Source organism: Leucopleurus acutus (assembly GCF_964270905.1).
Source record: "Leucopleurus acutus genome assembly, chromosome: 16".
Taxonomy (NCBI): Eukaryota; Metazoa; Chordata; class Mammalia; order Artiodactyla; family Delphinidae; genus Leucopleurus; species Leucopleurus acutus.
Genome location: NC_139158.1, coordinates 39137187 through 39713902, shown reverse-complemented (window position 1 = coordinate 39713902; position 576716 = coordinate 39137187). Strand labels below are relative to the sequence as shown.

The 576716-nt window shown below is 46.7% G+C and overlaps 4 protein-coding genes across 7 annotated transcripts; 2 read left to right on the top strand and 2 right to left on the bottom strand.

The window, feature by feature from the left end:
- Positions 1-94955: 94955 nt before the first annotated feature.
- Positions 94956-154004, top strand: RRBP1 (ribosome binding protein 1). Of its 3 annotated transcripts, none has more exons than XM_082857018.1 (24): positions 94956-95183; positions 116103-118104; positions 130046-130194; positions 131242-131364; positions 135919-136071; positions 136758-136876; positions 138829-138982; positions 140575-140713; positions 142519-142688; positions 142804-142838; positions 145257-145347; positions 145839-145931; positions 147679-147771; positions 147852-147932; positions 148045-148134; positions 148553-148645; positions 149002-149073; positions 149519-149614; positions 150132-150215; positions 151765-151872; positions 152433-152516; positions 152667-152765; positions 153096-153239; positions 153440-154004. In XM_082857018.1, the coding sequence occupies exons 2-24, from the start codon at positions 116124-116126 to the stop codon at positions 153479-153481; spliced, it is 4293 nt and encodes a 1430-aa protein (XP_082713144.1). In that variant the 5' UTR covers positions 94956-95183; positions 116103-116123; the 3' UTR covers positions 153482-154004. The 3 variants fall into 3 exon arrangements, with proteins under 3 accessions (XP_082713144.1, XP_082713143.1, XP_082713142.1); XM_082857016.1 differs by lacking the exon at positions 94956-95183 and adding an exon at positions 96198-96341; XM_082857017.1 differs by lacking the exons at positions 94956-95183; positions 151765-151872 and adding an exon at positions 96196-96341.
- A 3779-nt stretch (positions 154005-157783) lies between these two features.
- Positions 157784-195443, bottom strand: DSTN (destrin, actin depolymerizing factor). Its single transcript, XM_082857261.1, has 4 exons — positions 195159-195443; positions 163586-163893; positions 160972-161048; positions 157784-158958 (listed from the first exon to the last, which is right to left on the bottom strand). The coding sequence occupies exons 1-4, from the start codon at positions 195159-195161 to the stop codon at positions 158849-158851; spliced, it is 498 nt and encodes a 165-aa protein (XP_082713387.1). The 5' UTR covers positions 195162-195443; the 3' UTR covers positions 157784-158848.
- A 28873-nt stretch (positions 195444-224316) lies between these two features.
- Positions 224317-260055, top strand: BFSP1 (beaded filament structural protein 1; the record flags this gene model as incomplete). Its single annotated transcript, XM_082857141.1, has 8 exons — positions 224317-224690; positions 229474-229534; positions 239491-239586; positions 242013-242105; positions 245628-245735; positions 254297-254517; positions 257069-257154; positions 258929-260055. 8 exons carry the CDS (start codon positions 224317-224319, stop codon positions 260053-260055), a joined length of 2166 nt encoding a protein of 721 aa, XP_082713267.1.
- A 10942-nt stretch (positions 260056-270997) lies between these two features.
- Positions 270998-484653, bottom strand: PCSK2 (proprotein convertase subtilisin/kexin type 2; the record flags this gene model as incomplete). Of its 2 annotated transcripts, XM_082856430.1 has the most annotated exons (12): positions 270998-271484; positions 277767-277994; positions 286387-286487; positions 288450-288665; positions 299677-299852; positions 310064-310152; positions 322712-322788; positions 360201-360238; positions 367021-367129; positions 368732-368845; positions 464319-464423; positions 484477-484653. In XM_082856430.1, the coding sequence occupies 12 exons, from the start codon at positions 484651-484653 to the stop codon at positions 270998-271000; spliced, it is 1917 nt and encodes a 638-aa protein (XP_082712556.1). The 2 variants fall into 2 exon arrangements, with proteins under 2 accessions (XP_082712556.1, XP_082712557.1); XM_082856431.1 differs by lacking the exon at positions 464319-464423.
- Between the last annotated feature and the right edge of the window lie 92063 nt (positions 484654-576716).

Genomic DNA, 576716 nt, shown 5'->3' with positions numbered 1-576716 from the left:
AGAAGTTTAGAAGTAGGCGAGCCAGGGCAGAACCCAAGCTTGTTACGTATTTCTGCTGCATTGTCTGTAGTAAGTAGCTTCTGCCCTCAGAGTGTCTTCGTGGTCCAATACGGCTGCTGGAGCTCCAGCCATTGTATGAACTGTAGTCTGGAAGAAAGACAAAAGGCAAAAGAGGTAGTTCTCTTAATTGAGACAGGTGTCTTTGAAGCAGGTTTCCTGGAAGCCCCACCAACACCCACGCTTACATCTCACTTAGTCACACATCCACACCTGGCTACAAGAGAGATTGGGAAATGTGAGTTTGTCTGGATACATTCTTTCTCTGAATATAATCAATGTTTTGTTATTGTGCCAGAAAGTGAGAACAGATATTGAATGGCAACCAGCACTTTCTACCACACTCTCCAAATGTTATTTATGTTTGTTTTTTCCAAAACAGAGAAGCAGTGTAGCATAGTGGGAAAAGGCCCTGGCTTGGCCTCAAGGCCAATCCCTCTACTTACCGGCTATGCCATCTGGGCAAAGTCACATAATCTCTCAGAGCCTTTGACTCCCTCATCTGCAAAATGGACTGTTGATCGTATTTCCCTTCCAGAAGTATCAGGAGGGACCCAGTGGGATCGAGAACTCTATGAATTATAACACACTATATAAAAATTAATAATACTGGTAGTAAAATTCAAAGTAGACCAAATACATCTTTGGACCAGAAGGGAACACCTGTTGGTTAGCTTCTCCCTGGACAGAAGTGATTCCCCTCTGTTCTCTGTGTTGCCCCTGCCCCAGCAGGCTGTGGGAGTGGGTGGGATTCAGGGTGTGGACGGGGCTGGGGCCCTGTAGATGCAGACAATCCTCATGCCCTGGGGACAGTAGGTATCTTAGGAGAGTGTCTACCTGTGGATGGTGCCCCTTGATTCTGTGGTTCTCAGTGGTTCCATCTGACCATTGCTGTTTGGCAGAGGATAACCCCAAACCTACTGGCTTCAAATACTGATTCATTCCCTCTCATGCTTCTACGGATGGACCGGGCTCAGCAGGGCGCTTTCACTTTCGTCTTGTCAATGTCAACGGGGACTGCAGGCATCTGAAGGCTTGACTGGGCTGGACCCCCCAGAGGGTTGCCCCACGTGGGTGGCAGCTGACGATTAGCTGTCTCCTTGACAGCACCCCGCACCATGTGTGGTGTGTGGCTTGGGCATCTCACAGCATGGCAGCCAGCTTCTGAGTGGGAACCGTCATAAGAGCAAACATTCTAGGGCGAAGAAAGCAGTGAGCTAGACCAGAAGTGGCATGCATCACTCCCGCCAGGTTCAGGGGGTGGAGGAACACACTGCCCCTCCCTGTGGGGGAGCTGTGTGTATGATAGGAAGGGTGGGGACTGATGGCAGTGTCTTAGAAACCAGGCACCACAGAGACCTTGGCTGTATGTTGAAATTGCTCAGGTGGTAAAGTGCTGCGCCCCGAGTGCACACCCAGACACTGCTGGGTCTGGGAGTCTGCAGTGTGGGTATCACGATACAGAAAAGCTCCCGAGATGATGTTAATATGCAATCAATGTTGAGAACCATTGGCTTAATCCAACCCTGAAAAAAACCCGAAAGACCCTCAGGGAGGGAAAGACCCCAAGGCTTTGTCCACAAGGACTGGCATGCTCCTAATCAGACTTCAGGAGGCTCTTCTCGCCACACTGGTTTGGTTCCCATGAGACTTTCTCCTCATATGGTGGGAGACAGAGGAGCAGCACGAAAGCCACGGTGGGAAGAGTTGTTATTTACTGGGGAGGGGCGTGGGGTGGGCAGTAGAGTTTATAAAACTACCTGGAAGCCTCCTTGATCCAGATTTTTGATCTGAAATCAATAGTTTGACCAGTTTTTTCCACTGCATTTGCCAGGAGTTAACTTGTGTCAGAAAGTGGTGCAAGTTCTAATGAAAATGTCAGAAATCCTGTTTATAGAGCATTTTTGGTCAATCAGCCTACCAATAGTTAATATCTTTCTCCCAAATGGGCAGTACCTAACCATTCATTCCAACACATTCAAATGAATGAATTCCAACACGTTCATTTCAGGATGGAGGGGCAGGGAGCTTGCTCATGAATATTCATGGTTCTGCCCACTGGCCTCACACATTAGAAAATACTATTTATTCCCACGACTAATGAGCTCTTAAATTTCTTTTGTGCGGGAGAAAAAGGTTTTATTTTTCTGCATAATTTATTTTGGTGCCTGTCCAATTTTTGGAAGGGATCTCTCCTTTAAGACCCTGGGTTCATTTCAAGAGCAGAGTGGAGTTTTAAATAAGCCCCGCACAGAGAAGCCCGTCAGCCTAGCGATGACATTGGTGACGGCAGCACCGGGAGACAGGTAGGCAGTAGGATGAGAAGTCCGCTGTGAGCCCAGTTCCCAGGGAGATCGGTGTCTACCGGGAGCCAAATAATCACCCCCCACACCCCGTGAAACGCATAAAACCTTGCCATGGAAGACAGCCATGGAAATGTGAATGTGGACAATACATAATTGGAATTTGAGACTCTTATGCGTTGAAGGGACCTTATAGGACATCTTGTCCAATGACCTGTGAGATGTTGGAATGCCCGTTACACAGCACGGAAGAGGGGGGTTGTCCTCTCTCTCTCTCTCTCTCTCTCTCTCTCTCTCTCTCTCGTCCAGTTCTGCCATTACACAGCGTTCCTTACATCCACCCACACATCCTCTCTCCACCTTCCACCCTGCTCTGTGAACCACCTGACGCCCCACGTCCAAGGGGCTGGAATTCTGCAAGTGCCATTTCCCAGGCTCTCTTACCAGCGGCTTCTGCTGAGCTTCCTCCAAGGGGAGGCGTGGACAGATACTGAAAAGCGGCCAAAGAGGAGGCTAATCTTATTCTTTCTGTTGCATACTGAGCCTCCAGCAGAAGCAGCAATAACGCAGGTTCCTGCTCAGGCGGCTCCAGGGGCCCTGGGTTATCCCATTCTCCCTGTTGTTCCTCCAGCCCCAAAGGTGATCATGGCTTCCCGCAGGTATTATTCTCTGGGTATCCTGATCTCTCCCTGTTTGCACCTCCAGCCCTTCCAATATCTTTGTAACAAATTCCCTGTATTAAATCTCTCCTGTTGGAAATACCTAAAGAGGTTCCTGATTCTCTGTCTGGACATTGAGTATTGAGACCGGAAGAGGACAATATAGCCAAGCTCAAACATTTGTTGTCACCGGGAAGAGGCAGAAATCTTTGTATAGTTCCAGTACCTGCACTAATACAGTTTTCTCTTCACCACGCCCTCCAGCAGATGCCTCTTCTCCCGTGATGCAGCATCCAGGTCTGTCTTCATCCTGGCCACTCTCCTCTGAGTACACTCCATTTGGTTACTGCTTATCAAGGGATGTCACAGGTGGTGCCCGATCCCCAGCTATGCCAGTCCAGGACAAGGAGCACAGGACTCTCACTTCTCTCTGTCTCAGCATCTTCCTTTGTGGGGCGAACCTGTGATCCTGTTGGAGACCGGCAGCCGACACACGGAATTATCCCTACACCTTTGTCACAGTGTTCTTGATAAGTCTTCACTTTTCCATCCAACACTTGTGTGCTTACTTTTGTTTTCTTAGTTTTTGTTTGGTTTTGGTTTTGGCCGCAGCTACAGGCAGTTGCGCTAACTCCCACTAAACCTCACTCACCCCACTGAGCAGTCCATCATTCTGTAAGGTTCACGGAGGTTCCTTACTCTCTTGCGCAGCACACTTGCTACGCCTCCTGGTGTCCTGTCTTCTGTAAATATTCCAGGCGTGACTTCTGTGTTATTGTCTCAGGCACTGATTTAAAACTGCTGAATAGAACCCGACGCTGCATAATTGCCCACTCAACAATCATTGCCTGTTCTGTTCATCTTGCTCACAAAACCCTGATCTGGGCTGGTGGGGGCAGTGAGCCCAACTTCAGGAGGCATAGCTGTCCTGCTTCCCTTTGTCAGATTCTGTTTCAACTCCCCCTGGGGCAGCTGGAGGCAGGTGGGGGAGGCGTGTGACCCAAGTCTGGCCAAGGGGAAGTCTACCAGGGGATTTGGGGAAAGATCTTCCCTCCCTGATAAAGGGGGAAATCTGTCTCACTTTGGGGACCCCCAACATTCCCTGAGATTAGAACTGGAGGGAAAGCAATTTTGCGGGTACAATAATCACAGGAAACACCGGTAGGCGGTCAGGGAATTGAGACAGGGAAGGGAAGGTGTCTAACAAAGGGTGCATTATAGGCACTACTATGGGTGACCGGAGCTTGATCATGTAGGGAAAGTCTTGGAAAAGGTGTAAACCATTTGCTTTGGAGTCATCCCTCAGAGGGACCAGGGAACTAGGGTATGTATATACCAACTCCTTCTCAATCATTGGTTGGGGGTGGCTTTGGGGGATATGAAGTTTTTGTCACTTCTGATCTGATGCTCATGGGTATAGTAGCCTTCTGTGGTTTTCGGAAAAAGTCTTCAGGTAAAGACAGTTGGAAACTGACTGGAGTTCACTAAAGTGCTAAAGTGGAGGGAGACTGGAACAACTCGAATACCATCTGCTGTATTGTCCCTCCCCCACTTGTATGTGGTTATGATGTCTGGAGCTGCAGCAGCCATCTTGTGACCATAAGGTGATAAGCAAGAGGGTGATAAACCAACACTCTGAGGTTGGTGGTGCAGGAATGCTGGGAAAATCTATGATCTTTCCTGATGTCAGTGGGCTGCTACACCAAAACTGTCACATCCACAGGATTCTTATTTTATGAAATAATTGTTTCACTATTTCTTAGGCCACCATTACTTGCGTGTCCTGATATCTGCGGTTAAAACAATTCTACCTGGAACAGCACCAAGGAATGAATGGTTGAGAAGTTCAAAGGCAGAGCTGGCCTGTGCAAGTCACCAGACACCACCCTCTTGCATTCGAATCCTTGTCTCAGGGTTTGCTTTGAGGGGACACAAAATAAAACACGATCCAAATAACACCTTTAAATAAATGTCTGTTAATAAACAGATGAATGGGTGACTGAATGGATACACAGATGGGTGTAACTTCAGTCTCTCCATGTTGAGTAATTGATGACATCCCTATCCCTTGTGGCTAATGGATATCTATTTGGGGTTTTCCTGGATTCTCTCTTTTTGACCTCTGATTGCACATTAGAAGGTTACTTGGCACTAATTGTTGACTTCTCAGATCTTCTGTTTGCGGCTCTGCAATTGTTTAAAGATCCCTAATAAAGTATTGACCAATTGACTAGATAGTTGATAAATTCCACCTTAGCTCTGAGCAGTCCTGGAAATTAAAGGACACCGTTTTCCTCCAGTGCCCATTAGTAGAAGCTGGGGCAAGGGCACAGGGGAATGCAGAACAGCTTGGCTTTTGTCAGGAAAAGAAATCCTTCCAGGTGAAACTGTGAGTAATGAGTCAAATCCATTTCACCTGCCTTCACTAAGCAAGGTCTTTTTAAAACTTGCATGTCCTCCAAACGGCATGGAGCCTAAATAATAAGATGTTTGCAAGAGCTGTTTTTTAGAAACGTGGGGTCAGCTGCGTCTAGTTCTAGCTGAGCTGGTTAAGACTGGAGAGGACCACCGCCGTCCAACCAGGCATGCGCGAGTGTCCCGCTAAGTGACCTTTTGACATTGGACGGCTGAAAACTCCACCCTCAGAATGTGCATAAGCCTGTAGCTTAGTTACGCCTGTGGAGAATGACAATTACTGCACCTTTTCCCAATCGCCTTTCCCCACGCTCCCCATGCCTCAGCCCACCCTGCTTCCTTATTCATTATCCCATAAATACCCTGAGCCCTTTCCCTTCAGGAAGGCAGAGTTGAGATTTGTTCTCCTGTCTCCTCGCTGGGCTGCCTTGTGGACATTCTCTTTGCTGCGAACCTCAGCATTTCAGCGTTTTGGCTTTGCTGTGCGTCGGTCAAGACGAACCTGGTTCGGTAACACAAGTAGGCACAGCTAAAAAATGTTTCCCTCTCGTCCAAAACCTTTTGGTTGTTAAGTGACAGAAATCCAACTCAAATTAAGCAAAAAAGGGACTATGTTTGTTCTAGTAACCACACGGTCCAAAGACAATATGGTTTCAGGTACAGCTGGATCCAGTGGCTCTGGTGATGTGGGCCGTCTCTCATATCTCAGCTTGACTCTATTTATCCTCATTCTGCACACAAGCTCATGGCAGGTGGAATCCCAGGCATCCCCAACTCCAGGGCTACCTTCTCAGTTTACAATTCTGATTGGCAAGCCTCCTATCCAGTCTCTCCCAGGGTCCCATATTAACCTCAGGGAGGATTCTGATTGGACTGGCCTGAGCTAATCAGAATGTCCAGGAGGATGAAATATTCTGATTGGCCACCCTGGGTCACATGCCCACTGCAGTGGCTGAGGAGGGGGTGGGGTGAAGGGATTAGCAGCCCCACCAGGACCATGTGATGAGAGGGAGCTCCCAGAGTAACCATCAGATGGGGGCTAGGCAAGCAAATGGACAGCAAATGCGATGACTGCTACTGGCCACTTCAGCTTCCTGATCCTCACTGACTCTGATAGTGCAACATGGGATTGACCAGGTGCTCCCCATGGCTGCCCACAGGGCTTAATCCTCTCATCCCCTTCCTGGTGTCAGGGTGGGGTCGGGGGCACACACATTCTCATGCCAGCCTAAGGTTAAGTGTGTCCCCGAGACAAGGATCTGGGTATAGGTAGTTAATTTGAGAGATGACCCCAGGACACATGGGGAGGAAGGGAATTAATGGGACAGAAGAGAAGAGAACCAATGAAGGGTGTGTTCATGACAGAAGGAAATAGGGCTCAAGCACCCTTGGGGACCTTCTGAGAGACTGTATAAAATTTCACACACCAAACGATTCCTCAGAGGTGTCCACTGAGGGGCGAAGACGCCGTGGTCCTTTCCGTCATTCCTTGTTGCTTGGGGGCTGCACCTGCGGGCGGTCTCTCCTCGCCTCTTCTGGCTGCACGTACTGGGGCAGGGCAGGGGGAGCCGTGGGTGCTGGAGGGAGGAAGCCTTGTCCACCAAGGCCATGAGTGACTCTCTGACGGCCCGGGGGTGTGGGCTGATGCCACGGTCTGTTATATCTTTGACCACTGTAACGGCCACGGGGCTAGTGTTACTCCATTTACCAGCCAAGTCCACTGAGGCCCAAACAATTTCAAAGCTTTGATACCAGATGTGCAGTAACAGTGGCCAATCCACTTTTTTTTTGTCGTTGTTGTTCTGTACGCGGGCCTCTCACTGTTGTGGCCTCTCCCGTTGCGGAGCACAGGCTCAGCGGCCATGGCTCACGGGCCCAGCCGCTCCGCAGCATGTGGGATCTTCCCGGACCGGGGCACGAACCCGTGTGCCCCGCATCGGCAGGCGGACTCTCAACCACTGCGCCACCAGGGAAGCCCCCAATCCGCTTTTTAAATCAAATAACCTCGTTGACAGAGTTCGGGGTTGTAAAAGTTTCTTCCAAAAGTTCGACCTGCATCCTGTTTCGAGTTTGTTACTGCAGTTGCTTACTAGTTGGCATTAATAAAGACCCTGTCTGTTATTATCTGATACTCATAACCATTTAGAATCTCAGGAAATAGACCCACGGGTGAGGAATACCAGAGCTTGATGTTTCAGAATGCTGATGTGGGCTTGAGATCAGCCTCAGCCCAGCAGGGACCACAAGATAGTGGTCCACAACGCTTGCGAAACATTTCCGGACAAGGAGGGAAACCACCGCTTATCATGGGGCCACTTCATGCCCCACTATGAACAAGGACCCGGCAGGCAGCGCTCCATGGGAGTGGCTTTCAATGCTTCAAACATCACGAATTTGATGTTTTGATGGGTGTGAAAGCCCCCAGAACGTCGATTCTCACCAATCAAGGACTAGCTGGGGCCTGGGCTCTGTCACTTAGCTCTCAAGAGGCCAGGCTAGGAAACTTGGTAGAAAGGGGCCTCGGGCAATTCTTTGGTTTAGACGTGAAGATGAGACAACGGGATAAACGTAACTTGCCATTCTGCTGCAGAGTAAAATGAAGAAACTGGCTGATAAGCAGGTCCCTTGGACTTCCCTGGTGGCGCAGTGGTTAAGAATCCGCCTGCCAATGCAGGGGACACGAGTTTGAGCCCTGGTCCAGCAAGATCCCACATGCTGTGGAGCAACTAAGCCCGTGCACCACAACTACTGAACTTACACTCTAGAGCCCACGAGCCACAACTACTGAGCCCACGTGCCACAGCTACTGAAGCCCACGCACCTAGAGCCCGTGTTCTGCAACAAAAGAAGCCACTGCAATGAGAAGCCCGTGCACCACAACGAAGAGTAGCCCCTGCACGCCGCAACTAGAGAAAGCCTGCATGCAGCAACAAAGACCCAACACAGCCAAATAAATTAATTAATTAAAAAAAATAAGCAACTCCCTTGGGTTTAGCTGTGCAGTCTTGAGAAAGTCACTTGACCTCTCTGGGTCTAGCTATTCACATATAAAATGCAGGAGTTTAGTTAATCAAGTGGTCAATACAAGGCACTGGGGCTGCCACCGCCCCCTCCCTGCCCATGGCATAGGATGCTATTCAATTATGACCCTTTACCTCTGAGCTGAGTGTTGGCCTCAGAATCCTTCTCAACACAAGTGTGCCAGGAGCCACTACTGAGAATCAGAGTCAGTAGGTGGGCTGAAGCCCATCTGCCATCCCTGGACTGAATTGCTAAGTTCCTTCTAATTTTAACTTGTTGGATTCTGTGAACATGTAAACCACGAGCTGGCAAACTGCCCGCAGGCCAAATCAGCCTGTTGGCTGTTTGCGTAATTAGTTTTCTAGAACCCAGCCAGGCCCACTTATTTACATATTGTCTGTGGCTGCTTTTGTGCTACAGAGGAGCGACAAAGTTGGCTGGTTGTGATAGACTCTAGGGCCTGTGAAGTCTAAAAGAGTTCCCATCGGTCCTTTGCAAAAAAAGGTTCGCCACCTTCCGATTTAAACCCACCTCCTTCCCTCCAGTCTTTTCTTCCAGATCATGAGTGAAACTCGTCATTGTCCCTGAGGGTCGCTTGTGGCTGAGCGGGGCTTCAGCATCCCTAAATTGGAAGGAGAGAAGGAGAGAAGCCAGAGGGAAGGTACAGGGAATGGAAACCTCCCAGGGGGCAGGGGGGTTGGGGCGGGTGGTGCATGGAGGTGGGGGGAGCTGGGTTTAGTGAAGGAAAAGATAAAGGTGCATCCAGACAAGAGAGCACAGGTGTCCCCTTTGTGCTGTCGCTGAAGGGCCACGCTTGTCAGCTTGGCCAGGTGTCCAGGTGGAGTCACCTTCTGAGGCGCTGGGCTCTGAGAATCCTGGGGTGGCCGGCTGCCCACTGGCTTCCATGAGTAGTTTGGCATGAAAAGTGCAGCTTGGGCCCTTGTATTTCCTGAAGGAAACAACCACCTTTCCTGGTCTGTGGACAACCCCCGTCGCCTCCCTGGCCGTTGGCAGGAGTATTAATGGCGTCCCTGATGGCCGCCGGGGAGCAGGGACCTCGCTGGTGCTCCTACAGCTACACAGGACGGGCTGCATGTCCACTTTCAGTCCGTGGGGTCTGAGTCCATCACCGAGGCAAGTCTTCCTAATTCTCGGTGGGTGAAGTAAACTCTACAGCCTCATCTCTTCCCGCCCCCCACCCCCCACCCCCCACCCCCGGTCGTTGGGATCCCTTTTCCAGCACCTGTGTGCTTTGCTGCTAATGCGCCTGCCCTTGGGCACTGCGGCCACACCTCCCCCCCCCTCCCGCTTAGAGCCTGGAGGGCCTGGGGGTCTAAGTCTCCGTGCTGGGCAGCTCCCCTCCCTTCGGATGTAATTCCTGCCCAGCCCCCTGCGGGTCTGCTGAGGCTGGGCCTGGGTCACGCTCTCAAACACACAGGCCAGGCCAGCACCAAGCCCTCAGGGACTGGGTTAATGAATACACAACCACCCACTTTTAGATTCCACAGTTTATTACACACATAGACAGTGAGAAGAGAAGCCAAAGGTGTTAGCCTCCCAGGCCCTTGTCCCACACACCAGAAAAGGAGGACATCTGACACCAGAGGCCGGCTGACCGCGATGCGCCTTGCTGAGCTGCAGAGCCAGGACCCCAGGAGGACTGGCCTCAGGACAGCCTCCTCCCTGCCCCCGCCCTCTCCTGCTCTGAGGGTCCAGGCGTTCCCTAGGCTCAGGGTTAGATTCCTGCTGCTGCTCTCACAAATTATCGCAGGCTTAATACAAATTTATTACCGCACAGCTCCGGAGGCCAGAAGTTTGCCGTGCGTTCCTCTGGGCTGAAATCGAGGTGTTGCAGGGCCGCACTCCCTCTAAAGTCTCAGGGGGAGGATCCTTCTCCTGGCCTTTTCCCACATCTGGAGGCCACCTGCGTTCCCCCGGCCCGCGGCCCCGTGGCAATCGGCCCACTGCAACCTGTCTTCATAGTGGAATCTTTCTCCTTCTCACAAGGACCCTTGTATCACGTTGGGCCACCCAGATAATCCAGGATGTCTTCCCATCTCAGAATCTTCATCCAATCCCACCTGAGAAGTGCTTTATGCTGTAGAAGGTAGCATGTCCACAGGTTCCACGGATTGGGGTGTGGACATCTTTGGGGGCGTTATCCTGCCTTCCCACCACGTTCAGATCAGCTGTGGTTCAAGCCTCTGCCTCCATGGCGCTTGGATACGTGCGAGGTCGTCAGGGTGCCTCAAGGAAGATCCCACACACCCAGATGACGTCGAGCTGACGTCCATCCCTGCCAGTTCCTCCCCTTCCCCGTCCTACTCCTCGTGCCTGGCCAGTTTTCCCTGGGAATGCTTCCGTATTAAATCACTTGTCTCACATCTTTGGCACAGGGGAAGCTGCCCTCAGACAGCGGGTCTCTCCGTGGGTGGAAAGGAGTACTTAGCACGGTCACAGAACTGGTGTCCTTTTGCTCTTGTGTAGCATTATAACTAGGGGATCCCCTTATATTAAGATCAGTTAACGAAGGTGAAGGCTGAAGTTCCCCAGGGTTTATGTAAGTCCAACCCCAAGAGAGGGAAGGGAGGGTGGGTGTGTCCTAGATGGCGTGCATCTCCGGAAGGTTCAGCAAGGCCTTCAGCGAGCGCTGGTGTCAACATGGCCCGCAAGAGGGCCCCATGTGCCCCAGGAATGGGCTGGGGGCAGCCCTCGGGAGGCAGTGACTCTGCACGAGTGGCGGTGGCTTCAGAGCCCACATCTGGGGCCCCTCAGTTGTGCGGAGGTCTCGAGGCCTCTGCAGAAGGGCATGGCCAATGGACGTAGGGTTTGAACTTAGTTCAGGTGCCCTAGGGGACCTCTTGGGAGGATTTTAAGCAAGGGGAGTGACACAGCCTGGCTGACATTTATGGGACAATCACTGGAGCTGCCAAGTGGAGAAGGGACGGTGGTGGGGCAGAGAGGAGGCAGGGAGGCCGGCGGGGAGGCCGGCGGGGAGGCTGTGCCTTGTCTGGGGAAGATGCTGGTGGCTGACTCAGCCCACTCCAGGCCCCAGGGACACCCGGGAGCGAGGGCGGAGGACACCTGGGCTCACTCACTGCCTCATGGCAGCAAAGTCGGCCGCCTCCTCTAATCTGTCTTCTCAAATCCCGTGGGGTCTGCGCTTACTGCCCCGCCAACCCCCTCCCCTGTCCTCTGCCTTCCACCGGCCCCTCGCTTCCCCAGGCCCCTCCATGTCCCTGGTCCCTGCCCCTTTGCTCCCAGCTCTGCCCCGAGAAGACACTTACTCCGTGTCCTGAGGGTCCCCCACCCCCTGCCCCTGCCGTGAGAAGTGCAGGTCGTAGGGCCCCACTGCAGGCCTGCCAGGGGCCCCGAAGCCTGTGTTCTAACAAGTCTGCCAGGTGATCCTGATGCTTGAGAACCACTGAGGCCGCACACTGGGCTCACCTGGGGGATTCGGAAAGCCCAGCCAGCCCAGACCCACCGAATCAGGATCCCCGGGGATGACCCGGCTTCAGTGCCTTGTTAAGCAACTCAGGCGCTTCCACCATGTAGCCGAGACAGAGGGCTGCTGTGTGTTGTGCTGTGTGCATGCATGTGTGTGTGAGCGTGCGTGTGTGTTGTGTGTATGGTGCACATGCAATTCAGTCAACAGACATTCGCTGAGCCCCGCCGGTGTTAGGTGGTCGCTGGGGATGGAGAGCTGGGGTCTAGCAGGGGTGACAGCAGGTAAAGGGGGGGCTTGCGGGGGTGTGTTCCCTTGCAAGTGGAGGCGAGAAGGGATGGGGTGGGTAGGAAAAGGAGACCAGGACAGGTTCCTTAAAGCAGTGGGGAGTGACCGCTTTTGTGAGGTCAGCACCCTCAGGCCCGGGCCCTCTATCAGCCTGGCCCCGGGATGGGCGGTGGGCCCAGTAAATGCCTGGAAGACCTCAAACCACGAAGCCAGACGTCACACAATCACACTGCCCTGGACCCTTGCAGCTTGGGGACCTGGAAAGCGGGTGGGGGCAGGGCTGGGAGGCAGTCAGGATCCTGCGGGGGAGGAGGCAGAGGGAGGGGCGGGGCCGACAGCTAGCTGGGGCCTGCGGGGGTTTTAGGCTGTAGCCACTCACATGTCCCGGCTGTCGGGACCCTCGGGGTTTCTGGAGGCGGAGTACAGGGCAGTCCCTTGGTCTGAGTCATGCACATCTGGACAAACGTGAGTAAACGGAACCCTGGAGCAGGCAGAGTGCAGCCCGGGTTCCTCCTCCAGTGATGTCTGTGCACAGGGAAGGTGCCGGAGGTGGGCAGAAAGCCTTGGGTGTCCGGAACTGGAGACTGTGATTTCACGGAAGCCCAGCTGCCCGTGTGTTCTTGGGAAAGGAAGCGCCTTGAGGTGGAATTCTTGTCTTGGGTTTTGGCAACATCAGGATGAACTGGGTGGTTTGCTTTCTCTTGTGATGTGCTCGGAGCAGAGGTAAGAGGCCCCTCCTGGCCTCCAGGTCAGATATCGTGTCAGCGGGGCGGTGGCCCGGGCGGGAGCGCCTGAACCGAGGCCCCTGCTGTGGATGTTGACGGGAGCCTTTGCTGGTTCCTCGGAAGCGGAGCTGAGCTTGGACTTGGCGCAGGTGGTTTATCTGGATCCCGTACACAGAAGGTCACTCAGCGTATGATTCCTTTTATATGAAACATCCAGGGGCTGGGGGCAGGGTGAATAGGGGACAAATGCTTAATGGGTCCGGGGTTTCTTTTTGGGGTGATGAAAATGTTTTGGAATCAGAGGTGGTGGTTACACAACATTGTGAAAATACTAAATGCTACTGAATTGTTTGCTTTAAAATGGTTAATTTTGTGTTATGTGAATTTTGCCTCAATTAAAAAAAAAATTAAAAAAAGAGAGAACACACAGGTAGACGCTAGTACCCCAGCCAGGGAGCATGCCAGCCAGGTGTGGTGTGACGTGCCCGGGAGCTGTCAATATTCCCGTCCCCGTAACTGGAGCCGTCGTGGTCCCCACGCCTTGTTCTTGGCCCCGGGACCATTCCCATGTGCCCTGTGGGGCCCCAGGAAGAAACCTCTAGCTGGTGTCTGCTCATCTGCTCAGTCTTAGGTGACAAAATGTCCTCTGGCCCCTTTTCAGATGGAAGAATTGACTCATTTTAACACCTGATATGCCCAGTGCAGTGTAATCACCCAAACTCTGCATGTGGCGGTCCCGCCCAGCTGAGGTGGGCACTGCCAGCGGTGGGCGAGCAGGTAGGGGCAGCTCTTTCGCTGTTTCTCAGACCTGAGCTCCCACCCTCCTCACCACTCACCCGGCTGTTCCCGGAGCTTCCACGTGGAAAGTCCAGAGGGGAGAGGTGAAGGCCAGGGAAGGGCCGGGTCCTGACGGGAGCTGAAGTGGCTCTGGTCCCAGCCTCTCTCACCCTCACGGTGGGCCAATGGCCACAGCCTCCTGCCTTCAGATTCCCAGGCGTGAGGCGAGGCGGCTGCATCCCCACTCATTCCCAGGGGGGCAGGCCTCCCCCCGACTGGCCACTTTCTTCAGAGGACTCTCCACCCCTCTGGCCTCTTGAGATTCAGCCCTTCGTGACCTTGCAGTGGTCGGGAGACAGAGGATCGTGCGCCTGGCATCTGTGCATCTGGTCCGGGGCCCCTTGCTGTGCTGGCATCTTACCACCTATTTGGTCGGCCTTGGCTTTTGGGCCTCAGTCAAAACGAAGATGGAAAGAGTCCCTTTAAAAAAATCCTGTTACATTATTATGTTTCAGTTTGTATTAGTCTCCTGGGGCTGCCGTGACAAACTACCACAAACCAGTGACTTCAAACATTGGAAGCTTAAAAATAGAGTTGCCGTATGATCCAGCAATCCCACTCCTGGGCATAGATCCAGACAAAGCTCTGATTCAAAAAGATACCTGCACCCCTGTGTTCTCAGCAGCACTATTCACAATAGCCAAGACATGGAAGCAACCTAACTGTCCATCAACAGATGAATGGATGAAGAAGATGTGAGATAAATAAATAAATAAATAAATAAATATATACACACACACACACACACACATATACACACGATGGACTACTACTCAGCCATGAAAAAGAATGAAATAATGCTATTTGCAGCAACATGGATGGACCTAGAGATTATCATACTAAGTGAAGTAAGTCAGGCAGAGAAAGACAAATACCATATGATATCACTTACATGTGGAATCTAAAAATGACACAAATGAACTTATCTACAAAACAGACTCACAGCCAGAGAAAACAGGCTTGTGGTTGCAAACGGGGAGAGGGAGTGGGGAAGGGAAGGATTAGTAGTTTGGGATTAGCAGATGCAAACTATTATATATAAGATGGATAAACAACAAGGTCCTGCTGTAGAGCACAGGGAACAATATTCAATATCCTGGGATAAACCATAATGGAAAACAATATGACAGAGACCATATATATGTATAACTGAGTCACTTTGTTGAACAGCAGAAATTTACACAACACTGTAAATCAACTATACTTGAATAAAATATAATTTTTAAAAATCGGAAGTTTATCATCTCACAGATCCTCAGACTAGAAGCCCAAAACCAAGGTGTTGCCGGGCCTCGCTCCCTCCGGAGGCTCTGGGGAGAAGCCCCCCTGCTTCATACGGCTTTGGGCAGCTCCCTGCGCTCCTTGACTGGTGGCTGCATGACTCCATCCTTGCCTCGTCCTTGTGTGGCCCTTCCTGTGTGTCGTCCTCTTCTGTCTAATCTCCCTCTGCCTCACTCTTATGGGGTCACCTGCCGTTGGATTTAGGACCCACCTGGTTAATCCAGGATGATCTTGTGTTAAGAGCCTTAAGTTAATTTCCTCTGCAAAGATTTTTTTTTGCCAAATAAGGTGATGGTCATAGGCTCCTGGGATTAGTCATGTTGAATGGAGCCGCCATTCAACATAGAATTTCTTATTCATTTTATTTTAGCCCCAATTCCCTATTCCTGTATTGCTTCCCCACCACACAGAACGGGAGAGGTTTAAAAACATGACCACAAACTCTGACATTCCTCCCATGAAGGGGCAGGGTCTATGTCCTTCTCCCTGAATCTGCGTGGGCTCGCGTCTGCTTCTACCAGTGGAGTGTGACCGAAGGGATGCTCTGTGACTTCCCGTAGCCTCCTCCTGGTTGGCTGGACCTCTGAGCCTCTGTATGGCAAGTCCAGCTGCCCCGAGACCACCATGCTAGAGGGGCTCCCTGTGGACGCTCTGGTTGACGGCCTCAGCTGAGCCCCCGTCAAAATGCTAGATGTGTCAGCGAGAGCCTTGAGCTACAGACTTGCCCAGCTTTCTGCACACGCTGCCTGGTGCCCTCAGTCGATGCTGCCTGGAGCTGCTCCTGCTGTGTGCCCAGCACTGTGTTAGGTAACAGGCCACCAGAGGAAGGCCTGTCCCTGCTTTTAAGAAGTTTCTTGGGGGAGGAAGAAGCTCAAACAGAAGAGTGTTCACACAATGTGCTTAGTGCAGCCAAGGAAACAAGCCAAGGGCATTGGACGGACAGTCAAGAGGGCGGGAGTCCGCGGGGAGCAGGGTGGGTCGGGGAGCTTGTGAGGGGCGGGGCTCAGAGGCCCTGGAAACAGGTGGAGAGGCGTGTCGCAGGGCAGGAGGAGGGCCACAGGGGGCGAGCTGTCAGGGAGGCCAAGGCCAGGGGACACCCTGGTGTCCCCCGAGTCATCCCTTGGTCCACCACTGACCGTGGCTGCGGCGTGGACGCTTCCCATGCACGCAGGTGGGTTCCCCCCGCAAGCACACGCTGCGGCTCTCCGTCCTCCTGCCCTGGAGAAGTGACAGTGGGGACACAGCTCACGCCCCAGCTTTTGTCCTTTGCAGCGGTCACCCCAGGGCACATCCTGCACGTTGCTCGGAGGGGAGCAGGGGGAGTGGAGCTCCAGGTGCCCGAGAACACGTGCTCTTTCCTTGTCCCCACCTTCTCCCTTCTGCCTCCTGGGCCTCCTCCCACGTGAACTACCTGCCCCCAGTTCCGGTCCCGGGCTCTGCCTTGGCTGAACCCCAGCTTAGACCCCAGTGGGGCAGAGCGTTTAAGTGAAACAGGTCAAGGTTGTCCAAGCGGCGGGATGAGGGTGGTGAGCTGCGTTCTGGGGAGTGGCCCTTGGATCTGCAATGACGAGGTGACCTCCTGGGCACCAGTTAGGCGGAGTGGGGGGCAGGGGTTCCCGAGGTCCGGGGTAGGGGGAGGAGAACGCAGGCGGGAGGCGGTGGCTCTGAGAAGCTTAGAGAAGGAGGGAGGACAGGGTGCCTTCACTGTGTCCCCCCCACTTCCTACTGCACTCTGCCCCCCTCCATGGAGGTCTCTGGTACCCTTTGGGGGATGGCATTGCTTTGGAACAGTTTTTCTGGAATTTTCCATGATGAACGTTCTAGCACCCCAGGGGCTGCATCCCTGGAGGGGGGTCTGGGCCCCTCTCTCAGTGATATGGACCCTCAGTTCACGTGCCCAGCTCTGTGCGTGGAACTATTGTCTGCTTCTCGAGGCCGCCGCTGATACGCCCCCAGTGTCCCCAGCAGTGAGGTAAGGGCAGCTGACGGTGGAAAAAGAGTCACAGACAAAACACAGCCATCTGTCCAAGGTCAGCCAGGAAGCCGGCGGCAGCCTCGGGTCTGGGACGCAGAAACCAGATCTCCTGGCCCAGCCGCAGCCTGAGAAGCTGAGCCCACACACTTGCAGAGGGCCAGGGGAGGAAAAGGGAGTCCTCATTCCTTTCTGTCCGCGGGGAAATGCCCGTGGTGCTGGCAGCGTCTGTGGGGCCACCTGCAAGGAGCAGGGCAGCTGCTCCTTCACGAGAGGTGCGGGCGTCTGCCGGCCAACCCGGGCCACCGTCCAGGGCGGACCCTGCCAGCCTGTGTCCTGAGTCGTAGGCCGCGCGTGCACTCGCCAGTAGGCTGACAGGGCTGGCTCGCTAGCCCCCCAGCCCCCCAGGGCCCAAGTTCAAGTCCGGGGCCTGGGGTTTGGAAGGAATAGAGAAAAGTGTCTCCCCGAGGTTAGGAAAATAACATTTTATACTTTCGAGCGTGTGAGGAAACAAGAAGCAGAGCTACATTAAGGCACAGCATGTAAAATTGTGAAATAAAAACGACAAGAGGAGATTTTAAGGAAAGCTCTCCTAAGATGCTGAGCTCCCAGGCCTCTGGGGTATGACAAGCTCTCCTCTGCACCAGGAGACTTTAGCAGAAGTGTAAGAAGCACCCATCTAGTCCAGTGTGTGCTGGTAAATATTTAGCAACCAGCTCTCAAAAAAACAGCCTGATTTGCAGCAGTTTGCCAGCATCCATGGTGTACGTGGTCCCTCGATGGCCCATTTCATCCCACCCATGTGACGTCACTGCCTATGGAGCCGGGGTGGGGGGGGGAGATGTGCATGGTCTGTTGTCACAGGCGGGTGTGAGCGGCGCTAGCAAACACCACTCCCCATTCCAGCCAAGTCCCTCGTTTCACAGCAAGAAGGACAGAGGCCCAGAGAGGAATGACCATCAGGGTCACACGGGAAGTTAGTGGCAAAGCTGGACTCCTAACCATATGCTCTACCGTTTATTCCATGCTATCACTCATTATTTGTTTTATTTGCCTTACCCTGGAATAAGCGAGGCTTGTTCTCTGTGTGTGTGTGTGTGTGTGTGTGTGTGTGTGTGTGTGTGTGTTGGCCATCCCCTCTGTCAGGGACACAGCTCCTCACCTGCCCAAAGCTGGCATGTTTTCATCCTTCAGGTCTCAGTGCAGAGGGGCTTCCTGACCCCCACACCACAGCCCGTCCCCGCCGACACACAGCCCCTCTCATTTTCTTCAATGCACTTAGTGTCTAAAATCATCTTGTTGTGATCTCCTCCCAAAGAGCAGTGTCCATGTGCTCACTGTGAGGCCAGCTCCTAGAACGGGCCTGGAATCTATTCCTTTATCTGCTGTATATTTATTGAGCAGCTACTATCTTCCAGGCACCACTCTGGCACCTGGCTTTCAGACAGGAGCTGGTCCTTCTGCTCTAGCAAGTGGCGCATGTAGAGGTTCTTTCTTGGCTGTGTCTGGAGTTTTGCACCCAGGGAATCCCTAACAGGACTAGAAAAGTGGATAGCTCTAGGCTACCTCTTCCCCCTTTTCCAGCCCTTATTTTTATGTTTTTACTTTTCACTTTGTTTACTTCTTTATCGGCATATAACTCATAGAGGGTGAAATGCAGGAATTGTAAGTGGGCAGACATTCCAGGTGTGCCCGGCTGTACGGCCCAGATCGAGAGGCGGGGCAGCCCTGGCTCCCAGCAGCATCCCTCACTCACCCTTCAAGTCAGTCACCCCCGCATTAGCCACACTCTGACCTGTCTGTCGCCATCCTTGACCTTCACGTAAGTGGAATCGTACAGGACGTGCTTCCTTTGCTCAGTGAGACGTCTGACGTTCGTCCCTGTTGCTGTGTGTCGTGTAGTTGATTCTTTTTCTTGCTGTGTCGTGTTCCATCCTGTGAACACACGTGCATCTTCCATGCATCCTGCTGATGGGGGGCTGGGCTGGTTCCAGTCTGGGGCCACCGTGAACAGTGCTGCCTGACTGTCCCCACGCATGCACGGGTGCTCACATGCAGCAACATGGGCGCCGCCCCACCAGCAGGGCCTCCAGGCTGCACTTTCAGGAAGTCCTCTTCCGCCTCCCTCCACCCCTCATCCCCATCCCGAAAGGGAAGGTTTTGGGGCAGCAGGAGGTGGGACTCCCTTAAGCTGCATGTGCTCCCACAGATGGGTGGTCGCCCCGATACCAGAGTGCTTGCCTGTCTGGTGAGCCCAGATGCTCCCCCAGTTGGACAAAGCGAGACAGGTTTTCTTATCCTGTGAATCTCCAAGGGACCCCTAGGCCCTCTTACTCTCAGGGGATCGTTTTGCAGGACAAGTGGTCTGAAGAACCCATGCTGGGAAAGTCTGTGTAGAGGAAGATTTAGGACGAAGTATCCTTGGAATATTTATTTTTGTTTTGGGCACTGGGGCCTGTTTTCTCCAAATTGGGCCCCACCTCTCCCTCTCCCTCTCCTTCCCCCACCCCTGTACAAAGCAGTGGGGATGGAGCCAGGTCTCCCGGGTGTTCCAGGAGCTCCAGGGCACACAGACCCTTACCCAAATGGGGAAGGGGCTTGGTCCCCTGTGGAGCTCTGTGGAGTCTTTGCACCCGCTGGTCCCACTGGCTTCCCCCAGCCCATGTCTCAGAGTCCAGCCCCCACCTTCTCAGGCCTTGGCCTCTCAGTGGGGACTCCCCCACCCCCCTAAAATAGCAACCCCCCACTTCTGGTCCACTTTCCTGATGTTCCCCCCGCTTAGCCCTTGCCACTAGTTACCACACTGCCTCTGTCACTATTTAACTTCTCCGTCATCTGTCCCCCTCGTTCCTGGCTAGAGTGCCAGCCCTGGGAGGGCAGGGGTTTTTATGTCTTGTTCTGCTGTGTCTCCAGAGCCTGGGACACTGCCTGGCACCTGGCAGGTGCTCAGCAAATCTGTCCAGAATGAATAAAGCAGCGTCTGCCTTGTCCTTGTTAGAACCCTTTCTTCTGGCTGTTGTTTCTGCCTGGAGGAGGCGAAGGTGGCAGGTCTGATTCCAAGGGGGCCACACATGGGCCACACTGGCCGTATCAAGACAGACTGGGGACTGTTTGCTCTGAGTCAGTGCTGGGCGGGCAGATCCGGGATCCTGAAACCCATCTTGGGACACGCGCCGTGCTTAGTGTATTCAGACTAGAAAACAGCCTTCTTTTTGTTTTTAGTGCTGTTGCATTAATATATATGTGTGTGTGTGTGTATGTTTTATAATATATACATTATAAAATATACAAAGTGAAGTTTCTTTCTCACCTCGACCCGCTGTATTCCACTTCTCCCCACCAGCACCCGCTGATTTCAGTGTTTATCTTTCCAGAGGTGTTTCACGCAGGGAAGAGCATTTTTTCCCGTTTCTCACAGGCAGTCTTCGGCCTGCTCTGCTTCTACTTAACAGTTCGGCATCGTGGAGGTACTTCCAGCTCAGAGCTTGACATTCTCCCCATGACAAGGCATCGAATATTCCATTAGGTGGAGAGAGCATAGGAATTAATCCTCCCACTCCCTGGATGCAAAGGTCGGTTTTAGTTGTTACCTGTGACAAGCAATGACATCATGTGTGGACTTCGGGCTGAGGGAGAGAGAGAGAAAGCCACCCATATGGCTTTAGAATTTATTTAACAAATATTTATTGGTGCATATTTCTTTTTTTTTTTTTTTTTGTGGTACGCGGGCCTCTCACTGTTGTGGCCTCTCCCGTTGCGGAGCACAGGCTCCGGACGCGCAGGCTCAGCGGCCATGGCTCACGGGCCCAGCCGCTCCGCGGCATGTGGGATCTTCCCGGACCGGGGCACGAACCCGTGTCCCCTGCATCGGCAGGCGGACTCTCAACCACTGCGCCACCAGGGAAGCCCTATTGGTGCATATTTTAAGTGCCAGGCCTCTTGTTAAACTCTACAAAGCCCTTGGAGCCAGCCTCACAATGAATCTCAACATCCTGCCATTTTTCTTCCCCGAGAAATTCCTCCCAGGGAGGGTGGGCGCAGAGGAGGGTGCAGAGCTTTGAACCGCAGCCTCTGCCCGGCGGCATTCTAGGCGCCACTTGACCACAGGCTCAGGGGTGACTGACAAACACACATCTGGGCCGCGGAGGGTTGTGAGTTTGTCAGATATATTTAGAGTGAGCCCTTCAGTGCTGCCCAGCCTGGAGAGTAAACAGCTGCTTGCAGGGCCTTTAAAGCGAGCATACAGAGAGGCTGGACTTGCAGAGCTGGGGAAGGCTGTACTCGAGCTTCTCTGAAATGACAGGCTATTGGCCCAAGATTTTCCCACATGCAGAGGCCTTTTGGAGGTCTGTGTGGCGGCTCTTGCGCAAGGATGGGTCACAGCCGGCTCCGCAGGAATCTGCCCAGCCGGGCCCAGAAGCCGTCACTGGGAAGACTGGGCTGAGGGTTGGGATGAAATCTCCCAGATGCAGACGGTACTGCCTGCCAGCAGAGGATTTGAGGATTTGGAGGAGATTCCTGGAAGCACAAATAGGGGAGTGGGAAGGAGTAGGGATGGGAAGGAGGTGGGCAGAGTGTAAATAGGCAGTGCTGGGGCCCAGGGAACCTGCCTGGACCATACTTCAGAGTTGCCCACCCCAGGGCAAGGATGCTGGGGCTTTATTCCAACATCCTGTCACTGGTTGAAGACTCCTTGGGAGGAAGTGAGGCCCCACCTTCACTGCTGGAAGCTGGGTAGAGAAGCTGCTGGGTGGTCCCCAAGGGATTTTTACGCAAAACCTCCTAATTGATTAGTGTCTGCAAATGACCCCCACATTTTCTAAATGCAACAAGAGCCAATCAGAACAAGCAGCGTGAGGACTCCAGATCGCTGGGGGGAGGGCGAGACCTGGCTGCCCTCCCTCCAAGGGGCTGCCTCCCAGGTGTCCAGGAGGGGAGGCCTCCCAACAGCATGAGGGGTCTGCAGAGCCAGAGAGCTCAGAGCAGCAGCCGGTGCTTCCGCCTGGCTCCACCCACAGATAAAAAATCCTAATGAATCCATCTCATCCAGATCTATATACTTGAAACTTAGGGGAATGGAACAAAATTGGAGCATTCTTTGAATTGAACTCAAATACCCTCTTGCGCGAGAATCTGATGCAGGGTAGTAACAAGAATGGCCTTGAGAGCGGTGCGGGCATGAGGGGGACTGGCTGTGTACAGGTGGAGGTTCACAGCCCACCAATAGCAGCCCCTCTGAGGCCTCCCCTCCCCCACCTCCCCGCTGGGGAAATGATGCTCTGGGCGCCACTATCCCTGCATCATTCTTCACCTTTGACCTAGTTAAAAATTCCACTAAGTGAAGGCTGACAATTTAGACCTCTCAGTTACTTACACCCCCTTTTAAATGAGTTTTCCAGGTTAAAACGGTATTGCTTTTGACTGAACTCTTTTAGGTAAAATGATAGGTTGTTTGGGATTTGTTTCAAAGTAACGCAGGAGGTGGAGAATGGGTCGGGGGAGATGCAACAAGATCGGTCACAAATTCATCACAATTCAAGTTGGGTCATGATGCTCATGTACGATTTTTGCGCTTTTTCCATAGTGACATTTTGTGGGAAAATTTACAAAGGTATTACTTTTGTCAGTGAAGTAGGGAATTAAATGTGACCATCCCAGACGAGAGCAGAGCCCAGTGACTGAAGGACCCAGTGCCAGAGGAGGCTCTGCAGACAGACGGTCAGCTAAGGCCTCTCCCTGCGTGTTTCATTCTAGAACCTAAAGTAGCATTAGCTGCCATTTTGGAAGTAGCTCTAAGTTGCAGAAGAGAACTTAGTTTCTGTCCTGGGTTGTAAGCAAGTGTTCTTGAGTGACTGTTGGTGACTCAGCCTCAGAGAAAAATCTGATGTGTTTCTAGAATCGCATGGGAAGCATGATGTACTCCAAGACTGGGGTGCTGGAGCCGCTCTCGTCAGCTCTGGAGGGCGGATCGTGTGCATCTTTTCCCAACTCTGTTTTCAGCAACGTCAGGCTGGAAGCTTGAAATCGGCTACAGTGGGAGGATTTACAACATGGAAGTTGGCAAATGCTACCGACTGGGACTTTTCCTCTACCCTTCTAGGTCGTTCTGGCTGGACTACGAATCAAATTAACGTGAGACAAATTAACAGGAGAAAAATCAAGCAAAAGTTTAATGACGGGGCTTCCCTGGTGGCGCAGTGGTTGAGAGTCCACCTGCCGATGCAGGGGACATGGGTTCGTGCCCCAGTCCGGGAAGATCCCACATGCCGCGGAGCGGCTGGGCCCGTGAGCCATGGCCGCTGAGCCTGCGCGTCCGGAGCCTGTGCTCCGCAACGGGAGAGGCCACAACAGTGAGAGGCCCGCGTACCGCAAAAAACAAAACAAAAAGAAAAGTTTAATGATGTGTATACATGGGAGAGACTTGGGAAAACTGAGTAACTCACCAAAATGGCCAAAGCGCTCACCTTAAATACCATCCTCAGCTAAAGGCAAAAGAGGATGTTGAAGGTGGGGCGAGTCAGTTCGGAGAGGTTCCCAGGAGAGGCACAGTGAACAGGGGTATGGGCGTTATGTGGATTTAAGTCGGTGTCTCCTCCATTGATAAGAGTTTCTAGACGTTTGGTCATCCTCCTACGCCTGGTACAGTTAGGGAGATACCCTTACAAATGGAGATTTTTGTTTCTTACAAAAGGGTAACTCCTACTTGGTTTTCAGTTTTTCCCATGCCTGCTGTTTCTTAGAAAATAACCAGCTAAAAATAATATACCAGAAAGACACATTTTGGAGTGGCGAATTTGGGCCACTGCTGTAGGGTCTCTGTCTTGGGATGGCCTCAAGAACACGGACCTTCCATCTTAAATGTCTGTGGATGCACTCTGGAAACAGATTGCTCTCAGCACTTCTCAGAGCTTAGGCAGAGGGAACGGGAACAGCAGCAGATGGCCTTCATTAAAACCTGATTGTTCAAATGTGCCCAGTGCAGGGGTAGCCCATGGGAGATACCTAGTCCATGTCAACACACGTCTGCTGAGCAGTACTGGGGAAGCGGGCAGGTTCTGGGGTGAGGTGGTGTATTGGAAAAGGATGATGACTAGTTTCGTCTGGAGTGCTGTGTTGAGGATTCTGAGCCTAAGATATTTTTGAGCACCTGGAGCCTGCTATTCCTGAAGCCAAACCCCAAGAACTCTCAGGTGCATAATCCAGTGAATTTGTTGTGTTGCTGTTCAACCCAGTTGGAATTGGATTTATGTTCCTGCCACAAATAGTCCTGGTGATATGCTGTGTTGACACTCCCAGAGGACCCAACCACACGTAGGCAGCCCTCACCCCCACCTAGTGAAGTCATAAAGGTGGCTCATTTCCAGTTAGACTGCTGACTAAGTGGTTGGCCAATTTTGACTGGTCCCTACGGGAAACACATATGTGGCTGGGTTTCCAGATATGTTTTTTAGGGGTGGAGGAGCTTGTCATGCTCCCACTCCATGCTGGGAGGCATGGATGCGGCGACCACCAACCCTGCCCAAAGGTGCCAGGTGGGTGAGCTGGGGACGCCTGTGCCCCCTGTCCCCCACTGCAGCGGGCAGCTTGGGGTGGAGTGTGAACAAGGCTTGAGAAAGTGCTGGGCGTTTGCTACTGGGGTCCCAACCCCAGAGAAAACCTAGGGAGCAGCCCAGGAGATGGGGTGTTTGGGGAGCTGAGCAGGGGCCATAAACAAATGTGCAAAACAGCCAGATTTCAAGTGACTTCCCGGCTGGGAGGGGGGACAGTTGTTTGCTTGTCCCCAGCAGGCCTGTTTTCTCTCTGAGGCTTCCTGTGCCAGCTCTGTTAGCCCTCGGGGCTGCAGAACCACAGTTCAACGGGCTTTGGAGAGGGGATGGGGCCCTGAGCCCAGGAGAGGCCCCGGAGGTAGACTGCTGGGCTAAGTGAACCCCGGGCGGCGGGGATGGTTCTGTGCTCCATCGGGGCTCAGGCGAGTCGGCTCACTGCGTCCTTATTGAAGTGGGATGACATTGCTTCATTCCCGCTGCTACCAGCCTTGCCTGCGGCTCTGTCCCTGCTCACCTGGACCCCTCCATCACCTACTCAACTGGTCTCCTCGCCTCCACTCAGACCCTCACAGCTCTCTTCCGCAAAGCGGCAGACTTGGTCTTTCATCCACAGAGATCAGGTCATGCCAGGCCCTCATCAAACTCTCAGATCACTTTGGAAAACCCGTTGGCAGAATTTAGACCCAGCAGTTCCACGCCTGAATCTCCACCCAACAGAGAGGGGCACCCACAACCCCTGAAGACTTAGCCAAGAACATTCACGGCCACTTCCTTCATAATAGCCCAAGTGTCCAGCCATAGGAGAAGAGATAAACATTTTATGGTAAATTTACACAAAAGCATAAATACTACACAGCTGTGAAAAAGTATGACCTGCTTCCACATGTGGCGAAACGGGTGAATCTCCCAGATGGAACGTTGAGTAGGAGAAACCAGACATCAATGAGTACGTGGCCATACGGTTCCGTTCACATGAAGGGCAAAACCAGGCAGAGCAAATCTTTGGTGATATAAAGGGGAGGGGCATGAGGGAGACCTCTAGGGCTCTAGAATGTTCTCTGTCCTGCACTGGTGGTAGTTTCCGGGTGTATGCGTATGTAAAATTTATCGACCCCTACACTTAAAATTGGTGTAATTTACTGTGTGTCAGTTACACAGATATGACACAAAAGAAAGAAAAACCCCTCCACTGGGTCCCCACAGCCCTGAGAGTAAAACACTTGTCTCTCTAAGAAATGTGTGGTCTGCCCTGCCCAGTCCCTCTGCTCCAGCCATGCTGGCCCTCTTTTTGTGAACTCCATCCTGCCTCAGGCCTTTGGTGCGGCTGTTCCCTCCTCCTGTGATGCTGTTCCCTCCTCCTTTGATGCTGTTTCCCTCCTCCTTTGATGCTGTTTCCCTCTTCCTGCGATGCTGTTCGCCCCACTTCCCTCGTCTCTCACAGGTGTGTGCACCTGTGCAGAGGTAGGGCGGAAGGGAGGTGTGCACTGGGGTTGCTCACACCTATGCGGGCCCTTCAGCAGCAGGAAGAGCACAGTGTAGGGAGAGAAGCAGGGTGGGCTCTAGGCCAGTGACCTCCATGTGAGCTCTTGTCTGGGGCTCACAGATGTTAGGAGACAGTCTGCTGTCCACTGTCCTGTTGAATTGATCGTCTTGTTTACTCTCTTGTTTGCTCTTCATGTGCTGGTGCTGTGCAGACAGGGGTGGATTGCCAGCACCTAGCACAGTGTCTGGCCAACGAGAGGTTCTCAAGGCACACGTGCTGCCTGTATCAAGGAAAGCTGCCCCTGACCCTCTGGCCTCTGGAGAGGCTGTGAGGAACGCGGGTGGCCACAGGGGGCTGAGCTGACCCGGCTGAAGAGTGCCATTGGCCTTGGAGCCCAACAGCCCTGTAGGCAGGTGACAGCGGCCCTGTCTCAGCTCTGCTTCAAAGGGCTCAGGCCCTCCTCCCTGGAGAGGCGGGCTTGCCCCCCACCCCAGCATCTACTGGCCTACACTGGGCTCCGGCTAGACTGGAGTCCCAGGAGCAAGAAGGGCGTCCCAGTCCATGTGGCCGGCCTCGCTTAGCTACTCTGGGGTGGGACAGTTCGGGGAGGTGGGGCAGCTTGGAGGGCTCTCCCCTCAAAGGGGAGCGTTCAGGGGCCTAGGGGTACCCTCTCCACTCCCCACGTCTCCTCATGGCTCGTCAAGTCCAAGAGGACAGTCAGGAGGGGGGACAGCTGCCTTTTGCTCTTGACTCATTTAAATGTAACAGATACATAGAAACGTGCGTGTGGGAATTCCCTGGTGGCCTAGTGGTTAGGATTCTCGGCTTTCACTGCCGAGGACCTGGGTTCAATCCCTGGTCGGGGAACTGAGATCCCACAAGCCGTGTGGCGCGACCAAAAAAATAAATAAAATGTGCACGGGCATAAGTGTACAGCTTGCCATGTTTTCACAAATGGAAAAGGCCCAGATCAAGAACCACTATAACACCAGCCCCAGAGCCCCACGCTCCCTCCAGCCTGTACCCTGCGAGGCAGCTGCCGGGGGTGGACAGCAGAGCCTCACATGCATGGAATCACCCAGCATGTGCGCCGTGTCCAGCTGCTTTTGTTCGATGTGATGTTCTGTGTATATAGTTATAGATTGTTTATCTTGTTGCCGCAGGCTGTTCCACTGGATGGCATTCATTTATCCATTTATTTATTCGTTATGATGATTATTGGTTATCGTTGATTCAGTTTATCCATTTCACCGTTGATGGACATTTGGGTGGTTTCCAGTTTGGGGAATTGTGATCCAGGCTGCTGTGAACCTTCATTTGCTTTTCCCTTCAGCGTGCATCTGGGAGGGAACTGTGGGATGTGGGGCGAGGGGGTGAAGGGCTAGGTCAGCCTCCGTTAATTCATAGAACAGGGCTTGTTTTCTTGGGGCCAGGAGCAGCCTACGGTTTTCTGAGGCATTTGGTCCTTCTCACGAGGATGCAAGGTGCCCTGCTTGGCTGGGAAATATTCTGATTTTCATTTTAAAGGAAGCTGCTGCCTGCCCCGACACCTTGACCTCCAGAGAAACTGCCAGAGCCCCTCCTAACTGAGCCCCCAGTGCAATACCTGCCCGGAGAGAGAGAGAGACAGAGGCAGAGACAGAGAGACCACCAGCTGCAAAGCAAAAAGGAATGAAACCTGGGGACTGTGAAGTGAAACCCAACAGCTCTGGGGAAAACTCTGTAGCTTCAAACAGGTGACGATTGTGTTTTTCTACCAAACTGTTGTGAAATGTGGCTTCAGTTTGGAAGGTTCATAGGACTCAACTCAGAATGATTCCAGGGGAGTGAGATAAGCCAGGTCCCTGGGCCGACTTCAGAGGCAGCAGGAGCCTTGGCCGGAGGCGGGCGGCCTCCTGGGGACAAATGGGGACCCTCCCGCCACCTGCCCTTGGCCCCGTTCCTCGGACAGCCGGCCTCCCCGTCCTGTGGGCCTGGTGGGGGCAGAGGGAAGAGACTGGAGTTCTTCTCTGGGACACAATGATAAGACCCCTCCCCTCCTCTCCTCTCTGCCCCAGCCTCACTCAGGGTGGGGCGCCTCCTCTGGGCCAGGCTCTTGGAGGGAGGGACCTTGACTGGAAGGCGAGGCCAGGGCTGGGACTACAGTGAAGCAAGGAGGCGCTTGCCTGGGGCGTCACGTTTAAGGGGCCACCAAGAGACTCAGGAATCAGGATAAATAACACCTTAACATGATTTAAAAAAAATTCAAAAGTAATACAAAAAATCCAAGGTGAACGAAGTGTCAAAAGTTTAACTGAAGGCAGGATCCAGTCCTGCCCTTGCCTGACCCTGCGTTTCCTCACTCTGCTCACGGCCCTGGTGCCCATAAAACCTAATTCATAGACGCAGGCAGCTGGTCTGCAGACTGGAGCTGGGCGAGCTGGCATCTATAACTACTGGGGGAGGCTCACCATCTTTCATGAAGCCTGCTGGGTCCCTGGGAGCAGCAGAGACAAGGGTTCCAGGTGTTATGGACATTGGGATTGGCAGGCAGGAAACAGAGGACAATGAGGGACTCATCTGTGGGCGGCCGGCGCACAGGCAGGAGGAGGGATGGCAAGACGGCCAGCAGACCACAAAAAATGCGTGCTCCTCCTTCCCTAGTGTAAACTGGTGGCTGGGAAGGAGCTGTCCAGCCAGTAACTACATTTCCCATCAGTCCTTGCAGCCCAGAAGGGTCACATGACCAGTTCCCACCAATGGGAATGCGAATAGAAGTGATGGGTGTGTCTTCCCCATCCCTTCTCTCCCCATCTTCCTGGCTGAACGCAGAGGACTCTGAGGCTGGGGATGAAAGGAGAACTTAGATCCCCACATGTGGAAGGCCACCTCAACTTCAAACACACACACGGGCTTCTTAAGTGAGCCAGAAGAAAACCTGTACTGTGTGGCCCACTGTGACGCAGGGGCTTATTTGTTATAGCAGCTAGCTTTGCTCTGACTCACAGAGGAAGTCATCAGGAGTTAGAGAAACCCCAGGAAGGCTGGCCTGAATGGTCTGTCATGCTTGGATGGGGTTTGGGCTGGAGCGGAGCAGAACTTCCAGACTGAGTGTGAGAAGAACAAGTGTGAGAAGACAGCCTTCCAGCTGTCTCGTCCGGACCTCTGAAGCTAGCGGTAAACTTGGCGGGGACACCTGTGGTTGGGTCTGCAAGGCTGCCCACCATGAGGAACTGTCCCCTCTGACTGCCAATCCCTGTGGCCCTGGCCACCACGATGTGGATCATTGCCCTCCCCCAGAACTTTAAAACAACCGAAGGCTAGGCCCCCTGTTTCTGGGTGTTGTGGACGTGAGGCCCCAGGGCTGGTGGTGACTGTGTGCTCTGCCTTGGGAAGTTGCAGTCTGTGGTTGAAGAGAATAAAGCAGCCAGGCAGAGAGAGGGTAGCGACAAGGTTGGATTAAGGATTCCAGCCGCCTGAGACCCAGGCTGGCTCCTGCCCTTCCCCCACTCACTGGCGGTATCTCAGAAATGGCTCCTTCCACCAAACTCCTGCTCTGGGCCCTGAAAGCTCTAAGTGGGTTTCTGCCATGTGCACACCAAGGATTCCAATGAAACCCAATCCACTAAACCCAAATATTTTTGGCGATGGCAAATATAAACACACGAAAAGATACTCAGTATTTTTAGCCAGTGGGGAAATTCAAATTAAGACCACAACGAGGTATCATTATACACCTATCAGAATGGCTAAAATGAAAAATAGTGACAACACCAAATACTGGTGGGGACGCAGAGAAACTGGATCACTCATGCATGGCCAATGGGATGTGAAGCGGTACAGCCGTGCTGGAAAAGAGTTAGGCAGTTTCTTTAAAAAACTAAACATGCAACTACCATACAAATCAGAAACTGTATGCCTAGGCATTTATTCCAGAAAATGAAGGCTATGTCCACACAAAAATCTGTATACAAATGTTCATAACAGCTTTGTTTGTAATAGACAAAAGCTGGAATCAGCCCAGCTGTTCTTCAACAGGTGACTGGTTAAAAAACCCTGGAGTAAGGAATGCCATGGAGTTAAAGAATGAACTATTGATATGTGCAACTTGGACGAATCTCGAGGATATTATGTTAAACAAAACCGAAACAAAACAAAACAAAAAAACAATCCCCTAAAAGTTACAAACTGTACGATTCCATGTATATTAATATTTTTGAAATGACAAAAGTTTAGAAATGGACAACAGTGGTGATGGAGTTAAGGAAGGGGTGAAGATGGGAGGGCAGTGGGTGTGGCTATCCAAGGACAGCAAGGGGGATCCTTGAGGTGGTGAAATGTTCTGTATCTTGATTATATCAATGTCGCCATCCTGATTGTGATATTGTACTACAGTTTTGCAAGATGTTACCATTGGGGGAAACATTGAGAGTAAAAGGGTCTGTATTATTTCTTACCAATGAATTATCTCAAAATTAAAAGTTTAACTTACAAATTAAAAAACTGCCTGAATGCACTGGAGAGTGAACAAAAGCAGACAGAAACTGGAAGGGCTCTGCACTTGGCCGTAAAGGAGTGGCACAGGAAGAGTTTCCCATTCTGTATTTTTCTGGCTTTTATTTAGCCCAAGGGCAGTTCCCAGACTTAACTATGCAGAGCAGCTAAAACTCCAATAGAAAACCTGCAGTCTTCTTGGCTTGTAGAACTGGAAGATAAGAGTCTGGGCAACCACAGCTATTGGAAAGTAAGAGGAGAACCTCAGAAAGGTGAGGCCTAGAGAAGGAAATCCCCCTATCCTGTGTATTGACTCTGTCCAAATCTCCAGCTGACTGTGCACCGTGCACACGTGGGGAAGATGTCCAATGGCCCAGCTGAGGCTGAGAGAACTGAATTGAGGTTTGAACTGCTGCCCAAAAGGCAGAATCTGCAGTTTGAGTCTAGCCAAGTTTATTGCTTCATAAAACAAGTAAACAAGCAGACAAACAAGCATCAATACTCTTCAGAGAAATATAACAGAATCCAGAGGCTCTATAAAATAGCATTGACAATGCCTAGAATACAATCCAAAATTATTTGACATAGGGAAACCTAGGGGTCATCCTTGAGTCTTCCCTCTCCCTTTCTTTCTACAATGAATCCATTCATGAGAGCTGTTAGCCCAACTCAGAAACAAAGTCTCACTCCATCTGCTTCTGGTCATCTCCACCATGACCTCCTTGTTCCCCGCACCAGCTCAGGCCTGGATTATACACAAGGCTCCTCCCTGGAGTCCCTGCTTCCTCCCTTTTTCCTTGCAATTCACTCCCTGCATAGCAGCCAGAGCCATCTTTTTAATGTCACTTGCCATTGCTCTTAGGATACAATCCAGCCTCCTCGCCATGACCCACATGGCCGTGACTGGCCTGCCACTTTGGCCTTGTCTCCTCCAATCCTGCCCTTCCTCACCACTTTCCACCCTCACGGGCTGGTCTGCTCCTCCAACATCCTCAGCCCCTTTGTGCTTGTTGTTCCCCTGATCCTCCTGTTATCATTCAGGTTTCAGCCCAAATATCACCTCCTCAGATAGATCTTCCCTGACCCCACCACCACCTCAGATAGGCTGACAGTCCCTATCATACTCTCTGGTTTTATTTTTCTGAATCATTGAGTCACTGCCTGAGCGTTTGTTTGCACTATCCGTCTTCCCCAGATGGAGTGTTAGCCCCACATGGGATAAGACTTGGCCTATCTTGCTTATTGCTTATCTGCAGTACCTGGAATAGCACCGAATACACAGCAGGTTCTAATACACAGTAGCATAATCTCAGCTATTGTGCGTAATGGCCTCCCCTAACATAGAGACATAGAACAACCACCATTTGATTATGCCCACAGGTTTGGGCAGGGCCCAGCAGGGTGGCTTGTTTCTGTCTCCCACTGTCTGGGGCCTCAGCTGGGAAGACTGAGTGGTTGGGGGTGACTCAAAGCACTGGCTGGGGCTGGCGGGTCCACGTCCAACAGGTCTTCCTCACTCCCAGGTCTGGTGCCTAGGCTGGAATGGCTGGAGGCGGGGCTCAGCCTGGCCACCTCGGGGTCATCAGATTGTTTATATGGCGGATTAGCCTTTCAGTGAACTAGACCAGAGCTGCACAGCCTCGGAAGTTGCAAAGAAGAGCTTCCACTCTACTCTGTTGGAAAAGTAGTTACTAGGGAATCTACACCCCAATTCTTGATGAGAGGAATCTAAAATAATTTGTGGCCATTAAAAAATCTGCAGGAGTTCTCAGTAAATATTTGTTGGTTGGATGGATGAATGGATGAATCTATATTAAGGTGTCTCTTAAGTGATTGGTCTCAGGTATCAGTTACTGGAGTCAAAGCTCATCCTGAAGAGTCTCTCCAAAGGGTGGCCCTTAGATAAACGTGCTTTTCCTCCAGGCCAGCTGGACCGGAGGGTCCTTCTTGCTGTCTGCTCTGCCACTTGCTCCCCGGGCTGCAGACACGATCCAGTGTGTGGAGACACTGAATTTTCTAACACCTTGGTTTCCTGCTCAAGCCACTGACAGCAGATGCTGGACCACCTGTGAGTGGTGCAGTGCGTGGGGCCCTTCCCAGGCCAGGCGAGGGGTGTCCCAGTGATCTTGGTAACACAGCCCACGATGCACGGACAACCAGTGGCTCCTCTGACCCCAGCAAGTGGGTATTGATTATCAGCGGGCGTGTGCTGTTCTAGATTCCATCACATGAAGTGAAAGGCTGGCAGAGATTGGCCCCTGCCCATCCACCCTCCCAGGAGCGTTTAAAACTCCAGCCTGAAATCTGATGGAGCGATGGTTAGGCCCTCTGGCAAGGGCATGCAAACCCTCCCAGACGCCCCTCGGGGTGGTCCTGAGTTCTAAGAAGTCTCTGCACAGAGAGGGGAGGGAGGCCGTCTCCCTGCTTCTCCCTCTGGCTCCAGCTCATCCGGTTGCCACTTCCCCCAGCCTGACTCTTCCTCACCACACCCTCCCCTGGAGCAGCCCTTGAAAGGTGAAAGGTCATCACTGCTGCCTTTGCTGCCCAGGGCCTGTGAGCCCATCACACATGGCACCGACCTGAAAGCTGAGAGGCCTCCAGCTTCAGAGGTCGCCCAGGGGCCCTGGGTGAGGCATCATTTCTGCACTCACTGTCCCCCAGCCCCTACCTCCTGTTCACTCCCCAGCGCACCCCAGTCTGCTCTGTCCCCACTGCAGGGTCCTCACTAAGGCTGCATCCTGCTGCCAATGCTCACGGGCACTTTGGGATCATTTTATTGTGGTTGGGATAAAATTTAAAGATGCAAGAATCACACACAAGGTGTTGACAGACCTGGCCCCACCCACCTAGTAGCAAGGCTCCAATTGAGTCCAGACTTCTCTACACACTGGCTGTGTGACTTTAGGCAAACAACTTAACCTCTCTGTGCCTCGTTTTCTCCATAAATAAGCAAACAGTAATTCCAACTTTTGAAGATGCAATGAAAACTGCACACAAGTGTTTAATACTGGATCTGGCATATAGTGGACTCTCGCCTTTATGGACAATCTAGGGTCTCTCTCCCCATCCCCACATGTACCCTGCTCTCCAGACACACACATCCCCAAAGCTTCAAGGCTCCGTTTTTATTCACGTGTGGCCCAGCCCATCACCTCTCCCTTTGCCTGACCTCCTCTTCCTTTTCTTTCTCACCTTCGTCCCCTTGCTGTCTCCTTAAGACCCCACTCAGGGATCCCACGTTCAGAAAGCTTTCTCCCCTTCCTGCACCCTCTGGGCTGGGTGCCTGGGCTGCCTGGACACATCTTCGTTTAGCTCTCCGGGGCCAGCAAACTGCTGGCTGGAAGGCAGATTACAGTCACTGAAGTGCTTTGCTCTTTACTGTATTTTTCAAACTTCTGGCATTTGTTATAACATTAAAAAGTTGGGAGCCTTCACATGACAACCTGGATTTCTGTAACTCTTGAATACCTGAAGGAGTTAGCAATATGGCTGAGTGTCAGTTGCTCCCTTTCAGGGGCGTGGACACTGCAGTTTGCCACACTCCCCACTGCTCCCTATTGTTTGACACCCAGCTGCTTCTCACTGTCTTAGTTCCTCCCAAACCAGGCTCTGAGATGAGAACTTGGATGCAGGTAGTTCATTTGGGAGGGGAATCCAAGCAGCACAGGGAGTGGTTGGAGGAGTGAGGTGGGGAAAAAGGAAGCCAATAAGAGGTATGTCGATGACCGGGTTGCCTGTGGATAAATGGGCTCTGTCCCACTGGGCTGCTCCGGGAAACACTGTAGAACCTGCCTCAGGGTGGTCCCTCAAGGGTGGGGAAGCCGGGGTATTTACCCACCAACTGTTGTGCTCCCCAGTTGCAGGCCACCCTCAGCTTGCAAGCGCTCAAGCAACACAAGTGCTGACAGAAGCAGTGGCCCGCGGCGTGCCTGAGGGGGTGGGTGGTCCACTGCATCTACCGTGACCCCGAGGCAGGCCGAGGGCATCCAGGCAAGGCATCTCACAGCATCTTTGCACTGTGAGCTGTTTGCAACCTCTGAACCAATAGCATTGCACTTGGCTGGTTCCCTCTCTTCCCCACCTGAATTGTAAGCTTCCCAAGGACAGGGCCTGTGAACTTTAGCTCCTGACTCCAGTGCCCAGCTCTGCACCTGGCACACAGGTACTCAGAGATGTCTCATTAAACGTTGCCTGTTGCTTCGGCTTCCCAGTTATCAGAGGGGGCAGTTCCAGGTCTGTGACAGACACGGCACTGTCCGCAGGAGGGGAGTGGTGCCCCAGAGTCACAGACTTGCCGCCCAAACACGTGAGCAGGGACAGCTCACCTCCCAGGGGTTGCCAAGGCCCAGGGGGAAAGACCAATGCACCCGTGTGCCCTTATGGGCCCCTGAGTGAGGCAGCCTGCGAGCAGTGGTGGGGATGCCACCACGGGTTTTGTGAGCCCGTGAGTGAGGGAACCCAGAGGACCACGCCTACTGCACTGGAATTGTGTTCCACTTCACTCAGCAGATATGCGTGGAAGTGCCGGGATGCACCACTTGACATGTTGGTGCTGGGAGCCAGGCATTCAGGGTAAAGGACCATCTCTCTAGAGGAAACAAGCACTAGGAAGAAAATAAACAGGGTGATGTGACAGGGAGTAATGGAGAGGAGAGGACTTTAGGGTAAATGATCAGGGAAGGCCTTTTTGAAGAGGTGACTTTGAGCTCAATGCAAATATCAGCGGGAAAGGCATAGCAGGAGGTGGGAACAGAATGTGCAAAGACCCTGAGGCAGGAGCTTACTGGTCTAACTTAAGGAACAGAAAAGTTTGGATGAGGACACAGGGAGAGAAGTACAAAGTCCCAGAGGGAAACGGGAGCAGGTCACATGGGGTGGGGGGGCAGTCTGGGGGTGTCTGGATGGTTTTTAAGTGCAGTGAAAGGGCACTGCAACTTTAAGGAAGTGTGGCCATAACTAGTTTTTTATTTTTTAATACATCTTTATTGGAGTATAATTGCTTCACAGCGCTGTGTTAGTTTCTATTGTACAACAAAGTGAATCAGCCATATGCATACATATGTCTCCATATCCCCTCCCTCTTGAGCCTCCCTCCCACCCTCCCTATCCCACCCCTCTAAGTCGTAGCAAAGCACCGAGCTGATCTCCCTGTGCTATGCAGCTGCTTCCCACCAGCTCTCTATTTTACATTTGGTAGTGTATCTATGTCGATGCTACTCTCACTTCTTCCCAGCTTTCCCCCACCACCCCTGTGTCCTCACGTCCATTCTCTACATCTGCATCTTTATTCCTGCCCTGCAACTAGGTTCATCAGTACCATTTTTTTTTTAGATTCCATATATATGCATTAGCATACGGTATTTGTTTTTCTCTTTCTGACTTACTTCACTCTGTATGACAGACTCTAGGTCCATCCACCTCACTACAAATAACTCGATTTTGTTTCCTTTTATGGCTGAGTAATATTCCATTGTATATATGTGCCACATCTTCTTTATCCATTCATCTGTCAATGGACATTTAGTTTGCTTCCATGACCTGGCTATTGTAAATAGAGCTGCAATAAACATTGTGGTACATGTCTCCTTTTGAATTATGGTTTTCTCAGGGTATATGCCCAGCAGTGGGATTGCTGGGTCATAGGGTAGTTCTATTTTTAGTTTTTTAAGGAACCTCCGTACTGTTCTCCATAGTGGCTGTATCAATTTACATTCCCACCAACAGTGCAGGAGGGTTCCCTTTTCACCACACCCTCTTCAGAATTTATTGTTTCTAGATTTTTTGATAATGGCCTTTCTGACCGGTGTGACTCATTGAGTTTTGATTTGCATTTCTCTAGTAATTAGTGATGTTGAGCATCTTTTCATGTGCCTCTTGACCATCTGTATGTTTTCTTTGGTGAAATGTCTATTTAGGTCTTCCACCCATTTTTTAATTGGGTGGTTTGTTTTTTTGATATTGAGTTCCATGAGCTGTTTGTATATTTTGGAGATTAATCTTTTGTCCGTTGTTTCACTTGCAAATATTTTCTCCCATTGAGCGCTGTCTTTTCTTCTTGTTTATGGTTTCCTTTGCTGTGCAAAAGCTTTTAAGTTTAATTAGGTCTCATTTGTTTATTTTTGTTTTTATTTTCATTACTCTAGGAGGTGGGTCAAAAAGGATCTTGCTGTGATTTATGTCATAAAATGTTTTGCCTATGTTTTCCTCTAAGAGTTTTATAGTGTCTGGTCTTACATTTAGGTCTTTAAACTTGTTTTTAAATGATCTTCCTGGGCAGAGGATGAGCCACAGGGGGCAGACATGGAAGCAGGAGGCTCAGGGGGGAAGGGATTGTCATCTTCCAGAGAAGAGCAGTACCGGGTGGCGCGGAGCTAAGGAACTGGGCAGATCATGCGTGCATTTTGAAGTTGGGGTTGACAGCACCAAGTGATGAACTGGACAGGGATGTGAGGAAGGGGAGACCACTCCTTTGGGGTCCAGCAGTGGTGATCGCATCCGGGCTGAGCCGTTGGCAATGCCCCTAAAAGGGGCTGTCCCTTGTCACACTCTCCAGCCTGCCTGGGATGTTAGGACAGCAGCTCACACCCTCTGGAGGAAGGACGCACCCCCACCCCTCACCCCCCACCATCAGACAGACTTTCTTAACCAGGGGTCAGGGTTCCCTGGATGGGCTCTCAGGAATCTTGGGGTTTAGGGAGGGAGAGGGAGTTTGAAACCATTTGTAGGAATCCTGAAATGCCAGCATGAGAGGTACTCATGCTCCTCCCGAGGTCCCAGCCCCTTGAGAAACACTTAAATTACTTTATCCCACATCAAAATGTTTTGTAGTATCTGAGAAAGCTAAATATACATATACCTATGAGCCAGCAATTCTGCTCTGAGGTATATGCCCAAGATAAATGATAATACATTCACCAAAAGACAAGTACAAGAATGTTCTCTGCAGCACTATTTGTCAATAAACAAATTAGTCCAATTGTTTAACAGAATAGTATACAGTCACGAAAAAGAAAGAACTGTGCCTGCAATATGCATGAATCCTACAAACATAATGGAAAGAGCCAGGCACAGAAGTGTGCACATTGCATGCTCCCGTTATATCAAGTTCAGGAACAGGATACGCTACGTCTGCTGCTAGATGTCAGGATAGCCTTGGGGAGGTGGACCTGTCTGAAGGGGCGTTAGGGGCCTCCTGGCTGCTGGTAGTGCCCTGTTCTCCACCTGGGCTGGTATTCCATTCCTGAAAACTCACCAAGATGCTTATTTATGATTTGTGCGCCTTTCTGCGTGTATATTACACGTCAATAAAAAAATTTTTAAAAGACCATGTTCCATAACTCGATCACCCATCGAATTCATAAGACTTTAAGTAACTTTACTTTTCCCCAAATTCAAATGGACCCTCACAAGACAGATTTGACATATTGAGAATATTTAAGAGAACATTTTAAATGTTAATAGTCATTCTGAAGGCAGAATTCCAGAAACGTTCCTGGCTAGGATTGGGTGTCTCCCCCCATAGTGGCTGGATCCCAGGGGTCTGGGTGGGCAAGGGATTCATGGGGCAGATCAGGAGGGAAGCCCTTTGGCCCTTGAGGTGGCCCAGCCTGCTGGTGGAGGTGACCTGGGGGCAGCTCCGGGATTGGGGCCATTTCTGATCCTCCGCCCACCCTGGAAGCCCCAGGAGCCTGGCGAGAAGTAGCCCAAAATGGGAGGCTCCTAGGGACGCCCTGCTGCTTTGACAGCCTGGCCGAGAGGGGAGTCCCAGCTTCCCGCGGGAGCTTCCTCTCCCCGCTCACTGTGCTGTCCCGGTGCCTGTGCAGGAGACCGCCTGCTCTGCAGAGACCAGGGGCTGCCGTCTGTGTCCAGGCTGGGAGCCTGCTCCCTGGAGGCCTGGTGAGGCCCGAGCTCCAGGGCTGGGGGCTGGGTGGGTCCCTGGTGGGCTTGCTCTGTGCGGGCCCCAAGATTTGGGCTCCTTCCCCAAACATGCCTTTGTGCTGTCCAGTCACGGGGGCTAGTCTGTCGGGGGCCACCCCTTCCAGTTTCACTACAGGGCAGACCCAACAGCCCTCAAGCCAGCCGCCTATCCACCTGGCTCCCGAGCTGAATCAAGAAAGAACACTGACTAGGACTTGAGGGAAGACCAGAGCCTGCACTCACATCCAGAGGAGGAGGTCGGGGTCCCCAATTTTATAGGGAGACCCTCCGTGCTGGCCGCCAGCTCAATTCAACACTCGGTTATTGAGCGCCTCCCCCATGCCAGGCCCTGGGCCAGGCCCTAAGTGTTCATTTTAGGGGGTTGAAACAATAAACAAAATAAGCAAATTATACAGTATATTACAAGGTGATAAATGATCTGGGGAAACATAAAAATAAAGCTGGGAGAGGAGATGCTGGGGGTGACGTTTCTAACAGGAGGGCCTTGCGTAGAAAGGGTCTCGAAAGCAGAGCCTTGAAGGGTAGCAGTGAGCTGGGCGGGGACTGGGGAAGGGGCTCCGGGCTCAGGGAACAGCCGTGCAGAGGTCCCTGCCAGCAAGAGGGTGTGATGTGTTTCAGGGCCAACAGGGAGGCTGGCCTGGCCGGGCGGTGAGAGCCAGTGAGGCAGAGACAGAGGGATGAGGGAGGGACAGGCCAGATCGTAGGGCATTCTGGGCCACATAAGGCATCTGGTTTTGCCTTGAGTGAAACGGAGTGAGATGTGGTCAGACCCACTCAAAGCCACGTTCAGCAGATTGGGTCGACCTTTGCAGAAAAGCCGTTGCAGTGAGAATCGAAAGCTTTGAAGCTGTCCGTCTTCCCACTGTAGATCCATTACTAGGCATCGTCCTAAAGGAAAGATGGGCAATGCTGCAAAGATTTATATTTTAGCCTCCATTCATTCATTCATTCAATAAAACATGGTTACCTGCTCACAGAAACCACCTAAAAGTCCCAAACCAGGGGCACTCTTCAGTACATGATTGCACATAAATTGGATGAATTGTTGTATAACCAGGAAATACTATTTTTCAAAGATTTCATAATGAGGGAAAATGTTTAAAACATATAAATGAAGGAAACAGGATAACTGATGTTTGATAGAATCTCCATCTGTTGATTTAAATGGACACACGCACTTACTCTCCCATGATGATCCTTGAAAATGTTTTGCTCAGTGAAAGGAGTCAGTCAGAAAAGCCCGCAGGGTGTACAATTCTATTTTTATGAAATGTCCAGAATGGACAAATCCGTAGAGACAGAAGGTAGATTAGTGGTTTCCAGGGGCTGGACTGGGGGGTGGGGGGTGACCACTAATGGAACTGCTAATGGGGATTCTTTTGGGGGTGATGAACATATCCTGAAATTAAATAGCAGTGGTGGCTGCACAACTCTGTGAATACACTAAAAGCCCACTGAACTATACACTCTGGGAAGGTGAATTTTATGATGTGTGAAATATATTTCAATAAAGCTGTTATTAACACATGTATACCTATGCAAGCGAAGAAAGAGTGGAAAGGAATACAATAAAATATTGGATGGTATTGACAGTCTTTGGGGGAGAGTTATGAATGTTCTTCTATACATTCTCCTATATTTGAGTAATGGTGGGAAATTTTCAAAAAAACAAAGAAAAGGGACATATATGGCATGGGACAGAGCCTTCGCGGGGACTTTCTGTGAATCTCACCCCCTCCCAAGAAGGACTCCGTAGCAGTGAATTGAGATGTTTGCCCCAATTTTCCATGCTCCCCTCTGCCAGCAGACAGCACTGCCTGGTCCCCTTGGGCACTGGGTGAAACTATATGACGTGTTCTGGCCAATGATTTGTTCGTGAAAGTGACCCGTCAGCTCTGAGCCAGCCCATGTAATTGCCGGTGTGAGACACCCCCAGGGCTCTCTTTCTGCTGCAGCAGCCTTCGAATGTTCTACAAGGAGCTGCTCCGTCAGCCCGGGTCCTGGAGGGAGGCCGTCCAGAACCGTCCCCAGCAGACCTGAAATGGGCCTGTGATGTTGCTGAGATAAAAGCCTTGATTGTTTCCAGCCACTGAGCTCTTGTTCGTTGTTGCTGTTGTCACAGCACAACATAGCAGGTACTGACCAATGTGCGTAAACAAGGAGGGCTGAGCTGTCGCTGCCACCAGCCTGCAGCTGCTGCCACGATAAAATAACGCCGTGGCTACACGCTGCACTGCTGGAGGGCACCCCAGCTCCCTTCCACTTCAGATGGCTTTCTGTCTATTTTTGCATTCTCTTTAAAGCAAAGCTGAGAGATAGGAGAATCAGATATTTCCCTCATTTCACAGACAAGTCAAGGGGTTTGCCTGTGGTCTCAGACCCACTAGTGGCATCATCCAGGTCTTCTGAATCTCTGCCCAGTGTCCTGGCCACAGCAGACCCTCAGTCTGGTCCAAGAAGATCCAGTCACTGGACCAGGCCAAGCAATCCAAGAGCATAGTTTGTGCAGGAAGGTTTGTCCTTAAAATAAACCAGATGGGAACACAATGCACAGTTATGGAGAATCTGGTAGAAATGGATCCAGAAAGACAACTACCCTCTTCCCGTTCTCCAAGGTAACCTTGACCTTAGGAAGTTAGGTGGGAACTAGAGAGTAGGGGGAGTGAGTGAAAAAGAAGGTCCCAAAGTCTCCAAGTTGGAGAATTCTAAGTGGAGCTTTCTGCCTAGAAGGACAGAGTTTGGGATGTGAGACCAGCCGTACGGGAGAATCCAGGGGAAGGACGGGGTGTTGGATGCACAGGATGGCTGTCCCAAGGGCCTCGTCCCCCTGTCTCTAGAGCTCTCGTTCTTCGTGTTCCAAAATGGAATGTCTTCTATTGTTTTATCACAGAAGTAATACTTACTGATAAAAAGCTCAAGTGATTATCTATCTATCTATCTGATCTCCTATCCATCTATCTATCTATATTATGTACACAAATGAATCCCTCTATAAAACCCACCCATCCTTCCACTGTCCTAGACAACTAACTCCACCCCGTCTGCGTCCGTCCGCAGCCTGCCACCTTGTTCCTATTTCACTGGGAAAAGAGAGGCTGTGGGAAGAGAGATTCCATATCTCCTACCTCCCCGTGTCAGGCCCCTGCTCTTCCTCCCCTCCTGTGGTCCTCTGCGGAGGAGCCTGTGTGCTCCCAGCCAAGGCCAGTCCTTCCTCCTGCGTCCTGGATTCCACCGGGCACCTGCTCGAGGACGCAGCAACGCCTCCCTCTCTCTCCCGCATCCCCAGGGCTCCCGTCTCTGGGGTCTTCCGCACAGCATGCAAAAATTCTCTCCGGCCCTGATTCCCAGTCCTTACCCACCTGACCTGTCGGCAGCATCTGACACAGGTGCCCCCACCCCCATTCCCAGAAACACCGCCTTCCTGCAGCATCAGGAACCTCCAACCTCTGGGGTGATCCCACCCCATCTCTTCGTAGCTCTCTCTCATTCCTCTGCCTTCTCAGCCCTTGATCCACTCCCGTTTTCTATCGACGCTCACCCCCGTCGGCTCTACCTTCAGGATAGATCTGGTGACCCCCCATCACCTCCCACCTGGGTTCCCTCATAGCTTCCTAACTGGCCCCTTGAGACTCTTCCAAACACAGCAGGGTGATCTTCTCAATCGTGTGTCTGATCACGTGGTTCTCCAGTGGGGTCCCATCTCTGTCCTAGTTAAAGCCAAAGTCCTGTTGATAACCCACAAGGCCCACACGATCTGACCTCATTTTCTGCTGCCCCCGACCTGGCTCGCTCCTCTCCCTGAAGTCAGCAGGCGCACCCCACCTCAGGGCCTTTGCACCGGCTCTTCCCTCTGCCTGGAGTATCTCCTCCCAGGCTTCCCACAGCTCTCAGCTCATCCCTTCCAGGCCTTTACCTGGCCTGGCTGTCCTGTTTAAAATCTCCCGTCTCCCTAACAGTCTTGACCCCCTTCCTCTGCTTTCTTTTCTTTCTGTATTTTATTTTTAAGATTTTTTTGATGTGGACCATTTCTAAAGTCTTTATTGAATTTGTTACAATATTGCTTCTGTTTTATGTTTTGGTTTTATTGGCCACGAGGCATGTGGGACCTTAGCTCCCTGACCAGGGATCGAACCTGCACCCCCTGCGTTGGAAGGCAAAGTCTTAACCATTGGACCGCCAGGGAAGTCCCCCTTGCTTTCTTTTCTTCACTCATCCTGAAACTAATTTATAAGGCTGAACCACGTAAAATTGTCCATGTTCAACCACTTTTGACCCCTACCATGTCAATTTCATACCACTCAGATTAATATGTATTTTACTCATTCACCTTTGTTTCCCGCCTTCTCCCATTAGAATGCCAGCTTCTGAGGGAAGATAGTCTCATCTGCTGTGTTTTCTCCTGTACCAAGAACCACCTGGCACAGAGTAGGTGCCCAGCAAACATCTGTTGAATGATTCTTTCTCAGTGACCTGTTTGCCCCACTATCTCACGGTCATCTTTGCATGGCCGTTCGAACAGGTCTCCCTCGCTCCTTCCAATGCCTGTCTGTACCTGGTAGATGCCACCTTTGAGTCCCTGAGAGCACTTTGAAATCACCAGATACACTCCCTCTCCCACCCCCGAGGCGGCTCTGCAGGCAGCAGGCACCGCTGCAGACAGACCCGGATTGAAACCACCAGTCAGTCAGTGTGACCGGCTTACTTAACTTCTTTGCTGTTCAGAGTCCCCACCTGTAAGACAGGGAAAATGCCGCCTTCTCACCCCGGGAGGATTTGGGGAATGCGAGTGAAGTGCTGGTGTAGTGTGTGCTGAATCAACCCCTTGTGTTCCTGCTTGTAAAGATTTAGAGCAGCTATCGGTTAAAATTTATATATATTTCCAGAAACGCTTGCTTAAAGGTTTGTCTCCAGCTTCCTTTCAGACCTTTCCAGGAATCAGTCACCCCAGACCACCCACAGCTGGTCACACAATGGACACTCCGGTCTCGCCCTGAGATTGTCACAGCTTTGTCCCACCTCCTCCCACCCCAAGACACACTTTTAAAAAAATATTTTGTTCTCCTTCTCCACCCCCATCACAGTCACTTGGCTTCTGTGTGTGACCCGTGGTGACCCCTCTCCTTACCACCGCCCACCAGGGTGCCATCAGGAGGCTTTCTAAAGTATAGGTCAAGTAGGAGATTCTCAGTTTATACCTGGAGATACTCCACACTCCCAGGCCTCACGTGGCGATTTATCTGTTAGCTACAGCTGCCCCACAAACTACCCCCAAAACAGTGGCTTAAAACAGTGAGATGTATTTGTACGCGTCTGTGGGTTAGTTGGGTTTTTCTCATCTGGGCCAAGCACTTCTGACCTCAGCTGGACTCACTCATGGGTCTGAGGTCAGCTGATGGGCGGGCTGGTCCAGGAAGGCCTCACCTGCACATCTGGAGGTTGGCTGGCCGTGGGCCGAGGCAGTGGCCACGTGTCTCTTGTCCTCCAGTGAGCGAACCCAGGCTCGTTTGCGTGGTGGTCACAGGGGGTTCACACTTGTCACAGTGTCACCTCTGCCATGTGCCTTTGGCCAAAGCAAGTCACAGGGGCAGTCCAGTTGCAGCAGGAAGGGAGAAGGACTCTTGACAGGCGGAGCTGCAGAGTCTTTGTGAAGGGTGTGGGTACCAGGAGGAAAGGAGGGTTGTGGGTATTTTTCACATCAGTTGCTGCAGCGTCTTTCTTAGGGGTACGAGCAGGGCCCACTATCCTGGATTATCGGCCCAGATGTGTCCCGGTCCTGCCAACTGCTGAGAGCACTAGCCTTCCTCAAGACAGAGCCTTCTGAAATGAGGCCAGCTAGCTGCTCACATTCAGCCTCTGTCTGGGGGAAACGGTAGGGGTGGGGGAGCCTCGCACTCGGCAGCCCACAGCCCCACCCCTTACCTCTCCTGCAGGGTCCTCAGCTCACTCTCTCTGGGCCAGTTGGGCTTGTCTTTCCCCTCATAGCTCCTTCTCTCCCCACCTCCCGGTCCCCCTGCTTCCTCCCCTCCCTCTTCTCCATCCTCAGCTCACTCAACCCTGACCTCCCCTTTTAACACCTCCTCCTAGCAGCCTTCCCTGGCCACACTCATCCATACCCACCTCCCCTTTCTTTCAATAACGATACCCAGTCAGTGCTGCACGTTTTAAAACTTAGGTTTTTAGAGCTACCACACATGAAGCTCTTACCAGGTGCAGGAATTTTAATCTTCTGGACGCTTGAGTAGATACTGTTATTATCACCATTTTACAGCTGGGAAGCTGGGCTGAGAGGTTGACTTTCCAAAGGTCTTAGAACTAGTGGTGAGGGGTGGATTCTGTTCTCAAAGCCAGGGCTACTCCAGACCCCGCCTGCAGCAGAGCTGTCAGTGTCCTGCCCTGCTGTGTGCCCCGCCATCACTGCCTGGGTGCACGCGGCTGGCCGACACCTGGCTGTCCGTGCCTGCCCTTCGGGGCCTGAACACCTTCTCAGCGGGGTTCATTTTCACCACGCGGCTGGCTTGGGTGCTGCGTGATTAACTCCCTGGGGGAGTAGTCCTCAACAAAGGACAGAGAAGGTGTGATGGACACCCCAGGGTGGGGTGAATTAACACGTGTCTACACTGACTCCTGAGTCCCCAGCAGGGTTGAGGTCAGCTGCCCGCAGTGATGAAGCGTGACCCGCACCTGACACAGAGACCCCTTTACTGGCTGTTTGCCCCCTGGCCACACCCCCTACCCCCACCTGCACCTCCCCCACCACCTCTGGGCTGTTCTGCCCTCCCCTCTCCCATCACTTCTGGGCTGTAAGCTCCTTGAAACCACAGAAACTCATATTCATTTCCCTTGCTTTTCCCACAGTGTCTGACCATGCTCGGAACCTTAGACACTCCATAAATACTCATTGAAATCATGTATTGAGTCATGGATGCCCCCAAACTACAGATATTGGGCCAAGCGTCAGTGTCGACCCCTCTTCCTCACAGACGTTTCAACTCCTGAGCTCTCCTGATGACATATACTGGACATGTACCATGAGAGAGAAATCAACCTTGTTTGGCTAAATCACTGAGATTTGGGGGTTTGCTTGTTATAGCAGCATTCTGTGGCCTATTCTGACTGATACAGTGATCCAACTCGACGAACAAAGAGACGTATCAAAATAAAGAATTCAGGAATGACAAAGCTATGATTTTTAAAATAATGATACAAAAATTAATGATAAGCTCTTAAATATAAAACTAAGTAACTGCAGGGGGTATGCTTATGGGAAGAACACATACGCTATCTAAACCTTCACAAATTAAAAGTAACAATAAAACCAACTAAAAAATGAGAGGGAAGAAGTAAAAGTGTTCATTTCTTTTTACTTTTATTTCTTTCTTTGGTAGGAGTTTATATCATTTAATATTGAAAAACAAAGTTTAAAATAAACCTAATGACACTAACTTCACTCTTACTGTTTTCTCCACATTATTCTCTAAACTCAGAAGAAATTGATTTAGAAATTACTATATCTAGTGATGAAGAAAAAAATTCAGTGAAATTCAGCAATTCTTTCAGTTCAGTTCCACTTTTTTCTTCTTTTAAAATAAAGATTCACACTGTTGTCTTAGGTTAGGTTCTTCTGGAAGCAGGCTCTAAAATTTGAGTATTTCATTGTGTATAGAGGGTGGTCCCAGGAAGCCCTGGTAGGGGAGTGGGAAATCAAGGCAGGGAGGGGAAGGAAGCAAGGCCGGGTGTTACAGAGCCGGGGCCACCCTTTATGGGGAGCTCAGCTTAGCTCCAGTGGAGAGTGGGGAAAACTGCCTCAGAGCTGTCCCACCCACAGGCAGAGGACCCGGGGCATTTGGCCATCAACTTCCACCCATGATTAACGGCTCCCCTGGGTGTTAACTCCCAGGCATTTCTTCCCTGCCCTGTGCGTGGGCTGACCCCACTCCTGCAGCCAGAGAACCCCTCAGGCCGAGGGGATTCAGCTGCTTTTGAGTGAAGTAACGGACTCTCTTAGAACAGTGAATGCCGCCAGGATATGGGCTGGACACCAACAACACCTGCTACATTTCTTAAGTTTAAGAAGCTTGTATCATGGATTCATCCCAACTGAATTATACCAAGTAAAAGGAGACAATGTACCTCAGAGAGCGACATGTTGTGTGATTCCATTTATACAGTTTTCTGGAAAAGTCCAAAGTCTAAGGACAGAAAACAGACCCTTGGTTGCCAAGGGCTGGGGAGGAGTGAGGGATGACTACAGGGGGGCTCCAGGGAACTCGCTGGGGTGACGAAGATGCTGTTTATCTCCACGATGGTGGCGGTTACAGGACAATGCATTTGTCAAGTTCATAGAACTATGCACCTAAAAAGGGCAAGTTTTACCATATGTAAATTATACCTCAAAAATCTGTCTGTGATGCTCTTAAGAATGTTTGCATACTATTTGCTATTTCAAGAAAGTTTAATTCTCCCTTGAGGATGTAGGCACTTGGTTCTAAAACTAGAACAAGGCAGAAGTGATGTTGTGTGAATCAGAGTCTAGGTCATGGAAGACTGCAGCTTCCTGCTCTCTTATTCCCTCCTGGGTCACCCGCTCAGGGGGCAGCTAGATGCCAGGTCCTTACAGCCCGAGGGAAGCCCACTCAGAGACCAGCTGTGGCCTTGGGCCACCAGCCACGTGAGGAGCCTTCTTGGAAGTGGGTCCCCTAGCCCCCACCAACCTGCTCCCCGGCCCACAGTTTGTAACCTCACAGGGGACCCTGAGACAGACCCACCCAGCTAAGCATCTCTCAGTTCCTGTCCCTCAGAAACTGAGGGAGACAAAATGATTGTGTGTGTGAAGCAGCTACGTTTTGGGTTCATTTGTTATGCAATAGATAACTGCTGCGCTGACTTAAAATCTAATTCTCATTTTTAAATAAAATTATTCATTCCTTTAGATAAATTTATGCTAAAGAGACAGTTGGCATGATATTGGTGAATAAGGTGAATGATGGCCGTTTCTGGGTGGTAGAATCTGGGGGTCATTTTTCTTGTTTGTCCTTCTTTACATTCTTGAACTACTTTTTATAACAAATGTGTGTCAATAAAGTGGAAAAGAAAAATAACGACTTGGAGCCCAGAGTCAGTGCAGAGGTATCATTTCCTAGCGGCAGTGCAGGGGGAGGGTCTACAGGAAGCAGGAGCACCTCACACTCAGTGGCACCACAGCAGCAAATGAGCCACTTCTGAAACTCGGCTTCGTTCTTGTGCATCAGGAGGAACTGTCCCAGCAGGATATAGGCCTGCGTGGAGGAACACGGGAAACGTACTCAGCTGTGCTTCTCCTCCCCTGGCAAATCAATGGAGGGGCACAGGTCAGATTCAAGGGAGAAGGGCTGTCCCTGAAACCCTGACCCTGGCGAAGCAGATTCGGACACTGGCCTGGGTGAGATGTGAGGTCAAGTTAAATGTCCATCTCTACAGGTGGCTTTGGGGGCCGTGTAGCCTGGAAGGAACCTGGACATGTCCTTGAGATCTTGTTAAAAAGGCAGGATCTGACTCAGTAAGTCTGGGGTGAGGCCTGAAACTCTGCATTTCTAATGCTGGTCCCGGAACAATATTTGGAGTAGCGAGAGCCTCGTGTACCTCTGATGCTCCCTTCAGGCCTCGGATCTAATATTTCTCTCTTTGAAACACACCCAGGAATTAGAGGTGCCCCCCACCCTGCCACTTTCTCAATGGTTCAAGCACAGGGTTTCTAACCTTGACAGTGTTGCATTTGGGATAATTCTGTGTTCAGGTGCATTGCTGGGAGTTTAGCAGCATCCCTGGCCTGTACCCACTAGATGCCAGCAGTATACCCCCTACCTTGAATTGTGACAATCATGACCATCTCCAGACATAGCCAGGTGTCCCCCAGGGGACAGAATCTCCCACAACTGAGAACCACTGCACCTGGGACTGGTATGTGAAGGGCACCTTAGTATCAGTTTGTTTCTGCAAACCCGCCTTGTGACTCCAGGCAACTCACTTAACCTGAAGTGAGAACCTGCAGAGCCTGGGGTTCAGTTTCTGCCTCTTCTGAAGGCCCTTCATCTGCCCCGCCCCACCCTGCAAATTGGATTAAGTGAATTCAGTGTGAGACCAGTGGAGAAATGCAAATTCCTTTTTTGTCCTGGAAGACTGCAGCCCTGTGGGAGGAGCAGACAAGGTATCAAGCACACTGAACCTTGCCCCTTTTCCCCTTCTGAAGGGTCTCTGTGGATGAAAAACACATGTAAAGATTAAGTGCCCACAAGTCAAAGTTGTATGGTGTTCTCTGGTTTTCTGAGTCCTGGTCCCACAGCTTTTCATTCCTCTCGTGCTGTTTCATCACTGATAGTCATGAGGGGCAAGGGCCACAAGGAGAAAGAGACATCCAAGGCCACAGACTGGCCGGGACATGAACGAGGAAGGCCACGTTCAGTGCCCGGCTCTCCGGCCTGGAATGAATGGGAACCAGTGTCCAGGCCTTGAGTCCTGGGCCCCCTCCAGGAAAACCCACTGGCGTCTATGTATTTTACTTACATAAAACCAAGCAAACTTCATCTTAACCAAAATGAACGCATTTTTAAAAAGACAAATGAAATAAAAGCTGAATTCCAGTCATAAAATATACCCAAGCATTGGAGTTTGGGGTTTTAAAAAAATTTTTAGTCCAGATCCAGTTGTTGAAAAGAGACAAGAGCTAGGATCCCATGGCCATTTTAAATCGCTACTTTAATCGTCTTTTTGGAAAAGCGGTGTAATTGGTTAGAATGAGCTCATTTTACTTTGTCAGCATCCTCGTCTTTTCAGGGGTGATTTTACTGAGTTTTTTTTTTTTTTTAATTAATTAATTTGTTTATTTTTGGCTGCGCTGGGTCTTCGTTGCTGCACACGGGCTTTCTCTAGTCGTAGCGAGTTGGGGCTACTCTTCGTTGCAGTGCACGGGCTTCTCATTGCAGTGGCTTATCTTGTTGTGGAGCATGGGCTGTAGGCGCGCAAGCTTCAGTAGTTGTGGAATGTGGGCTCAGTAGTTGTGGCTCGCGGGCTCTAGAGTGCGGGCTCAGTAGTTGTGGCATATGAGCGCATTTGCTCCGCGACATGTGGGATCATCCCGGACCCGGGCTCGAACCCATCTCCCCTGCATTGGCAGGCAGATTCTTAACCACTGCGCCTCCAGGGAAGTCTCTGAGATATTTTTCAATTCAACGTTTTAAAAAGTGAACATTTACTGAATGTTGATTGAGCCTGTTGCTGCAGTAGGTATGGGAGGTGCAGAGCTTTGTCCCAGGAGAGAGAACATTGGTGATAATAGTAGTAAGTGATGCTTTTGAGCACCATGGGCAGGCTCAGACCCCTGATATGTTTTCCTGCTTTGGATCCTACATGTGCCCCGTCCATTCTCTAGATGGGTCATGGAGAACCCTGGAGGTAAGACTCCCGTCCTTGGCCCCATTCCAGCACACCCCACCCATCCGTGGCCTGGCCTGGCACCTCCACCATCCTGAGGGCTGACGTCGGCTGCTCTGGTAACCAGAGCTTCCATGTCCCTCCACGCCCAGCAGCCAGGATGCCAGGGACCTCGTGGCTCGCAGGACCAGAGGCAAACTTTCCAGGAAAGCCACAGGCAAGAGGGCCTCATCTTTTGGCCTCCAGACCCAAGTGGCAACTTGATGCTCCCTTCTGCCCTTTGTCTTTGGAAGTCGGCCTGCTTCTCCCTGCTCCCCAGGGAAGCAGGAGTCGTAGGCTCCCATCATGGCCCTGATGGAAGGAAGCCCTCTGGGTTTCTCTGCGGGCTCTAGAGAGCGAGCCCCTAACCTGGGGGAAGAGGAGCCACCCCCTGCCTCCTTGGACCAAAGCTCAGAAAAACCTGGCTGCAGGGAGAGTGATGCAGATACCCTGACAGACGTCCCCACCTCCCGCCACCCAGGCCAGGGGTGCTCATTCCTTCCCGAGGCAGCCTTTGCCTGTGTGGCAGGATGGCAGCTCGAGGGAAGACTTCCGTCAACGCCACATCCCAATCGTGAGCAGGTCTGGACCAGCCTCCAGTGTGCCGTGCCTGTTCCTTGCGAAACAGTAGCAATATTTGAGTCCGAGGTCCCTGGTGAGTGACCTATGCCGTCACACAGGCCCTGAGCTCAGAGCCCAACTTGGTTTGCTGGTGTGCTGCCACCATCTTGAAATTCCTGATTAATTTCAACAAGGGGCCGCCCATCTTCATCTTGCACTGGGCCCGCAGATTAGGTCCTGGTCCACGCTCATTAAAAATTTCAGGGACTTCCCTGGCGGTCCAGTGGTTACGACTTCGTGCTTCCACTGCAGGCTGCGCAGGTTTGATCCCTGGTCAGGGAACTAAGATCCCCCATGGAGCGGCCAAAAAAAAAATTTTCATCTCCACTATGACACCGGGCCTTTCAAACAGAGACACATAATCTCGGCCCCTCACTGTCAAGCTCCCCCCCGCCAGTTCCCAGCCCCTCAGCGCCCGTGGCGAATGGACTTTACAGCACCACCAGGCTTTGTTGTGTGATGAACAACTTTCTTTTTCTCTGACTGGACGCTGACTCCTCAGTCTTCAGGGCCACTGAGTGCCAAAGACAACCTCGCAAATCCAGCGTCTGTCAGTGTTTCCAGTGTAAAACTCCTTGTCTGAAGCATGAACGTTCAACCCATTGTGCTTTCTTCCCCCTGCCCGTCTCCCTAGGACACACTTACACAAAAACATTGTTTAACTGAAACTCAAATTTAATTCGAGCGTGCTGTATTTTACCTGGCAACCCTGCATAGGATAGCCCCAAGCTTCTGTGACTGACTCCTTGTAGGGTCCGGGCATCAGGCAGGGCTGGGGGTGGGGGGGGTCCCTTGCCCTACTGCCCACCCCAGAGCCTGTCTGCCAGATTCAGATTTTGTCTCTCTAACCTTGAGTGACGCACTTGGCTGCTTTGTGCCTGTTTTCTCATCGGTGAAATAGAGACGAAATAGTATACTTTGTGGGATCTTGGTAATTAAATGAAATAACTGTATGTAGTGCACTCGGATCAGTGCCCGACACGGGGCAAGCATCAGGTGCTGGTTCTATTAGGTGACAGAGGCTTGGGGAGCAGGTGGGCATCCAGGACATTTGCTGCTCCCTCATCTTCCAAGTATGTTTCAGAAGGAAGATTTAGGCTCGTGGTTATGACTTCATAGGGTGTTCAAAGGGTACTGAGGCAAACCAGATTCTGTGGGATGTGAAACTTACTTCCACGCTGTTGGAGTCACCCCATAGGGCACTGCCCATGACTCTGAATCTACTGAGCGCCTGGAAATTCACCCCCCTCCATTGGGTTTTCCTAGGGAGAGGAGGAGTACAAGAAACCCAGAACAATCCTTTCTTCAGAGAAGATACGGGAGGACACCAAAGGGAGCTGTGCCTCTAACAGAACGCGTGGAAAGAACAATCAGTAGTTTGGATGTGACAGCAAGGGGTCCACTGGGTACTCAGCGTTTAGAAACAGCGGCGTGTCCGGCCAGGGTGGGTGGGCAGAAGGGGGGCTTGCTCCGGGGGGGGGCATGAGTGGGCCCCTGAAGGAGACAAAAGTTCATTTTAAGAGGGGCCTTGGGTCCGCGGGAGGGTGGTCCCCATGTGCCTGTGGTTCATGAACAGTCTGGTGGAGCATGGGGGTGAGGGTGGGGGGACAGAATAACATAAGGCGGAGCTAGACCTGGCGCGGACACCTTGAGCACGATGTATCTTCCCTCTTCTGGTCATTCCTTTCACCTTTGCAGCCATTTCGCCGTTAAATCTAGACCAACGCTGTCCAGTAGAAATCTAATGTGGGCCAGCACACGTGTAATTTTTAATTGTCTAGAAGCCACGGCAAAAGGGGGAAAGAACAGGTGAAATGAATTCTAATAATTTTAATTTTTTCCCATATTTCTAAATTATTATTATTCCAACATGTAATCAATCAAAAAATTATTGATGAGATGCTTTCCATTTTTTGTTTGTTTGGCACTGAGTCTTTAACGCGGCCATATGTATTTTATATTTATAGCACAACTCAATTCAGACGGTACGCAGCAGGTACAAGTGGCCCACGGCCGCCGTGCTGGACGGCCAAGATGTAGATCGTCAGGTCGAAGCTGTCAGCCCCAGGGGAGAGCAGGCACGAAAAACCCAGAGAAAATGCAGCCGCGTTCTTGACTTTTGAGACTTGGGTGAATCCATAGTTTTGAAAGTCAGGACTGCAACTGAGCCAGAGAGCTGTTCAAGCCACAGACAAAGCTCTGGGAAAGTGCAGAGAGATATAGGGGCAACCCCGCCGAGCACGTCATGCCTCCGTAGAAGAAGAAATGCAAGTCTGACTTGGGTGGGGCAGGCATCGAGGAGAAATTACTCGACTTAGAGGCTGGTGGGAGCTTGAGAAGGTGTCTCCATGCCTGCCCCTGTCCAGGGCCACAGTTCTAGAGGGATGATCGACACACCCAGATGCACCCTGGGCTCCCAGGGTGGGGCTGGTGTCCCATCTCCTGCTTCCAGCATCTGGTGTCTCGGGAGCGGTGTGAGGGGCCCAGGCAGGCAGGGCTGAGGGCAGCCTCACACATCTGCATCCCAGCAGGTCCTCGGAAAGGCCCAGCACCCATGGGACAGGCCAAGGAAGCCACCATGAGCAGGGGTGGAGCCTGAAGGGATCTCTGCTCACAGCCAAGAAACCCCAGGGACCCCCAGCCTGGGGAGGGGCCTGCCATGCCCAGGCCTCCTGCAGGCAGGGTGTGAAAACCCAGGAGCTCAGAGGACTGTGGGGCAGAGAAGTGATCTGTAGGACATCACCATGGTGGATACCTGTCATCACTCGTTTGTCCAAACCCACAGGATGCGCTGCACCAAGTGTGAGCCCTAATGTCAACTTTGGGCCCCAGGGAGATAAGGTGTCAGTGTAGGTTCTCCCGTGAGAAACCTACCATTGTGCTGGTAACGCGGAGGCTGTGGACGGGGGCAGGGGCATAGGGAACCTCTCAGCGCTTTCTTCTCAGTTTTGCTGTAAACCTAAAACTGCTCTAAAAAATAAAGCCTATGGAAAGCACTACAGGAACCTGCGTTTCTTTTGCTACATCTGAGCCGGCCGCCCTGCCGAGATCTACCTGCCTCTTACTGCTGGCCCCCCCCCCCACCCCCCCAAGCGCCTGCTCATCTTGTCGGTGCGACACTGGGGTCTCCTCCTGGATCCTCGTATAGGCCCAGCCAGGCTCCAGCACTCGATTCAGGAGCTCATCACCAAATCTCAGTGTAAAGCTCCCCCCTCTGCCGCCAGGGTGGCCTCCTGGCCCTGATATTCTTGGGTGGTTTGTGACCATATAATCCATGGCTGTTCTTGTCCTTACTCAGGACCCTGATCAAGGCACTCACTTTCCAGAGCCTCTGTCTCCTCGTTTGTCAAGTGGAGGCAGCGACCTCTCATCTCATTCGCAGGTGGGTGAGGGGCTCAAAGCAGAGGAAGAAGGTGAACCCCTGGCATCAGTGCCTGGAATTAGTGGCCCTTGGAATGAGTAGAGCCTAAAAGGAGAGGGCTGGTCACAGCTAGCCAGGAGGTGGGAAACACAGAGGAGCAGATCTCCAGGGACCTGGCCAGTTCCTCCTTCCCTATAGCCCTGACTCTGTGTAGCAAGTTCTCGGATGCCTGAAAATTTCCCATTATTCATTCATTCCTTTATCTTTAATATGCCTCTCATCCTCCTAGAATCACTTGAAACAAGTTGGAAAAAGCAAAACTATAGGGACAGAAAACAAATCAGTAGTTGCCAGGGGCTGAAGGTGGGAAATGTGACGGGTAAGGGGAACATTTTGGCACGATGGGGTTGTTCTAGGCCTTGATTGTGGTAGTGGCTACATGACTACGTGCATTTGTCAAAACTTGCAGAACCTAAAAAAAGGTGAAATTTACTGTATGTAGATTAAAATATTTTCTGAACGATGAGTATGGCTGAACAACAACAACACCTCAGAACTATGGAGACATTAAACCCGTGGTGGTAGAAGCCAGAATGGCGGTGACTTCTGGGAGTGGGGGGTGGAGTTGACTGGCAAGAGACACAGGGGAAGCTTCTGGAATTCTCGAGGATCCTGACCACCAGATCCGGGTGGTGGGTCTATGCATGTATATCTATGCAAAAACTCACTGAGTTGAACCCATCACATCAGTGTGGGTATGTTACACCACAACAGAAAAGTAAAAGGGACGATCATTTCTTCTAAAAAATAATTTTTAATTTAAAATGTCTTCCCTAATCAGACTTGCCTGGTCTACTCTCTGCTTGGGAATGGTCCTCTCTGCTTTATCTGGGAGGAAAGAAGCAAATCTACCTCAGTCTGTCTTCCTGACAATCCCACCTATTGGGTATTAGATTGTGGTAGATTCGGGTGATATTCAGAATGTTTAACAAGTGGTGCAGGGCAGCGTGTCAATCAGAGAAGCACAGGCCCAGTCGTCCAGCTGCCCCCTGGACACAGCCATGCGCTGGGCCGGTGCAAACCAATCTCACCGTCAGCTGCGCACTCAGCGGTTCCCCGCCTCCCTGGGCGTCTCTGCAGCCTCTTCCCGCCCAGCGGTGAGGGCTGACTTTAAAGCCAAAGGGAACGAGCTACAGTACCTCTGCCGGAGGTGCCTCTCTCGACCGAGTGTGCACTGCTCCTGTGAATTCCCACCCGCTCACTTTCTCTGGGTTCTCTTTGGGAATATCTCCCATCCTCTCCTAAGGTTCATGCAGCCTTATATAATAGCACCATAGAAACAGTTGCCTAGAAGAGATCGTTCCGATTCCATTGGCCATCATTGAGGCTGTTCTCGGACTGCTAGTGACATCTTAGAATAACTCACTTCCTTGTACTCTGGTGTAGACACCAGGCTGCTATGACTCCACCTGCCATGGCCTGATAGGACAAGAGACCCTCATGTCTCTTCATGGGGGTGGGGAGTGCACCCAAATCATCCATCCTGACAGCTCGGCCCCAGACTCGGGCGGCCGGCTCACTTCTGTCAACCCCTGGGTGTTTGAACACCAAGTGAGTCACGCACAGCCCAGCTGCTCTGAGCCACAGTGATTCGATTTGCCCATTATCTGTGGACCCTGGCGGCTGCCCAAGCATGTGGGGTCAGTAGCCTCCAGCCAAGCATGTGGCGCCCGGCCAAGTGGCAGCTTTGCTCTCCGACAGCCACTGGCAGGGACACGTGGCACTGGCTGCCATCTGGCAGGATTAGGGGAATACAGGTTGAAAGAGAAGTTGGAGAAACGCGAAAGGAGGAATTACCTTGTTGAAACCTTTGGTGCACAGATTGATTGCAAGCTCACGGCTGACCCCATCTACCCAGGCAACATTCTTTTCTCCAATGGGTTCAGAAAGGAAGGTTCTCAGCCTGGGAGACATGTGGTCCATGTTCTGCAACAGCCATGGGGAGGGAGATGGTTAGGGAACTCCCTCGGCCTTCCTGGGGCGGGGGGCTGGGGCCAACAGACAGTGAGTATCCTGCCACCGCCCAACGTTTATTGGGGACTTTTAGATGCCAGGTGCAACGTCCTGCTCTGAAACCTTTACATACGCATCCCCACCTGCACGGGTTAGGTGGGGACGTTAGTGATGGTCTCAGATAAGCCCAAAAAATCCCCATGAAAAGGGTGGGATTGATGCTAAGAGCTCTGATGGGTTCCTTGCCAACCTTCCCACCCTAAATGCTTAAAGAAACAGCCTGCTTCTCTTAGCCAGTGAATCTACCTTCTCCAGCGTTTTTTTCATATTTTTATTTTAGCTTTTATCGCATTCTGTAATAGCTGGTTGTTTGGTTGCAAGAACAGAAAACTCTAACTGGCTCAAATATTAAAGAAGACATGATATAAGTCAGGAGCCCAAGAGTGAGGGTGGTCTGGTACCATCAGGGTTGCAGATCCTTTTCTCTGATTCTTTCAACTTTTCTTCCCTGTGTTGGTTTCGGTGGGGGCTGGTTCCCCTCATGGTGATGAAATGGCTGCTCCAGCACTCATGCCACGCCCCCCCACCCAAATCTCAACTCCAAAAGAAGTTTCTAAAGAGAGAGAAACTGTTTCTGAGGAGTTCCAAGCAGAGCCTCGTCCAGCCGTATGTCCAGTCCTGGATCTGGGAGTGGAGTCAGCTTTCTCTAAGCTGTACAAGTTGTGAGTTCAAGTGCAGTTACCTGCACAAAATCAGGATGATTATCCAGAGAAGGGCAGGTGGGTGTGAAGGTAGTAACCATAACGTCCCACTATGGTCCACCCCTTTGATGAACTAACATTGGTACAATCTCCTTCCCTTATGTAGCCACAGGTGGCTGAAATGGACTCACCCCTCCCCCAAAGGGCGGAGCTCTATGATTCATCCAGTTACTGGATTCAGACTCGAGTTCATATTTTCTGTGAGATGCATCGTACTCTCCATCATGTCTGGAAGTAGCTACTCAAGGGATGGTAACCTATGAACTAAATTCTGCAGTTCATCATCATCAACATAGTCAGCAACGCTGGGAAAAACCAGGATATCTGCAGTAAGAATTTCCAGAGGGGAAAGAATTTTCCAGAAGGGAAATTGTCCATTTGGAGAAGGAGAAGGTGGGAAACACACTCAGTTGCCATTGGTCGATAGCACATACGGTATTGAGGAAATATTGGGGATTCCTTGCCCTTGTGGTGAAGCCAGCTCCTCCAGCAGACAAGATGCTGGCCCCCAGTTCTGGGTTTGGGTGGGTCCCCATCCACCGCCTTGTTAACATCTGAGGGGCTTGGTGTTGATGCCTCCCAAGAAGATTCACTGTTGTAGCACCCCACTTCCTGTGGGCACAAGCTCAGGGATCTCCCTGAGGGATGGGCAATCTCAGGCCACTACTTGGCCAGTTTCCTTGGCATCTCAGCCCCCTTCAGAATTTACTGGGTTTCTTCTGTTCAAGTCCATGGGCTGGTGGTTGAGTGGAGATCTTCACAGGTCTGTATCCTTGATCTGTGCCCTGCCTGCTGCCCTGCTCCTCGGACTGGGGCCATCTAACTACATCTCCGAGGTGGGGAGGTGCCCCAGGTCTGCCCCTCGCCCCACCTCATCCCAGCTGCATCTTCACAGTAAGGCAATTGTCCCCTTTATCAAGCGTGACATCCTTCAGACAAGAGGCTCGGGAGACACCTGGGAACTGGGGCAATGTTCTTCCGGGGCCCTAATCCTTTCTCTTGTTAAGTCACCTGACTGGTCGCCTGTGTTCTAAATTCAGCCCAAAAGTCAGCTTTTCCAACCCAGCAGGACTTGCTCAAGCCACAGGCAGAAACGCTGTCTCTTAGCAAAGCTGTATTTTCACCCCCTCACCCCGCCAGTGGGCCACCTTCCCCCTGGATGTGAGTCTCCTAGGGCCTTAATGAGGACGCAGAGGTGCACAGTGTCCCGAATATCCCATCAGATCTCCAGATGTCGAGTCTCCATACACTTAAGGTCTGTGTCCCCGGGAGAAGCGGGCCCACCAGAACCAGCCATTTCCCTACACGAGGGTCACTGTCCTCGTCGTTTGTGTGAAGACACCCTCCCTCCTCTCTGCCTGTCCGCACTGGAGGTTTGCTCCTTAGTTTACGATGCAAGCAACAGAAAATCCGGTTCCAGCTGGCTTACACTTAACGGAGGTTTACTAGCATGTGCCACCTAAATGTCCCGAGGTGCGTCACATGTGGTCGATCAAGGCTCCCGCTTGATTTCCCTGTGACTCTCGACTCTGCCTCCCTTTGTTCATTGGCTCAACCCTCAGCTCCACTCCTATTTGGAAATAATCGGGCTGCAGCAGGGCCTGCAAGCCACGCCCCCTCCCCCAAAGGAAAACACTGCTTTTCCTCCAGAAGCTGTGAATGTGTGCCTTCTCCAGTCAAATCATCGTACGCCAGGCCTAAGACATTGACTACGGCCTGATACATGTGTCTTCCCTCTGGTTCAGAAAGCAGGTTAGTGACCTGCAAAGCACACAGGCTGCAGGGGCGGGGATGGGACACAAAATCAGGGTAGTCGCCGTGTTCCTGGGAGCACTTACCTGGGGAAATGACCACCATACGGGCTGAGGGTAGGAGAGCAACCCAGCACCCTCCACATACTCCCCAGTAGGTTGTGAGGCCCCCAAGGGCCGCAGTGCCTCCCAAACGGCCTTTGCTCCGCACCCCAGCCCCAGTGCTGAGTACTGCACTGGCACACGGGAAATACTTGACCTCAACCACAGAAACATCTGTGGCTTTCACAGCACTGGTCCCCCAACCCGTCCCCATGCTCCCAACTCTCCTCCAGACCTTCCTGTAAAGCCTAGCTCCCCTTGTAAGCCTTCCTGCCCCAGGGAACATTTTGGATGAAACTAAACTCTCCAAGGAGTGATGAATCCAAATGCACTGATTTTTGGGGCCAGGGGGCTCCTAAGGAAAGTGGTCTTGGTGTGTCAACTGATTCTTGTCCAGGAGCCACCGACTCTGCGAGTCTCAAATCCATGGATGTGTGAGCTGCGAATACAACATTACGTGGAGGACACAGATCTCTCTCTTCAGCAGTTAAATATGAACATCTCTCAATCTGTGAAAACGCAATACTGCGTGAATCTCCAGCACCCATCACCTCGTGGGACGGTGAGTCGGGGTTGGTGGCCCAGCTCGGGGCCTGGCGGTAAGAGATCAGGATTTCTGAGTGGGAGGAAGAGGCCGAGAGAGTGCTGGCCGGGTCACCAACTTTGCCCAGGGAAAATTCCACTCCCTATCCGCACTGGCCATCTGTTAAGTTAAACATCTCTGCCTATTCAAAGAATAAATGGAAAGCACAACATTGTTATCAAAGCACCAGCAGCATCAAAGACAGCCAGTCGTTAGCAACACCTTGTGTGTTTGCTTTTCTCACACAGCTGGATCCTTGAGACATTCTGGAGCATAGACAGCGATGTTTACCCTCCTCACGGACCACCGAGGAAAGGTCTTTGCATTCATTAGGGTGCCTTTGCGACAGTGGTCCTCAACTGGGGGCCAATTGTCACCCCCTCCAAATATGGGGCAATGTGTCTGGAGACACGATGTCACAACTGGGGGGGCGGGAGTGCCACCGGCGTCTGATGGGCAGAGGTCAGGGTTGCTGCCACGCATCCTGTAATGCACACAGCAGCCCTTCCACAACAAAGAATTATCCTGTCCCACCATCCAGAGAGTCAAGGCTGAGGAACCCTGGGTTACAAGGAATGGAGAACCCTGACTCAGACGCTCTTAAACAATAAATACATTTCTAATCTCACATAATCAGCAATCATTGGTGATGTGGACCCAGGATTTTGTCAGTCAGTGGCTCTGTTTTTCAAGTACCGGCCTAGCTGCCCCCAAGGTCCCGAGATGCCTATAGAATTTGCTCGGGTCGCATCCTGACATGAGAACTTCACAGGGAAGGAGAGGTCATTTCTGCTTTGGCAGCAGAACCTCTACAGCAGAACTTCCCTTCCTTCTACTGGCCAAAACCAGTCCACATGCCCAGCCCTACACAAGTCACTGGCCAGGGGAGTAAGACCACGGGGTGGGGGGTGGGGGGAGTGTATGAGGTCATCCTCCCGAGCACATGGCTGCTTGGAGAATGCTGGGGTCTCCAGGAAGTAGGAAGGGAGGAGGTGGGTGCTGGGTGGACGAATGACCTTGTCTGCTCCATCTTCTAAACCCTGGACTAATATTCAGTCCGTTGCAACTAGCGCTTCTCAAAGATTAATGTACGCACCAACCACACAGGGGGTCTTGTTGAAAAATGCTGGTTCAGGGACTTCCCTGGTGGTGCAGTGGTTAAGAATCCGCCTGCCAATGCAAGGGACACGGGTTCGAGCCCTGGTCTGGGAAGATCCCACATGCCGCAGAGCAGCTAAGCCCGTGCGCCACAACTACTGAGCCTGCACTCTAGAGCCCGCGAGCCACAACTACTGAGCCCATGTGCCCCAAGTACTGAAGCCCGCGTGCCTAGAGCCCGTGCTCCACAACGAGAGAAGCCCCCACTCGCGCAGCAACGAAGATTCAACATACCGAAAAATAATTAAATAAATAAAATTTAAAAAATAAATAAAATTCCCACTGTGATAGCGGAACTGTCTTTCTAAAAAATAAAAAACAAAGAAAGAAAGAAAAAGAAAAATGCAGGTTCAAATGCAGCAGATCTGGAGTGGACCTGAGATGCTGCATTTCTAACGAGCTCCTGGAAGATGTTGATGCTCCCAGCCCGTGGATCGCACTTTGAGTAGCAAGGCATTACGTGATGCCACTTGTTCTTTTCATGTTATTTTATGTTTCATCGTGGTAAAATACACGTAGCGTAAAATTTAGCACCTTAACCATTTTTAAGTGTACAGTAGTGTTAAGTATATTCACATTATTGTGCGACCGGTTTCCAGAAGTCTCTCGTCTTGCAAAACTGAAACTCTTAAATCCATTAAACAAGTCCTCATTCCACACCTCACCCTGCTCCACCCTCCGCTCCTGGCAACCACCATTCTGCTTTCTCTATGAACGTCTCTATGAACGTGACTGCTCTAGGGACCTCATATAAGTGGAATCATACAGTATTTGTCCTTTTGCGACTGGCTTTTTTCACTTAGGGTAATGTCCTTCAGGTTCAACCATGCTGTATCATGTGTTAGAATTTCTTCCTTTTTAAGGAAGCTCACCTTGTACATATATATCACATCTTGTTAATCCATTTGTCCGTTGATGGGCACTTGGGTTGTTTCCACCTTTTGGCTATTGTGAATAATGCTGCTATGAATACGGGTGTAAAAACATCTCTTCGAGACCATGCTTTTAGTTCTTTGGGGTATGTACCCAGAAGTGGGATTGCTGGATCACATGGTAATTCTATGTCTACTCTTTTGAAGAACCACCATACTGTGTCCCATAGTGGCCTTACCAATGCCACTTATTCTTAAACTTGACAGCACATTAGACTCACATGGGGAAATTTACAAATGACTGATGTTCAGGTCCCTCCTCTAGAGTTTGCTTTAATTAATGTGGAGTAATGCCCTGAACACTGGAATTTAAAAACACTCCCCAGGTGATTCCAATATGCTGCAAAGTTTGAGAACCATTGCTGCCTTGTCATTTGCTTCTCTCTCATAAAATTATGAGCTGGTTTTCTAGGATGACGGGGTTCCAGCTAAGTGGGACTTTACGGCGGAGTCTCCACCGTCTGTGTTGCCAGATGGCACAAGCTCACCAACCCTCAGGCACTGTCTACACTCCCACCCGATCACCGGGCACATCACACCCTCATTAGACATCAACAGGAAGATTTAACTATGACCCTGACGGCTTTGAGGTCGGACAACTTCAGAGCAGGCAGACCTCAATAATGGCCTATCCCCCTGTTTTTAAAATTATAAAAAAAGGGATCTGTACTTCAAAGGAAATTTTACCTGGAATCCCTTTATATAAAGTAGATCAAAGCAGAATTACTCTGTTGACTTGGGAACGAGGTGAGAACACCAACCCCTGCCCCAAACACGGAGCTGTCGGGTGGTCCCCGGTGCTTCCCCGGCCCCTCTCTGATGCAGCCTAAACCCCTCATGTCACACATGAGAACACGGAAGCCCCAAAGTTTATGTGACCTGCTCAAGACCATGCAGCTAGCAACCATGCAGAAGGGCACCCCCTTCTGAGTCAGTGGCATTTCCCAGTGGGGGGTGGCTTCAGGATGGGGGGGCTGCAGTAGGGTCAGATTAAGCACTTGCTCGAGGGCCATATGACAAAACGACTGCAAATGCTTTAACGTAGTGTCGTCCCGCCAAACACTCCTGTGTTACAGGGTGTTCTTCTCAATTACATCGTTTTCAACCTCAAAGTAGTGTTTGGGGAAGACACATGGCAGGAAATGACCTCGGTCAAGTCTGGGTTTAGATGCTTAGAGGAGTCACCTGTTTAAATAAAGAATACAAGTCAAGGGAATTTGATCACGATTCTCAAAGGAATGACCTAGTTGCAAATGTTTGACGACATTTAAAGATCATTTAAAAAATCGACACAATCGGTCTTTGTGAGGAGGTGATGACAAATTTATCTGCCCCGTTAGATAAATGGGGTGAGGGTGCAGGACTCTGATACCAGACAAATGGGCATGTGGGGCTTGGGATGCCGTTTCCAGCGGGGACATAATATGTGAATTCGAAAGGTGATGCCGTTCAACACCCATTACCGGGAAGCAAAGTCATTATTCTCTGAAAACCGTGGGAGATGACACGAAATGTAACCCCAGTGAGGAAGACACCAAAGTGGACCATACAGGAATATAATTAGAATACTATTGTTTTCCTGAAATGGAAAAACAAACATAATATATTTCTAAATATACCATTTTATATAATATGTGACTTTAAATGTGTGTAATTAAATTATAAGATCAAATAGTCTATGTAGACTATTTTATCTATATCCCTGAGAGTTTATATATTCAAAGAGCCAAAAAACATTTTGAGCAAATGAAAGATTATCTTATTTTCGTGTTTGCTTTCTATTCAGGCATTTACGGTATCGCCTTCCCCAGGAAACTACGGTATATCTAATATTAGACTTTGTGTTTTCCCCTCACCCTTTATTGGGGTAGTAACAGGGGGTAGAGGGGAGCATTCTGCTGCTTACATCTTGTTCTATAAAATGTCCCACAAGATACATCTTTTGGAATTTAATATGAAGAAAAAAGTATACCTTCCAAAATTGGCATATTTCTACCTTTATGACAGAAAGGACTTGCAAACATCCTATTTCCCTTTTTACTAGGAATCTTTGAGCTCAATTTGACAACCGTATAGAGAAACTAGCGTGGATTAAAACCTCCCTCCCTTCCTAGTTACCATGTTTGCTTCTTTATCTCAATGTCTTCATTTTCTTTTTCTCCCTTTATTTTAAAACTTAAATTCATGTGTTCAAAGTCCTCACACCCTCGATTAAAAAGTTGCGCAATGCCTGAAAGCTCTGGAGAACATAAATAGCTCCTAAACTAAGCAGATTTATGGGAAAATTCAGGATCCTTCCCTGTGTCCTCAAAACACGGTAGCAGCAAGAGAGCGAGGGTGAGAGTGACCTCAGGACGGTCTCCGCAGAGGCCCTGGGCCTCCAGTGAGAGGATGGATGGACGTTTGCACTCAAGTGCACTCAACTCAGTTCTGACGGACTTGGACCAGGAGGGAGTGAGGATACTACCCACTTCTCACCCATCAGGATCCAAGGATACCTTGTCTGTCAAATACCACCCCAGGTTCTTGGTAACTCTGCCCCACTCCTCAGAGCAAGTCTTCTCCCTTCAGATGACCGGGTCTGGCCCTCCCGCCTCGGAAGGGTGGTGATGTTCCTGTGGCGTTGAGGTCTGACTCCTTCCCCTTTAATCCGCGGAGGGTCCAAGGAGCCACTGTAAGTTCGCCTCCCTTTTAGGATGGAAGTTCACGGGCTGAAGACCAGGGCTCCATTTTGTTCAGTCAATTCAAGAATTACTCTTCAGGCCACACCATACTCACCACAATGGCCTGGGGCTGGCTGGCGTGGGACCTCCCCCTCACTTTCTCAGGCCACATCCTGGCGCACCCATGAATGCCTCTCTGTGAGGAGTGCTCGGCTGGGGGGACCCAAGCCTGCGGGCGGCCATCCGTGCTACCCCCAGGGCGAGGGGCAAACATCACGGGGAAAAGCAGGTCTGAGAGATGGCAGGCCCAGCAACACAGATGGGCCCATGAAGTGCCCAAGCTAGGGAGTCAGAAATAAGAGGGTGGGATTATCTGCCCCTTCGCTTACTAGCTAGGAGAGCTCAAGAGGATTCCTGAACCGAAGACTTAGTCTCCTCATCTGTAAAGTGGGCATAATGAGTGTCACCGGGATGGCTGTTCAGATCAAACAAGAATGCGACTCCTAGGGCACAGTCGGGAATAGAGTAAGCCCCACTCCACGTGAGCTGACTCATTGGGGTTGTGTTTAATTATTCTTCTTCAAGCCGACTCTCTGTGGGTATCGGACCAAGTTGGTGTCTGTTGTTTCTAAGCACTATCATCTTCTAGAACGTGAGCTTGCTGCATCCTTCACACACCACGGGAAGACGCTTTGGCATCCAGCTCTGTAAGAGACGTCAGCTGTCTACCCCTGCTCAGTGCCTGCTCCTTCTGCTTCTGGGACCATCACCTCCACTTCCCTTTACTGACCTCTCTTCCCCAAACCTCAGTCTTTGTCATCCCAACACCCTGGCTCCACGGGGCAACCGTACGCAGGCCTGGCCAATGAAACTAGCGGATCACTTTGGTCTCAGTGATTGGTTCAGAAATGGGTGCATTCCCTAGCCCAGGCCAAGTCTAGGATGTCTTTCTCTGCAAGGATTACTCAGCTTGGTAGAATGTGAGACCAGAACTGCTGTAACCATGTTTGCCATCACCTGCTCCCAAGAGCCTGCCTAAGACGGAAAACAACATATAAGAAACCCAGATCTGAGATAAGGAAAGAGAGAGGTTCCCCAGTAATCATTTGCAGGCCTGGATCTAGCCACGCCTGAAGGCGTCTACCCCTAGACTTTTCAATTACGTCAGGCAATATTTTCTACTTCTGTTTAATCAGTTTAAGTTGAGATTGTGCTATTTGTAACAAAGAGTCCTAACTAATACACCCCCAATGTTCATTCCTTCACTCACTCATTCAACATTTGAGGTGGTGCACCTACTATATGCTGGGTACTGTTCTAGGCACAAAAGCACCTTCACTCTGCCCAGAGACCCGGGGCAGGATCAGTCCCATGGCTTAGGCATCAGGGATGGAAAAATCAATTTTCAATGACCATTAATGTTCATCATGCAAAAATAAAGGTAATATTTGCCTTCCTCGCCCTTAGTTCCAGTTCTACAATGGCAAACAAGATCTTTGGTGGCTGTCTTACACATGGCCTTTTAATGATAGCTCTTTCTCTAGATGGGTCTACAAGTGATGAAAACCCAAATAAATTAAATGATTCTGCAGATCTTTACTGACCACCATCTATAGGCAAGGCACTGAGTCGTCTATGAACCTGTAAGACAAGTCCTTCTGTGGGTGCCTTGCCCAGAGAAAACTTAACAAGGTGAACTCAGCTTTGCGGGAGGACATGCCTAGAGTCAAGTGGTCCCCTCTTCAGGGAACTAGAAAGGAGAGGGAGGGTTGGCGTCACGGATTCCAGACTCCACTCAAAGCGCAATCTGGGTGTGAAGGCCTCGGCTAGGCCCCTACTGGGTGTGCTGGTTGGGCACAGGAGACCTGAGTCTGATCCCAGCTCTGCCCACGACCAGGAGTGTGACCTTGGGCGAGAAGCTTCTGTTTCATATTTATAAAATCAGAACGTTGGGTTCACGGGAACTCATCATTCTGGTTCCTCCCAACATCATGTGTCTTTGTTAATTTATAATCTGGAGATGGTGGAGACTTCACACACATCCCCAATCCCTATTCTGCCATTTTCCAATCCAAAATCCAAAAAGCTCTGGAAACCAGAAGATTTTTTTTTTTTGAAACTTCTTTGGCAGCAAAACCTAGTCTGAACTGACATGAGGCTATTTCTAGTCTTTATTATCCCACTTAGTGTGAATATTTATACATTTTACCACAGGCATATTAATGGCTTTGTTTACAGGGTGCCGAGCCAGACTCTCCTGGGAACGGTCTCGGATGCACAGAATAGGCACCACACTGCTTTTCTAAAATCCAAAAAAATCTGAGTCCCCCAAAACTTGTGGCCCCAGCGGTTCTGAGTAAGGCTTTGTAGACCTGAGCCACCTGCAACGGTCCCCTGAAGAAGCCACAGCTTCTCCAGCTGTCACCTCTCCTGTCTCATGATTCTCAGTCTCCTAACCCCCTTTCCCTAAATATAATTGCCCTGTCTCTAAAATCCTGTCTCTGCTGGATAGCCTTTGTCTGGGAGGTGGTTCTAGCTGGGACTGTTCCTGGCTGCATTTTTCTTTCATGAAAGTATTTCCTCTTCTTTGGGGCCCTGTTCTCTGCAAAGGATCCAGGGCTGAGCTAATAAAATACGTCATCTAAGGAACGGATGAGTGTATTAGCTACCCTCCATGGACATCTGCTTTTGTAACAGATATTTTTTCCCTCACTTTTTATTTTCAATTGTGGTAAAAATATATATAATATAAAAATTACCATCTTAGCCATTTTAAAAGTGTACAGTTCAGTAGTGTTAAGTATATTCACATTGCTGTGTGACCCATTCCCAGAACTTGTTCATACTGGAGTTAAACAACAGCTCCCCTGGCCCCTGGCAACCACCATGCTACTTTCTGTCTCTACGAATGTGACTCCTCTAGGGACCTCATATAAGTGGAATCGTACAGTATTTGTCTATTTGCGACTGGCTTATTTCACTTAGCATACTGTCCTTAAGGTTCATCTATATTGCATCATGTGTTAGAATTTTAAGGCTGAATAATAGTATCGCATTTTATGCACAGACCACATTTTATCATTATTCACCCATCGATGGACATTTGGGTTGCTTCCACCTTTTTTTTTTTTTAATAATATTCTTTTTCTTTAAACCCCACATTTGTTTATTTATTTATTTTTGGCTGTGTTGGGTCTTCGTTTCTGTGCGAGGGCTTTCTTTAGTTGTGGCAAGCGGGGGCCACTCTTCATCGCGGGGCGCGGGCCTCTCACTATCGCAGCCTCTCTTGTTGCGGAGCACAGACTCCAGACGCCCAGGCTCAGTAGTTGTGGCTCACGGGCCTAGTTGCTCCGCGGCATGTGGGATCCTCCCAGACCAGGGCTCGAACCCGTGTCCCCTGCATTAGCAGGCAGATTCTCAACCACTGCGCCACCAGGGAAGCCCTGCTTCCACCTTTTAGCTATTGTGGGTAATTCTGCTATGAACATGGGTGTGCTGTAACAGATCAATTTTATTAACCTCTTGATTTATACCCCCTTTTGGGTAGAGCTTTAGATTCCTCCTCTCTCTGCCATTATAGCCCCAGAGACAAGGAGAAGGAGCTTCTCCAGAAGAAAGAAAGAAGAAGAGAGAATCTACCTTTTCTGCCGCAGATTCTAGAAAGAGGAAGGAGAAAGCTCACCCCATTACCCACAAGAGAGAACAGGTTGTTTGGGAAGCCGGTAATAGGGGCAGGGAGCTCCCCCTCTGGGACAAAAATCCCACAGTGGGCAGACACGTAAGATTCCAGAGGGAAAGTTCTGGCACCCTGGCCAGGCCCTGGGAATGGTGCATGAGACCCAGTGGCCTGCTTCACTGGGCTTATCAAGAGATGACAAGAACAGGCTGCTTCCAAGGTGTTTGGGTCAGTGGTGCAGCGGCCGTGAGCAACTGCTGGATACATGAGCCTGAGCACCAGGCAGAAGATGCTTTGAGGGCTGATGGATGAGCCAGAGTCTGGCATGCGGATGAAGTGGTCCCAGGAATGGGGACCTTACAACCGGGGCAATGGCCGAGCCATAGACTCCAGCATCGGGTGCCAAAATACCCCTACAAGACCAGAAGGGGCTGATGACCCCCAGAGCAGCCACTGCCTCAGGGGTCAGGCCATCCTCCTGCAGGCACCACGAGTTCTCAAAGCCCTGCCCCCCCGCCCCCTCCTTAAAGACGCATAAGCATCGCTGCCCAGCCCCACAGCCACAGAACTCCTTAGGGAGGCTGGGGAGGGGGAGAGCGGTTGCTAAGGAGACCATCTCCCAAAAGACACTCTTTAAATCGGCCTGGATAGCTGACTGCTCACACTGAAAGGACACAGAGTGAAACTGAAGACAGAGCGCGTACTAGGTGCGGTTGGCGCACGCCCAGATCCCCTGGACCAGCCGGAGCACCTATGGCCCAGCTGCTAAAAGTGCGGCCACCCACACTCAGCGGCGGCTCTCCCGGCCCTGCACTGGAAGCGGCCACTCCTGAAGACGCCTGTGACCCTGACACCGAGTACAAAGCCCGGTCCCCTCCTCTGGGGCGGGACCCGCTTTCTGGCACCGTTGCTGCTCCCGGGATCCTGTGAGATCCAGCGGGAGGGGCCCCCAGCGGCAACAGCTTTGCTCGCTCCTCCCCCTCCTGCTCCCCTCCCCCTCTCCGGGCCACGTGCACCTGCATCCTGGTCTCAGGTCTGCTTCCCGGAACTGACCGGCTAGCCTATGTTTGCCTGGACCCCACTGCGTAAGAACAAAGAAGTGCATTTTCTTTGCACATGTGGGTGCAGCGCGAGTGCATTTGTGACCGACTCCACTGCACGGTTAACGATGCTTTACGGTAACAGCGATTCAATTGAGGGGGCGGTTACAGGCCCTGGGGTGAAGCTCCCGGAGGCCCAGTCCGGGGTCGGGTGACCCTTCTCCGCTCCTCTTGGCCTGCAGGGCCGGCTGGATGGTCGCTGGGCTGATTTCTAACCCAAACCTCCTGTGAGGGTTTGTTCTTCCAGACTAGGGTGGCCAGGTTGAGGAAATGAAAATACAAGATGCCCCGTTAAATTTGTATTTCAGATAAATAACTAGTTAATGTAAGTCTGACCCAAATATTTTCACAAGGCATACTTATTCTAAAGAAGTTATTTGTAGTTTATCTGAAACTCAATTTCTGCTGGGCATCCTGCATTTCTCCCGGCAGCTCTCTCCCCGCCTCTGACTCAGCAGAAGCCCCTAGGTCCGCCCACACTGTGGACCCTGGGCTGCCCGGTGAGCTGCAGGGCCAGAAATTCTTCCTGTTGAGATTTCTCTCCTGGCTTGGCCCCTTTCAGGCCAGCTCCTCTGCCTCCCTCTCTGGATATGAAAGCTACAGACCCACGGAGCTAGAGAGGGGAAACGGCTTGATAATACACGGCCGGGGAGATAATTGCTGAAGGACAGCGCATCACTCACAAGTCGCCTCGGAGGCCAACACTAGTTTGGATTCAGCGTGTCCTGCTCCTCTGGATGGACCGTCTTTGCCGGCTGGGCTCACCCTGGGGCAAGAACAGAGCGGCCACTGCGGGGAAGTGAGGGAAACGCAATCAAGGGCCTCAGGTTTGCAGGGCAGCGACCGCCTCTCCCTGTCCGTGGCTGCGGTCACACTTAATTCTCAGAATTAACTAGGCAGCAGTGGGGAATTGTTCCCATTCTGAGTGATGGGGAAACCGAGGCCCAGAGAGGCGGAGAGGGTCACGCAGCCAGTAGAGGGCAGGGATGGATGTGAGCTGAGGTCTGTGTGGCTCCTGCCTCTCCCAGGTCAGAATTCGAAAAATCAGAACAACGAGGGCAGTTTTCTCAGAGGCTGTCCCTGCCTGCCCACGTTCCCTCGGGCGGGGCTCGCAGTTCCCACCGCAAGGACCTGCAGGTGGATAAACACCCAGTCCCTGCACAGCTCGGGTGGGGACCGGCAGGTGGATGGCCCCAGGCGGCGACCTGCTCTGAGCACTGCCGCCGTCCCTTCCCTGCCGCCCTTCCCCCCGCCCCCCTGGGGTGACCCGGCTCCCCTTGCAAATTACTTCTTGTGCTCAAATCAGTTTCTCAGGGTCGGTGACTGGGAAATCCAGCCCGAGAGAGCAGTTAGCGCTGGTCCGGCTTCCAGGGTCATGGGAAGCTCTTCTTGTGTATCATCTCATTTAATCTCCCCGGCAGTGCGAGGGAGCGGGGTCTACGATGGCCCCCTTTACAGATATGACACATTAACTGGCCTGGGGCATCACCAGGCCTCAAATCCGACTGTGCTCAGACTAACATCTGGTTCCCAAACACTGAGTCATCAAGAAAGTCTTCTGCTGGATTTCTGGACAATCACGTTCTCTCCTTCCAGCTCTGGACTGAATTCCTCTGCTCTGGTGCAGATACGAGCAAGGGCTGCAGCTGGCGGCCATTGTACAGGAGGAAACTTGCCATCGTGCCACATTTTAAGCCATATATTCAGTCCATTCTAAGACATTCTAAGACATTCTAAGACATGTCTTCTACTTGCTCTTTGGCAAGATTCCAAGTTCTAGTCCAAGTTCTAGTCCAAGTTCTAGTCCAAGACTGCACTTTCCTTTATCCCTTTGCTCTCACACTTGTGTGCCTGCCCTCGTCCGGGTCCTCAGCACAGCAGGTCCAGTACCTTCTAAGGGTTGTGAGAGTAGGCGTCTATGCACCTGTGAGTCTCAGCTCAGAAAGCAGCTCTGAGTGACTTGCCCCATCTTCCCAAATGCAAAGTCCTACTTGAGACTCAGAGTCTTGTTAGCTCTGCCTTCAGAGAGGAGGTCTCACCCAGAGTTCTGTTCTCTTTCTGATTTGTCCGCTTTCAAAAGCCAGGTTCTCGAGGCCATAAAGAAATGTTTCCCCAAAGATTGCCATTGGTTTCACTCATTACATTATCATCTGAGCAGAGCACGAACTATGTGTTTTGTAAAGAGGACCCTTGCAGAGACTATACAAGGGAGTTTCAGTTATTTCTGGAGACCTTTGGGTGTTCTGTAGCCGTCATGAGATAAGCCTGCCCGTTTGTAAACACGCTTCTGGACCCAGAGCATAACTACATTCCTTCCGGGGAAGAGATTCTGCATTCCCTGGCGTTGGCAGGGCTGTGATCTGCCCCTACTGAGCATCAGTCTGCACCCTGGATTGTTAGGGAAGAGTTTAGGCTGGAAGGGATCTCAGTTTCAATGGCCTTTGTTGAAAACACACCATTTTGAGCCTCTGTTCAAAGTTCAGATTAGGGGTTACAAACGCAAAAGCCAGAGGATTCAGGCAAGTGAACAAAATAAATCCATGAGGAAAAACAGTGCCAGGGCAATGGTTAGTGTGGACTAGCATTTGGGATTCATCAGGGAGGCCACAGGTGGTGCAGATGTGGCCGTCTGGGGACCCACACCCCACCTTAATGAGGTAGCCCCTCTCAGGGGTGTGGGTTCCAGGTGGCCAGATCTTGTGAGTTATTTCGAGAGACACCAACATTTTTTATTTTTTAACTTTTAAAAAAAATTAATTTATTCATTTGGTCGTGCCAGGTGTTAGTTGCAGCAGGTGGGCTCCTTAGTTGCAGCAGGTGGGCTCCTTAGTTGCGGCAGGTGGGCTCCTTAGTTGCAGTTCACCAGCTCCTTAGTTGTGGCACATGTGCTCCTTAGTTGTGGCATGCGAACTCTTAGTTGTGGTGTGCATGTGGGATCTACTTCCCTGACCAGGGATCGAACCTGGGCTCTCCTGCATTGGGAGCGCAGAGTCTTAACCACTGCACCACCAGGGAAGCCCCACAAAAGTTTTGATTTTTATATGCAAGTTCCCAATTTTTAAATGTTGGGCAAAAATTCAAATACCTGAAATACAGTGTGGACCCAACAAAACCAAGCCACGCCACCAGTTTGCCTCTCCTGCTATAGACTCTCCTTCCAGAAAAACGCCCCACCTGCACATATAAATAAAATTTGACATCTGTTTTTGGGGGTTGTGGACCAGCGCCCCAGATTAGGAACCTCTGCTGCCGCTCTCAACTCTTACAAGAGTGGTTCTCATCTTCAACCTCAGACAGGGTTTCCTGGGGATGTGGTTTGACCTTCCCCACGAAGTGTATCTACAAGCAGGTAACCACCGTTCCCGCCTCTGCTCCCTTCTCCCACTCAGTGGCCAGACAGTCCCAGCATCTCCTCTTCAGTCCCCACTGGGACTTTCAACTGTCAAAGCACCTACTGGTGAAGGCTTGACTTCCTGTGTGTGCAAACCCGGCCCAAAATGCCAAGGTGTGGACTCCAGTCCCTTCCCTCTGGGTGGCCTTGAGTGCTGATGGCCAAAGTCCACCAAGCCACGCTTGGCGCTGACTCTGCTCTCAAGGGTTTGGTACACACACTCCACTCTGCTCACGACATCTGCTTCTCCGCCTGGCCTTTGGATAGAGTCACCTCGAAGTGACCAGGGACACGTATGCCACACACCCCCTGCCCCATATGGAGAAGCCCTTTACACCTCTCTGGGCTCCGAGCCACTGCTGTCTGCTCACGGTTGCAGCTTCTCTCTGAGTGGCAGTGTAGGGGCCGGAGGGAGCCGCGCAGGGGCTCCTTAGCAGCCGGGAACCCGGCCCTGATCCCACCTCTCCATTCCCCCTGCCACTTCAGGAGCCCTTGCTACAGGCTTATTTAATCCTCCTAACAGAGCCGTGAGGCAGGAATGCGTTGTAGCTCTATTTAACAGATGAAGAAACCGAGGCTTAGAGAGTTTAATAACAGAGCCAAGATGGTGAACTCAGCAAGGAGAAGAGCCTGGGTCCTCCGTGTGTAGCTGATACTTGTGAGTCCCACCGACTAACCAACAGCCGCTTTCTCTTTATAAATGTGGGTCTTGGAGTGGCTGAGAAGTGCCCAGACCGGGTCCTCAAACACGATGTTGTTATAGCCATCATGCACGTCAGCTCGCTGCGGCCCTGACGCACAACCTCTGTCTGGATTTAGAGTGCGTGCTTGGTTCCAGGAACACGACCTTCCTTCTAGCCCCTCCTGCCTGACGGGCTTGGCACCCCTGGCTGTTGCTGACTCTTCCATGTCTGTGCAGGCATCGAGCCTCTTCAACCTCACAATGCAGGCACCTTGCCCGTCAGGAGGCCGCGATTTCCTAAGTGCAGACCCACGCGCTTCCTGCACTTTCCATAGTCCCTTCAGGTCTGGGCAGCCCTCTGGGCTCCAGCAGCCCCTCACAGGGCCTTTGTGCGGGAATGTCTAAGAGAAAAGAGAACACCCTCCAGAGGAAGGAAAACCACCAGGGCTGGGACAGGGCCCCCTGAGGCACAAGGCGATGCTTCTATGCAGCGTCACATAGGTCACCGTAGCAGCAGGTGGGGCTCAGCCTGAAACTAAAGAGCTGCATGACCTTGTCCAAGTCACTTCCCTTTCTTGGTTGCTTCGTCCATAAAATGAGTGGGGTGGAGTTAGGTTAATAATTTCCCAAAGTGCGCTCAACAGAACAATAGCCTCTAATTTTCCCCCCAGTTCCTGTCAATTCAGTGTCCGCCAGCTTATTCAAGGCCCTGACAAGTCCTGCGCAGAGAGGGAACTGCTGACGTGGCCTAACCCACTGTCTCCTGACCTTCCTGGACCACATGGCCTTTGAAATAACATCAGTTCACATCCCTGGGCCAGGGTTCTGTGGAACATACCTTGGCTAATTTTCATGTCTCCTCTGGTGCTGAAGTTCTTCTTTAGCTCAGCAGTCCCTCTGAGTCTGTGCTGGGAGACAGGAGGCCCAGATAGCCCCCTGGAACTGATAGGGCCCCTGCCCTCTGCTTCCCCCACCATAATAGAGCACCTGTCTCATGTCGACCGTGCTAGTTTCCTGACGTTCCAGAAGTTCTTCCTCCTGTCCAGTTTTCCACGGAGAATCCCACCTTTCCTGCCCTCGTTCCATGTGACTCAGGGGGGCTGGCCTCACCACCTGACTCCAAGGGCCTACACAGAACCCAGGCCTGGCCGTGAGGTAACACATCCTCCTGGCCACAGCGATTGCTTCACTGTGGGCAGGGGACCCCACGAGGCCAACCAGAGAGAACTCTGGCACGTTTGCTGGAAAGTGCAAACCAGAGGGGCATCTCTTCCTCACTTTGGAGTGTCTGCCAGCAAGACCCCAGGAGAAAGCAGAGCTGAAGATGGTGACAAATACTTTTCTGGTATCACTGAGGCCCTGGATCCAGCCATTCCTGAAGCCCTTGCATGCTCCCATCAATCCTTTTCCCTTAAAATAGCTTGAGTTTGGTTCTAATCCTATAACTGAAAGAGCCCCAACCAGTTTTGCCAGGGGCATGGGCAGCATCAAATGTTAAATGGGAGGAGGAAGGGTGAAGTGCAGGGGGTTGCTCAGGACGTGGAGTGGGATGGCTGCCCATGGCAGTGTGGGCGCAAGCCCGGGTGCCAGGAGAAGGGACAGATCACACGGACCCCAGCAATAGGGCACAAGGCTCAACCCAGTGGAGGGATGCAGTGGTGGTGGTATTTGGGGCTCTGTGAGGCTGAACCTAAACAGCGGGCCAGTGCTGATGGACTTTGCTCTAAGAGAGCCTTGCGCCAGCACGTGTGGGTGGGGACCTGCAGGCTTGGCGTCTCCTGGGAGCTCGTTAGGAATGCGGAGGCTCAGGCCACATCCCACACTGGATCAGGATCTGCACTTTTTTTAAAATTTGGCCACGTGGTGTGGCATGTGGGATCTTAGTTCCCCGACCAGGGATTGAACCCGTGCCCCCTGCGTTGGGAGCGTAGGGACCGCCACTGGGCCACGGGGGAAGTCCCAGGATCTGCATTTTAACAAGACCCCGGGTGGTCTGGTGCACATTCCAGCCTGAGAAACACCTTGTGGTGACTGTGGCCACATCAGCTGGTCCTCCCTGCGTGTACTGCTGCCTCGGCCATCAGCGGTGGACAGTTTCCCCTCCCCTTTTATCTGGGCTGCCCCCTGACTTGCTTGGGCCCAGGAGTGTGCTGGAAGTGGTGCTTCCATGCCCTGCTTGGCCCTCAAGTGGCCTGGAGGCTCTGCTTCTTCCCGCAGAAGCCAGCTGCCATGTAACAAGTCCGACCCTAGGCTAACCCTGTGGGGATGCCGCCTGAGGACCTGTGAGCTCCAGATGAGTGAGGAGGGCCTTCCTTCTCGGGCTGCCTCATCCAGCGCAGCCCCCAGATAAATGCAGCTGAGCACGTGACCCTCGCTGATATCACATGGAGCTGAGCCCTGCCCAAGTATCTCACCCACAGAATCAGGAGAAACAGCTCATCATTGGTGTTTGAAGCCACAAAGTTTGGAGTCATTTTGTTATTTAGCTGAGGAATGGCTACCGGGCCATCTGCAGGGTGTTCTCTCGCTCCAGACTCTGTGCTGAGCACTTGCCACCGGCCAGGCGCTGTTCCAAATGCCGTTCCAGGCACGGGTGGAGGTGCAAGCATAGGCAGCACCCCTGCTCTTGCAGGACTGATGTTCTTGTCCAGGGAGACAGCGATAGACAGGAGACCATGCAACCACAATGCAGTGGCCCGGATGTTTGTGTCCCCCCAGATTCACAGGTGGAAATCCTAACCCCTGGGGTGATGGTGTTAGGACATGGAGCCTTTGGGGGCTGGTTAGGGTGGAGCCCTTGTGAATGGTGTGAGTGCTCACATCAGGGGGACTCCAGAGAGCTCTCTCCCTCTCTTTCCACCACGTGAGGATCAGTGAAAAAGTGGCCGTCTGCCACCCGACCCTGCCGGCACCCTGGTCTCAGACGTCCAGCCTCCAGAACGGGGAGCAATACACTTGTGTTGTTTGGAAGGCACCCAGTCGATGGTATTTAGTTACGGCAGCCTGAACTGAGACACACGATGACTTCAGAGGGATAAGGACCGATTTGGAGTGGGGGTGGGGAAGGTCCCTCTGAGGAGACATACTTGACCTGAGGTCCTGATGTTGAGCCAGAGGAAAGGGGGTGCAGCCAAGGGACGGGGGACACGTTTGCCTACTTGAGGCACGGGCGGCTGGTCTGTGGGATGGGGATGGAGTCACAGAAGCTGGCAGGGCTACAGAGGCACCATCCCTTTCGGCGGCCACTGGCCACACAAGGCTATCTTACTTTAAACTTAAACTTACGTGAAGGTTAAGTACAATTGAAAATGCAGTTTCTCAGTCCCACGAGCCACATTTCAAGAGCTCAACAGCCACACGTGGATCATGGCTACCATATGGGGCAGCGCCGATGGGAACGTTTCTGTCAATGCAGAAAGTCCTGTTGGCCGGCGCTGGCTATAGAACAAATCAGAAGTAAGCCAGTGTTCAAGGTCAGACTGTGTGCTCTGGGGCTTGGTACTTCATTACATCCCTTGAGGTGCTGGTTTTCCACAGGATTCAGTGAGGCTTTTCCGGCCCAAGAGCGGGTCCCTATAATCCCCAGCGAGATGCCAAGTGCACAGAGAGCGGAGCTGGGGTCTTGCCCAGAGCGTGTGTTCAAGGCCTCATTCACAGTAACTGGCAGCAAAGAGGCTGTTTAGTTGCCTTCTTTGCAACCTCATTTAAGCTGCCAATTTGGGGCTCCCTGATGTGAAAAAGAACAGAGCGTGGCTACTATTTCAGGGCAACTCGCAGAAGGGAAATTGCTACAATTAGCTGAAGCTGATTTCGATTAGCATATTTTCTTCCTTGGCGCATAACATCTGTTGGTGTCCTGTCAGAGCGAGACGCACGGGCAGAGAACCAGGAGGGTCCACGGGGAGCCCGATGTCAGCCAGGCCAAAGTCTGGGGGCGGGGCTCAGACAGCGCCTGAGGGACCGGTCAAGTCGTGGGCAGTTTGTGTTAGGAAGAGCAGCGCTTCCTTGCTCAAGCCGGGAGGCCGAAGGTGGAGACGCATGCCCTTCCTGGAGTTAGCGGGACCGCGCTGTTGTTTAGCGTTTGTGACACCTCCGCAAGTTCACCAACCTCTGGGGCAGGTACCTGATCATCCTCATCTGAGAAATGGGGGCGAGGACACCCACCTGATGGGTTAGGGGAGGACACCCACCTGATGGGTTAGGGGAGGACACCCATCTGATGGCTTAGGGGAGGACACCCACCTGATGGCTTAGGGGAGGACACCCACCTGATGGGTTAGGGGAGGACTGCATGAAATAATCTCTGTGAACGCTTGGCAGAGAGCAGGTGCTCCGTATGTGTTAGCCGAAGCATAATTTGATTGGGAACAGTCTTAGGAAAGGAGGAGAGATGGGTGAAGGGATGTCTGATTCACATCCAGGCTGGTTCCAACCCTGGCACTGTCACTCCTTCCTTCATTCATTCAACAAACATTCATTCTGCGGATTGGCTGTGGCCTTGGACCACACCCTTTTCCAGCCTAGACCCCTGTTTCCTACCTGGGGCCCCGCAGGTCCACAGAGCTTATCTCTGTGGTTCCTTCAGCTCTCCCATCCTGACAAAGTTTGCAGCCGCCCTGCGAGGCCTGACCCAGTTGGACTCAAACGTGGAAGATTAGCAAGGTGTTGAGAACCGGATCCTGCAATCTGGGATCCAGAGCAGCCTTTAAAGATCGTTTGGTCCATCATCTCCCGACTGATCACAAGGGTCGCGTCCCAGCCCTGCTGGCGGAGGCACCTGGCTTGCCTGGACGCTTCCAAAGGTGCACCCTGGCTGCCTGGCGAAGCAGCTCGTTCTATTTTCAGAGTGCTCTCATGTTGGAGAGCCAGTCTGAACACAGGGTATATATAAATTCTAGGTTAATGCCCCTCTTGAAACACAGTTCTTGGCTTCTGTGTCTATAAGCTTCACCTTCCTGGTGGCAGGAATTAAGAGCAATGGCAGAGGTAGCAGGTCTGACACACAGTAGGTGCTTCACATGTGTTCCCTCCCACCTCTCCAAATGGGGGCTGGCGCAGGGGCCCTCTATCTCTGGACCCTAGACTGTTCGCCTCGGTCAGTGGACCTGGGTGGAACCAGTGTTCTCAGCAGACTTGGAGACCACCGGCACCAGGGACTCGCGTGTGAGGAGTCGGGGTAGGGGTCAGGCATCCAAAGAAGATGAAGAAGGAGTGATGGTGAAGCCTCAGGGTAAAAGGTTTCTCTGCGCACCCATCTCGCTTACTGCCTGACACACTCGGGTAAAGCCAGGAGCTGCTCAAAACCGTGGGCCCCAGAACAACACCCGGGCGAGGCATGCCATGGGGACCTGCGGGTGCCCCGTCACAGACGGTGAGTGGCCCGTCTGGACACCTGAAGCTGATGGACCGACAGGCTGGAGGAGAGCGCAAGGGGGCTGCAGGGAGGCCAGCCCCGCCTCCTGGTGCCCTTGCATGGGTCCCCTGCCCATTGGCCGCAGACCACCCTTGGCCGACTGCTGGCGGCCCGGCTGGGAAGAGCCAGCGTCCTCTCGAGAGGTGGCTTCCATCCCTGCCTCACCCCCAGCCCCTTCCTCCGTGTTGCCTGCTCTCTTGGGGTCCTGATCCATCCACCCACTTCCCACCACCGGCTCAAATCTCCCTCACTGTCCCCAACGGGGAGAAAGAGTCCTGACACACGTGAGGGCCATGGGAGTTGATTTAAAAACCGCCAGAGAAGCAGTGTGTACAGAGAGAGAGGAAGGGTCCTGGTGTGTGTCTCTGGAGGGGCGGTGGTTTCAGCATCCCTCGCACCACCGAGGCCCCACCTGCTCACACGGCTGTGAGTGTGTCCTGGGCCCGGGGACAGCCTACCACCTCCCTGGGATCTGTCATCTGAGAGCCTGACCATCCTCCCCCCGGCCTCTAGCAAGCACACCGCTGACCTTTGCCCAAGGGAGCGAGGCCAGGTGGCAAAGCAGGCCTTGGAGGTGATTAGAATATCACTTCCAGTAACCCCACAGGCAGGGGCTGGAAAAGGGGTGCCTGGGTGGCCTGAGCTGGCTTCCCCAGGAAGGGCCCTGGGCTGGTCCTAGTACAGTCCTTGCCCCCAGACTGGATAATCCTGTTCTGAGTATGAGACCCTAAGGGCTCGGCCCACCCACCACGGGCTGTCTCTGTGTCCACAGCTCTCCGGAAGCCTGAGTACTCACCAAGGGTGCCTGGAAGGTCGGCGCCGAAAGTCAGCGTGTCTCAGTTGCCTGGCCCCGCAAGTGCAGGCCAGCCCTGGGGGCTCAGCTTATAACTGGGCCCAGGGGCAAGTCAGTCCGCAGATCCTGAATGGACTGCATCGTGATGTCACACCCTGGGGCGGCCCACACACAGCCTGCTGTCCCTGCTGGTGTCAGGGGACCCCCCCACCAAGAACTGAACCCCTCTGGGTGCTGTTCTGGGCCGGCACTGCTGGAGAGGCAGTGAGGTGTCTGTGCTGCAAGCTTTGAGACCCCCCGATGCTGGGTGTCCCTGCCCCTGCCTGGCCGGGGTCAACGCAGTTAAAACAAACCCATCTTTTATACAGCCTTCCTTCACAAACTGACTTCCGGGGGTACCTCCAAGCCTCTGGGTTCAAACAACCCGCTCCGTTAAGGATCTGTCCCTTGCAGGTGCCGAGTCGCGCTGGCAAGGCACGGCTGATGCTGTCTGTGCCCTGGCTGCCTGCAGCCTCCTGGCTCTACCCCTTCGGTGCACTAGGGAGCTGACAGAGCTGCCAGCACCTGTGTCTCTTTGCTGGGTGGCTTTTTCCAGCTGCTGGAGCCCACCCTTCCTGGAGGCGGTGCAGCTGCAAGGTCAGGGAATAGAGTCTCCCCACCTGGTCACCCTCCCGCTCAGGTGTGGTCATTTGGAGGAGGTCTCTGTACCATCTCCCAGAGGTCCCCTGGGACCGAGCCTCAGTTGCCCGCAGTGGTCACCGCCTTGGTTACACATCCTGTCTTGCTGCCTCTCTCCTGACTCACTTCCCCCCTCCCCTACCAGAATTTCCTGGGATCAGCCCCCAAGTAAAGGACTTTCCCTTGAATCCTCTTTTCAGGGTCTGCTTTGAGGGGAACCCGAACTAGGACATGGTGAATAAGGAATGGTTTTTGTCCTTGATAAGTTCACATTGAGAGGAGGAAAGACAAAGTGGCTTAGTACAATCGGGAATTTCTGGGAATTGCTGGTGAGTGTCGGGTCTCAGGGCAGAGGGAGGCATTCATTCTGCTGGTGACCCTTTGGACTGTCATCAGGGACACCTTGAGGAAACGCAGGAGCTCAGCTGACACTCTCAGGAGGAGGCCAGCGGGAAGAAGGGGCCTCGGTAAGCTGGCCCCAAGGCCTTTTCTTCCACGCGGGAGGCCTGAATGTGGTACCCACAGGGGACTGATTTGCCATACAAATTCCTCCTGGTTTCCACCTCCCTGGACGATTCTTCCTGAAATAAGAATTTGGAGGGGGACCAGACACCATATAAAATATGGCTCTTATCAGGTTTGGGCGGCTGTGGGATGGTTGGAGAGGGGTTGATAAGGGTGTCTGCTGGCCGATGGGATGAATGTGCTTTCCAGGGTGCCCAGCCTCACGCCTGCACTAGGCAGGATCAGCCCACTGCTTTGCAGGGGGCCATAGCCCTCCGCTCCTTCCACACACTCCTCTCCATCATCACCAGTTCTCCCGGGGCCGCCAACAAACACACAGCCCAGATGAAGACACTGGGCATGGCATCAAAATACCCTTCAAGGCAAGTTCCCACCCCCTTCAGTCAGACGCTTCACGTACAGAAATTCTGGAACTGCTACTGAGGGGCCCGAGGCTGCTTGGCTGGGCACCTGCGTAGATCATCTTAGGGGACGAGGCACCTGAGTTCTTCTTGCCCCACATTTCAACATGGCTGGAGGGAGAACGAAGCCCATTGTACTGGAGCCTGGTGTCAGTAACAGCATCACCCAGGACTCAAAATGTATTTGGCTGCAAAGCCATCATTAGCTCTGCCTCTCGACAAAAGGCTCACATTCATGAAAGGGGTCCCCTTCCAAGACCCCAGCACAGAACTGAGATGGGAACGGGGGCTCAGCTTGTGCCTTTGAAGACAGTGGTCTCAATGTTCACCTCATATTTACCCTCCTGAAGCCACAAAAATGCCTTGGACCTGATCATTTTATTCAGTCATTAATTTAAAGGAAATAATCTAAAATATGGGGGAAATCTATGCACTCACATGTTAATTTCAGTGTTATTTAGAAACATGGGAAACGTGCCACAACTACCAAAGCCCACGCGCCTAGAGCCTGTGCTCCGCAACAAGACAAGCCACTGCAACAAGGAGCCCGCGCGCTGCAATGAAGAGTAGCCCCCACTCGCTGCAACTAGAGAAAGCCCACATGCAGCAACAAAGACCCAATGCAGCCAAAAATAAACAAATAAGTAAATTTTAAAAAACCCTTAAAAAAAAAAAGCAGCAATACTAAGTGTTGACAAGGATGTGGAGCAATTGAATTCTCTACATTGTAAATGCTACAGCACTTTGGAAAATTGGTAGTTTTCCATAGAGTGAGACCTACCCTGTGACCCAGTAATTCCACTTCCAGGTATTTACCAAAGAGGAATGAAAACATCACAAAAAGACTGGTACAGGAATTTCATAGCTGCTTTATTCATGATATCCCCAAAGCAGAAACCAGAAACAACCCAAATGTCCATTAACAGGTGACTGAATAAACAAATTCTTGTATATTCTTATAATAGAATGTTAATCAGATATAAAAAGGAATAAACCACTGGTACATACAAGCTAACATGATAAACCTCAAAAATACCTTGAGCAACAGAGGCCAGAGACAAAAGAGTACACACTTGATTGTGTTTATGTGAAGTTTTGGAACAGGCAAAACTAGTCCAAGGCTAAGGAAGGGCCTGGGGCGCATGGGGTAAAGGGATGAGGGATCTTTTGGGGAAAAGAAAATGTTCTAATCTTTAGTATAGTGGTGGTTACTCGGGTGCATACATTTGTCAAAACTTGTCAACCATCACACTTAAAATGTGTGAATTTTAAAGCATGTAAATTATACTGCAATAAAGGTGAGAATGTGTGTGTTTGTACTTGCAGTGTGTGTATATATGATGTGTATTACACATATATATGTTCAGATACATATATATATGTATGTATAAATACACACACACACACACACACACACACACACACACACACACACACACACACATATTGCTTCCCTGGGGAAAAAACCAGAAGGAGCTACACTAAAATGTGAAAAGAAGTTTTGTTTCATGAATGGGATTATAGATGATCTTTTTTCTCTTCTCAGATTTGCCAAAATTTTACCTGTATGATCTTATTGTTTATATGATAGAATAATAAACGTTCATTTTTTAAAAATTCTGCAGCCATTGGAGGCAAGCACTTATGGTGGTCGACGACTCACCAGGTTTTAACTGCATGTTTGTGTCATGAAGTCCTATGATTTTTTTCCTGTATGCCCACCAATCTAAGTTTTCAAACCAAGCGCAAATCTCGCAGCCCCTGCGAAATCAGCCATAATGTCTTTGCTGGAAACAAATACTGTTATCATACACCATCTTTTCTTATATTGTTTCTCTTTAACCACATCATGTGCTCACCAAGGGCTTGAAATAATATTTTTATTCTTTGTGTTTCCAAGAGCCCCAGCACAGAAAAAAACCACAGAAATTTGGAGAAAATAGACCTGAGCTGGCACAGGGTCACTATGTACAGTGGCACAGGCCGTGCACTGCACAAACTCCAAGCAATGATACAAATATCTTCCCCTGCCACGTGGATAGAGCCCTGTGGAGTTGTGCAAACAGACTCCTTGGTCAGAGTCCTGTCCCATCACTTCCTAGTTTTGTGACCTTGAGGAAGTTACCTCCTGAGCCTCAGTTTCTTTATCTATTGGGTAAGGAATATTGTTAAGGAAAATGATTGAATTGAGACAGTGTGTGTTCAAAGCCCTCTGCAAACTCTAACACACCCTACAATGTGAGATGTGATGATTCCTGTAATAAACCCGGTCTCTGCCTTTCTTTATGCCTTGCTCATTACCACCCCTTCCTCATCAGCTTCCACTCAGTTCCCTGAAATTGCCAGACAACGTTCCCCCCTCAGGGCCTTTGCACGTGTTGTTCCCGCTGCCTAGAAGACTGTTGTGCCCACATCTTGCCTCCACTGGATCCTTCAGGTGATGCAGGTTTCAGCAACAACGTCACTGGAGGCTTCTCCTGAGCGTCCTGAGATAGCCTCCTCCCCACTACCATGTTCTACCTCATCATCTGGTGTTATTAGTACCTGAAGTTATTTTGTTTGTTAAATGCTGATAGTCTACCTCCCATCCCAAACCTCCTTGGGTAGAGGGTCTCTGTCTGTTTTGTTCATTGCTATGTCTCCAGCCCCTGGAGCAAAGTTGGTGCTCAAAAATCATGTACTGAGAGTGAACAGATACTTATTGATAACTAGGCAACATGTTGTATTTATTCAGTCTGCCAACTGTTTTCCAAAAACCAGAGACTGTGAAGCAAACACGGCTTTTTCCTCCTCTGCTGAGACCGGGCACTCACCCCAGTGGCTGAAGGAATCTGCCCGAGACGTGCTGGCGGCCACAGTCTGAACGTTTGCCGGGGAAGGCTCTACGTCAGTCCGTGTGGTGAGGACCAGGGAATAAGGAGGGCATTGTGCTGCTAGTTCCCAGAACAGCTCGGGAAAGGGGGGGAAGCACCTCCCTCAACCGGGCGCACCTCTCCAGCCAGGTGCTTTGTTCCTCTCCCCTTTCCCTTCCCGACTGTGAGCAAGGAAATCAGGTCAGCCAGCCTTACCTTTGTTCCTCGTAGCTCTCAATGTGGGGTTTCTTTAAAGTTCTGGTGTTGGCATGAGCCCTGCCAAGGCCACGGTGGAATTTTCTAATCCATGCCAAAGATGGAGCTCATTAATTTTCCTGCCTGAAAGAAAGAAAACACTTCTTTAGGAATGGGCGTGTTTCTCTTTCTGCTGGAGGAGAGTGAGGCCTCTCTGCAAGGAAGATGAATCTAGGTTTGTAGGTGGGTCATTCAGGGAAGACCCAGCGCGCCGACAGTGCTCACAGACCTGCCAGGCCCTGGAGTTGTCCACGCCAGCGGCTGCCCGCTGCCGTGGGCTGAGGGCCGGGCAGGGCCTGGGAGACTTGGGCAGAGGCCGGGATGCACGCCCCCTCTCCCTAAAGTGCCCACCCAGCACATTTCCAGAAAGTTCTTCTGCCCTCTCTTTCTTCCTCGTTTGAAATGTGCATGATTCCTGGAGGGGTCACTCCTGAGGTCAGACGAGCCATCCTCACTGCCTGGACCTGACACTACCAGGTAAATTGCTAGGATCTTTTTACACAGTAGTAAATAATTGAAAACTTTATATTATATTATACACATCTTAAATATATATTATATTGTAATATTAAATATTTAATATATATTAAACTGTATTTATTAATAGAAAATAGTACAGAAGGGAAAAGTAAAAAGCGTCACATGGCAGGGGTTGGGACTTCAGGTGATTTTCCACGTTTTCCTTGATAGCTTTTCCTGTATTATCCGCATTATGTATTCATATACGTTACTCTCGTGTCATAAAAATAACAATAAAATAATTTCCCTTTTTAGAAAAACTGCCTTTGTGGATATATTGTGGAGAAGAATGCAAAAATCATGTGCATCTTTAATATAAACCTTAATGCCTTCCTGGTACAGATGGTTTAGAGGCTGGAGCCCCATCCTCAATGGCTGCCTTCACCCTCCCCTGCCTTTAGAGGCATTGCATGGTAAGCCAGTAATACTTTAGTGTGAATTAGCCGGAGTTCATCTCCCCCCGCCCCACACACACATGCACACAGACACCCCCCCCCCACAGGTGGCACCCAGAACTCTGTGAGAGTCTGTGGACTCACAATGGGAGAAGGAATAAAAGTTGCCTAAATTAAACCAGCTAACTCAATTCTGCCCAGGCCTGGATTTTTCTGACTGCAGTGGCCAGCAGCAATATAAAGAAGGTGTCAGGGGGGCCACAGGCTATGTTCTCATCCCACCAAATCTAATTTGTCTGCAGCACACGTTCAGATTGGAGGCTGGACGCTTGTGCCGAACTGAGACCGTCTGCTTGATCTGTTAGCTGGTTGAAGGGGCTGCCAGGCCAAAGGCAGAGAGCTGAGCTCAATCGCCCTTGCAGGCCCTTTCTGGATTTTATTTTCTTTTTTACTTCTGGTTTAAAGACCTTCTTCAAAACTCTCACTAATGATTAAAAAAAAAAAAAGCTGATTAACAGAGTTGAGAAGAGGCACACGATGATTAAGTGGTTCGGGAAAAGACGGGGACAAAAGGTTTAAGGAGCTGCAGTTTGGAGAAGAGAACCCAGAAGAGGGGATAGAATAATGATTTTTAAGTGCCAGGCACTTAATCAACTGAGACGCACTCGGTGAACGTTGAATGGACATTGCGTGGGGATGCCTTATCTGTGCCCTAAAGCCAAGAAGAATAAGACTTTAAGAAAGAAGTACGAAGGAGGTAGGAGGGATTTAAGATAGATACAAGAAAGGACTTCCCCAAAGCCAAAAGCATCTCATTGCGGAACCAGAAATCACAGTGGGTTCAGAAGGAAAAACCTTTTAGGCCTTTTATAAGCGTTAATGTTGGTTGAAGAGTTCTAATTCCTGTTCACAGAATCTGCCGGCAAACTAGTGCCCAGTTGTGTTGGGGCAGCTTCTCCACAGAGCCAGCGGTGGGGGAAAAATGTGTTCAGAGATTTTGTGGAGGAAGCAGTTCTGAGAGCTCTTCAAGGGCAGAGAGAAACCAAGTTCGATGCAGCTCTGCACCACAACAAGAAGCGGGGGCTTGGCAAACGTAGTGCCCGATTCCAGGATGAACGAGCAAAGGCAGTCCTTGAGAGTTGGGGCAGAAGGGGACGGCAAGAGGCTGGGAGAGCATGCTTTGGGCCGAGGCACCGCATGGGCACGGGCGGGAATGTGTAGAGCTTGGCGAATGTCGGGGGGACCAGGCGACGGGAGTCCACACAAGTCAGGCAGAGAAAGATTTGACGTAGAGGAGACCATCTGAGGCTCCTGAAGGGGGGACAAGACAAGATGGAAGCACCGGTTTTGGAAGGTTGAGTTTGCTAAAAGCGAGTGGATGGGTTGGAAAGAGCGAGAGAAGAAAGACAGTTGGGTCTTTCACAGCTCTGCACACCAATTCACTCTATTTACACTGGAGCATTTCCCACAAGCTGAACGTTAGGCTGATGAATTAGTGATTGCCTGTGCCCATCCCTACTACACCACAAGCTCCCCGAGCACAGGGTCCTGTTTTTCTTGTTCTCCGCTGAGTTCTTAGCACCTAGCATAGACCCTAGAGTGTAGCAGGGCTCCAGATACATTCATCGAATGAATGAATAAAGTAAACCGGGCACTAGGGACAAAGTTCGGGAGTCCTGAGTTCTTCATTGCTGGTAATCTTTAAAAAGAGTCGAGACGTCTAACTAGCTAGACTAGTAAAGGAGGCTTTCTGCTCAGGGAAAGCCTTTTAACTTGATGGCCCTCAGATTTTGAATCTGAATGTCCAGTGTGAGGCATCTAACCAAGCCAGGCTGACCACATTCAGTTCAATTAAAATATTTCTGACAGTTTACCAAGTGCTCACTGTTATCTGAGGAGCAGGCTGAAGGGGAAACACATGGAGTCCTGGAAGGACAGTAGAAAGGAGAAAGGTTTCATTAACTCATGTAGGGTCTGTTATACCTGCTCATTTCCCCACTGTTTTTCTTCATGGCAAAAGCAGAGGGTTGTATCATGGAAAGATGCCATTTTTGGAGTCTCTAGACTTATTTAACTTTGTCATTTATAAGCGTGGGGTCTTGAGCAATGCTACTGCACTTCTCTGAACACCAGCTGCCTCACCTGTAAACTGAGGTAATGATAATAATACTTCCCTCTCACGGTTCTAGTAAGGATCATTTGCAAAGCACTTTAGAAGTAGGAAAGTACCACGCAAACATCATCCATCTATTTATTTCCCCCATATTTTCTTTGGGGACCCGGCCAGCCCCAGGTCAGTCCTCAATTTTGCAAAAGCTCCTATCTCTAAGCTCACTTCCAGCATCACCCACACAGCAAACCAAACATTTTTGGCCAAGGTATACTTTACTACCACTAGCAACCATAGAAATTTGTAATTTGGGATCACTCTTACCATCTATTTTCTTTGTGTAAGTTTTATTTTTCTTTTGATGGTTAGTATAGTCTATCTACAGAGAGTTTTCTTTAAGTGTATAACAACATTACTCTGATTTCGAGTAACACTGCTGCAGAACTTAAATCGTCTGGGATGTCATAGGTCTCCTGCTCTAGATTTTGCAAAAGTATAAGATAAATGTGCTGACTGTGGAGCGGAAGGATCTGCGTTCTGTTTCAAAGCTTTTAAACCCTAAATTTGTGTTTCTAGAAGCTCAGAGGGCCCTACATTCAGTCGTTTGTTCATTCATTGAAGAAATATTTATCAGTTTTGGATCAGCCCAGCTGGTGCCCTGTTCACATCCCCTCTGCCATTCCTGGGCATCTCCACAGCCGCTGACTGCAAACACCAGCACCCTTCCTCAGGTCTTTCTCTGGGGTGTGGGCTGGAAATGCCAGGAGCAGCCTTCAACCAGTGATGGGTAGGTGTTGGTGAGTAAGTACTCTGGCTTCCTCGGTTCTCAGAGTGGTACCTCTGAGGCATACACCACCGCATCCCAGGGTTCCTCAGCGGGATTAAGCTTCAGCTGTTCACGGTGGAAACTTGCTGGTGATGCACTGTTTACTGGCTGTCTTCCTTCCCTGGCTCACTTCTTCACTCCCTTCCTGGTGACTCCTGGGATCACCTTCCATATAAAATGCTTTCACTCAAATCTTTTTCTCAAGGTCTTCCTCTGAGGAGAGCCAACCTAAGGTGAGTTTTTACCAGAATCAAGGCATTGGGTAGGTCTTCAGGGAACAGAATTATGCATCAGTTCCAGCCACTGCCCCCAACGAGTCCACAGCTCAGACATGGCGTGAGATGTGTGCGGAAATGTCAACATGAGCATGAACAGGATTTCATTTTCTAACATTTTCAAATACTGTTGAGTCTCTTTCACACACGCACACACACACACACACACACACACACACACACACACTCACCCTCCACTCCAGTCCAGGTGACTGTTATATTCAGTGCTGTGAAGGAACCAGCCACCTCATAAGGGCTGATGGTTGCATTTTCAGGAATTTTTCAAGCAGTTCATTAAACACAGCCATTATTAAACATTTTATGATATAAACTTACAATGACATAGATTATAGTAAAAACAAAAGTAATAAATACTCATCCTCATCACTTCCTAATTATTTGACTACATTTTACTATTATATCTGCCTTTGAGATTATTCATGAGGTTACCTGTATGGTTTATAATGGTATGTTACTGCGAATTTCTTCCCATCTTTGTGTTTGGTTACTTGAAATCAGCTCCGATGGGAGTATTCACACCCCAGAAATTGGCAAATGCTACAGATTAGGAATGCTCCCCTGCCCCCAACTCCAGTAGCCAATAGTTAAATATTTACCGGCACATCAACCATATTTTGCCTGGAATCTTACAAAAGCCTCCTACCTGGTCCTGGGATCCTCCATTCCATGTCTTAACAATTCTGCCCACCACTGCTAAGGTGATCTTTTGGGATATACACTGATGTGTATAAAACTGGTGACTAATAAGAACCTGCTGTATAAAAAAATAAATTAAATAAAAATTAAAAAAAAAATGCAGATCAGACGGCACTACTCTCCCATTTAAGGCTCCCGCTCCCCTGGCTTCCGATACATCCTAAGGCTCCTCTCCTGTCTGCACCTTCGTGCCTCACGGCCTTTGCCTTCTCTCCTTTCCTTCTTGAGCTCCAGTCACACAGCCCTCCTTCTGTTCCCTGAACCAGCTGCTAAGCTCCTCCCCACCCCAGGGCTTTTCCACTTATTCTTCCTTCTTTTCACAAGATCAGCTTCTTCTCGTCCTTTAAGTGTCAGCTCAACCATCACCTCCCCAGAGGGGTTTTCTCTGACCGGCCTCTTACATCCTCTGCACCCCCCATTCCCAAAGCCCACCCCTCTCCTTCACAGGAGCCTCTTCTCGCTCCTTGTAGCCTTTGGCACCATTTTGACTCACCTTGTTTATTTATTGGTTGACTTGGCTACCGTCTTTTCCCCACTAGAATGTGAACTCCATGAAAAGAACCCTCTGCCTTGTTCAAGGCCGTCTCCTCACCTCCTAGAACAGTGACTGACATGTGATAGGTCCTGAGTTGGATTCATCTGTTGGATGAATGGATGCACGTTGCTTCTACCTGCCCCCCACCCTGGCTCCATTCACTTCTCAGCCCTCCACAACTCGGTGGCCAACTTTTCACCCACCCCTTCCTCTAAAACTTTGATTCCTGAGTTGCCACGTTTAACACACATTTCAGTCTTCATCTTGCTGAATTTCCAGTCTGCATGTAATCATTCTTTACTTCTTGAAACTCTTTCCCTTCCATGTGTATTTCTGCTTGTGTTCTTTTGCTTCAACCATCGCCATGAGAAGTGAATGCCCTCTCTAGTTTCTGATTCCCAAAGAAAGGAATGAGCCTTGTGGAGCAGCATCGAGATGCTCCAGTCAAGCCCAGACTAGAAGTGAACCCCCAGCCCACCCATGCGTGACTTATGCGTGGGCCAGCCAAGATCAGCCAAGCCTCAGCTGCCGTAGATGTGTGAGCTCTAATAGGAAACCAGAATTGTGATATGCCACTGAGTTTTGGAGTGATTTATTATGCAGCAAAAGCAGATTGATACAGACTCTTTTGTGGGTTTTCCTTTCTCTCTGCAGGACTCAAGCTCTGGTTTCTCCTGTCCCCATCCACATGCAGCTCCCAGCTTCACATGCTGGGTGTGATCATCTCCTCTCTGTCCTTAAGGTCTGAACCTCCTCTCGTGCTCAGGTTTCCAACTGTAATAGCCACACTGGCCTCCACCCTTGAGCTTCAGACCCAATGAAACACTATCTCCCCCTGGACTTCCCCAAGACTCCTCAAATTCGACATGTCAAGACAACAGGCAACATCCTCCCCACTTCCTTTCCCCCACCTATTCATTCTCCTGCATGCCCTGCCCCTGCACGGACACCACCATGCTCCCTGTCATTCGGGCCAAGAACAGGGGCTCACAGGTGGCTCCTCCCTGTCCCTCACTCCCATGGTCACGAAGCCTCACCTACTTCACCTCCTAAACACCCTCACGAAGGACCCTTACACCTCCCAACGGTGCCACTGCTCTGTTCAAGCCCTCACCACCAGAACTATTGCAATGGCCTCCAACCCAGTGGGTCCCCAACCTAGCTGAGCATCACAGTCAGCCGAAATAGGGGGCCATGGGAGTGACCTTGGCTGTCACTGACCACAGACCCTTCCCTGAACCACCACTGCAACCCGCACAGGTACAGCACACCTTCTGGGATCTGGCACCGAATGCAGTGGTTATGCTCATGGACCCTGGCGCCCACCCCCCTCCTCTGACCAGCCCTGTGACAAACGGCAGAGTACTCAACCTCTCTGTGCCTCCGTTTCCTCATCTCTAAAGTGGAGATAATAACTGTGCCTCCTTTACTGGGTTGTTCTGAGGGTTAAATAATTTTCCTTATTTGTAAGGCATCTCCAATAGTGCCTGGCATGTGATAAGACCTAAAAACGTTACGTCCTTTTTTTCACATGATATTTTTCTTCTGTTTGTCTTTTATCATCCTTTTTTAGTTGTTGATAAAGTAAAACCTCTTTTCACACTGTAAGATATCTTCTCTTTCTGCCTACTCTTTAAAAATAATATTTGCAAGTTAGTCATAGAAAGCAAAGCCCTGTCATGAGTTAATGGGCTGTTCTAGGTAATTATTCTTGTATGTTTAGTTTTTCCCAATAAGAATGCTTTATTTGTTTTTAATATACAACTAAAATCCAAAAAGGACGCATCCTTTTTTTTTTTCTTAAGTCAGGTTGATTGAAGAATAATTTGCTTACAAACCAAATTCGCCCTTTTCAAGAGTGCATAATTTGATCGTGTAACTGTCACTATCGCCAAGGTGCGGAGCATTGACGTCACCTATACATGGTTCCCTTGTGCCCGTGAGGCTCGCCTTTTGACACTCAGCTCTTCTTACCCTCTCCTTCACCCTTCAAGCTTTGGCAAAACACCACAAATTGGCGGGCCCCTGGTGCACCACGCTACCTAGATCCCAGGCCTCCACCGGCCCTGTTCTCTCACCTTCTGGCCTGGCTAATTCCCCTTCTCTTTCCAGCTTCTGCTCTCACCCCTCTGCTCTCCGCAGTCTGAGCTCGCCTCGGCCTCTCTCTGGCCTGGCTTCATGTGACAGCCCTCACTGGCCTGTCATCCAGGGGGCGGCAGGGACCTGATTCCCAGGCTCCAGCCTGTGTCTGGCACTGAGCAGATAGGACCTGGAGGCTGTGCTGGGTGATGGGATCCCTCTCGTGCTGGGTGGCTTGATGGTTACAGGCCTGCGGCAGGGCCAGGGGCTCTGAGCCTGGGGGAAGCCCCTCGCTCCCCCACAGGCACCTCCTGTCCATCTAGTCCTGGGGGTGGTTCCCATTTTTCCCAGACACGCCTTGGGAGAGACCAAGGCTGAGACAGGCTGAGAAGGCGGAGCAGGGCCGAAGAGGGCAGTCTGCAGGCACAGCAGTGGCTGTGAGTCAGGTCGGCTAGGAGGTGGGGGTGGGGTGGGGCAGGAGCTGACCTCCTCGTGGAGGCTGGACAAGGGGCAGGGACTGAGCAAAGGCAAAGGCTCAGGCCAGGCCACTTGTCCATACTGAACCCTATGTTGTGTTGAGGCCAAAAAAACGTCAATCACAGGAGGGAGCAGAGAGAGAGACCCTTTTTTGTAAACACCCTTCGCTCCTACGGACTTTGTAATCCTATGATTCGTTTAACAACATTTATGGAATGTGCATTTACGGAGCCCCTACTCTGTGCAGGTGTGGGGTCGGTAGAAGGTCCTATCGTGGCCCCCAGATGCCCCAGGCACTCAGCCTTCTGCCAAGGGCTTCTTGCTGCAAACAGCTGCTTCTCTCTGCTGGAAGGCTTTCTCTGGCTGACGGAGCATCGGGGTGAGTTAAAGCCCCCCAGAAGAAGCCCTCCACCACGAGGACTGGGAGTCCCGCACTGCAGGGGGGACACCTCTGGGGCAGGCTCCACATGGTTCCCTAGTGCCCAGCGATGCTGAGCCTTGGCTGCCCGCAGAGGCCACTTGCTTGACATTGTGCTCTTCACCAGCCCCTTCCCATCCCACTTTCCTACCAGTGTTTCCTGTGATCATCCCTCAAATGAGTCACTTGCACCCAAACCCTCCTGGTCAGGATCTGCTTCTGGGAAAACCAGTGTGAATAAGATGAAGGAGGTCTGTGCCCACAGCAAGGCCTCTGAGGTCAGTTGGGTCTTTACTGGGTCTGAGTATCAGTCTAGGCTGCTTGCCCAGCTTGTAGTGATTTCCGGGCACTCGACAGACACCAATGAATGGATGGATGGGTGGATGGGTGGATGGGTGGATGGGTGGATGGGTGGATGGGTGGATGGGTGGGTGGATGGGTGGATGGGTGGATGGGTGGATGGATGGATGGATGGGTGGATGGATGGGTGGATGGGTGGATGGGTGGGTGGGTGGGTGGGTGGATGGGTGGATGGGTGGATGGGTGGATGGGTGGATGGGTGGGTGGATGGATGGATGGGTGGATGGGTGGGTGGGTGGGTGGATGGGTGGATGGGTGGATGGGTGGATGGGTGGATGGATGGGTGGATGGGTGGATGGGTGGATGGGTGGATGGGTGGATGGGTGGGTGGATGGGTGGGTGGATGGATGGATGGGTGGATGGGTGGATGGGTGGATGGATGGGTGGGTGGATGGGTGGATAGATGGGTGGATGGATGGGTAGATGGGTAGGTAGGATGGATGGGTGGATGGGTTGATGGGTGGATGGGTGGATGGATGGGTGGATGGATGGGTGGATGGGTGGATGGGTGGATGGGTGGATGGGTGGATGGATGGATGGATGGATGGGTGGATGGGTGGATGGGTGGATGGGTGGATGGGTGGATGGATGGGTGGATGGATGGGTGGATGGGTGGATGGGTGGGTGGATGGGTGGATGGATGGGTGGATGGATGGATGGGTGGATGGATGGGTGGATGGATGGATGGGTGGATGGGTGGATGGGTGGATGGATGGGTGGATGGATGGGTGGATGGGTGGATGGGTGGATGGGTGGATGGGTGGGTGGATGGATGGATGGGTGGATGGGTGGATGGGTGGATGGATGGATGGATGGGTGGATGGATGGGTGGATGGATGGATGGGTGGATGGGTGGATGGGTGGATGGATGGGTGGGTGGATGGGTGGATAGATGGGTGGATGGGTGGATGGGTGGATGGGTGGATGGATGGATGGATGGGTGGATGGATGGGTGGATGGATGGATGGGTGGATGGGTGGATGGGTGGATGGATGGGTGGGTGGATGGGTGGATAGATGGGTGGATGGATGGGTAGATGGGTAGGTAGGATGGATGGGTGGATGGGTTGATGGGTGGATGGGTGGATGGATGGGTGGATGGATGGGTGGATGGAAGAATGACTCTCCAAAACCCAGAGAGGGGAGCGATTGTCCTAAAAGGGTACATCCATGTTCAGAGAGGCTAACTGGTTTACCCACGGTCAATTAGAACTAGTTGGTAGCATATGCCAGCAAGAAGCTGGGATTCTTGACTTTTACGTCAAGCCGGGGCTCACCACTGGAAAAAGACTGAGTGTGGAAAGCTAATCCAGGTTAATTCCTGCGGATTAATCATTAATGTGCTAGGGAACTGCTGAGATTAAAAATATGAATGAACGGTTTAATTTCAACCCAGCCCCTCTTTATTCCCTCATGATGGCTTGTATTTCCACATCTAACAACTCATATGGTACCAGTGACAAAGAGGGAGGGAGTATGTGAGACTGTCCAAGAAACAGCTATTAGGAACAGGATTCTGCAGCCACGGGGGTGGGGGAAGGGTACAGGGCAGATCAGCCTGCAGCAGCCCTTTTGGCCTCCCAGAAACCTTAATTTCAAAGAAACTGGCTTTGACTCAAGTTCAAAGAGTTAGCTTTAAGAGACACTGATATAATGGTTAGAAACCAGGCCTAAAATTATCTTAATTGAAAGACTTATTTGGTTATGAAGAGAGAGTGCTGGGTTATATGGGGGGGGGGGGGCGTGTAGGGGTCGGGAAGTCCTGTCATGAAGCACCGTTTACTCAGTTTTCTGGAAAGTGGGTGAGTTTATGTGCGTCAGACCCTCTCACCCTCCCCATTGCAGAGTAAAATGCCGGAAGGTCAACTGCAGTCATTGCCCTGCTGCCAGTTGAGGTTTGGACGGTGCCTCAGTTGTAACCTCCCTAAAAATGGGTGTAAATGACGTCCACCCTCCATTCCTCCTGCACCGTCTGGACTTTCCGCCCCAGTTTACTCAAGAAAATTCTTTCTGGTGCTGATTGCAATCTCTTTGAAGATAGTGACGTGCCCTCTCTGAACTGACCCCCAGCATAACTTGTCCTCACATCTAGGGCCCGGAGGGGGCGCTGCTGCAGGGGAAGTCAGTTGGTTTTAAACGAAGCATTTCTCCCTACTGTTCGCATGTTGCGCAACCCTGCTCAGGGTGACACCCACCGCCATCTCAGCCCGGAGGGGCCGGGGCGCAGGCGCGGCGCCGCGGGGATTCGAACCTTCGCGGCCCGCCGGGCCACAGCCTTCCCGGAATCAGCGCCAGCAAGCAGGGTCGCTGGCCCGGGGTGGGCGGGGCCGGCCGGCGCCCCCTCCCCCGTTCGGCCGCGCGTTCCGGGCCCGCCCCGCCCCCGCGCTGGGCCGAGCGCCGCGCCGCGCGGCTCCGCCCCTCACAGGCCCCGCCCCCGAGGCTCCCCGCAGCTCCTCCCCTCTCCCATTGGCCGAAGCGGAGACCCGCCTCTCCGCCCAATGGCCGCCGCCGCGGCTCGGCCGCCCGCGCTCTGACTGGTCAGCGGCCGGCGGAGTGGCGGGGCACGGGCCAATGGGGAGAGGCGGCTCGATGAATGGCTGGCCCGGGTGGGGAAGGCAGGAGGCGGCGATCCCGGCGGAGGGGGCCGTTTGCCAGCTCCAAGGCAGAAAGTGCCACGACTCCACACGCGCGCACGCAGCCAGCGAGCAGCCGGAGCGGACGGCGGACGGGGCGGGTGGCGTCGGGGTCGCAGCGCCTGCAGTTGCTCGGGGGCGGCTTCTCGGCGGAGGCTCGGCCGGCTCCTCTCTCCAGGTTCCGCGGCGGCGGCGGCGGCTCCTGCCCTCTCGCTCTCCCTCCCGCGTCTCCGGCTGCAGGTAAGAAACTTGGCCGGGCCCTGCAGCGGCGGTGGCGGCGCGCGGGCCGGGCCGTCGGGGCGCCGGGGCCGGGCCGGGCGGGCCGCGCCGGGAGTGACACGTCTCCCTGGTGGCCCCTCCCCCGGCGGCGCCCCCGGCCGTCGCCGCGGCGGCGCACCCTGGGGGTCCGGGCGGGCCCTGGGGGCGTGTGCTGGGCCGAACCCGGTGCAGGGGCGTTGGCCGAGCGTGCCCGAGGTGTGGACCCCACGTCCTCGCCGTCTGCGGGACCTGCGGCGGCCCCGCGGCGCGACGTGGCCGCCCCCCCCACCTCTCTCTGTCCTTCCCAGCCGGGCCGTCGGGCCGGCCGGCGCGCTCCGAAGTTGGGCGAAGAAAGTTGGCGGCGGGGCGGGGCGGCGCACAGCTGGCGGAGGAAGGGGTTAAGCTTCGGAAAGCGGCTGGATGACGTTGCCGGGCTGGAGTCCGGGCTGGGGGGGTGGGGGCGGGCGGAAGGCGGCTGGGGCCGGCGGGGGAGGGGGCGGGATTGAATGGGGGCCCGAGCCGAGCGCGCCCGCCTTGGGCTGCGGCTGGGGGCGCGGCGGGGCCGGGCGGCGCCGACGGGGCGGGCCGGGCTCGGGGCCGCGGGGCCCGCCGTGCGGAGACCCGGACCGTCCGGGTCCGGACGCCCGGCGGCCGCGGTGGCAACTTCCCGGAGTGCGGGAGGCGGCTCCCTGCTCCCCCTGGCGGCGGGGCCGGGGGCGCTGTTTGCCCGGCCGGTCGCGCGGACCCGGTGCGAGGGCGCCCGGCGGGGGGACGATGAATGGGCCGGCGGTGCCAGGCCCGGCGGAAGTGGCACCTCCGGCCCGGCCGTCAAGCGCGCTGGCACCCCGCCTGGCTCCCGCCCCGGGTCCCGGGCTCCCGGCCTGGCGCCGGGCAGGGGAGGGCGGGCTGGGGTCCGCGCTTACCGGGCAGCATCTGGGAAGCCTTGGGGAACCCTCCCCACATTGCAGATCACAAACGGTAGCTCGGGTGGTGTCATGGCTAAGGGGTGGGCTTCCGAAAGCCGGCACCGTGGGGAGTCGGCCAGGCTGTTTCACTCCGGGGTCTGCTTCCACGTCGGAACAGCCGGGCTGCCGGAGAGAGAACCGTGAAGACCCAGCACGTGTAGGGAGTAGTCCACAGGTGTTGACTGTTACTGTTTTTGCATGAGTTTCTAGGGTGTTCGGGCCGGGAGGGAGGTGGGGTCTGGGTTTGGCTCTGGCCCACCCGCTGCGGACGCAGCCTTGCCACGTCCTGTCGTCTGGATCCCACCCCTGCCACGCTGCAGACCCTCTGCTCAGGTTGCTTAACCTCTCTGAACCCGGGTTTCCTTATCTGTAGCCTGGAGATAGAACCACCCACTCACTGTAGGGTCGGGCAGCCTCCCAGGTAAGTGCTGGGAAACCCTGGGACCTTGTGCCAGCAGAAGGAAGTTTGGCAATAACTCGTGGAGGTCGGAGGTCAGCAGAGTCTAGGAAGCATCTAGAAAATGAAACTTTGCAGGCTCTTGGGAGCCTCGCGGGTCACTGTTTGCCTGGTGTGCTGGAACCTTCAGAGCGGGGGCGTTTGTGTGGCGTTTTCTGGACTTTGGGGAGGAGGTCTCTTCAGAGCTTTGGCTGTTCCCGCGGGGCTGGGAAGCACTCTGTCTCCCCCTACGCTTTCCTCTGTGCTTGGCTGTCCTGACTTCCCCCTGATCCAACCCCAGAGAAGGCTCTGTGATCCCGCAGCGGGCTGTGGTGACGTCTCTGTTCCTTTATGAACTCTCCAAAGGTCAGGCCCACTGTGGGCTGCCAACTTGTTTTCCTTCCAGAAAGAAGCTTCCGGTTCTGAGGGCCTGGAGATGCCACTTCCCTCTCTGATGAAGCGAAGGAGGAAAGCTGGAGGCAGGAGGCGGAGCAGGGCTTGCACGTTCAGGGCTTCTGGACCCGTTGAGCTGCAGGGTGGCGGGGTGGGTGGCCAGATAGGGAGAGAAAGGTGTCTCGGGGACTGGAAACAGCCGCCAGGGAGTCGAGCCGCAGGCACTGTGCTGGATCAGAACTCTTCACTTTCACAGTTAGGAGTCGGCCTCTGAACATCTCTACAGAGATTAAGAAGTTAGTTTGGTACCTTGGTGCATGAGTAGTTTTTGTTGATGGGAGAATTTTAAATAAATCCCAAGCCACTGAGTCACATTTGAGCAATTATGCTCTTTGCTGAAACGAGCCCTAAGTCAGTAGGCTGTAGTGATGATACAGCACCAAATTCCATGTAAGTGGCTGAATGCAAACCATTTGATTGGCATCCTGGTTTATTATGTAGCAGGGACGCCTTTTAAAAATGTCAGGACCCCAGACTTTTCTTACTTGTTCTTTTATTCCAAGGAGTTTTAACGAGGAGGTGAGTGATGTATAGGCAAGGAGTCAACCGTTCTTTCGAGAATCCAGATTTTTCTGTGCTAAAATCTTGTTTTGGGAGAAAAAATATGGTCAGTGAGAATGATGACAGTGGAGACACTGCTGTCCATCTGTACGTTCTGGCCCGGCGATGGTTAAGGCCTGGCCTGTAACACAATAATTGCGGATGAAATGAGGTAGACCAACGCACCTGTTAAATTTTCTCCAGCTGTCTCATTGGACAACTGAAGCTCAGCCCAACTTGATTTTTAAGGTTTACTGTTGAGAGTCAGATTCACAGCTTTGGTGTACATCTCGGCCTCACAGCAGCCAGTTTCCATAGTGTAGATGTGGTTGTTCCCATTCTGTGGATGAGAACGTAGAGGCCCAGCAGGTCAGTTCCTGTTGCCCAGCTGCTGGGCGATGTGGGCACGGCCTTCTGAATGTTCACCGACACCTACAGGCTGTATAATTCCATACTCGTTGGGACAGTAAGTACCCCAGGAAGCACCTGGAATTGGAAGATGGAAACGAAGGCGGGGATTCAGTGTGGGATGTGGCAGTACCAAGACAGGGCTTTCATTTCATGTCTTTGTCAAGCTTCTCCTGTGTGCCAGGGCTTCAGACATCACAAACGAACCTCGTTCGTGTCCGAAGACACTCCATCTAGAACTGTGTTGTCCAGTACGGTAGCCACACGGAGGTATTTCAACTTAATTAAAGTTAAATAAAATTAAATTAGTGGCAGTTCATGCGCTTCCACCTAATAAGATGTCACCTTTAGAAAGCAGTTGTTCCTGGCCCTTGGTGTGCATTATAAACTGCATGTTAAGGGAAAGAAGGCAGGGGAGCAGGGGCGTAGCACAGACAGTGGTCCTGCCCTGGAGAGCTTCTTACCTAACACCAAGGGCATCAAAGTGGTCAGATGTAACAGACACGGAAGATAGGTATTGGGCAGAAAACATATGGCTTGTAGGGAAAGTAAATATTTAATTCTAAGTGAGAGAGCCTGGGCAAGAGGGCCACTTAGCATTATGGAAAATTAACCTGGGGACTTCCTAGGAGGCTGTTTTCTTAGGCACACAAGTTCTGATGAGTCTCCTGAAACAGGCAGGCCGACTCCCACGACTGGAGGCCAGACACATGTAGCGTGTTTCCTTTAAGAGCTGTAAATGACATGCATCTCCCACATGCCTAGCAACGCAGGGCAACTTTAATTTATAAAGAAAGTTCTGTAATTTCTACGTTGGATTATTTTGGCAAGGCTGGAACAGCTGCCGGTCTCCTAACCTTACACGGTCCAGGGTGCAGGCATTTTCCTGTTTGGCGGACAGCAGTTGCTTCCTGGCTCTTTGCAGGGCTTTATTATATTCCATAGAACTTTGAAAGGATCACTGGATAGTATTTGGGGAGAATTTCTGAATTCTTGGCTGTACTAGTGGCCTCATCTTAGTACATTGTGTAGAGTAACGTCAAACCAGTTAACAGAGCCCAGAGTGATAGACAGCTACTTTCTTGTTGGTCAGACAGGAGGCCCCTAAGGTTGTGCCGGAAGTGATCAGCTATTTATAGTGATAGTGAATACCATCTGCTGGCTCCAGAGTTGGAATAGAAGACCATCTTAGACCCAAAGCTCTAATTCTGTGCCCTGGCCCTGGTTGAGGTGTGAGTGAACCAGGTGTGTTTCAGGCTGTCTTGAGACTGGTTCCCAGCTGGAGCCCTGCGTGGAGGGAACTTGGCTGGCACGTGAGGTTTGTTCAGGCCCGGGCTGCTAAACAACTAAGCCACCTTTTAAAATTGGAGAAGTTGTTGTTGTTAAAATCTAGATTTGGGGATTCTCTTGGGGAAAGTGGGAATTTCTGGGCACACCAGTTCTGCCTTCTCAGGTGGCAGCCGTGGACTGTGGTTGTCTTCCCCGGGCAGGGGCTGTGCTCTCCTCCCAGCCTCGCTCACAGTACGTGCTTGGGTGCCGGTGGTCCCCGAGGGACACTGTCTACTCCAGCGTCTGGGAGCAAAGAGGAGCTGGAGGGCGTCCACATGTGACCTGCGTAGTCACCGGCGTCCCCCACTGGCTGCAGCTTGGGGCAGCGGGGGGAGCAGTGGTCTGGGTTCTAGTCCCTAGAGTAAGTGGTGTGACCTTGGACGTGACTGTTCTCCTCCCTTGGCTTCAGTTTCCTCCTCGTGTAATATGAAACTAGGCCAGTTGGCTCCATCTTTCAGGCCACACATCGTGGTTTATCCTTCACTCCATGCCTTCTCACACTTGTATCCTTTACGACGGCAAACCTGTCAGCTCCGTCCACTCTCACCGCATCCCCTGGTGCCAGCCTGGTGCAGACCCCTCATCCCCCGGGTTATTTCACTAGGTCTGAAGTGGTCTGCCTGCTTTTGCCCTCACCCCCTGCCTTCTGGTCTGTTCCCAGAGCAGATCGTGCCACCCTGTGTTCAGGACCCTCCTTGGCCAGAGGCTGTCCAGTGGCCTCCAAGGCCCCACTTTTCCCTCAGGCTTCACTGCTGCCACCCCCACCCCCTGCTCTGGTCACACTAGCCTCCCTCTGTTTCCCGGGCAGGCCCTTCTGCCGCAGGGCCTTTGCATATGCTCTTGCTCTCCCTGGGGAGCTTTTTCCCAGACGGCCACGTGGCTTGCTCCCCCACCATCCTCAGGTCTGTGCATTGTGACCTCCCTGACCACCCTATTTAAAGTGACAGGCCCGGTGACCCCAGTCCCACGTCTCTGCATGGCTTTGTTTTCGTTATCACCACCAGATGTGTAACATATGTGACTGACTTTGTCATTTCTGACACTGGATTGTAAGCTCTCCCAGTGCAGGGATGTGGCTGCCCTGTTTCCCCGAGGTGTCCCTAGTGTCTGGACAGTGGCACACAGTAGGTGCCCATCCTTGCCGAGCTAACAGGTGATTTTCTAGTGCCTGTGTTCTGTGAGTACATTATCATTTAGCCTCAAGTAGCCTGGATTCCTAGAGCATCAAATATAAACACAAAAAACATATTCCAAAGCCAAATGACTTTGGGATTCCCCCCAGCCTGGCTCCAGTTGGGAGACTGACCGTTACACTCATGGCGGTGCTGCCACATGTGGCCCATCCTGCTCCGCCAGCAGAAGCCAACGCTCTGAAGTGACCCTTGGCAGAAGGCTTGGGCGTTCGCTCTCTCCCAGGTGCCCTGCACCTGCAGGCCGGTTAGATTGGTCTCAGCGCTGCCTGTTCTCCGCTGTCCGTCACCCACGTGGGGGCCTCACCAGACCTGGCCCTTCCCAGGTGCCTGCGCTGGTTCCAGGAGGAGAATTCGCAGTGAGCATCCTTTATTTCCCGGCGGAGATGATGAGCTAGATGGGTTTGCAGAGCAGCCGAGCGTATCGGTGACGACGCCCTCACCAGGAAACAAAACGTTATTTTTGGTTTGAACAGTGCACTGCCTCTGAAAAGAGGTGGGTTTTGTGTTTCCTGAGCAAGAGTGCTCCTTCGTGGTAGGAGGGGAAATTCTTTTCCGGTAGTTGGCATTCCATTCTCCCTTCTTTTAGTCAGACTTTGTTGGGCTGAGAGGGCTGGATGTGGTGAACCTCCCGCCTCCCAGATGGCGTTTCCTCGAGGACCGGGCGTGGACGCTGGGCAGGTGTGGGATACTGGAGACAGGCGGGCTGGCTGGTCGCAGCCCCTTCAAGGCCGAGCCCACATCCCTCATTGTCTCCTCTCTGCCTGCCTTTGCTTTTAGGCAAAGAAACGGAAAAGTAGATCATAGATTCCTGGCCCCTCCTGACGGGAGGATCTGGCCTACGCATTTCACGCAGAACCGTGAGAGACCGGGTTCTGGCCCTCAGCCCAGGCAGTATGTTCTATTGGAACTTTTCATTCAGTGGTTAAAATGTACAACTCAGCTGTAGCAAAACGATTTCCTTTTTAATTAAGGCTCATCCTGCATAGGAATTAGATGCAACTTTATTTCTGTTGAACACGTTTTCATTTCTTGGTGAGTTCTAGATCATCGTAGTTGGGGAATTTCGTAGTAACTGCAGTGACTCGGGGAAGGGGTCAGTGCGCAAGAGTGAGCGGTGACAACACCGTCAACAGCAGCCTCGTTAGTGACATGTCGTTAGGGGCATGGACGGGGCTTTAGCCACGGCCGAGCCGGCCACTGCAGCCTGTGTTGTTGCCTCCAACCTCAGAGGGAAGCCCTGAGGTTTGTTCTGAACAGTCTGGTTTTGGAAGCCGCAGGGACAGTGAGGTCTGTGGGGCTTGGAGGCGGGAGGCGGTGCCCACCGTGACCTTGGTCCCCACTTCCCCTCTCTTGGGAGCTGCGTGGTGAGCGCACATGAGGGGCCTGGGGGTGGCAGGAGTGTATGTGCCGTGACAGACCCGCCTGGCATCAGAGATGCTCTTCCTTTGAGAGCTGTGTGGATTCACTTTCCTACCAAAGTTGGCATGTGTGTATATACATATTTTAACTCTTTACTAAAGTAGAACAAATATAGAAAAATGCACTGTCCCGTCTGCAGCTCACGGAGCAGCGCCCCATGTGACCAGCCAAACAAGAAACATTGTCCCCCAGCAGCTCATTTCGTGCCCCTCGGGTTGCTGCCCGTGCCCGGAGGTAACCACACCCCTGACCTGTAGCTCACAGGTCCCTCCCGCCTGCGCGTGAACTCGGGGCAAGTGGACACACGGCCTGTGCTCATCGTGGCCTCCCATTCGACGTTATGTGTGAGCATGAGGTCCATCCGTGGTCTTGGGCTATTGTAGTTCATCCCCCTATTGTACATACTCTGCACATCACTGTGCAGGGGCACTTGGATAGTTTCCACTTTGGGGCTTCTGTTTTGATGTACTCTAAATTACATGATACTGTAAAATACAGTCTTGCCCCTGACTTTGGCGACCGCGTGTCCACTTTTCCACGGGGTCTGTTCCCAGGGGTGGGGCTGCAGCAACGGGAGGCATATGCTCAGCTGTGGACAACAGTGCGGACTCCCCAGAGCGCTGGTCCTCATTTGTACTCCCACCAGCAGCCTAGGATCTTGGAACATGACTTCAACAAGGAACCAGGGTGAAGTTGAGTTACCACTGCTACTGATAAGAAGCACCCCCTCGTGCTGCCCTCCCCATGTCCTGGAGATGGTTCATCAAAGAGGAGCCTTTGCATAGGGCTTGCGGAAAAGGGTCAGGTTTTACTGCCGGTGAGCAGATGCTGTCCAAGCAGAAAGGCAACCCCTCGCAGTACATGAGGGAGGGCTCACAGAGCTTTGATCTGCGGGGAGATTCTTCATCAGACCCCCCTACCTCACCCCGGTTCCAACAAGGTAGATGTAGTGACTGTTGGAGTGTTAAGTGGATTTCTTCAAAACAAAGGAGCCGGCCGTTGGGTACCAGAGGTCACTCCGCCTGAGCCTCTGCCCACCTGCCGGGACCCTGCGCAGAGCCCAGGGCCGGGAGGCAAGGGCACTGGGCAGGCTCCCCTCCTCCTGGGACAGATGTGCATCCAGGCTTGGATCTGGGAGTCACCCTACCCAACAGCCCTCCTGTCACATCGCAGGGATGACCTCTTTCCTTTTAAGAGCTTGCCTGGCTGGGGTTTGGTTTGGCCACGAGTGGCAGCAGTGCCAAATGTCAGTAGCTTGAAGAAGTAAGGGCGGGCTGTGTTCCGGTGACAGGGTGGACTGGTGGGCTGGACCAGTCTTCTCACTCGGGTGGGGCAAGTGCTACAGAACAGATGAAAACAACACCTGTGGAAAGCACTGAATGGCTTGGAAGATCCTGAGGAAGGTAGTGAGGAGACCAGAGTCTCAGTGCAAAGAATAACCCTGGATGGTGAGCACAGTCCTGAGGGCGTTCGGTGAACTGGGCAAACTGTGAGTTCTGATGGCACCTCTGGGCGCAGGGGGCAGAGACCAAGGTGGGCAGGATGATGGAAGCTGTGCCCACTGAGGACTCCTGCACCTCCAGGGTGAAGGTGAGTCAGAAGTAAGCCCGTCCCCTCCTGAGATGTTGTCCTTCGTGCAGATCCTGTGACCTCAGTGGTAGGACATTTTCCAGCCAATTCTGATTCTTTGTAGAGTGTGCCCCACGGCCGGTCCACAAGCAAGCAGGTCTTTGAAGGACTGGGCCTTTATCCTCGGCTCAAGGCAAACGAGCATCCCTGGTTGAGAATAACCAAACACAGAACGCCAGGCGTTCAGTGAATGAGGACCAGCAGGAGCTCTGTGAAAACAGACAGTGAGTGGTTGACACAGTGTTTAAAAGCACTTCTTACTCTGCTTAAAGTAATAGACAAGGTGGAAAATACCTACAAAGAAAGGAAACTGTTAAGTGACCTAACACATTTGATAAAGGAATCAGGTGCAGTTTCTAGCCATGGGCAGCTCAACCACTATAGTTAAAAACCCAACAGATTGAAGTGTGTGATTGAACTGGAAGATAGAGCAGAATGTACAGGTTTCACTTTAGAACAAATTAGGACTTGTAAGTAACTTGTAAGACCAACTGAGAATCAGGGAGAAGAGGTGGTGTGCCAGAGCCCGTGTTGGACGAAATAATGACTGAGAATTGTACAGAATGGAGAAGACACCCATCCAAACAAGGGAAAAACACCCACATGTAGAAAGTGTAGTGATACAGCAACCAAAGGAAAAGATTCCAGAGTGAGGGTGAAATAAAGGTAACTTTTAAGGCAAAAACCAAGACCGTTAATTAGTGACATCTTGGCTAAAGGAAACTCTCCAGGATGTTCTTGGAAGGAAAATAGTGCCAAACGAAAGAAGAATGAAGAAGGTGGGAACATTTGGGAAACTCTAAACAAATGTGAAATAATAATAATAATGTTGGGGGGGGCACTGGAAAAAGGATATGGTTAATAACACCTAAGTTAGGGGGGTGTTAGAATTAGCGGAGGGAGTAAAGTTTTGTTTAATTTTGAACTTTGTGAACCTCACATATTATTGTGTTTTAAAGGTTGTCACTAAAGAATAGAAACTGTATTCTGCAATAGTAGAGGGGAAGAAATGGAGTGATTTAAAAACAATCCAAAAAGAGATAAGAAAGGAGACAAAAAGAACTCCAGGACAGGTGGGGAAATAACACAAAATAAGATTATAGAGTTAAACTCAACTATATCAGCATTTAAAATGTAAATTGGGGACTTCCCTGGTGGCTCAGTGGTTAAGAATCCATGCTCCCAATGCAGGGGGCCCGGGTTCAATCCCTGGTCAGGGAACTAGATCCCACATACATGCTGCAACTAAGAGTTCGCAGGCCGCAACTAAGGATCCCACCTGCCGCAACTAAGACCTGGTGCAACCAAATAAATTAAAAAAAGAAAAAAAAATTTTTTTTAATTGTAAATTGACTAAATACTCCAGTTAAAACATAAAGATATCTTACTGGATTTTAAAAATCCAACTCTTGTTTACAAGAGACAGGGTGAAAATGAAAGAATATATAAAACAAAAATTGACAGAACTACAGGAAATGGTCAAATCTATAAGCATAGTAGAGAATTTTACAGTATCCTCTCAGTAATTGACAGCTAAGCAGACAAAAAATCACTAAGGATTAGAACTTTGAACAAAATTAGGAATGTGATCTATGACTCTATATAAATAAAGCAAAACACTGTAGCCAGCTAATACCTATTTGACTTCAGAATTTTCAAAGATTGGCTGTATCCAGGGCCTTAAAGTCAATCTCAACAAATGAAAGGATTGAAATTATGTAGAGCAGGCAGTCCGACCAGAGGTCAGTTAAACTAGAAATATGAATAAAAAGATAAATAGAGAATCTCCATGTATGTGTATAATAAAATAAAACACTTCTAGCATGTATTTGTAGGTCAAAAAAAGAAGGAAAATAGAAAATATTTTGAAATGAATGATGAAGATACTACACATCAAAACTTGTAGGATGTAGCTAAAATATTTATAGGGAAATTGATAACTTTAAATACACATATTAAGAAAGAAGATGAAAATTAATGAGCTAAGTAAGCATCTGTCTCCAGAAGTAACAGTCAAAATAAACCACTCAGAGGGAAGTGACAATGAGAAGGGATTAATGAACCAGAAAACAAGTAAATATACAGTGGAGAAGTTCACTCTTACAAAAGATGAATAATGTTGACAAATATCAAGCAAAATTGGTCAAGAAAAAGGCACAAATAATATCAAGAGTGTAAAATGGGACTTCACTACAGATGTGGTGACGTTAAAAAGATGAGTGGTTATCATGAACAACTTGTGCTAATAAATAAAAACAAAGCAGTGTCATAGGTGTTTATTAACCACCAGAGGAGGGGGCTCTACCACACATTGTTTGTATAAGGCTTCTTTTTTCATCTCAACATGGTGATAATTTTGCAAGTTTTAACAACATCAGTGAATTTCTGGGAACATATAATTTAACAACACTAAGCTAAGAAGAGAACCAAGAACCTGATGAAGGGACACCTGCAGGAAAGTCTACAGCAAGCATCGCACTGCATAGCAAGACGCCCAGAAGTTTTGCTTTGAGATCAGGAAGAACAGGCTGCCAGCTGACACGCCTTCTCTTGAGCACGGTGTTGGCGGTCCTGCCCTGTGCAGAAATTCAAGAGAAGTGAAGCGGAAGATAGAAAGATTGGGAAGAAAGTAGTAGAATTACTACTAGTAGAAAGTTACTAGAATTAGGCAAGGTTGCTGTGGGTCGAGGGGGGGGAACCCTACAGAAATCAATTACATGTCAGTATTACCAGCAACAAACAGAAAATGAAACTTAAGAGAGACCCCATTTGCAATAGTGTAAAAGCCGAAAAACCAAGAAGAAAATAACTCTTTCCCAAAGCGTGTGAGACCCCACAGTGTGTGTTCTCTTCCTCTGCCAGGATGCCTGTGCTTTTCTGTTTCAAGGTGGTTCTCATAACCATGTGACCGTGTAAATGAGTGGCCCCTGCCTGATTGGTATTTAGTGGAGCCTACACAGACGCTTGGAGCGTGGATGTGCCCAGGTTTGATTGGACACAGTGGGGAGACCACTGATCCTGCTTCCTGGGAGCTTCGTGTCCACTGCAGGAAGAACTCTGCACATCTGAACTGCTCGTGGGCGATTTGAGGACTCAGGATTCCTGACCCCTACCTCAGGGGCGTGTAGTGAGCCCTGTAGGATCCTCGTAAGTGCTCAGAAGATTTAGGTTCATTCAAGTACCTACTTTTCCAAAGACTGTTATATTGGAGAAACACAAAAGCATGTCAATGCTTTGTTTTTTTTCCTTAGCAAAGAAATTGAATCTGAAATGGCCGGTGAAAAAGCCAAGGCTGAGAATAGAATACATTTCTATTTTTAGTGTTTTATCTTTCTTTAAAATGAATAGCATTGTTTCTTTGAAGTAGGAAGTCAGTTATTTCCATCCTCTTAAAACATGAAATAAATTATTTCTGAATACTATATCTTTTAGTTACAAGATTTTCTCTTAGTTTTAGGTTAAAAAAAAAAAAGAAAAGAAAAAGAAAGAAGAATTAGAGGTCACACTTAAAATTTTAGATGAGAGGACCTGAAAACTCTCTTCTCTATAAACATTTAGAAATGTTAGATGGAGCTAATAAGCGTTCTCTAAAAAGCATAGCTGAGTTTACAAGGTAGTAAAAGAGATTACCGAATCCCGGAAGCCAAGGGCGGGGACTGTCTGGGTCCAGAGGTGAGCTGCCCCTGCAGTGTGGGTGTCGCGTAGTCCTCCGAAGTCTGGGTCTTGGGTCATTGGTTTTTATGTCCAGGTGGGAGCTGGGTGTGGGGAGTGGGAACCCAACTTGCACTCCAATGTAAAACCTGCACTGAAGGGACAGACTAGTGGCCAGGGGAGATGGTGTGGGAGCTTATCTGTTTTGTCCTGAGGGGGGGGAGGCAGAGTCTCCTGGGAATATTTAACAGGAGCTGCTGCATCTAAAAATGTGTCCCTACCTGCCGCCTTCTCTGAAGGCTTCGTTGAAGCAAAGATAAAATAGCTCTTTAGAGACAAGCCTGAAATTCAGCCCAGACAGGGTTGCAACTTAATAAATTCCTGCCAGAGTCACTGTCAGAGGTATAAAAGTAGGTAGTGGAAAACATTAATGGAAAAAAATAACACCAGGGAAAAAACAAGGCGAACTTGAAAAAAAATAGAATAACTCAAAGGACTGATTATAGAACTGGTTAGATTCAGCTGAAGAGACAATTGGCGAAGTGGAGCGTATGTCCGAGTGGTAGCACAGAGAGATTGAGGTCTAGTTAGGACTTCTACCACAAAGAAACAGGAGCAAGGAAATCTCCAAAGAACTGAGTGGCCAAGGGCTTTCCAGAACTGGTGAAAAACATGAGAAAGCACAGTGAGCCTAAGATAATAAAAATAAATAACACGTCTAAAGGCATTGGTAAAGGCTTGGAACCCCAAAGATGAATCTTAAAAGCGCGGAGGTATTTTTCAAAGGTATTACAAAGGAATGACAGCTCAACAACATGTTTTTCCATAGTAAGCACACACCCTGCCACGGCTGCCAACCAAAAAAGCCAGAAGACAGATAAGATAATATCTTCAGAGTGGTGAGAGAAAATAACTGTCAGCACGGGACTCTGGACCCAGTTAATCCATTCATGCAGAGCGAGGGTGAAGGAAAGAAGTCCTTCCAGGGCTGTGAGGACTGCGGGTGTTTATCAAGAGGAGATTGTTGCTGAAGCAAGTAGTCGAGGACGTGCTTTGGGGAGACTCAAAAGAAGGCGTGAGGTGCACGAAGCAGTGGCCAGCAACAGACTGGGAACCATTTGGGTAATTTAACACGAGTGTCTGGAACTCCAAGCACCCGCAGGTCGCCCAAGTATGTGTGAGGGAGAAGTGGGTGGAGCACCAAGGCTTCTGGGAAGTGTCAGGTGTGTATGTTAGGAGAACGTAAGGGGAAAAGACATTTTAATTACAGGGTTTTTTAAAATTTTTATTTATTTATTTATGGCTATGTTGGGCCTTCGTTTCTGTGCGAGGGCTCTCTCTAGTTGCGGCAAGTGGGGGCCACTCTTCATCGCGGTGCGTGGGCCTCTCACTGTTGTGGCCTCTCTTGTTGCGGAGCACAGGCTCCAGACGTGCAGGCTCAGTAGTTGTGGCTCACGGGCCTAGTTGCTCCGCGGCATGTGGGATCCTCCCAGACCAGGGCTCGAACCCGTGTCCCCTGCATTAGCAGGCAGATTCTCAACCACTGCGCCACCAGGGAAGCCCATTAATTACAGTTTTTTTAAAGAGCGCTTGCACACAGACACACACAAGAACAGAAGAGTAATTTTCAAACACAGAGGAAAAGATGTCCAGTGGAATGCAAATAAATAAATAAATAAAGGGGGAATAAGCAAAGAAAAAGTATTGTAAATAGGAGTAACAAAATAAGGGTATAAATGAGTCCAGATACATAAGCAATCACAGTAGATGGTGGTGAACTAACCGTACCAGTTAAGAAAGCAAATTGCCATGCTGGTCTGAAAATAAAATCCAGCTACATGCTGCTTTTAAGAGCTCCACTTAGAACATGTGAACCCAGAAAGGTTGCATGTGGAGAACAGAAAATGATTCTAGGCCAATATTAACCCCCCCAAAATTGGCATAACTTTTTTTTTTAACTGGAGTATAATTGCCTTACAATGTGTGTTAGTTTCTGCTGTACAACAAAGTGAATCAGCTATATATATATATACATATATCCCCCCCATCCCATCCATCTAGGTCATCACAGAGCACCGAGCTGAGCTCCCTGTGCTATGCAGCAGGTTCCCACTAGCTGTCTGTTTTACACATAGTAGTGTATTCAGACATACAATCAGAATGAAGTGGGGAAAAAAAGGATCATTATTAAGGATAAAGATGATCACTTTAGGGGCTTCCCTGGTGACGCAGTGGTTGAGAGTCCACCTGCTGATGCAGGGGACACGGGTTCGTGCCCCGGTCCGGGAAGATCCCACAGGCCGCGGAGCAGCTAGGCCTGTGAGCCACGGCCGCTGAGCCTGCGCGTCCGGAGCCTGTGCTCCGCAACGGGAGGGGCCACAGCAGTGAGAGGCCCACGTACCGCCAAAAAAAAAAAAAAAAAAATCACTTTATAATAAAGGAAAAAATAGTAGGCACTTTATCAGAAAGATGTAACAATTCTGATCTTATATTCACCTAATAAGATGCCCTCCAAATAAAGCACAAATGAACAGATTTCCAGGAGAAACTGATAAATCCATGATCATGGAGGTTCATGTCAAGAAGTTAGAACAGTATAAACCAATAGAAGTTGGAGGAAGGAATAATGAAAATTAATTATATAGATTGGATCGCAAACCCAAAAGCTGGTTCTGCAATCATCATTGAAATTGAAATAACAATTAAAAATCAGCTCTCTGCCAAAGGGAACCTTCATACACTGTTGGTGGGAATGTAAATTAGTGCAGCCACTGTGGAAAACAGAACAGTGTGGAGGTTCCTCAAAAAACTAAAAATAGAACTACAATATGACCCAGCACTCCTACTCCTGAGTATATATCTGAAAAAAACAAAAACACTAATTCAGAAATATACATGCACCCCAGTGTTCATAGCAGCACTATTTATAATAGCCAAGACATGGAAACAACCTAAATGTCCATCGACAGATGAATGAATAAAAGAAGATGTGATATATATATCGCATATATATTTATGTATACACGTATATGATGGAATACTACTCAGCCATAAAAAAGAATGAAATTTTGCCGTTTGCGACAACATGGGTGAACCTAGAAGGTATTGTGCGAAGTGAAATAAGTCAGACAGAGAAAGAAAAATACCATATGATGTCACTTATATGTGGAATCTAAAAAATACAACAAACTAGTGAATATAACAAAAAAGAAGCAGATTCACAGTATAGAGAACAAACTAGTGGTTGCCAGTGGGGAGAGGGAAGCGAGGAGGGGCGGGAGAGGGGTAGGAGATTAAGAGGCACAAACTATTAGATATAAAATAAGCTACAGGGGTCTATTGTACAACATGGGGAGTATAGCCAATATTTTATAATAACTATAAATGGAGTAGGTTTATACTTTAAAAACCTTTCAAAATTGTGAATCACTGTACTGTATACCTGTAACTTATATAATATACAGCAACTATACTTCAGTTAAAGAAAAATCAGCTCTCTACCCACTCTCCCCCCTCCAAGAACAGATCTCGAAAAACCAGATTCTGACAGTTTTACAGGCAAGTTCTTGTGAACCTACAAAGGATGGAGGAAAAGAGATTCTCTGTAGCTCATCTTACAGGACTGAAGTGACCTTGCTACCAAGACTGCGTAAGAACAGTCTGAGAATGAGCTCTGACTTGCCCCGCTTGACAGCACAGCCACCCGAATCCCACATAAAAATGTGAACAGACCAAATCTAGTGAGGGATTAGAAAAGAAAAGACCCACCGTCAAGAAGTGTTTACACCATCAGAACCACCTGTGAGTTAACATTAGAATATATTCTTTTAATTCAATCCAATTCAGATTAAATGTCAAGTGGTAAAGAGAAAGCATTTGCTAAAATACCCTATTAAAAAAGGAAAGGTAACTAGGAACGTAAGATAGCTTAACCTGATCAAAGGTTTCTACCAAAAGCCTACAGTCAACACAGCATCTAACAGTGAAGGATCAGAAGTGGAGACTTGGCCGTGAGACCAGCGAGCCTGGAGCCGGCTCTGTGAGACGAGAGAGAAGCGATGGTGTGGATTAGAAAGCAAGAAATTACTCTTTTCATAGGTGATTTTTCTTGAAGAGAATCCACAAACTCCTGGATTTGATGAGAGTTTAGCTTAATATTTGGGTAAACGACACACACGCAAAAATGAATAACTTTGCTGGTTGTCTGTAGCTAGAAAAAGAAAAAGATATCTTTTTCTAGTACATTTAAAAATAGCAATAACCTTAACAACAACAAAAAAGATGTGTAAGACTTCTATAGAGAAGATCATAAAAGCTCCCTGCAAGTATAAAAGAACATTGAAATAAGTGGAGTGCTACACGCTCCATTCACCGACAGCTCCCATAGTATACAGCATCGGCTCTCCCCATGTTCACCTGTAAATTCAGTGTGTTTCAAATAAAAGTTCCAGTAGAATTTTTGGAAGGGATGCATAGACCAAAATGTAGTATTGACGCAGGGCGTAAATAACATTTAGGTGGAACAAAGTGTGAGTCTGGTGAGGAGGGATCCACGTGTACTGCAAACCAGATGGGACAGAGGAGGCTGTAAAAGTCGGGGGGTGGCGGGGATGGACCAGTCCGGAAGGGGCGCTGGGTAACTGAAGCCGTGGGGGAAGCTGACCCTGTTTCCTTTCCTATGCCAGAGTAGATCCCAGGTGATTAGAAACCCAGCTATGAAAAGTGTTCTGAAGTTTGTAGAAGGAAATAAACAGTGAAAGGACTTCTCTCCCAGTGGTTGGAACCTGGGTGGCTGAGAGTCAGGGGTGTAAGGGAGGTTTTCACTCGGTATCAACCCCTTTGTTCCTTTTGCGTTTTGACTCCTAGGAATGCGTTGCCTTTCTCCAACACAACTGAGTAATTATTTAGATTTAAAGGATAGCAACAGATTTTTCCTTAAAAAAAGAAAAAGGAAACAGGTTCTCTTTGACTCTGGGGTGGTAGCAATGAAACAAGAAAACACTGTGAAACAAAACAGTGAAACAATTTTTCAAACAAAATTGGTTGAAAAAGAAACCGCAGACTTGGATACAAATGGTTAATATCCAAATGTGTAAAGGGCACCTACAAATGAGGGAAAAAGACAACCCTTTAGAAAATGGGCCAAGGGTATGCGCAGACAATGTCGTGGAAGCAGCATGAAGGGCAGCTCACCATGGGAGGCACGTGGGGCCGCATCCGGGTGTGAGTGCAGGAGGAGATGGTGCGGGCCGCAGAGGGCAGAGCTCGCGGCACTGCCCTGGGGGAGCAGCCCTGGGCCCTGCGGTGTGTCCTAGAGGATGAAATGCTGCCAGGTGATGCCCGCAGTGGTGTCTCACGCAGCCCTCACCGTAGCGGTGCTGGACATGTGTAAGCACACACGCACGCGTGTGGAAGTGGTGGCATTCTGAGTATTGGTTCTCTCTGGAGAGAAGGATGAGATACTACATATATGTATCTAAAGTAAATGGGGAAAGATGTTTGGATTTGCTAAACCTGGGTGGCAGGTAAATGGACGTTCATGATATTTTTCTTAATCTTCCGTATATTTGAAATATTTCATAATATTTACAAAAACAAGGAGACAGTGATCCTGATGCAGCTGCATCTGCTAGTGTCTCCATTTTATTGTCGTTGTGTTTTGGGTTGTACCTTCCTGGTAAGTCACCTACCGCCCAGGAAATGGGGCTTGGGCTCAGTTGGGAGGCTTCGTCTCGCTCCCCTGCCATGGCTTCTCCAAGTGCCCACACGTGACCCCTGAGGAGCAGCTGGAGAGTGATGAGACCCCGCCCCAGCGGTGCTGTTGAGGGCCCTTTTCGCAAAACGTCCCCAAATCCCCATTGCCAAGTTGGACTGAACTGGCCAGACTGGACAAGCCAGGTCAGGCCACACGAATCAGCAAATGTAGTCCGTGCCTGGGGCGTCCACTTAACTTCTGTTCCCGAGTCCTTACTCCCAGGAGCAGAGGAAAGCCATTCTCTGAGGAGCCCCGAGGTGGCCCAGGGCATGTCAGCCGGCCAAGCCTGGGAGCAGTCCCCGAGCCTCGGGGGAGTCTTCTGCCCCCTGCCCTGGCAGGCCTTCACCTTTCTGCTTTGCACTCTAAGCGGACTGGCCATAGTAAATAAGAGTGCGCATTTCATAGAGGTTTCCGGGATTGACGGAGTGCAGGTTCTTTGTGGTCAGCCCACACAGGATGCAGTGGCACGGTTGGCCAGATTCTTTGCCCTCCTGGGCACGGCCCTTGGGGAAACCCTGCGGGAGATTCCCTCTGGGGGCCTTTTACCATGGTGGGGATTTCAGAAGCGAAGCGCCAGAAGGCCGACCTTGAAGGCTGACCTTGAGAGCGTCCTTGAGGCATCGCTGGCTTTGCTGTGCCTGTGAGCACGGATGGTACTCCCGCCCCTCGAGCAGGAGCTGACTCTGCGGGGCAGCGGGAAGGCGGCTCCCACCTCGACTTCTTGGCTGTCCGTGGTGATGGTGATGTGTCCTGAGCCTTCACTGTTTCACTGAGTTACCACAAATCTAGGGCTTATCATCTTCCTGTGAAAGCGTCCTTTCAAAGAAACTCATACTCAGGAGTTAGTGGTGGGGATACAATTTCTTTCTGGAGCAGCGGTCCTGCAAAGCTGGGAAGACACATCTGTGATGGACTCAGATATCTGTCTGTCCACTACGGAGGGAAGTGCTCTCCCAGCTGGCTTTTCTCCACTCTGCCCCTGACAGAGAATATATTTTTGTATCCCGTGTTTGCCTAACTTGAGAGTCAAAGCTGACTTTTCAACCGTGGCTTTTCTAACCAAACCACACATCTGCACAGCCCACGGTGGGGGGCAGGTGCCCATCGTGGGGGTGGTGGCCCTGGGACTCCAGGGGACCCGACCTCCAGGGCTTGTTGGGGACGCCACCCGGGGCTTACGGACCCTCAGCCGGGGTGACCCGGGCCCCTGGCGTGGTGCTGCCTCTGGAGAAGGGGTGTTTCAAAGGAGTTTTGTATCCATTCTTTTTCAGATTCTTTTTCCATGTAGGTCATTACAGAGCATTGAGTAGAGTTCCCTGTGCTGTACAGAAGGTCAAAGGGTTTTTGTCATCTGAATAGGATGGATATAGTGATTATGGTGTTGCTTTGTACCTGAAACGTGTCCATGTTGGCGAAGTTCTGAGGGGTGCTTGTGAGGACCCGGAGTTTCAGTTGGTGGACGCCCTCCAAGCAGCGGGGTTAGAACGGGGCCTGGAACGTTCCAGCTTCTTGTCCCTGTCCTCCCACCCACGGGACCCCCCTCCAGGCCTTTTGCACACTTGGCTGCGAGGATCCCGAAGGGCTCGTGTGGGGTGACCTCTCCTGACTGTCATGTGTGAGGGGCCCTGGCTGTGTATCTCGCTGCCAGAACCCATGGCCCGGGGTCAGAACCCGCTGCCCCAGGAGTCCACCTCGGGCCTGAGGAGTGGAATGTGGAGCTTGACCTGGAGCTGCAGGCCCGGCGACAGTCTGGGTGAAGTAAGTGTCACAGCCGCAGCTGAGGGACTTACCACCGTGGAGAGCAGAGCGCGTTCCACCCTCTTCCCGCAAGGGTTCTGTAGAAAGACGGAGAAACTGTGCTCTGGGGACCCGGGGGCTGTTCAGCTCTCCCCCTTGCTGCCTTCCTCCCCCACCTCACCATTGCGTTCCCTTCTCAGGTCCACTGCTTGTCCTCCTGGGGGAGCTGTTTCTCACTCCCCAGTTCAGGGGACTGGAATATGATTGTAGTAGCATCAATATTAGTTGATAAAAGTTGAATGTATCCAAGAAATGAGCCTGTTGGAGTTTCTCACTGAAGTCAGATTTAGCCCGGCTGACAGCTGATGGGTGTGGACCTGGCCACCTCTGACCCTATGGACTTTGGTCCCCAGCCAGCAAGAAGGGGTGGTTCATCCTCTTGATTGGGAGTTTGTCATCAGGCAAAGGGTCCCCTCCCCAGGGCGAGGAGTGGACCTGGTGACACTGTCCTCCTCCCTCTTTGCAGCCTCTGGATGTGAAATTCCAAACCTGGAGTCTTACTTGGTCGGCTTCCCAAGACTGGTATTTCCTGTTTCCTAATGTGCAAGTTTGCAGGTTGCATAGCTCTTCGGAGCTATCACTGGCTAAAGGCCATTTTTCCTCACCAACTTTTGATCACCTTTCCGGATTGTAATGCGTGGGTTCTCATCTTTGGCCCTGGGTAGCTGTGTTTATCAGCACTGGAGGAAATGGAGGCAGCAGAGTCAGATGGCTCGCAAGGGCCTGCTGGCCTGGACGCTGTGGCTGAGAGCCGGCAGCCGTGTTTGGTTTGACTCACATGGTATTTTTAAAATCAGTCAACTTCACGTTAAGCAAAAAAAAATTTTCTGTCCTAATGTGAGAAAGCGAAAGATCTCTCAACACGGTGCCCGCATGTCTACAGTAATCAGCTGTGGCTGGGCGTCACCTGGCCCTAATGTAGTGGGGCAGTTTGCCACAGTCCTCACTACTCCCAATTGTCTCACACCTGGCCGGTGCTTGTGCTCATGTGCATCTTTGACCCCTGCCGTGGGGAACATCGTGAACTGGGAGCATGGCATCTGAGTCTCCCGGGTGTTATGTGCCCTGATTATAGAGCTCCTCGCTGCTGTCTCTCCATGGCTTCGTATGTCCCGGCACTAATGGAATATCTTACGTAAGAGTTGCTCACTTCTGAAGGGGGCGGGGAGAATGGGTGACATCGGAGATGGCCTGAGTTTGTTTCTTCCTTCACTTTATCAGTCTGAAGAATTAGTGAAACCGTAAGTCAGGTGTTAGGGGTGGGGTTGGTGCTTGTTGAATACCTCAGTTTCTACAAAAAATAATTGACATGTATGTATTTGGCAGGTGAAAGGAAAGCAAGCCAGGATGGATATTTACGACACCCAGACCTTGGGGGTTGTGGTCTTTGGTGGATTCATGGTTGTTTCCGCCATCGGCATCTTCCTGGTGTCGACGTTCTCCATGAAGGAGACGTCGTATGAAGAAGCTCTAGCCAACCAGCGCAGGGAGATGGCGAAGACTCACCACCATAAAGTGGAGAAGAAAAAGAAGGAGAAAACAGTGGAGAAGAAAGGAAAGACCAAGAAAAAGGACGAGAAACCCAACGGGAAGATACCTGACCATGAGCCAGGCCCCAACGTGACCATCCTCCCCAAGGACGCAGTGCGGGCGCCTGCAGTGGCAGTGGCTCCAACCCCCGTCCAGTCCCCCGTGGTCATTCCCCCTGTAGCCACGGTACCAGCCATGCCCCAGGAGAAGCCGGCTTCTTCCCCTAAGGACAAAAAGAAGAAGGAGAAAAAAGTGGCAAAGGTGGAACCAGCAGTCAGTTCTGTAGTAAATTCCATCCAGGTTCTTGCCTCAAAGGCTGCCATTTTGGAAGCCGCTCCCAAGGAGGTCCCTATGGTGGTTGTGTCCCCAGTGGGTGCCAAGGGCAGTGCCTCTGCCACCAGTGCTATGCAGGGCAAGAAGGCAGAGGGGGCCCAGAACCAGGGCAAGAAGGGAGAGGGGGCCCCCAACCAGGGCAGGAAGGCAGAGGGGGCCCAGAACCAGGGCAAGAAGGGAGAGGGGACCCAGAACCAGGGCAAGAAGGGAGAGGGGGCCCCCACCCAGGGCAAGAAGACAGAGGGGGCCCCCACCCAGGGCAAGAAGACAGAGGGGGCCCCCACCCAGGGCAAGAAGACAGAGGGGGCCCCCACCCAGGGCAAGAAGACAGAGGGGGCCCCCAACCAGGGCAAGAAGACAGAGGGGACCCCCAACCAGGGCAGGAAGACAGAGGGGGCCCAGAACCAGGGCAAGAAGACAGAGGGGGCCCAGAGCCAGGGCAAGAAGACAGAGGGGGCCCAGAACCAGGGCAAGAAGGGAGAGGGGGCCCCCAACCAGGGCAAGAAGACAGAGGGGACCCCCAACCAGGGCAAGAAGACAGAGGAGGCCCCCAACCAGGGCAGGAAGGCAGAGGGGGCCCAGAACCAGGGCAAGAAGACAGAGGGTGCCCCCAACCAGGGCAGGAAGACAGAGGGGGCCCCCAACCAGGGCAAGAAGGGAGAGGGGGCCCCCAACCAGGGCAAGAAGGGAGAGGGGGCCCCCAACCAGGGCAGGAAGGCAGAGGGGACCCCCAACCAGGGCAAGAAGACAGAGGGGGCCCCCAACCAGGGCAAGAAGGCAGAGGGAGCCCCCAACCAAGGCAAGAAGACAGAGGGGACCCAGAACCAGGGCAAGAAGACAGAGGGGACCCCCAACCAGGGCAAGAAGACAGAGGGGGCCCAGAACCAGGGCAAGAAGACAGAGGGGGCCCCCAACCAGGGCAAGAAGACAGAGGGGGCCCCCAACCAGGGCAAGAAGACAGAGGGGCCCCAGAACCAGGGCAAGAAGGGAGAGGGGGCCCAGAACCAGGGCAAGAAGACAGAGGGGGCCCCCAACCAGGGCAAGAAGACAGAGGGGCCCCAGAACCAGGGCAAGAAGGGAGAGGGGGCCCAGAACCAGGGGAAGAAGGCAGAGGGAACCCCCAACCAGGGCAGGAAAGCGGAGGGGGGCCAGAATCAGGGCAAAAAGGCAGATTCGGTTGCTAATCAGGGCACAAAGGCGGAGGGTGTTGCAAACCAGGGGAAAAAAGCAGAAGGGGGGGCCCCCAATCAAGGCAAAAAGGCAGAGGGAACCTTGAACCAGGGCAGAAAGTCAGAAGGGTCCCCCAACCAGGGCAAAAAGGTGGATGCATCTGCCAACCAGGGTAAAAAGGCAGAGTCAGCTCCTATGCAGGGCAAAAATGCAGATATGGTCCAGAGCCAGGAGGCACAAAAGCAAGAAGCTCCTGTGAAGAAGAAGTCTGGGTCTAAGAAGAAAGGGGAGCCTGGTGAGTAGCTTTGATTTCTTTATGACTTTGGAGGGAAAAGCAGTCTTTAAGTGGCTTATGGATTCCCTTTGGGGAAGCCATCTGTATCAGTCAGCTATCGCCACATGGCTGCATAACAAACATCCCAGAATTCAGGGTCTCACAGTGTCAGTCGTTTATTCCTGCTCATGTTTCTGTTGACTTGGCTGGAGGTTGACTGGTTGGGGTTATCTCGGCTGGTGGCTCTGCTTCATGCTGCAGTTTAACTGGTTCAGCTCCTGCTGCAGGTTGAACATAGGTCTCTTCTATGTGTTACTTCTGGGGCCCTGGCCGAGGCATCAGTGACTCTCGAGGGCAGAGGCCCTCCCATGGTTTTGGCAGAGCTGTGAAAGGGCACTGCTCAAACCAGCATCCTGTTGGCTAGAGCAGGCCATGAGACTGAGCCTGAGTCAAGGGGCAGGAAGTCTACTGTCCCCAGTGGGAGGGACTGCGGAGTGACCTGGGAAAAGGTGTGAGTTGAGGAGGGGTGAGGAATTAGGAGCAGTGACTCCATCCACCACCCAGTCTAGGACAGTTCCGTGTCTTGCAGTCTTTCTCAAACGTCTGGCTGCGTTCTGTCGGCCTGTTCTGCGTTCTTACCTCACCTGGTGCTTTAGCATAGCTTTGTTCTTTTCTAGATGTTTGTTGCATGAGTAGCAGTAGGATGACGTTTCTGAGAAACAGTGGCATCCACACCCCTGCCTCCCAGTTTTCCCTCTTCGCTACCCCCCACCCCCGTTATGTAATGGAGCATTAATAGCACATTAAAATAGACATTATGTATCAGATACATATATTAGATAATGTAGAACATGAACGTTCATTATCTTTTTAGTACGGATTACTGTAGAAATTGGGCCCGCGAGTTCCTGTTTCATATTCATCACTCACTTGATACAGTAGTCTGATGTTTTCTTCCTCCCTCCCTCCCTTTCTCTCTCTCTCTCTTCTTCTCTTTCTCTCTAGATTTCTTTCTTTCTTAGATTAGCCATTAGTTGATTTGGAAAATTAATTGCATTTGTCTTGGTGAGGTACATTAGGGGCTTTGAAACGTTTGGACCTGTGCCAGGTAGGCAGGGCCCTACGTTTTTTCCCTCTGTGAAGTTGTATCTGCTTTGCTGTTTCCTCCGCCCCAACTTCTGGGGGGACATTTACTCAGGCAACACTTGTCCCATGTGAGGGTCAGGGACTGGCCCACCTTGCCCCACAGGCCATGTCAGCCTCTCAGGCCCTTTGAAAACCCAGGCGCTCAGCCTCAACCCTGACTCCGTGGCGGAGGGAGAGCACGCTGCCCTCTCTTCACGGTGATGCTCCACTTGACCCTGGGAGGAGGGCATTCGAGGCAGAAGACGGGGATGCAGGTGAGAGCTGCGTGTTCTCTGGCTTCTCGCGCATCAGGTGTGTTCAGACTAGAGCTTCCTGTGGTCATCGTTACTGTGTAGGGCTTTGGCCATTGAAGTAAGGTATGAAACAGAAACATGATAATATTAGAAAGGAAGGCAAAATTGTCCTAATTTGCAGGTAATAAAGAACCTTGTTGGGAGGAAGACCTAACTTAACGACCTGTGTGAACCCACAGAGCAGCTCGCCTGAGGTGGTATAAGAGGAAATTTGAACAGAAAAAATACCATGATTCAGGGTGAGAAAGATTAAATATGGCAGATAAAATGATGGCCACTCCCAGGTTAACTTGGTAGTTTATTATTCTTCCTGCCAAAATTTCAGTGGGCTTAAAAGGCCCCCCGGAGGGAAGAATAAGTAAGAATACTGAATAGACTTTTAAGTGGCTATTGGAAGGCCGGTTCTGTCTGATGTGTGAACACAGTCCCAAACTATTGTAATTACAGTAGGGTGCTGGACTGAGGCCAGCAGGTCAGGGAAGAGAGTGGTCCTAACTAGACTGTATCTCACCTGCGCTTCAGGGCGGGGAGGGGACGGGTCAAGGCAGTGATCCTAGGCAGGATGTTTAAGGTTTGGAAGGGTCTGCTTAGTCCCTGTGAAAATGTCAGGTGTGTATCATATTGGAGTTAACGTAAAAAGAAATCAAACCCTAGAAAATAGGAAAGATGTTAGTACTGAAATTAGTACTGATCAACTCATGTGGCAGGAGGCCGTGACTCCGAGGTTGCAGGGAGAAAATCACAAAGGGCGGGGCGCTGGGCCACACGGCCAGCCACGTAGCACACGGACAGACCGCAGAGAGAGCGCAGCCACACCGGGTGGCCTGCGGGTGATGTGACACCTGAGCGGTGAATTGCTTGTCTTCAACCCTGAAGAGTTGGAAATGTGGGGGATATGCTTGCGGTTTTTCATTTTCCTGGACGTGCCCCATGTGCTTTCCCCCATTTTCCCACGGTTGGTGGACCCTCGAAGTGGATGCAGGCCCCTGTCCGCCGCTGCCCTCCCACCCCACCCCCACCGTCTCCGTGGAAATCCCCCCAGGGCAGGGCTTCTCAGGCTTTGATGACGTGCAGGGTCTTGTTAAGATAAAGACTCAGTGGTTCCCAGCGAGGCCCGAGGTGCTGCATGTCTAAGCGGCTCCCCGGAGATGCCGGTGCTGTTGCAGCGGTGGTCAGGGCCCCGAGTCTCCTGAGGGTGGGGGCAGGAAAGGGAGGTGGGCTCTTTCTTTAAGGGCTTGGCTTCGCGCAGCCTTGCAGCTGCGCCTGTGCAGGACTGCTTCCCGAGGGCAGAGTGAACCTGTCGCTCTGACTGCCCCGCATTCCCCGCTGAGCCATGTCCGCCACAGCCATGGTGGTTGAGGGTACGAGGACGGGTGTGGACGGGTGGCTCGGCCTTTCCCGTGGCTCATGGAACCGGCCCACACTGCCCTTGCAGTCACAGCTTGTTTGTGGAGCTTGGGGTCCAGTTCATCTGACTCACATCGAGCTTTTGGCCCCTGTGGCCGCACTGCCCAGTGAGAAGCAGGCCGCGTTCCCTTCACTTAGTTACACCTCGTGTTCCGTGCTCCTCCCTTGACCCCTGGCTGCCTGCCCTTGACCTCCTTGCCTGCCAGCCAGGACTCAGTCGGTTTGGGGGCTGCACACTCCATTTCTTCAGGGCCACGGGTACACCCTCGAGGGAACTGTGGACAGATCCCCACTGGCTGGCTGGCCCTGGGCATCCAGAAACTCAGGGGCCTGGAGGTGTGAATGCCTTGGGGGGTGAGGTGTCCTGATGACCATGCCGCGGGGATGAGGAAGATGGCTGGGGGGGGTCTGTGTCGCTGGTGCGGAGCAGACCTGGGAGGGAGCTTGGGGGAGGGGACCCGGGCTCGGGCAGGGGAGGGTCCAGGGCCACGAGGTTTAACCGTTGGCACCAGAGAGCTAGGTTCTGGGGCTGTGCTGACCAGTACGGGAGCTGCTGGTCACGTGGGGCCAATTAACATTCAAATCAATCAAAAGGTCAGAGTGAAAACCGCACTCAAGGTCTCAGTAGTTCCACAGGGCCAGTGGCTACCTGTTTGGACAGTGCAGATGAAGACCATCTCCATCAGCACAGAAGGTTCTACTGGACAAAGCTTTTCTAAACAAGAGCCATCGGGAATGAGGGGGCCTCTTGGGTCACCTTGCAGGAGGCCCCGTGAAAATGGACTTGTCTTTGCAGCCCTGTGGTGGCGTCAGGAGTTCCTCCGTCTTTGTTCTGTCTGTGTCCTGAGTGGGGTGGGAGTGAGCTCCCCGTCGCCCCGCACATCACGGAAGCCGTGAGAGAGCTCCCAGAGCCTGTGGCTAGCCCACACACGTGGCATGTCAGCAGCAAGAGCAGCCCTGGAGCTGGGGTGGCTCCCGCAGTTGTCCTGACACCCGGTTGTCCCAGCAGGGCCTCCGCTGACAGGAGCCCCAGAGGAGAGCGGGCACAGGACACGCTTCCGCAGGCCCGAGTTGGAGCTATTCCGGAACTTCTGATCTGATCTTCCTACAGGAGCAAATTGAGGCTGTGTGACAGGTCTGACCAGACTTGACATGGACACCCACCTTCCTAATCCTTTCTTAAATTTATTGTGTAAATGCGTGCTTCCAGCAAACAAAATTCAAACAGTATGGAAGCTTGGAAGGTAAGAATTGAGAGTCTGCCTCTCCACTCCATCACAGCCACCGCCGACCTCCCGGGGGGCCCCCGGAGATGCCCCGCTCATCACACGGCACACGCAGCGGGCCTGCGTTGCAGAGACGGACTTGCCTCCTTTATTCCTCAGTACACCCTGGGGCTGCCGCTTTCAGCTGCATCGTAGCCCACGGTGTGACCATAACGTCATTTATTTAAATGCCACGAAGCAGTGTGCCATTCTTCTGCTGCTGAAATTAATGCTACAGTGGTGTACATGTATCACTGGGTGAGTATCTCTGTAACATAAATTCCTAGATAGGTAACTGCTAAGTCCAAAGGCGGGTGCTTTTTTAATTTAGGAAGACAAGCTCTATCTGCCTTACCCTCTGGAGGCCTGGTGCAGCGGACGGTTCCCGCGGTGATGGGCCCACGTGAGCGCCCCCCCAACCTGACCTCGGTGCTCACGTGGCCCCGTGGAGATGGGGGCGATTTCAGGGCCGTCAGGAGCCCAGGTGTGGACTACGAGAAAACACTTGGTTTTGAGACAGAAGGACGGATTCTTTTCCCAGTGTCTGGAGAAGAGGGGATTCACGGAATCATAACGAAGTGGAAACTTCCAGAACGGAAGCTTCCGAGTCGGCTGCACCGTCCAGGCCTCTGCTGGTTTGTTCTCCGAGGGCCACCGCGGCGAGTATTCATGTTCATCAGGAAAGCACGCTTCTTGCCCAGGAAGCAAGCGGACATGGGGGTGGTTTGGGACCTTCTCGGCAGGGCCGTTCCTCAGCTCCTGGAAGGGAGTCCACGCAAACACAGTGCGGGCCAGGCCTGGGGACCTGGATGCCCAGACTTGGGCCAGACAGGAGGCACCTTCTGGAAACTGAGTTGGGCCCAAGCCCTGGGACTTATGCTGCCACGGGGGCTTGGTTTGCGGGCATCACTGCCGAGCGAGGCTGAGGCCGGGGAGCCCGCCTCTTGGACTCTGTGCCCAGCATCATGCCAGACCCTGGCTCTTAACACGGACGCGGGCCATCTACCAGGGGCCAGAGGCCATCACGTCAGGGCCCAGCCAGCCTCCAGGAGGTGGAGGTACCTACCCTCAGACCGGCCCGCACGATCCCACGACAGCTGAGTCCGATGCGCTCACAGGTCCACGGGGCAGAAAAGCCATCTTTGCGGGGAGGACTGTAGGTGAATTTTATTTTCTTCCCTTCACCCTTCTGCATTTTCCAGTTTTTCTGTCACACGTATTCTTGTTAATGGAAGAGAAACCAAAACGCCATTCTTTGTCTGTGAGTTGAAGAAACAGGCCCTCCTCGTACCAAAGTGGAGGTCCCACCCCTTCGGGCGCCAGGAGGGAGCCCAGCCCTGACCTCAGGGCCCGGAGCATCCTCTGAGCCGCAGAGAGAACTGCTCCTTCGGGGGCGCAGGTTGAGGAAGGGAAGTGGCCAGTGCTTCTTGGGCTGCCCCAGCCCCTGGGCACCCAGCAGATGGTGGTGACTGAGGTCAGGTGAGAGACAAAGGTAGTTCCTGCATCCGGGACCTGGCGGCATCCTAGGGGTGTCAGCTCCGTGCTGTGAGAGGCCTCCTGCCGCTGCTGGACCCCGGGAGATGCAGGAATAGGGTCGTGTCCTGTAATGTAACAGGACAGGGGCCAGACCCACCAGGAGACCTTCAGTCGGGGTGTCTGTGGCCCACAGGGCCTCATCTTGAGCCGTGTGACTGGACAGTAGCTGTACCCCTGCCTCCTGCTGTCCCCACCCCCCGCCCCCCACATCCTTTGTGCCCTGCGGGCTGCTGTGCCTGAGGCCGGGGTCCCGGGGAACCGGCCCCACTGTGCTCCAGCCTGGTGTGTGGGGAGGGGCTCTTTCTGTGCATTTATCCCCCAACTTCCTTTAAGGTGGGTTTGTATTTTTACCTGTTTTAGGACAGCAGAAACCAAAGCTCAGCTCTGTTTCAGGACTTCCCAGAAGGGAGAGTTGGGACCCCGGGCCTGGGTCTCCACCTGCCCCCGCCAGGCTCAACCACCAGCAGCTGCCCCTCCCGCACAGGCCGAGGCACAGAGGTGGGGTGTGGAGATTACGTTTGAGCCTCTCTTTTGAACTTAACTCAGTTTCTCGGGGTCTGAAGCTCTGAAGAAAACTGCAGAGCTCCTGAGATTTTTTTCACTTTCTGTGTATGTAAGTTCTTCAAACTCAACTTTTCCCTTTCTTCTTTTTGAAAGAACAAAACATCCCCTGGGGAAGCGAGTCTGGTGTCACGTCTCAGAGAACCTGCTGGAAGATGTTCTTCCAGGGCTCTCCATTCACTCCTCTTAAACGGAGTGGCACTGTGGCTCCCGTCACTGCCAGGGCAGGAGGCTGAGGTTGTACGTCCCCCGTCCTTCCTGCAGGCAGTAGGTCAGACCTCCTGGTCCCCTCAGGCCCGAGGAAGGAGCTTGTGCAAAGGCCCTCCAGGGGTTGTATTTCTTTAAGAAATAGTGTGATGTGTTTTAGTTCTTTTTTCAGATTTAAAATTGATTTTGTTAAAATTTGGGGGGAAAAGCAAAAGTATAAAGAGAAAAATACAGTTATTCAATTTATAGGATTTTTTAAAAACTCCATTAGCCGTCATTATGTGTACAATCTCCCAGCTTGTCAAGAGATTACTTTTTTCTCCAGCCAAATGAAAAGGCCTGATTCAAAGGCCCCAGGTAGGGTTGCTCTTGACATTATTTGTCCTTTGCTCCAGTGCACTTAAAACGCCATTGCCAGGGTCCAGTGCAGCCGCTGGTCTGAGGCCTGCACCCTGTTGGGAGCCGGAAGCCCTGGGCAGTGCTGGGCTTCAGCCTGAGCCAGCTTGGGGTCGGCCGCGTGTGTGCTGCCCTGGACCGCCGTGGTGCAGACCAGCAGCTGTGAGGGCGGCAGGAGCTGCAGCTCCAGCTCTTGACGCACTTGGTGGATCTTCCATCGCGGGCCTCGAAGGGTCGCTTTCTCGAAGGCTCAGGAGGACCCTTCACGGCCACTGTCCGTGAACGTGCAGCTGGGGGTGTGGGCCAGGTTCCTTGTTTCTGGACACGGTGGCCGCCCTCTGGACTTGGGGTCAGCAGGAGTCGGGGGCTTGGCTCTGTTTCTGAATCTGACGATTGCTTGGGAAGTGCTGGGCTTCCAGGAGGCTCAGGGGCCCTTCCTGGGGCCCTGGCCTTTGCCCTGAGTTTGGCTCAGGTGATTGGGGAATGTCCTGGGGGGCTTCCCGAGGCTGGGGTCTGGCTTCCTGTTGGGGGGAGCGTGCAGGTCCCCCACCCACACTGTTGGGGTGACGCCCCTGCAGGGTCCCGAGCCAGCGGCTGCCGTTCGGCCTGCACCTGTGTGTGTGAGCGGAGGCCTTCAGAACCGGTTTGGACGCTCCCTGGGATGTGAGCGTCTTTGCCGTTGGAGTTCTCCTCCGGCCTCCAGGACCCCACCCGTGTCTGCTGTCAGAGCCCTAGGATGTCACCGCCACCCCGCTTACTGGGTGCTCTCAGCCCCGGCCCTGGGCTCCTCCCTGACCTGCCTCCAGCCTTGGCCCCCGGGTGTCCTCAAGTGCAAACGTTGCTCACCTGAGGCACTGCCCCTTTGCCCATGAGGTGAAGCCCGGATCCCCGGGACCCATGCAGTGCCACCTGCCTCTGCTCCACCAGCCTCGGGTCATCCCTGCCGCTCCCTCCCCTTCCTGCTCTCCACCCGGTAGTGTTTGGCTCAAGCATCTCCTGCGTTAAAAGCCTCGCCGGTGTTGCTGCCGTGGCTGCTTCCCCAGGTGCCCTGTGGCTCTGCTGCCTGATTCCGTGTCCGGGGTCTCCTCCCCTCTCCCAGCTGGGAGTCCCACAGGCCTTTCCAGGATTTTGCAGACTGTGGGGTACACAGTCGGTGCATACTTCATGTCCGGAGACCATCTGCACAGGGCTTCCAGGCACCTGCAGCAGCAGCTGGAGTGGAGCTGGAGCTCTTGACGCCCGTGCCAGGGCCTGGCAGTAACTCCCTCGATCACAGCTGTGTGAGCGCAGTCCCTGCAGCTGTTCTGACGCCCCCTGTCGCTTGGCTGAGCTGGGCACGAGCAGGCAGGGCTTCCAGGGCCCGGACCTGGCGGGGCTGCAGCTGAAACAGCGCCACGTCCCTGGTGGCTGAGACCCCACTGTCGACGGTGAGAGGGGAGACTCCTCAGCCCTTTTTGCAGGACAGGTCTAATTTTAGGTGATTAAGCCTCCTGGCGTGGTCATGAAAGGGAGCGTAGTTTGGGAGTTTGAGGCACGTTATACAAGCACTGAGTGCTTCTCCACTCAGAGCCCAGGGAGGCAGAGGGCCCCTCGTTTCCCTAAATGCGCTGCCCGCTTGACCTCGTGTGCAAAGACAGTGGTGCAAGCAGGGGCTGTGGGCCCCAGCGCTCTGTCCACGGGGGCGTGAGCGCCAGCTACGGGGGCAGAGGAAGGCAGAGTTGCTTCACCCCCTGCCTCCCCACCCAAGTTCCTCACTGGGGCGCTGTCCGCCCAAGGAGGGGTCAGGGTGTGGGGTGCTCCTGGCCCTGTTGATCGGTTCTGCCGTGCTTACCCTGTGCCCAGCACATTGCCATTGCCCGCATTTGACAGATGAGGAAACAGACTCAGAGAGGTGAAGTTGCTTGCCCAAGGATGCACAGGTGGGAGGGAGCTGAGCCAAGATTCAAGCCCAGACCACCTGGCTCCAGGGGCCTTGCTCTGACCAGGGTGCCCACAGCCCAAGGGCAGGGATGACCTGCAGACCGGAATTGGCCCGTGGATGTGTTCAGCTCCGTGGTGGTTTTTTCCACTGAGTTAGCTGTCAGCACTGAAGGTCAGGAGCTGGCACGCAGCAGTCTCGTTTCTAGCTCTCCTCGATGCGTCCGCAGCCCTGCGGGTTCTGGCCCGGACCCCGTGGGAGCTGTCACCTGGAGGGAAAGGACCATGGCCAAGGCCACCCGCTCAGGGGAGGCTGCCCCGTCCCTGCAGGGCACAGCGCTTGGGGTGCTCACTGTGTCCCCGGCCAGGCAGGAGCCCGGGTTACCCCAGAGCAGTGAGACGCCGGCCCTCCCCGGCCGCTGTGCCCTTCTGCTGCCTAGTTCCTCCCCCAGGCCTCCGGCCCGGCCGTACCTGGAATTTCAGACTCACCTACGTGGGCGGAGCCTTGGCTGCTTCTCTCTCACGGGAGTTCACTGCTACGTGGTCCTTGTGAAGCCTGTGGCTTCACAGAATAGATGTTGAGTCTCTGACAAGTTTCTCTTAGGGCCTTAAGATTTCACAACCCCAAGGATTATTTCTAGCCTTCGAGCCTTTGCCAGAGGACACGTTAGTCCTTTGTGTATGGGTCAGCGTGCCCGTCTCGTGGGCCTTGAAACCCAGAAATAAATGCCACTCACGTGAGGCCCAGAGTTCTGGTTCCCAGAACTTTCCTTTCTTTCAGTTTTACTTTCCCCGATTTGGGGTGAATAAATATGGTGCCGTTCTTACCTTAATGAATTAAGTAAAGTCATATCTCTCTACTCTCTAAAACTAATGCTGCAGTGTTTGTATGAGGATGGAGAAGGCCGTGGAAGTTTCTGTGGGGGGTGGGCGAGGAGAGTTAAGTTCTGCCGTTACATAGCTTTGGGGTGTTCCACTTGTTACAGGTTTTCGTGACTTTGTTCACTAGGACATCTAATACAATTTAGTATAATTACATGAGAAAGTTTTAACAAACGTGTGTTAGAATGACACTCCCAGAATACTCTCAGGAACGTTCTGTGCACAGGGCCCTCCTGGAGGGAATGCATCTGTGAGACCACTGGGGTAGTGGCCGTGAAGGATGCGGCATTCCATAGGGAAGCGTAGCTGTGTCATCCAGGTCTGTGTCCCCTCCCCCAGGTGGGTGGGGGGCAGTGCAGCAGGGGCCCTGGGGCCTAGGAGGATGGTCACTCTGGGGTCTCTGCAGGGATGGGGCTGCCAGGGCTTCAGCAGGCGGTGCTTTGGGGCCCCAGGGCTGGAAATACACTGTGAGCCACACTAAAGAAGGCAAATGAGAGACACGTGGAATTCATTTTAATATATTTCATTTAACCCAGTTACCCCAAATGCTACCATTTCAATGTGCAATCAATATAAAAAATTATTGCAGGTATTCTACATTCTTTTGTTTTTCCATACCAAGTTTTCACAATCTGGTGTGTGCTCCCCTGGGAGCCACCCCAGTTCCCACCACTAGCCACGTGGCAGGTGCCTGGCAGCCAGCATGGCTGGGGGCAGCGCAGGAGCAGGCCTCTCTGTGTCCGCAGAGGAAAACATCTGAGTGGCCAGCTTCAGGGAGGCCATCCTGCCCAGTCTGACTCCGGCCGACCTCCCTCTTCTGAAAAACCCTGGCAGAAACATCGGTCTGCAGGCCGACGGGGCGGAGCAGGAAGCCCAGAGACCAAACTGCTGACCGTGAGGTTTTCGTCCGAGTGGTTCCTTCTCTTCTGGCTTAGCTGTACTTGAATTTTCTCTAGGGTGCAGAAGTTTACCATTAAAATTATTTTACGTACATATTTCAGTGAAAAGAATGAAGGTTGAAGGGGGCCTCCCCCCACCTCCCAGTTTTCATGACACTCTCAAGTTCCTAGGCCTTTAATGTCAACATGGTTTTGTTTTTTTGTTTTTTTTTTGGTTTTTTTTGCGGCACGCGGGCCTCTCACTGTTGTGGCCTCTCCCGTTGCAGAGCACAGGCTCCGGATGCGCAGGCTCAGCGGCCATGGCTCACGGGCCCAGCCGCTCCGTGGCATGTGGGATCCTCCCGGACCGGGGCACGAACCCGTGTCTCCTGCATCAGCAGGCGGACTCTCAACTACTGCGCCACCAGGGAAACCCAACATGGTTATTTTTACGCCCAAGCTTCGCGGGGTAGAAAGTTCTAAAGTGAAGGTGCTCATAGCAACCAGCTCGCCACGTGCCACGTCCCCTTTATTAGGGGATCCTGCTAAGTGCTTTGACTTGTAATGACAATATTGTAACTAGGGAGTGAAAATATTGTGACAAGCCAGAGAATTTCAGTTGCCATGGAAACCTTCCCCTCGCTGTCCTCAGTGAGGTGGGCTTGGCTGCAGGTGCCGCTGCAGGCGGCCGCTTGGCTCTGTTTCAGCTCGTTTGGGGCCCTGTCGTTCCACAGCTCGTGGGCAGTTTGGGGAGCTCAGCGCGAGGAGCTGCCAGACGGGGGGGGGGGGGGTCTCTGTTCACCCTTTCGTGTCTTTGGGGCTGTGTGAGGGGCTGCGTGAGAGTGAAGCTATCGCGGGGGCGTCGGGCGTCCAGGAGTGACAGCTGGCTGTTGGCACATGGCTCTGTGTTCTCCAGCAAGGTCACGCACTAATGGACCAGCGAGCGGGCAGCCCTGTTCTGGACGAACCCAGCCATCCCTGTCCTGAAACCTGCCTTAAGCTTCGTCCAGGGAGGGCTGGAAATAGAGGGTCTGAACCAGGACGTCGGGGAGGCAGCCTCCTGCTCCCCGCCGGTGGGGCTCAGTCTTGGCAGGGGCGTGAGCGTCGCTGGGTGGCGCACGGCCAGAGCTGGCCCAGGCAGTTTGCTGGGAAAAGAAGGAAGGAAAAAAGCACCTATGGGAAAGTATGCCTTGCCCAAGTCTGCTCACTTTGATGATGAAAAAGTAGGGGGACATCTCCTCCAGCCCAGGAATACTCAGCCTTTCTTTCCTGGGGACCTTCCCCGCTGCTGTTTTTGAGCAGGACCTGAGCTGAGTCCAGTTGAGACCCCAGGGTGGGCTCGCTGCACTCGGCCCGCAGACCTTGGGCAGCCAGACAGAGACCTCGGCTCTGACTGGCCTCTGCTGCTCTGGGGTGTGACGGGCTTGGTGGCTGGTGCCCGAGTGTGAGTCCCTGCCCCTTCCCTTCTGTGCAGGGCCCCCGGAGACCGACAGCCCGCTCTGCCTCCCCTACAAGACGCTGGTCTCCACGGTCGGAAGCATGGTGTTCAGCGAGGGCGAGGCCCAGCGGCTCATCGAGATCCTGTCTGAGAAAGCAGGTGTTGTCCAGGACACGTGGCATAAGGTGGGCCCTCCCCCCACCCCAGGGGCCAGTGAGTGGCAGTGGTTTCCTGGTCTTGGGCCCCGGCCTCCCCTGGATGGTGCCCCGCAGGCCGGCCGCACCTGACCTGACAAGCTGCGCGGAGTGTTCCTGGAACACCTCCACCTGCCTCTCGGCAAAACTCTGTGCCCTTCCCCAGGTCGGGCTGCGTGAATCACCCGCGGATGCTTCTGCTTCAGCTGCAGCCCAGCCACTGCAGCAGGAGGGCTGTTAAGGGCCGGGGAGGGGCGTCGAGGGGGCCAGGAGCTGGGATCCTCTGGTTTGTGGCCGGGGCTCGGGCTCAGGAAGGAGGGTGTTTGTCTCCCTGGTTTCTCTCTGTCTGGTGCTTGTGGCCACGAGCTGCCCCAGGAGGTGCCGCGGGGCATGTTTGTTCCTTAAACAGCTGGAATTGTAGGTAATTTTGCTGGAGGATTTTGTGGCACCTCAGTGGTGAAAGATGTTGGGAGTGTCCTGAGGCCACTGGGTCACCCCCCCCCCCGCCCCGCCCCAGCCCTTGCTGAGTGGTGACGGGCCCTGCGGTCACAGGAGCTCCTCGCTCAGTGCACGTTGGGCCGTCTTCTGGGCCTGAAGTGGCCGGAGGTCAAGGTGGCCGCTCCCCTCCAACAAGAGAGGCCTGAACTCAGCTCAGGCCACTGTCCCCAGGTACCCACCCCCCACCCCCACCCCGTGCCCGGGCCTCCAGGCTTCAGCTGGCAGCCTGCAGGCTGCCCCCAGCAGCTGAGGGATGGGCACCAAGCCAGGGACGATGGCCAACGGCCCCCAGCAGGCCGGGAAGAGGCCCTGGCCACCATCGACTGGGGTTAGGGAAGAACCATGCTCCCACAACTACCCCAGGGGTCCAGAGCTTTGGACCCGAGGCCTGGCCGACCGGGCGGCAGAGGCAGGGGCCGCCCCCAGAAGTGTGTGCCGTCAGGCCGCCGCTCTGCTTTTGGGTCGGGGTCTGATGGTCGGGGTGAGTCTCAAACCAGGCGTCTGGCCACCCCATTAACGTGGCTCTGTGGGCATCTCTAGGCCACTCAGAAGGGTGACCCTGTGGCGATTCTGAAACGCCAGCTGGAAGAGAAGGAGAAGCTGCTGGCCACAGAGCAGGAGGACGCGGCCGCCGCCAAGAGCAAACTGAGGGAGCTCAATAAGGTAGGGCCGGCGCCGGGTCAGCCCGGGGGCTGTGGCTGCGTGAGGACCCCTGCACAGTGGGGTCCCTCTCGGGACTGGGAACGCACGGGTTGGAGGGGACAGCCGGCCCTGCGGTTGTGGCCCCGTCTTTTTAGGGTGATGCCCTGAGAGGAGGGTGGGCACGGTGGGTCCCAGGGTCTTTTCTTGAGAATTGGAGCAGAAAGCCGTGGCGAGGGCTTAGCGGGGCTGCTGCCCCTTCTCCGCTGTCTGGGGAGCGGTCCCGTGGTGGTTCAGCATGTGACACGTATGTACCCAGTGAACACTGGTCTCGAGGGCCCGTGCTGCCCCGACGGGCTGGGGGCCTCGTTCAGGAGGGGTCGGCACATGGCCACTCCTTGTGAGGAGGAGGTCCGGGTCCCCTGCAGAAAGCTGGTCCCTCCCGTTTAAGCTGTCCTTCCCAGCATCGCGCCCTGCGTGGCCCTCGCCCTGTCCCTGCTTCCTCCGCGGGACAGCGGGCGCAGGGAGGCGGCTGGGGCCTCGGAACATCCCACACGGCTGGGCGCCTGCGTCGCTCGCTCACGAGGCCTCAGAGTTCGTCCTGAGCGACGGCTGCGGCTCTAGGCCAGACGGGAAGGTTTGTTCAGTGGGGGACGGACGGGCGGCTGGAGCGGAAGACGAGGCTTTGCCGTGGTCGCTCCTGGTCAGGCTCCATCCAGGAGGCGGAAGGGGAAGGCCGGTCTCTGAGGCCTCCCCTAGTGCAGCCTCCTGCCCGGTGGCCTTCGTCCTCTCTCTCGGGAGTGTCCCCCGCGGCCTCGGGTTGCTGGTTGGATGCAGGGCGGCCAGAGCCACTCACCCTGCTCCCAAGAGCCGACTGCGCTTCCCTTTCCGCCCAGCTGCTGGCGCGTCCCAGGCCAGGAGCCTCTGCCCCATGGAAGTGGGCTGTGAGTCCCAGGCCTTCTGCCCCAAGGGCCCGCGGCCAGCAGCGACTGTGGAGTCTGTGGTTCTGGGGGCTGTTCTTCTGTATCCTCTTTTTGGACAACCTGAGAAGATGTGTTGACCCCAAAATAAAGCTCACGTGAGAGGAAAGGGCAGTGACTGTTTTTGTGGCTGGTGGCTGTGTGGCTGCGCGGCCAGTTCCTCGTGCTGGCCCGAGATTAGGGTGGGCTGGACGTGTCACGAGTGAGCAGCTGCAGCCTCTGACGGGGATGGTGGCCATTGCTGGGGTCTCCGGCCACCTCGGGCTGGACAGCAGGTGCGGGGTGGGGGGTGCACCCTGCAACAGGAAGCCCCTTAGGCGCTGCTGCCTGTGTAGGACACTTGCTGCTCCCCTCGGGGCGGCTACTTGAGTTTCCAAACCCTAGCACAGCTGACCCACAGACCCCCTCCCCCTCGCCCTCCCCCTCCCCGACCAGACGCATTTCCAGCCCTGCCCAGGCACCGTCTCCCTGCCATGAGACACAGGCGCAGCCCCTGGGGCTCCAGGCCTTGGCTCTGAGGCAAGACGTCTGACAGTGCGTCCAGCTGGGGCCCTGCCTCCCCCACGGCATCCTCCTCCCTGAGCCGCAGGGGGTCTTCACGGGCTCTCAGCGCTTATGCGGCCCTGGGAGGGCCGCCTCTTCAAGTGCAGGTGGCTCCCAATCTTCAGACCCGAATCTGCTCCCCCGACGCGCCTGCTCCTCACTGCCTCCCCGGGGCCTCTGGTGCTTCTGCATTAGCTTCGAGTGCCCTTCATCGCTTGGCTCACTGGAAAGAGCCCCCTCCTTCAGGAAGCCCTCCAGGGTGGGGCCCCCATTTTCCTGTCTCAGCTCAGAGGTCACCTTGCCTGGCAGGGGCCACTGAGGCCCAGGCATCGCCATCTGTCCTTCTGTGCCCTGGAGTCCATGGATGCCGAGTCCCTGCACTTCTCTGTTGAGAGTTTCAAGCAGAGCGGAGGGGATTCCACTGCTGTGCCACGTCTTCCAGCCTAGCACCGTTGAGTAAAGTTATATGAGAAACTTCTGAGAATGTAGAAGTTCCGACTAACTTGATCATCCCAGGAGCTGGGGGGTGGATAGGATCCGCGTTTCTTGTTTAGTTCCCGTCACAATTTCTTTGTCCTTGTACAGAATTTTTTATGGTTGCAAAAGAGGGTTTTGGTGAATTCCTTTTCTTGTGATCTGTGGCTAAAGGACACAGAGGCCGTGTGGACTGTCTGCCAGGTTAAGTGGGCACCTTGCAAGTGGGTGAAGTCAACAGAGTTGGGTTCAAAGACCATTCCGGGCACCAGTTCACGGGCTCGGGCGTCCTGAGACCTCCATCCTGGTTTCTGAGCGTCTTCGGGGACGTGTTCAGGGATTTGAGGAACCACACGTGGCTCCAGAGCCGTCCTTCTGGAAAACTCTTTCCAGCTGTCATCTGCTTGGGCACCGGGGCCTCTGTCCCGAGGTGACACTCTGGGCTGGACCCCATCCTGTCCTCACTCGGGCCCGAGAGGCTGGGCTCTGAATCCTCCGTGGACAAGGAGACTCTCAGGGCAGGGGTGCTCCAGTCCACGCCTCAGCCGCCTCGGGAGATTCACGGTGCAGGGCCCGCTCGGCCTGGGGAGCAAGTGAGTTTCTGGGCTGGTGGTGTCGCGACGGTGCCTCTCAGCTCAGTCAGAGGAAATGGGGCTCCGACCCCCAGCAGCAGGTGTGCCTTTCAAGAAGATAAGTCTGACCACTGCAACTGAATTAAGAATTTGACAGACAGGAGGAGTCCTGGGATTCTGAGCTCCTAGAAGAAAGAGAAGCTGTGGAGGATGAAACAGATGCCCTGAGGAAAATCTGGCCTTTCTTTGCCTTTAAAAAGTCCCAGGGCAAAAGGAAGGGAAATCCCATTGAATCCTGGTGGCCTTGGGACCCTGTCCCAGGAGACTGGGATCCTTACACCCTGAGCCGGGTGGATGCCCAGACCTGCCTGAGGCCTGCTCAGGGTGGGGAAGGCCTTCCCCAGACCTATGCTCAGCCTCCGGGCATCCGGCATGGTGGGCGGAGGGCCACCTCTGTGTGATTATTCATCGGGCTGGACCGTGTACTTAGGGGCCTCTGTTCTGCTTGGGGTAGGGTGGCAGGCATGGGTCAGAGGAAGCCTGCCGGAGCCCTGAATCCCTGCCGAGCGGCCAGCTCAGCCAGAGGAGGGGCACCTCGCATACCATCCCTTCTGGGACCCTCGTGGGCCCACAAGGCCCCAGGTTCCTGCCCATCCTGTCGCTTAGGGCTGCTCTCGGCCTTCGAAAGCGTGTCCTCCCCGAGGCTCTGTGAGCTCAGCTTCAAACCAGAGATGGGGAGCCTCGCCTTACTGAGAGGATTGAAGGAACGAGACACGTGCGTGTCCGAGTGGCCTCTGCCCCTGTGGGCCCTCGCCCTGGGCACAGCCAGGAAGAGGATTTCTTTGAAGAGTGGGGCCAGGGGTCCCGGATGGTCCCAGGGAACTCCAGGCATGCAGAGCCGCCCTGGCACCCAGCGGCCACCCGCTCAGCCCGGCCCTTCCCTGGCCTCCGGTTCTGTCCCATCTCAGACGGGAGGGGCCCTCTGGCCCTTTGGGATAGACCTCCCTAGCATCCCGGCCTGGAGAAGAGGAGGCTCTCCCGCTTCTCTGGTCCACTGCCCAGGACGGGGAGGGGCCTTGAATTCATGGGACTTGTGCCCCAGTCTGGCTAGAGGCCCCCTCGACAGAGAGCACCTCCGCCAGGGGACCGGTGCACGGGTCCCTCCTCACACTATCACTTCCTGCTCCCCCATTGTTTCCGTCCACTGCCATTCCTTCTGCGAAGATGGAGACCCCGTCCTTTGGCCAGCCCTTCCCACCCTGCGCTCTGCCCCTGCCTGAGGCTCTGGGTCCCCAGGCCCCGCGTCCCGTGTTCATTGTGGGCATCTGCCACTGACCGGAGCAGACATTCCAGGGATAGGGCGGTGGACCGAGCGGCTGTCCACGGGGACCGAGGCCCTCTAGGAGTGGGCTGACCCCGCGGCCATCAGGGCTTGCTGCCTTGTCAGTCCTGACAGAGATACTCAAGAAGAAGAGGGCGTTCTGGGGCCTGGCTGTCGGACACTGAGCCAAACCAGGGTGTTGTAATCCCAGCAGGGTTCAGCCAGTGCCCCTGGAGAGCCCAGGGACAGGATGCCACATTGCCCAGCTCCTGCCTGTATCCACTGTGCCCACTGTGTCCAAGGCCTGATGGCCAGCCCTCCGCCAGGCAGGCCGGCAGGCATTCCGGGGTCCCTCCTCATCCCCTGCTCGTTCTCTGGAGAGCCCAGGGACAGGATGCCACATTGCCCAGCTCCTGCCTGTATCCACTGTGCCCACTGTGTCCAAGGCCTGATGGCCAGCCCTCCGCCAGGCAGGCCGGCAGGCATTCCGGGGTCCCTCCTCATCCCCTGCTCGTTCTCTGCTGTGGCTCCTCCCGTCTGTCCGAGAGCTCAGGACGGGGGTCTTGTGGCTCTGCGATCAGCCTCCTCCTGGCCCCAGGTCATGTTCCGGGTCATGATGGTCTTGGTTTCATCTGATAAGCTGCCCCCGCCCGCCTCACCAGCCTCTCTGCCCTCTGCTTCCTCCCAGGAGCTGGCAGCGGAAAAGGCCAAGGCAGCAGCCGGGGAGGCCAAAGTGAAAAAGCAGCTGGTGGCCCGGGAGCAGGAGATCACGGCCGTGCAGGCGCGCATGCAGGCCAGCTACCGGGAGCATGTGCAGGAGGTGCAGCAGCTGCAGGGCAAGGTGGGCAGCAGGGCGGGCACGGATGCCCGCGGATGGGGCCCTCACCATCGCGTTTGTTTGGGGGAGGGTTGTTTCACCTGGCCAGATGGTGTGTGTGTTTAACGTTAATAACCAGGAAGATGTATGCACATTTTAAAGAGCATTGTCTGAAAGCACTCTGGTCCCAAGTGGTCAGCACTCCATCCTTTTCCCTGGGGGCCCATGGGTCAAGTTCACAGCCTCTCCATGACCCTGGAGTCATGCCGGCTCCACCTCCTCCACTCGAGGTTGGGAGAACGCCATAAAACTAGAGGCCCAAAAAACCGCACAGCCCCAGCGGAGGGCCGGGCCAGCCCTGGCCTGCACAGTCAGAGCCCTGCACTCCGCTTCCGCGGGCCGCGCCACAGGGGGTCAGAGGGCAGGAAACGGGCATCTTCGGGGTAACCGTAGGCTGTGGCTTGTGGCCCTTTGCTGGGTCTCAGAGCCTCGGTCGGGGCAGAGCGCACCAGCTCCATCTGGGGCTTTGGGCTGAGTGCTCGGCTCTGCACTTCTCCGGCCCCTGTTCTGAGGGGGCCTCCCCACCTCGGGGGGAGAAGGCGGAGCCCTCCGGGCTCTTGTCTGCGGGCTGGGGTCTTGCCGACCTTGCTCCGGGGTGGCTCTCTTTGTCAGGCCGAGCGGCCTCTGATGCCCCTTGGATGACCTTTCAGATCCGGACGCTCCAGGAGCAGCTGGAGAATGGCCCCAACACGCAGCTGGCCCGCCTGCAGCAGGAGAACTCCATCCTGAGGGACGCCTTGAACCAGGCCACGAGCCAAGTGGAGAGCAAGTAAGCCCTGCGCCCCTGGCCGGACCCTGGCACCTCCCCGAGGGCCCGGAGTGGGCAGGGTCCCTCCGTGAGCCTTCAACACGTGGCCAGCGACCTCTCGCGTGGTCAGGCCCTGGGAGGGCTAGTGAGCTCCAGCCCATGCCCAGCATCCGTGTCACCAGATCCCCTCAGGTCCTGGCTTTGCTGGGAGAGCAGATACTTTTTCATGTCTATTTTCACAGTGTCCCTGCTTCTGGCCCAGAGTATCAGAGCCAGGCTGACCATCCAAGATGCGGGTCTGGTGTGGTGTGGGCCCTGCCGTGGGCCTGAGTGCCCTGAATCCCCCTGGTCAGGTCTCCTGTGCAGGAGGGGACGTCTGCTGCTCAGGAGCTGAAGCCAGGAGGCCTCCGTGAGCCGGCAGAGGCCACTCCCCAGGGGGCAGGGTCTTCTGTGGCCCTGGTTTCAGCACCACCACCCCAGCAGGCTGGCCAGGAGGAAGCCCCACTGCATTTTCTCTTGGTTCCCGTTTCTTTGCCTTCTCTCATCCGGGGTGTCCTGTAGGGATTTCTGGGGTGCTTGTTATCCCCAGACCATCCCCTCTCCCCCAGAGGAGACTGACAGGAGCAGAGAGAGCAGGCGCCCGTAGCGGGAGGGCAGGTGGGAAGAGTGTCGCCCACAAGCGGCACCGGGAGCAAAGCCTGTGCTCAACAAGGCTGCTTTTCCTGGCGGCCCTGCTGACTCGGAGTGAGGTTGACGGCCACCCTCCTCGCTGGTCCCTTCTCTCAGGGGTCCCTGTCTTCATCTCCGTCCTGACCTGCTGGCAGGTTGATGGTCTGGGGCTGCGGTTTCCTCAGCAGTCATGGCAGAAGGTGACTGTGGGGACGGAGGGACACTGGCTTCCTTCTCATGTAGTGTCCACTACTGGCTCCATCCTGGGGACAGCTCTAAAGCCTGGCCCTGAGTTGTGGCTGCTGACTCCATCAGCTTGCGGACACTCTGCCGTGTGGGACGGGTGTCCCCACGTCCCTCCCAGAGCTTCATGTCGGTCCCAAGGGGCCACCCAGCTGGCCTCCCACCCTCATCCCCATCCCTGGTACCGGAGTCCAGCCTCGCGTGGGCTCCCCGGTCTCGAATCTTGGCCCTGGAAAGCGTGCACTGAGGGCCCCGCAGAGGGCTTTGGGGCGGCCTCCCCCGTGCAGACCAGGGGCCCACATCTCCCCTCCCCAGGCAGCAGGGCAGAGCTGGTGTTGGCCAGGTTTCCTGCCACTCAGGGCTGTGGACCGTCTCTTCTGTCGCCTTCACCTGGTCTGGTACTGTCCCTTGGCTGGACGGTCAGTCCTGCCGTGAAGAGGTGTCTTTTGTGCTGTGAAGGAGGCTGCACGCTGACGACCTCCTCATGCTGGGAAAGGCGGGTCCGGAGTTGCCCCTTTCGCTGTCAGTCACATCTCCTTCCGTCACTCCTGAACCTCCTCGCTGGTCCTGAGACCCAGCTCTTGTGCAGCATTGAGGGGTCTCGTGCAAGATGCTGCAGCCTCTTTCCCTGCCTGGCTGTGGTCCAGTCGGCCAGTGAATCCAGCGTGTGGACTCGAGCGGGCCGCCGGCCCCGGTCCTGCAGGGCAGCATCCCAGGGCTCATTTGGGCCCAGACCAACCGTGAGGAATCAGCCACTTCTGTCAGGGGCTCCGTGGGCTGCTTTAGTGCACATTTTGCCCTTGGCTTTTGCCGGTCCCTCCACCGTGTTTGTAAAACAGCATCTTCAACAAAACACGTCACACCCACGTGGCTGATTATATAGAGGGCCTCAGAGGGGCTCCAAGATGGGCAGCTACTTCAGAAAGAGCAGGTGCCCCGGAGGAAGGGCTCAGACCTCCGGTCCCATCTCCCGGGGTGGCTCTTGGGGCTGGCGAGAGCTGACTTGAGCCGACTTGAGCCCTCTTCTGTCCGTCATGCGGGGCCTCCTGACTGTCTTGCAGGCAGAATGCAGAGCTGGCCAAGCTCCGGCAGGAGCTGGGCAAGGTCAGCAAGGAGCTGGTGGAGAAGTCGGAGGCCGCACGGCAGGAGGAGCAGCAGCGGAAGACGCTGGAGGCCAAGGCGGCTGCCTTTGAGAAGCAGGTCCTGCAGCTGCAGGTGAGTTCGGGGGCAGCCACCTCAGTGCCCGTGAATCCTGCCCGCCAGGCTCTACGCGTGGCCTCCCTGGGTCCTCCCTTCTCAGCTGTGACTGTGACTGCAGTGGACCCAGGCAGGGCTGGGGCTGGAACCCTTGACCTTGGCCTCGTTAGTAGTGATACCTGGTCAGCATAGAGTGGGTGCTTTCTGTGTGCTAAGCGTTGTTCTGAACGTTTACAAGCTTAACTCAGGTAATTCTCATTGCAACCTTATGGGGTAGATACTGTTATTATCTGTAATTTACCCAGAAGGAAATTGGATGCACAAAGTTCAGCAACTCTGCCAGTTCACCCACAGCCAGGGTTTGAGCCCCAGGGCAGCCCCAGAGCAGTCAGCGTCCCACACTTGCCACACGTGTGGTGTCACAGCTCCGGCCGCAGCCAGGCCGGCGGGCGCGGCCTCTGGCTTCAAGGCCCGGTGGGTGTTCTTTCTTCTCAGCCTCTGGATGTGGCCCGGAAGCTCGTATTTTCCCAGGGGGGACGCCTGTTGTCCAGAGGGAGGAAGACTGTCCCCTCCCTGCCCCATAGGTGCTGGGCAGCAACCAGTGGGCCCCTCAGTCTCGGGGCCTCCCTGCTCATTGGCCCGACGAGTGCTGCGTCCCCCAGCTGGCCTGTTTCGGGGCAGGGTGACCGGGCGTGGGGCAATTGTCATACCTCTGTGCGTGTAACTTCTCTGGAGGACAAGGAAACCCTGGAGACCCACACAGCTTTGCACCTGTTTCTGCTCAGTCACTGAAGCTCTCGGCTGTAGCGTGTGGGGCAGTGGGGCTGTTTTATGGAAGGGACTAGAACGACAGACACGAAATTGTAAGACTGCTGTGTGTGTGCCTAAGAACAGGCACAGATAAACAAAGTTTGGATTGTTTGGGTGGAATTGAGATGGATAACTTGGTGTAAAGTAGGTCCACCCTGAGCAGTGAGATCAGAGCCCCTGGGGAGGGCCTGGTGGTTATGTTCTGAAGGCTGTCGGGTGGCCCTGGGGCTTCCGGGGCTGGAGCCTTCTGGCGCCCGGGTTGTCACCATCACTGTAGCCAGGAATTCCCAGGCCGCGAGCATCTCCTCTCTCTGAGGTCACAGAGTCCCCGTGGTATTGATAGTGAGGCCCGGATTTCAGAGGTGCAGTTTCCCCACCTGTAATGTGGGTGTGGTGGTGGTACCTGTGTCTTGGGGTGGCTGACACACACGGATGCCTTGTCCAGAACTGCCTAACAACCATATGCCCTTTCCCAGGCCCCCTCGGGAAATCTCCAGCTCAGGCCGGACGTTTAGCTTGTAGGAAGCCTCTCCCTGTGCCACATTCAGGTGAAAATGGGCCTTTGCCTTTCTGGGGCTGTCCTGCCTTCACCTGAGGCCTCTTCCCCAGGAGCCCGCTCTTCAGGGTCCACGGTGGCCTCTTGGCCTTTTCTAGCAGGTGAACTGACCTGGAAATCCAGGAGGCTTATATAAGTCATCGGCACAGGATGGCAGGGTGTGAGGAGCTCTAGACGGCAGAGCCGGCTGAGGGCCCACCTCCTGCCGCATCCTCCCAGCCCTCCTCCCTCTGCTGGCCCCCAGGCGTCTCACAAGGAGAGCGAGGAGGCCCTGCAAAAGCGCCTGGATGAGGTCAGCCGGGAGCTGTGCCGCTCGCAGACCAGCCATGCCAGCCTCCGGGCGGACGCCGAGAAGGCCCGGGAGCAGCAGCAGCAGATGGCCGGTGAGGGCGGCGTGGGGGCCGGCTCCGTGGTGGGGGTGGCGAGGGCAGCTGGGACCCCTGACTCCCCACCCGTCAGGGGACGTGCCGGGGGTGCTCGGGGTCAGGCCTGGGCTGCGGAGGACTGAATGTGGGGGCGGGGCCTGTGGGGCTGGATATGGGGGTGGGGTGGAGCCTGTGGGGGTGTGGCCTGTGGGGTGCGATACGGGGGCGGGCTCAAGGTGGAAGATGCTGCCCCTTCGGCGTCACTTGCTGTGGGACCCACCTGGAGCCGTGATGCTCCTGGGGCTGCTGCCGGCCTTCTCTTCCAGCCCAGTCAGGCCTGGAGGCCAGATTTGGAAGGTGGGTTTATGGTCCCCGTGTTCACAAGTCACCTTCTCAAACGGGAGGTGGTGACGAAACCCAGGGCACCAAGGGCCCCTAGAGAAGCAGGGCAGACCGTTCCAGTGAGGGCTCACCAGTACTTCTGGAGCCACTGCTGGGGGCCGAGCACTCCTGTGGGTGCCTGGGGCTTGGCCGGGAGTGAAGCAGCGGGCTTGGGGTCGCGTTCCGGCAGGAGACACGGGCACAGTAGATGGACCCATGTCGACAGACTTCAGGTAGGCAGCGTGACCGAGAGCAGGTCCTAGAAACGGCAGGCTGTGTCTGTGAAGGGCTAGGCAGTGAATACTTCTGGCTTTGTAGGCCAAATGGTATTTGTCACAACTGCTCAGCTCTGCTGCCACAGTGCAAAAGCCACCCTAGACAGACAGACCTGGCTGCGTGCCAATAAAGCTTTATTTTCAAGAACACGTTGTGGGCTGGGTTGGCCCAAGGGCCTAGTTTGCTGACCCCTGCTGTGATGGGCTGGGTGTGGCTTTGAGTGGTCAGGGGAGGCCTCTCTGGGGAGAAGGGGATGTTTAAGCCCAAGGTCTGGATGATGGGGAGAGGCCAGCCTCACAGAAACCGCGAAGGGGCCCCTGAGAATGGGAGTGAACTTGAACTTGGCCTGTACAAGAAACAGATGCAGGTCAGCAAGCGAGACTGGAGAAGAAGGCAGTGGCTAGTGTGGGGTAGACGGGCAGGGCCGGGCCACCCTCCTTTGAAGAGTTCAGGGGCTGTGTGGAGTGCTGAGGGGGCGGGGAGCACGGGCAGGGCTGGCGGGATCCCATCTGCACTTCTGGATGCTCCGGCTCCCGGTGGGGACCAGGGATGGGGCCTTGCAGTCGTCGGACCAAAGGCACCTGGGCTGGGCCCAGGCAGCCACGGAGGCGCTGGTGGATTCGGCAGGCAGTGGATGTTGGATCCACAAGCCTGGTAGGTGAGTGAGAGGCGGGGGCACAGGAAAGCAGAACAGCCACAGCGAGGGGACCAGGAGGTCTGAGCAGAGCTGCGTGTGGACGTGGCCGGCGTCTGAGCCAGGGCTCAGGGAGGAGACCAGGGCCGGGCCGCCGTTTGGAGTCAGGCACACGTGGAGGACTTTCAGAGCCGTGGTGGGGCTTAGCGGAGGTCACCGAGGGAGGGCACGTTGAGGCGCCCCCCTGCCTCTGGTCTCAGCGACGTGAGCCCATCTCCCAGAGAGTAAGGTTTTAGAAACTGCAACAGGAGCCTATTCAGTTTTCCATCTTTTCCTGAGTGATCCGGGGGCGTTCTGTTCTACCCTAGTGAGTCCTTGAGAAGGAAGCCAGGCTGTGACTTTCTCCACCAGCTAACAGGACACCCAGGGGTCAGGGGAGTGCCTGGAAGCCCGCAGGCGTGCACTGGGCAGCATGGGGCACCTGTGCCGGCCTTCCCCGCACCCTGCAACCTGCTGGCCTCCCTCCCCGCAGAGCTGCACGGCAAGCTGCAGTCCTCCGAGGCTGAGGTGAGGAGCAGGTGCGAGGAGCTGAGCAGTGTCCATGGGCAGCTGGACGAGGCCAAGGCGCAAAACTCGCAGCTCACGGAGAGGATCCGCTCCATCGAGGCCCTGCTGGAGGCGAGCCAGGCCCGGGACGCCCAGGTCAGCTGCACCTCCTCCTGGGAGCGCCCCCACCCACCCCACAGGGGCCCTGCCCTGATGACCTGTCATGCGAGGTGGTCTCGTGGTGACCTCAGGGCTCTGTCTCTCGTTCCAGGCCAGCCGAGAGGAGGCCAACCAGCAGCAGGCCCGGTAAGAGGAGGCAGGGGCCGTGGCCTGGGTGCGGGGGTCCCAGGGAGGAGCCCTCTGAGACGCCCTGCCTTTCCCCATCCCTCCAGTGACCTCGAGGACGAGGACAGGCTGGGCAGGGAAGAGGGCACCTTGCAGGGAGCTCCTGCTTCGAGGAGCGAGGCTGTGGAGAGAGTGGCTGCGCCTCGGCAGGGGGATGGGCCTCGCTGTCCATCCGTCCATCCGTGCGTCCATCCATCCTTCTCTCCCCGGGAAGGACCGGCTGGTCAGGGTGTTCTCTCCACGTCACAGGGCGAGGGAATTTAGGAGCTGAAGTTGTAACCCAAACGGGAAAGTGGTTACGTGCCCAGAGTGGAGAACCCGGGAGGATGCCCGGGCTTTTGCACAGATCTGGGATGCGGTGCGGTTCACAGCTGACCAGGTCGCAGGGTTGATGACGGGTGACTTCAGTGGCCCAGCCCCAGGCCTGCTTGGACTGTGTGTTTGCTGTTGCTAAGATCTGGTGGGCTTCTCAGGCCAGGGGGCTGGGTATGTGTCCCTCAGCAGATGTCCATGAGCTTGGGGGGTGGCCCTGGCTGCCGTGGCTGGGGGTCCCCAGGGCAGCCACGTGGGGTTAAGCATGCAGGTGGTCGGTCATGTCCTGGGTCGTCCACTGACCAACCTCCCTTGTTCCGGCTGCTGCTGCCAGTGAGTCCCCTCCCCAGCGCCTCCCCAGGCCACGGCCCATGCTCCGTGGCCTTGGGCTCGGGTTTGGGGGCTGGGGAAGGAAGCCGGCCTCACGGCGGCCCCAAAGCATCTTGCTGGAGACTCAGAAGGAAACCCTCTCCGTGCACCTTCCCAGAAAGCTTTGCGCAAACTCTGTTTCTCACGGCACTTGCCAGGGTAGAGAGGTGTTAAGCGTTTTGCTTCTTGTATTTTACGATCAGCTTCTTGGACTGCACAGCTAATTGCTAGTTACCTAAGTCATGCTGCAAGCAGGGTTGATTCTAGCTTTTTGCACCATGTAGATGTTTGGCAGAATTAGGGTTTTTTAAAATTTCCTTCTCAGACTGTTTATCTGGAAGTTGCGTCTAGGCCAGGCCATCGTGTTCTGGGGTGGGGATGAGTGATCCGGCCCCAGATGTTCTGGAACTCGGGCCGTAGCTACCAAGGGGGGTGACTGTCAGCGTGTCCTTGCCACCGGCCTGCTGTGCCTTCTTCCTCGGGGCCTCGTGCCTTTGGGGGTGCTCTTGCAGGGGTGTGTGCGGGGCCAGCGCTGGTGCAGAATGCCAGCGGCTTGAGGAGAAACTGCGAGGGGTCCCATTGGAGCTTTGAGGGTGGGGTCAGGTCCTGTGGCCTGAAACCAACATCCAAGAAGTCGACAGCCGTCTTCAAGGCCACATGCAAACGGTACTTAGAATGAAAATGAGACGGTGCTCGGGGGCGTCAGAGCGGGCAGCGCACACAGCCTCGCTGAGGTTATTTGGTCCTCATGCACCTCCTTAGCGTGGTGTACTGCCGGCCCCCGGTGAGAAATACGAACGTGTCCCCCCCGGGGGCATCCTCAGACGGGCTTCCTCCTGCTCCCAGAGGGGCCCTGTTGTGTTGCTTCAAGTCGGCGTTGGCGGCTTCTGGATGTCAGCTTTTGTGCGACCCCGGGGCTTCCCTGTCCTAAACCTTAACGCAGAAGGTGACGTATTAAGTGTCCATTTGAAGCGTCTTCCTCAGAGCAGCCAGAGCAGTTCTAGAGCGTCCACCCCTCGCTTTCCGGGTGATGGGGTGGACGGAGCCGCAGGGCCTCGAGTCCAGAGAGAAGTGCGAAAAGATGGCCCCCCCGGCCTGCCAGCCGCATGCATCCGGGGTCGTCTCGGGCTGATTCCCTGGAGCCCAGGCGCAGGACTGAGGGGGAGCCTTCGGGTCTCAGCAGAGTTAGGTTTTGGACACAGGACGGTCCCAGCGCCGAGAGCAGGGATGCAGTTGATGGGTGTGCCGGCCACGGTGCCACCCGAGCCTCCGGCCCCGGCGTCCTCCGAGGAGCCCCAGCCCAGTCTCGAGGGCAGCTGTGGCCACAGGGAAGGGCCAGCCGACGCGTGCTGCGGGACAGAGTGGGACCAGGCTCAGTTTACCAGAAGAAAGAGCATCTGGAAACCTGACTGTCCGCGGCGCGTCCCCGCGCTGGCCGTTGTGGCAGCTCTGACCGCTGCCGTCCCCGCAGCCAGTGCCACCAAGTGGGACAGCACTGGCCTCTGGGCCCCCAGCCCTCAGGGGAGGGGCCACGGTGGCTGCTGAGGCTCCCCTGAAGCCTGTGCCGGCTTGGGGAGGGGACTGACCGTAGCCCCAGGCCCCACGGGTGTTCTGGGGCAGAGGAAGGGGCCCCGAGACAGGGCCTATGGCGGCCGCGGGCCCTCGGAGCCCGGCAGTGACGCCGCCATCCCCCCTCAGCCTCATGGAGTTGGAGTCGCAGGTGTGGTGTCTGGAGAAGGAGGCCACGGAGCTCAAGGAGGCAGTTGAGCAGCAAAAAGTGAAGAACAACGTGAGTGTCAAGGGGCCACCTGCCGTGTGGATGCGGAGGGGGCTCGGGGCCTCTCCTTGTCCCGTCCGGCTGCTCCCTGTGGTGGGGCTCGGGGGTCCTGACTCCCACTGGGTCGGCTTGGTCATGTGGTCACCTGGCGTGAGGAGGGGGCTGTAGGGCGCCTCCTCTGCGGTGGGCGCATGGGAGCCTCGGCTGCGTCCCTCCTACCCGGGCCGTCCCCCCGGACCCCCCCCCCCGGAGACACACACACACACACACACACACACACGGCCCCATTTGGTGGCAGACCCTCTTCCCACTGAAGAGCTGGCAGATCCCTGCCACCCGCAGACGCGTCTCCCTGAAAGGTGCCCGCAGGCCCCGGCCACCCGAGAGCAGCCTGGCGCCAGTGCTGCCCGGGGTGGCCTGTGAGGTCCAGAGACGGGTCAGAGAGGGCTCGCCCGCCCGGCGGACACCAGCCTGGCTGTTGACCGTCTCCCCTCTCCTCCCAGGACCTCCGAGAGAAGAACTGGAAGGCGATGGAGGCTCTGGCCTCGGCTGAGAGGGGCTGCGAGGAGAAGCTGCGGTCCCTGACCCAGGCCAAGGTCAGCATCGGCCTCGGGATCGCCTCCGTCTAGCAGCTCAGCAGACCACACAGACTGCGTGCAGGGCAGCCTCAGCCTCAGGGCATCTCAGAAGTCCACCCAGGGCCCGGCTGCTGCATATTCCTGCCCGCCCTCCTGCCCTCCCGCCGCGCATTTCTCCCCGACATGCGACATGCGGGGAGCGGCAAGCCCTTGTCTCCTGCTTCTCAGCTGGGCCTTTTGCCCTCGGAGGCCATGGGGGCCCCGAGCTGAGTCTGTTCATGGACTTCGCTCGTGTTAATTCTTCTCGCCTGACGTTTGTCTGCTTTCTCAGGCCCCCTGCGGTCCTGGCCCAGGGGCTCCGTGATTGAGCTTTGGGGGAAGGACAGTCTTTAGTAGCAAGCACTCAGGCCCAGGTCGGGGGAGCACGGGTGGGCCAGTGTCCAGGGCCCTGGCCGGGACATGGTCTGCAGCTGCAGCATGAGCAGGCGGGGCCTCACCACTGGCTTTGGCCAGGCCTGCCCTCCCTCTCCCTTTTGCTCCCCCTGCAACGCAGAATTACTGTCCTGTTATCATGAGCTTTGCAGCAACTTTCACAAGCCTCCCAGGAAGCCTGAGGCTGTGTCAGATGAGGCCTCCGAGAGGCGGAGCTGGGGAGCTTACACTTACACTCCCCAGGAGTGACCTGGGCGCCTGTCTGGCCTTTCTGTGGCAAATGCAGAAGCTGTGACCAGAGGTGTCACCTGACTTGATTGTGGTCACACAGCCAGATGAAGACAGGGAGCTGGCCTCTGGGTCCTCAGCCCTTGCTTGGCATCCCATGACCCGGGCACCTGAATGGTGGTCACGAGGTCGGGGGCCCATAGCAGGCCACGGATCAGCAGGTGAGCGAGAAGGGTCGGCTTCTGAGACTCAAGTCTAGGCACGTGGTGCTGTGGTCAGGCTGGGCGTCCATCTGCCGGCCATCCATCCCCCTGCCACCAGCCCCAAGTCACACACACAGCCTCACTCCCGGCTCTAGTCCGGGAGCTCCTAGTGCCGTTCCAGGCCTCGGGCCCTTAGGGGCAGGCGGCAGGCTCAGCCTGCTGGGGACAGGTGACCAGATGGGACTTTCAGCCAGAAATCTGCACCGCCCCCCTGCCCCCAGGGTGTGGGGAGAGGCTGTCTGTCCCAGGGACAGTGCAGTCCTTCTCGGCTTTACTTATGGCTCCTTCCCGCTTTCTTGGGCTCCTTTTTCTTGCGTTGAGTGGGAGCATCAGGGAGGATGGAGGGGGCTCTGGCCAGCGCAGCTGCAGCAGGGGGCCCAGGAGCTGTTGGAGAGCCGAGACCCCGACCTGCCTTATCCCCTCAGCACGTGGCAGCCCTGATCCTCCCGCCCACAGGGTTGCAGGAGCTCCTGACCCTGGTGGCCACCCCTCTTCTCTGCGCTCCCTGCCCCCCATATGCACACGCTCAGAAAGAAGACCTGAGCCTGAATGTCTGCTGGGAGGTGTCCACGAACCTGCATGTCCCGTAGGGGGTGCTGCCATCCCCCCTTCTTTAGAGCTGAGTTTGTTTAAAGTTGGTCAGGCCTGGGGTGGGGTGGCCGGAACTTGACTGCTAAGGTTAGACACACCCCCGCCCAGCCGGCCCCACGGAGCCACCATTGGTTTCCTCCGATCCTTGTCCCTCCCCTGAAGGGCTGGGGACATGTTCCTGGGGTGAAACCCCCGGGGCTGCCGTAAGCTCCGTGGCTGACCACCCTCCCGCCCTCCCGCCCTGCCCCCAGGAGGAGTCGGAGAAGCAGCTCAGCCTGACGGAGGCCCAGACCAGGGAGGCCCTGCTGGCCCTGCTCCCGGGCCTCTCTGCCCCCACCCACCAGGTAGGAGGGGAGGCAGCTCTCGGGGGACCCCTGTGCGGGTGGGGGCACATCCCGCCCGACCTTGAACATTTTTGTCGCAGAATTACGCCGACTGGCTGCAGGAGCTCAAAGAGAAAGGCCCAGAGCTGCTGAAGCAGCCACCAGCGCACACGGAGCCCTCGGTGAGCACGGCCACTGTGACTCGCGCCCTGCCCTGTCTGCGGGATGGAGGGTGCCTGGAGCTGGCCATCGGATTTTGGCTCAGCAGGCCCCTGTCCTGCCCTCCACCCTCAGGACCTGGCTGCCAAGCTGAGGGAGGCGGAGGAGACGCAGAACAGCCTTCAGGCCGAGTGTGACCAGTACCGCAGCATCCTGGCCGAGACGGTGAGGCCTCTGTGACCTTGGGCGAGTCACTGCCCCTCTCTAGGCCCAGTTTCTTTGGCTGACTGGTGAAGGGGGTGAGCTCAGGTTGAAGGTCTGGGGCACAGTATGGGAAGGGATAGGACAGCGTTCGGCTTGAATCCGCTTTCCTGCGACTCCAGGGGCCATGCTCACTCAGCCTCCCTCTGCGATGGCCAGTCCTGGGTTCCCCGTCCTGGGCCGCTGAGGCCCACCTGGTGCAAACCCACCGGAGACGAGAGACCTGACAACCTTGTTCGCACACCAGCCGGGGGCCCCCCTCCGGAACTGTACCCCCTCCTCCCGCACGGCCGCCGCTCTGGGCTTTGAGCCGGGGGGTTGCGGGGAGCCACGGGGGTGTGGGGGGGGCCTCTCCAGGCCCTGCTCAGTGCCGTCCCCGCAGGAGGCCATGCTCAAAGCCCTGCAGAAGAGCGTGGAGGAGGAGGAACAGGTGTGGAAGGCCCGGGTGAGCGCCACGGAGGAGGAGCTCCAGAAGGTACCGCACGGCCCCCAGTCTCCCCAGGGCCCACCTTCCCTCGGAACCCAAACTCCACTCCCTCAGAATGCCATACAATTCAGGGGAAACGCCCACGGGGTTATCTGGGTCACTTGGGAGTCACGTTTGCTGGGTTTTGGTGATGCCACAAACAGTGTCATTGTGGAATGACCGACAGCTGAGTCCCGGTCTCAAGTAGACCCCCCCCAGCCCCACCCCCAAGGAAGAGAGTGCTGGTCATACCTGGGGGTGGGGGTGGGGCGGGGGCACCACAGGGCTTCCCGGGAGGTGGGGTGCATCCCAGGATGGACCCCCGGGGCTCGTGCTTGACGGCGCTCCCCCTTCTTGCTTTGTAGTCACGGGTCACAGTGAAGCATCTCGAAGAGACTGTCGGGAAGCTGAAAGGGGAACTTGAAAGTGCCGATCAGGTGCGTGCGGGTGCCGTCCGGAGGGCTGCCATCCTGCTACAGAGGCTCCTCTAGCGGCTTTCCTTCCCCGACCGCACGTCCCTGCTTGTCCTTAATGAGCCGTTACGACCTCGGGGTGGCTGGGCCCCGGTGCACCATGGCTTCTGCCGTGGCCTCATGAACCGTGGGAGGGTTGCCCGGTGGCCCTGCTGCACTCCGCACCCTCCTTGCAAGTAAACCTAAAAGCTGCTGAGGTCTGAGAACACGTGCGGCCCCAGGGTGCGTCTTCAGGAGGTGTTGGGCCTGGGGGGCACCCCCCTGCATGGCCTCAGTTGGCTCGTAGCCATCAGGCCACGGGGGCCTCTCTCAGCCCTTGTCCCAGGGCCTGGTGACCCCAGCGCCCTGTCCCCGTGGCCCGTGCCCTCCCACTGGCCGGCTCGAGGCTCCTGATGTGTGTTGTGTCCAGGTGAGGGAGCACACGTCACATCTGGAGGCCGAGCTGGAGAAGCACATGGCAGCTGCGAGCGCCGAGTGCCAGAACTACGCCACGGAGGTGGCAGGGGTGAGTGTCCCGGTGCAGGTGGGCCTGGTGGGGGCCCTGCGGCCAGGGCAGGAGGCAGCCAGGTCAGCCTGGCAGCGAGAGGATCTCTCTACCCGGTGTGGAGACACCATCTCTGCGGGGAAGGCATTTAAATCTGAGTGTTTTCTGATTCGGGGAGCGGCAGAAGCTCACAGCTGAGTTCGAGGAGGTCAGGCTGCCCCGTGCCGTCGGGGCTTCTCCCTGTTCCAGGCCTGGCACCCCCGATCCTGGTTCGATCTCCGACTTCTGGCCTCGCTTTGCAAAAGACAATCCACAAACATTTGTGCAGGCCTGAGACTAGCGTGTACTGAAGGCGATCCTTCCTTCGTCTTCAAAAAAGAGCAGAAGCTCCTGGGGGCCTGCGCCCACCCCTCCCCCACACCCCACAGGCTCTCCGGGTGGCGTATGTGGATGTGCTTGGTTGGGTGTGAGGTGCTGACTCACCGGAACTGGCTCTCTCTCCTTTTCTCCCACCACCCGGGTCTGTTTTCTGTCCAAGTTGAGGCAGCTTTTATTAGAATCTCAGTCTCAGCTGGATGCAGCCAAGAGTGAAGCCCAGAAACAAAGCGACGAGCTTGCCCTGGTGAGTGAACTGGTGTGGCCGGCATGTGCCCGGGGGTTGGGTGTGTGTGTTTCTGCGTCCCGTCAAAGGGGACGTGCGCCGGTCTGTGCTGGGCCCGGTGTGGACGGCCCCTCACACGTTTGCTCCACACTGCACACTGGGCCTGTGGCTGCCGGGACCACGGGGCTCCAGGTCTGCGCTGGGAGCTCTGGGGGGGTCCTTCTGCCCCGTGGCCTTCTGTGGGACTAGGGTCCTTCCTCACCCAGCAGTGGCTCAGGTCAGGTCAGTCAGATCTGCAGTGTGCAGGGCAGCCTGCTCCACGCTGGGCGGTACCAGGTGACCTGTCTGCAGCTGCGCAGGGCTCCCGGCCACGCGGGGGCCTCTGGTTCTTCCGGTTTTCAGCCTTGATGTGTGACTCTGGTCCGCGCTCCTTGGCCAGGTCAGCCTGGCCTTGTAGCGGCGGGGGGGCGGCCCACTGGTTCCAGTACCAGCCCGTGAGGCCAGACACAGTCCATGTGATCTGCACGGTCTTTCATTAAATCATGAGTTGGCTGTTAACACTGAGCCACCGGCGTGGGGGGGTGGGGGGAGCGGGCGCGGGGCGCTGTGTGTGTGTGTGTGTGAAAAACGTACGTGTCTGGCTTTCTGCGAGGAGACCCCAGGTCGGACGTCCGGGGGGCTGGCGTTCCCAAAGCAGCACCCACCGAGCAGCCCCCTCGCTGGGTGCACGCTCTGGCTCCCCGGGTGCCCCCTCTGGTCGTTCGGGCCTGACCGGGGACCATCGCCCCCGAGGGCAGGTGCCGAGTCTGAGGGCCATTCTCCAAAGCCATGTCCAAGCCAGGCCTGGGCCACATGCAGAGGACACGCCCCGAGTTTCTCCTCGTCACTGGCCTCTGCGGTCTGGTGTTGACTTTTGGGGCTGTTGGCAGGAGGAAAGGACCTGGAGGGTGAAGCCCCACACACTTGGGGCGCCCCTCATGGGGCAGCTCTGTCAGGGCCCCCCCCAGATCCCCGCTGGGAACCTTCACCCAAGCTTTGTGGGTGACACTGCTGCCCCTTCAGACTTGAGGTTCAGAGGTCTGGGGCTTAGGCCCCCCAGCAGTGGAGCTCAGGGGTGAGGGGACCTTATGAGGTAAGAGTGTCAGCTTGTCGGGGACCCCACAAAAGGCCCTGACGGGGGACCACACCCAGGAGGGTAGCGGGAGGCAGGCGGCAGTGTCTGCGCCGAGCCCACCGGCCGCCTGCCGTTCTTCAGATTCCGTAGCCCCGCGCATACCACATCCTTCGGGGGTCACCTGGCTCCCGGCGTGGGGGTCTCTGCGCCGCTGGCCTTGCCACAGAGTGCATGTGGGGTCAGCCCGGGCCCCTTGCAGGCCCCTCGGCCACAGTTTGGCTCGGGTGAGGGCTTGTGGCGCTGGCTCTCCTGCCCCAGGGAACCTGCACGGGAGCCAACACAGGCCACAGTTGTCAGAGCAGGTCCCCCGTGGGCTTTGGCTGCTGAGAGCATCTGCCGTCCTCCTGCGGGGTGCATCCAGCTACGTCAGGCACAAACCCACCCTCCCTGTTCCAGGTCAGGCAGCAGTTGAGTGAGATGAAGAGCCACGTAGAGGATGGTGACGTAGCCGGGTCCCCGGCTGCCCCCCCAGAGGCCCCCTCAGCAGAGCAGGACCCCATCGAGGTTAGGGTGATGAGCCCGTCCCCAGGTGTCCATCACTGACCGCCGTGTGGGCCCTTCCACCCAGCTGGAGGGCAGGGACGGCAGCCTCTGCTCTGGCTAAACTCCGGCCACTCGAAGCTCCCGGCCCCACTGCCCAGATGCCCGACTCCTCAGGACGCCAGAGTGGGAGGGGGGCGGGGGGCTGGGGCATCACTGGTGGGGCCCTTGCCATCCAGACCCCTGATCTGGGCGGCAGCCGCCCAGAGCCTCGCCGGGGTGGGAAGGCCGCCAGGGCTCGTGCGGTGCCTAGGCTCCTCTGTCCTGGGGTCTCAGCAGAGGGGCTGCGTCTGCATCTCTTCTCAGCCATACCAGCTTCCGTTCCCAGGGGTCGGGGCCCTGCCTCCCCCAGGGGGGCTTCAGGCACACAGGCCTCCCTGCTCGCTTGTCCCAGGCAGGGCAGGGTCGAGGGGGCCCTGGGCACAGCCAGAAGATGTGGCCGCAGGTGTCAGGTTGCCCAGAGCCCTGGGTACCCAGGAGGGTCTGCCCCAGGTTCCGAGCATGTTTGCGGTGTTTGCATGCAGCTGAAGATGCAGCTGGAGCGGACGGAAGCCATCCTGGAGGACGAGCAGACGCAGCGGCAGAGGCTCACAGCTGAGTTCGAGGAGGTCAGGCTGCCCCGTGCCGTCGGGGCTTCTCTGGGTCAGGGCGGCGGGTCTAGGGAGTTGAGCCGCGTCCCACCCCAGGGGGTGTCGCTGCGCCATCGTCACCCGCCTCCTGTCCACATGGGGCCTGACCCGCTGCCCCGCTCTGTCCAGGCTCAGCTCGTGTCGAGTCGTCTGCAGGGGGAGTTGGAGAAGCTCCGCTGCAGCAGCGCCCTCGGGTCCTCAGAGGCGGAGGAGGCCACGCGGCTCAAGGTACAAGGTTCCCCGTTGTCACCCCCGGAGGCCCCTCGGGCAGCGTCCAGCCTAATTTGGAGGTTGGCGAGGTCGGGGGGGATCCCTAAGTGTCCAGTGTCACAGCTGGACGTCACCAGTGTGACGATTTAAATCGAGTAGAACTGAAGCTGAGCTCCTCCGTCACCCTGGCCACAGGGCAGGTGCTCAGCAACCAGTGCCCGACCCTGAAGCACAGCCCTGTGACCCACAGGCCGCGTCCTCACACCCTCGGCCCCACGTGCGCAGCCAGGTGGCCTTCCTGCTGTGCGTCACGTGAAGGCTGATCCCCTTCAACCCTCTGACCCACAGGAGAGACTAGAAAAGGAGAAGAAATTAACCAGTGACCTGGGACGCGCTGCCACCAAACTACAGGAGCTTTTGAAGACGACCCAGGAGCAGCTGGCAAAGGAGAAAGACACGGTGAAGAAGCTGCAGGAGCAGCTGGACAGACCAGTGAGTGCCGCCGGCCATCCCCTCGGGGGTTGGGCAGGGCTGGGCGCCCCGGGATGCCTGAAAGCTGTCCTCTGCCCCGCCAAGCCCTCGGGTGCCTCCTCCAGCCCCAGGGGCCTCTCAAGGTGGAAGGTGGTAGGTAGGGTGGTGTAGGGATGAGGCCCCTAGGCCCAGCCTGCCCCTCCCCCGCCCTCTGTTCACAGGAGGCCGGCAGCAGCAGCTCGAAGGAGGGAACATCTGTCTGAGCTTCCTGCGGAAAAAGAAGTCACTGTTCAACTTACCAAAATGCCTTACACATTCCTGACCAATAAACAAACCAACACAGCGTTATCTGGGCCCAACTTGGGTAGCTCTGAGAAGCCATAGAGACGAGAGTCTCTTAGCACCAGAAGTAGCTCTTCCAGACCCCAGTTTGTAAAAGAATTTTTGTCACATTCGATAAACACTATTCCCTAGGACCGGCCCTGGACCACCGGCCAGCAGACGCCAAAGCCCTCAGCAGCTGTGTGACAGACCTGGGTGTGTGCTAGGGGGCCGGGACCTCGGGGTGTGTATGTCAATCAGTCAGTGCAATTGTTGTGTCTTTTGTGGGGTTGGCGGTCAGGCGATGGGCGGTCCAGGTGGTGAGTCCTGAAGGCTGCAGCGCAGACTGTAGGGTCACAGCCAGCGAGGCAGCAGTTCTCACCCCTGGAAGAAGTTGCCACCACAACTGACGTGTGACCTCCTGGGTGTTGATGCCATTAAAACCCGCGTGTCGCCCGGCACTTTGGGAGAGAATGAGTGTGGTTTCTGGTCCCCCCCCGCGCTTTCCCCACCCGGGCCCTAGCACCCACCGGGCAGGATGAGGGAGCAGGGCCCGTGACACCTGGTGGCCAGATGCCCTGTGGGCTCCACCCTGAGGAACTGAGGCGGTTCCCTAGCAGGGCTGTGGGCAGCCTAGGCTGTCATGTGAAGTGAGTTCCAGGAATGAACACGGACCTGGGCAAACATCCACGCCGCAGGAGGGCTGGCCCAGGGCCGGGGGGCGGGGGGGCAGGCAGCTGAACTTGGGGTGATCCTTGGACCCACTGTGTTCTGAGGGGCCCACAGAATCTGTGGTCAGGAGGTGTGTCAGGGGCTTTGTAAGGAACCTGGAGCTCAAGCAAAAAAAAAAGGATTTAGAGGCAGGGTGACAGGAGCAGTTGCACCAACCTAGGAACAGAAGGTGAATCAGAGCAACCCTGGCGGGGGGGGGGGGGGGGGGGGGGGTCTCGCTGGTACTTTCAGCTCAATTCCAGGACCCATAATCCTGGGAGAGGGGTCTGATAGGCTGAACTTAGACTGCAGGTACAGCCAGATGGAAGGGAGGGTGGTGCTCCCAGGGAAAGCAGCTGAGTACTGGGGTCTCACCACCTGCTTGAGAAGCTCCGCATCCCATTCATCGCAGTGGGGGGGGGGGTTGACTCCTCTCTGGGGTGGTTGTCACAGCAGCCTCGGGACCTTGGGGAGGGAAAGATCAGGGTGCTGCCCAAGGCCCCATGCGAGCCACTGCCAGAGGCCGGGCAGTGCTGATTTCAGTCTGCACAGCCAAGACCTGGGCCTGGCTTTCAGGGGCACTTGGCACGTGGGCCACATGGCCCTGCTGTGTGGCACTTGTATGTTGCAACTCTGTTGGGATCAGGGTGCTGGAAATTCTGGGATAGTTCCCCAGAGATGTGAGCGGAAGCTGGAGTTCAGCACAGAGGCGCTGTCAGAGGAGGAGGGGTCAAGGCCAAGGGGACAGTGGTGCACACAGAGTGAGTGTCTGGGAGGGCCCTGTGTAGCCAGGTCATGAAGTCAAGTGGTCTAGACAGGAGGGCACTGGGAGCCACTGAGGGGGACAGTCATACCCGCCTGGAACTCTGCAGGGGGCTAAAGTGGAGAGGGAGCCCGCGGGCCGCAGGACACAGGTTCTGGCCAGGAGCCCGAGCGGAAGTGACTGATGACACCTGAGCTGGCCACGGGCCTGCCCGTAGGCTCAGTTCTCACGTGACATCTTTCAGTGCCTGTGGGAGAGGAACCTCCCCCACCCTGCAAAGAACCCTGCAGAAGTGAGAGTGGCTCACCTGGTGAAAGGCTGGGCAGGCTTCAGGCCCGCCTCTAACACCAGCCAAGGTCAGGACACCTGGGGAGGTTTGTGAGCCTGGAGCCCACGCCCGGCTCACGACTCGCCCTCTGGCACACAGGGACCTTCACGCAAGGGTAGGGGTTTGGGGCCATTTTCTGGTGGGAAACAGGACGGCCTCGTGCCCCAAACCAGGTCTCTGGCATCCGAGTGGCCACCGTGGGCCCAGGAGCCTGCGTTTCCACTAAGCTCCCCTCCCTCACCACACCAGCTTCAGAACTGAGGACCCTGACGCTAGGCAGATGCCCCCTGAAGGCACAGGAATGGGTCACTTCCAGGAAAGAAGGCACAGGAGACCCTGGGGGTGCCGAGCTGCTGCCTTTGGGCTCCGTCCTCAGACCGCCTGGTGGGGCCCAGCGTCCACCTGTGGGGACCAGGCGGCCCAGGGCAGGGTGAGCCCCTCTCTCCCCAACCCCCCACCCTGAGGCCCAGCAGCAGCAGCAGCTCCCGGCTGGCCGGCAGGGGGAGCCCACGGGCCTCGCTGTCCCTGGGCCAGGTCCCACCCTCGGGCTGGGGAGGGGGGCGGGCAGCTGCCCTCACAGACCCAGCCCATGTCTCAGGCCCCGACAGGAGAGCTGGGGGCTCTGACAGCATCTGGTCCAAAGTCCCCCTGCAGAGGCTCCCGGGTTGACCTGAAGCTCAGAGTCACGAGGCCCATCAACATCCCCTCCAGACCCGGAAGCTCCGTCACGCTGGTGGCGGCTTTCTGGACTAGCTTCCTCCAGTCACCTCCGTGTGACGGTCAATAAAATGCACAAACACCGGGATGCCTGACCTGCAGGCAGCAAAGACACAAGATCCTAGAATCCACCAGACACTCCACAAACGCCTTCTCTTTGAGCTTCCTGCAGGTTTGGGGCCAACAGGACTCAAAACGCAAAAGAAGAGTGTTGTTTTCCTTCCCGCCCCAAATAGAACAAAATCTCAGAACTCCAGATGCGTGATGGGAATAGCTTAGGACCGGAAAACGATACCTGAGCTGTCCAGCTGTGCCGCCCATGAGCTGTGTGACCTTAGACAAGTTACTTTACCTCTCTGGACTGGCTACTGAGGCACTGGCTGCAGGCTCAGTAAGTCCCCTCCTGCTGCCCCTCCAGCCAACCATGCAGTGACCCTTCTTCCAGCTGCAGCCCGGCTGGAACTTGGTCTAAAGACTGACTGCACGTTTCAGAAGTGCCCCAGGTCATGACAAAGTGATGAGTCTGCCCTTGGGCATATCCAGGCTCTGATAGTCCAAAGGGCACGAACTGGTGAAGAAACAGAAGCTGCACTTCTGTGTGTGCACCAGCCAGCACTCTGAGGAGTTCTAAAAAAAGGAAACCACTCGACTAAGCCCAATGTTATTGAGTCACTGTGCTGACTGTTTTCTTCGAGATTAGTATTCTCTGAGTTACGAGCTTCACAGCCAAGCTCTGAGCTTCCGTTGGCAGCGGCTTTATCTGCTCCTTCCTCGGGACAAAAGAGTAATGATCAAATGAGCCCTAAGTCAGCTTTCCACACACACTTCTGCAATGTGTTAACACTTATAAAAGTGTAAATGTGTTGAAAGCAGAGAATACCTGTGGTTTTATTCCTCACCAATGTCAGCTGAGGTCTCAAAACTCTAATTTTGCAGCAGAATTACCCGGAGTGCTGGTTAGCAGGATTCTTGGGCCCCAACCTCAGGAATCCAAAAGCTCCCCTAGGCAGAGATATAAGTGACTGTTAGCATTTCCCAATTTCTGGAGTCAAGTGGACCGCTGGGAGCTGTTTACATCACATCACATCCCTGTGCTCGAAACCCTCCCAGGGCAGCAGCCCACCCCGACATACCTGCACGGAGGAGTGGTGGTACTCATACAGGTGGGGCCACACGTCACAAGGTGAAGCCACAGAAAAGACCTTCTCCTTCTAGACTCCTGGCTCTACCTACAAAGCTGATTCTTGAAAAGGGCAGCCTTGGGCCTGCAGCGCTTCTCGGAGGCCTGTTAACGTACACTCACTAAAAGCACTGCTTTCCAGAAGAGAAAACAAATTCAGGATGAAAGAACGACAAGCAGCTTATCAGTAAACCACTTTTATCTAGAAAACCACTATTATCTAGAAAATAGTGCTGGTAAAGCCAGTGCTGGTAAAGCCAGCACTATTTTCTAGATAATTTTGAAAGAAGTACTTTGATCAAAGCGTATCCTTTTTTGGCTCCCAGATGAATCAGAGAGGAGACAAAATCCTGGCATTTGGATAAACATTTGGAATAAGAGAAAGACTCCCAACTTTTATACCAACTTTTTCATTCAATCAGAGGAGGAGGGGGCTGTGGCCTTAACGCTAATTGTCCGAAATACCCAAACCTCCACACCTAACCCCACACATGGAAGGCAAAATCCTTTATCCCCAATTCAGCCATGAATAATTACACGAGAGAGAAATTAAAAATGCTTCCTTTATTACATAAAGCCAGTACTGCTACTTCTAAATTCCACTGTTTATGCATCTCTGTGTTTTTCAGTGTTACGCCTGTGATGTGAAAGGCAGTGTCACTTCCAGGTGTCCTCAGCGTGGCTTCCCGTGGCTGTCGGCCGTCACACCCGCTCCCCGCTTCAGACAGTCGGCAAACTACTCTAGGAAATTAAGAAGCTTGCCCAGGCCCCAGAGTAAACATAATGTTCTTCCAAACCTTATTGTACCAGAAGCAACACAGTTCTGAAGGAGACACAATTAAAGACATCCCGGTATCCCAGTCTGTCAATACACCACCTCACCATTTTCATCAACAAAGTGGATTACACTGGAGCCCAAATTTGCATTATAATTCGCTGTTACAAGACAGTGCACATTCTCCAGATTTCCAAGATGCAAGGTCACTCTCAGAACAGCCTCCCAACTAGACCAGCGAGCAGCTGCAGGTGCAGGAGCTGCTTCCTGTGTGCCAGCTACGTGCATGAAGTAGTGCTGTGCAAGATCGGTGCTGGTTCTAAGCAGTCTCCACCACACGTCTGGTAGAATCTTACGTAGTTAGTAAGTACATTAGTGCTGTTACATGTTGTGAGAATTATTTTCCATTACTCAGTTTAGCTCAACAGAGAAAAAAGAATTTGGGCCAAAATTATAACCAGATTATGACCAATTCTCTAAGCAAAAGAAACAAAGTAACTACTGAGGTTCATGAAGATGCAGTAGTTCTCTTCATGTGGCCTTGGACTGTTGTGTGAACTGCACTATTAAAAATCATGAGCTTAACAAAAACCTTTACAAGTCAACTAATCAAAACAGGCATTTGGCCAGTAAGAATTTAATTTCACACCAATACAACTTTAGAGTTTAGATTTATTTAGGGCCATTTGCACATGTGCATGGAATAGTTTACCCTAGCAAATGACAAGACAGCTCCCCTCAGCGAGTCCCTGGCCTAAACGCATCAGCTTTACTTACATAGTGAAAGGATAACATTAAACACGGAAGCTTTCAGTTTGTGGCACCGAGTGATGGTCTACACAGGGCATCCTTCAAAAGCTACAATTAAGGATCCACCTAGCTTTTCAGCAATACAAGCCCGATTGAGGTCTTCTGGCCCATTTGCTTGACATTCATGTTTTATGCCTAGGGAGGAAAAACAACAATTCTATTTAGAATTATGGCAGTAGCTTACGTATTTCTCTAAGATATCCAACTGTTTTAAAAGACCAGTTCAAACGTGGGTGGGAAAGCCGTGGCATATACAAACCACGGAATAGCACACAGTGACGAGCAATCTGTAACCACATGCGTCATCACGAATGACTCTCACAGACTAATGCTGACAAAAAGAAGCCAGACTTAATAGCGTATGTTCTAGACGGTTCCACTCGTATAACACAAAATCAGCCAGAGCTACCTTATGCTGTTAGGAGCCAGGGGACTGGTGTCCCTGGGGGGAAGAAGTAGGGGCAGTGGTGTGAGGAGGGGCACCGGGAAGGCTTCGGGGCGCTGGTCATTAAACCAGGAAACAACCGTAATTCACGTACGCTTTTCTACAGATGCGCTGTATTTCAACAAGTTAAAAAGCAGGTCTAGGAAGTTTTTCTTGGTTTTTGAAATATACATAAACATATGAATTTGATGTTTTGATTGTACAGTTGATTTAGTCAACTGAATTGAGGAATAAGAGCACTTGCAAATGGGATCACTTCTGCTCCAGAAAACAGGTCTCCAGTGGCACCGCACAATACATCAAGAAATCTGTCACAATTAAGACTATGTAAAATGTTTTACTGATCGCCTTCTCATCAAAATTACAACACCACACTGCACAAAAGGAGCTCAATTATGGAATCATATACAGTAGCTTCTCTGTAAACAGCTGCTCTCTTTTAAACAGCTGCATTTTCTGATTTTCCATAATTTTAAGACCATTTCTTAAGCTGCTGAAAGCACAGCAGGTCAGCTTTTGGACCACTCAGGACTGACTGGAGAAAGCCAGTGAAGGTTTCACCAGGAAAAAAGGCACCAGGGAGATGGTCTTTCACGTCAGCAGATCAAGTCCACAGAGGAGCTCCTTTACTGGAACGCACCGTAGAGCGAGGAGGAATCCACTCCGATGCCCTCTGGGGTGCCCTGTGCCAGTGCTGAAGCTAAGGGGTCACGTCAAAACACCAGTTCCCCGGCCAGTGCACACACTTCTAGGGGCAGCCCGACACCAAACCAAGCACATGAGGAGCCTGACAAGGACTGCACGATGCAGGAAAGGAAGCGAGAACTTTGTTTTCCCAAGTAAAACACGCTAGGGCAAACCCGATCTACTACAAGAATATAAAAATCAGTCACAGTAAAACAAGCAAAATGAAAATGACCGTAGGCCAAGCCCTTGTGACCGCGGCTCTCCCAGCTGTCTGGAGCGGCCACAGCAGGAAGGTAGGGGGCCACCTCTTCTACTGCGCACCTCCCGTTCCCAGCTGGGAGAACCCGGCCCGTGGAGGTCACACAGCACTCAGACGACAAGCTTAGCCCTCAGCGGGCTAAGGGCACTTGCCCCATGCTCTGTCCATCGTACCAACATCTCCTCCTGGCTGGAGACAGTAAGTGCGTCCAGGCCATCTCATCAGGGTCCCAATCACCCAGTGGCAAGTCAAATATAACTGGCCAGCCCAAGGACTGAGGCCACTCTCCTCTGGACACAGATGCGTCTATAACGTAAAATCATACCATTCCAAAGAAGAGCCAGCGACAAGAGCAGCCCTTCCCATTTATGAACATTTCCTTTGTGCAACTGTGTTCTGTCAACTACATTCAGAGGTAACAGCAAATTTATTACTTAGTATGACCAGTTAGTCCCCACCTGCTACGTGAGAAACTTGACAGCATCTCAAACTAGTTTCACACCAGACTGAACAGGAGTACACACACAGTGTCGAGGGAACAGAATATCGAACACAGGCCTTTCGGCCCAGGGTGGCCTGCACAAGGCAGAGACGCGCAGAAAGCTGGGTCAGCCTCCAGGGTTTTCCTCTAAACAAGCAGTGATGCCCTCCTCTGTGGCCAGGGCCCTCCAAAGAGAGTAAGGTGCTTCTTAGAACAGGCGGTCCCCGTGCCAGGGCTCACGACACCGCCGAGTACCGGAAGTCAGCTAGGCCTTACCTTGAAACTTCTTTTTGATTGCATCCTTGGAGCTCGCATAGATCATTTTACTTTTCAGAGGTGCTAGTTCTGGAGCCCTGGATACAGAAGCGCCAAAGAAGAAAAACACTGGTTTAGAGAAAGTTCAATTTACATCTTGTTAAACATCTGCAGCAGTGGGCAGGGAGGGTCCTCAGAATCTTCTGGGAGAGCTTCTCTAACTACACAATTTTTCCAATTCCGCTCCTTGGACCGTGGTGGCTGAGCGTATACAGAATAACTCAGGTTGACGAAGGTGGGAAAAAAGTTGAGGACCAATGATTAGAAATCAGTTAATGGCGCTAGAATAAAAGAAACAACGTTGGATAATTCACTGTATGACCCAACTGTTTTCTTGCAAATAATTGTTTTTCACTCGTATCAATAAAGGCTTGAGTTCAGGCTAATAACCACCATCTTTGTATGAGGTTTTTAATACTTTCTGGTGGAAAAGTTTCAAAATACAGAAAAGTACAGAGAATAATCTGTAAGTCAAGTATCTGCCACCCAGAATTAAGAGATGCTAGCAATTTTTGCTTCAGGTTGTTTTCTGGAAAAGAATGTATATAAAGTCCAAGTCCCCTTACTACCCCTGCCCACCCGGTCCCCTCATTCACATCTGTTCCAGCAGCAAGTTCTGACCTCAGGCACTCGTTGTCCATCTCAGTCTAACATAGTAAAACACGTCACAAGGATTTCTTTTTCTAAGCTTAATGGCAATTCAGCAATCATTATGTCTTAATTGTTAATATAACTATTATCTTATATTTACAAAATGTTTAGTGCCTCTCCCTCTTGAACGAATACTGGAAGCACAGCATACGCTTTACCATGTTCTTTACCTGCAACGTTGAAAGTAAGAGAAATACTAACAATGCACAGAAACATCTCATCTACTCAAACTGCACATCTACGAATGCATCATCTCTCACTATACACCAAACCTCAGGCCTGCCTGCACTCCACACCACCACGATTCCATTTAGCTGCCATATTTCCAGGACATTCCACAGTCATGAACACCGTGGCCCGGTGGGGCCCTCAGCTACTCTGCCGCCCACACAGCGGGCTGAGTCTATTCCTGGGAACAAGGCGAAGGGCAGTTTCTCGGTCTCTCAGCGCATATTCCTCACAACTCTGAGGTCCAAGGAGGGAGGCAAAGCCACAACAAGGACCTCAGATGCACCAGCTACAAAAGTAAGTGGGTGCTTTTCTTATGCAAAATACGTCAGGGACAAAAAAAGCTTTAGCTGTTCTGATTTTACTCTAAACAGATCTTCAAAATACTTGAAGCAAGAGCCGTTCCCTGGGCCCTAAACAGAGCTTGTGATGGAAAACTCCTATAAGGTTTTATCTTTCTTTTAAAAAGTAATAAAGCAAAAATAAAACACTGCACTAACACTGAATCTTCTCTTCTTCATTCTACTTTTATTTTCCAAATGTTCTTTAATAAGGATGTATCATTTTCATAGTGGAAAAAAAAAAGGATAAAAATCCAGGATAAAAAATAGTGCAAATGAAGGAAATATTAACCAGTTTAAAAGCTTAAACCTTTACCTGCCATACCTGCCACTCAAGAGTAAAGCCCGGAAGAGCCAGGGCTTTAGCTGGTTTTTTCACAGCTATTTTCCCAGCCCTAACACAATGCCTGGCATGTAGCAGAAATAAAAGTTTAAAGGATGCACCTTCATTCAACATGCTCGGTTTTAAGTCTCACTACTATCTTTATGCACTTGTGTCTGTGGCTGCCAGGCTCCTTCCACAGTGGGCGCCCAATACGCGCATCTGACCTCACCAGGTGCAGCCAGGGCTGCAAGGGACTGAGCCGTGGCCTAGGGTTACATTCCCTGAGACCTGAACTCTTTTGACTTCCCAGCCCCATGGTCCCACGTTGTTGGTGGCACACAGCTGAGAGTTAAGCCCCTCCTTGCCTTGCTGGGCTCAGGCCAGAGTCCAGAGGACACTCACGCCCCCCAAATCAGAGGCCGTTACCACTTCCCCCTTCCCCTTGGAAGCCAGAGAAGATTCTCGCTGTGTAAGAATTCCATACCAAGGAATGTACTACATACAATACAATTAAATGAGGAATATAGGGTGACTTTTAAATCAAGCTTAATCTCAAATATGAACTTACTTGAAAAGACCAGAATAACTAATTTAAACAGCCTTTTAAGGCCATGTAAATCACTTTATAGCACAGTTTCACTATTTACAACAACGCTGTCCAATAAATAGAGCTTTCTGCAGCAAAGGAAATGTTCTGTATCGGTGCTGTGCTACCTAAAAAGGTGGCCACTAGTCACATGTGGCTACTGAGCATCTGAAATGTGGTGATTCAACTGAGAAACTGAACTTCAGACTTTAATTTCAACAGCCCCAAGAGGCTAGTAGCTACCCTACTGGACAGTGTGAATGCAGAGCAAATCCCAGCTAGAGGCCACGCCACCACCAGCTTCAAAGGCCACAGAGGCACAAGTGAAGCGGGAGGCTGGTTCCTGGCAGGGCGTGTTGGAGAAGAATCTGGTGAGGTGCTAAGCTGACAATAAGAGATTAACTCTGAGATTTACAAAGGTTCAATATTTCTAACAATGCTTACCACAAAAAAAACATCAACTCCTCTTTTCTGGATTCCTTTGTTTCGAAGCTTGCATCATACAAAGCATAGCGACAATCTTTTTCAGGAAGCATTCCCACAAAATGCTTGAAAGGATCCGTTATGGTTACACCGATATCTCCAACCAAGATCTCTTTGCCTTCTTCTACAATGATGCACTTTTTGTCTGCGCTGAGACAAAAAATGACAGCTTTCTTTCTTTTCTTGATTTCTTCTGGTGTGGAGCACTTCCGAACTTTCATGTCATAAAAAATGCGACATACTTCATCAGCAACTTGCACTCCTGAGGCCTAGAATGAGAGGGGAAAAAATCATAAGGAGGCTTACAGTTTTTATCATGCCAAATACAAAACACTACGTAACTTTTGGTTCATAGACTGGCATACACTTAAATTTTTTTAGGTATATTTACCATCTAATAGGAAGACTAGAAAATTTGAGCTGCAAACACTAATTTCAGTCATTAAACTTTTAAAAAGATTACATATCTAAGCCATTCATCACTATTATGCGGGAGTAAGGGAAGATTCAGCTACAGCAGCTCCTCCAACCCTGAAACCTAGCAAACAGTGCTTCCTGGGGTGCTGAATTAGTTTCTTCTTATACAGGTTGCTCAGAGCCCTGACTGGGGCAGTCATCTCCCCAGTTTGGGTGTTAATAATACCCGAAATTCTTTTCATAACGAATAATAGATGGTCAGAGTGGCTGGGTTGAGAAAATTCCACTACTACAGCACATACTTCACTAATAAAAGAATTGAAAGATCTTTGTTCTACTAACATGTCAAAATTATATGATTAATCCAGTAACATATCAGTCACATACCTGTAAAATTTCATTTATAAAATCTCCAAGTTTTAAATTAAAATTAGAATAAATGAGACTGCTAGGAGACTAGATCTTAATCGTTCCCACCACAAGAAAAGAAATGATAATTATGTGATGTGATAGAAGTGTTAGCTAACCTACAGTGGTAATCATATTGCAATATATAAATGAATCAAAAATCAACACCTTGTAAACCCTAAGCTTACATAATGTTATATGTCGATTATATCTTGATTAAAAATAAATAAATATTTACTGCTATAACAAAGAGGATAGCTTAATTTAGGATTATACTGACTACAGAAAATAACCTTTTACCATGTTATACTTGCTATTCCAAAATGAAGAAGTGGTTACATAAGATCTTGATAACCAAAGATCTAAAATCACTTTTTGATCTTTTCAACTTCTTTAAGGAATGTGCCATTTCCATTAACTTTATAATTTTTTATGCTTCATTAACTACTTTGGTTTGCATGTTAGCTTTTCTAAAGCAAGAATTATAAACTTAATAGAATTTAAATACTAAACAATGCCAAAATGTTAATGATACCCAAAATTAACATCACACCATTTGATTAAATATAAATGCGTGAGATGAAAAAATAACCTGCACACTAGGAAAAAATATTTGCAAATCGTATATCCAATAAGAAACTTGCATCCAGAATATACAAAGAAACCTTATAACGACAATAAAAAAGACAACCCAATTTAAAAATGGGCAAGCAATTTGAATAGACATTTATCCAAAGAAGATTTTTAAAAAACGGTCAAGAAGCACTTGGAAAAAAACGCTCAGCACCATTAGTCATTAGGTAAGTGCACATCAACACCACAATGAAAAACTACTTCACACCCACCGGGATGGCTGTGGACAGAAACTAATGTTGGTGAGGCTGTTGAGAAACTAGGGCCCTTAAATGTTGCTGAAAGAACTACAACAATGGTGCAGCCGCTTCAGGAAACCATCTTGCAGCTCCTCAAAACATTAAACATGGAGTTAACACACAGCAACACCACTCCTCAGCGTAGACACAGGAGAAATGAAAACATATGTCCATACAAAAACATGTGCGTGAAAGTTCATAGCAGCATTATTTCTAACCGCCAAAAAGTAGAAAGAATCCAATGTTTATCAGCTGATGAATAAACAAAATGTGGCATATCCATACAATGGAATATTATTCATCCATAACAGAATGAGGTGCTGATACCCGCTACACGACACATGAACCTTGAAAAGCACCATGCTAAGTAAAGGCCCAGACATACGAGGCCACACTGCTCACAAGTCTATTCCCTGAAATGTTGAAAACAGTCAAATCCATGGACAGGAAGCAGATTAGTGGTTTCCAGTGGCAAAGGGGAGAGGGAATGCAGAGTGACTACTAGTGGGACGGGCATCTTTTTGGAGTGATGGAATGTTCTGGAATTTGACAGTGGTGATGGATGCTCAACTCTGGAAACATACTGAAAATCAGCGAACTGTACTTTATGATATGTGAATTATATCTCAATAAAGTTGTTACTTAAAAAGGCATGTAAGGGGCTTCCCTTGTGGTGCAGTGGTTGGGAGTCCGCCTGCCGATGCAGGGGATACGGGTTTGTGCCCCGGTCCGGGAAGATCCCACATGCCGCAGAGCGGCTAGGCCCGTGAGCCATGGCCGCTGAGCCTGCATGTCCAGAGCCTGTGCTCCGCAACGGGAGAGGCCGCAACAGTGAGAGGCCCGCGTACCGCAAAAAAAAAGAAAAAGAAAAGAAAAATCCATGTAAGAATTCTGGGGGTTAAAATACACAAAGATCCTAGCAGTTACTTAGTATTAAGGTAACTGGGCCACTTAATCATCTCATTGATTAAAAGAGCTCACCTCAATCCCATCTAATCTAATCTACATCTAATCATAATCCACTTCAATCCTACCTAATCTAATCCTAAATGAACATTTTACTCTAACAAAGAGGAATATATAGAAAATTAAGGCTAGAAAACTACCTCCAAAGTTACACAATCTTACCGCTTTCCCATTTTTAAAAAATACTACCTTAAACCTTCTTTTACTGCTTTAGGAGTAGTATTGTTCTGATCTTCACAGTTCATCTATGGAAAGCAAGTTAAGAATCTTTATTTTGATTTTTTGAATAGAGATGAATAAAATGTTCAAAGTGACAAAAATTAACAAGGAATTAGAAACAGACCCTAATTCCTCTAACTCCCTAGTCCATAACTGGTGATTTGTAAATCACATTTGACTAATGCATCTTTAAAAGCATGAAGGAAACATGTGAAGCCTTGAATCCAACCAATTAATATTTGAATGTATCTGTCAATATCTAAGTGAAGTATTTCAAACAACACTCAATTCCGACTTGGAAATTAAATTAATTATGTATCAGTAATTGAAAACAGAAAGTAAATGTGTATCCTGCAATCATAATGCAACTAACCTCTGTCAAATCTGGCTGTAACTTACAGGCACCTTAAAAGCCTCAGTAAGGAAGAATTTTGGCTTTTTTCTATCTGAAATGAGGAATATGGAGGTTTCTGATGAGGGGAATACTAGAGACATTTATGCTTGAGGAAACTAACACCAAAGACTGTGAAGGAGAAACTGGCAAAGACACTGGAAGCAGGAAGACTACTTCTGAGGCAACTGCCAATATCCAGAGAAAGCTCTGAACTACAGCAGTGCTGCTGAAAACAAAAACAAATCCAAGGACATTTCAAAGCAGAGCCAATACAGCTGAGAGATACGGCACAGAAGAGCATCAAAGACGACCCTGGATGGATTCTCCAGGCTGGTGACTAGAAAGACTGATGGATAAACAGAAGGGGAGGATGGGCACAGTTTAACACATTAATCTTGAAGAATGTGCAAGACATCTAGGTGGAGATGACCAGTTAGTAACTGGAAACAGCACAAATCTAATAGGAAGGCTCCACTTAATCGGTATTTTGGACCAAAGTCAATACCACGGAGGCATATCAACATTAAGTAGCAAAAGAGAAACAAGTCAATGGAATTAAGAAGGAATTATCAGAAGGCTAAGAAGAAAAAGTAAGAAGGGGGAAAAGACCATCCTGGAAGCCAAGAGAAAATATTTCCAGAAGGGAGGTCAGCAATACCAGAAACTGTAAAGTTCGAGAATGACTGGAAACGGACCACTGGGCTTGACGACTGGGCCTCTGAGCATTTCAGGAGACAGAGGGATGGGCAGGAATCCAGGGCAGTGGGCTGGGGATGCACAGGGAACTGAGGTACAGCAGACAGGATGGCTGATGGCGAAGGGAAGGGGAGGACTGAACGCTGACTTCCAATGCATGTAAGTTGTCTTCCACTGGGGAGATGCGGCCACACTAACAGTTTAAGAGCTTGAAGGAACAAGAGAAAGAAAGCCAAACCCTAAAGAAAAAGAAAAAAATACTAATATTGAGTACTTCTATTGTCACACACTTCTAAATCACCATTCTATGAGCTAGCTACCATTACTGCTTGCATCCTACAGATGGGGAAATTGAGGCATAGAAAGATTAAGTAACTTGGCCAGGGTCACACAGAAACTGACAGAAGAACTGAGGTTTGAACTCAGGCGATTTGGCTCCAGAGGATACTTAACCACTCAAACAACAGTCAGAATCCTAATGAGACTGACGAGATGCAGGGCACAGATGCACGAGTCAGTCTTAGGAAAGACTATGCCTTTATTCCTCTAAAATAGTAAGAGGGAGGGTAAAGGTTTAGAATAGCTATGATGGGTAGTTCCAAAGGGAATCCCCTAAGGACCAGCAAAGGGATCCGAGGACCCCACAGGTTCAGTGAGGTCAGAGAGGCAACGGTTGAGCAATCTGGCAGAAAGCAGATGCTGATGGCGGTGTTGGTGGAAAGGAAGGACTCTGCATTCTCCTGAGGTATCCACGCTCGAGGTTTCCATCACCTAATCCAAAGGACTCGCACGGTGTTCAGATTTCTGCCTTTCTGAACTCACAGTCTTTACACCCAATTGCCTATCTAACATCTGCAGCTGTATGTTTCAAAGGGATCTGATGCTCAGCATGTCCAAAATCTGATACAGGTTGGTCTCCTTCTCATCAGTCTTCCTTTCCCAGTACACACCACCATCCCAGTTTCATATAAGCGCCAAACCTAAGAGACATCCTCAACAATCCTCTACCCTCACCTCACTTAGCCCTTTGAATTTCCAAGTTTTTCTCCAAGATATTCATTTCTCCCCATTTCTGTTGCCATTCTCCCAGCCCAAGCTACCACTGCCTATTACCGTAACTGTGCCAGTAACCTCTCAAGTCACTGCAGGGGAGGGAGACGAGGACATGCACGGACCCAGGAAGACCACGTTCTCCAGCCTTCCTCACAAGCTCAGCTGGGGCCACAAGACTGAGCCCTGCTCGGTGAGAGGTGGTCACCGTGACAGGAAGCACCGCCAGGCCTGGCCCTTTAAAGCTGATCTTCAAGCTCTGCCTTACCCTGCAAAGATGACCCTGGCAGACACACCTCAAGACAGAAGAGGGCTGCCCAACCCCACTGCACTGCACGACAGAGATAAACCTTTACTCTATTATTAGGCCACTGATATTTGGCGTTTAATTTGTCATCCCAAACACAACAGACTGCTCACGCACCCTGTGATCACCTCCACTCCCCCTAATTCATCCAGTGCACTGCAGCCACAGATCTGGAACAGGAATACCATCACCGTGTGTAAAACACTTCAGTGGCGGCTCTCCACTGCTCTGCGCAGGCGTGATCCGCCCACCTCTGCAGCCCTACCTTACAGCACCCGTGCTCGGAAGTTCAGGAAGCTCACTACCGGCCTTCTGTCAGTTGTCTGCATTCAGGCTCCCTCCCGGCTCGGGGCCTCTGCTCACTGTGCCTCATTCACTCTTTACACCTCAGATCAATTTTCACTTGGAAAACAAGTTGTTTGGGCCAAAACCACTATCACGCGCTTCCATGAGATCATATGCCTCTAGCCCATAGCACTTACTACAGCCTCAATGTCCTACCTTCAAGATTACTTGACTGTCTCCCCAAAGGGGCAGTAAGCTCCTTAAGACTATATGTCTGTCTTGTTCACTTTTGTGTTCCCTTGAGGAAATCAAGAATAAATCAGACCCTCAAGGGAGTGTACTGATTAGTGGAGAAGATAAAGAGCACATATAGTGCTTCAATACTTGGTAAAACATTCACTATTCCTTGATAAACTCCAACAGAAGGGCGTTTAAAGAAGGTAGAGATCAAACTGGGGGCAGGGAGGGGATGCGGGTAAATCAAGGAGTTTCGTCTGGAAGGTGACTTAAAGCACTCCAGAATAAGGGGGCTGAAAGGATGAAAAGACAGTTCCTGACAAACAGAACGCAGTTCGTCCAGTATGAGAGGAGGAAACCAGGATGTGGACTGGGTTCGGGGGAGAGGCCACCAACGGCAGGCCCAGGAGTCTGGAGGCACTGGGTATTTTTTGGAAAATACACGAAGCCATGCATGAGAGAGCCAGGACAGGAGGAGACTGGGGCAAGGAGACAACCTAAAGGCCACTGCAGTCAGCAAGGCCGGGGCCATGAGGCCTCCACCAGCGTGGCAGGCACAGTACAAGGAGGAGGCGGTGAGGACATCCCCTGTGCTCCACAGCCGCTGGCTGGGAAGGGAAGACAGCGAGGAAGCAGACAGAATCAAGTGTTCAGGTCAGTGACCAGGAGGCTGACTGATATCACCAAATGCTCATTTTCTCTCATCTTCCCACTGCGGTGGCTTTAGGGGCTTCGATGTTAAACAAGTACGATTTCTTTACGACTACTAACACTGTAATACTAACTTTTGCCCTTGAAAGTAATTTAAAACATGCACGAGGCAACATGTACATTAGATTCAATTGTAATGAATAAAATATGCTTGAATTTGTTAGACCTTGATTTACTTAGTATATACTTGGAATACACTTGATATGGAAGATTAAACAACTGGTGCCTAGACTCTTGATAATGATTTTTATAAAGCTGGACTAAAATAAAACCGCGAGGGCAGACTGGGAAGGCAGGGGACACCACTCCTCCAGCCCGGCGCCTCTGCCACTGCTCCTCCATGGGCTCACGGGCACCAGCAGGGCTCTTCTTCCACCTTTGACTCTGGGGGGTGAACGGGAAAGCCTGGGGTACGGACTAGTGGGATGGAAAAAAGATAAACTACTCCTTAAGTAACTACAGTTTATTAACTTTTTAGAGGCCAAAAGCAGATAACTTGATATTAAAGCACCAGAATTATGAGAGCAACAGCTCCACCCAAGCTTCCCCACTAACCAGCTGTGTCACCTCGGGCGTGTCATTTAACATTTCCTGAGTAAAGGAGCTCCTTCAACTGATTTACTTAGCGGCATGCACCAGGGCAGTAGGATCACCTGGGGATCCTGTTAAAATGCAGATTTTGCAGATTCTGATTCAGAATATCTGGGGTAGAGTCTGAGACTCTGCATTTCCAATCAGCCCCAGGTGACAATCACTAAACTGTTGCTCTAAAATTTCAAGAAACATTAAAATCTTAGCTCATTGCTATTTTACTTCTTTGCCTACAAGTTTAACTTTTATAATGAAGCAGTAGTGATAGCGTACATTATAAAAACTAATAGGCCCAAAGTCAAAGCATTTTTTGAGCCACAGACTCCTGGTAAAGCCTATGGGTCCTTTCTCAACATGGTATTTCAATCAAAATAAAAGATACAGCATTAAAAAAAAACCAATTATATTGAAATACAGTTCATCTATCATGATGGTTAAGAATTCCTGTGAGTATTAAATTCTGTGGATTTGTTATCACATTTCAATGAATCTCTTAAAAACAGTTGTAACACTAATATTCAGAATCATTTGTTCACTGTGTTTTTTACCTAATAGAAAAGATCCTCTCCTATAAGTCTCAGTTTTCAGTATTTCTCTAAAATGTTAATTATTAACATTTTAACTGCTCAGCTGTCAAGAAATCCAAAGTTTATTTTTTAAAGCAAAACCAAATTCAGTTGCAATTTTAAATTTACTTCTAAAGAGTTATTTATATTCAACTGCAAAGTTTTAACAATAAAGACCATTAAAGGATACTTTGAAATAGGACCAAAATCTGCTGCACTGTTGGGAAAGAAAATCTTGAGAGCAAAAATAGATTGCTATTACAAGAGCCTTGTGATTACCTTAAAAAGATATGTTATCCACGACTTCAGTTTCTCTCTGTTCTGTACCAGTGACCACTGGAGAATAACAGTTGCTTTCAGAACTCCACCCCCATGTTAAAATAGTTGCTGTTAAATGATTCTTCACTTATCTTCTCTCACGTGACTACCAGTTTTAACTTGTACCTGAAGCATAATGGATCTCAAACCTGAGTCTCCTCTGGCAGAGCTTGTGTAAAACACTGATTCAGAGATTAAATGCATGATGTACACGGAGGCACTGTCTTTATATTCAACATTCATCCAGTGTACGCGTCTTTAAATAAAGTTACTACTCACAAACAGAGGGGGAAGTAAAAGCTACAAAGACTATGAAACACTGGGTATTTTAAAGTTAAAACATCAACTCTCTCCACTTCTAGAGTAAGGGTGGTAATCTTTGAAAGAAGCTCAAGTTTTCTGATTCAATTATTGTAGATAACGGAACCAGGCCAAAAACGAAATATGATGGCTTACAGCAGCCTACCTTTCAACAAAACTTCAGAAACAGTGGTCTATGTCTATACTACCAAACTCAGGTAGGATGCCTGCTGGCTCCATAACTGATGCCAACTACACTTAACTCAATCCTCATTGGAGAAAACAGGAATGAAAGCTATTGTTTTGCCTCAGAAAATTATTAATTTTTAAAAAATTATTTTTCTAAGCTGAGCGTCTGAAACATTTGAAAGTAGAATACTGCATAGCAGACAAATACAGTTTCAAATTTACAAACACCTGGCAGAAAAAAATGGCATTAATTAGGTCCTTTCTCAACCTACCAACTCTTAAACACCCACCATAACTGCTAATCAAAGGAGTTGGGGAGTTTAAATGGGTTCACAATTATCCTTCATTTACACCATGCCTTGCACAAGGGCCAAGAGAATCAGAAAATTACTGACTACAGAATATTTAGGCTTTTGGCTACTACAACTGGTGCCTCTGAGCAATAATGTTCACACAACAAATAAAATGAGAGTGACAAGTACTTCAGGGACATTTTTACATGTAAGATTTAAGAACCTCACAGATCCTGTGTCAAGATGGGAGGCAGAATACATACATTTAATTTATCTCCCTACCAAAAAGCCACTGAGAGTTCAAATAAGAATGAATGAAATTAGTTTGAGAAGCATTTAGGTCTCTAGATCCCCTCCTGAACTCCACTCTGCCGCCACCCCACTCCCTGGAATACTGGAGGTTATTCTCTGGAGGAGGTAAACAGTAGGTCTTTCTGGCTTAGTTATCATACTGAAAACAGGAAAATAGGTGGCCATATGCAAATGATGCTAAGACACTCCACCTCCAACACCACCTTGAAGCTGTGCTGAACAACAGAACTTTCTGTGATGATACAAATGTTCTCTGTCTGCACTGTCCAATATGGCAGCCACTACCACACACGGCTACTGAGCACATGAAATATGGCTAATGCAACTGAGGATTTTAAATAGTTTAACATAAAATAACACATAAAATTAACTCAATATGTACCAAAATAGTATATATTGGGTAGACAAATCTATAAAACATATTACGTAGTTTTCTACCTTGGAAAAACACTATACTATTTAGCGTTATGGATGCCTCCTGTCCTCAGGAACCACCGTTACTATACTATGCAGTAAAATAATGCCCCCAAGGGCAAGGATTTCAACTCCAGTTTACTGTAATAATTATGGCCAACTATTTCTGGAGGTAAGGAAGCAATCTTGGGGGGATAAGAGACTTATAATAGACTCTTTTTTTGGCACGGGGATATTCTGAGTGTTAATTTGGAAGAGTCAAAACAACCAGACAGCTTAAAATTTTTATTTGAAACAGTAATTTCTACCTGTCCTCTGACGACCGCAACTACAGATTTAAAAAACATACTGACATTTGATGTATCTCTCTCCTTTCTTCCCGTGACTATTAAATGGATGAACAGCAAAGATATGAAGAACACAAAGGATGAGAATGGTCTTCTTTAACAGTCAAGATTGAGTCACACCACCTCTTACCATTATCCTCTGCACAACTATCAGCTACAGGTGTGAAGCAAAGGTCACAAGGATGAAAACTGGGGCCTGCTGTGGGGCGAGCTAACAGGCTCTGCCTTAAAATCTGTCCCTGCCCAGTAAGTAAAGATCAGTCAGGCAAGCACAGAGCAAATCCTCCATCCCTTGATAAGCCCAAAATGTCCACAGCTGCTGAGTACAGTTTTCTAGACCGTGCCTGGCCAAGGGGGCCAAGAAAGAGCTAAATTAAGCCCCTGCTCCACTAGCCGAGAGGCGCATCTGCAGGGCTGCGAAGCTGGCAGCAGCGCCATCTGCCTGCCTCCTGGGGCTGCGCCACCGAGGGAAGCGCCGTTCTGTCGTTTGCGCAGTCACTACACAGGCCAGCAGCGAGCCAGAAAATGTTCCAAGTTAACCCTCTGCCCTGATACACTAGCTCATCCCCCAAAGCCAGGGTGACTAAACTGTTAAATTTACAGCCAATTTCCACTTGTAGAAGTCCTTCATTCACCTCATAGCAAAGTACAGACAGTGTCCTTGAGACAGCCTATGTAGACTAAACAGCAACTCTCTACTAGCTGCATGTTAATGTTTAGAGTTCCACGAAAACCATTTTATGGTTACACCTTACTTAGTAAGGAAAAAAACTCATTCAATAACCTAAATTCTAGGAACCACCACCCACAGAAAAAAACCCGCCACCAAAAGAAAAATAACTTACAGAAAAATCATCTCAACAGCCAAAGTAGATTAGATAGAATAAAGGCCCAGTTGCTAAACATCTGTCTCACTCCGATTGTATGCAATCTTATTTACAGACAGTCTTACTAGGTATAACAGGTTCCCCACCTGCTGGGAGGCTGAGGCAGGGAGTCAGAAAGGCAAGGCAGGAACAATAAGGAGTTCCATAAACCTGACGGAGAAAGTAACAGCCCCCATTTCTCCCCCCACCCGCCTCAAATCTAGATAGAAAAATGGGAGGGGGTCCGAGCAACCAAGGGATAGAAGCACACTGGCAAAAAGTCCTAGGTCTTTCCTATTTTCTTTCAAGTGCCCAATTTCCTTCAGGATAAAATCCATGCCAAGCACTTTATGCCCTATCTTCCCAGCTTCCTTTCCCACTTCTCCCTGACGTGCACCCCGTAATTCCAGTCATGCACGACCTCTGGGATTCCCTGAATACACCACATTCTCTAGTGATACTTCCCTTCCTCCTCTGCCGCCGGCCAAGTCCTTCAGGGCTCAGCTCAGGCCTCCCCTCTGGGAAGGAAATGCTTACTTGGCCTCTCAACCACCACATGCTAACACAGAGGATGATTATTTCCATCACAGAATCATCAACGACTGTGATGAACTTTCTGTTGGGTGTCTCATTCTCTAGACTGTGCTCCTTAAGGTCAAGAACTAACAGTATCATTTTTTCTCCAACCCTATTCTACCTAAGAAATATCACCTACTTTATAAGGTTCTGAAAAATGATTATCCCTTAAAATTTTTATGAAATGTTGTATTTTTTCCCCATTCTTTATGGTACAATTCTTCAGTTTACACCAAGGAAAATACTACATCTCAAAACTTTAGGGTTTTCTGAAAGAAACAAAGCGAAAAACTTCTAAGCAATTTTTATTGATCTCCACAGAATATTTTGGTTCTGATCAGACCTGCTATTATTTTCTTTTTCCTAAAGATACAAAACTTCAGACCTCTGACATACTGTTTGCATATATTTATAATGTTTATCTTTTAGATTCCTCATAACTGACAAAAACAACTTGTAAAGAAGGAAAATTTTTACATCATTTGATTTTATAAGGACAACTCACTGCATATCACATCGTGGAACCATGAATGTACTTGCGATGATGATGAAACTGAAAGACATTATTTTTGAGCTATAACTGACACAGCATTGTTAGGTCACAACAACATACCTGTTGTTTCAAGTGTACAACATAATGATTCAGTATTTGTATACACTGTGAGATGATCACCATAATAAGTCTAGTTAGCATCCATCACCACACGTCGTTACAATTTTCCTTCTTGTGATGAGAACTTTTAAGATCTACTCTTTTAGCAACTTTCAAATATACAATAAGTACTATTACAATATTATAGTCACCATGCTGTACATCACATCCCCAGAACTTATTTATTTTATAATAGAAGTTTGTACCTTTTGACCACCTCCACCCATTTTGCCCACCACCCTGCCTCTGGCAACCACCAATTTGTTCTCTTTATCTATGAGTTTGGGTTTTTTTCTTTAGATTCCACATATAATTGAGATCATAAGGTATTTGTCTTCCTCTGTTTGACTTATTTCACTTAGCTTAATGCCTTCAAGCTACATCCATGTTGCTGCAAGTGGCAAAATCTCCTTTTTTATGGCTAAATAATATTCCATTTATGTATTTATATATGTGTGCACATTTTCTTTATTCACTTAACCATCAATGAACACTTAGGTTGCTTCTATGCCTTGGCTATTGTAAATAATGTTGCAATGAACAAGGGGTTGCATACATCTTTTATTCCTTTGCATAAATACCCAGAAGTGGAGCTGATGGATCATACGGTAGTTCTTTAATTTTTAATTAAATTAGAAGATCAGTATGAGGAATCTTCATACTGATTTCCATAATGGCTGAACCAATTTACATTCCCCCCAATAGTGCACAAGGGTTCCCTTTTCTTCACATCCTTACCAACACTTGTTATTTCTGTCTTTTTAATAATTGACATTCTAATGCATATATGGTCAATTAATTTATGTCAAAGGAGCCAAGAATAAAAAGTTGACCCTTGAACACCTTGGGGGTTAGGGGTACTGACCCTCTGCACAATTGAAAATCTGCATATAATTTTATAGTCAGCCCTCCAAGTCCATGGTTCCGCATTGGTGGATTCAACCAACCACGGATCGTGTAGTACTACAGCACATAGTTACTGAAAAAATCCACCTCTAAGTGGACCTGTGCAGTTCAAACCCATGCTATTCAAGGGTCAACTGTACAATGGGAAAGGACAATCTCTTTTAATAAATGGTTTTGGGAAAAGTGGACAGCCAGTACAGAAGAATGACACTGGACCACTATCTTATAGCATAAGGAAATTAACTCAAAAAATGGATTAAAGACTTGAATGGAAGATATGAAATTGCAAATCTCCTAAAAGAAAACACAGATGGTAAGCTCTTCGACATAGGTCTTGGTGATGATTTTTTGGATCTGACTCCAAAAACCAAAAGCAACAAAAGCAAAAATCAGTAAGTGGAACTATATCAAATGAAAACACTTCTGCACAGCAAAGAAAACTATCAACAAAATGAAAAGGCAATCTATTGAATGGGAGAAAATGTTTGCAAATCAGGTATCTGATAAGGTACATATCCAAAATATGTAAAGAACTCACTCACATACAACTCAGTAACAACAAAAAAAATTCAATTAAAAAATGAGCAGAGGCTCTGAATACACATTTTTCCAAAGACATAAAGATGGCCAAGAAGTACGTGAAAAGGTGCTCAACATCACTAATCATCAGGGAAACAATCAAAACCACCATGAGACATCACCTCAACTCTTGGTATCTTTATCAATGCCCTCTGCCTAACACATACACACAATTCCCCATCTACCCGGAACCGAAGCTGTTTAATAAATGTTTATTTAATCAACGTTAAGTTTTCTACTTAATATTCTGTTCTAAAGGTCACAAATATACACTTTTTATTTCTAAAACTGATATGTAAGCATCACTTAATTTCAGAATAAATGCTAGATAAGAGACATTAATGTATACAGTATTCAATTTGCAAAGAGTATGACCTTTAAGAAGTCAATATCCCATAAAACAAACTGACATATTTCAAAATTTCTGCAATCCCCTCTCCTGTTAAACAGCCATTTGATTCTGCAGTTGAAAAAATTTAAAAAGCACTACTTAATAATAAGATATATCTATTAGTGGTTTTATCCAAGGTGGAGAGAATGACTGTTTCAAGCACTTATTAATATTAGGGGGAAAAAGATCTCCACAATATTTTGCCTCACCTTTCACTAAGATAGGAAACAAAGAATACATTCCTAAACTGGGGAATGGAATACTGTTTGCAACAAAAGGAACAAACTGCTGATGTACAAATACCTTATCCTAAGTGAAAAGAACCCAGACTCAAATGTTATGACTGCACAATTCCATTTATATGATACTCGTGCAAAGGTGAAAGAAACTACAGGGACAAAGAACAGATCAGTGAGTCAGCTCTACACACCACCAGTCCCTCCCATCAGGAAACTTGCATAAGCCTCTCAGATAGCCTCATCCACCAGAGGGCAGACAGAAGAAGCAAGAACTACAATCCTGCAGCCTGTGGAACAAAAACCACATTCACAGAAAGACAGACAAGATGAAAAGGCAGAGAGCTATGTACCAGATGAAGGAACAAGATAAAACCCCAGAAAAACAACTAAATGAAATAGAGATAGGCAACCTTCCAGAAAAAGGATTCAGAATAATGATAGTGAAGATGATCCAGGGGGCTTCCCTGGTGGCGCAGTGGTTGGGAGTCCACCTGCCCATGCAGGGCGCGCGGGTTCGTGTCCCGGTCCGGGAGGATCCCACGTGCCGCCGAGCAGCTGGGCCCGTGAGCCATGGCCGCTGGGCCTGCGCTCCGCGACAGGAGAGGCCATGGCAGTGAGAGGCCAGAATACCGGGGAAAAAAAAAAAAAAGTGATCCAGGACCTCCAAAAAGGAATGGAGGCAAAGATTGAGTAGATGCAAGAAATGTTTAACAAAGATCTAGAAGAATTAAAAACAAACAGAGATGAACAATGCAATAACTGAAATGAAAACTACACTAGAAGGAATCAATAGCAGAATAACTGAGGCAGAAGAACAGGTACGTGGCCTGGAAGACAGAATGGTGGAATTCACTGCTGCAGAACAGAATAAAGAAAAAAGAATGAAAAGAAATGAAGACAGCCTAAGAGACCTCTAGGACAACATTAAACTCAACAACATTCGCATTATAGGGGTCCCAGAAGGAGAAGAGAGAGAGAAAGGACCAGAGAAAATATTTCAAGAGATTATAGTCGAAAACTTCCCTAACATGGGAAAGGAAATAGCCACCCAAGTCCAGAAAGTGCAGCGAGTCCCATACAGGATAAACCCAAGGAGAAACACGCCGAGACACACAGTAATCAAATTGGCAAACATTAAAGACAAAGAAAACTTATTGAAAGCAGCAAGGGAAAAATGGCAAATAACATACAAGGGAACTCCCATAAGGGTAACAGCTGATTTCTCAGCAGAAACTCTACAAGCCCGAAGGGCGTGGCATGATACACTGAAAGTGATGAAAGGGAAGAACCTACAACCAAGATTACTCTACCTGGCAAGGATCTCATTCAGATTCGATGGAGAAATCAAAAGCTTTATAGACAAGCAAAAGCTAAGAGAATTCAGCACCACCAAACCAGCTCCACAACAAATGCTAAAGGAACTTCTCTAAGTGGGAAACACAAGAGAAGAAAGGACGTACAAAAACAAACCCAAAACAATTAAGAAAATGGTCATAGGAACATACATATTGATAATTACCTTAAATGTGAATGGATTAAATGTTCCAACCAAAAGACACAGACTTGCTGAATGGATACAAAAACAAGACCCATATATATGCTGTCTACAAGAGACCCACTTCAGACATAGGGACACATGCAGACTGAAAGTGAGGGGTTGGAAAAAGATATTCCATGCAAATGGAAATCAAAAGAAAGCTGGAGTAGCAATACTCATATCAGATAAAATAGACTTTAAAAAAAAGAATGTTACAAGAATAAGGAATGACACTACATAATGATCAAGGGATCAATCCAAGAAGGTATAACAACTATAAATATATATGCACCAAACACAGGAGCACCTCAATACATAAGGCAACTGCTAACAGCTATAAAAGAGGAAATCAACAGTAACACAATAATAGTGGGGGACTTTTAACACCTCACTTACACCAATGGACAGATCATCCAAAATGAAAATAAATAAGGAAACAGAAGCTTTAAATGACACAACAGACCAGATAGATTTAATTGATATTTATAGGACATTCCATCCAAAAACAGCAGATTACACTTCCTTCTCAAGTGCACACGGAACATTCTCCAGGACAGATCACATCTTGGGTCACAAATCAAGCCTCAGTAAATTTAAGAAAACTGAAATCATATCAAGCATCTTTTCTGACCACAACGCTATGAGATTAGATATGAATTACAGGGAAAAAAAACATAAAAACCACAAACAAATGGAGGCTAAACAATATGTTACTAAATACCAAGAGATCACTGAAGAAATCAAAGAGGAAATCAAAAAATACCTAGAGACAAATGACAATGAAAACACGACGATCCAAAACCTATGAGATGCAGCAAAAGTAGTTCTAAGAGGGAAGTTTATAGCTATACAAGCCTACCTCAAGAAACAAGAAAAATCTCAAATAAACAATCTAAATTTACACCTAAAGCAATTAGAGAAAGAAGAACAAACAAAACCCAAAGTTAGCAGAAGGAAAGAAATCATAAAGATCAGAGCAGAAATAAATGAAATAGAAACAAAGAAAACAACAGCAAAAATCAATAAAACTAAAAGCTGGTTCTTTGAGAAGATAAACAAAATTGATAAACCATTAGCCAGACTCATCAAGAAAAAGAGGAGAGGACTGAAATCAATAAAATTAGAAATGAAACAGGAGAAGTTACAACAGACACCACAGAAATACAAAGCATCCTAAGAGACTACTACAAGCAACTCTATGCCAATAAAGTAGACAACCTGGAAGAAATGGACAAATTGTTAGAAAGGTATAACCTTCCAAGACTGAACCAGGAAGAAATAGAAAATATGAACAGACCAATCACAAGTAATGAAATTGAAACTGTGATTAACAATCTTCCAACAAACAAATGTCCAGGACCAGATGGCTTCACAGGTGAATTCTATCAAACATTTAGAGAAGAGATAACACCCATCCTTCTCAAACTCTTCCAAAAAATTGCAGAGGAAGGAACACACCCAAACTCATTCTATGAGGCCACCAGCATCCTGATACCAAAACCAGACAAAGATACTACAAAAAAAGAAAATTACAGACCAATATCATTGATGAATATAGATGCAAAAATCCTCAACAAAATACTAGCAAACCGAATCCAACAACACATTGAAAGGATCGTACACCATGATCAAGTGGGATTCACCCCAGGGATGCAAGGATTCTTCAATATACACAAATCAATCAATGTGATACACCATATTAACAAATTGAAGAATAAAAACCATATGATCATCTCAATAGATGGCAGAAAAAGCTTTTGGCAATATTCAACACCCATTTATGATAAAAACTCTCCAGAAAGTGGGCATAGAGGGAACCTACCTCAACATAATAAAGGCCATATATGACAAACCCACAGCAAACATCATTCTTAATGGTGAAAAACTGAAAGCATTTCCTCTAAGATTAGGAACAATACAAGGAAGTCCACTCTCACCACTATTATTCAACATAGTTTTGGAAGTCCTAGCCACAGCAATCAGAGAATAACAACAAATAAAAAGAATACAAATTGGAAAAGAAGTAAAACTGTCACTGTCTGCAAATGACATGACACTATACATACAGAATCCTAAAGATGTCATCAGAAAACTACTAGAGCTAATCAATGAATTTGGTAAAGTTGCAGGATACAAAATTAATGCACAGAACTCTCTTGCATTCCTATACACTAATGATGAAAAATCTGAAAGAGAAATTAAAGAAACAATCCCATTCACCATTGCAACAAAAAGAATAAAATACCTAGGAATAAACCTACCTAGGGAGACTAAAGACCTGTATGCAGAAAACTATAAGACACTGATGAAAGAAATTAAAGATGATGCCAACAGATGGAGAGATACACTGTGTTCTTGGACTGGAAGAATCAATACTGTGAAAATGACTATACACCCAAAGCAATCTACAGATTCAATGCAATCCCTATCAAATTACCAATGGCATTTTTTACAGAACTAGAACAAAAAACCTTAAAATTTGTATGGACACACAAAAGACCCCGAATAGCCAAAGCAATCTTGAGGGAAAAAAATGGAGCTGGAGGAATCAGACTCCCGGACTTCAGACTATACTATAAAGCTACAGTAATCAAGAAAATATGGTACTGGCACAAAAACAGAAACACAGATCAATGGAACAAGATAGAACGCCCACAGATAAACCCACACACCTATGGTCAACTAATCTATGACAAAGGAGGCAAGGATACACAATGGAGAAAAGACAGTCTCTTCAATAAGTGGTGTTGGGAAAACTGGACAGCTACATGTAAAAGAATGAAATTAGAACACTCCGTACGTAACACCATACACAAAAATAAACTCAAAATGGATTCGAGACCTAAATGTAAGACCGGACACTATAAAACTCTTAGAGGAAAACATAGGAAGAACACTCTTTGACATAAATCACAGCAAGATCTTTTTTGAACCATCTCCTACGGTAATGGAAATAAAAACAAAAATAAACAAATGGGACCTAATGAAACTTCAAAGCTTTTGCACAGCAAAGGAAACCATACTCAAGACAAAAAGACAACCTTCAGAATGGGAGAAAAGATTTGCAAACGAATCAACGGACAAAGGATTAATCTCCAAAATATATAGACAGCTCATGCAGCTCAATATTAAAAAAACAAAGAACCCAATCCAAAAATGGGCAGAAGACCTAAATAGACATTTCTCCAAAGAAGACATACAGATGGCCAAGAAGCACATGAAAAGCTGCTCAACATCACTAATTATTAGAGAAATGCAAATCAGAACTACAATGAGGTATCACCTCACACCAGTTAGAATGGGCATCATCAGAAAATCTACAAACAACAAATGCTAGAGAGGGTGTGGAGAAAAGGGAACCCTCTTGCACTGTTGGTGGGAATGTAAATTGATACAGCTACTATGGAGAACAGTAAGGAGGTTCCTTAAAAAACTGAAAATAGAATTACCATGTGACCCAGCAATCCCACTCCTGGGCATATACCCAGAGAAAACCATAATTCAAAAAGACACATGCACCCCAATGTTCATTGCAGCACTATTTACAATAGCCAGGTCATGGAAGCAACGTAAATGCCCATCGACAGACGAATGGATAAAGAAGATGTGGTACATACACACAATGGAATATTACTCAATAAAAAGGAACGAAATTGGGTCATTTGTAGAGACGTGGGTGCATCTGGCGACTGTCATACAGAGTGAAGTAAGTCAGAAAGAGAAAAACAAATATCGTATATTAACGCATATATGTGGAACCTAGAAAAATGGTACAGATGAACCGGTTTGCAGGGCAGAAAATGAGACACAGATGTAGAGAACAAACGTATGGACACCAAGGGGGGAAAGCGGCGGGGGTGGGGTGTGTGTGCTGAATTGGGCAACTGGGATTGACATGTATACACTGATGTGTATAAAATTGATGACTAATAAGAACCTGCTGTATAAAAAAATAAATAAAATTAAATTTAAATTTTTTTTAAAAAAAGAACATCAGTGGTTGTTGGGGATTGGAGGAGGTATTAATATGGGCACTTTTTTGGAGTGAAGGAACTATTCTATATTTTGATTGTGGTGGTAGTTACACAACTGTATATGGCCAAAATCTGCAGAACTTACACTAAAAATGGTGAATTTTACTTTACGTAAATTATCCTAAATGGAAAAAATATACATTACTTTTAGTTTTTACTTCAAGAGCAACAATGTAAAAAATACTCTAGTCCCTTTTGAGAAAGATAATACTGAACACACCATAAGCTAATGGTAAACGATGTTGTCTTAGCTTAACAACTTGGCTTCTCTGGAGGATGAGCTAGCATGTCAGTGAACCGAAGACAGGAAGCAGACTTGATGCTGTTGGTTAACTGATCTACCTTTGTTCCATGGTCACACTCAGTTTCTAAGCCCTACCAAATTCCTCCTTAAATGTGTATTTCAAATCTATTCCTTCTCATCTACTCTTCAAATCTTCTATCACGCCCAAGATTAAAAATCTTCACCAATTCCCAAGCACCCACAAAAGTCCAAATTCATTAACACAGCATAAGAGGCCCTTTATTATCTGAACCAACCTACCCTTCCAGATTTATCTTCCACCACAGGCAACGATATTACTCACTGTTACCTTTCAGGAAGCAATTTGGCCATTTTTACCAAGGGCCTTAAAACAATCTAAACTCTTTGACCCTTTAACCTAGTATTCCTACTTCAAGGAATTTATTCTGGGGAAATAATCTGCATAATACTAAAAATGAGACAGTCCAAATAAAAACAGAAGAATTACTAAGAAAATCATAATATATCCACAGGATAGCTTGTGATACAGCTGTTAAAATTATGTTTACGGTAAGCTTTTAATGACATGGGGGAAATAATTATGATTTGGTTTAAGTGAAAAAATAAGCTAGATATAAAGTTTTATGTACAGTAAAATACACAGAGGAAAAAGAAATTTCATCTCTAACAGTGGGAATATAAGTGACTTTATCTACTCCCTAGTTTCCTCTATTTTCCAAGTTTTCTATGATGAGCAAATTTTAAAAATCAGAAATATATACACACAAACACCAAACTTTTGACTCAGTAACTGCATACCTAGGACTCTATTTTGAACAAACAATGCCAATGAAGGCAAAGATTTATGCTCAAGGATGACTGGGCACTACTTACAATACGGATTAAAATCTAACAGGAAGATGATTTAATACCATCACTGTATATGCATAATACCATTACAGTTTAAATAGTTTTTACAGATATATTTAACACACCATAAAATTGACCCATTTAAAGTGTAAATTCAGTGGGCTTTAGTATATTCACATTGTGCATCCATCACAGTCTAGTTTTAGAACATTCTGAGCACCTTAAGAAGAAACCCAGTACTCATGAACAATCACTCCTCTTTCCCATTCTTACCAACCCCAAACCTAGCCAACCACAAATTTACTTCCTGTCTCTATGTATCTGCCAATCCTGGATATTCTATATAAATGGAATCATACAACATGCAGTCTTTTTCTGACTGGCTTCTTTCACTTTACATGTGTTAAGGTTCATCCATGTCATAGCATGTATCAGTATATCATTTATTTTACTGACAAATAATACTCCATTGTACAGATATACTACATTTTATCTATCCAATCATCAGTCGATGGACATCTGGGTTGTTTCCACTTTGAGGCTATTATGAATAACACTATGAACATTCATGTACAAGTTTTTATGTGGACATGTGTTTTCATTTCACTTGGGTATATAACTAGGAGTGAAACTGCTGGGTCATATGGTAACGCCTAAGTTTAACTTCTTGAGGAAATGTCAAACCGTTTTCCAAAATGGCTGCACCATTTTACATTCCCACCAGCAACATATGTGGGAGGGTTCCAACTTCCCCATGCCCTTGCCAACATGTTAGTTTTTTTACAGCCATCCTAGTGGGTATGAAATAGGATCTCACTATGTTTTGATCTGCATTTCCTAGTGGCTAATGATTTTGAGCATATTTTCATGAGCTTATTGACCATCTGTGTATCTTCCTTTAGAAAAATGTCTATTCAAAGCCTTTGCCCATATAATTCAGTTGTCTTTTTATTGTTGAGTTGTAAGAGTTCTTCATATATTCTGCAAGTTCCTTGTCAGACATATGATTTGCAAATATTTTCTCCCATTCTCTGGGTTGTCTTTTCCACTTTCTCAATGGTGTTCTTTGATGCAAAAAAGTTTTCAATTCTAATAAAGTCCAATTTACCTATTTTTCTCTTGGCACCTGTGCTTTTGGTGTCACTGCCTAAAAATACCACGAAAATTGTCAAAAAAAACACTGCCTAATCCAAGTTCACAAAGATTTATGCCTATGTTTTCTTCTAGGAGTTTTATAGCTTTAGCTCTTATATTTAGGTCTATGACCCATTTTGAGTTAAATTTTGTATATAGTGTGAAGCAGGGATCCAAATTCATTCATGTGGACATCACCTGTCCCAGCATCATTTGTTGAAGACGCTATTCGTTTCCCCATTAAATTAGCTTGACACCCTTGTCACATTGAGATGTGAGAAATAAAGGACATAAAACTGTTACAGATGAACTCAACTGTTTGAGAAAAATCTACATTGACATTCTCCAGATATTCACTATCTCCCTTATTTCCATTATAGTACTTATTACAATCTCCAATTATCTTATTTATTTACTGATTTCTTACCTGTCTCCCCCATGAGAATGTATATATTCCATAGGAAAAGGGACTTTGTCTTGTACACTGTTGAATCTCTAGAACCTACAACAGTACTTGATTCCCAGAAGGTACCTAACACTTATTTATTGAAAGAATGAGCATATGTTTAAAATGGCCTGAAAGAAAGTGCACCAAATGCACTCTGGATAGGGCTGTCATTACAACTCAATTTTCCTTAATGTTATATAACGAACATACATTATTATTACAATCAGATGTGAAGATATTTTAAAGATCTGTAATACTTCTGCATCAATTTATTGTTCCTCAAAGTTCCAAGAACCTCAATTTTTTTTTTTTTTTTTTTTTTTGGCGGTACGCGGGCCTCTCACTGTTGTGGCCTCTCCCATTGCGGAGCACAGGCTCCAGACGCACAGGCTCAGCAGCCATGGCTCACGGGCCCAGCCGCTCTGCGGCATGTGGGATCTTCCCGGACCGGGGCACGAACCCGTGTCCCGTGCATCGGCAGGTGGACTCTCAACCACTGCGCCACTAAGGATGCCCCAAGAACCTCAATTTTTGCCAAACTATTTTGGCTTCTTTTATATAGTACCCCAGCACAATGACACCACCAACTACCTAGTGGCTCAGGTCTAAATCTTCGGAATTATCTTTGATGTCTTTCTTTCCCCTATGCCACACACCCAAATGATCAGTAAGTCCGGTCAGCTCTTCCCCCAAATATACAATATCCAATCACTTCTCACTATCCCAGTACTAACAATCCTAATCCAAGCTACCACTGACTGATTGAATAATAGCAACCGTCAATCAGTTTTGTCCCCATTTGTACATCTAAATCCTATCTCACTCCACAACTTAACACCCTAACACCTCCCTACCACCAGACACCCGACAGTTTCCTGGTGCAATCACCTTGGCTCACCCAGCTCTAGCTCCTGCCTACAGTCCATTTCCTACTTTTCTCCCTGCTTTTCACTGAATTCCAACTACACAAACCTTTTTTTGTCCCTGGCATGTCAAGCTCATTCTCTTCTCAAGGCCTTTCTACTTACAGAGTTCCTTCTACCTAAAATGCTCTTAACATGGCTAGCTAGCTCCTTCTTGCCACGCAAGTCTTAAGCTCAAATGTCACCCCAAGAGGACTTCCCTAAGAATCTACCCCAAGGTAGCCAACTTTTCTAGTACTTCCTATTGATCACCCTATTTTTTTCACACCAGTTGCCATTACCTGACATGATCTTGTAATTTTTTGGTTGTCCCTCCCACCTGCCCACCTCCATTAGAATATAACTTCTACAAGGAATGGACTTTGTTTTTCTGTACTGTATGCCAAGTACCTGGGTCAGTTCTTGGCATATAATAACTTCTCAAATATTTATTGAATAGATGATTGCTATTCTAAACCTTGAGGGCAATGAACAACTGTGTTTCATTCTCCATTAATTACTTCAAGAAAAATATAACTATGAGTGGAAGACAAGATATTTTTACATCAAGGATCAAAATCACCTCAAAAGTCAAATTAAAAAGTTGATCATAAAAAAATGATCATATATAATGACTCCAAGTAAAATAAAATTAGTTTAAAGAAATAATAAACAATTAGAAACATGTTTTTATGCACTGCTTCATCGTTTTCATTTTATCTACAATTACTGAAGTAAACACTGGTGTACTCAGAATATAAAGAAAAGAGACTGTTAAACTTGGATCTAAGGTTGTTTAATATTATTATTTTAGCCAGTGCTGATAAGCACTTTACTATGTGCCAGGCATTGCTTTACTTATATGCATCGACAAAATGTTGTGATGGTTAAGTACTATTATCATTCCCACTTGGAGGAATGATGAAATTGAGGCACAGAACAGTCAGTAATGTGTCTAAGGTTATACAGTCAGTAAGTGGCAGAGCCAAGATTCAAAAAACCTAGGCAGCCAGACTCTGGGCTCAAGCTCTTAACCACTTCTCAGTATAGTTTAACAGTAATGATAACAATACCTACCTCACTGGGTTGCTAGAAGGATTGAGTGAGATAAGTTAACACAATGCCTGACACACAGCAAATACTTATAAGTTATCTAAGATAGCATTACTTCTTGTTCTTTCATTTGTTGAGCTTTCAAGTGCTTTTCTATGGTTCAGGATGCCTCAATGAGCATCAAATACTATTCAGTTTCATTTTTAAGAAAGAAAGAGAATTGGCATTACTGAGCAGTTTTTGCATGTCAGAATTAGTTGAAAGGTGCTACTCTAATAATACTTGCCTTATCTATCTCAAAGAATTTTCACTGTTAAGACTCGAACTAAATTATAACGCAATATACAAAGGGGAGGTACTATTCAATTAGTTCAGTACTTAAAACTCAATTCCCATTGTATTAAAAGAAAGGTATGTGGGAATAGAAAGTATAAAAATTAAAGTAATCCATCTCCATGGGACCCAGCCCCATCATAATGAAGAATGCCCTCTCATTCACTCATTCGTGTTCATTTGGTAACATCTGTTGTGGGCCTACTTGGAGAGGTGTTGTGGTACTGAAATATACAAATCCTAGCCAATGGAGCTCAACAGTCTAGTCCCACAAAACATTTTAATAAGTTCCATAAAAGGGATTCACAGGCTACCTCAGCACTGTTAGTCATATGCAGACATGCCAAGAATTAACAAAAGTGTTGGTACCCACACTAGCGTCCCCTTACAAATTAAACAGGCCAATCCACAAAGTCTGAGGCTGGTCTGTTAAGGTGGCCACTAACCACATGTGGTTTAGAGAGTCCATTAAACATGGCCAGTGCTGCCGAGGAACTCCATTTTTAATTTTATTTCACTTTAATTAACTTAAATTTTTAAATTCATTATCAATTCCATTACTGGAAAACTAAGTATGCTTGGAGCAACTTAAGTATATGACTCTGCTTTTTCAACTATAAATTTTATGTCTAAATATATACCAAATATTTCCAATGAAAATTGAGCATCTGAATTGAGCTGTGCTGAGTATAAAATATACAGTGGATTTCAAACAATTTGTATCAGAGAAGAATGTAAAATGTCTCATTTTTTAATTGATTAAATGTTGATACAATATTTCAGATATATTGGGTTAAACAAATTTCGTCTTTTCTTTTTACCTTTTTAATGGGGCTACTAGAAAATTTAAAAATACATATGTAACTCACATTTTATTTCTATTCGACAACATTGGTCTAAAGATGACTTACAACGTTTTTAAAACAAGGCCTCAATGATTTGAGAATTCCTCAGAGCTTCAGAGCTTCCATAACTGACTTAAAAGATAGCTCCAGAGCCAGCTGGAGAAGTTTTACCTATATCTGCCCATGGTTTAGTTTTAGCTCTATTACTTAAAAAAAAAAACACTACCACCAACAAAAATGTGCTTTGTGAAAGAATTTAAAAATTTACAAGTTGGCCATCTTCTGAAAACAAGCCAAGACAGGAATATGGGTAGAAAATTCTATGGGTAGAAAAATATGGGTAGAAATAGGAGGAACAACCTATAAAGTAACGCAAAAATGTTGAAAGTAGTAAACAGTCTTCCTCTAATGTGATCCAAAAGCACAAACACACAGATAAATCAGTTTTAAATGTAGGTTTCCTGCTACAGTACGCACTGAAGTTTCTACCTTTCAAGTGCTCGTCCTAAGCCTTGTTGCAACAGAATAAGAGTTCTTTGACGGTCCCTTGTCATGTCAAAAAAAATAAAGCCAAAATCTCCACCATTTCACACTACAGATTAAAATATGAATTTTAAGAATTCTGACTGCATTTTTCCTGAAATGAGCTACTTTTAAAAGATCTACCAAAAATGGATTCTTTATCATGAAATAGGGTAAACAGCACATAAGCATTACAACGTCAGCTACTAGAAGACAATCTAGAAGCTGAACAGCACATAAGCATTACAACGTCAGCTACTAGAAGACAATCTTACAAGAGTTAAGGATCACTCAAGACTATGTACTCAACTCTATGGGGGCCCTTGTACAGAAGATTCCTTGTACATGAATTCCAAGATTCCATGAATTAAGTAACAAGTCTGTCAAAGCATTACTGAGATGAACCAATCTGATGTTTATTTTTCTATGCTTCTCCCAATGTAAAATTTCAAGCAAAATGAACAGGAGACAGCTTTTAGAAGCAGGACAACTCCAAGTGAAAACTCATTTCTAACACCAATGATTAAAATATTTCTGAGTGTTACATATAAATCTTTGGGTATGTCTTTCATGGAAAACCTAGAGAGGAATATTAGGCTATGTGGAAAGGTAGCTCAAGATGCTTAAATAACAAGCATCATGTTTATGGTTTATTATTTTCTGTGGTTTAGGTATGCAAATAGCAAAGACTACGACAGAGACCAGGCCTAGTTATTCAGACTAGAGCATTACTCTGTAGATAAAAAAAAAAGTACATGTTAAAACAACAGTTTTTAAAGAGTTTCAATTTTTTTTTCAAATTTCAAATGTGGTGTTCGGCTCAAAGTATCTTAATTATTACTGAAAGAAAATATAAGTTACATTAACATAAACAAAAACACAAATGTTTAGAATCTTCCTGTATACAATAAACACTATTTTGATTTAAAACAATTCTGTTTATGAAAACGATTATGGTTATTTGTTTTATTTTTTTAATAGCCTTTATTTTGTAGAGACATTGTAGGTTCACAGCAAAATTGAGCAGAAAGTACAGTTTTCCCGTACATCCCATGTGTGTTTGTTTTTAACATTTTGGCTAGAAGCCACACATAACCTAGATTTTATATAGTGCCCAGGAAAAGCAAAAGACATATTGACCATCTTGTCCAAAAGCCTCACATTTGGAGAATTAAAATAGTTCTGGTAGAGGCCTGTTAAGTTCTAGGTAGCCTAAATTAAGTAAAACTTAATCATCACGGTTGCAAATTCTTTGTTGCCTTTATTCCCCAGAAAAACACCCTCAGAAAAGGCGCTGGGATTCCTTCTGGCCCTCTGAAAATTGTGTTTCTGATGCAACCGCCCATTAAAAAATACGCAATCCCAAATTAAAAATCCCCAAAAGGGAGGAAAAAGAAAGAAAAGGGTAAGTATAGAACAGAGGATGTTAATCTCCACGCCCTGTGGCAAAGATGGAACGCTACTCTGGATCACTGTGCATTCTACCACAACCAGGGCCTCACAAGGGCAGGTGGCTAGAATTAAGAGTACTGAACTTCTGTTACTTAGCAGCTTGAGAGGCAGGCAAAGAAAAGCAGGTGCCAGAGGCAAGGTATATTAGTCTTCATTATGCAGGTCTGGCTTTGACAAGCACATTCTCGCTGATTTTCTTTTAAGGTTAGATTTACTTTATGGCTCCACAAATGAGTTTATATGAAGACGTGAGGAGTATTTACACAGTGTCAGGGTCACTGAAAGCTCATGCATGTAAAAACATAAGCTGCAACAAGAATGAAAAGATACTCAACTACTGCTAATCAGAGAAATGCAAATTAAAAGAATGAGAAACCATTTCACACCTATCAGATTGGTTTTCAAAGTCTCATAATGCCAAATAGTGAAAATAGAGAAACAGGCTCGTGAAAGCAGCTGATGGGAGGCAAACTAGAACTAAACCTCACCAAGTTCTTTTTTTCAAAGTTGCAAAAGGATACACGAAGCATGATAACATTTATGTAAAATCTTAAAATACGTCAAGGCAACATATATTATTACAGATGCATACATGTACAACTGAAAGTATGGAAACATCAATGAAATGTGTTAGTTTCAGGTGACTGTGCTGAACTTTTACCTGAGCCCTGAGCTCCTGAAAAGCAGTGAAGATTAAGAAATTCACTCCCATCATTTTGTGTTCAGGGCAACAGAAGGATCCTGCTCTTGCTTACTTCCAGATTAAGACATGTCCCCAGGCTTCCTCAAGACTCCTCAGTTTACCAGCCCCAGGTCTCTGTCCTTTTTTGTTGTTTTTTTGTTTGTTTTTGAGATGTTCCTCATTTCAATTAATGTTCTCTCAAATGCAATAACCTGCAAAAATCATCTCCTTAATCGGCCAGTACATTACGTCTTTGACACAGGAGTGGTTACCTCTGGGGAGAGAAGGGAATGGGATGAGGAAAAAGATGCGTATTTACCTGTAAAGGTAACATAAAAACCTGAAATATGGCAAAAAGTTAACCTTTTCTTTTTTTGTACAAAGGAACTTATTATTCTGTGTACCTTCCTGTTTAAAATGTTTCAAAATTAATTTTTAAATTATTTTAAAACCTGATGTGGAGTCAGAAAAGGCCACAAGTCAATAAAACCTTTACAGACTGTTTTCTAATATGTTAAATGGGCACAGGAACACATGCCCAACCTCTTCCACTAGATTGCTGTAAGTAAAAGTGTTTTTGCTAATCATCAAGTGGAAGAATACAGGTGTAATTCAGTCTGAGCCAACAGCTCAGTTTGTTAGAGCCGAGTTCTGATTAGGGTAAGGTTAAGGGTTAGATTATCATGCAGACCTTTACTGTTTCAGGGACAAGACTACACTCTGACTTCCCAGAGAGCCACTGGTTACAAGAGGAGCTAGGCCAGTCTCCTGTGATGTCTCAATCCATACCCAACAGGAAGAACTACTCAGCAGATAACCCTAGGAATTTCATGGTAGGCTGGTAAATAATCTTTGTATGAGGAAGCTGGCACACCCAGTACACACGCACACCAAAGTTTTGTTTGGAGTGTGTAGATGTGGTTCCTGTGGAGGGTAGGCTTTTTTTTTTTTCTTTGGCACTGTAAAGTGAGACTTTAAAAACATGAAATCTCATCTTAAAGTGCTCAGGGTGATCTGAGTTGGTTTCAAATTGCTTTATTCCCAAGTGCTTCGAGAAGACTTGGTGAGTACCAGGAAGTGATTTTGTTAATGTAGAACAAATCCATCAACAGTTAAAATTTAATCTGAAAAAAAAAAAAAATCTTAGAAACTTGGAACCAAGTATCCAACCAACAGATCTAAACAGTTTCAAATACAGAGGTAAAGTGCTAAAATCAGGGAATAAACGTACATCTTCATAATATTCTCTAATAGCTGGAATGAAGGGAGAAGCTCTGTGCTCATAAGGCTAAATACAAGAGTAAGCTTTAAAAATGGTCATCTGGGGCTTCCCTGGTGGCGCAGTTGGTTGAGAGTCCGCCTGCCGATGCAGGGGACACGGGTTCGAGCCCCAGTACGGGAAGATCCCACATGTCGCAGAGTGGCTGCACCCGTGAGACATGGCTGCTGAGCCTGCAAGTCCGGAGCCTGTGCTCCGCAACGGGAGAGGCCACAACAGTGAGAGGCCCACGTACAGCAAAAAAAAAAAAAAAAAAAAAAAATGGCCATCTGCACAAATGAATTGATCTACGAAACAGACACAGACTCACAGACAAAGAGAACAGACTTGTGGTTGCCACGGGGGAGGGGGTTGGGGAGGGACAGACTGAGGTTGGGGTTAGCAGATGTGAGCTTCTACATATAGATCCTACTGTATAGCACAGAAAACTATACTCAACATCCTATGATAAACCATACTGGAAAACAATATTTTAAAAAGAATGTATATATATGTATGACTGAAGCACTCTGCGGGACAGCAGAAATGAACACAACATTGTAAGTCAACTGTGTCAATTAAAATAATAAAATAAAGATGGTCACCTGTATTCTAAACTCTCTTTCTTTACAAGCATCCTAACAAGAGTAGTTCATAAGTTCTTCCGACCTCCCGAAGTGTGAAACGTACTCGGAATCACCCATCTTGATTAATTTTTATTTCTCCTCCTCCTTTTGAACCATAAATATTTTAAACAGACTCTTCATTTTATTTGAATGTATAGAAATAAGAAAGTTAAGCTTTAAAGTTTAAGCATTTAGCTAAAGTAAAAAGGTTTGGTCCTATTTTCAAACAGAAAATAAAGTTATGTCAAATCAGAAGGCACTAAAGCCGGCTCCAGCCTGATTCAAAGCACTTTCGTCTGAGTGTATGGTCTTAAATTTATGAAAACTCAAAGCCCTAAGATTAAGTCTTTTAGCATAAAGTAGTACAATCTTAAAGAAGTTAGAAAGTTGTAAGATGCCGATCTCCTTTGTAGCTTACAAAATCAAACCAAAGAAGAACCAAAAACTGAACAACATCAAATTCGTACTAAATATCCTCAGTCATCCAGAAACTACTGTTAATCTCTAATTTTCTTCCACCACTGAGCCAGTCTGCATAGCCCTGAAAGGTGCAATACCTTAAGAAAACCCAAATTGTCATTCAGTGAAAACACTGTGTAGGAAGATAAACTGGTACCAACTGTTTCCAGGCAGACAGATGCAATAACAGTGTAATATTTCCAGCAAAGTCTGGTAAGCCTTTGCCTGCAAATCATTGACCAAAAATGGTAACAGAATGCGCAGACTACAGAAAACGACAAAATGTCCTACTTGATCGTCCACTTAAGAGCACGGGTCTACAGCAAACGAGAGTGACAGTTTAGAGGGGAAAATACGTGAATTAAGCAGTCCAACACCTACAATATGCGGAACATCTGTTTACTTTTTAGCGACTCGGATAGCTTAATGGACTTTAAAAAGCTTTTTCATTTGCTTTAGTTAGCATCCCAGCATCATGCCCACCCCCTGCCCGCTAAATACTGGCAGAGCCAACCTGTTTGCAGGTAAAAGAAAATCTGTGACCGTACATGGAGGCCGGACAGGCCACCGCCCCGCCGAACGCGCAGGACGAGGAGCTGCGGGACGCGGACCACCGGGGGCGGCAGCAAAGGACCGCAGGCCCGGTTCGGAATCGTGGGGGTCACGCTCGGTGGCCATCCCGCCCCCCAAGTGGCTCAATAAAGGCCTCGTTCCCTCCTCAAGACGCACGGACCTCAGGGGCCGAAACCGCCCGAGTCGCCGACCGCCCGCTCCCGGCCTTGGCGAAACGTGCGCCAAAGAGGCCCCACCCGGGAGCGCGGGCGGACCCCGGGCGGCGTCGCCGGGGCGGGGGGGGTCGACCCCGGCTGGGCTACCGAGGCCAGGGGGAGGCCCCGCGCCGGCGGCGACGGCGAGAATGCAGCGGCCGGGGAGCCGCCCCGGCGCGGGGCCCAGCGGGTCCGCGGCGGCCGAAGCCCGGGTCCCCCCGCGCCGCCGCCGCCCCGACCCCGCGGCGCCCCGGGCCCCCAGCTTACCATCTTCGCCGCGGCGGCCGCAGAGCGCGGAGAGGGAGCCGGCGAGCACCAAGTCTGCGGAGGGACCTCCTCACAGCAGCCCCACTAACCTCCCAGGGACTGGCGGGCGCCTCGGGCCCAGACGCGGCGGCGCACGTCACGCGCTGCCCACCGTTGCTACGCAACCGGCCGGCCTGGCAACGCCCCGCCCCGGCAGTCCCCCCCCAACCCCGACTCCGCGGGGGCGGGGTCTTCCTCGCCTTCCGGAGAAGGGGCACCGGGTACCCCTCACCAGCTCTGGCCTGTGGGGCGGGGGCGAGGTCCTCCCCCAACAGCTCCGGACGAGGGGGCGGAGCTTCAGCTGGCACCTGCGGGCGAGGGGCGGTGGCCCCTTCACCGGGGCGGGGCCACGTAGCGCCCCGCCCACTGCGCCGCCGTTGCCCTTACATGGAAGTAGCCACCTGGCCAGGTGTGCACCGCCGCGAGGGGCGGGGCCTGGGAGGGGGAGGGGTGAGACGGGCGGGGCCCGCGGCGGAGGAGACGGGAGGGAGGAGGGAGGGGGAGGGAGGGGGAGGGAGGGAGGGGGGAGAGGGAGGGAGGGAGGGGGGAGAGGGAGGGAGGGAGGGGAGAGGAGGAGGGGGAGGGAGGGAGGGACGAAGAAAGGACCAGCGGGAGCCGGGGCGCGGGCGGTCGCGGGGGCCGCGCGTCCCGCATTTTTTACCTACTTTGGTGAGATTCCCGCCATCCTCGCCTGATTGGCCCAGACCTGCACGTCTGGCCCTCGGGCGAGAGGAAAAATCTGCACATTTTTCCTCTTTGCCGAGGCGACTGTGGCGATTCAGAGCGCTCTGAGTCACCGCTAATTTCAGGTCTGGAAAAAACAAGGAGTGATTTATTTGTCTTTGGGAACAGCCCGGGAAAGGAGCACTGCAGTCCGCAGCAGTGTGGCTGGGAAACGGCAGAGATGCCTCAGGATGGTGGCGCCAGCCCCGCTGCTCCGTTTTGGGGGTTTTTAATTTGAGATTGCGTTTTTTTTAATGGGCGGTTGCATCAGAAACACAATTTTCAGAGGGCCAGAAGGAATCCCAGCGCCTTTTCTGAGGGTGTTTTTCTGGGGAATAAAGGCAACAAAGAATTTACAACCGTGATGATTAAGTTTTACTTAATTTAGGCTACCTAGAACTTAACAGGCCTCTACCAGAACTATTTTAATTCTCCAAATGTGAGGCTTTTGGACAAGATGGTCAATATGTCTTTTGCTTTTCCTGGGCACTATATAAAATCTAGGTTATATGTGGCTTTTATTCTGGCCTCTAGACATAGAGACTCATTTCTCGTTACTCTCCTGTTTTGTGTTTGTTTTCTTTTTAAGAAAGAAAGTTGTGGCAATTCTAAGCCTTACCACCTACTACAAGATTTTTGGCAGGCTAGAGCAGTGGTTTGCAATGTGAACGAGAACTTATTCCAAGTCAGATTTGTGTGCCCCATCCCCAGAGTTTCTGACAATGTATCTCAGGTGAGACCCAAGAATTTGCATTTCTAACAATTCCCGGGTGATGCTGATGTGACTGGTGGGTATCGGGCACTTTGAGAAGAAAGAACCCACCTGTATCCAGCTGCAACTGGAGCCCTGTGTTTCCCTGTCGGCCGGGACTCAGTGCCACCCTCCATCTCTGAGTCCTCAAAGACTTCTTTTCTGTTCAAAACGGAATCGTCCTCATGTAAGGATGCAAGTCGGGCCTGCTCCAACCTCTCTTATGCATTTCGTCCTCCTCACTGCAACCAGAGTTATGGCCAAACAGAGGAATCTTATCCTGTCACTTTACTGCTTAAAATTTCCTGTGGCTTCCTCCAGAAATCTCAGCAGTTCAGTCTGGCCCTTCCGCCTCTGGCCTCAGCCTGCCTTTTTTGTCCTGTCTCCCACACTTTCCAAAGTTCCCAGTATCCTTCCATACTAAACTTCTCATTCCAGAATCCTTCTTGCTCTAACTGCCATCATCACGGGGCTGTTGGTCTCTCATCCTGGAATGTTCCCAAGAGTCTGGAGACTTCTGACCACTTCCCAAGGGATCAAGAGTGGGTCCTTCTATAGTCCCACAGTTCATCACTTCTCAAACCTTGATAAGCATCCACACCACCTGAGGATCTTGTTAAAATGCAAATTCAAGGGTTTAGAAGTGGGTCTCAGTTGCCCCAGGAGATTCAGATGCTGCGGGTCCTCAGACCACACTTCCATAGTGAGGTCTTAACATTTTTCCCTACTGTTAGTATAGCTGTAATTTATATATGCATTTGCTGCCACCATCACTACTTTATATTGAGAGTTCCTTGAGGTCAAGGGGTGTTTAGGATGCATTTTTTTTTAATTTATTTATTTTTGGCTGCGTTGGGTCTTCGTGGCTGCGCGCAGGCTTTCTCTAGTTGCGGCGAGCAGGGCCTACTCTTAGTTGCAGTGCGCGGGCTTCTTATTGCTGTGGCTTCTCTTGTTGCAGGACACTGGCTCTAGGCACGTGGACTTCAGTAGTTGTGGCATGCGGGCTCAGTAGTTGTGGCTTACGGGCTCTAGAGCGCAGGCTCAGTAGCTGTGGCACACGGGCTTAGTTGCTCTGCAACACGTGGGATCTTCCCGGACCAGGGATTGAACCTGTGTCCCCTGCATTGGCAGGAGGATCCTTAAGCACTGTGCCACCAGGGAAGTCCCTAGAATGTATCTTATATGGACTGGCATAGCCCCTGATGTATAGTAGGTGTTTAATACATGTTTGTTTCGGTCAGTGAAGTATCTGAAGATGTTTTACAATCCATCAGGCAAACCTCTATATCAGTTCATTTTAACCTAAAATTAGCCCCCATTTTTCTTAAGACCCCATTGAACTTTAACCTCTTCCTTTACACATTAGTTTCCTAGATATTTTCATTCCTTATCATCCCACAGAGGGAAAAAGTTTTAACATACGGTCTCCCCTTGAATATGAGACTGAGTGTGTTCCGTTTCTAATTTAGAAAATATTCTGCGTATGTAACCATCTGTGAACATATGGGTGCTTTCATTTAAAACCATAAATATGAGTGGTAGGGGAGAAAATACATTAATGAGGCACTTGAAGAGAGATGTGTTAATCAGTGATCAGGAAAAGCCTGCGAGGGGATATAACCCTGCCAGTATATATTGCAGAAAAACTATTTTTAGCTTCTTTCCTGCCTCTTCACAAATTCACCTATTCTCTCTCCCCTACCCTTATTTATGTCTGTGATCTTTTCTAAAAATAATTTTAATTATGCAAGTAAGATATGAGTGTGTTCTCATTATGCAAGATTCCAAGATATAATAAGAAAAGCCCCCAGAGCGCTTTTGCTCTCCATCCCCACAGCGTCAGCTTCCTCCTCAGAGGTAACCACTGCTCTCAATTTGGTGAATGGCCTTATGGAGAAGTAAGCCATGTGCAGGTGTTTTGTGTTGTGGTTTGTTTCTGTCCGTGCTTTGTGTCATGGTTTTGTGCTGGGTGTGTGGTGGCCCGTAGCTTGCTTTCTGATTTTCTTGATTTCCTACCTACTGGATCCATCCATGTCTGATAGAGCAGTGTTGAAGTCTCCAACTGTGATAACGGATTCACCCATTCCTCCTCGCAGTTCTGTCAGGTCTTGCCTCACTTAGGTTGACACTGTTGTTGGGAACATACACATAAAGAATTATGTCTTAGAGGAGAACTGACCCCTTAACGTTATGTAACCCCCTTGTTTATTCACAAGAACTTTGCTGATTCTGAAGTCGACTCCGTCTGAAATTAATGTAGCTACTCCTGCTTTGTTTTGATTAGTGTTAACATGGTACATTTTTCTCCATTTACTTTTAATCTGTATGTGTCTTTATATTAAAGTGAGCTTCTGGTAGACAACATAGAGTTGGCTCTTTTTCTTTTGATGCACTCTGAAAATCTCTGTGTTTTGATTGGTGCATTTAGACCATTGACATTCAAAATTATTATTGATATAGCTGGATGAATAGCTATAATATTCACTACTGTTTTCTATTTGTTGCCTTTGTTCTTTGGTCTTACGTTTGCCTTCCACTCTTTTTCTGTCATTTGTGGTTTTAACTGAGCATTTTAGATGATTTCATTTTCTGTTCTTTCCTAGCATATCAGTTATACTTTTCTCACTTTTTTTAGTGGTTGCCCTGGAGTCTGCAGTATACATTTACAACTAATCCAAGTCTGCTTTCAAATAACGCTTCACCGCTTGACAGATAGTGTGAGTACCTTACACTATCTGTACAGTAACAAAATAATACAGTAACAAAATAATCCTAATACAGTAACAAAATACAGTAACAAAATAATCCTAATACCCTCCTCCTCTTATATTATTCCTGCAATTCATTTCATTTATATCTAAGCATATATAGGCATATATGACATATACAAAAGCATATATAATTGAATACATTGTTGCTGTTATTTGAAACAAACTGTTATCCATTAATCCGTCAATTAAGAATAAGAAAAGTAAAAGTTCTTTCTTTTCTTTTCGGCCATGCCCCGCAGCTTGTGGGATCTTAGTTCCCTGACCAGGGATTGAACCCGGGCCCTCAGCATTGAAAGCACCGAGTCCTAACCACTGGACCGCCAGGGAAGTCCCTCTCCTTCACCTTTGAAGGATAATTTTGCAGGGTACAGAATTCGAGGTTGGTGGGTTTTTTCTCTCAACACTTTGTGTTTCCCTTCACTCTCTTCTTGCTTGAATGGTTTTTGAGGAAACGTCAGTAATTCTTATCTTTGTTCCTCCATAGGTAAGATTTTTTTCCCCCTTCTCAGGATTTTTTTTTCTTTAGCTTTGATATTCTGTAATTTGAAATGCTAGGTCTAGGTGTAGTTTTTTGGTATTCAGATCTTGCTTGGTGTTCTCCTAGCTTTCTGGGTCTGTGGTTTGGTGTCTGACAATAATTGGGGAAATTCTCAGTCACTATTGTTTCAAATGTTTCTTCTGCTCCTTTCTCTTTTTCTTCTTCTGGTATTCCCATTGCATGTGTGTTGCCCCGTTTGTAGCTTTCCCACAGTTCTTGGACTTTCTGTTCTGTATCTTTCACTCTCAGTTCTCTTTGCTTTTTGATTTTAAGGATTTTACTGATATGTCCTCTAGCTCAGAGATTCGTTCCTCAGCTGTGTCCAGTCTACTAATAAGCCCATCAGAGGCCTTCTTTATTCCTTTGTGGGTTTGTGTTTGTTTGTTTGTTTTTTGCCTTTTGGTATGCCTTGTCATTTTTTCTTGGTAGCTGGACAGGATGTCCTAGGTAAAAGGAACTGTGGTGAATAGGCCTTTAGTAACATGGTGGTGTGGTGTGAGGGGACTCAGTCTTTTACTGAGCCTGTGCCTCTGTGGACGGCACAAGTGTTTCTCAGCCACTCCTACCCCCACCCCCAAGTTGTCTAGAGTGGGCTGGAGGTGGGTATTTCCCTTACCCAGTTGAGGTAGGCTCTGATCAAATCCTGACTGGTTAGGCTCTCATTAACTAGTTTCCCCTGAGGGCAGGCTTTGTTAAGAAGAACAAAGTGCTCTGGAGGGTTTCCCAATGGTTCCTGTCGCCCTGCCCTGCAGGAAGCAGGAGGGGATTTTTCTCTGATATTTACTGTGGGAACATGGTAAGGTTCAGGAGGCAAAACATAGGGTCCCCCTGTAACTGAGTCTTTCGGGAGTTTTTAACCCTCAGACTTGTCCACACTGAGCCTCCCCTAACTTGTCCATCACAGTTCAGGTTCTCCCACCTGGCACTGGTTCCCCGGTGGTTGCCCCTCGTAAGACTGCTCTGGTTAACCACAGCTCCCTGGATTCTCCTGTCTGTCTCCACTTTGGGGGCAGCGGTTTGCCCTGTGTTCTCTTCTCTCTCATGGATTCAAGAAGAGTTGTCTGTCCAGCTTCTTACTTGTTGTTAGGACAGAGCTCAAATTCCTTAAATGTGGAAGTAGAAATGTGACATCTGCCTCTTCCCTTTTAAAGAAACTTCTCAGAAGTTCCAGGCAAGGCTTCTCCTTTCATCTCACTGATCAGAACTTGGTCACAGGGCTGCAAGGGGGGCTGGGAAGTGTGGTCTCTTCTCTGAGTAGCAACGTGCTCAGCTAAGAAACTGGGGTTCCTTTACCAAGGAAGAAGGGGAAATGGATATTGGGAGATAACTAGTGGTGATGGCCATAGGTTGATATTATTATTAGTCCCATTCTACAGGTGAGGTTGAGGGAGAGATGTTCCTTAGGAGCCCAGAGGAGTTAGCCATCTGCTCATTATTATTCTCACAGTGATGCCGAACAAGAGAACTAGGGACCCCTTGTTGCTTCCTTAACACCACGGGGGATGGGTGGTTATACAAAACGAGGCAAATGGAAGCCATAGGAAATACATTCTGGACATTCCTTTACTGTAGCCTAGTCCTGCTGGATCAGGCAGCCCCAGGGGCCTGGGCATCTATTTTAGGAAAGGACTAAATATATTTAAGTACATTCATGGGAACAATGTAGTACCACATGGTAACACTATTGATTTCTCTATTAATCCTTAAAGTCATATACCACTATTTTATAATGTTAAAAATTGAACAACTATGACGTGTTTTTCAGATAATAGTGCACTACTGATACTTGAGAAAATGGAGTAGGTAGTCTCACAATAACCCCAACCAGTGGTTATTCATCCCTCTTGGGCCAAACGTTCCCTTCGAGAGTCTGATGAAAAGTAAAAAGAGGTGTATTTGTAGTTATATTATTTTCACTTATGTTAGTCTGAACATAGAAAATGGGCAATACTCAACTCAACTATCTTTGACTTACAAAAACAGGACTTTCTTATGGTTCAATCTAATGCACACTAACCAAGTAGGAGTCCTAGCAGCCTGGCCTTTTTAAAGTATGTTTGCGTCATCTCATCTATTTTTACCAACTGAATTTCTCATACGAAAAAGAGGAGGTAAATGTTAAAAAAATGAAAGTGTGTTTGGAGGCGAAACATTGCGTTCACAGTGGGATGCCACTTTGCAAGATTTTTCCAGTTAGATTTGACAGCTGGGTCCCTACTGTGTGCCAGCTGTGGCTGTGTTTGCCACCAGGACAGGAAGATGAATAAGTCATGGGCCCTGCCACAAGGAGATCACGAGTGCAAACAGATCAATGCCAAGGACAACTCCGCCCAGGATCCCTTGGGAATTCTCAGACTCCTACTGGAGGGGCAGATCATAGCAGGGAGATGTTACTGGAGCTTAATGGGTGAGGTATCAGGAGAGGAAGTTCCCCACAGGATTTCTCACTGAGGCTGGTAAACACAAGTACGGAAAGGTGGTGAGAGGGGCTCACTCAGAGACAGGTGGTTGGAAGGAAAGAACACCAAATGTTTCTACCAAAAAACTAGACTCCGTGGACTAAGATACCTAGGTAGATATAAATGAATTTTGTTTGTTTGTTTGTTTTTGCTTTGAGGGGCTGCTCTGCTGTGCTTCCTACCTTTCCTCTTTTCCCTTCTTCTGGGGGTGGGAGGAGGGGTGTCAAATGATGGTCCAGACAGAGACACCCAGCTCTGCCCAGTGAGGAACTCAAAGCAGGCTCAAAGACAGCTAGACCAGAAACAGCCAAGGGACAGAGGTGGTGATGTGAAATCCGGGGCCTTTTGCTATAACTGTTTTGCTTTTGCCTCTAAGACGCCAGTATTTCCATCATCAGTCTTCCAATGCGGTGTTTGATACCGCCGCCACCAGTTCCAGCTTTGACTGGCCGTGTAACCTCTTGTACAACATAACTCTCTGGGCCTCCTGTCCTCGCCTGCCAACTGAAGGTGTTGATGAGTTTAACCCCTTTAGCTCAAAAATGCACTAAAGAGAAGATTTATTGAGTACCCAGCACAGTTTGGCAATTTGTAGGGTAGCCTATTCTAGTAATACTAAGGCAGACCCTCGAATTTTGATATATAAACTCTAGGCCTTGGGCTCTTGACACAGGGCCTATTTTTACAGCAAAATCAATAAGTTGCTGTAATTGTCCAGGCGGTGGCCTGATGGGGTTCTCTCAGCCACCCACACCTGGGGGAAGGGAGCTGATTGGCACAAAGGGAGAAAATAGGATTCATGTCACATACTCTTCATTGTCAGTGAGAGGCTAACATATCACGTCTTACAGTCATTTGTTTATTTTTATTTTTTGGTCAGTAAATTCAGGCTCAGTCATTAAGAGGTGGTCCACTCGCAAGATTTTCCACGCTGGAGTTGGAAGGAATCACTTGATCATTTATGTTTCTCACTCCTGTGGGAAACCTTCCTTGCCGCCCCATGAGCCAGTGAATCACTTCCTGGCTTCAGACCTCTCCGGCTTCCTTTGTTTCCCAGCCCCGGCCTGGCCCTCCGGAGAGGGGTCTGGGCTGGGAGGTAGGAAGGGGTCAGGCACCAGGCTGCACACCTTCAGTGGCTTTCAAGTCTCAGAGAAGGACCCTTGATGCAGGAGAAAGTATGCATGTGGTCTGATAAATGCTGTGTTGGATTCCAGATTCAGCATTTTTTTTCTTTTTCTTTTAAACAGCTCTAGGAAAGAAGTGCCCATAGAAGGTAGAGCGGGGTTCAGGTTTATTTTATGACTCATGGAAATTTCTAAAATGATAAATATTGGCTTGGCAGGAGGCTGACATAAGAAACACTCAACTAAACCAGACTCTATGGTTACAAGAAACAAGAACAGTGTAGTCAACAAATAAACTGGAGCTCCACTCCCAAGCTTTCAGAGAAAAAACAGCAGAAAACACTTCCTGGATGTTGCACGGTGGCCTTCCTGGCCAGCCGCGATCTCATTTGTTTTTCCTGAGTCCAGAAACTGAGATGGTTGCCGGATCTTCCTGGCTAGGAAGCCATTTCAAATGCCTTTGGTTTTATACTTTATTTAGTCCAGACTCTTTTTGGCTAATATAATGAAAATACTTCATGAGGGTATGGTTAGAAATATTTTCCCCTTAGGAAAACAAAATTTTTTCCTTCCTGAGTAAAAATTCCTCCACCTCTCTGTGTAGAAGAAACTAGGCATTCTGGAGAGAATATTGGGAATGCAGAATATCAGCTTGTTTCAGAGAAAACTTAGAAAGTCTGAGCCATAAATAACGGTTGGGCTTCTCCTGAGTAGAGTTTTTATTTCTCATGAAACAAAGTCAGCATTACCTTAACTTCCATCAGCTGATTTTATTTTCTAAAAAAAAACAAATACGAATATTCATACCCAATGGAAAGGCTGGTGTAACAACTTAGCAGAACCTAGTAATGAGTAGCTTAAATCTTCCTTGCAGCTGCTTTATCCTGTGCAACATTGTAAGTTTATTGACAGAGCAGCTTTACTTACTAGTAGTGTTCTTTAAGATTGGCTTTCCCAACACACACACACACACACACACACACACACACACTTTACAGTCTGGAGTCATAGTAAATCCATGGTGAGGAGGACCAATAAAGAAATAAAGTGAAGCTGGCAGCATGTCCCCCCCCACTCCCCCACCCCCCCAAAAGGAAATAAAGTGAGAAAGGCTCAGACCACAGTTCCATGCCTCAAATAAAATGGATTAAGGGACTGTGAAGCCTGTGAGGGGCCCAGGCCAGGCACCCGGAAGAGGCATCAAGTCTGAAAAGATGTTTCTGTCAGTCTGCCAGGTCAGGCCGATGACCCTCCTACAACCAGTCTCAGGGGATGAAGACGTCCATCCTTTGGAAGAGGAGGCCATGTTGGGATAGGTGCAGACCCCCAGGGCCGAGACTCTGGAACACGTTGCAGGGGAGGTCGGAGGGCAGAGAAATGGCTAAAGTCGCTCCCCGTGCTCTTGTAAAGAAGCCACCGCCCAGCTGGCCTGGAACACAAGTGCAACCAAACACTGCATCCGACTGCCCTTTGCCCCAGCTGCTGGGAAGCTTATCTCCAGCTTCCCGGAGAGAGAAACTGCGAGATTAACCAGGGGGTGTGCCAGGGGCCCGGTGTGGGTGCCAAGGACCCGGGACTTTGCCTTTGGAAGGCTTGGTCCTCTGTACTTTTCCTCCCTTTGCTTCTTCGCTCATCTTATATTATTAAGCATTGCAGCCTGCTGGTGGGCTCTCCCCACCCCCAGAGGCCGTGGCAGGAGTGAGTCTGCAGGTGGCCACGGTGATGCTGGCAGCACAGAGGCAGCAGTCACGGGGGCAGCAGTCACGAGCCGTGACACAGGTGGGCCCTGGGTCATCTGCTGGTTGACTCAAAAAGCAGTAAAAATAGTTACAGAGCAGAAATCGCCTTGTTGCATTTTTTTTCCTGGTTATTAAAAAATGCAGTTTTTTTTTAATTCTGAAAATGTATAAGAAAGAAAATAAGTATTCCCCCCTCATTGCCCATTGCCTTTTAATCCAGTCATTTTAAAAGGTGACTTGAAAAAATTTTAATTACACAGATTACCTGGGAGTACTTTCTCTTACTTAAAAACAACAAAACAAAACAGAAAATTTCAGCTTCACTCCCCTGCAGTTCTTTGCCCCTCACCAAAATGAAACCCTATCATTGGTTTGAAATGTGTCCTTCCAGAGTTTGTACATTTACACACCACCACCCCACACACACACACACGATTGATCTATCAATAGATATAGTTTTGTATTCCTGTGATTTTTAAAACCATGGCTAGCATCGTATTCCGTCATCAGCATGCTCCCCTGTGCCAGGAAGCCATCCAGATCCTTGTCCCATCACTTCTCTTGGTTCTCTGCTCAGATGTCACCTCCTCTGGGAAGCCTCTCCTGACCACCGTCTAAAGTTACCACACAACCCCAGCCTTCCGATGCCCTGTGCTTTTTAATTTTTTTCCATCTTAATATTATTTAATTCTATGGAAAAATTTTTTTTATGACATTCCTTTTTTAAAATGGGGGAACTCTGTACAAGCAAGCATGATCAAACATCTGTGAGAGCTGGTTAATACTGATCTTATTGTCTCGAAGTCTCTCTAGTAGTGTTCAAGAAATTATGTTTACAGTCCATCTGAAGGGCAAAAGCACTGGAGAGGCAAGAAAGGACTCGGGTAAAAAGCTTCAGAGGATTGCAGGGGGTGTTGTAGCGGGGATTGCAGGGGGGTTGTAGGAGGGATTGCAGGGGGGTTGTAGGAGGGATTGCAGGGGGGTTGTAGGAGGGATTGCAGGGGGGTTGTAGGAGGGATTGCAGGGGGGTTGTAGGAGGGATTGCAGGGGGGTTGCAAGGGGGATTGCAGGGGAATTACAGGGTGGATTGTAGGGGGGATTGTAGGGAGGATTGCAGGAGAGATTGTAGGGGGGATTGCAGGGGGATTGTAGGAGGGATTGCAGGGGGATTGCAGGGGAATTACAGGGTGGATTGTAGGGGGGATTGCAGCGGGGTTGCAGGGGGGGTTGCAGGGGGATGTAACTTGCTGCTTCAAAAAACTATGTTGAATTCTGGAGCATCTCCATTCCCTAACACACCTTCCAAACCGTTCATTGGGGTAGTTTTACCCATGCTTAAAGACTCATATTATATGCAGTTTGGGGGCTTTTATAAATTCAGAAATAAATATAAAGAGTAGAGAGTATGGACGGCTTCTGAGTAGGGCTATAAGAGACTCAATACTGCTAAATAAGTCCCCAAACGAAAATGTTTGGTCCACGCCACCCCAAAACCTATGTGTAATAAGAGAAAATGCACAGCAAGAAGCAACGGTTCCCTCTGCTTCATTCTTCTCCGTAGCACCCATCACCCAATCTGACACAGGGCATTTTTCACTCGTTTATCTCACTTACTTTCAGTTTTCCCCCATCTAACTATAAGCTCCACAAGAACAAGGATTTTTATATATATTTTCACGTCTGTATTCTCAGTGCAGAAGAGTGTTGGCACATAGTAGGTTGTGAATAGATATCTGTTGAATAAGTGAATGAATCAGATTCCAAACAGTTGGTGGGGAGACACTGGCAGCAGGCATCTCGTGAGCAGGGGCTCCAGAGCCGCAAACTAAGGTCGGCAGAATGAGAGTGGGGAGGAATCAGGGTCCGCCAACCAGCCCTGACCTGCCTATCTCTAGACCCCATCATATTTGCTTAAGCTATTGGCGGGTGCCTGCTATGTGCCTCTGAATGTGATTGTAGGTGGCCCAGAGGGTGGAAAGAGAAGAGGACTTAGGACAGAACCTGCGGACCCCCACTAATTCAAGGATGTGAATTTGAAGAGGATCCCTTCAAGAGGCTAAGAAGGAGTAAAGAAGTGGAAAACCCGGAAGCAAGTAGAATCTTGGAGCTAAGAAAAATGCTTCAAGAAAGGGCATGTGTGACATGGAAGCAACCTAAGTGTCCATTGACAGATGAATGGATAAAGAAGATGTGGTACATATATACAATGGAATATTACTCAGCCATAAAAAAGAATGAAATAATGCCATCTGCAGCTACATGGGTGGACCTAGAGTAAGTCAGACAGAGAAAGACAAAAATCATATGATATTGTTTATATGTGGAATCTAAAAAAAGGCTACAAATGAACTTATCTACAGATGTAGAAAACAAACTTCTGGTTACCAGGTGGTTAAGGGGAGGAAGGGATAAATTGGGAGATCAGGATTGACACAAACACACCACTATATATAAAATCAATAACTAATAATGATCTACTGTATAGCACAGGGAACTCTACTCAATACTCTGTAATGGGCTATATGGGAAAAGAATCTCAAAAAGAGTGAATATATGTATACATATAACTGAATCACTTTGCTGTATACCTGAAACTAACACAACATTGTAAATCAACTATACTCCAAAATAATTTTTAAAGAAGAAAAAAAAAAAGAAAGAAAGGGCATGTGGTAAACAGACTCAAATGTTGGTGAGGAGACCCAGGAAGGGAAAAGGGGTGTTGGACTAGGAACTCCAGGTGAAAGTTCAGAGTGTCTTTTGATGATTCCTGTTTTCTCTGTAAAGCAGCAGGCATGACCATCCGTGGTGGTTAATTTTATGGGTCAACGTGGCTCGGCTGCGGTGCCCAGTGTCTTGGTCAAACACTCCTTGAGGAGTTGATTGCTCTCCCTAATGTGGATGGGCTGTATCCAATCAACTAAAGGCTGTAACATCAAAAACTGAGGTTTCCTGGAGAGGGATTTCGCCTCGAGGCTGTAACAGTAGAAATCCTGCCTGAATTGCCAGCCTGCAGACCTGCCCTGATGGATTTCAGACTTGAAGCTGCAAATCAACTCTTACCTGAATGCCAGTCTGCTCTACGGATTTCAGGCTTACCAGCCCCAACAATGGCATAAGCCAGTTCCTTACTCTCAATTCATCTCTGTCTCTCGCTCTCTCGCTCTCTCGCTCCCGCTCTCACTCTCAATATACATATAATATTAGTTCTGTTTCTCTGGAAAGCCCAAACTGATACAGCATCCATTGAGAACATGTTCAGACATTTGTCCAATTATTTTCTTAGGCTGAATTCCTGTAAGTAAAGTGGCTAGGTCGAAATTCCTGAGCTATCCAAAGAAATATGCAGTATGTTGTCAGTTTGCCTTCTAGAAATGTTACATTCCTAGGAATAGTGTATGGCTGTCCAGGTCCTGGACCCACATCAGTGGTAGGTAGGTGCTTAATGATCTTTTTAACCTTCACCAATTAGCTGGGAGGTACCACTTTCTCATTTTATATTTGCAGTATTTGATGAATAATGAGCTTGAACATCTTTTCATGTTTTTTGACCATGCACCTTCCTCCTTAACATTTCATGTCAAACTCTAAAGTATAATTATTTGCTTTAGAAACCTGGGCTGCTTATATATGGCTTTTTCTTTTCATTTGAAAATATCGCACATGGTCAGACTCTGTAACAGGTAAAATTCTCAGTTGCTTTTGTTGTTTGTCCGCTTTTCTATCGGATATTTGTCCTTTTGGATTGATTTGTGATCTTTATGTAGTACTTTGTCTTTTATCCAATATGCAAGCTTTCCCTCCGTTTTTGATTAGCATCTAACATTCTTTGGGGGTTGTTGTTGCTCTTAGGTTTCTTTGTTTTTTGGGCTTTTTTTGTAGCACAAAAAAGTCTATATAATATGTGGTCAAATCATTCAGTCTTTTTCTCTGAGGCAGTTATTTATTTTGGAAATGTTGGCCATATATACGGACTTTCCTCTTTTCACATGAAAAAGACACAAATGATCAGATTATGTAACAGATAAATTTCTCAATTTAGGAATGGAGTTTATAGGTGTTAATTACCACTTTAGTATCTGAACCTGTGACTCGATGCATGGGAAAGTCTTAATACGTTATTTTTCCTAAAAACTTGAGTGGTTTCAGTTACTGGGGAGGCATGTTATTGCAGCTGTTAAAACTTTGTGATTTTTGGAAAAAGAGGGAGTTTTTTCCTTTTTCGTGAAAACTTAGCTATTGCACAGCACTATGAAAAACATTAGATACATTTCTAGCTTCAGGTGGTAGGTACTGAGGAAGAAGTAAGTGATTCAAAGCAGAATTAGGGTTTAAACTCCACATTTTATTCCCAGTGCTGTGTTGATGTGAGGGAAACTTACAAATTTTTTTTGTTACATTATTTCTTTTCTTAGTACCTCCATTAAAACCAGCATAGAATGAATACAGTTTTTTTGTCTTGTTTTGTTGCATTATTATCGCTGTAGGCTTGACCTGTTACATATGTAGAGGAACTTCAGCTCATGTAATGATCAGAAAACAACAATGCAGGTTCTAGAAGCTCTACCAGTGCCCCTCCAGTGTTCCCTGAACACGTTCCTCTAACCCTGAAGGCTGCCCTAGGAGCCGCCTTCAACCAGAGATGGACAGGGAGTTGGTGGATAAGAACCCAGCTTCCTCGCCCCAGGTGGGATGTCTCTGTGGGGCATCCTGCTCTGTCTCCGAGAGGCCCCAGATGCAGTGAGCCCCAGTTGCCCATGATTCACTGCCTTCCCTTCCTGCCCCACACATCTCCACCCATCTACTGGTGTCTTGGATCCTCTGCCAAATACACTGCAGTCATCCCTCAGTATACATGGGGTGTTGGCTCCAGGACCCCTCCCCAAGTGCTCAAGTCCCTTCTATAAAATGGTGTCGTGTTTGCATGTAAGCTACGCACATCCTCCCTTACACTTTCAATCGTCCCCAGATTACTTATAATACCTAATAGAATTCTATGTAAATAGTGGTATATACAATGTAAATTGTTGCCTGAGCATGGGCAAATTCAAGTTTTGCTTTTTGGAACTTTCTGGAATTTTTTTCCTTTTTTTTTTTTTTGACCACACTGTGAGGCTTGTGCGATCTTAGTTCCTGGACCAGGGATCAAACCTGCACCCTCAGCAGTGAAAACATGGAGTCCTAACCACTGGACTGCCAGGGAATCCTCCCCAATTTTTTTCCCCCAAATATTTTTTAAAATTATTATTATTTTTTTTATAAATTTATTTTGGCTGTGTTGTGTCTTTGTTGCGGTGCGTGGGCTTCTCATTCCGGTGGCTTCTTTTGTTGTGGAGCAGGGGCTCTAGGTGTGTGGGCTTCAGTATGGCACATGGGCTTCAGTAGTTGCAGCACATGGGCTCGGTAGTTGCAGTGCACAGGCTTAGTTGCTTGGCGGCATGTGGGATCTTCCCGGACCAGGGCTCGAACCCGTGTCCCCTGCATTGGCAGGCGGATTCTTAACCACTCTGCCACCGGGGAAGCCTTTTTAATTTTTTTATAAATTTATTTATTAAAAAATTTTTAATTATTATTATTTTAAAAAAAATTATTTCTTTACTTGGCTGTGCTGGGTCTTAGTTGCAGCACACAGGATCTTCGTTGATGAGTGTGGGCTCTTAGTTGCAGCATGTGGGCTCTTAGTTGTGGCATGCAGAATCTAGCTCCCTGACCAGGGATCAAACCGGAGCCGCCTGCATTGGGAGCACACAGCCTTACCACTGGACCACCAGGGAAGTCCCCCCAATTTTTTCCCCCAAATATTTTTAATCTGCGGTTGGTGGAGCCCACGGATGCAGAGCTCCAATGTTACTTGTAATTGAACCCTTGCCTCAGGGTCTGCTTCTGGGGACTCCAAGTCAACACAAATGCTTACAGTAAGTCAGGCTACAGGCAAAAAATAACGGCTGATATTTATTAAGCACCGACCGTAAGCACATAATTTAACCCTGACAACATGTTTTGGGAACTAATATCATCTCTAGCTTACAGATGAAGCATGTGAGGCTGAGAGAGATCATCTCTTTACTGAGATCACATAGCTAATGGGTCATGAAGGATTTAAACCTGGACTATTTAACTCAAGCAGCCATGGTTTTAATCTATATGTCCTATGACACAGTGTATCAAGTTACTTCAAATAACTTCACTGGTACATATTCAATCAGCTTTGGGAGGGCATTTTGCTGATAGCTGAGCTGATATATATATATATATATATATATATATATATATATATATATTTTAACAAACTATCAGCAGTAATGTTGCCTAATTTGGATTGTCTGCAATCATCCAAATGAAATCCAAATCACTGCAAGCAGCTTTTCTTTTTTTCCAACCACATCAAGAAGTGTTCTCCTGGTTCTTCTAAAACACGTCTGTTTTTGCAGCTAACCACTGTTCCTGCTGTTTTCGTCAAAACTAGCGAGCTATTTGCTGTATGATAAAGGTCTCCACTTATGCCCTAATAACCAACTGAATGAATCCAGGATTTTAGCTGATTGTGTGAGGCGTGTTCATTACTGGTTTGAAAGACAACACTTCACGGGCTTTAGATGACCTTTATTTGAACTGAAATATTCTTCCAGCCACTGATGTTATTAACTTTTTTTCTGTTTCAAGGCAAAATATTATGCTCTCCCCCTAGTCCCGCTGCTGGTCTTCAGAAAGAACAAAACAAATGTTTTGTGTTTTCTACAAAACGTTATCAAATTGTTTCCCAAGTTAGGTCATTGCAGCTGCAAAATTCTTGTTTGTAGAAAACTTAGCCAAGAACAACAGAGCCTGTGGTCAGCTATTATTTCAGGGGGAAAAATAAATCTTGAAATTAGCTAGGGATTGCTATCTCCCTTTCCACTAAAATAAAGACCAATTCCTCCAGCTGGGTCTCAACTATTGTTGAGATAAATCTCTTTCTTCCTTTACAGAGCTACACTTTAATTTACTGGCTGACTTCCCCAGTTTTTGAAATGGCCCCATAACATTTTGGGAGCTATGTTAACTTTATAAGGCAATTTATCATAAATTAATTTTCAGAAACTTCTTGAGCCAACTGGACATCAAAACAAGCCATTTTCTCAGCCTATATACTCTGATTCTAGTCTAATTTTTTTTTTAAGCTGAGCATTTAAATTTAGGGTACCATTTTACATAACATACTTGGGAAGCCTGATTCTCTTCTTTGAGTTTGCAGAGTCTGAAGAAAAGACATCAAAAGTTTCTGTCCCTCAACATCTGCCACTGGAGAGATGGATCTATATTATTTCACAGGTAATGCCATGGCAGTTGAACACCTGACTTTCAAGGGGCAAATGTCCTGAACTGGGTTTATGGTGTTTGTCAATTCCTATGGTATAAGTATTCCCACCTGGCTGATTTCAAGCCACCAGTGCAGTGTCAACCAGCTCCCCAAATTCCTGAAAATTTAACAACTGGGTCTTATAAGGTCCTAAGAGACAGCTGCAGAACAGCACTGCAAGTGACTCAGCAAACTAGTGCCCCAAATGCAGCCTTGGGAACATCAGCTTGTTAGCTCTGAGATGCCCTGGAATTGTTCTTAGCGTCACACGGACATCACATAGAAATCCTGGCAAAGCAGCATCTTCAGATCCAGTGTGTGTGTTACCTCCAAACTCAGGTTGCCTTGAAAAAATAATGTGGACTTCCCTGGTGGTGCAGTGGTTAGGAATCCGCCTGCCAAAGCAGGGGACACGGGTTTGAACCCTGGTCCAAGAAAATGCCACATGCTGCAGCCCATGCGCCACAACTACTGAGCCCGTGTACCACAACTACTGAAGCCCGCGTGCCTAGAGCCCATGCTCTGCAACAAGAGAAGCCACCACAACAAGAAGCCCACGCACCGCAACGAAGAGTAGCCCCCGCTCGCCGCAACTAGAGAAAGCCCGCACATAGCAACGAAGACCTAACGCAGCCAAAAATAAATAAATAAAATAAATAAATTTATTTTTTAAAAAATTGTATGTCCATGAAGAACAAGACATAAGTCTCTGGGTGTCAATTCAAGCTCTGGGCAACATCCCTCAACTCAAAGCAGCTAGATCGTATCATTAAGGGTGGCCCCCTTGCCTTGGAGCTGTAGCTGCTACTTGTGACATACTTCAGGAAGCTGAGAAATATACCCTGGGGCAACCCACCACTGTGTGTGTCCCTCACTATTTCCTTTCTTTACTGGAACAGAAAAGGGGGCTATTGGCTGACCTCTGGGAGAATGGGAAAGTACCAAGCCATTCTCTTAGACAATCCCAGCGAGCGACTCCAGGTCACTTCAGCCCTAAATCCAGCCGCATTGCTCCCGACTGAAGCCACGCAATCCTCAGAGCACGACTGCCTGAACATCACGCACCCAGTGTGCTCTAGCAGACCAAGGCTTGGCCAGCCAGATTTGGAACTGTTCACTGATGGGGACCAGGTAGGCGATGCCCTGGGTACGCAGTGATAACCCCAGAGAAGACTGCTGAGAGGAGAGCCTTGGCCCCAGGGAGCTCAGCCCAAAAGGCAGAAATCTTTGCTCTGACAAGCACTCTCTTTATTGCTGAAGGAATGTGGGTGAATATATACACAGACTCCCGCTCTGCATTCTCCATGGTGCACGCTCATGGGGCAATCTGGAAAGAGAGGGGCCTCCTTACTTCAAATAATAAGGACATAAAACACACTTCTGAAATCCTGTCACTGTTAGAAGCATTTCATAAGCCCTCACAAGAGGCCGTAATGCACCGCCCAGGCCACCAAAGAGGCAAAACTCATATAATAAAAGGAAACCAATTAGCTGACCAAGCTGCAAAGAAGGCGATTATCAAGCCGTGAGAGGGTCACTTCTTCCTCAGCTCCATCTGTCAAAATACCAGCCGGTGTATTCAGAAGAGGACAAAGAAAGGGCTAAAGAGTGAGGATCCACTCTTGATCACACCTCGCCCGGCTGGAAATGTAGTGCATGAGGAATTGTTTTTTTATCCCGAGGCTTGGACCCCGTCCTGAGGCACATTCATAATAGTACCCATTACGGGAGAGATGCCACCTCACAATGGATTCAGAAGTATAAAACGGGGCCTAACCTACAAAGGGCCATCCAACGAGTCACTCAGAACTGTATGATTTGTGCTAAAACTAATGCAAAGACCGCTGCTTGATACAGCACCCCCCATGGGAACTCAGTACTTTATACAGGAACCTGCCCCACGGAGAACCTACTGGCAGGTAGATGAGCTGCAGGAAACTGAAGATACTTGTTAGTGTCTGTGGACACTTTTTCAGGATGGGTGGGAGCATATTCCACCCAGACAATAAAAACCTCTGAAGCAGTGAAAGCTCTCCTTAAGGTAATTATCCCCCGATTTGCACGGCTCAACACCCTTCAAAGTGACAATGGGCCTGCTTTTCTCTGCACTATAACCCGACAGGTATCTAAAGCTCTGAATGTTGGTTGGAAACTACATTCATCCTGGAGACCACAATCAACAGGAAAAACTGAGAAAATGAATCATACATTCAAAAAGAACATTGCTGGGAATTTCCTGGCAGTTCAGTGGTTAAGAGTCCACGCTTCCACTGCAGCGGGCACGGGTTCCATCCCTGGTCGGGGAACTAAGATCCCGCGAGCCATGTGGTGCAGCCAAAAAACAACCAGTAAAAAGAACATTGCTGGGCTTTCCTGGTGGCGCAGTGGTTGAGAGTCTGCCTGCCGATGCAGGGGACGCGGGTTCGTGCCCCGGTCCGGGAGGATCCCACATGTCGTGGAGCGGCTGGGCCCATGAGCCATGGCCGCTGAGCCTGCACGTCCGGAGCCAGTGCTCCGCAACGGGAGAGGCCACAACAGTGAGAGGCCCTCATACCGCAAAAAAAAAAAAAAAAAAGAAGAACATTGTTAAAATATGTCAAGAGACTAATTTAACTTGGGATAAAGCCTTGCCAGTTGCCCTGAGACGGATCAGAGTGGCTCCCAGAAGCAAGCTTAAATTAAGCCCTTTTGAAATATTGTATGCTAGGCCATTCCAGGTGTCTGCCTGTGTGGGAGAATCTGTAGGACGTCTTAAAGGACCTGGCAGTTGCCAATCATGTTAAGACTCTAGCAGTATACTAACTTCTGTTCAAAAGTTTGCTTCCAGTAGGTCTGCCTACCCAACTGAGGTGCTCCTGCATCCCTTCTAGCACAGAGATGAGTCCTCCTCAAAACCTGGAGAGAACAAGGACCCGAACATCAACTTGCAGCTAAGCGGACAGGACCGTATGAGGTCCTGCTAAACACTCCCTCCTCTCTTAGGTTACCCAGGATGTAAGGCCATGGATTCACCAGACCTGAGGAAAATTCGCTCCTCCAGAAACTGGACAGAAGAAAGAAAAGGGGACTTGGTCTTGTGAGCCATTAGAAGATCTCAAGTTGCTGTTTTGAGCCAAGCCTCCTACCAGATAAGTAAGGATGACTTTTGGTCTTCTCTTTTGTTTCACTACACTGGAGACAGCCATTCATTGGAAAGGACCAAGGGGGGAAATAATTCCCCTTTCTGAAATGTTTGGCAGGATATAAAGATAGCACAGGGCTTCCCTGGTGGCACAGTGGTTGAGAGTCAGCCTGCCGATGCAGGGGACACGGGTTCGTGCCCCGATCCGGGAAGATCCCACATGCCGCGGAGCGGCTGGGCCCGTGAGCCATGGCCGCTGAGCCTGAGCGTCCAGAGCCTGTGCTCCGCAACGGGAGAGGCCACAACAGTGAGAGGCCCGCGTACCGCAAAAAAAAAGAGATAGCACAGAGCAGAACATCCTGGGTATCCTTATACCAAGTGCTGGAATTTATGTTTATGTTCAAGTGCTTGTCTAAGTGTTGTGACAGGGCCATAAAAAGGGGAGCCATGGTTGCCCAAACCTGGCAATACTTTCTGACCCAAGTTGATCAGTTCCATTCCACAATCACCCCCACATCACCCCCGTTCAGCAGAGCGGTTGTCACCCCTTTTCCCGCAAAATGGTGGAATGGACATTGACAGTGGGGAATTGTACCAGAGAGGAACAAACCTGACTCCATATTGAATCTATTCCTTTAGCTCTAACCTTTGTGTCTGTTGCTGGGGCTTGGTCATGCAGGCTTTGCACCTTTTGTAAAAGAATGTTGCCTATAGCCTGAAATATACAGGAGAGCCCATTCTCAAGGCTCTGACCTTTAAAGGTATTAACACTTTTCCATTCGTATAGAATTTAAAAAGTTGCAGAAAAGAAAATAATTGTCTTGTTGGAGGTTTATAGGAACATTGTGACCAGACGTATCTGGACAGCTGCAAGAACAAATGATTCCGGCACCAGGAAGTGGGCAACAAGCAGCCACACCCCCTCCCCTTTTAGTATAAAAGAAGCCTGAACTCTAACTGGGGTAGATGGTTCTTTGGGACACGAGTCCACTATCTTCTCTGGCTGCTGGCTTTCTGAATAAAGTCACTATTCCTTGCCCTAACAGCTCATCTGTCAATTTATTGGCTGTTGTGCGGCAAGCAGTATGTGCTTGGACTCAGTAACACTATATGCCTTCCAAACAATGGCAATCTTCTGCAAACCAGCTATTATTAGAACTTTCATTAGAAAACTTTATGTGGAATTTAGGTCTGAGAGTTGAAAGTTAGGGCTTAAAGTGTGCAGTCTTAGTATCCCTGAGTGCAGAATCTGAAAATAGATGATAAAGTAGTTTGGGATATCATCTGTCCCAATTTTAGGTCAAAGCTGAGAAGTTGGTAAACTTCAGAAGATAGAACATCTTCTCTTGTGACATAGTTTAATTAGTTCCTCTTGATAGCAATAAGGAAGTAGATAAAGACCCATAAAAACAGTGGGTATACCAGATGTAGGTTTAAATCTGTGACTGTGTAGTTCTATTAGAAATGCCTTCATGGGTGTTTGTGCCTAATTCCTTGCAATCCATTTCCTACTGGTACAAATTGGGGTCTGGAACATCTTCCTTTTAGGGCAAAATGAGCATGCCAGTTGGCCAACTGTGGCTCGATGATACATCAAACCACTTGGAAATCTATTTCCAAAACAAAAGTGGGTGGTTGAGATGTAGGCTGACCCAACTTGAGCATGGCAGTAGGTCTGTTTAATGATATCTTAAAGAGAAGCACAGAGCAGAAATATGAATAGCATGGCTAGAGTGAAAGCCACAAGAAATTATAACTGTGAAAGAGACTTCTCCAAACTTGGTCCTGAGGATGGTGCCTGCTGGGATCGTGACTCATTGCTACATCCCCGAGGTCACAGGCATGGCCACTTTTCATGCATAACCAGAGTGAGGATGAATGAGTAGGTGTGACCGTGTCTCAACGACATTCCAAGGCTGTGCCCCGTCGTCTGGTGCTCAGGGGAGGTGAGTCCAGATACATCTCAACACCCCTTCATCACTAGTGTGTTAAACTCCTGCCTTGATCATCAGTGAAATCCTGGTTACCGAGACCATGATACCGTCTGGTGATTCAAAGGAGCATTTTTGCATTTTCTTGCTATCATTAAGAAGCATCTACTCTCAGCAAAAATTTTCCAGAGGTGGTTGGGATTTTGGAGGGTAGCTTTTTCTTTTGTTATAATTTCAAACTTACAGAAAAGTTTCAGGAATAGTATAGGGTACTCCCATTATACCCTTTACCTAAATCCACCAATTATTTGCAATTTTCTCTACTTGCTTTACTATTCCATGTTTTATTTATTATTCACATTGATTTATATGTGTGTCTATTCCATATGCATATATGTCATTTATTTTCTGAACCACTGCAAGTAAGTTGGCTATTGTGCCTAATCATCCCTTAAACCATCATGTGTTTCCTGAGAACAAGGTCATCTTCTCATATGCCATTGAACAATGATCAAAATCAGGCATTTTAACACATAATATTGCCATCTATTCAAATTTCATCAATCATCGCAATAATGTTCCAGGATAGCTATTTTTGTTTGTTTTTTCTGGTCTAGAATCCTATTCAGGATCACGCAGTGCATTTAGTTGTTATGCCTTTTGTTGGTCCCATCAGTCAAAAACCACAAGGAATACATCTGTCATCAAATTTGATATTTGCTTCAGTTACTGTATTGGGCCCTGAGAAAAGCAGGTGGATACTCAGTGCCCTCTGGCTTTGATAGTGAGTGAATCTATGGCTTCACTTTCCAGAAGGTCTTCAGCGTCCACAACGTACGTGCAGTTGGAGAGAGAGCCTTGCTTTTGAGTGTGTTTCTTCCTTTGTGTCGACGCATCACTTACAGAGCAGCCAAGCCTGCTTTACAGCTGATGGGGAGGCCAGTCTAAGGGAGCCGGCATTGGGGGTGGTCAGAGGTTTGCCCTTTCACTCCGGGGTTTCTGGCCACCTTATTCAACACGAGCCTTTCCAGAGTGACTCGCCTTTTGAGTTGATCCAGTTTGGTTGCAAGGCTTCAAGCTGTGCATCTGTGCACCCAGCTGCCCCCTCTGCTGTCTGCAGTGGCCCTGGGGGCCAGGAGGCACTCTTAGGGCAGCGTGGCCCTCTTGTGGCAGACATGTGTATGTCCTGGGAAAGGATGGACGGTAACAGGAGACGGTGCAGGATCAGAATGCTTGGGCAGTCTGTCTACTAGATTGCTAGGGCTGCCACAACAAAGTTCCACGGACTGGGTGGCTCAAGCGGTAGAAGTCTATTTTCTCACAATTCTGGAGGCTGGAAGTCCGAGATCAAGGTGTCGTCAGGGTGGTCTCTTCTGAGGCCTCTCTCCTTGGCTTGTAGACGGCTGTCTTTTCTTTGTGTCTTCGCGTGGTTTTCCCTTCTGCTCCTATCTGTGTCCTAATCTCCTCTTCTTATAAGGACACCAGTCATATTTCATTAGGACCAAACCACATGACTTCATTTTATCTTAGTTACCTCTTCAAAGGCCCTGCTCCAAAATACAGTCACATTCTGAGGAATTGGGGGTGAGGACTGCAACATATGAATTTTAGAGGATACCATTCAGCCCATAACAAGCAGCAAGATGGTAGAGATTCCTTAGCTCAATTCCATCTTTTCAGAAAATGGGTTAACTGAATTGTTCAAGGCCTCACAGCTAGTAGAAAGCAGGGACCCCTCCACTACCCTTTATGTCTATAAAAAGCCCAGAGCGAGCTCAGAATGTATCTATCTGAACTGAAAGGGAAGGCTTAAACCTCTAGAGTATGAAATTGACTAAAAGGCAAACCATCTATGCCTATTTTTTCAGTGGACAAAAGTGTTAATTAAAAAATTTTAAAGTGTCATGTATTGAAACAACTTGAAATGGAAATAAAAAGATGTGATGAACATACAACCTGGCATATTACACTCATTTCTAATTATCTGTATGTTTTTATATGACTATAATCACTAGGCATCTGCTGTTTTGTTTTATCTGCTCCCCTTCATGTTTGCTGTGAACTTTTTCACTTATGTCATCACATATTCCACATGGTTAAAATTGGTCAATGGTTATAGACCATTTTCTCCTATTGTGTTTGCACAGTTGACTAAACCATTTCCCCTCTGTCCCTCTCCCTTTCTTTGCTTTTATGTAGCTAGTCGGCTATAAAGTAAAGCAAGGAATAGTTCTTAGATGTCTACACCGCAAAGTGCTTAACGTATAAGGTGATCACACTTTTCACAAATGTTTTTGAAAATAATCTCAAACTATGTAAGGATGGTACAAACAATACCCGCATACCTTTTACCCAGATTCACCTATTGTTATTATTATGCCCCATTTTCCTTCTCTTTCTCTTTCCATACATTTTAATGTTTATATTTATACATGTAATTTTTAAAAATCATTTGAGGGTAAGTTACATACATCATGCATTTTACCCCTAAATAGTTCAGAGGATATTTTCTTTTTTAATATTTATTTATTTATTTGGCTGCATCAGGTCTTAGTTGCGGCACACAGGATCTTTTGTTGCGGCACGCGGGCTTCTCTAGTTGTGGCAAATGGGCTCCAGAGCGCACAGGCTCAGTAGTTGTGGCACGCGGGGCTTAGCTGCCCTGCGGCACGTGGGATCTTAGTTTCCCGACCAGGGATCGAACCTAAGTCCCCTGCATTGGAAGGTAGATTCTTAACCACTGAACCACCAGGAAAGTCCCCAGAGGCTATTTTCTAAGAATAAAGATATTATTTTTACTTAACAGTGGCGTAGTCATAAACTTCAGTGAATTTAACATTGATACAGGTGTAATCTATTGTCCATCTTCCGATTTTGCCGAAGGATCTAGTGATGATCTTACAGCATCTTTTCTCCTCCAGCACAGGATCCAGTCTAGGATCAGTAGTGCATTTGGATGTCACATCTTTAATCTGGAATCTTTCCACATCTCTCTTTGTCTTTTATGATATTAACATTTTAAAGAACATTGTTCCCGTCTATTTTTATTAATAATGTTCCTTATTTTGGGTTTGTCTGGATGTTTCCTTATATGGTTAGATTCAGGCTATGCGTCCAGGGCCAAGATGAGATGTTTGTTGTGTCCTTCTCAGACAAACCACGATACTCTTGAGAGTGGGTGCCACCTACACTTACACTGAGATAAAGGGTGTAAACGTGGATGGTCTCAGGTAAACTGGGAGGTATGGTGACCCTCGTTCTGTAAGTGATTATCCCCCTTCTACCAGTGCCCATGCTGGGACCAGATGGACTTGCTGGCCCACCTCCCACTGCCTACAGCTGCCTCTCTTTCCCACCAGCTTCAACTGGCCATCATTCTACCCTTGGCTGTGCCTGGCAACTTGGTCTTGTTCAATTTCGCTGGAGAATAACTTCCAGTCTCCTGTCATGATGGGGGTTGGGTGGTTGCCTGACTGTGCAGGGTTGGGTAGGAGATGTGAAATTCTAACTGCTCCTATGCAGACTCTCAGGCAACCCTCTTGTGTTTCAGCTCTACTGTAACAGAGAACAAACCTGACTCCATATTGAATCTATTCCTTTAGCTCTAACCTTTGTGCTCTGTTGCCGGGGCTTAGTCGTGCAGGCTCTGCACCTTTTGTAAAAGAATGTTGCCTATAGCCTGAAATACACAGGAGAATCTATTCTCAAGGCTCTGACCTTTAAAGGCATAACACTTTTCCATTCATATAGAGATAAAAAGTTGCAGGCGGAGAATAATACTTCTTGAAGGTTTATAGGAGCATTGTGACCAGACCTACCTGGACAGCTGCAAGAACAAAGGATTCCTGCACCAAGAGGATTGCAACAACCAGCCACCCTCCCTCCCCTTTTAGTGTAAAAGAAGCCTGAATTCTAACTCGGGAAGATGGTTCTTTGGGACACGAGTCCACCATCTTCTCGGGCTGCTGGCTTTCTGAATAAAGTCGAAGTCGCTGTGCATTCCCCCAACAACTCTCCTCTCCATTTATTGGCCTGTCGTGTGGCGAGCAGTACGAGCTTGGACTCGGTAGCGCTACCCTTCACCTCCGTCTTCTGCCATATCTGGTACATCCAATTCCTAAGATTTCTGAGGTTCTCTTGCATGACCCAGCTGTTTTCCTCTCCCATCCCCCCGAGACACTTAGGTTTCTTAGCTTTCTCCACTGTGCTTAGTCAGTCTCCTGAAAATTTGTTCACATATCTTGTCCACTGTATTCTTTTCTTCCTTATTTTTGTGGAGTTTTAATCTAAAAACATTCTTTGCTGCCATTTTTGGTGGGGCTTGGGGGAGGGAGTAGAGATCATGCCCATGTTCAATCCACCACCACCAATGGGAGGCCTTCGAACTTACCCTTGTGGGACCGTTCTTGCCATGCCCACCTCGGTTTGGCCTCACCATGTTCGGGGAGCACAGGGCTCACACCTCGTTCATGCTGTTCTGCCTGGAATTCCAACTTCCCTACCTGCCCACGCACCGCTCACTGCTGCTGCCTTGATACAACCACAGCGTTTTATTACCATCTCTATTTTAGAACTTATCCCAGATTTCCTTGTGTCTTCATTCGTTGAGTAGGAATTTGTCTCCTGCCCCTTAAAGGTAGGGACTTGACCTTGTTCAATATTTAACTCTTCCAGATGATGCTTTGTGAGTAGATGTTTTCTAAGTGTTTGTTCCACTGGATTAAAAGGAAATAATATTTTTTCTTTTGTTATGTTCCTGGAAGTTTATGTTTTTCTCAAACGGGATTTCTATGAGTGGTAGACTGGGTTGCTGGTCCCTCCCAATGCTTCACTCCATTGTGACAGAGTTCCACACCCTCACCCTCTCCATGGCCTTCTGTGAACCATGCCTCTTGACTGAGGCTGTGGCTGTGGGCTTTGCTTTGACTAATGGGATGTTAGCAGACGCGATGCCAACAAGGGCTTAGAACGATCTTGTGTGCCTGGGCTCGCTCTCATCTTTCTGTCACTGCAAGCTCTAGGAGGATGGCAGACATTTGGAGCAGAGATGCACGAGCTGATCAGAAGACCTGCAGCTTGCAGAAGAGCTATCCAGCTGAGCTGCAGACCTGGGACAGAGTGATAAAGACTTCTTGTCTGCTACTTGGTTTGGGGGTCATTTTGTTCTGTAGCAATAGCTGACTGATACATGATGTCAAAGGGAATGAATGATTTTTTTAAATAAATTATTCTTGTCCTATGTTGGTTTTGCTCTCTAGGAAGCCTGAAACCAATTTACCATGCAATCAGCATGGTATATGTGTGCCATACCATAGAAAATACTCATTGGTGCTCCTTGATTTGATCATAAAATCTATTTTTAAATGGCTTAAGACAGCAAAATAGAATAATAACCACACTGCCAGCACAACTTTGGCCCTTACATAGATTCATTCCACACTGAATCCATTATCATAGTCCTTTTGGAGAAAAAAATAAATTCTGAGAAACCAACAAAGATCTGTGTAATTTTCTTGATCTTTGATAACTGTGACTTTAATTTGTAGTATACTATGTGCAATCCATAGAGTTAATTATATGGCACTGCTAATCCTTACTTTTATGAAAACAGGCTTTTGATAATGATTTTTAAAACTGGAGATAGGACAAAATATTTATATTTAGGAACATTCTGATCAGATGCTATTCATTTCTTTCAACACCCACAATTTACTTTTAAGTTTGTCAAAGCCTAGCTTTGTTATTTCCATAATACAAATTAAAATGAAACATAGTGGCAAAAAAAAAATTCCTTCATATTATGTAATTGAGAATTGGCCAATTTATCAAATCTTTAAGCATTTTTTCTTTGGTTCAAATAATCTATTATGCCAACGCCCTGATGGAGCTCTGCTTGTATCTCCTACTCTGGAAAGGTTTTCAGAATCCATGAGAGTCAGGATAATATTATAATAAGGACAACTTTTCTGAGTTATTGTACAAAGAAGAGATTGGTTACAAACATGCACAAGTATCAGTAAGAACTTACTTGAATACACCTCACAATTTACCCAGAGGTGCCATTTGATTTTGCATCCACGGTTAAGAACCCCTAATATAAGGAGGGGTCCTGAATGTCATGTTGCAATTACGAAAAAGAATTGCTTAAGTAATCGGAAAAGAAAATGGTATTGTTAAAAAGTTCTGGCATTGAGAGCTTGACTGAAAGAGAAGAGACAAAGCCAGGGGTCCTTGGGCTCTCCGACTAGTCCAAGTTTAACAAGCTCCCTTGGGCTTCCTTCACAATTCCCAGTGGAAGCAGTCGAAAGAAAGGCATGCCTCTCCTGTCCTCCTGACCCTCCATTTACTCACAAAACAACGGGCTTTAACAATCACGGAACAAAAACCACATTGCCCAATGTAACCTTCCAACCCCCAGAGCTGTATGGGCCGCTAATCCAGCGCACAAAAGCAGGCCGACCGCTCTTTTGTTCTGCCCGAGGCTGGGCGCAGCGCTGAGCAACAGCTGATCGGCTCTGGAACGTCCCAGCGGCGTGCCAGGGGCCTCCGATGTTTATTTAGCGCGCTGCTGTCTCGACGAGGGGCCTCTGGGAGCCGGCTGCACGCTCGCCCGCAGAGGAGTCATGTACCGGCGCAGCTACGTCTTCCAGGCCCGCAAGGAGCAGTACGAGCGCGCCGAGGAGGCGCCGCACCCCGTCGAGCCGGACAGCCTGGTGGAGAGCCGGGCGGCTGCGCCGAGCCTGGCGCAGCTGCAGGGGCTCGGCGAGCGCGTGGCCGCCCACGTCCAGCGGGCCCGGGCGCTCGAGCAGCGCCACGCCGTCCTGCGGAGGCAGCTGGACGCCTTCCAGCGCCTGGACGAGCTGGCCGGCCCCGAGGATGCCCTCGCCCGCCACGTCGAGGGCAACCGCCAGCGCGCCCGGGATTTGGCCGCCGAGCGCACCCGGTTGGAGCGCCAGGGAGCAGAGGCGCAGCGCGCCCTCTGCGAGTTCCGAAGCAAGTAAGCGCAGCCGTGGGAGTAAAGAGGCAGCGCGGGCCGGGAGAGCGCTGCCCCGGAGGTGGGAGGGCCGTCTCCGGGCCCAGGCGACCGGTGACTTCATCTCGGCAGAGGCACGCACGTGCTGCATCTCCCTAAGATAGGACTAGCTTCCATTTTGGTGGCACGTCACGGTTTGCATGAAATCGTGTAATTTGCTGTTAATGTCTTTTAGAGTCTAGACCTAAGTTACATGCAATGAAATGCACAGATTTTAAGTGTGTAGCTCAGTGAGCTTGACGAATGTATTAATAGATACCCATGTAACTACTAAAACAAGCAAGATATTCCTCTACCCCAGAAAGTTACCTTCTGCCCTTTCCCAGCCTTTGGTTCCCTCTCCCCAGTCCCCCCAAGCAGAGGCACCCAGCGTTCTGATTTCTGTCACCATAGATTACTATTGCCTGTTCTGGAATCTTCTAGACATATTCTTATGTGTCTGGCTCCTTCTGCTCAGCACAGTGTTTTTGAGATGTGTCGATGTTATTTAATCCTCACAGCCTCATCCTGTTATAGACGGTACTGCACCCAGTTTACAGATGAGGAGACTGAGGTTCAGACAATGTAGAGATTGGGGGCAAGGTCACTCAGCTGGTGGATCGCTGCACTGGGACTGGAATTCAAGTCTTGAGCATGCTAAGTCTAACGGCCTTCACTGCATCACAGCGGACACCTGGACATTGCTTCAGCGTGTGCCTGCTAGTGTCTGGCCCCTCAAAGTGTGATCCATGGACCAGCAGCATTGCCATCACCCAGGATCTTGTTAAAAATGGAGACTCTTGGGCCCACCCCAGAGCTCCTGAATCAGACTCTGAAAAAGACCCCCAGGTGATTCGTCGTTTAAGTTAACGACCTTGAAGTTTCAGAGGTCCTGCTCCTGGGCAATGTCCCCCCTTTTGACAGACTGAATAATGTGTTAAAATCACCCAAACAGCTATTCAAAGAAAAAAGATGCTCAGCAATTTGTCAGCATCTTTCCAGGTGATAAATGGGTGTGCGCTTTGATTCAGCTGGGCACTTCAGGGAATTTACCCTCTGATACTCACTCCAGGAGGTGTCAAAGGGCATGTCCACCAGGATATTCACTGCAGCGTGATCTGCAATAGCAAAGGCCTGGGACCAACCTGAAGGCCTGTTAATAGGAGTCGGGTTATAAAATTGTGCTTCATTCATGCAATGGAATACTGTGCAATTGTGAGAAAAAGTAGTGTGTTATCATCTCTTTTAAGAAGACGGGGGTCAGAGTAGAGGTTTTTTTGCTTGCATAAGAAAAAAGACGACACAAGCACACACACAAAAACCTAGTAACACTGGTTACCTATGGGAATAAGGAAGTAGGAGCAGAGGTGAGAGGGAGACTTTTACCTTTTTCTGTCATTTAAAAAAGTCTCTAACCATGTAAGAGATTTATCTGTTTAAAAATTATATAAATTAACTAAAAAATACAGATGTGCAGGCCCCATCCTGGACCCCAAGTGGGGCCCAGGTTTTTTATATTTAATGAGCTCCACTGGTGATGGCAGTGAACAGCCAGGTTTGAGGACCTCTGGTCTAGGGTAGCCAGAGGGTTTTCTTCAAAAGTGCGTTGTGTTTGAGTTCCACATTCTCAACCCCAGTCGTGGTCAGGATATTCAGCATTGGGTACTGAGCATATTTATCAGATCATGAGCATCGATTCCATTCCCATCAGTCCTTCTGTTTTTCTTTCTTTCTTTTTTTTTTTTTTGGCCAAATTGCACATGTGGGACCTTATTTCCCCGACCAGGGATCGAACCCGTGCCCCCTGCAGTGGAAGCATGGAGTCCTAACCACTGGACCGCCAGGAAATCCCTGTTTCTGGTTTTGATCCACAGAAATAGGTTTGCAGCTGGAAGAATGCACCTGAAAATCCCTGTGGCCCTTCAAGGGAAAACTGAGGCTTGCAGAGGGCCTGTGGGTGGCAGGACTTGAACTTGGGTTTTTCACCCTAGGCCCATACCCTTTCCAGAACACTGTGTCTTAGAGAGAAGCTGTTCTTGGACTCCTGTGGAGTGAGGCCCAAACGTAGGACTTCATTCATACTAAGCTATGTTCCCTAAAGAGAATGGAAGTGAACGCTGGTTGACACCCAGGGCAGTTCCATGGGTCTTCAGAGTACCTCCGATCCCCAAATGGCCTTTACCTGGTCCTTGGGCCACAGTCAGCTGTGATTTGGCTGGGCCGGCATGACTCCCAGGAGCCCTCGTTGGAGGAGTGGCCGTGATGAGTCCTCCTGATTTCACTTGGCTCTGAGTTGTATGTCCATCGTGGAGCCGACCCTTCAGGCACTGTGATTTATTTGATAATTCTCTTTAATTTATTCCCTCCCATTGCCCCCTTGGAGAAGTTTTGATGTTTTAACTTGAGTAGTGGGACTTGAAAATCATTATAAAAATCAGACCCATCTACATGCATGGGTACACACACCGAGTTTGGTTTAATTCCAGAGGTGAGGTGATGATTAGCCAGAACCAGGTGAAATTAATGCAGAAATAGGAAGGTGCATGCAGCCTTGTTAGGTATGTTCTTTACCTGGGTAGTTGAATGATTTCAAAATCAGGTCTTCAGCACATCAAACAAAGGCTAAATAAAATAAAAACTAAATAAAATAAAAACAAAACTACCAAAATACAATGATGAATAGAGTCAATTATCCAAATCGCTGAAAACCAAAAATAATCCTGTAAAACAATCAGGTAATTGAAGCCAAAGTGGTTTTTCCCACTTTATGAATTCACTTTTATATTCATTTCTATGAATATATGAATATATCATGAATTCTTACAATGAACTCTTTATAATGAAATCACTCGTCTGTAATAAAATATCTAGGCTTGTCTAAGCATGAAAATCGCATTAATATGTTGTTTATTAAATATGTTTTTAAGCTACAGAAATTCTTGGATGTTTCTAGCAGGAAGAAGCAATGAGAAAATTAGATTTTGTTAACAGTTTTATTCTTAAAGCTAATTAAACATTAAAAAACATCATTTCTGGCTCCATTAGAGGCACACAGAAAAGAAACTGTTAAATGTGACATCCTGGTGTGAAAGGTAAAACTGATGCAAATATATTTTGCTTGCTGGTTATAGCTGAGCTGCTTAGGTGGCTCTAGAACTGGAAACACTTAGAACAGTGTTCCTATACCTCATATTCTTCCCTGAAGTCAAGACTTTTCATTCTGAGGCACGATTTCCCAGCACCTGTCACAGTATAAAGTCCTTGACTTGACCCATGGCATGGGTGTACAGGGACACAGAAAGCGATGCTTTGTGGCATCCCTGTTTCAGGTGCAGGAGGAAGGGATGCAGAAGGACACACCTGCACCATCTCGTACCGCAGATACCTGGAAGGGGCCACAGACATGCTTACGTCCCATTGGTCAGGACCACACTGAGCTGCAAGGAAGGCTGGGAAATGCAGTCTCCCTTCTAGGCAGCCCTGTGGCCACCAAACATGACGGGCTCTAAGTCCTATTAGAATGGATATTGGGGACAGCTTGCAGGGAACGAGGTCGGGGGTCATTTGGGAAGGGGCTTTCTCTTTTTCTTCAGGGGGTGAAATTCCCCCTAGAAGGAAACTCGTTTTGACCAGAATGATTTCTGGGGTCTCTCTGCTTCCTTGATCTTCACCATTTTTTTAGAAGTCCAGGGAAGAAGTCGACTAGGAGAAAAAAAATACACCTGCTCCTAGTATCTGCTGCTTTACTAATCTTGTGTATGTTTAACTTTGAGGGTGTCCCTGCTCTACCCAGGCAGCATGGTGTGGCTGTCAGGACACAGTTTTGTTGTCAGACTCACATCTGAGTCCTGCACCCCTCTCTTAGTTTGGAGTCCTTGAAGCCGAGCCTGAGAAAGTCGCTTATTTGGGAGGTGGCATCAGGGAGCACCAGTTGCGGAGTGAGGAGGTTATAGGCAGGAAGGGAAAGGAGCCAACACTGAGTGCGTCACCCGGCAAGTTACCTGCATGGCCACTGGAGGCCACCTGCGGGATGGAGAGCACACCTCAGTGATCCCAGCTGAGGGCCAGGGAGCCAGGGTGTGTACGTACCCACTCGCCCTGTCAGAGCTTGCAGGCTGCTCCCAGGGGCACTGACTCTCTGACCCGTCCAACCTGCCCTGCCTGCCAGCCCACAGGAGGCCCCTGGTGTGCAGGGCAAGGCCGCACAGATGCGGGTGAAGTGCCAGGAACACCTGCGGAGGCCTCAGGCCAGTTTCTCAACCTCGGTTTCCTCGTCTTTCCCGAGGGGGTAACAGGAACTGCCGTATTCCAGGATTTTGTGAGGATTAAATGGCGTAACCCAGAAAAGCTGACACGTGATGATAAGTACAATAGTATAGGGTATCCGGACCAGGTCAGGTTAGGGCTGTTTGATGTAACAGATCGTTAGTACAGCCTCCCAGTCTCTGTGCTGCCACTGCACTTGGGATACAGGTGTGCTGGAATCTGATTCCTGCGTCTTCGAGTGGCTGGGAGGGGGCACTGGGGGGTTGGGGCTGGGACTCCGGGCCGGGAGACTCCTGTCCATCTATGGGGCCACTGGCGGCACTTCCTGCATGTGCAGGGATGTGCAGAAGGTTGGGAAGGAGTGGGCTCCAAAATGCAGCCTCAGCTCCTGCTTCCCTTAATGAGAGGGGGTACGACTCAGGTTAATTGAATGCTGATTGTGTGACCACACGTACCGGATCACGGAAGCTGCCCAACTCTCCCTTCTGTGTCCCATCTGCAGGTATGAAAATGAGTGTGAGTGTCAGCTGCTGCTGAAAGACATGCTCAAACGGCTAAACAAGGTGAGCTGAGCCCGTCCTTGGGTTTGAGTAGATTCATGGCAAGACGGAGCTAAACGGCTGAACGGTTGTTTCGCGCGCTGCCTCTTTGTGTTCTTCCAGGATTCCCCTATTTCTTTTGCTGTCATTCTCCTTCTTTCTTAAAAAATTTATTTTAATGAGGTATAGTTGACTTACAATGTTGTGTTAATTTCTGCTGTACGGCAAAGTGACTCAGTTATGCACATATATACATTCTTTTTCATATTCTTTTCCATTATGGTTTATCACAGGATACTGAATATAGTTCCCTGTGCTCTACAGTAGGACCTTGTTGTTTATCCATCCTATATACACTAGTTTGCATCTGCTGACCCCAAACTCCCACTCCATCCCTCCCCCACCACCTCCCTCCCCCTTGGCAACCACAAGTCTGTTCTCTATGTCTGTGTGTCACTCTCCTTCTTGACTTTGTGATTTCAACTAAATCTTTGTGAGTGAATGCACACACCCACACACACTCCTCTACCACAAGCTAAATGAGCTTGTGAGAGATCCCTAGACGGTTAAGCTCATTGGTTTGCTTGGCTATCAAAATGGGCCAGCGTCACAGGGACTGGCTGTTGTCTGCACCTAACTTAGGAGGGAACTTACTCCGGACGGTGGTTATCTGGATGCAATGCTACCTTATCCTGTTGGCTAAGAGTCTTGAGATTACTCCTCCCCAGGGAAAGTCTCAAGAGAATAGAGGACGAAATTTCCTTTTACCCTCAAGCTCCTCACACTTGAAGCATAAACAGTCGCCATGTGCGAGGCACCAGGATTCTTAGCTTCTTGCTGGAGACCCTCCTGCAGAGGATGGGTGGAGTTGTTCTTTGCAGGGGCAGTTTCCTTCTTTGGATCCTCCATCACCATCCTAACTGATTAGATTTTCTGCTGTAGCCAGGAGAACTTGACTACCAGATAGCAGAATAACTGTGGACCACAGAGGTTGGACGAAACCAGGGATGGCAAAGAGCTGTAAGCATTATCCTTTTCTGATTATTTCAGAGCTCAGATGTCAGAGGGGAAGGACCTATGGGAACTGGTTATTTAAAGGGTTGCTTGTTCAGGGTACCTGGCTGCCTTCCCCCTTCCCCGTTCCCCACCCCTAACCTCATTGCTGATAAAATCGATCACCCTTCCCTGCTGCGCCCAGATGTGGCCTTAAGATTCTTCTCCACCTGGTTGCCGTATGATCCAGCAATCCCACTCCTGGTCATACATCCGGACAAAACCCTAATTCAAAAACATACATGCACCCCAGTGTTCATAGCAGCACTATTTACAATAACCAAGACATGGAAACAACCTAAGTGTCCATCAACAGATGAATGGATAAAGAAGATGTGGTATTTATATACAACAGAATACTACTCAGCTGTAAAAAAGAATGAAATAATGCCATTTGCAGCAACACGGATAGACCTAGAGATTATCATACTCAGTGAAGTAAGTCAGAAAGAGAAAGACAAATATCATATGATATTGCTTATATGTGGAATCTAAAGTATGACACAAATGAACCTATCTATGAAACAGAAACAGACTCACAGACATAGAGAACTGATTTGTGGTTGCCAAGGGGGAGGGGGGTGGCGGTGGAGGGATGGATTGGCAGTTTGGGGTTAGCAGATGCAAACTAGTATATATAGGTTGGATAAACAACAAGGTCCTACTGTAGAGCACAGGGAACTGTATTCAATATCCTGTGATAAACCATGAAAGAATGTGAAAAAGAATGTATATATGTGTATAAACGAATCACTTTGCTGTACAGCAGAAATTAATGCAACATTGTAAATGAACTATATTTCAATAAAATAAATGAAAAAAAAATAAGATTCTTCTCCACAGGAACCCCAGGCAACTTCAGACAGTCAGGGTTAGCTCAGGGTTAGCTCGGAGTGTTTGCCACTAATTTCCTGGCTTCGTCCAACGTCTGTTGTCTAAGTTTATTCTGCTAGTTGGTGGGAAAGTCAGAACTACACTCTAGGGACACTGAATATTGCTTTGTGTATGTTACTGACTGTATGATATTTCTGTGACCATCTCTGTGTGAGCATCTAACGTATTGTCCAACTCGAAACACTGTGTGAAGCTGATGCTGTCAGTAATTACGCAGGTTGACTGTTAGAAGCTGGACTGTCTCAGGCCAATGGAACAGATGGGCACACAGAAGTGAGCACAGAGATGGCGGGGAGGGTGTCCTGCAGCGGAGCCCTAAGCACACAGCTCATGACTGGCCGTGTGCTGAGCTGGGTTTCAAGGACCCAAGGCCTGCTGGAAGTCTGCGTGGATTGGGGCCTTATTAGCCTTTGCCCTCACTCAGCTTTCAGCTGACACTTGTGGTGTTTTTGGTGGCGATTCCAGGCTCGCAGGTGGGGCCGCCGTCTTGTCCATCGGCCGAGGCCTTCAGGAACAGGAGCACCTGACACCCTTCGCCTTTAGGTGCCAGTTCAGCCCCTCCGCAGCACACCTCGTTTTGCTTTGTGACTGTTTGTCCTCCCTGCAAGCAGGGCTCTCTCTGGACTGGGCCCTAAGGTTGTTGTTCACGTGGTACCATCCTGGGCATTCCTTGAAGAAGAGAGAGAAAGAACTTAGTCCTTTTTACCTTTGGTGGCAAGTGACACTGGATCTAAAAACAAGCTCAAATCTTCTGGGTTTTTTTTTTTCTCTCTTATTACAAAAGCAATGCCTATTCCCAGTAGAAAAATAAGACAGTAGAAAGAAAATGAAAAATAAGGGAAAGGCATTCCACCATTTCCCCCCGTCATACTGTGATGTAGCATGTGGACAATTGGGGTATGAGTCCCGTGAGAATGTTACGAAGGTTCTGGGGAAAGATGGGACCAAGCACGCGGGCGGGCGGGGGCAGCACATCGGAGTGGCTGTTCCCGGGTCCAGGGAAAGACACTTCTCCCCACAAGAACTGTGCCATCCACAACGGGAGGGTAGCCTGCTAGCAAGACCCTTCACGCTGTCGCTCAGTATCCCTCTCTGAGGCTCAGCTTCTTCGTCTGGAAAATGGGAGCAATGCTAGTTCCCACCACCATAGGAGCAGGTGTCCGTCTGCATGCCTGGTGAGAGTTAAATGACATAATAATGCACGTGACCTGCCTGTTACAGTTGTTATTACAGGTCACTCGATGTGATGGACGCCAGCTTAGTTTTCTTGGGAAGTGGCTGCGTACCCCTGGTGGAGTGGGAGTGCGTGGAGGAACACCTTTTTTTTTTTTTTTTTTTTTTTTTGCGGTACGCGGGCCTCTCACCGCTGCGGCCTCCCCCGTCGCGGAGCACAGGCTCCGGACGCGCAGGCCCAGCGGCCATGGCGCATCGGGCCCAGCCGCTCCACGGTATGTGGGATCCTCCCAGACTGGGGCACGACCCCGCGTCCCCTGCATCGGCAGGCGGACTCCCAACCACTGTGCCACCAGGGAAGCCCATGGAACACCTTTTTAATAGCTGTGAATTTATTTTTATGACTACCTTTTCTCTATAGCAGGTGACATTAAAAAAAAAGTTTCTTTTTAAATGCATGTCAATAAACATGAATCAATTTGAAAAAAATATGGGGTGAGTAATAGTAGAAGATTTTGGATGTAGCAGAAATCACAGGCACAGGATGCAAATACAGTGAATCGGGAGGTCCCTGCAGTAGCTCACGGGAGCCTCGGAACAGCCTTTTGGATTTTGTTTATTTTACCCTCAGATAACCCGGTCCGATCGCCCCTCTGTCAGGGGGGAACTCACCCTTGCTGAGGCTAAACGACTTCAGAGACCCGCAGCCCACCCGCGGCAGGTGTGGGCAAGAGCCAGGTGCTCTGTGTCCAAGGCTCATTCTTTCCCTCCCAAGGACAGTCAGGGAACCGCTGTCTCTCAGGAGACAGACGCAGAGCCGGAGTCTCTGGGTGAAGGTGGCCACTTCCCATTAGATGTTGGTGCCCTGTCCATCCTGCCAGGCCTCCCTCAATGTCACATAGAGATGCTGAGCCTGCTGGCAGCTTCCTGCATCTGTCTGGCTTGGGAACGTCTGCAGTGGCAGGGGGCACAGTCCAGAAGTGTGGGCATTAGCACCCCAGGGGCGACCCTCAGCCACTGGGGGACAGGAGGGGGTGGCTGAGTCCCTGGCTGGCCCACCCTTCGTCCCGACAGTTCAGAGGTGAGTTTCCCAGTCTCCTGGGGGGTCCCCAGCAGGACTGAGCCCATTGCCCACAGTGGGAACCCGCTCATTCCACACCTTTATTGGCTTTGTTCTTTTCCCTGTGTCACTACCCCACCCCTTCCAGTGCTCCTGGGATTACCTCTCAGATAAGGGACCCTTTCCCAGTCCTTTCCTCGGGGTCTGTTTCTGAAAACTCAAATTAAGACAGCCGCTCAAGGGTCAGCCAGCTGGACCTTCAGGTTCTCTGTCCACTGAGATGGTCACTGGAGAAGAAGGAGGTGAAATGGTACAGTAGAATTCACATCTTGTTGGCTGTCGGTCATATCACTGATTTTAGTTGACAAAGCTTTGAATATCTACAGACATCACATCATCTGGGTTTTGACTGTCAACGCAGCCTAATGTCCGTTTCCTTTGGTCCCTTTGGAAGGGATTGATCCTTGGGTGTGGCCGTGTGAAATGGGGTACACTAGGAATCTCTGACCCAGTCTTTGAGTCTGGCTTGGAAAATATCACAATGTATGGACAGGACTGGTTGCAACCATGTTCATAAAGCTGCCATCTATGTATACTGCCCAGGTAATTAAACCTCCAGAGCAGAGTGCCTGTATTAACAGCCACATAGGTTAAGGCAAGCCGCTCGTTGCTATGCACTTGGAAATGAAATAAATTCCTCAACATACGACTTACATACTCGGGCCAAAGTTATTCAGATTTTCAGCCTTTGGATGTGGTAAGCATTCCTGGCGACTTTTATTTTATGTTTGTCTATTGACATTTTTTTTTGTTTTTTATTCTTAATTTTTTATTGAAGTATAGTTGATTCCCACTATTAGTTTTAGGTATACAACATAGTGATTCAGTATTTTTACAGATTATACTCTATTAAAAGTTATTAGAACTGATGACTTTTTTTAAAAGAAAGTATTTATTTTGGCTGAGCCAGGTCTTTAGTTGTGGCACGCAGGATCTTTAGTTGCAGCATGTGGGATCTAGTTCCCCGACCAGGGATTGAACCCGGGTCCCCTGCATCGGGAGCACAGAATCTTAACCACTGGACCACCAGGGAAGTCCCTAGAACTGATGACTTTAAAATATTTGGGTTTGGCTAATCTCTAGGACTCATTATGTATATTGCCAATTCGAAAATAATGTAGGTGCTAGTCGAATGCTTTCACCGGAAAACAATTTTAGAAAATACCTAAAGCTGCCGTATGTGCTTTTCCATGTAAGTCGTGTATCTTAAACGTGTCTGGAAAGGAGCAAGAGGCAGGGGAGTTCAGGGGGGGTGAAAGGATGGGGCACGAAGCTTTTGATTTCAGGGCTACAAGCCTTCATACGTCCAGGAATTCCTCTGAGGCTGGAAATGAACTTCTGGAGAAGAGGAGAGCCATCTGGGGAAGAAGAGTGTAGGAGGAGGCTGGCAGTGGGCGGCTGGAAGAACAGAAGGCAGAGGAAGCGTGAGGAAGGATGCAGAGGGTGAGAGTGGAGTCGAGGAAGGCAAGGTGGTGGGAAGAGGGAGTGTGGGGAGTGGAGGGACGTGCCCAGCTCCTCCAGGTCAGCGTGAGCCCTGGAAGGAAAGCAGCTCTAACATTTTTGGAAAGGTTTTTGACGTCCAGGATTGAAGTAGGTGTTTTTTTATTTTTATTTTTATTTCTTTTTGCGGTACGCAGGCCTCTCACTGTTGTGGCCTCTCCTGTTGCGGAGCACAGGCTCCAGACGCGCAGGCTCAGCGGCCATGGCTCACGGGCCCAGCCGCGCCGCGACATGTGGGATCTTCCCGGACCGGGGCACAAACCCGTGTCCCCTGCATCGGCAGGCGGACTCTCAACCACTGCGCCACCAGGGAAGCCCAGTAGGTGTTTTTTTTAATCAAACCCTAATTAACTAGAAATCTTAATGAATTTGAATACCCATTCTTTAGCAGTTGTTTTTTTTTTGGTTTTTGTTTATTTTTTTAGTTGGGCTGGATTTGGGGCTGCATGTGGATACAGACAGTTGGGTTTTTAATGGCTTTCCAGCACCTCTGTGACTGGGTTGGCAAGGCTGATTTTTCAAGGGTATATAGGACTCTAGTTATTTCTTCAGTTACTTTCTCAAAAATCGTCTAGGCTAGCGGTTCTGAAACTTCCTGTGCATCAGAATCACCTGGAGGGCATGTTAAAACACAGATTCCTGGGCCTCCACCCCAGAAATTCTGATCCGGTAGGTCTGGGATCCACCAGATTTTTTACGTTTCTAATCATTTCCAGATGGTGTGGTCCAGGGACCACACTTTGAGAACCACTGGCCTCGATGAAACCATACACAGTATCAGGGCTGGAGTGTTTTCTAAAATTAGAATATTGGCCCAGAGTCTCGATTTGGAAAAATCTAGACGCTTCGGCGGGTGGAGCTTTGGAAAATGCAGCTGACAGCATCCAAAAGCATAATAAAAACACAAGCGTCTACACATTTCTGGGTTCTGGTGCAAACAAAAGAAAACACTTCCACACGAATTCTTCTCCCCGTATCAGCAACTGCACATTCCAGCGGCAGCAACGCACCTTTGGGAGTGTCACTCTTTTAAAGGTTGGCTGATGGGACCTAAGAGCGGTTGTTTGGCTTGACCCTGAGAGGGAGGTGGGGGACGAACAGCAAGCACCTTGCAGGACAGGGTCAGGACTCAGCCCTCAACTCCTGACTAGTAGAGGGAAGATCGCATTCCCATTATCTCCAGTTAACCTCTGTTAACTAGCTGAACGGCCCACTGGTGCGATATCTCCCCGTCCGTAAGGTGAGACTCCAGTTTCTGAGCTGCGTTTGTCAGAGTCCTCGGGTTCCATGGATTTGCTGAAGGGCCTCTGAGGGAGGAGGGTTGCCAGCCGATCGGGGTTCCTGTCCCCCGTCCTGTCCTTCAAGAAGCACATCTCTGCTTTCCTTCTGTATGTTGGCTTCCCTGGGATATTTTGTTTGAAGGATGACACATGTGGCTTTAAAAAGTGTGAGGACCAATGACCTTTAGGGTCCCTTCTATTTTTTTTTTAATTAATTAATTTGGTTGCACCGGGTCTTAGTTGCGGCTCGAGGGCTCCTTAGTTGTGGCATGTGAACTCTTAGTTGCAGCATGCATGTGGGATCTAGTTCCCTGACCACGGATCGAACCCGGGCCTCCTGCATTGGGAGCTTGGAGTCTTAACCACTGCGCAACCAGGGAAGTCCCAGGGTCCCTTCTATTTCTAAAATCTTGAGTGTTCAATCCCTTTATAAGTAATAACACAAAAGGTCCTTGAAACCTCACTTTCAGTTCTTCAGCTCGAGTAATTGTGTATCAGTTGTGGGTGAATTTTTGGTAAAAATTAAGACGTTTGAGAATTCCCTGCCCCATTCCATCCTCAGCAATCTTGAGGGGCCGAGGGTGGGGAGAGTAGAAAAGCATCCCGAAAGTGAAGGTGAAGCTCAGGTCTCCACCCCGCACTGCCTCCTCTCTGACCCGGATTTAGCCACGCCCACTCAGCAGTGTCCCATCCCCAGAGCTGAGAATCACTTTCACAAGGAACCACCGTGCCTCAAGGGGGTGGGGCTGATTTTCCTTCCCGTCAGTGTAGTCCTAGTAGGATTGTCCGCAAGACGACAGTCATGTGACCATGTGGGCCAATCGCAGCTCTCTCTCAGAGATGTGACTCCTGGGGGCAGAGATGAATGCCTTTGAAGCTGGGTCATCCCAAGGGCTGTGCCGTGGACCCCAGCTGCTTAGATTGCTGGGACTTCCCTGGTTTCTGTCCTTCCCAAGGCCTGTAAATTACCCAGGATCTATCTGGTTCCTCAGCCCTTTCCCACTGCTGGAAAGACACCCAGGCTTACTTTCCTTCACCATGTCTGTCATGAAGGGGCTTCCCCAGGCTTATGTGACAGTCCTGAGTAATTCAGAAAGCCATTCACCAGGACCTCCAAGGGGCATCCCACCTTCCCTGGGGCATTTGCACAAGAGCATCAGTAATGCTCTGCTCTCCCGGGGGCTGGGGGGGTGGGGAGAGTCGGACAGCACAGGTCTTGAAACAAGGGCAATACTGTTGTGTTTTCATTGTACTCTGTGTGACCATCCCTGTGACACAGGACTTGAGGACCCCTCATTAAGCCCCCAGGATGGTAAACTCCTGAAGGCAGAGCGTATCAAAAGTCAGCGACTGGTTAACTCATTTATCAAAAGAATGAACCCGGAAGCTAAAACACCCAAAGACGGATTTCACATTATTTTAGTTCAGAGCCCTGTACCTGGTGACATGCATCCCTTTTAATAATTTGGTTCATGCTTTTACTTCTGATTTAAAAATAATACTTCAGACCATGGGTGGGTCCCTTAAAGGGTGTGATTTTCACACACGCTGTTGCTTCTCTCGATGGGCAGCGGAGCTTGGACAGCGGAGGCCCAGCTCCAGGGCTGAGAAGTGGGTGGCACCTCGGGGAAAGCATGCAGGAGAGTCCAGGGGCTGCGGGTGAGGAACCGGCTCTGGGTCTTGGGGTCCTTCCCTTCTTCCCTCCCCACCTGTTTGCCCAGCGTTGGCATCCCTGGTATCCATGAAGGGATTTCAGAGTCTTCAGGGGAAAGGATTTGGTAACTGGAAATTAGAGGCTGAAAGGGCTGTGGGATTCACCCTAGAGCAGGAGACACTGAGGAAGACAAGATGGTCCACGTGTCTAAAATCAGTCCTCTAGACCTTCCGTGTCCAGCGCAGGGGCCACTAGCCATGTGAGGCTGGGGAGGGGTCAAAATGCAGAGAGTTCAAATCGATGTGATGTGTTGTGAGTGTGAAATACACACCAGGTTTCAAAGACCTAGCCTGGAAAAAGGGAAAATATCTCATCAATAGCTTTTAAAATGTTGATGACATGATAAAATGATAAGATTTTGGGTATATTGGGTGAAATAAAATATATTGTTAAAATTAATTTCACCTGTTTCTTTTATTTAATGGGGCTACTAAGAAATTTAAAATTATGCCTGAGGGTTGGACAACCCTGTATTAGAATAACATTTAATTTAAAAAATTTTATTATTATTATTATTATTTTGGCTGCATTGGGTCTTCGTTGCTGCGCGGGGGCTTTCTCTAGTTGCGACGAGCGGGAGCTACTCTTCATTGTAGTGCACGGGCTTCTCATTGCGGTGGCTTCTCCTGTTGTGGAGCATGGGCTGTAGGTGCGCGGACTTCAGTAGTTGTGGCGCGTGGGCTCAGTAGTTGTGGCTCGCGGGCTTAGTTGCTCCGCAGCGTGTGGGATCTTCCCAGACTAGGGATTGAACCTGTGTCCCCTGCATTGGCAGGTGGATTTTTAACCACTGCGCCACCAGGGAAGCCCCAACTTATTTAATTTTGGCTCGCATACACCTGCACAAAAGGCATGTGTGACGGTGCATCGCTAACGATTCAAATCGACCGACCTGATCTAGCACAACTCTTAAGTTCTTTAAGATAACCCCCCCTTTAAGATAACACCCCCACCTCCCGCCCGCCCCTGCACCACCCCTCCCCCACCAAGTGGTGACAATTTAAAAAGCCTCGAGATTGTGCCAAATGTCCCCTTGGGGGCAAAATCACTCTCAGCTGAGAACTACTATTCTAGACCAGGTCCAAGGGGCTAACCCAGTGCTTGGCTAGAAATGCAGAATCTCAGACGCCCTCCCAGACCCACCAAACAAGTCTGCATTTTGGTAAGACCCGGCCGATGTCACACCCACGCCCATGCTCTCCGCCCCCCGCCCCCCGCGGCCCCTCAGAGTCGATGCCTCTCATTGCAGGAGGCAGATGAAGCCCTGCTGAGTAACCTGCGCCTTCAGATCGAAGCCCAGTTTCTGCAGGATGACATCAGTGCGGCCAAGGACAGGTACAAAAAGGTAACCATGACCCTTCTGTAGCCCTTCCCCCCAAAAAACCAGTTCAGGGCACTCGTGGCTGAAAAAATGGGGTGGCTGGAGTGGGCTGCCCTGTGTGCGATGTCTCGAACCATGCGGGGCTGGGCTGGTCGCTGGACGGCACCTAGTGAGCCAGACCTGCGGGGCTGTGGGAGGGGTGGCAGTGTGTGGTGTGTGTGTGTGGGGTGGGGCAGTGTGTGGTGTGTGTGTGTATGTGTATGTGTGGGGGGGCGGTGTGTGTGTGTGTGTGAGGGGGTTATGGGTCGGGGAGAGCCAGTATCTGTGCAGGACGTCACAGTCCACAGAGTAATTGCACACAGATCCGTCTTGATTAAGCTGTAGCCTGTTGACTGGTTCAGCTCAGAAAATGGAAAAAATGCAAAAATCGTAATTTTTTAGCGCTGTCTCTGAGGGAACACATGGCATGTAGGGGCCTCCTCGCATGTAGCGCTGTGCTCTGCCCCCACCCCTGCCAGCTTCTCACAGGCCTCACGTTGGGGGGGCTTTGGTGTTCTGGAAATGTCCAGTCCTGGAGCTGTGTAACCAAGGGCCAGTGACCTAACCTCTCTGAGCTTCTTCATCTTCGAAATGCAAACGCCAGACTCTCCTTCCTGCACAGCCATGTCATCTGAGCATAGACACCTGTGGGCCTGGCCATGACCCTCAACCCTCGGGGCTGACCTCTCCAGGGAGCCTGGCCTCCCTCCAGCTGCAGTATCTGTGTCTCTGCCTCAGGACGGATGTGCACCAGGCAGCGGAGGGCAGGTCTGCCTCCCAGGAAGTGTTGGGGAGTTAATGCTGAGGGGGCAGCCTCAGCCAGGGACGGATGGAGTTGGTGGACATGTACCCCAGCTCCCTCTGCACCGGCTCCCAGAGAGCCCGCTAGGACTGGTGCCCACAGGGGTAATTCACCTGAAAACACAGCGTCTCACCTCCCTGCTCCACTGCTCATGTTTCCTGACATCTTTGCCCAAGCAAACTATTTGCACGCAGATCCTTCCCCCAGGGTCTGTATCTTACTCAGCTGGGGCTGCTATGACGAAGTACCACAGACTGGGTGGCTTATGAGCAACAGAAATTCATTCCTCTCAGTTCTGGAGCCTGGAGCACCGAGATCAGCATGCCGGCAGGGTTGGGTTCTGGTGAGGACCCTCTTCCTGGCTTGCAGACGGCTGCCTTTTTGCCATGCACTCACCTGGCCTTTCCTAGATCCGTATCCATAGAGAGAGTGACTGCCTTTCTTATCAGGGCACTAATCCCACCCTGGGGGCCCCACCTTCATGCCCTCATCTAAATTTAATTGTTCCCCAAAGGTCCCACCTCCAAATACCATCCTGCTGGGGGTTAGGGCTTCAGCACATGAATTTTGGAGGGACACAACTTTCGATCTATAACTGTCTGCTTCTGGGGAAAGTCACACTGAGGCAACGTGAAGTAATATGGGTGAAGCACCTGGTACAACCTGGAACTTGGCAAGTGCTCAGGCAGCATCAGAGTCCCTTCCTGTCTCTGTGGGTGCCTGCTGCATTGTCTCACTGAATCCCAAAAAACAGCCTCAAGAGACAGTGTCCTAGGTTCCCTGTCAGCAGAGCCTGAGGTGCCTATAGGTGGGATGGGGGTTAGGAAGGCGCAGGGGAAGGGGCTGAGCTGGAGTCCAGGCTCAGCCTGATCCCATGGGGGCTCTGGAGCGTGAATCACACCACAAGCTTGGTCCCACCTTGAGGCAAGAGGGTTGGTCTTGTGTCCTGAGCCAGGAGGCATTGGTCCGGGTGGGGCATGGTGTGGCATTGGGGGCAGTTGCATAGCTTCCTGGCAGGATGACCACTGTGTGGCCGAGGGCAGCTCTGCAGAGGGGGCAGCTGTGCTACGTCGGCAGCTCTCATGCACGGAGCAGGCCCAGGTGATCTGCTGGTGAAAGGGACCAGGCATTGCCTTCAGGTTGTTAATCCCTCTTTTGTGGAAGAATCGGAGGTTTAGCCGGTTTGAATACCTTGCCTGAGGCCACGTGCACCTAGTGAGTGAGGCAGTCCCCACCGGACTGGCCACAGCCTGTCCTCTGAAGCACCGCCTGTGCTGCAGTCAGCAAGGTCCTTTGTGCCCTCCGGGACCTCTTTGTCCCCCATCCCTGCTTTTCTGATAACCCTGCATCCAGGGCGCTATGGAGACAGCGGCAGGGCAGCCACGGGACTGAAGGGAAGGTGACATGAACTAAGCCTCGGTTTATTCATCGAGCCCAGTGTTCTCATGCAGATTAAAGGAGGCATAAAGCGTCCTCCGCCCCCATCACCGTCTGTCCTATTTGTGGCGGTGGGACACGTGAAGGTATTCATCCTGCAGGTCACCTGGTACTGGAAGGGGAAAATGTGGGGAGCTCAAGTTCTCATGAGAACGCTTTCCTCCCCCAACAGAACCTTCTGGAGATTCAGACCTACGTCAGCATCCTGCAGCAGATCATCCAGACCACCCCGCAAGCAGCCGCCTTAACCAGTGGCACGAGGGAGGTAAGAACGGGAGCCCAGGCGGCTGCAAAACCGCATGTGGGGATTTGTCCTGCAGCCCCGGGAGCCCAGAGACCCAGGGAGAGGCGTCAGGTCACCCCCACTGCGGGTTCACATTCGAAGTTCACTCTTCTGCTCTTTCACTCAGACGGTGAACGTGGGTATTTAGACATCTGAGGACATAAACTGTGCCCCTGACCATCTTCTTAGGTATTTCCTCTTGAGGATTGCGGGCTGTCCTTCCTTGTCTAGTTTATAAGAAACTTCCAGACTGTTTCCCAAGCACTGTAGCCCTGCTGCATCCCCACTGGCAATGGATGGAAGTTTCTGTCGCTTTGCTTCCTTGTCAACGCTGGGTGTGTCGGGTTTTACTTTGGTTTGCTACTCTAATAGGTATGTTGTGTATCTCGCTGTGCTTTTAACTTGCCTCCCCTCACGCCTTAAAGATGTTGAGCATCTTTTCATGTGCTTATTTGCCATTTGTATAGCTTCTTTGTTGGACTATCTACCCAAGACTTTTGCCCATATTTTTTTATTGGGTTGTTTGTTTTCTTATTCCCCTTATCAATTTGACCATAATTTTGAATACAGAGAACCTCAGACAATTAGTGACTCTATTTTCAAGGTCAGGCTCTGCTAGTCTGGGGCATGAAAACTCTTGGGAAAGGATAGAGGTGATTGAAGCCGATTTTTAAAAAACTGGGATTTGGATGTAAAACCTTATTCCCAATATGTTCCAAATCCCTTCCTCACTTAGCTCGCTAGCAGGGCAACACGATATTGATGTATTTTTTCCCCTAATGTGGTTTATAGGATTTTGTGATGCATGATATGATATTGTACAAATAAACTGAAAAGGATGCAGATTAAAACAAAAATGTCATGTGTCCTTTCTTCAGAGGAATGTTACGCTGGGACAGGGTTTTGTAGACGGTTCAACTGAGAAGACTCTGGGTTTTTCTGCAAGGATGACTTAGGACAGAGGTCTACCCAGGCCCACACCCTGGAGAACCAGTGGGCTAGGGTGTTTGTTTGAACCTAATTTTTTATATCAAAGCTAAAGAAATCCCCAAATTTGCTTTCAGAGACACTTTTGAACCCTGCCAAGTAACATCTAAGAGGCAGGAGAGTTACTTTTTTGGGGCTTGACGGGGATATTCTTGTCCACATTGCCCACCAATGACCCCAACTGAACTGGGGTTACCACTAAGGCCTAAAAAACAGCTTCTCCTAAAGCATAATTTTCTTTGTCAGAGACTTCTTTCCAGACACTTTAGTTCTGTTTTTCAGACATTTTTCCTTTAATTCATAGGTGTTTTACATCAGAGCACACTTTTAAAGCACATATCATCTGTTCCCTTGTAACCCTGTTCTTCTGAGTTGTACGAATGTAGAGCCATCTAGACCTAGTTTAATAGCGTCAGTGATCATCAGAGACCCTCAGCATCGTCGCCCGGGAGCTTGAGACAAATGCAGCATCTGCAGCCCCACCCCCAGCAGACCCACTGTGTCAGAATCTGCATTTTAGCAAGATGCTCAGGGATTCGTGTGCACGTTAAAAAGCAGATTTAGAAAGAAGCACATTCGTTATTAATCTCAGCTGAAAAATTCTACATACGAGCTAGTTGGTTGCTTTCAGGTTTGCTCCTTTGACTCTTGTTACTGTCCTAGAAAATGCCCGTTGAGTTTGCACAAAGGATATAATTAGCATTGCTTCCTAGGAGCCTGGGGTTAATGTGTCCATAAAGCATAAAGTCAGTGTCCTGTAGCCAGAGGTCCCTGGGGCCACCCGTGTGGTCAAATCAAGCTGGGTTTATTACTCCCCACAGGAGGGGAGGGTATACGCCGTGGATGGGGACCTGCGCTGGTCTGGGTACTGTTGGGGGGTGGGGGGCTGGTCTTATGGCTGAATATCCCCCTATTTTGTACCTTGGAGGCCGAGGTATGGGGTGAGGCTAAGGCTGTGCTTGGTAACTAAGCACCGTCACTTGGGTTAGTGGTCATTTCTGTGGTTACACGGTGATTGCTTGGTCTGAGCTCAGACACAGTTGCAGAGCCAGTCTTGTTTCTGTCTTGTTCCCCTGGGATCCCAGAGTGACATCTTTAGGTGTTGAGGTGGCATCATCTGTAAATTTATAAGGAGGGAGCATCATGCTGGGGGGTGTTGGTTAGTGCCGGCTTCCAGCTGACAGCTGCCGGCTGTCCTCCTTCCTCTACAGTAAGTATCCAAGGGCCTCCTGTGCGCGAGGCACTGTGGGAGCACCTGTGGGTGGACATGGGGAGGATCTAGTATAAGTAGGAGCTGGGCGGTGAGGAGAGACGGGGCCAGACAAGCAGGCTGGGCCCTGGCGGGGAGGTGGGTGAGGGATTTGCACCGTGTCTGCGTCCATGCTGAGGCTGCAGGTCTCGGCTGGCATGTTTGCACATCCTCCATGTAGTGGTACCCAGAACGTGAGTCCCCTCTGCTCCCAGCTGTCCCCACGTCTGTGTCTTTGGGGCAGGGAGGCGGGAGCCGAGGCACAGAGAAGCAGGGAGGACAGAGAGAGAGAGAAACAGACTGACAGACAGGGAGAGAGACACACACAGAGAGACTGAGAGAATGCACATCTCCGCTGGGAGACTCAGAAAGAAACACACCATCCTTAGGCAGCTCTGTCCCCAGGCCCACTCCTCCTCCCTTGCTCTCACTTTCTCTGTGTCTCGTTGCTCTGGCCACTTTGCAGGCAGCTGCAGAGCAGGGGAACCTTCAGTGGGTGGCCGTGAACGTGCTGGGCTGTGACTCTGCCCGGCAGGGGGCGGGGGGGGGGTGTCTCTGTGTCAGAAGGCGCTGCTCTAGAGAGGCCAGGCTCGCAGGAGGGGGTTTAGATGTTTCTGAATAATGTGGAGAGGCTGGTGGGAAAAGGGCAGCTGCTCTGTAGAGTGTGGAGAGGTTGAGGGTGGACCTATTTCCAAAACATTCGGGGAGCACCAACAGGGCTTCCCCTGTCACCATGGCCCCTGCTGTGTGCCATGGGGACAGCTCAGCACAGTTGGTGGCTCTGGCTCAGGGCTCAGGCTTAGAAAACAAAGTGAAAAGGCAGTGAGTGGCCACGGTGGGCCTACCTGAGTCAGCTTGGCTGCTGTGACAAAATACTGTAGACCAGGTGGCTCAACCAACAGACACTTATTGCTTACAGTTCCGGAGGCTGGAAGTCCAAGGTCAGGGGGCTGGCAGATTTGGCCCCTGGGGAGAACCCCATCCCGGCTGGTAGATGCCACCCCTCTCTCTGTCCTTTCCTTCCTGCCCGCATGGAAGAGGGGGCCCTGGTGTCTCGTCCTCTTCTAATAAGGACACTAATCCCATCGTGAGGACCCCACCCTCATGATCTCATCTAAACCAACCCTCCTGCCAAAGGTCCCACCTCCAGATGCCATGCATTGGGGGTTAGGGCCTTGGCCTGCGAACTTGCGGGGACGTAAACATGCAGAACACAGCGGCCCCTCTCCTCTGAGTGTGAGCGTGCTGAGTCTGGCTTCTTTGTGCAGGCGAAGCTCTTGACGGAAAGGGAGGTGGCCACCCTGCAGAGCCAGCTGGAGGACAGCCAAGAGGTGCTCTGCCTCCTGCAGGCCCAGAGAGCCGAGCTGCAGGCCCAGGTATGCCCGCCCCTCCTGTCTGCTCCTCTCATTCAGGTGTCACGGGCCTGCACAGGTGAGCACTCGTGCATCTACCGCTGTGAATTCTACAGACTTAACACACCTGTGTCCTCAGCCCTCAGAGCCACAAACAGCATCCCCAGTGGGGTGGCCAGCAGTCCACTCCCCGGGACGCCTTCCTGCCCAGAATGGAAAAGCCCTGGGCCAATGGGGGCAGTGGGTCCCACAAATTCGTGGTCCCTGGAGATCCCCCGCAGGCCCCCTTTGAGTCGCTGCCCCTCCCCCACCGAGGGTAAGCTATCCCCACTTCTGCATAACCGATCTGTTTTGCCCAGTTTAACCTTGTTTTTGAAAATAAGAAATGGACATATGTTGGGGTTTTTACCCTACGCTCGCATGAATCTGTGCTTCCTGTTTCTCTTCTCATGACCTAAACTCTCTCCTTCGGAATTTGACTGCAGCCCTGGAGAGAGGGGTTGTGCTGGGATTTGCTCCTGCTCAGAATTTGTCAGCGGAAACTTTGCATTTCCACCCCACCCCTTTTCTTTTTTCGGTGACGCTTAGTTTGCAAACGAGCAGAAAAGCTTTTTGCAAACTTTGCAGGAAAGCGCAGTCCTGTCTCTGTGGCCTTCCTTTGCGGTTAATGAGCTTCGTGGGTCACCCCACCCCCGCCAACCCTGTGATTCCTCCAGTTTTCTTCCTCTCGTTACTGTACACCGGGCCATTCTGATGGGGACGTCGGGTTAGAATACGCTTCTTACGCTGTGTAACCACATTTCCCAAATCCAAAAGTAAGTTGACGTTCGGTTTGACAAGTACACATGAGGGACAAGGGAACAAAAATTTAAAAATCTGCCCCTCTAGAAAACCCAGACCATTAAAGGCTATATGTGACTTTGTCTCTATCCCACCAATGCCTGACAAGATCAAACCCTGCTGAAGCCACGTGAGATGTGGTGCTTTTGGTGGGTGCACGGTGCCCTCCAGATCTCAGGACTTGAGTCCAGAATCCTGATGCCTGCCCCACCCGCCACCCGACCCCTCCCTGCGCAGCAACTCAGGGGCCACGGAGAGCGAACGGGGGCCTGGGGATGGTCCCCGAAGGCAAAGACCCCAGCTCAGGAAAGCGAGTACTGCCCTTAAAACGCGTCCTGCTCTTGTTGACAAACCACGGCTTGGGGACCAGACGCACCGTTTTGGTGACTTGGTGAATGTGTGGTTTCCTCTGAGGCCCTGAGAGGATGGAGGGAGGGTCAGGGTGTGTGTGTGTGTGATGTGTGTGCACGTTTTTATATGTGTGCATGTGTGCATATGTGTATATGTCTGTATATGTCTGTATGTAAGTGTATGTGTATATCTAAGTGTGTGTATGTGTGTATATATTTGTGCGTTAGTATATGTATATATGTGTGTATGTAAGTGTATGTGTAAAATGTGTGTATGTAACTGTATGTGTGTACGTGTGTAATGTGTGCATGTTTTTATATGTGTGCATGTGTGCATGCAAGTATATATGGGTATATAAGTGTATGTGTGCATGTGTGCATGTAAGTATGTTTGTGTAAGTGTATGCGTGTATGTGTGTGTGTATGTGTGTGTACGTGTGTGTGTGTGAATGAGTGTTTAGAGAAGTGGATGCACACCCAGTCATGGTTCTAGACACCAGTGTTTTCCAAACCACCAGTTACAAGTCATTACTGGGTTGTAAAATGAACTCAGCAGGATCGACTGGCTTGAGAAAAGAAGGAATTCACAGCACTAGCCTAAGACCGAAGAGGAAATGACAGGGTGCATGGCGAGTAGAGGCAGGATTTATTTTGTGAAACCTTTGTTTTAAATATATCTGTATGTGTGTTTAAGTATATAGATTTGTGCAAATACACACATGTACTTATATCTTTGTATGATGTCTATGGTTTGTGATGTAAAATGTAGCTCTTCCAGTGGCCACGGTGATGAGGTTGAAAACCTCTGCCCGAGAGACTGAGAAGGACCCCAGTCTCCTCAGGAGATGAGGGAGCCCAGCCTGATGTGGCGGGCACATCAACCGGTGAAGTCCGGTTCCAGGACGAAAAGAATGCTTGTCTCTCTGTGAACTCATATGCATTTATTGACTATAAAAGTAAGACGGGGCTTCCCTGGTGGCGCAGTGGTTGAGAGTCCGCCTGCCGATGCAGGGGACACGGATTCGTGCCCCAGTCTGGGAAGATCCCGCATGCCGCGGAGCGGCTGGGTCCGTGAGCCAGGGCTGCTGAGCCTGCGCGTCCGGAGCCTGTGCTCCGCAACGGGAGAGGCCACGACAGTGAGAGGCCCGCATACCAAAAAAAATAAAAAATAAAAAATAAGACGTTTCATAAAGGGTTAGCCTAGTTTCTGAGAATATGAGATAAAGCTCTCTGCTTGGCCGCCTGTCCCCACCCATAGCTGCTGCAGAAAGACTGGCTTGTCTGACTCTGAGGTCGTTGTCTCTCTAACTGCGGGGGGGCTTCACTGTCTCTTCTGTGCCATCCCCCCGCCAATCCCCTGCCCAGCAGTCTGGTGAAGCCCCTGGACCCTTTCTGAGAAAAATGTTAAAGGCATATGGCTTCCGTCAGAGGTTTAGGACTACGGGACGCTTAAGCTAAAGAGGCTTCTTTTGTACTTTGGTTCTGCCCTTGTGTTTTGAAGGTTCTCATTTATACCTGGGGTATCAGAAGAAACATTTCAACAAAGTGTCTTGTTGGAAATTAATAGCCCCAGCCATCAGCTGATGACTTTATTTCTTATCCCATTCATAATTAAAAGTTACTAATTTGAAATTTTATGTTTATTTTACATTCTAAGTCTTTGGTAAAGTCACATATTAAGGATGACTGAAATACTTCCAGAGGAGCTCTGTTGGCGTAGTTGTAGAGAAATGCATTTGAACTAATGTGGTATAAAACTGTAATAAAGCAGAAATTTCATGTATTTGCCAAAATTCTGAGTTTGTAAAATTACCTTCATTTCTTTGGCATCACGTACTTACATTAATAATAGTAAAATAAGATATTGACATTTTCCATAAAAAAAGAAAAATGTCAAAGGCATAAATTATATAGAATTAAAAGGAAACCAATTATATTGAAACAAAATATTATCTGCCGAATTAGTTATCAAAATATTGCCAAAGCATTTCCTCTATAATAATATATGTGCTTATAAGAAGTAAAACCTAGCAGGGGGTCTGATGAAACATGAGTCATATTAGTTTTCTCTTGCGGCCATAATAAATTTTCACAAAGGTCAGGGCCTAAAACAGCACTTCCTTGTGACCTTACGGTTCTGCAGGTTAGAAGTCGGGGCAGGCTTGGCTGGTTTCTCTGCTCTGGGGCTCACAGTCCTGAAATGAAGGTGTCAGCCGGCCTGGGCCCCCGTATCTGGAGGTTCTTGTTGGGTGGTGGGTCGAATCTGCTTCCTGTCCCATTCCTGTCATTGGCAGAATTCCCTTCTGTGTGCCGCTGGGACCAAGGACCCTATTTCTTTGCTGGCTGTCGGCCAGGATTTACTCCAGACGCCGTCCACCTTCCTTGGCATGTGGCCCCTCCATCTTCAAGGACAGCAATGGTGCTTCGAATCTTTCTCATGCATCTAATCTCCCTGATTTCTGCTCTTAAGGGCCCGTGGACTTAGGAATAATCTAGAATAATCTCCCTGTTTTTTAAGGTCAGCTGAGTAAGAAGTTCCTTTGCCGAGTAACATAATATATTCATGGGCATACAGCTAAGGGGCAAAGGTCATGGGGCCGAAAGTCTGCCTAATTAGCTTGAATCAAAACACGCACGTGGCAGGACCCACCTGAGAGCTTCTGACTCAGTGGGTCTGGGGTGTGGCCCAAGAATTTTTATTTCTAAATTCCAGATGCTGTTGCTGGTCGAGGAACCACACTTTGAGAACATTGATGTAGGGGTGGTCCAACGTTGGGCCAGAATATTCTACACCTCGGGCACCCGGGTTCCTGGCTCGGGCCCTCCATAGCCTTATTCACGAGATGTTCACGGCTGGCTTTTTGCCGATTTTAAAAGGCTGTTGTGACTTCCCAGTGGAGTAGCTGAGCTGAGCGTTCCAGGGGAGACTCGTCAGCCTAGCCCCTCAGCAGGGCCAGGGCCATGACTGGGGACATGATGGGGGTCAGGGGAGGGGGAGCTCCTTGCAGCCTGAGGGCTCCAGCCGGCAGGGCTGTGGCAGCTGGTTCTGCCTATGGTTAGGGCATCTGATGCTTCTGGAACCCTCCGTCGCAGGGTCCTCAGGGGGAGGTCCCTGAACCAGCAGCATCAGTGTCAGCATCACCTGGGGCTTGTCAGAAATGCTCGTTCACGGGCCCGTCCCAGATCTACGGAACCAGGAACTCCGGAGGGCCCAGCATCTCGTTTAACAAGCCCTCCAGGTGGCTCTGCAGGCTCAAGTTTAAGAACGTTGGTCCACAGGTTGCCCAGGACCGCACCCACGATTGGAACTGAATGTGGACCACACACGAGACCCCTGGGGATGGCACTTCTTCCAGGCGGGTGAGAAGGGACAGGCGTTCTGGTTCTCTAAATTGCATCTGCTGAGTTTCTGTGACAGGAAAGTGAAAAAAGTCAGATTATTGGGAAAGTATACGCCCACGTGTCATTTCTCAGTAAAGTCCCTTAGCGCCACCTGGTGGTACGTTTTGGTAAGACAGCGTGTAATCGACGAAGGACACTTGATTTCTTTTTCCGTTTTGAAATGACCTTGGATCTAAAGGAGTCTGGGTGCCTAAAGGGACTGAGGCAGGAGGTCACCTCTCCAGATGCGCTCACTGTGAGGCACTGGCCCGGGTCCCTGAGGACCATGCTGTGCAGAGGCAAGCCCTGCAGCTGTGCTGAAACACATCTTTCAGCCGTTTCTGGCCAGCCCCACGCGAGGTCCAGGGAGCACTGAGCAGAGCCTGGCCTGGCTCCTGCTCCGGCCGCCCAAGCCTGGTGGGGAGACGGCTATCAGCCGGATCTAAGCGGTCCAAGCGGAAACACACGGTCACCTAGCTCAAGATGAAGTTCCGGCTGCCTAGAGGCCCACACCTCCCACCTGCCTCTTTCCACCCGCCAGGGCTGTCTGTGGGCTGCTCTCTCCCCCTCTCCTCTCTGGACCCCTCCTGTGGATCCTGGCACCGGCGCCTCTGCTCCCCACTTCTCTCTCTGCAAGTGGCTTTGCTTCTGCAGCACCTGGACCGGCCCCACCTCCTCCTGGAAGACTTCCGTGATGTCCCCAGCACCCTGGGCCTCTCCGTGGGCTCTGTGACACCTTGGGCTTTGTTCCTGTGACCGAGCCGCCTCCCTCTCTGGGCTGTGGCTCCTGGAACGAGGGTTTCTTTCTCCCACAGTCAGGCTGGGGCTGGACGGCCTCTGAAGCCCGTGCCGAGATCACTCCCATCAGAGTCGTTGCATTAGCCCCCTTTGAGCTGCTGCAAGTGGGGCTTTTATTGGTTTTCCTGAACACCCCACCTTCTGATGAATGGTTTAAATTATTGAGCTATAACACCAGGTGCTGCGGGCACAGCCCTTTCCTGCTCATGTGGGAGAAAGCTAAGCTTTGATGAAAGGCAGCTGTGATCAGCTTTCATGCCTTCCTGCTGCCCGGTTGACACTGGGATCGCTGGACCCCAGCCATGCCAGCCTGTGGCCCGCAGGCTTCGTTCTCAGGACTGCTCCGTGGAAATGGAGAGTCTTACGTGGGGATTCATCCACTCCGGATGGCTTCTTGTCTCTGAGATTTGAGCCTCAAAGGGGTCCTTTAAATTCCTTACTTCATGGAAGCATTTCCTAGAGTGTGTGAACACCGGTGTGGGTAAGAGCATGTGGTCACACCAAGAATCAGAGGCTGTGCCTCAGTATTTGACATCCCAGGAGACTGTTTGAATGGAGATAATTTTTAATGAGGAACAGAAACCTGGTCAAACTCGCTTGGTTTATTTTGAAATAATTTTAGACTTCTAAGAAGCTGCAAAAATAGCTCAGAGGTTTCCCGTACTCTCCACCCAGTTCCCTCAAAGTCAACCTCTTAATAGCACAGCACCAAGGTTGGAACCAGGACATTGTCGAGCACGCCATCCTGGTAACAGATTTGCCTGAAATCTCACCTGTTACCCTGCTCACGTGTTTTCTGGTCCTGGATCCTGCTTGCATTCAGCTGTCCTGTCTCCTCAGCCTCCTCCAATCTGGGACAGTTCCTGCCCATCTCTGTTTCTCATGACCTTGATGGCCAGTCCTCCTGTGGGACGTCCCCCCATCTGGACTTCCCTGATGCCTTCTCGGGGCTGAGCTGAGGCTCTGCGTTTGCGGCAGGAGCACGACAGAAGTGACGGGTCCTCGGTGCCTCTCACCAGGAGCGCCATGTGGCTGTGTCTTTGTACTGGGGGTGAGACTTGGGTCACCTGGGGTGGTGTCTCCAGCTTTCTCGACTGTGAAGATATTTTCCCCCAAAGGAGCAAGATATAAAGGGGCTGATGACCTTTGGGAACAGGGCGGGCGGCGGGAGCTTCTCACTCTCCCCGATTCCCTCTTTTCTCTCTTTTGCTGGCCCTCTCATCTCTGTTGCCTTTGCCTTTTGGCTTCATGTCTCTGTCTTTCTGAAGAATTGCCTTTCTCAGTTTCTCCACGCACTTTATGAAAGATTGTTTCTCCAGGGTGGTGGCTTCAGACCCTGGGCTTACGTGTCCCAGTGAGTCTAGAACCTACCACCATGTCACTGCTATTCCTGAGATCCCTTCCCAGATGCCCGGAGAGGAAGCACGTGACAGGCCAGCCTGAGTCCTGGTTCTGCGGCTCTGGTCAGGGGAGTGTGGTCACACTGCTGCCCGGACACTTCCTACGTGTGAGATGGGACAGTCTTCAGACATGGGGACGACACAGGCCAGTGGACGGCTTCCCAGAGTGTCTAGTGCATGTACCTCTCCCTCTGTTCCTTCCTTCCTTCCTCCATTCCTCCCTCGTTCCCTTCCTCCCCCCTTCCTGATGCAACAGATCCATTCCTGACAACCTTTGTCGGCTGAGTCTGCCGGTGTCCTCACTAGGGACGTCACTGTTCCACGGCCACATCTGTACATAAAGTGAGGAATCAGGCTGTCGCAGGAATAATCACCCTCTACATGTCCAATGTGCTCGTTTAGCTGCATGTGTGAGGCGTCTTGTGGTGGACATACGTGAGGTTGGATTCAGATACCTGTCTAGTCCCCCGTGACTCAAAAAGTGTGACCCGGAGACCAGAGCCATGGGCATCGAGTGGGAGCCGCTTAGAAATGCAGCCCTCCCGGGCTTCCCTGGTGGTGCAGTGGTTAAGAATCCACCTGTCAATGCAGGGGACACGGGTTCGAGCCCTGGTCCGGGAAGATCCCACATGCCACAGAGCAGCTAAGCCCGTGTGCTTACAACCACTGAGCCTGCGCTCTAGAGCCCGCAAGCCACAACTACTGAGCCCGTGAGCCACAACTACTGAAGCCCAGGTGCCTAGAACCTGTGCTCTGCAACAAGAGAAGCCACCGCAATGAGAAGCCTGCGCACCGCAAGGAAGAGTAGCCCCCGCTCGCCGCAATTAGAGAAAGCCCGCGTGCAGCAACAAAGACCCAACGCAGCCCAAAAAAAAGAAAAAGAAAAAGAAGTAACTATCCTTTAAGAAAAAAAGAAAAGAAAAGAAATGCAGCCCCTCCGGCCCCACCGGACCTGCTGAGTCAGAATCTGAGCTGAACAGTATCCTTGGGGGGTTCAGATGCACGAAGAAGTTTGAGAACTCTTCCAGGAGAAGTGGGTTTGGTTTGCTTGTTCTATTTTGCTTTTGAGAACCGGCCATGCCTGTTAGATCTCTTCTCTTTGGGAAAATGAGGTTGTACTAAGCTTGCAAGTCAGTACGCTGTGGCCCTTTAGGGGTCGTCACAGCTCTTACAGTGAATGTGAGGCCACCTCTTTTTATTTTCCTACCTTAATTTTGATTTGTCCTGCATAAGTAGGTAATTAATGTTTCCCTGAAGTTATTTTATTTATACACATGTGCGAGTGTGCACAAACACACACACACCCTTTAGCTACCACAACATATATGTAACTCTACTGATCGGAAATGAGGAGAAAATTAAGGTGCCGTAGTGACTGAATAAGATCAAGGAAACTTCCTCCCTTAATTATTTCCGTAAAAATAGCATCTTATCTATTTAGTACATGTTCTTCTTTTTACTACTTTTTCAGCTGTCAGATTTATGCTAACTCAGTAAATTATGAAGAATGTACTTTGTTTGAGTTGCACGTTTTATTCCATGGATGGCAGTTTTCGTTTCAGTTTCTGGGGTTGTCATCTTCCCACTGCCTTTGCGGGGTGGAGACTCTGCTAGGGCAGATTTCCAAGGGTGCTGATGCAAGCGTAAGGAGAAGGGGTTCACATCCCTCTGTGGCTTAAGGATTCCCTGCTGACAGAGAAACAAACCCACAGAACAAATAAAACTGGATATGCCGCGTCCAGGGTATCCCTGCCGGGTCTGTGTCTTAAGCGAGAGGGTGGGCTGGGTTTCCTTACAGCTGTGTCTTTGCCCACAGACGGCGGCCCTAGAACAGGCCATCAGAGATGCCCACGAGTGCTACGATGAAGAGATTCAGCTCTACAATGAGCAGATTGACACCCTGCGGAAGGAGACTGAGGAGGCTGAGAGGAGCCTGGAGAGGTCATCCTACGACTGCCGGCAGCTGGTGGTCGCCCAGCAGACCCTGAGGAATGAGCTGGACCGGTATCACCGGATCATCGAGAACGAAGGCAACAGGTGGGGTCAGGGGTGAGCAGAGCCCGTGGGCACAGCGCCAACCTCTCTGGCTGGCCACTTACTTGTTCCACAGATCTTTGCTGAGTGTCTCCTGTGTTACTGTTCTAGGCAGTGGGGATGTGGCCAGGAAGGGAACCCCCAAATCTGTGACCTCACAGAGCTTGAATATTAGTTGGGGAGACAGGATGAGTGGGTTTGTAGCAGAGGGCGTGTGGCCTGTGACCTGTGCTCTGGAGTGAATCGCAGCAGGGAGAGGAGAGAGGAGGCGAGGGTGACTGGGGAAGTGTTTGAATGTCAAGCAGGGGGTCAGAAAGCCCCCACGGAGAAGGCTCCCTTCAGCTCACAGGCCTCTGGGGACATGAGTGTCTTAACACAGAGGATGATCAGGCGTGGTTATTGAGGTGCTGCCGGGGAGGGGCCTGCACGGTACCTGGAGCTCAACCAGCGCTCAGTGTAGGTGTTATTACTGCTGCTGCCGTCGTGACTCTGACCACCTGGGTCAGTAAGTGGTTGGGTCAGTAATGTGGCTGTCGACAGGCCGTCTGGTCTCCTCCACGTAATGGAACTTTGACTTGAACTCCACTGGGAAGTAGATCTCTGTCTCCAGCTCATCATCATTCACAGCTGCACCTGCATCGTCTACGGTCCATTTTCTAGATGTATTAATACATCTATATAGGGACTTCCCTGGTGGCACAGTGGTTAAGAATCCGCCTGCCAAAGCAGGGGACATGGGTTCGATCCCTGGTCTGGGAAGATCCCACACGCTGCAGAGCAACTAAGCCCATGAGCCACAACTACTGAGCCCGCGTGCCACAACTACTGAAGCCCGCGTGCCTAGAGCCTGTGCTCCACAGCAAGAGAAGCCACCACAATGAGAAGCCCGCGCACTGCAACGAAGAGTAGCCCCCGCTCGCCGCAACTAGAGAAAGGCCACACGCAGCAACAAAGACCCAACGCAGCCAAAAATAAATAAATAAATTTATTTAAAAAATACATCTACATCAACTATGTCTACACCTATACCTACCTACACGTACGTCTACATCTATGTCCTCCTCATCTGTATGTGTGGACATCTACACTGCATCTACATTATCCACCTCATCTGTAGCTACACCTACAACATCTTCATCTATACCTACACCTACACCTACCTCTACATCACCTACATTTATATGTACATCACCTACACCTACACCGACATTATCTGTACCTATATCTACATCATTTACATCTGTGTCACCTCCACATACAGTTATATCTACATTATCTATAGCTACACCTACATCTTTATCACCTAAATCTACACCTACACCTATACTTCCACTATACCTAAGTCATCTGTATCTACATCATCACGTACATGCACATCTACAACGATGTCTCCGTTATTTATAGCCACACCTACACCTACATCTATGGCTACATCAATGTCTGTATCTGTAGATATTCAGAGAACAGATTGAGGCCAGCCCCCTCCTATAGGGACTCTGAATCTCTATTAAGTTGAGGTTCTTCAATTCAGTCTTGCTGATTTTGGGGGGTTTAGATTGGGTTAACAGAGAAGCACCCAGACACAGGAGCACTTCCTTCCCTCTCGCTGGGGCTCTGTCTTGGCTGTGAGTGCTCTAATGTGTAGGAGGAAAAGCGAGACTTCCTTTTGTTTTCTCTAGTTCTGGTCAACGCATCGTGCTGAGCTCTATATTTATGTCACAGTGAATGCTCCATGCACACATATACAAAAATAAGTCTTGACCGGGTATTTAAGCGTCCTTGTGGAAATTTTTGTTTTGGGGGCAGGGCTTCAGCAAAAGGTAACTGGATACCCCTTTTGTTGGTTTATATATAACTCTTAATTTTGATATAATTTCAAATTGATAGAAATGTTGCAGGCACAGAACAAGGAAATTCTGAATCCCCTTAGATTCACCAGCTATTTATGTTTTGTCTCAATTGCTTTGTCTTTCCACTGGCTCTGATTATATATAACTATTTTTTAAAAAAGACCAGTTGGGGCTTCCCTGGTGGCGCCGTGGTTGAGAGTCCGCCTGCCGATGCAGGGGACACGGGTTCGCGCCCCGGTCCGGGAAGATCCCACATGCCGCGGAGCGGCTGGGCCCGCGAGCCATGGCCGCTGAGGCTGCGCGTCCGGAGCCTGTGCTCCGCAACGGGAGAGGCCACAACAGTGAGAGGCCCGCGTACGGCCAAAAAAAAAAAAAAAGACCAGTTGGGCATATTATACCCTGGTTGCCCTAAATACTTCAGCCTGGGCTGGCCATTCTCTTATTGAAAAAAACCTCCAAAACAAAAGAATTACAATTTTTTTTATAAGTGTGTTTCACAGCTTTGACTTGAGCTCAAAGCGATGAGTATTCCTTTCCGTTGTCCTCCAGTGTGTACATGTGTTTGTGGTTCATGAGCAGTTGGATCTGGAGAAAGCCTTTTTCATTTTTGCTGGACATTAGAGCATCCCTCTTGCCCGCCCCCCATCTGTTTGGCTCAGTGAATTAAAGCTGGAGATCACCCTCTTTCTGGTTCTTTTCGCCAGGCTGAGCTCTGCCTTCATTGAAACCCCGATCACTCTGTACACCGTGAGCCACGGAGCCTCCCTCAGCCCTCGACACGGTGTGAAAGGTGAGTCCCCAACCCTGGCTTCTGCGACTTTCTGTCCTGGGAAAAAGGAAAAATCAAGCGGCTTTCTCCCTGAACTTAGCATTCATACTCCCCGTCCGTCTGGAAATTCAGCGCTTTTATGTGAGGTCCCTTCTCTCCCTCACTGATGTCCTCCAACAGGTGCTGAGTGACTGAGTCAAAAAGTTTACAAGGAGAAAATCAGATGGGGGTTAGACGCCCTCAGGGACGCTGTCCGTGAACATGAGGCATTTAACTGGCGAGAAAAAATGCAGCTCAACATTTACTTGGGCAAGAAGTGAATACTGAATTGTATCTATTCACCGCCCCGCCCCCCCCCCCCCCCCCCAGTGAAATGAACTCTTTCATGCAGAGGTGCTTGATCTAGTGTAAGGAGCAGAGTAGATGCTCAATTTTTGTTCGTTCTCTCTCCCATTCAAAACTGAGCAGAAATAGCTTGGTGGGCAAGCGCAGCTTCTGCCTTCAACATTTGGTCCTTTGAGGATGGTTTCATGCGCCTGTGAGATGTCAGCTCACAGCTCAGTCTCCCCAGTCCTGAAGGAACAGAACAGTGCTGGGGAGAAGAGCCTGTGCTTATAGTGCCTTCAAATCCAGGGGTCTCAGAAAGCTCAGAGGGCTTTGCAGAGATGGGGTGCCAGAGTCAGAAGGTTGCTGCCAGGGGCAGGGGTCCCCAGACGCCCAGGGCCAGCTCCAGGGGCGGGTGGCTGTGTGCAGGGCGCTGGGCTTGATGCTGTGCGGTCGCTGTCTGGACGTTCTTCACAGTTTTGATTAGCGGGCCCTGAAATTCGGCAGCTGGTCCTGCAAGTAAGCCCTTCTCCACGCCTGCTCCCAGCCACCTGCTTTGTGGTGTCCCCACTGCGTCCCCCATCATGGCTTCACGGCCTGCTCACTCTGCCCTGTCACTGAGGGTCAGCCCCACGGGAGGCCCTTGCTCTGTGCAACTGAGTCCTCTGGTAGCGAAGGGAGGGAGGGGCTGGAGAAGACTTCGGGATGAAAAAGTTTAAAAATCACTGTGAGCAAAGCTGGAAAGCCTCCTGGGTGAGGCAGGGTGAGATTTTGTGTTACACTTTCAGTTTTTCCTCTTAGCTGATCTGAGGAAATGAATATGGCCTCGGGCACAGGGGATTCCTGTTCTGAGTTTGACAGCATCACTTCCTCTTATTGCCCAGGAGGAAGGGGACGCTGAGCAAGGGGTGTCTGTGTTCATCTGGCCTGGGTTGCGAGCGGGACAAGGGAGCTACTCCCCATGGCCGAGGCCATTCCGAACCCGTCAGAGGCCCAGGCAGCTCTGCCTTGCTCCTTTGGGGAAGCCTGAGGCGAGAGTGCCCTGTGGACTGGGTTTCCACTGTCTGCTCTGTGGATCCCAGTGTCCCCTGTGAACTCGGGGGGCAGGGGGCTTGGTGGGCACTGGAGCCCTGCTCCCACACAGTGTTACTGCAGGAGGATCACGGATCTCAGTCGGTTGTACCCAGTGTGATGGGAACTGTGGGCACCTCCCTCCCCTCCGCAAGCCCAGAGGGGCCGAGGGACTTGTCCAAAGTCACACAGTGGCCGGCAGAGCTGGGTCCTCAGTGTGGGCTGTGGACGCTTCAGACCCGGGGATCTTTCCCTGTTGCTTTTGATCATACGTAGTAACCCCCACCCCAGCGCTAGACAGGGGGCTCCAGGATAATTAGTGTATTTTTCAACACATACATTTTCTTCCTCTTTCATTGGTGATGATACTTGCCTCATTGTCCTTTTTTTTTTTTTAAAGATCTCGCCAGGGCTGTGCAGGATATAACAATAGCAAAACCAAGACAGAAAGGCCTCCCCAAGAACGTTCCAAGGAAAAAGGAGATCATAGCGAAAGACAAAGCAGATGCAAGTCGGGAAGAGGCACCACTGAGAGGCCCTGAAGACGCAAAGCCAGGGCAGGTGGCACCTAAAGAAGAGGGTGAATCTAAGCTCGACTCAGGGGAGGGAGAAGCAAGTCCCCCGACCGTGGACGGGGCTCCGGAGGATGTCCCAGACGGAGGGAAGATAAGCAAAGCCTTTGAAAAACTAGGCAAGATGGTCAAGGAGAGGGTGAAAGGCCCCAAAGAACCCGAGCCCCCCGCTGACCTGTACACCAGGGGGCGGTATGTGCTGGTCTCCGGAGATGCCAATTTCGTGGACCCAGGCTTCTGTTCCTTCTCCGTCCCGGCCAAAGGGGGCGTGGTGGTTTCCAAGGGGGACGACTCTGTGCTGCCTGACAGCCACGTGGAGCCCTCTCCCCAGCAGCCGGAGCCCCCTCTGGAGGATGGAGAGGGGCCTCCCCAGGGGCAAGATGGTCTGGAGGATGGACAGGGGCCTCCCCAGGGGAAAGAAGATGGTCTGGAGGACGGAGAGGGGCCTCCCCAGGAGAAAGATGGTCTGGAGGATGGACAGGGGCCTCCCCAGGGGAAAGAAGATGGTCTGGAGGACGGACAGGGGCCTCCCCAGGGGAAAGAAGATGGACACCCCCCTACCCCGCACACTGCAGACCAGGGGGATGAGATGAATGACGAAGAACTGAAGGGCCCCCAGGGGAAACAGGATGGCCAGAAGGAGGAGGAGGGGGCCAGGGAGCCCTGTGTCACAGTCTCTCCTGGCCCAGAGGGGCCGTCTACACCCCAGTCTCAAGGGCCTCAGGTCACTCAGGGTGGGTCCGACGGGCCTGGAGCTTGGAGCACCAGCCTCCCGGCGAGAAGCCCTCCCAGGACGCTGGCCTATGAGAAGGTGGAGGTGATGGAATCTATTGAGAAGTTTTCCACCGACAGCATCCAGACATACGAAGAGACTGCTGTAATCGTGGAGACCGTGATCGAAAACACGAAGGCAAACAAGAAGCAGCTGGAGGAGAAGTGCTCTTCCAATGCCTAGGCTCGAGGGGAGAAAGTGCCTTTGGGCCACTGTTGGGAAGTGCTTGGATATTTTAGGACAAACCATACAAGACTGAGGGTTCTTGTTTGGATTAGACCATAGTTGGCCTGTCTGGCTTGCCAGTGAAGCCTTAATTAAAACGTTTTCTTTGCTTGCACATCCTTTGTCTAATTAACAGGGGCTTTGGGCTTTTAGGTGGGTTAGCCTTGCTCAGGGGTGCCATGCTCGTTTAGGAAAGAGACAAGCCCTTCATATGGGTCATTGAGAGACTCGTCAGAGGCTCAGAGTCTGCATTCCACAGAGAAACGTGTTAGATGATGGATTGGCTGGTTTTCTCTGCACTTCAAGCACAAACATTTGATCACATGAGGAGTGTTTTGTTAGAAGTAAAACAATTAAAGGTGTCTGTCTTGGTTTGGGTTCCCCCAGAAGCTGATCTCGCAGCAAGGATTCGATGTAGTTTCTGGGGGGAGGGGTGGTCTCAGGAAGGGCCAGGAGGGCAGGGAGATGGTGGCAGGGACAGCAAGGAGATGGGCTACCAGATGGGTCAGTCCTGTGGGCGGCTGGCGCTTGGCCCCCACCCCTGGGGGCTCTGGGAGATGGGGTAGAACATGCGCCTCCGAGTCACCCTGCCCAAGGGTGAGGGAGCTGGTGTATTGACCCACCAACGCCCGTCAGTCAGAAGGGAGCGCTGCTCCCAGGGCGTTGACTTTGGGGACCAGGAAAGCCCTCGGCCGAGAAGTACAGGTGCAGGCGTTTGGACATCAGGCATGGAAATACATGGAAATGGTAAGGGTCACGGGATGTAAGTGGGGGACCATTGCCACCCGCCACAGAGTACGTGCTGAATGTCCTTTTGTCTGAGTCACTTAGAATTTGTCACTCAGAGATCGCAATCCTGGGTCAGGCTTCAGAAAGCAAAATCAAATGTCATCACGTAGTTCCTCGTTTAGCAGTTAGTTAATTAACTCGTCCAACATTTATTAAACATACTCTGTGTGCCAGACAGTGTGGCATGCTGGTAAGGGGAGAGTTTTCAAGTTTATTAAGGATCTCAATTGCCGTAATATAATATACCATACTACACAATTGTTCATGTTCTCCTGTGCACACACATTTACTCAGGTACTTACAGTGTCACATCCTAGGAAATAGGAGTTACTTGAAGCCAGAATCGTTACAAAAATTTTTATGTTGCCTGTAGATATCTCCTTTTTTCTGCTAACAGTCCAAAAATAATCTTTTTACTTATCCAATTAAGAAATTACTCCTTCCCCATGTAGATACTCCAAAATACATTAAGCACAGTGAATAAATGTGCTGAAACGGATTATTGCATTTGCCTAACCAAAAGTACCTGGCGAGACAACTACACATTATTAGGGAAAATTGATGGTGTCATAAATTACATCCTATTATTTCTTTGTTAGAAATAATACAAAGAATACTAAATGGAGTCTCCTTTCCTTTCTGTTTAGAGCTTAAAAAAAATCTTTCTCTGAATTCATTTGAGGTTTCAATTTCAAGAAAGAAATATGCCTTTGTTGTTCTTTCCAAAAGATGAGTGGAGAACCGGCTCCATGGCACAGTTTTGAGGTACATATCATTTAAAAGCTTAAGAGAGAATAATGAAAACCATTAGTGGAGCGCAGAATGTGCTAGGAATTTAGACCAGTGTGTATATTATATTCAATAACAGCCACGGCAAACCTTTTCTTTTCCCCATTAAGTCTTTTTATGTTTTTGGACCATGTGTTCTGTTAATATTCCTATTTAAAAAGGCGGGAGTTATCTTTTTGGAAAGAAAGGTCATTTTTATATTTTATTCAATCAATGATCAAGAATGGATTGGGGCCTGCTCTGTGCCACACATGGCTCTGGAGAGACAGCAGGGTACACTGGACGTGCTTCTGCTCTCAAAGTCACGACTTTCTGGCGGGAGAGGAAGGAATTGAATAAGCAGGCAGATAACTAAATAGGAGAAAACCACCTAGAGACAATACTACAGGGAGATGTGCTAGAGTGCCAGGGGTCTCCTTTGAGTTGGATGGTCAAGCGAAGACCCCGTGGACGAGGTGACGTGTGATCTGATGACAAAATGGGCCCATCACGTGCAGATCGGAGAGAAGAGCATTCCCGGCAGTGGGAACTGCCAGTGCAAAGGTCCTGGGGCAGGAATGGACTGACCTGTTCAAGCAGGGGAAATAAAGAGGACTGGGGGGGACGATGGAAAGAGGTGGGGACGATGGAAGGAGGGGAGATTGAGGCGGGAGGCAGGGGCCAGGTGAGCAGCATTTCCAGGAGGTTCACCTGAGCCTGAAAGCCGGGCTTGCAGTGTGAAACGCAGGGCTGCCTGCAGTGGACACCTTGGCGTCGAGTCAGGCTCTTTGTCTGCCCCCTGCTCCCCCCACCCCAGAGCCCCACTTGCTCATTTTCTTGGCACTCCTCCCCACTTTTCCTTCTTGGTTCTCTTTTTCCCCAGGAGAGCTGCAGAATGGGTTCACTTCCTGGCTTCTCCCCCTGAGGTCTCTGAAAACAAGCAAGTTTTTATAAAAAGTAAACCCGGGGGCTCAGAGCGGGCCTCCCAGTAGCATCAAAGACAAGAAAATGCCAGAGCTTTGCCACTGCTGTATCAGGGGTCCTGGCCTCTTCCCCGACTCAGCCTCAAGCCCAGGACCGAGACTCTCCCAAGCCGCCTTCCCCATAAAGAAGCTGTGACCCAGCCCCCCAGCCCCCCATTCTCCAAGCATCTGAGTCGGTGACCAGTAACTGCTGTTGTATCAGCCTCCCTGGTGCTGACCCCACAGACCCTCCAACCCTTGCTGCTCTGGTTCAGGCCCATGCCCCAGGCAAGCATGGCAGGCAAGTGTGACTCTGCCTCAGGGGCTCCTGTGGTCCCAGGGGTGAGCTCGGTCCACACACTGGGCAGGTGGGCAGTGCAGGGCCCCCCGGAAGCAGCACTCATCCAAGACCGGGGGGCCCAGGTGTGGAAACACCCCAGCCCTCGCACTTCTCTGTTGGGGTAACTCCAGGACATGTTGTACAGTCCCCAGTGGGTGTCAGCCCCAGATGCCCATGGAGAAACCCACTCATCTATGTGCCCTGAGTGGGACTCCTCCCTTCCGTGTCCCACTGTCCTGCTTCCCTACAAAAAGATGCTTCCTTTCAAGTAAATGACTTGACCTCGACTCCTTGTGTCAGAGTCAGCTTCTGGGAGGAACCAACCTAAGACGGCTGGTGGGCCTCTTCCCAGCCACCTCTCCCACTGCTCAGGAGGCCCTCAGCCCTGATTTCGTCTTGAGGCGCTGTTTCTCCCACACAGGTTACAGCCCTGATGGGACCATCAAGACATCCTGCCTTCCTCTGCCGGTGGGTGGGCAAGTGTCCAAACCAGCCCCATTGTTGGAATAGGAGATCTGAGTCTAGCGAAGCCAAGACTGAAGGTGCTGGAGCTGCCCCGTGATGGAGGAGTTCTGACATGGTCCCCCAGCTTCCCGCTGTGCAGCCCTGTCCCCAGTCTTGCTGCAACCCCTGTCCCTTTTCCAGGCTGGTTTGTGCCGTCTCTTCAGGCTTCCCTTCAGTTCAGAGAGCTACGCTGCATGCTTTGCTGCTTGTTTGTTTTCACTAGTCAGAATTGGTTTCTGTTGCTTGCAACTCCAGAGACCCCAAAGACAACTGCTAGTGAAGGAGGTTTGGTATCAAGGGGGAACTCGTGGAAGTTTGGATTAGGTTGGGTTGCCCCCAAAGCAGACCCTAAACAAGGTCTCAGGTGCAGGTGGTTCATCAGAGCGGTGATCCCAGGAGCTCGGCGTGCCATGGGTAAGCACCCGTCTCAGCTCCAAGCTGGCCTTTCTACACTCCAGTGCTGGGGCTGGAAGCTCGACCTCGTTCTTTCTCTGCCAGCATCTCCCTGATAGGAGAAGAGAGAAAGGCTGGAGGAGGGAGAAGGGCCCTGCTCCTTGTTGGTTCTCATCTCCTGGCAGTGCTACCTCCCCCTGGCAGCGGCAGCTTCTTCCCAGAGCAGCTGAAGCCAGTTCTCAGTTTTTCCCACATTTGCAGAAGCAGCCTCGCTACAGTCTCCTCAGGGGTCTGGGTCTTCCAGGGCGGGCCTGCCTACCAGGGACACTCTCCCTCCACCTCTGGGCAGGCGGGAGGGTTGGGTGGGTGGGTGGTGCCCCCTCCCCGGGACCCCACCACCATTCGACAAGCCGCCTTCACCTTCACGCAGGTGTTAGACTCCTTGGTCCACGTGGTGCTTTAATGTCCTCTTTTGCTTTTCTAATTAAGAACGCATTACGTCCTTATACTCAGTTTTAGTGCTTTATATTCGGTTCTCTCTGTTAACATCACCAGCGGGGTTTCTGTCCCCTGACTGGTGAAGGAGAGGGAGTGAGACTGGGAAGAGAGGTGCCTGCACAGGCACCCACGGGGAAGAGACCAGGTGGAACATCTTCAAATTGTCCTGACAGGAGGTGAAGAAGCTGGGGTACCTGTGGACCCGCTCCCACCCTTCCTCAGGTGAGGGCGGCCATGGGGCACTGATTCCCTGGCCCTTCTGCTTGTGGTACACGAGGTCTTGTGTGCAGCCAGAGAACATCCCTGGCAGAGAGAGCATCCTTGGCATGTATAGCAACTGTCTACAGGTGACCTCTGGGGCCACCCAAGGAGACAGATACAGGACAGAGGTTGGCAAACGTTTTCTATAAAGGATTATAGGTTGTACAGCCTCTGTTATAACTACACAACTCCGTTGTATTAGCATGAAAACAGCCACAGACAATACAAAAGGAAATAGGCATGATTGCTTCCAATAAAACTGTATTTACAAAACAGGCAGTGGGCTGGATCAGGTCCCTGGGCTGTAGTTTGCTGATCCCTGCTGTAGGACAGGCACCAACAAGATCTAATACAAAATCCAATTTGCATAGCAGAGGACACGTCTTATCTGGCATCGCTGCTTGTTTTTTCCTTCCCTTTTCATGTTGGAAAATTCCATTTAGCTCTTTCCTTGACTTGAAACTTATATTTTGAGAAAGGATCTTCAAGCAACCACCACAATCAAGTTTATCCTGAAACGGTTGTATCCCGGGTTTGCAGATGGGATGTTGCTGGTGAGAGAAGTCACCCCAAAACTCACACAGCAGTTAGCACATTGATGATGAAGAACATTATTCAAAGCCCACAATTAGTGCAAATGCTCGACTCCCATCGCTCGTGCTTGGATAAAAGCAAATAAATGCCACAAGAAAGCCACGCTGACTTACGTTTTATTCAGAGACATGGGGGTTTTGAGTAGAGATGTGTATTCTATCTATCAAGAGATTATATCCCTGGTCAATAGCTCACCTGTCACACCTGCCCCTTCACCTGTGTGCTTGTGACCAGGAGTTACCTGGTGGCTTACCTGTCACCTGTGGCCAGTGGCTCCCAGATATGGGATCAAAAGAGACAAAGATAGGTTGCAGCCTCTGCCTCCCACCCACCACCCAGCTTGGAGTAGACCAACGGCGTCCCCTTGGGTGCAGGGGAACATCTTCCAGGGCACTGTGATGTGGGACCCCTCCATGCTGGGAAGGTGAGGGTGGGGTGGCCTGAAGCCTCCATGGTAGGAACTGGTGACAGTTCACATGATAACTAAGGAATCCCCAGCTTCATTTGGCTCTTCGGGCATCTGAAACCCTGTGGGCTGAGATTTCTAATTGCCCCCATCCTACCCCACACAGCGCAGGGCTGAATATTAGGAACTTAGCAACGCGGAGTCTGCATCTCCTGGGCCGAGCACATTTCTCATGGTCAAGTTCATTCTCTCCTCAGGTTCACAGTGAGTCTCCTCTAAGTCCTGAGAGAAAAATGAAGCTGGCAGGCTGGCTTGGAGAATTTGCCTCGGGTCAGATTTTGATTCTTGGCGCCTTATAAACTCAAAACCAAATTCAACCCATGTTTTTTAAACCCAAGGAAAGGGACAATGAAATGCACAAGAGATTAGTGGACCAACTCAAGTAAGAGTTTATTAATTTGCAACGCAAAGAGGGAGCCTCCTTTCCTAGAGCTCCAGGAGCTGGCCACCCCCTCTCCTGGTGTCAATGTCCTTGGGAAGCTGATGAAGGCGTCAGGAGGCTGTGTGTGGGCTTAGAATCCCCCCTGGCAGGTGGATGGGGTTTCAGGGTGCTCGTCTGGGGATGGCCTCCCCGTGCACAGGTCTCTGTCCTCAACAGACTTCAGCTCTTCAGAGGATGGAATCCCCCTTTATACCAGCGTCTGCGTTTCCCTACGCTGAGCACTGCCAGATACTATTCCTGACTTCCGTCCTCCACTGTCCATTTCCTAAGCTCCCACGTGCTGAGTACTGGCCCCCCTTTCCCCACAGCTTGTTCCTTCTTTGGAGACAGGGAACCACCTGGCAGCTACAACCAACGCCCTTCACTGGTGCCGGACACATCCTGTGCTCATGTTACTTCAAACTCCCCGTGTTTTTCAAACCCCTTATTCTCTCCCACAACTAGTGCCTCTAATCTTGGCATTCTGATTTTTAGAAATTTCTATCAAATTAGACTCTGCCTCCAAAAACTGACTCTGGCTACGTGTTCACCAATTTTCTTAATGCATTCAGCATTTTTCTCTCTAAATACGAAATGCTTGGCTACGTTTCCTAAAGGTTTTGTAGTGTGTGGTTTTCGACTCCAACAAGTGAAGGCATTGATCCCATGACAATAAAAATGACACATAGTAGTAACTCTATAAGAATGATCAGTTTTTTAACTTAATCTTTGGGAAATCATTCCTTGAACTTAAGTATTGAAAAGAAGCCTTCAGTCTGTCACAAGATCAGACGGGACTTTACACCTTTCAGTATGTGTTTTCAGCCTTTGGCTCTCTTAAGATTTTACAGTAGTGTATCATAGGATAAAACTGGAAATTGTTTTTACAGTGAACTATGATAAATATAATATATTTGTATTTTATTAAGAATTATCAAGATTTGCTAGAACTGCATGTGGTCTCATGGGTAGAACTGGTTTTTCATACTCTTCATGGTACTGTCCTATGAGGAGAGGCTGCCATGTGAATCAGTACCTAAGAATATGTTTTTTCTTTCTTTTTTTTTTTTTGCGGTACGCGGGCCTCTCACTGTTGTGGCCTCTCCCGTTGCAGAGCACAGGCTCAGGACGCGCAGGCTCAGCGGCCACGGCTCACGGGCCCAGCCGCTCCGCGGCATGTGGGATCCTCCCGGACCGGGGCACGAACCCGTGTCCCCTGCATCTGCAGGCGGACTCTCAACCACTGCGCCACCAGGGAAGCCCTGTTTTTTCTTTTTTGAAAGAGATCATATCAGTTCTTTTTAATAAACTCCTCCACAAGTCACAGGATTTGCAAAGTTGGTAAAATACCATTTTCCATTTCACCTGGAAGCTTGCTTAATTTTGTGACTACTAAATCCAGTTCTGGATCAGGAAAGTTACAGCAAAATAAGTACCCTCTTGACACTGAACAGACCCTGAAGTCAAGCTGTGGTGTTGATGCAGGGGTATGCTGTCATTACATAGTTTATGTTATAAATACATCCCCAGTTACGCTTCCCTTATATTTTCCACTCACTTTACTTTCTTTACATAAGAATATGTTTTAAAGTAGCATCAAGTTATCTCTATGGTAGAGACCCCAGGGCTCACCAAGTATTCCACTAGTTGTCCTATAATCCCTCAGTTGCTTCCCGTGCAGGCAGGGTCATTGACCAGTACTGGCCAGTGCACGGTGGGTCAAGTGACATGTGTGTCTCCTTCAGGGTGAACGTAGAAGAGTGAACAAATCTTCATGGGTTCTTTTCTCCTGCCTGCTGTCGCAGCCTCGCGTTGTGATGATAAACCTAAGGTTGAAGGTTGAAGCAGCTTGAATCCCTGGGTCACTGAATGGAGATCTCTGGCCTTGGGGAGTCACCCAGATCCCCCGTGACATTTGTGTAAATCATAAATAAGCCTTTGTTGTGTTAAACCTCTGAGATCTGGGGGCTGTTCATTACCGCAGTATAACTTAGTCTAGCCTGGTGAATATATTCTAGAATAGTGTTTCTGAAAGATCTTTGACTGTGACCCCAGTAAGAAATGTACTTTACATTGTGAGCCAATACACACACTCAGACACACACACACACACACACACACACACACACATTTCTGAAAAAAAAATCTCAGAAAACAATAGTTATCATTAATATGCATGATCTATTCTATTCTATTCCAAAATTGCTGGTTTTAACTCCCTAAATTTATTTTACAACTACTAATGGGGTGTAACCTGAGTTTGAAAAATGCTGCTATAGATCATAATTTGGGTATGATTTATTTGCTAATTATAAATCTTTCATGAATACTTATGAAAGCAAGATTTTTAGATCTCTTTGGCAACTTTTAATTATCTGCTCCCAGAATGGATGGAAGTGTTTTTATGTAATACATATCACATCCCACGTAATTTCTGGAAGGTAATGTTTTATTGTTGAATCTCCTAATTTACATCATGTACTTTTAAATTTACTTATAAAATTTTGTCACAGGGAATAGCAATGTTAACTTGATTATTATTCACTTATTTTCATTTTTAAAATAAATGACTATAAATAAGTATCTCTTGCGTTAGAATCAGGATGTCATAAAAACCTCACTAGGTAGACATATTTTAGTGTTAATACTGGTGTAAAACATGAAGTAGAGACCGAATAGTTTTAAATAGCACTGTATATATCTTTACGGACTGTATACTCATATCAAAACTTGCCATTTCTATTAAGAAGCTGATAAGTTACTCTCTAATTTCACAAATTATACCATAACTGTGAAAATATGGACAACTATTTTATATCTGTGCTGCTATATAAGACACTTAATGTTTATACAGAGAAGCAAGATTACAGAGGTGAAGTAATGGGAGCTGACGAACATTTCACCTGAATTTCCACCAGCCTTTTCCTTCAGCCAGAATCATCTTGATATCCTCTGAATATTCTTTTAGAGATGAATGTGGTGTCTGTTTCTTCAATAAATACACATACACACATTTTATGTATATGTGTGTATATACAGTTATACAAGTGTATATAAAGATATATACACATATATACACACGTGTATATAGTCTACATATGTATATATATTTCTGTGTGCACTTATACACACATGCACACATAACGTCCTTTGGTTTATTTTCAGACTGTTAATGTGAAATGAAATTTTGATGATTTCCATTTATTTTTTCTTTAAGTCTAAACTGGTTTAAAAAGACCTTTGCCACATGTAATAAATTTCTTTTAAAAATCATAAATAGTATTACATTGTAAAGCATTCTATAGAGAAGGTCATATGGTGTTAGAGAAGACAGAAATTCATGCCAACATGGGGGGAAAAAGAAAGAAAACGGGTTTTCCAGACTTTTCCCTTCAGGGGAAGGGAAAAGTTGCCTCCTTCAGGGGACGGAACCTCCTGCTCTTGTGTTGCTGGCCTTAAGGAAAGGAACTCCAGGCTGAGCTACCCGCTTCCATGGGAAGAGAGAAGTGTGAACAGAAGTGGTTGATCAGTTCTTTGGAATCAAATCAAACGAGCACATCGTTTCTCGGGAGCGGGTGGGCATTGGGATTGGTGATGAAGAGCCAGTCCTCGAATAGGAAAACGAAGTGACAGCTGCTCAGAAAGCATTTCTATTTGCTGATGAGACGGGGTCTTCGGGGGTTGACTGGGGAAGAGGGTGTGTCACCTTTAGATTACATGTAGAACCCCCTCCTGACGGCTTAGCTGCCGAGATGGTAACTGAGTGCTTCCGTACAGAGGCCTCCTCCTGCTTCCTTCGGGCCTCAGGTTACTAGGGGCTGAGCTGGCTTCAGCAGAGGGGGCTCCATACAAAGGGAGGGTCCACGTGAGATGGCTGCCCCCTCGCCCTGCACACACCTCTTCTGGAACAGAGGCCGTTTCCCCAACTCATCAGAGAAATCACAACACGCAGAAGGTGTTTCCCTCTAGTCACGTGCTTTGGAAATCAAAGCCCAAGCAGAAAGCTCTTGAAAACACTCAGCTCACCTCTCACTTCCATCAAATTAGGAAGCCCCAGAGTGACTGCAGAAAAGGAACATTCCTGTGTTAAAAACCACTAAGCGACCCTTTCCCAGAAGTGTTGCCATCCTGCCCTGCCTTTCTTCTTTTGGATAACTATGGGAGGAACCCCAGAAAATTGGGGCTGGGATGAAGGCTACACACACAGGGTAATTTGGGCATCTCTAGCAGAGTTTACTGTCACTCAGAGCAGCAGCTGGTAAAGGGCAGCCAGGCTACTGAGTTTTTACATGTATCACGCTGGCCGAGTGAGACTAGCTACAATGTGGGCGTTGGTGGCAAGATTTCCAAACCTTCATGCTTTCTGACTCTCTCTTCCCCATCTGGTAATTAGGGCACCTTCCCATTCACGCCACCTTCATTTACATCCCTGAAAAATCTTGCTAAAAGTCAAAAGCATCTTTCCCCAAAGGATTTACAGCATCTGTGCTTTAAGAGACTCAGAGCTCACCTCTGTCATAACCTTGGATTCTCCTTTTAAGTAGCAGGTCCTCAGCTGAGACCGTGAATGAACGTCCTTGGCGTCACCGCGCCTGGCTTTTTAAATGAATTCTCTTCTATGAAAGAAACCGAGGGGACAGGGGTCCCAGGTTTGTTGGCAAGATATCACCTATCTGAGTGACAGAAATAAAGAACTTCGAGTCACAAATAGGACAGAGGTGTTGGTGGGAACACTGTATTTGGGGCACAGAATAAAAAAGGTTGCTTCCATGGTAATGAAAATAACCACTGACAGTGAGCAAAGCTTCGGAACAAGAAGTTGGAGTCGCTTGTGTGGGGGGAGGTTAACCGCTAGATGCCCGGCTGGGGCGGCGGGCCGGCAGCGGGGAGCGGGCGCCGAGGGGCTAGTTCTCGCCCAGGATGCTCTTCAGGCTTCTCTCCACCGCTTCGTCCAGCTCTTCCTCCAGCTCCTCCTTCTTGGACATGGCCAGCTTGGACTGGTAATCCCTCACCACCTGGTCGATGTACGGGGCGCTCTGCGTGCCGTGGAGCATCAGTGTCCACTCCTTCAGCACCCCCTTTTGGGGCGCGCTCCCCACGAAGCCCAGCTCCAGGGTCCATGTCCCCCGGGCATCTTCCCCCCAGGTGTGGGTGGTCATGAAAGGCCACTTGTCGAAGCCCACCTTGGCGTCGTCGTCCCGTGGCCGCCGGCTCAGCAGGATGGACTTGGTGCCCATGGGGGATGTCATGTTGATGTTCAGGTCCCCTCGCCTGGTCGCGTTGACCGTGACGACAGCTTGCACGTGCTCCAGGTAGCGCACAAAGTTCTCCTTCCCCTCGCAGGCAGCGGTGGTGAGCTTCAGCACGAGCTTGCCGGTCGGCGGTATTTTCCTGAGGGCAGAGGGGAGGAGACCGTGAGGGCTGGGCACACTCTCCCAGGGGCAGCTCCGGGGAGCGGGGAGAGCAGGGGCTCTGGAGTGAATTAGTATATTTTTTTTTTAGGTAACTGAAATTTTTATTAGAAAATTAAAATGTAGAACTCTACAGTAGGGACTTCCTTGGTGGCGCAGTGGTTAAGAATCCGCCTGCCAGTGCAGGGTACACGGGTTTGAGCCCTGGTCCGGGAAGATCCCACATGCCGCGGGGCAACGAAGCCGATGCGCCACAACTACTGAGCCTGCGCTCTAGAGCCCATGAGCCACAACTACTGAGCCCATGTGCCACAGCTATGGAAGCCCTCGCGCCTAGAGCCTGTGCTCCACAACAAGAGAAGCCACCACAATGAGAAGCCCACGCACCCCAAGGAAGAGTAGCCCCCGCTCGCCGCAACTAGAGAAAGCCTGCACGCAGCAACGAAGACCCAACGCAGCCAAAAATAAATAAATAAATAAATTTATATATATATAAAAAAGAACTATACAGTAGGTTCGCATTAGTTACCTGTCTTATACATAGTATCAATAGTGTGTATGTGTCAAACGCAATCTGCCTATTCCTCCCACCCCCTTCCTTCCCTATTGGTGTCCATACATGTGTTCTCTCTGTCTGCGTCTCTATTTCTGCTTTGCAAATAAGATCATAGGAGGAATAGATAAAGATGTGGCACATATATACAATGGAATATTACTCAGCCATAAAAAGGAAACGAAATCCAGGGTTAATTCTTACACTTGCTGTGTGAGCCTGAGCAAGTTACCCACACTCTCAGAACCGACTGTGTGTGGACGGGGCAGGCGGCAGATGCTGTGGACACCATTCCCGCTTCTCCTAAGGCACTGCTGGGTTTGCCTGCAGCTGAGGCTACTGTGGACCCTGACTGCATCCACCACGGGTATCAGCATCTCCCAGCTTCTCTCCTGGAGCCTTTCCCTGCCTCTTGGGAGCGTCCTCAGCCTGCGTGCAGGCCGGCCCCAAAGTGTCAGGGATTTAACCCCACAGGGAAAGCCCCCTACCGGCGATTGACGGAAGGTGGTGAGTACATACACCTGGCTTCCTCACTCCTGGTGGGGACAACTCAGCGTTGCCCAGGGTGGCAAGGTGTTGGTCAGTGGAGCATCAACGCATCTTTATTGGATTGCTTCCTCTTCCCTGCCTACAGCTGCACCTCCTCACTTGTTTCCTGAGATCATCTCTCAAAACATTGTCAGTACCCAAGTCCCATCAGGGTCTACTTTTGGGACAACCCAGACTGAGACAGGAGCTCCTATACTTTTCTTTTAAAGTACTGACTACCTTGATAAGGAGAAATTATTGCTAATGTGGTTGTTAACACTATCATAAGAAAGCTGAAATTGGGTGAATTAATCCTAGTGAAGCACAGTCCTGTGACAGACCAGGGGAATTCGGGAGTCTCTTCGCTCATAGAGTTGGAGCCCCATGGATGGTCAGTCTAAGATTCCTCAGCTGTCTTTCCATATAACCGATCTCCTTTCTGGAAGTGGCCTCCTTTGGAGATGAGATGCTCAAAGTTTCTTGCACTAGAAACATAATACAGGAAACTCCATTTGAGGAGTGCATGGTATCATGGAAGGACTCCAGACTTCGGGAATAAACCTATTTGGGTTAGAATTCTGCTTCTATGCTTACTGGTCAAGAGAGCTTGGGAAAATTTTTCAAATACTTGAAGTTTCATTGTCATTGTGGGTGGGTTTAAGTAAGACCACGTAGGAAAACACTGAGCACAGTGCCTGGACCATGATACTAGCTCCCTTTCTCCAGCCCTTTGTCTATGTTAATGTCCTTCCTGGACATGGCTTTTATTTTGGAGCATAAAATGGTGTGTATTTTTTAATTTTTATTTATTTTATTTATTTATTTTTGGCTGTGTTGGGTGTTCGTTGCTGCGTGTGGGCTTTTCCCTAGCTGTGGTGAGCAGGGGCTACTCTTCGTTGAGGTGTGTGGGCTTCTCATTGTGGTGGCTTCTCTTGTTGCGGAACACAGGCTCTAGGCACATGGGCTTTTGTAGTTGTGGCTTACGGGCTCTAGAGTGCAGGCTCGGTAGCTGTGGCGCACGGACTTCGTTGCTCCACGGCATGTGGGATCTTCCTGGGCCAGGGCTTGAACCCGTGTCCCCTGCATTGGCAGTGGATTCTTAAACACTGCGCCACCAGGGAAGCCCATGGTATGTATTTTTAAACACACATCTTGTAGAATACATCTACAAAAGGATGCTGGTCATACACCCAGCTCAGAGCCAAGCCTTGGTTCTATGTTGCCCTTGGAACCAAGGCAAAGAACCTGGGAGGGCTTGCTGGAGCTCCCCTGCAGCTCATTGATAAAGGCAATACTCTCCCAAGGAACTTAAAATATACACATAAACAGTCTCATGGACCGTGTGTGCTCTGCGTGGACTCTGATGCTGAATCATGCATCCACTGGCCATGGAGATCCAGTGATGGTGCAGGGGCAGAGGGTCCCCAGCACCAGGTTCTGGGGAAATCATCCAATTTGGTGGAAAGCAGGCATTAGGCCAGCTTTGGAGATGTGAGTATGGCAAGCCACTTCCTGGGCCTCTCAAAGAAGATGCTACTTACTCAGAACAGGATCAGAAACATAACAGGTGAGCTGATAAATGATTAACGATCACATGGGCTCCAGCCCCTGGGCAGAAAGCTAGATGGGTAGACTAAAGGTCCAGTTGTGGGTAAGGAATTTGAACTTTCTGAGCTCACTTTCCTTACCTATACAATGGGGATATGACTTCCTACCTTGAAGAGTTGCTGTGAAGATAAATATATAGACACACACTCATATACGTTGTACATTGACAAATGTCTAGACCAGTGCTGGCCAACAGCACTACCAATTCCTGCAAGGATGGAAATGTTCTATATCTGTGCTCATACCGTAGCCACTGGCCACATGTGGCTTTTGGGCACTCAAAATGTGACAAGTATGAGTGAGGAACTGACTTTTTAATTAATTAAATTTAATTTTAGTGATCAATGTAAATTTATTTACTTTCACTAAGTAGCCACACGTGGCTAGTTGCTTCTGTTTTGTACAGCACAGGTTTAATTGTTGAGAAAATAATTGGAATTTTGCCATCCACCTGGGCAGGTTGGCGTGGGAACATGCACACACACCTGTTAGGATTTACAAATTGTCCTAGAAGCCTTGGGGTTGGGGTGTGTGCCAGGGTCGGAGGCCCCTCCGGGGACCCCTCGGCCCCTGGGAGTCTGGCTTGTTTAGCGCCTGGGGGACTTGCCTGCTCCCCAAACTCCCATCCCCACCTGCTGGCTGAGGGCCTGGGGCCCTGGGGAGAGGACATTTAACTGCACTCTTCTTGGAATGTTGTCACTTTGAAATTGACTTGAATTGTGAATTCCAGAGGCAGCAAGCTTGATAGAGAAAAGAGAACACCACCCCCTCTCACAGGCGACCTGGCGTTCGTTGGTCGGGAGAGGCAGGGAGCAGCTCTCGTGAATTTTTCTTGCCCTCTTCTTGCTGCTTTGTATGTTCTGACTTTCCTCCAGTGCCGTATATTGCTTTTAGAAGAAAAAGAGTACAACTCATTCTTATTTTAAAAGAACAGGGACAGGTGCTCAGGAAAAGTCAGTTTATCAGAAGGTTGCAGTAGGAGATGGCTGTTTGTGGAACCAAAGAGGCTCTTCAGAGACCCTGATCTAGCCACACAGCCACGTTCGGGAACACACTCGCTGCTGAAAATGAGGCGCCCATCAGAAGGTGTGAGCTACTCTCTGAACTTTCAGAAACAAGTACAGAAGCCTGGTGCTCAAGTCCTAGAAAGACAAACATGGCTTGTGTCTTTGTCTTACTGCATGTTGGTGCAAAATGAGGGCTCAGTGACTTTGTGCCTAGAAGTAGGCGTTGCTTCCCAGGGGGCCCTTGGAATGCTCTTCGGGTTCTCAATCCTCAGCTGTATGATAAAAACTGTTATGAAGCCGTAGTTGTTTTGCTAGAATAATAATAGTAACAATGACAGCTGCCCTTTCCCGAGTATCTAAAACACCTGCCATGTGGTTGTCACTGAAGAACACTCAACAGGGGTCACTTGATGTTTGCTCTGCCCCATGTCACAGTGTCAGGTGGGCATTAACCCCCACAGAAGACACTGCAGCTCAGAAGTGACCAGTCCACAGCCACCCGGCCAGCAGGCTGTGGCCAAGCACACCCTCCGCTCTACTATGCTGCTTCAGGCATTCGGATCAGGTTTGAACGTTGATCTCCAAATTCACTTAAAATCCGGAGTTCACCACAGTCTTCAAGGAGCTGAGTGAACAGGGGAGGGTGGAAGTGGCCTGTGCCTGACAGCATGCTCTGGGGACACGCTGGCCGATGGGGCGGCCTGGGCTTCCTCTGCTCACGGCCCTCGGCTGGCCCAGCACAGATGCTCACAGCCAGTTCTATTTTTCCCTTTTATTTTAGCCAAGCATCCTTTACAGACTCTCCTGATAAAGTCTCCTTAGAAAATTGCTTTTCGAATTGACTGCTTCTCTGGGAAGATGAGTGCTGAGGAAACTCATAACCCTAACGGTTGCCACTCACCTGCTCAGAGGCCGTTTCTGTACAGCCCTGCATAGAAAGTGGCAGCTGTCAAGCCTGCGGATCCCTCCGTCCCAGCCCCTGAGAAGTTGGATTCCTGCTGATAGGGCTGCCTCTACCAGAGGCACAAGCTGGCCTGGGCGTTGCCCTCACGACCCCCTGCCCAGCCTCTGAGTTCTTCCATGAGCACATCTGCCCCAGACCTCACTCACCTGCATCTGAGAACAATTCAGGTGTGGCTGGACAAGGGGACACAGAGCGCTTCCAACAAGGCTGCCTGCCCCCTGCCCCTGAATCTCCCTGGCTGGACTGGTGGTCCTATTGCCACCGTGTAGACATCTTCCTTGTGCCCAGGTGATGCTGGCTAAATGTTCATTCATTCATTCATCCCACAAATATTGATCCCATGACTACTAAGTTCCAGGCGCTCTTCTAGGCCCTGAGGACACACCAGCAAACGAGACAGATGAGGTCCCTGGCCTCCTGGAGCCCAGCTGAGTTAGTGCTGAAATAGCTCTCGAGTTTCCTCTCATTAAAATAATGCTGCTGACACCACCCACAAACCTCCATCTTCTGGACCTTACCCCAAACCTTAGAAATAAGAACCTCTGTGGCGTGGGGCATTGACATACGTATTTTCACACACCAACCAAGAAATCCCTCTATACTTTACATTTTAAAAATTGCTGTCACAGTATATGTGTACATGTGTATTTTGTTTGGAATAAAATTGTCTCAACTAACAGAAGGTCATTTGTGGAAGGTAAATTCTCAATGGATTTGCATAAAAACCTGTAAGAAATATGTTTTCTATATAGACAAGAACATCTATAGATATTGTGAAATAAATTTAACCTAGTGAATCAACTGAAATATAATAAAAGATTTCTCCAGATTAAAAAAAAATAGTGCTGCTGCTATTGGATAAGTTCCCAGTTAGTTGTGAGCCATTGGGACGGTCACATCTCAGGGCCTCAGATTCCTTAACTAAAATGAGGCGTCAGACAGCCTATTTCCAGTGTTGCCTCTGGCTCCAAATTCCAACCTGTACCTGGATTATGACAGAATGTTCAGTGCACTCGGAATTGGGAGAGAAACGGTCTTTCATCTCGGCATATACGTTCCGCATCTCCCTCTCCCCTCCGCCCCCCCAAAGCACAGAGCGTGAGGATCAACAGAGACCCATCCTTCTTGTCCAGGGCAATTGCGGAGAACAAGGTCTGACATCAAGGTGAACCTCGACTAAGCAGGCCCCAATGCCCGTTCCCCTAAATACTGCAACCGTGCCACCTTTCTGTTAATCTCGAATGTAGCCAGGAGGCAACTAACTGTACATCCTGCTCTGGTCACACTGCCCACGGTCCCCACCTGCTGTGGCCCAGCGTCTGCAAAGGCACAGACGCCGTAAGTCTTCCCCTTGGCAATCCCTCTTTGTAAATCTCTCCCTTTTTGCAATAAGGGAAAGAAGTTCCAGGCCCCAGGGCTTTGTAGACTGGATACTTTGGAGTTGTGCAACACTGCAGCTCTGCCTGGAAGCTGGTTGTCCCTGAATCAAATCCAGTGCATCTCGGGATGACGCAGAGAGGGAATCTGTTATGGTCACCAGTGCAGTGGCGCCATCTCTGGGTATTTTCCACAAACAGCAGTAGAACTGCTGCCCCCACTTACTCAGGGTCCTGCACGGAGCCTCCCACACAGTGGAACCTCTCAGGCACAGTTTTCCAGTCTTTGGCCATTTTCACCATGGCGCCTGCGTCAAGCACCCCGTAGCCAAAGAGGTGATTAAACTCCAAGCCGACCCCATTCCTCCGCCACTGATGGACCTCGTCATGAAGCTGGTTCCGTTTGGAGGTGAGCACGGTCAGATGCTGCATGTCTCTCCAGGTCAAACCCAGGCTGGGTACCGGAGGCAGAGTGTTTGAGAGCAAGGGCGGGGGAAGAGGGGAGAGAGAGAGGGAGAGAAACACAATGACTAAGGTAGGACATAGACCCCTGGTAAGATGTTGAAACATCTATGAACCCACAAGTCAAGGGAGGATTTCCATGCACTACTGAGAATATAGGTATAGATATATGTCAATTAAAAATATCTTGCCTTTCTTACTTAAATACATTTCAATTGCGATATCTAACACACACTGGAATGGCTAAAATGAAAAAGACTGACAATACCAAGTGTTGACAAAGATGTGGAGCAACTGGGTACTTTGGTGATGGAAGTGTAAGTTATTGCAAACACTTTGGAAAATGGTTTGGCTCTATCTTCAGATCTTGCCCATGCACTTAAGCTATGGCCCAGAAGTTCCATTTTTAGGTATGTATCCAACAAAAATGTGTGTATATATTCACCAGACATACGTATTGGAATGTTCATAGGCCTAAACTATGAAGTCCTCAAATGCCCATCCACAGTAAAGTGAATAAACCAATTGAGCTGTGTTTATAGGAGGTGGAACACTGCACTGCAATGAGAATGAACTACAGCTGCTCAGAATAACAGGGAGCTCACAATTGTGTGACTCTCACAATAAGAATTCTGACCCAAAGAAGCCAGACACAGAGGAGAACATAGAGTATGGTTCCATTTGTTTAAAGTATAAACACAGGCACAATGAATCTGTGCTGTTAGAAGCCAGGTTAGTGGTTGATCTTGGGGTGGCAGTGCCTGTAAGGGACACAGGGGGCTGCTGGGTGCTGACAGAGTTCTGTTTCTTGATCTGGGTGTTGGCTACGCAGGAGTGTTCCATTTGGGGACATGAAGCTGTCAGTTCTTCAAGGGCAGAGACAACAGCTTCAGCATATTTGTCTCCCAGTGCCCAGGACAGCCCTCAGCATAGTCTTCGTTCAGCAAATAGACAAGTTTGCTTGCAGACTTGTCTTTGGAAATTAATGTCTAATAGTCTGTGCTATTGACATTAGTGTCAATGTCTGTGCTTTTCAAAGTGTAAGTCATGACCCGTTTGTGGGCTAGGAGGTCAACTGATTGCACAGGCTATGTAACTGGGCTGCACAGTAAAACTGTCTGGTGGGAACATTTAAAACTCCACTGCTCAGGCCACATCTCAGACTATTTAAATCAGAATCTCTGGGAGTGGGACCCAGGCTTTGGAAATTGTTAACACTTCCCAGGTCATTCCAGTAGACAGCTGAGGTTGAGAACCAGAGATTTAATGGATGGGGCCATCACAAGTGGAATAGAACAGAAAAGAATAACAGTGTGCACGTAATATGGGAAACTGTGTGTGTGTGTGTGTGTGTGTGTGTTTGCACGCACTTGTGTGTGGTATTGTAGTATGTGTTTGGGTTGCAATGCAAAATTAATTTCTCACTGAGAGTCACGGTCACAAAAGTTGGAAAACCCTGCACTACGGTTCTCCTTAGAATCAAATGATTCAAAGAACACCATCACTCATTTGATAAAATCTCAGCACAAGCAGCATTCATTGGTTCAAAGCTTCAAAATAGAGTCAAAAGATGATAGTGATTCAGATGCTCTTGAAATGCAGACCTTTAAGTTCTTTTCCCGTTTAGGTTTGTACATAATATTGAGGAGAGGGAAGTCCAGGAAGACCTTCAGCTTTTTTTTTTTTTTTTTTTTTTTTTTTCCGGTACGTGGGCCTCTCACTGTTGTGGCCTCTCCCGTTGCGAAGCACAGGCTCCGGACGCACAGGCTCAGCGGCCATGGCTCACGGGCCCAGCCGCTCCACGACATGTGGGATCCTCCCGGACCGGGGCACGAACCCGTGTCCCCTGCATCGGCAGGCGGACTCTCAACCACTGCGCCACCAGGGAAGCCCAGACCTTCAGCTTTTAAAGAGACAGTTTCAAGGAAGGTCAATGCTTATTCGAGAAATTTAAGAACATATCTTGGACATATGGTCCCCTGGACATATGGACTAGGTGAACAGTGTGAAATTTCCTGAAGTTGATTATGGCCGAAAGCTCATTGTTTTGCTGGAATAGGATTCTGAATTCATTTAACTCAAAAGTGTCGATAAACGAGGATCTGGTGACCTCAAGGTGATCCAAGGGCTGGCTGGCAGGTGGAGCATCTCTCATCTTTGCTAGGGGTTCTGCTGCAAAAATGAGCCATGCTTCTAACTCCACTAGATGTTTCTCCACGGATTTATTCTCATCGGGTCCATAAGAGAGAAAGAATGTGCTAGAACAAGGATGTTCTACTTCTAAAATAAATCAGAGCGTGCCCCATACTCCAATGTCACTGAATTTGTGACACCATTTGAACAACCATTTGCTTATGTCTGAAAAGTATAACAGAGTCCCTCTTATTTCCCCATTCTGAGCAACTTCTGAATTGACCGAAGATACTATTGTGTAAAGTAATTATTTCATCAACGTGCTTTAGGCTTTAATCCTACCATAGCAGCTCAAGGATTGTAGGTGATACCTATTAAATAATAAAAAATAAATTTACAGAACATCTACAATATAAAAGTCACTGTGTTCAGCGCTACAGGACAAGGAACATGACATTTTCTCAAATATTTTATATGATAGCTGGGAAAGTAAGACAGATATATGGAAAGGTATCATGTCCAGGCTCTGCACTAGTTCTGGGCAGGTCATAGGAAGGTCCCTGCCCTCTCAGAGCCTACAGCCCGGGGGACAGACAGACACCTCAATATTTTAAAATGCCAGGGGAGCCAACAGTGGAACCCTGAGTTGTCCCAGCCAGGGAGTCTCACAGACTGTGGTCCTGCATCAGAACCGCATGGGGACTCGTGACAGATATGCATTCCTGGCCTCAACCTCAGGTCTCTGGAATCGGCCTCCTGGAGGCTGTGGGCCTGAGGATGTGCACTCAAGACAAAGCGCAGGTGACGCTTCTGCACACGGGGTTTGCGAACACGGGTCTGAGATGGCGGTTCACAACCTCGTCTGCACATGTGAACCAACGTGAACACAGTGACGAAGTCAGACAGGGCCCAGAGATGCTGATCCCGTGGGCCTGTCCAAGCATCTGCCAAAGGCTCCAGCAAACCTGCTTGGGGTGGGGGCGGGGGTGGGGGGTGGTTCTTAACTTCCTGGCGGCACTGGGGGTGCTTGTTACAACTGCAGCTTCTGGAGATTCTGAGTCTGTGGACCTGGCGTGGGCTTGGATATCTGTTCTTAGCAAGCACTCCAGGGATTCTCAGCAGCAGCAGCAAATTTGAGAAACTCTGGTCCAGGGGGTCAGCAAGGGTCTCTCAGGAAGTGGTATTTTTAGCTAAGGTCAAAGGGATGAGTGGGAGTGACTGAGTAAACACAGGGAAGGGGAGTTCCTAGGGAGAGAAGGTTCTGGAAGGAAGGATCTAGAGGCGGGAGAAGGCACATATCAGCACAGGAGGTTGGGAGCCCTGTATGAGTCAGGGAGGTAGAGCCAGGAACAGAGGCGGAGAGGATGACACAGTAGAATGTAGGGACTTTATCTTAGTGACAGACAGGAAGGGCAGAGAGACCCGTGATCCGATCTCCAGAAACATCACCAGGGAGGAGGAATCAAGACGTGGGACTGGAAAGAGGATGCTGCAGGAACCTGGCCCACAAACAAGTGACCACAAGGAACGAGCCGCGAGCAGTAACAAGGCCATGTACGAGGAACCCCCGGTGAACTATTAGTGAAAATGGTGACATCTGTGCAGCTGCAGGGCACCTATTGGCTGGGTCCAATCGCTCATAGGACTCTGTGATGTTCCGGGGTAAACGTTCAGCTGTCAGCAGACTGGTCCTAGGCCACTTGGGATGGGCCATCTGCCTCTCAGTTCAGAGAGAACATCTCCGGAGGTCAAAGCCAAACCCATGGCTTCTAGCTAAGATGTGAGGACAGGCCAGGGCTCCAAGGAGAGAGGTCACTCAGAACCTGGCCAAGGTGGCAGCCGTCTTGAGCAAGAGAGTGTGGGATCTTGGAAAAACCAGTGTGAAGCCCAGGGAGAGACTGACCCCGCATGGCTGGAAGAGGAATCCTGCACCAGGGAGACCTCGGGATGGGCTGTTTCCTAAGCCTCTAAAGCTGGTCCTGGCAAGTGAGTTTTTGCCTGTGAATGATCCGTAGAACCATATCTCCTACAGAGCCCTGCACTTACGATTGGTGTACTAACTTCCCACTGGTGCAAAATAGTGCCCTTTTTTTTCTTTTTTTTTTTTTGAGTTCCCTATTTGTGAGGATTACCCCTGAAAGACCATTGTTTTTCAGAGTTCTTCTATTTATGGTATCAAATTCTCTGGATTCCAATTCACATTTTCCTCCTGATAATCAAGACAGCAAAGGGAATTTAAGGAGAGAACAGCTACAAAACTACATTTCCCATCCTCCCTTGCAGTCTGGGGTGGCCATGTGACAGTTCTGGCCAATAAGAAATAAGTCCCTGGGTGATTTTTTGAAAAATTTTTAAACAGGGATCACTCAGCTGGTGGATTTCTTTTTTCCCTTTGCTTTTCCCCTCTTCCTGCCTGACATGTAAACATGATGGCTGGAGCTCCCGTGGCATCTAGATAACATGAAGGTGTAGAAGAACAGAAATCTAGAGACAGAGTCCCTGATTCTTGGTGGCCACCCTGCACTTGCCGGGGCTCCTCACCTCTGTATTATCTTCTGCATGACAGAAAAATAAACTCCTTCAGAAGAAACTTATTAAATAAAATTAATATTCTATTTAAAATATATTGTTACTATGCTATTAAAAAAAAGGAAAAGAAAAGAAAAATAAATTCCTGTCTCAGTTTAGCTGTTGTTTTTTGATTTCCTGTTTTCAGTCTAATACGGGCACCTAGTCAGAGGCAGAGTGCGATGTTCATATTCCGCAAACGGCACCTGAGTGCTAGGTTCATAGAGCCCTTGCCGTACTCCTGGATGCCACACACTCCAGGCCACAGACCAGCACGGGGCTGGCTGCTCTTGCAGTCCCTGAAAAAGGCGTTGAAAAGACAGATTCCTGGGCCATTCATCCCTAAGGATGTGATTCAGTGACTTTCAGCTGAGTCTTGGGAATCTATCATTTTCAAAACTCCCCAGTGCTCAACTTCACTAGTTATCAGGGAAATAAAAATTAAAACTACAGTGCAATTCCACAGAATGCCCACAAGAATGGCTAAAGTGTAGAAGACAGATAATAGCAAATGTTGGCAAGGATGTGGAACAGCTGTAACTCTCATACACTGCTGGAAGGAGTGTCAGCAAGTGCACCAACTCTGGAAAACTGCTAGACCTGCACCTGTGTATACCCCATGACCCAGCTTTTTGAATCCCTAATATACATCAAACAGAAATGCGTCCACATCTTCACCAAAAGACAGGTACGAGAATGCTCACAGCAATGCTACTCACAATAGCCCCAGTGTGGAAACAACCCAAGTATCCACTTATACAATGGAGTAATATTCAACAACAAGTATGAACTACCTATAAGCACACGCAGCAGCATGGAGGAATCTCTCAGACATAATCCTGAACCGAAAAGCACATACTGAGACTTAGGTAATGGTCTGTTTCCTGACTTGGGTGCTGGTTACACGGATCTGTTAACTTCACAAGAAGTCTTTGAGCTGTACCTAATATTTGTGCACTTTTCTCTGCATCTAGTAGACTCTGATGGAGCTCACATGAAAAAATCCATCCCTTGGAAGGTCAGTTTTGGAAACACTGCTCTAGTCCAGTATATGGGCCGCTTTACTGTGGATGGTTCTCCTGGGTCACAAGTTTGCCTCTTTTGACATCTACCCCTCAAACCCAGCTCAGCCCTCTTGAACCATCCAGAAAGCCTGGGTTATGGAGAGAACCCCAAATATTTGAAGGCAGCAGTAACTCCCCACTAAAGAAATTCTTCGGAATTTCTCTGATATTGGTCTCGCTGGGAAACGTGAGCAATGTTCCCGACAACAGAAAGGTATTTTCAAGCATTTGGCAGAAAAGCGTTTTATGAGATTAAACCACAAGGTGATGACTGGTCAGAACAGAGGCGTGGTTTCCCTTTGTCCCCTGGAGCCATGGGGGTGGTCATTCTCCCTCCTCCGTAGTCCGGATGGGAATTCATTTAGACAGGATAATTTATTTACTGTATTCAAGTTGCTTTGGAAAAGCTGTCTTATTGGACCTCTGGGTGGGAAACAGCCCTCGACTGCTGCCACATATGTCACCAGGGACTCCCAGCTGCCTCATGTGAAGATAAAGAGAGATGAGCTGTAGGAGATGAGCTGTAGGAAGTGTTCGTGGAGAGTCTTTCCCTCCTCCGCCCTCCGGGCTCTCTCCTGGGGCTATTTCATGCTGAGCAGTGGTTTCAGCTGCTGGCTGTTGGAGCCTTTTGGCCCACAGAGAAGACTTGGAGTTTACTTTCCCAGGTGGGGCTCTTAGCCAACGGCCAAACAGTACAAGAATATGGCAGCCCAGCTCCCTTGCTTTGATGTGGAACAAACTCTGAGGCATAATTTACCCTCCAGAGCTCTCCCTGGGTTCAGGCTGAGGCCAGAACTTCTGAAATCGCATCCTTGCTCAGCTTCTTCCCCAGCCCGAACCTGCTTCCTCTCCTCCCCAGTGGTCTCTGCCGGGATCCCTCTCTTAATAAATCATTTGCATCAAACTCTAATTTCAGGGCGTGTTTCCAACTCAGGTGATCGGTGTTCTGAGGAATTTTTGAGGACTGGCTCCCAAGACGGGCTTGAACCCCCTACTGCCAGGTATCATTTTTTCCCTCTTTATGGCAATAGACAGCACTCAATTCATGACCATTGCTCCAAAACAAAGTGTGCCTAAGTGGTGATTGCATTCTCTTCTGTAAGGAAATCTGCAAGTGTGCTAAAGAGTGGAGACTAATTGGTGCAGAGCCCATGCATCTGTTTAAAGTCCCAGCAGCCTGCTCCATTACTTTGACGTATGTAAGGGGTCACTTTGTAGGCATAGAGGCCTGGGAAAGTGACTTTTTGCTTGCCAGAATCTAAGGAGACTTTGAGTCAAGTTCTGCCCTCTTAGATTTAAGAGGAGGCCAGGAAGCCCTTCTTGTTCCCTGTCCTCCGCAAGGCTCTGCGGCAGGCAGCAGCCTCCCTCTGCTCGTCTGCTCCCAGCTGGAGTGAGTGAGGCCAGCTCAGACTCCAGGACCCAACAGGCCCTGAGACGGACAGCTTCATCTTCAGGAAATGCACATAATACGTGAGTAAGTTTTGGTCTCTGTGCTTAATAAGAAGGCTTTGACCAGTGTCCATCTCTTCTTTCCTAAAATTTCCAACTGACTTCTGTTAAAAGAATCAAAGCTTGGCCTGGTCCAAGAGAGAAGTCACTCCCAATTTGGGGCCTTATCTGTAAAAGGGGGATAATGATGTCTTTTCTGCTTAAAGGCAGAGGGGTTGGACTAGATAATCTTTTGAAGTCCTTTCCTATTCCAGGAATCAGCTCTTACCTCCTTTGCAAGTCAAAAAATGCACTGCATATGTGGAGAGTCAAGCAGGGCTGCCTGAAGATTGTTGCTAGAAGCTCCGGTTGCCTAGCAATGGCTGACAGGGACGGGAACTCAACTTCCCTTCCCCAGGAGCCTGAATTCAACTTCTTATAAGTTGCTGGTTCTGTATTCTTGGATAATTTCCTGCCTAGCGGGCATTTGCACTTACACCACATGGGTGGTGCCTGAAGCCACAAGTGCATTGTTCAAACCCAAGGCCAGCCTCTGGTTTGCACTGAGAGAAGACAGGGGAGTGGGTGGGCAGGGACCTCTGCTGATGCTCAAATCCAAGGTGGGTCCAGCTGTACTGACCTGTGGCCTCTGCGGAGGTGGTGAGAACAGAGGGGATGGTCTCCCCTCTCTGGTAGCTGGATGGTTTCCCAGCAAAGCCCATTTCTTGGTCTACGTTGTGTGACTTCGCCCACCTTGTCTCGGCGTTAAAATGAATTCAGCCTTATAAGTGAACAAATCTGGAGCGAGAGCATCCTGTTTAACACATGTCTGAAAACCTTGCTGGATACCCGGCTTGGCAATGGTTTTCCTTCATGTAGCTGTTTGGGAGCATTATTAGAGTAAAACAGCCACGGGATCCATAGAAGATAAAAGGGTGTTTTCACCAAGAAAACATCGATGTGCCCCTATGCGTGGTTGGATGTTGGGCTCTTGTGCTCTCTCAGGGATGTAGTTTTGTGGTATGTGTGTAAGTGTGTGTGTGTACCATTTAGCAATGCCCACCAGAGTTCATTGGCCCTGACTATTTACTGACTCTCACACCCACTTTTGCCTCTGGGGACACCTAGGTGGGGAGACATGTCTCAGTCCACCCTGCAGAACCGGCCCTTGGTCCCGAGATGGAAACATACTTAGCCTCTAAAGCCAGTGCAAACACTCCAGCTGCCTCGGGAGCAGCTGCGGATGTCCCAGAATGCCTCAGGGTGCAGTTGCCGTACAAATCTGTGGTTGCCTGGAGGGGAAGATAGTGAGTAATGAGTGAGTCACACTGCCTTAAACCCAAAACGACACGGAGCAGAGGATTTTCTATTTCTTTTACTTAAACTCTGCCTTGTTCTGAAGAAGATTAAGATGAAGGTAAGGATAAGATTAGCACCCATGTATCTATTTTGCCATGCATTTTATCTGAGTTTCCTAGTAGCCCGTGCAAAAAGGGAAACACAATCAGTTATAGTTACAGTGTCCACAAGATAAAAGCAAGTCAATTGTTCATAGAAGCTATCTGCAGCTATTCTAGAGACCAGAGAGACATTTATCTTCTGGATCCTAAAAGGAAACATCATAGGTGGAAAGTGACAAGCCAATATCACCACCATAGTCAAAGCAATGGTGAGTTTTGTTGCATTGGGATTGGCTCAGAAAGCTCAGGGCCAGTCCATCAGCAATTTCCTTTCCCTTCAGGAAAAAGGGTGGCATTCCCAAAGAGGAAAGACAAAACAGGCTCAGCCACAGTTTGCCTAGAGGGACAGGCCATTAAAGAGAAGTGTTACATTCTCTACATCTAAAATCCATGGAGAGAATCTGGAACACACTGAGCGACACCTCTGATACATGAGTGATCACCCCAAGGGAGGCTGATCAACTGAGTTTTAAAGGATTTTACAAAGAGAAAGTCCCCATTTGCAGTGTTTGCGAGAGCCAGGGTTTTCATTAAGATCATTTATAAGCTACGAGAATACTCCTTCCTCCTGTTTGTCTGTAGGCTCCTCAAGTGAGCCTATTATTTTGGGGGACAAAATACCAGGGAGGTTTAAAAGCATCTACTTGCGGAAAATGACAATATTCAAAGAGAACTCAAGGCCCCTCCCCAGCCGTAGTAGAAAGAGAGTCATACACAGGCGCTGAGGACAAAGTGACACCATTGGGAGGCTCTTGGGGCAGGGAGGGGAGCTTCTTCACTTGTCCCTTTCTGCCCATGTAGCTTGTAGGATGAGAGAGGTGAAACCTCCTTCTGCTTGGGAGGAGCTGACACGATCTCCGTCCTCCCCAAGACCAGGGGGAGCCCCAGGCTCATGGAGGGAGTCAGGCTAAGGTCTGTGTCTCCTGTAGGCAAAGGGCTTCTCCTGGGTCACGTGAGAGCCTGGCCAGCTGGTCAGGTGGAGCCCAGGCAGGCACCTGGGACTGCAGGACTAGCTGGTATTGGTGACTGTGTTCCTCCCAACCCCAGAGGAGGCAGTGGCCGGGCAGGATGTATCTCAGCAGGACTCCTGAACCAACCACTAAATTCCAGGCTTGGAAGACTGAGGAAAGGCCCCTATGCGAGTGAGATACCAGAGAGAGGAAGAGATCCCAAAATGCTCGTTATGCTTTACAGACATATATTTCTAGGGGCCTTGGAAAATTCACTATTAAACCTCGGTGCCCAGGAAGGAAGAGTTGCTCAAAGTGCAGTAAATAAGTCTGTGATTCTTAACCTTTTTGTTTTCTCAATCATGGACCCATTTTAAAATACGATGGAACACACTACTCTTCCTTTGAGAAAACACACATGTGCCCACTTTGGGGGGTTTTATGGACCCAGAAAAGTCCGTCCGTGGCTGCTATTTTTAAATTGCTGTAATAAATGGACGAGCTCTTGGCTCAGATGGGTGCAGGTGTGATGCCCCAGTGCTTAACATTAGTTATCCTTATAAGTGGCGTGCTGGGGGCAAACCAGAGTCCGTCATTATCTGTAAGCCGAAACAATGAACAAGAAAATCGATGGCACATGAGCGGGAAGGAGGCCATCACGTTCTTGTTTATCGTCGGTCTCTACCTTGATAACAAGGCATCATCAGCCTGGAAGAGGGTGGATCTCCCCCGGGGACAGGCCCTGACTCTTTGAGGGAAGGGGGGTGGGGAGCTCCTCCTCCCATGACGTCACTGTGTCTGCGCATGACGTCAGGAGTGTCCACCCACCCGGCCTCGCACTCACCACTCCGGCCTCGGGGTTGCGCTTGCGCCCGTTGCTGAAGGTGGAGGCCAGGGTGGAGGAGCAGCTCTCATCGTACAGGGCGGTCCTGCCGTCGTTGATGGCCGAGTTGATGGAGATGGTCCACATGCTCGAGGCGTAGCCGTCGCAGTTGCAGTCGTCGTAGCTGCCGCCGTCCCCTGAGGCCCACACGTAGATGCTGCCTTTGCCCCCTCGGCCCTGGGGTGGGGGGCGACAGGGAGAGATGCGCGGGCTGCAGGGGGTCCCGCCAGGGCTGGGGTCGGGGTCCGGGTGGGGACCTGGGCTTCTTCAGCAGCTGAGAGCAAGGACTGGCTTCCTTTCTATCTGCCCTTGAAAACCACTATCCTTCTGGCCGGGCACCGTGAGAATTTTTCTTTTCAGGAAGGATTCAATAGAAAAGTCATCCGAATTTACAATTTAAGCTGGGGATAACAACGTGAGAAAAACTGGAAGAATCTCCTTAAAACTGACAAATGAACTGCTTTTAAACATAGTACATTCTCATGGTAAAAAGTCAAAGTATATGGAAAGGAAAATAAAAAAAAAATACGCCTGCATGTAATTCTTATATATTCTTTCAGGCATTTTTCAGCAAAGATGCAAATGTACCTGTATATTTATATCAATACTTAGCCAAATAAGATATAAAAGATATTTATAGCTTCTATTTTATATATTATATATATTTTATATAAGTTTACATATATATGTAGATATTGTAAGTATAAAATACACATTTTACTTACAGATTATATATATGTGTGTGTGTGTATATATATATATATGTAATACACTTTTTTTTACTCAGTTGGATCATACTAGAATTCTTTTAAGCAAAATATTATATATTGTACCTGTGTAAGGGAACACCAAATATATAAATATAAGAAGAAAGTCTAATATGATCAAGTGAAACATACAGCAAAAATAATTTTAAACATGACGTGCACAGTGATTACTGCCATATGCTAATTAGTTATAACCAGCAAGCTTAGTTGTAGGTACCTACAGTTTGCATTGCTTTTCTGTTTAAACCACTTTCTTAGTGCTTCTGTTTTTCTTTTCCTGTTCTCTGTCTTCTAGGAGAATTCTCTCTGCCTCCACAACCTGGAGTGGCCATTCCTTCCGGCTTCCTATCTTCTGACCCCAGGGGCAGGAGGGCCGGGCTACCCTGCTTTGACCCGCAGGCTGGGTGGGCGGTGATGAGGGCAGGGATGCCGTGTGGCAGGTGAGCAGTAGGTGTCCAGCCTGGCCAGGACTCTGGGTAACCCTCTAGGGCGAGGACAAAAGTAGAAATCATGGCAGAGAAAGTCTGTCCCTGCATGGCCACCAGCGGTCCTCGGTCCTAACTCAGTGGTTTAAGGGCGGCGACGCCAGAGGAGAGAGGATGGTTGGGTCACCGCCAAAGTCTCTCTGCCTTCTGACAATGAGAAGTGACATTCTGATTGCTTCTAACAGGACTTGGAGTTAATTAGTCTGTGACTGACTGAGTCAATACATCAACAAAGGTTGATTCAGCCACTAGCTGAGAACTGTCTTCAGCACCTTGATATATCTGTCCTGGAAAACTCTATCCAAACGAGCAACTGCTCCCGGAAACCAGGACACAGAGGGAAACAAACGTATCATCCTTACAGCTGGTGCAGGGGATCACCCTCTCAAGCAGACTCAGATTTGGGCTCAATGTCGGGAAATGGCACCCTCGGAAAGTGAAACAGACATGAATCAGGGTAAATGGGTGAGGCTGCCACCTGAGGAAACTTCCTCTGAACCAGCCCACAGGTGGGCTGCTAGTGAGACAAGCAACCTCCGCTAAGAGGAAACCAGTGCTAAAAGCGTTCTCAGTTTGGTGTAGGGAGATGGATCGTGACTCTAACTTGTCCGGCTTTCTCTGTATTCATGCCCCCTTTACTGTATGATTTGCAGCCCTGCCCATCAAGAGGAGAGGTCCGTTTCCCACTGCTTGAATCAGGGCTGGCCTCCTCTCTTGCTTCGGCAAACAGGATGTGGTGGGAAGTGGTGCTGTGTCGGTTCCAAGCATTGGTTTCAAGGAGCCCTACCCACTTCCGCTCTCCCTCAGAGCACCATGGGAACCAACCTGAGTTAGCCGGCTGGTTGATGACCGACAGTCCAGTCAGGTTCACTGTCACAGCCAACAACTGCCAGACAGGGGAGGCTACCTCAGACCAGAAAGTCTGTAGCTCACCCCGCAGCTGACCACAGATGCATGAGTGAGGCCACCTGAGATTAGCCAAGGATGGCCCAGGTTGGCAGACCTGATCACCCATGATCGGACTTAAATGGTTGTTATTTTAAACTATTGAGTTTTGGGGAAGTTGTTATGTGGCTTTGCTCACTGATACACAGAGAATAACTATCAGCGTGTTTCTGAAGAGTGAGCAGCAAACATTAGTTTTGTTTTGGATGTAAGACTTGCCAACAAGAATACTTTGATTGCTAGGAATATTAAACATCATTTTCCCAAGATGTGTGTGTGTGTGTGTGTGTGTGTGTGTGTGTGTGTGTGTGTGTTTACATGAGGCAGTAATAATTATATTCTTGCTTCTAATGATTGGGTATCAGCACCAAATAGTCCCTGGCTTCTGGGGAAGATGGGCCACTGAGGAGCAGACCCTGGTTCTGAGGGCAGGTGAGTGGGGAGGGGCATCTATAAGAGGCTGAGAGCCAGCTGTGGGATGGGCCCGTTATCAGCATGCCACACTTTCCTGTTGAAATGACACCCCAAGATCCACTTCTGCCCCCCAGCTTCACCTGAACAGCAGCTGGGCTGAAACCAAGATAGAACAACTGCGACCTGCATTCAAGCAATCATCCACTGGCGGGTGTGACAGATGATAATCACAGCAAGCACTTCTGCAGCACTTACTGTGTGCCAGGGACTGCTCTGAGCACTTTACACAGTAACTCACTGCATCCTTACAGCAATCCTGTGCAGCAGCACAATTCACACCAGCCACACGAAGGATAAAATACTTAGGCAGAAATTCAACAAACTAAAAAAAAAAAATAGGACTTTGAAATTCTGTGGAGGGACACAGGTGGAAAGACACATCAACACTGTCATGTTCTTGGATAGAAAGGCAGCATCACAGAGATGTCAGTTTTCCCCAAGTTAACTTACGAATTTAACTTGATCCCGACAGATGCACTGCATTGATCGAGATACTGCCATGCTGGGCAGTTCAACAGAGGGAATTTTATCCAGGGAGCAAGTGGTAAAGAAGAGCAAAACCCCAAACGGGGTGTGGAAGGGTCACCCAGAGATGAGGGGGTAGATGGCCCAAAGCCTACACTGCGCAGGGGTGGGCTTCCTGCTGGGGGTCTCCCGCCCTTACTCTGTAACGCATGCTCAGTGGAGACTGGTGGGCACACTTGCCCTCCATGTTATTCTGGTTGACAATGGAATTGCCTTCTCTGCCTCTCCTGCCACTCCTGCTTTTTTTTTTTTTTTTTTTTTTGTCAAGTGTATTTATATGTGGTGCAATTCCACTTTGAATTCTGTCTTTGTATTAGTCTTCTGGAGTATAGTGGGATTAATGTCTCTCAAAAGTTTTCACAAAAAGAGAATTTTTCACCAAGGCACTATTGGTGGTATTTAACCACCGATGTTGTCAACCAGAGGTGATTTTGTGCCCCAGGGGGCATTTGGCACCGTGGGAGACACTTTTGGTGGTCACAACCAGCATCTATTGGGTAGATGTGTGTGGTGTATGCACTATTAGCATCCAGTGGGTGGAGGCCAGGGATATTACTAAACTTTCATAATGCATAGGGCAGCCCTCTGCCTCCTGTCCCCACCAGCTACCAACTAAGAATTATCTGGCCCAAGTGTCAACAGTGCTGAGGCTGAGTCTTTGCTCTAACCTATTGGCAAAGGGCAGTGAGCTGGAACTTGCCGATTTTAAAAGCATAGCCTAAAGCAGCCTTTCACAGACTCACATTTCTTAAAGGTTCTCGCCGATTTTGTATTTTGCTTATAATATAAAATAGTGGTACAAATTGCTTACCATCGGCTATAGTAAAGTTCCAGCTTGAGGCTGGTGCGGTGACTCTGTGTACCCTCAGCACATCACCTGTCCCAGGAGGTGAAGATCCCACTTTGAGAGACTTGGGGCTAAAGTGAGTCGGTCCCTTCATCCTCCCCAGTGCCTAGTGACCCGGACTAATGACCCCTCTCCCCAGGCCCTGGCCCAGTGGTGGTATCTGCCTGCAGACACTGGTGAGGACAGCCTGATAAAATTTGTATTTCCTAAACACTCAATTACACTCATTTTTATTTTCCAGTCACCTTGACATCTTAATACAACACTGACATACTTTAAAAAAGTCATTATATTTTTATAATGAAAACCATATTCATTGTGGAAGAACTGGAATCTAGAGCATGAAGAAGAAAATAAAAATCCCATGTGATCGCCCATGAACAGAAAATCACTGGTGATATGTTGTGTATTCCTGCCAGTTATATATATAAATGCAAAGTATAAGAACAGGTTTAAGAATGAAATTGGGATCATAAAGTATATCCACCTTTGTGGCCCTGCTTACAATGTATTTCTCACTTACCATTACATTATTAACATTTCCTCACATAATTAAATATTACTCTACGTTATAAGTTTTTATTAGTCTTCTTAAATAGCCATTCCATAATTTATTTACTCTTTTTCTTAGACGTACGTGGAAGGCTGTTTCTAGGTTTTAAAGTGCTGAAATGAACATTATTTTATATATGTCTTTGTATTTCTGTTTATTTCTTCAAGCAGAGTTAAAATAGGGAATTTTGGGTGAAAAGGAATGAATGAAGATTCTTTATCCATAGTGCCATATTATTGCTCTTTATACAGCTTATTAATAATTTATATCTTCACCAGCAGTGCACAAGAACTCCACATCCAGCCTATCTGGGTCAAGATTTAGAATCATTAAAAAAATAGTTTTTCCAGCTTGGTGGAAAAAATTGGTACCTCATTGTTTTGAGTTATATATTTTTTTCCACTATCAGTTGAGCTTATCTTTTTATACCTTTACTGCTCATTAGTATTCTTGCTTTATGAATACCTTAGTAAAGCACCAAGCCCCCAAAGATAATGTCCTGTACCTATTTTTTCTTTCATGATATCCTTTTTATTGATTTGTTAGAGCTCTTTCTATATTAAAGAACTTAACCAAGTTTTTGTCATCTATATTGTATATATCTATTTACCCACTTTTTTTTCTTTTGTATTTTGACTTGCATAAAAATTTCCACTTTATTACTTATGTCTATTATTTTTTACAAATATATATTTAAATACCATATTAAACTATGCACTGATTTACAAGCACTGCTTTTCTGTACTCACAGATCATGGAACAATTTTATTCAACCTATTCACAAACACATTTGACATTTGTGTGTTTGTCCTCACAAGATCACTGGTCACCCAGCAGTTTTTCTGGGCTCATTGTAGTAGCTGTTGGTGCTGATTGTCAAATATTCCTAGCTGCCCACTGTCTAGGCCCGTGATAACGCCCCCTTGTGCTTGGGTGGGGTCTTATAAGCTGTGTTAATCAGTGAGTTGTGAGTGGGAGTGACAGATACATGGTATCATTCCTCAGCTGAACCATTTACCGGTCAGTACCAGCTGTGCAGAGCTCTTTCTTTCCCTCTGCACAGCGAGTAGCAATGTTCCAGGTGTCGGCTCTGATCCCCAGGAGACTGTGGTGAGCAGAGCCTTCTACTGACCATGATGGCTGAGCAGCTGATTGAGAAATAAACCTTTGTGCTTTCAAGCCCCTGAGCTTTGGGGGCTGTTGGTTACTGCAGCACAATGTAGCCTCTCCTGACTGATAAAGTTCATCACATTTTGTTCCATTTAGTTTATAAAGATATAACATTAAAAAAAGAAACAGCATTAAAAAAACCTCTCTCTTTTTAATATAGTCCCTGAAATATATATATTCAGGGAATATAGTATAGACCCAGAAAATTTTATCCCAAGCCATAAGTAGCCATTTGTATAATATTAGAACAGTTGCTGTTTTCACTTTTCTCTAAATGTATATCCTGACTCTTGACAACTTAACCACCTACTGAATTGCTTTTTGCTTTTTTTTGCTTTTTTAGTGTGAATAAAAACCTTTTAATTTGAAAAACGTTAAGCGTCACGAAAAGTAGAGCGAATGGTATAATGAATCTCCCTGTATCCATTGACCAGCTTTAACAATGACCAGAGTTGTAGAAATTTTGAAAGGTTTTATGAGTAATACTTATTACTCTTTTTTGAGGGGTAAATATTTCCTCTTTTACGTGTAGAAAGTCCCTCTCTGACACAGTATCAGTGACTGCATTATATTTCTGTGTAGCTGTTTTATGTTTTCATTCTTTATTCCCTTCTTTTCTGTACTTGGAATGTTGGGGGGAGCAGTGAAGTCACACAGAGCCTTAAACAAGGGTGACAGATGAGTGGACCCCTCCTGGGAGCGGGGGCTCACTCTCAGAGAACTGCTGGTCACGCCTACAGGGAGAAGCAGTGGGTCCCAATTTATGCCCCTTCAAAAACAGATGCTGAGACCAGGACTTGGGGGGCGATCTCAGGAGACACAAGTGAGCATGAGATGGGGATAGGGGTGGGGGGAGGGAGAAGGACCAACCAAGTGTGAGCTGATGAGGAGCCTCCCCCCAGCCTCTGGAGACCCCTGAGAACCTGTCCCCAGGACAGCACGCCGTCAGCCACCCCACAGTCCGGGCTGCGCGGCCTGGGACTGGGAGCGCCTCCCGTGGGGTCGGCAGGTCCTCAGGCAGAGGCGCAGGGAGAGGCGGCTGGTGACGCGCAGGAAGCTGCCCCCGGGCCAGGGGACTGCAGCGTCTGCCTCGCACCCCCGTGGGTTCCACGGAATTCTGCAGGAGTGGGTGGGGTGTCAGATCCCCAAGAAAGCCGAATGGAGGGTGGCACTACGTAGCCTCTGCTTAAATCCTTCACTTGAGCCCGTGTTTCCCCACACCTGCAGTTGCCCCTGACTTGTCCTGCCGTGTATCCACCTTGGAGGTAAGGCTCCCGTGCCACCCTGTCTCTTTCTAGCAGGATCCAAACACGCCGTGATGAACCTTTCTGATGTCACAGGGGTTGCTGAAGGCTTAAGTCCACATCAGTCCCTTAACCTGGTGGTTGGGTTTCTCCCTGGGCGCAGATGGGTCACCACCATCAAGGAGGCTTAAAGGTGAGTGACAACTGCCTCGGTTGGCCCGGGATTGGGTAGTTCCCGGGAAGTGGGGCTCCCAGCGCAAAACCTCGGAAAGTCCCGAGCAACCAGGACGGTTGGCCGCCCCACCTGGGGCTGGCCAACTCTTAGGAAGGGTCACCAGAAACCCGCCAGCTTTTCCTCCCGCTTCTCCTTCTCAGAGATGAAAGGAGGGACTGTAACTGAGAAAGGCATCTCAGAGGCCGAACCGCAGATTCCAAGCAGCGGCATCCCCTGTGCAGTTGGGAACCTTCGCTTGGTTTCAGAGCATCAATCAGGGCTCCTGGAGGAGTCCTGAGAGCTTCTTGGCAGGAGGCATCGTTGCCGCCAGAAGCCCCGGCACTTGTGCCACTGTGTCAGGCCCACTGCTCTGATTAAATTTCAGCAGGGCACCAGGCTCCTCCTCGCGCGTCCTGATTAATCACTGTCTCCTTGGGCAGCCTCCCCCACCCCGCCCCCCTTCCTGGATGGTGGCTTTTGAGCCAGTCTTGCAAGTGACCCCTAGTACAATATATTCCAGCTCCAAGATCTGGGATCTGTGTTTGAGCCCTTTGCAACCTCCCATCCCCCGCCCAGGAAATAAACTATCAATGCTCTGTCTCATCCGTGCCTGTGCCTCAGAGGATTTTCTGTTCCCTTGTCTTTAAATATTCCTAAGATGTTCCCTCTGGTAGCAACCCTGAGGTGTGATTAATAAGAGGTTGGGTTGTAGTCATCAGAGCCAGCCAAAAACGTGCCAGAGCTGCCCTGGGTGCATTTCCTTAAGATGTGGAAAGAAGTTCATGAGTCAGTCATCACTCTCAAGACCCTCTAGTGGTCTCTGAATTCCTCTTCTGGTTGTCAGAGTGATGTAAGATGCCGTATCCCATACCAGCTGGGCTTTGCTCTCCATCAGTCTCTCTGTAAGGGCTACATCCTTTTCTGACCAGCAAACACATCGCCATATTGGTCCTTTATTACCCAGAGAGAGATGACTCCAAGTTCAGATTAGGCTTTGCCCAAATTGCACTTGGAGATTGTGGTAGATGGTAGTGGGTGTCGCCCGTATTCCTTTGAGCTTGTGGCTTCTTGTGCGCTGGGGGTTTCCAGATGTCAGCACAGGCGTCTCTTCGTGTAAGGGATTTCTCCCCAGAGGCTGAAGGCTGCCCTGCACACCTCCCTCCCGGCTGAAAGTGCTGGGACATTTACACCCCTTGGGAACAACCTGAACCACTGACTTTTCCGCCAGCTCCCGTGCCGCCGGCTGGGATAACTTCAGTGTGTGTGCTGCATGGTTTCCCAGTTTCCCCGTGGGATTAAGCTCCAGTTGACGGTAGTAGCTGACTTGATAACAAATCCTTTAATAGCCCCTTTCTTCCCTGTTATACCTCCCCACTCACTCCCTTTACCTCCCAAATCAACTACCTGAACTCAACCCTCACCTCAGGATCTACTTCTGCGGGATCCTGAACTAAGTCAGTTCCAAGATATATCATAATTCAGGGGTCTCTGTCTGTCATCTGCTCCCATATGTAATGTGAAGAATGTCTTAACTGTAAATTCAACACATAGACTATAAAGAGGAAAAAATTGAAATCAACAAATGGGGAAAAGGTTTCCTTCTTCTCTTACTTCATGCCAGCTGCTTGCTGTCTCCGTTAAGTATTTATTGAGAAAATTTAGGAGATGCAAACTCAAATCCCTAGGGAGCCCGGTAGATGATGTTTATGTGAGAAGCAGATGTCATCCGATAGGGAGTGGTGGGGTCCGTGGCAGATGGTACATCCCTGGAAAGTTCTCTTATCCTCTGCTTCCTCTTCCTCTCCCCTTTTATCATTACAGTGTTGGTCAAACAAAACCTATCTGCAAGATGCTAAAATTCAAAGACAAGCATAAGAATTTCTTTAGTGTAACAGGTAATTATCTGACTCCTTTGTTCAGGTGGAGATCACCTTTCAGGGGTACATTTTCCTTTAGACCTGACCAGTCAGCTGAAATAACTGAGAGGAAGTCTTTTTTGCTCATGTATAATACCCCATTGCTCACACAATTCTATAACACTGTCCAAAAAAATTTCACCTTGAAATAAGGAAAGAATCCTTCCTACAGCTTGGGGGAAAGTCAAATGAGAAACTGTATTTTTCACCATACTCCACTTTGTAAAATATTTACGTGCTGTCAGCTGAAGATAAGTCATAACAAATTATTCTCCTAAGTTCTGGCGTACTTGGCATGCTTTGCAGAACAATCATACTTGAAAGAGCCTTTTTAGTTGCAGCAGGGGACGCTACAGATGGAAAGAGAGAAGTACCCTGCCTTGGAATGTGATGGAGCCGTTCAGAAGCTCATGGAGAGTGACAGGACTTGCCCGGGGATGTACTGCACTGAGCCCATCTGCACTGTCAACTCTGACAGAGGCCAGATGTCACCTACTCTCTGACTCTCTTTTGGCCTCAGGTGTCAAAAAATGCTTCTCAGTGAAAATCCGTGTCTGATGGGGAAGGAGGGCATCTGCCAGGTGTTCCCCTGGGCAATGTGCTGTCACTGTCACCTGGTTCCGGGCCTGGATGTGCAATCGTCTCTCTCCAGCCACACCGTGAACAATGCAATAAGGAAATAGCTGTCTGTATGTCAGAAGTCTCACCCTATAAACTCCTAAGGGTCTGGGCATTGAAATGGGGCAGCAGCACTACCTCCTGCCCCTCCCCTGCCATCCTATTGGTGACCCCCCCCCCCCCACCGTAAACTGCACTGTGCCATTCCAATGCCAGGGATCTTTGTGGCTGTCTCAGACGGGCTGAGGGCAGGGACGGGGCATCGCATCAACCTGATGGAAAGTCCAATCCTGGGAAAAGACTAAGACAAAGTGACTGAGTGCCCCGAGGAGACAGTGCCATGGCACCAATGGCCAGTAATTCAGCCCCTCGCAGGGGCCTGCAAACACACACCAGCCTGGTGATTCAAGTCCCCAGACTTCCAGCTGAGGCCCAGCAATTGTGGAGCAGGGACAGGCTATCCCCACCGTTCCCATCTGAATTCTTGGACCACAGAGTCCACAAGCCCTAGTGAAACACTGTGCATTATGCCTCAAAGTTTTGGGGCGGCTGGTTAAGAGTCCCTAACGACCCAGGTGAACACCAGCCGTTTGTGGGCCTCCCAGGGCCAGCACTTGCATGTCTATCTCACACGTCACAGCGACCCCAGGAGAAATGCACCATTATCACCATTTTACAGGCAGGAAAGCGGAGGCGCAGTGAGGTCAGGTCTCTGCGGATAGACACTCAGCCCCTGAAGAGCGGACCTGGGACCTGAACCCAGGGAGACTCTGGCCTGGCTGTGGTTTGCAGGGGGACTCTGCCCTGGGATCTCAGAGGCCACCTCCTGCCGCTCCCCACGGGCCGCTCACCCGCACAGGGACCCGCGGCTCCCGGCTGCCTCCCTTTGAGGTGCTGCTTTGGTCCCTGCTCCTTGGCTCTGTCCATTCCCGGACTGACCCCAGGGATGGGCAGCCACGAAAACGCGCGCTGACTCCCCCACGGGAACATCTGGATGCAGCTCCCCTGCTGTGCTCTGAAGACACCCAGTTTGCGCGGAGACCCCGCTCCCAGGGCTGCTCCCAGCCACGTCTGCACGGTGGGGTGCTAGTGCAGCTCCCTGTGGGACCCTCCTTCCCCACTCCCTTCGCAGGGGCCAGGATAGCGTCGCCCTCCGGAGGGCCCCCGCCCCCTTGCCTTTGTCCTTCACAGGCGCCCCCTCCAATAAGTCTGGACCCCTAACCCAATTTGGGGTCCATTTCTCGAAGGACCTGAGCTAAGGCACAGGGTAACAGCCCCACCTCCACCGCAGCCCTGCCCCTCGCTGTGCTCAATCGGCACCAGCGATCCGCCCCTCCCCCACTCTTCACCCCTCCCCCTCCCCCACCCACACCCCGTAACCCTCCTCCCCGGGTGTGGCTCAGGGCTTCCTGGCGCAGGAACGACCTTACCTTGTTCACGCCGTCCGCCATCGCCTGGAGTGTGAGCTCCCGGGGCCCGTCCACCGTCTTCCCGTTGTCGGTGGGGCCCCAACTGGCGCTGTAAATGTCTATCAGCTGAGGCATGTGGCTGATGGAGGAGGCCTCGATAATGTCCGTCATGAAGGGCTGGTCCAGCATCCGGATCCCTGTGGACAGTGAGGGCCGGGGAGCTCTGGGTGCCGGTCCCCGGTTCACAGGAGGCAAGGTGGGGTAGGGGGCTGGGGTCCTGGGTGTGGTTGGAGGTCTGCCTTGCTGGTGCCCTGGGCTCAGCCGGGCGATCCTGAATCCAGCCTCACGCTGTGTGTGTGATCAGAGGATCAGGCAGGTGCACTGACCGATCCACTCCATCCTTTTGGACCCCACCCACTCCTTTCCTTATGCAACTATTTGAAGACAATTTTATCCCCCTCGCAAAAGTTGCTAGAATTCCTAATGTGGTCTGTTTCTGATGGGAAGCTTGGCTTCCAGGGACTGGGGGGGTGATGGGGGACACGTTTCAGAGGAGAAATAAATCTACTGGGCATGACAGTGTGGGGAGGAGATTGCTCTTAGATATTTAAGGAACAATTCTAGAGGGCAGGGGGCAGGGGCAGAGGGAGGGGCAGGACAGTGCAAGGGGGAGGGGCAGGGAAGGAACTCTCAGTTGCATCGTAGCTGAGAAGGGGCTTTGGCTAGGGGGACAGAAATGTTGAAGGGGTCATTCTAAAATATATTTGCAGTGGGGTGCAGGATACACCCCCTCCTCCTTCTCCCCTAGGCCACCTTTGTAAAGTGTGTGCTTCTATATGCCTTGTAGGAGTGACTTCTCGCTGGGAACTTTTCTCTGATTGTGTGACTGTGTGTACAGGGACTCAGGAGGAGCCCAGGCCTGTGGCACCCACGGTTCACATCACCCTTGGGCTGTCTAGAAAATGCCTGTCCAGGGTTCACTCAGCAGCAGCCAACGGGAAGGGCATTTTTCCTTCATCATTACCCTCTAAACATTGCTGTTTGGGGCCAAGATTGTTCTCTGCTTGATACGCTATTTCGTAGCAAGGGACCTAGAGTGCTGCCGAAGCTGACCTAAGTCTTTCCGTCCACAGGAGTTTTGAAATGAAGGGCTGGTCTGTACATAGTCGGAGGCTGGCTTTTGACCCTTCTTACTTGTCCCTGGTGGTCAAAGGACATTATTACACAAGCATCACCTCATGTGGTGATGCTTAAGGAAGGAAGATTCATATACATTGGTTACCTATGTACCTGTCACCACTTTCAAAAATCTACAGACAGGGACTTCCCTGGTGGCACAGTGGTTAAGAATCCGCCTGCCAATGCAGGGGACACGGGTTCGAGCCCTGGTCCGGGAAGATCCCACATGCCACGGAGCAACTAAGCCCACGCACCACAACTACTGAAGCCTGCGCGCCCAGAGCCTGTGCTCCACAACAAAAGAAGCCATTGCAATGAGAAGCCCACACACTGCAACAAAGAGTAGCCCCCACTCACCAAGAGAAAGCCTGTGCCCAGCAACGAAGACCCAACACAGCCAAAAATAAATTTAAAAAAAAAAAAAGGCCCCAAATCTACAGACAGTTCATGTGGATGAGAACTAACTGCTGATTGTTGAATAAAGTTATAGGACTGCCTTCGCATCTTGATTTTCCTTTTCTAGTTGCAGGTAATAGGCTTGTATATCTTAAAGCAGTTCCCAATTATAGGGTCATTTGCAGAGCATTTCCTAAATACTGTGCCTGGGCCGCTTCTCCCCGGTCCCTGGAGTTTCTGAATATTTGCACGGGGCCTAAGCAGGTATTGGTCTAAGGTGGTTTTGAAGTGCAACCTGACATGAGAATGGCTGTTTAGATAATTGGGACATTGGGGGTATAAAGTTAATGCTTTTACATGCATGTTTTGTTAATTCTGAGATAAACATTTTTCCAGAAAAAAATATAAAGCAGGAAGATTCAGGCTCTTACAGGGCCCATGAAATTGACAGAAAATTGTCTTTTCTCTTAAGGTTCTCTTTCCTCCTCCCACGTCTCATGGCCCCTCCCTTGCACTTGCACTGCAATGTTCCCCAGAGTTCACCCTCCTCCTGTCTAACCTATGATCTCAGTAGGCCTTTCCCCTGAAGTCTTTCTGGGTCCAGCTCTGCAGGTCCTCTGTTAGCACTGCACTGTCAGCCTTCTCTTACAATTGTTGATTTGTGTATTTCATTTACCACCAGACAGCAAGGTCTTTGCGTACAGGGCATGTGTCTATTCTGTGTACTTCTATGTCCCTGGGCATCAGCATGGCGCTTGGAATTTATCTTAAGCTTGATAAATATTTGGTGAATAAATGCATGATATTATTACCTAATTTAGTTGAGTTTCTCCCTAGCAGGGATAACAGGTCCAGACTTTCCATCCTCTACTCATAAATCAGGTCACCGTTTTTGCCAACAAGTCTAATTATTAGTTAATATCCTTTCTCCTGGAGAAAGCTCCTACAGCGTAAGCATAGCCTTTGGTTTCAACTTTCCAGAAGCTAAGTTTTATGGTTCATTTCATTAGGGATAGGAAATCTAAAGCTCCACATTTCACTTTTGGCCCACCTATATTTTGCTCATTTAAAAAGTCTGTTTAACAAAGGTGGCCAACAGCTTACAGAGTAAACTGAAGAGCACAGCTTCTTCTCACACGTCGTGTCCACTTTGTGGACTGGAAATGTCGCAGAGAGGCTGGTATTCACTCGTCTGCAAGGAGGAAACTCAGATGGTCTTGAACTCATCCAGTGCCCGGATGACCAGCACTGAATAGCCTGCCTCCATTGAAAAGAGGGAGGAGTTCAACTCTGGCCAAAGCGCACCCGGACTGTCCCACGTGCCAAACAGTGGCGACTTTGCATTTCGTCACCAGCTGGTGCCCTTTGCCCTCTCTCTTTGCAGGTCCTGTCTCTCTGCCTCTCTCCCTCTTCATCCCGCCCTGGCTCCCTTTGTGCTGCCCAGAACATCAGAGCTGCTGTGTATTAATCTCCGGACTGTTCAGCATCTAGGGAGGCAGGGGCGGCCACGGGCTGGGAGCAGGGCTCTCATTCACATTCAGGGCCCAGGCCCCCAGCATTCTTTGAATCTCATTAAGCTCGGAGGGAATGAGGCATGCATGAATTGAATGAGATACAGTATTAATTTTTGCAGCCAACTGCTCCATTAGCGGCCAAGACCCAGGCTCAAGGTGACCCAAGGGTTTTTAGGGAGGGACTCTGCCCCTGGATGGTCTAGGGGGGTGGGGAGGGGGAGAGAGCGAGAAAGATGGGGAAGGCAAGAGAGTGAGAGTGAGAGGCAGAAGGAGAGTGGGAAGCCCAGGGAGCCAGGACTCGGCATCCTCACGTTTGCACAGTGCTCTGCTGGCTGCGGCGAGGTGATGGCAGGAGAGCCTGCACGTCAAGCATTTCTGTCCCCTGCCCTTCCGCCAGCCTGAGCACCGCATTCATGACCAGCAGTGAATCTGTGAGTCCCTCCTGCCTTTTAGAACCTGAGCCTCACGCCTGCTGCATGGCTTGCTTGCAGCCCTGGGCTCTAGGGGCTGCACAGCCCAGGGATTGGAGCTAAATCCTCTGCCTCTCCTCCTGCTACAAAAGGTGAGCTGGTACAGACACCAGGAAGTGCTACATCCGTCTGCACACCTCAGGGTCGATAATCGCCACTGTTGTGTTCACTAGTGTTCATCTGCAGGCTAGGGAGCCGATGCATGCTGGTCTAGGTCTTAAGGATCTGGAAACATGTTAATCATTGTGCCAACAAGCGATTTTTACTGATTTGTTTAAAAACTCAGATAAAATACGTACAAACTCACTGGACTATTAGGAGTTTTATTGGCCAAATATGTGGAAGCAATTCATCGCTGGTAGAGAAATTTCAGGGTACTTTGATAATGGTCTACAGTGCGGTTTTCAAACTCCTTTTAGAATCTTTGCTCAAAGGAGCACTTGTTAGCAGATGCATAAGTCTATCTGCTCTGCCTTCAGAGGAAGGCAGGTAAGGCCAGTGCCACCTGGCCTGGCCCCAGCCTGGGGCTGCTCTGAGGGGCTCTGCAGACGCCCAGGGGTGATACTGTAGAACCTGCCCTCAAGTCACTTGCTGTGCCCCGGCAACCGGCAATCATGATCGGATATTGTCGTGTTTGTTTGCTCCTTGTCTAGGTCTCCCTTTAGACTCAAAGCTGTGTGAGGGCAGGTGTCTTGTCTGCTGGCTCACTGCTGCATCCCTGCCCCCCAGCAGGACCGGCATATGGTGGGCACCCAGCTGCAACTCCTGAGTCCTGGAAGGGGCTGAAGGCAAGAGATAGCATCTCCCAAAAGGCGTGATGCATTTCGAGCCTTTTTCATACTCTCAGAGGTATAAATCTGACAAACTTGCAAGAAACATCATTTGAAGGGTTCATTATTTATATTGGTTGTCCATTTATTTGGTTTTGTGAATTTTGAATAATACACTGTCAATTTCGATTTTTTGTCTCAGTCCCTTTTGGCTAAAGATGCCAAATATTGATTTAAAAATTAAAACTAAGAAAAGAATTAGGTTGTCTTAAAGAGTTACTTTAATAAAGTCGTGTTTAAAATAAAAAATGGAAATTAACCTTTCTCTTCAAAGCATACAAATAAGTAGATAAGGAAATGTAAGTAATTAAACTTTCAAAAAAGTTTTGACGTTATTAAAGCTTTGAGACAGCACCAAGACTTTGGGACAGCCCGGATGTACCGGTCCGCGTGTTACAGAGCATTTACTCTTTGGGAGCCAGACTAATTGGAATCTTCCTCTCTCCTTGCCCTGTGTTAGCTAGAAGAAGTGGTAACAGCTGTGCTCATGGAAACAGGCAACAGAAGTCAAAGAGAGAGCTCATCTTAAGGAAGAAGTTTCTAGAGTTACCCATGTCCAAAGGCAGAACAGACTTTGTTGTGAGGGAGTGAGTTTCCCGTCACTGGAGGCGTGCCGTTCCAGGCTGGGTCCAGGCTACATCAGGAGAGCAGGAAAAGAGAAGCTGTTCGGGACTTCCCTGGTGGCACAGTGGTTAAAAATCTGCCTGCCAGGGCAGCGGACACAGTTTCAAGCCCTGGTCCAGGAAGATCCCACGTGCCGCAGAGCAACTAAACCCGTGCGCCACGACTACCGAGCCTGTGTGCCACAGCTTCTGAAGCCTGCGTGCCCAGAGCCTGTGCTCCGCAATAAGAGAAGCCACCGCAGTGAGAAGCCTGCACACTACAACAGAGTAGCCCCCACTCACTGCAACTAGAGAGAGCCCACGCACAGCAACGAAGACCCAACGCAGCCAAAAATTAATTAATTAATTAATTAAAAAAAAAAAAGAGAGAGAGAAGCTCTTCAAATGTTTTAGTGCAGGGACCCAGGCTGCGCTGGATACTAAATTGTTTTATAATTTACTAGCTGTGTGGCCCCATGTTCAGTTTCGTTCTCTGTAAAAGAGGGATAATAATATATAATAAATATGTTCTCTTTATAAAATATATAATAATGTATGATAAAGCTGTAAAGAGGGTTGAGTTAAGGGTTTTGCATCGTGCCAGACACATTGGAAGAGACAATATGTTATTATTATTATTGCTACTGTTATTGTTGTTATCATCATGCAAGTGTCAGTGGGTGTTCGGACTCAGGGAACTTTAGACCCTCTTTGGGGCCCAAGATTTTGCGATTCTGACAGGTAAATGGAAAAGATGAGCCGCTGGGAATTCACACGCTCTATTTCCAGCATCCAGATGACACACAGTGGATGGACGGCCGTGATGCTCGTTGGCCTGGAGTGGCCTAGGGTGTTGATGCAAAGGGGTCCCCTGCCTGTCTTCACTGCTGATGGACTTTCCCAGTGTGCCCTTGCTGGGGAGGGGAAGTGGGTGATGAGAAGGCCCAGGTCTCCTTGGAACTAATTTGAATGGGATAAAGTAGCAAAGGTGAGACGGTGCTGGTAGAAGGGGAGATACCTGGTAGCAATTCCATCAGCTTTGGGTCCTTAGATCTTTATGCCCTTAATCCCTTAACTCCATTCATCCACCGATTCTTTTATTCAGTGATTAATCTCTACTGATTATCATGGGTTTATCCACAGACGCTTCCTTCTCTTTACTCCTTCCTTGCTTTCTGTCACTCAGCAAATAGAGTTTGAGCGTCCTCTGTGCGCCAGACCCTGCTGTGGGTGCGAAGGTGAGAGAAAACAGACATGGCTCCTGTCTCTGTGGACACTGTTGTCTGCCTGCGGAGAATGATACTGATCAAAGAACCAGGCACGAGAATTTGTGATAACTGACAGTATTAGTGCTGGGAAGAGAAGATTCAGCATCTTTATCTGTGGATGGGGACTGGCCTGGGCAATGATGTTGGAGGATGCCATGGGGACCCGCTTGCTGCAGGATGAAGAGGTTGTGACCAGGTGGGCCGTAGGGGGCAGGTGTTCTGGGCAGAGGGAGAGCACATACAAAGGCCCAGTAGAGGAAGGAGCGTGGCTACACTTCCTGACTCACAGTTGCTAGGAAGTTTCCTCTAAATTATATTTACACAGAGACTAACCACATGTGTATGGGAACTTAATATACAATGAAGGTGGTACCACAAATCAAAGGGACGGGATGGATTATTAAATAGATGGTATTGGGGATGTTTGCTCACTATTTGGAGAAAAATAAAACTTGATCCCCAGCTGGCATGACATACAGAGGTGGAATCCAGGTGGACTAATGGCCTCAAGTGAAAGTTTGGGAGAAAATTCTTGTGCTGATTATAACTGATCAGGGGCTAATATGTGGGACATACCAAGAACATGTGCAAATTAACAGGAAAAAGACAGGAACCTCCATGGAAAAATGAGAAAGTGTATGAGTAGAGAGAAACCCAAAAGGCTCACGGGCCGATGAAGAGATGCTCAATGATTTTTTTCCTTGTTTCCCTTCAGAGGACTCATTTTATCATCTTGTCTCCACTTTCCTTTCTTTTTCTGGACTGAGATTCTGCAGCACCTTAACTTTAGCCTTTTTTTGAAGACAAGCGACCCGGGATCTAGGGGGCAGTTGGGACATCGCCTCCCTACCCTGTGACTGAACACCTTGAGACGAGCAGTGATACGGGACGGCCACCAGATGGCGCTCCAGACCTCCCCAGCTCAGAAAGCTCGGGAAAGGAAAGATTCTCCGGAGAGTATAGCCCATTTATTAGTAGAATGAGGAAAATCAGCCAACTTTTGAAATTGCCAGCCAAAATGAACAAAATGTTCCCCCCAAATCTGTAAGGTAGAATTCTGCTTCTGTTGCGATTCCTGAGTACCTCTCCAGGGCTTTCTCAGGAAGAATTCCTTTCGCTCCCCTGGGGGAGCCCTGAGTCACTGGATGTCCTGCCGGGCACAGGGTGGGGACTGGACCTTCCTGCCCCTGAGCGCTTAGGACCCGTAAGGGTGGCTACAGAGGAACCAAGCTGGGGTTAAGGGAGAGCAAGAAGGCGGCCCCTTTGCTCAGAGCCTCTGTGGGGCTGGGCCTGCCTCCCCCCGGCTCTGGGCTCGGTTCCTGGATCCTCAGAGCCTTGCCTTGAGACCTGTGAGCTATCGGGGTTCACGGACAGGGGTCGGGTCGTGTCTTTGAGGTACCGGGCTGCATCCGCTCGCCTTTGGCATCAGGGGCGAGTCAGAGGCTGTCACTCTGCCTGGATCTGCCCATCCGAACGAGGGGCTTGCCTGGGGTGTGTCCTCTGCCTTGCGGGTGGAGCTGCAGGCGGGACAGCCCAGGTGCTCGAGGCTGAGGTCCCGCCCCCCACCCGACCCCACCCACCGATGAGGGATGCGAGTTGGTGGATAAACTCCCAGCCTCCTCCTCTCGGGGGGCAAGAGCCCCCCAGAGCCCCAGTTAGGGAGCCCCAGCTCATCTACACACCCTCTGTTGGTCTCTCTTCCCACCATCTTTCCCTCTCTTTCCCTCACTGGCTTCCCAGGGTCACCTCCCAAAGAAACTCCTTGCACCCAGATCCTTGCTTCAGGTTTGCTTTTAGGGAATTCAAAGAGAGCAGGAGAATCAGGTACATTTGATAAGCAGCTTAGATGTTTTCAGAGTGCAAATTACAAGAGAGAAAAAGAAGCAGATGGAGAAAAAGACCCCAGCGGACCTCCAATTGCCATGAGCTAATCCCAACTCTTCATTGTCGCAGGCACTTGTTCTGAGGATCCCTTGTTCAAAAATCCAGTTACTTTGGGCATGCAGAAACTTCAAAACTCTTTTGAAGACCGTCATTGTGAATGAGAAATCCACGTTTGACATTTTCAGTTGCCTCCACTCTGCCCTGCGAACAGGGAACCCCCCCCCCCACTCAGATAGCACCTGGAGTGCGAGCCTGGTTTGTAAAATATTAACCAGGTGATATTCTTTCCCCTGAGCTCATAATGCCTTCTGACATTCTGATGCCAGCATTTGGAGGCACACAGAATACAGAGAGATGAAAGCCAAGGGGCAAAGCCGCCCCAGTTACATTTCAGAACCCTCTGGATGTATTCGTTTGAGGAATTCAGCACCCAGCTCAGGCAAACCTCTTAGCAGACAGTGTTGAAAGAGGTTAATGGTGGGTTTGTATAGGTTGCTCTTGCTTTATTTAGGTTCCTGGAAATGCAAGTGTCAGCACAAAGTATGTTTATGGTTCTATTAAATCACCAGGAAAAAAATATCAAGACGGTTGTAAAAAAAAGAAAAGCAAGGTTGGATGACTCAGCCTGAATAAATTAAGAACCAAATTTGATGCAAAACTTGGAATAAGCCAGGAGCCACTCCATTCTCCAGCATCTTGTTGAAAGCTTATGAACCCCTTTCTCTCATTTTCTCTCTCCCTTTCTGTCTCTCTCTATTTTTTTTGGTGGGGGGAGGTGTTGGTTTCTAAATTTCTGGTGACCAGCCACCCTTCTTTCTAAAGGCCCATAAAGAGGAATTTGTTAAATGTTTCCCGTGGAACTTAATAAAAAGGTTCTAGGTAGAATATTTTCCCTTAAAGATGAGAGGCACTGTGCAAACAAACAAACATACAAAAAACCCCACCAAAAACATTTGGAAGAGTTCTGAGTATGTTTACAATAATCTGTACACACCTCCTTATATTCTACCATCCTTATTTGATTCCTATTAAAATGCTATGGTTACTTGGACAAAATTATAATTCGAAAAGATAGGGAACCCTCTTAACTGTTGGTGGGAATGTAAATTGGTGAAGCCATCATGGAAACAGTATGGAAGTTCCTCAGAAAACTAAAAATAGAGTTGCCATATGAACCAGAAATCCCACTCCTGGGCACATATCCAGACAAAACTGGAATTTGAAAAGACATATGCACCCCTACGTTCATAGCGGCACTATTCACAATAGCCAAGACATGGAAGCAACCTAAATGTCCATCGACAGATGAATGGATAAAGAAGATGTGGTACATACATACAATGGAATACTACTCAGCCATGAAAAGGATGAAATAATGCCATTTGCAGTAACATGGATGGACCTGGAGAGTATTATACTAAGTGAAGTAAGTCAGAAAGAGAGACAAATACCATATGATATCACTTATATGTGGAATCTAAAATATGACACAAATGAACTTATCTAAGAAGTGGAAACAGACTCACAGACATAGAGAACAGACTTGTGGTTGCCAAGGGGGAGGGCAGGTGAGGGAGTGTTGGATTGGGAGTTTGAGATTAGCAGATGCAAACTAGTATATATAGAATAGATAAACAGCAAGGTCCTACTGTACAGCACAGGGAACTATATTCAATATCCTGTGATAAACCATAATGGAAAAGAATATGAAAAGGAATATCTATACACACACACACACACACACACACACACACATATATGTATAACTGAATTACTTTGCTGTACACCAGAAACTAACACAACATTGTAAATCAACTCTACTCCAATAAAAAAAAAAGATGTTATGGATACTGACACACAAAGAGTACAGACAGTACAATTCCATTTATATAAAGTTTAAAAACTGGGCATAATTGACATTTGCTGTTAGAAATCGGGGTCGTGACTGTTCTTGTGTGGATGGGCAGTAACTGGGAGGGGACACGAGGGCTTTGGGGTGCTGGTTGTGTTTTGTTTCTTGATGGTTACATGGATGTGGTCAGTTTGTGAAACTTCATTGACCTATGTGCTCATGATCTGTGCACCTTAAAACTTTTTAAAGTTTATTGATCTTGCCATATAGGTTAAGTTAAAAGAATGTTTTTCACTCTTGCTAAGTGTACCAGTCCCCGCTTGCCTGCTCCACTGGGAATCTTTGCCGCGCAGTGGCCAGGCCCGAGACCCGAGTGTGATGCCTCCTGGGATTGTTTGACAGCAACAGCCTACCTGCGACCTTGGAGCCGTAGGCCACTCCGACCCCGCAGATGTTGTTGTTGGCGACTGCAGAAACTTCCCCGGCACATCGGGTCCCATGGCTGCAGAGAACAGTAAAGACAAGTCAGATACAGGGTCAAACGACTTGGAGAAGATCCCTTAAATTCTATCTATGGTTCTTTTCAATGGTTCAGTTAGCCCGGAGCCCACCCAGGCCCCTGGATTTTCCATCTGTGTCTCTCCTTTCGACCCCTTCCAATTCCCAGCTGCCCTTCCTGACCTTGGCTTGTTTCTACCGTGAAGAGTCTTCTCAGAACATTTTCAACCTTGAGAGGTGATCTTTACTTTAAAATTGGAAGTGTCTTACTGCGGAAAACAGTTATAGGCTTTCTGTGAAAAGGAGACAATCTAAAACAGGTTGGTGCTGGTCGAAACAGCTGATTTTTTTTTTTTTTGAAACGCTAGAATTGCGGGCTGGTGTTTATTTTCAAGGCTGGTTCTGTCCACAGGCAGGGAATGAATGCTGCCTGCCAGGTGTGGGATGAAAGTTATTTACCTTTTTGGATTATAGCCTCCTTTAGGACACACTGAATGCTACAAATCCTCCACCTTGCCCTGGAACCAAATAAACACACACTGGCAACTGCTTGCATTCAATTGCGAGGGGTCCACAGAAACTTTGAGGCCGACCAGATTAAGAATCCCAGGCATCTATTAGATAATCTTTCTGAAGTTTGCCGGCCTTACAATTCCTAGCAAGGCCTTCTCAGGGCTTATGTTCTAGAATGTTCTCTGCAATAGACACTGGAATTTCATTAACTTTTCCCCTTTTGCTCCCTTTTCTGTTACACCAAAGGAATCCAAACAGCTCTCCCCTTGAACTGGGCCGGCCTGGTGGCTGGCTTGGACCCATGGGAGGCAGCGGGAGGATGCCCTCTATCCTCTGGGCCAGGGTCCGTACAGAGGAGCTTGGGCTACAGGTGAGGCCACGCGGGGAGTGCAGCCGGGCAGCCCCCATTGTTCCAACATACCTCAGGTGAGGCCCCTGGAGGCCTCCCTCCCCCAGACCCAGACGGGTTACCCCGTCAGCAGCACATGGAGAGAGACAGGTGCCTACCTAAGTTGCAGGACTGTGAGCTAGTAGATGTTCTCTTTTAAGCCACTAGGTTTCGGGGCCGTTTGTTAAACGGCAACGGGGAACTGAACCCCGCATAAGCTTGAGGTCAATCACAATGCCGTGTTTTAACCCCAAACAGCATTCAAGAGGAGGAGTGGTCCAATGTACACATCACTGGAAATGGCCAGCCCCAGCCTGGAAGTCCATCCTAATGGCCCATGAAGCAGCTAAATACGAAGTCGGCTGCAAAAGTGTCAGCTTGGCCTGCAGAGGGACGGTGGTGAGGGCTGGCTTCCCCCTCACTATTCACACGGCGGGTGCAGGAAGGGATGTGGGGAAGGGGACTTATTGGCTGCGTAGCCCAAGAAGTCCTGATTTCTGCAGTGTAGACGCTTTGCCACATTCTCTTAGGGCAAGCAAAGCTCACACCCGCCCCTAAAAAATCACATCGGAGGACTGAAAATATACACACATATTTTCTCTCTGTATATGAGCAAAAGTGAATCCTGCCTCCATGAAGGCTACGCATCTCACAGACTCAAAATTCCCTTTGGAACAAGAATGAAATCTGTATGTGGTGTCTGAGGAGACCTCGTCGTGACTGCAGAGGTCAGCCCTGTGGTGGAAGCTCTGTGAAGACCCCACGTGCTGACTGAGTAAACCCCTGTCTTCTTGCCTGTAAGTTTTTGGTAGATCTCATGGGAGAGTTTTGAGAAGGGACTTAGTTATGGTTTAACTTGATGGGAGAAGCTACCATGGACGTGGACTTCATGGCCCCCATCTTATTCTCAGTGCTGAAGAAAATGGTAAATAAAATTCTGAAAACCAGCATGGACGTGTACACCCATGTATCTATATAAAGTGAAACATACACATTTTATATTGATTCGTATGTAGGCTTTAAATGTATATATTCAAGTATATAGTTGTACTTATATCTACTTATGTATTTGTAATTATATACTTCTATATTCATATGTATATATACTTACACATTATATATAATCCACATATTAGATATTTAAATATATAAAATCATGCCATATTAAGAGGACATGCATATACTTTATATATACACACATATATATTTAAAAATGGAACTTGTGCGGACACTGATTAAATTTGGCTGGCTCCCTTGTTGTTTGGTTCCTGCTGAACAAATATTTGTTTGATTTTTTTTATTTTTCTTTTCGGTATACGGGCCTCTCACTGTTGTGGCCTCTCCCGTTGCAGAGCACAGGCTCCGGACGCGAAGGCTCAGCGGCCATGGCTCACGGGCCCAGCCGCTCCGCGGCATGTGGGATCTTCCCGGACCGGGGCACGAACCCGCGTCCCCTGCACAGGCAGGGGGACTCTCAACCACTGCGCCACCAGGGAAGCCCCAAATAAATATGTGAAGAAAAGTTTAAAAAGCAGTGCCACCTCTAATTCGAGTGAGCACTAATTTCCTTATTATTTAATAATCAGCCCTGCCAGGCTCTCCTTTCCGAGGCCTTGCCCGGAACAGTCGATGCTTTGACCGACATCTGTGAAGCACACATTATGCTGGTGGAGGGGGGGCCCTGCTCTGAGGAGCGAGGAGGGCCAACAGCACCTGCTGTGGACGCGGCAGTCGTTCCTCACCAGGGACCACAGTCAGTGCTTTTCTTGTCGCACCCGCTTTACCCCTCGCGGGAGTAGGTACTGCTCCATTTCACAGATGTCAAAGCTGAGTATCCGAGGATCTGGGCCAGGTCTGAGACCCAGGGTCAGCTACTGGACCCCCCATCACCCTCCCACCCAGTGACAGACCTTCTCTGCCCTAAAACTGCTCACGAAAGGCTGGAGGACAAAATCGTGCGAACTTCCTTGAGCAGATTAAAGACACTGAATGCTTCCATATCCTTAATTTTGGCCTTTAAGTGGGGAGATGACTGTCGTGGTCCCTCCAGAGGAACATATGGGAAAAAACATTTCATTGCTAAATTAGGCGACACTAATTATAAGCGGGTAGTGGCTTCCTGTAATTGTTGGTGACACCAGGCCTCTTCGCACCCCTGGGCCTCTGTCGGCTCCGTCGCCACGGCCTTGAGTGCCTTCCCTTCAGTCCTGTTTTCCTGATCATCTCAGAGAGCGAGCTTGCTCTTCTGAATATCAGGAGAACCTTTTCCAAGTCCATATTCATCTGGCCCCTTTGCTCTCCCAAGAACATTCAGTAGCTCCCCTTTGTCTCTAGAGTAAAACACGAGTCTGTCAGAAGTGGAAATCGCTGTGGGTGTGGGGAGGAGGGACAAAGCTCGGTGGTTTGATTGGCCTCCTTTTTTTTTTTTTTTTTTTGAAATTCAGTAAATGTTTATTGATTGGCTGATTGAATAAAACAGTCCAGGTGAGAAGTCTGATTAGCTCACAAAAGAGTGGGATTTGGCAAAAAAAGATGTTATCTAACAAAATCTGAGTAAGTTGTAGTCTTGTCAAACGTCTTCAACGTATTCAGAACAAAAGTAATTTAAAAGATAGATTACTGAACAGTGCTCCACAGGAAGGGCAAGAAGACTGGTTTTTGGTGAAGATCCAACACTTGCGTGGACCCATCGTCTGGCCCCTGGAAGACCTGAACCGCTGACGAGGGTTAGTGAGTACTCTCTGGTTCTACAGAACCAAGCCCGTAAATTTGTGCGTTAACTAATTAATGGCCTCCTTCTGACAAAGGTCACCGGGGGGCAAGTGACAGGAGTCAGGGGTATCATGTTGCCAGAACGGCCTCGATCTACTGCTCCCCTGGGCCTGTGCTCTTGGCTGTGTGATTTTCTTGCTGCTTCATGAAGAGGGGAAGCACAGTTCCCCTACCTTGAGTCTGGCTGGCCTGGTGACTTGCTTTGGACAAAAGAATGTGGTGGAAGGGATGGGCCTGGCCCTCAAGAGGACCACAGCTGCTCTTTCTCCTGAAACTGCTCTGGTGCCATGTGGACAAGCCCAGGCTGGCCCATTGGATGGTGAGAGACTGTAACCCCTCATGCCTGTCACCCAAGCTGTCAGCCAGCTGTCCCCCAGACATGTGAGAGAGGACACCCTAAGCCAGCTAGCCCCCAGCCTCCCTGCCAACCAACCCTGGGTGCAGGGACGAGCCAGATCAACAGAACTGTCCAGCTGGCCTACGGACTTGTGAGCGGTATCAGTGCTTATTGCTCTAAGCTACTACTTTTGGGATGATTTTTTATGTGGCATTACTTGGCAATAGATAACTGATACTCTGGACAAGCAAGGCTGGAGGGACAATCCCAGGTTAACCTGTGCAGGGTGGGGTTTAAGCCTGGACCCTGATGATGGCTGCACTGGGGCTTCCCTACAGCCGTGGTGGCTGCCGAGATGTCTAAGAAAACCCTGAGGACCTGCTCTGACTCGGGGAGGGGGCACATCTCCAGAGAGACTGTGCCCCTTCTTCCACATTGCTGACCTTTCACTAGAGTGACTGGCCACCCTTCTTGCCCTTTCCAGCCAAAGCATGCATTTCTATGTGACTCCATTCAGGGAGAGATGGATGGGGCAGCATGCATACAGCACCTCTCGTTTACTGACACCCACCATGGGTGGGCACCATGCCGAGAGTGCCGCAGGCTTTGTTTTATTTAATTCTCACAACTATCATTATCCCCATTTTAAAGAAGAGGGAGTTGAGCATCAGGATACTAACTCACTTCTCAGTTCAGAGGCAAAACCAGAATTCAGATACAGGTTTGCTGCTTCTGAACCCTGTTCTTAAGCATGACCTTTATAAACAAGATGAAAAGACAACCCTTAGAATGGGAGAAAATATTTGCAAAGGAATTTACAGACAAAGGATTAATCTCTAAAATATATAAACAGCTCATGCAGCTCAATATTAAAAAAACAGGCAACCCAATCAAGAAATGGGCAGAAGGCCTAAATAGACATTTCTCCAAAGAAGACATACAGATGGCCAAGAGGCACATGAAAATCTGCTCAGTATCATTAATTATTAGAGAAATGCAAATCAAAACTAAAATGAGGTATCACCTCACACCGGTTAGAATGGGCATCATCAGAAGATCTACAAACAACAAATGCTGAAGAGGGTGTGGAGAAAAGGGAACCCTCCTGCGCTGTTAGTGGGAATGTAAATTGATACAGCCACTATGGAGAACAGTATGGAGGTTCCTTAAAAAATCTATAAACAGAACTACCATATGATGCAGCAATCCCACTACTGGGCATATACCCAGAGAAAACCATAATTCAAAAAGACACATGCATTGCAATGTTCATGGCAGCACTATTTACAATAGCCAGGACATGGAAGCAACGTAAATGCCCATCGACAGACTAATGGATAAAGAAGATGTGGTACATATATACAATGGAATATTACTCAGCCACAAAAAGGAATGAAATTGGGTCATTTGCAGAGACGTGGATGAACCTAGAGACTGTCATACAGAGTGAAGTAAGTCAGAAAAGGAAAAACAAATATAGTATATTAATGCATATATTTGGAATCTAGAAAAATGGTACAGATGAACTGGTTTGCAAAGCAGAAATAGAGACACAGTTGTAGAGAACAAACATATGGACACCAAGGGGGGAAAGTGGCAAAGGGGTGGGCAGTGGTGGTGGTGGGATGAATTGGGAGATTGGGACTGACATATATACACTAATATGTATAAAATAGATAACAAATAAAAAAATAAAATCTTAAAAAATATATCATGTATTCCTGATGCTCAGAAACGTGCAGATAAAAAGTGTGATGGTTAAATTCATGTGTCAATTTGGCTGGGGCATGGTGTGCTCAGATATTTGATTAAGCATTATTTTGGGTGTTCCTGTGAAGGTGTTTTTTGGATGAGGTTCACGTTTAAATTGGTGGACTCTGAGTAAAGCAGATTGTCCTCCATAGTGTGGGTGGGCCTCATCCAATCCATTGAAGGTCTGAATAGAACAAAAAGACCAGCCTTCTCTGGGTAAGAGAAAATTCTCCAGCACTGCCTTTGGATTCCAGCTCGCCTCTCCTGGGTCTCCAGCCTGCCAGCCCACCCTGCAGATTTTGGACTTGCCAGACCCCATAAACAAATCTCTTTCTTTTTATATACATATCTGATTTGTTCTTTTTCTCTGCAGAATCCTGACTAATTCAAAAAGTAACTTAGTGGTTTAACCAACTTTCACTGGTTCTTTGGCTCACTCACTGGTTAGGGTCATTGGCTTAGGTTTTCTTCTACAACATGGACTGTCTTTGCCACGTGATTTTTGGTGGTGACAGAACATACTAACTGGTAACCAAGCTCATTTTCTTTTCTTCCTGGGATCCGGTTAGGCTCCATTTCCCAGCATCCCCGACACGTGCATGTGGCCAAGTGACTGAATTTCAACTGATGTTATGTGGGTGACAGGATGTATGCTGCTTCCAGGCCTGGCTCATAAAAATCCCCAGAGCCACTGTCCATGTTCTGTCCCTCTAGTCCGTCATGCAAACCTCCAAGGTGGAGCTTTAGTTCCATTTTACAGATAGGGGAAACTGATTCAGGGATCACTTACTCCATACCAAGCGATCAATATATGGACCTTTGTCCATTATAATCTACTGTATTTTTGTCTCTTAAGAAAAGAATAATTACCACCTGAGGACCATAAAATCCCCCCATATGGCAAACATTAGTTTCCAAAGTAGAAATGATTATACCAACATACAGACATTTCTTTTGCCATCTGTATGATTCTCTCCACAACCCCAAATCTGCGTTACGTCTATTTCTTTTAGCTGAAGGGGAAATTTTAAATAATGAAAACTTGTGTCATCCAGGTAGCGGACTAGAAATTTTTTTAAAAAGTCACAACTTTGTGGTATTTCTCCAGTGGCTCAGAAGAGCTCACAAAATTAAACTCTCTTGGATTTCACTGTACTCTGGATTGGCTAGAGAGAGGGGGTTGATTGCAAAGAGCAACCTTTGAGCTGGTATCGGCTTAGGAGGTAGTCTCAACGCTCACATGAAAGAAAACTTAGATTAGGTCTTTGAAGGCAGTTTGGATTTTGTTATTCAGGAGGCAATTTCAGAACCAGTCCATAAAGACAGAAGGGAAAGATGTTTGTCTATTTCTAAGCCATTAGGTGTCCCCAGGGTAAAGTATTGGTTTCCATCACTGTGCTAATAACCAACCAGAGAGAGCAATTTTCCCTCCATATTCTTTTTAGCCCTGTTTATTGGGTTCTTCAGAATGAAATATGACTTTTAATTAAAAAAAGTTAATCACTGAAAATCGTTCTTATTTGAAGGTTTAACTAATGCTATCAATCAAACGTGCCCACATAGAGACAGACGGTCCTTGGTATCCATTTATCCATATTTCCCTTCATTTTGGTTGCTTGAATAATAAACGTCTTCTCTCTTCCTGAATTTATAGTAAACTTTTTGTGACCAGGAATCGCATCTAATCCAGAATCTCTTACTCTTTAGGGCGTAATAGATAGAGCATGCTGCACCCTGTGATGCTGCGTAAATATTGCCGACGGTGGGGATGACATTTCAGTGGTGTATGCCTGTCAAAGAAATGCTATGCAAGAGAGATTGTTATGGACAGCAGCACAGCAATGGAATACAAATCTGCAGCGCATCACCAAACATTGACCTAAAACCCAGCAAGGCTGCAAGATTATTGACAAAGTGTGAGCTGCAGACCTTGGGAGAAGCAGGCAGCTCTGAAATGGACAGATGTCAAATGGACAGATCTCAACATCTTGGCATGGCTGAGAAAGCATGCCACCCATCCATCAACCAGCCAATCAATATTTATTGAATGCCAGAAAAAAATGTGATACTAGATCCTGATACCTCATAGCAAATCAGTTACAGCTGTGTTGCATATTATTGATGCTTATTAAATATGTATTATTTTCTACCTTTTTGCAGTCTGGGTTATTGTTGCTACTGTGGCCGTTATTATTTTGCTTGGTCGTCTGTATTTCTCTGATTGCAAGCTAGGAGGAAATTACACTCCTTTTCCAAATTTCTCAACTGTGTTTCAAATACATACCCGGAGCACAGATACCGCATACAATTATCAAATGGTTCACAGTAGAAAAAATACACTTGCTCCGCTGAAAAAGGAATAATCCTACAAATTCAAATGAGGCACAGGGCGAGGAATTCTAGTATACAGGTCCCCTAAAAGCTGTTCTGCGTATGTATGAAGTTTGCCTTCATAAGGAGTCCTTGGCTTGGAGTTTTAAGTATGTTCTTAAAGAAACGTACACTTGAAGGAAAACAAGTTAACCTATAAGCACAGAGAGGAGATATGATGGTTTAAAGTGTGAGGAAAGCCCAGGGGAGACACGTGGCTATTAAACTCAGTTTCCCAACCAAGGGCAACGTCCTCCTTGCTCGCTCTTGAGAGCGCCCCTGGTAGAGTGTTTTATTTTCTACTTTCCACAGCAGTGAGAAGCCAATGATGGAGAGCGTGGCCTTTTCTGGGCAGGAATTGCCTCTGCGTTCTAACTGGCCTGTGTGGCAGGTAGTGTGGCTAGAGCAGCAGCAAGCCCACTGCTGGTCAGCATTGGGCAGCCCTTCATTGGAGTTTCGGTGCCGAAACTAGCTTATCCAAGAGCCCCGAGTCTGCTGAGCAAAGATGGGGGAGTTGGGACTGGTGCCCAAGCCCAGAAGAGAACACCTGAAGAAACTGGCAGGCTGGAGGCTGAGACTGCCTGGGCAGTAAACCCTGCTCCAGCCAAGGGCAAGTGCTCAAGGCTCTCAGAGCTTCTGGGCAGCGGCATTCCTAGAGTGCAATAGGAGAATCGTCCTTGTCTAGGCCCCACGCCCAGTTTCCGACCCAGTCACAAGATCTCTCCTCTTCTCTCCTAGCAACCTGTCCAAACCTTTCATGCTCACCTCCTCCATGAGGCCTTCTCAGATTGCTGCCTTCTGCACCAGTCTCTAAGTCCAGGACCAGTTATCCAAGACACCTCCTGAACACATCTGTACCTCCTGCCTCTGCTTCTTTGCCTAAATTGTACCCTCACCCCAGAATACACTCCCCTCCCCTCCCAACTCTACCTAGTACCTTCATTCAAATCCCGGACCAAATGCCACATCTTCAAGGAAACCTGTCCCAGCTTCCCCAGCCAGAGATAACTTTGCATTTCTCCACGCTCTCTCTCCAAAGCACTTTATTATGAGGCAGTGCTTGTAACGGCCCCTCACTGGTGTCAAATCCTGTCTCCACCACTTGTTAGCTGTGTGACCTTGCACACATTACTTAATCTTTCTGTGCTTCGGTTTACAAAATAGGGATAATAATGTTCACACCTATTTCAGAGGGTTAGATTGAGAATTAATACACGCAAAGCACTAAAACAGTGCCTTAAACATAGTAATTAATAGGCGTTCGCTTTCCTTGTATGACTTCAGCCCTGGCTACACTTAGCACTGTAGTGATTCGGGCTGCTGTCACCTCCTCATGGGACGTTGCAAGCTCCTGAGAAGCTTAACCACCACAATGAATCGTTTCATGAGGACCAAGCTAAAGGCCCAGTTCTGTTTATCTCTTTTTACGTCCTATGCTTTTAAAATTTACTTTTTGTTATAGAAAATATCAGAATAGACAAAAGTAGAGTGAAATCTCATGGAACCATCATCCAGTTCTAACAATTATTAACTCATGGCCAGTTAGATTTCCTTTAAACCCCCCTTTATTCTCTTTCCTTCCTCTACAAGCCCCTAGTTATACTGAGAGAAATACTAGGCATAATATTCATCCAAGAGGGAATTTTTAATAAACTTATCTTACACTCAAGGGAACGGTGCTCTCTTCGAATTCGCTTTGTGCCAAGCAGGGACCACCTCCAGGACAGACACGACTTTTCGGACCACAGATCCTCCCAGGGCTGTGGCCTGAACTTGGACCCGCCTTCCTCTCATAATCACTTACAACAGTCGTTTTGTTTCGAGAGGCCGTGAATTGAACCGTGGTACCGTCCAGTCAAGCCATGATGCATGAGGATCTTTGAAGATGACTTGATAATTGTGAAAAACCCCGTTTATGGGTCAAAGTGGCCACTGTGTCTTGAGTCATTGGTTCCTTAAGAGGCAAGGATCATACTTGCCTGACTCACGATGTCTCAGGCAGTTGGACACTTGGGGATTCTACCTCTGGCAATGAAGAATTTTAGTGCCCTGGGCTTCCCTGGTGGCACAGTGGTTAAGAATCTGCCTGCCAATGCAGGGGACACGGGTTTGGGCCCTGGTGCAGGAAGATCCCACAAGCCACGGAGCAACGAAGCCCTCGTGCCACAACTACTGAGCCCTCGCGCCTAGAGCCCGTGCTCCGCAACAAGAGAAGCCACTGCAATGAGAAGCCCACCTACCGCAACGAAGAGTATTTCATGCTCGCCGCGAGAAAGCCCACGCGCAGCAATGAAGACCCAATGCAGCCAAAAATAAATAAGTTAAACAAATTTTTTTTAAAAAAAGAATTTTGTTGCCCTAAGCGCTCATTAGTCCTAGAGGATTTTAGCCAGTTTAAAATTGAACTTTCAAGAACAAGTTTGTAAATGAAATTATTTAAGATAGAGGACATCTCCATTTTTGCTTTTGTTTTTGTTTAAAGAATATTCTTACAGCTCATCACACAGGGAGACTTACTTGTGGGGGATTGTGTTTGGGTTCAGAAAATGGGATGGGGGGAACCATTCTGTTGGTTATATTTTTGTGCCTGGGTCCCTCCACTGAAGATGAATTTAGTGCCTACTAGCTGCAGAGAGAAAGCTAGTAGCTGGCACGCGTGTTGCTACTGCCCTTTTTGATAGCATGTGGACAGCTGGTGACCGATGGTGCTGAAGCCACAGCCACCCTCGTTGTCCTTCTCAGCACAAGGTTCCAGGCTGCTGTTAATAATTATGTCTCGCCCCTGGCTTAGTGACTTCTATTTGATGACTTCACATCCCTGTGTCTGAAAATGGTTTATCAGCTAAGGGTATGCAAGGATCTAGGTGAGTAAGAGACACTTCAAGTCAAAAGTTCTCTGGCCTTTTTTATACACCCTCACCCCCTAAACGCACACTTCCAAACCCTGCATGATGATTTTAAAGCTGCAGATGATGTTGATGGAGAGTGAACTGTGCTCTTGGATATTAGCGATGATCTTTTAAAAATGTTACAAATTCGAATTGTGTTTTCGCCTATATTCTTTTCTGCATTTTCTGTAATTACCAAGCCCTGTGTGCTCTGTGTGTGCCCCACTCAGTCTCTGGTCAACTTGCTAACTGTAGGAACAGAGTCTAAGCTACCTGGCCCAGTGAGGACCCATCCCTAGCCACTCTCTGGTCATCATGCCTTCTGTCTTTTATAATAAAGATGATGCTTATAAAAGAAGGGTACAATTTGGATTTAGAAACACTTATCGAGCTTGGGTTCAAGTGTCGGCTTTGATATTTACTGGTTGTTTGTCCAGGGAGGTCAGGCAACTTTTCTGAGCCTGTTTCCTTGTCACTAAACTAAGGATGACAGCATTTGTTTCATCTACCTTGAGTTTGTCACGAGAAGTAGAAGCAACAAGTAAAGTGCTGTACACACAATATAGTTTTATATCATTAATTGAAGTTCATACGTTCTCATCAGCTTCACTCAAAAACATCAATAATGGGGAAGCACTAGGTTTAGAACTGAGTCAATTTTGACTGAACAAGCCACGTGCCTTAATTTCTTGATATTTCTTACATGTGATAAACAACTTAGGCAAGAATTTTACTTGGAGAAGAAAGAGACTGCATTTACATGTTTTGTAGCAAAACAGGCCGAAGAAAAACCACACTTTTGGATGAACCATTCACTGGGTAGTGTTGCATAATAGGATGCCAAGAAGTATTTCAAACCCAGAGTTAACAATACTGTACTGCATATTTGAAAGTTGCTAAGAGAGTTGATCTCAGAAGTCCTCATCACAAGGAAAAAAGTTTTTTTATGTGACGATGTGTGGTGTCAGATATTAACTAGACTTACAGTGGTGATCTTTTTGCAGTATATGCAAATATGGAATCATTATGTGGTACAGCTGAAACTAATTATACCTCAGTTAAAAAAATACCTCAAACCTCTGCCAATTATGCTTACTGTTTTGTCAAAAGGGACTACACGAGCTGTTATAAGGCTATAGCAAAAACATTTTTCAAAAACATATAGACACAGACCCCTGGGGCAAAAGAGCTCTCTGCAGTAGTTTCAACAGATCAAGTAAAACCCATGTGTTTACGATCACCTTGTGGTGGGTTGAGAAAGGTTTCTTATTATTCCTATTTTCTTTTTATCTTTAATAAGATGGCAAATAATTCCTAGTTCAACAGAACAAAATAGTCAAGAGATAATTCTAGAGGAGTGTTGCCATATTAAAAAAATCAAGACTTTAGAGAATGTAGCCACAAAGAAGGGAAAAAAAATCACCATATAATTTAGCAAGGCATTGAGAGCATTTTGCTGGTGATACTTAAGCCTTAAAAACACAACAGAGCGAAATAAAACCCCACACCTGATGTCCCAGACACCTCAGGAGGCCCCATTTACCTGTTAAACCAGTCATCTGTGTATCGAGGGTAAGGATAGGGGTCGTTGCTGCTGAAGTCGTAGCTTGCTTCGGCGTTCTGCAAAACACAAGGTGTGTCATTAGGTCATAAAGCCAGAGGCACGGGCACGAGAGGATCCGAGAGATGCAGCCGTCTTATGTGGACGGTCCCTCCATGGAGGGCTACGTTAACATTCTCTCTGGACCAGCCCTTGAAGAGGTGGCAGAGCAGACGTGCATCCGTGGAGGATTCTATCCTCCTGTTATCCTCTTTTCCAGGCTCCCTCATCCCATCCTATTCCAGGCCCTCAAAGGGTTAGCAAATTTGCGTCCTGTGCTACCCAGAACTGTCTCCATTTTAAGCTGAGTGACACTTGTGGGTCAGTGGGGCTCCGCCGGAAACCAGGACTCTCGTTAAGCTTCCTTGCATTGATGGCCAGAAGGATCTAGTTCTCATGTCACAAGTGAGGCAGCCTCTAGAGTTTTCTTACTTTATGCAGCGCTCACTCCAGCTCCCTGCTTCAGGCTGACAGAGGCTTGTCTCCTTTACATTTACGGGTGTTAAACCCAAGCCCCGAACGTTGGCCATGATATCAACCTCATTTATTCACTCAACAAATATCATTGAGTCCAATATATGCCAGCGACTTTCCCAAGTATGGGACTACAATGGTGACATCCCTGCCCACATGTAAATTACAGCCTGGTTGTCGGGACAGACATCAATCCCACAAAAAATAGATAATTGCAAACAGGAGTCCTCAGCGCTACAAGATACAATGAGAAGTTTAAATGCTATTCAGTCCAATACCTCCAATTTTCCCATTGAGAGTCTTTCCCCACAGAAATCAATTACCTATTCACTTAAATTGATTTCATGCTTTAATTTGTCCGTTTAGGTCTTCAGTTGGTCAGCCTTTTATTTTGGTCCGTGACGGGAGATGGTCCCCCACCATCTGATGGCTAATCCCTTCCTCTCTGCCTGTCAGTTGCCCAGGTATGCTGAGCTCCGTGAAGCTCCTCTCTCCTCATCCCAACCTCCCTCCTTGGTTTTTGAGGTGTGCAACCAAGACCCCGGATGGTTTCCTGGTCCGCAGTATACACTGGGCTGGGAAACACTGTGTTAGATACATAGTCCAGCTGGGAAATTTCTCCATTCCATGGGCCGAGACATTTTAGAGAACTGTGCTCTTTTATGAGTCAAAACACTTTAGTTTGTAAACTTAATGTATTAGTGGCATAATGGTTTTAAGAGCAAATTGACAAGTTCCATGAGTTTCTGTTTCCATTTGTTGGATGGCAAAGGGCCGTCAGTAGCTGGAATGACCAGAATTGTAACACTAATTTATTTAAAAAAATGTGCTTGGGGCAGAAGTCACCTTGAAATTTGTTTAAAAAATTTTTAACTTAAAAGTTTTTAGCTTTATTGAGGTATAATTCTTATACAGGAAATTCCACATGTTTAATGTCTACATCTTGATATGTGTACACTCGTGATGCCATCACCACAACCAAGGTACTAAACATACCCATCACCTTCAAAATTTCCTTGTGTTCTTTTGTGTCTGTGTGTTCTTCTCCTTCTTCTTTTTTCTTGGTACGAACATTTAACATGAGATCTATCCTCTGAACATATTTTACAGTGTATAATACCATATTGTTGACTGCTACATGGCAGAGGTCTAGAACTTATTCATTTGCATAACAGAAACTTCATACCCATTGAAAAACAATTCCTCATTTTTCCCTCCCCCACCTTTCTATTCAAAATTTGGACCAGTCACTTATCTTGGGCATTGAACATGGCTATCCTGTGTTCTAGAATCTAGATCTTCCTTCAAATCCTAGTTTTTAGAGAGGATGTGTTCCTGTCTCCACTGTCCATAATTATTGGCAAATACCCAGGTCTGCTCCTCTCCACTTAGATCCCAAACTACCTTCATTCACCTTTAAAAGTTTAATTCTCTATCTGGGCTATAATCCCAGTCTTTGGGAGACCCTCTCAGATTTGGCATATTTTTTTTTCTTGATGTTTCTTGAGCTATTTGGATCTCAATTCTTTTGAGGGATACTATTTTGAAAGTAACTTATTCGTCTTCCCTAAGTATGTTCAATTAGCCTAATCTTCCCTGAATTTTTGAGACAAGAGCATGCTTAGGTAGAGCTGGTGGGGTTGGAATATTAAAAGGAACACAAGTTAATAGTTTTTCTTTGGGGTTTCAAAGCTGAGGTTGAAAGTTAAGTGATAGATCTGGAAGACTATTTGCTAGGCCTGGTTTGTTTCTCTGTAGAAGAAATTTAAATGGCCCAGTCTAAGGTGAATTGAATAGAAAATTTATTGACTAGCACTTGTAGGGCCCTCAGAGGGAGCCCTGAGCGCTACCTCTCTCTTCTGAGCTGTGTTCTTGGAGTGGGAAGGGGGTGTGTTGCAATGTCCAACCTCAGAGAGGTCTGGGACTCATCCCAGGACAGGGGCGTGGAGCTGAGGACCAGAAGTAGCTCCGTGAGGTGTCTTAGCTGAGGGACTCGGGGACGCCCCATTCCGTGTTCCTGTGATGCTCACTGCAGAACAGGAAGCAGCAGAATATTGTGTGGGAGGCTGAGATTAGTGAGAACACGACAGAGAGAACCAGCTGCCCTAGGAAGTCCAAGGGTCACAACAGTGAGTGTTCAGGCAGGATCTGCGTGAAGTGATGACCGAGGCCATTGGGGTGGGGATGCAGCAGTAGTTTTCATGGTGGAAAGATGATGAGACATGAGCTCTGGGAACCCGCCACCTCTTCTTGATGCTGTGCTAGTCCTTTGAAGCTTGAGGGTGGAGACAGGAGGGTGGGAGCAAAACCCGTGTTGGCCAAGGACAAATTTCTACCATCAGTGCCAGCAGTTGTTGGATAGAAATTAAATTCCACTAAAAGGCTTCCCTGGTGGCGCAGTGGTTGAGAGTCCGCCTGCTGATGCAGGGGACGCGGGTTCGTGCCCTGGTCCAGAAGGATCCCGCATGCTGCAGAGAAGCTGGGCCCGTGAGCCATGGCCGCTGAGCCTGCGCGTCCGGAGCCTGTGCTCCGCAACGGGAGAGGCCACAACGGTGAGTGGCCCCCCCAAAAAAATTCCACTAGAGAAAAATAAAATCAGAAATTTCTGCACCTTTGTGTTTGCTGCCTAAGCAATTGACCTATTTCACCAGCTTTCCGCCCTGGCTCACCTTTCTTGTTCACAACTGTCACCTGCGGTCTGGGCCAAGATCTTTAGCTCTGATATCTGGTTCTGGAGAAAATGGCTTGCCACGACGTGGGTGGGGGCAGGGGGAGGAACTGGAGAGTTCAGACAGCAGAATTCGTTCCTGAGAATCCACGGGACTCTGAAACCACTTTCACAGCAAGAAGAAAGACCACGTATTGTCTGCAGTCAAATTCACCTCAATGTTGAGTTGGATGAGGACTTAGGAGCTCTAATTTGTTGTCTTTACGATGAATTTGATGACTAACGCTCATTCCTTGTGTAATAGTCCAGGCTGAGGCTGAGTATTAAGGAAGGCAAACAGGTGTTGTTTGGCTGTATATTTTCTGGCAAAAAATCCAACGGTTTATGGCAAGAAAGAAGAATGAGCGATTTTTTGCAAGGGTTCTGTTTAGACTTTTAGAGCCCAAACTCGACGAGTCATTTATTGATCTGAATTACAATGTCTTCGTCCATAAAACTGTTTGTGTACAGGAATAAATTAAACTGGTCTTGGATTATAGGGGAATTTTCTAAAATATCCATTAACATAGACAATTGGGAGGAGGCAGAGTCTCTGTAGATTTAATGCTCTGGTATCCTAGGCTAAGCCAGAGGTTTGTTTTGGTTTGAATTCTGTAACTTCGTCCTAAAATGCATTAGTCTATTTTCTTTTAGAAAATACTAACTGTTTAGTGAACATAATTTAATCATTGATGATTCGGTATCAGGATGATTCAGAGTCACCATTAAGAACTTGAATTATCATCGTACCATTGTGGAGAAAGTAGGAAGATTGGGCTGAATCCAAACTGACCTCAGGGCATCCCTGGAAGTTATTTCTAGAAGAAACTTCTGATAATGGCTCATTTTCTCTTTAAGAGTTGAGTGCAGGGGAAAAAAATCCCTCTAGCAATTAGTATTTCTAAGGCTTAGTGTCTGAACACTTGAATGCATACTCAGAAAGCAAGGCTAGATTAACTCTCAGCAAAGAAGTTTAATAATTACGGTTTTGGATGTTGTTTGCGCTGCGCACTCTCCCATCAGATGGCCTGCCCGCACACTAGGCTAAGTAAGGACAAGGGACTTACTTATTTTCATGAAATCTTCTGACTCCGTTATATCTGAGGTGCTGCCATCAAAGGCGCAGGCTGACATGGCACCTGTCTGATGCTATGGCTGGTCTCACCTTGGAAGCTGGTGGTGGACCCAGTGGCAATCATGTTTGTTGCTTTAACATTTTCAGAGGAGCTCCTGAGCCCCTTGAGACTGAACTCAACTCTAGCACTGCCACCCTTGACCCCCAAATCTGGAATTTACTGCCTCTGGGACAAGGGGACTGTCCATGCTGGGTAGCACAAGACAGACGTATCTGCAGGTGTCAGCTTGAAGTAGGGGAAGAAAGAGAGGCATTAAATCAGACAGATCTGGTTTTGAACCCAGGCTATTTGGTCTTGGCAATATTCTTATTTTCTGGAAACTGAGGTTTTCCTCATCTTTAAAATGCAGATGATAGCAGTGATTGAGAGTCCGCCTGCCGATCCAGGGGACGCGGGTTCTTGCCCCGGTCCGGGAAGATCCCACATGCCACGGAGCGGCTGGGCCCATGAGCCATGACCGCTGAGCCTGCACGTCCGGAGCCTGTGCTCCACGACGGGAGAGGCCACAGCAGTGAGAGGCCCGCGTACCACAAAAAAGAAAAAAAAAATGCAGATGATAAAACAGTAACTGCTTGGTTGCTGTGAGGATAAAAGGAAGTAAGGCATGTGGGCCGGCAAGCACACCGTGGTGATGTCTCACCTCTTTCTTCTGCTTTTGTGTCCTCTACTTTCTTTGATCACCTATGGCAAGAGTCACAAAATATGACCCAAAGGCCAAATCTGGCCCACCACTTGTTTTTGTAAATAAGGTTTTATTGGAACATAGTCGTGTCCATTTGTTTATGGGTTGCGTAGTGCTGCTTTCACAATACAACAGCAGACTTAAGTAGTTGTGGCAGAAGCCTACCAATCTTAGAATATTTACTCTATTTTATAGAAAGTGTTCCTCGACGCTTGACTGACTTCCTAGGCCTTTGGGCGCCCAGGCTGCCTGCTGATAGCCTGAGGCTTGCGCTGCAGCATCTCACCCAGTCCTGCCTTCCTAGGAGGCTCCTAGGAACTAACCTCACTATGTTGCTAAGAGTTTGAAGTTTACCTGTCCTGGGCCTCACACCAATCAAAAGTAGGTTATCAGGTGTTCCTGTGCCCAGAAATGGGGGCTCAGCCCACTTGTGGAGGCCATGAGGGCATCCCGCTGGGATGGCGGGGAAGCCCCACCATTGTCCCCACCGCCCCTCTGCCCATCTTGGGTTGAAGGCTAGTCCTAGGGGCACCGACCCTCTAGTTCATCTGTCTTTCCACCTACAATTATCCTGTCCGTGCGCACGGTCAGAACATCACCCTTGGCAGGTGTTTGCAATAAACGGCATGTGCCCAGGTGATATGGGCACATGTGGTGTCTGCTACACAAGGGCTCACCCATCTTTCATTTTTAAAACGGATGTTGCTCTGACATTCTGACAATACCAGGCTCTCAGAATAGACCAATGTATTTAATATAAAGGTCCGTTGGTGTGATTGAATTTTTTAGAGCACTAAGGGGCAAACTCTGTGGTCTGACTATAAAATTAGGCAAGTGGCTTTTTTTTTTAACATCTTTATTGGAGGTGTGTTCATTTCTGCTGTATAACAAAGTGAATCAGCTATATGTATACATATATCCCCATATCTCCTCCCTCTTGCATCTCCCTCCCACCCTCCCTATCCCACGCCTCTAGGAAGCAAGTGGCATCTTTAATCAGGACTGCCTTGCACAGCTGTGCAGGTCATGCCTTCACAAGCAGCCACGCCCAAAGGGGGCAATGAGGGGCTGCGCTGGACTCACAAGCCTGTGCCCTGGGGAGGGGCTTGAAACACTAATCGGTCCGCCTGCCCGGAGGAGCCACCTTTTCTCATTTGTCTGCCCAGAAGGGGGCACATTTTCTAATCTATTTGCCCAGAAGAAGGTGCTGTTTTGCAATTCACCCACCGGAAAGGGGTGCTTTTTTCAATTTCACAAGAATGCACTTAAGTACTAGCGTGTCTATGAGCCACGGCAAGAAATGCGTCTCCTAGTTACAGTCGTGTACAAGCTCAGACCGCAGAGAAATTGAACCAGGGAGACAACGTGGCCCCTGTGAGATGTCAGGTAATACCAGACTCACATAATATCTCAGGCAATAGGAGTTTGTGACTATGGGTACAGCATGGCATAGGATACGTTGCCAATGTAATTCCACAGCTATAGGCACTCAGAACAAGAAAGTACATTGCATATGTCCCTTTACTCCAACTTGCTACTTTCCCTAAAGGCATTTAATCAAATAACCCAGCTAGGAGCTGTGTAACGTTATTAGCTGAAATTGCACTGTGCTCACGGACTAATGAAGCGGGAATGAGCTTCCCCAGATAGGCTCTCAGACTGCAACCATATTGCCCCAGAACAAAGGTCCTCTGTATGGAAATTGAGCAGCAAAAGGGCCCAGTCCACCAGAGCCGAAAGGATTTTGCTTTGCATCTACTTGCACTTAATACGGTCACGGCGGAAATTTCCCAACTGTGCCTATTTTGATTTTCCTCAAATAATTCTCCCACATGCACTGGTTTAATGATAATGTTCAGCTCATTTTTGACTAAAACCAGCATTAAAGGGATTTATGTCTATCTTAAGTCTGGCTGTAAAAGTTAATGAAATTTAACATTTCTCCAGCACACACACACACACACACACACACACACACACACACAAAGATGCACAGTCAGAAAATTGTTTGAAATCTTTCTTCTATACTAAGATTTCCAGAGTCATGTGTTTTTCCAGGGATGGAGTGTTCTCTGTGGTTTTGACACCCCTTACCATCACCTCTTTCTTGCTCCTAGACATTCCAACAACTTCTCTAGTCACTGAATTACTCTCTGGGTAAGAGGAGCGTGATAGCCAGGCCAGGAAGGTACCACCAAGCCTAAAGCACGTCCTGGACTGCTGTGCTTTTTAGTTTCCAAAGTTGAGCGGCTCCATCCTTTAGCCCTAATGTCACTCTTATCAGCCGATCTGAGGGAGGTTCTAAGAACTAAACATAACAGGAGGTAATAATAATATAAATCCCTAATGGTTGCCACAGTGCCCTAAGTTAATAGAGTGCCTTTAAGTTTTTCAAAGCAGGTTACATTCTCTTATTTTATTTAATATTCTCCAAAAACCTGTGCGGGTAAGAGAGCAGATACATTGAAGGCAGAAGTGGGGCACTTACTACCTCTAAGACACGGCCAAGCCAGCCCCTCTGGATGGCTTTAGAGCTATCTCTGCCTGCTCGCGTCTTCTTAGCCCGTCTTACAGCTTTGGAAGGCCAACGAAGCCTGTCTTAGGCTAGATTGAGGCCAGTTCCCACTCATGAATTTTAATAGCTGCCCTAAAAGCATGAATTCCTAGGGCTGAACTGATGCATGGAGGAGAAGCTGCCACTCATTGCGATTAACCTCCAAGCGCTGACTCTGAGACAGGGTCCAACACTTGTTTGGAAAAAAATTTACATCTTTTTTGTTCACCAGCTGACAACTCAAATTTAGCGTTTCCTTCAATTATGGATGTGGACTACAGGCCACAATATTACTAGCAGTACCTGAGGGCTTGTCACCAATGTGTGCTTTCATACCACGTTAAAGCTATTACAGATTTGCTGAGATACCTTTTCTACTCACTCCTACCTGGCACTAGATTTTGTTATTTAATGCATTTATAAAGAGGGATACATACTGTTTCGCAAAAGTGTATTTTTAATCTTCTGATAACTGTTTCAATATAATTACTTTTCCTTGGTTATACTATGCATTTTGTTTCATGAATTTAAAATATTATCCTGAGTATGAGAAGAAAGACATACTTGTGTACATAGGTAGGTGGTGTGCAAATTGGTGTAATCTCTTCAGAGAGAAATTTGGCAATATCTATCAGAATAAAAGATGCACAGACTCTTCGACCAAGCGATCCCACCTGTAAGAATCTCTCCTAAAGGTATACTCGTACGTATGTGAGAGATTTGTGTTTAAATGTGTTCACGGCAGCATGATTGTAAAAGTGAAAGACCAGAAATGGCTTGTGTCCCACATGGGGGATGACGTAAATCAATGATGGTGCAAAACTGCAGTCCCAGCAAAGAACAAGGTACATGGCCTGCAATGTACTCCTTCCCAAGAAATATTAAGTAAAAAAGACAACGTGTAGAACAGAGTGCATGGTGAGCCCCCATTAGCATAGAAGAGAAGGATACACTTGATGGTAAATGCATAGTATTTCTGGAAAGATACACAAGAACCTTTTTATACTGCTTTGTGTCTAGGGAGAGGCCCAGGGCCTGGGGTGGAAGGAAGACAGATTTCATTGCATTGCCTTTTGTTTGTGTATTTTTCTGGCATAATAATAACAACAGGTAACACATATTGAGTGCTAATTTTATGCAAGGGTCTCTTTTAGATGCTTCGTCTGCGTTTGCTCCTCCCTGCGATGTCCTTATGTGGTAGTACTCCTTTTATCACTCTCATTCAAGGAGCAAGGAGACTGAGTGAGGCACAGAGAGGTTGACTATTTCCCCTGAGGTCACACAGATAAAAAGGGGGCACGGCAGGGACTTAGACCAGGCAGTCTGGTCCCGGAGGCCTCTCCCCTAACTCCTCAGTCTTGCCTCTGCATTAGAATCACAATGTCACATTCTGCGTGTGTTGTTTAAAAGAAAAGCAACCAGCAAATAAAAAAGAATAATTCAGTGGGTTTATTCCCTGAAATGTCAATGGGTCATTCTGTCCAAATCTAAGCATATGAACTGAGATAGGAATTTACCTCCCGACCCTGGGACACACCTCACTAAAGAGCTGGGAAGCTCATCTCTTACTTTGTCTGATCCATTCATTTGATAACAGCATGGTTTTATTTAGTGACTTTTCTATCCAAGGCTTAAACCAACAAATATGCCTCCAAAGAGAAAGCTAATTCCCCTGCTTTTGACAGCAACATTCTGATTTTCTTTGTCGATGATGCTGTTCCTCTTAGAAGTAGGAAAACAAACATCACCGTGTTTACAGACAAATCACATGGATGACTGAATTCCCCAGAAACTGAGATCTAGGAAATACTTCCTTTTTTGCTCCAGAGCCCCATCTGCACTAGTTGGTGACCCTTGGGTTTCTGGGTACAACTTGAACTTCATTGGCTGGGAATGGTGTTCCCTGAGGTGCTTGCACGTGGTGCCTTCAATACCTGGCATTGCAGAACTTGACTGTGACTCCTTGCAAAGCACCCCTCCGATCCTTCTTATTATGCCAACGACAAGCCTCCATTAAGTGCACCCGTGTCTTTAATTCCTCCCTATTCCTTGCTAATCCATCTTCTTATCTGACAGGGGCAAGTGTTGGCAGGCAGCAACATCCAGCTTGAGCTGCTTTCACTGTATTTATTTTGACAGGTACTTCTATATATGTTGAGGGATATTGGTTGTTTTTCTATTTGAAACAGTGATTTATAGTTTCCCTTTAAAATACATCCGTGTGAAAAAAGTGAGTCAATTTAAGGAAACATGCTAGGTAAGTAATAGCACCGATAGCAAAAATTGTGAGCGTGTACTATGACTGGTGGCTGACTGGGAAACACTGGAATAAAGAGATGGTGATGTTTATGGCTTTGACTCCTCTAGTCACCAGCAGATCCACCCTTAACAGGGGCTCGAGAACTGAGTGTCTATTTGGGGGATTTGTAAGAGTAACGGAAAAAACTTTCTGTCTTCAAGTTTCAGCCCTGTCAGTTGTCATTTCAACATTGTGAATTCAATCCTTGACAGTCTGTAGACTGTTGGCCTTCGAAGGTGTTCAATCATTCATGCATTCGGCCGATCATTTATTTTTTTCATGGAACACATATTTACTGAGTACCAACTATTTACCAGGCATTGTGCAATAGCAAGTTCCCATTGGAGAAGAAGATGCCCTTGGCTGGGGTATCTTGCCTTTAGCCCTCACAAGCTAATACATCAGCCAGGGACTGACACCTGAGGTTCCAATGAATTTATTGGCTAACAGTGGTTCTCAACTCAGGCTGCTCAATAGAATAAACTGGGGAGCTTTTAGAAATATGAATACTTGGGCTTCCCTGGTGGCGCAGTGGTTGAGAGTCCGCCTGCTGATGCAGGGGACACGGGTTCGTGCCCCGGTCCGGGAGGATCCCACGTGCCGTGGAGCAGCTGGGCCCGTGAGCCATGGCCTCTGAGCCTGCGCATCCGGAGCCTGTGCTCCGCAACGGGAGAGGCCACAACAGTGAGAGGCCCGCGTACCGCAAAAAAAAAAAGAAAAGAAATTTGAATACTTGAGTGACCCCTAGATTTTGATTTAATTCATCTGCGGTGGGGCTTGGGCATCAGTAGTTTAAAAAGGGACACAGAAACTCTTCAGGGGTTCTGATGAGACAAGTCGAGAACCACTGAGCTGACATCTCTGTTCACTCCTCAAGTTCTGGCCCCCCTGCTGCTTACGGTGTGGTCTGTGGACCAGAATTACTGACATCACCAGAGAACCTCTTAGAATTGCAGGACTTCAGGCTGCACCCAAGACTGGCAGAATCTGAATCTGAGTTTTAGCAGGATCTCCAGGGAATTCATGTGTGCACACTGATTCTTTTATGTATAAAACGAGTGCATGTTTGCCTTTGGCCCGTTCACTTCCCCTTAATCTCCTACTTTCCTTCCTCCCTCTTCTTCCTAAATTCTATAACAGAAAGAAATTGAATTTGATAAGCCATTCATACTTTAGCATGGGTAAGTTCAGTACACTGCCCTTCCCAATATTATTCGTTTTAACAGAAGAACATGGACATTGGAAAAAGCTATAGTTCTCAACCTCTAATAGCAGAGATTGAAGGGTGGTATTTTGGGAGCATCAGGAACTTCCTGGCATCTCTCAGGCTGAAGTTCTTTCTATGGAGGAGTTCAGTTCTAAGAACAGAGCTGTTGCAATAAATTCCTTTGGTTGGGAAGGGAAGGCCTGATGAACCAAAGAAAACAAAAGAAAGCAAGATAAAGTGTGGCTATTATGCACAATATTACTGGATTCCCTGTGCTCCTGGCAGGTGAGGGCTCTTGGGGCAGTGGGGAGTTGATTCTGCAAGAAAGGAGAGTAAAATTCAGAGTGAAGAGTCTCCTGCTGTTAGATAAATTTTGATGAATATTAAAGTTTGAATTATTTTTGCCTCCTACCGCTTAAAATAAAGTTTCTGTCAAAACTTAAAAAATACATGCAATTATAATCAAACTAAATGCCAAGCCATTTTAACAGCAATAGGAGTTAAAACATTAAACAATGTGTTTATATTATGATACATACCTATTTCTATGCCTTGCCTCTATTCCTGAAAAGAAATGATATGTTTCCTGGATCCTAACAAATGGTACAGACAAGCTAAAGTGAACAGTATAGCAAGATCTAATTTGGATTCGGTAAAAATGAGAGTGCACCCAGGTAACGCAGGGATGCTGAGATTCTGTGCTCGGTGCTCGGTCTTTCCTTGGCCTCACAGTCCGAATCTGCGTATGGATTCAACTTGGAGCCAATCCAAGCTCCTGACCTTCACGCAGGCGAGTACCCTAGAACTGGCCAGTCCTCCCAGCTCTGGGCCAGCCCTGCTGGATTCCTCCACAGCCTTTACTGCTGAGGTCTCTCTGTGTCCCCCACAGTGACAAAGGTGACCTTGAGCAAGTTGTCTAAAGGCAGCTCTGGGCAGTGATAGGAACCTTCATCAGTTTAGTGCCCACCACTCCAGCAGAGGAGAAGAAAGATGGGGGTTTAAGAAAGGCAGTTGAATTTAGCCTTAATGATGTAATAAGACGGTAAGGAGAGCGATCGCGCTCCAGGGCCCCAGACAGAAGGGGGGCAGCCAACAAATGGGCTCAAGAAGCTGCTCTTACGGGCCTCCCCGGGTGGGAGATTGAAGGGGTCGGGAGCGGCTGGCTAAAGGCAGTTCGAGCCTGATTTGCGCAGTTCCATGAAGACTGAGTGTGCTGTCAAGGCCCTGCGATAGCAACCCTGTAAATCAGCACGAGGAGAGAGAGACACAGTTCTGGGGTCTGAATTTGCACTGTCAAGGGGGCCAGGTACAAGTCAATTTGTGTTTCCGTCTCCTGTGACTGGGGGCCCTACGATGCTGCAGAGACGCTCAAAGCTGCTCCTCTGTTTCCTCTTTGAAGGCTCTGCTTGCCTTGGAATGGCTGCCGAGGTCAAGGCCACTACCTTTGAGTACCCTCCCCGTGCGACCGATTATACAACCTCAGCATCACCTGCTTCTCTTTTTCCCAGCCCTAAAAATAGCAAAGATGAGTTCACTGATAGCTGAGTCACCTCTTCGAAGGAGTTGTTCTGTCCAAATATTATTTATTGGAGACTTTGTCTTAAACACATTTACACAATGTTTTCCTTCTGTCAAAGGCATAGCTCTGTGAATAATAACTGTATCACGCAGGAGTCTGTTGCTATTACACATACACCTGTCAGTTTTATGTATAAACTAAGTGTGTGTATAATTCAACACAAATTGAATTCAGTTGAGCCTCGCAACAGTTTTTCTTTCCTTTTCAAAATTAAAAAAAAATTACTGAAGTATAGTTGATTTACAGTGTTGTGTTAATTTCTGCTGTACAGCAAAGTGACTTAGTTATACATATATACGTATTCTTTTCCATTATGGTTTATCACAGGATATTGAATATAGTTCCCTGTGCTCTGTAGTAGGGCCTTGTTTTTGTCTCACAACAGTTTTGAGAATTGAGAATTGTAACCTCCATTTTACAGATATGAAAACCAAGGCTCAGGGAGGTTATGTAATTTGCTCAAGGTTTTCAGCTAGAAGTGGTTGAGTTAGTATTAAAAATTAGGACTTCTGATTCAGACTCATTCTCTCCTTTCTGTAGTGCATGGCATCTACAGCTCTTTCCTATGATAAAAAATAAAGAAAAAAATTATGAGACTGAGCACTTTGGTTGTCCCAACGCCCTTGGAACTGAGTCGGAGCATTAAGACCTAAGATATAGTAAATGGCAGAGAGATGGGGAGTGGGGACCCCAAGGCTTTGGATTGTTACGCAGTTTCAAATCGGTAATAAATCAAACTCAAAAGCTTGTCAGCACCCTTCTCGCTTGTCCCTTTTTGCTTCAAAGAGCTAATCTCTGCTTTGGTGATTCTTTTTAGGATAACCTTGCTAAGAGGAGAAGATGGAAAGAGAGTGCTGTGACCTTGAGAGATAAGCAAAGAGGATGACGAGGCACGTAAATATCTCAGTGTTTATGGCTGGAAAAAAGCGAAGTGGATCAGTTCCCTTTCACGAAGAAGTTGTTTGAATCTTACCTTTGAATGAGACCAATTTTATGTTCCCAGCCTATGTGAAATGTGACACAAAAAAAGGACGGATCCCCCACTGTTCTGGAGAAAGATTAAATGCACTTCTGGTTCCTTTCACAGCTATTCATCATTTTAATTGGTTTTGAAGCCAAAAAACTTTGACAGCATTTGTGATGGGAAGCCAACTTCATAATTCATAACCTATGGAAAAGTGATTACAGCCTTCATTCCGAGGCTGTGCACATACCTTATTAAGTTGCTACAAGGATCAAACAGCAGAATCCACATTGATCACACAATCTGTGCACAGGGGTTGCAGCAGTTGAATTATGGACACTAGTCCCTCGGGAAGGAAAATACTCTGCTGTAGACCTTTTGGGGACAACGTGCCCTTGACTCATGGTGTTCCTCGCCACCATCGCTGTTCCCGGCATTTCTAAGAACTATGACAATGCTCATCTGGCCCCCTGGCCCCCTCCCCACCACTCCAACAATTCCCCTTCAATTTCACCCCAGCATCTTCCTTCATCTTCTCATAACCCAGAACAGTGACTCTGTTGAAATCACAAAATTCCCCATTTCTTTCTCCGCCCTCCACTGCCTGTTCCCCAACTTCTCTCCTTCTTTAATCACCGAGATGTTTCATCGGGGCCTGCAAATCCCTCGCCCACTCCACTTTCTTACTGCCACTTCTCCATCCCATTTCGCACGCTTTTTCTCAACACCGGGCTGCATCCCCCAGAGTTTTCGGGGTCAAGTTCGTAGTTCTTAGCTTCACTCCCAAGGCAGTTCATGATCAGCCTTTTACCAGTTTCTCTCTAGCTCAGGGGTCACCAACCTTCTCCTGGAAGGCCCAGACAGTAAGTGTTTTAGGCCTTGTGGTCTCTGTCCCAAGGACCCACCTGTGCCGTTGAAGTGGGAGAGCCGCCCTCGGTGACGTGTAAACAGATGGGCGTGGCTGTGTCCCTATAAGCCTTATTTACAAACAACAACAGCAAAAAGGTGGTGGGTGGGTGGGCTGTGGTTTGCAGAACGTTCTTCTTGTGAGTTAAATGCATCTCCCAGAAACCTAACGCCCACACCCCACGTGAAGGTGACTTTATTTGGAAATGAGGTCTTTGCAGAGGTAAACAAGTTAAATGAGGTCCTGCTAGATTCGGGTGGATCCTAAGTCCCACGACTGGTGTCCTGATAAGAAAGTCATATGCAGAGACTGAGACACAAAGACACACAGGGAGGAGGGGGACAGGTGTAGATGGACACAGAGATTGGACTGATGGGTCTCTAAGCCGAGGACACCAAGGGCTGCCCACAACCACCAGAAACTAGGAGAGGCAGGGAGCAGGCTCTCCTTCAGAGTCTCCAAAGGACCAGCCCTGCTGATACCTTGATTTTGTTCTCTGGCCTCCAGAACTGTGAGAGAACCCGCTTCTGTTGTCTTAAGCCTCCCAGTTTGTGGTGTGTGTTACAGCAGCCCTAGGAACTAACATGCGGCTCTACTGTCATCTTCCCCCCTCCCCGGCACGCAGCTCCATCCAGCTGTGTCTGAACTCCATGCTGTGGCGTCTGTCTGGAACTCTCTCCTCCCTCAATTGGGCTCACTTGAGTCAGCTCAGATGTCACCTCACTTCGGGTGACACTCTGCTGTGGGTAGATGTCCCTTCACAGCCCTCACCTCACTTTTCCATCCCCTCCGGTTCACAGTAAGCGGTTCAAGGGTGTGGAGTGTGTCTTTTGATGCCACGGTGCACAGAGCAGACTTTCATTACACGTTGAATGAGTGAATGAACTAGTGACAAGAATTGTCTAAATTATTTTGTTGACTCCAGTGTCATTTGACGTTATGGGACTAACAGGTGGAGTGTACTCATTTTCTGTACCTTAACAAAATTATTAAAATAAGATCGTTTGTTTTTGGAATTGGGCAAAACAGCACAAGTATGTTTCCAAGGGTTTCCAAACCTTTAAATATTCACCTTTTCACTACTTGTATTTTTGAACATTAAATATCGATATTCCCAGGCCTCCTTTTATATGCACCAGCCTCATACCACTTTATTTATACCATGTTTAGCAATGGCGGTGTTGTCAGCAGCATTATTTGCATATTTTAATTGCATTTTGCCCTTATTATTTTAGAAAAACAAGTGGAAAATGGAAAAATAAAATAAGCTGATATTAGAGATAAAAATAGAGGTCTCATAAACTTAATTCAGTTGAAGCAAGATAGAAATCATTAGCTTTGCTACGAACAGCAAACCTTTAGCCTCAATCTAACAGTCACTGGATTTAACTCAGCGGTGTTCAACTGTGATAGAAAAGAGGAAACGTTTAAAATATTTATCATTGTGAAGACAAATCATCAACATTTATGTTTGAGTTGAGACATAATAGGGAATATATAATTATGGTGATTTAGACTTTTTTTAGCTTTCTGGGAATATAATCACATAAATTCACATTTAATGTTCAAATTTGGGGACTGCATATATTTTAAAAATTCAAATGGAAAAATGATCAGACTTCTACTGAAATTTATTTCATTCAGTTAAAAATCCCAATATCTATTTACGTGTAAATCTTAATGAGACTTTTAAGATACAAAAGTTGATGGGAAAAAGAAAGGAAGTGGAAGTGTCTTGGTTTAGCTTGACTTAGGGTCTAAAACAAAAATGGGCAAGTGATTTTCTGAACTCACTGGACTGAAGGCATCAGAGTTCACACCCTGAGTTCCCAATCCCAGCTAGAATGGACGTTTACTCCCAGACCCATGCTGTGTGAAAACAATATTCCTGGAGAAGAGCATTCTCACCCTAGAGGCAACAGAAATGTTTCCAGGCTCCTTGCACTCTTGGGACATTTATATTTTCTGGAGATTAACTAGCAGTTGGGTTAGCATATGACACAGCAATCCCAAGATAAAGGAAATCTAATTTTCACACAAAAACCTGTATGTGAACATCTATGGTGACTTGATTTATAATTGCCCAAACTGGGAGTCATCCAAATGTCCTGCAAGTGGAGGATGGATAAACGAATTGTGGTACGTCCACACAATGGAATACTACACAGCAATAAAAAGGAATGAATGCTCATATACACAACTGCATGGATGGATCACAAATGCATGAAAAAACCAGACTCAAAAGAATTTTACTTTTTCTGTTTTGTTTTGTTTTTTACTGTAGGATCCCCTGTATATGAGATTCTCTAGAGAAGGCAAAACTACAGGGACAGAAAACAGATCTGTGGTTGCCAGGGACTGAGGGTGGGGCTGCAGTGGGTTGACCACAAAGGGGCAGCCTACGGGGATTTTGCAGGGGTGGGGGTGATGGAGGCGTTCCGTCTATCAGTTGTGGTGGTGGTTACGTGATTTTATGCATTTGTCAAAACTCATAAAATGGTGCACCAAAAAGAATAAGTTCTACTTTCTGTAAATAAAAAGTGAATTGAAAAAGTAGCAGTTGGCTCCCACACTAGAGTGATTTTAAGCGACATTAAGTGAAGTGCTCTTATCCCGGTGGAGTATGTAATATGATTTCTAGTTAGAGCTTGGGAATATACAGCCGTTTCTCTCAAATCTTTTTTCCCCCATTCTAAAGAACTATTTCCAACACAATTGACTACTAGGTGGGTCATGAATTCTCTCTGACCTGGTGGGCAAGATGATGAAGCACTGCCTCTGGTTTTTTTTCCTGTTTGTGCATTTCATCTCAGGGACAGGCTCTGTTTCCTTCAGGGTCATATTCTTTCAGGTTCAGAAAGAGTTTAACTCCACTTAAGGAAGAAAAATACCTTGGGAATACAGCCAAGATGTGTTTGTTGGCAACTGTCCTATTTCCTGAAGGGCAAGCTGTATGAGGCAGGGTTTTTTGGGGGAAGCCGAGGCAGGATGGAATTCTGTGTTTCTGAGAACCCAGCACACATTTTGGAAGATGAGAGCTGCATCCTTTTCTCAGTCTAGCCAGTTCTCGCCATCCCGTCCCCACCAGCAGCTCATTACTCAGCACTTAGGTTGAGACTTGGCTGGCAAAGAGGGTCCCTGTGATTCATCTTCATCTCTGGTTAATTACTGTAATTGATGTAACAGTGTTTCTGTAACTCTGTTAACCAGCAAATGTTCAAGTCATACCTCTCAACTCTCATTTATCTCATAGCCTGAGTTTTTTTTTTTAAATGATGTGTTTTATTTCCTCATTATGGAAATTTCAGATCAGCAGTGAAAATAGGGATGTGTTGGCCCCTGCACTACTTTTGTTTTTCAAGGGCGTTGGAGAGTGTTTCAACATTGCAGTATTCTCTTCACTTTATTGTCCCTCTCTTTGAGATCAAAACAAAAAGTGATACTCTTGGGAGGACTGTAAATTAATTCAAACTTTTCAGAGAATAATTTGATAAACTTTATCAAAATTAAAATTGCATATACTCCTTGACCCAGAAATATTACTTCTAGGAATTTATTCTACAAGGATATTCACACAAGAATTCAGAGATCTATGTTCAAGGCAATATAGTCATTCCATAGTTTATCATAGCAAAACATTGGGGGAGAATCAAAAAGACAATTTTTAGGGGTTCGCTTGAACAAATTACGGTGTATCTATTCTATGGGAGAGAAGATGTTGGGACATAACAGCAGATTGCACAATATGATCTACTGTATGATTCCAGTTTTGGGGAAGAAAATCTGGAAGGATCCGCACAAAACAGCTACATCACGAAAACTGAGAAGTGAGCAGGTTTTGTAGAGGAGGAGTAGGAGAGGGGAGAGAAGAGAAATTGAGTTTTAATTTTATTACACTGCTATACAGTCTGAATCTTTTTTTATGATGAGCAAGCCTCCTATATTAAAAATGAAAATATGGAAAAAAGCAAGAATAATGCAGTTCTTTTTAAAACTTTTTCAAAATTTTCATACAATTTTAAAAGCTACTTTTCATTTACAGTTACTACAAACTATTGGCTCTATTCCCTGTGTTGTACAATACATCCTTTAGCCTATCTTATACCCAGTAGTTTGTATCTCCCACTCCCGCACCCCTATATTACCCCTCCCTGTCTCCCACCGGTAATAACCGGTAGTTTGTTCTCTAGACCTGTGAGTCTGCTTCTTTTTTTATTCACTAGTTTGCTGCATTTTTTAGATTCCCCATAGAAATATCATATAGTATTTGTCTTTCTCTGTCTGACTTATTTCACTTAGCAACATGCCCTCCAAATCCATCCATGTTGCTGCAAATGGCAACATTTTGTTCTTTTTTACAGCTGAGTAGTATTCTATGCAGAGTGATGCAGTTCTAAGACTTCAGAATCATTAAACCCCTTCCAGAGATTGGAGGGAGGAGGGCAGGCACCTGTCTTCTCCCAGGGCCAGTGAGAAAGCACCTCTCCCAGGAGATGGGCTACGTCCCCTCTGCTTCTTCCCACATTCACAGGGCATTTTCAGTAGTAACTCATTTCTACATCAGCTCTTTTGCTAATAGGTAATTTTAAACATTGTATTTTTAAAAAATTGAAGTATATTTTACCTATAGCAAAATATGTGATGTTAAATGTTCAGCTCTATGAGTTTTGGCAACATACACCCCCACGTAGCACTCAAGATATCGAACATTTTCACCTCCTTGGAAAGTTCTCTCACGCCCTCCATCCACCTTGGTCAACCCCTCTGCTGATTTTTATCACTGTAAGTTAACTGTGCCTGTTTTAGAACTTGATGTAGATAGAACCAGAGAGTACCGTACTTTTTGTGTTTACCTTTTTAACTAACGTAACATTTTTGAGATTTGCCTACTTTGTTGTTTGCATCGGTAGCTTTATTCCTTTGGTTGTGAAACAGTATCCATTATATGAAGATGTTACAATTTTATTTGTCCTTCCACATGTTAGTGGGCATTTGAATTATTTCCAGTTTTTACAAAGATGAATAAAGCTGCTCTGAACATTCTTGTATATGTCTTTCAATGAACATATGTTTTCACTTTCCCTTGGTAAGTACTCAGGGTGGGATTGCTGGTTGTACAGTAAGTGTGTGTTTAACTTTGTAAGACTGCCACGCCTCTTCCCAAAGGGATTGTTCCATTTGACATTCCCACTAGCAATGTATGAAGTTGAAAGTAGGTTTTGCCCCTGAAAACACCTACCTTTAGGTACATCTGTAAATATTGTTTAATAGAGTAAAGGCTAAAGGAATCTTTCAGCAGCTGTAAACAGGGAACTGAGCTCACACCCATTTCATTCCCTGCCCCTCCCCAGATAGCTGAGTCCTGGTCCCTGGCCCAGGAGGTGAGTCCAGAAGACTAGTCTTTCTCTGCCTCTTAGCTGGTGGTCCCTGTAGCTGCAGCAGATATTCACTGTTGTTCACCTGAGAAACCATCCTCTTTTCCTTCTCCATCCTTTCCCTGCACCACCTGCTGTGCCTTGCATACTCACACAGCTGTGGGAACCCATGACCCTGGCTACGCATTCTGAGATCTTTGCTACAAGCACATCCCAGCCCAGCATTTCTTGGGGCACGCACAGGGGATTTGGGGTGGACTGTATCTATTTTTAAAGATTGTCCTATTTGCATAGAAAGTGAGGTTTTCCACTACCGTGGTAAACATATAATTACCCTTAAAAGCGATGTGATAAATGAGTGAGTCAATTAAGTAAAGATGGTTAAATAAATAATAGTATAGTGGATCATATTTAGAAAACCCCAGCTCTGGTCCAATTCCTCACTAGCTGTTAAAGACACTGAGTAATGTGGTTCATCATCATAATCAAAAGAGATTTGCTAAGAACCCACTGTCACTCAGGATATAATGAGCCCCAGAGTGGATATAGGTCTCTGCTTGTGACGGAACATCAGTGATGCTGCTGCTAAATATATTCCTGTCAAAATCTTCGTAATAGCTAACTGTCCACGGTGTGTAAAAAACCTGAGCGTCCAATTAATTTCCAGATCAACGCTGTGTGCTTGCTGATTAAGGACCATAAATGCTATTCAGAGCTCTCTGTGGGCTGGTCCGGGTTCCTGCTGACAGTGGAGCAAAGCGTTAAGATTGCTACTGAATCCTCTTCCGTGTTTCCAGGACGAGGCTCCTTCTGGACACTGAGCTTACACGATACCTAGTGAGGCCTGCATTATTTAACAATATTTTTGCCTACTGTTTAGAAATATTTAGTTTGCAGATACCACCTTATTTTAAATGTTCCTGAGCTGTTTGTTTTTTGAGAGGAAGAGGGAAGTAATATTTAGTTAGCATCTCCTAAATTCAGTGTTACATTTTCTTTTGCTTTCTCTTAAAAAAAAAAAAAGACAGCTCTTTTAAAAATAATTTCTCCTAGAAAAGTCCCCCTATGAGGTCTCCCTGCTTCCATTCTTGCCCACCCCCGATCCATCTCCAAAGCAGACAGATCTTTGAAAAATACCAAACCCAGGCATATCATTTCATGTCACACCCCCACTCCACATCGTCACCCAAAAGAAAAATTTTCCCTTTGCTTCTAGGATGAAGTAGAAAATCTTTATGGCCCACAAAGTCCACACAATTAGGTCTCTTTCTGCATCTCCAGTGTCGCTCAGGCTGTTTTCTCCCTGGATTGATATTGATATGCTCCTGCATCCACCCCGTCCCGCCCCCGACACACACAGCAGCTCTCTTCAGATGCTTGAAAGGGCTGAGCATATTTCTGCCTCAAGGCCTTTGCACAGCTGTTCCCTCTGCTGCCAGATACCTGGCTAACTCTTCCTCATACTTCAGGCGTCAGCATAAGTGTCTCTTCTCCAGGGAAATCTTCCCTCACCCAGCAAACGAGATCAAGTTCTTCACATAAAACACATTTACAGGAACCAGTACTCTTGCATCACAGCAAAGCCCCACAGCTGTAAATAAGCAATTGTTTCTGTAATTATTTATTTGGAGTCTATCTGGAGACCCTTCTAGGCAAAAAGTTTTTTGAGGGTAGGGACCACATCCACTCTGTTCATCAATGCATGCAGCCCGGCCCCCAGTGAGTCTGGCCTCCCGGCGTTCATGGCCTTGCACGGAGGCTCCCACAGTGAGCAAGGCTGACACACGCAACCAAAAGGATGCTGCACGGCAGCTAGATGGTGAGAGACAGACCTCTCAGATCACGGCTGTCCAGTCATGAGGATTCTCAAGCAGTTGACAAAGACCCACACAGTGGGCAGGGAGGAGCTGAGGCCTCCTGCCAACAGCCACCCCCACGTGATCCGTCTCGGAAGCAGAAGGTCCAGCCTCAGTCAGGCCTTCAGATGATGCAGCCCTGGTGACACCTCGAGAGACCCTGAACCAGAACCATCCAGCCAAGTTGTTCCAGAATCCCTGACCCACAGATACTGTATGTCCGAGTTTTGGGAGTAATTTTTCTGCAGCAAATATAATATAGGTAACTAACATACCAAATATTATATACCAAATATTACATTAGGTAACTAATATACCATAGATCTTGTTATAAAGTATAGCACTCAATAAATAGTTGTTGAATGACTAAATGAAAAGATATTACTATCTTTCTTTTACATTTGAGGAATGTACAACCCAGAGAGGTTGGTTAACTTGGCTCAAGTCTCAGTAACTAAGTCAGTAGAGCGGGATTGGACCCAGAGGCACCTGTTTGCATGGACCTTCTCAGTGCCATTTCTGTTGTACTGTTTTATCTCCCTTGAAGAGAGAAATCATCACATCTAGCTAGCCAAAAGAGTTTCTATTCGGAACCTCTTACTGATCACACTGGACAGGGTTACACACTGGCTAGTGAGTGCAAAGGTCTTCAAAATGGGCATGCCCACCCCAGGGGATGTGTAAGATGATCCACTGGGGTGTGGGGAGAAAATATTACAACTTCTTTGTTTTAGCTTGATTTTTAAAATTATGTATTTATTTTCAGTTGTGGTAAAAAAGGCATAGCATAAAATTAATCATCTTAACCCTTATAAAATGTGCAGTTCCGCAGTGTTAGTATATTTACATTGCTGGGTAACTAGTCTCAGAACTTTTCATCTTCCAAAACTGAAATGCTCTACCTATTAAACAATAATTCCTCATTCCCCAGTTCCCTCAGCTGCTGGCAACCACCATTCTCCTTTCCATCTTTATGAACTTGACTATTCTACGTACCTCAAGCAAGGGAAATCAGACAGTATTTGTCTTTTTCGTGACTGCCTTATTTCACTTAGCACAATGTCCTCAAGTTTCATCCACAGTGTTGCATACAATAGGCTGAATGATATTCTATCATATGCACGGGCCACATCTTGTCTATTCATTCTTTTCTTGATGGACACTTGTGTTGCTTCTACCTTTTGGCTCTTGTGACTAATGCTGCCATGAACATGAGAGTGCATTATAACTTTTAAAATATTTATTTTTATTTTATCTTTAAAATTGTCTTTCTCAAGTATGTTTTATAATGTACACAGTCCATTATTACAGTGGTTCATACACTGTGTGAATAAATAACTATGAATATACTTGGTGAGCCTGCTCAAACATTTTTATGGATGGGGATGTGTGATTAGAAAGTTTGGAGACTTGTAATTAGCAGATGTTGTTGGGTATCCTATTCATGACCCCTTGCTTTTAGCCTTTCGATTCTGACTCAACTTTCCTCTGCCAGATTTCCATCTCTATCTCAGGAGCCCCATCTGCTTATGACCGTGGCAGCCCAGAAGAAGAGGAAATTACTCTCCCCTCATCCTGATAGCAGCCCTCGATCAACTACTGATGGGAGTTGGTGTATTAGTACCCCAACTCTTTCCCCCTCATGGTCTAACCCACAGCCCAGGGTTTCCCAGCAGACCTGAGCTCCACGGCACTAACTTACTTAAAACATGCCCTGTCTGGACTTCTTCCCTTGCTCTTGCTTCCTGGGACCACCTCTCAAATAAACTATCCAAGCCTCAGGGCTGGTTTCTGGAGGAATACATACTAAGACAGTAAACAAATGCAAAACTCTCTGAAATCACTCAGCCACAGTGGTTAATGCAGAGAGCGTTATGCGTGGAAAAGGAGCATAACTTTGACTTTATGTCTGCCATTCTCAAAAGCAAGTTAAGTAAATTCAAACTACTTGACAATTTCATTTCCTTAGAAAACTATTTCAGCTTTTGTTTCTTAATCAGTGATATTACTGGAAGGGAGGAGAGTTTCTCATAAGATTTTAGAGTTCCAGCAGACAAGAGTCCAACTTTCTCAGCCTACAAATGAGGACGCTCTGCCCCCAACACGTGGAGCATCTTGTCAGATGCCCCACAGCTAGAAAGTGGTACAGCTCTGATTGGACCCGCATTGCAACTCTCTGGACGCGTGTTTCTAAGATAAGCCATTTTCCTATGTCTTGATGCACAGCAGATTACATCAGGGGATTTCAGCAGACTTTTCCTTAAAGAGTCAAATAGTGAAAATTTCAGGCTTTGCAGGTCTGATGGTCTCTGTTACAACGACCCCCCTTGGCCATTGTACTGTGAAAGCAGCCCTAGACAATTAGTCAACAAAGGGACATGGCTGGTTTCCGATAAAAGTTTATTTACCCAAAGAGGTGGCTGGCTTATGGATCATAATTTGCCAACTCCTAGATTAGATGCTAGAGGAGACACAGGTCCTTTTTGTTTTGATATTTATGGGAAAGATTTTAATTCTTCAAGCTCTCCTTTAATTCTTCAGCTCTTTAGTATACGTGGTATAATTTATTCTTAAATATCATGTAAGTGTGTTTCCTTAGACCCAAAGAATAAGCTAAGATGTATCATTGCCATGCATCTCCCTCCCCTTATTCCTGCTGTGTTAATCCTGCAAATTAGCCCTGCCACGCACTACTTACAGCACACACAACACACACACAGACAAGTCTGCCCCTCCCCAGAATTTCGAAGTAAGAGTGCATTTTTTCACAGTGTCAACATTAATTACTCATAATTTAGTGTTCAAAATTATTTTCTATATTAATTTCAACACAATGGAATGGGCCTAATTTGGAATGATAAGATTCATTTGCATTTAAATTGATATTTTAAGCATTCCCTGTGAGGAACAAAGAGCATCTGTGATTATAATTATAAGCTTTGTTTCCAGGGCAGGTTTGTTTTCCTTTGGAAGGATTTGTATATATGGTGCATTGAGTTTAATATTAATCATGAGAACACATGACACCACGTGTTTCTTAGGAGAGTCCTGTGAGTAGAGGTCCTATATGTCAGGAATTCCCTTCTCCTGGTGGAATAGTGTATAAGCAAAGCTTACCGGCTAAGAACATGTCCATGTACAGCTTTTTTATTTTTCAATTTTCTAAATCTTTTAGATACTTAACAGAGTATAAAAAACCTAGGTTAATTTTTTTAGCTTGAAAACACATGCTTGGAGAAGTTGAATGGCTATTGTCAATTGCCTAAAACAAATGAATGAGTTAAACATCAAGACAACCATGGCTGTTGCTTTTTCTAGTTCCTCTCTTGAGGAACACAAGTCAGCCTGGGTAGGGGGGGGGTTCCTGTTCCTTGGGTTGTGGCTATGAAGAAATATAGCAGTTCTCCCCAGAAGCCGGCAAGTACTAACAAGTGCTCATTTCCTGTGCAGACCATACTCCTGGTGCACTGACCAGAAGCTTCTTTTCATAGTGTTTATGGAGGTGCACATAAATAATTTCTTCTATGAGCAGAACAAAAAGAGCATAGCAAAGCCAGGGAGAGGGGTTTTGTGAGGACTAAGCATGACCAGAAGAAATTAGGGGGTGCAGGCTAAAGAAAGGGAAACGGAAAGCATTTCTTCATCAGCCTGTCGTCCAATGCATATTGGTCAAGGCCATTGTGCTTTGTTGAGGGTGAAGAGGTGAATGAGGTAGAGAAGACCCCTGTCAGCTCCTGGAGCTGATATTCCAATGGGAGGCACAAAACCCGAAAACCAAATACTTAACTACAAACTGTTTTAAGAGCTAGGAAGGGACTAAACCACAGGTTGAAACAGACTCAGCATATGAGCCTTCTAAGTCTTGAATTAGGACAAATCCTGCAATCGTAGAGCTTGATAAATACTGAGGGAGCAGGAGGTGGGTTGAAAGGGTGGCCGGAGCCAGGACCCGTGGACCTTCGCAGGGAGGGAGGGGTGCAGAAGGAGCCCCTGGATGGGTTTAACTGGGGGTGTGACCTGGCCTCTTGTCCTTTTTTCCCTCTGTAATAACTCTCTGGTTATTTTTTATTTTTCAGCTGCTATGTGGGATCATAGTTCCCTGACCAGGGATCGAACCCACGCCCCCTGCATCGGAAGCACAGCGTCTTAACCACTGGACCACCAGGGAAATCCCCCTCTCTGGTTATTCTGGGGAGATGGCATTGCAGAGGGCAAAAGTGGCAGCAGGAAGCTGGGGCTTTCATGGGGTCCAGGGGGGAGGAGATGACAGCTTGGTCCTGGATACCAGTGGCAGAAACAGAGAAGCAGATTTGTTGCAGAGAGGGGCTAGGACTAGCAGATCTGGTGGCTGAGAGGAGAGAGGTAAAGAGAGGAGTCCAGGACCACTCTTGTGTTCCAGGCTTTGTCACTGGGTCCACGGCGGTGCCATTGGCTGAGCTGTGGGAGCCTGGAGGGGGACTAAGTTGAACGAAGTTGCTTGACAGATGGTGAACTTCACATTTCACCCCTCGCTGGCTGTGTGAGCTAGGGCAGATCACTAACCTTTCTGATCTTCAGTTTCCTCTCTGTGGGAGGTGGATGAGAAAGTGCCTACTTCGCTGGTTTAACATACAGATTAAATGCAATAATACATGCAAAACACAAAACCAGGCACATAGCACCTTCTAAAAAATTGCCAGGTAGAGAACCTCCACGTTTCCAAAGAAGCCGCTCAAGACCAAAGGGATCAAAGTATCAGGACCAAGGCAGGGAGAAAAGAGGGATCTTACACTCATTACAAACAGTCAACTCTCCATGTGGGAGGGGGATGGGATGGATTTGTGAGCTAAGACCAAACAAGAAACAGTGAAAACTCCCAAACCAAACCATCATGTAGGCTAGAATAATTGCAATTGCTAACAAGTGACTAGTTTTTGAAGAGTTAATGAGCTTAGGCTATGGTCTTATTCACAGAGAACATATTTCTTGTTTGTAAGGTGCCTGGTAAGAATCCCAGCAAGGTACTGACTGTATCAAATGACTCAGTGCCTGCCTGGTCACCACACTAGCACCCACACAGGGACTGGCTCCTTCCTGCCAAGGCTTCTGGAACATTCTCTACAAGTCTAAGAGAGGACATGTGTGTGCGCCTTTGTGAGGATGGTGGAGAAGAGGCCCAGGACCAGTACCAGATGGGCATCCATGCCTTTAGCATGATGAGGAGTTCCATGTATATTTTTTGATAGATCAACGAAGACCCACTGTTCATATCAGTAATACGGCCAGTCATCATATTCCTTTGATTCTGAAGTAGGAAGATCATCCCTGTTTTACAGATGGGGAAACTGAGGACCATGAAGATCAAACACGGCTTTTTCGCTCACAGTGACTCAATGGGACTCCTCAAGCTGCTGCTCCCTGAATAGCTGAGATTTACACTAAACCTCTTATTTAAAAAATTGGCAACGTTTGAGCTATAAAACATAAGCCTCCTATTTCCATAGCTTAATGAAAACATCTCCCACACACTGTAATACATCTTATTCTTCTGCATAGCAGAGCACTCAGTGTGGGGGGGCTGTGTGTGCATGACATTCAAAGTACAGGCCTCCCCACCCTCCTGGAGACAACGGTGAGCAACGTTGCTCAGACCCGAGCCCCTGTTTCCTGCACTTGGCTTCAGGTTTTAATTATCGGTTGGTAATTAAGGGTTCTTTCTTTGTGAAAAATAATTTCCCGTAGGTTGGGAGCCAGCAGGGTTACCGTGGTTGAAAAGCTAATCTTATTTCTACGTCAGAGATTCTCTCTGCCTTGGCCACGCAGGATGGAAAATTCTGTTTTGCCCGAAGCTCCAGACTGCTCAGATGTAAGGAGGTCAGGATTCCCAGTGCAGACTCTGAGATGAAGACTTGTGGGCAAGTGATTTATTAAAGATGTGCTCCCAGGGGAAATCAGTGAAGGAGCCAGGGAGGCAGCCCGGAACAGGGAGGAAGCCAAGCCAGGGTGTGATTTCGGGTGAGTCCGGCAGGGGGCCCTGGAGGGCTGGTTACAGCCCAGAGGTTTCCCAGCCTGAGACAAGGCTTTCACGCTCCCACAGCCAGCCAAGGGTTAACGGGTGCCAAGACAGGGTGGACATTCCCAGTCTCATCAGGTGTCCACGCGTGTGGGGCAGAGCAGTTTCCAAGAGCCCTAGGGCAACCCTCCGAAAGAGCAACAGGTGCTGGGAGCTGGAGGCAAAACCAGACCAATGCCAGGGTGGGCACGGAAATCAAGTTCAAGGGGTTGGAGAGGCAGACGTTGCTCCCAAGGGCTCTCTTTGGTGGCTGAATGAGGGGTAGTAGTGGCAGAGGGTGGGTTGAGAGGACTTGGCAGGGGAAGGTTGTGCTGAGAGGGGCCGAGGGGCTTGAAGCTCCTGCAGAGGGACCCACAGGTGCTTCCCCGCCAGGGCCAGGGTTGGCCTGATGTGTGCCTTCGCCCTGTGGTGTGAACTGTGAGTGGGTGCGGCCGTGCTTCAGGATCAGGAGATGCTGGAGACCCAAGTCCAGGACAAGCTCTGCTCTAACCTGCTGTGTGGTCTCCGGCCATTCACAATTGTCCTGGGCCTCATTTCCACCTGTGTATTGAGTGAGGGACTGGGCACAAGCACCTCTCAAATCCTAATAGTTTCATTAGCATCTATCCCCCCATCTATCCATCCACTGTCCATCCATCCATCCATCTATCCATCCATTTATCCCCCATCCATCCATCCATCCATCCATCTATCCATGCATCCATGCATCCATCCCTCCATCCATCCATCCCTCCATCCATCCATCCCCCTTCCATCCATCCATCCCCCCATCCATCCATTCATGCATGCATGCATCCCATCCATCCATCCACAATTCAGTCATTCATTTATAGAAGAATTTCTATTAATGATCTCCTTGGGGAATGAAGCCTTTGGTTGAGTTTCTCATGAACAAAAGCATTGGAAAATATTATCTTAGTCTTTAAGACACTCACATTTAGTTGAAGAGACTCTGTCACTGACCTTTAGGGAATTTGGGGATAAGAAAATGATTTTAATGGGTTACTTTTAGTCTAGGCTTCTCGGTAGAAACAATGCTCCAGATGAAAACCCAATTATAATCCAATGACCCTTTGTTCAGTATCATATAGATCAAGCTTCTAGACGAGTTGCTATGCTGTATCAACCCAAGAAAACATTCTTTAAATGCATTTAAGTATCTTCCCACCTCTAAAATTTAGGGCCAACTTGCTTGTTCTTGTTGCTGTTTTCCCATAGTGGGCGGTGTTTTTCCTTCCAGGACAGGACTGGGCATGTCATGTTGTAATGATATCACGTCATACTTACTTTGTGCCTCCCCCACTGAGCTCTGAGCTTCCCAAGGGCAGGGACCAGATTTTTCACACTTTATAGTCCAGGGCCCTAGCACAATATCTTGAACACAGTAGAAAATCAATACATTTCTCTTAACTTTTGACTAGGTTCAATGGAAGAAAACTAGTCAACTGAGCGATGTGGAAAGATCTATTAACAAGATTTTTTTCTCCTTTGCTTTCGTCTGCAGTTGTAAGTCTAGGTCCAAGTAAGTAGCTTCTTTTCAGTTAATCAAGATTCTATTTTCTCCTGTTTCTATGTCAAAGTACGTTCCTGTAAAAATAGACAGATTCCTCTAGTACATGGGTTGAGTCAGATCACAGTCATTTGACTGATCGTCTGTCCAAATGATTGAAAAAAATTTCTTACCCCCAATATTCAGTCTAGCCTCCTGGTGATCAAGTGCTCACTGTGATCTGACCAGCATTAATGAGTACATCAAAAAATGCCGGCTCCTTTCAACAAGACACAAAGGTTGTTTAAACCTCGGTTTCATATGCAATATTAATGTACTTATTTAAATATTAATCAGCCTAAAAGCCTGAAGTGATGCATGCAATCAATACTTCATAGCATCTGAGTCACTCAGGGCTGAGGCCTGGCCCATGCCCAGCAGCCACCCTTTCATCATGGCGGCCGTCTGCCACGTGGAGCTCAAAGGCCCCTCTTCAAAGCCAGTCACCAGCCAGGAACCCATCAAAAGAATGGAAAAGTGTGGGTCCTTGTGGGCTTTTTTCTTTTCCAAGAACTTCTGTTGGTGAAATAACAGCCCTGGAGCATAAATGATGTTCCAAATTTTGAACTGAACCAAAGAGCATAATTCATCTTTTCCCATCTGGGAACTTAATTGTATTTCCCCCAACCTGAGGAGTTCTAGACATTACAGAAAAGAAAGAGCTCTTGGTTATCTGTAGGTGGTTTTATCCACAATGAGAATCACATTCTCTTCAGGCCTTCAGCCGTGGGGGCCTCAGTTAGTTCCGGGGTCTTCTATCCCCTCACTGGCAACACGCATTATGGGGAATGGGGTGGTGATCTACCTGGAGACGGTTGACAGCTGGGAGTCAGAGGAAGCTCTGTATGCCAGCATTTCCCATCACCACTGATAGAGGCCCATCATGTGATTTAGCCCCTGATTTCATTTGCAAAGTATGAATGATTAATTAATATGCAATGCAATTTAACAAATATTTATTAAGTGCCTGCTCGGCACTGTGCTAAACGTTAAGAAGGACACAAAATTTAAAAGTTACTCACTGTTGAAGATGGGCGAGTGCAGCACACAGGAACTGATGGAAGAGCAGCTTTCTAAGTCTTGGCAAGAAAACCAGCTGACAATAGAGATCTATCCTTACATTTTTAAGAAGGGGGCAGAGGGGGTGTCAGCGGAGGTCCATCACTCTTTTTGCCCCCCTTCACCCTGATAGATTTTCTGCTGTAAGTGGAACTCTTAGTGAAAAAGAGGGGAGCCCTGCACTAGGAGTCCCCATAAACATGTACTGTAATTCTTTGTATATAGAAAAAAATTACCGTAAATTTTAACTTTACTCTTTAAAAAAAAAAGTTACTCACTTCCCTACACAGAGCTTGTGATCTAGTTGTGATAGAGTCACACGTTTTAGGGGAATAGCATTGTGGAATGAATAAATGAATGACTGAATGAACGAGTGAGGTAAGTGCCGAAATGAATGATGAAGTTAGTCATCAGAATCTGGGAATGCTGTCAAAGAAATACCTGTGATGACCTCTATTCCTAGAGGTTTTGTTTCAGTAGGTCTGGGGTGCGGCCAGAGAAATCTATATTCTCCTTAGGCTGGGATGGGCCTCAGTTACCATGAGAGGACCCGGAAGAGGGTCCAGTGTGGGTGACTGTAACAGTTGCCGCCTCAAAACCATCACGATGTGTCGGCGCCATGGAACAGCAAGCATGTGTATCACTCATGAGTCTGCAGTTCGGCCGGGAGCGAGGTGACCTAGGCTAGGCGCACGTGGGCAGCTCTGCGGAGCTGGGCGGTGCCTGCTTGCTGCCGGGGGTTGCCTGGGGTTCAGCTGATCTTGGGGGGGGCTCGGCTAGGCTGCTCAGCTTCTTCCTGCCATTCTGTAGGTGGATGCGGGGGGCAGCGCTCTAGGCTTTGGCAGCTGGGGGAGCACTTCCCCACAAGTCTGTCATCGCCCCCCCGGTCCCTGCAGGCCAGCCCAGGCTTGCTCTTCTAATGGTGATGGCAGAAGCCTAGGAAGGCATGCAGGACCCCACAAGGCCGCTTACGGCCTCTGACCTGGCCCACGACACTACTTCTGTATTATTCTATTGCTTTAGAAAAGTCACAAGGCCCAGCCCAAAGTCAAGGGCTGGGAAATACACTTCACCCTTTAGAGGGAGGTTCTGTGGAGCCCCATAGCAGAAGCTGAGAGAAGGTTGGGGAGTGGAGTCCAGGCAATCTTCCACATTTGCTGCATCCAAGAATTTGTGGAAAAACTTCAGGAAGAGCACGTGAACCCGCACAGATTCTCAGCACAGGATCTTGGAGCTGCTCAGAGGGTGACCCACAGTTTCCAAGCTAAAAGGTGGAGGCCTGAGTGTGAGAAGGGCCAGGACTCTCTGCCGTCAGGGCAGGAGCCTGGGCTCCGCCCTGTGACCACTTAGGCGTCAGGAGAGGTCATTTCTCTGGCCTGGAGGAAACCTCATTTGGAAAAATTACTGTTGTACAATTCCTCACCCACCTAGGGGATGAATATCCGTGAATATCCTTTTAGTTCAAAGGTCTGTGACAGAGAAAAACAGATCAGAAATTCTCTCTCTGGGCCTCCTCCTTCCTTCTAGCCTGGCTGCAGGCAATTGCTTCTCTCTCCCTGTTCCTTCTGTTTGCTTCGCTGCTCTTTTTCAGATCAATCTTTTATTTTTCAAATAGATCTTTGAGATTGACTCTGGTAACCTCCACCTTTGCCCTCTGCTTTTCCTAGTCTCACAATCTTATGCTTAGTCTGGGGGTGCCCTTTTTTCTCTTTTGATAACGCTGAGCTCGCTGGGCGTGCCCCGAGCAATTGCACCGCTTTCTGGAGGCGTGTCCCTGCTTCTCCATCGGGACAGGCTGGCTTCGTGTCATCTCAACTCTTTTGAGAAGGAAATGGATTTTTATTGAGCATCTATTATCTGCCAGGTGCTGTACACACGGTATCTCAGCGATACCCCACAACACACCTGATACTCTTTTGGCCCACTTCACAAACGAGGAGATTAAAGTTCAAAGAGGTTTAACAGGTGAGTCTGAGGTTGCACATCTTAGACTCAGGCAGCCGGGAGTCACACTCAAGTTTCACTGAGTTTCAGGTTTCACCGCTTTCCAAGGGTCAGCACGGCCACCCTGCCTGACCCTACTCTGCGTGGACGGCGGGCAGGCCAGGAGAGCCGGCTCGTGCTTGCTGGGGTCTCCTCCTAAGTAAGCTACTTGCCTCTGAGAAAACCCTCACCCCAGTGGGAAGGCTCTCTCTGGATTTTACAGACCCACTAGCCATCTCTTCACCTCCTTAGCTCCAGCAGCAAAGCATCTCAAAGGATCCTGCTTTTGGAGCAGAGCAGGAGATACCCAGCTTCAGCCGCCCCCATGCTCTGAAAGCGGCCGCCTCACCCACACTTGCATGTTATTGAATAGAAGTCTCCCTCTATTCGGCAGGCCTGAAAGGACCCCAGGCTTGGACCTGTACCGTGAACATGGGCCCGTGATCATTGCTGCACAGGGGCCACACAGCACAAAGACAGCCACCTCCCGGCCTGCCCACCCCTCACCTGCAAACCACGCCCCACACTTGTGTCCTGACTGACCTCAGGCTCCTCTGGAGAACACCTGTGTCTGGTTTCTCTTCCTCTGGGGCTCGGCCATGGCAGGCCCAATGCACAGCCATCTGACTGAGCTGGAGCAGATATCCAGAGAGGACGGGGTAAAGGAATCCCAGTTTCAAGTTGGTCTAAAATAGGGTCTTGGCTAAGACTCATTTCATGCTATTACTATTGAGATGAAGAGAGGTATTTGGAATAGTGAATATTTACCAGTGAGACTGGGTTCCTCAGATTAAATTCAATCATAGAACAATAGAGTAACAATAAAAGTGGCCATTATTATCCTTTGCTCCTAACTCAACAGATACAGGCTAGATTTATTGAATTAAATGAACACTAATGACTTACATTTATACATTGATTTACAGTTTTCAGAGGATTAAATTTCTCAGTTTAAATAGAAAGAACACTGGACGACCAGCCTACCTTGAGTCTTTTCTTTTAATATACAGAATAAACAAGCTTTGAAAATAATTCTGTTTTGGGAAACATTTCACCTGGTTTGATTATGAAGAAGTTTTTGTCATATTTGTCTAAGAACCTCTGATATGGTTTTTACTTCTCACTGAGCACATTTCTGTTTATTTTAATCTTTAATATATTTCCAAGGCATCCTCCCTCTGGCAGACGTTGCCTGGGCCCAGCCTTATGCCTCTTTCTGTCATCTCTGCGTCCTTGGTGGGCTCCAGCTGCCTGTACCCACTTCTGTTTGCCGAGGGCGTTTCCCAAGACAGTGGGAAAGTAGGAGCAGCTGGGATGTTAACATCCCCTGTGACCAACCCTCAGCCAATGACTGATAGGAGTTGCTATATAAATACCCCAGCTTCCCGGGTATCCCATCCAGTGGGATAACTCTGGTGCACATCTTCTGCATCATCTCACAGATGCCCCAGTGGGATTCCAGCCACTCACCATAGTGACTTGTTTGAAATGCACCCCTTACTGGCTGCCTTCCCTTCCCCATCTCGCTCTCCCTTCCTCTGACCTTCCTTCCATATAAACTAGTTGCCCTGAAACCCTTGTCTTGGGTCTGCTTCTGCAGGAACCCAAACACAGACCTCCCCAAAGTGCATTCCACTGGAAGGGCACGGGGCTAGCTCTCACATCCAAGCCAGTAAGTCACCTAACAAGGTGTGAAGCTGCCTGTTAATCCTTTGCTCAAACAATTTTCGAGTTTATCACCATCCACTGATTTCATTGCCCTCCTGGGCAGGTCTACTCCACTTGCCATGCTCATTCTGTTAATTATAGTGTAAAAATTTTAATTAAAAATAAAGAAGATAAATCTGGTTAGTAGCTTCAAAGCTGTCATTCTCAGCTCTTCACAGAATGAGGGAGAGCTGTGACTAGCGAAAACTAGCTGGTTCAGGTTCTCTGCTGAGGAATTAGGGATGAGCTATTTCAGTGTTCAGTTTTCTCACCTATACCAAAGACATAGGACATTTTCAAAGTCATGTGTAATTAGATACAATTGGTTTGTAAAGTTCCAAGGGTTTTGATAATTGCTGAAGACTCAGACCTTCCTTTGGATGGAAGTTGTCAAACTGTGCAGTTTTGTCCAGAGCTCACATTTTCTGGTCAATTCTTAGATGTCATCTAGTTTAAGTCATCTCCTCAACATCCCCACCAAAAGGCCATCAACTCTCCTCGTAAACATTTTCCGATAAGGAGAACCTATTACTTCCTGGGAGAGCTAATTCTTTTAATTTATTCCTTAATCGTTAGATAGTTCTTCCTTTAACTGAACTAAAATCTTCCTCCTGCAATGGTCACCCATTGGTGGGAATTTTCATGGGAGAAATTACTGAACAAGTTGAATGTCTCATCTATCATGGAGAACTGGAAATATTTGAAAACACATTTAATGTGCTTCTTAAGTTGTGTTTTTTCCAGTTCTTTCCACTCTCCTAAGCATGTTGTGGTTTGGAGACCTCTACCACCCTTGTCACTGTCTGTCACACTCCCTCTAAGAGTGAGACTCCCATTAGAAGCGACCTAGTTGTCCAAGAATTGGGGATTGGAAAGTTTAAGTAAATTACCACATGAGGCAATACTATATAGCCCTTATAATCATGTTTTAAAGATTATTTAATAATATAAAAATGTTCATGACATATCACATGGAAGGGGGTACTATATATGCAACAAGAGCCCAATTTTATTAAAAATATATGCATAGAAATGAAGTCGAAAATATGTTAAAGCATTAAGAATGGTGATATAGCTAGTTTTGAATCTGTTTTATGTTTTTCTACATTTTCTATAGAGCACATTTATTTTTTTACTTTGGTCAGCAGTGACTTATTTTATTTTGTTTTTATTGGAGTATAGTTGCTTTACAATGTTGTGTTAGTTTCTGCCGTACAGCAAAGTGAATCAGCCACACATATACACATATCCCCTCCCTCTTGGGTATTTTTTAATTAGAAGTTTTTTGGAAAGAAACAAAGGGGGAAAAAAGGAAAGCAGAAAACCACACTCAAAGAACCCATAGGGTTTTCGGGTATGTTCTGCTGTGGCAGAATTGGGTGGAGCTGGCACGTCTCAATGGGTATCTTTCCCTTTCCAATTTCAGATTAGAGTTTCTGGCAGATGAATCCCACTGTCGACTGGCATCGTACCTGCAGTTCATCAGAGCCCCAGAGGATTTTTCTCCCACTTGAATTACTATCTCTTTTTAATCCGGTGACTGGTGTCGGGGGCAGCTGTCACGGAAACCCCTGGGCTGGCCAGGGATGCCCAGGTCAGTGTCCATGTAAGTGGCCTTCGAAGGAGGGAGGCCGTGCGCTGCCCACCTTCCAGCCTGACTGGCAGCCACCCCACCTTGAAGTCTTAGAAGCTGTGAGAGGAGCAACGCTGGTTTGCAAAAGTGAGCAGACCCTTATTTGGCTTCCCCAAGAGGCGCTGGTCTGGGGGATGGTGGGAACCCTGTGCAGCCACAGCTCAGCTGGGAAGGAGACTGGAAATGCCTCGCGTGCAGGGCAGCCCTGAGGTCGAAACTGCCCCTTCCAGGCTGTTGCTCCTGCCATTTCTCCACGAGGAAGGGCCCCTGGGTATCAGAACCTTGGAGAAAATGAGGCACGTGCATCTCTCAGCCTCCCCATTGGAGAACTCTCCAAGGTCCTGCAGTTACTGGGGAGGCTGGGAAAGGCAGGGCTTTGGAGGGGACAGACAAGGCCCTGTGTGGGGCAGTGCCTCTAAGGAAGCAAAGGAACCTCCAGGCAGGCAGCCCCGTGTGCCAGCAGTGGGGCAGGGGGTCAGAGAAGAAGAGAGAATGCTGTCCCTAGACTCTGCAGATGGTCATTGAGGCAGAATCTGCAACTCCTAGGTGGTTCTTCACTGCCTTATCTACCAGAGTGGATTCTCATCTCGGGGAGCAGAGCTTTGGATTGTCTTCTGTCATTTCTCTCTGGAGGCACATTGGTTGCACTATGCCCAGTGTATACTCTCCCAGGTCTGTAAGACCCGTGCAGGAAATAGAAACCCAGCACCTTGGTGCTTTGCTTCCCAATTCCCAGCCCACTACACACATGGAAAATCTCCCTTCTCTTTTTGCAATGTGGACACTCACACCTTCCAGGAAGAATGACCCGGAATTTTGATCCCCAAACACTTCTGCTTGTTAACCATCTTTCCTCTATTTAAATTCATGTTCTCCTAAATATGAGTCTTTTCAGCAAATAAATAACATTTTATAAAATACTTAGCCCTGGAAGTTACAGGAGAAATATAACTTAATAATAGTTTGGGTAATTTTAAGTGACTACCCCAATGCTTGAATAGTATACTCCCTGGGGTTAAAATAAAGCCATCGCTTATGTTTAAAAGGTTTGGAGATTTTATCGGGAAATCAGCAGGTGACTTGCTGGGTCAAAAGTCAGAGCATGGGGTACCAGCCCAATAGCATTTACTGTGATTCCCTGTTAATGTTTGTTATGTGTCAAGGGATACTAAGTGCTCTACTCAGATTCGTGGGGAAAGTCAGTGTGGAGTGCGCATCAGCACCGAAATAAGAAGAAGGTGGCATGCTTGACCTTACACAGCTACGGGTGCAATGTGAGTTCCTGCTCTTTTTGGCTTTTGCCATCGGTTTTGTCCAGCAAGAACCCAAAGGGCTCATTCCCACCCACCATTCAACATCCTCAGCTGGAGCTGATTTTAAACCTTGCCAAGGCTCTCTCTTCCCTCTCCCTGTACCTTTGTTCTCAGCACTTTGTTCTTTCAGATCTCAAGTTTCCTTCTTTTCTTCTGGTGAAGTCACTCACCCCTGCCTGCCGCCAGGCCCCATGCCTCGTCTGTCTTTGGCCTGAGCTGTGGCTCTTATAAGACGGGCAGTCTGGGGTGCATGCACGTGCAGGCGTGCCCGTGTGCCAGCGTGCACGGCCTATGTGTGTGCAGGCATGTGTGTGCGTCTGTGCGAGTTCCCACTATGAGGGGCACCAGAACACTTAGGACACACGCGTTTCCCCACACAGGGCAGCTTGCACTTACATAGTTTGAGGCCAGGTCCGGGTGGAGATAGTCGATCCCTGCGAAAAGACAAGAGCACAGGAACAATAGGTTAATACCTGCCACGTATCCTCAGGAAAGCTGCTCGAGAAGGCGCGCTCCTTATGTGCTGGCGCCAGGAGATGTGTGTGGGGGGCGGTGAGCACTGGGCCCCAGCTTCGAGTTTCCATCCCCGGGGGAGGGTGCTGCCCCGCCCACGTGGAGAGCCAGCGGCCACCAGATGTGTCAGAGGAGGGAAGCCAGTTAGAGCTTGAGGCCCCAGGATAACACTTCTGACATAAATGCCAGCTTAGTGACCCTAAGACGGATCGCTCAACAGAGAACTGATCTAAGAGAGATTTGTGGAAATCCTGACATTTCTAAAGCATCAACTGGCATTTCTTCTGAAATGAAACCGGTTCTGGGGAGGAAAAGTGATTATTATTTAACAGAGCCCGGACAGCAATGGATTAGGAGAGCGTTGCCTGGCACGGAAACCAGAGGAACACGGCTCGGCGAGAAAAGCCATTAGGCAAAGGGCAAGTGATTTCCCACGAGGTGTCCTGGGTGGGAGCTGGTTCTTGTCTCTGCAGAAGGCTTTCCAGGGAGCCTCCCAGCAGGAGTCCTGCACTTTCTCCTGGATGTGGCCCGTCTTGCTGTTGGTCCATGAGCACTGCTGGGTTCCATTAACACGTGGATCTCAGAAAGCACTGTGAAACTTCAAAGGGCAAATTGCAAAGCTCTCATCCAGATCTGCAGAGCCATATAATCATTGCAGCAGTGACATCAGAGAATCCAGCCCTCTCAGAAATCGGCTGGCTTCCTGTACTACCTAGCATCACGGTTATGAGTGTAGATTTTGGAGTCAGAGACTCGAGTTTTAATCACAACCACGCTGCCAAATGGCTGTGCGGCTTCAGGCAGGGTGCTTGGCCTCTCTGTGCTTGCTTTCTTCTCAACCTGGTAGGGGTGAGAACAGGGTGGTCCTATTATTCCAGTGGCATTAGTAACTCTATTGGGTTGCAATATTTGAAAGCCAGAAGCGTCATTAAGTCCCTATCATAGTGGTCACCTTCACTACATGCACACCAAGGCCAGGCCACATTATAGCTTTGTCCTGTGAAAAAGAACTTGTATCCAAATGTATATTTCTTTTTTTTTTTTTTTTGCGGTACTCGGGCCTCTCACTGTTGTGGCCTCTCCCATTGCGGAGCACAGGCTCTGGACGCGCAGGCTCAGGGGCCATGGCTCACGGGCCCAGCCGCTCCGCAGCATGTGGGATCTTCCCAGACCGGGGCACGAACCCGTGTCCCCTGCATCGGCAGGTGGGCTCCCAACCACTGCGCCACCAGGGAAGCCCCAAATGTATATTTCTAAAAGGAAGTTTTCCTTTGTTTTTCCTGGTTACACAAGTAATTTCTGGACTGGGAGTCACTGTGCTGCTGATGTTTTCATGTTTTGACATCAGAAGCAATTGCTGTCCTCACGCTGCTTGTGAGACTATAGCCAGGCCCTTCCCCCTCACCATCCTCCTCTCCCCTCCCCAAAGCTGCAGGAGGACAGCGGTCAGAAGATTTAAAGGCTAATATTATAAAAGTTTTAGACCTTTGCTCTGGACCCTGATTCAGAGATGGTCAGTGTAGGCTGTGGGGTGGAGTTGGGGATAAGCACAGGCTACGAGACCAACAGATCAGTTCTGTCCAGGCTCAGACACTGTAATATTTGTGTGGCTTTGGCCATATAGCTTCTCTGAGCCTCAGCTTCCTCATCTTTGAAATGGGAATATTGTCTACCTCGCAAAGCAGTTTTCGAGGTTGGAGCCGGTTCATTGAAAGTGTTTAGCTTGCAGTAAACACTTAATAAATTACATTTCTAGCAACCTCATTAGTACCTTAATCCACCACATTTTTAGGGTTCTGTGGGTGGTGCAGATGAGCAGAAATATTTGAAAAATCTACTTGGTTTTAGAGTGCTGTGTTGAAATTAAATTTTCCTATACGTTTGTGGAAATTGGTTACATTTTTTGAACTCATTATTAGGCAAAACATTTTATAACATACAGATGAGTTTAAAAGATACAGAGAATACTTTTTTTTCTTAACAGGGAGTCAGTTTTTAAAACATGGCCTCAAGTTCTGATAATGCAAGTTATTTAGGAAAGGAATTTTCTAAGAGGCAATAGTCTCTTCTCTGTGATGGGAAATATTAAAGCAAAGAGATAATTTGAAACCAGAAGGAAATCAGAATGAAAATAAGATAAATTTAGCCTAATTAAAATAAAGTATCTTTAATTAGGTTAAGTGGAACACTGAATGTGAAGTTAGAACAGATACAGACTTTGGTCTGAGGAAGAAAATATTATTGATAGATTAAGAATGATAGACATGACTCAGAAAAAATAATAATGAGCTAAGCATGAAAATAATAACCTGGCAATTAAATAGTATTTCGATATTTTTGTATATTTGATTATCTTTGAAGGTGGAAGTCACTGAATACATCTTCTTAATCAGTTTGTTTATTTTTCAGTTCTTGTATTATTAATGTATTCACTCTTATTTTCATTCACTGGTTTATTTTCAGCAATGAAAGCCAGGTGCTACGTAGGTCCTGGAAAAACACAATTTAGATACAGAACCTGAGCTGTCCAACCATCTAAGCCTCACAGTCTACAGGGGGCACGGACTCATCACCAGCCAATCAGAATGCACACAAATGACAAATACTTGGTTATATTTTTGTTCATAAACCATTAGTATCTGTCATTAGTTTGAAAGTCTAACCTACAACAGTCCATATTCTCAGGAATCGCTGGCACCTCTGGAGACCTCAGGGAATCAGTGAGCTCCATGTACATATTCTTAGTTACAATGCTAGTAGTTCAGTTGAGATGTATAACATCTCTGGACTCTAGCCTTCCGATGACCCCCACCCAGACAACACCTGACCTCAGCTGCACGAGAGACCTCAAGTGAGAACTGTCCAGACTTTCTGAACTCCTGTGCCACAAATCTTATGAGCAAGATAAATAGTTACTTTAAGCTGCTGAATATTGGAGTCACTTGTTACACAGCAATAATAACGGGGACAGACACCCTGCTGGACCTTCTGGGGCCTGCAGAGCCCAAGGTTAGGGGAGCAAACACAGCTTTTCAGCATATGACAGAGTTCTAAATCTCCTGGAAGGCTGTGGGTGACTGTCTGGCCCTGAAACTTGTACCTCTGCTTATAAGGATGAGGCCCCATCACAAAGTCTCACCAGGGAGGCAGAGCCACAGGGTGGGTTTCAAGCACTGAAGATGGTGGTGAAGATTAGTTTGGGCAATTTCTTCTCTCCCTAAACCTTAATTTCTTCATCTGCAAAATGTGGATAATAATAACACAAACCTTAGAGAATAATTATGACTGTTTCCAAATGTTAAGTGGAGCCTAGCACATAGTACTCACGAAACGCTAGTTTTTATTTTTACTTCAGCTTGAAAGCTCTCTCTGACCCTGCCTCACTGGCCTTCAATCTTACTTCCTTCACTCCATCAGCTAAAGGCCTTGACTCACGCCTTCACTGACCATCTTTGACCTCGATAGCCAGCGCCCGTCCTGGGGCTGGGTGACTCCTGTCTATCGCCAGAGTCTCATTACGGCCACATCCTACTTTCCAGGTTAAGTTCCCGACACCAAACAATTCCATCACAACAAAAGGGATGAATCGTCATCATTAAGCAGGGTCCGTGCTGACATCAACATGCCCAGAATGTCAGAGCAGACCCTTCAGAAATTCTTTCTGCCCCTTTGGCAACAGTTAGCCATGGAGGTTCTTTCCCAGAGGTATGTAGGGTGTGGCAGTCACATTGGGTTGCACCCAACGAAAGCACCTACATGAAAGCGGGGAGCATCTATCAAGTCATTGGATCTGGCAGAGGGGATGATGGCTGAGTTTCTGAGCTGGGCAACCAGAGAGGGCTGAACGAGTATGAAAACTGTGCTTGTCCACAAATCGAACCTTCCACACACAGATCACCAACTATTTCCCACACAAGACAGGCTTATAAAATATGCCATTAATTTTGCTCTTAGGTCTCAGGGTCAGCATCCGTGTGTGTCTTTGACCTTGTTTTGGGGTGATGTCTTGCCGAGAGACTATCTGGGGAACGATTCCACACCATCCACGTGTGCAGGCAGCTGAGAGAGAAGAGGCAGCCCTGATACTCCCAGCTCATCATCTCTGCTTCGCGTCTGTGGGTGTTTAGGCAGAAGTGCCCCACCACATGGTGAGAGGCTGTGCGTCTGGACTTGCCCTTGCTGTGGCCGCTTTTGCCCCAGATGCGCTCATCTTGCTGTTCAACGCTGGGTTTGGAGAAGGGCTTAGTCGTCTTCTTTTCTTCAGTTATCCTACTGAACAAGCATGTGCCGGTTTCCAGATAGCCACAAATCCCTTGTCTCTCTCCACACCAGGAGGCAGGATCTATTGATATCTCTCCTCCCCTGGAATCTGGCTCTCAGACTGTTTATCCGGTGACAAGGGGCAAAGCAATGCTTGCCCATCCCAGGTTCAGCCTTTGAGAGGACTGGCAGCTCCTGCTTCTTGTCTTAGGATGCCTGTTCTTGGGAGCCCTGAGCCGTCCGTGAGAAATCCAGCCACCTTGCTGGGGAGGCCACGAGGAGCTGGAGGGAGGCCGAGCCATGTTAGCACCCAGCTGAGACTCCAGTTGACACTGGCCCCAGCTTCCTTCTTAGCCCAACTGTATGAGAGACCCCAAAGCCAGACTGTCCCTCTGAGCCTGGTCCCCCCACAGAACGGTGAGAGTTAGCAACAGGGTGTTTGTCTTAAGCCACTCAGTTTTGGGGTGCCTTGCTCTGCAGCAGTGGGCAACCAAAACAATGGGGAAGTTAGGAGTACAATTGAGGGGCAGAGGGTGCGCTTTTTTTTGAATCTCAAAGGCCACTAACTCAGCAGGAGAAACAACATCAAATAGGAAATTCTGCTGAGACTTTGTAACGGGCTCGGCTTCTCAGGCCAGGAAATGTGGACCAGAGGCAGGCGACGCCCTCTCCTTAGCTCTCTTCAGAAGGGACGAAGAAAGGTCAGTCAAGGGGTCTGGAGTTAAAGAATCCTGAAACGGGCATCTCGGGGGCTGTTGGGGGTTCTGTGAGAGCACCGTGCCTCTCTGTGGCCACTTTTAAGGGTGCTTCTCTGGTTCCCCCCACATCTGTGTGATGAAAGGGTGATTACAAAGTATCCCAGGCAGGTTTTCCCCAAACCTACATGCATATTTCTCCTGGGTGAGCTGGGCTCATCCACGGTGTTTTCTAAGCCAAAGCATTAGGAAGGAGAAACAGGTAAGCTCTCCACATTGGCACACGCGCGCAAACACACACACACACAGACACACTCGTGAGAGCGCCTTTCTTCTTGTGAGAGCCCTGGCCACTGGAGAAAGCTTTTACATCCATTTCAAAACATCTCACACCTCAGAAAACACTGCGCATTGTTTTTATGTTAATATTTAATGAGCCCACACAAAGACAGTTCTGATTTTAAGCGCGCTGACTCTCCTTGTTTTCCCATCAATCCTGCTTCAAAGGCTTGCTTTAGAGAACATCGTGTTCTTTGAGGATCTTGAGAAGAGAAAGGCTCCATTGTTTCATCTCTGTATAGACTTTATATGTAATTAGACCAGTAGTGCACAGTGGAGCTTTACGGAGGACCCAGACAGCTAACGACAGGCAAGAATACACCCGCGACGGGACGATGGCAGGGCAGAGATGCTCCAGGATCTTGGCAGAGCCAAGGCATGTGTAGTTAGAAACACAGCGATTCATCAAACCCATTGGTTTTCATATCACAAACTATAAAAAAGAAAGTTCTGCTAAATCTCTGCTGGGCAGGCGTGTGGGATAGAATAACATATTGCAGGGGGCATATATAGAAAAATGTCATCAGTTTGCTTTACAACGACTCATTCTGAAAGTAGCAATAAAGTCAAAATTCCCCAAACCCCAATCCTGTTACTAAGAAGCTGTTGCGGGGATCAGAGCCACACTGCCTGATGGAAATTTCTGGGATGATAGAAATGAAGTTCAATTGAATTGTCACTAGCCCCGTGTGGTTATTGAGACCTTGAAGTGAAACGCATGTGATCGAGGAATTGAATTGTTAACTGTATTTAGCTTTAACTTAAATATGTGGCTTAAGTATGTGGCTATTTAAACTTAAATAGCCACATACTGCTAGTGGCTACCACGCTGGACAGTGTAGATCTAGAGAAATAGATGGTAAATATAAACAGAAGCCGCTTTTTTTGTTTGTTTGTTTGTTTTGCGATGCGCGGGCCTCTCACTGTCGTGGCCTCTCCCGTTGCAGAGCACAGGCTCCGGACGCGCAGGCTCAGGGGCCATGGCTCACGGGCCCAGCCACTCCGCGGCATGTGGGATCTTCCCGCACCGGGCCATGAACCCATGTCTCCTGCATCGGTAGGCGGACTCTCAACCACTGCACCACCAGGGAAGCCCAGAAGCCGTTTTAAAGTAAGGTATAAGCAGTGGCCCAATAAGAAATTACAGTTCAATGATGGTCAACTTTCATTAGTTCATTTAAATATTTTTAAACTTATTAATTCGATAAATATTTGTGAAGGGCATCCTCGAGCTTGAGGACCCCTGATGTGGAGAAATGTGAGGATGTCGACACAGTATAGACGACCACGCCCAGCATCTGGCCATTCTGCCTCTAATTTGCATCTCCAAAACAATGAATCTTTTGTGTTCCAAAGGTGTGCAAAGACACACTTGCTTCCAGGTGATGTACAGCCTTCGAAATACTCACCATCGTCCATAATTCCAATGGTAACACCTTTCCCTGTGTATCCCAGCTCCCAGGCTTCTGCCACATTCAAGTCGAGGCCAGGAGTACCATCAGCTTGCCCGGTATTGATCTGGTTCAGGAATTCCAAAGCAGAGAATCTTATTAGTTTGGTGTAGGTGGTAAAGCACCTGTGTAAATGTTTACTTGCCACACTCCTCAGACACCTGGTATTCCAGGGCCCGATAAAGGGCAACATCTTCCATGAAACAGTGCTTTGGGGTGTTTTCGCATCCACCTCTTCTAGTCTTCTCCCTCCATTTTTTGGATATACACAAAATCAATGTTTTCTGTTTTACGGAAATATGCAAACACAGTTTCAATCTTCCTATCTCTTATGACTAGATCATTATCTTTAAACTCCTTAGAGCCAACATTGCAAGAAACCCTCCGCAATTTAGAATTAAATGCTTGCTCTTGTAGCTCTTTATTTATCCCTCACTTTCAGAATTTAGTGCATATTGTCTCAGATTATTCTTATTTGAATGTGATTTCCTCACTAAATAACAATATTCTTTACAAGAGGGAGCATGTTCTATTTATCTTTGTAATTTCAGTACCACCACACCAAGTCTTGCTTAAAAATATTTGTTGAACTGAATTAAAGAGAGTTGGCTCAACTTTGGTGCATGTTCTAATGCAAAAAACAAAAATGCCTTCCCCCTAAAACATCAAAAAAGAAAGAAAGGAAAAAAAAGGAAAATTCCATACAAATATGTTCACTATCCTCTTTTTATGCTTTTTTGTCCCATGCAGATTTTCTCAAAGATAAATCATAAAAAAATAGCGAAGTCAGAGCTTGTACTGGTAGAAGCCCATAGTAATGAGCTGGCTGTTACCGTGTTGCTGAAACATTGTGTGAATGTCATTAGTTCTCTTTATAAAAATGACTGCTCTTCCCCTTCTAGGCACATGCGAAGATGACACCTCTCCAACCCCTTGGAAGCTAGAACCACATGACTTGTTTTGGGCATTGGAATGTGAGCTCATGAACCATTTGTCACATCCAGGCAGGAGCTTTAAGAGCCAGAGTGTGATTTGCCCCTTGCCCTCATTGAGATGCCCGTGAAAGCAGGGGTTGGGATGCAGCTGAGATGGAGATGGGTCCCTGGGGATTACAAAGCATTGGCTGTGAAGCACGAGTGAGAAGCAAGCTTTGATCCTGTTAACCCACTGTGATTTGGGGATTGTTTGTTATTGCAAGAAACGCAGCCTGATCCTAATACACATAAGCTCATTCAGTTATGCAGATTGGTTTGTAGAATTCCATGCCCCAAAGCGTAAAGCATAGTCAAGCTCTGAAGCCCCAAGAGGGAAGTTGTGATGCATTCCTACAATGGGCAGTCTATAAATTATAAACATTTATAAATTAGTCACTCCTTTTCCTTCAATATGCCCCGCAGTTTGGGTTGGTTTGGAGACACTGAGCCCCTCTTAAACATAACCAACTCACCCAAATAGATCAAGGAGGACTGCTGGTGTGTGAGAAAATATTCACTTCACCAGGCAGATGGGGTTTCCATCGCTAGCACCAAGTCGGGTGCTATCAATACCTATCAGCTAGTACCAAGTGGGGTGTTAGCTGACATCCCACAGAATCATGAGGAAATAGAAACCCATCTTCTATCTGAAGTTCCAAGCTGAGAAACATTAGGAATGATACCGAGATGCTTACCAGATACCACTGCTTCGTAAAAAGAGGGTCGTTCATGTTGATGTAGATCTCGTTGATGTCTCTATACCCTCGCTTTTTTCGGTTGAACCCTTCCTGTTGCAAGGCCCTCTTTACCTGGAATGACAATACTGGCATGTTACCTGAACACCCCTCTTCTGGACTTCATTTCTACAAATTCAAATTCTATTTGTATAGAATGTGTTGGGGTTTTTTTTTCCTCAGCAGAAACCAAGTTCACTTCATGCACATTCTTACTTTATGATTATTTTCCAAGATCATTTACTTCTGCTTGTACTCAACAAAGAGGCCTTGGGGATGGCTCAAAGTGAGTGTCCTTAAAATAAGAAGGAGATGGAGAAAAATATTCTCAAGGGAGATGAGGCGGTGGGGCATTAGTGAACTAAAACAGTGAAGCACTTCTATTAAGGAAAGGAATGTGGATTCATAAAGGGAAACAGTGGAACTGGCACAGACTATCTTTCTGGAGGGCTTCCCAGCATCCATTCTGGGAATCGGCCAAAAACAAAACAAGAAAAACCTGCCTGACAAGCCAGCAAGTCCACAGCAAAGTTCTAGAAGGTAAGTGAGGGACCTTTGAAGATAAATTGATGCTGTCCTTGCAATGAGGACACTTCATTTTGGGACAGTCAGACAGAACCCCAAGCCCTTGGATGGAAATGAAACTTAGGAGCTGAATTAGGAGGCTCCTAGCAACAGCTGGGCTTTGTCCCAAACGGGACCCTTTCTTTCACTTGGGCAATACCTAGTTCATTATCCAATAGCTGTGGCTGAGCCGCTACACACTCAAGGACTATGCAAATGGATAAAAGGGTGTGTGCTGGGTGCTTTTAATTTTTTTAAGTTATATTTTGCTTCTGAACATTCATTTCTCCTTCTGCCAGGACTCCCCAGTGCATTTGGGAGATTACCTCAAGCCCACTGGGTTCTGTGTTGGTGGGAGTGAAATTCAAGGCACCAGCCTCCTGAAGCCTCTCTCTGCCTCAGAGGTGCCTCAATGGGTATCTCTCTTCTAGGGTATGAACCTTGGGAAAGTGATGTGAAGGCAGAAGGGACCCTTGGAGGCTATTTATCTCAGAGGCTCACTCACCAGGCTCTCCCCATAAAAGATCCTGGCCATCGTTCCCACAGCCCAGCCTGGAGCTCCCCCAAGACCAATCCATCAGCCTCCTGCAGACTGTGAGCTCCACATCCCTTTCCAACAGATTCACTTTCGTTCACATGACCCAGAATCAATTTCTGTTGCTTGCACCCACAAACTCTGACATGGGATGAGGGAAAATAGAAGACTCCAAGTCAGGAGCAAAGGGACCACAGATGTGGCCGATAACCATCCCCTTCCTTGCTGCCCTGGAAGGCGGGGGCGGCTGTGGGAGAGTAGTTCCTCACTTCCCTGCTCCACATGCAGATGCCGGAAGGCCCAGGGCTCATTTGCAGAAAAACTCTAAGTCTACGAGAAATTCTACTTCTAGAGAAGTAGTGGGTATGGCATTTGCTCTGTGAGTTCTTTGAGGGGGATTCCAACAAGAGACATTCATTGTGGCAGAGTTAACCCCTGCCCCCTGAAAGAAATAGCAAAATAATTGGAAAAAATGGGATGGATGGTTATTTTTATAATGTCACAAATCTGGGCACAACTAATGTCCGTCAAATGGAGATAACTTATGATGCAGATATACCTATCCATATATGTATGTGAGTGTGTATACACGTGTATCTTCTGAGAAGCAGAGGCCAAGAGGAGATTAAATGTGTAAGGATTTTGTTAGGAGAGAAAACACAAGGAAGTGATGCAAGTTTGACCCCATAAAGAAGAGAGTGAACAGGCAGAGTCAAAGTGTCCTCCACTGCCCGTCCACTGCCCCATCGTCTGAGGCAGGCTTGGCGAGGCAGCTGCTGGAGGAACCCTGAGCCTCTCAGGGTAGAACTGTGTCAGCACGTTTGCATCTTCCATCCTTGGCTGGAGCAGCCGTGGAACGTGTGGCCTGTGGTCAACACAGCGCTGGCTTTCAGAGGATGTTAGCTAGGGTCCCTGAGGTCACAGGTCTACAAGGTGTAGTCTCACAGCTGCCACCATATATATGCGCATGTATATATGTTATATATATATATATGCTTATCTATGCATGTGTGTGCATTCATTAATGTACAACATTTAAAATGTTGAAGTAAATGTAGCCCTTGTTGGAGCCCTGGGGGGGCCACCCCAAATTGTGCCTCAATGGCATATTGATTATTTATTAAAGTTACTTAAGAAATAGCCAATGCAAGAGGGACACTCTGACCCTCCTTCCTGCCTCCCTAGAAGCAGGAAATAAGTCTCTCATATGAAAGGTGCACTCCCTGCAACTGGCGGTAGAAGAACACCCTATCACCAGAGACAGGGAATTCAAAGCCAAGGAGCCTGTATAGACAAACCTTCTTACTTCTTTCATTCACTACCTCAAGCCCCAATTCTGTTTAGATTCTTCACTAAGTGGGCACCCAAAACCTGAATTTCTTCGTCCTGTCAATTTTTCCCAAATTTATTGTTTCTTTGTCTAAAAAGTATAAAATCTTCTATGAGACCTGCGTGTGCATGAATTAAATGTGTTTCTTTTTCTCCCGTTCATCTGTCTCATTTCTGTGTATTATTAGTCCAGCCATAAGAACTCAAGAGTGGTAGGGAGGAGATTCCCCATCCTCTACATTCTCAACCTGTAAAGAACCACAGCATACCCCCTCAAAACTTCCTGTTACTGTGGAAGCAAGTATTCAAGCACCTTGGGAAAGAAGGAGCTGGAGAGCTGGCCGTCCATCCTGAATTCGCAACTTCCCATTTCAGTCCCGCAACCAAGTCTTTACCTGCTCTGCTCACGGATGGGAACCTTGCCTGACTTCCCCAGAAGGGTCCCCATTATACTGGACTCATGTTGGAAAACTCCTCCACAAGTTGTTCCCAGCAGCGTAAGGACAGGAAGACTTATCTCAGATTCCATCTTTTCCAATAACAGTGGAGGAATGGCTATTACAATACCACTCCAAACTCAATTAGACCAAGTGCATTCTAACGAAAGGCTGTTTAAATTCATTTCCATAAAATTAATTTTTAATTCCATAAATTAGGTTTAATGGAAACCAATGATGCTTTGGGATGTTGTGCTCCCTGGACAGCACCCTCCTTGCAACTCAGAAGCACCAAAGCGTGACTCAAGGGTCTGCCATTTTGCACCTCATGTTATTAAAAATCAGGAATCCTAAGACACTGCAGAGGGCTTTCTGAATCCTGTCCTCAATGAAGATCACAGTTACAATTCCAAGAGAGATGAACACCTTTAAGACACATATTTTTACTTGTTACACACAAAAAACTGGAGAAGAGTGTTCTCCTCCCACAATGATGCTATGTACTGCCATCAGTTGTTTTCATTTTTTTGGGTTCTTGTCCAACCCTAACTTGCATTTTAACCTAATTTTTACATAATAGTAATCATACTATAGATAAAATTGTGTATCCTTTCTTCATTAAGAGTCTAATCGTAGAAATTTTAATATGTTGCTACATAGCTCTCATCTTTTATTTTATTTTTTTGGCCGTGCAGCAGGTGGGGTCTTAGTTCCCTGAACAGGGGTAGAACCCACACCTCTTGCAGTGGAAGTGAGGAGACTTAACCACTGGACTGCCAGGGAAGTCCCTCTCATCTTTTAATTTTTAATGACTACCTAAATATTCCATAGAGGAATGTACCATAACTTACCCAACGAGTTTCCTCTTCCTGGTCATCTGGGTTTCTTTCTATTATAAGTGAAATTGCCAGGAGCTGAGGGATGAGGTTATAAACTGGTTTTAAAGGCCTCTGGGGAAGATTTCAGTGTTACAGTTCTATGTGTGATAAAGCTCTTAATGTCAAAGAAGTATTTCCAAGCATTTATAATCCTCCCTCACATTATAACTAAAAGGCCACTTTCATTCTCTTTTCTCCCTCCTCTGAATTGTGACCTTTCACAGACAATTCCTTTCACTACCACTTAGATATAGTACCAATTACATGCATACAACTTAACCATAGCTTCTTGCCTTCTCAAAAAAAACAAAAGTAAAAACCATACAGCTAGCTTCAGTAGAATTCTCCCCCAAGTTGGCCCATTGACCTAAAATTTTTTTTTTTTTCCTTGCGATACGCCGGCCTCTCACTGTTGTGGCCTCTCCTGTTGCGGAGCACAGGCTCCGGACGCGCAAGTTCAGCAGCCATGGCTCACGGGCCCAGCCGCTCCGCAGCATGTGGGATCTTCCCGGACCGGGACACGAACCCGTGTCCCCTGCATTGGCAGGTGGACTCTCAACCACTGCGCCACCAGGGAAGCCCTGACCTAAACATTTACACAAATAAAAAATATAAGAAAGCAGGTGTGTGTGTGACTGGGCATTATTTTATTAAAAATGAACAGAGGGATATTCTACAGTTCCGGTTCAAATTTTAAACCTGAATTTGACACATGTGCAAACACAGATTTTACCCGAACAACACCCACTGCCTTTGCTCTCCTGGTGTCTCTCCTTAATTAAGAATTTTTCAGTCAACAAACGTTTTTGTGCATCTACAGTGTGCTAGATACAGATGATACTAGGGTGAGGAAGACACCACCCCTGCATATTGGCATACTATTTTATAACTTATGTTAACAAGGTACTTTCCCTACATTTAGCCTTCTCAACAGAACTGTGGGTGGGTATGGTTGCAGTTGAGGAAACGAAGGTTCAGAGACCGTTGTCCAAAAACTGAAAACACAACAGTCACCCAGGTTGATCAGTTCTAAATGCCATGAACTTTCCACTAAAGCATGCAGTCTCTCCCTAAGGCACGGAACACAGTCAACCTTCCTGCATCTGGGACAGCATAACTTCATAAAACTCTCTAAGGATCAGGGCTGGGATCACTTCCCTGCTGGGCTGATAATTAAACAGCTGCTAATTAGCACCCACTGTGCAGGGCCAGGGAGGGGCCAGGAGAAGGGGGGGCAGTCAAGGGTGCTGCCTCCAAAGGGCGTGCAGAACGTCTTGGCTTGAAGTGAGCATGAGAAGAAAAAACACAGAACTGATATGTTGCTGAGAATACTGGTTTATGAAATCTGTGATGCTGTCGCTTGTATCACACTATTCTTTTCTGTATTACTCAGAATTATTTTGTTTACCACTATTATGTGTTGACTTAGTCCCCCTAAAAGATATATTGAAGTCCTAGCTGCACGTAAATTCAATGAAGATAGAACATGCCCTCACACCATGCACAAAAATAAACTCAAAATGGCTTAAAGACCTAAATATAAGACAAGACACAATAAAACTCCTAGAAGAGAACATAGGCAAAACATTCTCTAACACAAGTCATACCAATTTTTTCTTAGGTCATTCTCCCAAGGCAATAGAAATGAAAACAAAAATAAACAAATGGGAGCTAATCAAACTTACAAGCTTTTGCACAGCAAAGGAAACCATAAAAAACAAAACGAGACAAAAGGAAAAGACAACCTATGGACTGGGAGAAAACATTTGCAAATGATATGAACAACAAGGGCTAATCTCCAAAATACATAAACAGCTCCTACAACTCAACAACAAAAAACCCAATTAAAAAATGGGCACGGGCTTCCCTGGTGGCGCAGTGGTTGAGAGTCCGCCTGCCGATGCAGGGGACACGGGTTCGTGCCCCGGTCTGGGAAGATCCCACATGCCGCTGGGCCCATGAGCCATGGCTGCTGAGCCTGCGCGTCCAGAGCCTGTGCTCCGCAACGGGAGAGGCCACAACAGTGAGAGGCCCGCGTACCGCAAAAAAAAAAAAATGGGCAGAAGACCTAAAGAAGACATACAGATGGGCAGTAGGCATATGAAAAGATGCTCTACATCACTAATTATTAGAGAAATGCAAATCAGAACTACAATGTGGTATCAATTCACAGCAGTCAGAATGGCCATCATTAAAAAGTCTACAAATAACAAATGCTGGAGAGGGTGTGGAGAAAAGGGAACCCTCCTATACTGTTGGTGGGAATGTAAGTTGGTGCAGCCACTATGGAACACAGTATGCAGGTTACTCAGAAAACTAAAAATAGAATCACCATATGATCCAGCAATTCCTCTCCTGGGCATATACCCGGACAAAACTGTATTTCAAAAACATACAAGTACCCCTATGTTCATAGCAGCACTATTCACAATAGCCAAAACATGGAAACAACCTAGATGTCCATCAACAGATGAATGGATAAACATGTGGTATACAATGGAATACTACTCAGCCATAAAAAAGAACAAAATAATGCCATTTGCAGCAACATGGATGCAACTAGAGATTATCATACTAAGTGAAGTAAGTCAGACAGAGAAAGACAAATACCATATGATATCACTTATATGTGGAATCTAAAATATGACACTACTGAACGGAAACAGACTCACAGACATAGAGATCAGACTTGTGGTTGACAAGGGGGAGAGGGGGTGGGAGAGGGAGGGCCTGGGAATTTGGGGTTAGTAGATGCAAACTATTACATTTAGAATTGATAAACAGGGACTTCCCCGGTGGTGCAGTGATTAAGAATCCACCTGCCAATGCAGGGGACACAGGTTCAAGCCCTGGTCCGGGAGGATTCCACATGCCACGGAGCAACTAAGCTCATGTGCCACAACTACTGAAGCCTGCGCGCCTAGAGCCCGTGCACTGCAACGAAGAGTAGCCCCCGCTCGCCACAACTAGAGAAAGCCCGCACGCAGCAATGAAGACCCAAAGCAGCCAAAAAACAAATCAATTTAAAAAAAGAAAAAAAATTTTTTAATTGCAAAAAAAAAAAGAATGAATAAACAACAAGGTCCTACTGTGTAGCACAGGGAACTATATCCAATCTCCTGGAATAAAGCATAATGGAAAGGAATATTTAAAAAAGAATGTCTATATGCATAAAACTGAGTCAATTTGCTGTACAGCAGAGATTGGCACAGCACTGTAAATCAACTATACTTCAATTTAAGAAAACATGGAAAACAAAATATGTTGAAGTCCTAACCCCCAGTACCTCTGAAGGTGACCTGATTTGGGAACAGGGTTGGTGCAGATGTGATTAGTTAAGGTGAGGGCAGCCTGGGGCCCAGTGCGTCCTAATGCAGTGCGGTCAGTGTCCTCATAAGAAGATGGATAGACACAGGAGGAAAATGCCACAGAAAGACACACTCACCCCCCCACCCATACACACTGCCACCCCCATAGCCACACAGACACAGAGTGAAGCCACCTCTGGAGGGAGGAGGCACAGGGCAGACTTTGCTACTAGAAGCCAGGGAGCACCGGGACTACCAGAGGCCAGGAGAAGCAAGGGAAGGGCCCCAGCCAGAGACCTCCGGAGCACAGCCCTGCCAGCACGTTGATCTGAAGTCTGAACTGCTGGCCAGAACTGTGAGAGAGTAAATTTCTGTTGTGTTAAAGCCACCCAGTTTGTGGCACTTGGTTATGGAAACTGTTTCAACAGCTAAGAATTAAACTACGTCCCAATGCCTCCTTCTTATTCGTAAGCTTCATTTGGTACGTAAAGTGCTCTTGTAGTTTCATTTGGACAAAGATTGCTTTTTACCATATGTCACTTCTGCAAACAAACAAAAGCAAAATGTTAGTAAAATAAATTGGTTAAGAAGTTCCTCAACTCCTTCACAGACGGTGTCTAACTCAGAGTGGTCCGTGTCTGTGTTTTCCTCCGTGCCATCCAGCACGTTGGTGGTCAGCCTTTCTTGAGAAAATGCTTCACTCTTGTCTCCAGGATTTTCCTCCAAGCTGCCCACACCTATTCCACACGTTTTGTTGCACCAGGGGAGGCAATGAACATTTTGTCACTCTTGGCATTTGCAGAGAGCAGTTGTAAGATGTACTTAGGAATAGATGGTGTATGTTAGTTTTTGCTTTTCTAGATTTTCTGATGGTAAACTTTTCTTTTTTAATTTAATTTATTTTATTTATCTATTTTTGCCTGCTTTGGGTCTTTGCTGCTGTGCGCGGGCTTTCTCTAGTTGCGGTGAGCGGGGGCGACTCTTCGTTGCAGTGCGCAGGCTTCTCATTGCGGTGGCTTCTCTTGTTGTGGAGCACGGGCTCTAGGCACACAGGCTCAGGAGTTGCAGCACACAGGCTCAGTAGTTGTGGCTCGTGGGCTCTAGAGTGCAGGCTCTAGAACATAAGCTCAGTAGTTGTGGCACACGGGCTTAGTTGCTCCACGGCATGTGGGATCTTCCCGGACCAGGGATCGAACCCATGTCCCCTGCATTGGCAGGTGGATTCTCAACCACTGCGCCACCAGGGAAGTCCTGATGGTAAACTTTTGAGGGGTTAATCACAGTGGAACTTCTCTCAGTTTGCCTCACTCCAGGACTGGAGACACTGAGAAGTGGACTGGGAGACAGTCGTCTATGGGAGCGATGAGGTTTTGCGGGCAGAGCCCTGGATCGGGGTTAGGAGCTCTGGGGTAGGCCTGAGATGTAGCCACGGACGTGGGTTTGAAACCGGCACCTGCCCCTAACCCTGTGTCTTTGAGCATCACAGCAATCTTTCTGAGACTCAGTTTCCTTACCCCTAAAATGGGAATCATAATTACCTCTGAGGGTTGTTTTGAGAAATGAATCATGACAACTGCTGTGACACACCCAGCACAGTGCCCGGCACATGGCAGGTCAGGTCCCACAAATGCCAGTTCCCTTGGTCGGTCCTCTAGTCGGCTGTCCTGGACCCAGGTGCACATCAAATCACCTGAGAGCTTTAACAATCCCCACCCTCAGGCCACACTGGACCCAAGCAGACCCTCTGGGGCTGGGGCCGAGCATCGAGGTTCTTCAGAATCTCCACGTGGCCCCGCCCTGCACCAAGGTTGACTCTGTCTTAGAGGCCGGTTTTCTTCCTCCGTAAAAGACCTGCCTCCACCTCTGGGAACTGTGATGAGGCTCTGGCCGGATGCAGGCTGTGGAATCCTCACTTGGTAAAGAGCTCTGCAGAGGTGGGACTCGTGCCATCACCTTGATGAAGGTGTCACCCCAAGGTGGGGCGGGGGGATGCCCACTGCCCTCAGCCGGCACCCCTTCCACTGCCGGGCCTGGCTCTTCCTCCCTTTCTTTCTGTGGAAGGATGGGGTCAGATTGGATCATTTATTCTCTAAATGGGCTGAACAGCTGAGTCACCGGGGTGAGCCGCTTCTTAAATTAAAAATTATTTTAAAACAGAGAAGTAGGAAAGAAGAAAAGAAAAAACATGATTTCCCCCTACCTCCCCATAATTCCTGTTGACACTAAAAAGAAAAAATAAGGTAGCACATGTGCATGCTTAGAAAATAAAAGAGGTACAGAAAGTTACATGATGGAAAGGGAACATTTTATCCTTCCCTCCTCTTCTCGGCTCACAAATAGCTCCCCTCAAAGGTAACTGCTGCTAATAATTTCTTGGGAGCTCTTCCAGGAAATGTTTATACATACGCTCTAATACATATATATACAGAAAGAGGGAAATTTTGTTAAAATCAGTGCACTTAGCATGATCCTTTTACAGTGTAGTGAGTTGAATGTTCCCTCAAAATATATATCTCTCAAAAATTTTTTTTGAATTTTATCTGTCTATATCTATCTTTCATCTATCTATCTATTGATCTATCTATCTATTAACTATCTCTCTATCTCTCTATCTCTCTATCTATCTATCATCTATCTATCTTTTGGGCCGCATGGCTTGTGGGATCTTAGCTCCCTGACCATGAATCAAACCCGGGCCCTCAGCAGTGAAAGCATGGAGTCCTAACCACTGGACCGCCAGGGAATCCCCTTCCCTCCAAATTTTATGTCCACGTCCTAAACCCTGGAACCTGAGAATGTGACTTTATTTGGAAAAAGGGTCCTTGTAGATGTAATTATAGATCTTGTGAGGAGATCATTCTGCATTATCTGGGTGGGCCCTAAATCCAATGACACGTGATCCAGAACAAGTATCCTTACAAGAGACACAGGAGAGAAACACAGAGGAGAAGCCTCTTGGAGGTGGAAGCAGAGAGGAGAGTGGTGCAGCCCAAGCACAGGAACCTGACGACCAACAGAGGCTGGAAGAGGTGGAAGGGTTCTCCCCCAGAGCCCCTGGAGGGAGCACTGCCCCGAGGACACCTTGAGTTTGGACTTTTGGCCTCCAGGACTGAGAGAGACTAAATAGAAGTTGTTTTAAATCGCCGAGTTTGTGGAATTTGTTATGGTAGCCATAGGAAACTCATACAACGTAGCAAATTTAAAAGAGAGATTTATATATACACATACATATATACAATATCAATATATAATAACCATATGTTTAATATCTAAATATAGATATTATATAGTATATAACTAGCAGACTTACATATATAATACGTATATGTTATAATCTATATATTTCCACATATCTGTAGATATATCTATTGTAATATAGATATAATATCTGGTGGTATCTTTCAAATTTACTATGAAAGGATCATGCTAACTATGTATACTACTCTTTTTTTTTTTTGATGAACATAATAAAGCTCTTATTTTTTTTCCACATCTTTATTGGAGTATAATTGCTTTACAATGTTGTGTTAGTTTCTGCTGTACAACAAAGTGAATCAGCTGTACATATACATACATCCCCATATCCCCTCCTACTTAAGCCTCCCTCCCACCCTCCCTATCCCACCCCTCTAGGTGGTCACAAGGCACCGAGCTGATCTCCCTGTGCTATGCAGCTGCTTCCCACTAGCTATCTACCTTACGTTTGGTAGTGTATATATGTCCATGCCTCTCTTGCGCTTTGTCACAGCTTACCCTTCCCCCTCCCCATATCCTCAAGTCCATTCACCAGTAAGTGTGGTCTTTATTCCTGTCTTACCCCTAGGTTCTTCATGACATTTTTTTCCTTAAATTCCATGTATATGTGTTAGCATACGGTATTTGTCTTTCTCTTTCTGACTTACTTCACTCTGTGTGACAGACTCTAGGTCCATCCACCTCACTACAAATAACTCAATTTCGTTTCGTTTTATGGCTGAGTAATATTCCGTTGTATATATGTGCCACGTCCTCTTTATCCATTCATCTGTCGATGGACACTTAGGTTGCTTCCATGTCCTGGCTATTGTAAATAGTGCTGCAATGAACACTGGGGTCCATATGTCCTTTTGAATTATGCTTTTCTCAGGGTATATGTCCAGGAGTGGGATTGCTGGGTCATATGGTAGTTCTATTTTTAGCTTTTTAAGGAACCTCCATACTGTTCTCCATAGTGGCTGTATCAATTTACATTCCCACCAACAGTGCAGGAGGTTCCCTTTTCTCCACACCCCTCCAGCATTATATATACTCTTCTTAACAAAAACTCTTTCATTCCCTTTAACAGATGCGTATTATTTCATCATGTGGTTAAACAAAATTTCTTTATTTCGTCACCTGTCGAAGGATGCTCTGGTTGGCTGCATCTTTTGTCGTTGTTATTTTGCCGTTCCACTGAGTGCTGCAGTGAATATCTACACACACAGAGAGGTGATGTTTCGAAAGTGTGTCATCAGGATAAATTATAAGCAGTGGGATCGCTGGGCTGATGAGGACAACTTTACCTTTTCATCAGGCAGTTACTGCCAAAATGCCCTCCAGAAAGTCTATAACAAATTGCATGCTCACTGACAGCGCATCAGAGTGGGGGGAACTTTAAAAAACTATGGATCTCAGACACTGTCATGGGGCTATCCTGATGCAGGGGCCTGGGGTGCTGCCCGGGAACCTGTACTTTGAAGAGCTCCCAGGGGACTGGGCTATAGACCAGGGCTGAGAACTTCAGGAGGCTCCAAACTCTGAGGTCCCCTCTGGTTCTCTGATGCATCCAGAGATGCTTCTGTCTGGGGAAGCAGAGGTTCCGAGCCTGGCCTCACAGAGCCATCGTCTGGGAAGTTGTAAAACGAGTCCCTGCGGGTGGGTCATGGCCTCTGGGTTTCTCGAGCTTCCCAGGTGATTCTGAAGAGGCCCCGGGCTTGAGAAACAGTGTGCTGGACTCCTCTGCTCCCCTTTCTTCTCTCTTGACCCCGTCCTGACACAACAGAGACAGAGAACTGAAATCAAATTAAACTACGGCTGAGAGAGGGACAAGGTGCATCTAAACTAAGCAACTTCAAGACTGCGCTCTCTGGACTCCAAATCCATAAGAAAACACTCGATTTACTCACTAAAAATCCATCTCTCCTTATTCCTCTCGGGCTAGTTGCTGGGAGTGGAGGGAGGGCAATGTGGGGGGGTGGGCAGTGGGAGGAGTATCGAGAATATAGCAAAGTTCCCAAAGAACATTGTTCTTTAAAAAATAATTAAAACCCTCTTACTTTGTGAGGTAAATTACCTAGCGTTTATTATGGACCGAGGACTTCCTTTCCCTGATAGGTTCAGACAAAACAAAAATAGCTGTTCCAGAAACATCCTGCCCAATACATCAGCTAGAACATCCGTGGGTGGACTTGAAGATGAGTCCACATGGGATGCAGGATTGAGGCTGGAGCAGACAGACCTCTGGCCCCTGGCCTGACCATCCTGTCTGTTGTCACTCTCCTGGGGAGGAGGGGAAAGGACCCGTCCTTTCTGGCGTGTCGGCCAACCTGGAGAGAATCTGTCTTCCTCTTGTGAGATGCCAGAGGTGTGTTGGGGGGCTGTCCTTTTAAGATTTGAGCTGCTGGGGAGAACTGAAATGGATTGGGTTGGGCTTCATCTCACGGAAAGGACAGTACAGCTTGACTTCTATTTAGTATAAAATGTGGAAGAGGAGGCTGCGTGGCAATGTGGATGAGTTGGTCTTTGGGACGGGCAGGCATGGAGGCCTTGATGTACCTACTGTCTACTGCTGTGACATCTCGAGCAAGCTACAGAAACTCTTAAAGGCTCAGTTTTTTCACCTGTAAAATGGGGATGAGAGCTAATACTGACTCACGATGATGGAGGGCTGACTGTGTGCCAGGTGGTGTTTACTCCTTTTCATACCTCATCTCAGATAGTTTTCACAACAACCTTGGGACGGGGGCAGGGGGCTAGGAGGGAAGGCATGAAGAAGTTAAGGGTTTGGAAAAGTCACACAGTTAGCCAAGGGTGGAGTCATGAGTCAAATCTGTTACAGGCTGAATTATGTCCCCGTAAAAAAAATCATACATTAACGCTGGAACCCCCAGTATGTCAGAATGTGATTGTTTTTGGAGAAAGTGTCTTTAAAGAGATAATTCAGTTAAAATGAGGTCATTAAGGTGAGCCTTAATCCAGTATGGCTGCTGTCCACGGAGTGAAGACAGCCACCTTCAAGGCACGGAGAAAGGCCTGGAATAGGTCACTCTCTCATGGCTCTCAGAAGAAACCAACCCTGCTGATACCTTGATCTTGGACTTCCAGGCTCCAGAACTGTGAGACATAAGTTTCTGTTGTTTAAGCTGCCTGGTCTGTGGTGCTGGGTTACGGCAGCCCTAGGAAACTCACACGTTGCCCCTGCAGACCTGTTGCACAGTCTGGATATACCCCTACTGTCCCAGGTGGTTGCTTTGCTCCTGCCTCATATTTGGGTTGTGGTGAGGGTGAGGCTCAAATGAGACAATGCAGACACACATCTGGCCCCTGGTATATACTCAGTAAACGCCAGCAATTGCTACCGGAATTATTGCCAGTGTTGTCATATTTGGGGCGCTGTGGAAAGATAGCAGGGTGGCGCCTTCCCTTGTTCCATCCTTCCTCAAGCCAGGGTTGTCTTTTCCCAAAGCAGCCCAGAGAGTCTTTGATTCATTCTTTTTTTTTTAAATTATATTTTATTTTTGGCTGCATTGGGTCTTCCTTGCTGTGTGCAGGCTTTCTCTAGTTGCGGCGAGCGGGGGCTACTCTTCGTTGTGGTGCGCAGGCTTCTCATGGCGGTACCTCCTCTTGTTGCAGAGCACGGGCTCTAGGTGCGCGGGCTCAGTAGTTGCGGCGCACGGGCTTAGTTGTTCCGCGGCATGTGGGATCTTCTGGACCAGGGCTCGAACCTGTGTTCCCTGCATTGGCGGGTGGATTCTTAACCACTGCGCCACCAGGGAAGCCCCTGATTCATGCTTCTTGCTCTTAGCTAGTGGAAGACAAATCAAGTTCAACATGGCAAGAGAGAGCAGCTGGAGTCCATTCCCATGTGTGTCCTGACAGCAGAAGTCCCCGTGCAGGAAAAGCACATCGCCACTTCTTTGCCTTCACCTTTCCAAGGCAGCACGTTAGCTCAGTGCTTGAACCGAGGAGCTGAACACAGCTCATCAAACGAGAAACCCAGAAAAGCCCTCATTGCTGGGGTGATGTGGGAGATTATGGAGGAAGGAGGCCATAGCTAAACTCAGATAGTCCAGTTCCTCGCTTTCTACGAACCGTTGGCCTTGGCTGTCAGGATCTAGAGATGGAGGTCTGGGGAGGGAAGACTTGACCCAGGGAGGTCCATCACAGGCAAGGAGGGAGAGAGCAGGCAGAGAACAGTCAGAGAGTCTGGCTGCTTAACTTCCTCCTTGAACAGGCAGGTGTGACTTTTTGAAAGTCCAATTATAGGCAAATCACAGGGCTTAACTTTTCAAAGAACAGGGAGTTAAGCCGCAATTATGGTTGAATGCACCGTATTGATTGCCCTCATTTAGAGAGGTTTGCCCGTCTTGAGAGAATGAAGACGATCAATTGAGGGGAGAGGATATGGCTTCGTGCCTCTGGCCACAGTTCCAGCCACTGCGTCTCAGTGACAAGATATTAACAAATTGCTATCTAACAACTAAAGCTGTGTATACAAGCTATGCTACAAGATAAGTCAGTGTAATTAGGGAGGGATCGAAAGATGCTTCTAGTAGAGTGAAGGGCAGAGGCCACTGACAGGAATGCCTGTAGAAGGTAAAATTCCAGCTGGAATGTGTGTGTATCATCATGATCTCAATCTTCCTCTAGCTCTGTTTCCACGGTGGTGGGGAATGTCACGAGTTGGATTTAGGGGATTATATTACAGAAAAGGAAATTAAAAGACAGTAGGTGCTGTGCCAGATGTTGGGACAGGGATGGTTAGACTGGGGTACACTTGAGAGGATGCCAGGAACCCCTAAATGCTGTCTGTGGCCACAATGACATGACCCTTTCAATGAGGTTCTCCTGAGAGGTGAGTGTGGAAAAGAAGCAAAGCAAGTCTAAGTCGCTTTAATATATTAATAGCTTTAGGTATTGATCCAGAGCCTGTTGGCCAGGTGCACGGCTCTGATTCCCGTTGCAGGTGGGCAGAAGGGCCTCAGTCTAACAGAGCAGTCTCCTGGGAGGTCAAATGGTTGTGGGGGGAGGACAGGGAGAAAAGAGGAGTGAGGCAAAGGCTCTCCCCTGTCCACTTCAGGTGTGGCCCCCCCCCCACTGTCCTCACACACGACCAGCACACTCAGTGCTCCAACTTCCTAGAAAGGCACCGGGAGAAAGAGGTGAAGAGAGGCCAGCAGGGCCCACAGAGAAAGTGCTCACGGCACCCAGGTGGGAGTGAGTGGCTACATCCCCTGCAAAGCCTCCAGTGTGATGCTGGTACATGGTCCAGTTCTGCTAGTGGACCAGACAGAGGATACTGGGTAGGATGTATTCAGGATATCCCTGTTCTTTGCTGGACTGAGGGTTCAAGAGTGTGCTTCTGGAAGGAATGGGTGAATCTGACTGCATATGCAATGCAAGTTTCATTAACCACGTGTCTACTGCTGGTAAGCCTCTTTAGGCAGAGCTACAATGTCAAGGGCACCTGGCTTAGACCTGCAGGTTAGTTACCTTCACTTTGCTTCCATGATCGCAGGGTACTAATGGTACCCCAGCCCAGCTGCTGCCCCACAAATGTTTGTGGGGAAAAGGGGATGGGGGGAGTGTGGGTGATACAAAGTCATGGCTCTGCCTAAGTGCTAAAGACCATGCAGTGTGGTGCAGTAAGCGGGCACTAGACTCAGAGCCAGAAAGAGCAGGGTTCAGTCCTGGCGTGGTGGTTTGCTTCTTACTTGTGTGTGCTCTGAGGTAGGTCCCTCTAGGTCTCCGAGTCATGATTTCTTCATCTAGGGGAGAGATGTTTTTGTAAATAAAGTTTGTTAAATGCAGCAGTGCCCATGTGTTTACATCCTGCCTCTGGCTGCTTTCACTGCAATGGCAGAGTTGAGACCACAAAGCCCACACGCCTAAAGTAAGTGCTCTCTGGACTTTTACAGAAAGCCTGTCGACCCCCGATGTACAGCATGGAGATGATTGAATTCTTGACCAGACAGGCTGATGGTGAGGATCATGTAAAATAATCTTTCCTTGGTGGACACTACGAGGCATGCAACAGATGTTACCCTCTATAACTAGGATGAATAATATGTTTTCGGAATCTGTCTCACCTATGAGAGTGGAGGCAGCGGCAGAATTCTGAGTAGTGGTGCAAATGGTGTGATTTGAGGGGCACAAAGAAACCTTCTGGGGGTGATTCAAATCACCTACCCTGAGCACAGGCACACTGACTCAGTTCCAGCCACGAAGAGTTAAGCTTTAATTTTAAGCCTTCATCATCCAGGTTGATTATGGATTGAAAAGATCTGGAAAACAAGCCCTCTGGGAAAGGCAACACATCCAGGTGTTACCACTTACCAGCACTTGTGCATGAACTCATTAATTAGACGGCTTTTCTCAATGATGCTGTTGAGAATGGTGCAAGGAAAGAATGGGAGTTTACGGAGACGTTTGTGGAAATTCTTAGGCAGTTTCTTGCAAGCCAGGGAGAAGTGCTCACCGAAAGCAAAAACAAAGGATCCAGGGCTTAGAACTGGGTGCACCTGGAAGAGGGAGGATTAAGATAAAGGAGGAGGGCTTCCCTGGTGGCACAGTGGTTAAGAATCCGCCTGCCAATGCAGGGGACACGGGTTCGAGCCCTGGTCCAGGAAGATCCCACATGCCGCAGGGCAACTAAGCCTGTGAGCCACAACTACTGAGCCTGCACTCTAGAGCCCAAGAGCCACAACTACTGAGCCCGCGACACAACTACAGAAGCCTGCAGGCCTAGAGCCCGTGTTCCGCAACGAGAGAAACCACAGCAATGAGAAGCCCGCACCGCAATGAAGAGTAGCCCCTGCTCGCCGCAACTAGAGAAAGCCCGTGCACAGCAACAAAGACCCAACACAGGCAAAAATAAATAAATAAATTTATTTTTAAAAAAAGATAAAGGAGGAGAGTGGGCAGTGAAAACCCTCTCGGACTTGTTTGCTTCTCTGGACATCCTTTACGCCTGACGTGTCTTCAGCGCAGGATACGCTTACTGATTATTCGCTATGACAAAGCTTGTATTGTTTCTTCATAACTTTTTCAGTGGGGGAACAAACCAAAAAGCTGTCTACTAGAGAGTATAAATGGATTCTTGAAAATTCACAATCTCCTTTTCTGAAACTCACACATGCTGAAGGTTTGACTTTTGGATTAGGACCATAGACAAAAGAGTTCAGGAAGAGAGAAGATTCCCTTCCTCTTCTTCCTAAAGGACATCTTTTTTTTTTCTTTTTCGCGGTATGCGGGCCTCTCCCGTTGCGGAGCGCAGGCCCACCAGCCATGGCTCACGGGCCCAGCCACTCCGCGGCATGTGCGATCCCCTCAGACCGGGGCACGAACCCGTGTCCCCTGCATCGGCAGGCGGACCCTCAACCACTGCGCCACCAGGGAAGCCCAGGACATCTATTTTTAATCTTCCTCAAAGGTTAGCCTCTTTGTCAACAGCAATGCCTAGTCATTTCTTTCCTCCTATCGGTATTTCAGCAATTGCCAATGGAAAAATTCTGGGCTGACAGAGTGGAAAAGTAGATGTGTGTTGAAATTACAATTGGCGTACATCTGAAATATTTGGGGGCTGGTTACTGTGCGTCCCCCTCACCAGGCGGCTGGAGAGTAATTCATACGTCAAGACAAGCGGCCCACGAATGACAAAACAGCAACAAGGCATAAAGGTTAGAGTGATGGATTCTTAAAACACTTCTGCTTAGGCACAGAGCACCTAGTGCCGAGCATTAACGAGTCCCCGAACGGTGATGCAGGACAAATGAAGAAAGTAATGAATTGACTTTGCAGTCGTGCTCCTGGAAGGTAGAGAAACAACCATGAGCTTAGACCTGCCCTCTGAGAAATGCCAGGGGAGAATAGCTTTTCATTCTGCAGTGTCTTGGTTTCCTATGGCCGCTGTAACACATCACCAAAACTCAGTGGCTTAAAGCAACATGAATTTATTCTCTTACAGTTCTGGAGGCTAGAAGTCTAAAATCAAGCTGTCAGCAGAGCTATGTTCCTTCTAGAGGCTCCATTTCCTTGCCTTGTTTGCTTCTACAGGCTGCCTGCATTCTTTGGTTCATGGTCCCCTTCCTCCACTTTCTAAGGAAGCAACAGCGGGTCAAATTCTTGCATGGTATCACTCTGACCTCTTCTGCCTCCATCTGATAAGATCTTTGTGATGACCGGGCCTCTGGATAACCCAGGATAATCCCCCTATCTTAAAGGCAGCTGTTAGAAGCTTTATTTATCCCTTGCCATGTACCATAACATACTCATGGACTTAAGGATTAGGTCGTGGACATCTTTGGGGGCCATTATTTTCCCTACCACATGCAGGAAGGGAGCTAATATTCATGCTGGGGAAGTGAGGCTGAGTGTTGACTAATTCTACTGAAGATACAGGGCTGAAGGCAGTTTGATGGAGATACAGAGCACCCAGAATTCTTCAGAAAAAGAAACAAAGCAGCTACACTGTTGGATGAACCACAGTGGGCAAAGTGCTGATGACGGTGTCTTATCTCGTGGTGAAAAGACAATAGTGGGGTAACTGGAACTGTTTCTGTCAACAGCTGATGCATGATACTAATTCAGAAGAATGGCCAGTCTGTGGGTATCTTCACCCCAAGAGATCTTAGCAGGTTGAACTGATTGGCTTATACCAACTAATCAAAATTTGACAGCACAAACAGGTGTACGATGCTGTTCTTAGGTTAAAAATAATCCGCTGTACGATCACAGGAAAGAGAAGAGTGTCTTGGTGGGACGGTAGTGTTCTAGCGACGACTAGCTTAACATGAAAGAATAATAATAGTTAATGGGAAGAACCCGAAAAAGCAAAGTCAAACTCTGGGTGCTTTAGGAGAAGTAGGGTCCCAGATGGAGGACAGGGCAGATGTTTTTGAGACATCTGGTCCCGTTCTGGAGTCCACTTTCAGGAGGGCACTGGCAAATTTTGTGTCCAGAGGAAGGAACTAGAGTGATGACACACATGAGAAACATCACATCTAGGAAACTGGAGATGAATACACAAAGCCAGCTCATGGGGTGGACTGCAAGTGGGGTTACTCAGACGGGGGGCTACTGAGAGTTCCAGATGGTGACCCCACCGGGCACAATCTCCCAAGGCCTGTTTCAGAAACTTTTACCAGTTGAACTATACTATTTGTATCTATTTACCCGCCTCTGGCCTCCCACCTTACTTACAGGAGCGTATTCCTCTGCTCCATTGATACTGGGTTTGGCTGTGTAAATTGCCCAGAACTTATGCTGGAAGAAGTCTACTTGTCCACTCCTGTACCTCTTGCCTTTCAGTCACGGCCATGAGAAGATATGCCCAGGGTGGCCCATTTTACTTCGGGAGCTGTAAATCACGAAAGCCCAGTGCCATCTGTGTGGGTAAAATCTTCTAGGAAGAGCCCTGGTGGCAGTGTATACAGTGGATTGCAATTTGTAACCATGTCGTTTGTTCAGAGTGTCAGAGAACTATGCAGGGAGGGTCAGAGGAGACTCCATCTCCATCCTGCAAGTCCTTTAGACATTGGAAATTTGGCAAACTTTGTGCTCCCAACACTTTATCACTTTAACTAATAGCTCCAAGGGCAACCCAACATTGAGTCAGCTGGCAAATGCTGGGTTTGGATAGAGCTTATTTCATTCAGAAGTAGCCATAAAAAAGAAAAAACAAAAACAGAAAAGAGTAACCCACATAGGAGAACTGGAAAGAAAAATACTAGGAAAAGGGAGGAAGGTAATGCTGAAGACTTAGGGGAAAGGATTGCACGAGAAAGTGACTCAGCATCAGCACTAGAAGGAAATTCTTTGATACATTGATTAGGACATAAATCGAGATTTTCATGAACTAGATAGTCCACATCCATAAGACTGAGAGGAAAAAACACATCAAGACCAAAAAGTGAATTGCTGAAACATAGAACAACTCAGAGGATGCCAAACACAAAAGCAAAATGAAAATTTGTTTTGAAAGCAGCAAAGAGCAGAATTGACAATGCAGAAACAGATCAGTAATGATAAAGGTAAATTTTAATGGTTTTACCAGAAAGAGGTAAAAACGTTGAAGAGAAAATTATAGATGTGTAGGACATAGAACAGAGAAACAGAGATTCAACATAGAAGTTATGGTTAACTGGGGGGATGGGAATATTCCTGAATGCTTTCTCAGTAACAAATATTACTGACCTCTAGTGGGAATAATTTAAGGTCAAATACCCACTTCCTGGTGCCCTGGAGGTCTCCATCTTTAAGGTACCTGTGTGTTTTCACTTCAGAAGCTTCAACTCCTTACTGAAAAGCCTCAAGAGGAGGAGATAAGGGTGGGCTTTCTTGTCTTATTTGTGTTTATTGGTGCCAGCCTTTTGGGTGGGTATCTTGCTTAGGAATTTATGGCCAGAGAGCCATAGTTTCTGAGATCTAAGGGGAGGAGTGTGTTCCGTACCAGGCAGTGTCCTGTAGGGTGGATTACACGGATGTTATAAAGGACAAAGGTTGAGCCTCAGGTTCTAAGAGGTCCAAAGTGTTAACTGGAGACCCTTCCACTGCTGGTATTCGCTGTGATCACAAGTAAATTGAGCCTGTAGTCAGCACATAGCTAGAAGCTGCTTGACTCTTTTCTGCTGCTGGTCCTTAGACCTGGAGCAGTAACAGGAGGTGGGCAGCAGAGTGAGGTGGCTTGAGCTGAAGTTCCCCAGTTCACCAGGGAGCCAGCTCCTCAGCTTGGGAGTGTTGCTAACAATATTCTTGTGGGGAGACAGCGTTCAGAGCCATTGGAAGAGACAGAGACACAAAGCAAAACACTTGAGTATATAAATGGAAAGGCAAGAGTCATAATGTGAGATCTATACTTAGCCATATTCCAGGGAATATTTGAATTGCAGCAATAGAGACAAAATCTCAAGAAGCATCCAAGGAGGAAAAAAATACATATTAACCACAAAGGAATAAAAAAGTCAAACCAAGCTGGGCCTTCTCTGCAACACCAAATGCCAGAATCCAAGGAGGGAATGTAGACAGCTCAAGAGGTCAGTGTTTGTGTTTCAGCTACTGCTGCTGCATAACAAATTGCCCCAAGGTGTGGTGGCTTAAAGCAACCGTTTCCTTACATTCACAGATTCTGTGGTTTAGGATTTTGGAGATGGCGCAGGAGGATGGCTTGTGTCTGTGACATTATTTTGGGGTCTTGGCTGGAATGACTCAAATACTGGGTGTGACTCAAGGGCTGGGGCTGCCTGAGGTGTAAAGATGTTCATTCCAAAGACCAAATACTTTGGTCTCCAAAGTATTGTTCTTTGGAGATTCTCCTTTATTGTTTCTTGAGGCAAGTTCTCTAGGAATTGATATTGGAAGCAGAGCCATTTAGAATCCCGAAGGGCCCTTCTCCACCCCTAGTCACTGATTTCCTTTACAGTGGTGTGAGTTGCAGGTGATTTCTAATCTGCCTTCCTTTGGCTGCCTGGGGGGAACCCCTGGCTTTTTTTTTCCTGAGCAGAGATAACCACACCTTAATTTCCCTGGGAGTCAATGGCAATATAGTGTCTATGGGTGGTTTCTTGAACTTCCTCTATATTAAAAAATTCTGGTTTATCTGTCACCACTGAGACAGACTAAGACAGACCTTCCTTATCATTTCCAAGGTTATTAGCAATTCTGCACTGACACCTGGGATGCATACCCCATCCTCAGAAATGCACAGCGCTACCTGTCATTCCAGATGGGGCTGGAGCTTCGTTTCCATGGGTTGGTTGGGGATATTTTCCACGATGCCACTTAGTGAGTTGTATCATCAATTGGCAGATAATGAAGTGTGAACAATGGTGTGTACCTTCCAATCTAAAACCAAAGTTGGGGAGCACCTGAATGTAACCAGCTTCATGGTCAGAAAGCCATAGAGGGCTTTGTTGCTCCTTACTTGACCTATTTCTACGTGGTCTGCCATTTGCCTGATGTTTGCTCAGCACCTGGTAAGCAAAGAGCTTTCAGAAAAGGTAGAAAAGAAAATCAATATCTCTGCCCATTTAGACAGCCTCTCACCATTCAGCTACATTCACACAGTGCTGGGGAGGAACGCAGGAGATCTATGCATTGTAGGGACCTGGAGAATGCATTCAGTCAATTCATCTAAGCGATCGATGGATTAGTTGCTAGCCTGGATTCAAGAGACTAGGATTTTATAAAAGTGTGGCTTGAAGAAACTATACCATCTACCCGTGTTTCTCTCCTATAACTGCCTCTCTGACTGATGAGAAGCAGCACCCTATTATCCTGCTATGAGCCAATAATTATAAAAATCTCAACAATAACGCTAGATGCAAGATACAATTACTAGATGTCTAGTCATTTCAGCAATCTTATAATATGGTGTTATTACTGTGGCAACTTTAAAACATGTCTGTAAATTCTTCAATGGTCCTCTCATCAACAGGGAAGCCCCATGTCCCTCCCTGTGCTCTGAGTGGGCTTGTGACCGATTAGACCAGTAGAACGTGGTAGAAGAGATGTCGTCTGACTTCCAGTACCAGGTCAGAAAGGCCACCTGGTCCTTTTGACCCAGGGAAGCCAGTTGCACGTAAGAAGGTCCAACCACCCTGAGGCTGCCATGCTGGAAGGTCGTGCACGAGTCCTCAGGTCCTGTACCCATGGGAGTGGCCCATCAGGCTGCAACCATGTGAGACCCCAAGCGGGAGCTGCTGAACCCTTTCCAAATTCTTGACCCACAGAACAATTCTTGACCCACAAAACAATAAAACTGTGATTGTTTCACATCTCTAGTTTGAGGGTGACTTATTACACAGCGATGTTAACTGGAACAATTAGCCACCACTTTACGAGTGAAGAAATTGAGCCCCACACAGCTTCAGGAACTTGCCCCAAATCACACAATTTCAAAGTTGCCTTTTTTTTTTTTTTTTTTTTTGCCAGATTTGTTCTAGTTTGAAACCAATGCCCTTGACTCCATACCACAATGCCTTTCTAATTAGCCAGGTAATTGCAGGGGAAACACAACACCACTGAGAATGTGTGAATAAAAAATGAAATCTCGGGCTTCCCTGGTGGCGCAACGGTTGAGAGTCCGCCTGCCGACGCAGGGGACACGGGTTCGTGCCCCGGTCCGGGAGGATCCCACATGCCGCGGAGCGGCTGGACCCGTGAGCCATGGCCGCTGAGCCTGCGCGTCCGGAGCCTGTGCTCCGCAATGGGAGGGGCCACAACAGTGAGAGGCCCGCGTACCGCAAAAAAAAAAAAAAAAAAAAGAAAGAAAGAAAAAGAAATGAAATCTCGCTATTTTATATGCTTCCCTGAAGATCCAGTTGGTGGTGAAGATCTACATCCCAGGCCCACGAGTGTGTGAATGAAAAGTCCTGGTCACAGGATCCTAGGTCTTCTCTCAGGGCAGAAGCTTTGGACGCCTTCCCCCAGGTGTTGTGCTCCACCCCACACTGGCGCTTTCCTGTTGACTCCACCAGCTGGACATTTACCATCAGCTTCTCTGCCAAAAAGTCAGCCATCCCCCTTTCTGGAGGCAAAGGACCAACCATCACTGACCACCGTGGCCCCAGACACATCCCCCCAGGAGTCATTGCATTTGATCTTAGTCACCACACAGAGAGAGAAGTACTGCCACCCGCCTCTTGTGGATTCAGAAATCGGGGCTTAGAGAAATTAAGTGATTTGCTCAAGTTAATTGGTAAATTTTAACCCACAGTTTTCTGACTCATTGTACTGTGCTCCTTCTCAATGTCCTCAAAATACTAAACATTAAAAAATGAATTCAGTTCAGTGCTCCTATGGTGCCTGACACTTCCCCATTCTGATGAGTCTGATGAGAAATATTATTTCCATGTCAGGGGTGTCTGGTACCTTAAGGCAAAGCTATCTCCTACCTGAAAACTTTCTCTGGAAAAGCAAAGAGCGCCCTCACCACTCCCTTCCAAACCCCTAACCGTGAGAGTGTGCTGGCGGGCAGAGAGATTTCAGGCACAGGTGACTTGAATTGGTAAGTAATCCTGACAGGCTGTGTTCCCTCAGGCAAGTGATTTAACCTCTCGGGTTTCCTTTTCATCAGGTGTAAAGTGAGAGAGTGACCCAGATAAATTCGAACATGCTGTGAACTTCCAATGGATTCACAACTATCTGGACTGGAAGGCATAAATATATGAAGTGACTTATAATGAAGACACATATGGTAATAACAACGTGAGATTCTGTGAAATCAGTTGCATGCACACTGTCATGGTGATTCTATTTGCTTTTCCTTTTTGAACTTTTATTTTGAACTAATACAAAAAATTGGAAAAACAGGATAGAATTCCCACTTATTCTTCACTTAGACTTTTCCAAATACTAATACTTACCACATTTGCTTTATCATTCTTTCTCTCTCACCACACACACACACACACACACAATTGTTTTTCTGAACCATCTGAGAGTAAGTTGTAAATAGTATGCCCCCTTACATTTAAATATGTCAATATGTGTTTCCTAAAAACAATTACATTTCAATTGTGAAAATCAGGAAATTAACATTGAAACACTATTATGTAATCTCCACACCTTATTCAAGTCTCACCAGTTATCCCACTAATGTTCTTTATGGCAAAAGAAAAAAATGATTCAGATCCAATCCAGGATGATTTATATAATCTTCAAATGGGAAAATGTTGCCAACTTTCCATCTCTAGAGAAACCAAAGCCAAAGATAATACGAGGTGGGGTCCTCCTTGCAGGGCACTGGCTAAGAAGACTATAAGCAAAGCCATCCTCTGTGTATACAGTAAGATGAAGGCAGAGCTCACGGAACCAAGAGTCTGGAAGCCACAGTAGAAAACCGTTAACCTTTTAGCGGGTCAGCAGTGGTGAGCGCTGCACACAGCTGTGTTTGTCTGTGTTCTCAGAATCCCTTAGAGCAGTGGTTCTTATATTTAGAAGCAGCATCAGAAGCCTCTGAAAGCTTGTTAAAACACAAATTGCTGGTTCCCACCCCCAGAGTTTCTGATTCTGTACGTCTGGGGTGGGGCCTGAGAATCTGTATTTCTATCAAGTTCCCAGGTAATGCTGGTGGTGCTGATCCAGGGGACCACAATTTGAGACCTATTGCTCTAAGAAACCTGTGTCAGGTGATGCCCCCGCCCAGGAATTTCATATGCTGGCTTAATCAACAACCACCTCCTTATCAAATCCAGTGACCTATTCTCAATGCCATTCCATCCTGTGACAGAGGCAGACATGGGGCAATTTCTCTACTTGCTGGTGGCCTCCCATTTGTACCCAGACACTGGAGTGACTCCAGTTCCCATTCAGGTGTACCGAGAAAATACTATTTATGTGTGAGGTCCACTGACTGTGAACCCTACAGGCAAGATGGTATTTGTGTTAAGCAGACAGACAGACACACGATGTAGGTTGGTCTCTGTAAATTCCCTGAAATGACGATAGAGATGGCTGTAAGTGAAGTAAGTCAGAAAGAGAAAAACAAATATCGTATATTAACGCATATATGTGGAACCTAGAAAAATGGCACAGATGAACCAGTTTGCAGGGCAGAAATAGAGACACAGATGTAGAGAACAAACGTATGGACACCAAAGGGGGAAAGTGGCAGGGGGTGGTGGTGGTGGGACAAATTGGGAGATTGGGATTGACATATGTATAAAATAGATAATAAGAACCTGCTGTATAAAAAAATAAATAAAATTTAAAAAAAATGAAAAGATTAAGCAAAGCTGGAAATTGAGACAGTACCCCCCCCCCATTTTTTTGTTGTGCCGTATGAAGTCAATGTTAAGGAAGCGAAGCATGTTCTAGACAGAGTGAGTCCTGTTCATCTTTCAATCACTACACCTCAACTCTAGCACTTTGTAGCTGTGCAACTTTGGGAAACTTTCTTAACCTCTCTTAATTTTAGTTTCCTCATCTTTAAAAAAGGAATAATAATACAATTCGCCTATGGTAGATTAAATTACGGTACAGCAGATAATCATCCTCTCCCCCTCAAGCTCCATGGGAGGAGCATACTTCCCATCCCATTGATTTTAGGCTTGCTCGTGTGACTTGCTTTGGCCAATAGGATGTGGGTATAAGTATGGGAGCTACAGAAACCCAATATATAAGTATAAGGAATCATGTATTTCTGTTTTTCCTTTGGGAATTTTTGACTTCTGTCAGATAAGCCAGTGGTTATTAAGTGATAAGATAATCGGAACAAACTTGAACCCAGCCCTTGGCTTAAAGCCACGCCTAGCTGAGCCTACCCTAGATCAACTGAACCACAGCCAAACCACATATACATTAATGAGAACTGAGCGTCTGTCATAGATCCCTGAAAGGTTTTTTGTTATGCAGAAATAGCTGACTGATACACAACATTATAAAACTATTGTGAAGATTAAATAAGATAACAAATGCAAAGGGCTCAGAACAGTGTTGAGCACATCATAAATGCTCTGTAGGTGTGCTCTAATTATTACTACACCTAGTGCCTAGCCCATTGGGAAGGTTTTGATAGTAGGAGAAATGGAATCCTCCCTTCACCACTAGCATCCAAGCCTTTCTTATATGTTCTGGAATCCAAGACCTGGGTCTTAGTTCACATATTTGATCTTGACCCAATCACTTTACTTCTCCAAGCCTCAGTGATAATTAATTAAGTAGAGTTAGACACTTCTGCCAACCTCATAGGTTTTTCTTCTCCTTTTCAAATCACGTCAGATGATGGACATACTCATCGTTAGGTTTTTACCATGAGATTTTTACCTTCTCTTCAAGAATAAAAATATCCTGAGCAGATCACCGTAGAAAGATCATTCAGTGCCCCAGGATCTGTCTGCCTTGTGCTCAGACAAGGACTGGGCACACAGGGGTGTTCACAAATACCAGAGATTATGCCGGGAAAGGACTGAAGCTTACAGTGTTTTCAAAACGGTCATAAAATTAAGTTTGAGATTCTTTAATTATGCATTCAGTTTTCATGAATGATTCTTTACTGGTCAGGCAGATCTCAGCTGAGAACAGAAGAAGCAGTGAGTCTGTCGACAGAAGACCTGGATTTAAGGGATGGTTTGTGGGAGAGCCTCTCCTTGTCTGTGACCTGGGGAAGTCATTTAACTTCTGGGTAAAATAAAGGCAATGTTCATAAAGGTATAACCTGTATAGGGATGTTTGAGAATCCAGTCATGCCAATGCTGCTGCAGATGTGGTAAAACAAAATTTTTTTAAATCCATTTTTGGAGGAAGTGTAAATAGCCCATGTGGGGTGTGTGTTCAGTCCATCTGACTTTAAAGTGAGCATGCTGTTTGAGCCAGGAATCCCACTCCCAGAGCTGTACATGATCTCTGGGTGTCTCCCCGTTACCCATTCCTGAGCCCATTCTCCTTTTCCAGCTTCTCACTGCAGAGTCTAAAGTAGCCAGACACTGTTTACCCAGTTTTCCTGTGACTAGGGAAGGCTATGTGATCTGTTCTGGCCAATGAGCTATAAAGGGGGAATCTGGGAAAGGCTTTTCCCTCCATGAATAGAGGGACAGCCTGTTCTCACTTTCCCAGCCATCCTGCTTCCTGTCTTTGGAGGCTGGTGGATGAAGATGTGCTCCCTGGACTGGCAGCAGCCATCTTGCAACCACAGGTAAGGTTGAGAGAATTGCAGAGACACCAACCCAGACCCTGGATTGTTAGTCGCTGGCCCAGCCTTGGAAATGGCTGACTTGGAAATCTAGATTTCTGTTACATGGGCTAATTAGAGCTTTTATTATTTAAGCTATTATTAGTTCTGTTACTGGCAGCAAAAGAACTCTTAACTGATATACCATCCTACACCTCTCTCTCTTTCTGTTTCACACACACCCGCATACATACACTGTACTCTCGATACATATAGAAAGAAACTTCTAGAGCTGCACGGTCCAATAGAGAGTCACTGCCCCGTGTGGCTACTGAGCATTTGGTCAGTGTGAATTGAGATGTGCTGTAAGCATAAAATGCACACTGGGTTTTGAAGACCTAGTACCAGCAAAGAATGTAAAATATCTCACTGTAATTTTATATCGATTGCATGTTGAATGATAATATTTGGGGTATACTGGATTACATAAAATATATTATTAATTTCACTTTTACTTTAAAAAATGTGGTTATTTAATATCATGCACCCATTTATGGCTCATGTTATATTCTACTGGACGGCACTGTTCTAGAAGGATAGATACCAAACTAATGACAATGGTGACCTCTGGAGTGCAAAAGTGAAAGAGGGGCTCGATATGGAGGGAGATGTTTTTCTATATATATTTCTTTAATTTTCTACAATGAGCATACCTTCGTAGGTTAATTCTGTGAGTTTTAGGAATATAGGACAAAATGAAAATAAATGACTTACTTGCAATCCTGCCTTTTCAATTGTGAAGTTATGCATATGTGAGTTGTAAGGACACAGCTTTTAAACCTGATAATCACCTATGTTGGAACATTATTTGCACTTGAATATAGGTACCAGGCATTTTAACTCTCTACAACTTTTAGACAACACATATACAGAGAAGTACTCAGGTAGTGTTTATGGTAATGAAAAAGAGTGTATCTGTTTTTTACCAGAAAACTTTATATATAAAGTAAGCTTGCTTTTGAAGAATTGGGGACATTTTCATGAAATCAACATCAAAAAACTGAAAAGGTGACATAAAGAAGTTAAGGTGCTTTGGGGTTAGCTCGTATATAACTAGCAATATTGACGGTAACTCTGTTTTCACTGGTAGAACTCATCCTGGTTCTTGCCTTTTTGTGATGCCTTGGGAGGTTTATTTTTCTCCAAAAACCTCTGAGTCATTGAATTTCAGATTTAACATTGATTTATTCCTTTTGAGAGTTTGCCAAATACAAAGATAAATTGCTCGGCCTAAGTGATTAAGGTAGAATAATGGTTTGTTTCTAGTCAACACTGTGTTTAGTCCTTTACTTATTATTATTTTTAATTAAAAAGTCAGTACACAATTCTCAACCTGCTCGTGGAGCTGGAGAAGAAAATAACAGCTAGGATCCTGGAAACCAATGGCGGACAATTCACTGGCCTAACTGTGGGGAGGGAGGAGACCCTGCAGGACGGCCTAGTTGCTGCTTGCTGGGTTCCGGCAAAGGTTTGATAATTGACGTTAGGTGGATACAGTGGAGCCTTCGAGTGTTTTCATGATTTCCCACAATTCAAGCAGAAATCCAAGTGGTTTGCTTGTGTCATCGTTTCACTCACAGCTCAGTCACGGGCTGGCTGTGTGATATTCCCCTTTAGACCTCATCCTCCAGGCCAGTAAAACAGATAAACTCAAAAATCATTTCCAGCTTTGAACTTGTCTTATCCTGCCCTCCTCTTCCTTTCCCTTCTGCAACACCCTCTCTCTCCAGATGTTCAGTGTAATCAGAGAAACGCGCGCATCGTCTGACATTTATAAATTTATTTATTTATTTATGGCTGTGTTGGGTCTTGGTTGCTGTGTGCGGGCTTTCTCTAGTTGCGGCGAGCGGGGGCTACTCTTTGTTGCGGTGCGTGGGTTTCTTATTGCAGTGGGTTCTCTTGTTGAGGAGCATGGGCTCTAGGCGCGCGGGCTTTAGTAGTTGTGGCATGTGGGCTCAGTAGTTGTGGTTCATGGGCTCTACAGCACAGGCTCAATAGTTGTGGCACATGGGCTTAGTTGCTCCACGGCATGTGGGATCTTCCCGGACCAGGGCTTGAACCTGTGGCCCCTGCATTCACAGGTAGGTTCTTAACCACTGTGCCACCAGGGAAGTCCCATTGTCTGACATTTAAAGCCACAGTTAATTATCTGCATTACAGATGTCGCTACTACTAAAATATATATCTTATGTATATAAAATTGTATGTACTATATATTAAGTTATATATACTATATATTTATATTATATATTAAATTATAGACTAACATCAAAATTATATATAAGTATGTACAACATAAAATATTATACATTTAATTTTATACACTTTATGTATTTTATTATATTTTAATAAAGATGATTTATCAAATATTTAATAACATAAATTTATATATAAATATAAACAAAATAGAAATTTTTAATTTAAAAATATATTTCATGTATTTTATATTATGTATAAAATCATATATTATATATAATCACATCTAATTATATACTATATGTAAATATATGTATGTATATACACAAATACACATACACGGGGAAGAAACTTCATTGTGGAAAACATACACATAAACTCCCAGACTGCAAAAATTTCTCTGGGAGAAGTCAGAGAAAAAAACTATGTAATTATATTTCCAAATATGTAATAAAACCTAAGTTTAAAAATGCTTCATAACTGTTGTTTGGAAATTGAATTTTAGAGAATGGATGGTACGCTTAAATTCTCTTTAACCTGCTTTGTTTTTCCATTTCCCTGACATCTCTAAACTAGAACTCCTTGAAGGATGAAGAGTTCTTTGCTAGCATTCATTCCACTATCTACTAGAATTTCATTACAGTTGCTCTAGGTGTATAGTCAGACTCAGGACCCAACAAACACAGCCTATTAACAAACCTCTTCTCAACATGGGCATGGCGTGCGTATAAAAGCATGATTTACTTGGATTTATTGAGGCAGCAGTAAATAAATTTGGGAACCCTGAATTGCATTAGAAAAACATGACTGAGCATTTAAAGCTTTTTCTCAGTAAAATAAATGGTGTGTTTTCTGACAATCTCTTTCCCATGCATTAATATGGAAAAAGTAATTTTATCAAGAAATGGTAACAGAAACCAGCAAATACCTTAATTTATGTTATTATCCCAGCCAATATAAAATTCAGGGAAACAGAAATGGCTCTGGTAGAGATCAGCGGTAGCAGCTGCTCCACGACTCCATGGAGCGTGGTCTACTTGAGGGATGCCAGTTGCCATAGCAGCAGCGATGCCAGTGAGCGGCCTGCAGCCTCAGACAGCCGGCTTTGCCCCAGGGAAGGGGCACAGAGTATGGGCCCTTCCTTGGGGTTGGCAGGGTGGAGGTGGGGCATATGACCTAGCTCTCCGTTAATCTTTGGCGGATACAGGATGCATTCAAGTTGGTCCCTGCCTCCAAAGAACTTACAGTTAGGCTGAGATGCCCTAACACAGGTATGTTATGTGATATAAGGGCTTCATGTGTCCAGAGGAAGGGCAACTGATGAAGGCTAGGACAGTCAAGGAAGCTTTCTCAGAAGGAGGTAGGATTTAAATTAGATCCTGAAGAATAAATGAAACTGAAGTGGCCACCCTCATGCCATCGTAGCTGTGGATTTTTAAGTTAGCCTGTTTGCATTGTGTAACTCCAAAATCTTAGAAGTTCGGTGTTGGGTCTAGAACTTTTCCAGTCTTACTTTACGTACAGCTGAGGAAACAGAAGAAGGAGAGGAATGAGTAGAGGGTTTAGGTGCTGAGAGGAACGAGACTGCAGTGGCACAAGGCTGGAAGGGACCCAAGGGCAGGCATGTAGGCCTGGGGTTAGGGTTAGGGTTAGGGTTAGGGCTGGGGACCAGGCAGGCAGCTGTTTCCTCCTGGCTGACAGTAGCCCTCCACACATACTTTCAGCCCCTCTCAGATGAGTGTAATCACTGGTCCTAGAGTCTCAGAAAAGGGGATCCTCCCCCTCCACAACCTCCACCACTCCCCCACTCCCCCAACCCCCGGGTCAGGCAGCAAATCTGATTTTTGTAAGACAGTAATAAGGTTAAGTATTTGATGAGTCTGGACAACAGATTATTCTTGCTATCATAAACCATATTCCATACCCGACTGCTTTTTTGTTTCAGTAGAATAGTTTACATTTGCAGAGAAGTTGAAAGTACAGAGAGCGTGCATATTCCCCACACTCAGTTTCCTATTATTAACATTTTACATTAGTTTGGTACCTTTCTCACACCTAAACATTGTTGTTAACTAAAGCCCATACATTATTCGAATTTTCTTAGACTTTACCTAATCTCCTTTTTCTCTCCCATTATCTCATCTGGAGTTCCACATTATCTTTTTTTTCTTCCTTTTTCCTGATTCTTTCTTGGATGTGACCATTTATAGACTTTTCTTACTTTTGATACTTTGACAGTTTTGAAGGGCCCTGCTCTTCACAGGAATTTAAACCTACATACCAACTGAGGAGATGATTGTCAACTGACCATTTGTTTTCCTAAATGCATCTGATCATTGTTTACTTGACCTCTGCCCTCGGTCGATTGAATTGGTAGCCTTGATTTTTCACCCCTAAATGCAGGTATTTCCTGTATTTCCCCACTACTTGACTTTGGGTTTGATCACCTAAGTTGTGCTGGCCAAAGGCAAGTGGGCAAAAGTGGCAGGGGGCCAGGACTGAGCCGAGGCTTTTAGAGGACCCTGTGATTTCACTGACCCCCCTGCTTTTGTCATGGCCACGAGGAGAATGCAGCCAAGCTAGTCCACTGCTGGAGGGAGCAGAGTCGCCCTCAGCTGCGCTGGGCTTAGACCAGCTCACCCCACCCAATGCATGAATGAATAAATAATATTCAAAGCTTGTCATTTTTAGCCTCTGAGCTCTGGAGAGATTTGTTATGCAGCAACAGTTAACTGATACATGCCCTGAGGCTGAATATACTTAAGATATAAAAAGCTTTTTAAAAAGTTAGTTTAAAAAAATCTTTTTCTGGGCTTCCCTGGTGGCGCAGTGGTAGAGTCTGCCTGCCGATGCAGGGGACACGGGTTTGTGCCCCGGTCTGGGAAGATCCCACATGCCGCGGAGCGGCTGGGCCCATGAGCCATGGCCGCTGAGCCTGCGCGTCCGGAGCCTGTGCTCCGCAACGGGAGAGGCCACAACAGTGAGAGGCCCGCATAGCCCCCGCCAAAAAAAAAATCTTTTTCTGAGAACATATAATCAAGAGAACCACAGGCCTCATTGGGTTATTTTAGTGTCTGTCACGAGAGGACAGGCTTCTCACTGAAAATCTGAGTTGTCTCACCTCTGAGCCCAAAGGACAATGTCTTCAGCTGTTGACAAGCTTGATTTGGGTAAAATCTAGATTGAACTGTTGAAGAATGTGTTCATTCATTCCTTCAGCAGCTATTTATTTTGTGCCTAATATGTGCAGGGACTTCTGCTTGGAGCTGATCACATAGGGATGAGCAAAGGGGGACAGACATGGCCCCGGTCCCCAGGGAGGTGACTTCAGGGGAGAGATGAGTACGAATGCAGTGATGAGGGGGTGTGGTTCTCCAAAGAAAGCTATTGTGCACGCGTTTGTGGGGGATCTGACCTGTCTACAGTCTCAGGAAAAGCTTCCCTGAGGAAGGTGACCTGAATTCTGAATCAATGGGAGTTGACTGGGCAGAAGAGGGAAGCAGAGCACAGCACTTTCTACAGCAGGAGGAAGGGTGGGCTGGACTTCGGGGCAGGGAGGGCCCGGGGGCAGGAGGGGCAGTGCACGCTGCCTGTTTCGGGTGGCCCTATTGCCCGCTGTGCATGCCAGAGTGGGCAAGTTTCCTCTCCTCACATCCTGGCACCATGCTTTCTTTTTTTTAAAATTGGGGTATAGTTGTTTTACAATGTTGTGTTAGTTTCTACTGTACAGCGATGTGAAGTAGAGTTCCCTGTGCTATACAGCAGGTTTTCATTAGTTATCTATTTTATACAGTTTAGTGTATATATTTCAATCCCTATCTCCCAATTCATCCCACCCCCCGCTTCCCCCATACATTTGTTCTCTATGTCTGTGTCTCTATTCCTGCCCTGCAAATAGGTTCATCTGTACTATTTTTCTAGATTCCACATATATGCGTTAATATACATTTGTTTTTCTCTTTCTGACTTACTTCATTATGTATGACAGTCTCTAGGTCCATTCACATCTCTACAAATGACCCAATTTAGTTCCTTTTTATGGCTGAGTAGTATTCCATTGTATATATGTACCACATCTTCTTTGTCCATTCGTCTGTCAGTGGGCATTTAGGTTGCTTCCATGACCTGGCTATTGTAAATAGTGCTGCAGTGAACATTGGGGTGCATGTGTGTTTTTTTTTTGTTTTCTTGCAGTACGCGGGCCTCTCACTGTTGTGGCCTACTCCCGTTGTGGAGCACAGGCTCCGGACGCGCAGGCTCAGCGGCCATGGCCCACGGGCCTAGCCGCTCCATGGCATGTGGGATCTTCCTGGACTGGGGCACGAACCCGTGTCCCCCTGCATCGGCAGGCAGACTCTCAACCACTGCGCCATCAGGGAAGCCCCTGCATGTGTCTTTTTGAATTATGGTTTTCTCTGGGTATATGCCCAGGAGTGGGATTGCTGGGTACAGATGGCCAAGAGGCACATGAAAAGCTGCTCAACATCACTATCATTAGAGAAATGCAAATCAAAACTACAGTGAGGTATCACCTCACACCAGTCAGAATGGGCATCATCAGAAAATCTACAAACAACAAATGCTGGAGAGAGTGTGGAGAAAAGGGAACCCTCCTGCACTGTTGGTGGGAATGTAAACTGATACAGCCACTATGGAGAACAGTATGGAGGGTCCTTAGAAAACTAAACACGGAATTGGTGCTGTGCTTTTTAAACACGCCAGGCCTGCAGCTCTTTCTCAGGCTATAACTCAAGGGTGAGCCGAGAAGGCACATGGAGGTTGGGGACTTTCCCATGGGGGCTGCTGGTGGCTGAGCGTTCAGTGGTGGGTGTGTCTAGCCATGGAAACTGGCAGCAGAAGAGTGATCAGGACGAGGTGAAAACAGCGTGTCCAGGGGTTTCCTGCGCAAACGGTTCTTCCAGCAGGACCGTGACTGCTAACCTCTGAATTAGCCTGGTTCCCTGCCTTCTCGCTGATTCTGTAAGAGAGGCCTTTCTAATGAAGTACTTTTCTGCTTTAGTTACCCAGATTCTATTTCTGTTGCTAAAACTAAGAACCCTGACAAGGAGCAGATCATGCTGGGTCTTCTAGGTCAGACTGAGGAACATGCCTCTAGCCTAGGAGAACTTGAGGTCCACAGAGCTGCTAGAGCCAGGAGTTAGAGCTTCGTGTCTCCCGTTGAGTCCCTAAGACAAGGAGTTGAGTGCAAACAGCTTATTAGAGAAATGATCCCAGTGAGCACCAGTAGGGGACAGATGGCAGCCATGAAGAGTATGTTAACAAGCCAGTTACCTCTGTGGACAACTGGGGGTCAGTCCTACTGGGAGCTGTGGGAACAGAGTTATGCTACTTGAGGGAGGCGGGAACTGGGGTATTTACCCCCCAACTCCCATGGGTCATTGGTTAACAACTGCTCCAGAGAGGAGGGTATTCACTGCCCAGAACCTCCTGTCTGCCCTGAGCAAGGGCAAAATGGGCTACAGTGGCCAGGGAACCCACTCAGGTGAAGAGTTGCAGGTGTTGGCAGTTGGAAGTCTCAGAATCTCTACCCTCAAAAGAGGTCAGTGCTGGAGGGGTGTTGGGGGCTGGGTTGGGGGAGAGCAGGAGGCACAAGAATGTTCTCAGCATCTGGTGCTTATATCTTGTAAACTGTAAAGGTTAACCTAGCCTGGAGGCTGTAGGAAAAAAACCTCCATGGGTGTCCAGTGCTGTCCCCTGCCCCGTGAAAAACTAACCATTCGATAAAAGGTATAACAAAGCCCATCACAGGATAGAACCCATGTCCCCTGCATTGGCAGGTGAATTCTAATCCACTGCACCACCAGGGAAGTTCCTTTTTTTTTTTTAATTTATTTTTATTTTTGGCTGATTTGGGTCTTCGTTGCTGCGCGTGGGCTTTTTCTAGTTGTGGCGACTGGGGCTACTCTTTGTTGCGGTGCGCAGCCTTCTCATTGCAGTGGCTTCTCTTGTTGCAGAGCACGGGCTCTAGGCACATGGGCTTCCGTAGTTGTGGACTTCCCTTTGTGTGTGTGTGTCCCAATATTCCCTTTTTATGAGGATGAAGGTTCACCCATGTGAGCTCATTTGACCTCCTGACAACCACTCTAGAGGCCCTATCTCCAAATATGGCCTCATCCTGAGGTACTAGGAGTTAGGAGGAGACTCACATAACACCAACTAAACAGCCTACTTATCAAGATTACCTCAGTGTGCTCACCAACCTGAAGTAAATAATAATAAAGTCATACATTTTGCCCAATTCCAACAAGTTCTCTGCCTTGCAGGATTCACCTCCAAATCACCTAACTCAGTTCTAAAACCGTTCTCTGTCAAGAGAGCATTCTTCCTTACTGCAGCAAGTCTAGTCAGTGTAGCTTTGCTTAAGCAACACCTTCCTCTGGGGATCTTTGGGGAGTTTGACGGGATCAAATTAAATGATAAAGGAAGACCCCATGATAATACCTGGCACTTAGAGGTACTCAATAGATGTCAGGTTTTTTTTCTCCTGGTCCGATCTCATCACAAGAGAAAGGATTTTCAAAGCTCGGAAAAAAATTTTTATTTTCTTCTTTTGGTCATGCCCAATTGACAAAATAATCTCACTTCAGAAACTTTCTGTCTCTCTGTTTGGTTTGAATAAATCTGTGCCTAATACAAGTCAACAGTTTCCAAGTTATTTTCAACTCTTATAATCTTCAGAAAGTCGGAATCAATTAGAGCTTAGAGGCTTTTTCATGTGTAATATGGTTCCCTTGAACATGGCAGTTGCTGGGAACTTTGCAGAATCCAGCAGTTGAGTGTGAATTATGGAACCAACTACTGTTATGTAAATTACAGGAAAATAGAGAATAATTTCTCCCTGTAAGTTCGGAACATAGCACTCTTTATATTGAAAGCAATACCTACTGCTACCTGATTTTATTAGTTACTTCTATATATGTCTGCCTTTCTGCAAAGCAGAAAGTGACTGGAACAAAGGGTTATGTTTTACTAACTCTATACCTCCCTTATAATCTAAGATGGATTTTTCGCACACAGTGAGGCTTCGATACAAATTGATGGAATAGAATAGAATTTAGTCTTCCGTAATGAGGAGAGCCTTGGAGAGCGAAGGAGGAGGGCATTTGTGTGCTTCTCTCATGGGTGAGCTGCTCAATATACTTCTTTTCATTCAGTCCTTACCCACGATCCTGTGCAGACAGAATTGCTCTTCTCTTCTAATAGATGAGGAAACTGAAGCTTGGAGAGGGTAACCTGGCCAAGGTCACAAATGAGATAAATGACAGGGACAGAGTGAGGTCCAGATCTACTATTGCTTCCTAATGGAAAGTAGTAAAAATAATCTTTGGGACTTCCCTGGTGGCGCAGTGGTTAAGAATCCGGCTGCCAGCGCAGGGGACACGTGTTTGAGCCCTGGTCCGGGAAGATCCCACATGCCCCAGAGCAACTAAGCCCATGAGCCACAACTAGAGTCCACGTGCTTAGAGCCTGTGCTCTGCAACGAGAGAAACCACCACAATGAGAAGCCCGCGCACCGCAACGAAGAGTAGCCCCCGCTCGCCACAACTAGAGAAAGCCCACACGCAGAAACGAAGACCCAACGCAGCCAAAAATAAATTAAAAAAAAAAATCTTTGCTTTCCCGTTGAGATTTAGGTAGATAACTTTGAAAGTCAACCAAGCATGTATTATTTAAGGCAGCCAAGGCATTCTTAGTTTGCATAAAAACGATGACAACAACAACAAAATAAACCAACCAAACTGTCAATTCAAGAGGAAAAAAAAATAACCGAAAGGGTGGTTGTCGTAAGGGTTTGCTCATTTTAATAATGTTTTGCTTTTCCTGTGCTTCCCTTGGTTTTACTCCCAGGTTTTATACATTTATTTCTGCCTTTCTGGTTAGTTCTCCAAGGATGGCTAAGGCAGAAGGACTCTGGGCTCACCCACACGCCTTCTGCTCTGTCCTCTACAAGCCGAGAGCTGCCTCTGTCAACAAACTCCAGTGACTCTACCTGAAGGCCTTTCTCGAATGCTAGGCCCCTGCCTCAGGAGGCCAAATGTGCTGGAGAATTACTTCTACTGGGAGCCCCCTTGACCGGTGCCTGCTAGGGATTTGGTATAGACACCCTCACCACCTCCCTGAGGGCGGGGTAACCCCAGGGCATGTTCAGCACAGTCTCCCAGAGGTCCTCACGGGCCTGAGCCCCTGTGCCATGGCGGGAATTTGCTTCACAACACACACTTTATGGGAGTCAGTCCCTCCCCTGTCTCACTTCCCCACCCCCTCCTGGTGCTTCCTGAGGCTCTCCGCCCGGTACAAAACCCTTTTAAACAAACTGGCCTGGACAGGGAGTGGGGCCGTGAGAATTGAGGCTTCCTCTGCCTCTTCTGTGGGTCATAAATACAGCGATGAAAGGAGGATGCCGATTCCGGGAGGAGGGGACGTGGGGAGAGAGGAAGGAGTCTCACTGAGGTACGTAGCGAGGGGAGGAATCTTGGTTTCAGGATATGTCTTATGCATGCTACATTATTTTGGAATAAGCTGAGTGAGAATTAAGTGTCTCCTGGGCATTCACCTCTCTCACTAGGAAGGGCATTGCAGTCAGATTTCTGACGTGTTAATATGGGAAGTGGTGATGGCAGTGAGGGGAGATGAATAAAGGTTGAAAACAAAGATGAGAGATGAGGAACTAGGCAGACAAGACCAGCTTCTAGACCTTTGCCGCCATGGTCCTTACACCAGCAGTATCGGTCTCACCTGGGAGCTTGTTAGAGATGCAGTCTCAGGCTCCGCCTCCTGAATCAGAATTTGCATTTTAACAAGATCCCAGGTGATTCATATGCATACAATTTGAGAAGCACTACCTTATAAATCTAAAAAAATAAGAGGAAAATATACCTTGAGCTTTCAATTGGTTTTCCCTCATTACATCTACCTATTCACCTGCCTACCTGAGCTCGGTCTTTTCTTTCCTAAAATATTTTCCACACTATCTAGTCCTGATAGGGTTTCTTTTTTTCCCCACTAAAAATCATTTTACCTACCTTAAACACTAAATCAAACTACTATATCAGTGATTCTAGATGCTTTCCAAAGTCTTTATAACTAATGGATTATCAAGTTAGTCATGTGATCTTGGGCAAAAAAGTGACCTGTGTGAATTTAAGTTGCCTCATCTTAAATCATGACTGCCTGATTCTAAGTCCCCTAATTTCAGTCTGATAGAGACAGATAAAAATGTTTCCAGGAATACTTTGCTGGTAGATTGTCAAAGTAACGGTCCCAATTCATTTATCTCTCCCTCTCTCTCTGTAAGCACACCTTTGAGTATCTCCTGCCCACCCTGACCCTGGGCCTGACTGCGTAACTTGCTCTGGCCAATGGGATAGAGCAAAAGTGCCTCAAGCAGGGGCTTGAAAAGTGCTTGTGCCCTGGGGCTTGCCCTCTCTTGCTGCTCTCGGGAACAGTGTGACTACCAACATGTGAACAAACTCAGCTGGCCTCTTGGAGGTGCAGGGCCCAGTCACCCCTCCCACCCCAGCCAACAGCCAGTGCTAAACACCAGCCATGTGAGTGAGGCCATCTGAGACCAATCAGCTCCCAACCACGCCACCATTTGATAGCACCCACTTGAGTAACCCCAGACAAGGCAAGCAGCTCTGCCCAGCTGAGCCCGTCCTAAGCTGCTGACCCAGAGAATCAACAGTTAATACAAGCTGGTTGTAAGCTACGGCACCTTGATGACTGCAAAAGCCAATCTGATATGACTTCTTTGTCTTTAATTCTCCATTACAACCTCTTAAACAGGGCTTGGTAGTTAGTTACAACAGGGACAAAAAAATCATTTTTATCATCAGAAATTAGGGCCCTGTCCCCTTACGACGGACCCTTTAACCGCCCACTCTAATGATTGATTCTTGGTTGACCGTACTCCGTTTGATGAAAGGAGATATATTTTTCTCGCGAAGTTAGCAGCATGCTCCTTCCTCAGACACTGGTGCAGAAATAATGAGATGGGGATTTTCTCTCTCTTTTCCCTCCCTTCTTTTGATTGCAGCTGAATTGGATGGTCCTGCACCGGCCGTTCTGATTGTGTGTGTGCTGTTCCCATGGGCTTCTCGTCTAAAGTAGCAGATGTATTTCTCTCTGTCTCTCTGAAGAAATGACAATAGAAGTAAACTGTGGCCCTGTAGCTTATTCAAAGCTCTGAAAGCAGAGGCGGGCTTCAGAGAAACCCGGCGGAACTCTGACATTCGTATAGGCGTCCCCGCGGACGTGGTTGTTGGGTGGAATGCCCTGTGGAGATGAAAGACCACCAGCCCCAAGTGGTTTGGGGCCATATCGGTTAGAAAATGACAAACATACTCATTGTTTCCTGACTCAGATGAAAACAAAACAAAACAACTCCCACGCTGCAATCATAGCCACTTGACATTATCCAGCTCATATACAATGCAGAATGCATTATGCCTTTGAAATGGGCTGGTAATGTTGTTTTCTGTCTATATGGGACCAGGGCAGATGAAAAACATGAAGGCAAACACGGCAACTTCAATGCATTTTGGATATTAAATACCTTTTCGCCAGGGTCCAGGCACATCTCTCGTCTCTCACAGAGGGCGGGCATGAAGCCACGTCCCCGCAGAAACTCTGAATGGCAAATAACAGATCGGAGTGCCATTCTGAGGACTGCTTTTATTTTTACACATTGTGGTTGGAATGGAACTGGACGTGTTCTGTCGTCTGCTTTCTTTGGCATTCGGAACTGTGTTCCTGCCGGGAGCTCAGAATTTTTCCTCTTCTGATTTATACCCTTCATCTTTGTCGTAGGCTGTCTTCCAGCTATTTAGTTATTATTCATCTTTCCAGTCATACCCTAATTGTCCTTCCTGCATCTAGATCTTTTTAAAAAAATTCACTTTCTTTGTTATTTCCCAATATTTCCCATGTTGTGTGTATGTTCTTTTTTTCTTTTTTAAAAAAACTCTTTCCACGTCTCTTTTATTTAGGGGTAATATTTTTGTTAGTAGTTCTATTATGAATTACTTCTTATTTCTCTTCTTTCAAAAGTTGGTTGTCAATTGAATGCACAAATGAATAAAGAACAGTGAATAGAAATATCTCAAGAGAATGTTGGAGGGAAAGGGGATTATTTTGAGGTGGAGAGGAACAGATGGCAGCCGCTAGTGAAAGAAAAATACCTCTAATAAATGAATATTTAGTTACCCATTTTCCAAACCCAAGTTTGCCAACAGGGGCGCTAATGGACACAGCCAGAATCAGCCGGCCAGCACACCAGGAAACTGCGAGAAACTATGCCCACTCGGGCAAGAAAAGTCAGAGAGAGACAGGTCAAAAGAATGGAAGGGGTTTCTGGAGAACCCGAGTAAATACTGGACCCCTGATGTACAGAACCAACAAGGATGTTCCAGGGAGGAAAGTTTAACAGGGGCTAAAATTATTAATGTGTAAATATTAACATTTCTCCCTTTTCATGCTCACCACCTTCATCTGGGGATCAGTCCAGTCGGCTCCCAAGCTCTCCATTATTACGGAGACTTTGGAGACGGAGAGAAAAATTAATGCACGTGGAGACGCTAAGTGATTCCCCTAAGAGCTGGCTGGGGAAAGAGTTTGTTGAGAGAGAAAAAAGCCTTTTGGGCATGACGTTCAGGGTGCTGGGAGATGTGAGGGCAAGTAGAGAGGATGTGACACCCTCGACAAAGTGGAGAAAAGCAGAGCGTATAGAAAAGGTCTGTAGGAAATGCTCCCGTTAGCATTCTTTGCGAGAGGTCGGGCAAGGCTAGAATGGATCTAAATTGGACTGGGAATGCAGTGCTGGCTGAGACTGGACTAGGTGGAGTTACCTGTGCAACAGAAAATCTCCTGGTTCAACTCTTAGGACCCAGCTGTCACATCACAACACCACACATCACACATCAGAACATCAGAAAATGCAGAGAGAGTGGAGAGGGGCCACTCTTCCTTTAATGATCAACACAAGTTGAAGCTATTTTATGATCCTAACTTTCTTGTAAGGATGCAGGTTTTCTAGCACCTGAATTCTGGGAAGGGACGCTATGTACCAGCACGCTGATTCCCCTGGAATCAGACCCTGACACGGGATTCAGAGCAAGGAGCTTCTCTGGAGGTGGTCAGAAAGCTCAGGTAGGCGAGCAGGGAAGGGAAGGAAACCAGTGGCGGGTATGTTTTCAAGCCTGATGTCTGAAGAAAATTGTAAAAAGCCTAGCTGAAATGGTATTTCACCTATACACGCATTTGTAAAGCGACTGAAACACACAGAGTCTGATATATATACATATATATACATATATATATACACACACAAACATACATGTTTATGTGTGTGTAGACACACACACACACACACACACACACATACCTGATAATTTCAAAACCCTTGAATGACTTGGATACATCACTCTGCACTCCTGGTGTGTTTTGCTTCCATCAGCCTAGCTTTGGGCCAGTAACAGTGCGTCTGGAAATGTGTCAGTGTGGCAGAGAGAGGGCTGTGGGGATGGGGCTAATATTTACCGAGCAGGGGCAGCTTGCCCACACACGGCGCCAGTGTTTGGGGTGCTTCAGTAACCCTGTGAGGTCAGGGCTACTGCCATTCCCACCTGATCGCTGAGGAAGCAGCCGTAAGAGGATGAGGTCTAGAGGTGACACCCAGGCAACCTGACTCCAGAGGCTGAGTCCTTGGCCACCGAGCTGCACCTGCTCCTGGGGTGGGCAGCGGGGAGAGGCTAAGAGGCGGAGGGGCCGTGCTGGCAGCAGGGACGCTGGAGTTGTTAACAGAGATGAGCGTGAAGCCCTGTGGTTAATCTTTAACTCTGGGAGGTGGACGTGGCCGTTGTGTCCAGGGAACCCCCAGCTACCTTGCCCTGCCCTCCACGCAGGCTTGCAGTCACTCTGGTGTGGTGCCTGGCCATGGGGCGAACCCACAGGAGAGTGGGATGGTCAGAGGACTGGGAGCCCCAACAGAGGCCTTGAAGTCAATTTATATTCACCAGGTCCGGCTTCCATATACGTGTCTCTGGACAGTTATGTGAGGAAGGATGGGCACGTTCATGGCTAGAAGCCCTGCCCTGATTCTCTAGCCTGTTTGGGGCCCACGGTGCCCATGTCTGGGGCCTGGCGGGGGCAAGGTTGGAGACACAGGGGAAGGGGAAGGAAAAAGGCAGCTGGCATTGCCTGGGGTTGCAGGACCTCTGCTTTGGCCTCAGGGACGTGTGGGGACTGCACCCTGCAGCATTGCTGCTGAGGAGCAGCCGGTCTGGGGGCAGGAACTTGCTTCTCCAAGAGGGATCTGCCCAGCGGGGAGAAGGGTCAACTGTCAGCCAAGCTCACAGTTCACTTCAATAAATAACTTCGCCAAGACCAACATTTATTGTGCTTTTCTAGGTTCTGCAAAAGCTAATTTCCACTTCTCTTCTTCTTCCACCACTTCTCCACTCCACTCCTTTCCCCAGCCATCACATCCAAAGATGCACACCACCAGCACCATCAGGCTGCATCTGAGAGTCAGGCAGTTACGTCAAGTTCACGTCAGGAACCACCCCTTGGCGTACCCTCAGGTATCAGGCTGGCGTTCCAAACTGGGGGACACACAGGGCGTACCATGTGGACTTTTCAGGGAAGCCCCACTAGAGTGGTCCCATTGCTTATTTCAGAAAGGATTTGAGAAGCTTCTTGTTGGAAGAAGTCCTTCCTTATGTCTACTCTAAATCTCTATTGCTGCAATTTTTAACAATCAGCACATCCCCAGAGAACAAATTTGCGACCACAAAGAACATTAGACACAACAAACATGAAAAGAATCACATTTAGATTAGTAAACATTTAAGAAACATCTGATAGCGTTAGTGACAAAGGCAACATATGAAAAGTTAATTCTTGAGACCAATGACTAGCAGAGACTGGAGAATTGGAAAGGGTTTTTTAAAAATCTATAGAGCAAATCAATATCCTCTACTAGAGATATTGTTTTAAAAATCATTAAAAAAGCAAAACCCTGCATCTTTGAGTTTATCTGGTTTAACGTGCAGTAAGAGAAAACAAGCCCACCCGTGCAGACCAGCCAGAAACCATCCTGCACCTTCCTTTGGGTCACTGTCCCTTCCCCAACATGGTCACACCCAAGGCGGTGACGGAAAGTTGCTCAGAGCATAACTAGGGCAACACTCTTTTAGTCTACAACTGCCAAACCAACACAGTTTCTACACGGATGGTAAACACTGCCAGAACTGAAGTATTGATATTTCACTGACTGTAGATTTGGAAACCTCTGCCCACTTGTGCTCTGGGTTTGCATCTCAATGTCCTGGCAGTGTTCTCAATCCTGGTTTTCCCTTGATATTGCAAAGTTGGTGCTGGATGAAACACAAAATTAAAAAGCTACATAGGAAGGACATTAAGGAGGATTTGAGATCCTGGAAATTGCTTGGTGGAAGGTGTATTTATCTGGTGAGGGGCTGTTTTAAGACAGAGTTTAAGTAGCTGCAGTTGTTCGGTGTTTGGTCATCTGCACGTTTGTTTGGTGACATATGTCAATGGTCAGAGTTATCCAGCCTTTTTGGGGTGGGGTGGACGTTCAGGTCTGTTTCCGACTGGAGAGAAGCACTCAGTCTTTGGTAAAAACACAAGTGAGTCATTCATCCCTGCTACCTTGGCTGAAAAATGGAGTTTTCAGAGTTTACCTTGTGCATGCGAGCTATTCATTTACAATCAAGTACACATGATTTGTGTCTCATTTATCTAGTAGGAAATGTTAATGGCTTTGGGTCTGGGTTTCTCAACGGAACAAACATGCATCCTTTTATTCTCCAGTCTGTCAGCATCAACGTTAATGTTGAACCACCATTAGCCAAAGTCAACTTGCAGAAAGAAACCTTATAAATTATGGTCCATTGTTGGTTGAATCAACCAGCAGTGACCCAGAAAGCGGCTATGAAGGCTTCTCCCCTCTCCAGGATGGAAACAGGCTGGGGACGAGGTTGGCGAGGGGGAGGGACAGCGATTCCTTTTGCTTTCCCCACGAAGACGCCCCTCTAAGGTCTAATGCCAACTGTCCTCCACCCCTGGCCTTAGTGCTGCCTGTGGCCTCCTTGGAAACAATAGTATGAGACCTTTTGGGGTCCCCTCTGGTGATGGGGGGAGCAGCAGGGGTGGGAAGGGCAGGGTGGGCACAGCCCTGAAGAGACGGTTTTATGAGATCTGAGGCATGGCTCATGAGAGCCCTTGAGCTGTGCTGTCAACCACGGGCCATGTCACAGGAGGCTCTGGGCACTTGAGAGGCAGTGGCCCGAACCGGGGTACACTGTGTGTGTAAAGTACACGCTTAGTAAGACGTGGGAGGAAATGAGAATGTAAAGAGCTCATGAATATATCTGAGAAGGTTGAGTACCTGTTGAAATGATAGCATTTTGGATATATTGGATTAATAAAATCTATTATTAAAATTACATCTTAATTGTTTTGTCTCCCTTTTAAAATGCGCCTGCTAGAAGTTTAAGATGGCCTTCGTGGCCCACTTTACATTTCTAGGGGACAGTGTTTGTCATGATGGTGAATTCAGAGGGGGAAAACACTTTGACTAGAGCAAGTGACCCAAAGTCTCCTTTAAGGAGATGAAGTTAGTACTTGTGGGAAGAGTCTGAAGGAGGAGGAGAAACCCTGAATTTGGGACAAATAAATCTAATGGTGTTAGAGTTCCAGACACACTGTTGTACCGGCTCCCTTCCCTAGTCTGGAGGCAATTCTTCAGAGCAGGTTGGTGGCCAGTGCTAAGACATTACAGCAAGTCCCCTACATACGAACCTTCAAGTTGCGAACTTTCAAAGATGCGAACGTGCATTCCATCAACGTCAGGCGCGAGTGACATCGCAGCTCGCCCTCCATCTCCTATTGCTGACGATCCTTCACCTCTGCCACCTCCCACCTCCTCTCCCTCCTCCAGTCAGTAACTCTTCTTGCCTGTTCACTCGATGCCAGCCCCTGTGTGCCAGTTGTTGTACTGGACTACTGTACTTTTCAAGGTACTGTACAGCAAGATTACAAATGTTCTCTTTATTTTTTGTGTTTGTTTGTTTTTTATGTATTATTTGTGTGAAAAATATTCTAAACCTATTATAGTAGAGTACTATATAGCCAATTGTGTCAGTTGGTACCTAGGCTAACTTTACTGGACTTACGAACGTGCTCTCGGAACAGAACTCATTCGTATGCAGGGGACGCACTGTATTGGAAACACTCCACACTAGCCCACTGCTGGATAAGACTGCACCTCCTCCCTCACAGTCTTGAAGAGAAACTGCGCAGAGGAAGAGGGTGGAAAAGCTCCCAGTCAGGGATCAGGTCAGATTTTGATGTCCTGGTGATGCTCCAGTTTTCTGTTCACTTTTGGGTTAAACACTTGAACACTCTGTGTCTCACTTTCTCATTCACTAAAAGTGTCAATATTTGTCCTGCCAACCTCATAAGATTGATATCTGGATCAAAGGAGTTCCTGGGTTTGGAAGCGTTTTGGAAAGTATTAAAGGTTCTTAAAGAGTGATGGTCCAGGAAGAGAGAGGAGTTACTTCTTGAGAAATTAGAGGAAATCAGAAGTCCCCTGTTTCCCTGCCCCTGAATTTGTTGTCACTCTGATTTCAGAATTTACTCCTGGCCGGAGGTCTGGACTGGATTGGAGAGCTGACATCTGAGTTTTGAAGTTCGTAAAATCTAATCTCTAAAATGGAAAAAGGAGAGACTGCCTTTCAGTGTCAACCCCTTTGTTGACATGACGTGTTTGCAGCCAAAATAGATAATTCTCAATAAAAAGAGGTTGCAGCGAAAAGCAGTCACGTTATACCAAATGAAATATCTTTTATTTATTTATCTGGGTCCCTCTGTTTAGTTAGCCATGGGTGCCTACTGAATGAAGAACCAGGAAAAGTGTTATCTCCACAGATCTTTGGAGCAAGCTGGTTTTAATGGCATTTGGAGTATATGCCAATTACAGAAGCAGGGAGAGAGAAAGAGAATTATTCTCTAGAGTTATTACTAAACCTATAAAATCAGGTTTGGAGCCATTGTTTTATGTCTTGTAAAACTCCCAGCCTATTTCACTCCAGTCCAGATTCCTTGCAGGGTCATCCAGGGGAGTCATGCTTCCTGTAAAGACACTTTACCAGAGCCAGAAGACGTGGGTTCTTGTCCCAGGCCTGATCTATCCATTTTAAACCACATAATGAAGGCACATCCATCATGGTCAACATGCACTTTAACGGCACAAGTTGCATCCGAAAAGCCAAGAACTTCTTCTCATTCTCCCAGAATGAAATGATAAATCACCCACGTTTAGATTCAGTCTTCTACTTTCTGGGTCACCTTGGAAGTCCAGCAGTCTACAACATCAGTTCAATGGTACCGATACCACCCGGCCCTTCATTGCTCCTGTTGCAATAACAATCAGGCTATTTATGTTTAAGCTCTTTAAGAAATATATACACATGAGAGGAATTCCCTGGTGGTACAGTGGTTAAGAATCCGCCTGCCGGGGCTTCCCTGGTGGCGCAGTGGTTGAGAGTCCGCCTGCCGATGCAGGGGACACCGGTTCGTGCCCCGGTCCGGGAAGATCCCACATGCCGCAGAGCGGCTGGGCCCGTGAGCCATGGCCGCTGAGCCTGCGCATCCGGAGCCTGCGCTTCTGGAGCCTGTGCTCCGCAATGGGAGAGGCCACAACAGTGAGAGGCCCACGAACCGCAAAAAAAAAAAAAAAAAAAAAAGAATCCGCCTGCCAATGCCGGAGACACAGGTTCAAGCCCTGGTCCAGGAAGATCCCACATGCCGTGGAGCAACTAAGCCCGTGCACCACAGCTACTGAACCTGCGCTCTAGAGCCCGCAAGCCACAACTACTGAAGCCCGTGTGCCTAGAGTCCGTGATCTGCAACACGAGAAGCCACCGCAATGAGAAGCCCGCGCACTGCAACGAAGAGTAGCCCCCGCTGGCCGCAACTAGAGAAAGCCCGCGCATAGCAACGAAGACCCAACACAGCCCCCAAAAAGAAAAAAGAAATATATACACATGAGATATTCTTACAATATTTTTCAGGAAATAAATTATTCCAAATAAGTGAATTTTCCAGGAACTGAAACTGATCTACTTATCACTAACGGGATTTTAAAAGTAGGTATTTTTCAGTGGAAATCTTTCCAAAATCTATTAGAATGCAGAATAGAAATTAACGCTTTTCCTTAAAGGTAGAGTATTTTCATTAAGATGCTCAGTTAATACACAGTGATGAAATCAGAGTTTCTCAGAGGATATTTGCCCTACACTTAATGGCCTCAAACTACTCTGATTGTTGAATCTTTCTGGTGGCTTTAAAATTTTTTATTTATTTATTTTTTAAAATTGAAGTATAGTTGATTTACAGTGTTTCAGGTGTACAGCAAAGTGATTCATTGAATCTTTTTCAGATTCTTTTCCACTATGGGTTATTACGAGATATTGAATATAGTTCCTGTACTATACAGTAGGTCCTTGTTGTTATTTTATACACAGTATTCTGTATCTATTAATCCCAAATTCCAAATTTATCCCTCCCCACCTTTCCCCTTTGGTAACCATAAGTTTGTTTTCTATGTCTGTGAGGTTATTTCTGTTTTGCAAATAAGTTTGTATCACATTTTTAGATTCCACACATAAGTGATATGATATGATATTTGTCTTTCTCTGACTTACTTCACTTAGTATGATAATCTCTAGGTCCATCCATATTGCTGCACATGGCATTATTTCATTGTTTTTCATGGCTGAGTAATATTTCATCATATATATGTACCACATCTTCTTTATCCATTCATCTATTGATGGACATTTAGGTTGCTTCCGTGTCTTGGCTATTGTAAGTAGTGTTGCTATGAACATTGGGGTGCAGATGGCTTTTTATTTTTATCTCCTCTATTCTCAAGGAAAACTTCATTCATTTGTTCCACAAGTATTTTCTGATGACCCACTTGGTGCAGGGTGTTATGTGAGCACCTGGGTACATGAAGATGAACGAGGCCTAGTCCCTGACCTCAAGGAAGTTACGCTGCAGTGAGGAAACAGACCACTTTTGAGAATTACGTTTCAATAGAAGAAAATATAGTTTGAACAATCTGACATGCATTGATTGGCAACATTTATTTTTGGCATTTCAGAGGTCAAGGTAAGATGAACAAGGCAAGTTCTCAACCAGTGTTAGTGATTATCATATTATTATTTTATTAGCTCTTTTAAACGGGTGGGTATATTAGATGATAAAATTTCCACATAAAGGAAATATAATCATGCTTGTTTATTATCATCAATGTTTTCCGTCTTATGATAGCAACCAAACTTCCGGACATAGCGCCTGGGGGAAGAGGTCAAACTTTAGACGTCTGCTTGTGCATTTCTCAGCCTCTTAGGTGACAGCAAATGCTGCAGTGTCTTCAATCAAGCAGTCGGCATGGTGGATGGGACGACTCTTGGATGGAAATTAGGAGACCTGCTTTTAAACGTCAGCTCATCTGTTAACTCTCTGGAACTCAGTGAGGAGGAGAAGATCGCATTAGGATCAACAAAGCCTCTTCCAGCTTGACAATTCTAGAATGATCATCATTAAGGCTTTTATTTCCTCCTTGTTACCATAGTGCTAACCGTCATTTTATGATCATACGAAAAGATGCCCTCCCTTCTCTTCTGGTCATGAGTTAAGCAGCAGAGGTTGCTAAGCCCTTCGTGGTCTGTCTCTGGCCAGTCTCTGCAATTTTACGGGAGACTGTGCGAAACTGGCCATGACACTTCACTTCTCTCTGTATGCTTCACTCACTCTCTTTGCAATGTGATTTTTTCCCTCTTTTCATGAAGAGGTAAAGTCTATTTCCCCTCTCCTTGAATGTGGGCTGGTCTTTTCACTTGCTTTGATATTTATTCTGCAGCAGAATTTGGCAGAAGTGATGCTGTGCCCGTTCTGAGGCCTCAAGAGCCACAGCAGCCTCTGGTCTCCCTGGGACCCTATGCAGTCACCAAGCGGGGTTAGCCTACGGGAAGATGAGACACCACAGGAGCAGAGTTGAGTAGCTCAAATGTCCCAACCGAGGCCCCATACATGTTAGGGATCCTAGCTAAGATCAGCAAAGTTGCCTACATAACACACAGGTATCCACAGATGTATGAGGGAGTCACCTAGCTGAGCTCAGCCTGAATTATTGATGTGCAGAATAGTTAGCTGAATAAATCATTGTCATATTGAGTCAATAAGTTTAGGGATGGTTTGTTATGCAGCAATAGCTGCCTGATATATATATATACAAAACTCCCTACATTCCAGCCACCCTGGCCTCCTTTCTATTCCTCAAACACATTAAATTTGTTTTTGCCTCAAAACCTTTACACTTGTGCCCAAATGCTCTTCCCTCAGATCTTTGCATGTCTGGCTCTCTTTTTGTAATTGAGGTATCAGCTTAACTGTAACCTCTTTGGAAAGGCTTTCCCTGACTCTACTTCCTAATTGTACCACCTAATTATCTTCAGTCATATTACCCTGCTTTAGTACTCTACATAGTATTTACTATTTCTTGATATTTTCTTTTTAATTTATTGCTATTTTGGTTATTAGCTATCTTACCTAATTAGGATGTAAACTCCATGAAATCAGGGAGTCTGTTGTATTTCCAGGGCCTAGAATCCTGCTGGTACATGGTAGGGTACTCAATAACACATTGGTGAAGGAATAGAAGGCATTCTATAGCTTGCTACAGTTTGGCAGAAGCAATATATAAAATATGGGTAGTCATTACCCACAGGTACTAGCAGAGTTCCTGTAGCTCTTGTTCTGGCCTGGCCATCTCTCTGTCTGCTCCAGACACTGCCAACACCACCCTTTGACCACACTGGGCTGTGTGTCACATTCCCTAATGGCTCAATACTTCTGACCAAGCCTTCACTTCAAAATGGGCTTTGATACACTCCCATCCATCCCTCAAGGCTCTTGGCTCCACTTTCAGTTCCTTCCTCTATTCATCCCTGGTCACCAAGGAGAATTAATTATTCCTTTACATTTTTAGAGCTCATCACAAATGTTTCTATGATATTTTTCTCCATTAGCCTGAAAATTCACTGAAGTTAGAGACTATTATTTATTCAACTTTGCATTCCCCGTGCTTGGCAAGAAGGCTGTCCAAAAATATGTATTTGCCAAATTAAACAAGACACAGTCTGTGAAATAACTCTGCATGGTAGAGGGGATTATAGTCTTACAATTTAACATGGTTGTTTCTAGGGCTGACCTAGCTGGGTAAAAATATTGAAAAAATTAACATCTCACTTCAGTCTTAGTGTAATGAATGAGTGAGGCACATTTGGAAAGTTTTTCCTCCCAAATTAGCTATCTAAATGAGTGATACATAACATTTGGATTTCAGAGTTTCTTCTAAGTATCAATACAGTTTTAAGAGAGACTTTCCTCTAAGACCTATGGCAGAGTTATAATTATTCCGACAGCAGCTTCTTCAGGTATGGTATCAAGACTGAAAGAGTTTGTATGCCACTCACTACCTATTGCTCTGAACTCTTTACATGGGACATAAAGATCCTGGAGTCACTGAAAGTTCTGTTAATGAACCCAATGGTCTAACTAGGCCTTGTATGGGGGAGTGCTAATGAGAAACAGTGGTGGGGTAGGAGGACATATAATACACATTTAAACTTAGAGAAAAGCAGTTTCACCTTCAAAATCCAATGTCTGTGACTTACAGACACAATAAGTCATCACCTGTCTGGGGCCGTCTGTCTGAGGATTCAAATGCGTCTCCTTAGGAAGCTTCCACCTTTTATAATCAGGCAGTGTGCAGGCTCACTCACCAAAGGGTTCATTTTAATTAACTTATTTATTTTGGCATACTTCACTCATTTAGTGTTGATGCCAAGATGAAAACAAATCATCTGCTTAACATGAATAATTTAACGGCAAACCAAGAAAGAACCATGGAACTAGAAGTTCACGTAAACTTTGCACAAATGGCATTGGCTATACTCTTTAGCTAAAGGGAGATAAGATTGTATTGTCCATCTTATGTCCATATAATTATGTTTTAGAAAGCCCTATAAAAATAGTTCATCTTAATAAATCAAGTGGTTAGTACTAAAACACTATTCATGCAAATTCTGCCCTCATTTTGGAAGTGACACTTTTGCAGAAAAATGTCTGGCTATGAAAATACTGTGGCACTTACAATGGGAAAGTCTAACAGTAATGAAATGTATCATGTTCAACTTAATGACAGTAGTAATATTCTTTTCAATGTTTGTGTATATGGCACCCTGCTAAGCTTGCAAAAGTTTGATGAATTACCCATTCAGTGAATTAATAAAGCTTTTTTTTGTTCATTTATTTGTTTTAAGAAAGATTTAGTAAGTGCTTACTGTTATAGATGCCATGTCAAGTGCTAAAAATGCAAAGAATAAATAAGGTAAATAAAACCGTTTTCTGTGCTTATTTTATGTTTTAAGTTTCTGTGTCCTGAATGCACATTTAATAGGCTGTATGCTTCATCTTTTTCTAATTAGGTTCTTATAATGATCCTTTGAGGGATCTTGTACTATATTCATTGCGAAAAAAGAGCAAAGCTAGAGGTATCACAGTCCCTGACTTCAGACTATACTACAAAGACACAGTAATCAAGACAGTATGGTAGTGGCACAAAAACAGACTCACAGATCAATGGAACAGAATAGAGAGCCCAGAAATAAACCTGTGCACTTATGGTCAATTAATCTACAACAAAGAAGGGAAGAATATACAATGGAGAAAAGACAGTCACTTCAACAAGTAGTACTGGGAAAACTGAACAGCTACATGTAAAAGAATGAAATTAGAACATTTTCTCACATCACATACAAAAATAAACTCAAAATGCATTAAAAACTAAATCTAAGACTGGAAACCATAAAACTCTTAGAAGAAAACATAGGAAGAACACTCTTTGACATAAATTGTAGCAATAATCTTTTTGGATCTGTCTCCTAAAGCAAAGGAAACAAAAGCAAAAATGAGACCTAATTAAACTTAAAAGCTTTTGCATAGCAAAGGAAACCATCAACAAAACAAAGAGACAACCTATTGAATGGGAGAAAATATTTGCAAATGATGTGGCCAATAAGGGGTTAATATTCAAAATATGTAAACTGCTCATACAACTCAATATCAAAAAGACAAAAAAAATGATTAAAAATTGGGCAGAGGACCTGAAAAATTGGGCAGAGACATTTTTCCAAAGAAGGTACACAGATGGCCAACAGGCACATGAGAAGATGCTCAACATTACTAATTATCAGAGAAAAGCAAATCAAAACCACAATGAGTTATCACCTCACATTAGTCAGAATGGCTATTATCAAAAGCCTACAGATAACAAGTGTTGGTGAGGATGTGGAGAAAAGGGAACCCTAGTGCACTGTTGGTGGGAATGTAAATTGGTGCCACCACTGTGGAAAACAGTACGGAAGTTCCTCAAAAAACTAAAAATAGAGCTACCATATGATCCAGCAATTCTGCTACTGGGTATATATCCAGAAAAAAATGAAAACACTAATTTGAAAAGTTACATACACCTCAGTGTTCAGAACAGAATTATTTACAATAGCCAAGATATGGAAGCAACCTAAGTGTCCATCAACAGATGAATGAATAAAGAAGATGTGGGGGCTTCCCTGGTGGCACAGTGGTTGAGAATCCACCTGCCAGTGCAGGGGACATGGGTTCGAGCCCTGGTCTGGGAAGATCCCACATGCTGCGGAGCAACTGGGCCCATGAGCCACAATTACTGAGCCTGCGCGTCTGGAGCCTGTGCTCCACAACAAGAGAGGCCGCGATAGTGAGAGGCCCGCACACGGCAATGAAGAGTGGCCCCCGCTTGCCACAACTAGAGAAAGCCCTCACACAGAAACGAAGACCCAACACAGCCATAATTAAATAAATTAGTTAATTTTAAAAAAAGAAGATGTGGTATACATATATAATGGAATATTACTCAGCCATAAAAATGAATGAAAATTTGCCATTTGCAGCAACATGGGTGGACCTGGAGGGCATTATGATTGGTGAAATAAGACAGAGAAAGATAAATACTGTATGACTTCAATTATAGGTGGAATCTAAAAAAATTTTTTTTTTAAAGAATGAATATAACAAAAAAGAAAAAGACTCACAGATATAGAGAACAAATCAGTGGTTACCAGTGGGGAGAGGGAAGGGGAGTCAGGCAAATAAGGGTAAGAGATTAAGAGGTACAAACTACTATGTATAAAATAAATAAGCCACATGGATATATTATACAGCACAGGGAATATAGCCAATATTTAATAATATTGTAAAATAATATTGTAAAGCAACTATACTCCAATTTTTTAAAAAAAAGATGAGAAAACAGACTAGTTTAATCCACATGGTTGGAAAGTGGCAGAGTTGGGATTTAAAGCAAGAAGTAAAGGCCTGGAGAGGAAGAATAAACACAAGAAGCAAGAGTGAACAATAGGAACAAACAATCTGGGAAAATGTTGGTAAGTTTAATCATGTTCAGGGATAAATGATAAAAAAAAAATTGATGGAAACTGACATGGGTTGGAGGGGGGTTGAGAAGTGGGTATTGGTTCATGAAATTCTAGGATTAAAGAAAATTTAGTGTCAGATAGCTGTGTTGACATGAGCAGGGAGCCCCTGTTGGAACCCAACAAGAAAGTTCTTGGTTTCCTCAAGGCTTGGGGTTGCCTGAAGTTCTGGGTTAAGCAGAGACGGCCTATGGAGAGAAGTCAGACAAACGTGTGCAAACGTGTGATTTTTTTTTTTTTTTTTTTTTTTTTTTTTTTTTGCCTGTCTACCTTCTAAACCTGGCGATCTCTAGGGTCACACATATTGACTTGTTGTGAAGGTCAACGTTATAGTACCAAGAAGCGAGTGAAAGAGGAGAAATCTATCTGTATATTTATTTTTGATCTTTTGGATCCTGGTTGTTGGAAAATGTAGGGGATCCCTCAGTTTGAGGATCCCAAACAACTTCACCGTCAGCAATATTTTTTTGCCAGCACCAAACAACCATCATCTTTCATTACCCCTTAATCGAAATTAAAATCATCAAGACACTCCATTGGGAACATATTGCAACTTGCTAATAAGCAAGGAGGACAACACAGAATCAACTATACATTGTTCATAACCTTGGTGTTTCATAAGGTCATAAACAGAATTGGGCTATAAAATGAAATGAAAGGGCTACTTCTGCCTTGCAATATTTGGTTTTATGACAGTGTTTATACTGAATCTGTCCAAATAAAAGGTGACCTCAAATCTAAGGCGAGGTCCCATTTTCCCTTGAAGAATATCCAAAAAATGTCTTAAGGGCAATGTGAATATAAAAGCTTTTTGGAATATAGATGAATCAGTCGAATGCCTCCTTATGGTAATTAGGTTATTTGTTTACTTGAATTTAAAATGACATCTATGGAATATTAATGTAAAACCATTGCTTTCTCACTTGCATAGTTTGTGACACTATTTTTTCCAAACTCTTTGCAGGTGCCTCGGACAGCATATCCTGACCCTGACCCTCCTCCTCCAACTGCTTTTTGAGTCATCACAGTTGTCAGGCAGGGCTTCTAACATTTCCACTTCTACCGTGAGTATCTGAGATACAGCACTTTTGAATCCACATAAGATGCCAGTGCTGGAATTTTTATCCTAAGTCCCCATTCCTATTCATACAACATCAAACTGCTTTCCTCTTTTCATTTATCCTGCAGGTCACCATCTCCACTCTTAGTGTCTTGCTTTTTACATTGATTTTTCAAAGACTTGTTTACAAGTAAGCTTGGTTAAATCCCAGCTCACGTTAGGACAAATGCAATATTTTATTAATTATTTTAAATAATATTACTGAAAATCCTTCTAGTCATTATTAATCAAAAAAGTATGAAAATAAGAAATGAGAAGAATAAGAATATTCTCACTTTTTAAGCCATTGAAACATAAATAAAAGCTCAACTTTCCCCTGACCACCTCTGAACTTCTTAAATCCAGAGAGTGGGCTGGACACAGACATCAAAATCTCATCCTGCCAAACTGCTGTGGAAATCACCAAAAGGGATGTAAAAAGAGAAACCGACACATAGGCTGTAAACTAGGGAATGTTCCAGGATGAGCCTGGATGGACCGGGCAGGGGCCCTCGGGGAGGACCCAGCCAGCCAGGCCCTGGGAGATGCACTTTAATCCCCTCAACGCCGCTCACTTGGGAGCAGCCGCCCACAGCAGTGCAGACTCGCGACGGGCGCAGATGGCCCTGCCGGGAGGACAGGGCTGCGGATGTGTAATGAGGGCAGCTGCCCCCAGGGGCGGGGGAGACCCTGCTGGGGCTAATTCACGGCTGCTCCGCCAAGGGGACGGGGGGCCTTGGGCTCGGGCACCTTGCCCTGGGTCTCTGAACAGGTGGGATCCAACCAGAGTGAATCTCAGCTTTTCACTCCTTCCTTCCCTGGCCCCAACGTACGTGGACAGCAGTCTCTCCGGGAGCCAGCGAGGTAGATACACCTGCTTCCCCAGACTCTAAGAAACCTGAGTCATTCATTGCAAAGACTTAGTGCTGATGCTTTCCACCAAAATAGATCCATGGCCAGCGATGGGAGGAAAGAGTGAGGTATTTTTTAATTCCCCACCAGGTTTGTGAAAGGAGAGCTGACAGTCCCCAAAAGGAAATGCTTTGATATCAGGAAAGATTGCATGAAGAGCAGAACAGAATTATTAAATTCAACACTGCCATGCCAGAAGAAGGGCAGATAAAGTGGAAAATCGGATTAGTGAGGGAGAAGGTAAATTTGAAAAATTCTTCCCAAACTCGGAGGAAACGATGAGGACATAAAAATGATGGGAGAAAAGAGAGATGGAAGATGGATCAGGGATATATCCAGTATTGCAAAGGTGTCAGTCCTTCACACATTAATTTCAAAATTTAATGCAATTTTAGTCAAAAGTTCCGAGGGATACTTTTTTGGAATTGGATAAAATTACAAGAGTTCTTTTGGAAGAATAAATGGGCTGGGAAATCTAAAAAAGATGGTTGTTAACAGTAACTGTCGTGAAGGAAGACTGGCCAGTATGAAAACATATTTTACAGCCAAAATAATTAAAACAGAGAAGTTAGTGCAAGAAAAGTTTGGTTCAATGAAACAAAACATAAACTCCAGAAACTGGCCCTTGTGTTTAGCACATGATACACGTGGCATTTCAAATTAGAGGGGCAAAGATGGATTTTTTACTAAACCATATTGTGAGAATTGCTTAACTGTTTGAGAGTATTTCATGATAAACACCCAGATAAATCCTGTTGGGTTAAAATTATTGCATTTGAAAACATAATTTGAGACAAGTAGAAAACTATCTGATCTCAGGATGCAGAAGGCCGTTCTGGCAAAAAAGTAAAGGAGGAAATCATATAGTAAATTTTATTTTTAAATATTTTAATACTTCACTTATAGTGTTTTTTTGCTATATGTCATTTCAAAATTTTTTTAATTTTTTATTTTTATACAAGTTTTAAAGGTTACTTTCCATTTACAGTCATTAGAAATTATTTTAAACATATACACACTACCATATATAAAATATGTAACCAACAAGGACCTACTGTATAGTACAGGGACCTCTACTCAATATTCTGTAATAACCTATAATGGAAAAGAATATGAAAAAGAATATATATATGTATATACATATATATATATATATATATATATACATATGTATAACCAAATCACTTTGCTGTACACCTGAAACTAACACAACATTGTAAATCAACTATACTCCAATAAAAAAATTTTAAAAGGGCAATATTGGCTATGTTCCCTGTGTTGTACAATACATCCTTTAACCTATCTTGCACCCAGTAGTTTGTGCCTCGCACTCCACCCCTACAATGTCCCTCCTCACCTCCCCACTGGTAACCACTAGCTTGTTCTCTAGATCTGTGTTTGCTTCTTTTATGTTATGTTCACTAGTTTGTTGTATTTTTTAGCTTCCACATATGAGTGATATCATACAGTATTTATCTTTGTCTGGCTTATTTCACTTAGCATAATGCCCTCTAAGTCTATCCATGTTGCTGCAAATGGCAAAATTTCATTCTTTTTTTATGGCTGGGTAGTATTCCATTGTGTATGTATATATATACAATGGAATATATATATAGGGTTCCCAAACAAACTTTTTGGCTAACCCAATATATACCATGTTTTCTTTATCCATTCATCTGTTGATGGACACTTAGGTTGTAAATTTTTAAAGTAAATTAGAAAAAATAAAAATTTAAACTTTCTGTACATAAAAAGTCTGAAATATGATTAAGATAGCAATGATATCTTAAATATCATAGATTAAATATTTGTAGTCCATATTGTAGACATCGGGCTACTACTCATAGAGAATATAATTGCATAAGAGACAACAGAGATAGAAACACGGGCAAGCGAAGGACAGGCAATGAACGGATAGCAGTGTAAAATGTGCCAATGTATGGTGAAAACATCTACCAGGAAAAGACCCCTTCCCAGAGGAGGGGCGGCAGATGAAATAGTCTCATCTCTTTCGGGTGAGTGTGTCTGTGGAAAATGCTCCAGCACTGGGAGTTTCGGAAAATAGAGTTCTTCTCTAAGGTCTGTTTGACAAAAAAATTACTTGAAAACATTTTCTAGCCAGTCAAAGGATAAATAGCAATGGAAAATCTTTAAGAATGAGGGTATAAAAATACTGACACTAAAAATAATTTAAATATGATAAGTAATATTAACTTGACCATCACAACAACAAAACCTCTAGAGCTCAGTTTCTCAAGCTCAACACTGTTGGCATTTGGGGTTTGGATAACTCTCTGCTGTCCTGGGCACAAAGAATGTTGAACAACATCCCTGGTCTCTACCCGCTGGATGCTAGGAGCAACTGGGACAATCTTAACTGTCTCCAGGCATTGCTGAGTGTCCCCTGGGGGCCCACATCACCCTTCTTCCCCCAAGTGAGAACCATTGCTGTAAAGCTAAATTATAAAATGTCGCAGTGGGGGGGGGGGCTTTAGCTAAGTCTAAGCCCCAGCTGCATCAGTTGAAACTGGAAAGTAGCCAAGCGGGGAGGCAGTAACAGCCTGCTGAAATGTGGTATCTGCCTCAGGAATGATTTAATAAATATTGCTTGATCGTTGACATTTTATAATTAGGGAAAAATGCGTTCATATATATTTTAATTTTTACAGGAACCCTAAAGAGAATAAAGATGGATTACAGCTTTCAAAGCCCAAGAGGAAGGAAAAGAAAAATACAATTATAATCCATAAAATAGAAAACAGAAAAAAGGAACTAGTGTAAAAGTCATAAGAACAAATGTACTAGTTTCGATAATAAATAAAAATGCCTTTGAGTGCTTTACTAAAAGAAAAATACTTTTAGTTGAGACATGTTATTTTTAAAAATTACCGAAAAAAGGAATTGACTCAGGAAGGCAAAAGCATAAAGGGATTACAAGACAAACCTGGCTCACGTACTAATATGAGCAAGGGTGGTGACATTTATTGGACAAAGTAGACTTGAGGGCAAAAAGCATTGAATAATATGACTTTTTATTGATAAGAAATTATGTTCACAATGAGGATACGACAGTGGTGGCCCTGAACCAACTAATATTATGTCAAAGTACATAACCCACTCTTGCCATTTGCCACGTGCTATAGACTAAACGTTTGTCTCCCCCCCGCAAATTCATATGCTGAAATCCTAACCCTCAGTGTGAGGTGATGGTATTTGGAGGTGGGGAAGTGGCCTTTGGGAGGTGCTTAGGTCATGAGGGTGGAGCCCTCAGGAATGGGATTAGTGCCCACAGGGTTCCTTGCCTCTCCTGCCACGTGAGGACACAGAAGACAGCCATCTATGTGAGGAAGCTGGCCCTCAACAGACTGAATCTGTGGCACCATGATCTTGGACTTTCCAGCCCCCAGAACTGTGAGGAATAAATGTCTGTTGTTAAGCCATCCAGTCCATGGTGTTTTTGTAACGGCAGCCCCAACGGACCAGGCACCATGAAAAGGGCAGGCTCCAGGGAGCCACTAGTCCTGGAAAGAGAGACACAGGAACAGACTTGAACCCAACTTGCAGGCTGAAGCGCGTAGCTGAAGCGCCCTCAGGCCCGCTGCCAGCTAGTGCTGCACAGAGATGGCGGCACTGAGCCTGGCTCCCCCTGTGACAAGTCCATTCCCAGCTGGCCAGACGATGCTCCCATGCTGAATAGCCTCTCTGTCCCTTCTGCCTGAGGAAGTCAACCTCAGCACCCGGCCACTCACCAGTGTCATCCTGTTGACGTCCACCCTCTTATAAAGTCTCAGCGGAGCCACCAGACTAGTCTCCCAAATCCCATCTCTTCTTACTTCCTTCTCCAAACTAAATCAAAGCTCACTGCCATCACTTCCAAAACCCCAGGTCTCTACCTGACACTCAGTCCCCTGTCGCCTCCTGCTCCCTCTTCTCTTGCCAGGCTGGCCTTTTCCTATTTCTCTAATATAAACAGATCCTTTTTGACTTTGAACTTGGCAGTCCCATAGTGTACAGCACCCAGCATGTACTTTGCAAATTTGCACGTTCACTAAATTCTCTGTTCAAATGCCAACTCTTAATTAATGTAGCTTATGCAATTGTAATTAAATTCTAATGTCATAAAAATATTGATCCTCTAAAATACTCTTAAAAATAAATATAAAAATACAAAGGGGCCACTTTGAATATTATCTAAGCTTAGGTTGCTCTTTAGGTATGTTGCTCCGCGATCTGCAACAAAATATATTTTACTTCCATGTAGCATCGTTGGGCCAATGAATGGAACTTTTTAAAACACATGTTAACATATTGTTAGGAGCTGTCACCAGTGAGCCTGCTGCCTACCTTTTAAAGTAGAAATGAATTCACCAAAACTATTAGGGTTGAGGTGACTTTGCCATAAAGAAATCCATCCCACACCTTCTCCTTCTGATTAGAAAAATTATGATAATTAATTTTAAAATATGCAACACAAAATCTGCCAGAAATACAACAAGACCCATTTTCAAAGCAGTGATTTGAGCTCAGAGGTTCTTTTTCCTCCTTACAAAAATGTTATTGAAATAACCAAAGGAATGTAAATGTAAGATAAAATCTGCAACAGAGCTGAAAACCCGGAAGGACAGACTTGACAGTCCGGGTTGGAAGAATTTCTGGAAGACAGGAAACAGATGGCATCAAGGTGAGTCCAGGTGAAGGGTGATGGGGCGCATATGGTTTGTCTGTTTCAAAGGTAGGGATGTCAGCAAAGTGTCACACATCGCAGGACACTTGAATTTATTCTCTATCTTTAAAAATTGATCACTCTTTTTATACTTCTAGATTTTTTAAAAAAACCTGTGATTTAGGTTTCACAATTTATGTAGGTGATTAGCTATCTCTTGTTCTGGGATGTTGGGAGTCTGCTGTGCGAGGTGTAGCACATTCTGCTGATGTCCTGCTCGTATGCTGTTGGCACTTACCCTCCCCGCTCTATGTCTCTGGCCGGAAGGAGTTGCCTGCTGTGCTCAGACAACCTTGCTGCGTTGCGCTGACAGTAGCATCTCTGCCCGGCAGACATCAGGGGCTGGAGCCGTGAGTCAGACAGACACCAGGTCCTGGGGCTCTGGAGTGGCTCTGAGCGCTGCACCCTGGAAGCTGCACAGCTTTGCCCCAGGGCTCATCATCACTGGAGCAAGCGCTTCGCAGATTCCCTGCTATCATTTTACCTCGCTTAGGGTCACACTGGTTATTGATATGAATACATTTTAATTTTTATTTATGAAAACGAGGCAAATAGAAAAACCATAGACATCTATCTATAGAAGCAGCAGCTTGAAAAAAGAGACCCTCCTGAGCATAAAGAGCAAACGCCAGGCTTGCACGGTGGGTGGTGGGGCTTTTAAGGCTCCAGAGCCAGATGGCCAGGGTTGGCATCCAGGCTCTGCCCTGCTCTCCTTGTATGTGAAATGTTGGTAATGATAACCTCAAGAGTTGTTTGGGATTCAACGAGTTAACATACGTAAAGCATTTCAAACAATATCTAGAACACATTTAACTCTCCATAAATGTTACCTGAATATAAGTGTGGACCTCACTGAAACAAAGAAAAAAGCAGAGGGGATTATCCCAGTTTTGAATTCATAACCTCAGTGAAGTTTGAGGGCTACTTCTATCAAAATGACAAGAACAATTTGCTATGCGAAAAGAATGGACAGGAAAAAGAGAACCTTTTAAGAAATTTGAAACGATTGCTGTCCCAAATTTAATTTAGGAATAAATTATACATTGCTAAAAGCCAAGTTTATGAATAAGAAGATGAATTCAAGGAGTTATCCCAGAGAACACAGCAAAGAGAGAGAAAGAAAGAAAGAAAGAAAGGGTCAGAGGCATGGACCCAGAATATCTCATATCTCTATTACATCACTTTGAGAAGGAGAAAACAGAGGCAATGGAGGAGAGTAAGCAAAAATATTTTTGATCTACAGAAGTTTTGTTTCAGATTGGTAACCCTCACTGAATGACAGACAAGATTATTGGAAATAAATCATATCATGGGAAATTTCTAAAGTTCCAGGATAAGGGTAAACTTATATAAACTTTTAGACAAGGCAAAAAAAATTGTAAAGGAGAGAGAATCAAACTGGACTTAGATATTCTTAGATTCTAGACTTTTTTTATTTGAAATATTAAATGCTAGGAGAAAACATAATAAGGTTTACAGAATTAGGCAGAAAAGAGATTGTGTCCCCTGGATTCAGTTTGAAGCTGTAACTTCCATGTGTGAGGGTAGAAGAAATAAACTTGGTTTTCCAGCAAAAGACTGGAAAGGGAAAAAAGGAGATATTGGAAAAGTATGTACAGACAACTTAATATGAGAGGAATAAGATACACATAAATCAGTGGTCATCATGAATATGAATGATTTAGACACCTAATAAAAGACAAAGGTTGTCCAAAAAAATAAACCAAAGCAAATGCCAGTTATATACCATCACCAAGAGACACATCTATAAGAGAAAGTTTGAAAATAGATGGTGAAAGATTTGCCAAACAAATGCAAAATGACCACCACCTCAAAAAGAGAGCTGGCAATGTTAATATCAGGAGAAACACAAACTATGTGAACAGTACTAAAAGGAACGAAAGGGAATATTTCATACTGTTAAAAGGAACCCCTACCAGAAGCTACAACAATCACAAACTTTTACACATTCATTATAGCTTTGGGATGTGCAAATCAACAGCTCCTAGCAATAAAAGGAAAAGTCACCTGGACATCAGTTACAGTGGAGACTTTATACACACTTCTTTCAAAAACTGGCAAACTAGGAAGAGCAAAAAATCATAAGGATACAGAGGACTTATGTAGCGCCATGAACACATCGAATTTTATTATACTATTTTATTTTATTATGTAGAAAACTGCAATTGTCAAGGAGTTACTGCACATTTTCTTCAAATACTCACAAAATAATTGTAGGCTACTGAGAAGGGAATAATAACGGAAGATCACATTTCAAAGCCTGTGAGATGAATCCAAATCTTGATTCAAAGGAAAACATTTTAATAAAGTATATATATATAAATAGAAAATATACAGCTTTTACTGCAAATAAAATAACATAGCATTATATCAAAAAACAAAAACAATAATTTCAAAGGAAATACGGAAAAGGCATTAAGAAAAATCCACCCCCTCTAAGAGTTGTATTGAAAAATAAATCCAAATTTTGGTTTTCTGAAAAGGCTAACGTAATAGACAAACTTTCTGAAAGTATAATAAAAAAGAAAGAGAAAGTAGCAATACACTACATTAGAAATAAAACCATATAATTATAGATACCGAAGAGATTTTTAAATGGTAAGAAAATACTGTACACAAGTTTACAGCAACAAATTTGATAATTGAGATGAATAAGTACTCTTCAAGGAATACATAAATTACCAAAATGGGCTCAGGAAGTGGTAGAAAACCTGAATAGACAATATGCATTTAAAAAGAAGTTGAAAAGTTGTCAAAGATACACTTCTAGGGCTTCCCTGGTGGCGCAGTGGTTGAGAGTCCGCCTGCCGATGCAGGGGACACGGGTTCATGCCCCGGTCCGGGAAGATCCCACATGCCGCGGAGCGGCTGGGCCCGTGAGCCATGGCCGCTGAGCCTGTGCGTCCGGAGCCTGTGCTCCGCAACGGGAGAGGCCACAGCAATGAGAGTTCCGCGTACCGCAAAAAAAAAAAAAAAAAAGATAAACTTCTAAAGAAGGACCAGAATAGCCCTGTTTTAAAACAAGTTCATCTTTAAAACATTGACCTTCAAGGAGCATATTGTTCTTTTGTTATCAACTGTTAAGAAGCATTAGAAACAGCAAGTTTCCAGTTCGTTTTATGGACTTAACAGTTCCTAAGAAACAGGCTGCCAAAAAGGGAAACCACAGACAAATATCTTTTAAGAATATAGATTTAAAAATTCTAAATAAAATATTGATAAATTAAATCCAGAGCATAATAAAGTAAAATTTAATCAAGTAACTTGGGGGTGCTTTCATATTAAGAAATCTGTCAATATACTATACTTTATTGAATTAATTGTTTAAAGGAAAAACAGACAATATGATCATGTAGATGTATGTTGCAAGTATATTTGATAAGGTACCGTTTCTGATACTTTTTATAAATCAGAAAAATTTTAAATGTTTTAAAACATGATAAAGGGTATTTGTTAGGAACCAAAAGACATAAAAACAAAGCAGAGGCATTCTCATTAAAATCATGAACAGCACAGGGACACCCACACTGACAGTTTTTGGTCATTTCTCTGGAGGTTGTAACCAAAATGTCAAGAAACATGTATGAGATATAAATATTATAAAAGATATGACAAATGATCATTATTTATACTTCATCTGAGTTTCTTCCTAGAAAACTCAAGAGAATCATTTTACGGGCTATCATAATTAGTAAGATTCAGCAAGCTGGGGGAAGCCAACATTTAAGAATTTCCCAGCTCTTCTATGCACTAGCAATAGTCTTTCAGAAAAAATAATTTTTAAAGTATTCATAATAACAATGCAAATGATAAAAGCGCTGGGAACAAATCTATAGGAAATATGTAAAAACTAAATAAAGAAAACCATGAATTTTTACTGAAGGACCCACGTGAAGAAGTAAATAAATGGGGAGACATACCACGATCTTGAAGGGGAAGCCCCAATATTTTAAGGGTATCGATTTCACCTTTTCCCATAATCTGTAAGTTTAATGTCCCGCTTCTTCTAGCCTGAAAGGGAAGAAACTCATCTGGTGGAGGGAGATGGGGGGGAGGGCAAAGAACCCCCGCTTTGCTCAGCGTCTTTCCTGTGCCACACGCTACAACTCCTCCCCACTCTGCAGATGAGGAACTCAGGCCAGAGGGGTGAGCGTTTCCTGTGAGTCACATAGCAGGTGAAAAGCAAAACTGGGATTCCAACACAGGTTATTTAGCTGGAAAGCCATTGTTTTGGAAGCAGCCCACCCTGCCTCTTTGAGATTTCTTTGGGAGAGGTGGGGTCTACACAGGGTTGGCTTCATGTGGGTGTCACTCGTGTGATCACAGGGACCCTGCCCTTGGTTAAATCGGTTCTGCTGTCACCACCCTTGAGATTCTTAATAATTTTTGAATAAAGGGCCCTGAAAATTGTGTGGCTAGTCCTGGGTCCACGCACAAAAGGCTGTAGGATCAGACGTCTCTAACTGCAGAGGGCTTTGGGCCAGTCACTTCTACTAAGAGTCCATATCTGCACCGTAGGAGGCTGGATGAAAGGGCCAGGCCACGTGAGCATCACGTTCACAGGGCCTGAGTCACGTGGCCTTGGTGAGGCCCTCTCGGGAGAAGAAGGACCCTGATGGAGATAGAAGCTGGGGTTCAGCCTGGGAAGACCTGGCACCTGGTCGAGCTTTAGAGTGACTGACAGCCGCTGGAGACCAAAGAAAGGGGACACAGGAGCCCTCCTGGATGCTGTGGGTTGGTGGAGGCCCTCAGCAAGAACCCAAACTGCTGGCTTGATCTTAGACTTCCAGCCTCCAGAACCATGAGAAAGAAGTGTCTGCTGGTTAACCCACCCAGTCTATGGTATTTTGTTATAGCAGCCTGAACTAATCAAGACAAAAGTTAGACTCTTTAAAAATATATATTAATTTATAGATACAGATAAATTAATGGGTTCCTTTTTTTAATAGTAAAAGTGTTTTTTAATTGTTACTATTTCAGTTCTTTTTTAGAATTGATAAACATTATTTTTAGAGCAGGTTTAGGTTCACAGCAAATCGAGTGGAAAGTACAGAGGGTTCCTATACACCCCCCCTCGCCACCCACACGCACGGAACCCCCCACTACTGACATCCTGCACCACCGTGGAACATTTGTTATAATTAGCGTGTTAGTTTTTAAGAGAGGGTAATATTGACCCTCCAGTATACATTTATTACCTCTTGTAGGGTTTTTGTATGCAGAGCTAATTTGGTTCATCTCAGATGTACAAATCTAGATTTCAAAAGGACCAACTCCACCACCCATTTTGCCTTTCAACCTAAATATTGACTAATCCAACCAGCTTACAATATCAAGTAAAGGTGAGAGGTAATAGCACTGCATAAATTTACCTTCAAAATGGTAAGGAATTTTATCACTATTGATTCAGCATTGCCTGGACTCTGCTGCGGTTCCCCTTTTGAGTGAAATGAAATGTCTCCTTCTAGGCACCAGGTGTTTTGTAGAAACATCTGCATCCTTATTTCCTACTATGATCCAGTAGCACAGCCCAAGAACCCAGCTTTTCATTTCCCACAGCCTTTTAGGATAGCTTCGTGCAGTCTTTTAGAATTGCTAACTCTAATTTGATTTAGAGTGAAGCCGGACACATTAGCTTGCTAGGGCTGCTGTAACTAGGTACCACGGACTGGGTGGCTTAATAACAGAAATGTATCTCCCTGCAGTTCTGGAGGCCAAAAGTCTGAGGTCAAGGTGTCGGCAGGGTTGGTTTCTTCTGAGATCTCTCTCCTTGGCTTGTAGACGGCTGTCTTCTCCCTGTGTCTTCTACATAGTCTTATGTCTGTGTGTGTCTGTGTCCTGATCTCCTCCATCTGTAAGGACACTAGTCATATGGGATTAGGGCCCATCCCAATGACCTCATTTTAGCTTAATTAGATCTTTAAAGACCCTATCTCTAAATGGAGTTATATTCTGATACAATATGGGGTTAGGACAGCTACATGAGAATTTTGGCAGGGCACAATTTAGCCTGTAACACCGGCATCTTCTTGTTGGAGAGACCCACCACTGCTGCCTATCTTGGGTTCTCTCGGGCTCTCTCGTTTCTCTCTGCACCCTCGGACTCGTACCTGCCCTTGCCTTGTTGCCACCCTCCCCTGGGCCAGACCATTTTGCAAAGTCCTTGTTAGTCCCCTTTTTGAAGGGCTTTCCTGGATTTCCGCTGCCTTTGGGAGCATTCTCATATGTCTGAGGGTAAGAGGGTACCTGCTGAGATGGAGGTTAGCTGGAGGCTCCATTAAAGGATCTCCTTGTAACGGTGCTGATGTCACCTTCCACAAGAAGGGCTCGCCTAAGAGCAGAGCCGTCTGTCCCAGGAGGGGCCTCGTGGAGGGCTCCTGCTTGGTCATGTGGAATGGGTCAGGAGGAGGGAAGGGCAGGTGCAGCCACAATCCAGAATGCAGAGCCAGCCTGGGGGCGGGGCAAGGTCATTTTACTTAAGGAACGCAGGGCATTATAGGAGAGAAGGAAAAACCATCCAAATCCCCGATTCCAGGTCAGGTGGCTCTCTCAGGCTGGGCTGGGGTGGGCTGGGGTGGCAGCTGTACGGCAAGGGCAACAAGGCCCCCAGAGTAAAGCCACATTGAGGATAAATGCAGGAAAGCCTTCAGGCCAGATCCTACACAGCCCAGGGGCTCTGGGAGGCTCACCCAGCCTCCCCAGGCTTCCCCAGGCCTCCCTAAGCCTCCCCAGGCCTCCCCCTAGGGTGCCCTGGGAGAACATTGCATGGCCAGGAGTGGGAATTTTACCTACAAGGAGCTGTAGGTTTGGTGCCCTGCTGCCCTGGAACAGTGGCACCTACGGCTGCTAGTGGCACTGATGCCACTGAAGCTCCAGGTTCTTGGAGAACCGAGGACCTCTTTCCAGTAAGGATGGGGATTCCCAAGCCACCAGTTAAAGAATATAACCCACATTTGCTGCTATGCCTGAGGGACAAATTACACTGGACACAAAGAACAACCCTTCTTCTCCTTGGCCTGTTTACCTCTACGGGGTCATTTGTGTCACAGGAGCTCACTCCCCATTTTAACACATGAGCGCGCACACGTGCGCGCGCGCACACACACACACACACACACACACACACACACACACTCCCTCTACATTAAAAACATTCTGGGGACTTCCCTGGTGGCTCAGTGGTTAAGAATCCGCCTGCCAATGCAGGGGACACAGGTTCGAGCCCTGGTCCAGGAAGATCCCACATGCCACGGAGCAACTAAGCCCGCGAGTCACAACTACTGGAGCCCGTGCACCTAGAGCCCGTGCTCTGCAACAAGAGAAGCCACCACAACGAGAAGCCCACGCACCGCAACAAAGACCCAACGTAGCCCCAAAAACTTAATTAATTAATTTAAAAATAAATAAATAAAAACACTCTGGACATGAAGACCCTTGAAATGTCCTCCTTGCCCCCCTTTTTGCTGTGGTTTACTCTCCAGTTCATCACCTTCTCTCTGCAGCCCTCCCCAACACCCCTGCACATCAGTTGCTATTTGATTTGGTGGCCTTGCCCACTGGACTGTGTGATGGTTTTAATTTTATGTGTCAACTTGACTACATTATGGTGCACAGATATTTGGTCAAGCACCAGTCTAGATGTTGCTGGGAGGGTATTTTTTAGATGTGATTAACATGTAAATCAATAGACTCTGAGTAAGGCAGATCGCTCTCCATAATGTGGGTGGGCCTCATCCAATCAGTTGAAGGCTTTAAGAGCAAAGACCAAGGTCCCCTGAGGAAGAGGGGATTCTGCCTCCAGGATGCCTTCAGAATCAAGACTGCACCACCAACTCTTTTTGGAGTTTCCAGCCTGCCCCCCTGCCACCCTGCCACCCTGCCCTGAAGATTTAGGACTTTTGAGTCCTCCCCATCACATGAGCCAATCCCTGAAGATAAACCTCTGTCTCTTTTCATATGCATCCTGTTGGTTCTGTTTCTCTGGAGCACCCTGACAGATACAGACTGTGAACATGACCCCCTCCAGCAGGGCGGGGACAAAGGCTGAGGGTGTTGGAAAGTGAGGCCAGGACCCGTCTGCAATCCATGAAGCAAAGCAGGTGGGCTTAGAGACATTGCAAACTCATTGAATTCTTGACAAAACCAGGATTATATGTAAACATCTACCAAAATATGGCGGAAAAGTAATATTCAATGCATCGCAGCAATTCCTACATTTTTCTCCCTTCATATGCATCTTAGTAGATTTTTTTTTTTAAGCTTAAACTCCTGGAACGGTATTTAGTACATTTCTTATAAAGCATCTGACACATTCTAGGTGTTAAAGAAAAGGTTAATTTCCTTTCAAAAACGTTCTGTGCAGAGCTTGTTCTTCCAGTGCATGGAGGCTGCACCTAACTTCCCCATTTATCTTCAACACTCTTCCTCCTGCCTTTGAAACTCTTTCATTTAACATTAGCATTTGATTAACGTTTTATTCAAGAGGCATCTGGGTTTTGTTATACACTATGATGCTGATTCTGGCTTGGTTTTATTTCAGATAATTTTCAAGTAGCCTCATGGACCAGGTAGTAACGTCTTCTTTTACTGCCCATTTTTGGCAGGGGGCTCCAGGAGGAGTAGTTTCCTCATTACGTGGAGAAAACAAGAACAATGGAGAGGAGATTTTATCTGGAGGACAGTCTTGGCCATCTTTACCTTATATGTATGCATTTTCTGCAGGCTTTGAAAATTATATTTTCTATCAATTAAAATTCATATAAAATACAATTTAACTGAAAATACCAATGATAAATCTGCAGTTACTGTCATATGGGAATATTTGCAGCAGTTCCCGTGGGTTCTGGTAGTCAGATTGTTTTCCAAGCATCCTCTGAGGCCACAGTGCTGAGTCACAGGTGGGCCTGTGATGTGCTCGGGCCTGGACGATGTAGACTATGGCCTGACTTCTAGATCTGGAGGAAGGAGAATTCCACTCCTGATTCTTTAACTGTAATGATGGGTCATGGTTGCCAGGGACAGAAGAGACCCAGGATGTGTGCAGAGCTTCGGTCTGAAGGTTACTCATTTCATGGGGTCACTCTATCCACCCTTGTCCAAAGGAGGAGCTCAGAACACAGTCTCCTCAAGAATTCAGGGCAACTGAGAGATTTACAGCTTGTGTGAGCCTGCTCTCTCGCACAAGGAAATGACAGGGAAAATGCAGCAGATGTAATTCCTGGAAGGAAGAGCCAAGTGGCCATGGTGGCAAGTAGGAAATGCCTCAGGGAAAACTGAGAAATGCTTCATGGATAGGATGAAAGGCACTGCCAATAATAGCATGCTGAACCTTACAGTTAGCCAAACGCCAGGGGGCGTCCCAGGAGATTCGGTCAGTCCTGTTAGCTAAGAAGTAGTCAGAGGCCAAGACTGATACCAATGAAGACGTGGAGTTATTCTCACTCTTCGACTTGTTAGCTCCATAAACCTCAGTCTCTCTGTCTAGTGGGAACAACGTCCCCAACGTGGGGACAATGATACCTTCTGGATCATCTCACACAGTGCTCGGGGAGGATGGAGAGCTTTGTAAACTCCCAACCCCACTGAGATGCTGAGGAGGGTGGGGGTGGAGGTAATACTATGGGATGCCCAAGAGAGGCAGGGCTACGTGGGTGCTATATAGATGCCTGCCAAAGATCTAAATATCACCCGAGAATACAAGAGGAGTCATACACACTGCAGGTGGCGATGTGGGTTCCAGCCATGCAACCAGCAGTGGTAAACTGGGTCATCTCAGGAAAGTCAGAAAACTTCTGCGAGGCTCATTTTGTTCATCTGTGCCATAAAGAGAGGCTTGAGTAGCAGTGAAGTAGATACGTGATTTCTCTGCCTGTTGATCCTGGTCTGGGTGTGGCTGCAAATTCAGTTTGGAGGGTGGATTTAGCAACTTGAAATCTGATTGTCCTCTGCCTCTTTCCTTAGCGTGACAAGACAGCTATTAGTTCTTCATCACAAGAAACTGTCAAAATTGCTTACCCTTGAAATCATACAGCGATCATACTCTGGCTTGATAGAGAAATAGAAATCAGGCCTGATCTAGCATCTAGATACCTAATGTGAGGAAATCAGCCTCAGCATCCCTCCTTTTGGTCCAGCAGTGATTGTGCTCAATGAATTGGCCAGTTTCTTCTGGAGCTTCCAAGGCCGTTTCTGTGTGTAACCATCATGATGGGAGTGGGGTGGCAAAATGAAATCCAAATAAGATCTCAGCTTATCCCGCAAATACTAGACATTACTCCGCACCTCCTTGAAACCTCCTTAAGGATTCACTCAGCCTAAGCTCCCCTATCTGTGAATACCTTTTTTCATTATAGGTCTTTCTTCAGAGTTCAGTCTTCAATTATTCTCTAGTCTCTTTATCTATGTATCTATATCTATCTATCTATGTATCTATCCACCCATCCATCCATTTATCTATTGTAGCACCTTCTCCTTTCCTGTTTGACTGTAGCATCTTGAGGGAAAGGGTCATCTTCCCGTCCAGGTGCTCAGTGGGGAAGGACCCACAGAAGATGCTATTGGCAAGTGGTTGATCAGTTAACTGGGATGATGGGGTCTGAGCCGCCACACTTAGGTCTGACTCCCTAAAGGGGTTCCCAGTTCTAAACATCCTTCACACAAGACCATGAGCAGTGAAGAAAAATTTTCCCTAAGAACAGGGAGAAATAAGTAACCTGAGATCTGAATTATCTTCAAATCATGGTAGCTTATCTACAGGACTCACAGACTCATTTTCTCCAGCCTGTGTGATAAATAGCAAAAAGACAAAAGGTGTTACTTCATTAAAAAGAAAAGCCTGGCATAACACTTTTTTCACAGCATGTATACCCTTTCGAAGGAAATATTTCCATTAAGGAGTCTCCTTTGCTCGTCCATTCGTTATTAGACACTTCTTAGGAAGAAAACAACTTTCCTTTAATTAATGTGGCTGTTCTTGAGGCCTCCTTTGGAGATTTTCTTTTTAACCTGAGCTACATAAAAGAGATGAGGACGTATTATACTGGCATGAGCTTATCTGCATTTGATACAACAATGGGGCGCTTCCCTCTTTCTTTCCCCGAGTAAGCTTGCCATGGCTTACAGATTATATTTGGGTCAAAAGCAAGCACAGCCAAGGAAAGACATGGACGTTCCATATTTAAAGTTACACAGGAGTCAGTACAAATAGCACACTGAGAGCCACCCCCCCTTCAATTCCTTAAATATTACAGAATGATAGATGATACAGAGATAGACAGATATTTTTAAAACCCTTAACTGCATTGGAAAATTAGAAAGGGTTCCCTTGGTAGCATATGCCATAAGGAATTTCTGAAAGATGAGTCCAGAGTAATAGAGAATTATAGGGCAGGAGAGTGCTGTTATGGGCTGTGCACATGGCACTGGGAAGCTCAAAGTTTGAGAATGGATATAAGGATAGGGCGGTATCCAAGGGCAACAGTCAAGTGGTTTATTGGGCATCAGAGTAACAATAGCCAAGTAGGATCCCAGAGAATTCCCTGCAATTCCCAGAGAAAGCCTCCATCCACAGGCAGGAACAGTGTGCCTGGGAGTCAGGTGAGAGAGGCAGGGCAGAGGTTCAGAGACATTCTCATTCCTACAGGAAAAGGTACTTAAATATCCTGCTTGGCTAACAGATACAGCACGCATTGGGATTCACAGCAACCAACAGGGAGCAACCAATATAAAGATGACTCTCCAAGATAAGAAGCCATTCCCCCCATGTTAAGTGGGCAGATTAATTAGAATAAAGAGAAACATTGCACAGGGCCACTTACATGCCTGGACCAACCACCCTGGCTGGTAGAAAGACCTCCCTGTGTGGGAGGTCTTTGAGACATTCTCAGCATCATCATGGGAACCCAGGTATAGCAAAGGCTGGAACTAGATGTATAAAGCACGCAAGTCTGGGATCCTGACCTTACTAAGGTTTTCCCCCCAGGGGACAGGAGCACCTGACTTCAAAGTTCATTGGCTTTTCTTCTGACCTCCAGTCTTCATCAGGGTCAGGGGAAGTGTCCAGATAAGAAGGGAGTTCCAGGGGGGCTGAAACCAGGTGAGGGGCCATTGCAGGTATGGGAGACATCTGATTCCACGGCACAGTTAGAAGGATAAAGAGGTTGCCTCCAAAGTCTGCGTAGCAGATGGGTGGTCAACACGAGTGGTCAATCAACTAAGAAGGAGCGTCACGTGGCCAGTTTGACCCAGATAGAGAGGCTTGATGGTGAACTTCACCAGGGCCACTTCACATTCAACTAAAATGGTTTCAAAAAGGACATAAAGGAAGTCATCAGGGAAAAGAAGGAGAAGGCAAAGATGGCAGAACATCAGATTCGGCTCCGTGCTGTATTGACATCACTTGCTCGGCCTGCTGAGCCTGCAAAAGTGCAGTGTGTAGAGTGGAATAATCCAGTGAGGCTACTGAAAAGCAGATCAGAACAATTGATTTTTGCAGGAGACGTAAGGTCCCCAAACTGTTGACTTGGGAGTTTATGATTTGCTACGCTTTACTTGCAAATATACCTATTTGGACAGCTAGAAAGTCTCATGGGACATGCAGAATGGCAACTAATTATTTAGGTTACTTCTGACCTTAAACACCTGGCACTAGGTATACCTCATTACCACTTCTTGAAGGGAGGAGTAAATGGAGAATCTTCTATTTGTCTCAGATAGATCTGATACGTGCTGGACTATTTTCCTTACCAAAGAATTCTAGAGCAAAGCCACCTACTTATTATATATGTCCCGCAACACTTAGGCGCAGGTCCTCTGTGACTTTTACAACTCATTACTCTGTTCCATTGCATGAGATGCCAGGGTGTACTGGATGCGGCATCCAGTCTGATGGTCAGCATTAATAGGTGACCACTGATGCTGGGGACATCAGAGATCAAGTGTCTCAACAGCTGGGAGGTGAGTCCATCGCACAGTGGGATAAAATTAAATGCAGACAAGGCGTAATTAGTTAGGCCACCAGTGAACTTCCTTTGGGTGACTCTGAGAATGAGAGGAAGGCTCTGCCACACTTTCTGAAACACAAAGGGCCCAGGTCCAAATTCTGTGGGATGAAGCCTAACCCTCAGTCCAGGGTCAAAACACAACTTTGACCCATCAATTCCATTTCTGGTGGCTACCCGAAAGAAACAATTGCACACGTGCTCAATTGCTCAATCGCACATGTGCTCACTACATGTAACATGTAGTAACAAGTTTGAAACAAATTAAAAAAAGAAGGAAACCCTGTCATATGCTACAATGTGGGAGAATCTTGAGGACATTATTCTAAGTGAAATAAGCCAGTTACAGAAGGACAAATGCTGCATGATTCCACTCATATGAGGTATCCAAGGTAGCCAAACTCATAGAAGCAGAAAGTAGAACAGTTGTTGTCAGGGGCTTGGGGAGGGGGAAAGGGAGAGTTCCTGTTCAATGAGTATAGAGTTTAAGTCACACAAGACGAGAAAGTTATCGAGATCTGCTTTCCGTTAACAACACTGTACTGCACGCTTAAACATTTGAAAATAGGGTAGACTTCATGTTATGGGTTATTTACTGCAGACAAAAAAATGTCATTGATTTAACTGAGCTGGGAAGCTGGAACCTAAGTGTACGCCGAGGGAGAAGCTAACAAGATGCAGCTGACTCAGACCGTGCCATCCCAGAAACACTCAAAAATCAGAGGCACCAGCCACATCAAAGGCAAGGAGAGGTGTTAAAAATCTGTACGGAGAACAATTAGGGTTACTATTTTGGAAAATGAACAAGAAAGTTTCCGTATTGGAAATAACAAACACGTAAAGAGCTGGGAATAGGCGTCATATTAAAAGCGGGGATTAACTGAAATGGTCTCACCACTGCACCATGATATTCCCTTCTCATGATTAGATCCCAGAGTGCAAGCAGCCAGACTTTGCTCTCCAGGCTGGATGTGGGCGTATTCCTCTTTGGAAAACTGACATGATCAAGAGATAGGACCTACAGTTATTTGGGGGTACTCCCCCAGAAAGGCTGTGTCTCCATTCAGGCACACAGAAGTTCAAATCAATTTTTAAAAATGAATGGACAGCTAAGGATAACCAGGCATTTGAGAAGATACGCTAAAATAAAAGTTTAAGCAAATAAATACTAACTAAAACCATAAAATAGTGAACTCAGAGGAAAAAGAAAATGCAGGGAGTAGAACAAAAGTTTAAAAGAACTAGGAGTTCTATGTGGCAGAAACCTACATGGAAGGGTGCCTTACAAGCATTTTCTGAAACTTTAAAAATTAAAAACCCAATATATAGGAATATTTTTTAAAAAGCCATTCTCAGTTGGGTTAATCCATTCTATATAGTGAAAATACTAGACTTGTGACACATGGATAGCAAGAAGTATATAACAGTGTATTCTTTTAAATCTTTTTATGTTAACCTATGCATTAAGGGCCACAGAGGTTACTAATAAATACTTTGGTTGAAAACAAAAAAAAATTAAAATTAAAATAAAAGAACTAGGAGGAAAACTCTGCAGAGAATAGAAGTCGCAGCAATGAAACAAGAGCATGATGCTATACAAAAGGAACAAGAAAGAGCTCTTGTGGTTAAAAAAAATCTGTATATATAAACACACACAACATATATATGGATATATGGACACACATAAATCTTCTCAAAAAGTAGAACAAAAAGACAAAGAATATGGAAATAAAACAAAGAAAAATAATAAAACTATAAGATTTATCCTATAATTTGCCTAACAACAAACTGATAGGTTTCCAGAAAAGAGAGAGCAGAGAAAGAAGTTATCGAAATAATAATAATATCAAAATAATAAAAATACTAATAGTACAAAATACCAATAATAATCATCTCACAGCGTCCCACTCCATCCCACGTCCATCCCTTAGTCATTTGGTTATCAGATTGACTGTCAAGGTGTCTTGGTGCTTGTGTTCAAGTAACTTTTGTTTTATTGAATAATGGCCCCAAATCAGAAGAGTAGTGATGCTGTGTTGGCAATTCGAATATGCCTAAGAGAAGCCATAAAGTGCTTCCTTTAAGTAAAAAGGTGAAAGTTTTGTACTTAATAAGGAAAGAAAAACAATCATATGCTGATGTTGCTAAGATCTACAGTGAGGGTGAATCTTCTATCTGTGAAACTGCGAAGAAGAAGAAAGAAATTTGTGCTATTTTTGCCGTGGCACCTCCAGCTGTAAAGGTTATGGCCATGGTGAGTGGTAAGTGCTTCGTTAAGATAGAAAAGGCATTAAATTTGTCTAATAAGATCTTTTGAGTGAGATAGAAAAGAGACCATGTTCACATAACTTTTATTAAAGTCTATTGTTATAATTGTTCCATTTTATTTTTAGCTATTGTTAGTCTCTTACTGTGCCTGATTAATAAATTAAACTTTATCATAGGTATGTATGTGTAGGAAAAAACATAGTATATATAGGATTCAGTACCATCTGTGGTTTCAGGCATCCACTAAGAGTCTTGGGACATATTCCCCAGGTATAACAGGGGACTACTGTATTCAAAAGCTGGAAGAAATATAAATGTGTGTGTGTGTGTGTGTGTGTGTTGCATTTGAAGAAGTAAAATTCTCATCCTCCATAGAAGAAAGCCAATAGACTATATCTGAGATGAAATAGCACATTTCAGCATACACATATTATTTTAAAATGTGGACTTAACACAAGGAACAGATAAAGCTTTGATGGATAGTGCCTCTGAGGGACTGGGACTTGGTAGAGGTGGGGCAAGAGATTGCCATCGTTAATGTTGAGCCTTGTATTTAATTTTTAAAACTGTATTATTTTGGCAAAATTACAGTGAAAATAAAATCACCTACTCAACTAAATGTGATGGGTTCATGACATATGTGTAAAATTGTTAAAGGACTGCAGTGAATAAACGTGCTAAAACAGGTGATTTTCAGAAATCAGTATCAGTCACTTTGTAATTATACACTGCAGAGTAAAATATTACTAGTCACGGCTATCATCTTCTGATCACTTGCCTTAGCATCATCTCATGATATGTTCACACCAACCCTTGAGACAGGTGCTATTAATACTAACCACACTTCACAGATGAGATTATGAGAAGCTAAATAACTTATGTAAATTTATGCAGTTGGAGAATGAGGTGGTGGAAATGAGATTAAAACCTGACTCTACCAAAGCTCCTAAACTTGACCACAAGTCTACAGTCCAGACAGACTAGGAGGTTACAGGAATTCAGAGAGCGGCAAGACCAAGCAACCCAGCAGACGGCAAGTTTCCTTGTACTCCAAAGAAAATTGAAATCCAATGTAATTTGGTAAGGCACAGGTTTGCATTTTAAAAAATAATTTTGAGGTTCTTTTAAACTCACTTCCTACATGTTTTTCATCAGGTTATTTTTAGATTTTTCAGCATGAATCTTAAAATGCTGCCCTGAATCTCTGTGAACAATAACAACACTTCACATTTTTCAGAAAACGTCTGTCTCTCATCTTCTTTGATCGCCACAGTAACACCACGAAACGAGCAGGGTCGATGTCATTCATCATGTCACAGATGGGGCGTTGAGGACCATAAAGCCAAGTAGTTTTGTGTAACCCACACAGATGATAAATGACAGACCTGTGATTAGAACTCACAACTCCTGATTCTGCCTTCACCACTCTTCCCACCACCATGCAGCTCTTCACGTGGCTCCTCACGTGGCACCCACTAATGTCTCTGCCCCGAAAGGGTCATTTTGCTTTTGTCTCGCGCCAAAGTTCGTGCTTTGGAGAAACCCACCTCTTTTAGATCTTTTTCAAATTCATTAATTTCTTAAACTTGAATAAACCTAAACAAGGGGGCTTCCCTGGTGGCGCAGTGGTTGAGAGTCTGCCTGCCGATGCAGGGGACACGGGTTCGTGCCCCAGTCCAGGAAGATCCCACACGCCACGGAGCGGCTGGGCCCGTGAGCCATGGCTGCTGAGCCTGCGCGTCTGGAGCCTGTGCTCCACAACGGGAGACGCCACAACAGTGAGAGGCCCGCGTACCGCAAAAAAAAAACAAAAAAAAATCCTAAACAAGGAATGGACGCTTATAAGGAAAACCATTTTTCCTTGGCTTCCCCATCTTGGCAGGTTATTTAAAATATACACAAAATAAAATTTGGTAGCAACTCCTAATGCTTATACCTCCTGTATACCTACGAAACTAACACAAGTTTACAAGTAAAATATAAAGAGCATAATATCCAAAGAAATATCATTGACGAAAAGACCCTGCGGATATGCTACAGACCACTGAGGTGTAGTGTCTCAGGGATCAGCCTGTCTGTCCATTGTAACAGGCTCCACGCCTGACTCAGTCCTCCACGATTCATCCCCAGCTGAATGGTGGGAAAATTATCTATTGCTGTACAATCAACTACTCCAAAAGTGAGTGCCTTGTATCAACTCTTTTATCTGGCTCAAGATTTTGTGGGTCCGATGTTCAGAGGAGACACAGCTGGGTGGTTTGTCTCCAGGTAGTAGCAGATGGAGTGGCTGCCGAGGCTGAAGGGACCACTTCCAAGATGATTGTTCATTCCCATGTCTGTATCTGCGTGCACTTCAGCATCCCTCTCTCCTCATGGCATACCAGCCTTTCCATCTGGCTTGGCCTTCTAATAGCAGGGTGTTCTCAGGGTAGTCACACTTCCTCCATGGTGGTTGGGTTCCAAGAGGCCAGAGTGGAAGCTACCAGGTCAGGTAAGGGCTATATCAAGAACTGGCATAGCATCGCTCCTACCACATTCTACTGCACAAAAAGTCACAAGCCTGCTCAGATTCACGGGATGGAGAAATAGACTCTAGCTATTGATAGAGAAGGGCCAGGTCACATTGCCAGAAGAGCACATGTGATGACAGCTGTTGTTCTAGACATCTTAGCAAAATTCAAGGTCCCCAGTTTGGCACAAATGCCCCATCTGTTCTCACTAGCCAGAGACTGCATGGTAGTAATTGTTGCAGATATAATTATAAACGTGAGTGCCAAGCTTATAGGAAAGTCTCAGTCCCAAGGAGTCACCCATAAAGTTAGAACATGCTTTTATTCATATTTTTATTATGGTTCTGAATAAAAAATGCACCATACAGGGTACTTCTACTGTTCCCCACGTCTAGTTTTTCTCTCCTTCCTGAGCACATTGGAGCGCTCCACTTCTCGGCTTCTTCATGCTGACCCAGGCATGGTGTCTCTTTCTGGCCCACGGGTGATGAGAAGTAATATGTGTCCTTTTCAAGATGAAGCATTTAAGAGCGGGTTCAGCTCATCATGCTTCCTCTTCCCCTTTCTCTTCCAGTGCCCTGGGAGCCATGTTAGGGTGGTGGCATCTCAAGATGCTGGAACCTTCAATAGCATCAGTTACTGAAAAATTATGTTAAATCAGGGCCCCCATGGACGCGTGCTGGTCATGCAGCACGAGTGCACGGTAAACATTTGTACGTCAAACCATTGGGACGTGAGGGCAACATAATCTAGCTTGTCTTAACTAATATTTTTATTATTCACAGCATTCTGGTAGAAAATGCAAGGACCCCAACATAATACAGTTTGAAGAACACTGATTTAATTCACCCTAAAATTTTTCATGGAGTAGAGGTGGGCAAGGAGAATAGTGGAGAATTAAGTGGGAGAAAATGCAAAAGAAGTAGATGACACCATCCCCTTTTCTCCTCTGGCAAAAGTTATAATGTGTTTGTGAAACAACTGTGTACATTCAAGGATGAAGTCACCCTTATAGTTTTGAAATCTTAGGCATTTATTTGTAGACGTTTGCACTTTCATCGTGATTCCGTGATAGAGATGAAAAATTAAGGCAATTTATTTCAGACATTTGGACTTTCATTGTTATTTAATGATACAGATGGTAAAAGAGAGGCAATTAGTGAAGGTTAAGTGACTTGCCCATGTCACATAAATAAGTGGTAGAGGAGTTTTCTGGAGTGCTCTGATAGAAGTCAAATGATAGGTTATGTTTTAGCCATGGAGAATATGATCCTTAGCTGAATTAGTCTATTTCTGAGATGTCTTCACTTACTCATTAAAAAGGAATCACTGTATTAAGTTTTAGAAAAATCTGATTTGGTCCACACATGAGTGCCACCTGGTACTCTCATGATTAGCATTGATGATTACTCATTGATTTTGGCTTTTTGATTAAAAATTTTCATGATTAAACAACCATTTGCAGATGTGTGGACAAATTATCAAGTGAATTCAAATTACCTCTAAAGACGAGATTGAAAACTGATTGGTCTGGTGATTTTGGTCATGTGAATAGCTGAATTAGATTGCTCCATGGGAAACGAACTGATTGCCCGGAGAGCAGTGTACACAAACAAATCAACTAGATTCAGAGTGATGCAGTTAAGCTATATAAACCCAGTCTTCAAATAGCCTCCCTGGTGAGACACTGTTTTTCATTTAACCTGAATGCTGTTTTGGGGGCTTTGGGTACTTTATAATTTCCTGTCAATATGAGGTCAGTGTGAGATACTACTTAGGGTCTATAGTAATAGATTTATATCATCCTGGACAAAGGGTTTTGAGCTTTGTCATTTTTTTCTGTTCTATTCAACCTTTTTATTAAGAACTGGTTGAGAATATTGATGTTGATCAGAATGAGAAATGACAGGAAGGAGACTGAATCTGGATCCAATAAAGCCTTGACAGGTCATAATGAACTCTAAGATGAAACATTCAAAAATTAAACCTAAGTCCTTGCGTTAGGACCAATATCCCAATCTTCCAAGGACGGATTGATTTGCAGCATATTTGAGCAGAAACTAGAAGTTCTGGCTAGCTGTAGGGTCAGTATTCGTCGATATAAGATCCGTGACCTCTAGAGAAGGATAAAGTGATCCTATGGTATGTCCACAGAAGAACAGCTTTCAAAATACGGGAAATAAGATTCTAGTGCTACTCTGACATCATCAGAATGTAGCTGGATTGTCTGTTTAGTTCTCAGACAATGTTCAGAGAGGTGTGATGAGGAAGGCCAGGAAATAAGACCAAATTCAATGAAAACATCTGAAAGAACCAGGAATGTTTACACTGAAGAAGGTCCAGGGCCATGGTAACTATCTTCAAATGTTTGGAGCTTTCTTGAATGGAGGAGGAAATGATTTGGCCCCAGAGAGCAGAGCCTCGATTGTGTCCCAATGCTTTGGGGTTGCCTTAAGGAAGAACTTTTATGCGGACCACCTTTGCAAACTGTGAGGTCGGGGGCTTGTCATAGAGGTGACTTGCCCGATGCCAAGTCATCTTGTTTTGGGAGGTTGAAGAGGACAGATCACAAAATGGAGTCCCATGGACTAATCTCTTCTGCTGACAGATTTTCTTCAGTTTTTTCACGTGTTAAGAATTTTTTATTTAGTCACTAATACTTTTAAGCAGCACAAAGATTTTGCACAAAGGTTGGCATTTTCTGATTTTCTTGAAAAACTGGGATATCTGGCAACCATGGACCTCCATTTTTGTGAGGTGACAATCATCTGAGGAAGAGGTTCTGCTTCCTCCTTTTGACAGGGTTGTAACTCTGGTTTTCCACAGTCCCCACTACTCCCTATCGTATTCCCACCTAGAGGCAGAAGAAAATGTGATCATTTGTCCTCTTGCTTGAGTTACTGCTTTGCTTAAACCCAACCCACCTCAGCTGGTAACTTATTTGCCCAGTCTCTCTAGGCGTTCTGTTTGTGATCTTGATCTGACACACTGATTGACTGGGTTGGAGAATAGAACTTAATTAGAAATCACTAATTTTCAAACTTAACTTTTTTAGTTGAAATACCTCTGCTCCATCACACCCAGCTTGCCCAACGAAATCTTACACCAAATCCCAATTCATAAAACAGGATAGAGAACCTATTATCTTTGAGGTGGATGAAAAACCTCCACCTCATCATCTAGCATTTCCCTTGAGGCAAGAAGTGGAATTTTAGGGCTCTGATGAACTAGTTTGAACAACACACAACGTGAAATTTTCTTGTAAAAGATGAGGATACTAACATAAACGCTAGTTCTTCCAAACACTTTAGAGTATTGGTTTAAAGAAAATCCCCATTTCTCAGATGAAAGTAAAGATATGCAAAGGAAGGATCACAAACTAGCGGGAAATCTGGGTTTCAGTTCTGGCTTTCACATCAACCAGCTGGAGGAACTTCAGAGTTGCCCCTGGAATCTCAGCTATCAACACCTGAAGGGACATTTCAGAGGCTAACTACTCTACACTCTTTACTATATTGACAGGGAAACCGAAGACTGGGGGATAAAACGGTTTGTCAAGGAAATGTGGCTAGTTGGTATCAGAGCTAGTGTTACAACCCAGAAACAACATCAAGCTGCATGTCCTCCTTCACGCTCCTTTTCTCCCTATAGGCAATTATTTGAGCCTGTTTCCACACAATAGATTTGAACCACTCTGGTTTTCTTCTGCTCTCTGGGAGGGCTTTCTCCTGTCATTTCTCTGAGGTGCCCTTACAAACTGACATCCATTAGGCAATTCTTTACACGGGGTGGGCTGCTCTTCCTTTTCAAGGGGAATGGAAAATAGAAAATTGTTTTGTCTTACCTGTTTTCTCTCAGGCAGTTGGTTCTTTATTGCTAACTGGGACATACTTGCCAGAGAGAAGATGGAAAACACAGTATTTTTGGTACAGATAATGGGAAACCAATTAGATAAACTCCAGCAATTGGATTGTTATTCAGACCTGAATCTCTTTGTCTCGCTGCTTTTTACTCTTTTCCAGACCTGGCTTCAGTCATTTCCTCTCCTCAACCCAAAAGGGTTTGAAACCACATGAAATGGTAAGAATTCAATTCCTCTCATTTTCTAAATTCCTTTGACTTAGATTTAAGAGCACAAAGCTTGTTTATGGATGAAGATGTGATCACAAACATGTCAATGGACATCATAAAAGGAAAATGGCTAAACCAATTTAAAAATAGCCGAAGAGGGTTTTAGAGGGTTTTTTTAAAAAAACTTTCTGAGGCTTATCCAACTCCAAACATAACTTTGTCTCATGAAACATGATCTTAGCCAGATGGACATACTTATTTTACCATTTGTTCATGTCATCATTAAGGAACACCGATAGCCTCCTTCAGCTAAGCGCTGAAGACAATTCACTTTGGAGCAGTGGTTTAAGGAGTGAGGAATTACTTTCTAGATAGATATTGAATCTTAACAGGGAATTATTTTAAAGAACTCTATCTTTCTGAAATCCATGAAAATGTGATCAAGGTTGAATCAACACAGCTTGAATTTTTGTATTTCTTAATTGCAGATCAAGGTTCTTACCTTCGGGTCTACAGTCAAACTTGATCTGTCTCACAGCTTTTATAGTTCCTTAACATTAAAAAGAAATGCCCAACTCAGATTTTCCTCTTGCCACGTCACACAGAGGCTGTTTCCCGGTAACTTCACCCAGCAGCTCACAGAACTGGGTCTTGGCTCTGAGATATTGCCTAGTTGGGCTTGAGGTTTTAGAAGCTTGGTTCTTATCCATTCTGAGTCGAATGTGACACCATCCAGCCCAGATACAGCAGTGTCTGGTTGAGATAAAATTCATGCCACCATTTTTATTTCATAATCTCATGTTTGCACCATTGAAGTTCAATACTCTTTCAGAAAAAATAGACCAGAGATGGAAAAACTGAAGAAGTATATTCCATTGATATCTCTAAGTGGTTCCTAAGAAATAACTATAGGGACGGCCAAGATACTCTGGTAAGATGTGAACAAGGTAGGGCACATTGACTAGATTAGTCTTTGCTTGAACTCTGGTCCTCTTCCTCTATTATTTGTCCCTTCTCTATCTCCTCCGCTGGTCCCAGGCTTCTACATTCTAGAATGCCCTAGGGTTCCGTCCCATGCAGCTTGTCTTCTCTAGTTCCACTCATTTCTTAGATAATCTCAACTAGTCTCATGGCACTGAGTGCTATCAATGTGTGGGCGACTCCCACTTTATGTCTCCAGCTCCAAACTCTATCTTAAATTTTTAAATCCCTTCACTTATTTTACTTCTCGACTCGGATGCTCAATGCAACCCTCAAATGTTAACATGCTTAAAACTACTCTCTTGATTCCCTACCCATTCCCAGTCAACCTGCTTCTCCCCCAGTCTGTCCATCTACATAAATGCTACCTCCATGTGCTAATAACTCAGGTCAATAGCTCTAGAGTTACCTTTGCCTTCTCTGTTCCTCTCCCATTCCTTATCTAATCTGTCAACAAAAGAATCAGCAAATTTGAAGTCTCTACTTTCACAAAATATTCCTAAATATTGTTTCTCACCACCTCGACCAGCTTCTACCCTGGTCTAAGCCAGCATCCTTTCTCCACCGTCCTTCCAGAAAAGTTGCCATCACCTTGCACTGATCTCTCTGATTTCCAGAGTGCACCCCCCATGCCCACCCCATCATCTATAATTCACCCCAAAGTAGAGAAATCCCATCTCATTCAGTCAATCCAAAGTCCTTACCCTGACCTGTAATGTCTTCTCTGGTCTTGCTTCCTTGCTGACCTCATTTCTTTCCCTGTTCTTCCGGGCTCCCATCTTCCCAGCCTTCCTGGTGTTCTCACTGTTCACAGAACACATCAAGTGCCCCTTGGACACGAGACCTTTACCTTTGCTGGTTCCTCTGCTGGGGATGCCCTTTCTCCACAACCATATGGAAACCTTCCTTACCTCCTTCGGGTGTATATGTAAATGTCACCTTACCAGAGTAGCCAACCCTGGATGCTTTTTATAAAATAACACCCCTCCCCTGCCACTCCCTCTTCCTCACAATTTTCTCTATTTATCCTCATAACACCTTCACCAGCAGTCATGTAATTGCTTTATTCATCTGGATTTTGTCTCTGTCCTTCATCCCCACTAGTATATAAGCTTCACGGGAGGAATTCTTGGTCTGTTTTGTTCCCTGCTGTGTCCCAGTACTTAGAACAGTGCTCAGCATGTAGTTGAGCTTAGTAAATACTTACTGAATAAATAAATGGTTTGCTAGCAAGCAACTAGATAATGGAGTTATATTGTGAGTTTAATGAGTGTACACAAAATGTTTATTTTTAGGTGATATAATAGAGGCATTTTAGATATTTAAAGGCATTTCCTTTGCATCTTGGGGAAGGCTGGGGAACGAACGAGGTAAGGCAGGTCAGGAGAAATCTGCCTTAAAAACATTGAAGATTTTGGTAGAAAATCCTAAAAGTTTGCCAGCTCACCATTCGAAGGTCATCATCTTGTGAGTTATGAAGATGATACAGAAGCACTTTCTTCTTTCCCTGTTGCTTTCCTCTGCACTAGAGCTTCTTAGAATTCTCCCAAAGACAGTTAAGACTCCCCGGAGATCCCTGGGCTTGCTGGAAGGGTGTCTTCCAGAGTGTTCTTCCTTCTCTTTTGGTACGCGTGGCAGCGTGAGCAGGAGTGATCATTTAAAATATGCTCACAACAACTAGAAAAAGCCTGGCTTACTCCTTAGCAGATTTGCCTGTGCCTTTCTGAATCCATAGTAAACACTTCTCCCCTGCTCCCCACAAAGAGTTAATTATATCACTGGCAGCAGTTCTTTGAGGCAGGAAGCCAGGCACATCTGCAGCGCCCAGAGGAGATACAGAAAGTCCTCCCTGCTGAATAATAAACGAGCAGATTAGGGCAGATCAGCTTTTCCCACAGGTTAGAGCACCACTGAAGGCATCTCTCCTCTGCTTCCTCTCGCAATACACCTTCCTTTCTCCAGATGCCGTCAAGTCACTCTCAAAATGTGTAACCCATGAAGGTGTACACTTGCTGAGCCAACCTCTTGATGAGGTGTCTAGAAAATGAATTTGGTCACCAGCTGGGATGCTAAGTCAGAAGCTGCTCCACGTGGGTTCTCAGCTTCACCCTTTGGGCTCGAAATGTGGTCAGGGTTGTATGCCTGCAAATTCATGCTTCCCTCTGAGCTAAATGCAATCCCAGGAGCAGGGCAGTGCGGGGGAGCTGGGCTGCCTGGAGAAAGCTGCTGACCCTAGAGGCATGCCAACTCTTCCAGAAAGACCAAGGCTCAGGGCAGAATTTTGGCCCCCATGGTCTCCAGACCCTGGCGTTACTCTCATGATTATGTGATATATCACATGGTAAAAGGGACTTACTTCATAGTTGTAATTAAGGTGACTAATCTGCTAAGACCAAGAGAGGGAGATTATGCTGGGTTATCTAGGTGGGTCCAACAGAGTCACAGGAGCCTTAAGCAGAAGAGGAAGCAGAGAGATGTGAAGCACAGGAATGATTTGATGTGTGTTGTTGGCTTGAGGATGGAGGGAACCACAGGAGATGAAAACACTGCACACCACATTCTTAGAAACATCTTTTATACATGCAACTCCCCACCTCAGAGTCTCTTTCCAGGAAATCCAAGCTAAGGTACCATCTTTGTTTACTTTTTTGTAGAGAAATCACACTGCAGGGATAGAGTTCCGAAGTGGGTAAAGTACAAACTATGCACGGTCAAAATGAACTTTGAAAATTTCTTAGGAAGTTAGAAATCAATATACTGTGCCTCAATACATCACAAACGTGCAGCATTTCCTTCCACAGGAATCTGGTCCTGTCCTATTGTTCACACAGCAGACGAACACGTTGGCTTGCGCTTAGGAAATATTTTGCATCAAAAGTATTATCTTTAAACGCTGGAGTCTCTCACCCAGAAAGGTGAACTGCTTCCGCTTTGAGTCAGGAGGGAAAGAGGCCGACTGCATTCTCAGATGACTCTACTTATTCACACCACTTCAGGGCATATCCCAGTTGAGCAGAATCGTGAGCAGAAGTGCCCACCTTGCTATTATTTCCCCTCCTTTTTCACTTTTCTATTTATAGCTGAGTTCATTGAATTCACATAAATCACATAAGCCAATGATGTAACTTCGTATTTTCCCATTACACTATTTCTGATTTAGAGAATCCAGTTATTATTTAGTGAGAACAAGGTCTTAAAGAATCACAAGTCCGTAAGCAGTATCAATCCTCATTTAGCTTTTATTTATTTATTTATTTTTGGCTGCATTGGGTCTTCGTTGCGGTGTGCAGGCTTCTCACTGTGGTGGCTTCTCTTGTTGCGAAGCACGGGCTCTAGGCGAGCGGGTTCAGTAGTTGTGGCGCATGGTCTCTAGAGCGCAGGCTCAGTAGTTGTGGTGCACGGGCTTAGCTGTTCCGTGGCACGTGGGATCTTCCCAGACCAGGGCTCAAACCCGTGTCCCCTGCATTGGCAGGTGGATTCTTAACCACTGCGCCACCAGAGAAGTCCCTCATTTAGCTTTTTATTTAAATCAGATCTGGTGTTGCGAGGAGTCGTGAGTTTTATTATTTCTTCCCCATCAGTTATGGTTGTGTGACCCCAGAGAAGTCATTTACCCTCTCTCGGTCTATTTTGTCTGAATTATATTTTAAAGCTCCAAGGCAAAGCGTTGAATCAATGTTTCCTTTGGAATCGTCCTGCTCTACTATTCTCTTTGTGCAGAGGAGGAGGGAAATTAATTTATAAAATCTAAGTCAGTGACAGAGCAGCGCCATGCAGTGTGAGGACCCCTTACAAACCACAGGATGGTCAGTAAGTCATGAGCCTCCCTAAACTCGCATCTCCTCACCCGTAAACTGGGGATCTGATACCACTTAATTCGCAGGAGATATCTGAGGTTTAATAAGATGATGCCTGCTAAATCCTTAGCACAGGTTGGATGGTAGGATTTGCAGCAAGAGTTCACCTGCCACTGCCGACAGCTTCTTACACCAAGCATCTCCATCTGCCACTCGGCTTGGGGACTTTCTCCAGCATCCTGAGGCTTGTTCAGCCTGTGCACAGGTCAGTTCGGAAGCGCCAGGGATTTAACATCCCAGGTCAGCTCAGAAATGAGAGACAGAGCTAGTAGATTACTCATCGGGCAACCGCCTTCCTTGTGGGACAGCTCAAGGGCCCCCAGTGGGACTGAGTCTCAGCTGCCTAAAATGCAGACCTGCTAAAAATCTCACACTCTATTTGCTTTCCTCACTTCCCTCCACCATTTTACTCGTTCTCTTGCGCATCTGAGAATCAACCTCCCAAATAAGTGACCCTCTTCTAAGTTCTTGTCTCAGGGTTTGCTTTTTGCAGGAGCCCATACTAAGACAACAGCATTCAACAGACACGAACTAGTCTTACAATTGTTATCAAATTAAACTGAGAGGAAGCCCCAGAGAGATCCCCTCTGGCCTCTTCTTACTCAGTGGTCTGGTTCCTGCAGAAATGTCATGAGTGTAATCTTGCTTTCTCCTCACTTATGTGTGGAGGGTCACTAGCTGGCTGGCTGGGCATTGAGAGGGATGAGTCCAAATGCCCTCCTAATGGATTGCACTGTACAGGTATTCACTCGCATTTGTAGTTCAGTTTTTGTAAAGCAGCTTTCCTCTTGAACCCTGAGACACACATTCTAAAAGCGTGTGTTTGTTGCTGCTGGATTCTTGAGGAGAGGAAATAAGGTGGAGAGAAGCAGGGAGGGAAAACCAGAGGGAAAAGGGAAGAAGTGATGCTAAACTTTGCTATGCACTCCTTATGGAGTGATTTGCCTCTTCAAGGTAGGCAATGTGGTTCCCTTTTTTATGATAGAAAATTGAGTTGTTAACAGAACAGGAAAGGTCCAGGTCACTGAAGGGGTCACATGACAACTGTTGGGAGGTGGGTTTGGGGCTGAGTCGCACCCTATAATTTTTTTTTTCCTGTGCCTCTGTCTCTCCTTCTCTATCTTATTCTGCGCTCTCTGGCATCAACATCACTTTATTTCTGTTCCATACGTCCCCAGTTTATTTCTCTGTTTGCAAAAGACATGCCAGATGTACGCATGAACCCTTGTTATCCCACGGAGGAGTCTCTCTTGGGAATTCCGGGTAATCTGTGCCTCTAAGGCCCCAAGAGTTAAGGGAATTTCATTCCACTTTCAAACCCCACCATTGGCCAACTCTATACTTGCACGGCTTTATTCATGGACCATCGAGCTCTTATGATCGTGCATCATGGACAGTCTTTTCCCCGTGAGAATCCCAATTCCAAATAGGTTGTTCCCTTGTCTGACCAAGAGACCTAAATCCAGGTTGGAAAAGATGGTCACCATTGTTGGGGACCCGAACTGCTGTTTTGGGCTTTCAAACTCATGTGTGACTCAGGCACACGTCAACCTCTTTGTTACCTCCATTTCAAGATGGAATAGCATCTGTTGGTCCAACTCATGCTACAAGGAAAGGAGAAGATGAAGAAAAGGCAGCCACGAATGCCCTCTGGAATAAAAGCTCTACAGAAATTCAAAATACTATTGTCTTTGCTATACGATTTATAATAAACGCACCATGTCTGTCTTTCTAAATAAGTAAAATATAATTAAATCTATCGGCTTTCTTTTTTTCCCTAAAGAAGACATTCAGAAGATAAATTAGGGGATTTCTATACATTTCTTAGAGCAGTATCTCAAACCTCACCATTTTAGAGTTAAGTATGAGACGAAAACACAACCTATTAGGGTTTCCCTGGTGGCGCAGTGGTTGAGAGTCTGCCTGCCGATGCAGGGGACACGGGTTTGTTCCCCGGTCCGGGAAGAGAAACGAAACTTTTTAATAAGGTATAAAAATCAAAACCAACCAAATAAACCAACCTATTTTTTCTGGAGGGGGGACTTATAAATTTTTTTTTATTAAAGGCACTAAAATGATCTAATTTCTATTTTTACCAGTCCCGCAGGCTGAGACTCTCATACGTCACTGTGACGTAAGGAGAGGACACACCCACTGGAGGAAGGTTTGGTCAAAACCAAAACAAAAAGTGAGGGAAGGCGTTTTTCTCCACGATATTTTCTATTTGAAAGTAGATTTTCCAGAACATAATTGTGTTTTTTCTTCTCTGCTCCAAATTTTAATCGAAGTACAGTCAGCCCTCCGTATCCGCAGACGTGGAACCCACGGATACGGAGGGCCAACTTCGCAATGCCATTTACATAAGGGACTGGAGCATCTGCGATTTTGGTATTCGCGGGGGTCCAGGAACCAATTCTCTGTGGAAACTGAGGGACGACTGTGATCAAACAGTTATCTAATATTAATCCAAGGAAGGACACAATACATCAAGTGGATTGTTCTTATCATTACAAATTACTGTGACTGATGTTAGGTATTTGAAAGCGATTGGAAGCTAAGAGCTTAGCGATGATGACAAAATTTCATGTAACTTGTGGAGGAAGAAGGTAAATGAATTTCTTTGCTTGTTTGAACTGCTGAAGGACCCAAAGCAATTACAAGCCATTCCCAGCTTCTGTCAACCACCTGAGTTTCACCTATGATAATGAATCCATTAAAAAAATATATCAATTATTGTATTATTAAGTCCCATGGACAAAGGAAGCCTGATTCACTCATTATTCAGATTTTTACAAACAGATCACACCAGTCATGTCCAGTTAGTTTTAAAGAATAGGCAAAATTCTTTTCTGTTCAGATTGTATCGTTCTGTGAGATTTTTGAAGCCTATCCAGTGAAGCTAACTTTTGTGGGTTTTTGGAGTGCCCTGAAAACTCACAAATACCCTCAGAATAGACCTTTAAAGGACAAAAGTGAATCACTATGTGATCATATGCTGATACCTATGGTCATAAGACATGTGAATACACCTGGATGAGGAAGAAGCTAGGAAGATACAGCTCCTGTGTACAGAACACAGAGGAAACATGAAACATTATTTGAGACCGGGGAACTGAGAAAAGGTTTCAGTGGACCGATAGGAGTTTCTGACTCGAAACGGGTGTAAAAATGATCCCAAGGGATATGGGAACACATGTATATGTATAACTGATTCACTTTGTTGTAAAGCAGAAACCAACACACCATTGTAAAGCAATTATACTCCAATAAAGATGTTTAAAAAAAAATGATTCCAAGGGATAATTGGATCGTCTAGTAGCATTGCTGAGAAAAGGAAATAAACGTTTGTAATTCTTGAATCAAATATAACTTCTCGCAACAAATGACGTTCAGGTTATTTTTTGTTAAATTATCTGGCTTCCATATAACTGGTGGGTGTTATTGAACGATGTGAGTCTTTATGTCTCTGAACGTATTTCATTTCAATGCTCTCTATGTCAGATGAGCAGATATGATTCAACAGGACTGTGAAACAAATGTCTTAAATAAATCTATTCCCCAGCAGCTTTTCAAGAACTTGTAGAACGTATGCGGTTTGATGTGTAGACTGTGGACCACAGTTAGGTTTGACTTTAAGATCTGTTGATGCTGCTCTTAGCTAAAGTTTCACAAATGTCACAGAGGTTTTGAACATGGATTATTTTTCTTGAACTTGATGCTGAGAAAGAATTTTTGGTTTTATTATTTCTTTTCAGCTTTGGATTTATTTATTACATCTTCAAATTATTTTAGCTATCCACACACTTTCCAAACATGTTCTTGCTACGGTGGTTGCACTGTGACTTTGAATATAATCAGGAACACAGAGTGACTTTGGATATTAAAAACTGGTTCCTCATAGGATTTTCAGTGACAAGACTTGAAAATGATGAAATGAATTGGGTTTTTACCCACAATTAAGAATGTATTTAAAGGAAGTGTTAGAAAGAAGGCTATACTTCTGTTTCCTAGTGGATGCACATTTTAGAATAGCAGTGAAAACATAAGATGAGATGAACAATATTATTTCATAGATTAAAACTCTGAAAAAAATCATTAACCATCCATCGACTATTCGTTCGACAGTCACTTTTTGAGCATCTACTGTGTGCTCAGAGCTGCACTATACAAAGATACCCAGAAATATAAAAGACACAGTTTTTGCTTTTTAGCGTCTAAATGATGTTGCACGGCATTATTCTAGGCTTTTTAGCAGAAAGAAATGGAAAGGCAAGAGAATACCTTTAAGACAGTCTGCACCAGAATCTTTTTCTTAACTATTGCCCTAAATATTGATGAACAAATATAAAGATATTGAAAGCAGCCCTGTATTGGCCTGGACAAAAAGTCCATGTGATCCCTTTCTAGTCATTTTCTTCTTTTCCTTAAACATAAAAGTTAGTCGTGAAATGAGGGACAAACATCCTTGAAATTTCTGTTCTGAAGCCAAAACAAAACCAAAAGTAAGCTTGGTCCTCTATCTTTTTCTTCTCTATTTGTTGGGTTGATGGGAGATCTTGGTAATTTCTTTGGCTAAAAAGCTACCTAGGTAGATTGAGCCCCGAGAGTCTATAGAAGCTGAAACCCTCCCGGACTTATGTACGTGGCTCCTTGGGCTCTGTATTGTCGTTCACAAGCCAGGGGACAGCTAGTGAGAGAGGCCAGGAAGTAATGCAGAGACAGGGGGAGAAGGAAGCTGGGGCTGCGAGCATGATTAAAGCTGATAAGCCCAGGAGACAACATGTTTCAGAGGAGGATAAAACAACTTGCTCTTAAGATCTCGATTCATGAAAAGTAACTAGTAACGTCTGTGCAAGAGACAAAGGATCCTTTTCAACTACCTGATCCTTCCCCTTTCCTCTCTATACGTCTATTTACTTCTCTTTTTGAAACCTGTTTGAATGTGCTTGGGTAACCCCACGTTGAGGTATCCTAACTCGACATATTTGCCCTTAGTTTAAGGTCTAGAAACCCACAGGGCTTCCAGAATCTTCATAACACTGCTGTTATACGGTTCATCATCAATGCTTTTTGTTTAAGAGTAGCCAACCGATTCCTGTCAGCCGATGCCAAAATTAGGTGACCACAAGAACACCCTGCAAGAAAGACTGAGACCTTAATCTAATGTGTTTTTTGGAACAAGGCAGTCATTACTAGCAGGGCTTTTTGTTTCTTGGGGTTTTTTTTTCATTTTGCAAAGAATTATGAGGTTTTATGCTTTATTTCTTTTCCTAAAATGGTTTTATTATTGACAGCAGCCCTGACATTTAACCTTGATGAGAAGGCAGATAAAAGATACGGGAGATTTACGACCTTAGTTTTGCTGCTCTCTTCTCTTGGTCTTTGTGGGCGGGTACATGGATACCCCCACCAGGTAGAGGCAGATGGCTACCGGGACCTTATAATGGGCAATGGGGACTGGATGCTCCTTTTGGTTAAAATAGATACTATTTTGAGGAGAAAGACAAATGATTAGAATCACCAATACATGATTTCCTTCCTTATTATCCATCCCATCTTTCCTTCTCTTTCGTAAACACCACTCTACACTTCAAGAATCAGCATTTCAAAGATCATTTCAAGTAAGTGCAAAAATAAGAAGATCTTAATCTAATGGGCCTGGGGAGTCTCTGAACCAAACAATGCCTTCTTAGTTTCACTGTTCCTTGGTTCTCTTTCCCTATCCAAGCCTTTTAAGCACCACTTTCCTTCTGCCTCAATTTCTTTTATGTGCTTCTCTGAATGATCTCGGGGCAATGTGTTTAATTGTGGAAGAAAAGAAACCAAAGGAACTTTTAAGAATTATATAAATAAAAGTTAAAAAATTGGCCATAAAGGGTAAGATCATGGGGCAGGTAGGAAGCACAGGGAAAACCAGTGTCACTTGCCCCAGAGTGGTCATTGTCTGCTGGTACCCACTCTGGGTCCACAGGTGAGACAGGCAGCATCCCTGTCCAGGGCTTCTCAAGGGCATCCCCAGACACTGAACTGATACAGCCAGGCCAAGGCTGTGATGACAGAAAGGAGAGCTCCTCCCTTAGGTAATGGTGCCAACTTCTACAACAGACCCTTTACTAATGCTGGGCATGGGCTGACAGCACCGGCAGCTTGGATCTTACTGCAAAAGCAAAGATAAAGTGGCTTCTCAGAGCAGTATTTTCACTCTAGGGAATGCGGGATCCCCTGGGTTGAGGAGTTAAAGGAAAATTGCCTGTGGCCTGTCAGTTGGTGATCTGCGGGGGAGTCTGTTTCATCTGCGTTCCTAATTAAAGGCCACATTAAACCCAGTCAAACGTTCACATGAAAAGCCCCACATGAATGATTCCGGATTCCATCAGCTCCAAAGGAGTCTCATGTTAAACCTCTAACTCAAACGTCTGACCCTCTTCACATCCACTGTCACCCAAGTCCTGGGGAAGAGGGTATGAAGCCGTCAGTGTACAGAGAGCAAACTGCCTGGGTTATTCATTTCCCTCTTGGTGAACTGCATATGAGAAATCAGAATCTCCCAGTTGAATGAGTGTGGGGAGGGCGGAGGAGGTGGGGACAGTCAGGATTCAACGACGCCCAAAGTTCTTATTCTGAGAAAACAGGAAGTGGGAACACTGGAAAAGGAGCTGCTTTATGGCCAAGATGATAAGTTTGGTTACAAGAAAGTTGAATTTAGGTTTCTGAGGGGAAAGGGAGTAGAAAATGAGAGCTGCTGAAGGTAAAGATTGGAGGTAAAAGTGGGGGTCATGAGCATCCAGAAGACATGGGGCACGCGGTGACTTAGAAAGAACAGTGTGGGAAGAGGGGCCGAGCAGGTCTTGTGGCTTCAGTCATGCTTGGACACGGAGAAGCCCACTGCCTATTGTGAGCTGATCGCTCACTGGCCATATGGGGCATGGCAGTCTCCTCAGAGTATGTGGATTCACCAGTAGAAACCGTCCATAAAATGACTTATTAAACTGCTTGGTGTCTTCCCATCCTTCGCAGGCCAAAGCATGTCCCCGGTTAACCAGCAGTCCTCACGCGGTAATGCAGGAGAAAAAGCCAGAAAAGAGGTGGTACTCCTGTTTACACCCCCACCTCTGGCCGATCGAGGGTTTAATTATTACGCGTAAGACAGAGGAGCAGAGTCAGAGTCCCCAGGACCACTCTGCAAGGGATCCATTTGGCCTACACGTCAAGTGCCTTAACTTCAAAATTCCTGCCTGCTCCCTTGTACACCCCCACAACGGGCTCATTTGCGGCAGCAGAGGTTAGAAGGCAGGTTTCCAGGAAAACTCACCCTGGGGTCTCTCTCCAGCTGATGATGATGGGGCAGGCTGCGTCTCCTCTTGGCCTTTGCCAGGCCATTGTGATAAAAATGATACAGGCCTTCAGCAAAGGGGAGCTGTGGAGAATCAAACAGACACAGGCGTGGTTAGCTTCTGGTGGCGCCCTAGAACAGGGACCCCAGAGCTGGGGTGCATGCCGGGGCTCCCTGGGATGGGAATGTATGTGAGAAAACCCCTGCTAACCCCCTATCAGACTTGGCGCTCTGGTTCCCTGTCACTGTTCTCCTCCCCATTTCCCTACCTTTTCTTATGTAATGCCGTTCACCTCCCCTCCCCACAAACCTTCTATTCTTTCCTCCATTACTTTAGTTTTTATCCATCTTTTAATCTTCTCTTCTCCTCCATGGAGCCTTCCCTTTATATTCATCCCCACACCAAGTTCTCCATTCTCTTCTCTTAGGTATCACAAGAAGAGAAAACTACAGACCATTACCCATTAAATGGGCCCCATGTGGACCACAGCAGGCCATCCACACCGTACCCTGTATGCATCTTTGATCCCAAGTCCATGAACATAATAAAATGGTTGTTGTTTATACTAAGAAGTTTTGGGTTGGTTTGTTACTCAGCCATGGATAACAGGAACAAATAGCTAGCTGAAAAAAATGTTTTATTCCTTCATTTTTTTAGGACTGTGCAGACTCGGAACTCTACAATAATATTGGCTCTGTCAGCTGGTGACACCAGCCAGGAGCAGCCCAGATAAGGGCCCTTGAGGGACATTCCTGACAAAGGAGGAGGGGGCCTGAGGCCAGAGAAGCAGATACTAGATGAACTTCAAGGGCACAGCAAGTTTGGCCAGGGGTCTGGTGTGCAAGTGAAAATCTTTTAGAACACTGTAGCATTTGTGATTTTGTTCCTGTTCATTAAAAACCACATTCTTCAGGGAGAATTAAACATAAATATTTCATGTGCATTTTTCCAGGCTCAGTGATTCTTGAATGTTTTCTCTACTTAACCCTGCTGCTGTACTCAGGGTAATGATAAGACTTGATCAAAAAGGTGCAGGGGTGGAGGGAGAAGGAAAGAAAATGTAAGTGTGCTTATCTTTTGCTCTCCAAAGACTTGTGCTTATGACCACTGTCAGGTGGTGTGAACTTGGAGTTTTACTTCCTATTCTGGAGGGCATGAAGCATCTGAGAATCTTTAACACAAGAAAGGAAATTTGGGGCTATAGAGCACCAGTGAGCTTTGGAGGGACATTGTTCTGGCTCCGTTTTACTGATTTTTTTAAAAAAATTAAATTTGAATAGAGGCAAATGGAAAACTCTTTCTTACAGTGGAATTCCAATTAACAAAAGTAGAAGTAATGAACAGAAATTGAATATCACCATTTGGAAACACCATAAATAATTGTGACTGGCAAGTGTCACCAAAGGATGCTAAAATTAGTGGGGGAAATATAATGATAAACAAAGAGAAATAATACTTTACAGTGGAGAAACCTGGCAGAGACGTCCTCAACCAAGTGATGTAAGTTAACCTCACTACGGATGAAACATATCAAAATCATGTGCCTCATGATACAATGCACTGAGAAGGAGACATCACTTACATAATTTCCTTGCCAGAAATACATAACCTGTATGCAGTCAGGAGGAAACATCAGGCAAACCCATAACTGGCTAGTACCCTTCAAAACCTTCAAGATCATAAAAGACAAATAAGGACTGCAGAAATTTTTGAAACCAGAGGAGACGAGGGAGACAGGACAGTTAAATGTAACATATATCTTGGATTGGATCCTGGATCAGAAAAGAAGGACATTAGTGGAACACTTGGAAAACTGTGAACGAAATCTGTAGATTAATTAATAGTGTTATATCAATGTTTTTCCTGGCTTTGATAACTTGTACTATGGTTTTGTCAGACGTTAACTTTGGGAAAGCTGGATAAAGGGTATATGGGAACTTCGTTGCCATTTTAAAGAGAGTAATTTTTTTATTGTGGTAAAATATACAGAATATAAAAATTTTTTCATTTTAAAGTTTCATGTGTACAGTTTAGCGACTTTAAGTACATCTCCATTATTGAGCAGCCAACACTGCTATCGATATCCAGAACTCTTTTGATCCTACACGTTCAACTCTACATTCATTAAATGATAACTTCCTATTCTCCCCTCCCCTCAGCCCCTGGCCACCGCCATTCTACCTCCTGTCTCTAAGAATATTACTACTCTGGGACCTCATATGAGTGGAATCATAAAATATTCATCCTTTTGTGACTGGATTATTCCACTCAGCTGAATATCTTCAAGGTTCGTCCATGTGAAGCACTGTCAGAACTCCCTTCCTTTTTAAGGTTGAATAATATTCCACTGTATGTATGTACCACATTTTGTTTATCTATTCACCAGACGATGGACACTTGGGTTGCTTCCACCTCTTAGCTATTGTGAATTATGCTGCTATGAACATGGGTGAACCTGTGTGCAATTTTTGCCAACTTCTTAAGTCTAAAATTATTCCCAAATTGAAAGTTTTTAAAATGTAAAAATACTTTTAAAATTAAATTTGAATGCCCTTAAGAGGGCCATATATTTAAAAATCTCAAGCCGGAGGTCCCACCACTTCCCTTTGTCACATACTGAAGTCACTTCACATGGTTATGTTAACTGAAGGCAGTTGAATGGCACCCCTGGCTTGGTCTAAGTGCCTCATTTCATAGAGAAAGACACTGTGGCTCAGGGAGGGGCAGGACTTGCCCAGTCAAGAGGGAGCTCTCAACGGAAATCCTTGGTCTCCTTGACTGTAACTCCAGACACTTCCCACCCACCGCTTCCGTTGCTGTCTCGCTCTATGTCCCGTCCCCCTTGATAATCCTGGCTATGAATCCAACAGATTGCAGGCTGGAATTCCTGACAAGGAGGAGTGCGACTCAGGGACAGCCAGGCTGGTGAGTGACCCTCTGGGGTGTACTTGGGACCCACGACCCGGGATTCTTTGATTAGAAGCACTGTCTTGGCTATGGAAGAAATGGAGTTAATTGGTCTCATAGAGCTGAAATTGGAAACTCAGGCAATAAACAGGTAAACTGACTGACCACAGAAGATTAACCTGCAGGCATTGGTTATTTTTCTGAGCCCCTTTTGCCTTTTGTCTTTGGAGTGTAGACCCCAAATCCACTGCCCTCTGAGCCTCTGAGAAGCAACTGTCTGGGGAGATCATGTGCAAAAGCACAAGCTCATCACGGGCAGGGAAAGACAGATGCCGTGTGCCCCACAGTAGTGCAAGGTGCCTGCTGCCCACACAGACCTCCGTGAAGAAATGCTGTGCCTTCCTCTGTTTCTTAAGTAGAATGCTGATCTTCCAAATAGAAAAGACATATTAAAAGCAATCTTAGGTCCCCAAACCCTCACCTGTGTCCCAGTAAGAAACCTCTCATATATTTCAACACAGTATATTCTCAAATGTTTCCTTCATTTAAACACACACACACACACACGAACACACACCCTTCTTTTCTTTTACACCATCACCTTTGTGTCTTAAGGCAAAATACACATGGTTCCAGAAAGAAGGAGAAAAACAGAAGTGAAAGAAGAATTCACAGCAAATTGTCAGCTTGAAGGTTCAGGCTGGGTGACAGTATAATAACGTTGCTAACTCAGACTTGCAGTTTTTAGAAATTCTCATTATGCCGCGAAATTTTATGGATCCCAGCAACGCTTCTCATTGCCTCTTTTCTGTCCCGCCTGCCTCCTTCTCCCACTGATAACCATGGCTCCAAGCTAAAGCTCCTCTCTGAACCCACACACTCGCTTTCCTCATCAGCCAGGAACCCCAGGGAACTGGCCGCCGATTGTGAACAGATAATAAGGCGTGTTAAATCCTCTTGGAGCCCACTGCCCACCTTCCTTTAGACCAGAGTTCTTTCCCCTCAGGCAACCCCTGGACGCTGGTCTGCGAACATTGTCTCCACCCCAAATTTTGTGCTTCTATGCATTTGCTTGTTTCAGAAATGACCACTGCTTCTCACAGATTCTCAGATGGGTCCAGAGCCCCCAAGCAGTTAGGACTCTGGCTCAGACCCATCACTCTTCCTTTAGCGGCTTTGTCCATTGCGTTGATTTTCATGATGCCCAGTCATGTTTATTTGGGAGTCTAGTTTGGTAGAACAATGGACTTCATTCCACATAGGAAGAAATTTATAATTTTATTTTCAAGGGGAGCTGCTGTCAAGAGGTTCAAGGAATAAAAACTGGGAAACAAAACAATACATCAAGGATAGAAAACTGGTTCAGCTGATAACTGCTTGTCAATTTCATTTAGGGGTCCTGCATTTTACAGGGAGGGCTAGGCTCTGCATTTTACTGACATTTCCTGAGACCATTCTTAATTTCCCCGGATTGCATGCAATCTCTTACAGGTGGGGGACTGCACTTTGCAATAAGGATGAGGGAGAAAGGGAACTGGGTGGAGGGGGGTGGGGGTCCCAGGCTCTGCCCTACTGGTACTTATAGGCCAATGAGGAAACACACGGGAAAACTACATTGTGCAATTGACAGAAACGTATAATATTATAGAAAGAAAGAAGGATAGAAATAAGGAGATAGCAGCTGTGCATTAGACAAGAGAAGGTAAGGAAAGGGGAGAAGGAGAGAGGAAGGGGGACCCTGAGAACTTCTGGGGGAGAGGCAGTGTCAGCTGGTGTGGTTGAGATAGCATTAAAAGGTTCCCACTCAGCCCCATCCTAACTTTAATCTGTGTGTGTGTGTGTGTGTGTGTGTGTGTGTGTGTGTGTGTGTGTGTGTGTGTGTGGAATACTAGCACGAAAGTCCAGTTATCTCTGGGGGGATGGGGGTGGGTAACGCCCTAAGCCACGGTCAGCTAAATGCCTCACTGAGATTTGCTGACAGGATGGAGGTTCCTAGGGCCAGAAAGGAAGAGAGAATTGAGAGAGGAAGGAGAGGGGCACCGAAGGCATAGTCCTGCCTATGTTACAACCATGCTTCAGCCTGAACAAGCTCTTGTTTACAGGTTCTCAATGCTCACCTGTACTGAGTTACATCTTAACCCCAACCAAAGCTCCTCCTCCTTAAAGTTTGGACCTAGGATCACACATCTCAGCTATTTGAATACTCTCACCTCTTTCTGTCTTGCTTTGAAAAAGGGTCTGGAGAGGGGCTTCCCTGGTGGCGCAGTGGTTGAGAGTCCGCCTGCCGATGCAGGGGACGCGGGTTTGTGCCCCGGTCCGGGAAGATCCCACATGCCGCGGAGCAGCTGGGCCCGTGAGCCGTGGCAGCTGAGCCTGCGCGTCCGGAGCCTGTGCTCCGGGAGAGGCTACAGCATTGAGAGGCCCGCGTACCGCCAAAAAAAAAAAAAGGGTCTGGAGAATAAAAGGGAAAGAACACCTCCTCTCCTGCACAAGACTCTTCCTTTCTCTTCTGCCTCCACAGGACCAACATTAATTGCCTCTGTTGTCAGGCTCTTAGGTGACTCACAAGGAAACTCAGAGAACATGATTAGTGACTGAGAGTTGGAGAGATAAGCAAACCCATGGAGGTAGTCTGTGGCTCTGGTGGCTGAGGAGCCGCAGGGGTCCTCATTAAGGTTCTCTAGCCGTGGAGAAAGCCTCTCAGGCACTTGAGTTTCATTCCTGTATCACCACGATAATGTGTGCTACAAACCACCAAAAATCTTAGTAGCTCCAAACAGAAACCGATTATTTAGCTCACGATCTCCTGGGTCAACAATTTAAGCTCACTGAGTAGTTGTTCAAGTATTGACTTCATTAAAATTTAAAACTTCTGTGAAAGACAATATCAAGAGAATTTAGAAAACAAGTGACAGACTGGGAGAAAATATTTGCAAAATATTGACTTCATTAAAATTAAAAACTTCTGTGAAAGACAATATCAAGAGAATTTAGAAAACAAGTGAAAGACTGGGAGAAAATATTTGTAAAGGATACATAAAGGATTGCTATCCAACACATACAAAGAACTTTTAAAATTCAACAATCAGAAAACAAAGAACCCAATTTAAGAAGGGGTCAAGGACCATAACAGATGCCTCGCCAATGAAGACATACAAGTGGCAAATAAGCATATGAAGAGATACTCCACATCGTATGTCATGAGGAACTACAAATTAAAACCACAATGACACATCATTACACATCTATTAGAATGGCCCAAATCTGGAACGCTGACAACACGAAATGCTGGTGAGAAGGTGGAGCAACAGGAACTCTCATACATTGTTGGTGAGGATGCAGAACGGCACAGCCGCTCTGGAAGACAGCTTGGCGGTTTCTAACAAAGCTAAACATACTATTACCATATAATTCAGCAATTGCACTTCTTGGTATTTATTCAAATGAGCTGAAAACTCATGTTCAGACAAAAACCTGCACACAGATGTTTATAGCAGCTTTGTTCATAACTGTCAGTATTTGGAAGCATCCAAGATGTCCTTCAGTAGATGAATGGGTAAATAAACTGTGGTACATCTAGATAATGGAATATTATTCAGTGCTAAAAAGAAACGAGCTATCAAACCACAAAAAGACATATTACTAAAGCAAAGGAAGCCAGTCAGAAAAGTCTCAATGAGTCCAACTATCTGAAATTCTTGAAAAGGCAAGACTGTGCAGAGAAAAATAAGATCAGTGTTTGCCAGGGGGTGCAGGTGGGGGCAGAGAAGAACAGGCAGAGCACAGAGAATTTGGGGGAAGTCAAGATATTTTGTATGATATTATCATGATAGATATATGTCATTAAACTCATGTCGAAACCTACAGAATTTACACTAAGAGTGAACCCTAAGGGAAACTATGAATTTGGGGCAATTATAATGTGTCAATGTAGGTTCATCTTTGGTAAAAATGTACCATTCTGGTGAGTGATGTTGATAAAAGTAGACAGTATGCATGTGTAGGAGCAGGGGTATATGAGAAATCTCTGTACCTTCCTTAACTGTTGTCCACTTAAAGTGGCTTTTAAGAAATAGTCTTAAAAATAATATAGCCCATTTCAGTGGATTCCAATTGCTATAATTACCCCAATGGAGAGCAATGTGTTGGAAATGGAATATAGAGTATGTGGCTTTTATTGTTTTAATTTTTATTTTTATTTACTTTGATCATTCTTTTCCTTTTATTTTTTGAAGGGGCCTAGATGGGCAGTGAATAAAATGGAGAGGAGGAGCTGGGCATTTTGAATATATCCAATGATTCTAAAACTATGAAAGGATATAATAATTGGAACTGTTCGATAAGAAGTCATTCCATTCTTAGCAGAGAGGCACAAAAAATATGCTATCTCATAAAAATCAATCAACAAGAAACAGGCCAAGACAATTTCATATTGAAGGCAAATAAGCCGCATTATTTAGCTGAGTAAAGTAAATATGATTTCACTAGAGGAGTGGAAGGCTGGACAGCTCCTTTGAACAGATGCCGCTCATACAGCAGAGGAGCCTAATTGTTTACTTGCACCTCCAGCTCCTCTGTCAACGGAAGGAGGCCTGTGGTGTGAGCACTCATTTCTTTGAGTAACCAGATGTGACAGAGAATCTTATTCAGCCTGAACTTATCAGGGCATATTGTAAGGTTAGCCTGCTCTGAGGAGGTCCTTTGGGTATAGAACCAGAAACCAGTTGCTAAACAGAGTTTTCCACACCCCAGCACGTAAAATAGGTAACTTGTAAGAGACTGGATGGAGCCATCAGATCAGGGGAAGTCTTATAAATGGGTCTAGAGAAATATAATATGTTTTTTGTTGCACATAAATCTAAATACGTTACCTTTCTGTCTGTAAAACCCATCCCTTTCAATGTGCTCTATCTCTGCAGGGCTCAATAAAAACTTGTCAATAAAATATGACTGTATGGATGGATGTTCCTTTGGATTAGCTATTTGTAAGGGGGGAATTAGCTATCTGAGGGGAAGTGAGAGGGGAGAGTGGAAAATCCTTGACCCAGCACTCAGGACACCTGGCTCTAGGCCCACCTTGCCCATTTCTACGCTTCTCCTAGGTATTGTTCTCCATGGACAACACTCAACTCTCTTCTGTGATTCTAAGAGCTGCTTTTCCCTATGACCAGGAGCACAAAAATGCAGAACGGCTTGTGTTGTCCAGGGTTGTTTGTTTTTGTGGAATGGAGCTACTAGTCCACAGTGGGATTCAAACAATGATATACTCCCAAGAACCTACACAACTTATTTATATCAAGTCTAAAATGACAGTCAGACAATGAGATAGGTGAAGAATAGCTGACCCTCAGCCTCATTCACAAACAGTTCCTTTCTAACCTAAGGCAAAATTTCCATGTATTATCTCAGAAATGAAAATGTAAGAACATGCATTCTTCCTTTGGAATATCAGGGAGTAAGCTACTTATCAGGTGTGCTGGGATGACATTACTGTCCTGGCTTTTCTTTTTGGCTTCTAAGTTAGGGGGCTTGTTTTAGATTCATGTATCTGTGTGTCTGGGAGGAAGTAGTATGCATTTAGTGATTTTGTTCTTAGCTGGAATAAATTTCATGCACAGAATTGGCCACCTCTACCAGCCATCCACTGTGGCTTCAAAGACAATAATTAAGCTATTATTATCCCTGATGTTATCAGCCAGTGGCAATAGGATCAAAGGCATGATTCCCTAGTAGTAACATCTGTTAAAAGGGATGGTGATACCTGCTTCCAGGATATGAATGATTCCCTAGGACAAAGGAACAAGGCTGGGAGATCCAGGCCCCTCTACTTCACTACTAGCTCAACTTGTTTTTCTAGGGTTACCTGTATATGGCCGCTCTGCTATACTTTCCAAGTATCCTTCAATGTCTCCTTCTACTTATCCACAAGATCCACATTCCTAACATGGTGTGGGTGACCCCTCATGAACCATCCTCAGTCCACGTTTTTGGTTTCATCTCCCAAAAATGTTGCCTAGTCAGGCAACACTAATTGTAATCCTTCTAAAATTCCGGTGCACTTTGTTTCATGTGCTGTACCATCCTCGATAAACCCCCTTTTATTTTAATTTGTTGAAATTATGGGCCTCAATGCAAACTCACCTCCACTTGGCACTGCCTGCCTTGTGAAGGCTTCCCTTCTGCTTCACATGTCCTATATCACAGATCTCTCACAAAGCATATTGCCAGTACTCATACAGAGCACTCCTACTTGTCTGTGATTTCTGTATCTTATCTAACCTGTGCCTCTGTGTAGCAGATGATGTTTTGATGGCCTTCCTGCATTCCTTTTACCTACCCTGGAGGTCCCCTGTACACAGTGCCTGTACATGCCACAGTCTTCATGCATCCCTCTGCCTGAGGGTGTTAGTCTGACTGTGGAAGCAGGCTTGGCCTGCTTGGGGCAAGCAGAAGTGCAAGGGATTTGATGCCCCTCAGGTGTAACCCTCAACCGAGGAAGAATGGGAGGTGGTGGCTACATTTCCTAGCTTCCTCGCCCTTGGATGGGATAACTCAGAAATGCTGTAACTCCCAGACTCTTCGGGAGGAGAAAGTTGCAGAAGTGGTCCTCGTTTGTTTATGTCTCTCTGTATCAACTCCTTAGGAGAGTTGCCTCCTGCACTGACTCTGAGCTTGGCCATATGGCTTGCATTGGCCAATGGGACTTAATAAATGTGACACAACCAAAGACTTGAAAAGGGTTTGCACACTGGAGCTGGATCGCTCCTTAATATCTGAAAACTTTCTTACTTGTCCCCAAGTCCGTGTCTCGGTGCCTGATATCATACTTGCTTATTGAATGTGTTAACTACGTGTTTATTGAATGAACGGCATATTCTTCTGCTTCTGCGCTTCCCCCGCTATGACGGTGCTCCTGTTACTTTGTCCATTGGTTTCAAACTTCCATAACTTTTCTTTGGTCCTTTCCTCCTTCCTAAGTTAATGGCCAGAGTGGCTTGTTTCGGGCTTCAACTTCTGGGTCCAAATTTGCTTCATGCCAAGCCTCATTGGAGACACACTCTCCAAGGTTCCCTTTGGCTTGATTCTGCACCCCACCCCATGTTGCTGCCCCTGGACTTCAGGAGATCCACAGTGGCTTGTTTCCCATCCTTCTCCCCCCATCTTAGGCTCTGCAAGCTCTCTCTTGGTCTCCCATTCCTGGTTGACACTCCCTAGAAACACAGTCAACAGGAACTGACTAGAATTGACTCTTTCATGCCAACTACCTTCTTATGTTTGAACTTCCATCATTTTTGAAGAGAACTGATAGCCTTCTGAGGAAACATATTTTCCCCTCTTCACAGAAGTGAAGAACAAGCTAAGGGCAAGGAAAGATAGGATTTGTGGATCTCCTTGTTCTCCTCTGTCATTGGCTTCTGAATTTCTCTTTAAGTCACAAAATTTTAGGCTATTAATGACAGTTAATTAATCGAAGTCATTTAACACAGATACAAATTAGGATATTCTTATAACGTTTCCTCACATGCATGGTTTTCCTGATTGCAGTATCTCATAACACATCTGTCTGTCATTTAGTGAGCATCTGATGATCATGCTAAGCCTTTAGAATGTTTTCTAACCATTGATTTTGATATTTATTAAGTGCTTGCTAAAAGTACAGCACTGTGCTCATCACTAAGGGGACAGTCAAAGAAATATAAAATTCTTATTCTATCTTTTATCAAGTGTTAATCCAATAGGTTTTTGTTTTTTGTTTTTTTTTGCTGCACCATGCAGCTTGCAGGATCTTAGTTCCCCGACCAGGGATTGATTGAACCCGGGCCCACTGCAGTGAAAGCCCGGAGTCCTAACCACTGGACTGCCAGGGAATTCCCCAGGAGGTTGTTGTTGGTGTGGAATCCCTGAACTTATAACTTTCCCAGTTTTGTTTGGGAAACTGGAGTCTGTAAAAATTTTAGGGGTAAATTTGAGAAAAGCAGACTAGGAGGACGTGAAATGAACTGGTAACCAACAGGTTGGTTTATATGGCTAATCGCTCATAGAAATCCCTCTCAATCTGGTTCTCTCTCTCTTCCAGCATGATAGGCTGGTGCAGTGGTTCTGATGATGCAGCGTCTGAACCACCGTCAGGGAGCAACAGGGTTCCAATGCTCATTGCAAATAGTTGGGAACAGAAACATCATGTTTGATCTCCATTTCCTCATGTATAAAATTAAGGGTTAAACTAATGCCTTTCCAAGGTCTCTTCCTGCTCTGACAGGCTGTAACTCCATAATTTCAGTTACAATTTGTTAAAATTTAAATTAGTCTGGATAAATCAGTCAGAATAATCAGTCAAGTATGTCACAGTATTTTGGTGGGGCACCAATCTCCAAGTGGTCTGACAAGTGTTTAGAAACCATTATCATAAAAATCATTAAAACCACATAAATTTGTCACCATAATAATACTTTTCTTCTTGTCCTCCCTTTACCACTATATTTTTTGAAGGAACTGTCTACACTTGATCCCTCTACTTCATCATACTTACTGCAGCCTTCACAATTTGGCTTCCTTCCTGTCACAGACACTATCACTTTCCTGCTCACATCCCTTTGGGCCTTAGCATTTAGTGTATGAAGAAAGCCTCTGGATCTATTTGTCTGAGAGTTTTCTCTGGCGGCCAAATTCTGCTCTGTTTGAGCATTTGCCAAGTCAAAATGCTGGAGAGTCAACGCCACCCAGGAAAAACTATCAATCATGAAACAATATCTGATTGCAACTGGCATATAAATACAGCAGTTCCCTCACCCCTCAGGCAGAATGACTCTCAGACGAGTTCTAAACCATCTCCCAGAGTTTCCTGGTAGGATTGAGCCCCAGTTACCCACAGTGACAACTTGTGCTGTAATACACCCTTAATTCCTGCCTTCCCTTCCCGGTCTCAATTCCCCACTCCCCTACCGGTATTTACTAGAATCATGCCTTGGATAAACAACTTGCATTTAATCCTTGTCCCAGGGACTGCTCCTGGGGACCCAAACCGACATATTGTACTTCTCCTCTTCCCATGTGCTAAGGTGCCTCCTCCAATCACACCAATGACTTCATCTCCAAAACCAGTGGCCACCGTTGCCCCATTCTTTCTTTCTTAATCCTCATCTCCATTCCTTTCACAGCCCTGCACTTTCTCAAGTAATCTTCCATATCCCTAACTGTCCAAGTTCCGTCTCCTCTTTCTCCCTCCACGCCCAAATTTCTGCAAGATTTTGTGCTAGAACCTCTTCTCTCCGTTTTCTCTCCACACTCTCCCTTGGCAACGCTATTTAGCTATGGCATGACTGAGGTGCACGAGGATGGATGCTTGTGCATTTGACTTTCAGCTCCTTGACCACCTCCACCTCTTTTTGGCTTTGGTAACTCACCTCCATGGACCTCATCATTGTCTGGAAATGCTCAATTTTGGGAGTCTTGAGTTTCAACACCCTATTCACTAACCATAGCTTTCTCCCTTTCAACTCTCTCACTACTAATCCCAATTAACCTTCTCTTCTATTTTATGGATATTCCATTTTTTAAAACTCCATTTCCTTCTCTCCCTACTTCCACCATCTCCACTTGAGTGCTATTGAAGAAAATGACTCAGTTGCTGCTGCTATAAATCCATGCTCTCCCACTTGGCCCCTCAGTACTGGCCAGAGGTCATTACCGGTCCTTTGTCAGCATCCTCTCCCACCCCCATTTGCAGAGCACAAAATTTTATCTCTTTTGAAGCCCCCATCCCAGCACCACTTCCCTCACTCCAAGAATTGACCTTGCCTCCTACACCTTTGAAATAACTGTGACTCCCAAGTGGATATTCTCCTGATATCCTCCTCTGTGACCTAAAAACTGAACTTCATCTGCTCATTCTTCTCTCTTTTATCTCAAAGAGAGGAGAGTTCCTTTTTCATGTACAGGCTAATCCCTTCACTTTTCAATAAAACCCAGCTCATCAAGAGATGAATGAAAATGAAGAATTTGGGACTGAAGAAGTTCTGGTAAAAGGACTTGTGATGAAATTAGAATTTAAGAAAAACTAGGAGAAGAATTGGGTGTTTAGGGGACTCAATGCCACATTTAAAGTTATAAATGAAGGGCCACTCTAGGATCCTACAGTTTTCTTCATGTTCTTGTCAAATTTCTACAAGAAACTATCAGCATTTTGTAACATGCTTAAGTCTATTTTACTCTATATCAGAAAATTAACAGTTTGTGTCAATGTTTCACTTTCAACCTAAGAGTTTATTATTTTCAATTATTCTCATCAGAGGATATCAACATATCACAACATTATCCAAAAAGCCATGATCAAATGAGCTTTAGGGACAAAAACAATTTGTCAATAGAGTTTACTGCAAAAGTTTATTGCTTTTTCTATATACCTCATGTAGAAGCCATCCATTAATATGCAATCATTACATTTAGGATAGAAGAGAGTTAACTCAGATGTAATTTCTTGATTCCCTAACCATTAGAGGATTTTAGCCACTGAATCATCTTTAGCTATAACAAATACATCTTAGTAGACAAAGTCAAGCTGTAACTCCTCTTTTTCAACTGCCCTGTGATTCTTTGAATATCAACTAATATATTCCAGAAATTTAGTATAGTGTTTCTTTTCAAAATGATGAATCTGAGCTCAAATGTAAAATAAAGCCACTGCTATAGTGGGGGGAAAGCATTTGAACTTCAGGTTTCACGTTTTATTTTTAAGCCTGACTTCTCTGAGCAGTTATAGCTGAATATATAACTATTGCAAATTTAACTATCAGCATTACTCTCTGATGTGCTATAACATTATGATGAGACCTTTTGAAATAGAAATTGATTTCTAGATAGTCATTCATTTGAGAAAAAGAGGTGTAATTTCCCCCCTTCTTTTGTATTTATCAAGTTTTAACTGCAGGCTTTATTTTCTCTGCTCAAACAACTCATGTATTCTACTATTGATAATTTCTAAGTTGGGAATTTTAGGGAAACACAGGAGTCTGTCAGTCAGTGATTTGCTGGTTGTTAACTACTTCTGTTTCCTAGCTAAATTTCTGCCTATTAATAAATGGATATTACAGGGGTAGTTTCTTAAGACTAGTTCTTCAAGTACTTTCTCTCTGAACTGATGGCTTAAATCATCATCTTGTGACCCAAGTGTCTTTATCAGTCAAGAAGCACAGAATGAGTATCTACTATGAGTAGGGCGTATTGGTTGCCAGTGCAAGCAACAGAGAATTGAATGGATTTTATATTCTTGCTGGAGAAGACAAGTCACAAAGACCTGAAAATTTGGTTGATGTTATGAGATGAAAATCTAAGAACTCTCATAAGCCTTTAGAAGATTATTGCTGTTGTGATTTGCCTTGGTTTGGTTGCAAAGTTTGGAGAGTCATTTCAACAGCTTGAGAAAAGGAACATTTATGGAGAATGTATTGGTTTAGGTAATACTGGTTGTTCTAAAGATAAACTCCCAAATCTCAATGCTTTAATGTAATAGTTTAATTTCTGCTTCACGTAAGGAATGAGAAATTCTAAGTCAGGAATCGGGGACCTGGGCTCCTTTCATGTTGTGACTCTGCCACCTTTAGCATTTGCTTCCAGAGTTACTGTTCTCAATCACATCAAGCCTCAGAATAGAAAAGAGTGTGGAAAATCAACCTACATGGAGTTTTTATACATCAGGCATAGAAGAAAAGCACATCACTTCTGCTTACAATACATTGGCTGGAATTGTCATATGACCACACTTACCTGCAAAGCAGGCTGGGAAATGTGGTCTTTCTGTGGCTCGTGTAGAAGAGGAAATTAGTTTGGTGACTAGCTTTAAGCCTCTGTCACAGAGTTCTTTGGCTGGGAATTTGGGCTGGAAGTTATTAGAAACTCAGATGCAATGTTTGCATCTCCCACAACCTGGATGGGCTTTCTCATGCCAACTAGACTCCATTCTCCATTCTGTAGCAACTAGTGGGTCACATTTCCTAAAGGAGCCAGTATGATTGGTTGAGATAATTACCATGGTCTGTAACAAATTGTAGACCACTGAATTATTTGGGCCAGGCCATCTCATGGACCATGGTTGACTCATGGATGGGTTGCCATTGGGTTGAGTGTCTATTCCTCGCTCAATCAGTTGTCACTCCTGAGAAAGCATAACCCACAACTGCTTTCTTGAGTAAAAAAAAAATGTGTCTAGGTCATCACCTTATTATTATTACTACTACCAATAATAGGGTTTTATTCTATGCACTCAGCACTGTGTCCAGAACCTTACATGCACTATATTATTGATTTTTCACAACCCCCATATTTTATTAACCATTTCAAATAAAATAAGCCTCTGAGGGATTTCATAACTTAGCCAAGTTTCTGGTGCTGTCTAATCAAAATCCTGTCATCTTTACCTTTTAACATCACTGTTCCTGGTTTCCTTCAGCCACAGAGGGGCTTTGGGCATGGCGAGTGCTGTGACAGATATGACTGGTGACTGATCCAAGGGAAAGGAACAGATTATATGCAATAGAAGTTGCAAAGAGATACAAAACAACCAGAGAAGGCATGAGGGATGAACTTGGACTTGACCTAAGGCATAATGTATTAAGTTGGGATCCAAAAGGAATTCATGGCAGTCATGTTGGAGAAATGGGCTCTTTCCCTTTAGCTATCATGATAGTAGATCTTGTAGTTCCAGAAAAACTGTCCCTTAAGTGTTTTTAAGATAGGAATCCTTTCGGAAATACTTAGGATCAAATCTTTTTCCTTTTATTTCTGCCTTCATCCCCCAAACTGTGTTAAGAGGATGGGGGAATATGGTTAGAGAATTCTTTTGACTGACAATTGATTGTGTGTGGAAGTGAAAGTAAAATTATATAATATGGATTCAATATTGTTGGGACATTAAAACACCATTAAAAGAGTGAGAATAAATATTCAAAATACATATATCTGACAAAAGATTCCTATCCATAATAGGTAAAGAGCTCCTACAAACCTAAAGCTAAAAGCTACCCAAGTGAACAAGAGGGGGACTTATGGAATGCTGATAACATTTTATCTCTTGATTTAGGTGCTGGTTACACATGTGTGCCCAGTTCATGAAAATTTATCAAGTTATGCTCTTTCCTAAATTATATTATACTTCAATAAAATTAAAATGACCAGAAGTTTATTCTTTCATTACATAACAGCACAATTATTAGATTTTAAAAAATTTTTAACAATTATACATATAAAAGCTGTCACATGACTTTACTTGTGTAATCATCCTAGCCTTAGTTCTACATGGATAAAAAATAAAACATATTATAGTAAAAGAAAAAACTTAATTGTCAGTTGTTTGGATTTCTACCTTAATTCTCACATGATTTTTGGCCAACCCTCAATGCATTAATAAATAATTTTCATTTTCTTTTTCAAAGGAATTAAAATTAGTAGTGTATTGAGAATTTTAAGGCAATCTTTAGAATAACATCTGTCATTATTGCAAACTCACTCGTTCTCCTAGACATATGCACCTTCTCTGGTGAACTTACATCTTTGGGCCACATCATGATAAAATAGAAAATTTTAGTCTCAACACACCTTTCTGAGGGTAAAGTTATAGGTATTTTTATTCCTTTTGAGAGAGGAAATATAATTGTTTGCTTATGGTCTTGTAAGAGGCAAAATAGTCAAAAAATATTCATTGAGTACCTTATATATAGGACACTGTGCTAAATATAGAGGTTATAAAAAGACATAATATATTATCTCTTGGGAGATTTACAACTTATCTGAAGAAGTGTATACTCGTACACATTAGTTAACAACATAAGTTAATACCAAATAAGTGTTAAATATATTGTAGAAAAAAGAAATAAAGGAAAGGAAAAATATCTGAACTCTAAAATGATGCCCAAAAGGCAGAGTTCTTGGCAGTCAGGGAAGGCTTCCTGGAGGCAGCATGATAAAAAAACAAAATTATTTTGGCTTTAAATCTGAGTTTTTTTCACTTTCCAGATATAAGCAGTTACGTTTAACCTCTTAGAGCTTTAAGATTTTCATCCGAGAATTAGAGCTGATGCCAATAATTTCTACCTCACAGAGTCATGAGTTTAGATAACTTTGTAAAATAGTAGGTCCCTCCCTTCTTTCATATGAATAAATAATTACTGAGAATCTTTGCTGTCTGACACTGAGCATCTGGAAGGATGGGGCGGTAGGGAGTTGGGAGGTATCCTAGGTGTTAGAAAGAGGAAGGAGAAGGAGGTATTGGGGGTTTTAAATGAAAAATGAATAAGAAATATTGACAAAAGTACAGTACGGCATGACAAAAAAGAAGACGGGACAGTGTTTGGGAGACCTGGAGGAATAAATAAAACTAAGGAAGTTTTCTTACAGCCTGGCAATAATATGCTGGCTCTGGTGAGGAAACCAGAAATATAGAAAATCCCATCCCTGAATGTTGAACTTTTAAGTGGGTAGACAATGCTTACACCCGTATTTACTTACATATATGAACTGACTAGAGGACAAGTAATGAAATGTCCTAGCTTATGTCATGTAGTCTTTGCTTCTTTATCCCACAGGGATTTGGAGAAGGGAAAGCTCATGGCATCAGGGAAAGTTTGGAGCTCAGTCTTGGGGGATGAGTGGACATGGATCCAAAGGAGGAAAAGAGGGTTTATTCCAGACAAGTGTAGCTTCGTGCAACAATTCATCAGAAGTATCTTGCCATAGACTGATTTTTACTTAAATAGATATCAGAGCAAAAATCATTTGGATAAGAGTACTTCTGAGAGGTCATGGACAGGTAACTAGGAGATGGCAAGGTAAAAAGCCCATTTCTCCTGGATGGGAACTGCCGGTTTGAGACTGTAATGCAAAACCAGTGGGCTCCTCTCCAAGAAAGAATGGGAAAGAGGCTTAGGTATCTGATTTCACCCCAAAGTATGAGTTCCCTGAGATTTTAAGGTAAGTGTATTGAGAGGATTCAGATTCATTTACGATGAGATTGTCTCTACACCTCCTTGCTCAAGTTCCATCACCAAAACTGTAAATCCTTTATTAGGCTGTTCACCTCTATACAAAAAAGAAGTAAGCTTCTTGGAGCATATATGCTAAGCCATCATCAGTCTCAGCTACACCTAGATCTGGTTACATCTCTAAGATCAAATGTTAAGGGCATATTTTCAATAGGGGAAGTAAAAGAGGATAGTGATGTCTGCCCACCCCATGGAAAGGGCCCTGGCATGGGGAGAGAGTAACAGGTATTTCTGCATCAACCGCAGCCCTTTCACAGAGCTTTTGTTTTGTTTTTGTTTTTTTAAGAGCCTTTTTAAAGAACCTGATGCCACATCCTTTTCCAGCATACCCTAAAGGCCAACGTACCCTGCAGAGCACTTAGCTCGCTGTGGCATGTACTAAGGGGGTGAGAGCATAAGTTCATCTCTGAAAGATCTGGGCTTAAATTCTTGGCTGTTTTCATCTTGGGCCTTTATCTGAGCCAATTTCCTTATCAGAACCATAGGCTTAGTAATAATCGTAGCTTCCTCAGAGCTGTTGAGAGTATTAAAGAAAAGTATTAAAGTAAGGACTCCATCACATAAAGGTGCCCTATAACTGTCAGCTAATAATAATCACCACTATATTTACGGCGCCTGGGTCCTGGATCTTGCCAAGTTTGGGGCAGGGGTAAGGGTGGGAAGGAAGGAGGGTCTCCTTATTTATTGTATTGGCGGCACTCTGTAAACAGCCCCCAGGCCCTGGGCTAGAGCGGCGGCGGGCTGCACCCTCAGCTGGCGTCTCCTCTCCCGTGCTCCACCCACACTTCCCGGGAGCAACAAGTCCCTCTGCGGGACCCGCCCGCGCGCCACAGCAGACCCGGCGCCGCCTCCCAGACCTCTGTCAAACTCACTGTCAAACCCATTTGGGGTCGAAATCGCGGTGGCCAACGCCCTACGGAGGCGGGAGAACCCGCAGCAGGTGAAGGAGGCTTGCAGCGGCTAGGAGGGAGGCTGGAGACGTGGGAAGTCCGGACCGAAGGGACTGAGTCCCAGTTCGCGCTGCCCTTGCGAGGCTAGAGCAGCACCGAACCACCCACAGCTCAACTCTAGCTTCTCTCCTGGGATCAGGAGGGAGGAAACGGGACCCGGAATCCCACAGACCTCCACCCGGTCAGCGCTCTGGTCGACAGATCGCATCCCTCCGTCCTGCAGGTTCAGATCGCCCCGGTCTCTCCTTGCACCCTCACTCCACCGCACCCTTCGCCAGGTCCCCTAAGGACACTTGAGATCCCTGGCGAGATATTTCGCAGGAAGCAGGTAGGTCAGCCACGGCCCCCATTCAGTGATCTCCACTCCCTTCCCTCCCAGACTGGGTACCTGGCGTCTCCAAAGGAGTCCCGAGGCATCCGAGGCTGGGAACATCATCCAGCTGCCCAAACGGTTGAACTCTGACAACTTCTTGGAATGGGGATCCCCGCTTTCTTGTGGGAAAGCCAAGCCGGCCGCCCACATACCAAGAGAGCCACCCCGAGTTCTCCGTAAGGAACTCCCCTCAAAATCTACCTCTCCAGCGTCTACAGCTGCGAGTTGAGAACTAGAGAGCTGAGTACGCTTCGGGGTGGGCGGGCGTGGGCGTGGGCGGGGGCGGGGGAAGTTCAGCCCCGATTTTGGAAAGAAAAACCAGTTCTGTCTCCAAGTCTCCTGGAGCCAGGGAGCTGCCTTCCCTGGAAGAGAGCCGGGACAGGAGTCAGGGAGGGAAGTCCTCCTGGCGCCGGGTTCGAAAAGCGCGGAGACGAATCGCAGTGTCCAAGCTTCCAGCCTTGTGCGTCGGAAACTACCCGTTCTCCGGGAGGCAGGGGCGGGGGATACATCCCTGACGAGTCTGCCAACGCCAAGACCTGCTGTTCAGCACTTCGTACCTCATCCCCAGGCAGCCTTGAGAAGTTGGTAGCTCGGACAGCAGCCCGGGCGCACCGCATTGTTTGAAAGGTGTTATCCTGTTTTCGCCACCAAGTCAAAGAGCAATAAATTGTTTTTATGACCTTACGAGTACAATTTGAAGGGCATTTTAATTACATAACCCGTGAAAGATCACCGGAGGCAACGTTGTGTTAAGGAGCCGATGGCAGAATATCTGCATCGCACAAGAAAGAGAGAAAACTTGCAAATCTGCAATGAGATTGCGCAGGGCTGCCCCCGTTTTGAAACAACATGCGAAATGCAAGAGAGGTCCTACCTTTCGGACTCCAAAACCGTGTTCTGCTGCAACTTGGCGAGCTTCTTCCTCTCCTCCTTTATGCAACTCCACAAGAAAATGATTCGTGAAGACCGGTCTCTCGGCAGATGCAAAAACCATGACACAGAAGAGGAGCCCGGCGGCCGCCTTCCACTGGAAGACACAGCCACCTTTCATCTTTCTTTGGGAGTGAAAAGTGGTGTTAGGAGGCGCGCAGGCTGGCGGAGCAGTGGTCCCGCAAGGAAGGTGCAAATAAAAAAAAAAAAAAAAGAAAAAAATATATAGTTTTTGTTGTTGCTTGTTTTAAAAAAAATCTTTGTGTAGAGAAAAACACTGATTAGGGGTTTGGAAAGGAGCAAATCAGTGTGTGTTCTCTAGCATCTGGCTGGCGGGGAAGCCGTGTAGTCAGGCAGCCCGGCTTGCTCGCAGAGGTGCTAATGTGGAGAGCTGTGTGTATCTCAGAGAAAGAGCGAGTGTATCTGTGCCTGATGCTAAATCTGCATTTTCAGCTCCTCCTCAGCTCCAATTCCACTGGGGCGGGAGGAAGGCTCCAGCCTGGGTGACGTGCGCCCGCCGGCAGCCAATGAGGGCTGCAGAAGCGGCGGGTCCCGCCCTGGGCCGCCCCGGGCCCGCCCCTGCCCGCCCCCGGCCGGGCAGGTCCGCCTCCGCCGGCGGGGGGCGCCGCGCGGCGAGCCCGCGCCCCCGCCCCTTTCAGCACCCTGGAGAGCGCCTCCACCTCCACCCAGGCCCGCGCGCTCCCAGGAAAATCCCCCCAGCTGTAATCTGGTCGGCGGCGCCGGAGTGATGTCATTGTTTGTGGAATCTGCAGGGCTCTGGAAAGGGAATTACGGTGTGTGCCGCTCTCTGAGGCCCCGAGGGGAGCTGGGGCACCGGCCTCTCCCGGTTCTTCTTCCCTGTTTATTTTCTGCTGCAAAACAACTCTCTCTCTCTCTCTTTATCTCTCTCTCTCTCTCTCTCTCTCTCTCTCTCACGCGCGCGCACACACACACACACACACACACACACACACACACAAGCACTCAAGGCATACTTGCTTCCCCTTCTCTCAATAACAAAGCAAACATCAACCCTCCTCCCGCCACTTTGGGCAAATCCCAGGGCAGGGCTGCTCCCCTGCCTGGCAGGGGAGGGGGGCGTTGGGGAAAGTAGCCTTCTTGGGGTGACTTATGGGGGCGAGAGTGCAGAAGCGAGCTATTTTTTAATTATTTTGTAGGCTCCAGGCGAGTCTGGAACTAAACAACTGGGAAGCCTGGCAGGAGATCAGGCTCGCCCCCATCAGTAAGTGTGAAGAGATGAGACCCCTCCAGAAGTCTGGGTTGCTCCGCTGAGACTGCCTTCAAGAAAGCCGCGGCCGGATCGCCATGCCTCGAGGTGCACTCCCAGACTTGAGGACGCTGCGCAAGGACAGCCAGGCTGCGCTTTGGGAAAGGCGCAGCCACAGATCCCAGGCACTGGGCCGAGGCTGGTTGAGCGTCCTCGACCGGGGCGAATTCAGGCCAAGTGGCAAAGGGTCAACTAAGTTATCCAGTTAAGAAACGTGCACTCACAGTCTAGGAACTGCTTACTACTGACTTCTTCTTGCCCTAGTGAGAGGAAGCAGGGAGGCGATGTCTGCAACAAAATGAGAGCGATTGTCTTAAAGCAACTCAAACAGTGTTGAGTTACAGAGTATGTACACTGATCTTGACTTTGTAGGCTCGATCTTGACTGTGTAGCTCCAAAGTCCAAAATCCTGCCTCACTTGGATAAGAGGTAAGAGATTTTTTTGCCTAGAGGCTTAAGTGTATGCAATACATCCAGAGAGAGAAGGAGAGGGAGGGAGGAACAAGGCAGAGAGAGAGAGAGAGAGATTATAATATTGACACATTACATATGTGTGTGTTTCAGACTTCCTCCTTTTCACTTTAGCATGAAGTTAGAATCTACACAAGAAAAACACTAATGGTAGAAATGAATACACAATGCCATGGGACACACTGTCTTTGAAACAGAGCTCATTGTTGACAGAGCTGGCTCCCGGAAAGCCCTTTCAAGCATTGCCAAGTAAAAATGTAGGGATTACTGAAGACTTTGATACAAGCACAAGAAATCTGTATGCAGTTATTATTATCATTTGTATTATTATTACTTGAATTTCTTTAAGAAAAGCTAAGTGAGATGCTGAGAAAGTGCTAGGACACAGGCTAAAAATGAAAGGGGCCAGAGTAGAAACAAAGTTTCTGGAAAAGTATTAATAAAAGGGAACTGAGCTACTCTAGTTTCCTCAGTTCTTTACTGCTCAGAAGCTCATTTCTGCCAAAATTAAAAAAAAAAAAATCACCCCATCTTACTCTACTACTTACCCCTTAGAGTCCATCTATTTGATTCTAACACAAGGTTTTCTTACTCAGAGACCTTCAACTCTTCCTTTCTCTTACTTCCTTATATTTTACCCATATTTTGAATCAAAGTACTAGGCTGGTATGAAGAAATACCAAGTGGTTCTTCCTGCCCTGTATTGTCATTTGAGAAAAATGGCACCAAATGTGAAAATTACATTCAATGGATTCACAATCATGGAGAGCATTTCAAAAGCAGCAACAGAGATAAAAATCTAAGCCTTTAGAAAAATAGATCTGAAGAGCATCAAATAAGTCAATTTAGAAGATTATGGGTGTTGGGAAATAGTGCTGCTAATGTAGCTAACTCTTTCTGAAAATGAACACGAAATTACCATCTATTCAGAGATATTTATTAATTTTTTCCTGAAACCACAGAGCAATACTTCATTTCCTAAATAGATTCCACAGATGAAATGCTAGTAAATGTTGAATCTTATGTATCTGCATTTTAAATAATTAAAACCATGTAAAATTGGATACAAGCTAAATAAAGCCCGGATAGCTGATTAAAATAAGCCATTTTTAGTGGTTTACATAGAATGCAGCTCATCGTAATATTGTCAGAACAGCATAGCAAATGAAAATAGAAAATTTTTGTGATGCAAATGCTGAATTTCTAATGCATAACAATGTAGTAAGCAAGTGGAGGAAATGTATTGATATTATTTGAAATACAAATATACATCCATGTGTTTTATATAACTATTTCTAGCTCATTTTTTTGATTAACAATAGTAACTTTGGTGTAAGCAGGTGAACCGGAGAGTGAATGGCAGCAGAATATTTCACGGACTGAAATGGAATCCAGTTGACAGGAACTCTATTGTACCCTCTGCTGTCACTGACTACGCCACTGGGGTCAAACCATTGCATCTCTCAAAGCCTCTATCTCCTTATCTAGAAAAGGATACAGTTGAATTAGATAACTTCCAGGTCTGAAAGCCTACAATTTCAAAGAGATGTCAAAGTACAGACTGTGATGTAGAAAGCGTCACAAATAGCTTGAGGAATGTTGAGGATAATCATACTTTCTTAGGTAACATTATGGTGACCAATAGCTCTATTTATTTTTATATAACCTCTCTCAAGGAGTCTTGTGTTTACTAATTTTGTGAATTTGAGGAAAGAGTAACTGATACAAACTGGCTGACACTCAGATTCAGACATGAAAACCATCAGTACTGAGGTTCTTACTATTTAAGATACTGTTGTATATGTAGCGAAAGCATGGGTATTTGGTTCTGGTTCATATGTGGCACATACCCCTACAGTTTCTTTGAAGACATTGTCCTGAAAAGACCAGAATATTCCCATTTTATGGCCTCATGACTGTAAATCAGTAGGCTTATGTGTAATTAAAAGAGGCAAAATCACCCAAAGTAGGATTGGGATCCTCCCATTCAGATGTATTTCTGGGGAGAATTTTGAGCCCAGGGAGCTTCAGGTGAAGGGAAACCCATCACTGCGGAGGAGAGAGAAAGGTAGAAGCAATCCGAGGAGAGGTTGCTGGACCTTTGAATATTCTTTGGACCATTAGGAAAAAGATCTTATGTTTCTATTCATTTCTCTTCAGTTGGATGGGTGTGTAATCAAATTGGGTGAGATGAAGGGGAATAAGGTATGAACAACAGAATGTACAGTTTAAAATACAGCCTTGTTAAAAATCAGGTTGGGCTTTTCCATTTCTGTTGAGTTCATTCTGAGCATTTTAAGTGCAGTAATAATAATTTCTTTGGGTGCCACAACTCTCTACAATCATAGTGTATTACCAACCTTTTCAGGTAGATTCCTCCTAATGACACTGCCCTGCTTCTCCTCTCCACCCTAGTCCATATTTGGGCTTTCTGAAGTACTATGATTTATCACCTTATAGGTTTCTACCAAATTTTGAACTCAATACTGATCAAGTTTTTTAAAAGTTTTCTCCAGATAATTCTTATTTTCCAAGATGTCACTTCACTTCCCTGTAGTATTTATTGACATTCTCATATTTGCTGTAACTTAAAATTCAGGTGCTCAAAATTTTTTATTTCCTTGGCATACACTCACTCCTTTTCAATCACTGGGACTCACTTGGTCCTACCTCCCATTCCTATAGCTTTTACCAACTTATACCATTTCCTTAAATGACCTAGCTCTGTTGACTCTATCTCAGCTGACTTTTGTTATCTAAGCTGTCAAATTAATATAGTTCGGAGGACTCATGGGGCTTTACTGAGAGTTTTATTATCAACAAGGCATTAAATCTAGAATGCTTTGGGTTGTATTCATTTTATAACTTCATCAACGAGCCATCAAATTTATTCGGCCTAATCAACTCTTCATAAACAGAAGCTACTCATTGCTTCCTTATTTTTCAGGACAGTAAAAAATTATTTTTGTGCTAATTTAGGTTCTACTATTTTGCTAGGATTTGAAGAAGCTAAACAATGAGGACCAAGGGCCCTTTTAATCTTCTTTTGAAAATTAGGAACACATTACTATTCACTACCTTTAGATTCCTCTTTAGGTCTACAGGACTACAAAATAATGTTTTCTCACTTGGAAAATTAATTAGTTATTTCTCAGGCTTATTGGAAGATTGCTTATTGTCTGTAGAAAGTGATTACCTATTCATGAATTCTCTACCTTGTGTTATTTCCTTTTCTGTTTCATGGTCTTTTAAAAAATACAGCAAATCTCCCTCAATTCATTTTTTTTTCAATGATTATGGAAATTATCTTTAACAGGGAGATTTTTTTGAGCTCTTCAAACTACCTTTAACATAGAAATAATTCAGAGAGAACAAAGTACATGGCTTGTTAGCAAATATAAACTGGAATTTGAAAAATTAAAATTTTATACGTAAAATAATAGTTCAAACATTAAAAATGTATATACTAATTTTTTAAGGTTAATTCTGCCATTGCAAAAAACATCTGATTCGAGGAAAGTCCTTACTTAGACCTAAATTCTTTCGTTAATTATACAACCTTTAGTATTGGTTTGGATGACCTCATCTAAGTGGAGAAATTGATGTATGATGTTATTTAACATGCTGGAAGAACATCTATAAAGTTATGGCTGTTCTCTCGGGTATCCCACTTTCTATTTCTTCTAAAAATATTCTAAAATTTCATGGTTTTGGAAACATGGCCTAGTCTATTTTTAGGAAACTTCATCATATAATATCCATTTTATCTTCTTATGATACTAAAGAGAGTGAACCAAAAAGTACACCTTAGAAACATATTTCTAGAACGAGCTACTCAAAACCGTACTTAGTGGCTTTATTTATTTATTTATGGCTTCATTGGGTCTTCACTGCTGCGCACAGGCTTTCTCTAGTTGCGGCGAGTGGGGGCTACTCTTCATTGCGGTGCGCGGGCTTCTCATTGCGGTGGCTTCTCTTGTGGAACACGGGCTCTAAGGTGTGCAATCTCAGTAGTTGTGGCTCATGGGCTCTAGAGAGCAGGCTCAGTAGTTGTGGCGCACGGGCTTAGTTGCTCTGCAGCATGTGGGATCTTCTTGGACCAGGGCTCAAACTCGTGTCCTCTGCATTAGCAGGCGGATTCTTAACCAGTGTGCCACCAGGGAAGTCCTTACTTAGTGGCTTTTATAGAATTATTTTCTCTTTTAAAATTCTACAATCAGGAGATTATAATTCATATAGGACCTAATCACAATACTCGTAATGTCTAATAACACCCTCTATGATGTATCAACTTATGCTAGTGGCATCTGGTTCACAAACATTTTTTGTATGGATCACAATGTTTAAAAAAATAGTCACCATCCTTTAAAAATGGATCATTTCCCATAAAAAATCCAAGATGTGGCTTCCTTTGGAATAATTAAAGATTTGGCAATATGGTCACAATTAGCTAGAGTTAGTAGTTACCATCACCCACCCCCAAATGTAGTAGGGCCTGAGCCGCCCAGTTTGCTGGAATTCTCACCCAGCTTTCTGATTCATGTGTTTTACATTCCTGACCTGGATCATAAAGTCATCTGAGTTTGTGACTTCTGGTTTAAACAGTCTATGAGGTCTCAATTACTTTTGCTAGAAAGATTTTTATAATGCCTTTAATGGGATACATTCAAATAACATGGAAATAAGTATGTATCCTTTAAAACAACTATCATCATAGATGTAAGAAAATCTAACAAATTATACTCAGATTTCCAGACTACAGACTTTCATGGAAATGGAAGCAGTCTTGGCCAAAGGCACTCTTCATCCACATTAGATAACACAGAGTAGACATATTGGGATTTCCTCCCTTCTCTTGTAGTGAAAACCTTTGCAAATGTCTAATATGGTTAGTTTTTCTTATATTCTACATTCTGCTATAGAGTGGTTCTTAGAGGAATGCCAGAGGAAGACAGAATCGGGGTTGCCAATGTGAGAAGAGTGAGATATTGAAGTAGAGTATGAATTATTAGTCTATAAATACTGAAGGGAGGGTAGTAGAGAGGCTTTGTGGGAGGATCACGAAGCTGGAAGTAAAGATTCCTTTGTTTAATGCTCGTTCTTTGTCATTTTAGCTATGTGACCTGAGGTAAGTGGCTTCATCTTCTAAGCTTCAATGTAAATTGGGTGTAGTATTTGCTTAGACTGATTGTGCCTAAGATTCTGTTTAAGGTTAATTTTCAATAATAATATTCTAGACCAAGCACTTATTTCTCTTGTGCCTGTCATATCTCTTAAGATCTACTGGCTGCATGAGCTATGCTATGGTACATGAAGCACAGCAATGTGGTTATACAAAGTATAGCAGTCCAGTATTGCCACTATAATGCTGTGTAACAAATCACCCTAAACTTACTGGCTTAGAGCAAGTGTTTTATTCTTATGTTACAGTTGCCTGTGGTTTGGCTGATCTAGGCTGGGCTTGGCTGAGTGGCTTTACTTCAAGCTGCAGGTTGGCTCAGCTTGGCTCTAACCCATGAATTTGGTTTAGATCTTCTCCATGTGTATTTTTTTCTGAAGCCCAGGTTGAAATGGCACTGGTTACCTGAGGCATGCTCATCTTATGACTTATCAATGGAGCTCAAAACCCAAGCCAAGCCATGGAACAACACTTACAGCCACCATTGCATCATGCCCACTATTATTCTATTGGTCAAAACAAGTCACATGGCCAAGCCTAACTCTGTCCATAGTGGGAGAGTGAAGGGAAAGCATAGTTGTTGAACAGTAATCCAGACTTTAACACTAAGCAACGTCCAGCATCTATAGACATTTTAATTGAAAAGCATATTTTCACAAGCCAACTTAAATGATTGAAAACCAATTTGAACAACTGACTCCAGAATCATTTTAAAGGGTTAATTTTAAAATGATATCTATAATGTATCTGCAGTATGTTGTTTTAAAGTGTTGGGAAAGAACATTTCAATAATTCAATTTGTGTGTGGAAGAATGAATCACTCTCCTCTTAGAGACCTCAAGAATTAGAGTCCTTTTGGACATTTTCTTCAGAATAGCCAAGTAAGCATTGCTGGGGTCTGAATCTGACTTAAATGGCAATGTTCAGTTTGAGGATGATGGAAGTAAGGCTGATCTTGGCTCAAAATGAATCAACTCAGACTAAGCCGTAGTGCAATATATGAAGCCCAGAGTTGAGAAAAGGTAATGGAATCTAGTTATGTGACCTGAGACTTTTGAACACATTCCAGATTGTATTAATCAGAGTAATTCCTATTTTTCTCCCTCTTTCCCCTCCTCCCCTCCCCCCTTCCCCTCCCCTCCCCCTCCCCCTCCCCCTCCCCTCCTCCCCCTCCCCTTCCCCTCCCTTCCCCTCCACCCCTCCTCCCTCCCCTCCCCTCCTCCCCTCCTCCCTCCCCTCCCCTCCTCCCCCCTCCTCCCTCCCCTCCCCTCCTCCCCCCTCCTCCCCTCCTCCCCTCCTCCCTCTCCCCTCCTCCCCTCCCCCCTCTTCCTACCCCCCTTCCTCCTCCTCCTCCTCCTTCTTCTTCTTCTTCTTTTTTTTTTTTTTTTTTTGCGGTACACAGGCCTCTCACTGTTGTGGCCTCTCCCGTTGCGGAGCACAGGCTCCGGACGCACAGACTCAGCGGCCATGGCTCACGGGCCCAGCTGTTCTGTGGCATGTGGGATCTTCCCAGACCAGGACACGAACCCGTGTCCCCTGCATCAGCAGGCGGACTCTCAACCACTGCGCCACCAGGGAAGCCCTTCCTTTTTTTTTAAATTTATTTATTTTATTTATTTTTGGCTACATTGGGTCTTCATTGCTGTGTGCAGGCTTTCTCTAGTTGTAGCGAGCTGGGACTACTCTTCATTGCAGTGCATGGGCTTCTCATTGCGATAGCTTCTCTTGTTGTGGAGCACAGGCTCTAGGCGCGTGGGCTTCAGTAGTTGCAGCACACAGGCTCAGTAGTTGTGGCACATGGGCTTAGTTGCTCTGTGGCATGTGGGATCTTCCAAGACTAGGGCTTGAACCCGTGTCCCCTGCATTGGCAGGAAGATTCTTATCCACTGTGCCACCCCTTCTTATTCTTCTTATTCTCCTTCCCCTTCCCCTTCTCCTTCCCCTTCTTCTCCTTCTTCTCCTTCTTCTCCTTCTTCTTCTTCTTCTTCTTCTTCTTCTTCTTCTTCTTCTTCTTCTTCTTCTTCTTCTTCTTCTTCTTCTTCTTCTTCTTCTTCTTCTTCTTCTTCTTCTTCTTCTTCTTCTTCTTCTTCTTCTTCTTCTTCTTCTTCTTCTTCTTCTTCTTCTTCTTCTTCTTCTTCTTCTTCTTCTTCTTCTTCTTCTTCTTCTTCTTCTTCTTCTTCTTCTTCTTCTTCTTCTTCTTCTTCTTCTTCTTCTTCTTCTTCTTCTTCTTCTTCTTCTTCTTCATAGAACTACAACGGTAGCTGGCTTAAACAATGAAGGAAACTTCTTGTTTTGCATACTTAAACAGTCCACAGGTAGAAACAGATTCAGGTACGACTTAATCCAGAACTTTCTCCATCTTCATTTTTAGGATCTATTATCCTCTTGGTTGGCTTAACCTCAGAGGAAAGGGAGATTTTTTCCCCAGTAATTTTTATAAAATCTTGGCATAGAAGTTCATTAACTTGACTTATGGAATGAGACCAATTCTTCCCCAATTACAGGGTCCAGAGGATTGGAATCAGTTACTGGCCAGGCCTGTGTGTTGTGCATTCTCCTGGAGCTGACACTTGACATGAACTGCAGGAAATAAGTATAAAGACATTTTTATTAGACAAAGGAATATAAGAGGCTTTTCCCCAGAGAAAGGGGCAAGGATGTTAGGTGGGTAAAAACAACATGTGTCTATTAAAATTCCTGTTCAGCAAAGATGGACAATGCATTAGGGTGAGGGACAATTTATGAAGCAGAACTATACTGAAAAGTGTTGACTACAATAAAGCTAAGATGTAAATCGTCTGGTGTTATACTAACACATTCTCTAAATGCTGGGCAGAGAGAGAGATTTGATGCGTCAGTTATTTGTCTGTGGATATTAAGAAAGATCATTCCATTTTCATGGGCCCAACTGGCAATGATAGTTCCTAGTCCTATGTCACAAACTCATATCTGGTGGCTTGTTGGTGATGGGCTGACTCAGCTGTTCTGGGTACAGCTGTAGCAAAGTCAAATCATGGGTTCAGTCTTTAAGAGGGAAAGTCAGAGAGTCATTTTACTATGTAGAAGTATGTAATTCCAGGATTCAAATGGTGATAAGAATAAATCTTTGCAAAGATATACATCTATGCTAGAATGAGTCTTCATATTTCTTTCACTGGCAGGGAGAGGAGGGCTCTTGTTCTCAGTTCCACATGAGATGCCTTGCCCACAGTACTTTATGTATAATTACAATGTTTCTTCAAGGTGCCCTTATTATTTCTCCTCTCATCTTTCCCAGGAGACATGCACCAGGAGGCGTTGGCAAGTTCACTTGGCAAGAACAGACGAATAAATAAGAAGCATGAGCTTGCATCTTTTAGCTGAGGTGATTTGTCAAAAACCACAGCACTGTGGCTATGTTCAGATTTTAAGGGTTATGTTCGGCCTTAATCAAGGGGAATTTTAAAAGCTAAATCATTGAATGAATTGAGGAAAAGATTTTGGTAGAACATGAAGTCAATTGTTCTCATGCAGCTGAATGTATTGGCCTGAAGGCATTTCAAACATATGTTAGAGTATTAGACAATGGTGAGTTATCTACTCATGTTTCTCTAATTTATTGAGTGAGTAGTATTGAGTGAGGAATCCCATGAAGAATAATGGGCTTTGATACTCAAGAGAGAAGAAAATGGGACTTCCCTGGTGGTACAGTGGTTAACAATCCGCCTGCCAATGCAGGAGACACGGGTTCAATCTCTGGGCCGGGAAGATCCCACATGCCATGGAGCAACTAAGCCTGTGCACCACAACTACTAAGCCTGCACTCTAGAGCCTGTGAGCCACAACTACTGAGCCTGGGTGCAGCAACTACTGAAGTCCACGCGCCTAGAGCCCATGCTCCACAACAAGAGAAGCCTCCGCAATGAGAAGCCTGCACACCACAACGAAGACCCAATGCAGCCAAAAAAAAAAAAGAGAGAGAAAGAGAGAACAAAATTTCTGAACAAGAGACCCCTGAGGTCAGCTACTTGTTATAAGATCATCAGGTGGTGAATATGGATACATTGGGTTCTGTAATACAATCTGAGTTTATAATATCTTTGTAATTTTCAACATTGTTATGTTTTATTATGTAAATGTCAACTATGCATATTATATCTGTCTGTTAATTTCTGTTTTCCTCTTCAGATCTCCGTTCCACCTTTCTCCAATGTGTGCTGTGCCCTGGGAGATTGACTTTTATGGGCCACATCAATAAGATTCATTGCTTTATAGCATCCCATTGGATTCAGCCAATGGGAAGAACCATTTGAAAAAATCGGAGAGTAAGGCAGGAGAATCAACTCAAGGTTTTTATTTTCTAGGCTCCCTCCTTTTTGGGTCACTATATATTGACTTCATCCCTTTTCTAAATGCCACAGCTTTGTTGGGGAGCCCTCTCCGTACAAACTCCCTCTCCAAATTCCACTGACCACTCCCTTCCCTTGTCTCTTCAGGCTGAAGGGGTAATGGCTCCTGTAGGTTGCTAGTCCTAGAGACTTGACTATGCTTCGTTGGACTTGCTTGATCCTCCCATACGTTTGTAAACAGGTCCTTAATATACGCTCCTTAATTATTCCACCTGCATATTCCATCTCTTTGCTAACATCTTGACTGACATATTACCTATGTAAAATATGACACACGCTACATATTTTCAGGACATAGAATACATTTACATTAAAGTTATTTATGCTGCACTTAGGACAAATATAACCAAAACAAATCTCAGCCTTCTGGGAAGTCAGCTGAATAAAAACAGTAGCCAAGGTAAAAACAAACAAGAACAAAAATGTAACATATACTCAGGCCAGTGGAATAATATTAAGGAAAGCTGTGTTCAGAGGCATAGATAAAATGGGAAAATCAGGATTTCGGGGGAAAGTTTCCAGGACCAAACACCAGAATTCAAAATTGTGAACAACCAGGAAATCTTAATATCGAGGGCTAAGAAATGAGAGAGACAGAAAAAGAGATAGCGGGGGGAGAGAGAAGAGACATGTCAGTAAAGATGTGTGTCTGTGTGTGTGTCTGTGTGTGTGTGTGTGTGTGTGTGTGTGTGTGTGTGTGTGTGTGTGTGTGAAGGGCATAAAGTGCTGGGATGGAGGTTGCAAGACCCCGCACTCAGAATCATCTGAAGAATCTGCCTGGTGGCTCTGTCCATGGTGCTGGCCGAGTCCATGCTACTGCATGGACTGCTCCTCTCCCTCTGAGGACCAGGTGAGCTGAAAGAATTCTTAATGCTTGACTGATGTGCCTTCAGACTTCCTGGGAAATTACTTTGTACTAAAGGTATCCAACAGTACCAGGCTAAAAGAAGGGGGGTAATATCATCTGCCTCCCAGTTATTACGCGTTTGTACATGATTGATACTAACATTACTGCTGCTGGGAATTGATCGAAGCATACTACCATGCTAAAACAATTTACCATGAGATAGGCGTGAATGTGAGAGCTCTGAAGAGCAGTTTCAAAATAAGAGGCCAGGGTGAAAATAAGATCATGGGATGGAAATACTCAAATGTCTGTACACAAATACAGGACTGAATTTCTGCTATTTCTTCCGTTATTTTTTTCTGGGCTGAAAAAATGATTACTCTATGTAATGACGTGCCCAAAAATGATTTTAAAAAGTTAAAGGTTAGGATAAAAGTAAATTAGCTTACACAACAAAGGATACTTTTGTGTTTTTGGAAGAAATCGAAATTTAAATCTAACGTTTTACCTTTTACATAACTGTTACATGTAACAACACTAACCAAGGGAAAGAAATAGGTCTTTTCTTTAAAGTCTGATCGTTATTAAAGAAACAAAGAATGTAGATTCTCAGGAAAATATCGAATGTATAGTCAATGAGAAAAGTTTATGCATCTGGCAGTTTTGAGCAGTTTTGCAGCTCTGATATTAAAGATCTTAAGTTTAAAATGTAGCATTTAATATTAATGGGAGCACTGTAGTGACTTCGTAGATTAGAATGAACTGGTGTGAAGAGGGGAAAATAAACCTGGAACAAATTACAACAAGGAGGAGAAAATTAATCTGATGAAGTCAACAAACAGAAGCAGGAAGTGTCTTCCAAGTTTTGTGATCATGTTCTCAGAAAGCACAGAATACCCTCACAATCACAGTTCCAACCATCATCACTTGGAAATGCAAGCACTTGAAAGCCACCTTGTGTTCAACCTTATGCCTTTCATCCTCTGATTTTGGAAAAGTCTCTGGTGTGGTGACAGGAACATTAAAGTATCTCAGAACCCAGGTTCCCAGCCTTATCAGAAAGATGCTGGACAAGCTGTGTAACCTTTTGCAACTTTATTTTGTCCCCAAAATACATGAGCTATCTTGTTCACAAGGTTATCTTGGGTTTTAAGAAAGCACACATGAATGTAAACGAGATAAACATGGATAAAAAGTAACCCAGAGATCACCACTGCCTCTTCCAGCCTTTGGGACCTGAATAGAATTGTCCCAAGCCCCAACTGGATGTCCTGGAGGAATCCTAATCGTCCTCAAGGTGTCTGAAAGTTCCTGAAGACTACTTTCTCATACTTGCCTTCACTGCTGGACTCCTGGTACCCATTGACAGCTTTTCACAGCACTGTATTAACTCAGATGTGGAACTCAAGACTGCCTTGAATTTTCCCTCCCAAACCATGCAGGTACTCAGGAGTATGTTTGCTTGTGGACTTAGCAGGAGGCACTCTCTGTAGAAAGCAAGTGAGTTACGGAAAGTAAAAATACTTTTCCTGTTATATTGATTTTAATGACCACTAATAAACTGATCATACAACAGAACCATGGAAACTTTCTTAAGATGACACAAAAATAAATAACAAGAATTCATAGACTCTACTCAAATAAAGCTACATAAATACTGACTGGTGCAGTCCAGTGAAATGTTACAGGGAGAAAACACTGAGAACTAGAGATAGACTTATTCCGTCTCTGTCATGATATGTTCATGTCAGTAGAGGATAAATCAAACAATCCTGTGGTATGCCCGTCCCTTGACACTTAGCAGACGCTTTAAAGAAAAAATATGTTCAGAGCACATGGCGCAGCCTTTGGACTTAATTTGCAAGTTGTTTTTAGATAACAACTCCTCCTTTTCTTAGAAATTTGGGTTATTAGAAGTTTCTCTGGGGACTTCTCCAGGCGGTCCAGTGGTTAAGACTCCATGCTTCCAATGCAGGGGCGCAGGTTTGATCCCTGGTCGGGGAAGTAAGATCCCACATGGTGAGCGGCCAAAAAAAGAAAGAGGAGTTTCTCTGCTCATGAACAAAATAAAGTACAGTGCGTTTAATAAATTCCTTTTTGAAACTGGTGGTCTGTCCTAAGGGGTTCCTGGGGTCTTTGTGGAAGGTCTATTTTGATGATTTTGGTCATAATTTTTTGGATAACAGTGTTATGGAGGATGCAAAAAAAGACTACCACCCTTCTTTCTTACCATGCTTCAGTCCAGGTCATAGGTACCTTGACCCCATTAGTGGAATGAGAGGCTGTGCTTTTTAAATCAGAACAAAATTCCACCTTCTCACCAGAGTCTGACGTATGGACAATAAAACAAAGACCTTAATTATGCAATCGCATTAAGAACAATATATTAAAAGAATGTCTTTTTTTTTTTTTTTTTTTTTTTTTTTTTTTTTAGCTGCGTTGGGTCTTCGTTGCTGCGCGCGGGCTTTCTCTAGTTGCAGCGAGCGGGGGCTACTCTTCATAGCAGTGCGTGGGCTTCTCATTGTGGTGGCTTCTCTTGTGTGGAACATGGGCTCTAGGGCACACAGGCTTCAGTAGTTGTGGCACCTGGGCTCAGTAGTTGTGGCGCACGGGCTTAGTTGCTCCGCGGCATGTGAGATCTTCCCAGACCAGGGATCAAACACATGTCCCCTGCATTGGCAGGCAGATTCTTAACCACTGCCCCACCAGGGAAATCCTAAAAGAATGTCTTGAAATGGATGTGTGAGTGGGCACATAATGTCCTGGCCCAACTCACGGACTGGGTTTGTGAGACTTTGAAGTAGGAGGACTTCAAGTGTTTAGCTTCCCAGGCATACTGAGATGAATTCCCAGAACCAGAATGTCAGTGGCAGCGTGCTTGCAGCTCTAAGCAAAGCATCTAGAGTTTCTCATCTTGCTATTACACAGCCCTGGCAGGGTGAACATCCCAATCCAGTTGCAGGATGTGCTTGGCCTTCAAATTCCCCTGAAAACTCCAACATATCCACTCGTGGCAGTGCTACCAGAGGCCAGCTTGGCGATTTCCCCCTGATCTTCCTTCTCTCCTTTTTGGACCCTTTCTTCCCCAGCACCTCTCACAATTGTGTAATGTCAAATTCCTGTAAGGAATTCCTTATTCCACAGCACTCAGAGTGGTTATGCTTTCTGAATTCTGCCCTTGTATTACATGGGATTACTGTCAGGCATCATTCTTAGACCATATCAGCTTAATCCCCTCAAGAAATCATTTGAACTGAAATGGATTTTGATGTTAACCTCTCAACTTGTTAGGCAAGTTCCTTATTAAAAGATCCATGTAAAAACCTGGTCAGCATTTTTAAAATGAAATTGGTATCAGGAGACCTATCATGTCACTCAACGTTATCTTCATAAGATTTCACATGAGAAAAATATCACTATTTCTGGCCAGTTTAGACTTTATTTCTTTTGAAGCATTGGTATACTTCTTCCTTTTTGGAGTGTTCAATTTTTGCCCTGGCTTCTAGGAGGCTCAGAGACATATATGATACCTAATTAAAGGAACCATCTTAGTTTCTAATGTATTTGGTTATTCCTCTCTTCCATGCACCTAATTAGTTCTATTTAACTAATCTTAGAGTATACTTGTCCTTTATTTTAACTTGTGTCAAGTAGGAAATGGTTGAGACAGAACAAAGGATTGACAAAATCTGTTTATTCAGTGCCTACCTAGTGTCATCTGGGCTTGCATTCTCTCTATCTTATTTTTTTCTTCCATTTCACATACAAGGAAACTGAGTTTCCACTAGATTAGGGGATGCTAAATGGACAATGACAGAACTGGGACTTTCATTCTCTCTCCATTGTGTCAGGCTGTCCTAAGGCCTGAAAGAGTCAGATATAAACACAAGAGACACATTGAAATAAGAAATAAGTATCTCTGTCCCTCTTAACCTGACTTGAGAATGGAGACCTCACCGTGGGTCCCTTCTTTGTCTGGCAGAGAAGTTTGTGAATATAAGTGAAACAGAAAGCAAACGTGTTTTGAAATGGAAGTTGGTGATGAGGATAATGAAATTGACGGTGATAATGAAAATGATTAAGATGATGGCGGTAATGAAGAGGATGATGTATCACTTTAGTTGCAAAGAAAAATTGTGATTATTTTCAGTCACTTTACTCCCTCATTAAGTATATATTTTCAAGAGATACAGCATATGGGAACTTACATCATGATTCAGAAGTTTTTGTTACTGGATGGAATATATTTCCTGACTTCAATAATCACGTAAAATAGCTAAAAGGATTAACTGAGTGCTCACTGTATGTCAGGCACTGTTCTAGGCACTTTCCACACATTAACTCATTTCATATTTGAAATAGATATTTTCCTTATCCCCATTTTACATATGCTAAAACCAAGGCAAAGGGGTTGAGTTACTCCCGTGGTTAAGATCACTGAGCTACCAAGTGGTGCAGCTAGAATTCAAACCCAGGGAGTCTGGCCCCCAAGTCTATGCTCTTAAGCATGATTTTGTGCCTCATTCTCTTTCCAATGACCAGGAAAAAGAGCAGATTTGGATTCATATCTGGAGTCCATAACTTCCTAGCTATGTAACTTTGAGCTTAATCTCTTTAATTCTCAGTTTCTCTGAGGTTCTTTTCAGTGCCAAGAGATAGGATTCTTTTGAATCAACCATTTAGTTACTCACTGAGCACCTATGAGCAAAGAACTAAACTAGGTGTCATGGGCTGAAAAATTAAACCAGCAGTCAAGAGTTTTGCTCACGAATACAAGTATAAAGATGCTGAAAATACTTGCTTAATTGGAATAAATTTTCTGCAGCTGGTCCTCAAACATTCCAGCTTCCCGTAAGAAGACAAGTAATGCTCTTATTGAAGAAACTCTTCTCTTTTGCTCTTCACTTTCTCCCTGCGATCCACTGCATCCTTGTCTTAGAGAATTCTCTTTATTGTATTCCTTTGGCCATGTTAACTCCTTTGAACATCTACCATCTACATTCACCTTCACAAATCACTAATGCACCCCAGGCCCCTCACTATGAATGGCCCTCACTGTGAGACCTGGACACTAGGACTTTTCAGAGGACTGCGAGTAAGTAGCAGAGCAGGAAGGATGTCATTTCACATCCCTACGTTAACACTTTTGGGAAAATAGCATCCTGGCTGTGACACGACCGCAAGTGCTAGTGTGGAAGACTGGTTCCTGGAAGATATGAGAGGCTGTGAGTTGGCTCTGGGCAAGGCGACGGCAGCAGTTCCAAGAGACAGGTTGTAGCTGTTCTTTTTACCTCTCTTCCTTGAGTTTGGTGGCAATAAGGCATATGGCATGGATCACCCAGCCCGATCAGTCTCAGGTTGTTAAATAATCTCCAGGATGTATGAAGGCAACACTCACATGCCCAATAAAGAGAAGCCACAGGACAAAGAAGGCACTTATTTCTGGCGACGGAAATTCTGCCCCAATCTGTGTAATCACCAAGGCTTTTTAGACAAAGGGAGGGCAAATGAAAGAGAAAGGCTTAAATGAATCTGCCATCTGAGGCCTCTGGGTTCCTGCTCAGTTGGCAAGAATTGAGAAGCAGACAGGAGACCTGGTTGCTTCCAGGCTGAGCACTCTTGAGGCGTGGCTTAAATCGACATCAGGTACTTTTTCTTTATTTTTTTTAATAACACTGAAATTATTTATCAGGAAACATATAAAATGAGTAGAAAATATGGCCCATACAAAATTTTTTTAAGCATGCTAACTGCATTTATTTATTTATTTATTTGTTTATATTTTATATTGGAGTATAGTTGATTAACAATGTTGTGTTAGTTTCAGGTGTACAGCAAAGTGATTCAGTTATACATATACATGTATCTATTCTTTTTCACATTCTTTTCCCATAAAGGTCATTACAGAGTATTGAGCAGAGTTCCCTGTGCTATATAGTAGGCCCTTGTTGGTTATCTATTTTAAATATAGCAGTGTGTACATGTCAATCCCAGACTCCCAATCTGTCCCTCCCCCGACACGTCCCCCCTGGTAACAGTAAGTTCGTTCTCTAAGTCTGTTTCTGTTTTGTAAATAAGTTCATTTGCATCATTTTTTTTAGATTCCACATATAAGTGATATCATATGATATTTGTCTTTCCCTGTCTGGCTTACTTCACTTAGTATGATAATCTCCAGGTCCATCCATGTTGCTGCAAATGGCATTATTTCATTCTTTTTTATGGCTGAGTAATATTCCATTGTATATATGTACCACATATTCTTTATTCATTCATCCTTCAATGGACATTTATGTTGTTTCCACATCTTGACTACTGTAAAGAGTGCTGCAGTGAAAATTGGGTGCATGCATCCTTTTGAACCATGGTTTTCTCTGGATATATGCCCAGGAGTGGGATTGCTGGATCACATGGTAGCTCTATTTTTAGTTTCTCAAGGAACCTCCATACAGGTGCTTTTTCTTTAAACAAGGGACATTTTCAATACCATACTTTCCAGCGTCTATTTTTCCACCTGTGAAACACCATCCCTACTGTGGGGGAGCGTTCTTAGAATGGAGTCTGAAAATCTAGGAAAGGCTGCTGGAACTCTTTTCCTCCCAAGGCTTCTTCTTGCCCACCCACCTCCACCCCACCTTGCAGTTTAGTGTGTGTTGTCAGGGGGGTGGTCTGGGCTGGAAGGGCACTCCCATTTGATGCTGCTGGAGGTCAAGAGGGAAGAAACTCACTACACCCCCCAGAGGGGCCCATGTGCAAGAGCTGGGATTGATTGCCAGGTGGGAAAGCAAGTAGCACTCTTATTTGAGTAGACGGTTGGAATTTGAGCAGTGGGGAGAAGTAGAGGAGAGAGTGCTGGTTGCCTGGTGTGTGTGTGTGTGTGTGTGTGTGTGTGTGTGTGTGTGTGTGGTCCTGTGGGGAGCATAACTAAGGCTTTTTCTACTTTGTATTTGCTCAACAAATGATTCTAGAACGGATTGGAGCTCCCAAACTTTTTCTCATTGGAATATAGGGGGGACTAATAGGAAAGATAAGAGGTGTGTGGCTTACTTTTCATTACACACCCTTACTTCCCATAAGCCATTGCTTCGTCCTGAATTAATTTCTTTCTTTTCTGAGAAGGTGTCAGCAAAGTGTTTGTGTGTGTGCGTGTGAGTGTGCATGCGTGCATGTGCACTGTGCTCCCTGAGACCTCAAGTGTCTGAGAATACTGATATCTTGCCTTTGCAATTAAATTGTAGTTCTGCTGAATGTAACTTTTACTTGTAGATTCTAAGTTTGAAGCTGTTACTCCACTTTCTTACTAGATTTTTTGATGCAAAAACTTGTGCTCATATTTACTGAATTATTTTTGAAATAGCCCTAGAAAAACCAGTTGGTTGTATAACTGAGGGAAGACACCAATAATAAGGCTTAGCAAACTACTCCAGCAGCCTAAGATAGTTTTCACATTTTAATATTCTTCCCATTTCTAGTCTCTTAAAAAATGACTTGAGGGCTTCCCTGGTGGCGCAGTGGTTGAGAGTCCGCCTGCCGATGCAGGGGACACGGATTCGTGCCCTGGTCCAGGAAGATCCCACATGCTGCGGAGCGGCTGGGCCCGTGAGCCATGGCCGCTGAGTCTGCGCGTCCGGAGCCTGTGCTCTGCAACCGGAGAGGCCACAACAGTGAGAGGCCCGCGTACCGCAAAAAAAAAAGAAATTACACTTTTAAAATTACATAAGAAATATTAGTTATAGGACTTCCCTGGTGGCACAGTGGTTGGGAGTCCACCTGCTAATGCAGGGGACACGGGTTTGATCTCTGGTCTGGGAAGATCCCACATGTCGTGGAACAACTAAGCCCATGCGCCACAACTACTGAGCCTGTGCTCTAGAGCCTGCAAGCCACAACTACTGAAGCCTGTGTGCTCTAGGGCCTGCATGCTGCAACTACTGAAGCCCGTGTGCCTGGGGCCCATCTCCACAATAAGAGAAGTCACCGCAACTAGAAGCCCAAGCGCTACAACGAAGAGTATCCCCTGCTTGCCTCAACTCGAGAAAGACCATGTGCGGCAACAAACACCCAATGCAGCCAAAAATAAATAAATAAACAAAATTAAAATATTAAAAAATAAAAAAACAACAAAAAAACAAATATTAGTTACATTCTTCATGACATTCTATGCAACTAGAAAGTAGTGAGTGAAACAAATCTCACTGTGCAATTAGAGACATTTAGGCATTAGGCAGGATATAATGGCCCAGAAAGGCAGAACTAAGCCATTTTACCTGATTCCTTAGAGGTGGGATATTATGATGTAAAGTATGATTCTATCATTTCTTGGATTTGAGGACCAAATATGTTACTTATTTCAAAAAAAGAGATAAATAATATGGCGTTTACAATTGCATTATTTTCCCATATCCCAAAATCAAGAAAATGTTTCTTCAACAACACAGGCTATATCAATTAACCAATTCCACAGTAATCTGCAAATGCATAGTTACATAATTGGTCTAACAGATATTTGGGCAGTCAAACATGAACATGGGCATGAACCCATGTCCCCTGCATCGGCAGGCAGTCCGCAGTCCTCTCAACAACTGCGCCACCAGGGAAGCCCAAAAGTGTAATTGTTTACACACACACACACACACACACACACACACAGCATACCACACCACAACTTTTCCAGAGCTGACACGATCATTTCATTTGTAAAACTATCTTAAATATTTGGATGGAAATCTAGCTCGTAATAAAATAAGGCAATACATTTGTGGTTGTTTTAGGACAGTCTCTTAGAAGCAGACCAACAAAGGATTCACATGTAAGTGGTTTATAAAGGATGTGCTCCCGGAACACTCTGGTGAAGGACTGGGGGAAGCAAGGCAAGGGAGAGGGATGTAGATGGAACAGTTGTGTGATTTCAGGTAAAATCTCCACCTGGTCCTGCAGGGAAACTCTGGAGTATAAATTACGTCTCAGAGTCTGTCTTAACTGTAGGCAAAGGAGCTGTTTCCTTTGGATGTGCTCTAGAATTTGCCAGTCTGTACCCAGTCCACTTTGTTCATTCCTGTACTTGCTACTCTTGCAAGGTTTAAGCTGATAAGAGAAGAGACAGGTAATTCTGAGACCCTTGCACTTTAGTTACTGCTGTTAATGAACTTAAAATGATGAATAACTTGAGGAACTAAAAGGGATTGGAGAAATCTTTGTTGTCAGTTCTTGGAAGTTTCCCTAGTCTTCCATTATTGAAAAGCTGGGTCCTTTATGACCTGCTTTGTCTATGGGATGTGTTTTTTTCTGCCACTCCTTTGGGCTACATATTTCTTAAGCATTGCATTGCTAATTAGCATCCTCTTTGAGAGATGGAGGGGAACCATGCAAGAAGCAAAAAGAATATTTTTTGTGGAGGTAAATCTGAAACTGACCAGTTAAATTAAGTCTTTGCCTAATCTGTAACATGTTTTCTCCTGCCACTCTTCCGTTTTATCAGCACATTTGAAGAGTCTATCCTCAAATAAAACTATTTTTATGAACACACACATCAGAGTTTTGTATGCCCTTTGCTCAATGTGGGTATAGTTCTTATATTTTTCTCTGTGATGCAACAAGAAGAGATGGGGATTAAACATCTAGAGATCTGCTGGTTTGCCTTTAAATCTGTGATGACCATCATTTTGTCACTAAATCTCCTAAGGTTTCAGTTTCTTATTTAGTCAAATAAATAGTGTGGGAAGTTGGAAATGATGCTTAGTTAAGTTCCTCCTGGATTTAAAAGCCATATGATTTCCCAGCTCTTCCAGGATCACCTGACAATCTAATATTTAAGCTATGCATTGCCCTATATCTTGACTGTGAGATGCCCAGATCGCAGGCAGCCAACCCCTAGAGGAGGTATCATCTAGTTATAGCTTAAGTGGCTTTGACAATAACTTCAAAGATGGGAGAAAAAGGGCTAGAAATTCTTTTCTGTAATTTTACCATTTTTAGGTACCTTCCTGTGGTATAGCTTCTTCCACCAAGATTCTACTTTATTGAGGTGTTATCACATGAATAATGATTGAAATATAACTTAAATATATGCATCATTCTTTAAAATATCAACTTTATCCTAAGGCTCTTCCTAGTACAGGCCAGGTCCTACACATTTTACTACCAGACATCAACACATTTGCCATGCCAAATTCAGTTCATCAATCTCATCCAATCAGAATATAACTGGACAAAAAAGAATAACTCAACGGAAAAATAATGAATCTGAAAGTAATTTTTTTTAAAGACGGGAAATAAAATCAATTTGGTGTTGCTTTAATTTTTGATGATTTACAGTGAAAGTTCTAATGCCCAGCAGGTACCATTTGACATTTTCATCTCCAGTGCTGTGAAGAGATTAGCACTTACTGGTATTGATTTAAACTAGGATTTATACCAGGGCTGTCATTTTTATGGAAAGCACAATAAAAAAAGATTAGAAAGAAATTTCCAGGCGGCCTGGGTCTAATCAATTGTAGAATGCTTTCATTGGGAATTTGCAACTTTACCAAGCAGAAAGTTAACATGCAGGATAAGCAACAGGAAATGAAATTCACCTCACGACTTAAGAATTGTGGCCAGGCCAAAAGCACAGCACATCACACAATAAGACACAGGTTATGGTTCAGAATCACTCTGCTCATTTTCCATGGAGTTTGTGAAAAATCTGTAAAAGACAGCATTTTAAAGCCAACTGAAGTGAAGCAGACCCCTGCCAAAGGACTGGGGGAAACACTTATGATGGATTTCAAGACAGAATATTTGAGGAGAATTTCTTAGAGTTGAAGTCAATACGAATCAACAAGGGTATATGACTTTTATTTGGTTTTGACTGAGAAGGAAGAGTTAGTCTAGGACTAGCTGGAGGTCAGGAAGGGTGGCACCAGCGGACTCAGTGTTCACTACCGAAACTGAACTCAAAACCCAGGAACGGCAGAGAGAAAGTGAATATGGGGGAGGCACTGATAGCTAAATTCTGAATCCTAGCCCTCCAGCAGCTGGCGGTGCCATACGTGAACACTGAGACAAAAGCATCAAAAGGCTACTGTTGAGATTCCTGGACATTCCAGCCAAGAGATACTCAAACAATCTCAGGCAATCTGCTTTACTGGAAAAATCGCGCAGAGAGAAATTTCTATTTACTATACAATGAATCACAAATTAAACACACACCTGATGGCAGTAATTATGCAAAGGGCTCAAGATAAAAAATTAAAACATGGGAACTTCCCTGGTGGTCCAGTGGTAAAGAATCTGCCTTCCAATGCAGGGGACGCGGGTTGGATCCCTGGTCGGAGAACTAGATCCCACATGCTGCCTGGCAACTAAGCCCGCGCGCCACAGCTGCTGAGCCCAAGCACCCTGGAGCCCACGCGCCACAACTAGAGAGAGAAAACCTGCACGCGGCAACTAAAGAGAAGCCCACACGCGGCAACAAAAAGATCCCACATGCTTCAACTAAGACCTGAGGCGTCCAAACAAACAAACAAACCCATAGGAACATTGCACATAAGTGGCTCACAAGGTACAGGACAGAATGATAAATATGATTATAGTTTTAAGTCTCAGAAGAGGAGGTAGTTACGTCTTTCTGGGAGGGGAGAAGGAAGGGGATCAAGGACAGCTTCCATGGAGAGTTCACAAAGCAGAGTTTTGGATAATAAATGGAAAGACAAGGGAGAGAAGAGGATTTCAGGGTGAGGGAGCAGCGGGTGGAGGGGTACAGAATCATGACCTCTGACAGGGTCATGTAGGACAGGAGTTGGGAAAGGGGTCCAGAGTTTGACTTTATTCTAGGGGCAGCGGAGAAAACTTTGGCTGGTTTTGGGTGTGTGTATGCGCAGTGCATGCAGGGGCCAGGTAGGGAGAGTGACCTGCTCAGAACTGTGCTTTAGAAAGACTGTCTGCTGCCATGCTAATCACCACGTGGACCCAAGCAATGGTCTTGTACATTGTCCCTCTGCTTCCCCCTTGCCTCTTCAGTGCGATTTTCTAAAAATGTCGCCCCTTTGCTTAAACCTGTCAATCATTCCACCTCTGATATGGTTCAGCCTGTGACAGCTGCTCCAACCACATCTCCTGGCACTCAGAAGAGATTCTCTGCCTTCTTACTGGCTCACAAACACGTCTGTCTCAGAGCCTTTGCATGTATCGTTTTCTCTTCCTGGAATGCTTCCCCACCCCACCCCCAAATCTCCATGCTCACTCCCTCAGTTGTCCCAGCTGCTCAGATGTCACCTCTTCCGAGAGGTCTTCTTCAGCCACTCACTCTGTGTACTCAGTATGATTTTTCAGTGGATGCCTGGATGGAAGGATGGATGGATGGATGGGAGATAGATGGATGGATGGATGGATGGATGGATGGAGGCAAAGTGTCCCTCAGGAAGTTTGTAAGAGTCTGAGAAGAAGTAATATGAGCATATGGGGATTCAGGATAATGAATGGTGCTTGGTGATTACATAGCTATGGCAGAGACGGGTATGAGGAGACCGAAGGATTAGAAGGTGCAGAGGGTCCCTCCCAGGTTCTGGACTGGAGGACTGGATGGATACAGGAAGAAGTGAACCTTTTTGAAGGGAAGCAGGAATGATCAGAGAATAAATTTAAAAAGAGTATTATCTAATTGTTATAGGGCACATATGTGCCAGTCACTGTACCTTATGTATATCATCTCACTTAATTCTCTAAGGTAGATAGATACTCTTATCATCGTCATTTTCTTTTGAAGAATCTGAGGCTCAGAGAGGTTAAGCAACTTGCCCAAGATCTCACAGTGGAAGGTAGAGCCCAGACCTTAGGGCAGGTCTATCTGATATAGTTCACATAAACTTAAGTTACTTTGGTTACTGCTATTAGTTTTGATTGTGAGAATCAACTGCAACAATCTATGTGAAAATCTAGAAGGTATATAAATTGGATATAGCTTTGTATCCTGAAGAGTGTTACAAATACATTGCGCCTACTATTATCTTGGAATTTTTTAAAGTAAGAAGTTCATATATTGTTTAACTTGAATCTTTTATGCAATAGACTCAATCCGTTCCCCTCTACTTGAAACCCATAGAAATATTAATGCTAACTCCTCTGCACAGTGCTAGCCAGGCTGCTGCATAAGGGGAGTGCTCTGAGCACTGCACAACTACAGAGAGTGGCATGACGTGAACCATCCCCCTGGAGCTGTGCAACATGGCAGCTCCGAAGTTCTTCTGACGCATGAACTAAATCTGGCATTCACTATACTAATATACCTTAGTGAAATAAGGTTCACTCTACTAATATACCTTAGTGAAATAAGGTAAGTGGAATATTTTCAGAGAGATAGAGGAAATGAATCAAAGAATGAAGACCTTGCCAACGGTGGAAAAAAGGCTCAACTCCTTTAGAGAGGATGTGGCAAAAATATCTCTGAAAGGCACGGAGACCAGGGCAAGTCCTTAACACATTCTAAGTCTGGATAGCTGGACCCAGGTAGGGAAACAAAGAAAGAAAAGCCAAGGCTATTTTCATAAATATTTTATTCACAGCAAGAACACTGACCTTTTCTCCAAGCTAAGCCCTTTATAAACATATAAATGGGCAGTCATTTCCTATGAAATTACCTATCAAATCAAAGAGTAGTTGAAAATATTGCCTAGGATTTTTTTTTTTCATTTAGGCAAGGAACATCAGTCTTGCCAGTGGGCTAAATTACACGATTTCTTCCCTCCCTCTCTCCTTCTTTCCTTTCCTTTTAATTTGCATACAATTCACCTTTTAAATCTTTTTTATTATAAAATAGAATACATGTACAGAAAAATGCATAAAACATAAACTCACATTTTAGCAAATTTAGCAAACACTCAAATAACAGTCGCACAAGAACTCTGCCAGTACTTCTGAGATGCAGTCCTTCCCAATTACATTCTCCTCTCTCCCACCTAGAAGTAGCCACTCTTTTGACATTTATGGTGATCACTCCCTTGCTTTCCTTTATAGTTATACTACCTAAAAATGTGTCCTGAAACTATAGTTTGTTGGCTTTTTGAACTTTATGTCAATGGAATCATATTGGAGTTTTTCTTTTGATCTTGCTTTTTCTAGGTTGAATGATGTACGTTGAACATCCAACCTTGTTGACGTATGTAGGTTGGGCTCATTTATTTTCATTTCTTTGTAGCAAGCGTCAGCAAAGTTTCTCTGTAAAGGACGAGAAAGTAAATATTTTAGTCTTTGTGGGCCACAAAGTCTGTCATGTATTAGCTATGGAAAAAGCAGGTCACAGGCTGGATTTGACTGAACCCTGCTCTGTAGCATTCCACCAGATGATTTAATACTCATCCTAACGAAGAAGGCCATTTTGATTGCTCTCATTTTTGGGGGGCACATTACAAATAATATTATTATTATCATTATTAGTGTCTTATGCAGTCAATCATCACTTAGATTTACCTATGTGTTTATCTCTTTCTTTGATTTTCATATATTCTAGCTATTCCTATTTATTGCTTCTGCTGATTCTCATTTATTATGCCGTGTCTTTTTATGTGCCTATTTATCTTTGACTATGTGCTGGGCATTGTGTTTGAAATATTATTTGTAGAAATACTTCACAGTATAGGATGACTTTTCTTTCCTCCTCCAAAGTTTTTCTGTTGACTTTTGTAGGCACCTAGGGGCATCAGCAGCCTGGGATGATCTTAACCCAATTTTAAGATTTGCAGTTTTCTGGACTACCCAAAATAGTTGAAGCAAGGCTACCATCTGTGTAAAGGCTGGTTTATTTTAATTTCACTCTTACCCTTGGAATCTTAGACCAAAATTGGGGGTGGTTTACTGTGGCAGGCTCAGAACTCTGGCATGTGTAGCCAGGTGAGATTTTTCAAAAGTGCAATTCAGATTGTCAGCCCTGTTTTTAGGACTGGCAATGGTCCTTGGGATGGAGGTGGCCTGGAATGCTGGGCTTACCTTTCTGGATTCCCTTCCTCTCCTGGATCTTGATCCAGAAATTCCTTACTTTTGTTAGCTTTTGGTGCTTTTATGTATTTTTTTTTCTGCTTGTCTAGTTTAGATATTACCTAGTCATTCATTACCAGAAACAGAAATTTTCCTAACTTACATTTTTCATTTAAAAAAGGACAAATTTTAAATTAGTTTTCACATGAGAAAAAAGTATTGTTAAAAAAAATAGGAAGTAATTCTGATAGGATTAAGCCCATAAAACAAAATGCAGTATTCCATAATCTTTAATCATTTTCTCTTCCCACAGTGAGTTCTAGAATATTTTCAACCTATAAATTATTTTATTATTAATTTTTCTATCAAATCTATATCAAATCTGTTAGAACTTTTTAAAATTAATTTTTTTACCTAAATACCAAAGAAATTATGCTAAATCCCACATTCTGATTATTCTATTTGTGGATTTTTTCCCCTTGAACTGTTTATGAATTCAAGGAAAGAATCTGATCCCATAGGTGATTCATCTCACACTAACGAATACAAACACCACTTCACCTTGTTCTGATTTACTTCCCAAAAGAATTAAACTACAAAGTGAACTCAAGGCTTCAGGTGAATAAAAACCACTGTGAATCCTAAGCATGTACTGTCACTACTTTTAAAAGTTTCAGGGTATGTAATGAAAAGTTCAAAAGAGTTAAGATTTGGAGAGAAACTGATATGACAAATCAACTAAAGCTTGATTCCCAACAGAACCATAAAACAAGATGTGGATGATAGGTTTCCAGGGCACTTGTCCTTTATGTGGCCAGATGAAAAGCACAGGGCATGTCAGATCATTAACATTGAATATTATGTTCAGATAGACAAATTATTAATTTGCACCAGGTAAAAAATACTACAAACAAAATAATGAACAAAATCACATGCTGAAAGCTACAAAAATTTCATGGAGACTGGAGTGAAAACGACACAACAAGCGTGAGTTTTGTTCTCCTTCCTTGTCGTGTGCTCTAAATTCATCTTTCCCTCTATTTCACCCTGGGGATCAATGATCTTCGGTATACAATGGAAAAAGCTAGAGAACGAAGGTTTCCACCTCGCCCTGGGCCTTTAATGCATCCAGACTGAATGAATGTTGTGGCTTAAAGTACCAATTTGCTGGTAATAGAGTCCTTATAGCTTTCGCTGTGCATTATGCGGCTGAATCAAGGACTTCAGTCGTGAAACAGAAATAAAACTGTGCAGTACTCTTCCTGGTCAGCCTACTAAGCAGCAACTGTGGCTGATAGATAGAGTTGAGGTTGAAAGTCAGAAGATGCTCCCATTTTGGAAGGCTTCTCAGATGCCTTTGGACAAATTGCCTCTCGATTCAGTATTCCTGACAAATGCTTACTCGGCGCTTATTAACACTCTGTGCCCAGGACCGTACTGGATGCTGAAGATCATGACCAAGGGTCTGGCATTTGGAAGCTCACTGTTTAGTTGGGGAGCATAATGTAGACTTTGGAGCCTGCTGTCCTGCATTCAGTTCTGTGTTCTTCCACTCCCTGAGCCTTAGTTTGCTCATCTATAAAGTAGGGATAATGAGTACTACCTTATAGGACTGCTTTCAGAATTAGACCCAAGTAAGCATGGGATAAACACAACTGTTGCTGTTGCTGTAGTAGCAGTAGTTGTTATTATTATTAGCAGTAGTATTAGTAGACATTTGCACCAGATATGTAATTATCAAAATAGGCCATAAATAATAAATGGTCAATAAGAAGTATAAAAGAAAGATGTTACTTGAGAACCAAACCATCTATACCCACACAGCGTAAAGCCTACATCGTATGACTTTAGTATTCCACTGTCTTTATTAACATGCTGTCACTATTTCAGGTAACTCTTGCCCAGGAACTTGCAAATAACTTGATTGATCATTCCAGAAACTTCCTGAAAGACCCATCAACTCTTCAAAGAAAAAATCGAAAGACATTTTTATACCCCGAGGCTTTGAACCTCACAAATTTAACCTTCACCACGAATTCCCTACCCTGCTGTATCTACCAATCCTACAGTATGATGCCATGATCCTTACCCATTCCTAACCAAGCCCACAGCCCCTCCTATTGAAAGATTTACTTTAAACTAGATTTCAAAACCTCATAAGTACCCCTGCTTTGCCTTGCCCCCTCTGAAATGCTACAAAGGCCTGCTAAGTAATATTCTCACTCACTGCAGAAGAATAAACTTAGCTCTGTCTTATCAAATAAATTACAACTAACACTGAGCCTTATTTCCAGGAATAGCTAAATAATGACTGGATGAACATCTGAAGTGACTGAACACATAAATGTTATCTTCAAAGGGCACCTTCCCCAGATGAACTTAAAGTGTGACTCGAGTCATTTTAAATATTAATAAAATTAATACTATAAAAGCTAATATTTATTGAGTATCTATTATGAGCTAGGCATTGTTCAAAGTTCCTATTAAAGGGTAATTTTTTAACAGGTAAAATCGTGACACTTATACAGATAAAAATGAGCACCAAGCTTCCCTGGTGGCGCAGTGGTTGAGAGTCCGCCTGCCGATGCAGGGGACACGGGTTCGTGCCCCGGTCCGGGAAGATCCCACATGCTGCGGAGCAGCTGGGCCCGTGAGCCATGGCCGCTGAGGCTGCGCGTCCGGAGCCTGTGCTCCGCAACGGGAGAGGCCACAACAGTGAGAGGCCCGTGTACCGCAAAAAAAAAAAAAAGAAAAAAGAACATCTGTCAAAGATTTATTTAACTCATAGCTCATCCATCTTGGTTATCTTCACCTTCCGTTGTCTTTGAGTTTTTTCACAACTCTGTAACTTGTAGAAAACTGATAATAATACAAATGATTCTTGTCCATGAAATGCAAATTCAGTCCAGTGGAATGCAATTGATTAATGTCTTGTGGCTATTAACTGGTTTTGCATCTAGCTGTCAATTAATTTTAGCATCTTTTGTCTATACCTATGTGTGGTGTTTTGGATTCTCCTTTGAACTGGTTGTAACATCTTCCCAAACTCTTTTCCAAGGTGGTTGGACCATGGTTGGACCATTTTACATTCCCACCATTAGTGTATGAGAGTCCCAGTTCCTCCACATACTTACCAAAACTAGGAGTGGTCTAAAATATTGAGTGGAGAAATAGCCATACACGTGTGTAAGTGTATGAGAGCACATACACACGAGTGTGTCTGTATAACGATCACCAGAAATGTGAGTCTTCAGATTCCAAGCGGCAGAGCTTCCTGTCTCACTCCTTACCACTTTTATTTCAGTTGCCCAAAGACAGCCCTTACATCTTTATCAAACCACGTACAGCCTATCTAAGGGAGAGTTAGTAGCTCAATGTAAATGGCTGTCAGGGATGAGAAATGTTACCATAGAAAGTCGATATTGCTAGGTATGAGATGTGACTGGATACGTTTAAGCGGCACCATCTATGATCTGTGTCTGGTCTCTCCCATCACCTCTCCCAGCAGACCCCAGGCAGAACTTCCTCTCACACAGTTCCCTGAGAGTTGTGCAATTCCCTGAGCCCCATGGATAAGCCATTCTGCTTTAAAGGCGAAGAAGGAAGAAATGCTTATCTTTCTATCCTTAGCTAATTTTGATCTTAATAGAGACTTCTGCTGCCGTGGATGCCCCCGAGTTGGGGATCCATCTAGACTAACTGGAAGGAGGGTGGATCCCTTTCTTCCCACGAGCTCTGGAGATATCTTTAAGACTGGGCAGGTCCTGCGACACTTTGAGAGCTCTCTGGGTGGAGTCTGTAGTCTCTGAAACAATGCCAAAGACTGATGTTATCCCGGAGGTGATTGACAGGAGCCTCTTTCCACATTTACTATGACAAACAAGCTAGCCTCTCCTGCCTATCTGCATTTGCCTGTGCCAGGCATCTAGCTAGCTGACTTTATTTATTTTTACTTTTTAGAACAAGAAGTCCTGCTATATCGAGTCATATTATGCATGCCTGTGCATTCAAAGAGGCTTAACCGAATGAATAAACAAACATGAAAAAACATTAGAGGAGCTGCATAAGGCATAGAACATGGCAAGATTTGTAAACAATCACGGGAAAGGGATGTGTCAGAGAAAATGCTTTATATCTCCCCTCCCACATTTGGATCTATGGGAAGCAGGGGGCATTGTGTCCCGCTGCTGTTTTTAACACAATTCAAGTCTTTGATGCTGAGAACTCAGTTGACCCTATGTACCACCTTATTTTTCACTCCCAGAATGGCTTTAGAGATTTCTGTTTCCTGTGGCGGGAAGCTTAGAGGATTCCCGAGACATCCTGTGGCTGTGCTTGGCTATGTCCCCAGCCCAGACTGTAATTTTGTATCTGTGTAACCATGTTGGCAAAAACAGTGATGGTTTTTATTCATTTATCTCCCATATGCCCCACAATCGTGCTGACCCGACTTCTCACCGGTCCCTTCAAAGGGACTCTTTCCTGAGGCCAGGTGGAAGGTGTCCTGTAGCTAGTTTCCCTCATGACCAGGCCCTTCCCTTGCACCCTTACTTCACCAGGAGGGTGGGCAGGAGCTGAAATGGCCGTCAGAGTGCAGCCTGGTGTTTGTGCAGGATTCCTGATGCTGTAGGGTCCCAAGTATCCCTCACATCTGGTCTGGGAGCCAAAGGAACAGGGGACCTGATGGTGGCTGACACATCAGCCATGGGGGGACTTGAACACCATAACCAGAGTTCACTTTTTACAGCCTACTTTATTTTATTTAAAACAATGTGTAGAAGGAAAGATCTCTGTAGCAAAGAGAAAGTCCTGAAATAGACCCAAATACATAAAAAAGATTTAAAAGATGGATCATTTATAGTAGTATTAGGACTCCAGGTTAGATGTGTGGAAAATCAATTAAATTTAATTTAACCTTTCATACCTAATACAAAATTGAATTCTAAACTAATCAAAGATTTCAATGTGAAAACTGAAACTGTTCATAATTAGAAGAAAGTACTTTAAAAAATAATCTTGGGGCTTCCCTGGTGGTGCAGTGGTTGAGAATCTGCCTGCCGTTGCAGAGGACACGGGTTCGGGCCCTGGTCTTGGAAGATCCCACATGCCGCGGAGCAACTAGGCCCGTGAACCACAACTACTGAGCCTGAGCGTCTGAAGCCTGTGCTCCGCAACAGGAGAGGCCGCGATAGTGAGAGGCCCGCGCACCACGATGAAGAGTGGCCCCCTGCATGCTGCAACTGGAGAAAGTCCTCGCGCAGATACGGAGACCCAACACAGCCAAAAATAAAAAAAATAATCTTAATGTGGGAAAGACTTTCAAAGCATGGTCCAAAAGCCAGCAGCTATAAAATTCTTTTTTAAATCCTGTATCGGGGCTTCCCTGGTGGCACAGCAGTTAAGAATCCGTCTGCCAATGCAGGGAACACAGGTTTGAGCCCTGGTCTGGGAAGCAGCGGAACAACTAAGCCCGTGCGCCACAACTACTGAGCCTGCACTCTAGAGCCCGTGAGCCACAGCAATGAGAAGCCCACGCACCGCGACAAAGAGTAATCCCCGCTCTCCGCAACTAGACAAAGCCTGCGCACAGCAATGAAGACCAAATGCAGCCAAAAGTAAATAAATTAAATAAATTAATTTTTAAAAAATCTTGCATGGTAAAAATCCTGTATGCAAAGCAAAGTCAAAAGACAAATGACAAATAAAAATTAATTGCTACTCATATTCAGATTAATTACTTGAACATATAAAGATTCATACAAACTGATTATGCAAAATATAAAAAACACAGCAGAAAAATGGCAATGGATGCAAATGGATATTTCAGAAAAAAGAAATACAAATGACTTAAATAACAAGCCCATGAATAATAGAAATTCACATTAAAACTATAATTAGAATATAATTTTTAATTTTATAATCAAAGCATTTAAGAACTTTGTGATAGCAAGAGTGTTAGTGTATAGAAGCTTTAAACCTTGCTGGTGGGGCTTTTAAGTGGCCACCATGGGGGGCAATTGGCAATACCTATACTATAAAGATTATAAATGGACATTTGTAGGACAGCATCTTCTGAGTATTTATGGTAGAAACATACTCACATATATGTACAGAATTTTTGTATGTCCAAGTATGCTAGTTTTCTGTGGCTGCAATAACAAATTACCCCAGACTTGGTGGCTTAAAACAAGAGAAATTTATTTTCTCATATTTCTGGAGGCCAGACGTAGGAAATTAACATCACTGGGATGAAACCAGGGCGTCGGTAGGACCACACTTCATCCGGGGGCTCTAGGGGAGAATCCATTCCTTGCCTTTTCCAGCTTCTGGTGGCCGCTTGCCACATTACTCTAACCTTGAATTTCAGCATCTATGCTGCCTAAGCAACTCTGTCCACAAAACTGTCCCTTTCCCTCTGAATAAGATACAGTGATACAAAGCTAAGGTCAAGATAACCATTTGGGGGGTCACCAGATATTGGAAGGGAAGGCAGTAAGACATTAATTTTATGACAACATTTTGAAACTTGGGCCAGGATTCTCCGGCTTAAAGGGACTTGGTTTGCAGGGGAGCTCGGTGAGATGTAAAATGCAGGAGGTCAAGGAACACGGGGCCAGGCATTGCTCCCTAGGATTTGCCTCAAGTTAGGGCATTTTGTAGCTCACTTCTTTATCATCAGGACTATGGTCTCTTTAGCAGGAATGGGTGTGCTGCTGAGAGAGACTCTTTGCACTGCAGGGCCCTTTCTATTTGGATACAGGAAAGCCGCTTCCTGTAGTTGGGGGTGGTCCATAATCAGAGGAAACTGGAGCAGAAAGATTCAAGATGGAGACAAACCCCACGACCCCCAGAGACGTTTGGGCTCAGGGCTGCCTTTATGCCTGTCTTATGAGCTCTTGTTTCAACCCCTTTGGGGCCCAGGTGAGCTCCTTGCCTTGGGACCTTCACACTTATCTTTTTTTCCAGCTAAGTTGAGTTTCTCCTTGCAACACTAAGAGAACTGACTGGAACATGGGTTCATTTTTCAACATTCCTTTCCCAAATGAAATGTATGCATAACACACAATGTGAAATCAATGCTTGTAACACTGAGAAGGGATCAATAACATTGTTACGTGAGTGCAAAAGTGTGGTCGCAACAACGTGAGTTGCCAAATGCTAACGGGGGCATGTGAGGCAGTGAGAAGACACCACTTTAGACTCAGGCACACCTGTGTCCTAATCGTGACATTACCATTTCTCTCACCATTTGAGCTTACTGAGATGATTTTTTCATCTGTATTTTGGGGAAATAGCGCATGCTGTTTTGCGTGGAGGATTAGAGATGACATTTCTGTTATCTCTGAGCAACGTGTCTGCACCAAGTAGGTGCTTGATAAATAGTGACAGATCATTGTGACAATGAAAGAGCAATGAACTATTTGGTCCACTGTGACTGTAATGGCAAATGTCGGAGTGAAATGAAAACCCCATTTATGTGAACAGACTAATCTGAAATCAACACGTAAAACTGCCAACGACCAGGTCTGTAAGAAGGGTTGGAGTCTATGTGGAGATGGAAGCAGACTCTGGTTACACGAGGAAACTGCCTAACAAAGGGTAAGGATGTCGAGGAATTAACTGACAAAATGTACTTTGCATCACATGGAAAACTTAGGAATTACCTCACTTGGAGCAGTGCATCGTGAAAACCGACGAAGCAAGAAGTGGAATTCCCACACGTTGGATAAAGGAGAGACGCTAATGACAGTTATTACAGTAACTGTGGTAACTGTGACAGAATCATGCAAAACGGATGGGTTAGCCTCCAAATACACTTTGGGTATTAACAGATCTCCTGAAAATCAAAATCCCAGACTTGTGTGCTATTTCATCTAACGCTCTAAGCCCATGGGATCTTGAATCACAAAAGGTATTTGTTCCCCTTGAAAAAGTGGAAGTCCTTTGCTCTAGATTTTTAAAGTGCATAATATTCACTTGAGATGCAAATCCTGTTAAAATGCAGATCCATGCACAACAGGTCTGGGTGGGGCCTGAGATGCTGTGTGTCTAACATGCTCCCAAGTGATGTTGAGGCTGCTGGCCCACTGATCACAGCTTTGAGAAGTAAGGCTCTATGTGACAGAAAATCTCATGGGTGGGGCTTCCCTGGTTGCGCAGTGGTTGAGCCGATGCAGGGGACACGAGTTCGTGCCCCGGTCCGGGAAGATCCCACATGCCGCGGAGTGGCTGGACCCGTGAGCCATGGCCGCTGAGCCTGCGCGTCCGGAGCCTGTGCTCCGCAACTGGAGAGGCCGCAACAGTGAGAGGCCCGCGTACCGCAAAAAAAAAAAAAAAAGAATAAAAAATTCATGGGTGAAAATAAGTTTTACCTGTTCCTCTAGTTTTTCCACCTCCAAAGGACAGTGTTTACATAAAAGGAGTTGAGAATGTAATAGATCTCAGAACAACAGAGTCCTCAAACCCACTTGCGAAAGCCTGGGCATTGGAGGACAGCTTTGGCGTTGAAACCTGTGAGCATCAGTCTCACTCTTCCACTTGGTGTCCAGACTGAGAGGCCACTGTTTGCGCTCCGCCCTTCCACACCTGGGCACTTTCTCCGACCTTGCCCTGCTCCTTAATACCTGTGCCATAGGTAGGAAATGGGTAGGTATGATTTCTGGGTAAGACAGGAGGTAGCCTATGGAATCACGTCACACTAGGGTCTGTAATCCTTTCGACTGTGACAGTTCATTGTCACTTAGCAGAAATTGCTGGTTATGAATATTTCACAAACTTGCAATCAGCTCATCTACCAACATGATCACCGAAATGGAACAAGCCATTGAATAAAGCTGGTAGGATTATGTACATAATGCCTTTCTGATTATACATGCTTACACATCTGTTTTTGTTTTTCCCTCTCTTCTGGCACCGTTCTTACTGACGTTTATCAAACCACATGCCACACCTCTCTGCCTTCCTACAGTCTCACACTATGCTAAGTAGGTAGATCAAGGTATTTTTCAGATTCTTGGTAGAAAATTTAGTGTTAAGCTTCTGAGGTGACACCATCTGATGCAGGGTTACCCCGCAGCCAGAATGCCTGGAATCTTTCCCTAATTTCTCACGGATGTCATCTGCGGTCCAATTACCAAACTGTCCAAGATTTTTTCTGTTTCCAAAAAGGCATCACATATTATCTGCTTGTTTCATCCTAAGTGGGTTGTAACGCAGATTAATTACAAACAAATCCAGCGGGGAGGGGAGAGATCACTGGATCTGAAGTCAGGAAATCTTGCAACTCACTGACTACCTTGTGATCCTGGATCCAGTCCCTTCATCTATCTCCCTGGGCTCCAGATTCTAAACCAAAGACAACCATTACTTGCTGGTATTTAGTTATTAACGTCGTAGGTTGTCCTCTTTATTCTGTTAGAAACAGCTTCCTGCTACTCCTTTGGAGAAGTCAAAGAAACACCAAAGAAAAGTAAAGGGTTTACTCTGTGATGGGAAGTGGTAAGAGCGTCTTATCCAGTGGAGGCTTTTTCCTCTGTCGGTGAAAACAAGTCTGAGTGGCCGCATGAAAACACTTGTGTTTGATCCTGGAAACAAAAAGAAAGCATTGCACCACTCGAAACAGACACGATTGCTCTGCTTTGACAATGAAACAGTTCTGCCGGTAAAGATTTTAATTTCTCCTACGTGCATTTCAAATTGTCATTGAGGCAGGGCAGGTCATATTACCTTTGAGCTCTTTGATGACTTGTGCTGTCTGCCTGGTTGATAGACCTTGTACTTTTTCTTAGCTATTTTAGAAAATAATCTTGATGATTTTTCACATGCAGCTTGAATTCCTAAAAAAAACACTGCTCCAGAAGTGCAAGAGATACTCAGGAATAGTACGAGTTACCAGAATCTGCTGATAATAACAGTCACACCACTTTGTGTAGGAGCATATAGGGATTTTATGTTTCCAAGATTCTTCCATGTGCATTAGGTCACACATTCTGCTGATGCTTGCAGACACCTCCTGCTTTTTAGGATGAGTTTTTCCCAGTCCTTCTGCTGATGGAGTCTGGGTCTTAGCATTTGGAATCATCCCAGCACTGATTACACTCTAAAGGCCAAACATATGAGTCAGAAACCTGCATGTCTCCCCATTGCTCTCCTATTGCTTATCATTAGTCCTAAAAGAATATTTGAACATTCATTTGCTCATTCACTGAGTAGTCAATAAGCATCCGATATCTGCAATTTGCTCTGTTGTAGGGAAACAGAAATACATATGATACGGTTCCTGCTCTCAGGGAGCTCAGTGTAGCGGCACGCTTAGACAGGAAAGGCAAGGCCCCAGACAGCTGGGGTAGGAGTCTTGCTGGAGCACGGCATGGACAAAGGCCCCCCCACCCCAAACAGTTCAGCCTGGAGTGGTCAGCAAATGCTTCCAGTGGGTGAGTGCCATTAACCAGGAGAATAGGTGCTGTATGAGAAGAAGGGCGCTTCCCAGAGAAGGACTGAACAGCAAAGATCTGGTGCCCTAATAGCATGGCCCATGAGCACCTGCATTCAATGATGCCGTCTGTATTCCACTAGGGTCCAAGATCCAGTACTTGCGCAGCTCTTTCTTATGGAAACTAACAAGCATACACAAAAGTAGAGGAGATGGTATAATGAGGTCCTGCGGGCCCATCACCCAGCTTCACGAATTTTGTGTTATTAAAGGAAAATGAAATTCATGTCTGCTTTCAGCTTTACGGCTCCAAGAGATCACACAGTGGAACAAAAGAGAAGACCCAGAAGCAGGTCCGTGCCCACGTGGAAACTTGATAAACGGCAGAGTAGGCAATGCAGATGTGCTGAGAAAGACAGTAATATTCAACCAGTAGTGATGGGATAAGTAACTGTATGGAAAATTTAATTTCAGTCCTTCCTCCCTAATGTATGTAAATATAAACTCCAGGTTGGATTAAAAACAAAAATCAAGTCGTTAATTTTTTTTAAAGAAACTGTAAAAGAATATCTTTATGGACTTGGAGTAGGGAAAGATTTCTAGAGTTAAAAGTCACAAATCTTTAAAAAAGTGGTAAGTTCAACTATACTAGGGCAAAACATTTATGTTCATTGTAGGCCAAAATGAAAAATTAAAAAGACAAGCCACCATCTGGGGAAAAATATCAATGTATTTGATTGTAATATAATCAATATACATGATTAGGATTCAATTCCAGAATATATAAAGAACTCTTACAAAGATGAATACTCCAATAGAAAAATCAATTAATTACATGAGCAATTCTTAGAATAGGAAACATGAGTGGTCAATAAACATATGAAAATACATTCAACCTCACTACTAATGAGGAAATTCAAATTAAAACCATAATGTTTTGGATGGGTTACACAGGAGGATTTGCTGGTATTTTTAATGTTTTATATCTTAAGCTGGATTGTGGGTGCATGGTGTCCATTATATTATTCTACTTGCCTTGTTGTGTATCTGAAGCTTCATATATATGTATATACATATATATATGCATATATTTATATAATATATTTATGTATAAAGAACACATATAGGGACTTCCCTGGTGGTCCAGTTGTTAAGACTCTGCGCTCCCAAGGCCGGGGGCCCAGGTTCGATCCCCGGTGAGGGAGCTAGATCCCACATGCCGCAAATAAGAGTTCACATGCCACAACTAAAGATCCCGCATGCTGCAACAAAGATCCTGCACACGGCAACTAAGACCTGGCGCAGCCAAATAAATAAATATTTTAAAAAAGAACATATATATGTTCTTTATGTATAGGTTGCATTTCATTGCATTATATATATGTTGCATTTCATTAAGTAAATTAGCTCAAAACTCTTTGCAGTGTTTAATTATCTACCATGAGCACCTTAAGAATTGTATTGTATGAGAACAATGCAGTTGAATTTGCTTCTTCCCCAGAAACCAAAATTGATATAATTTGGTAGGAAAGTTTAGAGGAAAAGTTCTAGGCCTGGGGTGCACTGTGCCGTAACTAGATGGGTGATCCTGAGGCCTGTCATTAAACCTCCCAGACTTCAGTTCCCTCACCTGGAAATGGAAGGAATTCTATAAAAGAACGGCACTGCCTTCTGCGAGCTCTGTTACCAAACAAGTTGGAAATCATTTATCACTGTGGTGCTCCATTCTTCTGGGAGTGTGGATGTGCGGTGCGGAGGTGGGGAGGGAACAGGGACACTTCCTGGTGGGAGAGAGGAGCCGGGGGTGGGGACTGAAGCACCTCGGGCGCGTTCCCTTGTGCTGTCCCACTTCTGGCTCTGGGGGCGTGGGAGTCTTTTATGTGACAGGCACTTATTCAATCCTTTTGTGCAGCCAAAGGTAATGAGAGACAGGAGAAGGGGCAGGGAGACCTTCGTTTCTGTGCTTCCCAAGTCCCTTCTCTGGAAGCGCGCTCCGGGGAGGCCATATATCGCTTTGGCCTGTGAGAAAACAAAGCCAGCTGGCTGCACCTGCTTCCTGCCCCAAGCTTCCCAGATGTACTGAAGTCAGGAGGGGCTCACACGGGGCATGGGTGCCTTCCTACGTGAGGCTGGTAAACGGCTTCAGCCTGGGTTTTTATTTTCTGCCAAAAGCAACTGTGCAGCGAGCAGGTGTGCGCTCTTGGGTTCCTTGTCCTCATCTTTAAAAGAGGAGGTTGGATAAGATTATTTCTGAATCTTTTTCTTGTTCGTTCATTGCATAAGACATTTATTAACGTGGCCTTTCAAAAGCTCTTAGGACTTGGTTGAAGACATTGGGGTAGGAGTTTTCAACAATAGTTCAGTAAGACATTCATCAGCATAATAATTATTGAGGACCTAGTATGTGGAACACTGATTTCAATGCTGGGGAGACAGCAGGGAACAAAAGTAGACAAAGTTCCTTCACTTGTAAAGGTTAAATTTTAGTAGGAGTAAGGACTTCGCTGGTGGCACAGTGGTTAAGAATCCGCCTGCCAATGCAGGGGACATGAGTTCGATCCCTTGTCTGGGAAGATCCCATGTGCCGCGCAGCAACTAATCCTGTGTACCACAACTACTGAGCCCACGAGCCACAACTACTGGAGCCCACGCGCCTACAGCCCGTGCTCCTCAACAAAGAGAAGCCACCGCAATGAGAAGCCTGCGCACCACAACGAAGAGTAGCCACCACTTGCCGCAATTAGAGAAAGCCCGCACGCAGCAACGAAGACCCAACACAGCCAAAAATAAATAAATAAAACATAAATAAACTTACTTTTTAAAAAATTTTAGTGGGAGGAGATAGACAATACACAAAACCCCAAAAGTACCTATATCAGGTAGTGCTAAGGGCTAGGAAGAGTCAGGAAACAGGGAGTGTGGACAGGGGGGCAGCAGGGGTTATTTTGTGCAGGAACTTCGGGGAATACCTCTCCATGAAGGTGCCATTTGGGTAGAAACTTAAATGAGGGGAAGGGTGAGCCACTCTTGGTGGGAAGAGTGTTCCAGGTAGAGCAGATGATTCCTGCAAAGGCCCTGGGGTGGAAGTGCATCTGGTGTGTACAAGGAATGGTGTGGCGGTGGGATCAGAGTGGCTGGAAGTGAAATGGGAGAGCCGGTGGGAAGTGGTGAAAATTCTGAATTTCATCAGAATGGGATGCTAAGTCAAAAGAGAACTGAGGGGCTTCCTTGTGGCGCAGTGGTTGAGAGTCCGCCTGCCAATGCAGGGGACGCGGGTTTGTGCCCCGGTCCAGGAGGATCCCATGTGCCGCGGAGCGGCTGGGCCCGTGAGCCATGGCCGCTGAGCCTGAGAGTCCGGAGCCTGTGCTCCGCAACGGGAGAGGCCACAACAGTGAGAGGCCCGCGTACCGCAAAAAAAAAAAAGAGAACTGAGAAGACAATTGACATTTGAGTAAACTTTTGGAGGAAAGATTCGTCTGGCTCTTGAGAGCAGAACAGCTTGTGGAGACAGGAGCAGACGGAGGGCTGCAGGGACCAGCTGGACACTACACAGTGGTGTCACAGTGGCCCGTGAGAGGCGACGTGACTAGGCTTTGGGGGGAGATTTTGAAGAAGCCCAGGGAAGGACTCCGATTGGCTCAGCTACAGTCAGAGCGACAGGATTCTATGACCAGCAGCTCCTCCTTGAAACCCCAGACTGGGTCAGGAGACGTAGCCCCCCAGAGGAAGGTGCGGGTGTGAACAGAGGATGTACACTCAGCCATTGCAGAGATAAAAAAAAAAAAAAAACCAAAAACACGACGGGAACAAAGAGTAGAAGACATGTAAACTAAGAGTTATGCTCAAAATTAATTCCTCTCATAACCATTATAGTTTTTTCAAAGAACATAGGGTTGCAACACATTGATTCTCCCTGTGGCATCATCAATACGTGGATGTGCACTGGTTTCCTATGTCCCAGGTGCTGGGTGAGGGAGGAGAGCTCACTGATGTGAAGACAAAAGGGAATTATAGTATCGAGCTGCTTTCCATTCTTCCTTGAGTCTTGGAATGGCGCCATTTCTTGACTTCAGAACGTCCATCTGATTCATGGCTTCCTTTATTTCTTTTCTACCAGCTACCACCCTCTGTTTGGAAAACACTTCCTTTCTCCTTTCAGAAAATGCAGGTCCTACAGGACCCCGTCCTCGGTGAGGCCACTGACATAGCAAAAGAGGAGGTATTCCTGGGCCTGCCCTGCACGTGGGGATGCTGTGGGGCTGGGGGTGGCATGAGGAGTCTGGATTGGAAGGTGTGGAAACCAGGCCGAGGCCTTAGGCTGCGTGCAGCGGGGCAGGGGTACCGAGTGTGGTGAGGTGAAAGCAGCACTGAGCAAACAGCACCTGGGACAGCCTGGAAGCTCTGGGACGGCAGGTGTGCTGAGACAGAGACCACCTGGGAAGTTACTGCACCTGAGGAAAACCCTCGCTCCTCGGGTAATGGCCGTGAGAAGAGAATAAAGGGGACAAAGCTTAGCTGCATTTCAGAAAACAAATCTAAAAGGTCTGTTATCAAAATGGAAGAAGCAGGCTCCTTGGAACAACAATGTAGAAGGAAAACTAGTGTAGCCTGGCCAGTCCTTCAGTGTTGCCATATCTTGTTTTCTAGCTTGAAGCCAGGCAGTGTTCTCAGCACTCTACCGGTATTAGCTCACTGACTACCCAAACAATCCCATTTTGCAGATGGCGACACTGAGGCACAGAGAACTTACACAGTGGAGCTGGGATTTGAACCTAAGCCATCTGACTCCAGATGCCACCTTCTTAACCACCTTCTTTCCCACGGGGAACTCTGAGAGCTGAAACTGTGTGCCTTTGTAGTTTCTCGGGCTTCATTCTTGAGAAATGTCAATTCCACATAGTTCCTTCACTCCCCAGTGGTTCGCTTGAGAAATGTCAATTCCACATAGTTCCTTCACTCCCCAGTGGTTCGCTGGATTGGAAATCACAGACATCCTTTATAAGCACATCACTTCAAAGTCGGTGCCCCCCCTCTCACTCCGTCTATAGTAAAACACTGTTATTAACATGCATAAGAACATATATGGAATCTGCTGAGGCGTATATGTATTCGTATGAACACACACACAAGAAAAACCAGCATCAATGGCAACTGGGGAAATTCTTTGGGTTACCAGGAGAGGGCCGAGTTCTAGTTTCTAACCTCCTCTTCCATCGGCTTCCACCTCTTCAACACACCATTAAATAGTTGCCATTTGTCAGCCAGAGCCTCATGAGAAGTGAAACCACAATCCCGCAAGCTCATGGCTCTGGAGCAAAGACAGTAGGGGCTGTGTTTTGATGTGTGGTCCAGGCTAGACCCTTACCTGTAAATGTGTTGAGGATTTAGGACTCTAAGAGCTGCAGTGCACAGCTTGTTTGGAAGAAATGCCAGCCCCCTCGTATTTAGATTCAAAACACCTGCATTTGGGGAAGCAGAAATAAACAGCGGGTGCTTTTTTGTTTCCTGAAAACAAGGTGCAAACCTTGCCTTCATTAGCGGTTTTTTCCAGGTTTTAGCCTCCATACTTGCTAAGACTGGAGGCAATGTTCCATCAACCAAATCTGCTTCAACTTCTGAATATCCCAGAAGTGTTTCTCATTCCTGTCATTCCTCTAGATCTACTCAGATCCACAGTTTACATTATTGGGATTCAAAGAGATATGAATCTGGTCTTAGAGGCAAAATTAAGAGAAAAAAATAAATAAAGACTCACTCCAGTACCATAAATATCCCCAACAAGCAAGCCTTTGAGGCAGGCAGCTTGTTGGAGAGGAAAATTCTGTAAGTAAAAAAAAAAAAAAAAAAAAGAAAAAATTTAAGAGTTCTAAATATCACCTTCTTCTTCTTATGGTAGGTATGTGTACCTACTACCACACTTGGCACTGGTGATTGCAGTGGACATCAGGGTTCACATTATTGTCTGTCTGGTGACTTATTGGAAGAGGAGGCCCCTGGCTGGCAGCTGGAATTCAACTTCATTCTTATTTTGATTTCACGTTTTAATTTAATTAATTTTATGAAAAATGTCTTTTGTCTTGAGCCACATGAAATTCCCCCTCCTTTTTTTTAGCAGGTAGGATTTTAATATATTTCATGATTTTAATGAAGAAAAAGGTATTATCTATAAATTTTAGGTTTGATTTTGGCAAAAAAAATGATAAGGTACAGAAGCAAGTGGGAATTCTTTCCCAGAAATGTAAATAAATAAAAAAAATTCCTTTTGCTCCGGGGCTTTGAGAACATGAGGTGTGATAAAGTGGCATAAAGGGCTGTGAACATTGGCATCTTCAAAAAGCTGTATGTTTTGTTTGTAAATTCTGAGACAAGCAGATTTTAGAAAATTGATTTAGAAGTTGCTGAAAGGATTTGTTTCCGTAATATTAATTGAACATTAAAAAACCATAAATGGGGGTACACAGGACTGCTCTTTAGAACTGGGACCGCTCAGTGCTAGAGCTTTAGAAGGAGAGGTGAATGATGGAGAAAGTGTCCACAGCATCCCTTTTTAGCCTGTTCACTCTGAGGTCCATGCTCCTGGATCTGTGAGAAGAAAAGAGTCAGTCACAAGGCAGGTACCTGGCAACACAGTAGTGATGTCATTGATTGGCCTGTTTTGTTATTTTATGTTCATTATATCTGTGAGCCACCTTTAGTTTTGCAGTTTTCTGAAACTTCGGAGGCTAGCAGCTCATTAAATTTTTGAAGGAGTTGAAATCCACACACAAAACTGATATATGTATTAGAAAACTAATATGTTTATAGAAACTAATATATATAGAGGGAAATATGTTTATATTTCTGTAAACCAATTTTCCCAAGTCCCTTTCATTTTTTCCATTTCCCATATTAATTAGAAGAGAAAACAGATAAATAGAATAACATTACATTCATAAACAAATGATACAAAAATGAACTTCATTTCTAATTAGTTTACCTACCTGTCTTCATTTTGCTTAAATAAAATGTAATTAGTATTTTGTCCTTTGAAAGTTAAGCCTTGGCTATAACTGTGCCTTTTAATTCCTAAGTAGGTCATTAAAAAAAATAACCAGGCATTTTCCTTATTGTTCTATACTATACTGAGCCTGAATTATAGTTTGGTATTCACAATTTCTTTGCCCATTATTATTTGCATGTCTATTCAATGATGTGTGGTTAGCATTAGACAGTGTTTAGTGTTTAGATTTGTTTCATCTTTCATTTCACACTTATCATTTTAATTTTACTACAGAAACTATAAGCTATACATCTGGATTTCTAATGTCCTTAAATTACATGTGACAGCCTCAGATTTAATGGTTTAATTACCCTGAAAGCTTGATATTATAGTCATAAGAAATGATAGAAAACTCAGTCATCCTCTATTGGTTATCTATTGCTGAGTAACAAACCACCCTAATGTGTAGGGCACAAAACAGCCCTTTTGTTACACCGTGAGTTCTGCAGGCCAAAAATTTGGGCAGGGCATAGTGGAGATGGCTCGTATCTGTGCCAGGATGTTGGGGATCTTAGCTGAAGAGGATAGAAGGAGACATGTGTCTGGATGGCTGGGGCTACAATGACCTGGAGGTGTCCTCACTCACCCGTCTGATGGGGAAACTAGCTGTTGGCAAGAACCTACACAGGACCTGTTCATGCATTTCTCTGACAGAGAACCTCCACAGGACCTGTTCATGAGATTCTCTGAGTTTCCTCACAGCATGGCAGCTGTATTCCAATAGGAGTACCTCAAGAGAAAGTCTGAAAGCTATATCACCTTTTACGACCTAACCTTGTAAGAAACACAGCAGCACTTCTGCTGTAGTCACAGAACCTACCCAGAGTCAAGGAGAGAGACAGAGACCCCATCTCTCCACGAGAGGAGTGTCAAATCACCATGCAAGAGGAGCATATGGGGAGAAACCCATGTGGCCATTTTTGGAAAATGCAATCTACCACACACTCGTAGTTTATTCTGACATTTTTTTTTCACTAGTTCTTTGGCATTTCTCCTGTGAGCAGCCCACCATCTTATCCATGATAAATGTCCAACAAATTCTTTTCAAATGTTTAATGTCCAAAAGAGTTCTGCTCTTGATCTGCTACAATGAATCACACATTTGTGCAAATCTTTGCTGATTTGAAGCTTGATAATAAGCTCTAAATCAGTTATTCCAAGAGTGAGATCACATTCAACATTCCTAATTTTGGGTGTGGAATTTAGATATTTAAGTTGCTCTTTGCACTCCCAAAGATCCTCTCTTGAGAGGGTTAATCTTCCTCCAACTCTTCTCCACTCCAGGCCTCCCAACTCACCAGGGAATTGAATGTTCACACAGCTGAAACCTGTTACCAAACCAGCTTTCTGGAGAGCACGGCATCTGGTCTCAATCCATGTGCTATTTCTACAGCTCCAGGAGCTGAGTTTGAAGGATCTGGGTAAGAATAACACATGGTTCTGTTATCAAATGGTTTGTTCATGCTTTCAAAGTCTACAGAATTGATTGACTGTGTAGGGCAAGTCCTGGTGTCATGATATGGGGTATTCAAGGGGACCCTTAATCAGCCGACTTTATAAGTGAAGGGGAGAGGATGGAGTGGTGGGGAACCATCCTGAAGACGGAAAACAAACAACATATTTTAGCAGCAATTCACAGACAGTGTGCCTCAACGTAAATGTTCTTTGCCAGGTGCGCAGTTGTTGTTGTTGTTGTTTTAACACATTGTCTTCCAGAGAGGTGCTTCTGGGCCTTGAGTGCACAGTGACAACACCTGGAAATCAAACTGGGACCCCTGTGAGACAAGGTAATTGCAGGTGCACTGAAGGCTGAGAACCAATGCTAGACGGGGTACTCTATTTCTCGTTCTTTAATCCTGGGCCCCTCAAAGTGTGGTTCAGGACAAGTAGCATAAACATCACACAGGAGCTTACTATAAATGCGGAACCTGGAGCCGCGCCACTGCAGACATACTGACTTATAATCCACGGATTATATCTGCAGGTGAAGTTCTAGAATCCCTGTTCTGGTGCATTAGTGCTAAAACTTGACTACATGTTAGAATTAGGTAGGGAAATTTTTTAAATCCAGGGGCTCATATCTCACTGGGTCTAGACCAGCTAAATCAGCATCTCTGGACATAGGATCCAGGAAGAATCCTCAAACAGATCAGTTAACAGTTGCCAGTGCTCAGGACCGCTTTGTGTTTCTTGCATAAACCGTGCCCTGATTCACCTATCAGTTCCAATTTTTGATCTCTTTAAAGAGGGACAAGAATAAAATTACAATGACAACAGCAGGAACAACAAGACGGACATAACCTGAGTGTGGAATCTTTCTGCTTTTGACATTTTCTCCCCAATATTTCACACTGAGGCCACTTTTAAGTTGAGAGCAATTTTTAAAGTCATTCATCTTTACTGAGATTTTCCAAAGTACTCAACTTAGTTTTATTTTTAAAAATATCTTTTCAGTCACGTTTCGTTGTTTTATATGAGTTTTTAAGAGCTTGCATGATTTTAAAAATTGAGGAACGTGGATAAACAAGTTTGGGAACAAGCACAATTGACTCGGTAAGGACAGGACTCAACTTTTGGAATAAGAAAGGACAGGGTACTTAGAAAGTATTCCTTAATAGCTCATGTTGACCCATGAACAGCAGATATAAATACAATTCTCCAGGTGAATTAAACTCAACATTTCTCACTCCATTTGTGAACTGCCTCCAAATACAGGAATTACCAGAAATGTTGCCATCTTTTATGTGAGCACAAAGTTGCCTGCTCACATTTTACGTACAAATGTGTTGATGTTTTTGGACATTAGCTCCCAACAAACACAAGGGCTCCAAGTTTCCTCATACATTATTTTCAGGAAAATACATCTTTCGAGTTATAAATATTAACCTTAGCTAGAAATGCGTAGCATAGGTAAAGAGAGTTGGGAGGACACATCAGGTCTCGTTGGATGCAAAGACACCTCAGGAATCTGGTTTAAATGTGCACTTAGCTATTTTCGGATCTAATTTGTTCCCCAAGCAAAATCTAGGCAAAATCCTGAATTCCTCCCCAAGCCTCTTTGGAAATAAAACACTTGGCATGTGTCCTTTTGTCTGCAGTCCAAACCAACAACGATGCTTCTGCCAATTGCTATGGTTTAAGCTATTATGGTGAGCAAATGAAACAGTGACAGAAATAGAAACTCCAATTAAAAGATAATGCTATACCAGATCATTCTTGTTCCACACTTACTCCACATCCATAAGCTCTGTGATACCGAAGGAAGACGCAGTAAGAATGCACTGCACATGTTAAGCCGGGCTGCAGCTCTCTGCTCTCTCCCCAAATGCATTGCATTAGCAGGTAAATTTCCTCCTTGTGGGATCCAGGAAGAACTGATGTCAGTGAAGCATGTAGTTATATTCCAGTGACTATGAAATATGTATTTAAATAAGCATGCAGAAATTGTAGGCACAATGATATATCAAATATTGATAAGCAATCTATTTGATTTTTTTCCTAAGTAAAAGGTTTCTATTTTTTTTCTATTTATTATTTATTTATTTATTTTAAAAAATTTTTATTCTTTTTATTGGAGTATAGTTGCTTTACAATGTTGTGTTAGTTTCTGCTGTACAGCAAAGTGAATCAGCCACATGTATACATATATCCCCTATTCCTTGGATTTCCTTCCCATTTAGGTCACCACAGAGCATTGAGTAGAGTTCCCTGTGCTGTATAATCTGTTCTCAGTAGTTATCTATTTTATACATAGTAGTGTGTATATGTCAACCCCAATCTCCCAATCCATCTCGCCCCCGCTTCTCCCCTTGGTGTCCATACATTTGTTCTCTACATCTGTGTCTCTATTTCTGCTTTGCAAATAAGTTCACCTATTCCATATGTATGTGTTAATATATGATATTTGTTTTTCTCTTTCTGACTTACTTCACTCTGTATGACAGTCTCTAGGTCCATTCACGTCTCTGTAAACGGCACAATTTCGTTCTATTTTATGGCTAATATTCCACTGTATATATGCACCAATCTTCTTTATCCATTCCTCTGTCAATGGACGTTTAGGTTGCTTCCATGTCCTGGCTATTGTAAATAGTGCAGCAATGAACACTGGAGTGATGTATATTTTTGAATTATGGCTTTCTCTGGGTATATGCCCAGGAGTGGGATTATTGAGTCATATGGTAGTTCTATTTTTAGCTTTTTAAGGAAGCTCCATACTGTTCTCCATAGTGGCTGTATCAATTTACATTCCCACCAACAGTGTGAGAGGGTTCCCTTTTCTCCACACCCTCTCCAGCATTTATTGTTTGTAGATTTTTTGATGATGTCCATTTTGACCGGTGTGAGGTGATGCCTCATTTAGTTTTGATTTGCATTTCTCTAATAATTAGTGATGTTGAGCATCTTTTCATATATTTGTTGGCCATCTGTATGTCTTTTATTAAACAATCTATTTTAACAAGAACCTTGAAAGATAATGTGTATTAAAGCCACCCAATTCTTACAGATATTTTCCTATGGTTTGGGGAAATGCTTACAAATTTTAATTTTATAGCTAAAGTTTTGCCTACAATCAGTTTACAATCACAGAATAAAAAGAATATCTATTAAATTGTGAGACTATAAATAAACCCATTTGCAAATGGTCTGGCTCATCAATATCTTAAAAACAATTGTCAAGGATGTATTCACATGCAAAAACTGCCTAATTCAGAATCGAAGCCAAATTATAGTTAATATATAAATGCTCTTACTGAATTTCATAACAGTAAACTCAAGCACAATTATGTTGATTAAAAAACCTCACATGGAGAGTATACTTCATTTCAATAAAAACATCTTTCTTGTTTTTATTCTCACTACAAATAGTAAAAGTATTCAATATTAAAAAAGCAGAGAATGTAGAAAAATGTAAAACAAAACTGAAAAGTATTCATAATCCTATCACTCAAAAGTGACTCCTTTTAATATATCGGTATATATCTTTTCATACATTTTTTTATGAGCAAACACACACACACACTCATACATACACATATACTTATTAAAGGATATCACACCATAGAAACTGATTAATTTTTAAATTTAACAGTATAGCGTGAACAACATTTCTTAGTCAATAAACTTAGATGCAGATTATTATTTGTAATTACTGCATGGTTCTCCAAAAACTAAAATGCATCTATTTACTTCATAAACAACTTATTTTGGGACATCTAGATTATTTCTCAAAGTCATTTTAAAAATTAATTATTCTTAAATGTTTTATCTCAAAAATTGTATTGGAACTTAGAACACACTGTTTAAAACTTCAAAGAAGTCGTTAAAAAATTTAACTTTGTTTTTACGCTGAGCCATGATTTTCTTCACGTTTACATAGGTCTTATTTTTCTACATTACATGAACATAGAGAATCAGGCCAGCTCAGCATCAAAGAAAAAAATCACATAGTGCTAGACATGTCCGACACCTGGCTTTTTTTTCCTTAGAGAAAGGGTATGCTAGCATTTTGTCCTCTGACATGTTTTACTGTAATAGGATTGTGAAACTGAAGTTCCTAAAAAGAACCAAGGCACAATAGAAATGGAATCCAAATTGAGGATTTAATTTACACATAATAATTTAATTTCTAAAAATATTAATTAATTAATTAATAATCATTTAATAAAGAAAATAGAAGATAATCAGTTTCAAGACTTCTGGGCATCTCATCTAGAGGCTCAAGAAGTGTGCAGATGTAAAGAGAGGATGTTGTGATGAGTACTTTTTAGAGAAAACTGCTCCTGAGAGGTGTAGAGAGGTTAGCGATTCCCGCATCTGAACCCTAGTTGCTTGCGGGGAGGGCTCAGTGGGACCCCTCAGAGAACTTGAGATATATCCCCCGAGTTTTGGAGGCCCAGGAGCTGGAAGCCTGTCTCCTACCCTCCAGGAAATCTGGAGGTCAGGGGAAAGCTGGTGAGATTCTTTGGTGTTCATCTGTGAGTAGCTCTTGCATGTGGGAAGTAAGTATACTCCATTCACCCCTGGACATAGCATGTAAGAGTGACCCCCATGGACCAGCTATTGACCCTGGAAGAAAGAGACCCTCCTGGAGCCGTTTCAGGTCCGGGGCAAGAGGACCGCCTTGAAGGGATGATGAGACCCTCAACGGTGAGCATGTGCACCGTGGGCTGGACATGGAGTATCTGGGCAGAGGAGAAGAATGGTCTGCGTTGTAAGATCTGCACCTGGAAGGACCCGCAAAGGTAACTGCAGAGAGAGGTTGTCAGACATGGGTTCTCACAAGCCCAGCTCTGCCTGGGCCAGTACCTTCAGGAGGAGAGAGCAGGGTGGGGTAGGAGTGAAGAAGGACCAGCCCTGCCTCCACCCCTGAAACCTGACAGGCTGCAGTGGCTGAGCTGGGAAGTGGAAGATTTGACACGAAATCATCACGTTCAGATATTTCATTACTATCAAGGACGGGTCCTTCTAACTTCTATGTTGAAGCTTTGTGTGTTGCTTAAAGTGGCCATAAAACTGTCTATTGCCTAATTCATTAGACCTACCCCAATATTTACCAACAGGTAGGGAATTTAAAGGGAAATGGTAGAAAAAATTAAATTGTGTTTTGAGTATATTCTGTGAATGGTGAATGTTCAATGGGCTGGTCGCCTACTTTTTGGTGGTTTCCAACCGAAAACATCGTGGGTCTTCAGCAGCTCTGGTACCAACACTGTCAAGTGGGTGGGGGAGCGGGTGTCAGCATTTAAAGTCTCTCGTGTGTCATGAAAAAGTCTCTAAAAGGCAAAGGTAGAACTTTAGAAAAAGAGTACAGGGTATATCCCACTTGGATATTCTTAGTGAAGCATAGTTTATGTGACGAAGACAAAAATAATGTTTCTTGTCAAAGAACAATTCAGAGACATTTGTTAGTTTATTTTGCAGGCAGATTGTTTACTCACATGGGAAGGAGCTGCTTGGCTTGAGCTGAAGAATGAAGACAAAAGCAGGAGTCAAAGACAGAAGGGGGAAATGAGATTGCTGCATCTTGTACCAAATCTCGTTTGCACCATTTTTGCATAAACTGATTATCTGGAAGCTAGCAGAGGGAGGTCCATCTGGGCAGACTGTTTTGAGTAGGCCAACTAGGGCCATCAAAGATAGCAATTTCCATTGTTTAGGAATTCTCCAGAAAGCCCTGGAGGTTGGGCCTGGAGCAAAGGGATGGACCATCTTTCTCCAACGTCGGCCATCTTCCTTCCCTTGGCCCTTCTTCTTGGTTCAGCCGCACCTGCACCGTGTGACCTGCTAGAATTCCTCATTATCCACAACCTCCCCCACCCCACTGCATTTGTACTTTCTAAAACGGTCTCGTTGTGTTTGCATTAGCAAGGACGTTAGGGAGGAAAACCAGACATGTTCCTAAAGGCTAAATTTTTCTACATTAGGAAGAACTGAGAGCTTTGCCTCTCTCTAAAAATGTGTATTTGTGCAGGGAGGAGGGGAGGAGGGGACAAAGGAGACAAGATCAGCTTGGAGTTCATTTTGGGAGAAAGCTTTGGGGAGCTTTATTTAAAAGGATGACTCTACAATTTGGGGGCAGTTGCTGTGAGGTGATCAGTAGGCTTGGGGAAAATGAATGAGGATTTAGGGGCATTTTTACTGTACATAATGTAGTATATTTCCCCTGTGGTGTTTTTCAAGAGTTCTGCAATAAAGATTTAAATTGCTTTTCAATTCTTTTGTAGCTCTTCTGAAAGCAATGCTGTGCCAAGAAAGGTAATGAAAAGGGCCAAGCTTGTTCCCCTTTTACATGTTAAAGGTTTGTTAAGGCTTCAATAAAGACACTCTTCTTCTTTTTAAACCCAGCATTCACCAGACTTTTTTGAGCATACTATCCTAGTTTTAGAGAATGCGATTTCATACGTAATTATTTGGAACACACTTTGGGAAATGTGAGTCTCAGCTCACATTATCTCAAGGTAGGTCACGAATTTTTTTTTAAATCACTCTCTCTTCCCAATTTTTTTTTTTTTTCCCAGTACGCGGGCCTGTCACTGCTGTGGCCTCTCTCATTGCAGAGCACAGGCTCCGGACGTGCAGGCCCAGCGGCCATGGCCCACGGGCCCAGCCGCTCCGCGGCATGTGGGATCCTCCCGGACCAGGACACGAACCCGTGTCCCCTGCATCAGCAGGCGGACTCTCAACCACTGCGCCACCAGGGAAGCCCCCCAATTTTTTTTTTAATGTATTTTTGGCTGTGTTGGGTCTTCGTTGCTGCCCGCGGGCCTTCTCTAGTTGCGGCGAGCAGGGGCTACTCTTCATTGCGGTGCCCCGGCTTCTCATTGCGGTGGCTTCTCTTGTTCAGTAGTTGTGTCTTGCGGGCTCTAGAGCATGGGTTCAGTAGTTGTGGCGCTTGGGCTTAGTTGCTCCGTGGCATGTGGGATCTTCCCAGACCAGGGCTCGAACCCGTGTCCCCTGCATTGGCAGGCAGATTCTTAAACACCGCTCTCTTCCTAATTTGATTTAACAGAGCCATATAGCGTTTAATGGGGAGGGATGACTGTACTTGGGTGCATAATGTCTCCCCAAATTCATGTCCTTCCTGGATCCTCAGACTGTGAACTTATTTGGAAATAGAATCATTGCAGTTGTAATTAGTTAAGATGAGGTCATACTGGAATAGGGTGAGCCCTTAACCTAATACCACTAGTGTCCTTACACGAGGAGGAAAGACGCAGAGACACACACATGCCACGTGAAGAGGAGGCAGAGACAGAAATGCTGCATCTAAAAGCCAAGGAACACCAAAGACGGCTGCAGCACCAGAGGCTACAAGAAGGGCACGGAACAGATTCTTCCCTTTAGTCCTCAGAAGGAGCAGGGCCCTTGATTTCAGATTCTAGCCTCCAGAACTGTGAAAGAAAAAAGTTTCTGTTGTTTAAAGCCACTCAGTTTGTGGTAATTTGTTAAGGCAGCCCTGGAAAACTAATACAATGGACAGGTCTCAAAATTAAGAGGTACCTGATTTTGCAAACTTGCAAACTTGAAGACCACTCGGCAATAAAAAGTAATGGACTGGGCTTCCCTGGCAGTGGTTAAGAATCCGCCTGCCAATTCAGGAGACACCGGTTCGAGCCCTGGCCCGGGAAGATCCCACATGCCGCGGAGCAACTAAGCCAGTGCGCCCTAAAGCCCCTGCTCCATAACAAGAGAAGACACCGCAATGAGAAGCCCGCGCACCGCAGCAAAGAGCAGCCCCCATTCGCCATAACTAGAGAAAGCCTGTACACAGCAATGAAGACCCAACGCAGCCACAAATAAATAAATAAGTTTATATATAAAAAAAAGTAATGGACTACTGACATATAAAAACACAGATGAATTCCAGAATAGTTATGGTGAGTGAAAGAAGCCAGATAAAAAAAGGGTACATACTGCATGGTTCCATGGATATAAAATTCTAACAATGTAAACTAACCTATAGCAACAGAAAGCAGGTGGTTTCCTGGGACAGGGGTGCCAGTAGCACTAGGAGGAGTGATGGATATGGTCACTCTCTTGATTGTAGTAGTGGTTTTATCATGTATACATATCAAAACATCAAAATTGTACGCTCTATTATATGTGCAATTTATTGTATGTTAATTATACATTAATTAAGTTGTTTAAAATGAAACAATGTAGGAATTCATTACTTTAAAATAACCAAGAAAACATTGTGCCAGTTTATATGGAGAAATGGTGGTGGTGACACAACAAAGTACTTTCACTGTTGGGTATGTGCTCAGATTCATTCTCTCTCTCTCTGTCTCTGTGTCTCTGTCTCTGTCCCTGTCGGTCTCTCTCTCACTGTATTCTTGTCCTTAATTGAAAGTGGTAAAGCATACACATTATCAAAACAACTCTAATTATTTTCGCTGGACTAGTCTCCAGAAAATTAAGAAGAGGGAGCTGAGAAAGCCATTTCAGCCCTGAAATAACACACGAGCGCTACATCACGTGCCCAGGGGACATCCCCACCACCGTGTTTAGAATGAACCTTGGGAGATGTGCCTTTCCCCTCCTGGTGTTGACACATTTATTTTCTCTCTCACTTTCCCTCCTGGCTTTAATTAAGCATCACAGCTGAAGAAGATTACCAAAGCAAATGACAAGAAGAGTTGTGCTGTCTTCTACCCATCCTTGAAGACGCGGGCCAGTCTGTCTTCCTCCATCAAGGCTATGCTCACTTCTTCTGCCTTGCTGATTCCCCACAGTGTTTACTCTCGTCCATGCCGTGTACAAGAGCTCTTCTCACATGCTGGGTTCTGCCATTTTATGTTAGTCTTCGCTCCTCAGTCAAAAGGAACCCTGTATCTTTCTACTTTGACGCCCTCTTGTCCACTTCTAGATTCATCCCTATCCAGATATTAGGACCTATTCCATCTCCAAAGGGCTCAACAACAGCCCACAGGCTTTCCTCTTAAGCTTCCCTTCCCTTTCACTCTAGGCCCTGGAGGCGTCACTTGTCTGCCTGGAATTCTATTACGTCAACATACAGCTGATGGCTTCAGATGCCTGCTCCTGCATCTCTCTGTGACTGGAGACTTTCAATAGGGCTACTCTGGCTCAGGACAGGCCAGAAGTGCCTGGGTATTAAGCATCCCCCAGGAGGACACTTGACAAATGAGTGATGGGAGAGGGTGTACAAATACCCCAGCCCCCTCGCCCCTCAGGTGAGCTAGCTCACAGGTGTGTTCTACAGTTTCCTCAGGCTCTCCTGTGGCGTGAACTTCCAGTTGCTCATTATACAGCTAACTTAACAACACACTCTTTGTAGGCTGCCTTCCATTCCTGTATTAGGCCCCCACTTCCTGGCCAGTGTTGAAGGAAACTTCCAGGTAAACTGCTTGCCTTCAAATTCTCATCTCAGTGTCTGCTTCTAGAACGCCCATCTGAGATTGAGACGTTGTCCTAGAGCCCATTGCACACTCGCTGACCTCCCTCCACACGCTCCATTAAGCCAGCGTTAGCTGCCTCCTTCTCTTCAGAGCTCCCTGTCCTATGGTCAAGGCCCCACTCGGACCCCCACCTGTCGCCTTGCTCCCTGAAGTCTGATTTCCTATTTTCCTTCCCATCACACATAGCTTGGAAGAGTAGAGAGACTACAGTTGTTTCTCATGGACCAGCATCACCACAAGAGAAATAGATCTGGTGTGGTGTTGAAGGGGTGAGGAGACCTCAGCGGGAACGTGCTGGACAAACCTTGCTGAATGCACAGAAGCCGAGAGAGGAGTGCATTTGACCACGTGGATAGAGTTGTACCTTCTTTTGCTCAAGAGAAATGTAGGCCCTGCAGAGATTCTCTGAGGAACCCATGAAAGGGTCCTTTCACCATTGGCCAGGCCAGTGAGTGAAAGACCCACAGCCCAGTGATGACTGCACTATCCTCTTGGCTTTCCTTACTCCAGGGCTTGGACCCTGCAGAGGGGGAGTGGAGAAGGGGAAGGAAGAATAGGACTACCCACGTGCCTTCTCCACCACAGGGCTTCCAGCTCAAAGAACATTTCTGTAGCTGAAATGCCAACTTGATCCCCAGACCGTGAGACCTAACCTGTGCTAGGTCCACCCCTTTATCCCACTGTGGTTAGCAAAACAAAGGTTTCCCCCAAAGGTTCCACACCTTAGTGCCTGGAACTTGTGAACACATCACCTTACCCGGATGGCAGAAGAGATGATGCAGATGTGATTAAGGTGATGCAGCTGGAGATGGAGAGGGAAGCCTGAATTATCCAGATGGGTCCTGTTTAATCACATAAATCCTTAAAAGCAGAGCACTCTCCCCAGCTGGGGAGAGATACACTGGAAGAAGGAGGAGTGATGTGAAGCATAAGTGGAACTTGACCCCCCACTGCTGGCTGTGAAGATGCAGAAAGGAGGTCATGAGCCAGGGGACATGGGTGGCCTCTAGAAGCTGGGGACAGCCCTCAGCTGACAAGAAGCAAGGAGTCTTGGTCCTACAACCCAAAGGAAATGAATTCTGTCGACAACCAAATGAGCAAGAAATGAATGCTCCCCCAGACCCCCCAGAAAGAAACACAGCCCTGCCCACACCTTGATTCTAGCCCAGTGAGCCGTGTTGAACTTCTGACTTAAAGAAGTTTAAGAAAATAAATTTGTGGTTCCATGAGCCACTGTTTACAGTTATTTGTTCTGGAAGCAATGAAAAATGAATACACTGACCATCTAAAGAGTTTTTCTCCCTGCTTGGGAGTCCTCTGAGAGGAGAAAGCAAACCTTTGCAAGTAGCTCCCTGCAGGTTGCTAATACAGGGAGATTAATACTTTACCAGATCACTTATTGCACTTCTGCTTATCAGGAAAAAGAGGGAGAGAACTTGGGTGCGTGACTTGAAACCAGTGGATCTGTTCTCAGTGTTTCCTCTAACTGGACAACACCAGGACATACACCTGGCTCTTCCTCTTTTCCCATTGTTCTCTTCTGCTTAATCTTATTGACCCCCTAGAAGCTGCATGTACATCTAGACTGTTGTTCAGGAAGGGTCTCTGGAAAGTTCCAGTTGATAAAAACAGTATTTGTTCAGTTTTTACCCTGCTGTTAAATCCACTCTCTAATTGGATAGAAAATCCCATCTCTTTATTGGATCCTGTAATTAATCCCAGATAATACACTGAACTGTTTTTTTCCTTCCAGAATTTCAAACCAGTGATTTTCCAGGCATCAAAGCAGAGTGGAGAGGCCTAATTAATTGATAGGACTGGCAATTATACTCCAATAAAGATGTTAAAAAAAAATCGATAGGACTGTGGTCACCTGTGCTGGGCTTGACACTGTGTCAGACTCAGTACACAGCCTCCGTAAGAACACTTCCTGCCTCACACTCGAGATTAAGGAGGTCTGAGGAAAACCAGCTGCCTAACGGTACATTTATTAGACCTTGCAATTTTTTTTAACTTATTTATTTTTGGCTGCATTGGGTCTTCATTGCTGCTCACAGGCTTTCTCTAGTTGCGGCGAGCAGGGGCTACTCTTCGCTGCAGCGCGCGGGCTTCTCAATGCCGTGGCTTTTCTTGGTGCAGAGCACGGGCTCTAGGCGCATGGGCTTCAGTAGTTGTGGGTCGCGGGCTCAGTAGTTGTGACGCACAGGCTTAGTTGCTCCGCGTCATGTGGGATCTTCCCGTACCAGGGCTCGAACCCGTGTCCCCTGTATTGGCAGGCGGATTCTTAACTACTGCGCCACCAGGGAAGTCCCCTAGACCTTGCAATTTTATTTGCACATATTGTATTGGTTTTAGAATCAGAAAAAATCCATAGGATTTTATTTATTTTTTAAAAGAACATTCTAAACAAACACATCCGGAGATATGTAGGTGTTTTTATCTCAGGTATTGTCATGTTCTAGAATGGTTTTTGCTTCCCCCAAGAATGGTATTATTTTAAGAGCAAGCTTTGGTGCCTGCTGTTACTCAGAGCTTCTCTAGCCTATGCTTCCTCCCCTTTCCCCCTTTTCTTAATCACTCAGTTACCGAGAAGGGAGAGTTAAACATCCCCTACTACTATGGTAGACTTGCCAGTTTCTTCCAGCCTTCTGAAAAATGTGTTTGTTTTAGAGCTTTGTCACTAGTATCATACAAATTTACAACTCCTATAATATTTTTTGTGAATTGCAAGTTTTACCAATTTTTAGTGACCCATTTTACCTCTGAATAACGCTTTGCCCAGAAAGTCTATTTTGCTTAATATGAATGTACGCCAACTCTCCTTTAGTTAGTATGTACGTAATATCTCATGTCATTTGTTTTAGGTGTGTTTATAAATACCATTTGCTTAACAATTTAAAAGATTATATGGTGGTAGGTAAATATCTTTTTGGTGGTCTGTAAATTTATGTCTTTTAACAGACAGTAAATTTTTGTCCTTTAACCAAATTTACATTGATTGCAATTACAGGTATATTTGAATTCTCTTTTATTATCTTATTTTATTTTTGATTTTACCTTTTCATGCTTCTTTTCCTGTTTCACTTTACTTTTTACCTGGTTTACTGTCTTTTGTATCGTGTGTGTGTTTTTCTAATGCATTCGTTCGTCTCATGGTTGGAAAATTATATATCCTATTTATATATTCTATTTGCTCTAGATATTTCCATCCTTATATTTTAAATTGTTCCTGAAGTATAATTCACATATAGAAAAATGTACATGTCATAAGTACACAGCTTCCTGGATTTTCACAATATGAACACACTTATGTAACCAGCATCTAGATCAAGAAACAGAGCCCATGCCCAGAAGACCTCCTTATACACCCTAGAAAATCAAACACACTTACCTAACATAAGCTGAACAAGTTCTAAAATTCAGCATAATCTTTATGCTTCTTCCATACAAAATAAGATTTTACTTTAGAATATTTTACCTCCAGTCACTATACCTCCTGATCTCTATACTGTTGTTGTCAAGAATTTTAGTTCAACTTTATTTTTTAAACACCATTAATTTACCATGGTGTTAAAAAATCAATTTAAATTACCATTAATTTACCACCATGTTTATCATTTTCTTTGCTTACCATTCTCTCTTGTATCTTAGATTTCCAAGCATGACTTTTTTCTTTCTGAAGTTTATTTTCTGAAGTTTCTGTGGTTAGAGTCAATCGGTAGAAAAGTCTCCATTTTTTTTTTGTCTGTAAATGTCTTTATTTAATCTTTTTTTTTTTAATTTATCTTGGCTGGCTGTACAATTTTATGCTGGTAGTTATTTTTTTCTTAGTGCTTTGAAATATCTTATTCCACAGTCCTGTGCTTTCTATTGTCATTGATACAACAGCTCTCTTTCTAATTGTCATATATTTTTCTTTTATTCTGCCTATTTAGATTTTTTTTAAATATGAGAATATATAGTCTTATTAGGATATAGTTACATATGGTTTCTTTTTCTTTATTCTGATAATCAAGATCAATGTGTTTTCTGAATCTGAGGATTAATGTAATTTTTTTTCTGGAAATTTCTTAGTCATTAGTTCTTCAGATATTGCCTCAGTTTTTTTTTTTTCTGGAACCTTGATCACATGTGTTAAACCTCTTTACCCTCTCCTCCTTCGTACTGTCACTGTACTGCATTCTGTACCTACATCTCTGGGTACTTTTCTCAGAGAGATTTTCCATTCATGAACTCTCATCTCAGGATGTGTATAATCTGCTGTTTTCCCCATCCATTGAATTTCTCATTTTAATTACAACAATTTTCTTACGAAGTTCCATTTGGTTCTTCTTTCAAATATGCTTAGTCAATTTTGAGTGTCTTTTATTTATTCCTTCATCATATTTCTAACTCTCTTCTATCTATACATTTATTAAACCTATTTATTGTAGATTTTATCTCTATTAATCCTAATGTCCGCTCTCATTACCAGTCTGATGATCTCATTTGTTGTTTTTCCTGACTGTCACTCATGGTACCTTGTTTCCTGTGCATCTGGTGTTATTTGATTGTGAGCTCTTTTCTTTGGAATTTCATCTCTGGGAATGTTTTTGGATTTTTGAGTCAAGATAATAGTCCTCCCAATATGATGTGCCCTTGTTTCTGTCAGCTCTTAGGGTACTACCAACTCAGGAACACTTCACTTTACAGTCAGAGCTTAGATTATTTCAGGAAACATGGGTTATATAAATTTTGCCCCCAGCTTGGTGATGGTGGCTTATGGTTACAGATTTTCAAGTTTCTTTTAAAAATTATTATTATCATTAATGTTTCTCCCATTGCCACAGCCAGACATGAATGGATCACCACCCTCTCTTCCATTGGCAGAGTGTTTTTTCCTGGTCTACACCCCAGAACATTGTCTTCAAAAGGTCTCAACTTCTTGTATGGCATTTTCGATTAAGTCTCCCACCCAGTCTGGGCCCAAGTTTTGTCTCTTGTTCCCTATCACATGCTTGCACCAAAATGCAAGCACCTGAGATCAGAGATAACTACAGAGAAAATGTTGGCATCAGCATTGCTTACTTCTTGGGATTTGGCTTTTCATTATTTCTACTTTTTAAAGAATTCCCTCATTCCTTTGCCAGCTAACTTATCCATGAGTTTAATTTTTTTGCTTTATTTTTTTCAATCCAGTATTGGGTGATCCGTGTACTATTAACTAGGATTTCTCCTCATATTTTATTATACCAAATTACTGCTGCATTTGTAACTATGTATATGACCAGGAGGTTACCTCTTTGGTCAACTGGAGTGCGATGTAGCTGAAGAACTCTGGGAGACTGTGCAGAACACGCCTAAAGTTATCGTAAGTGAAGGATTAGGAAACTGAGATCATTAGGGACCAGCTCCCCATTCATCATTGGTTGAAGACAATTCCAGAGACATGGGAACAGGCTTGCTCTGGCTTGCTCTGTTCATAGGCAAAAAGAGAGCCTTCAGGCCGAGAATCACTGGGATTTGCTCTCAGCGTGTGGAGGTGAGTACTGAGAGGTTATGGAAGGGATCCTCATAGTACCTGCCACAAGACATTGGGTGACATCAAGATTAAAGCAAACCTGAAACTTTAAGCACTTAGGCTTTCAGTTTCTTGTCCTCAGCAATTCAGGGACATATGGAAGGATAATTTTTCTAATTGAACAGAACAGACTTCAAGATCACTGATGCTCCAAAGAGCTGGCTGAGCCATCTGACAGTATAATTGATCAACTTCCAGGGTAAGGTAGGAATGTGCAGAAGACATGGAATTCTGTGCTATGAGAAGAATGATGTAAAGGGAAGAGACAAAGCCATGGACCTGGAGAAGGATGGCGACAGCCCGGGATATTTTTGCAGATCAGAGCTGATAGTAAGTGGGTGCACACAGTGGGACTCTTTCTTATAATGGGAGACTTGTGGCTTTACCGTTTAAAGGTCAGAGCCTGCTTGAAAGACATCATGTGTGACTAGGGAGGGCACCAGGGACAAGCTCTGTTTACCCCCAGGCATAACCATGTGGTAAGTCCAGGCTGCCCTGCCTCAGTTGCTCTGTCTTTATTTGTAAGAGAACTTCCCTGTCTGAATCACAGACGTCCAATAATCAGCAGCAGATGAGAAACTTGTCACAGTTCCCCACCTCTATTTCCAAACTCATTGCTTGATTGAACTCCTGTGAACTGATTTAGGACTCATGTCAAAGGGTTTCTTTATAAAACGCAAGTGTTGGCCTGAGAATCAAAGTCTTGTCCTAATACAGAAGTTACTTTTTCTAGCCTTAAACACTGTTGAATATGCCCGATCTTCCTGATAAGAAAAACAGCCACCTGTAGGAAAAAAAAAAAAAAAAAAAGCAGACTGATATATAAACAACACAGTGACACAAGAAGCACAGCTCATTTGCTGCTAATTGGTGTAGATTTGCCAAAACTTGGACCTAAATTGCTACTTGTTCAAAGACATCAATTTCCATGGTACCCAAGATTCTGCAGTCAAACGCTCTACCCCTGAGCTATACCCCGATCCAAGGTACCCAAGATTCTGAATGACAAAGGAATTTCTTGAGTGTTCTTGAGATAATATATTTCTCATCTTACACAAATGGCAGCGCACTCTATATATTATCTCACTTTTTGCTTTTCCCACTTAACATTAATTATTGGCATTTGACCCAAATCAGTACACAGAAGGCCTCCTCATTCTTCTTTGTGTCCATGTTCTTTCCTATTCTATGGAGAAGGCACCAGTCCCTTATTTATAGGTATTTAAGATGTTCCCAGTCTTGCTTGATTAGAAACTGTGCTGTAATCATTAACTTCAAGCACATGACATTTTGTACTTGGGAAGATAAACATGAATGATATTTCCTAGACTTAGAAAGACATTGCTGAATTGAAAGATGTGTGTACTTGTGATTTTAATGGATTTTGCCAAATTTCTCTCTATAAAAGCTGTACCGACTTCCCTTCCCACCTGCAATGCATCAGTCAGAGCGCTGATTTCCAATGCTCGGCGTGCTCTCCATTGCAATGTGTTGTCAGGCTTGTTGATCTTTTCCACTTTAACAGGAGAAAGAGGGTAACTGCAATTTTAATATGCATTTCTCTTCCCATGTACAACACTGAGCATCTTTCCTGATATCTAAGAGCTGTGGGCTGTGGCTTCTATTCCTTAGGCTGTGATGAGAGTGGTTTTCCACTTTGTGGATTCCAGGAACTCACTAGAATTGTGTCTGGAGCAAATTGAAGCTGACTTAGGCAGAAGAAATTCAGGACAGACCTAATTTGAGAGTCAAGCTTATTTGTGTATGTAAAAGTCACAGGGAGATAAACTATGCTGATAAGATGGTGCTTAGATGCATATTTAATTACATGGAACATATATTTATGATATAGTATTAAAGGAAACAAAACACGTTAAAATAGAGTACAGTGTGATCTCTCTTCCTCTTTTTTTTTTTTTTTTTTTGCAGTACGCAGGCCTCTCACTGTTGTGGCCTCTCCCATTGTGGAGCACAGGCTCCGGACGTGCAGGCTCAGCGGCCATGGCTCACGGGCCCAGCTGCTCCGCGGCATGTGGGATCTTCCTGGACCAGGGCACTAACCCGTGTCCCCTGCATCGACAGGCGAACTCTCAACCACTGCGCCACCAGGGAAGCCCTCTCTTCCTCTTTTAAAAATACATTACAGCTCTACCCACCACCAGTCCCTCCCATCAGGAAACTTGCACAAGCCTCTTAGATAGCCTCATCCACCAGAGGGCAGACAGCAGAAGCAAGAAGAACTACAATCCTGCAGCCTGTGGAACAAAAACCACATTCACAGAAAGACAGACAAGATGAAAAGGCAGAGGGCTATGTACCACATGAAGGAACAAGATAAAACCCCAGAAAAACAACTAAATGAAGTGGAAATAGGCAACCTTCCAGAAAAAGAATTCAGAATAATGATAGTGAAGATGATCCAGGACCTCGGAAAAAGAATGGAGGCAAAGATCGAGAAGATGCAAGAAATGTTTAACAAAGACCTAGAAGAATTAAAGAACAAACAAACAGAGATGAACAATAACTGAAATGAAAACTACACTAGAAGGAATCAATAGCAGAATAACTGAGGCAGAAGAACAGATAAGTGACCTGGAAGACAGAATGGTGGAATTCACTGCTGTGGAACAGAATAAAGAAAAAAGAGTGAAAAGAAATGAAGACAGCCTAAGAGACCTCTGGGACAACATTAAATGCAACAACATTCACATTATAGGGGTCCCAGAAGGAGAAGAGAGAGAGAAAGGACCAGAGGACCAGAGAAAATATTTGAAGAGATTATAGTTGAAAACTTCCCTAACATGGGAAAGGAAATAGCCACCCAAGTCCAGGAAGCACAGCGAGTCCCATACAGGATAAACCCAAGGAGAGACATGCTGAGACACATAGTAATCAAATTGGCAAAAATTAAAGACAAAGAAAAATTATTGAAAGCAGCAAAGGAAGAATGAAAACTAACATACAAGGGAACTCCAATAAGGTTAACAGCTGATTTCTCAGCAGAAACTCTACAAGCCAGAAGGGAGTGGCATGATATACTTAAAGTGATGAAAGGGAAGAACCTACAACCAAGATTACTCTACCTGGCAAGGATCTCATTCAGATTCTATGGAGAAATCAAAAGCTTTACAGACAAGCAAAAGCTAAGAGAATTCAGCACCACCAAACCAGCTCTACAACAAATGCTAAAGAAACTTCTCTAAGTGGGAAACACAAGAGAAGAAAAGGACGTACAAAAACAAACCCAAAACAATTAAGAAAATGGTCATATGAACATACATATCAATAATTACCTTAAACGTGAATGGATTAAATGCTACAACCAAAAGACACAGGCTTGCTGAATGGATACAAAAACAAGACCCATATATATGCTGTCTACAAGAGACCCACTTCAGACCTAGGACACATACAGACTGAAAGTGAGGGGATGGAAAGATATATTCCATGCAAATGGAAATCAAAAGAAAGCTGGAGTAGCAATACTCATATCAGATAAAATAGACTTTAAAATAAAGAATGTTACAAGAGACAAGGAATGACACTACATAATGATCAAGGGCTCCATCCAAGAAGAATATATAACAATTATAAATATATATGCACCCAACATAGGAGCACCTCAATACATAAGGTAACTGCTAACAGCTATAAAACAGGAAATCGACAGTAACACAAAAATAGTGGGGGACTTTAACACTTCACTTACACCAATGGACAGATCATCCAAAATGAAAATAACTAAGGAAACAGAAACTTTAAATGACACAATAGACCAGATAGATTTAATTGATATATATAGGACATTCCATCCAAAAACAACAGATTACACTTTCTTTTCAAGTGAGCATGGAACATTCTCCAGGATAGATCACATCTTGGGTCACAAATCAAGCCTCAGTAAATTTAAGAAAACTGAAATCATATCAAGCATCTTTTCTCACAACACTATGAGATTAGAAAAGAATTACAGGGGGAAAAAACATAAAAAACACAAGCATATGGAGGCTAAACAATACGTTACTAAATAACCAAGAGAGCACTGAAGAAATCAAAGAGGAAATCAAAAAATACCTAGAGACAAATGACAATGAAAACACGACGATCCAAAACCTATGGGATGCAGCAAAAGTAGTTCTAAGAGGGAAGTTTATAGCTATACAGGCCTACCTCAAGAAACAAGAAAAATCTCAAATAAACAATCTAACCTTACACCTAAAGCAATTAGAGAAAGAAGAACAAACAAAACCCAAAGTTAGCAGAAGGAAAAAAATCATAAAGATCAGAGCAGAAATAAATGAAATAGAAACAAAGAAACAATAGCAAAGATCAATAAAACTAAAAGCTGGTTCTTTGAGAAGATAAACAAAATTGATAAACCACTAGCCAGACTCATCAAGAAAAAGAGGGAGAGGACTTAAATCAATAAAATTAGAAATGAAAAAGGAGAAGTTACAACAGACACCACAGAAATACAAAGCATCCTAAGAGACTATTATAAGCAACTGTATGCCAATAAAATGGACAATCTGGAAGAAATGGACAAGTTCTTAGAAAGGTATAACCTTCCAAGACTGAACCAGGAAGAAATAGAAAATATGAACAGACCAATCACAAGTAATGAAATTGAAACTGTGATTAAAAGTCTTCCAACGAACAAAAGTGCAGGACCAGATGGCCTCACAGGTGAATTCTATCAAACATTTAGAGAAGAGCTAACACCCATCCTTCTCAAACTCTTCCAAAAAATTGTGGAGGAAGGAACACTCCCAAACTCAATCTATGAGGCCACCAGCACCCTGATACCAAAACCAGACAAAGATACTACAAAAAAAGAAAATTACAGACGAATATCACAGATGAATATAGATGCAAAAATCCTCAACAAAATACTAGCAAACAGAATCCAACAACACATTTAAAGGATCATACACCATGATCAAGTGGGATTTATTCCAGGGATGCAAGGATTCTTCAATATATGCAAATCAATCAATGTGATACACCATATTAACAAATTGAAGAATAAAAACCATATGATCATCTCAATAGATGCAGGAAAAGCTTTTGACAAAATTCAACACCCATTTATGATAAAAACTCTCCAGAAAGTGGGCATAGAGGGAACCTACCTCAACATAATAAAGACCATATATGACAAACCCACAGCAAACATCATTCTCAATGGTGAAAAACTGAAAGCATTTCCTCTAAGATCAGGAACAACACAAGGATGTCCACTTACACCACTATTATTCAACATAGTTTTGGAAGTCCTAGCCACGGCAATCAGAGAAGAAAAAGAAACAAAAGGAATACAAATTGGAAAAGAAGAAGTAAAACTGTCACTCTTTGCAGATGACATGATACTATACATAGAGAATCCTAAAGATGCCAACAGAAAACTATTAGAGCTAATCAATGAATTTGGTAAAGTTGCAGGATACAAAATTAATGTACAAAAATCTCTTGCATTCCTATACACTAATGATGAAAAATCTGAACGGAAACACTCCCATTTACCATTGCAACAAACAGAATAAAATACCTAGGAATAAACCCACCTAGGGAGACAAAAGACCTGTATGCAGAAAACTATAAGACACTGATGAAAGAAATTAAAGATGATACCAACAGATGGAGAGATATACCATGTTCTTGGATTGGAAGAGTTAATATTGTGAAAATGACTATACTACCCAAAGCAATCTACAGATTCAATGCAATCCCTATCAAATTACCAATGGCACTTTTTACGGAACTAGAACAAAAAATCTTAAAACTTGTATAGAGACACAAAAGACCCCGAATAGCCAAAGTAGTCGTAAGGGAAAAAAATGGAGCTGAAGGAATCAGACTCCCTGATGTCAGACTATACTACAAAGTTACAGTAATCAAGACAATATTGTACTGGCACAAAAACAGAAATATAGATCAATGGAACAAGATAGGAAGCCCAGAGATAAATCCATGCACCTATGGTCAACTAATCTATGACAAAGGAGGCAAGGATATACAATGGAGAAAAGACAGTCTCTTCAATAAGTGGTGCTGGGAAAACTGGACAGCTACATGTAAAAGAATGAAATTAGAACACTCCCTAACACCATACACAAAAATAAACTCAAAATGGATTAGAGACCTAAATGTAAGACCAGACACTATAAAACTCTTAGAGGAATACATAGGAAGGACACTGTTTGACATAAATCACAGCAATATCTTTTTTGATCCACATCCTAGAGTAATGGAAATTTAAAAAAAAATAAACAAATGGGACCTAATGAAACTTCAAAGCTTTTGCACAGCAAAGGAAACCATACACAAGACGAAAAGACAACCCTCAGAATGGGAGAAAGTATTTTCAAACAAATCAACGGACAAAGGATTAATCTCCAAAATATATAAACAGCTCATGCAGCTCAATATTAAAAAAACAAACAACCCAATCCAAAAATGGGCAGAAGACCTAAACAGACATTTCTCCAAAGAAGACATACAGATGGCCAAGAAGCACATGAAAAGCTGCTCAACATCACTAATTATTAGAGAAATGCAAATCAAAACTACAATGAGGCATCACCTCACACCAGTTAGAATGGGCATCATCAGAAAATCTACAAACAACAAATGCTGGAGAGGGTGTGGAAAAAAGAGAATCCTCTTGCACTGTTGGTGGGAATGTAAATTGATACAGCCACTATGGAGAACAGTATGGAGGTTCCTTAAAAAACTAAAAATAGAATTACCATATGATCCAGCAATCACACTACTGGGCATGTACCCAAAGAAAACCATAATTCAAAAAGACACATGTACCCCAATGTTCATTGCAGCACTATTTACAATAGCCAGGTCATGGAAGCAACCTAAATGCCCATCAACAGATGAATGGGTAAAGAAGATGTGGTACATATATACCATGGAATATTACTCAGCCATATAAAGGAACGAAATTGGGTCATTTGTTGAGACATGGATGGATCTAGAGACTGTCATATAGAGTGAAGTAAGCCAGAAAGAGAAAAACAAATATCGTATATTAACGCATATATGTGGAACCTAGAAAAATGGTACAGATGAACCAGTTTGCAGGGCAGAAATTGAGACACAGATGAAGAGAACAAACGTATGGATGCCAAGGGGGGAAAGTGGCAGGGAGGTGGGGGTGTGATGAATTGGGAGATTGGGATTGACATGTATATACTGAAGTGTATAAAACTGATGACTAATAAGAACCTGCTGTATAAAAATAAAAATAAAAATTAAATTTAAATTTTAAAAAAGTATATGTGAAATCTCTATACTTTCCTTTTAATCGTGCTGTGAACCTAAAACTGCTCTAAAAAAATAAAGTGTATTTTAAAAAAAATACATTACATGTTTGTAGAAAGGTGATTATAAGGAAACATATGAAAAATTAACCATGATTATTTCTGAATGGAAGGACTATATGATATTTTAGTCTAATTTGTGTTTTGCTGTATTTTTGAATTGTCAATTACTAATTGCTGCCTTAAATAATTAAAAATAATATTATAGGGCTTCCCTGGTGGCACAGTGGTTGAAAGTCCACCTGCCGATGCAGGGGACACGGGTTCGTGCACCGGTCTGGGAAGATCCCACATGCCGCAGAGTGGCTAGGCCCATGAGCCATGGCCGCTGAGCCTGCACGTCCAGAGCCTGTGCTCCGCAACGGGAGAGGCCACAACAGTGAGAGGTCCACGTACAGCAAAAAAAAAAAAAAAAAAAACATAAAAATAATAATATTATATTAAAATACATTCTGCCTCACTGTCGTACCAAATATACAAAATGATGAGAAGAGCATTAGGCTAGAAGTCCAGAAACCCAATTTTTATCCCAGTTCTGCCATTAATATGCTCTGAGACGTTGAGCTTATGGTTTAAATTTTCTGGGCCTCAATTTCATTATTTGTAAAGTGGGGGAACTGAACAAATTTATATTTTTTAATCTTTATACTAAAATCCTCTCATATATTGAGATGAGTGGGACACTTTTAAACTAATGCTTACTGAGTCTTTCATAGATATATGTTTAAATAGTTGCATTCCATAAAATCAAGGTGATTCCACGAGCACCTGTTGTCCTTATGTGGATGTGTTGTCTGTGAACTGCATTGGTGTGCGATGCAAAGCAAGTCTTCACACAGAGTAATTCTCCTCTCAAGACTTTCTGAAAGAGGTTACCTTGGTAACAAGAAATCAAACTCACCCACCTCATCTTAGGGGTCAAAACAAGGTTCTCAATGTAATCATTTCTACTCTTCAGGTACAAACTGAACCAACTTTCATGAGAATATTCAAATATTAGTAACAAGTACTTTTGTTCTCAAAGACACAGTGCTTTGAATTATTCTCTTATCGTTTCGTATGAGCAGGTTTACTCACAGCATCAGAGTGCAGGAAAGTCTTTGAGGACACAGACATCACTCTTACTTCTTTAGTATTTTGCCACCCAACGGGATAGTAATGGCTACCATCTGTGGAATACTTAGTATATTCCAGGTACAGTACTGAATGCTATACTTGTGGAGCATCTCTCTAGTTCCTAAAACAACACACGGTGTATCAGTGAGCTTTTGCTGTGTAACAAACACTCCAAACTTGTTGGCCTAAAACAAAAAACCATTTTTTTAGCTCATGATTCTGTAGGTTGGAAATTCAGGATAGGCTTAGCCAAAAGTATATTCTGGCCTCAGATGGGCTTACTCATGTGTCTGAAATCAACAGCTAAATTGTTGATTTAGCTAAGTTGACTGGTCTAGCGTAGCCTCATTTGGAATGGCTCTTTTCTGTTCTATGTGGTCTCTCATCATTCAGCAGGCTAACTTGGGGTTATCTGCATCACCATTGCAAAGTTCTAAAAGTGACAAGAGATTGTGCCCTAATGTGCAAGCATTTTTCAATCTTCTGCAGTATCCTTGCTAATGTTCCACTGGCCAAAGTAAGTCACATGGCCAAGCTCAGAGTCAGTGTGGGAGGGGACACCCAAGGCCATGGGTAAGGGAGCTGTTATTGCAACAATTTACCACACAGATGGCTTGATAATAGGTCCTTGATAAATGGTAGATCAACAAGAGCCATAGGATTAATTCAGTGCATGTGGTCAGAGGGGTAGAAAGCATGCAGTCACAGGAAGCAAGAAGAGGAGCAACAGTGAAGCACTTATCTGGGTAATCTTACCCAAGGGATGCTGCTCTCTTGAGATGACCATTTGTCCCAGTTTAAGTCTGTTGTCCTGGTGGAAACATTAAGAGCCCTCTCGTTCATTTTCAGAAGTTTCCTAGTTTGCATGAAAGACTATTCTTATCCCTCTACCTCCTTAGCACCTTGGACAGTTCTTATCCACCCCTGTAGCTGGAAGGATCTGACAGCACTGATGTTTCTCCTTTGGCTTCTACCCGATAACCTCACTGATCAAGAACAACTAGGATTAACTATTCGGGGTGCATTTCTAGGAATCCCAGACCCAAGAGGCAGTAGAGATTAGATAACTCCCTGCCGTGAGTTCATAGATGAGGAATCTATAAGATTAGCAACCAAGCTTCTGAATCCAGGGGTCTTTTCCTGCCAGCACTTCCACCAAGGAAATTCCAGCCCTGAATACTCCTGCCTGATTCCTGCCTCCCCCTCTCACAGTAATCAAGGGTTGCTGCAGAACTATACAGAACCTCTCCTTTCTTTCCTTTTTATACCAGGAGCACACTGTGTTCACCATATAGCCTCCTACTCACTTCACGGAACTGACAAGGGAAAACAGTGTGCTGGGGCACCAGAGCACAACACAGGCAAGTGACTTGAACAGGGGTGAAGTCTGGGACAAGCTCGCACTGGGCACCTTCCTGCCCTCCCTTCAGGTTCTCTGCTCAAGTTTCTGAAGGCTCAAGGCCAGAGCTGGCAGCACCTGTCTGGGGAGACCCAGCCAGTCTCCCACCTGCACAGGCAGCCCTGATGAATCAGTCAAGAGAATGTTATCGTGAAACACTGGCAGGCTGTGGCTGAATGGCTTTTCATCAACAGTCTGGGATCCCCTCTCAGGGCCTGGAGAAAACAAAGCCACAGGAATCAGGCTGTATTCAAAGCACTGAGTAGGTGTCAAAGGCAGCATCAATCCAGACAACTGGAAACTCACTTTAAATAAAAACACAATTTTATACTACTAGTAGGCCTACCTTGGCAACATGGGACCCCCCCACTCCACTCCCTCAATAGAGATCATTTAATTTCCTCCATTAAAGGGAAGTGCAGAAAGATGACTGTTTCAGTGCCTGTAAATAACACAAATAAATCAATAAATGCAGCATTCTCCTGCTTAGCTCTGGGTTTGGAGGGGACCTGGAAGATCCTCTTACACTCTGATCATCTCTCAAGATTTCTGCCAACATTCCCCCAGAAGGTGGCTGCCAGCTCAGCCCCTGAGAACTGGCTGACTTGGCGTATGAGAGCTGGAGACGGTTAGCCAGGTCCCTGTCCAGCCCACGCATTTTATACTCACAGAAACACAGAATCAGAAATTTTATGAGACCTACCCAAATTACATTAGATGCTATTTCATCATTTTACTACCTCTTCCAGAGAATTGTTGAGATGACTATCAGATCAATTGAGTTAACAAGTAATTACTGAGTACCCATAACATACTCACTGCCGGGAATGGCCCTGGAAGATGAGGAAAGGGCCCAGGAAACTGGCTTTCTGGGCTCCTGCCCCAGCACCATCTCTAGTCACAATGATGTGACCCCTAACATCCTTTCCTCCTGCCAGTTCTACCCAACAAATGTGTCTCTGGTCTGCCCTTCCTTTGTCCTGGCACTTACCCTCCAACCTGGACCGCCAAACCTCAACAGCCTCTGTCCAGTCTTCTCGCCTCTATTACTGTTCCCTCAAGTCACCATCCACACTGCTGCCTGAATGAGCCTCCCTAAAAACCTCAGGGGATGTGTCCCTGCCCTGACCAAGCACTTCCATAGCTATTTAAATTCAAACTCCTGCCCAACTGTGAATTTCCCCTTGAGGTGGATTATGCCTACTTACCCGCCTTTCTCTTTTAGGGTTGAGCCATAATACATGAGTTCCCAGACATGCGACTCCTTCCTGGTCCCACCCTTTGTGTTGTTGGTGCTTTGGTTGGAAATCTCTCTCCATTCGTCTACCTGGGGGACAGCTACCTAACTTCACAGAAGGGTGTCTCATCCCCTGTGAAAGGTCAAGAGGCCAAACCTGGGATGGGAAGCCAGTATGGGAAGAGGGGTGAGGGGTACAGTGGAAGAAAACCTGCAGTGGTCTTGGTCTTCTTTGCATCACAACAGAGTGGGACTTTGAGTGCTGTCAGGCCACCAGCAGGGCTTTGACTAGTGAAATGCTCGTTTAGTCATTCGTGGGTCCTCTCTCATCTCCTTTCTTATAGTGTGTCAGCATTCATCACAGGCCATTCCAGGCACTGGGCTTCATAGAACTGATAACTCGTGTGTGTGTGTGTGTGTGTGTGTGTGTGTGTCTGTGTGTGTGTCTGTGTGTGTATACGCTCTAAATTCCATAGCCTGACAACCTAGATTCATCAACTAGCATAAAATCCCTTGAAACGCCCTGGCTTCAAAGAACACCATGTAACTATTTTCCAAAGGGCTTTCTTTGACAGTGTTTATCATCAGGCTCTTTAAATGACTGTTTTCCAGTCTCCTGGGTACCTTCTTACACAGAGAAGAGCAAGAAGGTAATTAAAGTAGGTCCCTATACATGAGTAAGGAGAAGGAGTATTCCGCTCGGTGAGGTGGGTTTCTCGCTCCCAATTCTCTTCAGGGGACGCTCGATGGCACTGCAGGTTAAGTCATTTCAAGAACTGTGATGCTTCCATGTTATGAGCAGAGCTGAGCCGTTTCTGTAATTACCTTTTGGGTCATTGGGGGCCTGGGAAGGGAAAAACATACCTCTCCAGCAAGTGCAATTATAAAATAAATCAGCATGTGTGTAAATTAAATGCTAACTGGGTCTTATTATTCGTTCCAGAGCTGGCTTCTTCCCTGGTGCTCTCATTTCTTAGGAAAGCATACAGTGTAGCAATTGGGAGGCTGCCCCAAATTCTCATTCTGGAGGCTTGTGGGAGGAGAGGTTTGTCTCCCAGAGCACATTGTAGCACTTTTTTCATGCTCCTAGAAGGTTAGGTACTGACCCCAGAGCTCACACCTTCCTAACCCTAAGGTTTGCTTCTTAGTGATACTGACAGAAAGGATGCTTTTGAATGACCCCAGATACTTGGTCAGACATTTTTCTGCGTGTTTCTGGATGAGATTAATATTTAAGTCATAGACTGAGTGAAGCAGATTGCCCACCCTGATGTGGTGGGCCGCATTCCAATCAGTTGAAGGCCTAAATAGAACAAAAAAGTGGAGCCTCCCCTGAGTACGAGAGAATTTTTCCCGCCTTCAGCTTCAGACTGAGACATTGGCTCTTTCTGGGTCTCAAGCCTGCTGGTCTTTGGACGGGAACCACACTATCACCTCCCCTGGGTCTCCAGCTTGGTGACTCACCCTGCAGATCTTGGGGCCTGCCTGTCTTCATAATCACAGAAGCCAATTCCTTATAACAAATATTTCTCATCTCTCACCACCCCACCCCCCAAATCTCTCTGATTTTCAATCTGAGCAAACTGTAAATTCAGAATTACCATTTACTGCGATGAGAAAGCCTGGGAGGAACACTTTTGAGGCAGTAGGAGACCAGGAGGCCAGCTTTGAGCATTAAGTTTGAGGTGCCTATTATTCATCCAAGCATAGAGATCAAGTGAGCAGTGTGATTTAGAGTGCTGGGTGAGGTCCAGGCTGGAGGTAAAGTGTTACAGTCTGCAGCATAAAAAATTTTATTAAAGCTAAGCAACTAAGTGAAATCATCAAGGGAGTGAGGGTAGATGGAAAAGTTGTGCCCATGATACAATACAATAATTCGAAAAGAACATGAGGAAAGTACTCAGACAGAGCTGTAACCTTTCAGAAATGGGCTGGGGAGCCACAGGAATGAGTAGAGTCATCCCAAATCACCAACGTATAAGACTGGCCCTGAGCAGGTATGATTATTCCCATGTGACACAGAAGTGGAATCCAGGGACCATAGGAACTATGGCCATAAAGCATTAATAAAAGGATCTAAGTGGCTGAATGGCAATATTAGGCTGATCTGCCAATTTTAGGCAAGTTTCCTTTTCTCTGATTATCTATTGCCATGTAAGAAGCCACCCCAAAACTCAGTGGCTTTAAAAAAACACCCCAGCATTTATTTTTCTTATGAACCTGCAATCTGGCTATGGCTAGGTGAGCACGGCTCATCTCTGCCCTGCACATCATCAGCTGGGGAGGCTGAAAGCCCAGGGCTAGAATCATCTGAAGGTTCGTCTACTCACATGACTGGTGGTGACACTGGTGGGTAGTGGCTGGGACCGTAGCTGGAGCTGTTGTCCAGAACTCCTGCTGATGGCCTTGCCCAGAGGCCTGTACTTCCTTACAGCGTGGTGGCAAAAGGGTGAGTATCCCAAAAGAGCAAGGGCCAGGTGGAAGCTGGAAGCTTTCTATGATGTAGCTTCGGAAGTTACACAGCATCACTTTTACAACACTCTATCTGTTAAAGCAGTAACGAAAAACCACACAGGTTCAAGAGGAGGGAAAATGGACTCCCACTTCCTGATGGGGGTGTGGCGAAGCTCTGGAAGACCCTGTGGAACCGGAGCTCTAGCTGTGGCCATTTATGGAAAATAGAATCTGCGGTACACCCTGCGGAATTCGCCACAGTTCGGGGTTGGCTCTCAAAACTGGAAAATCCATCACTTGGTGGCTTCTTATAACAAAATACTGATGAATAAGACTGGAATGCCCATTTATTATTTATAACGAGAAGAAAATGTCATTGCTATAGGACCACTCAGATTCTTTTTGCCTCTATACACCTGGTGAGGATGGAATCAGAACACAGGAGTGAAGGATTTGGGTGGATGACTTGAGGGGCAGCAGGTTAAAATGGGACTGGTCTTGTCAAAGGGACATGAATTATGATATCCACGGACTGAGGCTTCCGGGCTCTCTCCCAGTGCTTCTCTTTGTCACTCCTCCTGCTGTAGCTTCCTTGGCTAGCCAACTGCTCCCTTGACTGGGATATTTTCTTTGGGTATGCCTGTCCACTCAGTCTTACCAGTCTAGGTTTGCTGAGGGGAGCCTTTCTACTCCTATAAATGCAACTTTCCACGGTTTTTTTCTGATTGGCCATGTCTTGGTCTAAGAGCATATCCCTGAGAAAGCAACCTTAATTCTTTTATTTCCTACTTCTTGTGGGAGGGAGGAGTTCACCTACTTACAGTAGCCTAGGTAAGGGATGGTGGCTGGGCTAAGGTGATGTTGGTTGAATAGTGAGAGAAAGTTTGTGTTGGGATATAATTTGGAGGTCGAGCTGTCAGGATTTGTTGACTGAGTGTGGAGGAAGCAGTTCTGCAAGAGGAATAAAGGAATCCAGGATGGTATAGTAAACTCTGTCAGCGTTCCACGCAAACCCCTCCACCAGGTCAGTGCACCCATCCCCCAGCTGAGCTCTTAGCTGCCTCCTCCTCTGGAAAATTCACCTCAGGCAGTGGAAATACTGGGGTAGGAGGGGGAAACTTGTAACCAATGACTCACTGACTGGAATAACAAAGCCCAGCTCCTTGCCTCACAGTGGCCAACACTGTTGCCATTCGTGCTCCAAGCTCCCCGTGGCATCAGGCTAGACTCCAGCAGAACCCACACCTGCCAGGTGTCTTCTCCTGCCCTTACAGCTTCCCTTACACCTTTACAGGTTTTTTTCCTATGAGCTTTCTCACAGTATGTCACGTACACAAGAATCTCCAACTCAGGCTCTGCTTTTAAGGAACCCGACCTAAGACAGATAACTCTAAAGCTTTTGATTTGAGTAACTAGGTAACTTCTGGTGACATTTACTGAAATGGGGAACCCCAGGGGTAAAAAGGTTTGAGAGGAAAAATGAAGAGTTCAGTTTGTATTTGTTAGGTTTAAGATGCCTTAAATTGGACATCCATTGGAGATTCCAAGTAGGTGGATACCAAAATCTGTGGTTCAAAGGAGAGGTCTGGGCTGTAGACTTGAGGATCAAATAAAAGTATACAATTTAGACTGGAGGGTGAGGGAATGCTTCTCTAAAGAAGTGATATTAATTCATGACTTGAAGTATAAGCAGGAATTAGTGAGGCTATAAGTAAAAGGAAGAGCCTTCCAGGCAGAGGGTATGAAGTCTCTGAGTCATTTTTTATTGATGTCAGAGGCAGGAAAGTGCCCAAGTCACTGATTCCAGATGCATGGCTTACCCTTCGTCAGAGTGGGTAAAATTTCTTTGAAGCTGATGAATTGAGGGGTATTTATTGCTAAGTGGCAGCCTCATCATTTTGTCTGTTGCTTTTTAGGCAGATTCTCTCTTCACCAGTAGGCAAAATTCATTAGAAAGCCTTACCCAGAAAAATACACGCATGTCACAGAGTTTGCTGTTTTGTGCTCAAAGGTAACCGTGGAAAATGTGGAGACCATTGTTCACAGGAAGAAAGGAGGATTAGGGGTCAGGGGCCAGCTGCAGGGACCTAGGGAGATACAATTTTTTATTGAAGTGTAGTTGATTTACCATATTATATTAGTTTCACGTATACAGCATAGTGAGTCCATATTTTTATAGATTATACTCCATTAAAAGCTATTATAAGATAATGGCTATAATTCCCTGTGCTATACAATATAGCCTTGTTGTTTATCCATTTTATACACAGTGGTTGACATCTCTTGATCCCATACCCCTAATTTGCCCTTCCTTTATTCCAAAGCTACTTTTAAAAGAAATTCAACAGTGAGAGAATTAAAAGGAAGTGAAAGTGAGCAAGAAAGACAAATACTGCCATCAGGTAAACACTTAGAAAGGAAGAGTGCTGATGCAGAAAACAAATATTGACTGAATTGGAGAGAGTATTGAGTGCGGAGAGCAAACATTCCTAGGATAAAAGCTGGACAGAACCAAACCTGTAAGAAGAAAGATTCCAAATGCAATAAACAGGGCCAGCCAGCCCTGAATTGGAGCTGAGGGACACGGACCCAGGCAGGAGTCCGGGAGTATCATGACGGAGAGGATTTCTGACTCTGACTCCACATGAGGGGCAGTTAGCATGGTCACAGGCTCACTGCAGAGCCCAAGAGCTGATCTCCTCTGTAGAGGAAAGGGGGCTGGTTACATAAACAGAAGGATTACCCCTGGCCCATCAACAAGGGAGAAGCTGGTTCTCCATGTAAAGGAGAGAAGCCCCCAGCGAGGACAAGTCTTTGCGGAGCCCAGGGCTGTGGCCTTTGCCCATAGGACTAATGAAGTGATATGTAATCAAGTGTTCTTGCTGCAAACAGGAATGTTAAGAACCTGGGTTATTTTTAGGTTTGGTGCAATGGCAATTAACGGCCCAAAGGAAAAACAACAGAGACTCAAAGGACAGCTTAGCTGAGAACACACTGAAATAAAAAGTGGCTCAAGCTTCCCTCAAACCCCTCCCTTTGCCAATAAAATAAAACTGGAGAATCAGGCAAGTCCATACAGGAGTTGCTCAATGCTCTGATCCATTGGTGGGTTTGCTGTTATAAAAGAAAGGAAGATGGCAGCAAGGAAGCGATGGCGGTTGGCCTGTCGTGTGAACTTGGGTGCATCTCTGAGCTCCTACAGAGCTTTCGCTTTTGCTTTTGAGAAATGAGTAAGGACTATTTTATCTCCAGGTTCTTTTCTGGATCTAAAATGGTTGGATTCCAGATATCGTTTCAGTTGGGTGATGGCACATGTCTGAGAGTTTAACCAGGGAACTCAGGAGGTGAGTGACGGATAGGAGATAAAGAAAGGACATCAGCAGAGGATGTACACAGAGTGCTGATGTGGGCTGTACACGAAGCCCCCACTTCACGGAGTCTTTCCCAACATCTATGCCTCACAGGCGATCTCTTATTTCTGTGTCTGCTGAGACATGAAGAGATTTTTAAAAGTTACTCTACCCATGAAAGGTTCTCATTTATCAGAGGCCAAAAATCAATGAGTAGAATAGAAAATAAAACAGTAATGTCAATACTTCTTCCTTTGCTTGAAGTCCTGGAGAGTTAAGTCAACAAGATGTTCATGGTTGGATCACAGAGGATTCCCAGGGTCTCCTTTTATGCACATAAACAGAATAAAGTCCCTACCTCATAAGTAGGTCCAAAGAAAAATAAGTTTTCTTTGAATTGGAAGAACCTATTGTTTACCATTGTCTGTTGTATGTCATCATTTTTTTTCAGTATTCAGTGCAAAGGCAATTAAAGGCACAATAAACTTAAACAAAACTAGTTAAAGAAGGCGGCAACCTTCCATATATACAAGTATATTATTTCTTCTTCCACAATGCAGCCTTCAAAAAAGTCAGGGAAGCCCACTGGATGTCATTTGGTTTATTGGATTCCTATGGTTTTTCTAAGTGAAACTGTAATCAGGCTTTGATGAGTAACAAAGCTTCCTATTTAAAGAATGTTCAGACTTCCCTGGTGGCGCAGTGGTTAAGAATCCACCTGCCAATGCAGGGGACACGGGTTCAATCCCTGGTCCAGGAAGATCCCACATGCCCGTGAGCCACAACTACTGAGCCCACGCGCCGCAACTACTGAAGCCCATGCACCTAGAGCCCATGCTCCACAACAACAGAAGCCACCACAATGAGAAGCCCACGCACTGCAACAAGGAGTAGCCCCTGCTTGCTGCAACTAGAGAAACCCCACGTGCAGCAACAAAGACCCAACGCAGCCAAAAAAAAAAAAAAAGAATGTTCTGTCTGAGCACATTAGGGTTTAAATTGGATACCCTAAATTAAATTTATAAAAATACATGTGTGTAAAAATACACACATGTATTTTTATAAAACTTATGATTTACTTACTATATTTCCAAAATAGTCTCAATAATATCTGTTTAAAGTATTAGGAAAGTAGTAGAAAATGTTAGAAAAATACTAAAATAAATTATTAGTACAGTTTGGTGAGTAAGTTCATTGTATTGGTTGACATTGTAGATTCATATATGCATACTGCAGTTAAGTATTTATTTTTTAAAAAAAACTTGCAGCATGTTTTAGCCTAACACAACTTCTCCCCAAGAGCACAACCCTGACCTTGCCTGAGAAATATCGTACCTGCAGAACCTAAAACCTCTGACATTAAAGAGTGTGGAAGTTGTTTCTCCTATTCTTACAGGAAACATCTGGACAAACTGAAATCATAGACTTTTCTTGGATCCATAAGAGAACTGAATTTGCAGGGAAAATCGACCACCCCAAAATCTGGAGAGGAAAGGCAACGCTGAGAATCATGGCTGAGACTTTCTTGGAGTGGAAGCCAGGAGCCATGAACTGGTTGAGTGTTCGATACACTTACATGGCAATTTTGATGAATTTCTGGAGGCTGAGTATGGACAGCATGAGAGGAAGGAAATCCTGGGAGCTGCCATCTGCGTGGGCCCTTACATTGGTGTAGGCTTTACTTGCAGGAACCCACCATGTTCTATGTTAAAGATCTGATAAAGACCCTATTGTGAATCTGGAAGGGGGAGGGGAAAAGAAATCTGTGTGGAAGGCGCCCAGAGCTTTCTCCATAACAAATGCCTACCCTCCGGGGGAGGACTTAACCAGAGCCTTGTCTCAGAGCTGTGGGGGAAGGGTATCCCTCCCACACCAGCCTCTCCCCGGCGCACCACCCCCCCCCAGCTTCCTATCTTGCTTCAGTAGGAGGAAGTTCTATAGGACAAAACACGCGTGAAGGTCACAGTCCAGAGACAGAGGCCCACTGTGTGACTGAGGTGTAACTGGAAGATTACAGAATGCTCCTCATCCCCAAACCTGCCATCATACTAGCTGGACTCTAGTATAACAACAGTGAAGTACAGCTGGAAGAGTTGTAAGACACAGACTTTCTCTGATGGGGAGCAATTATAAGAAGCCCTAAGTCAAGAGGGAAGACAAAAACAAACAAACAAAAATGAGAAGAACTTGAAGCTTCTGACTCTATAGCTATAGGAAACATTAAACAAAACCCAGGTCCTAATTAGAGTCACATAAATCCTCACACTACAGGGCTATTTACTTAGTTCCTATTACCTAATAGGACATGTCCATCAATTAACAAAAGACTACAAGGCTTTCCAAAAAAGTGAGAAAAGCACAGTCTGAAAAGACAAACTGAGCATCAGAACCAGACTCAGATATGACATAGAGTTTGGAATTATCAGGCAGGGAATTAAAAATAACTTTGATAAATATGTAAAGGAATCTAACAGAAAAAGTAGACAAGATCAGATGCAAGAATAGATTGATAGGATAAGCAGAGAGAGGGAAATTCTAAGAAATAATCAAAAGGAATTGCTGGAAATAAAAATACTGCTGACTTGGCAAGGCGAAGGGTAATTTAGCTTGAAGATAGGTCAATACAAACTTCCCAAACTGAAATGCAAAGAGAAAAAAGAATGATAAACACAGGACAGAACATTCAACAACTGTGGGGCAATTTCAAACGATGTAATATATCTATAATTGAAATACTAGAAGGAGAAAAAAGAAACAGAAGAGCACAAAAAGATATTTAAAGTAATAATAGCTGAGAATTTTCCAAAATTAATGACATACACCAATCCACAGATCTAAGAAGCTCAGAGATCATCAAGCAGAATAAATACCAAAAAGCAAAAACAAAATAAAAAATTCTTATACCTAGGTATAGAAAACTGTTACAAGCATGGTTGATGTTAAACCAAATACATCAAAATCTCTTTAAATGAGTGGTCTAAATATACCAACTAAAAGATAGAGATGGTCAGATAAAAAACAGGACCCAACTATATATTGTCTATGCAAATCTCCTTTAAATATAAGGACTCTGGTAGGTTAAAAGTAGAGTTGGAAAAATATATACCATGTTAACACTAATCAAAAGACAACTGGAGTAGCTATATTAATTTCAAACAAAGCAGACTTCATAACAAGGAAAACTGCTAAGGATAAAGAGTGTAACTACATGATCATAAATGGGTCAGTTCTCCAAGGGGATATAACAATCCTAAACATATATGCACCTAACAAAAGAAAATCAAAATACATGAAGCAAAAAACTGATATGACTGAAGGAGAAATAGACAACTCCACTATTAAACTTGGAGACTTTAACACTCATGTCAGTAATTGATAGATTATACTCAGGAAATCGATAAAGATATAGTTTACCTCACCAGTAGTATCAATCAACATGACCTGGTCAGCATTTATAAACTGTGTACCACATCCAACAATAGCAGAATACATGTTCTTCTCAAGCTCATATGGGAAATTCTCAAACATAGACCACATTATTAGTCACAAAACACACCTTAACCTGATTGTGGTAATCATTTCACAAAGTATACATTATCAGATCATCATGTTGTACACTTTAAATATATATAATTTTATTTGTCAATTATACTTCAATAAACCTAGAGAGGAAAAAAAAAAAAAAGGTAGAGCCTAATTCTCCATTCCTTAGAGTGGGCTGTGCAGTGACTTTCTCCCAAAGAGTACAGTAGGGAAAGGTTGAAAAAGAAGGGTAGGGCTTCCCTGGTGGCGCAGTGGTTGAGAGTCCGCCTGCCGATGCAGGGGACGCGGGTTCGTGCCCCGGTCCGGGAAGATCCCACATGCCGCGGAGCGGCTGGGCCCGTGAGCCACGGCCGCTGAGCCTGCGTGGCCTGTGGTCCGCAACCGGAGAGGCCACGACAGTGAGAGGCCCGCATACCGCAAAAAAAAAAAAAAAAAAAGAAAGAAAAAGAAGGGTAAGTTTTCAGTGGAGAGACCTGACAAAGTTATCTTACCCTAGATGATTAAAGTTAACATCAACAGTGATAAATCCATTGATGGTATGTACCCTTGACATGATATGATGAGAATGGTACCTTACCTTGGTGGTTTTCCTCCCCCAAAACATTATCCTAGTTTAATCATTAGAAAAACATTGGAAAAATCCCAAGAGTGGGACATTTTACCAAATACCTGAAAACTTTAAAGGTTTTCGAAAACAAAGAAAGGCTAAGAAACTGTCACAGCCAAGAGGAGCTAAAGGCGACATGAAAACCAAATGTAATGTGGGGTCCTGGATGGAATCCTGGAACAAAAAAAAGGACATTAGATAAAAACTGAGGAAATCTGAATAAAGTATAGGCTTCAGTGAATAAGTGTCAATATTGGTTCATTAATCATGACAAATGTACCATAATAACGTTAGATGTTTATAATGAGGAAAACTGAGTGTGAGGTGTACACAAACTCTGTCCTATCTTTGCAATAAATCTGGAACTGTATGATACTGTAATGGTGGATACTTGTCATCACACATTTTCCAAAACCTATAGAATGTACAACACAGAGTGTGCCCTAATGTAAACGCTGGACTCTAGTTAGGAACAGTGCATCAATATTGACCCTTGATTGTAACACATGTGGGAGATTTTAATCACATGGGACATTGGTTGGGGATGAGGGGTCCACGGGAACTCTCTGTGCTTTGCACTCAATTTTTTTCTGTAAACCTAAAACTGTATCCAAAGAAGTCTATTAATTAAAAAAAAATACACAAAAAAGAAAAAGCTAATAAATCTAAAAAATTTTTAAGCCTCCAAACTTGCAGCTAGAAGAATTTACTACTGAAAATTGAATAGACGGGGGAAAGAAACCTAGAAAGTACTTTACAAGTAACTGGAGAAAAGGCTCAGCTGGCTGAAGTTTCTCCAGCTCCAGAAAAAAGTTTAGCAATGAGAGTCTGCATGGCCAAAGAGTGTGCATGTTGGGGCATCTCAGGATAGAAGAAGGCTCCCTGTGGCCACCTGAGTTGCTGGCTCTGTTATTTCCTCTCCCCAGACCCTCTCCTCAAACAAAGTAGTGTTCTGCTGATTCGTGGTTTTGCACCACCAAGCAAAAGAAGTCATCCATTCTTCTGTCCAAACACACACCACCTGGGATTTTAGATCCATTAAGCTCTTCCAAATGATTGGTAATGGAAAGCCTCGCAGCTTCATTAGCAGAGGCAAATATTTGACTTCATGAAGGATCAATGTCCTGTTGATTCCGACTGAAAGAGGCCTGAGACACAGGGCCGGCTGGTGATGCCCCACAAGAGAAGATCAGTCTGACACTTAACACCGCTCTGACGCTTTTGGATAAAAAGGACAACTGTCTCGTTTCTCACAGGTCCTGATGGCTCCTGCCAGGTACTTACCTCTGCACACCAAGTTATCCCACACTTAATGCTTAAGGCAAACATTTTATTTTGCCCAGACATTTGGAGAGGGTTTGCCTGGACGGTTATCGTCTGATTCACGTGGCATCAGCTGGGACAGCAGGACTGAAGGATCCATGCCCAGGATGCCTTCTTTACCCACATATCCAGTGTCCTGGGGCTCGTTGGCCTCTTTCCTTTTTCGCGTGGTGCATCATCTTCCAAGGCCTCTTCATGTGGCTTGGGCTTCTCACAGCATGGTAGTCTTGGGGGCCGTACTTGAACTTCTTCCATGGATCTGGCTTTCCTTGAAAGACAAGTCTTAAAGTGTGTTCTATGAGACAGAAAGTGGAAGCCGCCGGTCTCTTATGGGCCAGGCCTGGAGACAACTTGTGTCATTTCTGTCACATTCTGTTAGGCAAAGCGGTTCCAGAGCCTGCCCACATAGGAGGGTTGGGGGCATCGACCCCCCCTCTTCATGGGAAGAATGTCAGAGAACGAGTCGCCATCACTAGTCAGCCACATAGCTTCCAGCACCCTACCTAGCTGGAAGGACGGCAGTGTCTAGTCTAAGCTGGCCCATATCCTATGAACCAAAATAAAGACCAGCCATAGACAAACTTCTGGGGAGATACAATTTTCTTTTAGGTGCATCCTGTCACGTGATCATCAAAGTGTGGACAAAACTGAGTAACAATTAAAATGATCTAAAAGGATGATGGGAAAAATACCGTTGCTGCTCCATGACAAGACCCATATCCTGCGTTTATTTTCATTTTGTATTTTGCTGTATCTAGACATCACTTAGTGGCAAGCAAGTAGGATGCCTTCATGATGATCAATGTCCAGAGTAAGTTGCCTTGTCGTTAGTTTTGTTACCATCCCTATGTCAAAGTGTGGGAAAATTTTTGAAATGTTCTAGAAACTGTCATTCACTGCTGTGTAGGAATCTTAGAGCCGTGAGCGATGTGTATACCATTTAGTACACATTCCCTTATTTTACATTTGACAGAAGTGTGGCCAGAGTGGTAAGTCGCCTCGTCCAGGGTCCACAGTGATTCGGTGCATTAGCCAGAACCAATATGAGGCAGCCAGCTGGGTGCACTGTGGGAAAAGGCAGGACCGGTTTCATAACAGGAATGCGGAAGAGCTTCTACTCACAATTCCTCAAAAACTACCACTGATGCCTGAAATTCTTCCCAAGGGGGGGTCATTTGATGTTATTCCTGGTAAAGAGTAATTATTACATTAAGTGAATGCCACTGTGTATAAGGGGAATGGGAGGGAGTTAAAACATAAAATTCCAAGGTTTGGTGTAGAACTGTTTCTTAGCCAGGTCTGCCCTCTTGTCGGCAACGGCCAGGAACAAAATAAAGAACACGGGAGATTCTGTGATGTGGATATGGCAGGGGATGTCAAAAGGAGTGCCTTTACAGAGAACAGGGAAGATTGGGAGAAGGATGGGCCATGACGACCCTTTTTGGCTTTCCCATGTGGCTGAGGACCATAGTTAAAAGGACATATCCCCTGAAGAAATGAGAAAGAAATACCCATCCTTTCGGCCTCAGCTCAGAGCCCTGGAAGTGCAGATAGAAACAAGTGTCAGTTAAAAAAAAAACCAAGAGAAAAACAAGATGAACAACTGTTAGCTGTAAATTGAAAAATAATTCCAGCCTAGATGCAGCCTAGCTGTTACTGTATATATCAGACTGTATCATGTGATTAAAAAAAATTAGCCGTGTCTTGTCTGTCTTTTTGCCGGTACAGAAATGCTGCATGCCACAGATGTTTCCATAGAAAGATGTCAAACCTGAAATGACAGTGCTGGCAATCAAAGACATTGTACATCAGAGAATGCAAAATGCAGCAAATCACCATCTCCCAGCAGAAAATTCCCTCTGATTGCAGCACCCAGCCGGCTCCGTCCCAACTGTCAAATCTTACAGATGTGACATCGTATCATAGGCGACCCAGTTTCCTGGGAGCCGAGTGCTGCCCTGGACCATATGAAAGACACACAGCTGAGAGTCAGGTGATTCAGACTACCACAGCCATAAAATATATGAGCATCCACAAAGAGTAAACCTCCTTATATGAAGTATCAGCTTAGCCTCATTAAAAGGAGTTCTAGTTTGAACTTGCTGTGGAGGTGACACATCCCTTGCCTCTTGGAGACTCAGTTGAATGTGGGTACAATTTGGATATCCCCACGTGCCTTACTTTATCATACCATAAAGACATCTGGGGACAAATAGCCAAAATGATATCTAGAAACCCCCAGGACAAAGGATTTGAGAACTGTGGAGCTGAAGAAGACTTTAGAAATACACTGATCCAAAGTTCATATTAAATATACTCAACTTTGATTCAGTTTAACATAGATTCCCCTACTACCAACTTCAGTGTCCCAGTCAAGCTCTGGATACACAAAGATAAACAAAATACAGCCCAATGCCCTTAAGACATTTCCAGTGTACTAGAAAAGAGAGACAGGTGAATAGACAATTCATATTCCGTGTGATAATCTCTATACTCAAATACGCCTAAGAGGGATGGAAGCTTGGTAAGTGAAGCTAATCAAAGAGACTTCCTGCAGAAGGTGTCATTGGTTTTAAAGAACGAGTAAGAATAAGCCAGGTGGATGGGTGTCAGGGTGGTGAGGGTATTCCGGGCAGAGGGAATGGACCGTCTCACATATCACATGGCACAGGTATGGAATTGTCAGTAAGCAGACAGAGCTGTACCGGAGGATTGTGCCTGGCTGAAGCAAGCCTGCTGCAAAGTGCAAACCACTGCTAAGAAGCTGACTTTACTCTGAAAGAACAGGAGGAGTGAAACCCAAAGAGGTTCGTTGGCTAAGGCATTGTCAGCCGACTGAGGAAAAGGCTTCGGATTTGAGCCTTCAGTGTGGGTAAAATTGTCTTAAATGAAGAAGGGCATTCTAGGGGTCACCTCCCAAAAAACAAGTTTCTTTTTCTCTTTCGGGAAAGCCTATGGAGCCTGTAGAAAGTGGATTTATTTTTGCTTGACGTACTAATTCCTTTTCCTTCTCACTGGCTCTGCTCATGCAAATGTCCTGTATTTGCTTGAATATTTGCTCTTTTTCTGCCTACCTAATCAATTCCGTCCTACCTACTTTTTCCATTACGCGTTTCCACATCTAGAAATACCCATTTTGCACTTTTATGCATTCATCCTCACTTTTTATCTCCAGAACTTAAAAAATATGACATTTTAACATGTGCTTCTGCTCTGGGACATCTAAAAAGGCAGGCTTCTCTCTCTTTGATCACATTTTCCTGTAACATTTTAAATGCATTTTTATTACAATATGAAACAAGGAATTCTGTTTTTGTAACAATAATCTAAGATGTGTTTGCTCATCACATCCTACTGCCTAATTTTGACTCTTTTGAGAAACTTATTTCAGTTATTACCACAGCATGATTGGAAAAAAGCTTAACCCATTACCTTTGAATTCCACGGCTTCTTGCTTGCATGTGGATTTTTGTCAGTTCTATTGGGCAGCCTCCCAGGGTGGAGAGCTGGGGGACAGTGGATCTGCCAGGGGCAAAGGGAAGACACCCAGCACCCCAGGTGAAGAATATTATGATACTAACATGAAACGGCAATTACTTTCATTGGACAACTATTTATGCACAACTCACAAAGCAACAACCAAATATACTTTGTTACCCATGAAACAGAAACAAGAAAATGCCCTGCAGACATATTAAAACTTGAAAACCAGTTTAGTAAAAAGGGACTTGCCAGTTCTAGATGCTTGTATTCCCAGAACCATGTCTGTGTACCAGCTGCAGGGCAAATTAGCTCTTCCCATTTTATGAGGCACTGTGGTGTAATGGGAAGAGGCATGTGGGACTGAACCAAGTTTTCCTATTTATTAGGAGTATGATCTTGGACTAGTTACTTAATGACTCTAAGTCTTAGTTTCCTTGTCCGTAAACCAGGAATGAAAATAGCTTAACAAAAGTGTATAAAGGGTGTCTCATTTTTTCGTTCCTCTAGAAGCTAATATTTGGTGACTATAGTTAATAATACTGTACTGTATATTTGAACGTTGCTATGAAAGTAGATCTTAAAAGTTCTCATTACCAGGAAGAAGTTTTTATAACTAGGTAGGGTGACAAATTTTAACTAGACTTATCATGGTGATCGTTTTGCAAGGTGTGCAAATATTGAATCACTATATTGGACACCTGAAACTAATATAATGTTATATGTCAATTATACCTCAACAAATTTTTTGAAATGAACCATAAAAACGGAAGCTAATCCTGAGACAAGGATTATCCGGATGAGGACCCCCAGAAACTTAGGGATGTGGGAAGTGAGATGGGGAAGGAAGTCAATCCGAAGAGCTTTAGAGAGCAGGATACAGTGAGGGCACCTGGGGCCTAAATCCTGCTGGGACTTCCAGGACACAAAGTAGAACATGCTTCCAACTGGTCCCACCCGAAGAAAACTAGGATATTTGTTTACCAAATTTAAAAAATCAAGACTCAAAGAATTGCATAACTTGGGGGTCCATCCATTCCCAGATGTCCCTGTGACATGACACTCCAGCTCTTTAGAAAAAACCTTTCTACAAATATTGACAAATGCACTTTGGTCACCAACTCGGAATAATTCAAGAGATCCCAATAGCCCAGAGACACATCAAACCCAATCATGCCAAGACTAGTTGTGCAACTTTGATTGTCACACTGGCAGCTACCTTCTGGCCAAGTTCCTGTAACACATGCAGAGTGAAGGCTGCAGCTGAAGCGTGTCCAGGGACAGCACCCGCTGTTACAAAGTTCTAAGTGGGAGGGATTGGAGCTGGGAGATAAACAAGAAAAAAAGCTAAAATTTTGGAAATTTTTATTGATGGTGTTCTTTTTGGATGTTGTGTTGATGAAGAGAAAAAGCTGCAAGAGGGTAGGAGAGAAATTTCTTTACCTGAAGAAGAAGCACACTTTTCTCAAACCCTTCAATTATCTGAATGGTTCGAGCAATTATTTGGTTTTCAGGAAGCAGAAGGAAGTTCTGAGGAAACCAGTTCCAACTTCTTAATATATTTTGAGCTCAACTGATTAAAACTGAATCTAGAAGGCTATACCTCTTGGCGAGCATAATAAGTTTTTTTTCCTACCAGAAATAAGGGTTCATGTTAATTATTTTGACACATAGGTTGCTGTTAGCAGGTACACTCCTAGGTTGCATCAGACGAAACTCAACAGTTCATGAGACTGCAACCTCACTGCTTTATTATTATTATCACCATTATTTCTACTTACTATTATAACACATGGACCTACCTTGAATCCGAGCATCAGTACACAAACCTCCTATCAAAGAATTAAACCTTGAACCTCCCACTCATCACCTCTTACTGAAAAGGCAGCAGAGAGAAGCCACATTTAGGGAAGAAGTTGTTAGGGACAAGTCCCAGCTTCCTCCATGTTGTCTGAATTCTGTCCCTGTATTAAGTTTGATCACTGTCAGGCCCCATTCTTGAACTACAGCTGAGTAATTCCCTGAAGAACCACCTTGACTCTGTTGGATTTTAATATTTAGGCCCCCAGTAGATCCAGGGTCTATATAAACAACAGTCACATGGAAAGTCTTCAGTATTTTTTTTTTTGGAAACTGGCCTCAGAAAATCACATGTAAAATTTCACAAGAAAAACATCTTTTAGAATTTGATGTCAAGGTAAACTCAACTTGAGGATCATGTTTGGGGGCCTTCAAAGTAGAGTTCACACTTGGGGGATTTTTGTAAACATTTAGGTGTGTGAATATTTGAAACCTAAATAGTTGTATTGGGACAGTCACTGAATATGTGAATTTAGTTTACACCAATTCTGCTTTAAATTTACAAAGTACTCCTCATATAAATACCATAGCCAACCATCTGATATCCTAGCCTGAAGCATGCAGTAAACCCTGGTGAACGTTCTCCGCTTATGTGAACAAAATACTCAACTCCGTTAATACTTTAAGATTAATAGAAAGTTTGAAAAAACTTCTTGGAGGTGAACATACGTACTATAAAGTGTGTACTTAAAACATAAGCATATAATTCAACCTATTTTTGCAAAACAAACACACCCTTGTAATCACTCCCCAGCTCATGAAATAGAGCTGCTAACACCCCAGAAGTCTCCTTGTGGCTTCTTCCAATCAATGCCCCTTGTCCTTCTGACATCCATCACATGATAATGTTTTTCATGTTTTTGAGCTTTATATTAATAGAAGCAAGTATTATGCACTTCCAGTCTAACCTCTTTAATTTAACATTATCTTGATAAGCTTCCTTCCTGTTGTTTGTTCTTTTTCATCGCTGTAAAGTATTTTATAGTGTTTTATGTATTCATGCTACTACTGTGAATGTAATAGTATTCCAGTTTGGGGCTTGTATTGTTGTCTAGGGCTTCTGTAACAACTACCACAAACTTGGGCACTCAAAACAACAGATGATGCTTTGTCTCACGGTTCTAGAGGCCAAAAGTTTGAAATCAAGGTGTCTGCAGGGCTGCGTTCCCCGCGAAGGCTGCAGGGGGAGATTCCTCCTTTGTCTCTTCCAGCTTCTGGTGGCTCCAGATGTTCCTTGGATTGTGGCTGCATCATTCCAATCTCTGCCTCTGTCTTCACATGGCCTTCCCTTCTTCCTCATCTCAGTTCTCCTCCTCTGCCTCTCAAAAGGACACTTATCATTGGATTTAGAGCCCACCAGCTAGTCCAGGGTGATCTCATCTCAAGATCCTTACCTTAGTTACATCTACAAAGACTCTTTTCCCAAATAAGGTCACATTCACAGGTTCTGGGGATTAAGACGTGAACCTATCTTATAGGGGCCAACATTCCACCCACTCCAGGACCATTATGAATAGCGCTGCTGTGAACACTCTCGTGTACGTCTTTTGGGGGGCATGTGTGTGCGTTTCTGTTGGGTTTACACCTGGGAGTAGAAGTGTAAGCCATAGCGTGTTGTTTGAGCTTTATTACATCTCATCAAACAGTCACTCAAAGTGGTGCAGTGCACCTTAGAGATGACTAAACTAATCACAGCATGTTACAAATGCAAAATTGATAAAAAGGGAAGCTCAGATATGTTAACTAATTACCCAGTTTCACAGATGAGTAGTGGTAGAGCAGGAATGAACATATTTTTTAAAACAGCACAGGACTGTGCTTAGCAACGTTAACATCCCCCCGGGTTTTCCTTGAATTTCACTTTTCAAGTAAAACAGGATTAGCAGATCCGTTTATTAGCCCAGATGCCCATATGCTGACATTTCTTTCCCACGTGCACAGCGTTGGCTCCCGATGGGCTCTAGGAGAATCCCAAAGTGGGGAATCACAGTTCCACTCTGGCATCTTAAAAATGAGAAACTCAAGTACCAAGATGGGAAGTGCCTTTCTTAATGCCCAGTTGCCATCATGATTTCAGTTAGATACAGGGCTAGCTTTTTTATAGGATCTTTTGTTTGCTATTGTTAGACAACCGAAGAAATTATTAAAGTGCCCTTTGGGATAAAAAGGGGAAGGGCTTTCAATTATCGGTCTTTGGAGGAGAAGAGAAAGAAAAGAGAGAGGGGAGGAAGGGCTGCATAGAAGGTCAAACCCCATAGTTGAAGGTGGCGATGGAGGACCAGGAAGCTGGGGTTGGCAGGGTTACCAGAAAGATTTTATGGAGGAGAAGCGCCTGACCTGTGTTTCTACAAGGCTTGCTACACGATGCACGGTGCTCTTCTCCTCAGATGCTTGATGTGAATAGGTATGTTATGCAGACAAGGAGGGAGAGACCAGGTTTTATGTGTAGGTTGAAAGGATTTAGAAGAGATAACACATATTGAAAGATGAACCAAGATCAGAGGTACCACGGCAACATTTACCTCATTCCAGAAATTTACAGAAAACCTGGGAAATTGTGGAATTCTACATCATTTAGAAAAAGGAGAGTGAGGCAATGGTGTAGAGGTCTCAGCAAGCCAGAATGCCTATTGGATATTAAGGTTCCATTATACGGGTCCTTTCTAATAGAGTTGGTCTAGTACCAGGATTTTCTGACACCTAGCCTAGTGGTCCTTTCCGTAAATTAAATGTGGGTGAAATGCCTAAATATGGCTCACAAAATGGACGAAATCTTTGGGAAAATTACCTTTGTGGCTGTCCTACACTGGGACAGGCATAATACCAACATACTCTTTGAACAAGAACTTGGCTGAATTCAAATAAGATACTGGCAATCAATGACTAGCATTGCAGCTAGTACTTTGGGGTTTATAGTTTTTTCTTTGTCCTAAATCATTCCTTGGCTTTGAACTTTTCCTCCGCTTTCCCCAGGGTGACCCTTCAATCCATATTACAGGTGCTTCTTCAGCTGCCACTGAAATCCTACATTTCATCAAATGTTTTCCTCCTGACCCCGGGACAAGCCGATCTGAGAGCGACCATGTTTGGTGGCCTGGCCATTGGAAATCTTGTATCCGCTTCCCACTTTGATTGTTTTCTCTGATTCCTGGGGATTCAAATCAAACTGTCATCTCTGGGAGAAAGTGTCTAGTTCCGAACAAGATGCACTTTCCCAACAGCCTGATGGTGGAGGAAATTATATATTGTCTGGCCCCTGAGATTGATGAGTAAAGGAAATTGAAGAGGCCTTTGCCTGATTTGGGTTGATAAGGGGCACTTGGGCATGCGGACATTGTTTACCACCAAACACTGCAGATGCGGGCTTTAGGACAGGCCATACAAGGAGACGCTGGTCTGATCGCCT

Bases quoted from the DNA above. Each gene is read 5' to 3' on its own strand.
- RRBP1 (XM_082857018.1), top strand. From the start codon at position 116,124: ATGGATATTTACGACACCCAGACCTTGGGGGTTGTGGTCTTTGGTGGA. The intron at 142,689-142,803 runs GTCAGCTGCACC...CTCTCGTTCCAG, and splicing joins GCCAGGCCCGGGACGCCCAG to GCCAGCCGAGAGGAGGCCAA. The intron at 149,615-150,131 runs GTGAGTGTCCCG...TTTCTGTCCAAG, and splicing joins ACGCCACGGAGGTGGCAGGG to TTGAGGCAGCTTTTATTAGA.
- DSTN (XM_082857261.1), bottom strand. The intron at 161,049-163,585 runs GTAAGCATTGTT...TTCTGTATCCAG, and splicing joins GAGTTGATGTTTTTTTTGTG to GGCTCCAGAACTAGCACCTC. The intron at 158,959-160,971 runs GTAAGGCCTAGC...TTTCCTCCCTAG, and splicing joins AATCAAAAAGAAGTTTCAAG to GCATAAAACATGAATGTCAA.